Source organism: Sander lucioperca, chromosome 4 (genome assembly GCF_008315115.2).
Source record: "Sander lucioperca isolate FBNREF2018 chromosome 4, SLUC_FBN_1.2, whole genome shotgun sequence".
Classification (NCBI taxonomy): domain Eukaryota; kingdom Metazoa; phylum Chordata; class Actinopteri; order Perciformes; family Percidae; genus Sander; species Sander lucioperca.
The window spans coordinates 17,612,506-18,189,221 of NC_050176.1; the positions used below are offsets into that span (position 1 = coordinate 17,612,506).

The 576,716-nt window shown below is 40.5% G+C and overlaps 5 protein-coding genes and 5 long non-coding RNA genes across 14 annotated transcripts; 7 read left to right on the forward strand and 3 right to left on the reverse strand.

Moving 5' to 3' along the window:
- The first annotated feature begins 15,343 nt into the window (after positions 1-15,343).
- LOC116042940 (voltage-dependent T-type calcium channel subunit alpha-1I-like) lies at positions 15,344-299,988 on the forward strand. 2 transcript variants are annotated; one of them, XM_036000910.1, is made up of 39 exons: positions 15,344-15,538; positions 17,956-18,143; positions 84,435-84,852; positions 115,931-116,042; positions 124,339-124,472; positions 142,194-142,291; positions 153,771-153,930; positions 164,770-165,112; positions 166,816-166,908; positions 178,698-179,037; positions 179,473-179,867; positions 189,220-189,371; positions 191,217-191,402; positions 192,863-192,980; positions 193,408-193,563; positions 195,238-195,319; positions 197,696-197,862; positions 202,932-203,002; positions 203,246-203,744; positions 205,112-205,212; positions 208,030-208,153; positions 209,640-209,708; positions 220,686-220,864; positions 223,725-223,851; positions 228,988-229,113; positions 229,850-229,939; positions 231,351-231,543; positions 232,938-233,089; positions 236,495-236,604; positions 241,543-241,676; positions 248,752-248,822; positions 255,566-255,644; positions 258,785-258,906; positions 262,709-263,218; positions 276,008-276,148; positions 284,960-285,082; positions 288,237-288,393; positions 293,323-293,537; positions 298,526-299,988. In XM_036000910.1, exons 3-39 carry the CDS (start codon positions 84,449-84,451, stop codon positions 299,159-299,161), a joined length of 6,969 nt encoding a protein of 2,322 aa, XP_035856803.1. In that variant the 5' UTR covers positions 15,344-15,538; positions 17,956-18,143; positions 84,435-84,448; the 3' UTR covers positions 299,162-299,988. The 2 variants fall into 2 exon arrangements, with proteins under 2 accessions (XP_035856803.1, XP_035856804.1); XM_036000911.1 differs by lacking the exons at positions 15,344-15,538; positions 17,956-18,143 and adding an exon at positions 28,912-29,872.
- On the forward strand, positions 154,422-160,890 carry LOC118494973. The gene is made up of 3 exons (XR_004897198.1): positions 154,422-154,687; positions 158,108-158,118; positions 160,880-160,890. It is a non-coding gene; the product is annotated as an uncharacterized LOC118494973 (long non-coding RNA).
- LOC116042842 lies at positions 281,261-281,854 on the forward strand. The gene is made up of 3 exons (XR_004103322.1): positions 281,261-281,382; positions 281,785-281,792; positions 281,844-281,854. It is a non-coding gene; the product is annotated as an uncharacterized LOC116042842 (long non-coding RNA).
- A 7,629-nt stretch (positions 299,989-307,617) lies between the features above and the next one.
- LOC116043063 lies at positions 307,618-329,437 on the forward strand. 2 transcript variants are annotated; one of them, XR_004897199.1, is made up of 3 exons: positions 307,618-307,629; positions 313,304-313,313; positions 329,282-329,437. It is a non-coding gene; the product is annotated as an uncharacterized LOC116043063 (long non-coding RNA). The 2 variants fall into 2 exon arrangements; XR_004103366.2 differs by lacking the exon at positions 313,304-313,313 and adding an exon at positions 325,734-325,744.
- Positions 329,126-349,890, reverse strand: LOC116043062. Its single transcript, XR_004103365.2, has 3 exons — positions 349,879-349,890; positions 340,278-340,282; positions 329,126-329,295 (listed from the first exon to the last, which is right to left on the reverse strand). It is a non-coding gene; the product is annotated as an uncharacterized LOC116043062 (long non-coding RNA).
- A 3,608-nt stretch (positions 349,891-353,498) lies between these two features.
- Positions 353,499-381,326, forward strand: zgc:92360 (uncharacterized protein LOC436988 homolog). Of its 2 annotated transcripts, XR_004897200.1 has the most exons (12): positions 353,499-354,003; positions 358,640-358,770; positions 361,085-361,176; positions 365,589-365,671; positions 366,623-366,735; positions 369,546-369,692; positions 371,071-371,154; positions 371,391-371,453; positions 374,035-374,106; positions 378,591-378,822; positions 379,842-380,377; positions 380,408-381,326. XR_004897200.1 is itself a non-coding variant. In XM_031289416.2 (11 exons), the coding sequence occupies exons 1-11, from the start codon at positions 353,916-353,918 to the stop codon at positions 379,868-379,870; spliced, it is 1,134 nt and encodes a 377-aa protein (XP_031145276.1). In that variant the 5' UTR covers positions 353,499-353,915; the 3' UTR covers positions 379,871-381,326. The 2 variants fall into 2 exon arrangements, 1 of the variants encoding a protein (XP_031145276.1); XM_031289416.2 differs by having other exon boundaries at positions 379,842-381,326.
- Positions 381,327-381,548: 222 nt separating this feature from the next.
- On the forward strand, positions 381,549-384,932 carry LOC116042934 (urotensin-2 receptor). Its single transcript, XM_031289417.2, has one exon. It carries the CDS (start codon positions 382,841-382,843, stop codon positions 383,921-383,923), a length of 1,083 nt encoding a protein of 360 aa, XP_031145277.2. The 5' UTR covers positions 381,549-382,840; the 3' UTR covers positions 383,924-384,932.
- Positions 384,933-386,490: 1,558 nt separating this feature from the next.
- Positions 386,491-391,630, reverse strand: lgals2b (lectin, galactoside-binding, soluble, 2b). Its single transcript, XM_031289028.1, has 4 exons — positions 391,490-391,630; positions 388,727-388,800; positions 388,416-388,575; positions 386,491-386,918 (listed from the first exon to the last, which is right to left on the reverse strand). The coding sequence occupies exons 1-4, from the start codon at positions 391,613-391,615 to the stop codon at positions 386,772-386,774; spliced, it is 507 nt and encodes a 168-aa protein (XP_031144888.1). The 5' UTR covers positions 391,616-391,630; the 3' UTR covers positions 386,491-386,771.
- On the reverse strand, positions 387,848-388,405 carry LOC116042713. The gene is made up of 2 exons (XR_004103302.1): positions 388,223-388,405; positions 387,848-388,171 (listed from the first exon to the last, which is right to left on the reverse strand). It is a non-coding gene; the product is annotated as an uncharacterized LOC116042713 (long non-coding RNA).
- Positions 391,631-393,043: 1,413 nt separating the features above from the next.
- On the forward strand, positions 393,044-409,499 carry gtpbp1l (GTP binding protein 1, like). 2 transcript variants are annotated; one of them, XM_031289026.2, is made up of 15 exons: positions 393,044-393,261; positions 393,573-393,763; positions 394,234-394,345; positions 396,849-397,029; positions 397,212-397,395; positions 398,103-398,267; positions 398,803-398,926; positions 399,609-399,723; positions 400,331-400,475; positions 402,532-402,714; positions 403,049-403,184; positions 403,400-403,578; positions 404,491-404,637; positions 406,235-406,285; positions 409,286-409,499. In XM_031289026.2, exons 2-15 carry the CDS (start codon positions 393,575-393,577, stop codon positions 409,397-409,399), a joined length of 2,025 nt encoding a protein of 674 aa, XP_031144886.1. In that variant the 5' UTR covers positions 393,044-393,261; positions 393,573-393,574; the 3' UTR covers positions 409,400-409,499. The 2 variants fall into 2 exon arrangements, with proteins under 2 accessions (XP_031144886.1, XP_031144887.1); XM_031289027.2 differs by lacking the exon at positions 406,235-406,285.
- The last annotated feature ends 167,217 nt before the right edge of the window (positions 409,500-576,716 follow it).

The following is a 576,716-nucleotide window of genomic DNA, read 5'->3' on the forward strand; positions in this document are numbered from 1 at the left end:
AAAGAAAAATGTTAGACAGAACAACAGAGAAATAAAACATTTAACATTCCCTGGAATGTTGTTTTTGGTTTGGGAAACTTTGGGTGCTCGAGCATAGACCACTGCATTTACTGCTTGAAGGTCCTGAACAAAAACAAAACTTCAACATTTATAATAAGATGATTCTCCTTATTTATCTTTACTGAGAAAATAAGTGTACGTACGTTACAGGAGAATCTAAACATGGTACAATAACTCCATCCGTCAATAAGGGGTTAAAAACCCGGTCGGATTTCTGTCGATTGCTTCCTGTTTTAGCGTGCACTGATGTTTCTGGGGCCTGTAGTCCGAATGCCACTTAATGACTACAGGTTGACAATTTTTTCAATCCACATCACATTTGTGTGTTTGCCCAGAGATGACGCTGTACCTGAGACAAAAAGTGGTGAAACATCAGTAGATAAAATGTCTTTTTGTTTTTTACCGTGCAAATATGTGTATTTTGTACGCATAGGTTCACTCAATATGTAAACACTGTGACTACAAGCATACACTGTTGTACGGGTTTTCTGTAATCTCCTCGTCGATGGAGAAAAAGAAAACACTATTTATCAGCAGTGTCAGTCCAGTCGGTCAATTTAAAAGTAGTCACAAGGTGTCCTGAGTCTGTCTCCTCTTCTGTTGGAGACAAAGAAACATGAATGTGAGCTTTTGAGTTAGAAATTCTGAAAAACTTATTTAGTTTATCAGTCAAGGTAACAGCCACTGCACATGTGTGTATATGCCAGTTAGACAAAAGAAAACTCAAGCTCATCCTTTGACTTGTTCAAAAACTTAAACATAATCTTTGTCAGAGTCAAGTGTGACAAAAGAAATGCAATGTAATATTTGTGACTCCTTAAGCTCAGCTACAGGTGTCACAATTTGTTTACCGTAGTCAGGAGATTAACAGACTGACATGATACATGTCCCATTAATTTGTAAACAAAATGCGTACTTTTAGGCTGTAACAAAAATATATCAGCCAGAGTGATTTTTATCATGACGCACAACCTTAGGCCAGTGGGCAAAAGATGACTCCAATTCAAATAGACATTTTCAATCTCTGTCCAATAAATTTACAGGACACACAGGTGAAAGGAAAAAGAAAATTAGCACTCTCCTTTCTCGTCTAATTCAGGATCCTAAGGATCTGAATATACACAAATCATAAGAATGGTGAACTTTTCTGAGATAACCATTCCACAAATCCTTTCTATAAGGGGGAAAAAAAACTAGTTTACTAGAGAGCTTCTGATTTGAAAAACTAAGATTTTAGCAAAACCCAAATTGTTGCTCCTGAATCAACTAATAATTAAATGTCCTTCCCTTGTATAATTACCACCATGGTAGGCAATTTGTATACACATCAGATAAAATACATTGAATGAGTTGGCATATCTTTTTCTGTTCAATGTGCTGTATTGCGTCTAATATCTGTCTATCGTGTAGGGGAGTGTTTGTAGCGTGCAAGAAAGCATGTCTCCGTTTGCAAGCATGTGTATGTACGTGTGTGTCTGTTTTACCGTCCTCAGTCGTTGTGCACATGGTTTCCATCCTCTCAGCACTTCCACCATCCCATCCCCCGCCACCTCTCAGACTGCATACTATCGGGGGTCGTTGTGTTCCCTTCCGGAAGAATCCCTCCTGGGATGATGACAGTTATACGACCAATGTACCTTTTCTCTGCAGTTGAAACATGTCTTTATTCGCTGCCGGAGTGTTCTTATGATATTGTCCTTTTCCTCTTCCTCTGCCTCTGATTCCGCTTCCCCCACGACCTCTGAAACCACCTGTGCCTCTGCTTCTCCCAGCCATCTCTGTCATGGTTTTCAGCAATCTCAGCTGGGCCTCATCATTTTTCCTTTGTCTTTTCCTCTCAGCTTTTTCAGCTGTCTGTTCATTAACAACCTCAATGAGAAGCTTAGTGAGGCGTGCACCTGAGTCTTTGTAGGTGGGCAAATGGCTGGTGGCAGTTCTTATGTCAGTGTCTGTCCAGGGTCTGTATCCAGCCCCTATCTCTTCTCCTGTCATGGGTACTTCGAACACGGGCATGTAATCCCCCTCTTCGTCCTCCTTGTTGTGGAGGTACTGAGGCAGACGATTGTCCAGCATTCTTGCATCCTTTCCTCACTCTCGGCAGCGGGTGGTATGGTTGTGGCGGAAGCCTGTCGAGGTGGAATTCCACGGCACTAGAACTCAAAGAGGAGATTTGCATCAGTATTTTCCTCTTTTCTATGTTTCATCAGTGTCATGAATGTCCAACAGAGTTAATTGTTCTTCAATTGTTTTCTCTCTCTGCTATCAGCTTCTTTCATCCACACATTAAAACATTTCTTGTTACCCTCAATTTTCTCCTTTTGTTTTTTCTTCTCTTCTTCTAAATCTAGTTTTTAGCATTCTTAACTTTGTTTGTACTTAGTGTTCCATTTTTACCAATATGACAAACATCTCAAACAGTCCGGTCCATATTTTCCAACCATCTCACCCACAATGGGCCCCGATACTTTGCACGGCTTTGAGCCTTCATTACCCATAATAACAGAAGCTAGTATACTATTTTCTTTCCAATGTGGTCGTCAACTCAAAGGCTGTTTTTATCGGCAAACTTTGCAAAATCCGGTACAGCCCTGCAGACTAAAAATCTCTTAGTAGTCAAGAACTTGTTCTTAAACTATCTTATTTCCTTCTGCAGTCTGTCTCTAAATAGTCAAGAACTCGCTTGGAGTGTTTTAGTCTATTTGTATTTAGGCTTTCTGCGTAATTTTAGTTAGTTTTCTGTTTCTAACTCTCGATCAGCCCAACGTCTGTCCCTTCTGTTATTCTCTTGCCATGCTGTATTAGAGAAATAATCAGATATATGCCCGTTTCTGCAAGAGAATGTCACTTGTAATCATAAATTCAATGCTATTTTGTTTTAACTAGAACCCCAAAAACAAAATCAAAAGAAACAAAAAGGTACCAAATCACTCAATTTCCAAATGTCAGTATTAGTTTCATTTATCCTCTTAATAATGATTTCGCAAATCTTCATTACTTAATTTGTTTAGCAATTGTTGCTTGTTTAGAATGTTTGTTCAAAATCTTGAATTCACAATCCAACTGCATTTAATTATTTAATTTTGATCTTACCCCATGCTGCTTGAAATTTCTTCCTGTTCGTTGGATCGGAGTGGAGAAGCAGTCAAGAGTCCTCCGCGGTCTGACCCTCTGTCTCTCTGAAAATGTCTTTATAATCGAGGTTAAAGAGGCAGGCTGATCGTTGATCCCCTGGTTTGCAAGACCTCAGGCCCACGGAGGTCTCCGTCCTGTTTTCACAACCGATACTGCCGACAACGCCAAATTGTAGTGGAAGTTTTTCTCGTTAACAGCAGAAGAGTAGATTAAAAACACAAGTAATGAAACTAATAAAAAGTTACTGAGAATGAAACCAAAGTTTGGTCTTTGAGTATTTATTTACATTTGCAAATGCAGAGAAAACAGTTTCACAAGTACTCATGGCACATCTGAAAGGTCTTCTGACCCAGCTAGAAAACCATACATCTATATAGTAAAAACTCACTTAAACCACCCCCCTCCAGGATAAGTTTAGCAGCTACGCAGATGAAAAAACACCATAAACAGTCACAATGACTTTACTACCTTTCCCCTCTGTTCCTGCTCTCTACTTAGCCTAAACATCTGTTAAAGCAGGAGACAGAAGGAGACACAGTTCAAAATGTTATGGCCCTTCTTTACCCTTATCTAAAAAAGGAGTGACTGAGTTCTAAAAACAAAAAATAGCTTTCACAAATAATAGCTTCACCTAGGCTCAAGGTTTTATGATGCCAGTTGCTTCTAGACTTGGAGTCTCCAAGTCTATAACAAAATTAAAGATTATTAGGAAACTCCTGTAAAGTATATAAGAGAATCTTGTAAGATATCAAACTATAATGTTAAAATAAAATTTTCCCACTACAACTGTTCCCAGTGTAATTTAGCACCTTCACAGCATTGGGGATGAAGGATTTCTTAAAGATGTTTCTATTTGCTGTTGGTACTCTAAAACGCCTCCCTGAGGGTAGGAGTTCAAATTCGCTGTGTAATGGATGGGAGGGGTCACTAATAATTTTCTCAGCTTTGTTTGTAATGCGTTCCTCATAAATACTGCTTAAGTGCTTTTGTGGCTTCCCTATAATTTTTGAGGCAATGCTCACTATTCTCTGCAGTTTCTTCAAACAGTCACCAGCAGTCGACTGTCAACAGTATCAAGAGACAAGTCATTCCTCTCCCTGGGATGTGCCTGAAAAGACAGTAGGGCAAATGTACAAGTTATTTTATTTAATCTACATCAGCTGGGAATCAGCTGATTAAGGATTACTTTTTACAGGAACACTTGTAAATGGGGCAGTGGTGGCCTAAAGGTTAGAGAAACAAGCTTGTAACCATGAAGACGTCGGTTCAATACCCAAACTGACAAGATAAATCTGGATGGCGAAGTGAAAAAAACAGCACTTGTCATTACCACCGCTGAGCAAGGCCCTTAACCCAAAAAGTGGAATGTGTGAATGTGATACGTCGTCGTTGCAAATGGGAATCGGTTCTCAATTGACTTACCTTATGTACCGATAATACATCCATATCAGCAATTCATTCAATTATAAAGCTTGGTCCATAATGTAAATTTGTCATTTGGCCATCTCTGCAGGCCATACATGCTGTCAAATTTGTATGAACACGTCTGTGTATGCAACATCCATCGTAGTGTTATACAGAACGCCCTACGGCTGCTGTCCACATTCCTTTTAAACTACATCCTGCTCTTAAGTCATAGTGATTTGTGTTTATTTTTATTGAAATAAAACTTTCTCAACTAAAACAAAAACCTTTCCAAAAATGTGATAAGAAGGTATGGAAAACTTCCTTTCGCTGAATTATTAAGACTCATGGCAGGTTTTTCTACACAGATACTAAGGTCCTACAGATAAGATTTACTTATACTGTATATAAGCATATGTGTATAAGTTGTACTGTGCGAACATTGGATGTAAAAACACACGTTTTCAGTATAAATCATAACATGTGGCTGCAGAGAAGAAAAGCTCCCATTTTCCACAATGTGTGACTCTTGCATTCACTCTGTCTGCTCAAATTAAACTAAAAGACTTTCCCCAACAATAAATAGCAGCAGGAGAGCACATCATACAGACTGATGGCCGTACCATTTCACCACCTCCACCTCCTATCAGACTGAGAGGAAGAAATGAAAATCAAAGAAGTGCCCACAGAAATCTTCACTGAAATTATATTACGCAATTTTGAGGCAATGAAATCCTTCAAATGTTTAAAAAAGTGTTTTCTCCCAGTTCTGTTAAAGTTGATTAGTACAGCTTGTTTGCTTGCTTGGGTGTAGTAGGGTGATGGAGACAGATAAAAAAAATACATACATAGGCGAGGTAAAGCAAGACACTGCAAAGGGTAAGGGTTTCCACTGGGTCCCCTTAAAATGGAAATGTATCTGCTTGCCCATGATGTAATTTGGATGAAAGGGCACATCAACTCAATACACAATCTAACAGGGACTCACTCTGTCCATGAAATACAACAAAGATGTGAATCCAGTTTAAGCTACATGTATTTCCCTTATTAAGTCTCTGCCAATAATGAAAGAGGGCATCTAGATAAAAAAGAAGCAGATGATATAGAGATAATTTACAAATATGATATAAGTGAGATGTGGATTCTACAAATAAGTTTCAATATGAGGAGGATTCATATCACATATTCTGAACATGCTGTGAATACTGAGGGGGGCGTGAGAACTTTGTGACACTACTGACGCTGACCAGCAGGGGTCAGTAGAGCGCTGTAGTCTGGTTACATATGCAACTAATGAAGCTGAAAGGAAGAGATGTGTGAAAGCAAACGGACTTTCAATCTACGCTGGGGTAGAGACATACACAACAACCCCCACACACACACACACAGGCCAGCCTGTCCATCAGACACATCCTCAACAGAGTAATGATGTCACACCGCGGGTTTGCTGCTCTGTCTGCATTTGACAGCCACCTGATGTAACGGTGTGCTTTCGTGTCAAACGCACACACACGCACACGCACGTAGGTCTTTGATGCTCTCTCACACTGTCCGTCTCTCTCTCAGACGAACATACAGACATTTGTCACTATCACACATGCACGCACACACACGCGCGCGCACGCACACACACACACACACACACACGCACGCACACACAGTGCGTTTCACTATCTTTGTGGGGACCCATCATTGACATAATGCATTCCCTAGCCCCTTACCCTAACGTTAACCATCACAACTAAATGCCTAAACTTAACCCTTACCCTCACCCTAACCATAACCTAATGCCTTTTGCTAAGCTGTCTGGACCCCACAAGTACACTGTATTCCTGGTTTTTGGACCCCACGAATATAGTTAAACAAGAACACACACACACACACACACACACACACACACACAGTGTCTGTCTCTCGTCTCTGTCTCTCTCTCAGACGAACATACAGACATTTTTCACTATCTCTCACATACGCACACACACATACCCTTTTAGTTTCCATTTTTGGGGTCAGTATCATTGCTTAGCCTATATGCTGAGTCTTAACACTGGTGCTGCATGGAGAATTATTACATGGAGTGTTGGAGCTAACTAAATATGTCCTTTTTTCTACTCAGTACCTCATCTTCATCAAAATCATCACTGTGTTACTAGGGCTAGGTTAAATTCTACACTTTAAATCGATCTTTGTTTGAGTGATCTGATATCTATTAAATCAATCTTTTAATATATCCCTTTTCAGTGACTGTCATGTTAGTCATGTTAAGTACAACATTACTTTAACAAACTTTTTGGTGGTCAATTCTTAATGTAAACATTATCTTGGTGCATTATAAAAAAAAAATATTTGAGGATTGCTTCTTGCTTTAACAATAAGCATTCAAGTTCTCTAAGAATATATTTTATATCCAAGCAAAATTGGTTTTGGAACTGAAATTTCCCTAACCCCTAATTTATAATTGAATCGAAAATGTTCCCTTTTTCGATTCGGGAAATCAGTGGTGATACCCAGCCCTGTCACATTTTCTTCTCTTAAGTATTTTCCTTCCACATAAGTTTTAATATCCTCTTTGTTCCCACATCTTTTATTCTTGTCATTACTTTCAATCACTGTGTGATTTCCATATAATGATCAAATAAGCATCATTGCTATCATTACTCTCATCACTCTTTAGATCCTCTTGCTCCTGAAACCCATACCCTTCTCTCCACAGCCAGCTATGTTTTGTATGTTGGTCCGTACAGTCCAGGTCATAGCGTTGCCCTTGTTTGCCACAGGCACCAGATGGCACATCCACAGGAGTTGGCCTGCCCACGGGGCCTCCATCCCCACATTGTACAGCACCGATGCCCACCCCAAGACCCACCCTGCTTCACCACGCCACTGCACTTTATACAGGGCTGGTCCTGAGACATAATTTAATTCACACATGAATTGTACATTTTAGCCATATTACAAGAAAATCACAAAACAGCAGAATAACTGCCATCATTCATTCCATTAAAAACATCACAGTAGGGCCTTATCATGTCTTTATATCTGTCTTTGTTTTAATTTAGACGTTTAGATGTCCAGTGTAATGTATGGACTATGTGTGCGATAATGGCACTGTGTCAATGCATTGAGCACTTAAAAAGCACATTAAAATGTGCAGTATTTTTAGTATGATGCCATAACTATGATGTGGGACCTTGGCTTTCGGTGTATTTCTGTCATCCAAGAATTTCACTAATATGCTTTGATTGTTTTATCTTAAAAAGATAGGTTAAATGTAAAGATGCACAAAACACACAACTTGACAAATACCAGAGTTAGTCTGCAAAAAACTGAACTTTAGAGCACCACTATTGTTGGTTTACAAAGCAGTAAATGGTTACGGCCCAAATACATTTCTGATCTGCTGCTATACATTATGAACCCCCCGGACCCAGACGCGTAGTTCAGTAATGGGCAAGGGTAGCACCGGCCCGCCCACTTTACTCACTGGCCCGTCCAGCCAAATTTGATCAAACTACGTTTTGTTATGAAAAATATGCAAACGTATGTAAGAAAAGAAATAGTAGCAGAACTAGTTTTATGTGTTTAATGTCTCTTCTCTACGGTGGCCAACAGGGGCAAATGCACTGCAACTCAAAAAAAACAAACACATGCAAATAGACAAAACACAAGCAAATTAAGAAAACATCTTCATTAATTTGACAACACATGCGCAGAATTTACCAAACGCGCCGCAAATACACACAACACAACCAAATATACAAACGCGCTGCAAATACCGAAACGATTGCAAAGTGAAAGCATACAAACCCTGAAAAACAGAAAAATGTTGCATCCAGTTCACACAACGCAAGTTCTTCAGGCCATGTGTTTTCTTAAGTTGCAGTGCATATGCCTCTGTCGGCCACCGTACTTCTCTTCTGATTAAAACAAAAATAAAATAAAAATAAAAAACTCTTTTTGATGCTGCCTTTACTAAAGTCATTTTTCATTTCTTACACTGCACTGTAACTTTTATTCTTGTATGTATACCTGCCTTTTTCAATTTTTTTTTTACCTTACCTTACAGATGTTTGTAACTGCTCTTTAATTTTAATGTAAAGCAGTATGAATTGACTTGATGCTGAAATGTGCTATAACCTACATCTAAAGCTGCCTTGCCTTGTCAAGCTGACTTGCAGTTACAGGATAGTATAAACTGTGAAGATTACTAAAACACCTTACCCCCTTCCCTCCAGATGATAGCGCTCACTAAGAGACATGCATCTCTCTTTGTTACTAATGCAATTTTTCAAAACCTTTAGTACCAAAACACAAGGTTCCATTCATTCCTGATAGCTTAGCAAACCTTTAATAATCTTTTTGTTTAAAGTTTAAAATGTGAGTGTCATGAACTGTTTTGCAATGAAAGCTGGCATCAAACGTCCCGTCACATTTCTAATCTTGTTTAGCCTGCTTAGCCTATTCCTGTATCGTGATATAGTTTCTGATTGAATTTTAGACTTTTTTTTGTATTTAGCCAAAGTTCTCAACAGCTGCTCTTAACAAACTTGGCTGGCTTCTTTTGTTAAAAAAGGCATAAGTCAGGTATCAAAATCATGTATCATATCGGCACCAGTTTTGACAAAAATGACAAATAGTGTCGAGGAAAACAGGTTAAAAAAGGGATTCTAGTCTTCATCAATCAAAGCATCGGCTGGCAAGAACGAGCTACGGCTCAACAACATGCAGAATATAACACTACAATATAATGTGACCGTCCCAAACTGTGACAGCACCACGCAGAGGCCATGTGTCTTCTGCTGTCTTGGCTTCGAAGTAGAGTCCCATAATGACTGCTCAGCTCTGTCAAATGATCGCCTCCATTTATGACCGCTGCAGCAGCTGTGAACACGCCGGCAAACTTCACCGTCACTTGTTTTCATCCCTGTGGTGTCTATTTCAACTTCCATCCTTTACCTCCCTTTAGAATCAGAGATCTTCAACAGGGGGTCCGGGACCCCAAGCGGGTCCTCAGAGTCAATGCAGAGGGGCCTCCAAATTATTGTCAATTTTTTAAAGTTTTTTCCAACATATTATTAGCAAATATAAATCCCTATTAATGATAGGCTTACTGGCATACAGGTAAGGTAGTCACTAAGATAGCCACCTACAGATACAGTGAATCCTAAGGATTCACTGCCACATTAAAAGATGATATATAAAATCATGCCAACAATTTTTATTTTTATAGCTTAGTATTCTAGGCAAAAAAAGTATAAAGGCTTTAGGCCGCCCTACACGTTATTGTAGGCCCAGTTTAATATGCAACTTCATTATATATAATATATGTAGTATGGGGGCCCTGCTCCGTCTCACTTTCAGTTAAGAGGTCCTTAGCTTAAAAACATTGAAGACCCCTACTTTAGATAGCTAGATAGATAACCGGAGATGACAATAAATTACAGAGCATACAAGTGCAGACTGTTAAATGTCAAAAGAGAGCGATAGAGAGTGCAAGAGAGAGAGAGAGGGGGGGAGGGGGAGAGAGGAAGGGAAGAAAAGAGGAGGAAGAGAAAGTTAGAAGAATGAAGGGTGAGAGGATAAAGTTTCTGTCTGTCTGTGTGTGTGTGTGTGTGTGTGTGTGTGTGTGTGTGTGTGTGTGTGTGTGTGTGTGTGTGTGTGTGTGTGTTGGAGTGGCTGACATTTTGAGCTGGGACCAGATTGGTGTTTGGAGCTGAGTCCCTCCGCTTCAGGCTCTCTGTCAGCTCATTTACAGCACTGAGAGACCAGAGAAAGAGAGGGCGGGGAAGCTGAGAGAAAGAGAGTAAAAGGTTAGAGTAGGAGGAGAGCATTTCTGTGGAACGATGGAGACAGCCAGAAAGTTTAGTTTATTTCAGTTACTTCTTAAAAACAGAAGTGAGAAAGAAGATGTTGAAAGCGTAGAAAAGGGGTTCATCTTATAAAAAGAGACAAGATTACGAAATGTGTCTTCCTCAAGCGAAAAACATAAATATAAACAACAGGTTTTGGATAAAGACGACAGATTGCCTTGAAACTGGAGTCTCTCACTGAGACTAAAAGGAAGCACTGGCCTTTTCAGTATGAAAATGAGCAAGCTGCACGGACAAACAAACTCCATGTGTTGTTGGTCCAAAATGGCAACGAGAAGTAACTGCTCGAGTTCTGTGGACTTCAACGCCCAAAATCCTCTAATGTGCAATCAGTAAACTGGCCACGGCATGCTCATGCTTGGTCCAGCTGTTCTGTGATCATTTTGGCTAAATACTACCAAAGTGTTGGGAGAGGCAAAAGATCTTGCATTGGCTTTGGAAGACAGTTTATGTTTGATCTGCGGTCAAATAATGGCAAACAAAAAGACCAAAATCGATCGAATCAGTTGTTTGGTAGACACATTTTTAATGAATGATTGCAGTGAGCACTAACCTCTGTCGAAAACATTGAGTTCCATGTGACTGCTTACCAATAAAAGGCACCCCATAATGATTACCAGTTGAATGTTTTAATGTATAGCAGCAGTAGGACATTTTGGATTTGTGTTAGCAGTAACTTAATGAGCTCTGATATTGCTAGGATAGTAAAACAGTGAGACTGATATCAATGAGATTACATCTGGATTACATGCTGTATCATTTCCTGTGAATCATTCATGTGTAGGGAGGCAATCTGAATACCTCTAACAATGAAAAATGAGAGAGGTATAGTAATTACTGCAGGTAAATACATTAAATGGCTATTGCTAAAAAAAAAGGCAACCAAAAGCAGTATCAATGGGTATCATATGGGATTCAATTGATAACCATTCTAAGGATTATTAACTGTAATGGATAATTCAGTTTATTTTTCCATGTTTGAGGTTTTGGCCACCAATCCTATTGGTTAGTAAAAACTGATTTTGTTATCTGCCCTAAAATTGTGACCCTTGACTTTGTAGAAGGCTTAACCAGAAGTGAAGTTGCTGCCAATAATCTGCCATGTATGCTACTGCAGCCTCAGCACAGGGCCATCAGGGCAAAGTCTGACTTTACAGCGGAGCAGAAAGACAGGAAGATAAGCCGGTGCACACGAGGCTCTGCGGCCTTGTTTTGTGCACACTGTCAGCTGTCAAGATGTCTCAGCAAATCGGGCCAAAGCCCGGTGCACTCATTATAATTGGCCATTAAAGTATCATCACAGGCACAAAGGAGTGTAAGTCTCCTCGCTTGCTGATAGAGAGATAGACATGCTGTACAATGGGAGTTTTTTTAGGAAAGCTCCGAGGCCCATAGCTTTCCTGGAGCTCCAGGATGATGAGGCAGCTCTCTCTGCCATCGCAGCTCAGTCAGGGGCCACTAATCTGGGCTACACAGCCAGGGAGCAGGCCTTGGGAGTAGCTCCAACTCCTCCAAATCGGACAAAGAAGGGCATTATGTGTGCATACTAATGCAGCTAGTCACATACGTATGCTTTTTTCTTTATAACACATTGCACATGTGGAATGATGAATAATGCATGTGGCCAACACGTAGATGTTTGGCTGTCAACTCACATGTGTACTGTATAATGTGTGTGTTGACAGATGTTCAATGACACAAGCAAGTATGCGCCCGCATGTGCGCACACACACACACACACACACACACACACACACACACACACAGAAGTGCTGAGCTATTGGCTGGCTGTCAATATAAATGCAGTGCTGCTGAGTGCAGAGCAACCACTTGGCCCGCCGGCATTACTGCAAAGCACCATTTAACCGTGTGTGTGTTTAGTGTGTGGGAGAGTGTCTGTGTGTGTGTGAGAGAGTGCACGTGTACATTGCGTGTGCATGTGTCCAGGTAGGCCAAGTCTGTAGGTGTTGATGAGTCTGCAGTTGGAAGGACTTTGTGGAGTATCTGTGTGGGCAAAATTTGGTGTTCATTTAAGCATAACAATGTGTTGAGTGTGTCTTGTTTATCTATCTATCTATCTATCTATCTATCTATATACAGACCATAACAAAAATGATAAGATGCCACATGGAGAGAAGTGGGCTAATGCACCTCGTTCATAAAAACTACAACAATAGACATATAGGATATAAATACATAAAAGGATCTCTGCATCAGAGAAATGATCATCTGCCTCGCTGATACATTATCACATTATCATAGCGGCTAAGCAGCAACAACTGAGCTCTGAAGCAGCAAAGCACTTATCAGACCTCTCGCCAACTTTGAATGGCTGTGCAGTTTCCCCCAAGGAATCTGCAGCAAATCACTGACATACATCTTTGAGCACACACACATACAGACATGAATATCTTGCAGCCTATCTTAAGGCTCAAAACTCATAAATGTGTGATGTATTCTCAGTCAATTTTGTAAACCTTTATTTCCCAACCCACATGTACTCTATGTGAACCTTTCTGCCTCACACACCCCCACATCTATGGGCCAGCACGACTGCATTCATCTATCAAGTTTCTCCACTGCTCAAGAGCACCCGGTCACTATTCAGAGAGCAAGGGGAAATGTCAACGAGTCAGACTTTATTAGAACTTTCTTTTCCACATTTCACAAACCGGAGGCTCATGTTTGTTTTGCCACGTTACACTGAAGTCTTTTTAAAGGGTCAGTTCACCCCAAATTATGATCAAGCCACTTATGTATTGTGATTTTTTTCAGACAGTTTTTAAAATGGATTCTATTCCCCAGAATCACTATTTTTTATTTATTTTATCCTCAACCGGTACCGCCAATGACGACTACATCATATCTGTTTCCAACAAAACAGAGCGAAAGCAGAAATTCAGAAAATACATGTTACAGTATGTAAATCTTTAAAAATGATAAAAAGAAATGTGTGCATTATTCAACTTTTTTTTTTTTTATTAAAAAAGGTAAGAAAATCCCAATACTATCGAATCACAATACTAGTAGAATCACAATAAATGAAAATCGCAATATAAATCAAATCGGCGCCCATGTATTGTGAAAGAATTTAATCAGAACAGAAGCATATTGGTCGAGCCCTATACTGCTGGATGTAAGAGGTAAAAATATTTTTGCAATTTGGGTGAAAGGACTCTTGAAGAAGTTGACCTGCAGATGATACTGCCCATATGAAAGGACCAATACTAATAAACCTCAGATACTGACTTGTCATTGTTATCTCATACCAATATAATAGAGATGAAAATAAAAACTCAGCTACGGAGGGGTCATTTTGTAAAATCTGATTTGAATCCTGCCTTGGTCTATAAAGTTTTATTGTGAGGTCTCTATGGTTTTTGCGGGACTGTTCTACCCTTTCTGGCAAAAACATAAACAGTCTGAACTACTGTACGTATTTGCCTGCATTAAATTACAAAAACCCTTTAATTAATATAACTGACTAGTAATTTTCATATGATCCAAACCCAGGACCCCATGTGGTGATTACACGGAGGACAAGAACAGAGGCGTCACCTGCCTTCAAGTCTTATGGAACGACAGCTCTAAGCCACCAGTGTGTTGTCTCTTCTGGAGCGAAGAGTCCTCTCCTGTTGCAGGAAGGAGCAACTGATGGGCTCCGGAGGAACATACAGACAGATGGGCAAAGAACAGTCTGATACACACGCGCACACACACGCGCACACACACACACACACACACACACACACACACACACACACACACACACACACACACACACACACACCATCAGGGCCTGTAAAGCACCACAGAGCTGCATGAGTCTTACATTTAATTATCCACCTAATGGTCTCACTGTAATGACATATGAGAAGGGAGAGAGAGAGAGAGAGAGAGGAAAACAGAGATAGGGAGAGAGATTAGTCCTTGGAGAGGGACGAGAGTTTCAAGCTTTTTCCTCTTTATAATAGAGACTGTATGTAACGCAGTAAAGATACACTCCTCTCAGTTTTCTGGTGGACTCTCTTGTGTCAATTAGAGTTGAGTTTTTTTATGTAGATATATTTAAAGCACTCAGCTTCAGACATGAATATTTTGTGTGTTTTACAAACCTGTACATAATACAGGCTGTGGGCCAAATCAAAGATGATAATAAGGCCTAGGTATGGAATTGAACGTAAAGCACACCAAAAACCATGTTACATAAGAAATCGAAGTAATGAAAACTAGTTCATACTAAACACCATCTTTGTAAGGCTACATGCAGTTAAAAAACTGATAAAAGATATACAGTGGTTTATAGGCTACAATAAAAAAAGACTGTTTAAAATAATAGATGTGGCTATTAACTTATAAGTAGGCTATTCATTTTGTTTTTATTAATTACACTTTGACAAACTGATAACAGACATATGTTTTCGTTTCTTCTAGGCCTAAGTGAAATGACCAAGTGAATACTGAATAGATCCAGTGGGAAATTGTTATCTCATACCAATATAATAGAGATGAAAATAAAAACTCAGCTACGGAGGGGTCATTTTGTAAAATCTGATTTGAATCCTGCCTTGGTCTATAAAGTTTTATTGTGAGGTCTCTATGGTTTTTGAGGGACTGTTCTACCATTTCTGGCAAAAACATAAAAGATATACTGTACTATACTATATTTGAATACTGAATAGATCCAGTGTGAAATTGTATGAGACACTTGTCCTGTTTTCCACAACATGCTACCAAAACCAAAATGTCCTATGTCTGTTACCTACGCAAAAATCATCAGTGAATCAGTGACATTGATACATTTTCTATTCAAAGATCAGGCGAAGAAACTGTGATACACAGAACAGCCATAATCATGCAGTTACAAAGTGAGCTGTCTTACCCTAAACGGACAGTGGTCCCAAAAGGCCCGGTTCAATTTTCGTAACTTGAGAAGTGTAAATGGCCGAGCATCCGGGAATTTGCACCTACAGATAGGGGCCATATGGAGCAGAAACATTTTTCAAATTGAAGAGGTCAGCTCAGTAGATGCCTCAGCCTGGCAACCTTCAACTGTAAAAGAGGGGGCTATGGTAAGACAGTAGAAAATACAGATTTAGGTGGTGTTAATTATCTTCAAAAGTTGTCAGGGCAGCCAATAGCTACTTTACATAAACAGCTGAAGGCCAGAAAATGCTACTAGCTAGCTAACCTCAGATGTAGTTATATCCTGCATGCATTTGTTAAGCTATGAAGCTAACGTTAGATAGGCTAACGTTTAATTGGCATTAACCTATGACATTAACTCACTAACGTTAGCTACTTAACTGTTTTGAAGTAACGTTACTGGCACAATGGCGTTTCTGGCTCTCCATTAACGTTGTCTTCACGGGGTAGTGTAGCTTTAACGTTAGTCTAAAACTCAATTAATGAGTGTAACGTTAGTGCTACTAGCTAGTTGTAGAATAAGGTTTTGTTTATGCTAAAGTATGCTAAACAGCTTGCATTAATGTTAGCTAAGTTAATTATATTATAGGGCCAATACATTAATGCATATATATGGAAGTATAGGCATTGTTAGACAAATATTTGTATATCAATATTTTTTGTTAATTAGTCATGTGGATATCATATACTACAGTGTATCTCTCTAACATTTTGATGCAGGTAACGTTGTAGCTAACTGTAAACGCATACAGAGATAGCAGAAGACTCCAGAGGGTAAACTTTTCCCCTGTTGCCAAAAGCTTACATGCAGGATATGGTGTGGCTGTTTAATTTCTGTTGTTCTAACATCAAAATGAGACTTCTTAACACTTATTTTTCACAAGTTAAATGTTGTTTGACTTGTGTTGGTTTTACTGTGCTTGCACAAATGATTTTGGTTTGTAAATTTATGCCATGTCTGTTATTACTGTGGTGCCTAAACCAAAAGCCTCTTTTGCCGTCTCTCTAGATCTGCGTATCTCAGTGTATCTTTTTAAAATAACTATATCTTCTTCCTCACTATGCATATTACGTGAGGATTAGATATGAGAGAGATGTAGGTAGGGCTGTGATGATGGAAAAAGAAGGAGGGAATGATATATGTCATGAATGAAATGAAAGATATATGTCATGAATGAAATGAAAGATATATATATGAATGAAATATATCAGTTAAGGGCATGAAGTCAGGATGTGGCCTAAACATTTCAAAGTCTAACATAATCAATAAGCATATTAAGTTAAATCACACTTATGGATGGCACTGAAAAGAGACAATTTAGCCTGATCCATTTTGGGTTATTTAATTGAGGGTATTACTTAGGCTAGTTAAATACTGTAAGGTGTGAATCATTTCTAATTATATGAAGAAGTTTAAGATCAGAGAACATTTTACTAACGTATCAACTTAAATTAACTCTAAGCTATTTATTTATTTAATTTTAGTTTTTTTTTTTTTTTTTTTAATTTAGGGATTTAGTTCTGTCTCAGTTATCCCTTTCTCTCTGGTTCCTATTCCTTTCCTTCTTATCTCTTGCTGCGTTCTGTCTTCCAACTAAAGTAGAACAGACAGAGAAAAAAGAAGTCAGGATGACTACTGAAACTACTCTTCACAATAATTTCATTTAGCGTTAAGTAGCTTTGGTACTCCAACTATGTAACCAATACAAGAGACATTTTAGACTAAATCACTGTCTTGCTTCTCTGTGCCAGCCCAGGAATAGTGCATACTGGCTGGGGCTCTCCACTGTGGTTTGCATGCAGTTTTCAAGGGTGAAAGCTGACCTTTTAATGCACTGATGTGTGTACATAACTTTTTTTGGGGGAGGAGGGGGCTTAATTGTCTTTGTGGTGGTCATCGATTTTCAGTCAAAACTGCATTGGTAAAAGTGTATTTTTTGACCGATCACTTCATATGAAATAAATCTCATTTGTTCTGTGTCAAGCAAAAAAGTTCTCAGTGTGGTTTGGAATACTAAAGCCCTGGGGTGATATGTTCAATGCCAAAAAGGTCACAGTAGCATACCTGATCCTGTCTGAGTTATTGCCATAAACCCCACCCATGAGCAGGATTTGGCATCGAGAACTGTTTCCAACTTGGTATCGTTTCAAAAATTAAAATGGAATCATATAGTTATTGGAATCGTTTAGAATTTTTTTTCCCGAATCTGATCATCGGTTTCAAATTTAACACGCGCAAGTAGCAGCCACCATACTTCCAGGCGCTTGTTGTGTTGCAGCCATGAAGCACAGTAAGCAACGCTCTAAAGATGTGGCTTTATTTTACATTGAAAAAGTCCAGAAAAACTGTAAATCACCACTGAGTCAGAATAAGAGTTTCCTCAGGCTCTTATATGTGAAATAAGCATGTGACCCGTTTAACTGGAATCGAAAGGAAGAACTGGAATTGGAATCAGAATTGTTCAAATCAAACGATGCCCAACCCTACCCGTGAGCAGTCTTTGACCCATGTCTGTGTGTGACCTCATTCAAGTTTCTTTTTCTTTTGTTGTGACATGAATAGGCCCATTTGTTGAGGACACTGCACTTCCACATCAAGGTCACTCCAACTCAACAGAACCACAAGTGAGTTTAAATGGAGGAGAAACAGGCTAATCTGCAAAGCTCCCCCTGCAGAGGCTGTTCAATGGCCCATCATCAGGCTAGCCCCAACCAACATCTGTTAACATGGCGTGTGTTGCATCCTTCCAGGTAAAACAACTCTCTCTGATTCACAGGCTGGTGTTATCTATTTCAGTTTTTTTTATAGATAGATAGATAGATAGATAGATAGATACTTTATTGATCCCCAAGGGGAAATTCAAGGTCCCAGTAACTTAAAGACATCACACACAACATACACATACATCATAAACAGGATGATAAAATGACAAATCCACATGAATGTACTAAGGGATGTATAAGCATGAGACGCTTGCAGTGACAGGGCAGGGACTGACCCTGTGATTCAGCATGCATGGTAAGGTGCTCTATGAGAGTGTGTGTCATGGTGGTAGTGCAAATAAGTCCAATAGTGCAAGGATAAAGTCTAGAGACCAGCATTAAATATGGACAGCAGTGTTTCCTCTATGTTGATTTTGTAGCGGCGGCCCACCATGGTAAAATTTCTGCCACCACGGTATCAGAAATAGGGCTGTACAAAAAAATTTAGTCACAGTTGCTTTTTAAATGATCCTGCCGACATAATGCTGCCGCTCACATTGCAATTTAACAACAAGTAGAACTATTCAGAGGTTATTGGGCCCGTCCAGTTTAACTCCACATAATATTGTGTTGATGTAGTTTATTGTCAAAACCTTCGCCTTCTTCCAAGTCGACTATTAAACCAACAGCTCCACCAAAAACGTCACCGCGGTGGGTCCGTTCTAAGTGTAGACCTGTTCGGACAGACCTGCCACCTCTGCTAAAAGAAATCCTAAAGGAAAGACAGGACAGTATAACAGAATAATGTAGACATAGTAAAAACTATAGCAGTGCAAGGATAAAGTAAAAAAAAAAAAAAAGACAGCATTGAATATGGGCATTATAAAGTAATAAAGTAGACAGTAGGATAGACACAAATCAACAGTATATAGAGAATCTGTTGTCTTAAATTTGCTGTACTTAATATTTAGAACATCAATATAGCAGTAAATTACTATTTGCTATGTAAAACTATAGTGGAGTAGTGGCATCCTGAGCAGAAACTGAAGTCACACTCTCTGTGTGTGTTGTAATCTGAGCTTCTCTGTTCTTTGTTTTGATAGCCGGTCCGACCGGGCGTGCATGTTGGTGCATGTTATTGCATTTGAGTGCCTCGTGCGTCAGTATCTGGCGCCGTAGCGTGTGACAAAGCGTCGGTATTTGACGAGTTGGGGAACGGTCTGTGAGAGGCGCGTGGAAAAGGGCTGCACGATATGAGGAAAATATGCGATACGCGATAACATTGTTGAATATCGCTAAAACGATATCAACTTGCGATAAATAAACAGATATTAAAGTGTACTCAGTTCTGCATTTCTGCTGCTTTCAATATTCTGCTAAAATACAACACCTTGGATTTAAAACAACTGACAGGAAATCATTTCCAACATTCATGTATTGAACAAATTGAACATTTGAATAAAGGTGCCACTAAAAAAAAAAAAACAGTTACATTATAAAGTGTAGTTTTCTACTGATATTTTCTTGAGTGTCTTTCGCGATATGTCACAGGTTTTCATGATGTGTATTTATTGCGCCAGTTGATATTACTATCTAACAGTAGACTACCGTTTCGGAGCGACAGAGGGAAAATATTTCAGCCACACATTAAGTGGAACCGAAATGAGGAACTGAAATTTGCGTTCTAATCCGGTCCGATTCCTACCGGTTGCGTAGGAACCAACCCTACACACAACAACAGATGGCCCTTGTAAAACCTTGCATTCAGTGAATGCGTAGTTGAAGTGGCCTCAGTGGTAAAAGCCTTGTCTAGTTGAGGTCTCAGACTGACACCATGTAGCAGCCACGTAGTCACGGGCTGAAAGGGTGACCCGGTGGAGGACTTGTCCTCAGGGGGCTTTTTTTTAATGTGTGATCAGCACTTGACTGTTCGTGACGAGAATACTGTGCATTACATTACATGTCATTTAGCTGACGCTTTTATCCAAAGCGACACACAATTTCTGTATACATGTATGTCAGAGGTCGTACGCCTCTGGAGCAACCAGGGGTTAAATGTCTTGCTCAGTGACATTGGCTGATGTATTGCAGTGGGAATCGAACCTGTATCTCCCACACCATAGGCATGTGTCATATCCACTGCCCCACCCACCATACACGTGTGTACGTGTGCGTGCAGAACAAAAGTGAATCACTGTATTAACATTTAGAGCTGGGCAATATATCGATATTATATCGATACCGTGATATGAGAGTAGATTTCATCTTTAATTTTGGATATCGTAATATGACCGTGTTGTCTTTTGCTGGTTTTAAAGGCTGCATTACAGTAAAGTGATGTCATTTACTGAACTTACCAGACTGTTCTAGCTGTTGTATTATTTGCCTTTACCTACTTCGTCATTATATCCACATTACTGATGATTATTTCTCAAAAATCTCATTGTGTAAATATTTTGTGAAAGCAGCAATGGTCAGCCTTACAATATCAACATCGATGTGATTTTCTCCATATGGCCCATCTTTATTAACAATTGTATCATGGTATTGTGAAAGTAATGCAGTCTTGAGTCATGTCATATTGTCTATCATTGTGCTTTATGCCAATATGTTTCTCTTCACTTTTAAATATTAACCTTGATTAATACTAACCTTATAATTTAAGCTTGCATACATCTTGCATTACATTTTTTTTTTTTTTTTTAAATATTGACTTCCCTTTTGTCAGTAGCAAGTACCAGCAGCAATATACAAGAGCTAGTAAATGTCAGTGTGATATAGAAACAGAAAGTGGAACTTGATTTTCATGATGATGCATAAGTATGATATATGAATGCCCTGTTAAGACACCATCCATAATATTTATCATCTGCTCATGTGTTTATTTGTGCATACCATATGTTTATTTTAGCATTGTTTAAACCAGTGTCATTTTATGTGTAAGGCAAAGCAACTATGATTTATAGTCCATTCAGAGAGGTTGTGTGCGTTTCTGCATGTTTTTCTGAGCCTGAATCGCTGCCTTTGTCTCCAATTTTTCTAGTTTTGTGCTACTTGAGTACTGTTTTTTTGAAACATGGATGAGAGTGTAGTCATACAGGTTGTTGTACAGAAATACCAACTATTAAATTGCATATTTCTGTGATTAACATGAAAAAATGGCAAAAACAAAACTGCCCCAACTGATCCTCCGACCGAGAAATGTCACAAGAGCTGTCTGGTCAGAGCAAAGTTAACAATCCCTCCCAAACAGCAATCTGTTAACATGAGCAGAAAGCTAAACTAAATAATGAAATTAAACAAAATGGCAAGCTCATTTCATTCGACCCCTTTTCTGCTCACTCACGTAACAAATCAGCGTCAAACCCTTCATTTGCTTCTAAACTGCTGTTAAAAAAGTAGCCTTTACTCAACTATCATTATTCCGGTGGCACTGAGATGTTTGGTTACATCTTCTTTCGGCATGCTGTAACTTAGACCTTCACAGCCCTTGCTGTTTAGCTGATTCTACTATTGCTCTCCTTGTACAAAGTTTGCCCTGGACAAGCATGTGTGCAGAATGCTTAAAATAAAAAATCCATCAGGATCGTCTACCTTCTTCTTCTATTCCCTGTGGTCCATCACAGGTATTTATGAGGACCGGATGTAAAAAGAGACAAGTGGGCATTAAGTGGACAGTTGGAACGTGATAGTGGTGCACAACGAGGGCTTTGCCTCCTGGGTGGGATTGCTCACCAGCGTCTTGGAGGCTGCCTGACCTTCCTTGTTCTGTTTGCAGTGGCAGGGGACAAGGTGAAATCCAATAAGATTTTGATAAACCACGCTGTCACCTCCACTGTGCGTGGCTGTGTGTGAGATAAAGGGGATGACTTGGTGTGCCTGAGTGTGCTAGTGCTTTGCTGTACGTTAATTGTGTTTTGGTAACCCCTTGTTTGGTCTGACAGGAAAAATGCAACCATAAAATCAAGTTCCAGATGGATCCTGTGTTTCTGGATATTGTCTAAATTTGAACTTCTATATCATAAAAGACAAAACTCAGAAATGTAAGAGACATATGTTTGGCTGTTGCAGTATCTAAAGGGCAACATGTTGATTTTATATAACATTTCAAAAATAAAAATAAAAAAAACTCAATGCCAGAATTGTGCAAAATGTAATATGCTTGATAAGACAAGTTAAAAGTGTCTTTGTGTACTCATAAATTGACCGAGTCCCACCATCTTTATTTGATATGGATGCTTCTTATGTGTCATATCAGATAAAAATGTGCATATTGTATGCTGGTTAGGGGATGATTTGTGTCTCAGGGAGTTGCTGAATGCAAATGCTGCTACTACAAATCTAACCCTGGTTCTACAATGATCATAGTGGTTTTTAACTGACCACAACTGCTGGGCTTCCCGTGATATGTCATACGTGTTCATTGGACGAGTGATCTTGTTGATATCTCACAATAAAAAGAGTTTGTATTCACTTTTGTGTTGACAAAAATCTGATAAAACCCTCGAATAAATTTGCAGTGAGTAGTCCATCTCCCTTCTATCAACCTCTATTGGCAAACCGCATACGAAATACAGAAATAGCTAGATGTCTGGCACAATCCCCAGACGTGTCAATTGCTTTACTGGCCGTGGAGAATAATATGTTTCGACTGGCTGTGCTTGCTCATAACTCACTGCCATTCATTGTTGAACAGCTTAAAATGCAAGTAGGCAAGGGAGAAGATGCAGATTTTGTTGAAATGCCAAGAAGTTGGCAGTTTTAGTCCCCAAACAGAAAATTGGTTTCATGAGACAAAAAAAAAACTCAGCACCTGGTGAATTAACTGTTGGGTTATTGGTACATATCAACACACCTGCCAACCCCTCTGCAGAGATGTAATATGGGCGGGTATTTGTGCTAAGGGACAATGCAATCTCATTTCCCTTTTTAGAGTTGACTTGTCATGTGTTGGATTGGACACAACTAGCTTTAAAGTCACATGGCCACATGCTGAGCACGTAGAGCAGTTCAGTCAGCAGAGACTTCGTTGCAGATACGCAAACATTTATTAGTAAGATATAACAAAGTACATACTAGAGATTGTCCGATGCCATTTTTTGCTTCCCGATACCGATTCCGATACCCTGAACTTGCGTATCGGCCGATATCGAGTACCGATCCGATACCAGTGTGTCATATATTTTATTATGTTTTAACAAGTGTATTCTACTATCCCTGTATGGATGTGATATGATTTATCTTTGTTGTCAGTCTGGCTCAGGTTAAACTCTTTGTGAAACATGAATGCCATGAACTTTCTTTTATTATGCAGTTTGACAGTCAGTTATAATGGAAAAAGAACATAAATAAACTACTTTAACGTAGATTTTATTTAGGGCTTTATTACGTGGTATATGATCGCTTCATAAACTCCAGTACTTCCCAATACCGATACCAGCATTTTAGGCAGTATCGGAGCCGATACCGATACCGGTATCGGTATCGGCTCCGAACATCTCTAGTACATACATACCTTTTGATATTAGACTTCATTGTAAAATGGGTATATATACAATTCTAAGGTTTAGGAAAACCAAACATATTCCCCAATGGAATCTAGACACTGGTGGTGGTGAGAAGACTGAGAACACCGTGTCGAAAATGCCTGGAGGTAGAAGGGGAGGAGGCGGGTCGCACTCTCGTCTGAAAATATAACTGACAGAAGCAGGACAGAGAACAGATTTAAAACATGGTAGTCATGATGTGATTGGCTTGAACATACGTGCCCGATTCTGATTGGTATACAGAAACGTAACCCCCACCTACCAGCTGATCAGTTAAAGAGAAGAGAGATAACGTAATTGAAGTCTCCCTGACAGAATTTACGCTGAGCTACATTAGTGGTAGTGTGCACATCCCCACAATGGCAAAAAGGGGCTGGATACAACTGAAAAGAATGAGGTGCCCGCACTCTGCTAATTCTCCCATACGTTTGTTGTGCTGCAACGTTTCGACCCTGCTGGGTCTTCCTCAGGCACATGTTGAGCACAGACAGACACGGCCTTTAAAGGTGCTCTAAGCGATGTTGGGTGACGGCACTTCTTGTTGATGTTCGAAGTATTCTTAAACAAAACGAGGCTAGCTCGCTCCTCCTCCCTCCTCCTCATCCCGTCCCCTCTTCATCCCTTCCGTGCTTCCGCGCACTAACCCCCCAACCCCCACCCCCAAATCCTTCTTGTCGGTTATTGGCTGGAGCGCTGGAACACCATTTGTCATGTTTGGTGGTGCTTTGTTTTTGTTTTGTTGGCGTGTGTGGAGCCTGGGCTGTCTACACAGACCGCATTTGTTTGTTTTTTTACAGTGTGTTCAGGGGAGAGGCAGCTCGCGGATAGTGAGGAGATGTTTGCTGTATGTAACAAAAAATGTTGTAGCCTAAAAAACGCGTGACATCGCTTAGAGAACTGTAAGAATAATGTACTGGAGACCTCAAAGTGGGTGTTAGGTCTCTGACAAATATAAGAGCATAACTACAGTGATTTTCCGGGGTGGTTTTGCCATTAGGCAGAGGTCCATATCTGCCAGCAGAAAGATGGCCTTAATAGAGAAGAATAGTAATTGTTGAATAAAAAGAGAATTTCTTCATCTTATTAGCTTGATTACAGGCTATTTTTTTTTTTGCAGCTGTTGCTACATTAGACGGGAATGAATTAACCAAAATCACCCAGGTCACACAGAGGCGTATAAGAGGAGACAGGACTAAAATACATATTTTAATGAAATAATGAACTGCTGCCAGTGTTTGCCGCGAGCTCTATTCCCACTGCCTCGAAGCTCAACAAGCTCTAGTGAAGCAAACATTTGCTTCATGGGCAACATCAGCAGTGATGATGGGGCTGCTGGGCCAAGTGATGCGGAAAGCCAAGGGGGGGGGTACATTTTACAAATAGTTCTCATGATGATGGAGATTAAGAAGGTGATGTTCGGCATCCAAACACTGCAGGAGCATCATGTCTGTTCAGTTAGAAGAGATCAGTTTTCTTCAGTGATTTCTCTCATGCTGTATATCAGGGATACTCAACTAGCTTTGCCGGGGAGCACTTTTGCAAAATGATAGGAGTCCAGTGACCAGTTAATAAATGAATAATAATAACATTTATCAGCTAAAATAAAAGGCCCATAATTAGTTGCTTTGCCTTACACATAAAATGACACTGGTTTAAACAATGCTAAAATAAACATATGGTATGCAATAATAAACACATGAGCAGATGATAAATATTATGGATGGTGTCTTAACAGGGCATTCATATATCATACTTATGCATCATCATGAAAGTCAAGTTCCACTTTCTGTTTCTATATCACACTGACATTTACTAGCTCTTGTATATTGCTGCTGGTACTTGCTACTGACAAAAGGGAAGTCAATATTTAAAAAAAAAAGGTTACAAGGTTAGTTTTGCAAAATGACAGGAGTCCAGGGACCAGTTAATAAATGAATAATAATAATATTTATCAGCTAAAATAAAAGGCCCATAATTTGTTTCTTTGAAATTCTTACTGTTTGAATGAACTGACATTTTAGCTGTACTTATTAACTAAATTAACTTGGCACAAAGATTGACACTCAGCCAATATGACATATATTGATATATATGACAGCATTTTATAGGGGGCCCGTGGCAGCTTATTTTATAAACAAGCTCTATTTTGGTGCTTTTTTATGCACTCTGGCACGTAAAAAAAAAAGAAGGGTCCCAGTGTGAATCAATTTATTTTCATTGTGAATTAGAAAATGGTCAGTGGGCAACTGGGCACCCGTAAGTTGGGAATCACTGCTATATGCTCAGCTTTAAGATGAAAATGTGGAATAAGGAATAAATCTCCAAATGTCACTCAAACGTACCCTGATTGCAGGACATAACTCAGCTTGCAGTCGTTGCAGACACACTCCTCACTCTTCAGATCTCACCTCTAACATGAAAAAACCAAAGTCTATACTATAGGAAATGGCATAATTGCAACCTACAGTATATTGCCCTTTTACTGTTTGCTTTAGTTCATTGTAGTGCCACAATCAGTTCACTTACTTCTTGCTTTGTTCGAAGGACTCTATTCTCATGTTGTAGCTTATCCGCAATTAGTTTTTAAAAGGTGTATATTACGTACAGTAAATGCCAGTAGTTTACCCTCAAGTGTGCTGTAGTATCACATTTTAATATGTGGTTTTCTCAACATAAATGAAAACGCAGCAGTGGCCATGCCTTTCTATACCCACTGACAGTGTAATCAAAGAAATAAGCTCCTAATTATGCTGTTCTATAACTCTTTATATGAAGTTTTAGTACCAAACGTTGTGGATGCTGATTTTGTTTGTTGTGCTGCATTTTGGTGAACCGTCTGTGGGCACGGTGTGGCACAGCAGGCGAGCCACATTAGGATTGATATGACTTGACCTGTGTGGACAGCTGGTCTGACCAAACCAAAAAGGTTTAGGACTGCAGGTTAGTTTTTACCTTGAAAGATGAACTTTTGTCCGCAAAACTTGACAATGTCATTCCGTGATATTTCATATTTGTACGATAGTAACATTTTATATGATGTTTTAAACTGTAGGTGAAGCATTTTGGATGGATTTTGGCGGTTTGTGATGCCGTTGTGGGTGCTGCTTAATTGTTTGAATGAGCCAAAAGAGGACCCGTTCAGATTGAAGGGCGATAACTGAAGAGTATCTACAGGAACTTCCTGGGAGGCTGAACTGGGATCAGTCCCAGCACCTGCTTGTGACTCGTCCTTTCGAGTTCTGCTTGAATTGTTCCATCAATACAAATAGCCTGCTGTATGTTTATCGCCTCACCACTTCATCACTGAACACCTCCATCTGCTTCCACCTCTCCTCTGGCTCTGCCTGATATAACCTTGTGTGCCGCTAAAGACTGCCAGTCGTGTCAGAATGAGAGAAACATTGTGCAGTTGCCCAGTGTGAGCAGACCTCTGTATGGACTCCGATTGTACTGACCTATATGCTGGAATGTCAGCCATATTGATTTGCAATATTTGTACTGACTTGTGTGATTTTTTTTTCCTTCATAAAGGAATCTTTGGCGCCCCCCAATGCGGTTTTTATCAGTGCAAAAATGATAAGAATTGAGAAAAAAATGGCAATTCCAATACTCTGATTTAGTTTAATGGCAGTTTCCCAAGCAACCGTTGCACAAGCAGAACATAAACTTGAATAGGAGCGCTTATCTCAGTCTTACCGTCCACAGTCTGGCTGTGTTGAACTCTCCCGGGGATTTTAACGGTGGTATTTAAATACTGATATTATTTTTTTTTAAGCAGTTTTGTTGATTGGGGTTTCACTTTGTCAAGCATAACTGACATAAATAAAGGGCAAATGCATATAGATTTCTGTCAAATAAGGTAACAGACTTTTTGCCTTTGCTGTCAAAGGTCCATTCTTAGTCAAGAAAAACGCGGTATACAGCGTGTGTTGTGTATATTTGTATGTGGAAGAAATGATTTTTCACTTTTCAAATATACTGTGCATGTCTGTGACTAACTTTTTTTTTTTGTAATCAATAGTTAACAGTAATTCTGGCTAAAAAATGAGTCACCTAAATATTTATTTCAGACTAATGCATTTATTTATTTAATCAGGAGCTATGTGAGGTGAGCTGTTTGGGTGAGATGGGCGTGAATCACAATATTGGCAGTAACATAGCAGCTGAAGCTGAAAGGAGGAGGTTGCTTGCACGCCTCGCATCATCTCGACATGGGGCCGACCCGGAACTGGTAATGACCTGCGGTATACTGACTACAGAGGCCCAGGGGCCAGAAACTCTCTCTCTCTCTCTCTCTCTCTTTTTTTTTTTGGAATGTTTGTATGGAAACATTAAAAAGTGAACCAGTGCGACCGGAGTGCCATTTGTCTGCCCAGGCGCTGTCCTGGGTGCTGAACTGAACCAAGTGTCTGTTTCCCCACACTCAGTCTCCCTCTCCCTGTTTTGCTCCACTCTTCCTCTCTAACACAGACCTTTTCTCTGTCTTCTTTACAGTGTTTTCTCTCGCTCACTTGCTACCCCTTCCTATTCCTCTCTCTTCCACTCACTTTGTCTTGCGTACACATACACATGCATTGCTCACCATTAATTCCAGCATCTCGCTCTCTCTTTCTCTCGCTCCCTTTTTTTCCTCTCTCTCACTCTTTTTCTTTCTTTCTCTCTCTCTTTTTTCTCTCTCACACTCTTCTCTCTCTCTCTCTCTCCCTCTCTCTCTCCCCCTCTCTCTCTCTCTCTCCCTCTGTGTGTCTCTCTCCCTCTCTCTCTCTCTCTCTCTCTCTCTCTCTCTCTCTCTCTCGCTCTCTCTCTCTCTCTCTCTGTCTCTCTCCCTCTCTCTCCCCCCTCTCTCTGTCTCTCTCTCCCCCCTCCCTCTCTCTCTCTCTCTCTCTCTCTCTCTCTCTCTCTATCTTGCTCTTTCTCTTTCTCTCGCTTGTTTTCTCTCACTTTCTTCGGCACGCGCGCGCGCACACACAAAGGCCCTTTTTCCTCCCACCTGTACCCTCTGGCAGAGACACGGAGCCTGTGGCTTGTGGAAATAAACGCAAAGACAGATGAAATATAATATTTTGCTATTTCAAGTTAAACTAGTACTTATTACATAGCCTAAGCTTGACGTGGTGTTTTTTTTTAAATAGCTATATCAATCACTAAGGAATTGACGTTTTCAGATCTTCCATTTCTTCTCTGAGATGAAATCCCCCGCGGAGCCCGTCCATGTTGTGTGCGTAGGCTCAAGCGGCGACTGGGCAAACTGTTGGTAACAAACCCCCCATCCCACCCCGCCTCACCCACACCCCACCGCTTGGAGATGCACCGGGGACCCGCCAAACAATCGCAACAGGCAGGTGTAGTCTCTCCGCTGTATCATTTTTTTTTCTTTTCTCTAGTCCCTCAGGGTTAACTGCTTCACGGTTTTTGATTCAATAACTCACATTTGCGCCTCAGTTGAGGAATTCCCCGAGTTTGGAGGGACACGCCGCGCAGCGAGAGCGGGGGCGGTGGACGGTAACCTTCAGTTTATCGGCTTTGCCTGGAATTCATCAGGACATCGTTTTGGAGAACCTCGCGGGGTCGTGGGGGGCATTGTTTGAAAGTGGACAGACGGAGAGCTAAGGGGCTTGACGCTCCTGCATATCTTTTTCGATTCTTTCCCTGATATCCTCCGGTGCTACGACACCGACCTGCCGTCTAGAGCCGCCCCGTAACCTCTCCAGTCTCGGGCGCGTCAGTCTGCGCTGATGGAGCCATCACTCCTTTGGTCAACTTGGATATCGTTTCTGGGCCCCTCGTCAATATAAGTTCCCCTGTTTCGGTGAACAGAAGAGAATACAAAAAGACGGGAAAGAAGGACAGGACAGGAAGACACGTGGGGTTCCCGAGGCGCACCGTCGGATCCGGTTTTGATGCGCGCAGGTGTCCAATTCATCATCTTATGTTTTCTCTCTCTTCGTGAGCTGCTACCTTACAGAGTTCTGCGCAAAACTAAACATGTTCAAGAGGAAGACGTTCAGCCGAAGTGCTTTGAACACAGGAATGCTCCTGGTCGGATATTGGCTCTGGGTTTAAGGGGGAATCACTCGGATATCAAACCTCTCCAGCGGAGGCGCAGCGGAGGCTCTGGAGTTACGGAGAGCAGGAGAGAAGAATTTGAAAGTAGATCTTATATTTGCGGATTACCAGGCTTTTTCTTCTCCTGAGACACTGTAGACGCGCTATTCTTTGATGTCTGAAAAGGTAAAATATATATATTTTTTCCTCCCTACATTTTTCTGTTGCTTTTATCTCAGACCAAGCATTAGTAAAAAGCGTTGGTCGAATGGGATGAAGTCGGAGATAAAGAAATATAACCATCAATATAAACAAGGACCAATAAGGTTTCTTCTCACATGGGCGTTAATTTATGGCTGTTGATGCAGTACATTCTCACTTTGCAACATCACTTTGAAACCTTGTGTTACCAGCTATGAATACATCATAATCTGTCTTTAAGTGTCAAAATAAGAAGACCATTTCATAATAATTGTTTTTTACATATAGGCCAACATTACGCATTGGAAAAAACAAGACAACATATGCCCAAAGACACAAAAACAAAATACATTTTCATATAAATCATAAAATAGGCTATAATTAAGATCGTTAATTATTTATTGCACATAATGTATAATGCTTTTCGTGGGATTGTTATGGGGGTTCAAGGCTCTGTTGGTAATTGAAGGAAAGGGCAAATTCAATAGAAGAGAGAGAGAGAGAAAAAAAAAGGTGCTTTTCAATTACGTGACGCACCTGCAGGTCGGTCCAACCGCGAGGGGGATAATGAATTTCTATTTTCCTTATATTGCTCTGGGTCAACAGGTCCGTGAGTCTCTCTCTCTCTCTCTCTCTCTCTCTCTCTCTCTCTCTCTCTCTCTCTCTCTCTCTCTCTCTGTTTGTGTGTGTGTGTGTGCCTGCAGACTAAATCTAAGGACAAAAATATGAAAACTGAAGAAAGTATTGACCCTCCTTGTTTTTCAGCATTAGTGCAGTTCAGCCATGGTTGTTTAGGCAAATCTTAGCCCTCTTGTTTGTATTGATTTTCAGCAGTAAAGCGACCAAATAGGCAACAGGGGACGCTCTTTCAACTGATTTTGAGCTAACCCACTGCCTTTTCTAAATCCATGAGGTTTGTTGCTGCAGGTTACATATTAGATCACTTTGCACTATGTATTTTTATGTCAAGCTATAGCTAACGCACAATGAATAGATGGATACAATCGATTGCAATTGTGATGAATAGGGAGTATTGCATTACTGTTTTAGCTTCGTAATGTATCCAATTTGCTGTATGGATTAAAGTGAGCATAATGTGATGCATTCATTTCATGCAGTGACTGAAGTGCATGATAGACGGTAGGCTTGGTCTGGAGGGAGGGAGAAATAGATAGATAGATAGATAGATATACAGACTGCAGTTTGCTTCCTAATAAACAAGACACTTTGTGTATCATTGCTGCTGGATAAAACCGGTTAAAGAGTAAAGATGCAAAAGGAGAGGCAATTAAAGTCCCACAGGATGAGATTTCATCTCATCATCGAGAATGATCAGAAGGAGGGGTGTAATTGGCTCATTAGTGTTCCCCTGTACATGCTTGGCCTATCACACAAGGACACAATTTGTGAGGGCAACACGACATTTCCATAAAAAACATGATACCTTAGAGTTAACATTCCATCCTCCAAAAAGGACTAAGGCTTTCGTTTTACCACTGTGGTGGCCTCAAGCAATGAACTACATTCCCAGCTGTCTCAGTGGTGATGCTCAGCAGTGAGTGATCACATTGTCATGGGTTTCTTCATTTGTGAATATGTTAAAGCTTTAGTGCTTAACTTTTTTTATATTAATGAGCATCCGTTACATTCAAGCCATTGCCACAAGGCAAATTAAGACTGTCAGCTCCGCAAAACACTCTCTCTCTTCTTCTCAGTATGGCTATGCTTACAACATGGTGTTGTCCGGCGACTTTCACGTGCAGAAACTTGAGTGAAGACAATTACCTCTTCTGAAGAGTCCATGTTGTTTTTTTTAATCCTCTGTGTCCTCCTTGGTTACAAGCAGCTGCATGGAAGGGGGGCTGGGGGTGGTGCGCGATCACAGAAGGCTTGTATCATGTGGATGCAACAACAGTGTTGTTGTCATTACTTAAAAGTCTTCATGGGAGAGACAGAAACCACGTGCTGTAGCTTTAAATAGGATTTTAAGATTTGGAAGAACCACTGGCACCAGTAAAATCTGCCAAGCACAAGGACTTTCTCTGGATAAAAACATATAAACATAAGTTTCTCTCATTCACATGTGGGAGTTTCCCTGCTGTCTGGCCACTCAGCGTTCACGTTGTTTTTCATAGAAGTAGTCCCTCAAATAGACTCAACAGCTACAGTGTACTCAATTTAAAATTCAGTGTATCAATCTCGAAGGATGTTGAATACACCTCTAGTTGCTACTGCCAACTCACTCACTGCGACTCGGATCCTGACCCTCCACATGGGGTGGAATTTACGAGTTGCGATGAAGTAGATGATGTTGGAAATAAGACCAATTGACATATAAAAGCACAGATGTTGATTGCAATTCAATACCTGGGTCCTTTAGAGCAGTGGTTCCCAACCTTTTTTCCTTGGCACCCCCCCTACTTATGTCTAAGAAAAGCTGAGCCCCCCCTCCGAAACCGAAGTTGAGGTAACTCTCGAGATAGAGCCTTACTTTCTTTTATGATACAGAGGAGTTATCAGCACTTTTACGTTTCACCACTATGTTTCGTTCATAAAATAGTCATGCTGTGGTGGCAGGAAAAATTAGGATGATAGCAGCTAGCAGCTGACCTGATGACAGCAAGGGTCCCAGGTTAAGAGGTCCCGGAGGTTTGGCCTACCAAGTAGCCTGCCTACAATTTTAGGCAACAACAAAAATATATAGTTTTTATACAGACTTTTGTATACATTATATATTCTAGTGTATTATCATAATTTGTTTAACATGTGCAAATATTTTTTTTTTTACCTCAACCTCAAACCAGATAAAGACTTGCGCACCCCCTGTGATCTTTGCCGCCCCCTTGAGGGTTCCCCGGACCTCAGGTTGGGAACCACTGCTTTAAAGCATGGTGCTTTGGGGTAATTGGAGTGAGAATGAATGGCTGAGTTGAGTCAAGGCCAGTACAAAGCGCTGTCTTTGGTTGCAAACCGTGAGAATACGCCGTTTTTTTATTTAATTTGTAGTGTACTGCCAGCTTAAAGGCTTTGTTGGCTATGTTTGTGTGAAAATGTAATGTTCATTTAATTCCAACTTCATTTCACATCCTATATGCATTCGACTCCTGTGCGTTCTGGAAATCACCAATTTCTGGCTTTGAGATAAAAGTGGCTTAGCTCATTGCTGTAAAGCAACACACATCCAACACAACGACAGCTGCATCCAGTAGCTCATGGGGCTTGTTTGGGTTTTAGTGTGGCTTAACGCTGGCTGTAGTCCCTTTTTAAGTGGATGATCTTTGGATGACTGGTTGACACGGCTGCTGAGGGAGCGATACAGTAAGTATAGTTTTGTGTGTGAGGGAGAGAGAGACAGCCAGTGAACACATAATACAGGAGTTGCATTGCTTGCTTTCCCTTGTGGCCTTCAGTATACCCATGGCTGTTGATGCTTGTAAACAGGAGGAGAACTTTTTGGGTCACACAAAGGCTTACTTAAGTACTTTCAAAAAGTGAAGAAAAGGTAGCACATCTCAAGTTCGGTATAGACAGTATTTTGTCCTCCTTAACTTTGGAACTTCAGATATGCTACCTTTTTCTTCACTTTTGCAAACAGCGTATTTGTACAGTGTGGTATTAGTACTTTTCCTAAGTAAAGGATCTAAATACTTCTTCCACCACTGGAGGACAGAGCGCTGTAATACCACTATAGACATACAGAATGAGCATTAACTCACATTCTCCACCGGGTGCGTCTGTGCTGCGTTCCAGTTTTGTTCCGTCCTCCGCCACGCGCCATACCACACCGGGAGCGTCTCAGAAGCGGAGCGTCTCAGAAGCGGAGCGTCTAGCTGCCCGACTCACAGATTTTATTGTCTCTACAAGTACTTTACAGAACAATCACGTGTTTATTAAGCTAGTATCTACCTTCCACTCCAAGCACCCCTGCAATTAAAGTCCATGCCTTCTCTTTTCTGGTGTTGTCCTTATTAAAAAGATCTGTGGTGTTGTATTATGTTTTCCCACCTCCAAGATGAATCTCTTGTTGTCCGTGGTGTTGTAAAGGAGACGTATACGATGTTGGGGGGTGTCTTTTGGTAAATTGTCTCGTTGTTTCTCTTCCTGCTTGGCTGTCCGATCGCCCCTCAGCTCGTGTGAAAATAGACCTGGCGCGTATCTTGCGCTTCACGCACGCCTCCGGAACACATCGCAGACGCACCTGGTGGAAAATAGGGGTTAGAGAGCAGCCGACTCAAAGTGAGCACCAGGTACAGATTGACATTCCCTCAAGGTCTCCTCCCAATCTAATCCCCTCATCCACTGAACCAACTTGGTCAGACACCATCTCTCTGACCAAGGGGAAGGTGGTTGAGGGGGGTGGGGGTCCCAGGCCAATGACCATGAGCCAATCACAGTTAGTGTCTGAGGAGGTATGTGTGTGACCTACAGTGCAGAGCTTGATATTGTCTTGGAGGAAGGCTAAACGAGGACCCATTGGGATTGTTGGTGCCTGTGCATGTGTGTTTGTGCGTGTCTTAAAAGATACCTGTACCTTTTTTTTAGTGTTGGTCCCTTTTTTGTAACGGGACTAGGACTGGGCAATATATCAATATAAATCAATCTCGTCTACGATTTTGGATATCGTAACATCGTTATATGACGGAAGTGTTGTCTTTTGCTGGTTTTACAGGCATCATTCCAGTAAAGTGATGTCATTTTACCCACTTAGTCATTATATCCACATTGCTCATGATTATTTATCACAAATCTCATTGTGTAAATATTTTCCCATATCATCAAATATAATTTCCCCATATCACCAAGCCCTACACAGTACACATGCTTGTGAATGTGAGTGAATGTGCTGTGTGCATGTCCTTAGTTTTTGTACAGCGATTGCTTGTATGTAATAGTACCGTGTGGAGTTTTTTTCCACCACTACTGGTCCTATGGAGCAGTGCTTTGATGAGTGGGTCCCCGTATCTTTCGGCTATGTACTTAAACAGATACATAAACACACACACACACACACACACACACACACAAGCACGGAGGTGTCACAATTCATTTCCTATCAAATGCAGGTAGTAAAAATTAAACATTGCACAGGGTTAAACATAGCAATGTGGCAGGAGAGGAGAAGACTGTGGATGATAACATGGATATAAACAAGGCAGGTTTCACAATGTTTAGAAAATCATCTTTATTAATGTTTTATAAGGAAATAAATGCATTCAATATGCCTCAAGGATACACACAGTGTGTTTCTATGAGAAACGCTGAATGAAAACATAACTTTTTACAAGAAAACTCTTAAGAATAAGATGCTTATTTTCTGTAAGTAACTTTCTGAAATTCACAGCTTTTTAAAATATGTGCAGGCATTTGATTTGGGGTCAATAGTGTAGTACATTTTGGCAAGTTAAATGCTTACACACAGTAACTAAATGCTGACAAGTGGAAACACAAAACGTATAACAGAGTAGAAATCGCTTTACATTCAGCATTCGGCCACAGCTACACAGTGCATTGGATACACATGCAAAACAGTGATAATTCTCCTTTGAAGGCTGTCATATCTGCCCCGAACTGTGTCAGAACATATCGTATCATTCCTTAGAGAGGAATGCTTCCAGCTCAATGATGGATTGGAGGAGATGGAAATCTACTTGGCTTTCCAAGACTCCTGATAACGTCCCATCAAGATTTAATGATCTTTAGATCTGGTGATTAAAGAGGCAAAGTAAGGTGTTTAGCGTCATCATGGTGGTCAGTGTTTCCCACAGAATTAGATTCTACTTGCGGTGGTAGCTGACCCGGGGGTGGGGGGTCCATGCGCGGAAAGAGGTGCAGAATTCTTATATTGATTGTACTGCAAATATTTTTGGCAACTTTGTATAACAGCTTAAATAGACAACCTGCCCACAGTCCCATCCTCAAGGCTATAATGGTGCAGGGGCAGTTACAGCACACAATGTAATCTTTTTAACAAACAAAAAAACTAAAAATTTGGCTGTGGGTCCTTCCTCTAGGAAATTCTGAGCATCAAAAACTTAATTTCCTGCATTCTGATACATTTTCAGGCACAAATTTATGATGAAAACATATGTCATGGAAAATAAAAAATTCTGCAGGTAACCATTAATTTTCTTTTTTTAAATGTAATGGTATATAGGGCCTAATGCAGTAAGGGAAGGGGGCTTTCACATCTGACAACAAAGTCCAGTTCATTTGATTAGTATGAACAGGGCATAACCGTATCTTTTTCCCAAGGAGCACGCTTTGCTTTTGTAGGAGTGACTTACAGTACATAAGGTAACTGCTATTACTGTTGTAGCTAATTTGTACAATAGTACAATCGTGTTATGAATACAAAACATTATGAAGTGCAATATTTTCTAATTTTAAATATTGATAAATAAATTGTCAGTGATGTTGAATAGCCTATAGGCCTACAGTAGTGTAACGGACCACCCCTACAGTTCGGCAGGCATGTGAACTGCGGATTAATTGCAAATGTAACCATCACAGTGTGGAATACAGTTTAACTGCTGCTGTTACGTGAACGGGGCTCAGCAGAGAGCTGATATAAAGCCTTAAGCTGCAGCTTATTCAGGGAGTCAAGTTAATGCCGCTATACGTAGGCTACTCCCATATGGCTCGCATCAGGTGTTAAAATGAACTGTACCATAACACGGAAAAAAAGGATCAGTTGGAGCTTGCGTTGACTGAGAGTGCTGCGTCCAAAAGCAGCGGTTTCTCGTTGTGCCGGCGGTCCCCAGAGCAGCATGGTCACCTGGAGAGTCCGGTACAGTCTGACTCTGCAAATGGATATATCATCAGTGCTATACAGCGGAGTGTTCAGATCCAGTCAAATCAGCGCCAGCTGCATGTGTATATACAGTAGTGACTGTGGATGAGAGGGAGCCTGGCTGCTGAAAATCAGACGTTTTGCCACTCGTGAAATTCCTTTGGTGCTGGCCAAAACGTTCTCTTTGCCGTAAAACACTGAATAAATACCAGTAATAAATTCATAATACTAACCATTAAACTCCGGATGGACTCCAGCCGTCTTCTCTGCGGGGAAAAAGGAACTTCTTCTTCTGTGTGTGTGTTAATTAGCGGATCGCAAACGAAGTTTAAGGCTCATACCGCCACCTACATTACTGTATTAGAGTGTGTAGCATTATCAATGGCATTATCAATGGCATTAATTAATCTGCACAGAGGAGCTATTCACAGTTGTGTGTGTGTGTGTGTGTGTGTGTGTGTGTGTGTGTGTGTGTGTGTGTGTGTGACTGAGAGAGAGAATATACTATGTGGCGGTCAAAATTGATTGTGTGTCGGGCCGCCACAAATATATCGATGTATGGGAAACACTGGTGGTCATGAAAGCAGTGTTGAATTTGTTTAGCAATGTGTGCAGAGGGCCTTATCTTAGAATATGGCAGCAGGGAACAGTGTTGACACTTTGTCTTTCATTATATATGACCCAGCCGAGGGGGTTTGACTGAATGACTCCCAAGAGATAGCCGGCTGCACCGTTACAGATAAACCACATTGTGACACATACAGTAACAGTTCACTGTGGGTTGAGAATACCCTGTGGGTGTTTTTCTAAATGTAAACCTGTCCAGATGTACTGTAGGGAAAAGGATGGGAGATCATTATATTGCTTTTCCAATGCTGAAGGCTCCATGTTATGTGTCATTTTGCACTGGCCTTGGATTTTGATTGACAGCCCTGTTATGAGCACTGGGTTTGGGAATCTCTTGAGGTAGAGTTTTTGTGGATGTTGACTGTGTCATAGGTGTTGATTTAGTTCTACAACTCAGTTCTTGAGTCTGTAAATTCATGCTTTTAGCAATTTTTCTGTGAAGTCTCCATCTGTCCCTGTCAGCGAGCGTTGACTCCCTTTTTCTCTTTACCAAAGACTGTTTGTTTACTTCTGTGTCTTGTTAAATAATTCAGCTGTTTTTGTGACAGATGCACCTTCAGGTTGAGTGCCAACTATTTTGGATCTCAGTTGCTTCAAGGTGTTTGGGAAAACTCTGGCAGAAAGGTGATGGTTGTCAGACCTTATTTTTGGGGCAACGTGCTCGTTCAAAAGTTGTTTTAGTCGTGCAACAGAAAACTCAGATTGAACAGATAGTCTAGCTAACTGTCTGGATTTACCCTGCAGAGATCTGAGGAGTGGTTAACCATAGCCCTCAAAAATAAGAGTTTAGAATGGCAACACAAAGAAAGCGGAAGGTGAGGGACATCCGGGCGAAGATGAGGGACATCCGGTGGATCTACCGGAGCAATCCCATAAATGAACTGTCATCGATATAGACTAAATGAGCAGTGGTGCTACATTACAGAGCGAAGAGTATTTATTTAAGGGGATGAGGTGATTGTTTAAATCATCATCTACCGACTATATTGAAAACAAGATGAGATGTGTCTCATTCAGCTCCGCAGGTGATTGGTGGGTCAATCCCACCGTCTACTTGCTTTGCTGTAATTTTTTAGAGCAGCACATCGTTTCCAACCTCTGCTATCCAATATCCTGGGGGGAAACCTTAATGAAAAGAATGAGATGCCCGCACTCTGCTGATACTCCCATACGTTTATTGTGCTGCAACGTTTCGAAGTGGGCAGCTACGGGACTGCGTTCATCCCCCGTTCTAATGCTGCTCCTGTGTTCACAGTTGTGCGCGAGGAAACCTTAATGAAACACACAGTGTACTTGTGAAGTGTTGTGCTGTCTTCTGCTATTACAGTGGATGCACTTTGGGATGATGGTGTGTTCCACATTTGTTACTATGGAAGACAGATTATGAGGTTTTCCCTCTCGTCCACCATGCAGCACTCAGTGCTCAGTAATGGGAGCTACTGTCCGCACTAACAACCCTCAATCACTGCAAGGCTTGCTGGGATCGATATATCCTCATAACTCAGGGAGCTGACCCTGCCCGCAGATCATTACTGCCCACTGGAGACCAGGCTGACACACACACACACACACACACACACACACACACACATATATACACACACACACACACACACACACACACACACACACACACACACATATATACACACACACACACACACACACACACACACACACACACACACACACACACACACACACCCACCCAATCACACATGCACACACATAGATGTTGTCTCTGCTAACTTACCAACCATCCCAAAAGGCTTTAAATATCCTTGAAGGGAAGATTGGACACACACACACACACACACACACACACACACACACACACACACACGCGCACACACACACACACACACACACACGCACACACACGCACACACACACACACACACACACACACACACACACACACACAAACCCTCAGTGCAGCCCAGTGGTGCAAAGACAATTGAGTGCCGGGGGGCTGCAGGTAGAGGAGATGCAGTCGGGGAATACAGCTGATGAACAGAGCAAATGACAACTAGACAAGGGACTCCCTCACTGTGAATAGCTTTTCCTTGTGTTTTTTATTGTTTATATTACTATCATTATGAGACATTTTTTGAGTAATGTTGAAACATGGAGGGTCAAGAAATTAATTTGACAAATAAATCAAGAAGAGTCATGCCACCAGACTGGACTACTGTAACGCACTACTCATTGGGATTCCTAGAAAGAGTCTGCAGAGGCTTCAGTACATCCAAAACTCTGCAGCTAGGATCCTGATGAGAGTGCGGAAACATGAGCACATTACCCCCATTCTCCACTCACTCCACTGGCTTCCCGTCTCCACCAGGATTGAGTACAAGGTTTCCCTCCTCACACATCAATGCATCCATGGACATGCCCCCCCCCTACCTCAAAGAACTTATCAACCCACAAAACACAACACGCTCCCTCCGCTCCACTCACTCAAACCTCCTCCACTTACCCAGAACCAGACTCAGGACAATGGGAGATAGGGCTTTCTGTGCTGCTGGCCCACGTCTGTGGAACGCCCTCCCTGACACCTTGAGGGCACCTCAATCCACTGACTGTTTTAAAAAAGGTCTTAAGACATTTCTTTTTAGCAAAGCTTTTGGTCCCCTTTAGAATTTTTTCTTTTTTGTTTCTTTTCTTTGTTGTATTTTAAACTGCTGATCCTTGATGAAAAGTGCATTATAAATTAAATGTATTATTATTATTATTATTATTATTATTGCCAACAACTTTGAGACAATAAGGTTTTGCTTGAATTTACACACATGGCTTCCCTAACTTTGTCCCCATTCTACCCACTGTTTAAATTGTGTGCCTATCAAATCAAAGCAAAATAAATATTCCATATATACAAAGGAGTTCATGATAGAGTATATTGTCTTTTATACGCAAAGATATCAAGTCTACATTTATCCAGGCAAACGTCCGAAACTAACGATTATTTTCATTGTCGATTATTTTCTGGATTAACCGATCCGTTGTCTGGACTATAAAATTTCAAACAATGGTGAAAAATGTCGATCAGTGTTTTCCAAAGCCCAAAATGATGTCCTCAAATGTCATGTTTTGCTCACAACTCAAAGTCATTCAGTTTACGTTTATAGAGAAGTAAAGAATCTAGAAAATATTCACATTTCAGAAGCTGGAAAGATAATTTCTACTTTATTACTAAATTGGTTAGGTTAGGTATACATTTGAAAATAATGTTCGTACAGTAAATGCTCTATCTACTATCTGCGTGGCTCTAGGGATGGAAGTTGGTTGGTCATTCGTGTGTGTGTGTGTGTGTGTGTGTGTGTGTGTGTGTGTGTGTGTGTGTGTGTGTGTGTTTTTTTTTTTTCTATTCTATTACTGTCGTCCTGACTCTGACCCAGCCTTAATAGGGTTTGGCTTTGAGTGTTTGTGCTTCTCCTTCTATTATATCTATATTTAGGCTTCTGTCTCCCTCATTTATGAAGGCTGTGCTCCATGGACAAACAAGTTGTTATGACGAGTGCAGAGCACTTCCTCGACTCCCAAACTGCTCAGAGGGGGTTGGTCATTTGGAGTCAAAATACAGAGCCAACAGAGCAGGGGATTGAAATGTTAGTTTCCACTGTGACTGGGGAATTGTTCAGCTTCTCAACTGCTTGATAATGCCAAAGTGGATGGACAAGTTTGTATTAATTACGTAGTTCTTTCACCATTGGTTTTTATATTGGCATGTAATGTTTTAATCTACTTAGCGATTGTGTGGAGCTATAGTTTTAGTTTGATAAGTTGAGCCTTATTCAGCAGCAGCACTTTGTCTTTTTTAATACGTTATGAGGAAACTTTCCAGCCACAGTCCAAATTAAAAAAAGTTTCAATTATTCTCTGGCTTCTGTCCCACTCTGGTCTTTTAATGTGAGTTTAACAGCTCCATTTCTCGGCTCAGTCAACAGCTGAGACAGCACTTCCTTCATAACTGAAATGACCAAGTAGGCACAACACTTGGCCAGTTCAATGAATGATGAATGTTACCACACATTTCACATTTCAGTACATTAATTGGCTGAAAGTGGTGGATAAAATTACAGACAAATAAGATGACTGATTTGTTCCTTGTGTGTGTGTGTGTGTGTGTGTGTGTGTGTGTGTGTGTGTGTGTGTGAATGCATAGGCGATGGATTGAGACAAAATGTGATGCAACTCCTCCACCAATGGCAGTTGTCCCTGACCATTTTCATATACTGTAGGCACAATTAAAGCAATGATTCAAGTATGAAAGAAAAAGGTGATACATTATATTTATTTTAAGATGCTTCATCTTAAATTATTCTTTGTAATCCTCATCAATTGTAGATAAATAAAACAAAAATGAACTTATAATCAACTTTTCTTAGGGTATTTTGAATTATTTGTATTTGTGTAATTAGTACTGCTATACAAATAGGAACCCCACTAAAATGTCAGGATGAAACAATCGGATTATAAAAATACAGGTCACAGCACGAAAAACATTCCTGACCTCGGAAAAACAAACAAAAAAAAAAAAAAAAAAAAACTTAACTCAAGGTCCACTTACTAGCTTCTTCCAGGGGCTCTGAAGCACATTTCACTGTCTTCCACATCTGGTGGAGTTTGCTCAGTTGTCACAGTGATAGTTCAGTTTCCATCATGTGACAACTTCATCTGCTGAGGAAAAAGCTAGTAAGTGGACCTTGTAGTTTAACTGTTAACTGTTAACAGCTTATTAGCGTTTCACTCCATTTTCCTCTCGTTTACTGTAAGCACACAGACATCTCTATGAAGGTTTAGGACTAAAGGCAGGATCTGTGGAAATTGCAGTCACATCTGAATTGGAGTTGAAATAAATCCCAGAAGAACCCATGTTCAACATCGTAAGAAGCATCACCCTAAAGTGGTAAAATAAGTTAGACTCAGTGGATCAAATGATCACACGGCGTAGACGGAAATAAAACAAGTCAAGTCTTTGAAGTGCTGCCGGAGAAATCTACATCTGCCCTACTGTGCCATAAAAAGTGCATGATGCGGGGGAAATGCTGTTTTTTGTGGTTAATGTCATAACATAAACCTTAGAAGAGGAAGGTGATTTGTCCTTTCTCAAGTTTCCCTTTGAACAGTATTCCCAATGCTAGTTGGCACTCATGGTTTGAGACTATGGATAATAATGCAGCAGCAGGAGCTGAACTGTGTTCCTCTGTGGGGTGGATCACACACTGGTGTGTGTGTGTGTGTGTGTGTGCGTGTGCGTGTGCGTGTGCGTGTGCGTGTGCGTGTGTGTGTGTGTGTGTGTGTGTGTGTGTGTGTGTGTGATGGAGGTGAATATCATATTTTGTGTGTGGAGTGAGATTAAAAAAAAGACCGCTATGCAAGAGTGATTAAAGTAAGAGAAAGCCTGACATTTATGGTCCTAGAATGCAGGAGGTAAACACAGAACAGAGCACAGAACATAGACATATCAGTTCTAAATTACATTTTCATTTCTTTATCTACACTGTCTACATCACTTTTCGTTCACATTTTACCATCTGTCATTTTGACAGCGAGTTTGGCAAGAAGTTACTTGGACTACATTGTTGCTCCGGTGGCTTTGTGCGTCCTCTCTGCAGAGCGCTCGTAAAAGCAGGGCAGAGGGGGAAAGCATCTGTTCATCAGTATGCATAGAGCTTAGCTATTTGTGCCAAACTGTACACAGAACCTGAGCTGAGACAACCTACAATACACCCACAAGTAGCAGCCAAACATCACAGTTTACAGTTATATGCTGTTTTGTTTTGAAAGTCCCAATGAAAGATACTGTATATTAAGCATTTTGTTTGTTTTTGTAACATCATCACTGTACAGTATATGTGGATTAACAATCATTTTATAATTTTTGTATGAGTCATTACTCCAGAGAAGAACCAATATGAACTTTACTGCTCATTAATTCAATGTTGTGTATGGCACACATCTTGCCACAGATTATCTTTGAAGTTTGGCTCTTCCATCTGATGCAACACAATGCAACAGGGCCGGTGTGAAGCACGGACATAAGGCAACATTAGTGTCAGTGGAACTTTCGATATATGTACAGCGTATATACTAATAATATAGAAATATTAATAAATCAGTCTGGAATTGGGGCGTAACAATACACACATCCGGCCTACTCAGCCTACACGGGGAATTTTCCAAGTCAGGAACTCATTTTTCAGATTTTTCTTACTCAACATGAATGCAACACAAATGCCATATCTCACAATGTTAACGGTAGTGAACATTTTTATTTTGTACCCGCCCCCGTGATTTAGAACCTCTCCAAAATGTAACAGGTTCTTCCTTGGCCCGTGCTACACCCTCTTACCAAGTTTCATGGAAATCGGGCCAGTAGTATTTCCGTAATCCTGCTGACAAACACACCAACCAAGCCGAAAACATAACCTCCTTGGGGAAAGTCGTTTACGTTTCACTGTTAGCATGAGAGTCCTGTGTAAGAATAAAACATTGCTAATGCTAATGTTCTACCTGTTCAGCCAAAAAGCGCCACTTCTTTCCAACCTCTTCTGGCATTTCTCTTCTTCCTCAACCTGCACTTCGGTGTCTCTCCTTGCATGTCTTTTAAACAGCTCTATTATTTCACATACACCCCCCCCCCCGGCGCCTCCTCTCGTCCTCATATTTTCTCCCGGTCCTCTCGTTCTTCCTCTTCTCTTTATTTCCTTCATATCTGTAATTAATCCTCGCTCGCCCCCGCTCTCATTTCCAACCAGCCTGTAATATCGCCATCATTGTTTGCTGCTCCCACCACTTTTTTTTTTAAAGGGATATACTGTGTGTGTGTGTGTGTGTGTGTGTGTGTGTGTGTGTGTGTGAGAGTGTGTGTGAGAGAGAGAGTCTTATTGTTCATATCTACTGGTGTCTCCCATTGTTTGTTTATAGAGGCACATGATTGCATGCATGCTATTAAAGTGTTTGTGTGTGAGCGTGTGTGTGTGTGTGTGTGTGTGTGTGTGTGTGTGTGTGTGTGTGTGTGTGTGTCTCTGCATGTGTCTGGATGCAAGAATGCGTGTGCATCCCTGTCATTTCACACCTGGTTGTCAGGAGTGGTTACTCAGTGTCGATGGCAGCCAGCTGATAATTAAAGCAAAGCCGAGCACAGAACGACAGACAGAAGAGAGGGATGAGCAACGAGAGGAAACACGGGAGCCATGAAGCAAAAGAGACACGCGGCCTTCTGAGACAGAGAGAAAGAGATTGAGTGTGTGTGCATGTTTGGGTCTAAATGCCTGTGGTTTTAAATTTATTTTATGTTTTATATTGGAACTATATGAAAACAAACTATATGAATCGTAATGAAAATGGGAAGACGTAGGATAATTTATCATTAGATATTACAAATGTGTATAGATATTTAAAGTGCTATTACTAACGTATAACTGTTAACTAAACAAACAGCATTTTTTTAGGGACGTTTGTGTGTGTGTGTGTGTGTGTGTGTGTGTGTGTGGGTGTGGGTGTGCGTCTGCTTGTGCGTGCATGCTAGCAATAATACGTATACACATATCTCTCTCTTTCTCTCGGTCTCTCTCTCTCTGCCTTTGCAACCAAACCAAATCCACCCACCTCTACTGACAGTTATTGTTATTTTTTGCTTCTGCTTCTGAACCATCTGGAAAGCTGTTGCATCACTTGACCTGCACACCACCGACAACCTCCCCATCTCTAATTCAAGTTCTAGGAATTCCATTTATTTGGGAAAATAGATTCTTCTTGTTGAGGCTCTTGTTGCAGCGTAGGATCGGTTTGAGGGTTTACATGCACTTTGGTCTGTTCTGGGTCGTTTTCGGCCATTGTTCCTTTCCAATGATAATAAGATTATTCGGTACCACTTTACTTAAGGTGGTAAGGTATCTACATAAGAGTGACGTGACACTGTCATGAACACATGACACTGTCATGAACACATGACACAGTCATGACACATGAACCCTAACTCTAACCCTAACTTGTCACGCCAAAAACCGAATGACACTTACTAAAAGAAGCGTTATGTCATAAACGTTTATGACTTGTTTATAATGTTTATGACACGTTCATGACAGTGTCATGCCACTCTTATGTAGATACCTTCAAGTAAAGTGTAACGGATTATTCTTACTGCATTAATGGCTGAGATCTGGGAGTGTGTGGTGACACTGAGCAAGGAACACAAGTAGTCAAATGATTATGCAGGTTTTAATGAAGCCTCCATGACAGCCAAAAGGATTTAGAAGTGAAGAGGCAAAGCTGTTGGCTTGTTTACAACCTGTCTGATAGACCGACTGCTCATTTTGTTTTGCTCTGTCGGACTTCATTAGAGCGATTTTGCCATGCTCTCAGATCTCAGCAAACACCTTGGAAGTACAATGTTATCCTAACCAACAGGCCACTAACTATTAAATTAAGTCCCAAGTTATGATAAACTGGAATTGTCTTTAAAGTAACAGAATTACCGCTGGGTTTTCCCAACTACCAAATTTCTTTAACGTCATGCCAACAAGAATCCCAATTTCCTTGGTTACTGGTTTGGACAGCACACAAGTGCACATGCATGACAAAGACTTCAGACATATGGCATACATTAACAGTGTTAGCAGTGGGATGAAGGAAAAAATTCAGTCAACATAAGCCAGCCTTGTTGCCAAAACATTGGAGGATGTAAGGGAGTAATGTGATTACCGAGAAGCTGCATGTAAACGCGGGTTTTTCAGTAAACGGGTTACAGCAGAGGTTGTACTTATTCTGCGGTTTCTTGCCCTAACATGATTCCTCCCAGTAATCAGTTTTTTTTTGAGTCCATGTTAATATGGTCAATGGTATTGTGATGACACAACTTTGAGATGCTTTGGAACACTTGTCCAACAAAATGTGTGTCCATCACTGTGATGTTTTTTAGGTTTGAGCTTCTTCAGGTGGCACTTCATTTTTTTGTCTATGGTGATTTTTGTTGCTCAGTTCTTAGCATCACTTAGTGGGTGACAGAGCTTGTTTTCTTTTTTTTTTTTGTGTGTGTGTGTGTGCTGTGCTCAGAACAAGAATTAAAAGCATTTCCACATTGGTTGAATCAAAACTTTCTTACGTTGGTCTGAGACAACTAGTGGCAGGACAGAAATGTTTTTTTTTCATGAGAAAATGAAGTGGATTATTACCTGCTTTTCCCTGCAGTTTATTCTCCTCATCCATTCCTTTCATTCTTTTCCTGCTTCTACCATCTCCCCCTCCCACTCATCACCTACTGCACAGTTCCACTCATCCTCCCGTCTTCTCTCTCCTCTCTGCATTGACTTTTTGCCCTCTGCTTCCCTGCCTCTGTGATAACGCACGTCAGTCAGCGATTCTAGATCTGTCCCTTCTCACTTCTTAGTGGTTAAATAGACTGAGCACACAGGCAGACAGAGTGATACTGTGGCTCACGATTCACAGCCTAAAACAGAATGACAGAACTGGGGAAAGAGTTTTTTAAGCTGAGAAATGTGGCATCCACTGTTTGAGATATGTGACTTACATTGCACTTTTTGTGGTGACCATGAGAAACTGTGTGCAAAACCTTAAAGGGGAACCACGCCCTTTTTTTTTAAATGTATACATGCTATTTCTACGGTCTAAGACAGTCCGAAAATATTAATTAACATGAACAACTTAAGCTTATATAGCTTATGTAGCTTATATATCTTAAGCCCTATTCACATCTAAAGTTTCGTGTGGCGCACTCTCTGCTCCTCACCACAGGGCTTCAGGTGCTGCAAGCTAATCACTCCAGCAGAAGTAGCAGTGCTTCGCCTTTCTGAGGATATAGTTCCCAGTTTGTATACGGTTAGAAGATGGCTGTGTCTCATGTGACCTTGTTATTTGTACACGCTGTGACTATACAAATCACAACATGTAAATAGGAAAATGTTGGCGTTATTTAGTCACTTATTGGGAGCAGTAGGCTAGATGGAGCCGGTTACCTTCAGGATTTGGGCAAAGCGAGGTTAGCGGTGGGTGCGTCAGACAGAGTTACAACACGCACGGAGATGAGAAGGGTATGTATGGACTTACCTAACTCTGGGGGATACAGTGAGTAAGCTAAAGTCCCAATAAGTCGGCTTGTTCCTTTAAATGTAATTGTACCACGACCTGTATTCTTAAGTTTATGTTTTTATATACAACCAAAATGTATAAATAAGATCCCTGGCAACATTAAAACATGTATTCTAGCCTGATTAATACATGATGTAATATATTGATTCGGTTTCTTTTTTTTACGTCTTTCTTGACACCACAAGTCAAACTAGTTTTTTCGGACATTTCCCCAGTGGATGTGGCACAGAAAAGTAAGAGAAGAGCAGGGAACGCTATGTTTATTGATGTTGGGACTGTTGGTACTCACCAGACACCAGAGAGTGATTCAGGTTTTGACCGATAATTGGTGGTGTGAGAAGCTCTTGTTAAATCTATGTGGTAGCAAATGTCATACAGTACATCTGAAAGGGTTTAACAAATCGAGACATTTTCTTTTTTTTATGCTGTCACTAGTGTTGCCAAGTTTGTCACTGGCTTTAATATGTAAGACATTGCTTGCCACTTTATTTCTTTAAGGTGTAGAGCTGCAAAGATTAGTGGAGTATAATCAATTACTTGAATTACTCAAATTTTGTTTTGGTTCTCAAATGTGAGGACTTCCTGCTTATTTTTCATATTAGTAAAATGATTATCATTGTGATTAATTTCCCCTTGGGGATCAATAAAGTATCTATCTATCTATCTATCTATCTATCTATCTATCTATCTATCTATCTATCTAAAGCCTCAGTGAAAATAATCGTGAGTAGCAGCAGAAAAGGGGACTACTGTCAAAGTTGACTTTTCTTTCTCAAATCAATTCAATTTCAATTCAATTTTATTTACAGTATCAAATCATACAAAGTGTTATCTCAAGACACTTTACAGATAGAGTAGGTCTAGACCACACTCTATAATTAACAAAGACCCAACAATTCCAACAATTCCCCCAAGAGCAAGCATTTAAAAAGCATGTAACAGTGAGGAAAAAACTTCCTTTTAGGCAGAAACCTCAGACAGACCCAGGCCCTTGGTGGGCGACCATCTGCCGCTGCCGGTTGGGACACAGAGACACAGATATAGAGAAATATAATTCATAAAAATTATAGCAGTTGGTATGATAAACAGTGGCAATTAAAGTAACAATAAAGATAATGCAACTATACTAACTAGAAATAATAGTTGTAGCAGTTCAGGGCGTAGCAGGGCATGGAAACAATTCATGCATCTGCATTTGTTGAAATTACACATATAATCGAAAGGGGGGGGGGGGGGAGTAGCAAAATGTAATTAACTAGTGTTGTCTGGTGACTTTTTGCAACATTTTGAACAAATATCTGCTTGCCTAAGTAGTTACTTTGCACCTCTGGAGTTCATAGAGCTAGTTTAATGTATTTATGGCAAAATTGAAAGCTGAAAAGTGTATTCAGTTGCTCAACAAAATCAGTATAATGAGACAAGTAAAATGACTATCAACTACAATCACAAGTACACCAGTGATTTTATATTTCAGTTCCATAAAGTTGGGGGACCTGCAATAGACATACCATATTAAAAAAAAGCGTGGGCAAAATCAGTTAAGCAGAGGCCAGAGGGACTTATGCTACTTGTATGGGTTGAACTCCAACGACACTAGATTCTACACTACCACTGGTGCACATGCAAAATGTATGGAATATCCCTTTAAGTTCTGTAAACCTTCTGAGGAGGCTTGGAGTGGCTGTAGCCAAAGGAGGAGCTGTATAAAAGCACAGTATAAAATCACATCAGAAGGGAAAATAATGAAGAACAGAAATTGGACCGGCTGTAGGTTGCTGATGACCACAAAACGTTCAGCTCTCGTCAACTTTTCTTGGCCGACACACTTGTTGACCGACCACAAGCTGTCTCAGGCCCATGGTTGTTCAGTGATAAAGTAAATAAATGGACTTGAGGGAATTTGTTGAGTCTAAACAAACGTTTAAACAAATGGTTCGAGTTTTGTAGTAAAGTGATTTGAAGCCTTGAAGGAGCCAACATTTGGGAGGTGAAGATTTGGCCTGTCAAAGTAAAAAAAAAAAAAACGATATCCAGGTTTGTACAGTATCAAATCATAGAAAGACTTATCTCAAGACACTTTACAGATAGAGTAGGTCTAGACCACACTCTATAATTAACAAAGACCCAACAATTCCAACAATTCCCCCAAGAGCAAGCATTTAAAAAGCATGACTCCCAACATTTGGGAGGTGAAGATTTGGCCTGTCAAAGTAAAAAAAAAAAAAAAAAGATATCCAGGTTTGATGAGTAGTGAGTAGTACACCAGGGGGAGAAATAGAAAACTGTGGAAACGACACGTGTGCAATTTGTCTTCCGTTAGCTCCCTCATCAGCTAAATTGTCGTCCTGTTGGAGTACAATGACAGCGTTGTGGTATAGTTAAGCAAATATCAGACTCCCTAAGAGCAGAGTCGCTTCAAAAATCTGCCAACAGTCACTGTGGTCCCAAGGTGCGCTGGCTGAGAGGCAGTTGGAGAGCAAAGACATAAGAGAGAGTTGGCTCAGTGTTCAGAGTGAGCGAGGGAGACTGATTTGGATGAATGGTAGCACAGAGCAAAAAGAAGAGGAGGGGGACGGGAACGAGCAGGGATGCCACACTCCAGATGGAGGAGGTTGACCCTCTTTACCTCTTTGACTACGATCCATCATGCACACACACACACACACACACACACACACAACAGTAAGGGCAGATTCAACTGCTTGCTTTTGTGCCTTGGTTTCACTCACACACACATGCCCTCATGTGTACAGACACACACCCAGGCCCACACATCAATTAAAACACACGCGCATGCTTGAGTGAGGGCAGAATTTAATTCCACTGCTTGCTTCATGCCTCTGCGCTCTAAAGTCCAATTTGTGGTCCTGTGTTAAATCGACGCCGTGGGTACGTACTGTACGTAGGTACGTGGAGACACGGACCCTATGCCAGACACTACGCCGTAGCCTGACGTGCACCTCTCAAAAATATAACTAGCCGCAGTGACGCAGACTACAACAACTGTGATTGGTCCGTTTGGCCGTGGCTTGGTAGCGTTGCATTTCCCCCTACTCATTTCCGGGTTGTCCTTCTCCGTAAACAACATGAAATCAAGGAGAGGGTTAACTTTTCCTGCTACAGATTTCCGACCGTGGTCAGAAAGTACAGGGGAGACACTTTGTTTCTCCCACTAGTCTTTATTCGCTCCGACACAAATCCCTGTCACTCTCACTTGCTCTACCACATACTCCTCACGCACACACACATGCTGGCTCTGCTATTCTCTCAAAGAGATACGCTAGATTGACGACACGAAGACACCAGCGCACAACTATAAACCTTAGGCCACTTAGGTAGGCTGCGACGAAAGCTCTGTGTAGAGAAGCATAAATCCTGCTTAACGTGACTTCAACTGCTGACAATCAAATCAAACCCTGCTTCTAGAAAATGTATCTTTGCCAAACTCACATCAGCTTCTTCTCTTGTTCCTCTCTGGCCAGGCACTGTTCTTATTTTTCCCCCCCGGGGTGCAGTAATGGCAAATTATATAAAATAATCAGGATTTCCCAGCGAAGGACTATAGTTGAAAATTAGTCGGCTGGCTAACACTGGCACATTTACAGAAAGGTTGATTAATGTGCATTGTTCTTATAAATAAAATAAATGTAAATCTTAACGCTAAAATGTCTCCATTTCACGCGAGCAAACTTTGATTCTCCTCTCTTCTTTTCTGATTTATTTATTTGTTGCACTTTGTGTCTGAAGATTTACATCAATAATAAACTGTCAGTGTAGCAGTAAAGACTTATATATTATTTAATTTTTTTGTGGAGCAAAATATGGTTGTTAGCACACCCACAGGGTAATCAATGGCTCCTGCGTAGTTCCACTCCCACACAGACTGTTGCATCAAGCTCTAGCAGAGGCGTTTGAATGTCAGATATGATCCAATATCTTCCAGTGCAGGGACTCGCCTGCTGATAGCTCATCAGTGACATCAAATCGGTCAAAGGGTGAAACGCTTCTCGCCGTCATTGAAAAATATATACACTGAACAAAATTATAAACGTGACCCTTTTGTTTTTGCCCCAATTTTTCATGAGCTGAACTCAAAGATCTAAGACTTTTCTATACACAAAAGGCCTATTTCTCTCAAATATTGTTGACAAATCTGTCTAAAGTTTGCACAGGTGTGCCTTAGGCTGGCCACAATAAAAGGCCACTCTAAAATGTGCAGTTTAAGGCTGCGTCTCATTTCTCTCTTACCCCTTCCCCTTACCCCTTCCCCTTAGTTTTGCGCGGTCACGTGAGAGTAAGGGCTATCACAATTCTCATTTTGATCGAGGGTTAGGGCTACAGGGAAGGGCTAGATACCCCTTAGTTTTAAGCAAAGTTGCAAGCTTACCTGAAAGTGATGTAATGTAAGAATTTTCAGCTTAAAGAATTGATTTAAAAATTACGAAAGTCTTGTTTTGTGCTCTACACAGTCCTGAAACGTTTTTAAAAATCGCTAGTTTGCTACGCTAACGCAAACGCTAACGTTACATTGCTTATTTTATACCAGTCAGTATCTTGTGTTATGGTTAGGGTTAGAGTTCATCTCTCTCTCTCTCTCTCTCTCTCTCTCTCTCTCTCTCTCTCTCTCTCTCTCTCGACCGGACTGCAGTTTGTCGTCGTTACCGACTTGTGCGGGCAAATGTTCACATTGGATGGCGTCTGGCACTTTGGAGAGGTGTTCTCTTCACCGATGAACCCTAACCCTAACACCAGATACTGACTGGTTTTAGGACCCCCCCCCCAACACTAACCCCCCCTTGCTTATCGTTTTGAGATATTCCTTGCAGCCAAACGCTCACTGACATGACCTCTCATGAAAGCCTGAACTTAATGACGTGTGGGTGTATGAATATAACTATCATTCATAACAAGTACAGAAGATTTGATCGCATCATGTGTAAATAATGGTCTGTGTTAAGACGTGAGTGACTCATCTCTCACTTCTCAAATGTCTCCATAATGTCAAGATGTGAAGTACTTTCTAGCGAAAGCCTTCATCAGTTGATTAACCTGCTGTGTGGCTAACACTCACTTATCAGAACAACGGGTGCATCTCAGGCAGTCAATGAGCATTGATTGGCATTGAAACCTTTGATTGTTTCACGACAAAACGAAAAGTGACGGCTTGGACAAATGCTTTTGAGCAAAATGCGTCTTCAGTGCGTGCAAATATTTTTTTTTGTTGTCTTGTTTTGATCAAATCAACCTTTTTTTAACCTTGATTGTTGGTTTCTTTTTTTTGTTTCTTGCTCTGTGTAATCTCCATCTGTTCATACCCTTCACATCTACCTCCTCTCTTCTCGCTGTCATCCCCTGGCAAATTCAACAGCACTTTATTGGCAGTACTGTCTTAAATAACTATGAACGTTGCCAGGGTTTTTTTTTTATGTATTGCAATGCTTATCAGCTAAAATCAGCAGAGATATAATTCAGATCATCATTTTGGAGGAACAAACAAGAGCTGATTGGCTGAATAAAGAAAAATTTTATTGACGGTATAAACAAGTACAACAATTACTTTGTCCTGTGTATCTGTAGTCATGTTCCTAATATTTGTCATCTAGATCAGCCCAAAAATTGTTGCTATTTTTCCAGTTTTCTATCCAATTGTTGAGTTAGAATAACAAAGTTGGCTCTTTTTTTTTAGAATGCACTTAGCAGATTTCATGGTAGTCTTATTTTTATATTACACAATGAAATTATTAATTAGAAATCTTGTGTCCATAGAAAATGCTTATTTTTCTTACTTTTTGCTATACTGGAGAATCTCCAGTAAAACTACAGTAGAGCATGCAGCGGAGTGACATTCGATTATATTTTGACCTGAAAGTGGCACCACACAAAAGGTAAAACGGTCACAAAAATCATTAGGAATTATCCTCTAGAGATGAACTAGCACAAAGCTACTGTAACTCTAAATCAGTTTTTTTTATTGAAGTTAGGAAAAATGGATAGGCATGCTTAAGGAAACTGGAACGTATGTGCAACTGCAGGCGGGGAAAGAGAGGGAGAGAGATATTGGAGCTATTACTCTTCAAGTGAATGGTTGTTATGGAAGAAGGGCGTCTGAAGTGCCAGAGAAAAGTTTCCTTCAAGTTCCCATCAAGTTCCCCTTGAGACAAAGAGGAAAGACAGAGCCACAGATGTGTACAACGAGTGTGCACACCTGTGTTCTGGCTACTGAAAACAGAAATCAAATTGACAATAATGGCTCACTACTCCGACTTAATATCAATCTTTATAGCAGCTATAATTCATTTTCAGAATACATTGTATAAGCAATGGAGTCGCTCGTAGTCATGAACCTACGGTGAATTATCGCCGGAAGAGGCAGCTCCCCTTGGCTTTACGGAGCTCATTGTTTAGCTGCTTGGCCTGCAACTTTACCGTTTTGGCTCACTCTCACCGCTCTCTCAGTGTTGTTGTTGGTCTGGAGTTCAGTCTTGTCACAAAATTGAACAAATTAAAGTTTGCCTTTTTATTAATTGCAACCAGAGTCTTTGCCAAACCCTATATTAACCATACTGTATTGCCATGCACACAAACAGTATTGTAGACATTGGCATTGAATGTTTTTTGTTTTTTATGTGTTTTAAAACTGCGACACAGATTGATGATACAAATTTATATCATGGTGTTACCATTCACCAGGCTTTCATCACACAATATGACATACTTGATGCATGATATGCATGATATTGTACAGTCTGACAGACTGCCACCAAGATTGGATTTGACCCCTTTCGTACATGCAGTAAACCTGCAAGATTGCATAATCCAAAGTGCATATTGGCCTTAAATTTAAAAAAAGGAAAAAAAAATCCAAAGCATTTTGCGGAGCACCAATTTGTATTTTCTTCTTCTTTTTTTGTCACGTCTCATTAATCATCTTGTGACTCCTCAAATTTGTCTAGCAACCCCTTGTGGGTCCGCCATGGTAAAGCTCTATAAACTGAATTAGACACATTGTTCAGCTTGCTTTGGTACACTAAAAAAGAGAGAGAAAGAGGGACTGTAATGTGCAAATCACAGTGAGACAGAAGCAGAAGAAAAGAGGCAAAACACTGATAGAAGATAAATGCATCAAAATAAACAGGAAAGACAGCGAGTGAAATGAAAGGCGGGAAAAAAAAAAAAAAGCAGATTCGAGGAGCCATTGTACTGAAGCTTCAGAGAGCAATAAAGGTGAATAGGAACAGAGAACATGGAAAGCAGATATAGGGGTAGTGATTAGTAGGGCTTTTAAAGACAGCAGGTGAAAGTGTCACGCTCTTTCATAATGGAAAACCCAAACGCGCATTTGTACAACATCACAGATTTGATCTTTTATGTCATTCCTCTTTGTAACTCTTAGCATGTTCCTTTCTCAGTCTGTTTTCAAGCTGAGTGAGGGTCGTGCTACATTGTTGCCAGAATTGTTCATTCAAAAGTTGAGTAAATCAGACAGACAAACTAAACTGCATTTAGAGCACAGGTCTGCACTCACCGGTTTTTAAAGACCACACCTGTCTACTCCCACTTTTTTTTTGTACCTCAACTGCCTGTATTCACAATCCATTTATCCCGAGCCTGCAAGCCAGCCTTCTGATTAAAACGCTCCATAAAAGAGTCCCATAAGTGCTGTTTCAGTGCGAAGAAATTCACTGGCAATTAATGTTGCAACATTGCAATTTGGTGCTTGTGTGGCATAATACGGCACACGTTCCGAAAGCTTACCAGCCAGCACTGTGACTGCACAGAATAATGTTATTATTAGAACACAGCCTTCTGCTGCAGTGTTAAGTCCTGTGAATCAGACAAACATGACTTGTTGTAGTGAAACCCACCGAACGCTAAGCGGGGATTCTGACTGAAAAACGGCGCAGGGGGCTGCATTGGTGGGGAGGTGTTGTTTAAGAGAGGATGAAATATGATCCACAAAGTCCGTACAGGTTATTATTTAAAGGTTATTAAACAGCAAAACACCGCACAGGTGTTTACAATACCAACAGACAGGATTTTACAACTTTGGAAAGTTATCACTGCAGCAACTTTCTTATCTACCAGGTATATTGATGCATTTATTTGATTGGCCAACACAGCACCTTACTGGAAGTGCCAGGTTACATTTTTTGCCTGGGGATCCTTGGTTGTTCTGCCAGGACCACCTGTGTTGGACTGGCTCCATTCAAATTAATAAGATGGCTGTCTTTTTTCACGCAGGGCTACTGTCAGTCTGAAGCAGTGTAAAACCCAGTTGGACTGCTACTATGGAATTGAATTTGATGAAACATATTCAAAGGAAATCAAAAGGAAAGGATCAGTGAAAGCTATAACAATTACACCATCGCACCATTGAACCCTCACTGCTTCTGACCTCTGACGCCTCTTGTGAAATACTGCGTGGCTCGAAGCTAAGACACAGAGTCCTACCTTCAGTAAAATGTGAAAATCCCCTTTGGAATTTCCACTCCGTAATATAGATAGACTCAGACACTGAGCGTTTTGTAATCGTTCACATGTCGTGTTACCTTAACCGTCTTTTCCAGGCGCATTGTCGCACAGCTTGAGCAGAAGCATCCCGGCTTAATGATAATTTGTGGTGATAGATGCTGGAACATCACATATTTCACTGTGAGCAGATGGAAGGAAACACAACACCCTGCTTGGTGGCAAATGGATGATGCAATTGCCTCGCATTTTCTGCTCCATCAAAGTGAAGGAAAGCATTTGAATATGCCGGTTGGTGTTAGACGGATCACTCAGAGCCTAGTACATGTATTCATTTTTTGTTTTCCGTGCAGCGATTGGTGGAATTTGGGGAAGAACTCTTAACAGGGCTAACATGTACACCTTGGGCACAGCTTAAAGTGCTCATATTATGAAAAAAAATCACTTTTTCTGGGATTTGGGGTGTTATTTTGTGTCTGTGGTGCTTCCACACGCATACAAACTTGGAAAAAAAACATCCATGCTGTTTTGAGTGAGATACAGTTTCTGAATGTCTCCTGCCTTCAGTCTCCGGGTGAGCTGTTCAAAATCTGCACGGCTTTCTACGTCACTAGCCGAGACAAGGTGGCTAACTGTAGCATGCTAGCTCGTTCTGAATGGCAAAACACTGCTACAACACACACTAGTTTACCATGATCTACAAAAGAACTACTTACATGTCCCTGTTCTGCAGATATTCCATGCAAAGTTGGAAGTGTGCCCTCGTTTAGAAGAAGTATCCCGGCTAATCCTGCCTCGTACTACTGTTGGAGAAACAAACAGCTAGCTAGATGATGTGATCCTTACCTAGCTACTGCGCATGTGTGACTGCCAACAAAGATGTTACAGCAGTGGGAGGTCTCACTCTGTAGCTAAAACAGAGACCTGAATACAGGGTGAAAAGAGGAGCTGCAGCAATGAGCAGTACAACAAAAATATGGTGTTTTTTGAAAATTAAACCATGTAAACCTATTCTGCTACAACCGCAAAATACAATTATGAACCTGAAAATGAGCATAATGTGGCCACTTTAAGGCGTTTTTTAAAGTCTCCAGACAATGAACGGAAATCAACACATCCGCAACCTAGGACAACTGTATGAACACAAGGAAAACATGCAGACTCCACACAGCACGGAAGCTTCCTGCCCAGATGCAATACAGTTCTGCCACCACACTAGCACCCAGTTGTATGAACACATAGACAGAATGGGATGAGGACAATATGTATGTACAAAATGAAGGCTTAGGGCTTTAGGGTTGCAACTAGTGATTATTTAAATTTTCATTTTAGGGGTGTTTCAAACCTGTGTTGCTTAGTCTGTTGAATCAGACGGTTTGTTTTCTTCCTTAGTACGATTTGTTTGTGCAAATCCGAACACAGCAATAGTACTCCGGTGCAAAACCTCAGCACCGAGACCTTTTAGACAAAGTGGCCTTTGTCCAGTCACAAAAAATATCTAATAGTGGCTCAGTTACGGCTGGCCAAGACGGTTCAACACAAATACAAAAGCTAGAACACAAACGCAAAAGCTAGAACACAAACGCAAAAGCTACAACACAAACGCAAATGCTACAACACAAACGCAAACGCTACAACACAAACGCAACCGCTACAACACAAACACAAAAGCTAGAACACAAACACAAACACTACAACACAAACGCAAACGCTACAACACAAATGCAAACGCTACAACACAAACACAAAAGCTACAACACAAACACAAAAGCTACAACACAAACACAACAACACAAACGCAAACGCTACAACACAAACGCTACAACACAAACACAAAAGCTACAACACAAACGCAAATGCTACAACACAAATGCAAATGCTACAACACAAACGCACAAGCTACAACACAAATACATAAGCGACAACGGAAGTGAGTGTGTTGTTGACAAACGGAGCCATAGGAGGAAAGTTCTTGTATGTTTGAGAAGTAAGTGAAACGTGGTTCCGGGCTAATTATGCTTACTGTCGCTATGTGATTGTCACAAATAAGCAATGTTGTTGAACATTTTTTTTGTTTTCATATGTACGTACTCTGCCATTTAGGCTACGAAGCTACAGCTATAACGTTATCTAAATGGCGCCCAGCGTCTTTTAACACGCGAGTGCTACGCTTAAAGTCTAGTTTGTCACGTTTAGTGAAGCTGTTTAAATCGCACAAATATTATATCCCACTGTTACGTGCTTGTAACTTGTTAACCGTATCTATCTGGTTATTGATCATCTCCCAGCGGCAAATTCCCTTGTTACGGTTGGTTTTTGTCTGCGTGAAAACAAACCGAACCAAGGGGAAAATGCAACAAGATTACTAACCCATCCACTCATACGTTACAGGGAAAACGTATTATAGGTTTGAACATGCCCTTAGAGATACCTTGGCTCACCGGAGTTTGATTGGAAAGGGACCAAGTCACCGTAAATGTTCCACCTTAAATGGTCTTGGTCTGTCTCTTTGGTCCAGAGACGTTTTGTTTGAATGTTTATCGAAACCCTTACCTTTTCTCTTCCTGCAAAAACATTTGAAATGTTTAGCTCATCTTGCACTCAGGGATGTATACTTAAATGTATCCAATTACATGTGATTTGGGGTGATGCGTCAGCTATAGTCACCTCACATAAAACAACGCAACGCTCTTTTAGCCATATGTATTTATTTTTCTCTTAAACCACCTCCTGATGTAGCAACACGGGTAAGGATGGATTGGTCGAGACGAGCAGTCCTCTATAGCAGGTTGCTTTAAGCCTCGAGTCGCTGTGATTCTCCAGACACTCCATGCTTGTTCTCACGGCCGCTTTTTTAGCAAAGAAATCAAATCTGTCTTGGAATATGTCTCCCGCCCGCATATTATATTTCTCTCTGAAAATACGTTATTACAGAAGCTAAAGGTGCTCTCCTTGCCATTTGGTTGAGACATTAACATTATTTCTTACACAATCTGAACAGCAGCTTAAACACAATTAAACACAAAGTATTTATGGTACAGTGAAGCTGATATTAATAATTGCATCATGACCAGCAAATGTTTGGCTGTATACTATGCTTTCATGCATTTAAACATACTGAACTGTAAGTGGTGGTTGAAAAAATCTTTCCCTTTTTTGAACCTCCCTCCGTCATGGTTCTCTCTCTCTCTCTCTCTCTCTCTCTCTCTCTCTCTCTCTACCTCAGTGCTCTGCAAACTGTCAACTCCCAGGGAGTGGGTGTGCGACACACTTACATAAAACCAGCATGTTACACAATTCGAATGCTCTGTGTATCTATGTATGTGCTCATACATGTGTGTGTGTTTGTGTGTTGCCTGCATGTGGGCTGTGGGGCTAAATGTCTTGACAGAGCCTAATATAAAGGGATACAGCCGATTATAGCACTGCATGCAAGTGTGTGGGTTTGCAGCTCTGCGTTTGTGCGTGCATGTGTGTGTGTGTGTGTGCGTGTATGTGTGTGTGTGTTTACAATACATTCAAGGCTGTGAAATCCTGTGCGGCAATTCAGTGTGTATTTATCTGCACTGCTCTTTTTACTTTACTCCTAAGCACTGTGTCGCCTATTTAACTGTGTATAGAGCATGCGTCCTAATTCTCCTGTCAAAGGGGGTGTCCTTTTTTCCAATAAACACTGTTAGTACAGAACTGCACAGATTCCCTCTGAGCTGACTAACACACTATCTAAACTGGATTGGTGAGCTACAGCTGCACGGCAATCACTCATCCTGCCCATTCAGGTGTAGGTGTGAGAGAGAGAGAGCACAGAGATGTTCAGGATGAATGGGGTGGTGCTTCACTCTGCCATCTTCTGTAATGATGCACTAGTTTCCTGTCTGACTGACTGACTTCTTCCTCACTTATTGACCTCCCAATCACCTGGCTTTCTTCTTTCATGCGTCTTGTTGTTTGGTTTTTGCCCCGCTGCTTCCTTTCCCTTCCTATTCGCTCACCTGTCTAATCCCTGTCTGACTTTCTGGCCTCCTTTCTTCCTTCCTTGCTTCCTTGCTTCCTAACGAAGGTTTAACTTCCCTGGCTGATTTTCCTTTTACTCCCACCAATTTGACCTCCCGGTCTTGATTCTGCTGTCTGTCTTGCATTCTTTGCCTCCCTTCCTTTCCTATTTTCTCCTAGTGTATATTCACTAGTGGTGTAACGGACCACAGTTGATCCGTTTGGACCACGGGCTCACGATTCGGAAAGCATTTGAACCGCGGATTAATTGCAAAGTTTATCCATAATAATGGTGTGAAATAAATGTTTACTGTCGCTGTTACTTAAAGTAAGCTGAGGAATCTCTATGGAGGGTTGCCGAGAAAAGACACAGGCAACATCATTTTCTGTTCATGTTTTGTTGAGAGGGACTGTCATGGCTACTGGAGGAGCAGAAGAACTCGAAAAAAGCTGTGACGCTAGCTACAGCTACGTCGTATCAGCGGCAGTTGGTAGTTAGGTTACCCGAGAATAGGGGGCTTTGAGTTAGAGCTGTAATCGGGCCTTAAAAGTTCGGCCCGACAGAATTCGGCCCGAGCCCGACAAGTACATTTTGATTGACAGATTTTTAAAAGCCCGAACCCGTTTACAGCCCGACTGTACAAAAGGCCGTCTATTAGCAGTGATTAGAGTGCATGTCGGAAAATAGCGCGGACACGCTCTTCACGCCGCGAGCGGGCACACGCACCACTCGGCAGAAAAAAAGAGATAGAAAAAAGAGACTGCGCCGCACGCACACAGCTCTTTTGTCTTCCGTCAAGAATGAGTAATTTATACATTTTTTAACATAATTTATTCATGACTAACGGAGGCTATAGGCCACATGGAAGTTGGAACAAAGAAATAAAATAAGCCCTCCAGAAGCCAGCCTCTGTTTCACCTCCTCAGCATCCATTTTCACGCTAATCGAAATGCTTCACCTGACTGCTCGTTTACTGCGCAACTCGGAGCGCAAGCCCGAGCCCGGCCCGAGCCCGTGTAACATGATAGAAATGAAGACCGAACCCGTCGGGTCCCGTCGGGTCCCGTCGGGTCCCGGCAAAGATCTTCAGCTCTACTTTGAGTTGGGTACAGGGTAGCGCGAGCTGCCAGTCGTTTCGGTGGACATTAGGTTAAGTTTAAGCGACAAAAAGTTAGTGTTATGAGGTGACGATAGTTAAGTTTAGGCACCAAAACGGCTAGTTAGGTTTAGGAAAAAGATTGTGGTTTGGATTAAAAAACTTCCCAAGGAACATGCATTTCTGGAGTGAAATATATGCTTGTTAGTGTTGACATGATGTGTGTGGGTTTCAACACATGTTGACTAGGACATGCAATCAAATGCACATGCATGTCAATTGTGGTGTTCTGTTTCCTCCACTCTGCCGAATCAATTTTTCCTCTGACTGTATCCCTGTCACCCTAAGCTTCCTTTCTGTCCTTGCCGCTCATGTGGCCACCTATCTAAATTCCATGCTTCCTCCCTCCTTCTAATCCCTCTCTCTCTCTCTCTCTCTCTGTTTAGTCCAGTGATGTAGTATGGTGACCCTCTGTGTCGGAGAATGTTGAAGGATTAGTCAATGCAGAGAATCTCACCTACAGACCAGTTGTGTCAATACATCATTATCTGTCTGCACAAGCTTAGCTGTGTGTGTGTGTGTGTGTGTGTGTGTGTGTGTGTGCGCACTGTTCTCGTCGGTTCCTCTCTTTATGATTCACCTTGGGACACCTCTTTATCTCTTTGCTGTTATTTAACTGTTGTTTGCCCTCTTCTTCCTCACTTCTTTTTTTTTTTTTCTCTCAGCCGACTTGTCATCTCTACTCTCTCAGGAGTGATGTTGTCATCCTTTCTTTCCCCTCTGCTGGCTGGCGCTGCTTCTATCTGCATGGTTCCTTGCGCTGACACACACCTTGCACATAGAAACCCACAAATTACAGTTCGAACAGGAATCTGCATGCACATATATGCAGTATGTTCTACTGCTTCTGTAATTCATACTCGCTCACACACAGTCAGGACACTCCTGTGTAACTCTGGCGATTGATTTGCCCCAGGCCCGCTGTTACTCACGAGGTATCTGTCATATCACCCCCACGCACCCTTCCCTCTCTAACCATCCATCATCTCACACCCCCGTCTCTCTCTCTTTCTCATCCTCTGTCTCTGTCTCCCTCTGTCTCTCTCTCTCTCTTCCACTCTAATATGCACACAAATTTCACAAAATCTCACATCCACCATCTCATCCTCTTTCATTTCATTCCTCTTGCTCTAAAGCTTCTGTTGCTCTCAGTCTTCACCTCACCACCACTGTTTCATTGTACTGTACGTATGGTTATGTCCTTCTGTCTATATTCAGCATCATCTGTTGATTCATTAGTCTCAATAAATCAACAGAAACCTGGAAAGTGTGAGTGGCGTCCCCTTTTGTTCTCAGTGACTGGTTTTGAAATCATAAGCGGCGTGTGTGTGTGTGTGTGTGTGTGTGTGTGTGTGCGCACGCGTGTTATGGACTGAATCCAAGCCATTAGGAGCCCTGATGGGAATGGTGACTCACTGATGTGATGAGCTGTCATTTCTTATAGCAGAGAATGCCTTGCTCTGTGAGTTCACACGCTGAAAGGCTGGTTATTTAACCCTCTGTAGTCTGGTATTTTCAGACAGAGATGATTTTGGCTATTGCCAATAAAATAAATCATATTCCTGATATCAAAATACAAATTGAAGTTTAGAAAGAATGAAGAAACGCATACATCATTGCCCAGGTGGTAGAGACGGGGGCTGTTTTTTCCTGCCAGCAGCTACGTTTTTTTTAAGATTATTTTTTTGGCTTTTTCCACCTTTTATTTTTTGATAAGACAGCTAGGTGAGAAAGGGGAGAGAGAGGGAAGACATGCAGGACATTGTCACAGGTCGGATTCGAACCCTGGACCTCTGCGTCGAGGCACAAATCTTTCAATATACGTGCGCCTGCTCTACCCACTGACCCAACCTGGCCAGAGCCAGCAGCTAAGTTTACAAGAATTTGACAAATTTCAAGATTTATGGCAAACTAAGATGAACAGTTGGACTAAATACAGACAGCTTTCGTTTCAGCTTGTTTGTAACAATTGGCTAGCCTATTTGCAGAGTAGCACAAATTGGTTGTGTAAAACAGCAGCTGTGGATGGGAACTATCACTTTTCTCTGTTGCCAGTTGAACAGGTGAACATGGTCAACGTTTAACCTGCTAAACATTAACATGTTAGCATCACCATTGTGAGCATATTAGCATGCTGACATTAGATCTGTTAAATGACAATAAAGTTAGTCCTTTGTGTAAATCATTTTTAAGATTGTTTATCTTAAAGTCATAATTGTGTCAACAACAGCTATCTTCCTGTAGTTTGACATACAGTATCAGACTTTACACCTAGCGTATTTAACAGTTAATGTCACCACTCATAAAAGTACAATTTGTTAATACTGTAAGCTCACACTTGTACATTATGTATATATATTTAATTTTGTTTTTTAATACAGTGGATGTCTTATTGTAGGATTCCTTTATTATATATGAATTAGAATCTGAGCTCTCATGTGCTCATTATGGGTAATGACAGACCCAAACTACCTTCAGACAAAACTTTTCAATCGGCTCTGCAATTTTGGACTAAATATTCAAAAAGTTTCCTTTTTTTACATCGCTGTTAAGAAAACAAACCGTAATGGCCATGAGACATTCTGCATTCCATTGGTACAATTAACAGCTCAAACAATATCTCGCACCAAATTGCATTTGCATAATCAATTTGAAATGCTAAAGTAGCAATTTACTTTTATTTGGCCCCATTTCAGCAAATGAACATTACCATAATCTGCAAAGCTTTTATTGTTTGTGTACTGTGATTTCAGGATCCAGTCGTCTTCCATTTGAGTAATACCTTCAATTACAGCAGGAAGCTAGCAGAATATTAACAACGCATTGACATATAAATGCAGTTAGAAAACCAGTGTACAATTTTCAAATGGCAATTGGATAGTAGCTTTCTGTCCATGACTGGGAAAGATGCAAACAAAGACCTGTCATGTCATTTGCAAGCATTATGTCCCCCAAGTAATGTTGTTCATTTTTGCAATTAACAGATATAATTGTATCACATTTAATGCTCCGTCATCTTGGTGTGAGCTACAAAGTCAACTTAATCTAGATTATTTTATTTGCATGGAAAATTTCAAAAATAGGATAAATGACTTCCTGACCACTGAATGCACATGTCCTGTTACAGAATTCTGATTTTCTTAGTGTTTAATGTAATATTTCTGTTTTTTTAAAGTCTGTTGTTTGCTGTTTGTTACTGTACGTTGAAACTTGGATACTGCTGTCTTGGCCAATACTCCCTTGTAAAAGAGATCCTGAATCTCAATGGGACTATTTCCTGGTTAAAAAAAGGTTAAATAAATAAAAGAATTGAAAAAATGACCCCAAAAACAAGCCAAATTATAAAAAAATGAATAATTTATCTGAAATACATTTGCATCACATAAAAAATACTAAACATTCAATAGATCACCAATTTGACTACAAACGCTGGCATATAAATCATTTTCATGTTGTGTTTTATTTATTCATTCGTTTATTTTGCTAATCCTTAGTCCGTTCAGACATCTTTTTCACTGCCACATGAATCAGCACTTCACTCCCATCCAGTACATTCATTTGAATTTATGGAGCTCAAGACAAAGCACCTTTTTAGAACGTGTAAAAACGAAATCGTCGTTGTGTATCCCTGTCTTGGCTTTTTTTTTTGCCACGTTATACTGTAGATGATGTCTACACATGTATTACGTGGCTGTTAGTTTTCTCCTGTATGCAGGGTAGTTTGTTCTGTTGGTGGCAAAATACGAAAAATAGTGTTACCAAATGTCATTGCTTTAGTTTAGTTGGAAGTATAAATGTGCACAGTTAGGCCTCATTGTGCTGCTACAATAACTTTCATAGTGTTGTAAAATCATATGTAGAGCAAACGTCATGGCAGGCAGGTTAATAATGAATATACACTACATGATGTCGGTCACAGACAAAGTGCACGCAAAGTGCAAACAATGAGAGGTGAAACAACAGCAACCAACAATTTGTGTGCGCTTTAACACTAAAACACAGCTGCTATAGCTTGCCTCTAACACTCTGGCTGTTCCTCCCTAACTTACTATGCCAGCCTTTACTTTGAGTTCCATCCTCTACAACAGGGATGTCATACTCAACTTCACTAAGGGCCTCACTGGAAAATAAGACTCACATCAAGGGCCAGACATGTTTGTTTATTGATATGCTTTTATTTAATCGAAAAAGTCAAATATCTTTGACTGTTTTATTGCATGTGTCATATAGTCTTCTCATTTACAGTTTGGTCGACATAAAGTCCTAAAGAAGTCAGGAAAAAGTTCCTCAGCCATCATAGAAAAAAAAGCCCCCAAAAACAAAGTGACAAAAACTTCGGGCAAAAGTGACAACAACGTCGGAAAAAGTTTCAAATCGTCAAAAAAAATTACAAAAACTAGGTGGGCCAAAATGTTTTGTGAACCTCAGGATCTGCGAGGGGCCAGATTTGGCCCGCGGGCCTTGAGTTTGACACATGTGCTCTACAATAACTTAAAGATATTACTTTTTGGCACTAGATCAAGTAATATGAGGGCACAATTGAGTAAGTAGAGGGCACAATTTGTTACTTCAGGTGAGCAAACTAAGTAATTTGAGGGTACAAATGATTAATTTGAAGCAACAAATCTCTCATTTTCTTTTCCTCCCATGAGACTAATCAGGCGTGCCAAGATAACACTATAAAATGTTATATTACTATGACCTTTTTGTTTGTCCTCTTCCAAATCAATCAAATCTTATTTTTCTCGTGAGGATTAGGCCAAATTTGTGTGCACTTAAAATATATTAAATATACGCTAGGCTTACACTAACCTTTTTGCTCAATGGTTGAGATATATGGCCTTTTCAGAAAACACAGACAACAGTTGAGCTTAAATCAACCCATTACACACTGCTAACCTCCCAGTCAGTGGCAGTGACATATCGCTCACACTAGCTAGGCTATATATATCAACACTCCACCTAACAGCTCTTCTGTATCTGTGATCCTTTAACCCAGGAAGTATAAGGGTGATTTATGGATGCGGCTTCCTGTGTCCCTCAGCAGTGCAGACCGATAGTGTGACTACAGACAGATTGTGTTAGTGCCAGCCGACAGAGGGCTACAGCTGCTTCTGCTGGTCTATTTTTACCAGCCATAGATCCTAGCGGTCTGGTACTGTCACACTCTCACATCTAGACTAATGGAGGACACACTGCGAACCACACTGATACTCCACACACACAGTAAGAAGCACTAATTGTACACACAATGTGTACATAAATATACAAATACAGATTCTCATTGGCCTACATGAATTCAAGCAAGGAGGCAGTTTATTTAAGCGTTAACAGATCAGGTTTGGATGAAACCTTACTATTTTACTTTGTAAGTACTTTCACCCACCAATTTGTTTCAGTTTGTCTTTGACCAACATATATTAAACTCATGGCTTCATTGATGTAAAATTTGACATGCTGTGGACATTCAAGCTACCAAGTCGAAGAAGCCCATTGATTGCGCTGACTTTCATGACCTTTGCTCTGGCACCGCTCTCAGCCAAACCTCTGAATTTTTAAAATAGCCTCATATCTTGAGCCCTGAGTCGTGAACTCAGAATATTTGCTGCACACATTGTACTCCCGACAGAAACAAACCTATTCATTTTTGGCGACCCCTGTGAACGTCCCCCTTGAGCGGTCATCAGGCCAGACTCATGCAACTGTTTTGTATTCCATGCAGTATAATGTTGTCTGTGGATCTATTACATCTAAATTGAAAATTGTAAATAAATCAAATCTCAGGAGGTATACGAATTTAAAATTTGGGAAAAAGATAGCGCTATTATCGGATGAGAAAATACATTGATTTTTAATCCACTGCATTGCAATTCTAAAAGCCTATTTATATGTAACTATCACATGCGCCAACTGAACTCCAAACCCTCCAAGAAATTCTTCTGCTTGTTGTCGTTTCTCAAAAAGCATCACGTCTTACAATTACATTCTAGGATATTATGTAAGTATCCCTTCTCTGTCCTTTCTCACAGAAAGAGTTTTTTGGATCTGAATAAAATCTGTTTTAGCCTAATGTTACTACTGTGAGTCCATTCAGCTTTACAGATATCACACATACTGTAGCTAATGCAAAACACATTTTGCAATGTGCATCTCACATCACATTTTCACTCACTATGGCCACTACCATTGCCATTGTGCCAAAATAAGAACAATAATGTCACTGTCAGTGGCCTTATTTGCTAACATTAGCTACCTTTACCTCTGAATAATCCAGCAAATAGACGGTACCCAAGGATACTGTTACCTGAAACAGGTGATTTAACGTCACCGCTCATTTTACTCACAGTTTAGCAACAAAGCAGAAATGGTAATTGAACATTACTGCGTTTTTTGCATTTTGGTTTCGAGCGGTATGCACCCCCCCATTAACCTGAGAAAAAGTTTTAATCAGTAAAGTTAATACAGCACACAAAAATAACCTAGAATGCCTTGAACTTCAATCTATTATTTCTGTTTTTCTCTCCAAATGCATTTTGCCTCTGTCGTGCCTCTGGCACTGGGGTTAGACAGAACACTACAACAGGACTGTTTATTCAAAGTTAGAAACTCAAGAAAAAAAAAGTCTCAACACACACATCGAGGTACCTGACCCAGCCAAAATAGGACACAGACAGGCTAAAACAGTGCTGTTGTAAAGTTGAACAAGGAGCTGAATAATTCAACAGGCTCTCAACCAGTCACCCCGTTCACAGCAGTCCTCTGTTATTGTGGAAGCCCCACTGTTTGCCCCCCCTGTTAGACTGGTTCTTATGTCAGCTTCCTGTTGCGTTTACCATTGCACCACATCCCCATGTGACAAGAAATCTTTTTTCTCCCCTTCACACTGTTTTCCCCCCTTCTGTCTCCCAGCTTCCCACCCTTCTTTCTCTTTACTGGACCTCTTTTTTTATTCATCTCACTCCATTCATTTTCCTCACTCCAGGTTTTCAACGCTTGAGTTCTTTTTCTCCCTGCAGGGCAGAGGGGACACCATTGTGCTGTGTAATGTCTGGCTTACTAAATGAAGGGTACCTGCTGTAGCTGAATGAGTGTTAATTATAGAAGACATAAAGAGACCAAGAGAGTGGGTTGAGTCCATTGTAAAAACTAATTTGAGGTAATAATATGTAAATCCCTTACATAAATGTCCATTTGCTGCCCTTTGTTAGCTATTTATTGCTACAAATAATTCCTGCATGGTTTAACGTTTGCTGAATTAAACATCCAGAATCTGTTTGGGACAAAGGGAGGGATGCATTTCCTGTAGCAGCAATAGCAGTTTGTTTGGAATACTGTGAGCTAATATGATTGTTTGTATAGACAAAGAGTACAGCATCTAAAACTGGAAATTGTAGTACACTAACACAACAATACTGTAACTGCCTAGCAAAAATGATTGAAATGCAGTAGTCGCATGCCTTACAAAGTTTTGAGGGGTGCCTTCCCCGAGCTGTCTGCAAAGCAATTTAATATTGAATTGAGGAAAATTGTTCAACACACTGACTTGTTATAATAGACACAGTATTTATTTATCTAGCTTGACAGTGCAGGCTAATGATAGCTTGGTGATCTGGGTTGAAGTGTGTGTGTGTGTGTGTGTGTGTGTGTGTGTGTGTGTGTGTGTGTGTGTGTGTGCAAAAGCCTCTTGTCAAGGTGTATATCTATTGAACAGAGGACATGATTTAGAAATATTAAAGCAGAAACAATGATATACAGAAAGGTGAAGTGAAAAGATTGAATGTAAAAAAAAAAAAGACAGCAGGAAATGCCGACTGTCATGTGCATGATGCATAAAGAAAGACCGTTTGGAAAGGCATATCATTGATTTCTGTTTTTGCTGCTCTCTGCTTTAACAAGAAGAAACCTGACCAAACCACTTCACGTCATCTGCACATCAGCTGTAAGAATTGTGAAGTACAGCAGAACTAGAGCAGCATTGTCAGAGTAAACGTGTGTGTGTGTGTGTGTGTGTGTGTATGCATGCATGCACGCACGTGTGTGCATGCGCGTGTTCGTGCATGTGTCTCTCACAGACCACTCTGTATGTCCGTATAAAAATGAATTTTGTCATATAAACAACAAAATTGAAGAAGAAAAATAGAGAAAAAGCTTTTTTAGCTTTTTGCAGATTCAAGTTAGATATCCATTTATTGGGGGTATAACGGCTCTGCTGGCCAAAATAATCTCAGTGGTTTAGAACGAGTGAGGTGTAATTGTCTAATTTACATACATTTAAAGGGTTTGGCGTCCGTGTTCAGACTTCAATATTTTCATGGATGCTGTTTTCTTTGCCTTGGATATTTGTTTGAAAAATGTGAAACACTTGCATTTAAACATAATTGCAAGCAGACTTGCTACATTTCTAGAATGCATAGATGCCATGTTTCACATTTCAAGGTGAAACCTGCTTGGTAGCATAAGCCATATGCTTTATAACAACATCTTTATAATATCTTGCTTTTTCAGTGGGCTTCGGTTTAGCTTCATGAACTATAATCTTCTCTCTCTCTCACTCTCCCTCTCCTTAATTCCTCACCCTCTCACCTCTCCCTCCCTCACGTTGGCAATGAATAACATCAGCCCCACAAATTAATTCCCCCTCAACCCCTGCTGGCCTTCTTCATTGTCTCTACCAGGTTTATGGGATAACTCCCCTATCAATTAAAGACTAATTCTGTTAGCTGTCATGTATGAAGCACCAGGGTATTTCCTCAGCTTATGAAAATGCCAGCCTGATTTTAAGGAAGTGTCATCTCTAATACTACCTTCACAGATTAAGCAGGTGCAGTTATACAAGCGAAATAAATTGAACCAATAAACCTTTGTTCTATGTCAATGCTAATATGCTGCTGTAAAATTGCTGCCCACTTGCCTGGTCTGTTGGTTACTAAAATTGGAATAAATTTATTAGAAGTGTTTTATGTCACTTTCCAGTCACAATACATTTGCATTCCAACATGTCAAATTAGCAGTTTAAATATATTTTTTTACATGAATGGTGTAACAGTCAAGTATTGTGTTGCATGTCGTGGTAGTAAACTTATAATTTTTGTCAAAACAAAACTGGTTCATTGTTTTTTAGAAGACAAAAAGGGCTCTAAAGACCTGCAACACCAGTGTTATAACTTCCCCGAAATTCAATGAAACTATGTAATGAAAATATCAAGAAAGCCCCACCAGTCAGAGTCACAACTGCCCCAGAGCTACAGGGCCCCCTAAAAGTCCCCTGCAGCCAAAATGGAACAACTGGCCCAGACCCCCAGTGGTCCCAAAAGTTCCAGGTTTACTGCGGGCAACTGCTCCAGCCTTCCAAGGTGCCCAATCCTTCAAAGTCACTGCATATCAATGGTTGTTAGTAACTGATTTATTTGCAAATTTGCAACACCAAAGGACATTATCAATTATGACGGTCCATGCATACTTTTGTGGCCTTTTCTTGTAGAGTGGCCCTTTGTCAAAATCTAGCTGTGAGAGCATTATTGTACTTACATAGTGCATATTAAATTAAGTTATGTTTTAAAAAAAGCCCATAGACAACTGATAAACAGAAAATTGTGGGCCAGGATGTAATATTCCAGTATAAGAGTACTGGTTGGTTTCTGGTTCTATGGGCTTACAGCAAAGTAAGATGACGCTGCTATTTATAGCCTGCTGTGACTGTGCCCTGTGGTTAATCTGGGCATAAATGGACGCAAATGGTCTTGTTGATGTAAAAGGGGACATGGAAAAACTCACTTTTTTCAGTGCTTGCGCTCAAACATTTGTGTATCTGGATTGCCTACCAACTCACAAACTGTGAAATAAGACAACCCAGGTGTGCCATATTTGTCTCGCAAACCAATCACAGCAGATTGGGCTTTTCGGGAGGGGGGGCGTTTTAGATAGAGGATGAATACCGTTCTATTCAGACAGACTGTATGACAAAAATAATGTTTTTTTCCTAATTAAATCATGTTAACATGTTCTAGTATGAACCTGAGAATGAGCATGATATGTTTCAGAAATTTGGCCACACACATAAACCCCATGTAGCTTCATAAAGTCCTGCCAACTACAGACTCCAACACCTACAGAGTTGGCATACTTGCACACATGTTTGCTCGAGGCAGCGAAAGCACCCCTGTTCTCAGCAAGGCAGTCAAATTGCTTTGAGCGAGTCACTGAAGCCCTAACTGGTAGTACCTACTCCCTGAAAAGCACAAACCCACGCTTGTAATCTGAGTAGAAACTGTTGCTGAGGCAGAGAATGCACAGTGTTTATATAGCAATTATTAGTTCCCAGCACAGCCACTGTAGCCAAAGCTACCTTGTCTTCAGCAGCATTGCTTCTGTTTGAATCAGTGGATAGATGGAGAGATGATCTGATTACAGTTTGTGGACGGGAGCCAGCTTGCTCGTCTGAAACCCAGGATAGAGACGTACTGTAGTTGGCTGAGAAGAGATATGACCCGCAAAAGCTATATTCACCCACAGCACTAATTCAGACACAAAAGACTGAAATGAGATCAGTAGCTGTGGTTGCTGGGTACGTCTTATAAATTAGATTGGTTTACCAATGTACGCCATATATTTCTAAGTGCATAGAAGTTTCTTGGTGGATAAGCTGCCTTTAAAATCCCTTTTGTCAGCAGCTATAATGAAAAGCTTTGAAGAAGTTGAATTCCCAGTTGCTAATGTGGAGTTCCTCAGTGGCAAAACCACAGAGTACTTTGGTTGCATCTTGCAAAAACTGTTCCTTAACAATTCAAGAAACAAGTCATTTAGTCTTCTCTATTTTTTTAAAGGGTACTGTGTCTTAACTTTTTACAGTCTCGAAAATCAGCATTGCTTTCCCCTAGTAGCCTTTGTCTTTCCGCTGGAATAACATTGTGTTTGTTATGTTAAAACCAAACTTGGGGTCTGAAATATGAAATGCAGAGGTTGTCAGTTTTCTCAAGCGTGAATCCTCCTGTCTTTATTGAGGTACTGGTCAGCCTTCATTTCTATGAAAAGCAACACTTCTGTTATCCTTAAGTGATCTTGGTCAAACTGCAGTATAGCTGACCTGAACAAAATGAAGGTAGTCTCAATGGTTTTGTGGAGAACACTTGACTTGTGGGATGTCTAACTCGCTGTGCTATGGTGATTTAACTGTGGCTACTACCACACCTAAACTGGCCAGGCGTTAACAATCTTTGTTCAGTTGTAAACTAAGGAAAATCAGCCATTGCTGATGCAAAGCACAACAATTAAAATTGAGTGTACATGCAAACAAAGACAAAAACACTGCATGCCCAAATGTAGAACCAAAGACACACCAACCATACACCTGAAACCCAAACAATTATGTGCCCAACCGTCCCCCATTCCCCAATTGCATCATTCCCTTCTTTCAGGTTCAGCCAAATATCGATCCAGCCTCTAATAACATCATAACTTCATCCCATTAAAATTTAGTGTTTTACAGGGACTCATGACCTATCAGGTGGGGCACATTGTAGATTTCACTTGCAGCTTATGTGTGTCTTTGGGACAGTTGCATGGATCAATAGATTTAGTCATATGCTGTGTCTCATTCGGCATACTTCTGTCAATACACTGCTAATGTGCACTAACCACTTACTGCTGTAGTGCCCACTTTCGATGGTTAGTATCGAACGCAACACATGGCAGCTGATTGGACGAACGCGTCACGTGGGTCTGGCTGCTCCCGAATTTCAAAACACATAATGGCGGCTCGTTTCGGAAATACGATCTCATATTTTACGAAAATAGTTCACCGAAACGGGTTTCTGAAAACATTTTAAGGGAGAAACGGGCCATACAGTTGCTGAATCTGTCTGTTTTTTTTTTTTTATCAAAAAAAGGTCAGTTTGTAATAAAGGTCCTCTTCATCACTAATATTTTGCAGCATTAGTACACTGTAGCTCATTATGTTACGGGTAAATGAAATGAGGCGCAAAGTTCTGTTCATCTGTTTTGTGGAGGTTGCTCCTTGGTGTTGATTGGGAGCCAGCCCTGTCATGTACAGAGAAACACATGTACTCAGTTTGCTAGTTTGGTTACCTAAACATGTGCAGTATGGTATAATCTCTGCCTGATTAATTGAATGCAGGTTAACAGTTGCTGCTTGTACAGTAGTAAAGTTTGTGTTCAAGTAAGTCACCTCTGTATCTCCTCTCCAGAGTGGTCGGGCTAAAAGAGTCCCTAGCATATCGAGCCCCATTTTAAAGGTTCCAGGAGATACCATGTTTCAAGTGAAAGGGTGTTTGAGTACTTTAATTAATTGTACTTGAATGAATTGCAAACTAACGATGTTTGATTGTATTAGGTAACATAGTGCAAGTAAATTGAGATAACAGTAGAGAAGTAGAAATGTATTTGATGTGGTTGTTGTATTTTGTATAAATGTTTAGTTGTATTTTGTATAAATGTTTAGATTGAGTACATTTCAGATGTATCTTGTACTGTGGTAGGGTCGAGATAATGTCAGTGGCTATAAAAGGCTGCCAGTTTCCATTTAGCGCTGCTGCTGTCTGGACCAGGTGCTACCTGTGGTGCTCAGTTTGTTTGTTGCGATCATGGCTTCCAATTTTGTGTTAATTGTCGGGGAAATAAACACCTGTTGATCTGCACCGTACCTCTGCCTCAAGTCTCCTGCTGTAATTATCCAACCGCTATGCGGCCATTCTAACACAGTTTAAAAGATTTCCGTCAGATTTTGAGAGGCGCCGAGCCGACCGCTCCTCATTTGCATACAGTAGCCTGGATTCAACTTGCCGACATTCCTGGTCCCTCCCCTGCCGCTTTGTAGTCAAGATGGCACCCGTTTAGTGCGCGTAGGGTCCATCGTTCCACACTGAAATGTTTGACCGTTTTTAGGGGGTCATCCGGGTACTTTCAATGCACTGACATTTTGCGTTATCTACACTCTATACTTAAAACTAAGTGTTTGAAGTGTGCAAGTAGGCGGTTTGAGACACAGCCATAGTTTAGACATTTTTCAGTTTTTTTCCTTGTTTTGTTTTTTTGTCCAATTAAGAATTAAATATTTCATATGTGTGCCGAGCTTGCCCATGGCCCCTCACTGTCTGAAAACAATGCATTAACAAGCAAACTCCAGCAAACTTTCATTGACACTCATTTGTTAGTCTAAATAGACTTTAATGCGTTTGAAAATTGCCTGAAATAAAGTGAGTATTTATGCACACTGGCACGTAGCTTTTTAGGATTCAAATGGGTCTTGAGTGTACCTTTTGTAAACAACTAATTATTTCCTTTGGGCATCACACATGTCCTTGATTACACCAGCAGTAAGCAGCACTGTTTGTATAGTGGTGCAACCTTCATTTGGTTTGGATAATTAATGGTTTCACATACAAGTCTCAACAAGAATGATAAATCAGCTGTCAGGAACCTAAAACATCACAATATTCACACAGCTGGAATAGCAAATCAAGTTAGACAAACAACAAATGAAGTTCAAATAATGTGGCTTTTTTTGCAGCTCTTGTCCAGCTTCTGTTAAATACATAGGACATGAACATGTTGCTGTCAAAACACTAGGTAATACATATTTATTCTATTTTCTATAATGCTTGTGGGAATGTTTGTGCCTTGCTCCACAGGGAATTGAACCTCGCAAAAAGTAGGTCTTTCCATGCATTTTTTTTTAATGGCGGTAGTGCATTAGGGTGCGGCGGGGGTTGCCGCAGGGGGGAACACAAAGAAAGCGGAAGGTAACGGACATCCGGCCAAAAAGAGTGACATCCGGCGGAATTTCCGGCGGCAATGGAGCAATCCTGGAAGTGGAAAGTAGTGGATATAGACTACTATAAGGGTAAAAAAAAAAAAGGAAACACAAGCACTGAACTGCCCAGGAATTTGTGCAACAGCTGACTGCCAAACAGCAAAGCACATTTGGATCTTCTCTTTTTTTTCTCTCTTTCTCAATGAAATAAAGCTGTATTCAAGTATGGTTGGGAACGCCTGACACCCTAAACAATCTGATGGTAAACAGTAATAGTGAAATATAAAGTCTACTTGTGCATCATTGGGGGGGTTAAAGAACACAACAGGACGTCAAAGAAATGAGCCATAAGTGACACTCCCACACCGCCTCACCACTCTGCGGCAAAATCGCCGGATGCTGTTTCCCGGTCTAAACGCAGCTTAACTGTCAGTGCTGCTCCCTTGCTCTGCTCCTTCTTCAGTGGCTAAAAAATAATCAATTTCTGAACCGAGCAACTGTGAAGTTTTGGTGTGGCGCTCGTTTGTCAGTGTTTGTTTCTCTCCTGGAAAGTCGATGAGCTGATGTGTCGTTAGCTGAAGGAAATGTCAATGGGGGATAGTGGGAGCAACACAGGGCTCTACTGGGCCTGCTAAAGCCTTTCATCTGAGATAGCCACCATCATTAAGAGCCATCCATGTTTGCTTTTCGGTGCCTGTATCTGGATCCTTGTGCTTGTCTAACGCAGTGTGGGTATGAGGTACAGTCTTAATGAGCGTGTGTGGGCCTGTCTCAACGTGGTAATGCTCATCTGTCTACCCATGTATGTGTAACCGTGTCCCTGAGTTTGTTCTTGATGAGTCTTTGTATGTGTCTAAGTGAGCCACGGGCCATTAAGCCGTCAGCACGGTCTGGAACTTGCTAATGAGTATCTGTGTCACATCAAAACACATCATGACTAGACCAAGTTAATTAGCGCTTAGCTTCCGACACCGTATGCCTAACTGCTAGCTACAGTGTCTGTGTAGGTATGTTAGTGTGTGGTTATGTGGTTATCTCTTGCCATTTCTTTTAGAGCTGTAACAACTCCAAATTTTGCTGTACAATTAGTTGCCTCAGAAATACTCGAGATTAACAATATAATTGCCTCTCTCTGTGACAATTAGACAATTATGTAATAATTGTTACAGACCTAATTTCTATACATGGTCTCGTATATTGCTTCGCGCCATCACCAGGCCTAGTTAGCTGGGTGTTACCCTAATAGATGCTAATAACTGTACCACAGATTTTGTAACACATGCATGCATATGTCATGTGTGTCTGTGCCAAGTCCTCACTTGCATATTCTGTCCTTTTTCATCTCTTTGCTGTGTGTATGTGTCTCATCTTCTGGAGCCCATTGAGTCAGGGTGTTGTGAGGTGTTTAGCAGTGGACATCAGCTTTTCACACCAACTGGAGATGCTATAGTGCTAGGTGAATGTTATGACTTCCTGCTGGGCTAATCGAGGTTGCAACCGACCAGGAGGAGTTCAGTTTTCAGCAGCACTGGATGTAGCACATGCTTGTCTTTTGAATTGAAGATCCACAGAAACGGGGCAAGAAATACGTTTAAAGTAATAACCCATAGCCCTTCAAAATATTTTGAATGCCAACTGATGTAGCACAAGGGTGATTCAGCTTTTAACCACAGTGTTCTACTGTTCAATGCAACCTGTTACAAAAGGTCTTTCTCAGGAGTGGAACTACACCGACTGCAGTGGATGAATTTGGGGTTTAGAATCATGGGTGTATTATTGTTCTAAAGGCCAAGAAATACATCCGTGCATTTGAGTTTAAACGAAAGAAATTAAAAATGTAAAAAAAAACTCAAACAGTGACATGCTTCAGCCAAGCCAGAACACACACACACACACACACACACACACACAGACCCACACATACACACACGCACACACACACACACACACACACACACACACACACACACACACACACACACACACACACAGCCTTGCTTTAACCTTCATACAGTATATATTTATTATTATGAAATATTGGATATGTCGATGGAATACAAACACACTAAGCAAATTAACTAAATCATTCTAGCATGCTATTAAACTATACAGTATGTGCGTGTGTGTACCTCTTAGCATTAGCCTGATTGGTCATCAAAATACAATAAATCATAACTATGTGAAGGGAAACTCAATCTATACTTTTATTTTAAAAGAAATAATTTACAAACTTCTCTCTCTCTCTGTGTGTGTGTGTGTGTGTGTGTGTGTGTGTCAGAGATATATGAGCTGCCTGCTGACTGTGATCAGTAAAGGTCAATCCGTGCTTGACCCATTCCATTAATTGCACATATACGCCATTCAGAACTTAGAACACCATCTAGGATATGACTGCGATGTTTTATTGCCTTCTCGCTGAGTACCAACCCAACACTTTCAAAGCAGAAAATTAGCTTTGTTGTCCGCAAAGGACCACGGCCGGTAAATCAACAGTTTTCCAGCAAAAAGGCATCATGCTTTGTAAAAAGAAATAAAAAAAAATACCTTAGCTTGTTTTCCCTTTCCTGCAGTTATTCAGATATACAAAAGTAGCTCTACAATTGCTAAACAATGACTTGTTTAGCCCTCAAAACTTAAAATGTAGTTACTACTTTGACTTGAAAAACAATGACTTTGTCCCACCTTTGCAATAAGGTGTAATTTACTTGGCGTGAAATCAAACATTGTTTAACAGCTACTGTCTGTTTTCCTTGGGAAATTATGGCTTTTATTCAACAGTGTGATTCAGAAACATGGTTCATTAGTTCAGATTTATCAAGGTGGCGGATCTGCACGTAGACCCTAATGTTCTTCTAAATTATTTATTCGTTTTTTAGGTCACTGGCAGTGGCAGTAATGTTGACATGTGTGTTCTCTTCCTCTTTATCATTTAATAATGACATATTTTTGGCATTGCCCTTTGACTTTGACTTTTGGGAACTGTTGACATTTGCTTTGAATAAAGAAAAGGGATATTATTCCTCCTGTTCCTCTAACCACTGAAAACCCTGTTCTACCGGAGTAGCATTTAACCTCTTTGTTTTTTTATGTTTCCAAGGCTGAAATCATTATTATCATATTGTAGCCTGCATTGTTATTATATCTCTGACGGATTAATAGGAGCCATGCCCCATCCTGCATTACGTCTCTAGTGAACCTCACCTCAGGGTTAATGATAGGGGAATTTGATCATTAACTTTTGACTGACCATTAAGTTTCTAGTGCTGTGGGTTCACTGCTCCTCCAAAGTATAGATTTCTGTTCCCAGATATAGCAAGTTAATTAATTCAAGCACGTCTGAAATAGAGGTGTGAATCTTCACTGATCTCCCGATTCGATTACGATTATCATGTTTTCAGAAATAATCGGTTATGGCCCGGCCGATTATCAATGCAGCATCGTCCATGTCCACCATTCGATGCATCGATTATTTGATTAATGTCAACACCTCCACTCTGAAACTACGGCACATACATGTGTGACGATATTGGACGTAAATTGAATCCCACTTGTTTTTTTCCCCTCTTGTGACTTACTACTGGATTACAACACGTTCTCACACTCATCTCGTAAAATATGGACGCTTGGTCAGGTGCCTTTGTCGTTCTTATTGACGCTAAAAGTCTCCTTTAGCGCTATAAGTAAACGCGGTTGGTCAGGACTATTGCCGTCCCTTTTGACACAGTTATGTTAAGGAAAAGGTCGTGGGTGGGCTTATGGTTCCGTTACACGCGGGAACTACGGGACGGTTGGGTTTAGGAAAAGGTCGTCGGTGGGCGTACCGTTCTGTTACACGCAGGAGGAAAGAAAAAAAGCGACTATAGCAAGCGTGACAAGCGGGACGTGAACCCTGCTCTCCTGGGTGAAAGTAGTCCTGTGTTTGTTTGACCCATCCACCACCCCAACCAACCTCCTTATGCGAAAATCCGCCCTTACATACTACTCGCTAAATCCTATCTAACTGCTGCTCTCCCTGGTGCGTTACACAAACACGCTGAAAGACGCCTTTTTCGTCGCATCAGACGCTGACAGCCACTGTCCAAACGTCCTTATTTTCTGAGTTCGGAATGAGAACGGGCTGTATCACCTGGATGAAACATCCTCTTGAACTTCTCTTTCTGTTTTCTCCAGACATAAATCATTTTAATCTGACGGTGACTGAGAAAGACAGAAATCACATTTTATTGCTATCCTGATGAACGGTTATCTTGCCTGTAATATCCATCATGAGTCCATTTAAAACAACCGTGAAGGAGAACAGCCAAAATGACCCCCCAACTCGTCCTCGTCTGATTGTGTCTCATTGGCTGTTTGTGTTCTGTGACACGTTCAGTATCACCTTCAGGTACATGGAGGCCATGGACCTTTTTTCACAGCAGACTTTTTGACTTGTCATAGTAGGAAAAGCACAGCTAAAATTGATAACCTTAATGATGGCTCAATTCCATCAAGTGTCCCAGTAAGCTATTTCAGTGAGTCAGCATGCACAATACCAGGGCCTCTCCTAAGTGGAATGCAGCCATCATGAATGGTTTTGAATACACCTGTGCTTTTCCTACTATGACATGTCAACATGTCTGCCCTGAAAAAGGTCTATTGTGTCACACTGTGTGCACCAGCCAGTGTGCACGGATATGCAGAAAACCAGAGTAAAACAGGGCAGCAAATGACTACATTATTTAGTTAATCGATGTTGCAGAGACTCAAAATGCACAGAGCAATCACTTGTTAAAGTCCCTCTGTGTCTAAAAAGTAGTACAAATCATTAACTCTCCAACGGAGGCACAGAAGTTTTGAGACTTTTGGACAGATACACATTTCAAAGTACTTTACTTGCTCTCGCTGTAGGACAATTCACAGCTGCAAACACAGCAGTAAAGCCAAGGCAATGTGTTGCTGCAGACAGTAAACAGCAGCTAGCCTGTCCCACTGGCCCTAATGAGCAGCAATGTGTCACCGACTCCTCTACTTTGCATTTTTAATCTGAGAAAAAAAAAAGAATGTTTTAATAAGAAAATGCTGCCCAGATTCACTTTCTTTCTAGTTGTTTTCTACCACTTTCCTGTCTAGATCACTTCAACATCTTACTTTGTATATATTTTCCTTCAAAACCACTTGATTTGCAGCCCATGGCCATAAAGCCGTTAACACTTTACAGTCAGTCATCCTCTGTTTGGCTACATCTTGCATCATTTGGGTTGTTTGGGAAAGTTTTCGGGCAGTAAGCCCAGGGCCCTATTCTGAAAATAAAGAAAACACAAATACCGTACCATACCATCTTCTGTCCACAGCCTTGCATTGGCAGATAATCACATACGTACCTGCTGTTGCTTAGTCTTGAAGCAGGGCTGTGAAACTAAGCATCATGTTGTTGAATGATTCTTGAGAAAACATTCATGTCTGACATGTAATGGCCTTTAAAGGGTAACTGCCGTTTTTTTTCAACCCTATTTTCCTATGTTTTTGTGTCTAATTGACTAATGGGAACAACAATCTCTGACATTGGTCCAGTATTAAGCAAGATCGCGGAGGTCGGCTGTGGCGAAACAAGCTACAATGTAAGTTAATAGGGCAATTGTCCAGCTTGTATTTACCTTCAGAAAAGTGCTCGTTTTGCCACTGACAGGCTCAGATTAATATTCTAAGAGTCTGACAACATTATGGAAAGGATCCCTTCAGAGATAGACCTTTAAAATATTTGAGACCTTTTTTGTTTAACCAGAAACAGCTCTGAAGTCGCTAGCGCTAAACCCACCTAACTCAATTTAAAAAAACAATCCTTTTAGTGTGTATAGAGCCAACATATTTTCACATCGGTAAACTATGTGATTATTTCAACCAAAACTAAAGTTGTGATGGTTGGAAAAGTGGAAAGATGACCCAAAACAGCTTTTCATAGTTTTATTTAGTTTCTGTCGACTTTGATTTAATATTATTTTACGATGCAAAAAATACTGTTTATTTCCATGGAGTCTGGTGGGTTTATCAAATGCGATTTCGCAGATGTTTATATGTTTAAAAAAAGGATCTTACTCTTTAACAGAAAGGTCTACCTCCTTAGAAATCCTTTCCATAATAACTTTCAGTCTTATGGCACACTGTGTGCAATAGCATGGCCATAATCATCGACTACATTTTGAATTCACCATATGCATTAACCTGGACTTGACATTTGATTCTTACACACATGCCACTTCTCATATCTACAGTATACAACCCACCAAGAAGTAGGGGTGTTGAAATAAATCATTGCATCGATGCATCGCGATGTGGCCCTAGACGATTCTTTATCAATGCAGTGACAGACCATAATGGATTATTGCCTAATTGTATGAAGCACTTTGTGCTACATTTTTATGTATGAAAAGTGCTATATAAATAATAAAAAAAATAAAGATTGATTGATTGATAATGATGTACCTTTTAGATTTTCCGTTTGCTGCTGTGTTCAGACTCCGCTACATTCAGGAAGTGTCTTTTTTTAAGAGCAGATACAACAAAAGGGGGAGTTCATATATATCTGACCTCTTGAATTTGTTGATGAAAACCATGTCTAGCAATATATTATATTGAGGAGGTGACGCATCGTGATGCATCGGGATATCGATTTGAATCGTTAACAGGATAATTGTAATTGATTCGTGAGACCAGTGAAGATTCACACCCCTACTAAGAAGCAACTTGAGATTTGAGTATTTATGCTCCCTAACGTTGATGAACATTGTATATTACGTAACATACATTTTTTTTTGCAATTGTGTATACTAGTGCAGTGCAGCCCGTTGAAAATGTGCCTGTTTGGAACGGGCCGATTGCTTGGCCTGTGGTATTGCTGCTTGTAGAATTCTTCAAAACCAAATTGTACCCCAAAATGACTTACAGAAGGACCCCAAACCACTTCATATGCAACTCCACTGTATACCCTACTACTGACTTAGTGATTTACCTGACAGAGAACGTTGCAGATTCAGAATGTAATCACAAAATATCACAATGAAAATGTGGAGTAATGTGTGTATGATCGTTAATGAATTTAACATTTCAGCAGAGGTGTTCATTTCCATACAGGTTTAGCGGCTTGACAGTTAACGGTGAAGTAGGGGATTTGATTCGCGGGGGTATTTTTGGTGACGGTAATGTTATTAGTTAGCAGTATACTTAATTAACCCGGGTTGAGTCTGATGAACAGTGCTGTGTCTGCCCGGTTCAACGCTGAGATTTTCTCGAATTGCACAGCGCTGTGAAGGAGATATAATTTATATTACATCTTTATTGATATTTCTATACTTGCATCTTTATTGATATTTTATATTTGCACTCTCTTACTTTGTACTGCAACACGGTTGCGAGGGAAATTGTTGTGCAGCAAGCACAACAATTTCCCTCGGGATGAAAACAGTCCTTATCTTTTCACTGTAAGGATTCTGTATTCCTCCTGACAAGGTATTTCCCTTGTGTCTCTGCTCTAATTAGCTGGCTTTCTTCCTTCTCATGCGAAGATGTAACTGTAAGCTTTGCCACAGTTGATGCTGCACTTCCTTGGCCACTGACAAATTGATTCCATATTGCCCGTGTAATAAACACAAATTCACCTTCCTTTCCTTTGTACTCATACAAATAACCTGAAAGCCAACACATATTGCAACTCAAATGAACCCGGCCTACTTTGAGGACCTCTGAAGGCTTTTTGTCTATGCCTGAAGTGGACTTGAGCTTTCAGTAGCTTTTATTGGGAATTGTGCGCTCCGGCTCACTCATTGGGAATCCATGGGCAGGTGCCACTCAGTCATATCACGAGTCCTGCTCCTTTTCTAGTCTCTCTCTAACTCCACAGTATTGATTCCTCTCAACACTAAGCCTCTGACTAAACCACTGAATTCTCCTCCCCCAACACAAATGGTGACAGTGGATTTGTCACAGGCCTTTGGTGTGGGAGACCCGGGTTCGAATCCCACTGCGATACATCAACCAATGTGTCCCTGAGCAAGACACTTAACCCATAGTTGCTCCAGGGGTGTGCGACCTCTGATAAATATAGCAATTGTAAGTCGCTTTGGATAAAAGCGTCAGCTAAATGATATGTAATGTAATGTAACAAATTTACAAACATTTCCCTCTTCCCCAACCTTTCAGCAGTTTGCTGCCTTTTCTCTTTCACAACCTCTGTTGTGCTGAAACCTCTCTACCTCTGTATGTTGGTTTTAACAGTGATCGGACTTAAAAAAAAATGTATTTGCAAAATGATGCGTGTCATCAGGGTGCCTTGTCAAATTGTCTTAAAGTTTAGTGCAACAAGTCAAACATAGGAGATTGGATGGTTTATCACCAACAAAAACTCAAACCAGTGTTTCTGGTGTTTACTTGCATAAATGCACTAGTTCACCAAAGTTTATACCAAAGAAACCTTAGAGTAAGTCCACACTAAGCTGGTTAAACTTAGTAACGTAACGTAAATGCGTCTTATTCTCTACATTTTCAGCCCTCCTTTTCAGACTAAGACTTTTTTTTTTAATGCTGTCTTTTTTTAAACGTTATCCTTGCACTGCTATAGTTTTTATATTACTGTGTCAACATTATTCTCTTATATTGTCCATATTTAATGCTGGTCTCTAGACTATATCCTTGCACTATTGGACTTATTTGCACTACCTCTCGTAGAGTACCTTACCATACATACTGAATCACAGGGTCAGTCCCTGCCCTGTCACTGCAAGCGTCTCCTGTTTATACATCCTTTAGTACATTCATGTGGATTTTTTATTTAGTATCTTTTCTTTTATTGTCCATATTATTCATGTGGATTTCTTATTTTATCATCCTGTTTGTGATGTATGTGTATGTTGTGTGTGATGTCTTTAAGCTACTGGGACCTTGAATTTCCCCTTGGGGATCAATCTAAAACAGCATTTTTTGCACCCAAAAACTGAGCTTTTCTAAACCAGTTCATTAGATAAATCTTAAACGCTGGCTTGGTGTTTCAGAGTGTACGAGAAAATCTGAGCTTTTGAAAAACAATGGTGAGCCAGCCCAGTGAGGGTCAGGGCCCGTATGGCAGTAAAGTTAAGAAGAACTTCCTTTGGTCGCCTCAAGTCTTCGCTGTGATCATTCAAAATGCACGGCGGAGCTGTTATCAATGACCTCTACTAAAGCAGATTTTGTCAGACACAACGGTTATAGGTATTATCAGACATGATTAAATAACTCATCCCATGCTTGTTCTGTTGTCTGACAAGAAAATATGTAAATGAGAACAACTATATTGTGAATTTGGCCGCATTACAACACAGTATAGGTGATGACAGAACGATGAGGTGTAATGGGCTGTCACTCGGGACAGTAACCAGCTGTTTCGCTGATCACAGAGTTTAGACAACTTTCTCTGTGATCACTCATTTTATAGCCAAAGAATCAGCACAGGTCTTGTCATTAACCTGCATGTACAGTATGTTGATTTTTAGAGGTCAGATGTCACTACAGTAAAATGATGATTTTTGTCAGCTGAGCTGTGACTTTTGACGGTGGTTTGTAAATTGAAATTGTTCTCTCTCTCTCTCTCTCTCTCTGCGTCTTCTGTGTCTCTCATCGCAGACCGCCGCGTTGCCATGACGAGCGAGGAGGAGGAGGGCCCCAGCGTTGCAACAACACCGTCAGCGGCAACAATTTCCAGGGCAGCAACAGCCATAGCCAGGGGCGATAGCGTCGATGTCGTCACTTCCTCCTCGCCCCGCAGGCCCTCCCCGCAACGCCTCCCATGTCCCGAGAAAAAGGAGAAGAAAGAGGAGGAAATAGAGGAGGAAGGGATTATTCACGAAGAGAGGATTGAGAAGGAGGAGCGGGGGGTGGTGGTGTGTCAGCGGGATGATGATGAAGAAGATCATGATGAGGATGACAGCAGTGATACCAGCGTGTTGGTTGTGCCCTACCCTGAGCTGGCTCCTGTGGTCTTCTTCTGCCTCAAGCAGACAACGTGTCCTCGGAGCTGGTGCATCCGCATGGTCTCCAGCCCATATCCTTTTTTTACGGTGTGAATGATGAGAGTCCAAGTTTGTGGATCATCTCCACAAAGTGCTTTTTAATATCTTAATCCATCATAATTTAATCATTCAACATTCTCGCACTTTCAGGCTATAAAGACAACATCAAGGGAGCTCTATCATTTCTCTCACAAGTTTAATTTTCCATTGGTCGGTGATTGATTCAGCTCAGGTGGTGCATGGCAGGCTGGATCCGACATCAAGGGTACTACTAGTACTTATACTTTTGCGCCTGTTTTTTTCTGATGCAGGTCTGACACATTCTGCCCCAGACACATTTGTGTAAGGTGTGCTTCTCTTCTTATTGCATAAACATTTTCAGGGATTTTCACAATTGTTGGACACATGTTAACAGTGGTTGGAAAAAAACAGGAGTACACATAGTGCAAATAAGATGTAGCCTACCAAGCCCTGAGGGAGGTTGTGGTGATGAAAATAAACATGGATTTCGTTTACTCTATAGAAATCTATGTGATTTTACATGTAGAGTCCCACCACAGCAGAGACAGCAACACATAGATCTACTGAAGTCAGACTTCCTTTACTGTGAACCTTTCAAGGGTTTTGAGGCTGTTGGTGTGACCAGAGATAACACATTGATTTAGAAAGATCTGAAAGAACCTGGGAGGAGACCTCGGGGAAGACCCAGGACTAGGTGGAGGGATTATATTATCTCCACCTTGGCCTGGGAACGCCTCGGGATCCCCCTAGTGGGGCTAGTTAATGTGGCTCGGGAAAGGGAAGTTTGGGGGGCCCCTGCTGGAGCTGCTGCCCCCGCGACCCGACCCCGGATAAGCGGACGAAGATGGATGGATGGATGGATGGATGGATGGTGTTATCGGTTGATAACTCAACAGAAATGATGTCTCACATTCCAGGCTCCAATTCCTCTGTGTGACGGTTGTACCCAAACTCATAATAGATTCACACATTCTAAGCTAGGTATTTCTGTGAGACAACGTCACCTTAAAACTGACCCGTTCATAGAAGCTCCTTAGACTAGATGAGGTGAGAGAGGTGATCCAATGTCAGTTGGGTGTACCCGTTCAGTGCTGAAGGGGTTAAAGGTTTGTATTACACGTTACGGGTTCCTGTTAAGACGACTTGCTCTACTCTAGGTTACAGTATGTAGGACTATGTCTGCGAGACTGGTAGTTTTGTGTCGTGTTTGTGTATTATATCACACACAGTGTATACACAACCAAACGCACACACAAATTGTAGCTGCGCGAAATGACAGGAGTTTTTGATTACAGTGCAAGCTGTACACTCCGTTAGCTGCTCCCCCAGGCTCAGCAGCCTTAAAGAGCTTCTTAAAGAGCAACACTTCCAGTGAGGTCATTGTGTGACTTACACACTTACACTCAAACTCCCCTAACACAGAGTTTATATTTCTGTAAGTAGTGACACCGAAGAGTGAAAAGAGTGAGACTCAGTGCATGGAAAAAGCAGAGATATGACTGACTGGTTGAAATTCATTGGAAGAAGAAAAAGCATCAGGGAACCAGCAGATACAGACAGATAAGAGGACAGTGAGAGGCAGTGAAAAGGTGACAAATGAAAGGATGGAGAGATACAGTAAAGAGTATGAAAGGTATATTGATGGAAAGACATAAAGGAGGGTAGTTTAAACAGGAAAAGAGTCGATAGCTAGTGTTTAAGAGGGCTATAAAGGCGGGAGAAGGAATGCAGCAAATATAGTATGGATGTGCATCATTGTTTGTTTGCATTTGGGCGTGTATGGAGCATGTGTATGTAACAGCTTGGATTTGTGTTTATTTCCCATAAATAAGGAACAGCATTTTCTCTCCAGGGATGAAGCTAGCTGGCATACAGTACATGATTCCTGTGACAGGGAGAACGAACGTGATTGAAACAAATGTTATCTTTTCTGCACTTCCTACCTTTTCCATTAAGCAGACATCATATCAGCTCCTGGTGTGGGCCTGGCAATAATTTATAACCAACTAGAGAGAAAGGCAGAAAAGAATAGAGAGAGAGGGAAAACAGTGTTGGAGAGTTGCTTAAAGGTGCTCTAAGCGATGTTGGGTGATGTTACTTCTTGTTGACGTTCGAAGTATTGTCGAACAAAATGAGGCTAGCTCGCTCCTCCCTCCTCCTCATCCTGTCCCCTCCCCCTCCCTTCCGAGCTTCCGCGCACTAACCCCCCAACCCCCACCCCAAAATCCTTCTTGTCGGTTATTGGCTGGAACGCTGGAACTCTGTTTGTTATGTTTCGTGGTGCAGGTTGGCCAGTTTGTTTTTGTTGCCGTTTGTGGAGCCTGGACTGTCTACAGAGACCGCATTTTTTTTTTTTTTTTTTTACAGTGTGTTCAGGGGACAGCCAGTTAGTGGTGAGGAGATGTTTGCTGTATGTGACAAAAAATGTTGTAGCCTAAAAAACGCGTGACATTGCTTGGAGCACCTTTAATAGGTAAGCCATCCATTCATTTCTAAGGGAAATGTCTTCCTCTGGAAAATCTCAGAAAACACTTGGCTTTGTCTGTTATTTGATTCAGTGTCTTTAATTCTGTCTCTCTCTCGCTTCTGCAGTCTCTTTCTACGTCTCTGCTACAAGCTCACAAGTGAATTAAGTGTAATTTTCTCTACTAGACTGAGCTCATGTGTCTGTTGGAGTCCTGTGGTGCAATTGTGGTGATGACGCATGAGTCAGAGATTTATGTCAGAAAGCAAAGAAAATGATCTCAACAGAGCGTGGTTAATCTGGGCTCTTCTCATCAACATAAGAACAAACTTCAAGGCAACACTTGATGCAAAACATTAAGTGTGGCGAGCTTTAGCCCTGTATTCCTGTAAGCACAAGTTCCATGCTAGTGGTATATTGTTTGAAGCGTTCCCTGTACTTTTGCTGTTATACTGCTGTTTTGCTAGCTGGTGCAAGCTAATTCTATCAGAAAATAGAGGTTTTTATGATGACTGTTGGCTTTACTACTTAATTGCTTACTGTAATGGCAGCCAACTATTTTAAGTTACCCTAGCGACCTGGCGGTGACGCCAGTTGGTTAGCTGGTCAGCCGGTGCCATGAGGATTATGTCATCTAGTGCAACGCGCAGGTCAAAATATCCTACTATACTTCAGAGAATGAACGGGAAATATCTAAAAACTAGATTCCCTTCAGCCTCAGCTGTACTTCTAGTTCACTGGTAACATAGACACTTAAAATGCTAATTGGCATGTTCACATTAGTACATTTAAGAGTAAGCAGACTTACTCTGAGTTGCTAACAGTTACATCTAACAAAGTATACAGCTTTAAGTTGAGCTGCTTAGGCCAAGCTTTACATTGTTTTAGCCCCACTACTGGTAAGGATTTAAAAAAAAAAAAGTCTCAGTCTTTCACTCATCCAACAAGTATGTTGTCATTTTGGTGGCGAGTGTAGCCTTGCTGTGCTACTAGAGGGGTTTGACTTTAGACCCTTTGCAAACACGTGACCCCGACCACGTGATGACGCCACGATGGACAGCAAATCACCGGCAATAACAAGCTAAACAGTGCAGTAGACGAGCGGAAAGTTTCATAGTTTCAATCAGTTTGAAATGCATAACACTAAATAAACTGTATTTATGGCTTTATGGCTTCTTCTGTTGAACAACAAGTCGTCGTGCCATTATTGGTCATCTGGTAGGTGCTCACGAAGAGTGGTATTTGGAGAAGTTGGAGATAGCAGGATTGGATACCGACCCTTAATTCTTCCACCCTCCATTTTCACGGACCTCATTAAATTACCGAGTCTGCCTGACTTCAGTCCACATGATCTGTACCACTATGTGGTAAACGGGGTATCCCCATATACTGGTGCTGATCTCAAAGCTTTTAAAAGTCTGGATGCTTCCCAGTTCTTTGTAGCTGGCAGGGTTACAGGTATGCGATGCTACGCTAACGGCGGGGGGAGGTACCTCATAATGGCAAAGATAAGACATCAATCTAGGGTTTATTTTGTATTAACATCTATTCTTTACTTAAGTAAAGATTTATATAACTCGTAGCCCATGTTTTTAGAGGACATGGTCGATCGCGATGGGCAGCAGCTAGCTAGCATTCCAAAGCTAGCTGCAGCTAGCTCGTCATCTAGTACCGATATTTTTTGTATGTGTGTTAAGTTAAATGATCAAGGGAATGGCTTTCTTTTTTTGGATATGTAGCTAGGTCAGTGAATAACCAATGTTAGTTATGTGGGTCATCATCGGGTTGGAGCCGTTAGCAGGAACAGCTGGTTAGGACGGCAGCTAGCTAGCTGGTTGAGGATAATTTTATGAAAATATTTAAAACAGAAAGGCAATACATACACATGCTTGTGTTGGTGAGGATTACTCTGCAGATTGTGAATGTGAAAACACAAACGCGAACGAAAACGCACGCATTTAGCTTGCCGTCTGTCTACAGCATAGCTCTTCCGCCGTCCATCATGACGTTCATAATTCGCGCGAGTGGAGTGTGACGTCACGTGCAAAGGGTCTATAGACTATTAGTCTGATTTGTTTTGCTTCAGAAGGTCTTCAAAGGTGTGCAAGTGATAACCCCGAAGTCTTTGAAAACATCTGCTGGTTTACACTTCAGCAGCACTCAGTTTCATTGAATGAAATCACTGTAGCTGAATGAGAGGAAATTGTTTGTTTGTGTGTCTGTGTGTGTGTGTGTGTGTGTGTCTTTGTATATTCATATAAAAAGAAAATGAGATGTGTGTGTGTGTGTGTGTGTGTGTGTGTGTGTGTGTGTCTGTCTCACAGGCCACTCTGTATGTTCGTAAAAAAAGAAAATGAGATGTGTGTGTGTTTGTGTGTGTGTGTGTGTGTGTGTGTGTGTGTGTGTGTGTCCTTGTTACTTCCCTAAATTGAAAAGGCTTGTATTGACCAGGTCCACTTTCCCACATTATGAGTTCAGACTGAATGGCGCTGTGGATTGATCCACAAGTCTTTGTGTGCAATAAATTCATTCTGTCCACTACCGGAATATTTTTGTGGATGAGCTTCATTTTTACTCCAGTACGGATATTGGCAAATTTGGGAGAAGACCGAGTACAGTTGTGAAACTGAATTGGGGGAAACAAATGGAAAATGCTCCTTGTAGGATGTCTTGTATTCAGACATGCTGCTTTTTGTTTTAGCATTCCACATCCCTCCTCAGTCTCTAACAAATAACAATCATTCAGATATGTTTGCAGCTATAGTGATTTGGGTGGAAATTGACAATTTAACTTTTACGGTTGAGTGAACCATAGTGGCCTGATAGAAAATCTGAGGGCACAAAATCAAGGACAGTAACTTGAAAGAAAGTTTTCTTTTCTTTTCTTAAGAAAGATAAATGGGCACACTCAGAAAAGATAGGTTGAAGAAGTAATAGAAATAGTGAAGGGGTTTGGTGTTAGGAAAAGGGTCGTATAAGAGAGTATAAAAGAAATAAGAGTGTATAAAAAGTATGGAATAGTTGTTAGCCAGTTATTTAGTGCTTTATGGAGTTCTAAGTGCTGGCTCAGCTCCCCCCCCTCCCTCTTCTTCTCCCTCCATCTCTATCACTCACCTTCATCCCTTCCCTCCTAGACAGTACATCATTTGTAGTTTTCTTTGTGTTAAATCATATTGCAGAGGCGGAGTGGGATAGTTGGCAGTCAACATTAAAAAAGAATGCCTCTGGCTATCCGCAGTGATAGACGGATCTAGATAGATAGATAGACTTTTTGTCGCTCTGCACTTATTCTAAATCGCTGTAATTTTTCCAGTTACCTCCCGGCTTTTATTTGTTCATCACTTTTTTGTTGCTTTCTGCGGCTGGTTGGCTTATGTGTTACTCATCTGCTCATTTTAATGACTGCCAGGCTTTTTCTCCGTCTGTCATCCGCGCTAACCACACCCAAAATATCCATTTGTTTCACTCTGTCTTTGTTAAAAAAAGAAAGACAAAACAGTGTGTCAGGAATTGTTTTTGAGAAACAAGAGAGTTATCCCTGATTGAAGGACTACTTATATCATTGAGAGTAGAATACATATTATAAACACCTTTTATAATTGTAATTTCCCTTGCGGGATTAATGAAGTATACATTATTATTATACACTATTTTAAATCACAATATAACAGCTCGAAAATAACTATAAAGTTGAATCAACACCTCTCTAGAACAGACTCAACAAAAACTGATTATAACCATTAAGGTTTTGTGTACTGTTGTATTATGCCGTATTAGTTTTAGCTAGGTGTAGGTTACCTATAGCCTGACAAGCCAGACCCACATCAAGATGTTGGGTCTGGGAACTCACCATTGGCAGGGCTCAATCCAAGGGGCGGGATAAACGGTTGTCTTTCAAATTCCCTCTGCACGCAATAGGATAGCGCTACAACCAACCAGAGCAACGCTAGTTGATAGATTAAACTTTTGCCGTATCCGGTCGGCAAAACTCCGAACACATCTTCCTTTTTTAAGTATGACTTCAGTGCTTAACTCCAAGTCTTCCAGAGTCGCGGCCAAAGCCGATTCCAAAGACCGCTGTTCGCCAGCAGCAGCAGCCATCTTCATTGTTTTCAAGTAGCAAGGAACCGTCGCAACTCTGCCATCATTATGTTAAGCCCGCCCACCGACTCTATACACGATGTGATTGGCCTGACCAGAATTTGGTTTTTCCAGCTTGCAAGCCAACAGAGAGTTGCTAGACTAACCCTGGCTGCAAATTACATTTGCTGCCGCTAGGGTACGTCTAGATTTCTAGGCTAGGTTACTAGCTAGTAACCTTACTAGGTGCATGAACTGGCAACATATATATATATATATATATATATATATATATATATATATATATATCCTGCTATGCCCTGCAGTTAATTACTACAACTATTTCTAGTCATAGTTCCATTATCTTGATTGTGACTATAATTGCCACTGTTCATCACACCCCCAACCGGCACCGTCAGACACCGCTTACCAAGAGCCTAGGTCTGTCCCAGGTTTCTCCCTAAAAGGAAGTTTTCCTCGCCATTGAGGTTTTTGCCTAAAAGGGAGTTTTTTTTTTGGTTTAGACCTACTCTATCTGTAAAGTGTCTTGAGATAACTTGTTATGATTTGATCCTATATATAAATTTGAATTGAAATTGAATTGAATTGATTTATATTTTACAATTGATTCAGATTTAAGGTTATGGTTTTGGTTTAGATATCAATAGTTGAAGCACTCTTTATGTCTTTAATGAGTAATACATAATTAATAAAACGGTTTGTTAATCTTCATGAACCTTTGGAAGTTGTACATCTAACTTAGAGTCGGTGATATTTTAGAAATTATATATGATAGTTTTTAAATGATGTACTGAATATAGATGTATACCATAACTTATTCATATATACTATAGTGTGATATTGGTAAATTAAAGCACAGCTTAAGTACTTGCAAAAATACAAGTAAATAACACTCGCTCATTTGCCAAAAGTGACAGAGGATTTTATACAGGAGGGTCAGTGAAACCCTTTGAACTCATCATGTTAACGTTCTAATTAAAAAACATTGAAGTGAAGGCAGCAAAGAAACTGGGGTGTTGATTCCTATCTACAATATCAACCATCCTCTCATATTACAGGGAGTCATTTGATTCAATGTTAATATCAGTAATTGTGCAATTAAACTGAAAAAAAGAGCCAAATTGTTTCCTCCAGTCAGTATTTCCAGCAATATGCTTTATGTAACTACAACAACAATAACAACTTTATTTTATTAAATCTTAACCATATAGCTACCCAACGGCATGTTATATTATGTTGAAAGTGGTGGTTGGAGAGCACACTGAATCGACGAACCAGGACAAAAGTGGTTCCGAGAAATATTTTAGTTGGACCTGAGTTTTCTGATTCTACACAGTATAACGTATTCAAACCGATGTGCTGCCAGCATTTTGCCATCCTTGTGTAATTGCTATTTGTTTTTGCTGAATTGTACATTTCCCAGGCTGAATCGACTGCAAAGTCACATAAGCAATGAAACATCAAGGGAAACTCGTCACGGCCTGTGGTTTCTCTTCCCTTCTTTGTAAGCCTACTATAAAACAAAGCTGTTTCCAACAGGGAGTACTGTCATTGTATCCACATCTGTGTGATTCCACTGATGCTGGGCGGAAAGTGGAGATGCGGAGCTGCAAATATCATGTTAACCAGCTCTCAGGCAGAAACACTGCCGGGTTGATTCACATAGAGAAGGGATAATCAGAGCAGCATGGGGGAGGGAATAAATGAGATCATTTGAAAGGCTGAGAAGTAAAATTCTGCTCGCCACATCTAAACCTGTACCTGTAGATTGAGAAAAAAGGGAGAGATAAACCCAGAGAGAGAAGAGAAGAGAAGAGAAGCAGGCTGTGCAAAGGGAAACGGAGCATGTGGAGTGAATATATATTCTGCTCCAAACCAAATATGATGGCAAGGGAAGGTCAGATTAATAGCTTCCAATTCAATTTCAATCTCCTCTGGACCAACACATGTGGCCCTTTTGTGCCAACAGCATTATTGCATACACACACTCTCACATAAACTCTCACTTTCGCACATATCCAAAGATACATCCACACAAATTCATGTGCAGTGTATACATTGAGCCTCTCACTGTGTACGCCTTATGTGTGAATAGAAAAAAAAAAAAGTTTAAGATACCTGTTTGATATTTTGCTCAAATACTATCTATTGAATACATCTGTCCTTTACCTATCTGCTGTCCTGGAGTGATACCTCTAATAAGCTCACTGGTCATGTGATACTAGATCTGGCTGCTGATTGGTTTGGCACTGAGCAGCAGTACGGCACGTGAAGCCTGCAATGGAGCATATGGACAAGATCATGCCACTAAAATTATATGAGCATTAGAGTGGAGGATGCATACATTATTTTATTTTTTTAAAGCTGTTTAAGCCTTTATTTATAGAGGACAGCTGAAGACATGAAAGGGAGAAAGAGGGCAATGACATGAGGCAAAGGGCCACGGGTCAGAGTCGAACCTGCGGCCGCTGCATCGAGGAGTAAACCTCTATATACGGGCGCCTGCTCTACTAGGTGAGCTACCCAGGCACCCAAGATGCAGACAATATTTTAATGAATGGGGTGTCTGTGTGGTGGCATGGTCATATAGATAAGATAATGGATATCCTATCATGCTGCCTTTTTCCAGTGCTCTGCATCAATAGAATAACATCATTCAGCTAATTGACAGTTGTGAAATACCCTTTTGTTTTATGTGATTGGATGATGATAGGATTAATGCAGCTAAACTGGGTCTTCTACAAGATGTCTGCTCAACAAAATCAGTTTAATTGATAAAATTACTTTCCTGGCAGTGGCTGCAGGTGTTTCCTTTAATGATGTCTGAAGGTACTTTTTTTTGCTGAACAGCGCTTGGCAGGCAGGTTGTGTACAGCACAGCATAATCTGACAGAGCAGCAGCCTGATTGGCCACGCTGGTGTCCAGGGTGGGTGAAAGTGGATGTTATCTTCTTTTTGATGAGTTGTCAATGTTTTCTTGTTTTAAAGACACCTTTGAAGCCCTTTGACCCTGTAATTGCAGTCTATATGAACAAACTTGCCTTGACAAGATGTGATTAGCTCTGGCAGGGTATTTTAGTTTGACATCACATGGGTGCCGCTCTTGGCATACATTTATGCAGCCCCCATCTGCTTTGGTTTGATTTTTTCCTGGTTTTGTTGCGTCCTGGAGTATTCTTAATTGACATTGGGCTGTTCGGGGTGGAACGTGTTTCTCTGGCCTACACAAAAGTATAGTATTGACCTTTTTTTTTTATTCAGTTTTTGGATCAACTAATCAACTTGCTTAACTCAGATGCATTATTGAGATTTAAAAGGTGTGTACATCCGCTCCTCTTCGAGCGTCAGTGACCTACAGTATGGTTGCCCATAACACCACCTGCAGAGATGGTTATGTTTATGAACATGCATCAGCTTGCTTCAGACAGCAAGTGGTTGTCACCACGGTTTTTTGTATTTTGCTGCCCTGACGCCTCCCGGCTACCTCTGATCCTACCCTGTATCATATAGCACAGGCTGCTGCTATCCAATATGATCTCATAACACAGCTAAATAGAGAAGGTTAAAGATTAAAATATGTTTTTTGGCCACAATTAATACATCTGGTTTTTCTAAGTAACGAGTATCCTAAAGGTTTTTTACTGTCCTTGATAGGATAATATAAATGTTGAGGCTCGTGTTGCTCCAATACCGTTTCTTGTCATTGATCTTTCTCTTCTCTGTGGGTAAAGAGGTGTAAAATTCAAAGAACTCATAGAACTCCCGTATCCTTTCATTCACTGTTATTTCTGTGGTTGTCATGGTCGCACAGCGAGCAACTTGGAAAAAGTTGAATCCTCAGAAACTCTGAATGCATCAGCAGCCGCTCTCCCTCTCCTTGCCGCTGCTCCTGCCCCTGACAGCGGTGGCATAGCTGCCGTCGCGTTCATTGAAAACAGAGGAGGCTGCAGCTAGAAAGCACTCACTGTCTGAAAGCACCGCAACTCCAGCCTCACTTGTAATTCTTTCTGCATCTCATGACTGGGTTGTCCATTTGCTGTACTGCTGTAGGGGACGTTAACATGTAATGCAATCTCTATATGCTAGAAACAGAGATATGAATTCAATTTTATTTATAGTATCAAATCATAACGAGTTATCTCAAGACACTTTACAGATAGAGTAGGTCTAGACCACACTCTATAATTTATAAAGTCCCAACAATTCTAGTAGTTCCCCCAAGAGCAAGCATTTAGTGCGACAGTGGCGAGGAAAAACTCCCTTTTTTCACACAGAAGCTTGAGTTCACAGTGCAGTGTGTACGTGTTTACATATTGTTACACATGACCCAATATACTTAATACTTGACGTGACAGCGTGAGCCTTCCCTTTTCCTTTGTATTTCTAACAGTGAAATCCAGATTCAGGCCATCCAAACCGGATCCACTAATCTGATTTAGTGAAGATGTGTCATTGCTGTGCTCTGGCATTTTCAATTACATCTTACCTTTAGCCAGTGACCCTTTAGGTTGTGCAACATTAGTTTACTTGTATTTTGCAAAAAGGTACAGTTGCCCAACACTAAATAGCGTATTTTTTTCATAGGGGATGATAATTCTCATAATGCCTCCATGGTGCGAAATGAATTTCTTGCTAATCTCCTGCCAATTTAAAAAGAAAGAAAACAAATCTGTAGGATTTTTACAAAGTAAAAGTCTCGTGAATTCAGAAAATGACATCACTTTACTGTAATGCAGCCTTTAAAACCAGAAAAAGACAACGCAGTTCTATTTCCCCCGGCAACACAGCCACAACCCATCGTCCATTTCTATGTAGTGCTGGGCAATATATCAATATAATATCAATATATTACGCTCGATAGCGTCTTATATTTTGGACAATTAAAGACAATATCGATATTATATCGATATATTGCCCAACCCTACATAGAAATAGACACGGGTTGTGGCTGTGTTGCCATCGATATATGAGGCAAGAACATCGTCTTACAATTTGGACAATATCCAAAATTAAAGACGATATCTAGCCTAATATATCAATATTGATATTATATTGATATATTGCCCAGCCCTACTTAGAAATTGACACAGATTGTGGCTGTGTAGCCCATGGAAATAGAACTGACAGCTACTCTTCCTCTTTGGGACACTCCTTTCTTATAACTGGAAATGCAGCATGGATGAAGGGTAAAGTTATTCATGAAGACATGTTGAAGCTGTCAACAGCTGTGATGGTTGGAAAAAGACATCTTCTGTCTTCATATATTTTCTATCCTCTCCCATTCTTCTGCCACTCATTATTTTTCATACTCACTCTTTTTAATGCTGTGTTACCTTGCCTTTCTTTGGCACTCTCCCTTGCTCTCCCAGCAGCAGTGCTTATGCTAATGCCGGTATTAATCATTATGCTAATGTGACTGTTAATCGCTATGCTAATGTCACTGTACCTACCCGTCAAACCGGTGGAAAGGCTGCATACAAGGACCTGCCTTTTACTCTTCTCTTTTGCTCCTGTAATCCCTTCATTTATTCATTTATTACATATTTAACATTTAAATCCATTATTAGTCAAATGAAATGTTTTAGATAATTTTTTTCTACTCCATTCCCATCCCCCCTTCACTGCTTCCTTTCCCCGTTTCCCCCACTGGACTGTTCATTGCAACCACTCCCCCTTTTTGTATTCTCTGCTTCTTTTATCACTGTTCTTTTCTATTTTGCCATGGCTGAATAGCAGTGCAGATCTAGTTCACAAGCTAAAACTGCAGCTAATTGAATACTGAAAAAAACCTCATTCAAGCCAAACATACTAGTTTAACAACTTCTCTGATAGGCTGGTTTACTCATCTATGTATTACTCTCACCTCCTCCTGCTGTTCCTCTCCTCCCTTTGAAATGTTTGCTGCCACATGTTGACAGAGCGGTGTGACACAGATGGGGAATAAGCATCCACTTGGACTGAGGGTGTGTGTGGCAGTATGTGTGTAGAAACAATTTTTTTCATACTTTTACATTCACTTATGTGTGAGGAGAGAATAAGAGCATTCGTGCATGTCAGTATATGCTGTCATGCTTATAAGTTTGTGTGTGTGTGTGTGTGTGTGTGTGTGTGTGTGTGTGTTTGGTTTTACCCAATTGTCACCAAAAAAACCCCAACCCTAAATAATACATGACTATTACCTTTGCCTTAGGCTTCTTTCCAAAATGGACATAAGTTGTTTGGGAATGAACTCCTACATACAATATATTCTGCAGGGTCCACACCATCTTTTATCACAGCATTGGCATACCATTTCACTGAATATACAATTTGCTTCTCGGCAGAAGCTGCAATTCATTTTAATGGCGAACCTTTCATTCTATCACATCTATAAGTCTCAGTTCTTACAGCAGTTTAGAGCCAACATTGGCGATGGCACAGACAAATGAGCTTAATAGAATTTCAGAGAGCCATGGAACAGAGCACAAGTACTTTACAGTTTAATTTGCTGACTCTCATTGGTATGACTGGAGGTTAACATCTGTAGGAGTAAGACAGAGAGGTACAGATATGAAATTAATATAAAAGAGTGGTATCTTATTATCTCTGTATGGTTTACTTAATAGTAATGGCGCTACTTTTAGCCTCTCTCTTTTATGGCTCTGAACACGCGTGCCATGTGAAGCTAAAGCTTTTAGTTTTTTTGCAGTAGCAGATGGTGGACATACATATTTTGGCAAAGTGAAAGAGAACACCTTTTTTTGAGAGAAGCAAAGAGGAACAGAGGTACAGACAAGTAGCAAAATCCTGTCTCAGTGCCTTGGCCTCTTACATGGCTGCTGTTGTTTGAGGTGTAACTCACCCTATTGTGTCAAATGATATCTTCAGGCCACTTGTGTAAAGAAAGCAATCAATAATTCAATAGTGATATCAATCAGTCCTCAATGCCATCAGGTTAGATGGATGTAGGTTTGGCTTGGGTTTTTGGGTTCCCTTGGGATTTTGTCATTGGATCATTGCATTGAGCTTTGTCTAGTAATACACTGCCTTCGTGAACTCTACAGGCTTATCAATTTCTTCTCCTGCTGTGATGGATTATGTTGGACACATGTGCACGAAGACTACTGGTTGTACTCTAATATCCCTTTTGACATTAGTTGTTTTAGTTAATAAAAATAGCTGCTATGTTGTTACACACAGCTACCCCCATTGGGCGCTGAATTTAACAAACCTAGGAAAGTCTAACAGGCTGCTAGCTTGAAGCTAATTACTATCAGGTAGCTGATAGATTAAAGCAACACATTATAAAAAAAATAAAAGAGCAACTAGCTAGTAAGTAAGCTTCTGTTTTTTAACAGTGTGTTTGTGTATGACCAACAGTGTAAAGAAATAGCAGTTGCCAGATAGTTGATAAAAATAGCTAAAACTTGAAAATGGTAGCTAGCTAGCAGAAGTAACCTGGGGATGTTTACAGCTTTAACTGTTTTTGACTTACTGCACCCTCTTTTTCATTGGACCTCAATATCATGAATATCACAAGCAAGATTTGTTTGAGATTTTTTTTGGCAATATGGTTCAATCTCTCATTATTACTCCTTTTCGATGTCCTTGTAGCTTCTACCACTACTGAGCTAACAAGCAAACAAGATGACAAAGTAGTTTCTTGGTTGTCTGATTTTGGAGATATTATTATATCAGGATTTAGAGAATTTAGGTAAAGTTGTTATTTAAAGTGCTCATATTATGCTTTTTGGCTTTTTCCCTTTCCTTTATTGTGTTATATATCTGTTTTGTGCATGTAATAGGTTTACAAAGTGAAAAAGCCCAAAGTCCAACCCAAAGGAATTTACCATCTCCAACAGAAAATACTGTTCACAAACTGCTCCAAACAGCTCTATTGTAGTCCAGCCTTTACTTCCGTGACGAACGTGCATCACTTTATGACACACGTTATAGCTGCTAGCTGCTAGCGTGGCACGCCCTCATACTCTGCTTCGGACTGGCTAGTAGTGCTGACCTAGGTACTGCACATGTGCGATTCCAAACATAGTTGGAATAGAATTGAGGTGTCTCACTCTTTAGCTAAAACAGAGAGCTCAACACACAGGGTGAAAAGAGGAGCTGCAGCAATGTGCAGTACAACAAAAATATGGTGTTTTTTGAAAATTATACCATGTAAACCTATTCTGATATACCCTCTAAATACAATTATGAACCTGAAAATGAGCACAATATGATCACTTTAACTTGTAGATTGATTCACTTTGTACCTCTAAAAGTTTGGCTTGCACGTGTGAAATTAAGACCATGAATCTAAACCATTTCTGTTGTAAAGAAGATATTGTTATGAAGCTACGTCCTTTTTCCTGGTGCCACTATCATTGTGCTTATTTTGAAAAGTTCTTCAATAGACTCTCCCTACTTTGGCGATCTGACAGTTGCCTGACTAATAGAACCTCTGAAATGGAGCTAGATTTGCACTCACAACTACAAACTTTTCCAGTTCTATGCCAAAAATGTTAGCGGATCTCAATTTGGGAGCAAGTAGAGGCTGCAAGCCAGCAAATTGTCTGGTGAATTATAATTGCACTAATATCTTGAAATAAATTGTTTATTCCTAACCCCAACCCTAACCCCCCTAACCCTGTTTATTCAAGTTTAAAGGTCCCATGGCATGAAAATGCCACTTCATGAGGTTTTTTAACATTAATATGAGTTCCCCTAGCCTGTCTATGGTCCCCCAGTGGCGAGAAATGGGTATCAATAGGTGTAAACCGAGCCCTGGGTATCCTGCTCTGCCTTTGAGAAAATGAAAGCTCAGATGGGCCAATCTGGAATCTTCCCTTTATGTCGTCATAAGGGGAAAGGTTACCCGCCCAGAGAATTTGGCCCGCCCATGAGAAAGAGAGAGGCATCATGGCTTGCAAACGAGCGAAGCATGGCAGTTGGTCAAGGCCACACCCCCACCCTCCACCTTGCCCCCCCCCCCTCTCTCCTCCTCAATAGCATTTAAAGCTACAGACACAGAAATGGCACATCCTAAGTAAAGCTCATTGTGGGACTGGCTCTAGTGGCTGTAATTCTGCACCAAGGCTGAATTTCGGGAAAAAGACTTCAGATACAGTATTAGGGGACCACTGAGGCCTATATAAAAGCATCAAAAAAGCAACATGTCATAGGACCTTTAACAAAAAAAAAAAAAAACCAGCAGACAGATGGTGAGAAGCAAAATACAAATTGCCCCTTTTGCTACTACGATGTCACTAAAGACACTATGCAAGGAATTTTTTATTTTGTTTTTACGTCGCGCAATTTTAACTGAGTCTGAGTCTGCTAGTTACAAAAAGTTTCCAAATGAGTTAGTGAGCCTGTGGTTCGGCCTGTTGTGTTGACATCATGTATTGCTCCTCTGACTTCATGCTGGTTGCTGTCAATACATATTATTGTCAGCTTGGCATCGCCCACTGGGCCTGCAAGTGCTGAAATAACACACTGGCTCCTGCAGAGAGATGGTAAAAGGGTGCATAACACGTGTGTGTATGTGTGTGTGTGTGTGTAACACTTGATGCAAAACATTATTAAGCATGGTGAGCTTTAAAACCCTGTATTCTCATATCAAATCTCTGAAGGACAAGTTCCATGCTAGTGGTATAATGTTTGAGGCGTTCACTGCTACTTTCGCTGTTATACTGCTGTTTCGCTAGCTGTGGTATGTTGTGCAAGGCAAGCTAATGCTATCAGAAAATAGAGGTTTTGTGATGACTGTTGACTTTACTACTTTCTTACTTACTGTAATGGCAGTCAATTATTTTAAGTAACCCTAGCGACCTGGCAATAGGAATGGTGTTGCCTATCGGTTAGCTGGTCAGCTCCGGTGCCATGAGGATGATGTCTAAAGATTTTTGTCATCTAGTGCAACTCGCAGGTCAAAATATCCACTTTTTTGATACTGCAGATAATGAACGGGAAATATCTAAAAACTAGATTCCCTTCAGCCTCAGCTGTACTTTGTACTAGTTGAGCTGCTTAGGCCAAGCTTTACATTGTTTTAGCCCCACTACTGGTAAGGATTTGTAAAGAAAAAAAGAACAATTATGTTGTCATTTTGCTGTGGGGTTTGACTATAGACTATTAGTCTGGTTTGTTTTGCTTCAGAAGGTCTTCAAAGGTGTGCAAGTGTTCTCATACAGAGTGAGGATAACCTCGAAGTCTGTCTTTGAAAATATCTGCTGGTTTACACTTCAGCAGCACTCAATGAAATCACTGTAGCTGAATGACAGGAAATTGTGTGTGTGTGTGTGTGTGTGTGTGTGTGTGTGTGTGTGTGTGTGTGGTTGTGGTTGTGGTTGAGGGGTCATCCAAGGTGAGCAGCAGCCTTCAAACAGCCGCAGACCCAGTAATTAGCGCAGCACAATCCTGTACATGGGGTTTGATGTGTGTTTGTATCAGCACCATCATTTCTGTTGTTCTCCTGTGTTTCCTTCCTCCCGCCTCTTCTCATGCTTTTCATCCCTCGCTTTTGCTTTTGTGCACCTCACAGCCATGTGGGTCACCATGGTGATTTATTGAAATCAGGTGGTCTGACCGGATTGACCCTGTACTGGTTATAAGTTCCCTCAGACCTCTGTGTGTGTGTGTGTGTGTGTGTGTGTGTGTTATTTAGAACAGCTTGTCTGGAACTTCTGATATCTTAACCCACCAGAAATACTTTAACTGGATTCCTGTTATTGTACTCATAAGGCATGTTTGCAACTTTATATAGCAACCAATTACCAAAATGCTTTATTGTAACAATTAAAAAAAAAAAAAGGATAGAAACAAACCACAAACAATACAGCCATACAAACTTGGCATGCACGCATTTTATGTTATTTGATGGCTGATCAAAGAGGCCAACACGCTTTGAATTTCCCAAACAGTTCCTTTAAGCTATTAAGGAACATTGCAGCACATGTGGTAAACTGTTAGTCTTTAGACCACACAAATGATGAATGCATTACATAAATAATATCATTATTTTTATTTAATGTTTTTCTTAGATACAGCAGTACTAATAAACGTCCAGACAGACGAAGAGTGAAAAATGAAGTCAGAGCCAAATTAAGCCATTCTATCAAGTTTGGTAAATGACAGTCATTAGCCTGTCATTAACACTCGCTTCCAATGATTGCTATCTGCATGGTGTCATCGTGGGAACTGTTGACTGGCATGCGTTAATGTGTTTTGTGTGTGTGTGTGTGTGTGTGTGTGTATGAGTGCATGTTTGTGTTCCTTTGTTCTGCAAACCGAAATTACTGTCTTAATTTAGGAAGCGCCTAGTCCCTGCTGAAAGTGACACTTGTCCCTACAGATACCACACTTTTTTCCTCTTGTTAAGATCATGAATATTAAGGTTGTCAATTTGTTATGTCTCACCCTAATTATGATGATGCCAGGCAATAGAAAAATGCAGGACAGACATTCACAAGCATTCATTTTAAAAGCTCCGAGGACTCATTGACCTCCCTACAGGAGACAGATGTTAGAGCAAGGCAGAGACAGAGGCAGAGTGATCAATAAGGAAAAAGATGTAGAGTATGGGAAGGACTGAATTGAGGATGTACAGTATTGATGAGGTTTTGGAAAAAAGATGATAGGAAAATAGTTTGAAGGAAAGAAGCTGCATAAATGACGGTTGGACTCAGAGTTAAGACGACTCGAATACTGTGTGTGTCTTTTAGTCTTAGCTATCTAAACACGTAACTTGATTGTTGATACTGAAGTCTCACATTTTGACTTCATAAGCAGCAGGCAGAGCTTGCATAGCCACAGACCATTATTGTTAGGCCTTTGTATTAGTCCAGCTATCATTGGTGTGCAAAATACAGCAGTGATTCATTATTATTTGGAGTAAACATTTTGTCCTTTTATAGTAGACTTACACATTGTTTCTTGCCTTGGTTGAGCAGGGCTTTGTCTCTTAAACAACTTCCTAGAAAGCATTATTACTTGGGGTTTTAATTGTTTGGAACGAAAGGGAGCCGGATTGAGAAATAAAGAGAGGCAGGTGGTCAACATTATGGCCTTCAGTTTTACGGCGATACAGTCATGTGAAAAAATTAGGACACCCATGCTAAAGTTGACTAAAAAGAGGAATAAAAAAATCATCTTTTGGAAATTGATCTTAATGCCTTAATTAAAAAAAATGAGGAAAAATCCAATCTTTAAGGACACCAATTTTCGTTGTGAATGAACAATGTATCGTAAATAAATACATGTTTTTCCTTAAAATACAGGGGGCATAAGTAAGTACACCCCTATGTTAAATTCCCATAGAGGCAGGCAGATTTTTATTTTTAAAGGACAGTTATTTCATGGATCCAGGATACTATGCATCCTGATAAAGTTCCCTTGGCCTTTGGAATTAAAATAGCCCCACATCATCACATACCGTTCACCATACCTAGAGATTGGCATGGGGTACTTTCCATATAATCATCTCTCAATGCAAACCAGCTATTAGGCTAACTGAAATAAAACCACCACAAACTTGAGATCTCACATGGTACGGCATCACCCAGAGATTAACATTAAAGATGTGGACGAACAACAACGACCTAAAGTACCTCCTCCTGACGTGCCAGACAGCGCACTCTTTCAATGCTCTAAACTCCCACCGTTGCGTCAGAGAGAGTGTTCTCAACTGCCGGAGACATCGTAACTGCACAGCGGAGCATGCTCACTCCAAAACACGTAGACCAGCTTCTGTTTCTGCAAAAGAATGTACAGATTCCAGCCAGTGGTGGACTATGAACTGGTTACACACACACACACACACACACACACACACACACACACACACACACACACACACACACACACACATACACCTAAAAGTGTTTCCCTTATGTGATTCTGACACATCACACAAGTTCTGTTGAATGGACTGTAGTTGCCACAGTTCTAAAAAGAAAGGGCCTAATTTTAGGAAGTTCAATGTGCCCAGTCGAGTTCACATTTCAACAGTCAACCTGGTAGCTGACGGACTCCTTAAACCACATTTAGCAGTATTTTTTGTTTGGTCTGAGTACAGCACTTTAAAGCTAAATGTAAAAGCTCTTTTTATTTAACAGTTTTATACTTGAATTAAATGTATTTGAAAGCTGGCCAAAGTTTGGCACTTTTGCAGTTTTTAGTTGCAAAAGTTTTTATTTTTGTATTAAGACATATAAAGTAATATCAAACTACATTTAATTTGTTGTTTCTTTTCTTTTAAATTGTATGTCTACTGCAATCACATGGGGAAAGTAACTCCATTTACATACTGTGAATCGTTTTTTTTTAATCGAATCGTTTTTTAATCGAAAATCGACTGCCTAAAAATCGGAATCGAATCGTGACATTTTCTGAATCGTACGCCCCTAGTACTCAGTTGTTGACAACTGACTCCATCACATTCTAACAGAACATTATCTGTAAATCTTCAGTTCACTGCGAGATTCATCAGCCTCCAGATGAACTCAAGTCTATCTACAGCTGCTGACAGAAGTCTGAGGAGAAACACTCGCTCTATCATCTTCAAATAAGGAACCACGTCCACTGAGTCTTATTTACCCAATCCTAATTCCATGTGCATGAAAACAAAAAGTCTAGACATTCAATTTGGCATTGATTATGCATACCATCCTGCATGAAGGATCAGCAGATCAGCAGCAGATGAAAAATAAAAGCAGTAGGTCCTTAGGAAAGCCTTTCAACAATAACTGAATTGAGGGAGAGTTATACGCACATCAGACATCATGTAGGACCAAGGCTATGACCAAGTCAGTGAATAAAAGGAAGCGCCTGCACACTTATTCCAAGCCGCACAAGTTTAATAATGACAATGTGTCAATATACGTGGATCTTTGTCAGATGAAAATGTTTGAAAAAAAGCAAACCACACCCATTTTTATAAGTCATGCACACCAATAGGTTGACAAGCTCTATGATGGCTGGTGTGGTTCATCCAAAAAGGGTGATGAAGGATCCAGAAACAAAATTAATTAAATATTAATAAACAAATCAATAAAGGACATAGAAAAAGTACATACAAAGGAAAACAGTAATACACCAGCTATACTTACAAATATAAAAACTTATTTTTATTTGGGCGCCCAGATAGCTCAGTTGGTAGCGCGGGCTTCCATATATAGAGGTTTACTCCTCGATGCAGCTTGCCTGGGTTCGACTCTGGCCTGCGGCCCTTTGCTGCATGTCATTCCCCCTCTCTCTCCCCTTTCATTTCTTCAGCTGTCCTGTCAATAAAGGCCTAAAAATGCCCAAAAAATAATCTTAAAAAAGAAATTATTTTTTATTTAAAATATCTTTTCTCATATATTAGTTAAAAAAAATTTAAACATCCAGAATGGCACAAAAAACTACCAAAATGCACCATCCCATCAACAAGTACATACAAAAATTAAAGAAGTAGTTCACTTTCTTATTTCAAGCTGGTTAAAATAATCCTATAATATTGTTGTGGTGCTACAGCTGCAGTCAAAGCTTACTTGTGTTTACTGTTTGAAACTAGAGGCGTATATCTACAGTAGGTTCTTATTTTGGCCTATAGTACAGGATGTTTGCAACACATACACATCTGCCTTTTGCTCTTAATTGTCTCTCATTCACTCAGTACTTTATTTTCCCTTTGCTAGGTAACGGCATGCTGTTATCTCATTGGCTGCGCTTTTGAAAGGTCAGCGGCAACTAGGTCAAAGTTGAAATCATTTGAACTGTGAGCGCAGCGCGAAGCGGCAAATCCGAGCGCATAGTTGGTTGGCACCGCTCTCCCCGTAGGAAATCAATGGAACGGCCAGCACAAAGCGGTTTTGTCGCCTATCATGTGTAGGTGGTTTTACATTTCTGTCTTCTCCACAGGGGCCTGTAGAGCACTTATTGCTGTAAGAAATAAATTGTTTATTGCACTTTAAGTCTGTTCAGTTTCCTCATTACCTTGCTCTATTTAGGTAGCTATGTCTTCTGCTCTCAACACGAAATGAAAGCGGCATATGCCAATTTTGAAATTGGCTGTGAAAAATAGATGCAACAGATATTCACTGATCTTTCCATGTTACAAATTGATAGCAAAACTTATATTCCGTCTGCTACTTTGACAGATGGTAAACTTTCAGTGGCTTCGGGCTTTTGGCTTATGGCTTCTTTTTTTTTTAATGGTATTTGGTTGTAGACATTTCCCACTAGTCTTAGTATTTTTAGCTCTGTCAGTAGTTGTGTTGTGTAATTGGTGGTCAGTCTGTTCCTCTGCTTTTTGCTCTTAGTTACACAAGCCCGGCAGTGCTGGTAGATTAAAATAGCGTGTAACAGTGGCCGTGGGTAGGAGAGGAAACCTACGCACTTAACGTCTGCATCATATCACCACCACACCACATCACAGAGAAAGAGAGAGAGAGAGAGAGAGAGAGAGAGAGAGAGAGAGAGAGAGAAGAGGAGGGAGAAGAAAAAAGAGACAGAAAGCGCAGAAAATCCCAACAGATGGTCTAAAAAGGAAGACTTGTGTATGCGTGTGTCTTTTTCTGTTTTTATCTAATCTGTAATTGCACACTGAGTATTTCCCTGATACTTCCATTCCTTGTATCTCCCCATCACTGCCAAAAGACACCTTAGTTGGCAGCTGTTAGTAAACTAGTAGAACTTAATCCATCTCTATGCGTTCAGTCCTCCCTGTTCCTGCAGTTTATCTACCTGCCTATTTTCCAGGAGGTGCTGGACTGCTAAATTAACTCGTAGTAATCTCATGATCTCACTGAAACCATGGATCCCCCTTTTGTGTGTGTGTGTGTGTGTGTGCGGGAACGCAGTTTTGGGGTTGTAGCGCCAAATGAGTTTGGAAGTGAGTCAAAAAGACTGATAACACATAATTAAACCAAACTGTGGTCTCGTTGGTGGAATGGTAACGAACTAAGACTGAATCAGGTAACAATCCTTTACAGAATGAATCCTCACTCAAGATATTGAATAACGAGCGTTGATGGTGATTTAATTGGCCAAAATGTGTGCGTTTTCACAGTACAAATGCACACACACGCATGCACACCTAACAGAGGCTTGTCAGTGCTGGTTGCCACAGCAACAGGGCAGAGCTTGTCTTAAGGAATCCTATGGCAGCTGTGCACAGGCCATCTGGAAGAGAAGTAGAATGGGAGACAGAGAGAGAAGTCAGAGATTTGAGGAGGCAGAAAGTTGAGTAATTCTTAAAACTTTATAATTTTTTTAATCGTCCTTTTGATGATCTGTCACAGTTAGGATAGCCAGTAGAACACGAGACCTGGTAGGGATGGCCCTATTAGAGTTCCTCCTCAATTCCAATAACTGGTTTTATGCCTAATTGCCTGTAGCTGAAGTGGTATGCTCTTCTGTGAAGCATTTTATGTTAAGATTAACACAAAACTTTCCACAGAGACATAAGAGAAGCACAAGAGACAATAACAGTACTTCACAGCCAACTGAGCATTCAGACAAGATTAAGATTAAACCAAAGGATATAGCAGGGATGAACATATGAACATAGTCTGGTTCATGTAAAAATCCATAGTCAAGCGTATTTCCAAATACAAATCCAGCTTGTTGGCACACACTGCAAAATGCAGCATCGAGGCTGATAGTGGCTTGCCTCGCTAATTAGGGCTGGGCGTTTTGACGATATATATCGTCAAAACGGTATAAAAATGTCTATGATGTATTTTTTTTTTTTCATTTAGTTTCTATTGCGATGTGGAAAAGCCAGCGGCCAAACTGCATTACATTGCAATATTGACGAAAATGGGTTTTTAATTCACATAGGAGATAGAAAAATAGGCTTTACCGTGTTGTTATTTCATATAGACCTTTTAATTATTGAATTACCAGAAAACATGCTTTATTGAGATAAGAAAAGACCTATATTGGGATAGAAGACTGCCCGGTCACCCCAGACTTCAGACCTTTTTCTTCTTCTGAAAGCCTTTTTAATTTGCACAGACAAGAACGTAACACAAAGCACTCTGCCTAGAGCGAGCCCACGTGTATTTGTACATATGTGCAAAAACACTGCCTCTTTTTAATGTAATGAATCATGATCTATGTACCTATCTATGCATTGTTATACACAAGGCATCATAAAACCTTCATAACATCATTGATCCTTTTTAAAGATTATTTTTTTGGGACTTTTCTTTAATTGATAGGCCAGCTTCCTGTAGGCAGGAAAGGGGGCAGATAGAGGGGGACGACATGCAGCAAAGGGCCCCGGGTTGGAATCAAACCCGGGCCACTGCGATCAGAAATGAGCCTTGGTACATCGGGCGCATGCTCAACCAGGTGAGCTACCAGGCGACCCGATAACTTCATTGATCTTTACCTAATGACACATGTATAATTTTGACAGGTGAAACACGTGGTACATTCAAATATAAGAATCTCAAATGCTGACCAATAGATGGAGACCTACTGTAGGGGATGCAGTTCACTGTAGCACACAAGTCAGCTTTAGCCAGACTCGGTAGAGGCTGCCAATCTTGTGAGTGATGGTCTCATTTGTTAATAGTAATTATACTTATTCTGCAGAGTTAATGTGCTTCAATCTAACTAGGAGTGAAGACAAAAGTCAGAAATGAGCGTTTGAAAGCCCAGAAGGCAGCAGGCCGATGAGCAATAAGAGAGTCATATGTAGATCAAAGTAATAGCTTCTGTTGTTACTGTCATCCTGACAATTATCCACATAACCATAACCATCCATTTGTCTGTGTGTGTGTGTGTGTGTGTGTGTGTGTGTGTGTGTGTGTGTGTGTGTGTGTGTGTAAATGCATGTGGGCGTGCGTGCGCGCGTGTACTCCTCTGACCTGACAGTTTAGGGAAAAGAGGAGCTGACATGAGACGCTGTGAAGCATTACCGTGTGATATCCCATGACATTTGCTGCTGTCCAAGCTACACACATGTACACACCATCGCCTCCACACACACACTCCATCCTCCCCTTTATCCAGTCAGCTGTACTGGATCGAAGAACCCCTGATGGAAAATTCCAGAAAAAAAAAAAAAAAAGACCCGGCCAGCAGCCTCTCTGAACATTACGCAGTGATGGAGGAAAGGATAGAGGGAGGAAGAGGAGGCAGGGCAACTGAAAGATAAATGCCGATGTGAGAACAGTTTTAGGTGAGATAGATGTGCGAAGAACAAAAAAGGGAAGACTAAAGCAGTAAATGTTGTTAGAATAAATGGCTGTGCTGACTGTCGAAAGTGCTGAGTGCAGCACAGTACATTAAATCAAGTCTACACTTTTAGGCAAGCTTTTGCTTTTAAAAAAGAGTAAATGCATTACCAGGCAAAGTTTTCATGCTCAGCAAGAGGTGACATCCTTCCTTTTGCAAAACACAGGGGAAAATCACAAATCCCCATTGTTATGCCAATGTTTGGCTCATACCAATTCTAAACCCATTTCGAAACAGTTTGAACTAGTTAATCATTGCAAGTTAGTTTCATGGAACATTTTGAGAAATACTGTACACTTTTGTCATGTTTGTGTGTTAAGTAGTGGTTAGCCTAGCTTAGCATAGAGTTTAGAGACACTGTCTTTGTTACACAGTACATCTTGGAACATAACACACCTGAGTCTCTGACTGAACTGTTGGAGGTCGAGTAGCATTGTGGGTAATATAGGTGCCAGGTTTTGCCAAGGAAGAAGATTGCATGGAATAAAAAGGCAATGTCACTCGTTCTGCTGCATTGATTTATTTTTATTTTTTTAAACTGTCCATTGTGAGTCGACAATGCAATGCTAAATTGGTGTAGTAGTCTTTGGTCCGATGGCACCAAACCTGGACACATCACTGCTCCTAAAAATAGTTCTAGCACATAACTCTCCCTAAAATTCAGTTCTTTCAAATTATTTTCTGTTTAAGTATGCGTTAAGCAAACAAGATATATTATGATCTGCTATTTCAAACGTTATCTAAAATCTTCTTTTCAAGGTTTCTGTTTTTTGCTCTTTCGTGGCCAACCATATTTTCTAAATGCAATGTCTCTCACACAGTATAGTGAAAAATAGATGTACGCAGGATGTCGCATGGCATGATGGGATCGTCCTTAAGGACACCAAAGCCCCCAACCAAAATACCCCCCCCCTGCATTTTTCTGTCACTCTCTGTCCTTTTCCCCTCTCTTTGTGACTATTAACTTCATTTGAGTCAATTGGTTGCCATGGAAACCAGAGGTCGTTTGCCTCCCTCATGTCTCTTTGGATACAATAAAAACAAGGGAGGGAAGGAGAGAGAGGGAGAAAAGGCAGAGAGACATTGAGATAGGGTTAGAAAAGAGTGACGCCACGCAGGGATGTATTAAGAATTCATTTAGCCCCCGCTGCCACACACTTTCAGCCTGCCAGCTCTTTCCAGCTCTGTCATGCTGATGCTTTCGACACATTCAGATCTTTTGGGTAATGGTCTCTGATGCCACTGAATTTCATCTGGCCATTTAAAGTTTCCTGCCAGCGGCATGATGTAACTGAATCTGCTCCTGGAGCTTTGGATCATCAAACTTTGGCCTTAGACTGTCACTCTCAGGGGGTTGGACCTTGGGTGTGCCAGGAAAATCACAGCGTGCCAAAATGAATGTCAAATGTTTTGGAGCTCAAATGAGTCGATTTAATCAGTACGTCAATGGTCAGGAGATTATTAACTGTAATTCATCATTTTAATTAACTATTATAAATGAGAAAAATTGATTAAGCAATTTATCAAAAAAAAATGCCTCTTTTTTTCACTAGGCCTTCATCACTGTCCATTGAATGACTATAGGTTTTGGAGCGTTAAACAAAATTTTAAAACAACTACTTGGACTTTCAGAACTTGTGATGGCCATTTAAAAAAAACATAGTGTTACATGGTTGAGTCTTGATTAATTAGAAAATGTATGTATTAATTAACATGTCTTTAAGCAATGTACTTGACAGCAAACTGGGATTGGACCAGTATAGTAGTTTGATGACATGTAATGCAAGTGACTGTGTTATATAGGTCTATCACTTCTGTAAATGACCTGGCTTACTCTCAAAATTCCATTAATATTGCATATATGAAAGTGTGTGTGTGTGTGTGTGTGTGTGTGTGTGTGTGTGTGTGTGTGTGTGTGTGTGTGTGTGTGTGTGTGTGTGCGTGTGTCTGCGTGTGTGTGTATTTTTTTTCCTGGATTGCTTGAGATGCTCTTTTTAGCTGTTCACCTTTCCAATGACAAACAATCTATTAGGGAACATCTCCACAAATGCTCAAATTCATCAGAAAGCTATCGGAAAGCCCCATCAGTCACACTGTACTTCCAGCTATTTCACTGGAGCTGCTCGGTGGCCCACATTGAAATACTGTAGGTGTTCCCGGCAGCCTCCAGTATTTTGAGTGACAGGCGCTGGATGAATGTGAAGCAGAGCATGCTGAAAAACACTACCCTATTTGCAATCACTCCCTGGTAAAAAGAAGAAGAAAAAAGAAGGTTAAAGAATTCTGGAGGTGAAACAGTTCTATAAAACAATTTCTGAGTAAATCTTCTTGGAAGACTCTGTCTGTAATAGACCTTTGTGCTTTGAATTTCACCTCATTCTCCATCCAGTTGTAGTGTCAATGTGCAGTATGTGTGTGTGCGTCTGTTTGAGGGAAGAAAAAAAAAAAAAGATAAAGTGTCTCCTCCAAGGCACCTACACTAATTGACTCGTTTTTCAGAAGTGGAGAGCGACAGACAGACACTTGCAGACTGTTAAAGGCAGCTCATGTATAGGCAGCGTGCATGAAAAGCTAAACTGGAAAGCAGGACACTTTGGCAACTCGTTGAGGCTGTTTTTAAAGAATGCATTAGGCAGTGGAAATAACCCCCGATATAATCCTTATAGCATTAGCCCAAAGGCATCATCATCAGTCATTAATACTTAGACTGGTGGAAATAAGAAAGCGCTGACCTGCAGTTTTATTCAGCCATGATTTTCACATTGAAGTGTGTTTTCATATATCTGGAAAGGCTGCGCTTTTTAGGTGCTGTGTTCACAGGCACCGCCACAAGCTCAGTGACACTTGTGGATGATATCTCTGTCCTCATTATATAGGAAGGGCTAGCTACAGAAAATAGCTGAAGTGGCACATGTGTAGTGTGTGAATGTGTGTTTGTTTGCCTGCAGTATGTGCCTGCCTGTGGAATGATGACATCTTCATCTACATCTTTCAGTTATTTGTGAGCAGACAAATTGATTGTATTGCACACAAATGAAAACAAAAAAAAGATGTTGATTAACACATGAACAAACAGAACTCATCTAATCCTAGACAAAACTAAAATGTAGCTCATCTTCTGCGTTTTAATATCATCTTAAAGCTATAGTGCGTAGTTTCTGCCGCCCCCATGAGGAATTCTAAGTAATGTCAACAAAACTGTCGGCGCGTCCACATGATACCAGCCTTACGTGATCGCGCAACGGACACAAATAGTGGCATGATTTATTTGAGATTTTCTCTTTTCTAAAAGTTTGCCTTATTATATCAAGATTAGTAGATCCCTCCCTGTTTTCTGATCAGTTTTAATTAGCTCTGCTGTACACTCCAGTACCGTGTACATTTCCACAGTGCTAATTCCAACAGTACAACAACAAACGGCATGTCAACCTTAGCACTCAGAGTTTTCCTTCTCAAACAGAAATGCTGTTTTCATTCACTTTTTTATTTCCTGATTCGCTGTTAAGCTACTTTTAATGAAACTCAATGAAAGTCCTGATAAGATGTTTCACAATAAATGCCGTCCACTGGCTCAATGAGCATAATTCCTCATATCCCTGGTAGGCTTTTAATTTGAAATAGGAAGCAAGGGTTGAGTTTCAGTGGCTTCCTTAATTGAGACTCTGGTATTATTTCAAACCAGTTTTTATTTGAGACTTGTCGATAAGGCTACATAGGTCATCTCTATTAAATACACCAATTCTCAACCAATTCATACATTAACAGCAACCGTAAAGCCCGGCCTCGCTGTTATCCTGCTATTCGAACTCCTACAGGTCCAAACTACCAAAGTCTGAGATGTTTGTTTATCGGTGTTTTAAGCCCCCAGCGTCTCCTTCCATGCAGCGCTGTATGGAAGGCACTAGGATTAGGCAATGGTTATGGTTAGGGTTAAGGTTAGGGTTAGGTGCCTTGAAGGAGATGTTGGGGGCTTAAAACACCATCGAGCAAGCAGTTTTTTCTATAGTTTTTGTCATTTCCATATTCTTAAATGCGGTGTGCTCACGCATATAGGGGTGCATTTCTTTTCTCATTTGCCCCCCACTGTGTATTTTTTTAATAGCCAGAAGTTGGCATCCAGGGTTTTTGAAAGCAATATTTAAAAGGTATAACCCAGTTAAAAAAGGAATGCTACAGTGTATCAATCGCTGTGTGTGTGATGTTAGTCGGATGAACGAGTGTTAAACGACGAGTCTTTACCTTTTCTTACATGTCTACTTTACAGCTATTAGCCTGCAGGACATTAATATTAAACATGCCTCCCTGCAGTGCTGAATATTACTCTTTAAATCATCCCCATCAGCTGACTCGCATTGATTTAACGTTTGATGTAATGTGAGACTTAATGCACACAAGTGAGTGTGTGTGAGCGTGTGAATGTGTGCACACGCGTGGGTGGGTGAGTGTGAGTGTTTTGTTTTTGAACATGTTGCTTGGTTTTCACGTGCATGTCGGCGTATGTGTACTTCCCTGCTCGTGTGTGTTGATGAGTGGGCGTTTGTGTGCCTGTGTGCGCAGCTCTGTTTGTGTGTTTATGTGTATGCATGTGTTTTGCCCACTCACAGCCTATCTTTATACGTGCTGTGATATCTAAAGTAGTCCATCTCTTTCTTGAAAGGTTCATGCAAGGCCAAGAGAAGCATGTTGACAATTGATTCTTTTCTGGGAATTCTGTCTGTTTCAAACCTGCAGCGTAGTACGCTAAGATACAAACAGGTTACCCCACTTCTCTTCTTCTGTGTGCTGTACTGAAGGCTGCCGCGGGAGCATTTCAGCGTCCATAGCCTCGGGATAGGATTGGACTTCCAGGGCTATTACAGCACATCCTCCTTCACACGGTTGTTAACCAAGCAGTGCGCTCACTCCCTCAACACACAGAAAATGCATATTGAATTACTCCGTCACACTCGGCTGCTTTGTTTCTGTCATTTTTTTCTCTGGCATGCTGCTTGGCTTTGCATGTTATGCTCGCTCCGTTAACCTTTCCTCCAAACAAGTGTTGTTCACACTGTGGTACTCAGAAAACATCACCGCAGATATTTTCTGTCACGTGTTCTGCAGCAAGTTTTGTGAGTGAAATGCAATCGTCCTCATAGGAAACACAGGTTAAAATTTGAATTTCTTTGGCGGGCATGGTATGAGTGTTATGGGAGTAATACAGTTAAATGGAAATAGCTAGTTTAATAGTGTACACATTGTAAAAGTCTCTTAATGTATGTTTCATTGCTACTGCAAACGGTGCCTACTCGTAAGGCCTGCACATTAACAGCAACATTTCAAGAGTAGTGGTCTAAGAAAAAAGCATGGCAGGTTCTAAAAGTCAAAGCCGTAAATGTAAATGGACTGTTTTTATATAGCACTTTTCTAGTCTTAACGACTACTCAAAGCGCTTTTACATAGTACAGGAACCATTCACCATTCACACACTGTGGCCGAGGCTGCCGTACAAGGTGCCACCTGCTCATCAGATAAGCACACTCCGATGGCGTAGCATGCTGCGCCGATGCTGTACTCTAAAACTGATGTTTTGTGACTGAATTGGACCCTGCAGGGTTCACCTTGCGTTGCTTTAGTGTTTCTACTCTTGCTGCAGTTTTACAGCGATGACACCTTTGGGACTGTTATAAAGTTTTTTCGGCACTTTGGTATCAGCGACGTGATCCGACCCTGTGGAGTAACACCAGAAGATTAACTGTGCTGTGTCATATTTAGACCATATGCAGCCTGTACAATTGAAAGGTCACACACGCTGTGATACTAGCTATCATTTGGAGTTCTGACTCCTGCACCTTGATGACCTGTTTCACTAAAGCGGCATTGCAGTTTTTAAATGGGTCTGCTTTTGTTCATTCTCACCACTTTTCTTTTTTGCATTTCATTTAGCTGACGCTTATCCAAAGCGACTTCCAATAAGTGCATTCGACCATGAAGGTACAAACTCAGAACAGCAAGAATCACATACATTTGCTTCAAATAGCCACATGTAAGTGCATTTTTCTCTTTTCCCACCCCCCTTTTTTTAATTTACCATCATCTTCTTAGCCAAGGTGCATTCAGAAGAGATTTCTGTCACCATCGTTGTTGAATTTAGGCATGTGCTTTGGAGTCGAAGTCAAACCCACACCTATTAATCATTCATGACTGTGATAATTCTGAATTAATGACTGAAGAAATAATGAATGAAAAGTCACACATTCCTGAATTGTCCTCTCAGATTGTATCCTGTTCTGTGTCTCTCCACTCTACGAGCTGATTTCCTTAACCGTTATTGTTTCTACGTGGTTCGAACGTGTGAGTATGATGGTGATCTTGTTGAACTGCGTCACCCTGGGAATGTACCAGCCCTGCGAGAACGTCGACTGCTCTTCAGACCGATGCCAAATACTACAGGTACACACAAACACACCCACACAAACACATTGTTTTGTGATCATACTTTTGCCATCCTCAGATTTCAAGCAGCCTCCCACAAAATGTCCCAGAAGCAAATCTGTGCACATTTTTAAAACGCATCTGAAATCCTCCTTTTTTTTATTGCTCCTGATGGTCCAGCGTGAAATAGTTCTAGGACTATTGGTTTGATTGCCATGAAACCGGTCCCCAGAGGATGAATCCTAATTAATTTGGTAATCCCCCGACTCTCTTTTTCTTTTCTTTTGCAAAACATCAGTGTGTCACCATAGTCTTTGTGACCATGCGGACATTTTACTTTAAAGTATTGTGTCACTGCAGCCATCCATAGCATTGTTGGTTTGTTTAATCTGTCCATTGATTTATCCACTTCCCCTATTTGTCTCTGCATTTATTTCACTAATACCCTAGTCTCTTCTATTTAAAGTGCAAGGAAGAGATGCAATAAAGGAGGAATTGAGAAAACACTGTTTGGGAAAGGAGACATCCTGCCCTGAGTAGTGACGGCTGAGTTATTAAGGACAGCTGGATCAGCTCTCCGAGGTCTTGAAACTGTTCTGCTGTATCCTATTGCACGCAAGGTCTTATTTGAACTGAAGTGATGCAATATACTGTGTTTAAAAAATGAAGTGGTACATTTACCACAGCTCGCACCATTATTTTGTGATTATATTTTTACCCTGACACCACCCTCTGGCTAATATTTACATTTACCTTACCACGACTGCAATGGATCCAAAACCAACTTTGGGGCTTAAACTTTATTTATCTTTTGAAACGTGGCCTTCTTTACAATCAGCATTACAGCTTCACTGAGCCACTGGCGTGACAAGAGTGTTGTTTTTCTCTTCTTTGTTTTTAACCACTTTGTGATCTACTTTTTTTGAAAGAGTTCTATAAGGTTGACTTAGGCCCTGTTTACACGAATACGCTCGCTGGTGAAAACGACAAAATATTTTATCAGATGTGCCTTTCGTTTAGACGGCGACGGCATTTTTGGGGCTTAAAAACGCAAAAAAGTGAAACCACCCTCCAGAGTGGAAATCAAAAAAATGCTCCACCGTCGCGTCCCCATCTAAAGGGTAAAAACGCACTCTGTGTGTGTGTGTGTGTGTGTGTGTGTGTGTGCAATAACTCCACCTCCTCGTCTGACCAGACAAAATTGTCAGCTTTTGTTGTTCGCTTTGCGCTACTAGGGAGAGAAGTAGAAGGAAGGTTCTACGCAGTGCTTCACACTACCACCTAGCTGCCTGGTGTGCATACTATATCGAATTTCACACACTTTTGCGTCACCATATGCACGCAGATTTCCTCCCCCAAAACGCTCATCTGAACGTGGAATAAAAAGTGAGAACGCAACGGCACTTTTGCGTTTTCTCTTCAGAACGTTTCCGTCTAAACATAGCCTTAGTTACACAGGAGCATGTCATTTGTATGTATTTGCTCTACACGCATTCATCTAGGCTGTGGGAAAGCACTTATTCACTTACAAACATGCGTAACGAATCTGCACACTTATACTCAGCCATACATATTTTATATTGATCCCAAACAAAAGCAGACACACCAAGCTCACAAACGCAGAAAGACTTTAATAAACACATGCAAAAACATCCATACTCATACATACCCTCACATTCCTAGAAGCAGAGAGCAAAGAGTGTGCTTCTAGGAATTGTGCACATGTAGCCATTTATTCCTACATACTCGTGTTGACACATAAAGAACACACTAATTCACATGCACACACTCTCTTCTTCTCTGTATTCCCTCCGTTTCAGCCGTTGGATGTCTCGCTCTCCCCTCGCGCTCTGCGTTCCCTGCCATGCTGGAGCCTGTAACTCCTCGCAGTGACTCACTGCTAGCATGTGGTCTTTATGGTGCAGCGAGCATGACTTTCTCATGCACGGCACCCCGGCAGTTTTCCTCGTCATCTGGCAAGGCACCGAATCCCTTCTCACTTTATGTCAAAAGGTGGCCAGAGTGGGTGTAACATCTGTGCGCGAGCGTGTGCACGTATGTCTTCAGTCTGTCGGTGTGAAGCACTTGTTGAATCACCCCAGTGTCCTGTGTGTTTTTTTTATTTTAATTTTTTTCACATTCTCACACATCACACAAGGCACCACAATCATCATATAACAGCCAACACACACACTAGATTGATTCTGCTCCCTGGGGAAGCTGGCTGGGGACCTAATAGAATTTCTCCTCCAAGTATCTATATACCCTATTCAATATCAGCATGGATTTAGTGCGCTACAGCGCCACAGTCAATATTCTCCTCTCAGAAAATCCGTTGATCAATACCATGATTTCAGTGGTGCCTCACCAGCAGAATCTTTAAGCTCTGACAGTTGTGGACCTAAAGCTGAAGCTTAGTTAGTTATTTAGCTAGTCAGCTAGTATACGCTTGTACAGTAGACGGATGGGTGAGTGGATGGAATGGGGAAAAAGACGATTTGCATAATAAGCCAATTTCAGATTATCTACAATTTGGTCACCTTAGTTTGTTATGTGAGAGTCAGAGGAGGCAACTAAAATAATAGTTTTGTCCTAAAGACACTTCACAACTCATCATGAAGGCGTTATCCACTTCTAACGCCTCTCGGATGTGTGTTCATACATCTTTAAGACCAAACAGAAATTGAATTTGCATCTTGACTTCCCTCTAGCTATCCTATGGCCTGGATGGGTGAGAATCTTCCTAGACGTCACACATTGTTGTGTTCAGACAACAGTGTTTTCATCTTACTGAATAGGAAAAGTTTGAGAATCAATAACAACCCCTCAGAAAGAGAACTGCCTGCAAATGGGGTCCTTCTTTGCAAATTTAAAAAGACCAAATGAGTGCTTGGGCTTGGACACACAACTCTACCAAGGCTGTGTCCTGAAGTGTCTTTTATAAAAGCAGCATTCTTTGATCTGATCACTTGTTGAGTTGGATTGAAAAAATGTTTTGAAGATGTGAAAGGTTTGGAACCTTCAGAGCTATTTGATTAGATAAATGTGCATGCTGACTGTGGTGGAAGTTTTTCGATGCAGCAGGTGTAGATGTTTTAAAATAGGAAGGTGAAACAAAATAAGGACAGTCGAAGACTAAACCAAGTTAGGTTTTTGTATTTTATTAAGTATATTTGCAAATATAGGAGGAACACAATTTCACAAAAGGCACAGCAGCCCAGTGTGGAAAAGTGTCTTTCGTGAGTGAACAGGAACACTTTCTCACAGGCAATCTGATACACATGAAGACAATCAAGAAACACAAGAGACATCTTGGAGCCATTTCGCCTCCTCCTCCCTGTACAAGTTGGAATGAGATGAACTCTCTTTCAGTATTGTAAGAAAAACCAAAGCACAAATAAAACATAAGAATATAAGGAATCATGCTTAAATGTAATTTTTGCCATTACACTGACACACTCAATTAAGATAGTGAACAGGGTAAACTTAGTAACTGCCCAACATCTGCAAGTTAGCATTGTCATTGTGAGCGTGTTAGCATGCTGACTTCAGCATTCAGCTCAAAGTGCTAGCACAGCTGTAGGCCAGTGCATATGATGTTATATATATATATATATATATATATATATATATATATATATATGTATATATATATATATATATATGTATATATATATATATATATATATATATATATATATATATATATGTGTGTGTGTGTGTGTGTGTGTGTGTGTGTATATATGTATATGTATGTATGTATATATGTATATGTATATATCAGCCTCATGATTTAAGTATGAATCAGGCTATACTTGCAACACACAAAATACACTCACATACAAAAGCAATTTTTCTACCTGCCAAAGTACGAAAAGATTGAAAAGCTAACAACATAAAATAATGGAGACAGATAGAAGGGGAGTGCCAAACAAGGAAAAAGCAGAGAGAGATGAATGACAGAAGTATAGAGACGGGAAAGAAAAAAGAGACAGTAGAGACAGAGGACTAGCATAAAAAGTAACAGAGTGAGAGCTGTAAGAAAGAGAGCTGTTGAATTTGTCAGAGGGAGGAATGTTTTTTGACATTTGGTGAAGATCCCTTCGCCCTTGGTTCGGCGATCTTTGCAAAACGTACTGCTGCACCTCCGTCTCATCCATCGTTCCGCTTTGACAAAGGTCAAGGTTGCAAACTTTGAGCGTTCCTCTACATTAGTAGGCCAGTCCTGCATCGCTACAGTCCTCCAGGACTGCTGAGTAGTATGCTTCATTTCAAGCAAATGACAAAACAAAGATTCACATCAGTGGTTCAGATTCAGAACATGTTGCCTCCAGTGCGTCCCTCTGAAAATCAAATTACAGGCAACACCGAGCGCGTCAGTTCATCTTTAATCCCCCTGTATATACACAGAAAAGAACACTAGCTAATCTAGGCTTTTTGCTCACAACAGCAATAACATGCATTAGCAAGCTGGGATCTTTGATTTATTTGGATTTTTTTTGCTCCCCTCTTTTAATTAGATGCATGATTAAAGCTGTGGGGGGGGGGTTGTCAATGCGGGGCTTATCTCTGATTACTGCACAAACAAATTATTTTCCATTACCCCACCGTTTAGGGCAAACTGCTCAACTGGGGAGAGGGGGGAGGGTGGTAAGGAAGGAGGAGAGAAATAGAGGTTTAATAGAGAGACAGGGGTTTGAAGGGAGAGATATGATTGTCAGGGAAAGATAGGAGAAAGAAGGTAAATATAACTGTTGTAGGAAGAGAGATGGAAGTAAGAGATTGGCAGAGAGGTGTGGAGAGAAAGCGGGAGGGAAGGGAGATTGAGAGAAGGGTGGGAGGGAGACAGGGCTAGGAAAGAGAGGAGGTTACTGAAACTGAAACGTCCGTCTTTTTATAATTGAACAAATTGGGTTAATGTCTTGGAAACTGAGCAAAAGGCATTGGCTGAATCCGAATATTGCTGCATTTGACCTTGTTTACTGTCCTGGGCTAGAACTAGCAGTTACTTTCATGAATGATTAATCTGCTGATTATTTTCTCAACAAAATGATCAAGTGTTTGGTCTGCAAAATGTCTACCGCTGATAATTTGCCAGAACCCAAGGTGGCCACCGTAATTTTCAGATTACATCAGCCAACAATCCAAAACCCAAAGATATTCACTTTACTGTCATATACCACATGACAAAAAAATAAAATAAAACTGCCATATTTGAGAAGCTAACCAAGGAAGGGAACTTTTGCTTGTATATGACCATTAGTCAATTGCCAAAAAGGTTGTAGTGGGAGCCATTAATCTATTGACAGAATATGAATCAGCTAGTCAATTAATGGACTAATTTTCTTCAGCTTTCTTACAGACATAAAGCCAGTGAGGCAGTGAGGAGATAACATGGAAAATGAGACAGGACGTCAGGCCTTATAGATGCCATGGATATGACCAATGCCAAGATTTATATATCTATTATATAAGATTTGTCTAAATAGATGTATATTGAATATCTAAATTGTATCCATTGTTTTATTTGTTAGTTAGGGTATGGGCACGGGCACTTGACACTCCTTACAAACTTGATAAATTGCTGGAGCAACCCTGAGATGATCGAGTGCACAAAACTTGGCATTAGCCAAAGTGCCCATTTGACAAAGATGAGTCAAGGAAACATAACATTTTCCCAGTGCCACTGTGTGTTGTTGACAGCAGGCAGGATAGACCCATTGACTCCAAGTTTTGACTCTGCCATCAGCATGTTCCTACAGATTCATAGCACCAGGTGGTGTTCCATTTGCTGCTGCATTTCTGTTTACTGTACTGTGCCATTTTCTGCAAACTCTATTTTTGAAACATGCATCAACAATCACACCATATTCAAAACACATTTTATTACAGTGGTTCCCAACAATTTTAGCTGGTGACCCCCTATGTAATCTAAAGCAATGTCTTCTTGGGCCCTCTGGTCACAGGCTGCCAATAGATGATTTAGCCATACAGTAATTCCACAAGATAAAAGAAAAGATAAAAGTCAGAAACATTGTTTTGTTTAATAGAATTTAGTTTTTTCTTGTTGTGAACCCTTAGATTCATCCCGCAACCTCTTGTGGGGTCTCAACCTCTAGGTCAGAGATCTTCAACAGGGGGTCCTCGGAGTAACTGCTGGGGGGGCACCAAAGTTTTGTAATTTTTTTAATTTGGAAAGTTCTTTTCAAAAACTAATATCTCTTAACATTAATCCAACATATTATTAGCAAATATAATCATATATCATATATATATCAGCCTATTGGTGAAAAAAAGACATTGATGATAGGCTTACTTGCCTATAGGTAAGGTATTCACCAAGGTAACCATCCACAGATACAGTTAATCCTAAGGATTCACTGTGGCACATGCATGTTTAACATTAAAACATGATTTATAGTATCCTATGCACTTAAAGGTGCTGTAGGTAGGACTGTGAAGATTGGAGAATGAATGTGTGTGCATGAGCAGTGATTGACACGCAGTTAGACAAAATTAAATGATTTAATAATATTGTATAACAATAACAATAACTTATTTCACTAGTAAATGGCTGTTGAACGACAAAAACAACCACCATGGACATTTACAATAACTTCAAATGCACCACGAAGCTGTAGTTTACCAGTTTCATTGAACGCACCGTCTGTGTTGTTTTTCTGATGGCAGCTCGGCAGCTGCAGATTGTTACATCCAGCCGTTGATTCACAGTCCTCTACAGTAAAACACAGTCAAACTTTACACCGTTCAGCGTTAGCTGTCAGCATTGTAACCGTGTTTCATCCAGCTACTAGCTAGCGGTAGGCTAACGTTAGCTTCTGTTGAGTATAGTGTTAACTAGATAGCGGTAGGCTAACGTTAGCTGCTGTCGAGTATAGTGTTAACTAGCGTCACATGCAGCGGTGTTTGTGTTGCCTGTATCGTCTTCAGAGCACCAGAGAGAAGTGCAGACATATCAGTGGCACCAGATTTCGGTAGCCAGGGTTGGCAGGAAGAAGATTTTTTACAAGTGATTGTTCCAGTTAATGATCCAGGCAGCACATTCTCGTCTCCCTCCTTCATTTTACAGTCAAATGGTGGCTAGAACGGCTCCGGGTCAAACGTCAATATGGAATGGATTAATCTGCGTTATTTTTTTTAACGCGTTATTTTTTCTCAGATTAATTAATCGAAATTAACGCATTATTATATAAATATATAATAATATATAATATATATATAAATAACGCGTTAATTTCAATTAATTAATCTGAGAAGAAAGAAATAACGCAGATTAATCTATTCCATATTGACGTTTGACCCGGAGCCATTCTAGCCACCATTGGACTGTAAAATGAAGGAGTGAGACGAGAATGTGCTGCCTGGATCATTAATTGGAACATTCACTTGTAAAAATCTTCTTCCTGCCAACCCTGGCTACTGAAATCTGGTGCCACTGATATGTCTGCGCTCTTCTCTCTGATGCTCTGAAACAGACGGCAACACAAACACCGCTGCACGTGACGCTAGTTAACACTATACTCGACAGCAGCTAACGTTAGCCTACCACTAGCTAGTTAACACTACACTCAACGGCAGCTAACGTTAGCCTACCGCTAGCTAGTAGCTGGATTAAACACGGTTAAAATGCTGACAGCTAACGCTAAATGGTGTAAAGTTTGACTGTGTTTTACTGTAGAGGATTCAACACCGGTATGTAACAATCTGCAGCTGCCGTCGGAGAAACAACACAGACGGTGCGTTCAATGAAACTGGTAAACTACAGCCTCGTGGTGCATTTGAAGTTATTGTAAATGTCCATTTCCCATCTGGTGGTCGTTTTTGTCGTTCAACAGCAATTTAATAGTGAAATAAGTTATTGTTATACATTATTATTAAATCATTTAATTTTGACCATATGGCCTTAGCAATAAACAAGCCGTTCTTTAATGTCACCGACTGTTGGTTAGTACCCTTTTTTTTCTTTTCTTTTTTTACTTTCTTAAAAAGTATCGGTTCAGGCACCGTTAATTATGTATGCGATTAATTTCGATTAATTAATCACAAAGTATATAATTAATTAGATTCAATTTTTTAATCGATTGACAGCCCTAATAGATATATATTTTTCACTTGCCTCAAATAAAAAGTGTGGTCGTTTATTTTACTTTTACTTAAGATTTACAGATGTCCTTCTCTGATGTTAGTCTTCACCTCCAATGGAGATAAATGGATGTTTGTTTGTGGTGCCCGAAGCACTTAGAAAGTTTCATTTTTGACACCATGTCTCTGTCTCACTATGTCTTTCTGTCAGGCTTTTGATGCATTCATCTACATCTTCTTCGCAATGGAGATGGTTATAAAGATGATGGCCCTGGGAATCTTTGGTCGACGCTGTTACCTCGGGGACACTTGGAACCGACTGGATTTCTTTATCGTCATGGCAGGGTGAGGACCTCCTGTTCCCTTTATTCTATCCCTTTTGCATGGCGGGGGACTCACATGAGTGAGAACAGTGACAGATTTTTGTGCTAAACACACCTCTTGCAAAGCTCAGTGATTTACAGCACGGAATGAAAACAATTATATTAAGCATAATGGGCAATTCCAACACATAGCTCTGTTGTTTTTAAATTTGGAGTGCTGTCAGTAACAAGAAAAATGAAAACAATCGGTGCTGCCTACACCGTGTTATCCTCCTGCTAGCATTAGCACCCAACAGGCTTAAACAGTTTTAAACTTGTCTTTAGCCTCTTAACATGTTCAAAATGTCATTAAAAGTGCCTACCCATGTGAAGTGATTCCTTCCGAGTGAACACAGTGAATCTGACTGCAGTAGATGTGAAAGAAATGCATAAAAGTTCTGCTAATTCAGCTCTGTTTAGTTCCGGTGTTGATACTGCAAGGAGTGCTTCGGGACCGTCTACAAACTACAACACCGAAAAGAGATGCAAACATATTTTCAAAAATAGGCATAGGCTTATTTTTTAAAAGTAAGTGCTGTAGTACAACTAGCCGGAGACAAGTTATAATTGAGGTACGTTTGGAGACACTACCTTATTTAATCATTAAATTAATAGCCTACTTATTTTGGTTGTATCTCTTTTCTGTGTTGTAGTTTGTAGACGGTCCCTAAGCACTCTTAACTGCCGTCTCAACACCAGAACTAAACAGGGCTGAATTAGCAGAACTTTCATGCATTTCTTTCACATCTACTGCAGTCAGATTCACTGTGTTCACTCGGAAGGAATCACTTCATATGGGTAAGCACTTTTAATGACATTTTGAACATGTTAAGAGGCTAAAAACAAGTTTAAAACGTGCCCTGTTTAAGCCTGTTGGGTGCTAATGCTAGCAGGAGGATAACACGGTGTAGGCAGCACCGATTGTTTTCGTTTTTCTTGCTACTGACAGCACTCCAAATTTAAAAACAACAGAGCTACGTGTTGAAATCGACCAGAATTCTCCTTTAAGTTCCATAAGTGTAATTGTTAGTCTTAGTGAATTAGTTAAAAGTTCAACATTTTAATTATGATTCATCATGGGTCTATGCTCCAATTCCCCTTTTTTTATGGCTTATTGTGCTGTCCCGACAGTTGGTTCATTGTGCTACCATGCATGGCCAATCATGTCAGTGTTAAATATGTTATGACATTACATATAATGATATTTAATTAGGCTGAGCTAATCACTGCAGTATACTTTTAATGAATGAGCTGAAATTACCTTAAATTATTAAATTTAGCACATGGTCATACTTCTACGGCCAACTTATTTATTTTGCTAGATTTTCTCTGGCGTCACAAAAAGCTATCGAGAAACTACTGATTTTAAGTGTTAATGCAACTGGCCCTCATTTTGACACATTTCACATTTCAAGAAAGAGGTGTCTTGTATCATTATATTATGGGATAGATGCTGTGGGATCACTACATCTATGAGGAATTGCTATGTACTGTAACACACTGCTGTTTAATGTTCTGATTGATATAGGAAAAATCCCTGCACACATACAGTATGTGTTACCATGGGTACCAGAATCCTACATTTTTGAAAGTATATTCCTTATACACATTGCTTACACAATTGGGACTTTAAGCAGCGACAACTGAAGGGACTGTTGAAGGGACAGTTATAGGAACAGCTACGGCGTTTCGAGAAAAAAAATGTTTACTACTTTGCTCATTCAGATTTTATCCCGGCACTTCCCTCTGATGTTGTAGCCCAACCAACTACTACGGGAGAACAACTAGTTTGCCATACCCAGCAAAATATTAGTGCTAGCAGGTAATCCATACGGCAAATCTAAATTGCTGGACCTGAAACTTTCGTTTACGGATTTGTACATGCCCTAAATGCACCTTCACCGGGTGCTTCACGCCGTGCGCTTAGATAGTTGAAATACGGTCCACAATGTTGCATAATAAATGCATAAATGAATAAACTTCCGTTACAAGAATTCTGTACACTCTCGTTGCTTTACACACACAAAATCCTATACAGGTGTTTTATTGCCACAGAAAACGTTATAGTTTTTCATTGCAACCAAATTTCACACCAGCTGACAGATGAGATAAATTGATAATTTGAAGTGCTGGAGCACTAATGAATATCTAAAAATTATTTTCCTCAAAGACATGATTAACACTTTATTATTTGATGTGTGCATCACTCACATTGTTTTCAGGAATTAATACAAAGAGCTCTGCATTCTCACAAACACAAACACCATTTTGGTAGGCTTTAATTTTACTTGATGGTAAAACAGTAGAGTCGGTGACAGAATAATGAACACAACAGAAAAAAAACTTTGGCAAAGAAGCAGACATTTCCAGAGCTGGGGTATTATCTCTTGGCACATACGAATTAAAGTAATTAACATGATTTGATGACTCAAAACAATCAAGTTGTATCCTATTATTGTTATGTTGTGGAGTTTTTTTAAGAGATGATTATCATGTAGAGCAGTACCCCTCTACGACCGGTAAATAGATCCCCTTTAAAGCAGATGACACAGCCAGGTTATCTGGGGATGCTGTGTACATATCTCTCGTCCGTACATTCTGTTGGCTGATGCGTTTTTAAAGAGACATTCTCCATTATGTTGGAGACTTTCCAAATGTCATAATTAACTTTGACATGCTGTGCACAGGAAAGCAATTATGAATAGTCAATAACAACACAAAAAGTATCTGTATTAAGTTTCAATGGCTTAAAAAAATCATTAAAAATAAGCTGTATATTAATTGAATCATCCTCAATTAATCTACCCTCAGTAGTGTATCTAGTGATAGAGCACTTGTCTTATTATGTACAAGTACATGTACTAATTAAAATGTGAATTGTCTTTAAGGGGTACTCCAGATATTAAGTATTGCACCTTCAAAGTTCCAAGTTGAGTGACTCACAAGAGATAAAAAAAAAAAAAAAAAAAATTATTTAGCAGGGGCCAAGTTAAGTCTGGTCCCTAGTAGTCTCGCATTGCCAGACCTTCCTCCACAGCGCTGCGGAGGAGGGTCTGGCTAGTCCACACAGTATTCCGGGATGGGAGAAAAACGTGCTCTGGTTTATTGGCATTTCTTTAAACCAATCACAATCGTCTTGAGCGGAGCTGGGCGCCTGACGGAGCCACGGTGCCGCTGCAAAACAGCCTCGGGAAGGAACTTGTTTTGGTGGAACATGTGTACGTTCAAAAGTTGTTTTAGTCGTGCAACAGAAAACTCAGATTGGACAGATAGTCTAGCTAGCTGTCTGGATTTACCCTGCAGAGATCTGAGGAGCAGTTAACCATAGTCCTCATAAATCCACCGGAGTTTAAAATGCCAACACAAAGAAAGCAGAAGGAAATGGACATCCGGCCGAAATGAGGGACATCAGGCAGAATTTCCAGAAATGAAACGTCATCAATATACAGTAGACTAGGTCCCCAAAAATGCTGAGTCCTACATGTCCATTAATTAAAAACTCAATGGCAATAATCTTGTCTTAGATCTTCGTTCCTACTACAGAGACAACCCTGATGGCTTATTTGATGATTTTATAACTTGACAAAGCTTCTAAAGAGCAAAAAAAACCATACATTATACTGTGTTTTCACTGGCTGAGTTGAACTCCCCATGACTAGTAAAATGTAGCAGCTAATAAAGCAATTGTTTTGAAAAAAAATATGTGTTTACATATGCGATATGTGTAATAAAATACCCCTGTGTCTGCAAAATGCTAACACAGAGCTGATGGCCAAACACATGTTTTAAATGTCCTGTAACTTCCGTACACTAATGTGGTTGTCAAAACAGATGGGCTTGGAAAAAGTCCACACCACAAACCACACTAAAGACCACACTATACATGAGATCAAATCACATCTCCATTCTCTTCCAACATTTTCTCTTCCCCCTTTTAATTAATATTCAAATAGTTGTTTTAAAATATTGCGTTCCAAGATATGCATTTCTGTTACATCTTTCGTCGATGAATTATTAAGCTTCTCCTTTCCATTGTCCCCCTGTAGCTTTTCATTTTTAACTTAACTTGCACTTTTCTATCTTACACATTTCCTCTGCCTTTTCTACTTCCTTCATCCTCCTCTTCTTTTCCCCTCTAGGAAGGGTGAACATTTCTCATTCACATTTACTGCCCTGGTTTCTCTAGATTTCCAGCCACGCACTGTTCCAGCCCCTAGGCTAGAGAATATACCGCTGTCTCCATCTTGCTTTCTTCTAATGCTTTATCTAGTCTGTTTCCTCCACTCTGATCCCACAGTTTCAGCACTATGTCTTTCTTCGCCCTCCCTCTCCACACTTTTCCTTCAGTCATCATCCTCTAAGCAGCAGCCATAGAGATGTCACCTCGTCTCTCTGCGCCAAAACCCCAATGCTCAGCGTGTGCGTTGCAGCCACCCCTACCACCACCACCAATTACTCCCCAGTCTTTCATTCACCACATGCAGCTGGTGTAGGGGCAAAGGATGGGTGTGTGTGATAAAACGTTGGACCCCTGGGAACTTGTGTGCTGCAAACACAAACAGTAGGCGAGCTGCAGGAAAGGGATTAGGAGCAGCGTGAGTCTCACACCAGGCTCTGCTTAGCTTGCCTATGAAGCTGAACCAGACCCCTGCACACAGTCAGATTGTATAAAGCAATGTGTGAGACTGCTGTTTGTTTGTGTGGACTGGTGTGGAGAAGGCAGGTGTCCAACACTAAACCAGAAGTTTGCTCTTTGAAGGAACTCTCCCACAGGCACAATTCCCCAGACAACATGTAAAACAACCCAGTGAAAGCTATGGAGCCAATGTTGGACTTTCCTTATTGAACATCCAAAATATATTTTCTCATTCATCCTCAGGTTTCCTACAGCTGAGATAATCATGGCAGTTCTTTTATGCACAACAAAAACAGCGCCATAGGATATCAGTCTCTCCTTATTCAGATCTCCAGTGTGGTATATGTACAGCAGTGTGGCTCTTGGTTGCTGTAATAACATTACTCACAATGAGTGACTCTGATCCTAATTTGTTGGAGCGCTGCGCCACTGTGTTCGCCTGCAGCAGAGTGGACAGGGAGGGGGAGGAAGAACGAAAAAAAAGGGAAGGTGGAGAAGTTCACTGTTGACACCTGCAATTGCTCAACATTACAGTTGGACTCTTGCCTTGCCTGCATGAGGAGATTTGATGTTTAGTTGTAGAGTTTTTCTTTGGAAACAGCACTGGGAGCAAGGAGAATCTTGGCTTGGATTGACGTCTGTGAACTCTGAAAATCTGTCTTTAGTATCAAAGTTAACTATCATGAATGAACATATCCTTGTCAAAAAATACAGTAAATTAAATACAGGAGTTAAATGACTCATCAATGATCAAGTATCTTAAAAAGGAAGCGGGCTAAAGCTGAATATCTTAGCTATACATCTCTAGGATTGCTTGTTTATGCTTTTGAAGGTCAGCTTGAGCAAGAAACCGCAGCTACAAGTTCCACAGTTGCCTCCCCTCAAAGCCCTTTCCCACTTTTAAATATCCATTTCAAGTTTGACAACCTTCTTTTGCCCCTGGATTCTTATTTTTTACACTGAAAGCGACTCTGCCTCGGAAATGTTCGCATAACGGGAACCTGTCCTTCTAATGATCCCCATATATTGTATTCCTGTGTGTATGTGAGTGCATACTGTATATTTGCGTGTAACCTTTTGTGACAGTCTATCATCTGGGGTAGTTTTGGAGAGGCTATATCTGTGAGTGCAGGCCCAGCTTTACACCTCCTCTCTCAGGATCCATTCATTCTCCCAGCTCCTCCTCTCTCCCTTTACGCCCTCTATCTGTCTCCAACACTCGGCAGAGGGAGTGGGAGAGAAGGTAAAGACACGCTGATGTGTTGAGAGAGCATGAATGAAAAATACTAGCAATATATTGTGGAGACAGGAAGGGACATCAAAGCGTATCAACGGAGAAATGTCAGGGCTCATAAATTTACACATTTTACGCTCTTAATGCATTCTTATCAAACCTATTGTAAGAATGACAACCAGGACTGTGTCCTCTGTTGCTCAGGCTGTTGCTCGCTCACTGGAATGTTCTGCTCTGAGCATTACCCGTGTGAGCAGAACCACCACTGTTCAATGGGCAATCTGAGCCAGCTAATTGCTCGCCGCCATTGTTGCAGCCATAGATGCTGGTTGCGTGATGGGCTCCTGATGGGCGATGCTGCGCAGAAGTTCAGTTGCTGAGAGATTCACCGCAGTGGCAAATGATTCTTGCCAAGCTAGAAAGGCATTTTTTTTTCATTAACAGAGACTGAAGACAAGTTAATTGGTCCCTAAGGCAGACAGGATTTATCAGCTTTTACTGCCACTTCAAATTGTAGTACATGGTTTAAAATGATAATAAAACATGTATTCTTGCTATGTGAATAGAGCATCGTTTTTCCTGCTGCAAGAAGACACTAGTTCTGTTTCCATGAACATATTTTTACGTACGTTTTGAAGTATCGCATTAGAAAATGTTGATGGAAACAGCACAATTCGAAAAAACTTCCCCAAATTCGCAAAAAGGTTTTTACGCACGCTTGAGGTGGTTTTTGCCTTTTTCGAAAAAGAGTTAATGCGCAAAATGGGAGATGGAAACAGTTTTGCCGAATAAGTTGTGACGTAGCAAAAATAGTGTTTTTTGAAAATTAAACCACATAAACCTATTCTGGTACAACCTCTAAATACAAATTTGAACCTGAAAATGAGCATAATATGAGCACTTTAATGTCTTACCTATAGTAAGCCTATCATCAATACTGTGTAAATTAAATGGTTTTTTTTAGCAAATGCAAAGGCTTTGCTAATGTGTTAGATTCATGTTAATGCATATTTTCAGACATACTGTATTTCAATTTTTTAAAACAATTACTGCAGTAACTCTGAGGACCCCTTAGGGGTCGAGACCCCCTGTTGAAGATCTTTGCTTTAGGCATTAAAATAATATATTTTTGAAAACATTCTAAATCAATAAAGATACATTCTTTTTTTTTTTTATCAAAACATAATTAACTCTGAAACGTCATCAACACGCCGACTCACTCCCTGTGAATTCTCACACTTTGGGCTCAATCGGAATTACACAGACTTTGTACTAGGGAGGTGGCAGGGTAAAGACCGTTTGATGTCTGATCCAACTGATTCAGACTTTTTGTTATCTGTGCCATCTGTTTCTCTCTATTCTGGCATTGTTTTCATGTGTATGTGTGCTTATATGTGTACACTGTAAATGTGCAGTCCGTCATATATCAAACATATGCTTTCAGTATATATCTTAACTGTCTCCTCCTTACATTCTGAGCTGCCAAACCATATACTGGTGAGGAGAGCAGATGGGAGACCATAATTGATCTTGATCTTTCTTTAGCAGAACTATATTTACATATATATCAAATGTTCTCCCCCTCCATTTACATAAATAAGTTGTGTCTGCTCATATAGTTTTCTTAAATATTGGATGGAAGTAAGCATGTTCTTGGATAAGGTTGAAAATAACTACTCATGTTCCTTTGTGAATAACCAGGTGCATTTCAACATTTATTTTGAAGGACCATCTACTTATTATTCATAATTTTACAAGATCACACCAACAATGACACCAGAGTGTCATCTGCAAATTTGATGATTTTGTGACACTAATTTGTTTGATAAAGAGTTGAGAATTAAGATACTGAATAATCGGGGATAAGACACAGTGTCATAACTTCATGTTCCCAACAGTCAGTTTGTTCAATAGTTCCACCAACCAAAACCAAGTGCACCACCGTAATTAGAAATTTAACATATTTCCCATTCTTGTATAAAAATTGACAATTGACAGTTTTTAAGAACGTAGCAGGAGCCTTGGCTCACATATAATTATTGACGACGCACTTTCAAGCACCAGCCGTAATGCTGCTGCATGCTTAATGAATATGTGACACCATATTATGTTGATCCAATGTGTAACATATCCAACACAGTGTTCAGTGTGTGCATGTGTATCGGTATTTTCGTACTATCCATACACTCTAAAAACACTAATTTGCAATGCATATTTAATGCAATGGTTGATGGGCACAAACCGAATGAAGTGTTTAATTTACTAAAGCTTAGTCTTTTAAATGTATGCGTTCGTGCACTGTGTGTTTGGGTGCACATGTTACGATATCCATGTATTCTAATTAGTTTAATTGGAAGATGATCCATGAGGTTCTTGAGTTAATGATGCTGAATACTGTTTGACACTAAGCGTACAGTAAATGAAGTCTGGTATTATATAGCACCAACTGGCTCAACAGATGTGCCTTCATGGCTGATTATTCTCCTAATTCCAAATGACTAATATAGAATATAGATACATACGGGTAATTTGCTACCAGATTATTTTCAACCCTTGTCAGTCAAGCAGTTTATTCAGAACTGTGAATCTAAGTCTGTTCAGTCCAATTTCTGTTGACTCTCATATGTCATCTGATTACTTCTCCCGGTTAAGATAAACCAAGTATGGTGTTAAAACAAAAAAGCACATGTAATGCTTTCATCAACTGGATGTTATTAAAAAATATCAGGAGTGATTTCTCAAATGTATTTGCATGACAATGATGTGTATTACTACTTACAGTACAGGCTGTCCCCCAGAGTACTGAATATTTCCCTTACATCATTTAAATCCCCCCTGGGTGTCATGCATTCACTTTGATGATGGATGTACTTTGACTGACTGGAAGAGCACACAGACAGGGTCAAACTTAAGGCCACCCACGCTTAAAATGTATAAAAGCACAGATGGATGTTACATCAACTAACATAGCCTTCCACAACAGAAATGTAAATGACATGATACCTATGTCACTTTTCTGTATGACAATGCAGCTATAGCTTTTTTACATTTTTTATCTTGATTATTTAAGTTTCTGTTCGTTTCATGAAGAGATTATGGTTTAGGTCTAGTGCATGTTTAGCCTAGCTTAGCACAAACACTGGAAGCAGAGGAAAAAGCCGAGCAGCTGAAGTTTTCTCCTTTGTCGTTCTAAATGAAATAACTTGACTATTTAACACAGTTTACAAGAGTTAACAATAATCTCCTTGTTCCAGTTTTATTACAAGTAATTTAAACTGTTTCTACCTATTGATAAGGTGATTGCAGCTTATATAATCACAGCTGGTAATGAAGTTTGATTTCATTTTGTGAAAATGTTATTAATCTTGCAATATTTTATGGATATGGGAATCATTTTCTAAGGGAGTTGTGCATATGCAAATGGGCATGATCTATCTTCTTGCAACCTTTCAAAAGTTAATTACCTCTGAAAATCTGTGGCAACACTGAGCACCTTTAACATGGCACGGTTCACCATATCTCCTTGCTGCTGTTTGTGAGGCTAAACACATACCTGCTGTACTGAATGCAGTGAGATGAAACTACTATTAACTCATTTAACAGAAAGAACACATACAAATGCATTTCCTAAAATATAGTATTCCTGTAAAGATGGTTCAGCCATGTTACACTACATTGTGACCGGTGTTGTAATGTAACAAAGTACAAATACTTTGTTACTGTACTTAAGTAGAATTTTCACCTATCTGTACTTTACTTTGTTGGAAACTTTCAGTTTTACTTTGCTACTTTCCCTAAATAAAATGATGAAATACTCTGATACATTTCCCCTAAGCATCTTCGTTACTTGTTACTTGCAAGAAAAGTTTTCGTACATTGCAGTGAAAGATCCTTCCTCACAAAAAACTAAAATTCTGTTTCTGTTTTTCTATTTGTTGATGTCAGACTTTGAATTTGATGTTTAAGGTGTGGAAACCCTAAATAGTATGCTTTACTATAAATAAACCACAATAAAAAGGTTTTTTTACTACTACTTTTACTTCTACTGTAACAATTAAGTACACTCAATAACAGAGAATTACTTTTTGATACTCAAGTACAGTAAATATCACATACTTTAAGACTTTTACTCAAGTAATATTCTAAAAGGTGACTTAAACTTCTACCAAAGTCATTTTCTGGTAAGATACTTGTACTTTTACTCAAGTATTGCTTTAAATTACTTTATACAAGACTGATTTTGACCTTTCTTCATCAGCATCTTTTTTCATATTTACCTGATCCTGGTACAAAGAGTCTAAAAAAGTAAAAAAAAAAATTAAAATCTAACTTTTACGGCTTAAAAAGTCTTAAATTCACTGAAGTATTGTTTTCTACTGTAGGTCTTGAATCATTTTTAACAGGTCTTGATTTGCTATGTCCATGTAACGCTGCCTCTAATGTTCATTAAATTGTTCCCGCAACGCTTCAGTAGTGTTGAAGTTCTTTCTTTTTCTATTCCAAATATAATTTGCTTTACATGTACCAATTGTTATTACTCCATGCCGCTTTTATTCAATTTGAATACATTTATTTACTTTGCAAGTCATTTTGTGACTCTGCATTTCGTGTCGAGATAGTAGGTCTTGAATTGCATTCATAACGGTGTTCAAAACGTCATAACATGTCTTAAATTTGACTTTGTGAAACCTGCAGAAACCCTGTTCAATGGACCTTTCAAAACCAGTTTACTGGGACAGAGTCCTACTCGACCATTTACTTTCCTGCTCTGTATTTTGTTTTGTAGTAGTAAGTGACAAAGTCAGAGGCTTAAATTGGACTTGTGAGAAGTATAACAGGAAGAAATGGGAGAACATGTGGGAAGAGGGATGGCTAATGTGTCCGTAACAGCTTCAGCAGACAGATGGCTTTCATCTCTGACAAGGTATTCACATGTCTGTGCATAGAAGACACACACACACACACACACACACACACACACACACACACACACACACACACACACACAGGGACATGTGTATGAGTATCTGTACCCAGCTGGAGATGTAACAATAGCTCATTAGAGCTCTGACGCCACACGACACTGCAGGAATGTGAGAATGGAAAATAATACACACAGAGAATTGAAAATAATACACAGGGAGAGGAGGATGAGTATGTTAAGAAAAAACGAGAACGAGAAGAACGAGTTTGTGTGGTGGAAAAATCTGTAATAAAATAAAATAGATGACAGGAGGGAAAAGGTGAGGAGGAAGACAAGTGCGTCAGAGCTGTTGTAAATGAGTGTGTGTCCTGTGTGCTCACCTGTCTGTGTGCATGTGTGCGCGCCTCTATCTTCTTTTACTTGCAAACCACTTCTGGGACTGAAGATATACTGCATCCATTAATCTAATTTTAATAATTAATGCCATCTTCTCCAGAAGGAGTTTTCGCCTGGACTGTGAGACATTTAGTGCTGTCTGGTAATTGCCATATTACGGTAGTTTATTCTTGCTTTTTAGGCCATGTAAAGCCAACAGAATGGCCTACATGTGCAATATCTATTTAGCTGCATTATTCTTTTCTAAGGCCATCCACCGCCTGGATCATCAATTAAATATGTCTTTGCTAATATATGTTCACCTGATGTGACTAAAAGCAGATTAATGTTTGCTGTTAATGCTGGTGAACTGCGAAGTGTTGTAAGTGTCAGCCACTGTAGCAGATAAATGACCATGCTTCAGAGCTTGTATTCATTATTTTGGGCTGTAACATTGAGAGAACAGTTGCTGATTTTTCAGATTTCACAGTCATTAGCCACTTTTGCCTGCAGATGATATTTTAGTTTACTTTTCTCATTTTGTTGGATTGGTGTCAGAGTATAATACTCTACGATATAATACTGGAATACTAACAATCTTAAATAATTACAAATGATATTGGGTAACACTTTACCTGAAGGTATCGACATAATCGTGACATGACACTGTCATAACTATGACATGACACTGTCATGAACTTGTCATAAACGTTATAAACAAGTCATAAACATGTATGACTTATGTCATTAAGTGTCATTCGGTTTTTGTCATGACAAGTTGACATTGTTTGGATTGTCTTGATTATGACAACTTGACATTATTCAAAGTGACGTTACCAGAAGTTATCTTGGTCATGAGAAGTTTACATTAAATTAGTTTGGGATGTATTTGTAATGACAACTTGATATTAACCAGGATGACATTACCAGAGGATGTCTTTGTCATGACAACTTGACATAATGTCATCCTGTTTAATGTCAAGGACACTCCAAATAAATGTAATATCAAGTTGTATGAGTATGAGTGAAATGTCTTGACAACTATTGAATGGTTTGCCATTAAATCTTCTGCAGACATCCATGTCATCCGAAAGGGAGGAATTGTAATATCTTTGATGATCACCCGGCTTTTCCTTTAGCCTCATCATGAGGTCAACATTTTAATTTGTCCCAATGTTTTCTTTAATGACCAAATATCTGCAAATCGAATTTCCATTAACCTCAGCTGTACTTTGTATTACTGATAATTAGCAAATGGTAGCATGCTAACACACTAAACTAATATGGTGAATATGGTAAACATACCTGCTAAACATTTGCATGTTAGGATTTAAGCACTTGGCTGTACACTTGTAGTACATAGAATATAGACAAATCCAATACACAGAACTATTAAGGGCAGTAACAGCAGGCCAATTATGACATGTGACATGCACCATACATGTCTACATTATGGGTCAAGATCATTCAAATTCAATAACCAATGATATATATATATTTTTTATCTTAGTTTTTTTTCGATTGTTTAAGCACTATTTTAAAAACAGGGACCGGTTTTTCAAATACTACACCCAATTAGCACAACCACACACCCAATTAGCAGAACAACTCAGACCCTTGGCAAAATGAAACACATTTCATATGACTTAATTCTGTTTGAACCAGTTACCAACTGCTGTTGCTAACCTAAAATACTTTTAGCAATTCTACTTCTCAGTGATTAGAGTACTGTAAATGAAGTACACAGAGAGAGTGCAAATATACAATAAGTTCACCAAACACTACACAAGACCACTGCTGCAGACTGGGGGAAATATAATGTATTTCTCTCCATATACCCAAATCAGTCAACATGGAGAATCAACAACAAAATGTTGCCAGTTTTCATGCTACTACAGTAGTGTGCATAACACTGTTAGCTTAGCAAACATCAGACAAACATAAAATACTGTATCCAGTACAGGATACAATTACAGTAAACAAAAAAACAACAAACAAACAAAAATACAGTGAAAATACTAGACTTACCTGCTGCATTTTTATAGTGCTTAAACCTGATTGATGTGTCTACAATTAAGCAATCATGTGTTTGCGCACCTGGTGGCTGTGTTTCACAGATTGGCTCACAGGTGTGGTCATTTGACAGTCAGTGCTTTGGAATTGCCTGTAAGTGACATCAAAATATACTTCGGTCTCTAATGTGTACAAGTGTGTTTAGTGTTTTTCAAATCACTGTGTGTATTGTTTTGTAAAAAGTGTGAGGCTGACATTGTGCTTATAGTGGTGCACATCTGGGCCAATGTTTTGCTCCTTGAATGTAAGGTTTTAATAATTGGGTAATACTTTTGATTTCAGTGTGTAAGCAATCGGCAAAAACTCTATTAATCTCATGATTGCACATTAATAATAAAAAAAAAACAGAGTATTTTTCACTCTGAAAATGGAGTGCAGCTTTTGACCCTGACTAATGTGAAGGTGTTTTTTGAAGATCACTGTGCCATGGCAAAATAATGAACACCGTTGGGAACACCATGTTCATTTGATTGAAATTCAAGAAAATAAATGAGAGTGCTGTGAGGAAAGGCTCCAAGCGGACATGTAATCTTCGTCCAATGTGCAACTCTAATGTGTCCTTTAGGATTCTCCAATCAGTCACTGAGAAGAGAAAACATAACCTGCGACTTCAACTTTCAATGAGAACAAATGTTGAGTTTCCTTCTCTATTTGAGTTTGAGCCATGCATCCTAAAAGTGAGCTTTGAGTGGGTCACTTTGTACCCAGCAACAACCTTATCAAATATTGATTGTGGTCAAATTCCACTTTTGCTTTCGAAATGCAATTTGTACTCATAAATCCTGTATAGTGTTTCGAAGCCTGCCCCTTACTTCATCTCTAACATTCAAAGCTTGCCTCTCGATCCAGCAGGGAACCCCTGGGGGAAAAACTCTCCCACTCTTTCACTCTGATAGCTCCTGAGAATACTTGTGACGGTGCTTTTGGGGGGTAAAGTAAACGACGGAGACAAAGCAGCTCCCTCAAGAAAGAAGAGACACCAAAGAGGGAAAACCCCCAAAAGAGAAGGAGGATGTTCAACAATCGGTCAGAACTCTCCCCCCTCTAATGCCGCTTAGGAACAAAAGTAATCTAGTTCCTCCTCTCAAATATTCATGAAGCTGTTTGGTAAGAGAGCAGTCCTAACTCAAACACAGACAGATGCTAAATTTAGTTTGACGTGTGTGTGTGTGTGTGCGTGCGTGCGTGCGTGCGTGCGTGCGTGCGTGCGTGCGTGCGTGTACTATAGGAGTGTGTGTGTTGATTCACAGTTTACATTACTACACTCTCCAGGAGTGTGCATGTCTGAGTTGGGGATGTGAGTGTGTATTAGTGTGAGAACGACAGAAAGTGTATGTGTGGCCTCTGTCTTCTGTTTTGACACAACTCTGTGAGAGTCCAGAGTCTGCCCTTAGCACTTTATCTACTTTGTGTGTGTGTGTAGTTGTGTGATTGTACTTGTGTGTGATACTGAGGTTATCTGTCTGTACATCTGCTCAGTGTGTGGAAAAGCTATATGGTGTATCAGGGGTAATACTGTGTGTGTGTGTGTGTGTGTGTGTGTGTGTGTGTGTTATTGTGCCTGTGTGTATAATAGACTGTGTCTTGCAGTTGTGTGTATCATTATGTGCACAAGTATAATTGTTTGTGTCTGTGTTGCATATGTGTTTGCATGGTCGAAATGAGCTGTTTTATCTAAAATTGCTGCAGAAAATTGTTCATGTGTTCATGACAGATACTAGATGACATCCCACACACACACACACATACACACACACACACATACACATACACATGCACATGCACATACACATTCACAAACAAACGCACACCCAGACACCTGTCCTGTCAACGCAATGCAACACATTGATTAAAAGGAACTGCTGTAGAAACGGTGCAGTACAATTGAACTTCCTCTCAGTCCACTTCATTTTGTCCATTGTCTCCGGGTACCCGCCAAACAGTTAAAGCTTTAGTGTGTAACTTTTTGATATTAATGAACATCCATTACATTCAAACCATTGCCAAATTAGTTGCCACAGAGCTAATTAAGACTATCAGCTCCACACAACTCTCTCTGTATTTTTCAGTATGGCTATGTTCAGAAGATTGTGGTGTCTGGTGACTTTCCCGCTTCAGAAACTCGAGTGAAGATACTTACCTCTTCTGAAGAGTCCATCATGTTTTTTTAATCCTCCGTGTCCTCCTTGGTTACTAGCAACTGCGTGGAGGAGGGTTGCGGGTGCGTGTGCGATCACCTAAGGCTTGTATGATGTGGACGCGCCGACAGTTTTGGTGTCGTTACTTAGAATTCCCCATCAGGGCGACAGAAACTACGCACTATAGCTTTAACACGTAAATTCCCGTCCGTACACACAAACATGTCTATATTACAGTGTACCGTCATTCTGTACCTACAAACTGTAGACAACTGTTTCTGATTAAAAAAAAAAAGTATAACATTGCAACGTGATATCATTGAAGTCAATGATGTGTTCGCTCTGTTCTCTGCTCCCGCCATAGAAAACTGCCTGTCAAATTAAATCCCAACCAACCTCTGTGATGACATGCAGATATGGCCGTATCCAGGTACTCTGCAAACTCCGACCTTAGTTTTCATGGTCGGTGTGTTTTACCAGCGCGATTTTGTCTGATTTGCGTGGGGAAGCTGTAGCAGAATCAGGGCACCGCCGGCTCCTGTCATCACCAAGGTTACGGTAATAAGCTGGCAAGGGGAGAGATTCATATTTCATGGCTCACTGAGTTAGAGCCACACCTTATGGAAGCTTTGAAACATATGCAGAGCTTTGGTCACTGAACTTTAGGTTTGGGTGCTGGACGGCAAAGTAATAAAAGCCAACTGTTATGTTAGGGTGTTTCACCGTTGAGCTAATGTGGGAGCACAGTGCAGTTGTAGGTTTCAACTCTGAAACATTTGGCCTGGTCTGGCCTGTTTTTTTTCCAGCTTCAGAATGAGGTACAACTCTGGGAACATCTATGCTCTTCCGATTTGACAATTAGTTGAAGTTGGCAGTACCTCTATTTTCTTAAATCCTGGCAGAACTTCGACATGGCCATGTCTTTTTTTTCTGTTTTTGAACCTCCTGAGTTACATTCTTATGTAACTTGTTAATTTTTTTCTGGCTTTAAACCTCAACGTGATTTCATTTCAAACTGTGAAACTCCCTCTGGAAATTGGAGGATTTCTGTTACTGTCTATTTCTCTGTTATTTTGCTGTCGAAAAAACTTTCTTAAGACTCCTCTCCAGATGCGTACGTTGAAAGGTCGAAAGCGAATAATTGGCTGGGCTTAGCCTGAGAGCAGCTTTTCTCTGTTCAGCCAGGTATAAGCATATTGCTTTCCTCTCCATCTTTCTCTCTGCTCCTAACGTTGTAATTATCTCCAGCACTTGATAAAACCCTCAGACTCACTCCCTCTCCCTCTCTCCATCTCACTTTATTGCCATCGTTATATTGCACTTAATCATCCCTCGGTGCTTTACTCGCGTTGGTTTCTGATCTATCTGTCCCTGTCTCACGCTTTCTCTCCATTTCCCGTCATCCCCTTGTTTCTACTTCTCTTTCTGTCAGTCCTCTCCCTCCTTCAATGCACTCTCTATCAGTCTCTCTTTTTGCCGTTCTTCAGGCAAAGTATTTTTTCCCTATAATGAATTTGTCAGAAATAGGTAAAATAGCAAAATACTCACTCTCTATGCTTCCCGTCTCTGTCTCTATTATTCCACACCTAGTTTTACTTCAAGCTTGTGTATTCCCTCCACCTTCAATCCCTCGGCTTTCATCTCGGATGGATGCAGGTTTAATCTCATGCTTGTGCATGCTTGCAATTCTGACAGGATACACTTTGATTCTTTCACTACATGTGCTAAAATGTATATCCAATATCAGGGAGCCAGGAGGTCTACTGTACTGACATCTTTCTCCATCGGTGTCAAAATGAAAGAAAGCCTGTTTTTTTTTTTTAATGCTGGTGTAACTTTGCCATGTAAAGAAATACACCTACGCACATTGATATTCATGTTCTGCTGCAAACTACTCAAAGCGTTTGTTGTCTAACAGTGTGTTTAAAGACAAAGAAACTGATTTTTGCAAGCACAATTAAGCTACTGTTACAAAGTCTACCACTGACCCCTTGTTGCTTTGAATGTCTTGGTTTATTAGGTGCACACATTCCAGCTCATTAATTCATATTAGGCTTTGCACAGCAGGACCCCGACTGTGCGAAAGGTGTGTGTGCTTCTGTTTAAGCTTATTATTTGGAACAAACATGGAGGGGAGGAGTACATTAAATCAACACAACTCGGAAGTTCAGATAAAATTGCTCCTCTGTGCGGATCACACAAGTTGTTTTTGTTTGGTTTGCATTGATCTTGCTTTTCAGTCCGTTTGATACCCATTATAGACTGGAGCCATATGGAAGGGTTGTTAACCAGTTTTTCTGTATGTTTTGTGTGTGTTTTTTCAGGATGATTGAATACTCGCTGGACCTGCAGAACGTCAACTTCACCGCCATCAGAACAGTGAGGGTACTGCGGCCTCTCAAAGCAATTAACAGGGTGCCAAGTAAGTCACAACACCAATTCAGACTGGGTTTTACAGTCAACTTTGGCTATCTACACATGACAAATGGCCTTAGCTGTCACTTCATCACTGAGTTAAGCGGCGGGTATACTCGCGTGCGACACCGTGTGAGGGCCGCTGTAGATGGCGTGCACGCTACGAGCATGCACGGAGACATTTATGCTCAACGCATTGTTTGTTGCAGTATTCTCCGACACACCAGAGATCGTACTGACAAAAACAATCTGTAAATTAGCAAGAAGTTGAGAAGAAGAGACTGGAAGTAAAGGAAAGCAGGCTGCCTGGCAACAGTAGTGTAAACATCCATGTTAAACACCGATGTACTGCGAAATATTACATTCATCTGCTCTAATCATTAACATGACTTTTGTTTATCTCCAAATCTGCCTGTAACACTGTTAAGAACACTCTTTCCATGAAGCCGTTTTTTAGCTTTGACAAAACAATCTCTTATGTCTCTCTCCAGCTAAATGGTTCTTCTTTTCCCAGTCTGGTGTCTCTCTCTGACCACATATTTAAGGCTGTTTGACTCCCTGTGGTCTGTACATAAAGAATCAAACAGATGTTTGTACAGACGAACCTGCTCTTCCCAGCCGAGCATGTTGAATTAGAAACAACAGCGTGCACAGTGGGCGTGTAGTTACAAAAATTCAGGGGCGCACGACCACGTGCCACGACAGCCCCCGCGCCGGAAACTACAGCCGTGGTGACGTCATTTTACTCGTCATTCACCTCGCGCCGGGAACACCGCAGCGACCATAAATTTACCAACACGTCATCAAATGATTGTACCGCTGTTCATAAGAGAACAGTTCAATTATATATAAACTGAGAGATGAAAGGATGTTCATTCATGTAAATATGGCTGAGGCTCTCATTCAGCACCACGGACAGCTGCCTGCCAGAGTCAGAGCTTGGTCGCTGTCCGAGGTGCTGAATATGAGTCATTGAGCCAGGAGTACCTCAACTGTGAATATGTTCAGATTAGATGACAACAAGCTGTACTTATTACTTGCTGGAGAGAGTGGGATTTTGCTAATTACTGTAGAGCGATGGTGATATTTAACCACTGTAGCGTAAAACTCATTAAAAGTTATTTGATATACGTTCTGATTTGTGATAACATTGTTTTTGACATTACATTGAACAATACCATACCATTCTATTCTATTCCATAACATAACATAACCAGGGTTTTCCCTACAATTATAAAGCTTAGGTGCAGCACCCGAGCCGTTTTGGGCTCCACCTAAGCCGAATAAATGTGAAATCAATGTGACTAAATGACTTTCCTCAGATCTAATGATTGCAGTTGGTCCCCAGTGGACTTCTTAAACAAGTTTTTTCTTAAAGCAATTTGAGTGTTATTTATTTATTATCTGCTCTAGCTTTTCCAACGTTTTAGACACAGATATGGTGATAATAAGGGTCCAAAATGATGTCAAATTCAGCTTCAATTTTATTTGTGTCCCTGAAGGGTAATTGGGTGTGCAGCATGTATAAACACATAAAAGACACACACAAATACATACGAGGTATACACATAGTCACTAGTAGGGTGGAGTGGGGTGGGGGCACTAGAGAACAACAGTAAAAAGTGGAACACAACCGTTACAGTATGAGAACAAATAAATACCAGTACAAGGTGCAAGAAAAGAAATAAAGCAGCCACGAGTTCAAAGATGAGAAAGATGCATTTCTTTCTATTGAAAAACGTAACATTTTCTTGAGGGAGGACCCCACAACCCCCCACCAAATACGTGCACCTAAAGCTTGATTTACGGTCCTGCGGAGGCTCCACACAGAGCTTTTCTCCGTAGCCTACATAAGTTTATACTTGTGCGTTGGTGTGTGCGGCAGGGCCGGCATGTGTGCGTGTGTGTGGGGAGTGTGTGGTAGAGAGAGTGACGGCGATTAGCTTCGGAGCGAGTACCACCTCCAGAGTCATTGTGAGAGAAACAAAGTGTCTCCCCTGTGCTTTCTGACCACGGTGTGAAATCTTTAGCAGGTTAAGTTAACTCTCTCCTTGATGTCATGTCGTTTATGGAGAAGGACAACCCGTAAATGAGTAGGAGGGGAAATGCAACGCTACCAAGTGTCGCCGCGATGTGTAGTTACATTTTTCGATAGGTTCACGCCAGGTCCGGCGTAGGGTCCGGCGTAGGGTCCGGCGTAGGGTCCGTGTCGCCACATACCTACTGTATGTACCTAGCCACGGCTTAGATTTTACACAGAAGCATAAATCACGCTTAAGTCTTCCACAAACTGAGGGAAAACACTGATAACATAACCATTCCCTACCATACCTTACCTGTATCAGAAGTACACTCATCTCATAAGTGAAATAAGTAGACAAGGTAAGTTTATTTGTAAATCTGCATTGAATTGATCCGAAACAACTCTTGTAATATTGTGTCTGAATGTGGTGTTTACCGCTACCTTGCTCACAGATGGCTCCTGGCATTGTTAGCGACATAACAAATGCTGCAGTGCGTTGTTATTCATTCTGGAAATCAAATGGGCCACATGAAAGCAGCCCCATTGTAACTGCAGCACCATACACGTCGACACGAACCTTACTGCCAAATGCTCCCGAAATGCTTTTTGTCTCGGCTGTACTTATGTTGATTGTGTGCCTGTTGTTTCAATGAGCTGGCCTGGTGGGTTACAGGTACATTTGTGCCTGTAAGCAAATTGATTTTTGTCTTTTGCATTTAAAACATTGATGGGCTTCTGCACAAAAATAAGTGGAAAGAATAAAATTAGGAGGTCACATTCTATCTCTGTTCAGCCAGTGTATCGTATATTGTTTGCTGCACATGCAGTTTCATCCTGTGGGAGGAAACCAATTATGGAGGGCACCAAGTGCACAGGGCTATTACAATTTCTTAAAAGTAATTTGATCCACCCTGAGCCGTTATAATTTTGTACAAAATCTCCTCAGCACCCAAAACCATCACTGAAGTGATGCATAGACGTTCTGAAGTGTTTTGATCGCCCCACTTCGACTCTGAGAGTGCTGCTTAGTCTCTGTCCTTTTTGATGAGAATAATCAGAGCTTGCTTCTACTTCTGTTTGTGCTTTATGTGTCTAAATTGCACCTCGCAGGCAGTCATTTTAAGAAGCTATGAGTACTCTCTAAGTCGGATATGCTGGTGCTTGAAGTTAATGTTGTTTTGCTTCTTTTGTGAGTATAATTGCTATACCTCCCATTGCTCATAAATCTGTAACATCAAATATTGGAGCAATTTAGTTTTTTCTTCTCTTTTTTTATAAACTTAGCACAAAAAGTAAGGAAATTTGTGTTTGGTAGATTATTTTTCTGTGGTAACAGTGCTTTTTGGCAATACATTTTATACCATTGGAAAGCCTGTAAGTTCCCTTTCAGATGGCCCATTTGAAAGGGAACTAAACAGGCTTTCCAAAGAGTTATTGCCAAAAAGCATTGTTACCACAGAGAAATAATCTACCAGACACAAATTTCCTTACTTTTTGTGCTAAGTATATATTTGTCACATCATGTATACAGAACATATATGAGCATGCAGATATGGAGAGCACTTAAACATAGGCTATATGTTTTCACAGGGAAACCGTTGACGTACCTAGAGTCAAGGGCACTTCCTTTGTGTTGTGATTATATCCAATATTTGTATTCTGTCGGCAGTCTTTTCCATGTCTCTCTGTTGAAATATATTTTTTAGATGAAAAGCTAGCAAGAGTTTGTTATTTTCTTATCCATTGTTCTTATTTTTTTCTCTGTGGGATATCTCTGTTATGTATCTATTTTTCTCCATCCTTTCCCTATCACTGAATTCTCTCTGTTTTTATCAATTTTATGCTTTGCATCATTCAGTCTGGGCCAATGTTTAATCTTCATTTTTTTACCCAAACTGTGATCTGTTCTTAACCAAGTCGTTATTGCATCCACACCTAACCAAACCTTACCCTTAGCGAAGTGAGATAACACAAAAGTGGAAAGCACTGACAAATGATGTTCTCCTTATAGGGGCAGAAAACACTAACAGACTTTATTCACATTAAAAACAATAGCTTGGTTAGTTTGGTCAAATGCATTCAAATGACCTGTGTTTTTGTTATCTTGACAAGTGACCTCTTGTCCTAACTTAGTGAATAAATGATGACTTTCCTCTCTCTGTCATTTCCATTAATCATGATGCCAATCCTATAACCTTAAGTATGACCATGACCTTTCTTTATTTTTAACAGTGTGGGTACTCGACTGTTGTAGAAAGAAGTGGCTGATCTTTAATGCAATATCTACATTGCCCATTATCAGCAACCATTCATCCAATGTTCCAATGGCACATTCTGTTCACTAATCTAATATCATTTTAAAAGGCTAACTGAGAAAACATTGGAGAACCCTTTTGCAATTATGTAAGCACATAATGTAATCTGAAAATTGCTGCCCTGATTAAAAAAACAATGCAACTGCTTTTGACCAGTAGTGTATATATATATTACCAATGATTCCCTAAATATTTTCTGTTTATACTGTACCATCGATGGCGACTACATCATATCTGTTTCCAGCAAAACAGACCGGGAGCAGAACAATTGGAAAATCCATGGTATGTACTTCTTTACAATTGAAATAAATGTCAGACCGACTGTCTGACATGTGATGTACATTATTTTTAGAAAACAATTAGTTCTTTGAAATGTCCTATGATATATTGTCTCTAGAAGTGTATTATTCAACTTTTGGTTTTGTTAGAGAAGGAAAAGAAAATCGCAATACTCAATAATATCCAATACTTTTAGAATTGCAATACAAATGGAATCGGCACCCATGTATCGTGAAAGAATCGAATCGGGACAAAAGCATATCGTCCCAGCCCTAACCGTCATATTGTTTTATAAATGTTTATTACACTAAAATTGAATGGGTTGCACAGCTGGAAGGAAAGGCAAACAATGACGAATCATTTGAGTCGAAACCATGTTTACAGCTATAATCTGGGAGTTATATGAGCAGGGGTGACTTTTCTATTCACTGAGCTTCCTTTTTGACATTAAAAAGCAAATGTGTGTGTATTGGTCTATCTGTAACAGATCTTAGAAACAAGCTAGGAAATAGGCATTGTACGAATGTCACACTTTGTACAATAAAGACGATAACAGAGAAAAATAGATCCTCTCGCTCTAGATGCTTTCTTTGTGGTTTATTCAGCAACATTTAAATAAGGACACTGCATTTTGCTAAAGGAAGGATAAAAGAGAAGAAGCAGATGATAGAAGGGGAGAAAAGGGACACAAAGAGAGACAAACGAGGGAGGGAAGCAGGGATTATCCAGCTCCATGAAGGATAGGCGAAGATGGACGGGAGGAAGAAAGGGATGATGAGAGGAGGGATGCGGGGGGGACTCAGATGAGCAGGCTATTATGATGACTGATAGACCCGAGGAGACAAGAGCAACGGATGCAGGGAGATACTATAGAGATAAAATAGCCGAGGGACAGAGAGTGGAAGATCAGATGAGAAAGGTGAGATGATTATATCTTAATGAATATAGAATATATTCATATTATTATTTGTATTGATAATATGCAGCTTTATTGATAAGCAATGCTTTCCCAAAACATATTCATACATTTTCTCCAACTTTAATAAACTGCTGTTGGCTGAGGCTTAAATCCTAATGTTGCAATTTCCCTTAGACCATGACTTTAAGTTAGTTAGCGAAACATGCACATAACTTGAAGCCATTATGGCCCTGTGTACTGTACCTTTAAGACATTTGCAGTAATTGGGTGGTTGTAATATGCCAGCCAATAATGCAGAAAAATCTGAGGCTCATGCTTGAGATTCTGGAATAAAATGGCGACATGTTTACTAAAAACATCCTCTTAGGTTTTACGTGTGGGTGGTGATCTATTCCTTGTTTAGTCATAGTGATTATTTTACTCTAAGCTAACTAGCCATAATCTCTCACAGCTAATTCTAGAAGAAACTAAATTAAATGTGCCTGTTTGTAGAAGGATATTGGAGGATTATTTGGCACACGGCCAATGCCAATGTTCAATGCAAGTGCATGGAGCAGTGATCCTTTTATTTAGCGAGGCAAAAAGTAAGGGTGATGGTTCCGGTAGTGGATAGGCGCCCACCATTTTCAACCTTAATTCTGGAGATAGCAGTTTGTTTCCTGTCTGGTCCAACAGTTGATATTGGCTTCTTTTTTTTCTGTTGGTAGCAAGGCTTGAGGATGGACAATGACAATCATCTAGTCGGTAGGCCACTTTGGTCCAAACTGAAATGTCTTATCAACTATTTAATGGATTGCCATGAAATGTACAAATATTCATGTTCCCCACAGGGTGGATTGTAGACTAATACTTTGGTCAATGACCAAATACCTACACAACTAATGACATACCCATCAGCCTCAGCTGTAAGTTTTCTGTTAATTGGCAAACGTTATCAGGCTAACATGCTAATGTAAATGTGGACCCTGGTAAGCATTGCCTGCTAAACATCTGCATTTAAACATTTTTATTGTGAGTGTGTTTATATCGACGATGTTTCATTTTGGGGATTATTCAGGTGCCGCTGGAAATTCTGCCGGATGTCCTTAACGTTTGGCCGGATGTCCTTAACCTTCCGCTTTCTTTGTGTTGTAATTTTAAACTCCGGTGGATTTATGAGGACTATGGTTAACTGCTCCTCAGATCTCTGCAGGGTAAATCCAGACAGCTAGCTAGACTATCTGTCCAATCTGAGTTTTCTGTTGCATGACTAAAACAACTTTTGAACATGCACATGTTCCACCCAAAACAAGTTCTTTCCCGAGGCTATTTTGCAGAGGCACCGTTGCTCCGTCTGGCGCATAGCGCCGCCCATGACGATTGTAATTGGTTTAAAGAAATGCTGATATTAGCATTTTCCTCAAAGCCCCACTGTGCCTAAGTCCAGCCTCACATAACTTTTATAACATGGCTGTACACTTGAAGGCTTGTTTTAAATGTAACTGCAATATTCCCCTAGTCGTAGTTATGTTCAAGTGTCTCAGTAAGCTATTACAGTGTGACAGTGCGCCAGTATGAGCGATACCAGGACCCCGAAGCAGCTTCAATGGAATTCAGAAATTGAGATCGATTTCATGATTTAAAGCTGCTCTTTTCCTACTCTAATATGTCAAAATGTGTTCCCTGAAAAAAGCCTATAGCTTGTCAAAAACGCAATCTTTCCCTACACTTGACGCTTAATAGTCCAACGTCAGCGTTTGTGTGTTGATAGCATCTGACCATGAGAGCATAAAATTATTGGTATTGAATGGCACACTTGTGCTTTATAAAGTATTGACAGGACAATTACCAACATGAATATGATAGTGTCAGGTTATTTTGTAAACCACTCGGCCTCATTGGTCACATGATGAAAAGGTCAGTGTATAACAAACACAGTTGTGCGCTGCGCCAGCACCAGCTGCCAAAACTCAACTGCTCATGCAGACACGTATACAAACACACCGGAATATCAACAGACACACTGCACAGGAACGCAAAACCACAACTAATGCAAAGCAAAGAACACACACTCGTAGGCTCATATGGACTGAATGTGCACACACACACACACACACACACACACACACACACTCAATGGAGGATATGTGAAGTGAACAGAAGAGTCAGTTAATGGGATGCTAATAGAAATTATCCAGGCCTGGTTCCCACTGGCCACAGCTTAAAGGACTGGGCCTGTTCACTACATTACCCACAACCCCAGCCCCCTGGGAAAATGCCGTATTAGCAGCCAAGGTAACGGCCATCATCACAATATTTCTCTGCCGCCCCTGTCTTTTCATTTATTTGTTTCATTTTTATTCTGTTTATCCTCACTTCTAATCCAATTTGTACTTTGCTCATTTCCTTTTTCTTTGCTTCTAACATCTGCAGCTGCTCCTGCAGTCTGCTGCAAATGATCGGATTATTAAAGTTGCCTTTTATATAAAAACAAACGTTTGTTATTCTATTTAGCCATATCCCATCATGAAATAGCCAGGCTAATTTTAACTTCATTTTAACTTTAATTACTAACTACTTCCTGGAGGAAACATTTTAATTCTTTAATCACATCTCGAACTTGGACAAAAAGCTGTTACACAATGTACTTTTAGGTGCTGTGTTATCCCTTATTTATATACTTTGTCTCTTCAACATTTTACCTTGTTGTGTTCTTTTCATTTTTGTGAATATCTTATTTCCATTTGGATACATGTTATACAAAGTTTACTATTATAAGTGTTGATCAATTGCAATTTAATATTAGTGTGTCTTGAATTGCAGCACTATAAGCTGCTACTGACTTCAAACAGACGTGATCATTGTGAGGAAAATATGTTTGAGACATCTGGTTCAACTTTCCTAAAAGAGCTTCTGTGATGTGTGATATCTGGCAGCAACACTGCCCACGTTAGTTCCAGAATAGTTCAACTAGGTGTAATTGACTTTGATTCAGAGCAGACTAACTTGATTTGACATTTTGCATGTGTAGTTACTGTAAAGCCAATAACCCCACAAATAAAAACAGTCAATAGCAATTGATTCTGGACACCTTTTTTTAAATGATTTTGCCCTGGCTGGCAGTGAAAGCTAACCGTTTAAACTTGGAGTCAATAATATTAACATCCAAAATCCAACTGACGTTCATTCTGTTCCCCAAAGGTCATGTCGGTGTACGTATCTCTGTGTTTATACTGAACGAATGACAGAAGGACATCTTATATTTTTCCAACAAAACTTAAATCTCGCCCTTTGAGGGGGATTTCAAATCTCACGAGAAATGTGCATTTTCCAGTTGTGATTGGTCACCTCCTGCAGTCCTAAAGAACATATCACACAAGGACATTTTTCTCATGGAGATGTCACATACATTTGGCAGGAGCCCTGGGAGAAGGTCTGAGGACCGGCCTGCCCACTTAACCCTTGATTAGTCGGCTAAATGCTGTATCAATCCTCGATCTGTTTTACAGATATAATTTAACCCCTGGTTTAGTTCGCTTATACAGATCAGAGCCAACGTAATGGGCCATGGGATCACAATTAGTGTGAAGCTTAGGGATTGATTAGCTAATTATGATAATACGAAGGCTTATATGGAAATGCCAGCATAATTTAATAAATAATAAATTTCTGCACAAGCAAAAGAGTGGGAGGGATGAGAGAGTGTCTGTGTGAGAGAGAGAGAGAAAGAGGTAGTTAGGTGGAAAAATGAGAAATATGAGAGTGGGTTTGTCCAGTGTGTTTCTGTTTACGAGTGCACAAATTATACAGATGCATCTCTGTGTGTCTGTGTGTGTGTGTGCGCGTGTGTCTGTGCACTTCTACTGTTAATTATTCAGATTCAGAACACTGTCAATATTCTTCTGTACATACACTTTGCTTGAGGTAAGTGTGGTTCTTAATGTGCATGGCACAGCAACCAGAAAGAAAGAAAGAAAAGAACAACAACAACAAAAAAGCATCCCCATCAAAAATATAACAAGCCAAGACTTACTGATAATGTTTCCGTACATCAAAGTAACTTAAGGCTGTTTTATGCTTCTGCGTCGAATCGACGGCGTACCCCCGCAGACCACTCTGCGTCTACGCCGGACCCTACACCGTAGCCTGACGTGCACCTCTCGAAAAATGTAACTACACGTCGCAGTGACGCACGTCGCTCGGCCGTGGCTTGGTAGCGCTGCATTTCCCCCGACTCATTTCCTGGTTCTGCTTCTCCATAAACAACATGAAATCAAGGAGAGGGTTAACTTTTCCTGCTACAGATGTCTCACCTTGGTCCGAAAGCACAGGGGAGACTCTTTGTTTCTCTCACTATGACTCTAGAGTCGGTACTCGCGCCGAAGCTAATCGCAGTCACTCTCTCACTTCTCCCTCGCTCCATCACCCACTCCTCACACACACACATGCCGGCTCGACGCACACACCAGCGCACAAGTACAGTATAAACATCAGGCCACTTACATAGACTACGGCGAAAGCTCTGCGTGGCGCCTCCGCAGAACCATAAAACAAGGCTTTAGTCTGAGCACATGCTCAACTTACTCAGTTTTGATACTTGACTGACACCTAAAAGGCAACATAATATGAATTCTTTGGTAGCGCTTTACACCCAACAATCAGTGTGTCATTTCCAGCTCAGTGAAGGGAAGCTAAATTGTAAGGTTTCCCTAGAGAAAAATGTGCTTTCTTAAAGGTTTTAGTCAGAGATTAGTTCTTACTTGGTTAAGTTCAGGAACAAACCGTTCACACAAGCATCACTACAGTATATACATATCTCCACAGAACAACAAGCAACAGATGTCCATTCTTAACCCTTGTGTTGTCTTCAAACTTTAAACTTTTTGTTTTTCTGGGTCAAATTTTAAATTGACCCTTTTTTTTTTCAACGTTTTGGACTGTTTGGTTTCGACACTTGTTGGTTTTCCCGATGTTTTAGTCACTTTTTTCCGACGTTTTTGTTACTTGTCCTGCCGTTTTTGAAGCTTTTGCTGACCTATTTTTGTCGCTTTTTTCAGTGTTTTTCTGTGCTTTTTTTGACGGTTTTGTTGTTGTTCCACGTTTTTTGTCACTTTTTTCAACGTTCTTTTATCAATTTTCTTTCAAATGTTATAAAATTGAATAAAACACCCACATTCAATGAAAGTAGTGAATTGATCATTTATTTCACTTGTGAAGAGCATTATATGGAATAATCCATGTTATTTTTTTTGACAATTTGGTTGAAAGAAATCCAAACTCAAAAATCTTTTTGAAATTTGACCTGAGGACAACAGGAGGGTTAAAGACACCTGTATATTTTTATTCAGAAGACATTAAAAGTGACAAAATAACAAATGAAAAATGCATTAAAAAATATATTAGAAAAAAAAAACAGATTCAACTGAGATCATAACATTATCAGTTTACATTTATTTGTGGTTTGGAGTGAATGTGCAGCCGGTAATGTGGCCTGTAGTCTATGTCCTTGACGGATGGATTGCTTTCACTTCACTCATTTAGGCCAGATATCCATCGCCTTGGGCTTCCTTTGTGTTGGCATTTTAAACTCTGGTGGACTATGGTTAACTGCTCCTCAGATCTCTGCAGGGTAAATCCAGACAGCTAGCTAGACTATCTGTCCAATCTGAGTTTTCTGTTGCACGATTAAAACAACCTTTGAACTTAGAGATGTTCCACCAAAAATAGTTCCTTCCCGAGGCTATTTTGCAGAGACACCGCGGCTCTGTCCGGTGCTTAGTGCCGCCCAAGGCGATTGTGATTGGTTTAAAGAAATGCCAGTAAACCAGAGCAGGTTCTTCTCACATCCCGGAATGCTGTGTGGACTAGCCAGACCCTCCTCTGCAGTGCCGCGGTTCGAGGAAGGTCTGGCAAAGCGAGACTATGTGGCCTGTGTCATGATATCAATGTTTTTTTATGTTTTTCTCTTCAGGCATGCGCATCCTCGTGAACCTGCTGCTGGACACTCTGCCCATGCTGGGCAACGTCCTCCTCCTCTGCTTCTTCGTCTTCTTCATCTTCGGAATCATCGGCGTGCAGCTGTGGGCGGGGCTGCTGAGGAACCGCTGCTACCCGGAGGACAACTTCACACTGTGAGTCACCCTCCTGGTCTCTGTGTGTTTGTGTATGTCAGCGTGTGAAAAAGAGAGCATGAGAGGGAATATGAGACAACATGTGAGACTATGTGACATGTCGGTCCGTCATCTTGAAAATGTATCTGTGAGCATGTGTGTAGTGTCTACACACTATTGTGTCTGTATGTGTTTCCATCATATTGTGCCAGTTGTGTGTGTGTGTGTGAGAGAGAGAAGTGGATCCAGCTTAAATACTAAATTCCATTCTCAGTGTAGAGCTCAGATATATAAGATGTCTTTGTTAGTCATTTGTCTTTTAGCCACGAAGGAATTCAGGAACACTCTCGTCATAGATTAAACCATTTATTGCAACAAATGGAAATACAGTTATACTTGGCGATGAAGGCTCTGTTCTGATTATGCTCCCTGGGTCAGCCAAGCAGCATGCTAAGATGACCCAGTGAGCATGCTGCTGAGACCCCCCCCTGTACAAAAGAGTAGGCCCCAATCCAAGACATCAAAACAATTTCAGACATAGTTATGATGACACCCAAATCCAGGACGGTGGAGGTTAGGGTGGTGGAGGTGAGCTTTGCCAGCAGCAGCGGTGTGAGGCAGCATTGGAGTAGCAGGAAGCAGAGAGGAATAGGGAGACATTTAAATGGACCGCCTGATGTGAAAATGGCTGTGATTGGTTGTGACTGGCTGGAATGATAATTCAATTAGTGGACCTATGACTTCCGTGTCCTGCATGAACTAACGCAATGCTTAATTAGTAAGAAAAAAAATGCAGTTTTGGTTCAAATGTTTTGTAAATGTTAATGAATTACCATGGTCATGATTAAAAGAACATGTTGTTAGGAAACAGAAAAGTATAACAGCGGCCCAATGTCCAAGTCAGCAAGTTTGTTTATATCAGAATTTCTTTTCTTCCAAATGACTCCCCTGCCTCCACGTCCCTGGAGCTGCATCGTCACTCAGGAGTTTTTTCGGGTCTCTCCACAGGGCCCAGACCCCAGGCTGTGCTGTGGAGAAAAAAAACATTCTTTCTTAGTCTTATTTTGACTCATTTGAGAAAACAAGTTGGCCCTGCTGATCTTTTTTACTGCATTCTTCCAAGGAAACAACATCTTTATTTTTCCACTGTTTCTTCTCAATTGGCTTAACTCCTACTTTGTATCATCTCCTCATTATAATGCACATTAGCAAAATAAGTGTGTATGTGGTGAATCATCCCCTGCTGTGCACACACACAGTCATGCACATCCCCTTTTTTGTACCCTTTCCTAAAACAAACACGTGCACATGCACATACACAATCGCAAACTCCCCCACTGATACACACACTGCATACCCACAGCAGGGTATCTGGTCTTTTATAGAAGGTCTAAGCTTCAGGATGCTAATAATGTGAATCAGGTGTACTGTAAGCTTTTATCTCCCTGCTATCTCCTTTTTCAATATCACCTTTTCACTTGTCTTTCCCTTTCTTTGGGGTAAAGTCTTATTTGGGTGCATGTGTGAGAGTGTTATTGTTGCGATTGTATTTCCAGGACTAATGTTCTGTATCTCAGTGGCTGTGTTTATTTTGGTGAAAGTTTTCAGAAAATCAACTACTCCTCTGTCATGTAGCTACAAAATCAGAGGAGTGCAAATGCTGATTCAGGGCAGCCCACCGATGCACCCTCTGCATGTGACACACTCGTTTGGGAGGTTTTTGTGTGTGAGACTGCAGCTGTTTGTGCACAGTGGCAGAAGCAACAGCTGTCAATCAGATGTCAATATCCTTCAACTTGTAATTGTGCATTTTTTGGTGATTTCACGCAGCTGGTTTTGATTACATGCTCACACTCCATGAAAAACACCACAGTCCCCTTGCAAGATATTAATAGATAGGATATGAATGAGAATGATTTATCCTTTTTAATAGCAACACTGCACTTTAAAGAGTTACATTTTCAAATCACAAGAGCCACAATATTACTTGCATTATTGGAAAGGACTTTAGCAATAGTTTCCCAGACCACAATATTACATTCTCTAAAGATAAGATGAGAAAATACATACTTTATTGTCCCCTTTGGCACACTTTTCTTGGGCTCGGCATCCTTACAAACATGCATTTCTTAAAATACATTTAAAAAAGAAAGACAATGTTCATACAAATAACAAAACAAGTCTGCAGTCTATATTGGGGAAACTCTAAACTGATAGGTAAACGCTTATATTCAGAGTGAAGGATGTGAGATGGAACTAATTTCTGTGTTCCCCTCTAAGCACAGGAATTTATTTTTATATAAAAACTGAAGAGAATTGTGTTCTTTCCTCCTTATAACCTTCATGGCGGACTGCACAAGAGGATTTAACTTTAGACTTTACTTTAACTTGCATGTTACTTACATGCTTGAATACTGTGCCTGATTAAACCTGCTAACATTGACTGATAAAACAAAAGTATCTTGTCTACACTGTAAAGTCGAAACCTTCTTAAAAGTTCCAGCCTCTGCTGTAGCCAAGGACAAAGGCTTTCCACATGGGCATTTCAAAGTAAGAGAACTCTGTGTGCACACTAAAGGCTGTTTTATGCTTCTGCTCAACTCCACGCTGTAGCTACGCCGTCGCTCCTACGGCGTCGTGACCCTTTCGGAGTTCTGCGTCAGGGTTGCTTTGCATCGCAGTGCATTTCACTGCCATAACGCTAGGGGGAGATAAGTCTGAGGTTATTTGCGAGGTGTCTGCCAGCAAGTTTGTTATGTTAGCAAGCAAACTTTAGCACAACTGCCCACAAAGTACTGCTTGCTGGTGAAGTGCTAATTTCAAAACGCTACTGACATATAGACACTTTACAAACGGATAACCCCGTCATTGCAACCAAAATATGTCTGAGTTTATTTGCAAAGCTTATGTCAGTGAACTAGAATGTTGCTACTCCCCACAGTAGGCTGCTTGAAACACCGACTATCAACACACAGGACGAGTTGACCAATCACAGTCCTTGTGGTATGCGTCGCCTTAATGCAAAGTTACAAATGTTTGGAGGTGCACGTCGAGCTACGGTGGAGGGCTCGGAGGGGGGTTCGCAGCGACGCAGAGGGGTCTGCGGGGGTACGCCGTCGATTCGACGCAGAAGCATAAATCAGCCTTAAGGTGTTTATAAGAACAGACCTGTCTGCAAAATAGCCTCGGGAAGGAAAAATGTTGGTGATGGGCATGTGTATGTTCAAAAGTTGTTTTAGTAGTGTGTATATATATATATATATATATAGACTACAGGCCACATAACCCAACCTCTGATAGTCAGTCTTTGAAATAGCTCACCCTGTCAGTCTGTGAAGTTAACGTTGGCCCAAGCAGCTACAAAGCAAAGCTGTCAAGAGTCAGTTCTCAGTCAGAAAACATTATCAGAGGTGACAGTTTGTCTTGACCATACCTGGTCAACTTAAAGCAGCCATATTATGCTCATTTTCAGGTTCATAATTGTATTTTAAGGTTGTACCAGAATAGGTTTACATGGTTTAATTTTCAAAAAACACCATATTTGTGTTGTACTGCAGTGCTCTCTCTCACTGCTGCAGATCCTCTTTTCAGCTGGTCTCTGTTTTAGCTACAGAGTGAGACCTCTTTTCTTCTTCTTCTTCTTCTGTACTATCTTTGATTGCACTGCACATGCCCAGTAGCTCAGATGTAGCTCATGTCAGCTAGCTAGCTCCATAGACAGTAAAAGAAAGTGTTTCTACAACTTTGGTCAGTTACAAGGCAGGATTAGCTGGGAGACTTCTAAATGAGGGCGCACATGGAAGTAGTTCTTTTGTAGATTATGGTGAACTTGTGTGTGTTGTAGCAGTGCTTTGCTATTGAGAACGAGGTAGCATGCTAGCGTTAGCATGCTAGCGTTAGCCATAGCGTTAGCATGCTAATGCTACGAGCTAATGGTTGCGGTTAGCCTGCTCGTTTCGGCTTGTGACGTCACAAGCCGTGCCGATTTTGACCAGCTCACCCAGAGACTGAAGGCAGGACACATTCAGAAACCGTATCTCACTCTAAACAGCATGGGTGGATTTTTTTCAAAGTTTGTATGTGTGTGGAAGCACCAGAGACACAACATAACACCCCAAATCCCAGAAAAAGTGATTTTTTCATAATATGGGCACTTTAATTGTCATACAAATAGGGGAAATAGAGATAGTGATTTGAGTTCATTTAGTTGTGTTGAGTTTAGAAGCACTAGAATTTCCTTGAAAGAACTGCTCCATTGCAAGATGTATCCCCTGTATATGATGAATTGCATGTTTGCGTAAAGATTAAAGCTTTTGCATGACCTGCTGTGCACCGACTAAAAGACTGTAGGTTATAGTATGCTAGCTAAGCAATTACTTGGAATGAATTACTTGGAAGTGCACTAACTGAACACTGCTTCCATTTTCCTACAGTATAATTAGTACATGAAATAGTTCATGAATGTTCCTTTTGAATTTCAGTCAGTGTCTTTCTAGGAAACCAGTGTTACCTCTGGGTCATTTCATGCAGTTGGTTTTGATAACACTCACACCTTGTTCACTACACCATACCACATTGGAAGCTAGCTGATGAGATGAGATTAGGCAAGACAAGATGAGTTAAAACCCAAGTTGCAAAAAATTCAGATCGATGCAGGTGTTTTGATGTGTATCAAAATCTTTTGATGCCATCTCAGTTTCATTGTTCATTTTGTTACCTGAGTATCGGAGAATGCATTTGCTGTGCAGGGCATTATTTCAGTTGTACTGTATGTAGGGACAGCAGGGGGATTTCTGCAAATTTCTTCAAAGTTTGAAAAAAAATCAATCTGTAATGAAATATGATGACTCTCTTCCTATGCTCACTTTGTGTCCTATGGTAGGAGCATAAGAAAATAGTAAGTCGGAATAAGGAGCTGGAAGTGCAGCAGGTGTTGTTTGTTCCCAAATATCTTTATGATTAAGAGTACAGCTAATACCACTGTGAAATCACAGAGCTCAGACAATAACTGGGATTCGGTCGGCGGTGAGCAAGAGTCCAGGGAGACCAAATCCGCGGCCAAGCGTTTGATTAGGCCAATTTGGCTGCACAGAGAAGTTGACTGGGCGGTAGTTTGCACTGCCGAGCCCAAAGGAGAAAATAATGATCGGACGAGAGGCTTTGAGGTAGGCCATTGCTATGGTAACCAATTCAGAGATGAGACATGAGAGGGGATGTAATCATGCGATGTCCTGACCCGTCCGAGTTAATTTCAGTAATGTCATCCAATGTTGGTTAAACACACATGCAAGCAAATTTGTCTTTTTACCACAAAGCTGACACAAACCATGTGTGACGCTTGTAAATCAGACAGCAGAGTGTTTCTTGGAATGAAAATGGGAGGCATAAAACACAACCCTTTGGCTGGTGGCTATGCTGACAGGAGTCCTAACATCAACATCTGTGAAATGACTGCTGTCTGTCTGACACTGTCTGGTGGCAGCCGTAATCACCTCAGTATACAGAAACACACAGCCGATGTCCAATCTCTTAATGAGCTGGGGTGTGATATCTGCTGTCACTGGATGTTGGCTCGGTCATGTGCAGAGGTGGGGATCAGTGGATGGGTTGTGCGATGGAAAGAAGAGTAGAATAAGTGGGTGGACACAAGCTTGTTTCTGACGTTTTTTGCTGGCCTCTGGCTAGCAAGAAGACAAAAATACAAACGGCAGAAGTCACAGGCTATCAACAGGAAAATATATATGACCTCACAGACACACACACACACACACACACACACACACACACACACACACACACACACACACACACACACACACATACACACACACACACACACACACACAGCACTGTAATACAAGTTCCTGACACACAGAGAGTGCCAAAATAGTGAACAAATAAACACTCAATAAACCAGAACTTTGCTGAGCTAATGCCTTTAAAATGAGAGTGCTGAATAGGTGGGCTCAACAGGTGGACAGATCTAGGAATAGAGAGATGAATAGAGAAGTGTTTTACATTTGATGTTGTCTTTTTTGTTTTTATAATTCTAGGTTGATATCACATCAGATGCCCAATCTGCTAGGTTTAGGGTATTATGAAAACTAAATCGTTAAGCAACTACTATGAAAACCTAACAATATCTATTGCAGTTGGTTTGAACATGTATATTTTTGTATTTGCTCTCCTGTGTGTGGGCCATCCAGTGAAGAAGATTCATAGGCTTCAGAGAAAAGCTGAGCTTATTTATCCGTTATCATTGTCCACCAGAAAGTAGCAATTATAGGATCCCCTGCTTTAACTTTGTTTGATAAGAACATGTCAGCCACTTGAGAGCCATGTGACACTACAGGGAATCTCAAAAGTACTCCACCAAACAGTTTTTAATTGGTAGTGCAATACTAATGTATACATACATACAACACATATTTCTCTATAGCTGCTTTGGCTTTTTGTTTGGTTTATAGCTAGCTCATCTTGGCCAGAAAAAAAAAAAAAAAACGTCACGGTGCTTATCACCTGATTGCACCCTCAGGAATAAAGAACTGAAAACTATTATGGAACCCACGCAACTCTAGGCAAGACCCGCCCTTCAATAGCATTCACACGCTACTATTGGCCAGGCATCCATGCTTACGTTAGGTAACGTAACCCGATTTGTTCAGGTCCTATCCCCTGACCAATCGGCTATCCTAACCTTAACCACTCGAGGTCAATGCCTAACCCTAACCAATCGAGCTGCTTCGTAGGGTGGGACTAGGGCGGGAAGTTACGTGGGATCCATAATAACGCCACTAGGACCAGACTTCAGCCCTTTTCACAAATCTTGCACAATCAATGGCACAAAAAAGACGTCTACACTTCGGCAAAGAGAGGAAGAGAGTAGTATTTAGATTAATCTTTAAGACTTCATTGGTGATATATGATAGAAAAAAGATGAGAAGATGAAGACTTGATCGGAAATATCCAGAGCAATAATGTAAACTCAACTGACATGAAAAGGATGTGTCTTAGAGTTTAGATTCTTGGCCCGAGCCCGACCCGAGGTCCGGTCTGACTCGGGTCGGGCCGTTATTTTCCGCCACATCGGACCCTTGATCAAGCAATTTTTTTTTTTTTTTTTTATCCATTACCTTATTATCCTATTTGGGTGGGGAGAAAGCTATGCCATAATCAGAAATATTATAAATATATATAGGCTATATAAAAGTAACAAATGTGTAGCCTACAAAAGTTAGGCTGCAGTTACAAAATGCAGCACTTCATGCGCGGAGTCTCCTCCTCTCGCACGCATCACACCGGGAGCTTGAAGATGTAAGGAAAAAAAGAAAAACAGGAGAATTAATTTTGAGCAAGTGTGGAGGAAAGTCGGAGGTATGGAAGCAGTTTAAACAAGTCGTGGGCAGTGACAACAATATGTTGTTCATCATTGTTTCTTTTTTTTTTACGTTTCTTCATTCAGATCCACTTGCGATCCGTTCCATTCTAAACAAACAGTGCAGTTTACATGCTTCGTCCTTGTTGTATTATTCTAAACAGATTTCTGTAGTTCAAACAACTCTGAATTGTAGTTGAGAACGTCAGTTATTACGGCCCACGTATTAAAAAAATTGTCGGGTTTAAATCGGGCTCGGGCTCATAATTACAGTTAATGTGTCGGGCCGGGCTGGGCTCGGACACAACGTGCTCGGGCTCGGGCAGGTTCGGGCTTGATTTTTTGGGCCGATCTAAGCTCTACTGTGTCTCTCCTCAGGTCAGCGGGCTTGATAATAGCTTCTATTCAGTACAACACAATACAGAGAGACAGAGTCAGTGAAAGAGATACAATGAGTGGGACAAAGACGTAGAGTGAATGAGAGACAGGGTTGTACTCACAATGCTGCTTCTATCGAGTCTTCTTAAATACCAGGTCACATGTAATTGCTAACCAACGTCTGCATCCATCTGTATTCCTTTCTCCGGGCTGCCCTTTAAATAACAGCCCGCTCTCGTATTAAAGAGAGATCACACAGAGCTTTGCTGTTCTCTGTCTTCCGTGCCTACCTTGCTCTTTTTGTAATGGCAAGGCAAACACCTTTACTGTCTCTCTCTCTTTTTCTTTTCTTTTTTACCTCACATAGTACTCCTTCTTTCAATTGTCTCGTCTCTTTCCTATTTTTGTTTCTTGTCTTGCTTTATTCCTGCTTTCCATTTATTTTCCTACGTCTTTCTGTATATGACATTTAACATTGTGCTCCCCCTTTTTAGCATTCATCAATTTTTTTCTTATATCATTCCCTCTTTTTTATATCCCGATTCTCCTTTCCGTCATCTAGTTTTCTTTGTTACACTTTATTTGAAGGTATCTACATAAGAGTGACATGACACTGTCATGAACATGTCATAAACATTATAAACAAGTCATAAACGTTTATGACATAACGCTTCTTTTAGTAAGTGCCATTCGTTTTTTGTCATGACAAGTTAGGGTTAGGGTTATAATTAGGGTTAGGGTTCATGTGTCATGACTATTTCATGACAGTGTCATGTGTTCATGACAGTGTCATGTCACTCTTATGTAGATACCTTCAAGTAAAGTGTTATCGTTTTCTTTCTTCATTCCTGGCTTCCATTTGATCCGGGAGTGTCTTCCTCTATTGTGTCCCTCTCTTCCTCTTCCTGTATCCTTCTCTTTTACATCCAACGTCTTTGAACACAGAAGTTGAAATTGCAACTCTCACTGGAACTCATTTAACAAAGTAAAGTCATAGGCTGCTTTTGGCCTATTCCCTTGTGAGTCTCTCTGCAAAAGCCCTGACACAGTCCACTGCAAAGAAATAATATTTACAAGACCGACTGATCAGACACTGTGTTATCTTCACGCTGCTTCATACTACTTCAACACTTCTAATAAAGGTTGCACTTTAACACCTTTTAAATTCTACAGCTGACAGCCAGCTGACCACTGGGCTACATGTATGTCCTGTGCCGGTGTAATAGGACATAAACGCATCAGTACTATACGTGTATTTTCATTCCAAATAATATCACAGAAGATAAAATAAACTAAGCACCGATTTTCATGCTGCTGTACTTTATGTTATGCTTGGACGACGGCGTATAGTTTTGCTTTGCACTGCTGTTTTTCAGCCTATCATATGTTTGACAGCGTGCATTTGTAGAGGAAGAAAAAGGGTAGAAGCAAAAAATAAGTAGATGCCACATTAGATTTGCAAGGCTGAGCAACTAACCGTGACGGCAACAAGTGTAGAATACAGATGACAATGCGGGACACACCACATAAAGTACTGTACAGGAAATAGTGAACCACAGACGAAAACATCTGACTGTCAGCTTGGTGTGTCAGGGTTAACGTGTCTCCATCACTACCTTTCTGCTTCTCTCTGTCTGTGTCTATGGTGTCATTTTCTTTCAATTTTACCATCACAACCATAATCATCTCTTGTTCTCTCTCTCTCTCTCTCTCTCTCTCTCTCTCTCTCTCTCTCTCTCTGTGTTTCTCTCACTGTATCTCTCTCCATCCTTTCATCCACTCATCTGTCATCATTTTATGTTCAGCTTTCAGGTCTGTTCTCACACCACACAAATGTTGTAAATAGCCATGAAGGACAGTATGTTTTGCTCTGTGTAAAATCCCCATAGAAAACTAGCTTGGATGGACACACACGCGCAAGCACACACACGCACACGCGCACACACACACACACACACACACACACACACACACACACACACACACACACCTATTTATGACATTTATACACTAGACAGGCTGAACAATTGATTTCCAAATGTTACTGATTACTGATCAAGCACAGTCATAGTTTATGCACAGCCTCGGTTTGGAGTATAACACAGAGCTGTTACATGGCCACCAAAAGTCACTGTTTAAAACTATACAAAGAAGTAAGTTGACTGTTCTTTGGAATTTCAGAGCTGAAATAATATAGCTTTCCAATTGTATCTCTGAAGTTTAATGGTATTTTTAGATATCTTGACTTCTCCTTTTAATGGTATTTGCATGTAACCTGATCCCCATGTGTTTCATATCAAACTGTTCAGAACGAACTCAGCTTTCTGTTTAGTGACGCCCAAACAGAGCAATGTATAAAGAGATAATTTTGCCCTAAAGCAGAAACAAAACATACCTACACTCAATTGTTTTGGTGCTTGAAATGAGTTTACAAAAGTCTTGGGTTCACAAAAGTAGCATAACATATGCATAGAATAGTAAATAAATGTCTAAAATGAAATTTTATAACATGTTTTGAGTAGGAGTGTTGTCTAACATGGCTTGTACTTGCCGGTTAAGTGTTATTAGTGTCTCCAGAATAAAATCAAGCAAGAAAACATTGATTAGAATGATACGTACATGTTGCCAACTCAGATTCTCACAATTATTTGGTCCATTTCTTGCAATATTAAGTGACATTACACAACTTTATTTTGATATACTTATTAAGTGCTTAAAGCTGCAGTAGGTAGATAGCAAAACAAAACAGCCAAAAGGAACGCTCCCTTTTTGAAATAACTTGTGATTGGCCAAAGTTTCACCCGTCACAAGCTAGATTTTCTAAAGCTTAAAAACAGAGCCAAGAGGAGGTTCAGAAGACACTTGAATTACAAAATGCTGAAAGAATATTATGGAATTTGTGTCTAACAATGCCAAAAATAAAAGCTTTAAATATAATAAAATAAATAATTGTTACCCTTCTTTTCATTTTTTTTGTTCCTTCCTATTTTACATATTTAAATGTATTTCATAAAATAAAGTCCATGGTGTTTTAAGACGTATATTCAAACAACCTTTAGTTTTTAGTATAGTATTGTACTCACCACCTTCTCCCTTCACACTCCCAGCGCTACGGGTATCAGTCTTCCTCGGCCCTACTACATGGCTGACGAAGATGATGAGCGACCCTTCATCTGCTCCCTGCCAGTCGACAACGGCATCATGTCCTGCGGCGACGTGCCGGCCCGCCGCGAGGGAGGCAGGACGTGCTGCCTGGACAAAGACGACGCGCTGTACCGCCAGTCACTGGGCCTGAGCCCCGAGCCTCTGGCCAATGGCAGCGTCAGTGTAGCAGGGCTCTGTGTCAACTGGAACCGGTACTACACCAGGTGTCATACCGGGTACAGCAACCCCCACAAAGGAGCCATCAACTTTGACAACATTGCCTTTGCCTGGATTGTAATCTTCCAGGTGAGAATTTTGGTACTTGGCACCATATAAGTAGACCACCAACCGGACTGCTTTGTTTTTGGTCCAAAACCACCTTTTAAGTTCTTTATAAGTAATATTATTAGGGTTTATGATATGTATAACTATGTTTTAAGTGGATTTAGCTTTTTTTTTACAGACAGCAGTATCCATAATGTGTCAACAAAAGTTTATAATAAAACAGCTTTTTAAAGGCATACTATGTAACTTTTCCCTCTTCGGTCCCACTACAGGTTGTCTCATTGGAACTACAGCTCGCGCGGCTGTAGTTCCAATGAGACAACCTGTAGGTAGCCTCGTGAGACCGTCCTGATCTCGCAAACTCCGGTTTTCAACTCGCAGATCAGTCTGGCATCTTGAGATAGAGAAAATTTGGAGCCGTTCGCCAAACGACCGACCAATCAGCGTTGGTTTTGAGGCGGGTTTAGGTGTGACGCAACGAGAAGCGACTGTTCAGTCTAAACAACATGGCGGCTTCCACGGATGAGATGAGCGTAGCTATAGCGCAAGTTTTATCCGAATTAGAAAGTATTCCTTCATTGAAAGAAGAGCAAAAAACGGCACTGGAGGCTTTTCTCGGAGGAAAAGATGTTTTTGCTCTTCTCCCGACTGGTTTCGGCAAGAGTTTGATATAGCAACTGTCGTGAAGAAAATTAGCCTCGTGAGACCGTCCTGATCTCACGAGCTATCTGGCGGAGTCAGGTTACTGATAGACAGATGGTTTATCCAATCAGCTAATCAGTATTTTCGCCCCTTCCCAAAAGTTCTCCAATGGAAAGTTCCCAGATGGATATGCCGAGCAAATGCGAAGCAATCCATCTGGCGGAGTCAGGTTAACCTGTAGGGGGACCGAGATGGAAAAGTTACATAGTATGCCTTTAAGTTATCATGAATACAGATCAGATAGATACCAGTTACACAAAACAAGGAGGAAGCTCAGGACAAATAAAGAAGTTGTTTTTTTTTAAGATAATTATTTTGGGGCTTTTTCCCTTTATTATATAGTGACAGTGGATAGACAGGAAAGAGGGAGAGAGATGGGGGATTACACTCAGCAAAGGGCAGCAGGTCAGATTCGAACCCGCACCGCTGCAGGACTCAGCCTACATGGGCTACATGCTCTTACTGGACTACTAGATTACAGCGTCATCAACATATATCCTATCCTTCCTATTCCATACGTCCGTGTTTGCTTGGTGATACATGTATCTGGAAATCATGGGCAAAAACACAAAGAAAAATGAAACGCGCCCTCTTACTGCTTTGAATAAAAATGTTATAGCATGTTTATATAACAGCTTTACAGGCGTATTTTGTCAAGTTCAGACAGAGCATGCTAGCTGTTTCCTGTCTTTAGTTAGATTCCTGGCTTCTGGCAGTAGCCTTATATTTATGTGTTAGGTTTCCCTTTTGACAGAGATGTCATTCTCCATTTCCTGCCCATGGTCTACAGATGAAAATTATCTTATGGCCAACTCTGGTACTGCTAAGGAGCTGTTCTTTGTCCCTGTCAGATAAACAAATAAATAGATAAATTTAACGGAGAGACATGAGAGTGGTATCGATCTTCTCGTGTAACTTTCCCACCAGAAAGCAAATGAGTGTTTTTTCCAAAATGTCAGCAGACTTCCTGTGGATGGATCAAGTTATTGTTTGTTCACTCTCACCTTTCCCCTTGATTGTAGGTGATCACTCTGGAAGGCTGGGTGGAGATCATGTACTATGTGATGGATGCTCATTCCTTCTACAACTTCATCTACTTCATTCTGCTGATTATTGTAAGTCGTGCTCGTACACATACAGTATGGGTAGTGTGCATAGGTCTGGGTGATCAATATCATCATAGTGCTGTAAGAAGTATATTTCTAGATATCTGTATTGGTTTAAAATATAGTAAATAGCTAAATCACACATAAACTAAAATAAACTAATCAAAACTGTTTTCCGTTGGCATCACATCAACAGAACACTTCAGTTGTGTTGGACTAACATTTCAATAACTACTTTTGTTGGTTTTTAATTGCTTGGAATCTGTCAGCATACACATAATACAATCACTGCATTGCAATCCCACTTAAAGGTTCTGTACTCAACATTCAGAACATTAATATAGCTGTAAACAACTATTTGTTGTAAAGATATAGTGGAGTAATGGGCAGAGCAGAGATAAAGTCACACCTCTGTGTGTGTTGTAATCTGAGTTTATCTGTTCTTTGTTTTGATAGCCGTTCCGGCCATGCGTGCATGTTAGTGCATGTGAGTGCTTTGTGCGTCGATATCAGACGGCGAGTGTCGTGACAAAACGTCAGTATTTGACACGGTGGGGAACGGTACACACCTACTGATGCACACGCAGCGAAGTTGTACTTTCTGCAGTCATCCAATTTACATACTTTTAGATTTCCTGTTTTTGTTGCCAATGAAAACCTGTCACTCCATATCTCTCTCTCTCTCTCTCTCTCTCTCTCTCTCTCTCTCTCTCTCTCACACACCTGCATACCGATACACACACACGTACACACACCTGTAGACATGTAGACACACACACACACACACACACACACACACACACACACACACACACACACAAGGATGTCAGTGTTGAGCTGAAATCCCTGAAGAATCCCCCTTTTGTTGTGATAAAACACGTTTTAATTCCAATCCTTAGGCTTCTGTGTGTGTGTGTGTGTGTGTGTGTGTGTGTGTGTGTGTGTGTGTGTGTGCGCGCACGTGTGCGTGTGCGTGTGCGTGTGCGTGCGCGCGTTATCATGATGCAGTGTGACTGCCAGTCCCGGTTACTTCCCAAACCCCGGGGCTGTCTTGTCTTTTTTTATTGCACTTTTAATTGCCTGCCTTCAAATTCAGGCACAAGCTCTATCTCTCTTTGCCTCTACTGTCTCACCAAAACTCCCTCCATTTCTTAACCCTTTCATCTCATCTTCCATTACATCTGTCTATCTGTCAATCTCTGCTCCTTGCCACTTCACCTTTCTTATCTTTTCCTGCCATCTATCAATGCTTGACTCTGCTAACACGTCCCTCCATCCCTCCCTCATTCACCCCTCTCTGCCTCACTTACACCCTCAGTGTCTCATTCTTTTCCTTAATCTCCTTTCTTCCCCTCCTTCCTTTTATCTCTACCTCCTCCTGTTTCCCTTCATCCACACCCCTCCTGCCTTCATTTTATCTCCCCCTTCTCGCTGAGCTGTATACTGAGTATCATTCAGGCACCTGTCACTCGACTCATTATTCTCACTCACGCAGAAACACACACACTCGCAAACAGGCATACAAACAGAAAATCCAGTTAACACTTGGCGGCTTGACCCGGCCTTATATCTGTCTATATTGTATCTGCTCACGTTAAACTGCCTTGGCTCCACTGGTTTGGTAGGCACCATCTTTTTAATACCATGACCTCCTCCAGCAATCATCCCTACTTATCTAGCTCCACTAGTTTAGTTATATCAGTAAACAAATTTATTGAAACTTGCACACATGGAAAAGGACACATTTCAACTCTCTTTTCCAGATTTGTGCCATTGGACATTCATTTCTGCATCAAAATCGCCTCGCCACAGGCAGTTGGTGATATGAATGTTGCCTTTTGATGTGAAAACATCAGTGAGGAGGGATGAAGGGGGGAGGAAAGGAAGGAGGGAAATTACTGAGGACTGGAGTAGGGGATAGTGGAGAGTAAGAGATGGAAAAGGGATGATGAAATGTAACAGTAAATAGAGGGAAGAGGGATAGGAAGAAATGGAGGAAAGAGGAAAAGGGGCAGAGGAAGATGGTGAGTGAGCTGAGTGTGAGGGTGATGAAGAGGGAAGAAATGGAGGAGGGGAGGGAGAGGGGTGGATGGATCAATGAAGAGAAGGGATCAGGAGGGGGTGACGATGGGCTGGAGTGTTGGCATGAAATCAGAGAGAGGAATGGAGGACAGGAAAGAGGAAGTGACCACTTGTTGGTCTCCCTCTTTGATTTTAAATGAAATGTTATTAATCAGGGCGAATCGGTCAGCATGTCGCTCACATGGTTGGAGCAGACACACTGATCACAGCATCAGGTTTAACAGTACGTCATACATTATGTTCTGTCCCCCAACCTTCAGAATAAAAATGCTTTAGTATTAAGGCAAGACAAGTTTATTGTACAGCACATGTCATTTACATGGTAAAATAAAATATTAGATAGAAGACATGGCAACAAAAATATTAAGATACAGGTAAAGAGAGCAAATAAAACATTTTAAAAGAAATATAAAAGATTAAAACAGTCTAAACTGAAATATTTAAGTATGTTTACATGTGTGGCAATAACAATTAGGTGTTACTAGGCTGACATTTACAGTGTAATACTTGTCACCTTAGCATGCTAATACACTAATATTAGTTATATTTTATGAGACAAGACCAAGACTTTGAGGGGTTGAGACTGAGTCAAGACCTGGTCCAAGGCAGGGCGAGACCGAGTCAAGGCCAAGACCAGACCAGTGCGAGTGCCACACGCATGACACCATAAAATGTGGAAAATGCTTACCATAGGCACTCCTCAAATTGATCTGAAAGGTCCAAATTCCCATAAAAAACACCCACAGAAAACATTTACCTCTTTTATTGCCTGTGTGAGAAAGTAAAGAAACTGGCTAATATGTATTGCTAATATTTGTTTTCTTTTAGATGCTGTTTTGGAAATAAACGCCTTATGGTTTAGGTAGCCAACTTTTACACCGAGGATTTGGCTGACATCTCCCAGACAGCCAGAGCTTCTTCTCCTGTCTCCCGCATTCACTTTCTTGGGAGTTTGTGTTAAAGGACAATTCTGGAAAATGAACCTAGAGGTTAATAACATATATGTACCAAGTCGAACGTTCTCTGGGATCTGTTTTCATGCTAATCGAATGCGTCTCTAGCTTTAAACAAGCTACCACAAACCGGTGGTTAGCTGCTAACGCTAGCTTTAACGGCAGATGGTAAATCGCTATTTTATACCGCTAGCAAGGCTCAAAATAGCACCACACTTAAACGGTAGCATAATGAGGGTCCCTACATGTAAACCGATGTATTGAGAACTTTGTAAGTGTACAGTTTATTAAAATGATAGATTGTAAAGACAGTAGCGTTCATGTTTACATGTGGGCACCATCTTGGAAAACAGTCAAGAGCAGTCGAACGACGAACGCTGTGCAACCAGTAACCAGTAACATAGCTCAAACACAGCGCTGTGGTAGCTTGTGTAAAGCTAGAGATGCATTTGATTAGCATGAAAACAAATCCCAGAGAACGTTCGACTCGGTACACATATGTTATTAACCACTAGGTTCGTTTTGCGCCGGAATTGCCCTTTAAGGGGGCGGGGAGAGGGAGTTAACGGTTACAAATTTCAAATTAGAAATGAATCAAGTTATCTTGAAATAAAATCCGAGTCCTCTTCATCCGAGACCGAGACAAGACCGAGTAAAAATGTGGTTGATTCCGAGACGAGACTGAGACCTTTAAAAAGTGGTCTTGAGACCAAGACCGATCTCGAGTACTACAACACTGGGAATAGCTTTTAAAGGAGAGAAGTGTTCACCAAGGTGTAACCTGATGGTGCGAGATGAAAAGTCAACGGATCACCAAAGCCTTTCAACTTGCATCAACAGCTCGCTCCCTTGTCAGAGTTTGTGCTAGTAAGAAAATACAAATTTCTTTTTAAAAAAACATTACAATAGCCATCAGGTAGCTTATCAAGTTCACTGACATTTTAAATATTTGCAGTTAAAGGACTGCTGCATATAATAATAAACAGAGAACACAATCGCAAGTAGAAAATGGCACAAAAAACATAAAATGCAGACATCAAACTAACAACTGAAATGAACAAAAGCTAGTCTAAACAACTGCTTTTTAAAATGTGAACATGTAAAATGTGTCAGCACTTAACTCGGTTAAAATTTAAAGTTAGATCTTTTAACAGCAGTCAAATAAATCTACAGCACTTAAACCATCTTTTAGATTCAGGATGATTAAAATTAACCTAATTGCTAGAATTGAAACCCAAATGTTCCCCCATGGCTCTCCTCTGTGTATCTACTAAAGCCTGAAACATTATCTAAATGAGGAAGCAGGCCTTCCATTTTTAATGCATTTCAAGATGAATGTGTTCTGATTAACCATGCATAAACGTCTCGTAGACTAAACATAATAGCAGGATTTTACTCCCTGTTGTTGTTGTTGTTGCATAGCTGGCTTTTTTCCCCCCACAGAGACAATATTTGACAGTCAGGATATATTGTCGGCTTTGTTGCAGCATGTTTCAAGGCTTGTCTCACAAACAGACTTAGCGGAGGAAAGTGATTCAAGCGTTACCATGCGCATGTTAAAAGTTCTCTTCGTATCCCTGCTTGTCCTCATCTCAGTAGCAGACAGATGACAAGACTTTTAATTATGTTTCCTTGAATACCGCCCGACACTGAGCATGGAGAGATGGAAGAGAGCGAGCGACAGCAAACGAGACAGGAAGGAGAGAGGGAGAGGGAGAGGGAGAGGGAGAGGGAGAGAGAGGTTCAGGTTGCATTAAGATGCTTTGACAATTTCACTCACGTAACATTCAGGCAGATTAACTGTGTTAAAGTCAATTGAGAGAGAGAAAGAGAGAGAGAGAGAAAGAGAGAGATAGAGAGAAAGAGAGTAAGTGGGATGAAGAGTAAGTGATATGAGAGTGCAAGGCGAGATGAAAACAGTGATGAGAGAGAGATGGAGAGAGAGTGTGACAGATGGAGAGGCAGATGAGAACAGTGAGAAGAAGATGGAGAGAGTTTGAGAGTTGCTTTACACTGATTGCCATCATAGAGCAGCTTAGACATGAGGACTCATTGGAATTAAAGGCTTTTCATGGAAAATAGCTTGGTCCTGTGGAATTAAGTGGGGCAGCCTCAACCTGTGGCTTTACAGAGCCGCAGAGCCTGATAAGCCTCATGATTTCACACCGTATAAGTACCCTTACCTATTAAAATGCAGAAGAATAAATAAATAATTTATTTATGTTTCTGTCACAGATGCAATTTTCATACATCTCAGATTCTTTGTCTCCAGGCTCATTTTTGGCAATAGCAGTTAATCAGTGGGTCGGTCCATCACTTTGGTCCTGACTAAAATATCTCAACACCTGTTTGATAGATTGCTATGGAATTTGGTACAGAGATTCATGGTGCCCATACATGGATATGGAGACAGACAACCTGCTTCATTTATTTTACTTATTTTTTATTTTACCTTTATTTAACCAGGAAACGACTCTTTGACATTAAAAAAATGTCTTTTTCAAGAGTGTCCTAGCCAAGACAGGCAGCAGTATAACCACACAATACACAAAACACAAAATACACAAAAACATTAAAAACATAAAACAACTGATTCAGCAAATTTTTCAAAGTCAACCACAATCCTAAATACATCAGGCAAAACATCTACAGCCAGATGTGGCTGCCCCCAAGTCAATTAACATCCTCTTAAAAGCGACCAATTAGACCAGCTCATTACGTTTCATGGATTTCTGTAACTTGTTCCAGGTAGAGGGAGCCGCAAACTTGAACGCCTTTTTCCCCAGTTCAGTTTGAACTTACGGAACAGACAGACGGAAAACAATCATTGATGGCATGTAATGCAAAATGTGTCTTGAGAAATGAAGCGCTGGAGTATGGTCTTGAGAAATGCTGACCCCGTACGAGCTTGTTTGCAGCTGCGTGGCGTGTCCGTTTTTATTTCGGCTCCCATGTTAACAGGTTAGAGCTTGCACACTGCCTGCGTGACATGCACGCGTGCATGCTAGAAATAGGACCGACGCCTATTTTTCACGCAGTACGCAAGCGTTTTGGAAGCATTTCCAGGCAAAATAGAATATGAAAAGATGTTTATATGTCATTTTGACATGAATACATTCAATAAATGACATTTTGATGTTTGAAAGTCTCTAGGTTTTGACATGAATGCAGATATAAATGTAATTTTAAAAAAGAATAATAAATAATTAAAGCTGCAAGCAGCGTTGGATGGGCCCTCGCGCCTCTGCACGCGTCGGAGTTACTGGCGGACGCTGCTCCTTGCGACCGTGCATTTGTGCGGCACTCAGACAGTGCAAATCGTCAGCAATGAAAAGGGAAGTCCCTGCTGAGTTCAGTGATACCTCACACAAGACTCTACGTCATACAGTTCATTAGCTGTGAAAGGGGGCGTGGCCAAAGCATAGGGGTTTGGGCAAACCATCACCAATCAAAAAGAAACTCGCTGCTGAGTTCAATGATACCTCACATAAGGGTCTACCTTAAGGGGTTCAAATGTTATGAAAGTGGGCGTGGCTTAATCATAGGAGGCGGGCCAAACCATCACCAAGGAAGAAGAACTCTCTGCTGAGTTCAGTGACACCTCACACAAGACTCTACCTTAAACGGTTCAAATGTTATGAAAGGGGGCGTGGAGGAGTTCGTTAAAGTCTAGCACCTTGACTTTTAGGCCTACTTCCTGTTGCCACTAGGGGGTGTTATGACTTTGAGCCAATATCGGCCTGTACATGTCCTCAGGGTTGGACTCTTATGAATCCTGAAAAGTTTCGAGCCAATTGTACAATGTACACTCAAGTTACACCCACTTCCTGTTTTGATGGCGAAACGCACAAAATGGCCGCCACGCCCTATGAAAAAAAGTTTTTCTTTTAATAACTTTTCATCTTTAACGTCTTAAGATGGCACAGACCAAATTTGAAGTTGATCGGATGAAATCTCTAGGGAGAGTTTGTTAAAGGAACACGCCAACTTATTGGGACTTTAGCTTATTCACCGTATCCCCCAGAGTTAGATAAGTCGATACATACCCTTCTCATCTCCGTGCGTGCTGTAACGCTGTCTGACAGCTCCACCGGTAGCTTAGCCTAGCACAGAGCATGCAGGTGAATGGTTCCACTAATCCTACTGCTCCGAATTGTGACAAAAGTGACAAAATAACGGCAACATGTTCCTATTTACATTTGTAGAGTCACAACGTCACAACAAAAAACAACGTAACATGAGACATAGCCATCTTCTAACCGTAAACAAACCGGGAACTATATTCTCAGACAGGCTTGCTGCAAAGCAAATCATTCCGCCCAAGTACTATATTCTTCCGCCTGAGAATATAGTTCCTGGTTTGTTTACGGTTAGAAGATGGCTGTGTCTCATGTTACGTTGTTTTTTGTACATGCTGTGACTCTACAAATCACAACATGTAAATAGGAACAAGTTGGCATTATTTTGTCACTTATTGGGAGCAGTAGGATTGCTGGAACCATTCACCTGAATGTTATGTGCTGGCCTGATGCCGCTGGAACCGTCAGACAGCCTTACAGCACGCACGGAGATGAGAAGGGTATGTATCGACTTGTCTAACTCTGGGGGTTACGGTGAATAAGCTAAATTCCCAATAAGTCGGCGTGTTCCTTTAAAGTACGATGTGGAAATGGCCAAATTCGCACTAATTTCAAACTTTCAGTTAAAAATGGTGGACTTCCTGTTGGGTTTAGGGTATGGCCCCAATGACTTTTTTTTCACGTCTTGACATGCTACATATGCGTACCAAGTTTCATTAGTCTACGTTAAACGTACTGCAAGGGCTCAATTCTTTTAACTTTGTAGGGGGCGCTAGTCAGCTATTTTTGTGCGTCTCTTCCCAAAACCCTTAAAATACGTACATTTTAACCAGACTTGATGCGACTGCCAATTTTGGTGAGTTTTTGAGTATGTTAAGCCCCTCAAAAAGGCAATTCATTTGCCGGATGAAGGAATAATAATTCCTTCAGTTTCAATAGGGCCTTCGCCGCTGTCCGCGCTCGGGCCCTAATTATCGATTTTCAAATATTGCACCTGTCAATACAGAACGAAATATTCTGTAGCCTATTTTGCCGTCAGTACTGCCGACATTGTCTTTCCTGTAATCAAATCAGTATATATTTATGTTTAACATGGTATTTAATTGTATCAATGGGAAACATACATGTGTACAGACAAGGCTAGCAGCAGCAGCGCCGCGTCAGACACGTTTCTGGTGTGCAAAGAAATAGAAGACGCCATGCAGCCGCCACACAACTGACACGCAACAGAAATGCCACACTCACGCTACACAGCCAGTGTGCAGCCGGCCTTAGATCCTCGGTCGGGGCCCTTCTAACCGTTCCCAAGTCTAGGTTCAAAACCAGAGGGGATGGTGCCTTCTCCATTAGGGCACCTCGGCTTTGGAACGACCTGCCAGAGGATATAAGGCTTGCTGAATCAGTGACTTCTTTTAAATCACTTCTTAAAACAATTTTTTTTATAGACTCGCTTCTTTGTGATGTTGTCTTTTTATCGTCCTTTTACCCTATTGTCTGTTTATTTCATTTTATTTAGTCCTTTGTCGTTTTTACTGTCCTTTAAAGCTATAGTGCGTAGTTTCTGCTGCCCCCATGAGGAATTGTAAGTAATGACAACAAAACTGTCGGCGCGTCCACATGATACAAGCCTTCCGTGACCGCACCCCCCCTCCACGCAGTTGCTAGTAGCCAAGGAGGACACGGAGGATTACAAAAACATGATGGACTCTTCAGAAGAGGTAAGTATCTTCACTCGAACTTCTGCGCGGGAAAGTCACCGGACGCCACAATCTTCTGAACAAGTCATACTGAGAAATACAGAGAGAGTTGTGTGGAGCTGATAGTCTCAATTAGCTCTTTATCAACTCATTTGGCAATGGCTTGAATGTAACGGACGTTCATTAATATCAAAAAGTGACACACTAAAGCTTTAAAGTTGTCAAATCTTTTATTTTCACTATTTAACTATACAATGATGTTTATATTTGTGTATTGATTTGATTGTATTGATGTGCATTTATTCACTGCCATCCAGACTTGCCTCTCAAACATATGTAGTCATTATGTCACCCTGCTGCACACACACACACACACACACACACTAATCTAATTGTATCTCAGCGGCTCCAACAGAGTGTGAGTATAAATATTTGATGGGATTGGCGAGGGTGTTGAATGGCTGCGGGGCAAGAGAGCAGGCATGAAAACTAACCAGTCTGACCACAAATCTTTGCTTTGTATCAATCAATTTACACACGAAGCACACACCGACACACACACACACACACACACACCGACACACGCACACACACACACACACACACACACACACACACACACACACATATGTCGGCTTACACACTTAGGTATCCAGAGCTTCCATAGTCTTTGTCACAGTGGTTCAGATGGAGAGCAGAAGGGGGTTATCAGGCTTCACAGCCCAGAGAGAGTTAGACTTCATCCCACTCTCAGCCTTCTCTCTCCTCTTCTTTTTCCTTCATCATCAATTCTGCTCCTCTGGGTGACCTTGCCCTTTTTCTCCTCTCTTTTTCTCTCTCTTTCTGTTTCACGTATACTGTCTCTTGTAAAGAGAGTGAACATACAGAACTGCAACACATCGAGCCGTGTTGTTTTCTGACACGCCTCTCAAAAAATTCTCAAAACGTGTTGATATAATTAATAAAAGGTTAAGCATAGGCTGTGATGTAAATTCTTCAATGTGGTCTGAATTAAAGGTTAGTTTTGATTAACAATATAGCATTGAATCAGGTTCTAGTTAAAGAAATCCTTGTGTGAGCAGGCCTCACAAGGCTTTCTTTCAGAAAAAAAACCCCTTCCATCATTAATCAAGGACAATCAGGCTCAAGGCCAGGTTTCATGCCTCAGGCTTTTCACAAGTAGATAACATGGTGTTGGCCCCCTGGTGATAGGTTTGAACTTTTGAGCAGAATTTTAGATATGCCCTCTCCCTTTAAAATGAGCGCTTCAGGCTGCAAAGCCAAACAAAAGTATTGGAATATGGAAAGTGTTCATTTCTAGTACTCTTAAACTTTTTTGGGGGACGATTAAGTAAAAAAGAACCTGATGGATAGCATAACCAGCAACAGATAACACAACTTAACAACTAACTGCAGGTAATCAACTTTTATCAGGATAAGGATATTTAAATAAAAAATAAAAAAGAACTACACAGTACTGTCACACCAGCCACAGATACAGACTGCACCGATTTGCCCACAGGACTGGAGGACCAAAGAGAATGCTGAAAAAATACAAACAGCACCATGAAACTATTAGTTTTTCTTCTTACCTTTGGTACATGACTAAGAAAAATTACACATTGCCCTGCTTAAATTTCCCCCTCTGGAATCTACCGTGTGTATAATTTGTGAGGTGAAAAGTGAGAATATCTTTCCTGAATGTAAATTCCCATTTAACAATGCTATAGGTTTTTGTTGTAATTGTCAGTTTTTTCTGTTAGTTTGGTATGGCAAATGGCTGTTAATATTATGATACCAATGGACCTTGGCTGCCACTGCTATTGAAAATAAGCCAGTCAGAGGCCCAAATAAGAGCTGTAGCGTATTCAAAACACTTTACATGTATTGTTGTTGTAATTTGGGATAAAAACAGGGCCATAGTTGTCAAATTCATTCAAAATTGACCCAGAATCCAAAAGTAAATTGCAGATTGTATTGTCGGTTTTGTCAACAATATCGTTTTCAGCTTCTGCCCACTGGGAGCAGCACTTGCAGCAACATTTTATTTATTGGATATTTGGATATTTCTGTCTGAAATGCATCTTGACAGTCATAGTTCACTTATATCCTTACAGCTTTATGTACATAGGCTTGTTCCGTCACTTTTTTTTAATCAAAGACCATGATATTTTTAACCCAGCTCATCTTTTGTTCTGATGATTGATTCAACCAGGCGAGTTTCATGTCCATCCAATCTGTGGAAGTATTCCAACTGTGAGTCATCTAACATCCACACTGTGGCGAAAATGAAAGAGACTTTTTCACTCTGAACCCAAATAGCTTCCTTTACTTTGCAGCTTTGGTAGCCTTGGTTACAGTTTAAGTTTCATTGATAAAAGAGGAAAACATAGTTGGGGCCTGTGAAGTATATCCCTAAATCACACAAGGTTCCAGGGTAAAAATGTTCCTGTGTGAATGGGATTTAATCTAAACTTTACCTCTCATGATAAAAAAATTAAATTATAAGGAGCTTGAATTACAACAGAATCAAGAAGGTAAAAGTGTTAGCTCCCCTCTCCTAATATGTTAATATTGGCTGTTCTTAAGCTGGTAAGGTTTTCTGGTTTTAATACCAGCATGCTATCATACTCTCAAGAGAAAAGACCGGACTCACAGCTCAGTATCTTCAATGTGTTCATTAAAAAACACTGCAGCTTTGTTTGCAACCATATTGTAAAATGTGTTATGTTTGGACTTGTCCAGCCAAGTGGGCCAACAGGCTAGAGGTAGTAGCAGATATCTCCAATGGCCTCAAGCCATCTTGCTGAGAGTTCTTTATTCAGTGTGATTAGCTGGCAGAAACTGACCATTGATAGCCCAATATTATTTCATGCCAGTGTTTTCAAATGTAGCACATTTTATATTTTGGAAAAAATGCTGCGTTTACTTCTTCTTTCAGTGGGTCTTAAAAACTGTATTTCCATGTATGGCTCTCATCCTCCCAGATTGGTTCCTTCTTCATGATCAACCTGTGCCTCGTGGTCATCGCCACCCAGTTCTCGGAGACCAAGCAGAGGGAGCACCAGCTGATGCAGGAGCAGCGAGCGCGGTGCTCGTCCTCCTCCACCCTGGCCAGTGAACCGGGGGACTGCTACGAGGCACTCTTTCAGCTGATCTGCCACATCCTCCGCAAGGCCAGGAGACAAACGGTCGCCCTTTTCAACACCCTGCGGGGGAAACCTCGCGGCTTTCGGGGCGTCGGAAGAGGTAGAGGAGGAGGAGAGGGAAGGGAGAGGAAGGCCAATGGGAGGGGAGGACGTGAGAGGAGAGCAGTGATGAGGCGCGGTATGTAACTGTAAAAATATTCAGTAGAATTTAGATACATGCTTAATACACTCACCCTATCTATCTATCTATCTATCTATCTATCGATGGATGGATGTCATTGTAAAACAACAAAATTCTACTGAGCTCAAATAAATAAATTCAACGCTTCATCATCCATCCATAATCACTCATACTCCCATTCACGCCAGCTAATTTACCATACACCCATTGCCATGTACGCAATTAAAAAGTGGTATGTGTTATTAAAATTCCATTTCATGAAAGTCAATTTCTGACAGCAAAGTGTGTTGCGTATAATAACAAAATAATGGATTATTGCACATTGATGTTGGCATGCATTTGGGGGTGTGCTTTTAGTCCGGAGTTCAGGATGGCGATTGGCTTTGGGATAAAAATTGTTCAAGAATCGTAACGACTGCCATTCCATTTCAGGTCCACCCTGTCCCCACCATAATAAGCCTGAGCACGCCTCAGCCATGGCCCTCAGCGCCGCCTCGGCCACCGACGGCTGCCCTCAGTGTGCCGCAGCCCTGTCACTCGCTGACGGCGTGGGACCAGCATGCAGTGCAGTAAACGATGAAGCGGAGGAGGGAGCTGTGGAGGAAACGGACGGGGAAGGGGTACACTCTGGTACTGAGGAGAAGGGCAAGGAAGGCCAGGAGGGTGCAGGGAGACATGGGGGTTGTACTCCTAAGAGCTGTAAGGAGCTGTGGCACGATATTAGGATGAAGCTGTGGGGAATCGTGGAGAGCAAGTACTTCAACCGAGGCATCATGATCGCCATCCTGATCAACACCATCAGCATGGGCATCGAGCACCACGAGCAGGTACTGTACAGACAGCTGCAGCTCTTCTCTGTGTGTGTGTTCACACTTTTGTTTTCCTCCTCTTTCTTTCATTCTCCTTCATTTCTGCAGTGTCTGTGTCATTCTCTCCTATCTCTCAGTCTGTCTCTTTGACACAGTCTGTTCATCGGGTTTAATCAAGTCTTTCCAGTATCATAGATGTGTTCACACTCACACAAAAAATTGAATGTCAATAAAGACATCACACCATACACTAAGTACTCTGCAGGCTTGGCTAAACTGATTCAGTAAAACCGCACCGCAAATTAAAAGTAGCATTATTAAATGTTGTAAGACCACAACCAACAATGTGTTAGTCCATCTCTCAATACTTACTTCTTCATCTATTGGAGACGTCCTTATGATACTCAGCCTCAAGGCCATTTGTTCCTACTGAAGACATGAGTCCTAAATAAAAAGGTCTCTAATATGTACTTTTATTTGTTTAAAGCCTAAAATATTATTAACAACTTGACACTGTAGTTTTTAGCAAAAGCACGTTTAGTGGGATCAACTCATTATTGTTGTGTAGAATATGAACAGATTTTTTTGTAAATATTTTATAAGATGAGATGTCGGCTGAGATGTTATTAGTTGGCTTACTATGTACATAACATTTCCACGGTCATCAGTCAGTGATTTCATTCTTTCAACAACTTTCCAGGCCGATAAGTGGAAAATTAATGAGAACCCAATTAGAAATAGTTTAAGCTCCCCAAGCTTTTACAACTTTTAGTTGAAAAAAAAAACTCTAACAATGCTTAGTGGGAGGTTTCATCCATTAGTGATAATCTTGGAATAAATGTTGCAGTTGTTGGCTTGTTTTTTATGTGTGTGTGTGTGTGTGTGTGTGTGTGTGTGTGTGTGCGTGTGCGTGCGTGCGTGTGCGTGCGTGCGTGCGTGCGTGCGTGCATGCATGCGTTTGTGTGCGTGTGTGTCTCTTTAGGTATTGCTACCCAATTAGAATGCACTAGCAAGCTAACAATGTACATTTATAAATCGGGGAATCCATAGCAGTTAGAAACATTGGCTTTGCCTGTTGTTAGTGTTTTGTAGATGCATGAGCTGCTCTCTCTCTCTCTCCCTCTGCCTACAGCTATTTACGTCTGAACTAACAACCATGTTGCTTGCAGTGTGAATCCACAGTCGCTGCTAGTGTCTCTCCCTGTCATTCAATGTCCATACTCCTCCGCAATGTAAACCTCTCTATATACTCGCTCTCTTACATCCATCTCTTATCCTTCGTGCCTTTTTGTCCTTCTGTCTTTATAATGCCTGTATAATGTGATTCCCCAGCCTACAGAATAGCCATGTCTGCACTCAGCTTAGGCAGCAGGATAGAGGTAGGGCCACCAGAATATTATCTCACCTTTGACTCACATCTCACTCATCATCATCTCCAAGCCATAACACAATTATGCCTTGTGCTTATTTTTTTATTCCTGTTTCCTGTGTCTTTCTGTCATTCTGCTTTGTGCACTCTTTGTCTTTCTGTCAATATTTCTCGCTCTCGGTATAGCTTCGCCCACTTACGCCTGCCACCGCCGCAGTGGTGGGTCGTCTCTCATCTCAGGGGCAGCTAAAAATAGAGAGAGACAGAACGAGAGAGGCAGAGGGAGACTTTGCTCCTTTTAATGGGAAGGAAATAGCGAGATGGAATGGCTGTGTGTTCCACCGCCTGTTTAGCAAACTGGAGTCATGCCTCCCTCTGTTTGAACGGTGGTATCAGAGGCTTAATCTGTCTCGTCGCTCTGATCCTCATCCTGTAGAGAGATGCTTCCACCTGTCCTGTTACACCTGTGGCCTATGGTTATGTTGGTGTGGGAACAACAGATAATCAGTGTGGGGAAAAAAATTACTAGCCAGATGCTTTTTGTTATTTCTGCGTTGTAAGAGGTATAATTTAGGCCACCAGCCATTTTGGCAAGAAACCAAACATAATTTGGAGAGTGTATTTTATATCAAAACAAACCAGTCTGTTGGTGAAAGAGTGTTAGATGTGTATTGGGATGGCCCCCACCCTTTCATTTTTACTAGAGCAAAGACACATTTTGTAATAGTTTACTAATTAAACTACATGATCGGAATGTTTTTATTTTTTATTTATAAGATTAGATGATTAGTCCAAAGACAACGGAATGCAGTTTGCGTCTAACAAAGCAGATCTACAAAAAACGTTTCTCCATTATGTCATTACATTATTTATCATATTAAATAAAAAAATATTGAAAACCCATTAACCCATTATGGTCTAAACATGGGTTGTTTAGACCATAAATTGACTGTCTATAACACTAGAACAAAAACTGTAAGGAATGCATTAACTGCTATGTTGATATGCTCTAACACAAGCTGCAATTGTTAGCATGTTGTGCTAAGTAGCATATTAGCTACAGTAGTAGCCAAGCCAGTTTGTAGTCACAGGTTAGGCTAACAAAACGCAACTAAGCATATACACTGTGTAGATTTTGCCACTGTGTGACGTTGAAAGTGAAAACAATTTGAAAATACAGACACATATTACAAGTATGTAAACTAAGCAGCCAAACAGGTTCATGTTCGAATTATAACAATAGCTGACATGAAGCTCTAGCCTCAGGTTACATTTACATTGATACGTTTTGTTTTGAAAACTAACATCTTTTGCTACATTTACACCTCACATTCACACTGCTCTGGCGTTTCAAAGACTCTAAACCAGAGAAATACTTCTGACCCCGTTTAGGTTTAGAATCTGCAGGGTTGTATTATATTATATATAGTATTATATTGGGTCTCATCAGTCATGACGTCTTGTTCTAGCCACAGTCTCAGACTTTTAGCCAATATCATGTAAGTAGCCATTAAGTTCATACAGTAGGACACTTTTTGTAGTATTAGGGAATACGAGGGTAGGAACCTTGTGCAGGTGACTGTTGAAGGAGGGCTCAATAAAGCCGTGGATTAACAGGCATGCTGCTGTGTGGTTCTTGTGTAGAGCCTCCAGATAGGTTTCAGTGCACCTATATGCCACTGAACACTTTTTACATTATTCTCGTTTATTAATGGGAATATTAAAAAGACAGCATTTTCTGTCAAATCATGGGGCTAACCTTAACTTTATCACCTTGCTAGTTATAGCTGATAAAATACGTCAGCCAGTTGCCATTTCAGCTGGCAAAATCAACAATTTCTGGCTAAAAATGAGCAGCCTGCCCTTGTCTATCTGATATGGAAGGACCCATTGTTTCAAAATTGAGAAGTAACTGAAAATACAAGGCTATATCCCCCATTGAAGTTGGATTGCTCGAGTGAGAAGACACTTCAGAGAATTGAACAGCTGTTTGCAAATTAATAATGCGGCAGTGTGATGGACACTTAGGAGATTTGACAGGGATGGATAGAGATCAAACAACACAGCTGAATGACTGTCTTGCTCTGCAGAAATGTCAGGAATAAAACCGAAGAAAATTGCCAGATTTATGTTGCCGGAGCAACCTTGGCCACAGTCAAAATATTCAATAGCACCCACAGACTTAGTTTCAGATTTGTTGGTGATGGCTGTCACACACAAACTAAAAGCACAGCAGAAACCAAACATATTTGGTAATCAAAAGCAGAAGTAGGTCAAAGAATTCAAAAATAAAATCATAATTGGGTTTTGTAGGACAGTTAGACAATCCACAGGAAACAGTTGGATGTCTTAGAAAAGAAAATGAGAGCACCCTGCATCTAAAATTTATGTTGTGAATAAATGGAACCTTACCACCCTGAGGATTATTGAAGAATCAATAGCTAACGGGATAAGCCTTAATAAGATGAATATCTGCATTAACCAAAGTGGCTATTAAGACTTTTCTCACTGTCTACAGGGAAAAAGTAAGTGTAAATCACTTTTTTTGTGGAATTGAAACATGGAGAGACATTAGAGGATTTAGGTTTGTTATGATTTCCATTATCACGTTGCTGATATGCATGCATGATACCACAGCAGTGACTTTGGGTTGTTGTCTCACAGGAATGTTACATGAGACAGGTGAAACGGTATTGCACTAACAGGGGTCAGACTCGCTGTGCATCAGATGCTAAAAGCATTGGATTAGTGGAGAGGCTAAAAAGACTGAACTTGTTGCTAGAATTCCCCACATACAGTATGGGATCACCCCAGGGATGTCATATTACTAAACAACAAAATAGGTTTGTCATTACCTTCCAAAATGACCCATATCATCATTACAAAAAAGATTAATGTGTGTGTTTTCTGAGCTCCCAACTCTTATATTAAAGTTGAATGGTAAAAGGTACTAACACTACTAAAGTTTAGGAACAGATTACAATCATGGTTTAAAGGAATCTACTGTATATTGACTGCTGATAGGACACGGATGCCAACAGCGGGCTCTGGTGTCAAAGTTTGACACTCTGTACATCCATCCAACCAAACCAACCAACCACCGCAACCTCAATAATGCCACTAGCACACAGCAGGCTCGTCATACACAGAGGAAATTACTCTTGATGGAAATTTAAGGGTTATCGATGTTTGTTAAAGAGTTAGTCACCCATGTGAATAGAGGCAGGTTTTTAGTGCAGCATTGCTTTTCCTGATGCGGGACCCATACACACACCAGTTTAATATTACCCTTTTAGACTTGAGCATTAGCTTTATTTTTAGGTCTTGTTTCACATCAGGTTATTAAGGTTGTGTTTGTTGTGTTCACTTTACAAGTACAAACTGTTCACTTCCCTAAATCAACTGTCCTCAGTGTGATGCCACATCCCCACTCTTTCTTATTTCATTCCATCAGCCGACTGAAAAACACATAAGCGTTTAGATCTGTTCCCAGGTCTGCAGTAATGAGACTGCGGTAATGGAGCTCCAGGGGCCGATGCTGTTTGGCTGGTCTGTAAACAGCGGTCAGCAATCACATCGTTACCGTCACTGGTGGGCATGCATCATTAGTCTGTTTTTTCACACTGCTAAACACTCATTAGTACTCACAAACACACACACACACACGTGCCGCGTGCCACAGTACAAATAGACGATGAGAGACAATGCAAAACACACAGTGCTCATTGATTCTGGGGCAGTGAAATGTCAGAAGCATCAGTGCTGAAGTTACAGAGGAGCTCTGTGGAATAGTGATGTGCTGGAAATCATGATTGTGCCAAATTTAGCCCTTTGTGTGTGTGTGTGTGTGTGTGTGTGTCGGTGTCGGTGTGTGCTTCGTTGATTCGATTGATTGATTCGGTGAAAGGCAAAAATAAATACATCCAACTGTCCCTGCCAATGTTAAAGCTTTAGGGCATAACTTTTTGATATTAATGAACGTCTGTTACATTCAAACCATTGCCAAATGAGTTTTTTTTATTTGATTCTTAGCAAAAAACCCTTTGTTCTTTCTTTCACAAATATGTGCTCATTCATGTGTTCAGAATACATACGAGCGACTCTCTGGAATGACGGCCGCCATGTTGCGCCTCCATCTTTAAAATACATTAGCGAAAGAGGGACATACCTCCGCCTTTGGCGCTTTTCACTCAGTGGCACTAATGACTGTGACGAATGCCAGGGAGGGGGAGAAGATTGCTTGCGACTGCCGGCAGATTTGAAAGCCTGTTGAAAAAGGAGGATTGCGCCTATTCTCGAGGACACGTAACGGAGACGCCAAGAAGTTAAAAAGAGAATTAAAACGACAACGCGACAGGAAAAGCAACAAAACCAAAGTTAATGTTGGAGTGGCTTTTCCAAGATGGAAAAAGATCATAAGGAGCAAGGATTTTAAAAGGGACACCAAGGTTGCCTGCTTTCTTCTCGACAGGTAATTCTGCCTATTTGTGTAAATTCAAAGTTTTATAGTTGCTTGGCTAACTATAGCATGGTTGTGCATAACGTCTAGGATACTTTTCCTCGCGTCAATGATGAAAAAGGATTGTCTACCTTGTAACATAAACGTAATCATGTGTCACGATTTCCCTGGCAGACAACTCACGTCATGTGCAGTTGTAATACAGACTAGCTACAGCTAGAACAGCTGTGTGTAAACGATGGAGATACTAAGAGCTAATTTCGGTTTCGTTGACATTGTTCATACTGCTCAGAGAAATATATTAAAAACACAAACCTCCGTTGCTTCTCTCCTACGCTGTAAACATTGCCTTACACTATTAATCTTGTACAATATACAGAATAACGATAGCACTGATACTTTACTAACATTAACTTGCATATGTTTGGGAACCTGATAGCTGATGTTAGCAATGAAATGGTACCAAAATAACATAAAACTATTATTACACTGGAAGGAACACTCACGGACGAAGTCGTCGCTAATTTCGGGTTCGGCCACCGTAGGAGTTTAAACGGGCTCGGAATGGGGGGAGCTAGAAAGTAATATACAGTTGGTTGTGATATACAATTTCACCGCTAGATGGGAGAAATTCTTACACAATGTAGCTTTAAAGGTGCACCATGAGTTCCTGCATGACTTCACTTCTGTTGACGTTCCAAGTAAATACCAAACAAAACAGAGCAAGCTCGCCCCTGACCCCTTGTTTCTGTAACTGTCATGACTAACTGACTAATTGTCACTAACCCCCACCCCCTCTCCCAACCATCTTGTCGGTGATTGGCTGGAATGCGGTTTGTTGTATTTTGGTGCACAGCCTGTGCTGTGTTTGTTTGACGTTTATGACCCCTGTGTTGTCTCCCGAGACCGGGCTTTTTCCCAGTGTATTCAGGGGGCAGGCAGCTAGCAGATCAAGGAGAGATGCCTACGATTTGAGACAAAAATGAAATCACGCTGAAACCATGCAGGAACTCATAGTGCACCTTAAAGACTATCAGCTCCACACAACTCTCTTTATTTCTCAGTAGGGCTATGTTCAGAAGATTGTGGCGTCCGGTGACTTTCCCACACAGAAACTCAAGTGAAGATAATTACCTCTTCTGAAGAGACCATCAAGTTTTTTAATCCTCGTGTCCTCCTTGGCTACTAGGAACTGTGTGAAGGAGGTGGACGTGCCGACAGTTTGTTGTCATTACTCAGAATTCCTCATGGGGGCGGCAGAAACTACGCACTAAATCTTTAAGTGTCGATAATAAGTTAGGAATGATTTGTTTAAGTACTGGCAGTGTGCTAATTGTATCACTCTCACAAACTATTGCTTTGCTGGTGTAACTTCCAGGACTGAATAGATATATGTCTACAGTACATACAGTAGCTTCACATTGTTTGGAGCAAAATTGTTGTCTTTAGGGTTGTGTCCACGATATAACGAGTACAATGTTGGACTTTTTTTTAAATGGCAGCATCTGCAACATCCATAATTGACGACAAAATGTGTTACGCTTTTTGTTTGCCTGCTACCTTCTGCTGTGTTGGAAAGGAGCAGACAGTAGGGATGTGGAAACGCAGAGCAAAAATGTACCTGCTATTTTAGGCTACACTTTCCTATTTCTTACTGGCATCAGTGTGTGTGTGTGTGTGTGTGTGTGTGTGCGCGCTAGAGTGGTGATCGAGCCGCATTTTTCGGTCCTAGCCCGGCCCGCATCCGACAGAGCAGTAACCGAATCTGACCCAAGCCCGACAGGCATCAAGATATTTATATTCGAGCCCGACACAGTTAAAATCTCATTTTTTTTCTCATACTAATGACACATGTACTTTTGTTTGTGTGGAAAGCCCGCTTTTATTAAGCAACTGTAGGAAGTCATTTGGAAATGTCAACAGATGAGCGCCTCAGTGCACATGGGGCAACAAGCGCACGTTAATAAGCTGTTTAATTTAAAATGTTCAAAGTGTTAACCTTTCCTGATTGCTTCGATTCCGACCGTGGTCAGAAAACCAGGGGAGACTCGTTACCTCCAGGGCCGACGTTATAAAATCAATAACGTCGGGGTTAAAATCCCGTTTCTGGTGAGCAAATGAATGAACTTGGCTTTCAGTCTGGGGTTTATTTCAGACACCGCATACACTGTGTACAAAACTTAAACTTTTCCACCAACTCTGCTCCGGTCTATAACATGTCTGCTTCCTCTTTCTCTATCTCTCACCTGCCCACTTTACACACACACACACACACACACACACACACTGAGCTCTCGTAAAGGAGCCGCAGCACCATTTTACAACAAATGCCTTATCGCGCTGATGTGACCGAGCCCGAACCCGAACATCATTTCTAAATATCTGTCCGAACCCGGCCCGGCCCGTCAGGTACCGCCGGGTCCCGTCAGGTCCCGTCGGGCTCGGGTAGGGTATCACCACTCTAGTGTGCACGCGCAGATGTGTGTAAAAGCTTTTGTCCTTCTCCTTGCACTCTTTGTTGTACTGCCTGTCATTTCCTTTCCTATTGTTCTGTACTCCTCATTTCTCTTTCTCCGACTTGCTTTCTATTTAATTTCTTTTGTGAACTTTCTGATTACACTTTTTCTCTCTCAGTTTTCTAATTTAGTTTCCAGATTTTGTAGCTATATAGTAGGCCTACTTTAAAGCATGACATGGTTAGCATGGTAGCTTGGTCTGTTTGTCTGACTGTCAAATGGTGAATCACCTGTGACTTTTAATTTAGCACCACCAACAGGTCAAATTTCATGTCCAATGCTTTACTTTGTGACAAATTATCTCAAAAACTAATCCCTGTCAGCATGCTAACGGTACCAACGTTAGCCAAATGTAACCATAGCATGCTACTATGCCTACAGTTAACATAATATACTAACTGCATGCCAACATGCTAATATTAGCATTAACATGCACAGATGTTAACATAGCAGTGTTTTAAATGTAAGCTAACATGCTTACAGTTAACATACTGTTAAGGCTACTACTGTAGCCTAAAACAAGAATCAGCTAAGAGCTTACTGTAATGCGAACATGGAATGTCGCTAACATAACATACTGACATTCACAATGTTAGCAAGTTATGATTTGGGATGCTTTAATTTATCTAAAAGCCCATCTGAGGCTGCCAAAGTACAATGTAGATGGATCAAAGTTGAGCCAAGTCTTACAATGTAGAGCTGACCCTGACAAGTTTACTCAACAATGGTCTTAAATGGCCAGTAGCCTATATTATAATACATCACATGTGGTGCCACAGTTTGTATTTTGCCAGACTAGCTGTCAGGATGCAAGAGAAGCTGTCTCATTATTTTTTAATCCATCCAACAATTTAGTTTTTTGGTGTGTAATGACCCTTACAGCTACAAGGGTATACAGTGTGCATATATACTTTTAGTGCATTTCTTTGTGCTCTCTTCTTTCCCTTCCTTTCCTTCTCATTCTTCTTTCTTCTGTCTTCCTATTGTCTTTCTCTTATTTTTTTATTTGTCACTATGCTCTGTCAGCCAGAAGAGCTCACAAATGTTCTGGAGATCTGCAACATCGTCTTCACCAGCATGTTCTCCCTGGAGATGATCCTCAAACTCACTGCATTTGGCTCCTTTAACTACCTGAGAAACCCCTACAACGTCTTTGATGGAGTCATCGTCATCATAAGGTAATTGCACAATATACCTTAATATATGGTTTCTTTTGGCAGAAAGAGGAGCAACGAGGGGCTTTTTGGTTTCTGAAATACTACTGTATGTAATTCAGGTAGCATACTTTTTTGTCGTTTGCCAGACTGTTATGGAAAAAGAGATCCTGCAGCTAAATTATTCATGTCATGCTTTGTCAAATTGTCATATGCATTCTATTTGATTGAAATGTACCACCTGTACATATTCGGATGCCAAAGCGTCAGACAGCAGCAAACATGTTTTGTCTTTTGTTGTGTGTGCCTGGAGCATCAGGTGCCTTCGTGCCTTTGATCTGCTGGCGTTTTTGTCCCCAATTCATCTGGCTGAGCGCCTTTGTCGGTGATCCCCATTATAACCCTGAGATCAAATACACATCAAAGCTATTAAAACTGAACAAGATCAAATGTGCAGCCCATCACAGAAGATACACGTTGATTGAACATATCTACATCTGTCTTCTTATCTCTTGCTTCACTATCAATTCCCCTCTCTTCATCTATCTGAATGTCCTCAGCTATTCAGAGCTGCTCTTAAAAAGTACCCTCATTCACATTCACCTTTGCCAATTCATAGCCAGTGCTATTTTGATGTGCTGAGATGAGCCTTTGATAGGCACCTCCATTAAAAGGACCAAAATGCCTACCAGAAGTCAAAGGAAAGATGTAATTGCTGTGATCCCCAATCTGTGGTTGTTTTGCAGCAGCAAACTGCAATTAAGAAAGGCATTGAACATTTAGGCAACAGCTTGATTTATAGTGTTGAAAAACACAAGTAACCTCTTGAGTGGACACATTAATCACTGCAAGATGAGATAAACCAATCATTCCTTATGTTGCCAACGGATTAGTGATTATTCAGCTCATTTCATTTTGGCAGTGTTTCCTTAAGTTGTTGAAAGAAACATTTTATGAGCTTTCAATATGAATTAAAGCAGTAATGATTACCTTTTACATCGAAGGTGTATTACTAACTAATGACCTTCCAATAGCAATATGACTGTATGCAATGATAATCTATTGTACTGCAAACAATAAGTTCAAGATCTAATCAGTACATCACATCCAACAGTGATGATTGATGATTGAGTGATGATTATCCCATTTTTATTGTCTATCGATTGCAGCTGAATTGCTGAGGAACCAAATATCCTACTTTAATTTGACCATTATTATGTACTCTAAAATCCTAGATTAAATATTAATCAGATGTTAGGCCACTACTGAAATATCTTTTTACTTAGATTTTATGACACTTAAGTTTGTCTTTCTTAAAGGTCCCATATTGTAAAAAGTAAGATACCATGTATTTTTTTATTATAAAGCATGTCGAAAAATGCACACAGACCGTATACAGAAACTGTGCCTTTAAACGAGCCGTCAGGACTTCATCATTTGTGACCATGACGGTTGTCATGTCACAATTACACTATATATAGGGAGAAAGTGCTGCTGCAGTGCCGTTACAGTCATCCCCCAGCTGCAAAGACGGTCCAGAGACGTAGAGAGCACAGATGCCGAAGACCCGGAAATGCTGACCAATCAACCATAATCTTTTCCTAACCTTAACCAAGTCTTTTAATTGCCAAATCATTACCATATTTAATTTAGTATAACCACTTCTATTCCCTTTCCCACTATCTTACCTATACTATAGTTTGCAATTGCATTTTGTAAAAAGGGAGACCTATAAAAACATATTTAACTTCAAAACCTCTTGTGTATTTTTATGTAAATGTTGCCGATTAATGCTTTAAATTATCATAATTTTGCATTCTTTCCCTTACGTTGCCTGCTTGTCTATGTGGTCTGTGTTTCTCTTCTCAGTGTGTGTGAGATTGCCGGCCAGTCCGACGGCGGTTTGTCTGTGCTGAGGACTTTCAGACTGCTCAGGGTGCTGAAGCTGGTAAGGTTCATGCCAGCTTTGAGGAGACAGCTGGTGGTCCTCATGAAGACCATGGACAATGTGGCCACCTTCTGCATGCTGCTCATGCTCTTCATCTTCATCTTTAGGTAAGGTAATACATGCTCTAAAACGTGCTGTATGTGGGTGTTTGTTGGTGTCTCCTTCTGATGCAGATCATAGATTACAAGACAATCTGTCTATGCTTCTCTGGCTCCTCATCACCTGACAACTTCTTTTCAACAATCTTTTGAACAGTGGTCTTTATATATTATTTAGAGACAGGCCATTGTTTTATCCTCTGTCTTTGTGTGTTTGTATGTGTTTGCTTTTGTCTATTTCAAAGTGCATAACAGCTGCCATTGAAGTGCAGCAGGTCACAGTGTTCCATAGCAGCTATTAACCCTGGGTGAAATATAACGAGCAGCCACTTGAAGATGTGGTTAGAAATCAACAAGCAGTCACTTGAAGAACTGGAGCAACAGAACACGCAGACATTTGTAGATGCTCAAGCCCTGACACAGCTGTTTTCATTCCCCTCCCTTTCGGGGGCAGCTGTGGCTCACAAGGTAGAGCCATGTCGTCCTTAAACCACAAGTCGGTTCAATCCCCGGCTCCTACTGTCAAAGTGTCTTTGAGCAAGACACTGAAACCAAAGTTGCGAGGCAATTTGTAAAAGTGCTTTGGGTAAAGTAGAAAGGTACAATATAAATGCATTCCCTTTACCATTTTCCATCTCAGCATTACTTTTAACTTCTTGAAATTCTGCTTTGTAAGGTGATTTGATTGTTGAGTACACACAACATCAACAACTATGTACTTGTGTTTTAAGACACATACATGTTCCAAGTACAAGCACTTATTTTAATATATTTTTTTACTTATATGTATACCAAACTACTATTATGCCAGGGTTCTATTTTGTGTGTTTGTGTCACTTTTAAGGTGGTGTGTGTAAATGCAAGGTGTGCCCCAAAAATGTTACATCCTAGCTACATTGCACCATTAATATTTGTTCATGTCATGTTTGCTTTGTCAATGTCCTTAGTTGCTGGTTATAGCAGGCATGTTTGGCTATCACTACTACTAATTGTATTCACAGTTTGATACTGTACAAAGGCTCTTGGATTCCCTGCAAGGAATTAATATCTATTTCTATAACAAATTAACTGCACATTAAAAGAACCTTTACATTATATTTAAATGTTTAATGTGGTACTTTACAGTGACAACAAGGCCATTTAGGTTGACGACATCTTATGTAACCAGGCTTTAGGGTTCAGTCACATTAAAACATTCACATTCATCTTCATTATTCCAGCCAAGAAAGTGTTTGGTTGCAGCCAGGGTACAATATCAACTGATAACACACAGAGCCGCATAAAATCCGAACCAGCAAAAAAATAAAAATAAAAAAGAAGAGGCCAAAGCCTCTTCATGGATAACATATGCCTGGCATTCATCATGTTCAGAAAACCTGCAAAGATTCATCAGTCGGTTAGAGCAGATGGTAAATTTTCGGTGTGTACGGTATGTTTACATCATCAGAGGTTCTGTTATTGTGTTACAGTATCCTGGGAATGCACATTTTTGGCTGCAAGTTCAGTCTCAAGACCGACACCGGTGACACAGTACCAGACAGGAAGAACTTTGACTCTCTGCTCTGGGCCATTGTCACTGTTTTTCAGGTAATCAACATATCACAAATGGATAGGCATGCAGACAAACACACTAGCAAAAATCGCTGCATATCTACACCGCTTGCGGCCCTTTCTCTATATATGCAGATGACTTGCACACATATTCGATTATTTCTGCACAAATCTTTTACACTTACACTTTTAATCAGACCACTTCAAACTCCAATAATGTAAACGTTTGCATATTGGTTGTAAATCCAATTTTTAAGTCCCCTGTGATTTTTATTTTCACACAGTTAATGCTAGAACACCACTGCAACATTCTATACACAAAGACATTTTGAAGAATACTAGAACTCTACAGAACACCTTCTGTGTTTGTATCAATATTTAATTAAATTGTTTAAGTGGTCTATGTGTGCACTATTAAAGCACTGTATGTGTGTGAGTGTTTTTATCTATGGAATTTCCTTAGATTCTGACCCAGGAGGACTGGAACGCAGTTTTGTACAACGGTATGGCAGCCACTTCACCACTTGCTGCTCTTTACTTCGTGGCCCTCATGACTTTTGGAAATTATGTCCTCTTCAACCTGCTGGTAGCCATCTTGGTTGAAGGCTTTCAGGCAGAGGTAAGGGAACTCGTTGCCAAGTATTGCCACATGGCTTAACGTTGTAAGCTTGTTTTTCATTATGAATTGATGTCCACATTTGAATTTAGTTGTTCATGATTGAGGTGCCCAGGCCAGGTTTATTGATGTGATTCATTACTAACCTTTTACAAATGTTAATTTGGTTCAACCTGAATCAGGAGAGTTGAAATATTTAACATGATCACTTGACATGTATTGCCCTTTGACAGCAACCAAGGACTTGCAGCAAATCAACAAGCTCTTACCTAACAATAATTCTATAATTTCCTGCAAACAAGTGCCAAATTTCTATTGTTTTAGAAATGAATTGTTATTTACCAAGGCATGCCCTGTAAATTGATTTACATAAACTGTTTTAACTTTGACAACTCTTCTATGTTTAGCTTGTCTCCATCCATGCATTCTGCGCTTTGAGTCCTCTGCTATGGACAGCTGATATCCATCAATCTCTTTGGGTTTCTCAAAGGCTAGAGTTTGACCTTTGGCAGTGAGCTTCATAGCTAAAATAAGCCCGGGCTCTTGTGCCTGGTTGATCTTCATAACCACAGAACTGATCAGATTGACATGCATAGAGTTACTGCTACTACAACAAATACTTATAGACTAAACCACTAGACACTTATTTAGAATCTTTTTTTTTTTAGAGTATGTATATTAGTGCTACTTTTGAGTAGCCTAACTGTACATAAACTGTAAACTGTATATACCGAAAGTAATAATACATGTATATAGCATGCTAAGTTTAATAGGCATGTATTGACTTTGCCATAAGCCTGAAAACACTGTAAAGGGGTGAAAACTGGAGCAAAAGCAACTTATGTTTCAAATTGTAATTTATACTGCAGAAATAATAATTAAGGATTGGCCACAATTATGATATTTATCTGAGGCTGTATCAGCAGTCAAAACATACTGTAATAATGGTGTATTGAACACAACAGTGTAATCAGAAGCCATCTGTCAAAACACTGGAAAATGATGCTGTCAATCCGCCATCAACTGTCAAACTCCCAGATGCATGATTGGAAAATAACAGTGCGGTTGAGTAATCCAGTTGATTTTTCATATACGGATCAAAGCATATTCATGGAACACGTGAATTGGAATGGGAAACACTTGACACAAATCACAATGCTTTTGATTGATCCTTTTGAAATGCCTTCCACAGTCTGTCTGCCTTTCATTCTCTCGCTCTCCTTCTCTCAACGTAGGTCTTTCCCCCTCTGGCTCTCTCCCCTTCTTCCGCTCATCCACACTGTCTCTACTACTGCTACACACTAGGGATTATTGAGCCAATTTGCTCCAGATTTTCCCATTGAAAAGGCCGAAGAGGAAATCCCATTGGATTTAACCAAACCTGTGGGGTTATTGGAGTAGTGTGTTAGTAGGTTGAGGATTTTACTGATTTAATGTTAACACACAACCCAGATCTGAGCCACCCTGATAACCTCAAAAATGTTTGATAAGAGGTGGGAGAGAGCAGAGGCTTTGACTGATGTCACACAGGAGATTAAAGGTTCTGAGTCACACCAAATCTGTGAAATCTGTTACAGTGCACTTTAAAGCCTCCCACAGCACAAGGCCTGTATAATTCCACGTCTCGTTCTTCTCTTTATCCCTTGGTCTGTCCCTCGCCCCCCTTTTTGTCTCCAGGGTGATGCCAATCGCTCTTATTCGGATGACGACCACTCCTCCTTTGACGAGAGCGAGAAGCACGACTCCATAAAGTTGTCTGGTGAGCTGAGGCCATGTTCCCCTCTCACCCTTATAATTACAGTGTGTTTTTAATTTGAGTTTTATCCGTCAGTTGCTGAAGTTAAAATAACTGACCCATCTTATGTAGGTTAGGACATAATACAACTTTCAAATTAAAACTTTTAAATCATAATTATATCCTGTCAGCCAAGCTAAAATACAGCCAACAGAGTTCTTTTCCAAAATGAAATAAGAACATATCAGTATCATAATGTTTGTTTTCATCATTTTTCATTTGTCAGTGTCATTTAACAACAAAGTCAAGTCAATTTTATTTATATAGCCCAATATCACAAATTTTTAAGAAATCTTAGAACGGGTAACTGAGGAGGGATGTGCAGACATGGAATAGAGGTTGTTTGTACAGAATAACCAGCATAATAAAAATGACAATATAGACAATCAGGATGACAAAGTTAGACATTGAATGTAAACATATGAAGAATATGGAGGGTGTTAAGCAGCTTCCAGGTGTTGCCAAATGTCAATTTAATAAGTACAATTATTAAAAGCACAGTTTGCAAAAGTATAATTTGTTTAGGGCACTGACAAGTTTGATTCACCACTATACCAAAATTGAAATCACAGAGTTGAATGAACAACATGCCCAACAATCTGCTTGTATCTTAAAATGGAAGCCAATAGTCTTTGTTTTCCAGTGAGGCTACTTCATGTGCTCAACCCTAAAACCAAAAGTAAGACACAACTATGTGCCAAAAGCTTACAAAAAGTCAGAGAATAGCCAGCAGTCTTATGTGAAATATAAATGAGCTCTATCTTTATCCAAAGCTCACAATGGACCAACTCCAGCCATACAGCCTTCCTCAACAGACCCAGTAAACAATGCAGTTCAGAGAGGATTAAACATGAGTTCAGAGACTGGTGGAATCATTTCTATACAATATAAGTGGGCTACTGCTGCAGAGAAAAGATGTGGAAAAGATCAAATCCTGCTGTCTGTTTACATATAGATGGAAATACAACAAGGTGTTTCAATGTCTGTCCACTCACACAGCACATTCTCTGCCTCTCTGCATTTTTCTTTCTTTTTTATATCTCTTTTGGCTTAAGATGTGAGCCATATTCTACTTTATCTCTGTGTATTTCCAATTGAGGGGTATCTTCAGCGAGTGGGCGGTTTGGCATCGTCATCCCAACGATTTTCAAGGATTATTATTTTTTGAGAAAATTAGAACTAAGTAAAAACAAAAAAAGAATTTAGTTTCTCAGAAACTGCTTTTTTTTCTTTACATTTCTACACATATTGACAGGAGCCTTAAAAGACCAGAATGCAAAGTGTTTTTAAACTCATAACCGGTCTAATAGCTTTCTAGCTTTCTAAAGTTAGTGATTTCCAAATGTATTCACACCTCCATAAGCTCGACATTTGTCCTTATTTCTCTATTTATAAAAAGCCTTACTGTGTTACTGGTGCAATAGTCTCGCTTTGCCAGACCTTTCTCCTCAGCGCTGCAGAGGAAGGTCTGGCTAGTCCACACAGCATTCCGGGATGGGAGAAAAACCTGCTCTGGTTTATTGGCATTTCTTTAAACCAATCACAACCATCTTGGGTGATGCTAAGCACCGGGAAAAGCCGCAGTGCTGCTGCAAAATATAACGGAGCAATCCCAGAAGTGGAACGTCGAGGATATAGACTATTGGTGCAATGGCTCTCTGCACCTACATCTATAACCCACAACAGATTGAAGCCAGTTGCCTGGGGGTTGTCAAAAGTCATTCTGGAAAAATCTAGGAAATCACAGTGACATAAAGATATACAAGACAGCTTAATAGAAAGTGGTTGAGTAAAAAAGAGCATAGCTTCAGGAATGAGCTAAAATTGTAGATAGACTATGCCTAAGAAGAAACACTACAAGAAATCATTCCTACCACAGGCAATACATTTTTTTAACAATTAATCACTGAGTGTTAGATAAAACTAATATACATCACAATACTGCACTAAGTGCAACTTGCACAAACACGTTTTACTTACTTATTCATAAAAACTTTAAATAGTTGTAAATTTTTATTCCCAACTTGGTTTGGACATTCTTTCCTTTGTATTTTTTATCTTTATTTTTTGAATATTTGTTCTTGTATTCTATTCCTGTTTATTATTCATTGATTATTATGTATGTGTGCTATGTGTCTGATATTTTGCTGCTATAGCACACAAATGTAGTTCCCAAATTTCCCAATCAATAAAGTCAATCTAAACTAATGTAACAGTGTAAAAGTATGTGAGGAGTACATTTTTGATAGACACCAAATGGGTAACAACATACATTGGATGGATGGCAAAAAAACAACAAAAGTACTATTTGACATGCTCTCTCTGTTCAACTACCTATAGAACCAAGGATCTGCACACTGACACCCAACGGCCACCTGGAGCTGGGGGCCCTTTCGGGGCCCAGGGGATCCTACTCCTCAGAGAGGCGGAGCTTCACCATTGAGTCTGGAAAGAGCAGTGTGATAAGCCTGGGAAAGAGCAGCCTGGAGAGACGCTCCCTTTCTCTGGTACTTACTGATACTATTATTACACCGACGTGCATGGGTAGACAGAACAGTCAACGTCAAGTGAAAGGACCATACTGATGACAGCTTGTTCAAGACAAATGATATACTACATTGCATCACTCCCAACCTTTTTCCAACCGTTTTACCTTTACAAACCAAAACAAAATGTTTAGAATTAAAGAGAGATAACATAGTTTTCTTCCTTTCCACAAAGTGTTAGGCTTACTTTATTTGAGTATTGTATGAAAATCTATTAGACTAAACTGACTTGGGATGGATAATCCCTTATAGTGAAGGTTTATTTATTTTATTTTATGCTGTGTAATGTGAAAGAAGGTAAAAGCATGATTTTCATTAACATCAGAAGGTGTTTTTTGCCGAAATATCAAAGACAAACAAAAAAACATGGATTTTGTGAAATAGATTTTCTTGAATTTGGTGGCTTGTTAGTTACAAACAATTGGCTGCCATAGTTGACTGAAATCTCAGACTTGAAAGCTTTCTATTTGCTTTTGATCACACCCAACAGCAGCACTAGCATTTTTCGATAATACAACTTAACAAAATAATAAAGTAATTAATTACTGCCTGTATTGGTGGGGAAACACATTGATCATTCAAAAAAGTAACAGTATGCCTTGGAAAATCACTATTAATTGCAATCAATGGCTCCACCTTCACCATAGGTAAAACTCTGTGATAAAAACGCATCCAAAACAAAAGCACTACTACCCTGACTTCTAGCACAGCCTGTTCTCATGAACCATTCATTCAAAAAGCTACGAAAAGTTCAGCACTGTAATTCGTAAGCATTCCATGTTTGTGTTGCTATATTCATAGGTCGGGGTGGAAGGGTGGGTGTTAACATACAGGACTTTGAAGCCAGAGAGCGGAGTTTGCTAACCGGGAAAAAACTAAAGCCTTTCACCCAGGAAATGCATGTTTCTTAGGAGTGTTTTTTTATTCCAAACCAAATTTTTTTTCCTCATCTTAACTGGTCATTTTGGTGCCTAATTTTATCTTTCGTTGCGACAAAACGCTCATATTTTGTGAAAAATGTAACCTTAATATCCGCTGCAACGACCGGCAGCTTGCGGTGCTTTGTACCCGGCTCAAAGTCACCTATTTTCGGGTAAACTGAACCACCAGCTACCGCTGATACCACGGAGGACTGTAGCCGGCGTCACAAAGCTCTGTAGTGGCTTAAACAACTAGCAACTGCCGCTCGGCGGCCTGGGGTCCGTTTCAGAAAGCAGGTTTAGTGAAAACTCTGAGTTTGTTAACCCTGAGATGAGGGAAACTCTGGGTTTTCTGTTTCAGAAAGAGAGGTAACTTAACCTCAGAGTCAGTTACTATGGTAACTGAGTCTGTGAACCTAACCTGGTCGGGAGCAGGTTTTCTTCAAGAAACCTTGAGTTTCTTCTCTCTCATTTCCTCATTCATTCATTCAGTCTGTATCAGGTGCATTTTAATGCAGTTTGTTATCTGCATGAATAAAAACTTAATAAATAAAACTTATTGTCAGGCAGATTATAAAACGTTTTTTTCGCAAACATGTCATGTCCTTTTGTCGACGATCCCGTTGATGAAAAAGCTGTATTACTTCACAGAGAGTTTACGTCGGGAGATGATATTGAGTCCCGACTAAATGTATTTTCATTTCCACATAACCGATTTGAGAGGTATTTTTTTTCACAGTCCATCAGATATGTAGATACCTTATCCGTCCTCATATCACTAACATCCACCATCGTGGACATGCTTTAACATCCCAGCAGATTCTTTGTGTCGCATTACGTTTTTTGCAAACGGCAGTTTTCTTTATTGGTGATGCAGATCATACTGTAGGCTAATAGTAAAGCCACTGTATGCAGAGCCGTCAGAAAAGTGTGACCCGCTCTGAAACGTTTTTTAAAAGTTTTTTGTATTGTTCTCATTAGACATTAAAAAGAAATAAATGATTATAGATTATAGTTCTGTTAATGATCATGGTGCTGCAGCCTCAGAATGGGATATAGTAGGCATAGTAGCTTACTTTTTCGCCCGCAGGATTGCACCCAAATGAAATTATAGGTGTAATACAATTCCAGTTTTCACTAGTAGGCTAATATTATAAGTTAACTGTGATTAAATATGAAATGAATACACTGTTAATGCTTACACATTGACTCGAGCAGCAATTTTCTCCCACACCAATTCTCTCTCTTTTGCAGCAGCAACCGCTGTCTTACTTTTTTAACGAAATACATCGCTGTTTGTGCGCATGAGTATTTCCGCCGACCCGTTTGTTTGTGGTTGTTACCATGGTGAATCATGGCTCCATTCATACTGCCTTTTTATTGTGGTGGTGCACGCGCGTGAACCCACTCCGAGTTGATTGAACCAACTCATATCAGGTGTTCTGAACCCGAAAACTCAGAGTTTCCCATCTCAGGGTAAATCAACTCAGACATCAGGGTTAGACTCAGAGTTTGTTAAACCTTCTACCTGAAACGGACCCCTGGAGCTCTTAGCCAGTCATGTGACCAGTGTGCATACATTTTACCTTCATCATACCTGTTCATGAGAATGCGTTGTCTAGCACATAGAAACATACTTATTACATAAAAATGGTATGTAGTAAAGTGAAAAATAAATAAAAATTGCAGCACGTATTAGTATTATTAGAGGGCATTTGCCTCAACCAAATTCAGAAAGGGAAATTTAGCAGATTAGTGAAAGACAAAATTAACAGTTGTTGCCAAACCGGTATAAACCACTTTGTTCCCACACATATAATTGTGGTGGGATAGAAGAAAGTTTCTAAAAAGAGAAACTTGCAAGGGGCACTTTTCTGTCATGTATTCTCCTATTATTGCAGCTGCGGTACAGCTAGCCTAGTCTTTATTTTAATCAGATAATTGTTGCACCCTGCAGTCAACATAAAAACATCTGCATATAATGCAGATTCTAAAAACACACAGACACAATTGGAATGCCCCAGCATTGTGCTTACTGAACCAAAACCTCGGGAGAGAGAAACTGAATCAAGGTTCTACAAGGTTTGGCTCAGCATCCAGTTGCCATGGCAACTTGTATTAATTGACTGTCCCGCTCTTCTGTTTGATCACAGAGAAAGTGAGAGGAGTAGAGAGAAAAAGAACGACAGGGAGAATTAGAGAGGGAGAATCAGAACAGCGAGATAGTGACGCAGTGACAGGAAGATAGAGGGGAGTGAACACTAGAGCGGTGATAAGCTGTAGTTTAGCAACTATCTTACCTAAGAGGTTATAATGTTAAACACTGTGGGCGTGGAAGATCCACTTCACTGTGAACGTTCTCCTCTTCTGTCACAGCGCTCTCAAGTTAATTGTTATCAGAAGGCACCAGTTAGATCACTCGGAGAAAAAGTACAGAAATAATAAGCAGTCAAGAAAGTTGTTTTGTTTGTTTGATTTGAAGTTTTCAGTTTTATCAGCAGCTCTGGTTGTGTTTGTTCCTCTTTGATGAAATCACACTTTGAGCTATGAATCAGTTCCATCTTTATTTTGGTTGGTTTGTTTGATTCACTGTCTCACACAGCTTATCAGACACTGTTGATTGGACTCACATGAAACTCGGGGCAAGTTATGTATTGCTATATTGTGTTGCAGCATAATCAATTACATCACTGTGCTTCTTTGTTTGGGGGGGTGGAGGAGAGGAGTACACAGTGGAGTCAAAGATTTAGTTAACTCTATAAATTTGAATGAAAAAAGTCACAAACACAAGTCATCATCATATAAAAAGATCATCCAGAGTTATATTGTTCACCTCGAAGGCTATTCTTTAATTGTTTGCCACTTACAATATATGCATTTGTATAAATACACAGTATATTTGGTGACCTAATATGTATACGTTTTTAAGGTTAACAGAAGTAAAAGTAAAAGGGTTTATCGGTTCAAGGAATGTTGTTTACAAAATAGAGAAACAGGGTCAGGATGGCAACATGTTCCCTTCAATCCCTTCACTTGTCTTTAATTGGTGGAATTTCTTTTAAGTACAGTAGTTAGCCTTAGTTCAGTGTCAGCAAAATTGTACCTGAAATATAGAATAGAGTGTATAACACAATAAGCCTTTATCTCTGATTGGACAACAGTAATGCATTGCATTGGTGCAGAGGAGTACGGTATATCTGGAGATTAACTGTTTTTATTTGAGATAGGCATTGGCATTCCATTATATTTTATGTAAGTAAAAAGTTGTAATTGTTACAGTATGTTTGTCTGACTACATAATATACAGGACATTAGTACCACCCTTTGTCTGTGGTTTATGCCGTATAGTGTGGAACAAATTGTCTTGACAGTAATACACACAAACACACTAAATGTTCCTCTGGAGAGATCTGCAGTGCAGTTCTGTGTGGACTGCCAGTGTTACTTAACAGCTAGCGTGCACGCTTCACTACAGTTTCTATAGAGACAGATGCATAGATTCACCGGCATATGGCTTTAGCTCAGGCTTTGACTGGCAACATGTACGTTTCCAAGTGTAAAACACGTAATTAGGTCTATCATGCTGAGAGGATTAGACATGCGGAGACAAACAGAACAGGTTATGTTCCCCTAAGTGGCACTCAGGGGTTGATGACAGCCTGCTGAGTGCAGTGCAATCTCATTTGTAAAAACAGTTTATATTGCATTTGTTCGGTCATTTACTTATGTATTTATTAATTCATGATTGAACTACAGTAGCAGGCATGCTCTTTTCCACTTATCCCCATGGCTAAATATTCACATACTGGTCCATGCCCAGTTCATCCACTCTTTTACTGGCCGCCACTAATCCGCTCTACTGGAGCAGGCAGGAGATGCTTGCTTAAAGGTATAGTAAGTGAAATTTAGTCAAATTTAGCAAATATCTCCTCGCGGTGACCTAGCTCTTTTGTAGGTTTGGCATCCTTTCTATTGGTTATGATAACTTTGTACTGACCAAGTTAATTGCTCAGATCTGGGAACATGGTGATGGGTTTGGGTCGTTGGTGCTTGGAGAGATTTGGTTTTACTGGATGCACTCTGGTGATAATTGCTATGTGTCTATTCTAGCGTCATGCTCGCAGTTCCAACTACCACAACTGGGGGCGCCCTTTGCTTCCGCAGTCGGCATGGAACCGCAGGTAGACGATCAGATTTACTTTCAGCAATTGATTTCAGCTATTGCCTTAATGCATTCTTAATACCTTCATTAAGCCTTAATTACCTACATGGAAACATCAAACATTTCCTGTTTTATGCTCCTATTAGCTTCATGACTAAACTCTTAATATACAGAAAGTGTTGATTACCTCTTTATTGCTATGTGTTGAAAATTGTTCATGAATATTACATAACTCTACGGTTGATCTGTGTCTGCTCTGCAGGTCTAGCTCAAACAGTCTGGGCCGGAGGAGCTACGGGTTCGGTGGGGCTCCTCTGGTAGGAGGCAGCCTCCGTGTACACAGCACCCGCTCGCCCTACTCCTACACTTATGCTGCCGAGCAGGAGTCCCTTCTCTCCCACCCACCCCACTCCCATCATAATCTACCCCCTCATCATCCACCTCCACCCCCACTGTTTCTGTCCAGACATTTTGCTGCGAGGAGGGATCGACGGGCTCTTTCCCTGGAGCTCCCGGAGCTGCTTCGGGCAGGCGGACCGCCCCCGGGCCTGCCCCCTGTTCAGCCAGACCCCGGGAGGAGGAGTGGGTCTGGGGCAGGGGGATCCATCACTGGGGGGTCTGGCGCTGGTAGTGGTTTCGGAGTGGACCACCGGGATTGTAATGGCAAGGCACCGGGTCCCCACACTCAGCTAATGTCTGAGGTTTTCCCTCAAGTCAATGCACGCAAGGACAGAACAGACCTCGATGAAGAGACAGATTATGTGAGTGGCACAGATCTACTGTACATTGGTTACCCGTGGTTCTTTCTTTATTTACCAAGACTATTTACTAAAGAAGAAATGCCATTAAAGTCACAAGCAAAATGAATAATCATCACCGCTTAAAGGGCTCATATTATGCTTTTTGGCTTTTTTACCTTTCCTTTATTGTGTTATATATCTTTTTTGTGCACGTTATAGGTTTACAAAGTGAAAAAGCCCAAAGTCCACCCCAAAGGGACTTAACATCTCCAACAGAAAACACTGTTCACAAACTGCTCCAAACAGCTGTGTTGTAGTCCAGCCTTTACTTCCGTGACAAATGTGAGTCACTGACTCAGTAGTAGTCCTTACCTAGGTACTGCGCATGTGTGACTCCCAACAAAGATGGAACAGAAGTGAGATGTCTCACTCTGTAGCTAAAACAGAGAGCTCAACACACAGGGTGAAAAGAGGAGCTGCAGCAATGTGCAGTACAACAAAAATATGGTGTTTTTAGAAAATTAAACCATGTAAAGCTATTCTGATATAACCTCTAAATACAATTATGAACCTGAAAATGAGCATAACATGAGCACTTTAAGATGATATGTTTTCCACTGTATTGTCTTAATACTAAGATGGGCTGCTAAACTAGATACTTTAGTTTTAGGAGGGATGTTATAATGGCAGTTGTGTATCTTTTTAATGTTGATATGTGTCAAAATGAGAAAGGAGCTTTAGCTTTGGCCCACTCAGGGGGGCTGCTAGCAAGGGATGAATAGGGAACCCTTCCAATACTGAAAACCAAAACATATATCATAATCATTGTGGGAGTTAGTGTACAAATGAGGCAGCAGTATTGATTTGTCTAACCACTGCAGTTACTTTGCAGTCACATTATGACATTTCCAAGAGTGCCAGGAGTCTAATGGATAGCATGGGGATAATATATAATGTTATCTTAAAAAAGTATACGTGCTGTAGTTGTGGTTGTTAATCTATGTGACTTATAGAAACAACATTGTAATATTATATTATAATATAATACTAAGAACTAAGAACAAGCTAAAACATAAATATTTCATTTTATTTATAGTGTACAATCATAACAGAAGGACACTTTATAGAAATAGTAGGTCTAGACTACACAATAATTTACAGAGACCCAACAATTCCCCAAAGAGCACTTAGTCTGGCGGCGGCGAGGAAAACATCCTTTTAACAGGCAGAAATCTCGAACAAAACCTGGCACTGGCAACAGTAACCTAAACACAACGTTGATAATTTGATGATGTGTATTACTGATGAAAGATTACTGCTAGTTTGATCTTTAAACACAACCATTACCCCCTATTTTTTTCATCTCTATTCCCTTTTCTCTCCTCCAGAATTTTTGTTTCCGTATCCAGAAGATGATGGAGGTGTACAAGCCAGACTGGTGTGAATCTAGAGAGGAGTGGTCCGTCTACTTGTTCTCCCCTCAGAACAAGTGAGTGGACAACTCAGCTCTAACACCTCCCCCGCATAAACATCAGTCAAATGAACAGAAAATCAGCTCTAAAAACGGAAGAGCATGTCCTTTCTTAGAGTTTAACTGTTCTAGGTCTGTGGTCTCGGGTAATACGTAAAACATTAGCTGGGTAAGACTACTGCCAATCGAATCACAATCTAATCAAACCACACCAACGCAAGCCTGATGGAGCAGGTTAGTTGAGTGTCTGAGTGTTAAAGCTATAGTGCGTAGTTTCTTCCGCACCCATGAGGAATTCTAAGTAATGACGATAGAACTGTCGGCGCGTCCACGTGATACAAGCCTTCCGCGACCGTGCACCCCACCCACCCCTCCTCCACGTAGTTGCTAGTAGCCAAGGAGGGCACGGAGGATTACAAAAACATGATCGACTGTTCAGAAGATGTAAGTATCTTCACTCAACTTTCTGCGCGGGAAAGTCACCGGATGCCACAATCTTCTGAGCATAGCCATACTGAGAAATACAGAGAGAGTTGTGTGGAGCTGATAGGCTCAATAAGCTTTGTAGCAACTCATTTGGCAATGGCTTGAATGTAACATCCATCTTCGTCCGCTTATCCGGTATCGGGTCGCGGGGGTAGCAGCTCCAGCAGGGGACCCCAACTGGGGGATCCCGAGGCTTTCCCATGCCAGGTTGGAGATATAGTTCCTCCACCTAGTCCTGGGTCTTCCCCGAGGCCTCCTCCCAGCTGGACGTGCCTGGAACACCTCCCTAGGGAGACGCCCAGGGGGCATCCTTACCAGATGAATGTAACAGACGTTCATTAATATCAAAAAGTTACGCACTAAAGCTTTAAACTCTAAACAAATAATTCCAGAAAACGTTTTTTTATAACTTTGTTGTTGCTAAACTGCTAAACTGTTTCTCCACTCCAAAATCTCCAACCTCGTGGAAAGTATACTGATGAAAAAGTGATATATTAAACCCTTTGACCTTTATTTAAAACCTTGGTCTACTTGACTAGTCTACTCTACAAAATGGGAAGCATCTCTGTGTCAGTACTTGTGAGAGTTTGCTTTGGCAAAGTGGTTCTACTGCCGAGCCTGTTTGTTCAGCAGTAAAGCGCAGAGAAACTTAAAGTGCACAAAGATGAGTCGACAAGCAAGACCAATGGCACTGAAAACAAATGTTAGCAAACATTACCAGCTCTGTCCTGATAATGTAGAAGAACAGCAAGCTGCTTAGTCACACCATTTGTCTGTTCACACAGAGAAAACCGCTGTCCTCTGGTTTCACAAATGGCTTGTTGAAGTGATATCTCTGCGTGTTTCCTCCAAACCATTTATTTTTTTCTGTAGACAATGTTATTGACTCTGGGCTCCAAGTTGTGTGTGTGTGTGTGTGTGTGTGTGTGTGCCTGTGTGTGCCTGTGTGTGCCTGTGTGTGCCTGTGTGTGTGCCTGTGTGTTCATCTGTGTTTGTCTGTGTTATTAGGTTTTCTTCCAGCCTCCAATGCATTGCTGGTAGAAAAGAGAAGGCCCCTGAAAGCAACATAAATGAAAAATCACTCAGTCATCCACTCGCTCACTCACCCGATTCCCTGCGTGCTGATAGCCACTTAAGTGAAGCCAGGCCCCAGGGCTGTGTTTTGGCATCCTGGCAGGGGCCATCTGTCAAGCAAGGGCTGCATGTGTTGGCGGCGTGTGTACTAGCATTAGGCCATATCTTTGCTAGTGTCGTTTTGCGTGTTTGTGGAGGACTTTGCATATGTGCATGTGGGAGTGTGTGAGCATATGTGCGTCTATGCCTTCTTTATGCCTCAGTGTACTGTGTCTGTGTGTGATTGTGTGTGTGTGTGTGTGTGTGTGTGTGTGTGTGTGTGTGTGTGTTTGCTCTAACAAGTGTACCTAAGCAGAATTAAAGCAGACAAACAAACAAAAGGAGAAACAAGCCAACAACAGAAGTTGTGTCTCAGGTGGGATGGGAAGTGCCTACACCAGCGATGCCGCTGCTCATGCTCAATATCAGGGGACGGTCGTTGCCAGATCTGAATCGATAGATAAAGGGACAGGGTTGCCAGGTCTGGAGGAAAAAGCAGTCAGATTAGCACATTGATTCTCTCTCAGGATCAGTATATTATGTTCCCTTTATAGCTGCATATGAGGTGTGTGAGAGTTTCTAAGGATATTAAAATCTATTCAGACTAGATAGAGATAGAGAGATAGACAATGGTTCTCATCACATGATGCAAACAGTAGCTGATGCCTGGTGAGCTGTCCCACCTTAGAGTAAGTTTCCCCTAAAAAGCCTTTCAAAAGGAAACCCAGATTGTTTAATTAGAATAATTGTTGGAGGCGAGGAGAAATGAAAACTTAGAACATTTCACAACATTGTTTTTCTCCATTAAAATGAAAAAAAATCTTTGCATTTTATATTCACACTTCGTAACTACAAGTCGACCACAGAGTTTTACCTTCTCATCCTGTTTAGTTAAAGATGTAGATTTATACCAGAGACAAAACTAAAAAGATTACAGTCTCGAAAAATTCAGTTTCTGTTGCTTGTACTCCCAACGTGTACTCTAAATCATACTTGGTTTTCAACAAGTGTAATACTGCTAAAATATCAGATGTCAACAGTAAACAGTATTTCCTTTCACCCATAAGACCATGTTTTTTTGGGGGTATCTTAAAGAAACTAGTTAAGAGGAGAATTAAAAGATCTTCAGCTGTTTAGATGCAATTTCACATGAACATATTACCCATATAGACAATTCTTGAACAAATCTTGCATTCTCCTCATATCTTCCTCTTCTTTTTGTTTCTCTCATGTCAGGTTCAGGGTGCTCTGCCAGTCCATTATCGCCCATAAGCTCTTTGACTATGTTGTCCTGGCCTTCATCTTTCTCAACTGCATCACAGTGGCTCTGGAGAGGCCGAAGATAATGCAAGGCAGCCTGGTAAGAGCTATGTTTCTACATCCCTGATCATCAAACACTGTAATGCTGTGTTTACTCATGAGCAGACTGAAACGGAAACTGCAGATTCTTTTACAGGTTTTAGCGATGATCCAGATTTAAAAAATCTGCGGAATTTAGGGGACTGTTTTTCTGCTTTGGGTGGAGATGTGTTAACATTCTGAGTTTAATTTGAATGTTTTGTTAAATCCGCAGAAAAATTAGCTGGATTAGCTGTTTGCAGATTCCGTGTGGCCCTGCTCATGAGTGATGTAACTGCTATAAGTGAACATTGTTTTATCCTCTTACAGTCTGCATATCTGAGGTGAGACTGCTCTTATACAGCGTTTCCGCGGGGTCTTAAAAATCTGAAATTTCAAAATCAAAATTGTAGGCCTTAAAAAGTCTTAAATTCGCTTAAGTATCGTGTTCTAGGTCTTAAATAATTTTAAACAGGTCTTAATTTCCCTACGTCCATGCAACGCTACCTCTAATGCTCTTTATTTTAAGTTGTAGTTCTTTCTTTTGTAGTTCCAATATAATTCTCTGTATTACGACTACAAATGAGACCAACATGCAACTAATAGTGCAGCCAATCAGCTTTTGGGATCGTACCACAGACATTATTCTTCAGCTATGGGGGAAGTGCAAGTTTAGCGTTACTTGGCTTGAAAAAAAACTGAATTTAGGGCTTAGTTGATGTTATGATACAGGTCTTAAATTTAATTCATAATGGTCTTAAAAAGCTCTTAAATTTAACTTGCTGAAACCTGCAGAAATCCTGTTATACGGTGGACATCTTCAGAGCCCATTTTTGGTTAAATATATTGATCTTAACTGTATGTAGAAATAGAGTTTAATATACATGTGCAGGTTTTTATTTTTTAATTGACGGAATTGACTTCTCTTTCAAGAACACATTTGATGTGAGAAGTAGCTCAGGTATAACAATTCTGGTTGTGATGATAACCCATTTCTAATGTATACTATTTCTTGTAAACAAGCTGTTGCTCATTTAGGAAAAATAACCGTACGGATGATTTACAAACAAGCAATTATTTAAATGACTAAGATCCACTTCACAATGCCGCTTTGCCTTCATTGCTCTGAGCTCTCACTAGATTCTGGCATCAAGCCACTTTCCTGCAATCAAGCGGCACAAAAATGATTGAATGGTAGGCTCTTTTCAAAGCAAGTGATCTGAAGCGTTCAAATCAAAGCGGAGCAACTCTTTCACATTGGGCATTTAATTTGCCAACGACAGCTAATTCTAATTTAATAGCAAAAACACTGACAAATGAAGTCTCATTCCCTGCTCTCCGAAGCTTCTAAATAAAGCCAACTGCAATCAATCTTCCTGCAACACTTTGTCTTCCCGAGCTGCCACTTCTTTTTGACTCTTTTATTTCTTCTTTTCCTCTTCCCTTCCTCCTTCAAACTCGTTCCCTTTCATTTCTCTCACTTTTTGTCCTTTCTCCTTTTGTTACAGGAAAGGCTGTTTCTCACTGTTTCCAACTACATCTTTACTGCCATCTTTGTTGCGGAGATGACTGTCAAGGTAAAATGTCCTTTGTTCTGTTGCTCTGCTCGACTTTCCTTTTTTTTTTTTTTTTGACTCTCCTTTCTTCACCTCTTACACAGTAACATCCTCACCCTCTCCATTGTTCTCTTTTGTCTTGGTCCTCTCCGGTCCGATACATCAGTCTGGATCCATTTATCGATTCAATGATCCACAATCTAATATAATCGTATCGTCTGTTAGATTCCCCTTTATTTTAGATTCCCAATTCATATTTTTTTATGTAAATGTCTGGAAGAGCTCAGTAGTAAAATTGTCATATCATATTTAAGTTGCTTTTTTTGAGTCACTATCAGTGTAACTGATTGTGTTAATTAATGATATAGTCTCATATCGATCGCAGGCCCCTGAATTGAATCCATTCAAAATCGTATGTGGCTGACTTCAAAATATCAGCAAATATTGTGTTGTTGTTCAAAGAATGTATATAACCTCTAATCGTGATAAAACTTTTGATTTACACCCCTAACCTCCCTCTCCATCTCACCTCCATTGCTCTACCAATATTGTCTCTTCTTTGTCTTTCTTCTGTCCATTATTTGTTCTTCTCTCTTCCTGTTTTTTTTTTTTGTTTTTTTTATCCTGTTATGTATACACTTCCTCTTCTTGCTCCTGCCCACTTCTTTCCTCTCCTCATTTCCCACATGGTTTACTTTTATCTCTTCATTTTATCTCTCCATTCCTTCCCCCCCCCCCCCCCCCGAATCTCTTTTCTAGAGAACTCTGCAACATGCGGTTTAATCAGTTGCACATGTCCATTAGCGATGGGCAGCTAGATAATGAAGTTAATTAAAAGGCTATCGCTCTTCAGATAGCAGATGGCCTTTAGCTACTCCTGGACTTCCCATCGATGAACACACATACACACACACACACACACACACACACACACACACACACACACACACACAAACACATTCACATACTCTTTTTAATCCACTGATCCACTGTCCTGAAGACAGGGCATCATCCATTATTAAGGGCCTTGCTCCAGGCATTTGCCGCATTGGCATGTAAAAACCCTATAGTGATTTATTTATGACCAGGGATAATGAAGACATGTGTAGCACAATGGTATGCAGATCATCTCTGCACTGTGGTGGTGCAGACTTTATATGTACACATATATGCATCTGGCCCCTGGTTGAACTTAGCTCGGTTTGTTATTCATTCTCTTCTGTTTCTCCGTCTCCCTCTTGGCATCATTATTTACCTCCATTCCTTCAATCAGTCTTTCCATCTCTCTATTTGAGTTTGCTTTATCTGCTTTGTGCTCATTGGATTCATTTCATATTCACTTCTGTATCCGTCCGTTATCATCCTCTCTGCTCTTTTGTCCCCCCATTTGTAATTTAATCAGTTGAGCTCCATTGTTATCTGTCCCCTGCTTCATTTCCACACTCAAATGTGCTCCCAGCGTCCTCCTGCAGCTCATTTCCTTGTCTCAAATAGTACGTGAATTGCTGTAGCACTAACCTCCACTCAAAGGTGTGACTGTCGCTGTTCCTCAATAACAAAGTATTCGTCCTGCCGTGAACTGTCACAAAACCAAGGGGCCCAATCTTCCACACATATTTTAACATGAGCTTTATCAAAGCTGTAGTATTACAGTGTTGTCAAAACCCCTACCACACACTTACACACTCATTTGTCTTAATATACTTGTGACAGAATTTATTTACTAACTCATGACACAGATATTAACTTCACCAAGACTGATGAAAAGACCTCATTAGCATTATAATGTCCTCAGTGAGGCGGTTTAAAGCAGACAAAGCAAACACATTTATCTTCATATCAAGTCATGACGAGTTTGTTTGTATCGGCCAATATCACATATAATGTGTCAATAATCTTAGAAAAATAAGCAATATTGGATAGGATAAAACATAATGTAATTCTGCTAAATACAACATCACATTCATTATTAATTGCACTTGTTTTCATTTTAAATAAATTCTATCCTCATACAATACACATTTTCTTTAGGCTCAGTCTGCCACTTTTTTTTTAAACAATTCCAGTGCTGGTTCAATGGTATCATCATTTTGGATAGTCATTATGGAAACATTAAGGGCCCTATTTTAACGATCTTAAACGCAAGTATCAAACGCCAAACGCAAGTAGCTTTGTTGGCGGATCTCGGGCGCTGTTGCTATTATACCGGCGGGATAAATGACTCTTGCGCCCAACGCAAATCTAAAATGGGTTGGTCTGAAGTAGCTACATTACTCATCGGTGTGGTTTGGGCGTAACGTGCAATAAACCAATCAGAGCTTTATCTCACATTCCCTTTAAAAGCAGGCGCGCTTTTTCCATGGCGGCTTGCCATTATAATGGCGGATGCAATGTAGTCTAACATTAGACCGAGATTCCCTCACTATAGACGATGCAGCTCTTCTGTCTCTCCTCTCCGTGCTGCTGCTGGGGCATTTGGGTTAAGTGGCATCGGCACATGCAGTTCAACATCACATCTCCTTAAGTCCTCTAATATTTCCTCATTTATGTCATCAACACATCCATGATTCATGGAAATGTTGTGTAAAACAAGGTCATATTTTCATATTTTATGTATGGTTTGCAAAAATGGGAACTGCTGGGTCCGTGAGATGAGAGAAGCAAAGTGTATGCGCAGTGTGCACACTCTACATTACGGCCAAGCATGCGCCCTTAAAATAGCATCTGAATAACGCGCCACTGACTTTAGACTACGTTTTTCCTGGTCTGTGGCGGAATTGTTTTCTGAAACTGCAAAATAGCACTAGGGAACGTTTGCGCCGGAACACGCCTCCTCTTTTTGCTGAACCGTCCCCGGGAGTGCAAGTTCATTCCCTAATTTACCGACGTGAGTCTGTGGAGGGAAAAGTCCGCTGACATGCGTCAGTGTACAAAGTCAATTGCGCTGGGTGCAAGACAGGGCCCTAATTGGTCATGTGACAAAGGCTGGGAAGATGGACCGAACAGACAGCCGAGTGACAATACTCTGATCCAATGGAAATCACAATGGTCAGATTGACAGCACTCTAGCCAAATGGATTGGCAACCATATTTTAGTTGTGGGTGGGCAGAACATTAATGGTTCCTGGCAAAGCACAAACTCTCAGTAAAAACTGCTTTTAAAAAGATCCTAGCCCAAAGAATAAACTACAATGTTACATACACATATATCAGGGTTCTTCAACGTTTTTTTTTAAACCAAGGACCCCTTAACTGAAAGAGAGACGCAGCAGGGACCCCCTGCTACTAATATTGTAAAAAATAAAGTTTGAACAAAACAGTAATGAATTAATTAATGGGAAATTGAGGTAATGATCTCCTGCAGTGCTTTTTGTTTTCTCAATACAGGACCAATACAACATTATTTTGTTCTCACTGTATCTCACCCTCCTTCCATCTCCCTCCCTCTCACCCTCCCTTCCTGCTTGTTGCGCTTAACCTGTTGTTGCAGGCTGGTCAGTCTGATCTCTCTCTGAGGAGCACTAATTAAACAGAGTTTCCTCTCCGAGACACACTTCATCATGGTTCTCATTTCCTGCCCACGCACGCACGCACGCACGCACGCACGCACACACACACACACACACACACACACACACACACACACACACACACACACACGCACACACACACACACACACACACACACACACACAAATACATGCGTAGATGAGCTGTAGTGATCAGTGTAAACAGTGTTACAGTACCTGCACACGGTGAGTTTGACCCTGAACATCAGACTCTAATTAGAATTAGAATTAGAAGGAGTGCAGATCTGACTCTTTCCACCCCTCCATCCCCCTCATTCTCTCTCACTCTGTCACACACACACACACACACACACACACTCATAGACATGTACATGCTTTTCTACTTTTGACTCATTCTTGTCACACACTGTCTTTTGCCTGCTAAAACTGTTTGGATCATCTGACAGGTTGTTGTATTGAAGAATGTGACAATGATATAAAAAGGTCTAAATTCTGAGTGAGAGTGTTGTATTTGAAGAAGGATGGGAAATGGAAGGCCATATTAGCATTGTTTTGTTTTATACAGTACATATTTTGACATGTAGACAGTGAGGGAAGCAAACGTCTATGTGTCTGTCTTTGTCTTGTCTGTGTATTTTGTCTTTATCATATGTGTTATGCAATGAAATTATGCTATTGTGTTTAGTCTTCGTCTTATGATGTCCTATTTTGTATCGTTTGCGATGTATTGTATTGTGTTTGATAGATAGATAGATAGATAGATAGATAGATAGATAGATAGATAGATAGATAGATACTTTATTCATCCCAAGGGAAATTTTAGGCATCCAGTAGCTTAGACAACCATAACACAACAAACACACATACACACATATATTTCACATAGATAAAAATCACTTACAGAAATTTAAAGAGTTAACAATTTGTGAAGTGATTACAAAGGTCTGGTATGGACTGACTATGTGATGCAATGACCACGATTTAGTTTGATGTACAGCACATTCATTATTGCATTGTCGACCAATTGTAATTAAGAATAGGTGCTGCTATACAGGAGCTAATGAGGATTCTACAAAGTAAATGAACAAACAGACTGAGTTTCCTAGAAGCATTTTAGCAGCCATTCTGTTGTCTCTTCTTCCTGTGCTTACACTGTCATTGTACCGGATTTCCAGTTACATTATGCAACATACTGTGGTAGAGACTCTTGTCATGATTCCCCTTTTCAGTTGGTTCATTTCTTACCTCAGCACTAGTCATTCAGCTCTAGGGCTGTCATGAAACCGCAACCAACTTTGGGCTGACGCAAATCTTGCAAACACTTTGAATATGTGAAACTGGGTCATCAAAGTGTCATGCTTTTTTTTCTTTTCTTTAAAACTGCCTCATAATACTTACTGAGGAGCTTAGTGAGGGAAGCTGAAAGAAATACAGTCAAAATGGAAAACTCTCCATTTGTCTATATTTCGTGTATGAGCACAATGAATGCCATTTACTAAAGTGCATTCCAAACGCTTCAGCGCTTGTGTTAGCTGGTCAGAACTCCTCCGTGAGGGCGCTAGGTGTTTTTGGTAGCAGCAGCATAATGTTAGTACCAGATGCCTGTCCCAGTTAAAAAGAGGAACTGAGAAAGACAAACCAGGGAAAAAGGAATAACTCATGTTCTTCACTTCTTTAACTTTATACCTTTAAGCACTAAATCTCCAAACTACTCCACTGGAGCTGCTTGGTGTTGTGTTGAAAAAGTCTGTGATTGCACTGAGCAGCTAATGAGTGTTACAGGAGGAAAGATGATGTTGAAAGCAAATTTCCTCTGATTAAAGTTTGAAAAATATAATGATTACGGGGCGGCCTCTAGCTCACCCAGTAAGAGCGTGCGCCCCATGTAGGCTGAGTCCTAGCAGCGGCCCGGGTTCGAATCCGACCTGCGGCCCTATGCTACGTGTCATCCCCTTTCTTTCTCTCCCCCTTTCCTGTCTATTCACTGTCACTATCAAATAAAGGGGGAAAAAAAAAAAAAAAAAATATATATATATATATATATATATATATATATAATTACCATTTTGTGAAACTTTTACTCATTTGATTTACCAGGTATTTATTGTGCACCACTTAGGAAATACAAAATATTCTTCTTTTTAATGAGCAAGTTGGTGAATTAATAATACTTAATGTAATAATTAAGTTAAGTGTTATTTATATTATATTATTTCTGACTCAGGCAATCATGTTTGTTGTCAAAGAGGTGCGACAAAAACACACTTTATCTGGGAATTAGGCTAATGATAGGGTAAGATTTGAATCAGATTCAAACTTAGACATCCCACCAATACAATTTCATTTTGTACGTGGGTTTGGAAGGAAAAAAATCCAACACTATATGCACATGTGGTCTCCTGTTCACTGCCTACGTTACCGGCACAATAACATACTACAGTCTTGCCATTCTTGGCTTTTAAAGTGAGACGTTTCTTGATTCTATTTAACAAATATGATTTAGGGTCATCCTATTATTCAGTCTTGTAAGAATTTACAAATAAAAAAACAGCTCTCAGACGGGAGCCGGCTCCCATCCTTCTCTTAAAGGAGCCAGGCTTAAGAGCCGACTTGTTTCACGACCGACATCGCTGCTAAACCGAGCTGATTCTCAGCCCACATCAGCTTCTTCAAAGCCTAGCTGAATCTGGCAGCCATTTACTGTATGGGCCGGCTCACATTTGGCTCTCTGGTGCCAGAAAACAGCCCATGTAGGCCAAATCTGAGCCATAGTTAGCCCTACTTGGCTACCTTGGTCGTTTCCTACAGTGTCAATATGACATATTTTTAGATTTTATTAACTTTCCATATCAAGATTATTTATTCTAAAAATGTTTATTATTAATCTATCCATTTTGTAAATTTGATTATGTGAGAACACATTTAATGACCAATGTTAATGCAGAAAGACCAGATTTGTCTCAAATTAATTCTCAGATTCTCAAAAACAAATAATCCGACTCAGATAGACCCATCACCCAAAGTCATTATAGTATTAAAGTAGTCGGGCTGTACTGTTGAAATATGGGTAGGAAAAGTCTACATCCATCAGAGATCCATTATGGTCATATTTAAGTCACTTTGCAGCAATGTGAGTATGCAAAATCCAACCTTAAACATCAAACGCGGAAGCGAGAAGTACAATAATTGCCATATTTTCCGCCAAGTGATATTGCAAATGGAGTTTGAATGTAATTTAAATTTGAATCTAATGTGACATACTCGCCCTGTCAGCCAAAGCCCAGCTGGTAGTGTTGGAGTGGAGAAGAGCGTTCTTTGATAACAGCGCTGGCATCGACCTGCTATATATATCCCATGCATCATGTTTTATGGTGGCGATATTTGATCTGCTTAATGGAGGCCCAATTGCTTCCAAACAGTCCCAAAGGGGCTTCAGTATAACCGACTGTTATTAATAACAGAGCAGCAGTATTATAACACGCTATCCATCCTGTCAAAACATGACAAAAGACCTATCATATAGGATATGACAGTGACCCGCTGCTGTGCAGATCTCACCAGCGTGGACAGATGAAATATGTTCCTACAGTGAGATTTTTCAACCATATTTACTGTCAAAACAAGGCGCAACGATTCTGTTCCATAACAGAACTGTGGAATTATGCAAACAGACTACTATAGTTAGTTTTATGATACATAAAAGTCTCTTTTCTTTCTTCATCCTTCTCTCCATTTATCTGGCTCTTTGTTTTTTTTTACTTTACTTTGTCTTCATTTCATCCCCTTTTATTCCTTTTCTATTTCTGTCTTTTCCACCCTCTGACGTCTTCAGCTTCTACATTATGTATGTAGAGTTTGGATACCCTGACAACTGTTGCATTGCATGGCACTATTTGTTATCATGCTTCCACCGCTGCTGCTATCGAGTTACCGTGGTGACAGTCATGGTGTTTGTTCAGAGGTGGGATATGTTGTAGAGGTTTGCCAGCACAAGATACAGTAGCAGAGTTTTATTCAAGCATTTCTAGAAGGTGAAGACAGTTAATATATTTTGACTGATGCCTAATAAGAATGCCTACAAGAGTTAACTAATGCAGCGTTGGCAGAACAGGAAGAACAGGAACATGTCCTGTTATTCTGATTTGGTTATTGCTTGGGTTTATGTCACACAGTTCAAAAAGACAAACAAAGTTTATTGACACTTCTGTAGTTCTTTATTGTATCATCACCGTCGGAAATTCTTGAATTCGCTAACTTGGAATTAACAAGTTGAAGGCTGGCGTAAATACTTTGTCTGTAACCCGTAAATATTGTCTGAACGATGTGGCGTGATGGGGGCATAGTATAGCTACTGCTAATAAACCATATTTCAAATTGGAGCTGCTGTCACATTGTTGGCGCAGTTTCAAAAAAGGATCATTATGAATGGGTATAGTAAGGCCATTAAAACTGTGTGTTGAGTTGTAAATGTGTTTGTTCCCTTAAAGAAATACACTACAGAAAATCTATCTTTTCAATTTCAAACAGTTGCCCTGTGAGGCTTGTAAGGTGGCTTTGAACACATTGTAGTTTGCTTTAATGGTGACCCACTGACATGGCAAAGTGCCAACAAAATCAACATTTCTATAGAAACTTCTGAAACCCCTCCTGCAGACTTTTCTTCCTAAGACTAATTTACTTCTCACTTTCACTTGTTTGGTCAGTATGTTCCAAACACTCAGTTTCTCCACAGCATAGGCTACATTTACATTGCTAAGTTTTGGTTAAATCTTACATCTTTTGCTACATTTGCACCTCGCATTCACACTGCTCTGGCGTTTCAGAGCCCCTATACCGGAGATATATTTAAAATACCTCTGACCCCGTTTTGGTTTGGAATCTCCGGGGTTGTGTTGAAGTCTCAACGGCTGCAAACAAAGACCTTTAGCAACACCAACACTGATGCCAATGTTTCGCCGCCTGATTGGGTCTTATCGGTCATGGCATCTCGTTCTCTGTGACTAAGCTACTAACGTTACCGTGGCAACTACCAGCAATGGTCCAAGCATACATGCTGCCTCCTGTTTACCCCCCACATGCATGCCCAGTATAAGAGAATGTTGATGAGATATGCGATTTGGGCATGTTAGTTTAAACGCAGATTAGTTTTTCTACTTGAGCTAAAAACACTTGTGTGCATGGGGATCGCTTTTGGCTCAAAACTTAAAAACCAAAACATAGCAATGTAAATGTAGCCATAGCTAAATACACTAATATTAAAAGAGATTCAAAACTCCCCTGGAAGTAGCTTTATTAGAAATGTTTTGGAGGAGAGCAGCATACTGAGAATATGGAGCATTCATGACAGAGAAGTGGATTAGGTTGCTGGAGTGATTTCAGAAGTCTCAGTGGCTGTTTTCATATAGTTTGACATGTTCCCAATGACGACTCTGGGTCCCCATTGGCTTCTATTGTAACTTGTCTGAATCCAAGCTAACGACAGCTCATGATGGAGCATGCCACAAAGTTTTCAGAGCCTCCCTTCAAGCCTACAGGCGGTGCCTATTTGATACTCAGGGGCTTATTTTGCAGCAGTGTGCCATCATTATGCTTGTGACGCGTTTCCAAACAGATGCATAAACACCATCACCTCTTATCCCACCTTTTCCAGAATTTTCCATCGTTCCACATTTCTCTCTGGTGGCGTTTTCTGCCAAACAGGGCAGACGAACCCGCTGCATCTTTGCTCGATCTGTTTCAACATGACAGCTACACCAAGTTGTTTTTTTTCCATGAAAGCACCCAAGCAGATGTCAAATGATGTCGAAACATCTGCCGTGCGAATTTTCCTCCACCCTTGCCAACTCTTTTTGATCTCCAAACTTTCTACTTTACTCTTTGAGCCTCTTCTGTCTTTCTCCTCCACCCCTGACTTCCGCTTCTCTCATTCCTCCCACTGATAGCTGTCTTCCTGTTTCCACCAAATTGTTGATCTCCCCCCACCTTATCCTCCTTTTCGTTTTATTCTCCTTCTCCACTCATTGCCCATTAGTGCTCGCCTAGTGAGCGAGACCTCACAGCCAGCTGTAGCTAGAAAGTGACAGACTATAAATCTAAGACTAAACTGAAATATGTGCAGCTGTATTTTTTTTGCAGCTCCACTCACAAAAGCACACACATTTCCAAGGTTTGGTCTTTTTGCGTGGCCAGACAGTATAGAAATGCCTGATTTACGAGGATTTGGGGCAGACTGCTGAAAAGGCACAGTGCAAAGTCGGTGTTTCAAAACACTGTATGCCTTAAATGAAAAAACCTTTCTAAGTTTTAATCATAGACATTTCGCTCAGTTACAATACAATCAGCAAAATTCAATGTCTAAAAGTAAATAAAAGTTGGTACACTGTTGTGTACACAGTTGTTGGAATGATGAATCTGCACAAAGAAACTTTGTTTCTTTGTGGAGATTCATCATTCCAACAACTGCAAAGCGTAATGTGAAATTGAATGTGTTAGTAGAAGGTCAAGTGTTGGAGATGTCCATTGCTCCCTGAAATCGTTGTAAACTTTCCTTTAAATCGCCTTTCCTTTCTCCTCCTCGAACTCATTTCCTTAATTCCCTCCCCTTTCATTTTCTCATATTGGGGTTTAAGAGCTGTTGCTTGTCTTTCTTCCCCTACAGTATTTCATCTTTTGGATTTAACACGCTCCCCCTTGATCACACACCTCTAATTCACTTTACTTTTTTTTTTATTTTGACAATGAACTGCAATAGCATGTATACAATCCATTGGGTTAACAACATAATCTTTTAACCCAATCTCACTTTTAAACCTAATCTTACTTAACTTCTACTTAAAGGTATAATAAGTTTTGCCAAATTTTGTGAATATCTCCTCACGGACCCCTAGCTCTCTATTTTCTGTGTGCTCTGAAAAAAATAAATACAGTGTTGATACACAGCCCTGGCTGTGTAAATGGCAAACAAACAGAAAGGAGTGCACATGCCACAACACACTATTCCAGTCAATCGGCAACAGGCATCAGATAATGGTGGGTTGGGGGGGGGGGGCAGCATGTGAATGTGCCGGCCAGCCAGTAGTTATCTGTCCGTGAATCTGGGGGGCGGAGCTTCTGAAGACGGGGTTTGTATTTGTTTGGCAGTTGAGTTCAAATATTAACAATCTTTGAGCAGCATCGCTTACTGCACCTTCAACTTTTTAATTTCTTGCACTGTAGCTATGTTACTTAATGTTACTTTATACACCTATTGACTAGCTTTTTTCGTACTCTTACTTTTACCGTGAATCTGACTGTGAGCCACTGCAACTGGGCAATTTCCCTAATGGGATCAATAAAATATTCTGATTCAGATTCTTATAATCCTCTCGTATTTTTTACTTTCATTTGTGTGACCCTCTCCTCTCCTTTGAATATGTGTATGCGTCTCACCACTGTTGCATTCTGCATCTCTCTCCCTTCATCTCCCTAGGTGGTGTCCATGGGTCTGTACCTGGGGGAGAAAGCCTATCTGAGGAGCAGCTGGAACATTCTCGATGGTTTCCTGGTATTTGTGTCTCTGATTGACATTGTTGTGTCGATGGCTGGTGGGGCTAAGATCCTGGGGGTTCTCCGTGTTCTCCGGTTGCTCAGGACGCTACGCCCCCTCAGGTTAGTTAGAAGAAAAAACTGTCAAATTTTTATGTTTCGGCATGATAAGTTGGGATTGATTTTTTTAAAGGAATAGTAGAGAAATACACTTTTACATAGCCCACAGTTAGATAGCCCACTCTCATACTGTATCTGTCTGTCAATGCAGCAGACTGTTAGCTTAGCTTAGCATAAGGACTGGAAACCGTGGCAAACAGCTTGCCTGACTCTGTTCAAAAGTATTAAAATCTGACTAACAGCACCTGCTCTCAGAGCATTTGCCAGGCAACCAGTTGAGAGTCCAGTTACTGGTCCCAGCACAACCCCCCCCCCCCCCCCATAAGATCATCATCATCAACATTTTTACATCTTGGCTTTTTTTACGGATTAAACAAACAACATAAAACATGTTTGAGCCAGGCTAGCTGTTTCCAGTTTTTGTGCTAAGCTAACCGGCTACTCGCGGTAGCTTCATACTGTATGTACCGTACCGTAGGCTGAGAGTGGTATCGATCCTCCCACCTAACTCTTCACCACAAAGCAAATAAGCGTTTTTCCCAAAATGTCAAACTATTCCTTTGAGAATCAGTCAGCCACGTAGCGTGGTATATTGGAAAACAGGCATACAAGAGGCACTCATAAGACAAGATGAGAATAAGATAACACTTTATTGTACCTAAGCACTGAAATTTGTCTTGCAATACAAGCTCCAACAATTAAAAAGACAACACAATAACATGAAGTCAAAAGTTAAAAACATCAGCCATCATTTAAACCATATATGATGGGGGCCAGCTCTGTAAGAGTGGCCATAAATAGTCATAAATACATGGGGGAAAACTGTTACTTCTTTGCCCTCCTGTGCTGATTCAGCAGAGATTTTGACAAGGGAACAAATGAATGTTCAAGTGAATGTATTTTGGTTAAAATCTGTTTCTGTTGTTTTGAATTCAATAGTGTTGTTTTATTCATATTGTAGTATTTATTACATATGTTTTAAGCCAGACTTCCCCAACCTTTGTGGCTCTAAAAGGAATGTGAAACTTGTCACCCCGTAACACAGATCACATACAGGATGTGTATGCGTTGTGAGCAATTCACCTAAAGAGTGAATCCCATTAATCATTTCATGACAGCTGGGATTTATCTTGTGACCCGGCTCGAGGGTTGTCGAACCCCAAGTTAGGAGCCACTGCTTTAAGATATGTCTGTTAACCATTAAGTGCCTGATAGCACCTGACAGAGCAGTTAGGAAAACGCTGAGATGGAAGCAGTTGGTGATCTGGGGTGCAGAGAGCTCAAATTACATCCAACTAAGGTCATTTTAGGTCTGAATGAATTCAGTTTGCACTGTATGTCGTTGCCACAAATGCACCATGGGACCCTAAATAGTCTCTCTTGTACAGAATGATCCATCTTTCCTTAAGCTTTCCTTAAAATGTGATACTGCATCATGTATTTTTATTTATTGATTATAAGGGAAGATGTTGCTGCAACTGCATCTACTGCATCAAATAAAAAAAAAAATCCCGCCTTGAATTCAATGACAGTACCATGTCCTAGTCTGTCTCTTTCCCTGTCTCTTTGTCTTTCAGTCTCTCTCTCTCTCTCTCTCTCTCTCTTTCTCTCTCTCTCAATTTAAAGAGCTTATATTGACAAAGCAGATAACATAAATGAAATTAACAATAATTGGCACAACATCAACTATAACAGGAACATGAAGGCACGAGGAGTCCATTGGTACAGCAAAATCATTACACAACGTGTCACATTGTTACAACTTAACAACTCAATTGAACTCTAACGTATTTACATATTTACAGGATCCTACTGATGCAGGTGGGTGTTTTGTTAGGAGTGGTGGTTTGCTCCTGCGTGTTGTTTCCATGGTCATCTCTCAATTTGTTGCAGGAGTCGACATAGTTAGTTGTTAGGATTTTGCTAGCAGTTTGAGTTCTCGCAGAAAAACACATTTCAGTTTGTTCCTGTCTGAAAGTGTTTCAAATTCTTTACCCTGACTTTTAAATTTGGGGAAGATTTGTCTAATTTCTGTATTGTATTTGCCACAGTAGAGTAGAAAGTGCTGCTCTGTCTCTACTTGTCCTCCCTGGGTGTCCAGGTCTATCTGGGGCGGCCGGTTTTCACAGCCAGAATGACGTTGTCCACTCAGATTGTACCTGCTCAGAGTCTGTCTGAGTCTGTGGTCATGTATGGTGCTGAAGTATTCTGCTACTGTGTATTGTCGAATTAGGGCTAAGTAGTCTATATCCACGACCTTCCACTTCCGGGATTGCTCCGGTGCCGCCGGAAATTCCGCCCGGTGTCTTTCATTTCAGCTGGATGTCCGTTACCTTTCACTTTCTTTGTGTTGGAATTTTAAACTCTGATCGATTCATGAGGACTATGGATAACTGCTCCTCAGATCTCTGCAGGGTAATTCCAGATAGCTAGCTAGACTATCTGTCCAATCTGAGTTTTCTGTTGCACGACTAAAACAACCTTTGAACGTACGCGTTCCACCAAAACAAGTTCCTTCCCGAGGCTATTTTGCAGAGGCCCCGTTGCTCCGTGTGGTGCTTAGCGCCGCCCAAGGCGATTGTGATTGGTTTAAAGAAATGCCAATAAACCAGAGCACGTTTTTCTCCCATCCCAGAATGCTGTGTGGACTAGCCAGACCCTCCTCCACAGCACTGTGGAGGAAGGTCGAGACTAAGGGCTAGTAACAATCCATTTTGCTCTGATGTTTTGCAGTGTTTTGCAGACTTTTCCAGTAGGTGATGTTCTCTCTCTCTCTCTCTCTCTCTCTCTCTCTCTCTCTCTCTCTCTCTCTCTCTCTCTCTCTCTCTCTCTCTCACACTGTGTCTCTCCCTCGCTCCTCCAGGGTGATCAGCAGAGCTCCCGGACTGAAGCTGGTAGTCGAGACCCTCATCACGTCCCTCAAGCCTATCGGCAACATTGTCCTCATCTGCTGCGCCTTCTTCATCATCTTTGGTATTCTTGGTGTTCAGGTAAACATCAAATATGGATTCATATTTTCTTGCAAGCCTTTTAAAACTGTATCAGAACTCTCTGCAAACATTTTAATTGGACCTGAGGTGGTCAACTATTGAACATTTAATATGACCTAACATATCCACCCCGCTGCTCAAATTACAAATTATGCTTTGAACTTCCATCTATAGCAACAAACTAAAACCAAGAAATGAATCATTAAACATGAACTGTGGAGAACATGATATGAGGCTGTGTGGCTCTGTTTGCACCCACAATGAAATCCTGTTTTCACAGCATGGCTAAGAAGGCTAATTAGAGCATAATGCAACAGGATGAGGTATCATGGTAACACATTACCATGCAGAGATCCAGGTGGGAGTACCTTTCTTGCCAAAACAAAAGAACAGGCTGAGTTTAGAAGATTAAGTTGTGCTCTCCACATACACATTAGTTTTATCCTCTGTGGGGAAAAACTGTATTCCCCCCCCCCCCCCAAGTAATAAGTACTAAGTAAAGCGCTGTAACGTAAACACATAGTGCCATAGAACGATAAATTACAAGCGGCTGGTTGTATTTAGCCGCTACAGAACTTCGGGATGTGGCCCTCCAGCGGCAGGGCCGGCTACAGGCACCGCCAGATGACGGTCCTTTCAATTCAATTCAATTCAATTTTATTTATAGTATCAAATCATAACAAGAGTTATCTCGAGACACTTTACAGATAGAGTAGGTCTAGACCACACTCTATAAAGCCCCAACAATTCCAATAGTTCCCCCAAGAGCAAGCATTAGCAGTGGCTATTGCGACAGTGGCGAGGAAAAACTCCCTTTTAGGAAGAAACCTCGGCAGACCCAGACTCTTGGTGGGCGGTGTCTGACGGTTGGGGTTATGACGGTACAGGATGTAGCGTGGCACAGCAGAGCATGGGTGGACGCGGTGGACGCAGCAGGACGTAGCCGGGCATTGCAGGGAATCGCAGAGTGTAGCAGGGTGTAGCAGGTCCATAGCCACAGCTGCACCCAAGACCCAGGTCTTGGTGTCGCCCTAATCCGAGGCGATGTTCTGGGCGAAGAAGAAACATAAGGACTCTGGGGAGTAAACTCCCCAGAGCTAGGTGAGTAACAAGCACTTCTGAGACAGGATGTGCATAAAAGGAAACAAAAGAAAAGAGCGTGTCATAAGAAGGAACTTCCTCGGCAGTCTAGAATTATAACAGCATAACTAGGAGAGGCACTATATTATTGATTATACGATAGGTAAATCTGATGACTGTAAAGAGAAGCAGAGAAAAGCAGGGGTGCTGTGTCTGCAGCTATACACCCTGCCCCGCCGGTCTAGGCGTTCACTGCAACTCCTCACTCCCTAACTATAAGCTTTATCAAAGAGGAGAGTTTTCAGTTTAGTCTTAAATGTAGCGACGGTGTCTGCCCCCCGAACCCAGATTGGGAGCTGGTTCCACAGGAGAGGAGCCTGATAGCTGAAGGCTCTGCCTCCCATTCTACTTTTAGAGACTCTAGGAACCACAAGTAACTCTGCATTCTGGGAGCGTAGTGCTCTAGTGGGACAATAAGGTACTAAGAGGTCCTCAAGATATGAAGGAGCTTGACCATTTAGAGCTTTATAGGTCAGAAGAAGGATTTTAAATTCAATCCTGGATTTTACAGGAAGCCAATGGAGAGAAGCTAATACAGGAGAAATATGATCTCTTTTCTTAGTTCTTGTCAGAACACGCGCTGCAGCATTCTGGATCAGCTGGAGAGTCCTAACGGACTTATTTGAGCATCCTGATAATAAGGAATTACAGTAGTCCAGCCTGGAAGTAACGAATGCATGGACTAGTTTTTCTGCATCGTTTTGAGATAGGATGTTCCTAATTTTAGCAATGTTACGAAGGTGAAAAAAGGCTGTTCTAGAGGTGTGTTTTAGATGGGCGTTAAAGGATAGATCCTGATCAAAAATAACTCCTAGATTTCTGACAGTAGTACTGGAGGCCAGGGCAATGCCATCCAGAGTAATTATATCTTCGGCTAATGAGGTTCGTAGGGGTTTGGAGCCCAGGACAATAACTTCGGTTTTGTTTGAGTTTAACATCAGGAGATTGTAGGCCATCCATGATTTTATATCTTTAATGCAAGCTTGAAGTTTAGCTAGCTGGCTGGTTTCGTCTGGCTTGATTGACAGATATAATTGGGTGTCATCCGCATAACAGTGAAAGTTAATTGAGTGTTTCCTAATAATATTGCCTAGAGGAAGCATATATAAGGAGAATAGAATTGGTCCAAGCACTGAGCCTTGAGGAACGCCATGGTTAATTTTAGCGTAATTGGAGGGTTTATTGTTAACATTAACAAATTGCGATCGATCAGAGAAGTAGGACTTAAACCAGTTTAGTGCGATTCCTTTAATGCCAACTAAATGTTCCAGTCTCTGTAAGAGGATGGTATGGTCAATAGTATCGAATGCAGCACTAAGATCTAATAAGACAAGTACGGAGACAAGTCCTTTGTCTGATGCAGTTAGAAGATCGTTAGTGATTTTCACCAGTGCCGTCTCTGTGCTATGATGCTTTCTAAATCCTGACTGAAAGTCCTCAAATAAGCTATTGCTATGTAGAAAATCACATAACTGATTAGCGACTACTTTCTCAAGGATCTTGGAGAGAAAGGGAAGGTTAGATATAGGTCTATAGTTGGCTAAGACCTCAGGATCGAGGGTGGGTTTTTTCAGTAGAGGTTTTATCACAGCTACTTTAAATGACTGCGGTACATAACCTGTCAATAAAGACATATTTATCATATCTAGCAATGAAGTGTTAACCACGGGTAACGCTTCTTTAAGTAGCCTCGTTGGGATGGGGTCCAAGAGACAGGTAGATGGCTTAGCTGAAGAGACCTTTAGCATTAATTGTTGAGGGTTTATAGGATAAAAGCAATCTAAGTATATGTCAGGTCTAGTCGTTCTTTCTAGCAGTCTGTCAGTTAAAGGTGACCCATTAGAGGTTGGGGGAAAGAGGTGATGAATAGTATCTCTAATTGTTATAATTTTATCGTTAAAGAAACTCATGAAGTCGTCACTACTCAGAGCTATAGGAATAGATGGCTCAATAGAGCTGTGGCTATCTGTCAGCCTGGCTACAGTGCTGAAAAGAAACCTTGGGTTGTTCTTATTTTCTTCTATTAGTGATGAATAGTAGTCTGATCTGGCCTTTCTTAGGGTCTTCCTATAGGTTTTCAGACTGTCTTGCCAGTCTAAACGAGATTCTTCCAGTTTGGTGGAACGCCATTCACTTTCAAGTTTGCGCGAGATTTGCTTTAATTTACGAGTTTGGGAGTTATACCAAGGTGCTAGTTTCCTTTGCTTCATCGTCTTCTTTTTAAGGGGAGCAACAGAGTCTAAAGTCGTCCGTAGGCAGGCCGTAGCATCGTCTACGAAATGATCAATTTGAGAGGGACTAAAGTTTACATAAAGATCCTCTGTTATATTACGGCACGTTAATGAGTTTAGTGCTGTTGGAATATCTTCCTTAAATTTAGCTATAGCACTGTCAGATAGGCTTCTAGCGTAGAAGCTTTTATCTAATTTCGTATAATCGGGTAGTAAGAATTCGAAAGTTATTAAGAAGTGGTCTGATAATAAAGGATTTTGCGGGAATACTATTACGTCTTCAATTTTGATGCCATATGCCAGCACAAGGTCAAGGGTGTGGTTAAAACAGTGCATGGCCTCGTGCACACTCTGACTGAAACCAATTGAATCTAGTAGTGAGTTGAAAGCAGTACTAAGGCTATTGCTGTCAACATCCACATGGATATTAAAATCACCTACAATAAGTACTTTGTCTGATTTTAGGACTACACATGATAAAAACTCTGAGAATTCCGATAAAAATTCACAATATGGACCTGGTGCTCGGTAGACAACAACAAATATAATTGGCTGTACTGTTTTCCATGTTGAATGCTGAAGGTTAAGAACGAGATTTTCAAAAGAGTTATAATTTAGTTTAGGTTTAGGATTAATTAACAGGTTTGAGTCAAATATGGCTGCAACTCCCCCTCCTCGGCCTGAGCCTCTAGGAATTTGAGTATTAATATGAGTGGGAGGAGTGGCTTCATTTAGACTGACATAATCTTCATGGCCCAGCCAGGTTTCAGTTAGACAGAATAGATCAATTTGATTATCGGATATCAATTTGTTTCCTTTCAGGGTCCATGTATTGGAGTTTAGCCAGAAAAAGTGAGCGTCATGCGACCATGACAGTTAAGTTTAGGCACCAAAACAACTAGTTAAAGTTAGGAAAAAGATCGTGGTTAAAACACTCCTGAAGTAACTAACAAGCATTTCCTGGGTGAAAGTATTTTGTTTTTGCCCGCAAAGTGAACTCCGCTCCCCGGCTTGAAAGAGCAACCACGTTGTGCGATGTTTTGGCATGGCTGGCCGAGTGGCACTATCCATGGTATTGAAAAGGGGATTTCATTCTTGCATGTTTTGTTTTGTTGTGCAAAACCCCCCTCTGCTTTTTTCACTAATCGCACCCTGAATATATCATATTGTCTTTACTCAAAAACAAAGCAAATTACCATCAATTTAAATCTCCCTTCTACATGAATACGTCGCCTTCACTGTACGGTCAGAAATAGCTGATATGTGTAGTAAAGCACAACAGGCTATATTTTTAGTAAGTAAGTAATTCTATATTCTTTATCCTATTTACAGGCAAGTTCATAAGTCTTGCAAACGTACAGCTGACTTGGTTTTCCCCTTTCTATTTCATTAGTGCAGCCCTGCATTTCATCTTTCATCTAGTTGTCAATCCCACCCTGTTATTCCACACATATTTTTTAAATTTATTATTTCTGCATCTGCCGTTATGCATTATTTTACTCAATCTCTTCTTTGATGTGTTTGATAAGATTGAGAATTAAAAACATCTTCTCTCAGGAGGAAAACCACACTGTTGATATCAAGTGCTTCTGGAGTCTTCACTTAGACTTCATGCGCACACTAGTTACAGACGCTAATTATGGCATTACTTCAGAAGCTGCATGAAAGAAGTGGGCGCACACAAGTGTTGTCATGACTTCATCGAAATGTATCTTTGTGCGGCTCTGACTCTCATTTCCTTTTCCGTGTGTGTCTTCCTTCACAGCTCTTCAAAGGGAAGTTCTTCTACTGCGTGGGTTTCAATGTGAAGAACATCACTAACAAATCCGACTGTCTGGCTGCCAACTATCGATGGGTTCACCACAAATACAACTTTGACAACCTTGGACAGGTACAAGAGAGAAGAAAATGCATCCCTGACAACCTGTCTGGATCGTTTTGAACATATTAATGTAAACACAAACAATGGTGCACATATTCCTAAAAAATGAAAATAATAATTAGCAAACTATAGGACAGAATTACTCCTATAATATAAAAGAAGAATAACTAAAATACATAGTACACTACACATAGGCAGAATATGCTTGTATGTAAAAATATAATGAAAATGTCACTTTCCTTGCATTGGAAAAGGCAGTGTTGAATTGAGTCCTACTATAGCACACTAACAAACAACTGAAAATGTTACAACTGATATAATTATCTCTTTAAATATAGATATATTATTGATTATTATCATCATAATAGCAATCAAACATCTTTTCTGCTCTAAACAGTCAGTGGTATAAGGGAGGGTTTGAAATTCAGAAACTTGTTTGGTAGAAATACAAAAGAACTGCTTTGCTAAATTAATGAATAAACAAGCAAACAAAGTAAAAGTAATACTGTAGATAAATGCTCCGCTACACAATTTTCAGAAGTTTTCGGCATACAGTGAACTGTGAATTTTCAGACTTTTACTGGTCATATTTTTTATGACTTTATCACACTTATGATAAGCATTATAGAGTTTAGAAGGAAGTAAAGCTCTTTTGTGTGTGTGTGTGTGTGTGTGTGTGTGTGTGTGTGTGTGTGTGTGTGTGTGTGTGTTTGTGTCTTTCTGTCTTTCTGTCTGTCCTCTCCAGGCTCTAATGTCCCTGTTTGTGCTGGCCTCTAAAGACGGCTGGGTCAACATCATGTACCATGGACTGGATGCAGTGGGGATAGACCAGCAGGTAATAACAGACACTTAGTGCAGGCATATACAACACTGGTACAAACATATGTAATTACATTATTGTATAACACTCAGTAACATGCGGATACACAAAAATACTGTTTTGTTCTTCCATTTTCCACCACTTATTTGCATCCGGTTTGTCCAGGCTTCATCTTATTCTTAAAGTTGAGCTAAAGCAGGATGCCCTAGTAGTCTAAGATTCCTTTGCTACATGCCATTCCCTTTAAGCTTCCATCAGAACTACTTGTCGGTTTAATAGCTTCGGAAACCCCTCTGCCCCTACACGTTACCTATTTCGGATTAGGAGGGGCTGTGTCCAACAAGTTCTGTAGATATTCGAGACCGGCAATCCGACATTCATACCCACTTTTCGCCTTGATTTACCAGCTGTGCAGAGCCAGGGTTTGAACTTCTCTTTCTCTCAAGCTCTCTCTTCTTGACACAACTTGTTACGGCCACAACAAACAAAGTCAACCTAACTGTGACCGTCAACATATCAAAGGACACCAAACCAGTGGATTAGTTAAAGTAAATTAATTTCACAAAAAATGAACTACCAGTGATTTAACCGGAACTATGGGAGTCTGGAGGTCTGGCCAAAAAGAACAAAAGAAGGGAAGAAGCCTAGGCCAACCCACAAAGCCCCCCCCCCCCTCACAAACCGTACTTATTATTAGTTATGCACAGGTTTGGAAGAGTTTAGAATTTCAGTGAATTTCACACAAACTATGCACACATTCACACACATGACGTCAACGTCTGATGACATGATGCAAATTAGTCTTCTGAAGTGGCTTCAAAGTGAACAGATTCTCTTAAGAATTGGTTTTATTTGAAAATCTATTAAGAATTCTATTAAAGAAAGGGCATTTTTCTGGATGATTCAGTTTCCCCGCCTCAGGGAGAAACCTAACTGCAGTCCAACATGGCTCTGAATGACTAATCCTATTTGCACTCCACCCTGCGCTTTCAACAATCAAAGCTCCTCCAAATTGAAAATCTGACTCTCATCTCCGGTTTTATTGCACCTGAACCTGGTTTTTTGTTTTGTAATGACTCCCTGTGATGACTGCCTCCACACCCAATCATCCCGATCTGTTCTTCACATTTTGTCCTTTTCCTGTCTTTTGTTCTGTTCCGTTGTCATCCATTTTTTGTTTTTACTTTTTTTTTATTTTACCAGTGACAGCTGCAGGAGTTTTGGACTGTACTGGCTGTGGAGTGGTTTTGTTGATTAGAAGAACTTGAGAGGCTTATAATAGTATTTCAAATTGTCCTCAAGACTGGACAAAATAGATTCATTCCCCTGCTTATTTCACTTATAACAATGATAAACTTATCCAGTGTTTTTCAGATGATAAACTGATACACCCAACTCTCTCTCATCCACCCCTCCGCCCCCCCAGCCGTCGATCAACAACAATCCGTGGATGCTGCTCTACTTCATCTCCTTCCTCTTGATCGTCAGTTTCTTCGTCCTCAACATGTTTGTGGGCGTTGTGGTGGAGAACTTCCACAAGTGTCGCCAGCACCAGGAGGTGGAGGAGGCCAAGCGGCGGGAGGAGAAACGCCAGCGTCGCATGGAGAAGAAGAGGAGAAGTAAGGCCCAGGGAAGCATGGGAAATAAAGCAGAAGGGAGGGACAGGGATACGTGAGAATGGTCTTTGGATAGAATGAGGTGGAGAAATGATAGATTCTCAAACTGGACAAACTCATTTCCATTTCATCCTTCAAAACCGCCATATCATCCTTGGTCACCGACATATGCAGTTCCTTTTCCACATCATCATTTTCCAGTTAAATATTTGTACGGTTTCTCCCTATTTTAGTCACCCTTATGCGTCTATTTTTCTCTCTGTATGTGCTTTCACTGCTGTCTGTAATGTATTTCTAATTTATTTTATATTCTAGGCCTCCTTACCTTTCCCTTAGTGGCTTTGCCACTTGTCAGGCCGCCATCGTAAAAAAGAACCTGTTCTTAATGACTTGCCTGGGAAAATAAAGGTGAAATGAATGAATGAATAAATAAATAAATAGAGGGAGGAGTAGAGGCTTTGAATCACAGGAAGAAGAGATGGAAAAAACATATAGTGGAGGATTTGGTAGAAATGGGGTGATATGAACACAAATGCAACTTTGGGAGAGTGGGAAAGAAAGAGAAGGTGAAAAGGAAGATGGATGGAAAGAAACAACGGAAATAAGGATAGATGGGAGGGAGGAGGACAGATGGACTGAGCGGAGGGAGTGGGAGTCCTTTTGGAAAAGATAAATAGATGGGATCAATAAATCAATTTGAAAAAGTGGAGAAGAGGAAGACAGGAATAGATTAAGATTGCAGTATACCCATATATTAATAAAATGTACATATTTCTTCTCTCATAAATGTTTGTTTACCACTTTAACATACATTGTAGTCCACCCAATTAGTTAATATCTACAGTAATGATAAATAGTTAAGTAAAACCTGACTGGAAGCTTTAGAAAGACTGTCCTCCTTCTTGTGCATGTGCCACATGTCCAAGACTTCAAATTGAATATTTCGTATTACACATCTTCAATGACATGCCTATGAATGAATCATTATTTCAACTTATTTAAAACTCCTTAATCTCCCTCTTATTTATCAAACTTTTTATCTCCCTCTCTGCCTTTTCTTCATTTGCTCTGCCCCTCGTTTCTTTTCCCCCTTTGGCATAAATAAATCATTATGTTTGCACCTTGCATTGCTTTCTCCCAAATATCTGTTTCTCCCTTTCTTTTTGCATCTTATTTAACTTTGCTCTTTTATTTCCTCACTCCTAGATTTCTTTCCCTACGCTATTCCTCATTTCTCCATTCATCTCCTCCTACTCCCTTCCCCTACACATCCAAATTCCATTTTTCCATCTGTCTGTCCCTTCAATTGATATCTCCCCTGCCTTCTTACTGATCCAAATCCCTCCTTGCCTTGTTTTCCCACTTTCCCTTTCCCTTGAATTTCTTTCGCTCTCCAGAGGCCCAGAAGCTACCCTACTATGCGTCATACGGCAGAATCCGGCTAGCTATCCACAATCTGTGTACCAGCCACTACCTGGACCTGGCTATCACCTTTATTATCTGTATCAATGTCATCACCATGTCTCTGGAGCACTACAGCCAACCACAGGTGACCACACTATCCTATGGGGATGGAGGCGTAGCATAGCAGACTTGTTAATGGGCGTCTGAGTGGGTGGTTGTGCACCATCTGGGTAGTTTGTATTTATTTATATTTTTAAAGTGGGCACTCCCAGAGTCAGGCTGCCAACCTGCTGCTCTGAATCAGCAGCAAAAACCGCCAACAACCAAAACATTTATCCACATGCTGGAATACAAATAATCTGGCATATTGGGGTATTAGTTATGTAAAATGTTTCTCAGAGGCAGAGATGCTTTTGGGGTTGAACAAAATCAGTTTGAGTTAAACTTAAAGATATAGTGCGTAGTTTCTGTCGTCCTCATGAGGAATTGTAAGTAATGACAACAAAACTGTCGGCGCGTCCACATGATACAAGCTTTCCGTGATCGTGCACCGCCCCCACCCCTCCTCCACGCAGTTGCTTGTAACCAAGGAGGACACGGAGGATTAAAAAAACATGATGGAGTCTTCAGAAGAGTCGATTTTATGCCCGCAAATGTCGCTGGATGACACCATTTTCTAAACATAGCCATACTGAGAAATACAGAGAGAGTTGTGTGGAGCTGACAGTCTTAATTTGTATCAACTCATTTGGCAATGGCTTGAATGAAACGGACATTCTCTTGAAAATGTAAAAAAAAAAAAAAAAAAAGTATCATAGGCTTTGCATGAGCCCACATCTTACCAGAGCTGTTCCACCAGATACAATTTGGTGAATCAGAAAGGTAGATTAAGTGGAGAACATTCTCTTGATATCCATGTCAATTGTAGGAGAACAATTCTATATTTTTAAGATTATAATGAAACTTTACTGATCTTAACTAACACGCTTGTACTGAATAGCATATTATCAGCTTATGTGGCTGGCTGCACACAGACAACCTACACAGCTCATTATTTCCAGTTAGCTTTACCTGTTTAGTCTGTTTATGCCATATTTTACCAACACTGACTCTCACTCCAAGTCAACAGCTATCTTAGCTCCCAATGACGTCTAAAGCTACCGCCTACTCAGGCAAGGCTACAGTCAAAGACCTACAGGTTGTATAGCTACATAAAACTGGACCCAGTGAAAACAGTAGAGTAAGACAAAACGCTATTCTAAAGGTTGGCACTTTTTGCTTTCAGCTTAACATGGCTGTTCAGAAGTATGTTCGTAAACCTGGGCTCTATTTTTGTCTCCAGAGCAGCTCTGCCTTGAAAGAAGTCTTCTTAGCAGAACACCTCAACACCTGCAGTAATCTGGCAGGAAAACACTATTTAACATACACGTCTCCTGATTTTAATGTTTTCCCCACTTGATTATTACAAATCTATAACACAATATACTTTATACACTTTTTCACATTCTACAGTTGCAGTCTACCTTGTTTTGCTAAAGTAAGGTGGCCTAAGTTAAAGGAAAAGTTTTTGGAATGTATGCTTATTAGCTTTTTTTCACACTCTCGGGCTGAAAACGGAAAAGCTTATTTCATTCCATGTCAAACTAGCTCGTGACTGGGACTCTACAACATCAGCAGACGATGTGGAAACACTTGATGGATACACTGATTACAAATGTGTTTAAAAGATCTGACTCTCTAAAAATTATCAGAGTCTATGGAAGAATAATGGATGGAATAATGATATAAATGGATACCAAATACACATAAGTACTGTACTTGAGTACAAATGTGAGGTACTTGTACTTTACTTCAGTATTTCTTCCTTATGCCACTTTATACTTCTAACTACAATTACAACAGTAAAATCCTGCTTTTACATCAATGCATGATTAATAATGACCTACTTATATAATATGTATTAGCATAACAGTCACATTTTCAGCATTGAGTACTTTTACTTTTAATACTTTCTTTAATTTTACTGATTATACATACATACTTTTACTTAAGTAACATTTTCAATGCATAACTTTTACTTGTAACGGAGTATTTTTTTATAGTATGGTATTAGTATTTTTACTTAAGTAAAGGATCTGAATACTTCCTCCAACGCTGGACACCGTTGCAATCATTTCTATGATGATGTGGTATGATGTAAACATATTGTGGGTGTATACTGTAAAGTAAATAAACTTACTGATCATAATTGTCTATATACTGTTGTTGCTATAATTTAGCATTAACACACATACATAGCTTAGCATATATTTTTGTTCTTCCTTAATTTGGCTGCAACTGTTGTCATAACAAGGTTTAATTATGTCCATTAAACATTACAAGCGTCATTTTCTGCGTGAGTCATTAATATCAGTGCGGTAGGACATTTTTTTCTCCCCAGAGTCTAACATAATTTAGTTGTCTGTCTCAAATGAGCTCTTATCTATTAAAAGAGATTCATTGGCAAGATACTTTGCTTACACTGACAGAACAGATTATCTGTTGCTTCTCCCTTCCTCTCTTCAATACAAAGGTTCTTTCATTCACATGACGAAAGTTAAACAACAAATCAGTTTGCAATATCTTACTGTGGATGAAGAAGTGGCTAATCTATCAACTGTGGAACAAAGAATAATTAGTTTATTACAGTTAAAGTGCTCATATTATGCTCATTTGCAGGTTCATAATTGTATTTAGAGGTTATATCAGAATAGGTTTACATGGTTTAATTTTCAAAAAACACCATGTTTTTGTTGTACTGCACATTGCTGCAGCTCCTCTTTTCACCCTGTGTATTGAGCTCTCTGTTTTAGCTACAGAGTGAGACATCTCACTTCTGTTCCATCTTTGTTGGGAGTCACACATGTGCAGTAGCTAGGTAAGGACTACTAGCCAATCAGAAGCAGAGTAGGGCGGGCCCTGACAAGCACTCTAGTGTGATCCAAAACAAACCCGCTTCAGTCGGTAAACTATGGCTTTGGCTCAGCCGTTCAACCTAGACTTGAGCAAGAAGTGTCAAGCGTGGTAAGTTATTTAAATGTTAAGAAATTAGTCTTTCATACGTAATGTTTTAATTCTGCACTGTCTCCTGGACATGGCAATACAACTATCTGAACTCTTTGGGCCTCTGTTCTAACTAGCTTGGTTTGAGGGCGTGCCACACTAGCAACTAGGAGAGAATTATAAAGTATGTTATAAGGTGACGCAAAATGGCGCACGTTTGTCACGGAAGTAAAGGCTGGACTACAATAGAGCTGTTTGGAGCAGTTTATGAACAGTGTTTTCTGTGGGAGATGCTAACCCCCTTTGGGGTGGACTTTAGGCTTTTTCACTTATGCACAAAAAAAGATATATAACACAATAAAGGAAAGGTAAAAAACCAAAAAGCATAATATGACCACTTTAAGATCAGACATGGAGTCGGAACAAATTAACTGTCTATACTTCTTGCTGTCTGTTTTTTATCCCTAACCTCTGTGGCTCTTTAAAACCTTGTTTCTCTCTATCCCAGTCTCTGGAGACTACACTGAAGTACTGCAACTACTTCTTCACCTCCACGTTTGTGATTGAGGCCTCTCTGAAGTTAGTGGCCTTTGGCTTTCGACGCTTCTTCAAGGACAGGTACAAAGGGGACACTCCCAGCTGTATGGAGACTGTATAGATTTGTGTTGGTATATGAAGCTGCTTATATGTTAGTATTTACTGTGTGTACACCAAGACCACGGGCAATCCCTGCACAGTTGAACCCGTTGATTTGAAGTATATACCATGTTCTTAAATATCTTACAGTAGAAGAACATACCAGTGTTTTTCCCTGGGTTTGTCAAAGACTTAAGTGCACATATTTGGCAGCCGGGTTCAAGGGTCCTCCCTCAGAAAATGTTATAACAGAAATAATCATCAATTTCACATCCTTCTGGAGCATTATTATCACCATATCTGTGTCTCAAACGTTGGAAAAGCAAGAGCAGATAATAAATAAATAACACTCAAAAAGCTTAAAACCAATAGTTTCTAAAGAAGTCCACTGGAGAGCAAACTACAATAATTAGATCTGAGTATGTCTGAGTATCTGGGTGTAATTTAGTTAGTTTTGACGCTCACATTGATTTTACATTCATTTGGCTTAGGTGGTGCCAAAAACGCCTTGGGTGCTGCACCTAAGCATTATAATGGTAGGGAAAGCCCTGCATACATTTTCCTGATAGGCATGTCATTTATTGTGTTATTCATTGAACTATTTGGAGCCTATTGCCTCTCAACTTCACAGATTGGCAGTTCCAAATAGCAGCGAGGGGTAGCGTCAATACCCAGAAATCCTGTATGTGACATGAGTAATCTTTGGAATTGGTTTGGTGCTGAAAGATTCTGCAGACATTTAAGCTCTTGCTTTTGATCCGTGTTCCAACTTTCACTTACTATATGGTCATGAGCCATGAGAATTGACAGAAACAAACAGATGAGTCCTTCAGTGTCCCTAAAGAAGGAAGAACTGCTCCTTCAACCCTGTCGCCTAGGAATTATGTTTGTATTCTAATCGTTTGTGTTGTTGATAACACTCTCTTGAGAAACATAACTGCCATCTGATTATGTTTACAGACAAAGTTTTATTTACAGTTGAGATGGCGGTTCGTTTATGCAAGATGTAGGGAAGTGGCCAGGTGGGTGGTCGAGGTACAATGCACAGGACTGTGTTACTGGAGACCAGGGTTTGCATCCTTTGTCTGTACATGTTATGCCGCAAAAACACTTAGATATTTGGGAAAATCATGGATTTGGTTAATAAAGTAAACAGGTCCTGAATCGTGCTTTAAGTCACTGTTGACTTGTTATGTTTAGGCATTCACATCTGTGAGTGGATAATGTATGATAATGTAATGGAAAACAAATACAAATACATTGCCGGTGAACATTTTGCATCAACATTTTGTGACTTGCCAGATACGTCAGTTGACATTTCCTCATTATGATAATAGAAAAATGAATCCTTTCAAAAGGTGTTTGCTTTTGCGAATTATATATAATTATTATTGTATAATTATTAGGAGACAGGATGGGTGGGTGGTAGGGCTGGGCGATATCGAGAAAATCAAATATCATAATATTTTTGACCAAATACCTCGATATCGATACCGCAACGATATTGTAGTGTTGACTATTGGTGCGTTCACAAAATATTTACACAATGAGATTTAAAAAAAAATAATCATCAGTAATGTGGATATAATGACGAAGTGGGTAAAGGCAAATAATAGAACAGTTACAACAGTCTGGTAAGTTCAGAAAATGACATCACTTTACTGTAATGCAGCCTTTAAAACCAGAAAAAAGACAACACTTATGCCATATTACGATATTACGACATCCAAAATCTAAGACGATATCTAGTCTCATATCACGATATTGATATAATATCGATATATTGCCCAGCTCTAGTGGGTGGACGGGTGGATGTATGGATGGATGGACAAATGGACGGATGGTTGATGGACGGATGGTGAAATAAATGTGATTATGAAAGCATTTGGATCTCTGATAACACCAAACATATTTAAAGTACAACTTAAGTAATGATTAAATCAACATTTTGACAAATAGTCAAGTCAAGTCAAGTGGGTTTTATTGTCATTTCAACCATATACACTGTATATAGTGAAACGGAACAACGTTTCACCATGGATCAAGTGGTGTTTCACATTTAAAATACAGTATATTAAAAAACGACATTATATAAAAACGACATTCGAGACAGGCTACATTTAGTGCACACACATTATAGACTATACATGAAGTGCAATTACTACTTAAAGTAGAGCATTTAAGACAGACAAGGGACAGGACAGACAACAGACAAGAAAAGACAGGGCATAAGTAGACTTGTAAAAGAGCAATGATTGTTAGAAATGAGGTGAAGGTAGAATATATAGAGTAGTGCATATCAGTTCAGTGTGAAAAATTTGCATCATGTTTTGTTGTTCAACAGTCTGACTGCTTGAAGGAAGAAGGTCTTCCCCATTCTGGAGGTGCGGGCAGTTATACTGCGGTACCTTCTACCTGATGGCAGTAAGGAGAACAGTGCATGGGACGGGTGTGTGGTGTCCTTAACAATGCTTATGGCTTTGCGCAGACAGTGGGTGTAGTAGATGTCAGAGAGGGAGGGAAGAGAGGCCCCAGTGATCTTTTCAGCCGTCCTCACAATCCGCTGCAGGGCCTTTCGTTCTGCAGCAGTGCAGTTACCAAACCAACCAAATATTTAATGCCCTCTCTGCATGCTTTGCTTAAACACGTGGTGATGATGTTGCTCACAGAATTACATGTTGGACTATTAGTTAAAAAAAAAAAAAATTCTTACAAACACTCTTTTTACTGTGATTCAGACTGAATAAATGGTTCTAAGACTGTGCAGGTGGAGTTTTTTATTTTTTTATTTTTTTAAAATGTGAATATATTTCAGTATCTCCACCTAAACAATACAGCGGGGGGTTTATCTCGCTGACATGTGCACAGGCTTGCGGAGCAGCTGTGATGGTGTTGGCGAATATTATTTTAGCTACTCTACTATGTAGATTTTATTATTGCAGCTTCCAGTTTTAGAATTGTGGGTGTGTTGGAGGAAATTGCTTTTGGTTCCCCCTCCCACTTCTTTGCAAATGTGTTTCTTCCCAGCTATTTTAATGCACTTTGACAGTCTCACTGTGTCTGTCTCTTCGTTTCTTGCTCTTTATGTAGACAGAAACCTTTTTAGTTGTATTGTTCCGTCTGTCAAATTCCTGTCTTTCTCTCTCTGTCCCTTTGTCTTTTCGTGCCATCACACTCTTGTATTTGTTTTTGGAAAGCCCTGGCTTTATTAGGCAAACCCGTTTTGTGTGTGTTTATACCCTCTGTGCCTGGTGTGTGCCAGCTCTGAAACTTAGATAGTATCTAAGACACATTAACTGTGGAGGAACATACCCCAGGCAGCAATTTTGCAATATAGTGACCTGGATCCGGCAAATGTGTATTTAAGGAAGAATAACTGCTTTTTTAGACTACTGTCCTTACTAACCAAGAGGTTACACTACAGTATGACTTAGATTTGTAGTTTGTTGTTGAGTTCAAATGTCAGATACTGTAGCATTGGAGCGTATTTTCTGAAGGACTGCACCAAAGATTTGCGATGGTCAAACTCTAACATACCACAGAAACAAATGTGTTATCGATCACTACCTTTACAGTTATTGCCTTGTCTGATGTTGATTAGAACATTCAAACTAACTTAACTGCAGCTGTGCCCATTGACGTCTGCTAATTGCTAAATTGAACATTTTGTAGCCCTGGTGGTATCTTTTGGCTTGCTTAGTATGTCAAACTCTTGACAAACTTTTTTTTAGCTAGCAACAGTGGAGCAGAGACAATGTTTGGTGTTCTTGAATAGGCTGTGGATCATTCATCATGTCATGTACTGTCAGCCTTAGGTCTCCTGCACACTGGCTGCGTGGCGTGAGCGTGGCGTTTCTGTTGCGTGGTGGCTGCGTGGCGTTTACTATGTCTTTGCATACCAGAAACGTGTCTGACGCTGCTGCTACTAGCCTTGTCTGTACACATGTATGTTTCCCATTGATACAATGAAATAAGCAGTAGTATACTTCATGTTAAACATAAATATATACTGATTTGATTACAGCAAAGACATATAAACATCTTTTCTTATTCTATTTTGCCTGGAAACGCTTCCAACACGCTTGCGTGTCGCGTAAAAAATAGGCGTCGGTCCTATTTCTAGCATGCACACATTTTCTGAGACGTGCATGTGACGTAGGCAGTGTGCAAGCTCTAACCTGTTACCATGGGAGATGAAATAAAAACGGACACGCCACGCAGCTGACACGCTCACGCCACGCAGCCAGTGTGCAGGAGCCCTTAGTGGCAGCAGCCAAGATCACATTCAAACATTTCAACATCCAGCTTGTTGTTTAGCACTGAAATGACAAGACACAAAATAACAAACACAGGAAGTGATGTTTCAGAGGCTGCAGGGTTTGCATAGTATCGAAGTGTTCTTCTAGTATTAACATGAATATTCTTGACAGGAGCAGGCCTTCAGGTAATGGTGAGCTGTTACTAATTATTCTGCCAAGTCAGTCGTGGGAGAATCATTCAAATTATGAACAAAGACAAAGTTAATGTAGAGCATTAATATTCATTGGAAGATTAACATTAACACAGGCCCTGATGTGTGCAGCCATGAAGTCATGAGTCACATGCAGAGCTAAGACTCCATATCCATGCTCATTCTTCTGTTCAGGGCTTATCTTAACATAAATTCTACAGTTTATGGTAGATTGAAAAAAATGTGTGTGTGTGTGTGTGTGTGTGTGTGTGTGTTACTTGCCCTGGGACCTGTCTTTTCCATGTATCCTTCCTTCATAAAGTTCTGGGTAAGTTTAGGTACCAGTTGAAAACAACAAGCAAAGCGAAGAGATAAAGAATATCCATTTTGTAAAAAGCGTGTGTGTGTGTGTGTGTGTGTGTGTGTGTGTGTGTGTGTGTGTGTGTGTGTGTGTGTGTGTGTGTGTGTAGGTGGAACCAGTTGGACCTGGCCATTGTGCTGCTGTCAGTAATGGGCATCACCTTGGAGGAGATTGAGATCAACGCCTCCCTTCCCATCAACCCCACTATCATCAGGATTATGAGGGTACTCAGGATAGCACGAGGTATATACACACACACACACACACACACACACACACACACACACACACACAAATGCACGTGCACATAGACAAATGCAAACATGGTATGCACACACATGTTATCTCATGATATTTTCTGAAATAAGTGCTGTCAAATGAGCATAACTGTAATTGAAACTTTTTTTAATATTAGAGACCTACTTTTTGCCTAATTTGAAAAAATATTTTGAACTTATTTTAGTAAGAGTTTTCTATTCTGCTCTTGTTTTAGTTATCTGTTGATGCTGTTTGCTTTTATTGGTTGTTTTTGATTTGACTATCAAAATGCAATATACAGTATGTAACAGTATTTAGTTAGTTTAAGCCCAATTACCCATTTATCTAAATGCAAAAAAAAACATTCACCACATCAACACTTCTTTCCAGTTGTGTCCCTTATTTGCATTTTGTGACTGTGAGCTCATTTCAACTAACTTTGGGATGAGACAAGGCTCATTGAAACATACACATTAACACACTTTTCATCATTTGCTTCATAAACATAAGCTGTCATTTACAGCCCTATTGTTCTCCCTGAATGAAGGTAAAATCGACATTATATTCCTATATTTCTATCTTTCAGCCTCTCTCCTTCTTATAGTATGACTATCAACACATCCACTCTGATTACAGGAAATTACAGGACTAGCTCTCTGGGCTGCAACATTTCCTCTTAACTTCTCATTGAGGAGGATAGGGACTTCTTACATCACTCTCACTTAATCCTCTCCCTCTTACCATCGCCCTCTGCCCTCCATAACACTGCCCAGTGACCGCTGAGTGGACCCATGGGTGATATGCTAATCAAACAGCAGCCGGTGGTGATTAACAAGCAAGTAGGGTATTTGATAATGAGTGTGAGGGCTACTGCTGACTTTTAGTCTTCCCTCTCCTTTCAAAACATTTCCACTTGGCCTGAATGTTAAACTTATTTGTGTGACTGTGAGAAGGAATATTAAGATGTTGCACCATCATCTACTTCTTTCACATAGCTGAATTTAAATGGAGAGATTCAGCTACACTTGTTGAATATTTTTAAAGTAATAAGCTCTGTTGTAGCTTATTAAAAATGTTCAACAAGTGTAGCTGAATAAAGTTTATTTCACCTGCAGTGTCTTATAATTAATGTGTATTATATTAAGTACATCCATGGTAACCTAGTGTTATTACCAAAGGCAAAGGTCATGTCATTCACTAATGATATTGCACCAAAGATGTCACCAAAAAAGTGTTGCCTGTTTCTAAGTGATGCTGTTTGGAGAGAACAGAGGGAGTGTGGGCTAATGATTTTGAGTTGCTCTTACCATGCACTACCACCACTTTGTCCACTTCCTCTCTTTCTCGCTCTCTCTCTCTCTTTCTTTTTCTCTCTCTCACACACAAATACACACATATACACACACACACACACACACACACACACACACACACACACAATATATAACCACCACCAACCATACTGATAAAAGTCTATCTCCTGGGAGGCTTTATTGTCTGAGAAGCTGTTACCGTTCCCCATCACAATACGGCCATGTTCTTTTTCTCTCTGCTACCGGCCGCATCGCCGGCCATGTTCCTCCATAAATTGGGCCACTGGGGATTGTGTAGGGTCCCTAATGGAGAGTCCTGAACCTATTCCATCTATCGATCGTTCACTTGATTGTTCCCTTTCGGTCTCTGTGGTGTCTTTTATCTTTCTGACCTTTGTTTCACTTTTTCTTACTCTGTAGGTTAGGGATGTAACGGTATGAAAATTTTACCTCACGGTTATAGTTTCCAAAATTATCACGGTTTTCGGTATTATCGCGGTATTTTTAAGTGTGTTCAATATGTTCAGAAAGCACTGATGGGCCTACACAAGCTGAAATAGTTTCAAAAAGTGTAACAGTGTTTATTATATTACAAAAATATAGGCAAAACTTTATCAAATTTGCAACTTTTAACATCAAAGGAACAAGGGTTCAACATGTAAACAGCTTATTTGTCAGGAACATTTACAGTAGTGCAGGTTTAAATTATACACATTACTTAAACACACTGTTTCCACAGCGTGGTAATCCACCGTGATAATAATGATATTTTAAATGAAAAAGGTAATTGTTATCGTCAATATTTTTATCGTGGTTTACCGTTACACCGGTAATCGTTACATCCCTACTGTAGGTTTTGGCATATTGTCATATTGGTGCACCGAAATTTCGACTAATGGCATTTCAGTTTTTGCCGAAAGAGAAAAACATCCGAAGATATATGCCTCTCCGCCCCGCCCCTCAGTGCTCAGATTTCCCTCTCAGTGGCTCTAGCCGTTATCACAGTGCTACCCAGCAAAGGCAGATCATGTCAGCGGTGTTGAATTACTTCAAAGTTTCTGATAAGGACATCAAATTTGCGATCTGCAGTGTTTGTTCAGCAGACATTTCAAGAGGGGGTACGGTGCCGAAGAACTTTTCCACGTCAGGTTTGATACACCACCTGACAACACAACATGCAATTCAATATTCAGAGTACATCAAACAATCTGTTACATTTGATTAGTACAGGACTGAATGAAGAATAATATATTTAAAATTGTGTTTTATATATATATTCAATTTTCAATTCAATTTTATTTATAGTATCAAATCATAACAAGAGATATCTCGAGACACTTTACAGATAGAGTAGGTCTAGACCAAACTCTGTACTTTACGAAGCCCCAACTATTACAGTGGTTGCCTCAAGAGCAAGCATTTAGCAGTAGCTATTGCGACAGTGGCAAGGAAAAACTCCCTTTTTTTGTTAGGAAGAAACCTCGGACAGACCCAGACTCTTGGTAGGCGGTGTCTGACGGCACCAGTTGGGGGAGTGGTGAATGGTGGCAATAATAGTCATAATAAAGATAGTGAAGCAGTGATCACAATGGTAGTCATAGTAGTTCATGTCATAGTAGGGCACAGCAGGGCGTTACGGGGTGTAGTGTGGCACAGCAGCCTGGGTGGACGCGGTTGGACGCGGCAGGACGCAGTCGGACACTGCGGGGAAACGCAGAGCGTAGCAGGGTGTAGTAAGTCCATAGCGTCAGCTGCACCCAGGACCCCGGTGTAGGTGCCACCCAATTCCAAGGCGATGTTCTGGGTGAAGAAGAAGCAAAGGGACTCCGGGGAGAAAACTCCCCAGAGCTAGGTTAGTAACAGGCATTTCTGGGACTAAGATGCACACAAAAGGAGACAAGTGAAAAGAGAGAAGAGGGAGCGGCTCATTGTGTCCTTGGAAGGAGCTTCCCACAGCAGTCTAGAGTTATAATAGCATAACTAAGAGAGGCAGGCTAAAGAGAGGGGCCCTGGACCGGGCTCGTACTCTCCCCTGCCGGAACGGGCTTGTACTTCCTGCCTCCCTCTACTCTACTCTACTATGCTGCAACTCCTCACTCCCTAACTATAAGCTTTATCAAAGATGATGGTTTTCAGTTTATTCTTAAATGTGGCGACGGTGTCAGCCCCCCGAACCCAAGTTGGGAGCTGGTTCCACAGGAGAGGAGCCTGGTAGCTGAAGGCTCTGGCTCCGATTCTACTTTTAGAGACTCTAGGAACCACAAGTAGCTCTGAGTTCTGGGAGCGCAGTGCTCTAGTGGGACAATAAGGTACTAAAAGCTCTTCTATGTATGATGGTGCTTGACCATTTAGTGCTTTGTAGGTCAGGAGAAGGATTTTAAATTCAATCCTGGATTTTACAGGAAGCCAATGCAGAGAAGCTAATACAGGAGAAATGTGATCTCTTTTGTTAGTTCTTGTCAGAACACGTGCTGCAGCATTCTGGATCAGCTGGAGGGTCTTGAGGGACTTATTTGAGCAGCCTGATAGTAAAGAATTACAGTAGTCCAGCCGGGAAGTTACGAATGCATGGACTAGTTTTTCAGCATCGTTTTGAGACAGGATGTTCCTGATTTTGGCAATGTTACGAAGATGGAAAAAGGCTGTTCTTGAGGTTTGTTTTAAGTGGGCGTTAAAGGATAGATCCTGGTCAAAAATGACTCCTAGATTTCTGACAGTAGTGCTGGAGGCCAGGGCAATACCATCTAGGGTAGCTATATATTTAGATAATGAAGTTCGGTGGTGCTTGGGTCCCAGCACAATAACTTCCGTTTTGTTTGAGTTCAACATCAGAAAATTGTGGGTCATCCAGGATTTTATATCTTTAATGCACGCTTGAAGTTTAGCTAACTGACCGCTTTCGTCTGGCTTGATTGACAGATATAATTGGGTGTCGTCTGCGTAACAGTGAAAGTTAATTGAGTGTTTCCTAATAATATTGCCTAGAGGAAGCATATATAAAGAGAATAGAATTGGTCCAAGCACTGAGCCTTGAGGAACGCCATGGCTAACTTTAGCGTATTTGGATGGTTTATCGTTAATATTAACAAATTGGGATCGCTCAGAAAAATAGGACTTAAACCAGCTTAGTGCGATTCCTTTAATGCCAACTAAATGTTCCAGTCTCTGTAAGAGGATGGTATGGTCAATAGTGTCGAATGCAGCACTAAGATCTAATAAGACAAGTACGGAGACAAGTCCTTTGTCAGCAGCAGTTAGAAGGTCGTTAGTGATTTTCACCAGTGCCGTCTCTGTGCTATGATGCATTCTAAATCCTGACTGAAAGTCTTCAAATAGACTATTTCTATGCAGAAAGTCACACAATTGATTAGCGACTACCTTCTCAAGGATTTTGGAGAGAAACGGGAGGTTAGATATAGGTCTATAGTTGGCTAAGACCTCAGGGTCGAGGGTGGGTTTTTTCAGAATAGGTTTTATCACAGCTACTTTAAAAGACTGCGGTACGTGACCCGTTAATAAGGACATATTGATCGTATCTAGTAATGTGGTGTTGACCACGGGTAGTGCTTCTTTAAGTAGCTTCGTTGGAATGGGGTCTAAGAGACAGGTAGTTGGCTTAGCTGAAGAGACCCTTAACATTAATTGTTGGAGGTCTAAAGGATAAAAGCCGTCTAAATAAGTATCAGGTCTTATCGTTCTCTCTAGCCCTCCTGCGCCCAATGGTGAGTCGTTGGAAGCTGTGGGCAGAAGGTGATGAATTTTTTCTCTAATTGTTATAATTTTATCATTAAAAAAGGTCATGAAGTCATCACTGCTCAGAGCTATAGGAATAGATGGCTCAATAGAGCTGTGACTATCTGTCAGCCTGGCTACAGTGCTGAAAAGAAACCTTGGGTTGTTCTTATTTTCTTCTATTAGTGTTGAGTAATAGTCTGATCTGGCATTTCTGAGGGCCCTCCTATAATTTTTTAGACTATCTTGCCAATCCACACGAGATTCTTCCAGTTTGGTGGAACGCCATTTACTTTCAAGTTTTCGTGAGATTTGTTTTAATTTGCGAGTTTGGGAGTTATACCAAGGTGCTAGTTTCCTTTCCTTCATCATCTTCTTTTTGAGAGGAGCAACCGAGTCTAAAGTAGTCCGTAGGCAGGCCGTAGCAGCGTCTACAAAGTTATCAAGTTGGGAGGGACTAGAGTTAACATAACAGTCCTCTGTTATATTAAGGCATGACATTGAGTTAAGTGCTGTTGGAATAGCTTCCTTAAATTTAGCTATAGCACTGTCAGATAAGCATCTAGTGTAGAAACTTTTATTTAATTTCGTATAGTCTGGTAGTAGGAATTCGAAAGTTATTAAAAAATGGTCTGATAATAAAGGATTCTGCGGAAATACTATTAAATCGTCAATTTTGATGCCATATTCTAGCACAAGGTCGAGGGTGTGGTTAAAACAGTGCGTGGCCTTATGCACCCTCTGACTGAAACCAATAGAATCTAGCAGTGAATTGAAAGCAGTACTAAGGCTATTGCTCTCAATGTCCACATGGATATTAAAATCACCTACAATAAGTACTTTGTCTGATTGAAGGACTACGCATGATAAAAACTCTGAGAATTCAGATAAAAACTCAGAATATGGACCTGGTGCTCGGTAAACAACAACGAATATAATTGGCTGTACTGTTTTCCATGTTGGGTGTTGAAGATTAAGAACAAGGCTTTCAAACGAGTTATAATTTAGTTTAGGTTTAGGATTAATTAACAGGCTCGAGTCAAATATGGCTGCAACTCCCCCTCCTCGGCCTGAGCCTCGTGGAATTTGGGTATTATTATGACTGGGAGGAGTGGCTTCGTTTAAACTAACATATTCGTCATGGCCCAGCCAGGTTTCGGTGAGGCAGAATAAATCAATGTGGTTATCTGATATCAATTCGTTTACCAATAATGCTTTCGATGACAGAGATCTAATATTTAATAGTCCACATTTGATTTTCCTATTCTGTTCTATCGTTGCAGTGGTTGTTTTAATTCCAATTAGGTTGTTTAGTATAGCACCTCTTTTGTTAGCGTTTGGTTTAAACGGTCTCAGTCGGGGGACAGACACGGTGGTTATGGGATTATGAATGGGTGATTGCTCTGAAGGGAGCACAGAGGGGCGTGTAGCGCTGTATCTCTGATTATTGACTTTGGGAGAGTGTGTCTGGTCAGTGTGCTTGTGGGAGTGTTTACGGGATGTAAACAGTCAATCAGAGGTCTGGGTATGCAGGGCGTGGTGCAAATTTCCACGTAGCATCTGGCTTCCGCGTGTATTGGGATGAATCCCATCCCTGCTGAACAGGGAGCCACGTTCCCAAAACAGATTGAAGTTATATGTTATATGTTATATATATATTGTCAAATTTTGCTGTGTTACTTTCAATAAAAGTGTGATCATTTTATTGGTTTGTAGTTTTTCAATTCAGATTCATTCAATTCATGAAATCAATTAAAAAGTATAATTAATATTTATATATATATATATATATTATATAATAATTAATAAAAAAAAAATAAAAATAAATATTTTAAAATGGGTTTAAAAAATAAGTCGGTTTCGGTTTTCAGCCCGGTGCATTCTGAATTTTCGGTTTCGGCCCAGAATTTTCATTTCACTCAAAACTCATGTCAAAAAGCAACACACATGCATGCAGACATACACGGTTTGTGCGGATGCTATAGCTGTCTCACCCTGATGTGATCTCTCCCCAGTGTTGAAGTTGTTGAAAATGGCAACTGGGATGAGAGCTCTGCTAGACACAGTGGTCCAGGCTCTGCCTCAGGTATGTGTCATCACACACACACACACACACACACACACACACACACACACACACACACACAAAGTCCCTCGGCTTATCACAAGGACACCCAGGAGTTAATTAACATTTGTGCAATGATAAACGATCAGCATTGATAGAATCTCCCTGAGAATTATGACTTTCAGGAAGTTGGGTTATTACTAAATGTTTGCCCCAAATGTTACAACACCTTGTTAACTTTCCACTGTTCCTCTCATTTATTTGGGAGATATAAAGGCCTCTGTGGCATTAATTTAAGATGTATCATTCCCACTGCTGCTAAAAAGACAAGAGCAGCTAAAAAGTTCCGCTCCCTTGGGACTTTTTGTTCTTCAGCCTTGGCTCAGCTTAACATATATTAAAGTCTTTGGTCATCCTAGAATTTCTGGAATACTCGAGTAATTTTGAGAGCAGTATTTCAGACAGGAAATTACATAGTATTTTTGTTATGCAATATAACAACTGTCTTGTGAACTGAAGTAAATGTTGTGTTAAATGTTTTACACACAAGTCTCATTTCCATCCTTCTACTTTTCTTGTGTTTTCTTTCTTTTAAGTCTCCCTCTCTGTGTTCTGATTGCCTCTGCAGCCAGACAGCTTTCCATAAATATGACCTGTTGCTCTGTCCCAGACTCCCATGGACTGTATATAAAGATGGACGGCGCATCTCCACTTCCTCCCACTGTACAAAAATGAAGCCAAAATATCCCGGATGCAGGTGCTGCCATCTTGCGCTGGTGACATAATTTGGAGCCAGAGTATGTCCACAAGGTCTTTGGTGTTTTTTGCACCCAACGTCTCCTCCCAGGCAGCGCTGCAATGGTTATGTTTAAGGTTAGGGTTAGCTGCCTGGAAGGCGCCGTTGGAGGCAACAAACACCATCGAGCATGTGCACAAGTGATCAGGGTTGGAGCCACGTTATTGAGGTCCCGCCCATTCACCCGCCGGACTCAATCACCATTCAATCACAGTTGTCAATCATGACGTTACACCCCCTTTTTTATAGCATCAAATAACTAATTATAAATCAAACTTATCAGAAAAATGAACACTTGAACAAACATCAGCGTGATAAGAACTATCTAAAATGACAGAAACCATCGTTGGGGGGGGGAAATGTATTTGACGTGTACTTTGATTTTTTTTATTTTGGCCCACGTCAGATCAATCAAGCTGTTTTGGCTTCCCTTTTGGGGGGCTGTCATGTCGTCCCATCTTTATTTACAGTCTATGCTCTGTCCCCGTCTGGGCTTCACTTTGTCTTTGTCTGCCTCCATCAGTTCAGTTATTAATTAGTTGTGTTTCCTACGCCTGAAGCAGAAACTGTATTTAATGATAAAGACAGATTAAGAAAAGACCAGTTAGTGGCAGAAAGGATTTTTGTCAGATAAATGATGATGTATCTTTGGCACATTTGGCTTAAACAAACTAATCATAAGTGGCTTTCGATGTTAATCTGTCCAGTGCAGCCTATCAGAGATGACATACCCTTTTGCATTAATATGTACAAATGGTGGTGCTTTTTGTCAGTGCTTAAAGGACAATGCTGGCAATTGTTTAGCTATTGTCACAAAATCCCATTCAAAAGCCCATTTGTTCCCACTGAAAACATTATTTTTTAAGAAAAGCACACAAATATAAAAGAAGCTCAATCATTTCCTAAAACATCAAGGCACTGTTGTTGCAAATGTCACTTAAACATGAGTAAAACATGTTCTCGTTGGTCCGCTTGAAAACAGGGGTCTCGCTTCGCTTCCAAGTGAACTAGAGTTCGGCTCACTTCAGTTGAGGACGCGAACCGACCCAAATACAGGAAGTGGACCAAAAACGATGAAAGGAATGATAACTTTCAGATTCACAAGCTGTTCTGTGCACACATCGCTGTCAGCTGCTCACATTATTCGCCTTCTTCTACAATATAAGAAACACTAAAGCGGAACCAGTAAACCCAAGACGTTATAAATTTGGTGTTGCTCCATTATTTCTGAGACCAGAAGTGTCGGCGAGTTTCGGATATTTTGTCCAATAAACAAGCAGCCGTTTCGATCGCGTGACATTTGTTTACAGTGTTTGGGGCGTTTGACAAAGTGCAGTGTGAAAGCAAAGCGAACCAAATGAAAAATGTTGCAACTTCACCCCCGAATCGCCGAACTATAGGTATGAAAGCGCCCTTACACTTCACAGAGGCATAAGCTTTATCAGGTTTTGGCTACACAGACAAATCTGTTAGTATAAAAGATTTGTTGGTTTTGGTTTGTAGATTGGTTGAAAATGTAAAAAAAAATGTTGAATGTAACCACACTTTTCCTATAAAATATTTATTTGTGCCAGTTGATTAGTAAGTTATGTGGTGTAACTATTTCCTGACAATCAAGAGTTTATCCTGCACTTCTGTGCAGCATCTCTGCTGGTTACCTGGTAACCGCACTGTGACAACAAGTCCCGGGGAAGAATGAATATGAACAGCAATGTACAGCGCAGAGTCTGAGAACAGAAACATAAATGTATTAACACAAAGACAGTAACTGTACATACCATAGACCCTAATGGATCTGGACCGGCTGCTCTCTGTAAAACAGCTTTTTTATTAAAGGCATTTATAAAGGACTGAGTCTGTGTACAGCTAGAAGTTTTTTTTTTTGTTCTGCTGCCTTATCAATGCTCTGACCGGAGCCCTCTGGGAGGATTTCTATACACACACCGATATATATTTTAACACAAGGCTCACACACTGAGGTAGAATTGCAGTCACAGAAATCAACCCCGCTTCAGTTGTGGCTCAAATCAATAGTGCCTTTTTCCATCCACTTTAACTTGTTTTCATTCTGGTCCCTGCTCTCTCATTTGGACAGATTTTATCAGTTTTGTTGGTCTTGTTTTTGCGGTGAAAGCTTAGACCACGAAAAAATACACATCAAGCTACAATAAGAGTGTGTCACTGGAGGTATAGTGTTGTGAACATTAGCACACATGTAGGCGTATAGATACATACTGAATGTTTTTAAAGGGTAGGTTCACTGATTTTACTCCTAACCATATATAGAAATATTCTCTTTCTCATAATTTACAGTTATGCAAAACCTCATTTATAGCTTTGCTTCTTTAAAGACTTCATATTCTGCTCGGTTAGTTGGGCAAAAGGCCTTCAGGAACCATGATACATATTCTTTTTGAAAACAAGGAAAGAAGGATCAGATTTGACTTTATTGGTATTTTATCAACGTTTTCTTTCGGCTACACCCCCAAGTAAAGCCGCTACTGGTTAAAAAAACAAATATATTAACTTCCAAAGAAAGCAGGATCACTTTCAAATGACTGATATGCAGCATAGACTTTATTATATGAGCTGACTTTTTCAAGGAAATAAAGCCACTGCAGCTTATTAGCAAGCATGCATTATTACCGTTTTACAGAAGAAAATAGACATATATAAATGGTATTACTGTGAGCGTCCCACTTTTGGAAATTAGATCAGCCATAAAGGTGTAAACAATTACTCAGTGGGCTGTGACTAAGTCCAGTGAAAAGCTGTCACATAATGTATCCCATTGGTAAGGCTTTGCTATGTACAATTATAAATGAAAAGAAAAATGTGTACCCACTCTGTCGTTCTCTGGGACATGTTTTCATGCTAATTGATTGTGTTTGTAGCTTGAAAGAAGCTAGCGCGGACCGCTGATTAGCTTACAACGCTAGTATTCGGGGCACAGGGAAAGTAAAAATAAATCGCTATTTTGTAACACTAAAAAGGCTCAAAATATCACCAAACTTCAACAGTAGCATAATGAGGGTCCCTACATGTTAACCGAAGCATTGAGAACTTTGTAAGTGTACAGACAGTTTATTGAACAAAGAGCTGCGGGAGCTCAGTGAAAGGGCTACGAGAGAGAGAGCTATGCCGCAACAGAGCCTCGTACTTCGGGAAACCAGTCATGACTTACAGCTGGCGATGCAAACTAAAATCAAAAGCAATTTGCTCAATATATCTGAAATAATCGCACCGATAAAACATAACTTGTCTAGTTTACTTATTCAGTGGATAACTGTCCATCTGGTCCCTCTGGTCTGGGTCGCCGTCCCCAGTTTATTTTCGGGACATGGAAAAAAGTTTCAAGTACAGCCCTGTTTATCAGAGAGAGGAAATCTTCAGACTGTACAAAACACTGCGTCTCTTGGGTGTCGCTACGCAACAGGTCCCACTCCGTGCAACACAGACACTCCTGTTCGGTGGCCATAGCTTCACCATGTCCGCAGGTACACCACCAGTATCCCGAAGTACGAGGCTGTGTTGTGGCATAGCTCTCTCTCTCTCTCTCGTAGCCCTTTCACGGAGCTCCCGCAGCTCTTTGTTCAATAAACTGTCTGTACACTTACAAAGTTCTCTATGCTTCGGTTAACATGTAGGGACCCTCATTATGCTACCGTTGAAGTTTGGTGATATTTTGAGCCTTTTTAGTGGTACAATATAGCGATTTATTTTTACTTTCCCTGTGCCCCGAATTCTAACGTTGTAAGGTAATCAGCGGTCCGCGCTAGCTTCTTTCAAGCTACAAACACAATCAATTAGCATGAAAACATGTCCCAGAGAACGACAGAGTGGGTACACATCCGTTATTAACCCCTAGGTTCGTTTTGCGCCGAAATTGTCCTTTAACACTGTGGTTTACCCATGGTCACCAGAACTTTTTCTACTAAAGTATTTATATTGTATTTCCTTAAATTGGTTGCTTGTATAATACAGTATGAGGATCTTCTTTCACCCCAGATGTTGGTGTTGATGTTGGTATTGTTCCTTTACTGGAGTTTGAGGTGGGTGTAATGATCTTCTGTGAAAAAATCACATGTTGCACCATGGAACAAATAACTGAGTCAAGGTTCCATTAGTCTAAATACAGAAAAGAACATGTTCATATTAAAAGTTTGAAGCAGGTTTGTTCACTATGAAAACCAAAGGTATAAATACAGTTGTAATGCTGCCACAGCATCCAACAATCTGTTTCTCCTACCACAGCATCCCCATCCCTGCGCCCTGGGCTTTCACTCTCTGCTCGAGGGATCCAAAGACATCAGATAGGCTTACATTACATGCTGCAAACTGCTTCAGGCCAAGTCATTGCTTAAAATATCTGCCAGGAAACATTGACATGCACAACCGGGGAGAGAAACAAAGCTATCCTCGGGCTTTGCCTTAGCCAAAATTCCCCATTTCACCCTCCCGCATTATTTCCTCTCTTTTTTCTATGAACCCTCTTCTCCAAAAAAAATATGTCTTGTATGTCTTATTCTTTGCCAAATCACTCTCTCAGTTAGATTGCCTATATAATGGAATTCTACAGTCATGTATCCAAAAGCACCTCATTGCTAGACTGGGTAAACCCAGCCCGATCTGCCGGCGATTTGATTTTGCCCTGCAGCTCAGGCCGGAAACCTCTACGTTTATCTATCCTGCTTCCGTTACAATTTTGCGGGGTCCAATCACCAACTGGCTTATCCACCTGGCGCGCTATTGACGGGTTTAACACAATGGCAATAGAGAAGCGATCAAGCAGCTTCTTGTTTACATTCGGCCACCGAAGCGTAGCAAGCCCTTGATACCACTGTCACTGCTACGTCATCCACATCGTTGGTCTGATTGGTTGAAGGACTATCCAATTGCGTACAGAGTCATTTGAACTATGCCCGTTGATCACGCCTCTTGTGCAGTAGAAAATACAGAGCAGACTCCCCAGACTAATGTTCAATCTTAAAGGATTGAGTTTCTCTCATTCTCTCTCATCTCATTGCCTCCCTGTGAGGTGACTTAGCTAAAGGATATTCTGCTTATAGTACCTGCTATTGCACCCCGAGGAGTCCTTTATCTATTTGCATTGCATACGTATTACTATCTGGGAACGTTTTCTTTACACGGATGGATTCATGCCTATTAAGAAGTCAGGTAGTAAAATGCTCCGTGTGTGTGTGTGTGTGTGTGTGTGTGTGTGTGTGTGTGTGTCTGTCTGTGTGTCTGTGTGTCTGTGTTAGTTACAGTAACCTTCAGTTTTGCTGTTTGCAACTACAAGTATTTCTTATTGAATAAAATGTTTGCAGGATGCTGGATGTGCCTGTTTAGTTTTATGACCTTTGTGCCCTACAAAAAACTTTCAAAACCCAATGCAACATTTTTAAAAATGCATAAGCATCTATCACGAAATAAGCATTACAGGAAAAGCTAAGGCTTTCAGTCCAGAATCTTCTCCATTCAGCTTGGTGGGCAACACAGGTTGAGATTTATTTATCTATCTATCTGACACACCATACATTATTTAGCAGCTTCACTGGTTGTGGTTTGTAACATCTTCAATGAAAGTTTCCTCTTATCTCCAAATGATGACTATAGTGTGTTGTTTTTGTATCGGAATGAAAATAATCTAAGTCATCTATACTCAGATTACCGTAAAATTTCATAAAGGGTGTTGGCAAAAATATTGGTTGTGTCATTAGTCAGATCATGTTGACTGAACCTGAGAGTGTTATATGGTGTAGTTGCAAAACACTTTGTGTACTATTTAAGTGACACTTTAAACTTACTGTGGCAGTAAAGGAATGGTTGAACCACTGAATCAGTATGTACAAAACCTGACCCACTATACCCAACCATAGGGGTACACCTGATTTAATATACTAAACACATCTATATGTGTTACTTCTGTTAATATAACGTGTGAATGTTCCTTTTTGTGTGACAGGTAGGGAACCTTGGTCTGCTCTTCATGTTGCTGTTTTTCATCTACGCAGCCCTGGGAGTGGAGCTGTTTGGAGAGCTGGGTAAGTCTTCTCTGCCACCAACTTAAAGGTGTAGTAAGTGATTATGCAAAGATTGTTGATATTTGAACTCAAGCAAAGATCCTCTATAAATTAAAGATAGCGTAATTCCAGCAGCGCCAATGGTATGAAACAGTACACACTTCCCGTCTCCTAAAGGGGCGTGGCCTCATTTGAACGTGTAGTGAGCGTCGTGTGGATAGATGAAAAGTTATCTGTGAATAATTTATTAATATGTTCTTTTGCTAACATTAGATATATTTACACAGCTATAAGAGTTTAGCATCACAGAGATTAGTTTAGTTAGGGCGTTCACGAATGTTAGCTGGCGTTAGCTTCTCTGTGTAGACAGATCTCGGGAGAGTTTGGTCCTGAGACAGAAACAGGTCTCAAACAAAGTTAATTTTCTCCTGATGTGTCTGTCTGAAAAATGCCATTTTAGTGTCAGAATCTTCTGGAGATATGTGACTTGTGAAAAATGCCTAAAAATGACTATGGGGCGAAAGAAATGGTCATAATCTGTGTTCACTTCTCCCATTGGAATCAATAGACATGGACCTGCTGCTAGGCTCCTAAAGAGGCGTGGCAGTGGTGGAGCCCACGTGACACAGATACAGGAAACTCCTCTTAGGGCCAGATGTACTAACGCTTTTGCGCCCACTTCAGGCGCGTATTTGTTTCGCAACGTGCGCGTAAAAGCATGGCGAGGTATGTACAAACAGGCCGCACTGAGGTAAAAGCGCAGACTGCCTGTCGCGGGAACTGAAAATGGCGAATTGCGCTTTTCCGTGTCATGCATATGCATTCATGGGAGGGTGAAGGGGAAACACCGCCCATGAAAGCGCGCCTCTATTTTGCGGTGAAAAATCTCCACCTCTTAAAAGCAGGTGTAAACCAGCCACAAGAGGTTTTCCTCGCATATGCCTCCTGGTGAAATGGCAGCAGTAATCCGAGCAAGACGAAGACATAGGCCAAGGAGACAAGCTGAAAAGATTTTTGCCACAAGGATCACACTTTTTCAGTTGAGTGAACACGACATCATTAAGCGTTACAGATTAAGCAGCCATGCAATATTACAGTTACTGGAAGAAATCAAAGATGACATTGAATCTCCGACTCAGCGTTCACATTCCATTCCAGCAGCTGTTAAACTCCTCGCTACATTACAAATATTGGCATCAGGATCATTTCAAACAGTCATAGCATCAGCAGTGGGAATATTGCAGTCTGCACTCAGCCATATCATAACACAAGTACTTAACTCTTTGCTACAGTGCACTAGTCGATACATACATTTCCCCACCACTAATGCCGAACTAACACGCATCAAGCAGGATTTCTTTGCCATCGGCCATCCCACCTACCATCAACTGTCCCTGCCTGATTGGCTGGAACAGTATTTTGCGGCTTGTGCACTGCTTTGCTTGTTTTCCATTTACACCAGATTTTTTTTTTCAGCGCACACAGAAAATAAAAGATATTCGCTGAATTTGACAAAAAGTGAATTGGATTAACATCACTTACTATACATCTAAAGCTAATCAAGTGACCAAAACATAAAAAAAAAAAAAACTGTACCCAAAACAAGATTGTCACCTATTATCACAACACCATGTGGCATCATCAGCGTTGTGTTTGTTCAATAGCCATTAGGGCTGCCCTTCTGCCAGGCTACACACTGATGTGTCTAAATTGGAAATTATTTTTCCAGTTTTTTTGACTGGACCAATAAAGGAAAGTTCTCCACAGTATCATTTTGTAGAAATTGTGTCCACTGCCACAACGTTCCCAACGTTAATTGCTTGTCCCTTTTCTTTATGACTAACCTTATCTCAAGATTTGTAGTCATTTCTAAAAATCGCACATCCTGGACAAAAACCTGCTGTCAGGCAAACAAACAGATAATGGATATTTAAAATGTGTCCAACTATATGCTGTAAAAATGAAGAAAAGGACCTTGAGTCAAAAAGCAGCCAATGTGAAATTACAGTCAATCAGCCAAACAATTAAGTCTTAATTAGACGCCGGAATGAAAGTGACTTACAAATAATTGTGTTTAATGTGTGTGTGTTTTTGTATTAGAAGGATAAACCCCTTGAGATGAATCATCTCAATTTCGAGGGTGTCCTTAAGACAAATACACAGACAAAATACAAAATACTTTCACACATTCACACAGCACTCCCAAGCCTAACTATTCCAACACCAACTGACTCCCCCCAATAAAAATACAAAATATATACAGTGCTCAGCATAAATGAGTACACCCATGCTAAAATTGACTAAAAAGAGGAATAAAAAAATCATCTTTTTGAAATTGATCTTAATGCCTTAATTAAAAAAATGAGGAAAAATCCAACCTTTAAGGACACCTTAAAGTTCTTGTTTAAAATACAGTGGGTATAAGTGAGTACACCCCTATGTTAAATTCCCATAGAGGCAGGCAGATTTTTATTTTTAAAGGCCAGTTATTTCATGGATTCATTCATTGATTTGAAATATTTCTTCTGTCTTCTGAAATCTTTGTCTATTTTGACTCTGATGCACTATTAAAGACATGTACATATGTGTTCTTCAGTCCTTTGTTCATCTACGTTAATTTATTTCATGGATCCAGGATACTATGCATCCTGATAAAGTTCCCTTGGCCTTTGGAATTAAAATAGCCCCACATCATCACATACCCTTCACCATACCTAGAGATTGGCATATTGACATAAAATCATCTCTCAATGCAAATCAAACCAGCTATTAGACTAACCGACATAAAAACATGCCAATCTCTAGGTATGGTGAAGGGTATGTGATGATGTGGGGCTATTTTAATGTTTCACAAAACTCCTACTCAAAAAGCAATCTTAAAAAATTTCATTTCAGACATTTATTTACTATTTTTATTATATCTAACCTAAGACTTAAACTCATTTCAAGCACCAAAGTAATTCGTACAACACGTCATAAGTTAACAGACACAAAGATACAACACAGTTAAAGATACACACAAACTGTTTTGACCAAAGAAACCGACTTAAAGTTGTGATCTCGCAGAAAAACCTTCACAAAAGTGTAATGTTACAAAGGTTTCACTCTCTACACCCTTTCTTTCCCTCCTCTTTTTCTTTTCCCGTCATATCTTCTCTCAGTGTGTAACGCTGACTACCCCTGCGAAGGAATGAGCCGACACGCCACCTTTGAAAACTTCGGAATGGCCTTCCTCACGCTCTTCCAGGTTTCCACGGGTGACAACTGGAACGGCATCATGAAGGTACTTCAGTTTACAGCTGCATTAGTTCAGTGACTTGTTCAAATCGCACTTATCTCTTGACATTTGTCATTTGGATTGGGCTATGTAATCAACTAAGCTGATCGGTTTTCACTTTCCTCAGCGTCACCTCATCTCCTGCAGTAGAGCCAGCAGTGGTGGAATGTAACTAAGTACATTTACTCAAGTACTGTACTTAAGTACAAACTTGAGGTACTTGTACTTTACTTAAGTCTCTTCTTTTCATGCCACTGTACTTCTACTCCGCTACATTTCAGAGGGAAATATTGTACTTTTTAATCCACAACGTTAATCTGACATCTTTAGTTACTAGTTACTTTACAAATGTAAGATTTCTGCACACAAAACACATGTAGTTTACATAATACAATGTTTTATTATGAAGTAAACTACCCAACAATTTACAGGCCTGCAAGTACAGCTAAAATGATTAGACCATTAAGCACTTAGTTGATTGACAGAACTGTTTTGATCGTTTCCAGTTTCTAAAATGTCAGGATTTTGCCTTTAAGTACATTTTCCTGATGATACGTATAGTAACATTTTCAATGCAGGACTTTTATTTGTAACAGAGTACTTTTACAGTGTGGTATTAGTACTTTTACTTAAAGTGTTCATATTATGCTTATTTTCAGGTTCATAATTGTATTTAGATGGTAAGTCCCTTTGGGGTGGACTTTGGGCTTTTTCACTTTGTAAACCTATAACGTGCACAAAGAAGATATATAACACAATAAAGGAAAGGAAAAAGCCAAAAAGCATAATATGAGCACTTTAATTTAGGGCTGGGCGATATGGAGTAAATCAAATATCATGATATTTTTGACCAAACACCTCGATGTCGATATTGCAACGATGTTGTAAGGTTGACAATTGGTGCTTTCACAAAATATCTTCCACATTTAGATTTTAGATAAATAACCATCATAATGTGGATATAATGACTAAGTGGTTAAAGGCAAATAATAGAACAGCTAGAACCGTCTGGTAAATTCAGAAAATGACACCACTTTACTGTAATGCAGCCTTTGAAACCAGGAAAAGACTAAACTTGCCATGTAACGATATTACAATTCTTCAAAATCTAAGACGATATCTAGTCACATATCACGATATCGATATAATATTGAAATATTGCCCAGCCCTACTTTAAGTAATTCATCTGAATACTTCTTCCACCACTGAGAGACAGCACAAGTTTTGTTAGATGAGGGTCAATCAGAAAGCGGGCAGAGATACGTACGTACAATATTTGTTGAGCTGCCCAAACCTATTTCACACCAATCTCAGTCGAGAAGCAGACTAGTTATTGAAGGGCTTCAGTTCAGATCCCTGGAAATTTTAGGTTGGGGGAAATGATTGAGTATTGAGCAGCACATCCTTTAGCAAAGATGCTGTTAGAAAAGTAAATGTGCACTCAACAAGGATGAATAATGTTTAAAATTCACACAGTTTGATCCTCCTCTTCATTTCCTCATCCATCACCTCAATCAAGTCTCACTCTCTAATCAAAACCAAGTACCTTGAGCTCTTAAAATGTTATCACAGCTCATATCCGGGAAATAGTAAATCAGTGCTGATTAGGCTCTCAGAGAGATTGACTGACTGTAAATGAAAGGCCTAAATTTGTCAGGCCTTGAGCTTTCATCAAGCCGGATTGTGAAAGTTTGATGTGCTCTGTGAAGACATTACACATTGCTTAAATGGTGTTCTGAATAAGTCTCTTTTATTGAACATAAAGGCTTTACTTCATCAGCTTGTTTTCCTTAAAATAATATTCAGATTCTTAAAAAACAAACACACTTGTACATGTGAACGGACTGAGATGTAATCATTACTTTCTTTTACTCTTGTATTATTTCTAAAACAATAAGATTATTAGTTGATTAATCGCAGGACAGATTGTAATGTGAAACCAATGAGAAGATTGACTGTTTGTTTTTTTTTATCTCAGTTCAGCCTGTTCTCATTCTCATTCATATAGCTAAATTTAACCGTAATGTCTGCTGAAACGACCGGCAGCCCGCAGTGCTCTGTACCCGACTCAAAGTCACCTATTCTTGGGTTAACTGAACCACTAACTGCCGCTGATACGATGGAGCACCATGCAGAGCACCGCAGCCGGCGTCGCAGAGCTCTAGAGCGGCCAAACACATCTACTAACTGCTGCTGATGCGACCGAGCTGTGACGGAGGTCTGTAGCCGGCATCACGAAGCTCTGTAGCGGCTTAAAACACTCTGCGTCATGGAGCTCGTAGCCGGCCACTGTAGCCGGCGTCACGTGACCAGCCGGCGGTCTCCTAGTTACTTAGGATATCTTATGTTTTGATGTGCATACATTTTGAGTATTTTGAGCTTGAGTTTTAGTCCTGGCTCACTATCACACTGTTGTTTACTGGGACACTTGAATAGAATGGCGCCATCGCGATTGTTATTAGTAACACCTGTGCTTTCCCTACTAAGACAAGTCAAAATGTCCGTGGTGAAAAAGGCCTATTGTATTGTAAACTGAATATCTATGGACTTTTAGTTGGATCAAACAATAAATGTGAACATGTGTCATGGCTGCCAATGGGAAAATTCCAATGTTCATTTTTCAATATTTTCTGTCATTTCATGAACCAAATGATTAATCCTTTAATCTGAAAAATAACTGACATATTGAAGGTACCCGGTGGAGTTAGGGTTAGGGTTAGTAGTGCTATGGAGCAATGTGCTTACGAGTGAGTCCCTCTTTTGTTTGTATCAAGCAATGATATGACGCACCCATGTGATGTGTGACGCCATTCCTGTCACCAGTTTGAGTAGTTATTTCACTCATCTACAGGTGGCAGTAACATGAAAAGAAACGTAGCAATGCGCCAACAAAGGCAGGGAAGGAGACGGCCACAACAGTCTCAACTTAACTGTAAATTCTTCTTCAACTAACGGACCTTCTCTTGTACTTCCCTCCACCTTTCCCTCCTGTTTCCTCTTTCTGTTCTTCTCACTGTAAAGTATAACATAAAGTCCTTCTAGCCAAGAAAAACACTTTCACACACTCGTTCATTCCCACACTCGTTCATTCCCACCGCCACAAACATGATTTGCTCATAGCACCTGAGAAGCCCCGTGGTGAGGATCACAGAGTAACAACGGGGCTTTTCAGGTGTTGCGCTAATCACTCTGCCCAAGTAGCAGAAGTAGCAGTGCTTTGCCTTCTGAGAATATAGTTCCCAGTATGTATACGGTTAGAAGATGGCTGTGTCGCATGTGACCTTGTTGTTTGTACATGCTGTCTATACAAATCACAACATGTAAATAGGAAAAAACGATACACAAGCACTGAACTGCCCGGGAGTGTGTGTAATAGCTGAATGTTTCCTGCCACAACAAAGCACTCCCTATGTCTCGCTCGTCTCTTTTCATTCTGTCTTTCTCTGTGAAATAAAGCTGGATTCAAGTGCGGTCGGAAATGTCGAGATCTATTAACGATCTGACAGAAAACAGTAATTGTGAAACATAAAGCTTACTTGTGCTTCATTGGGGGGTCAAATAACACAACAATACGTCACACAAACAGGCCGTTTGTTAAGTAACACTCCCACTGCCGCACAACCCTGCGGCAAATTGCCGGATTGCTTTTTTTTTTGGTCTGAACATTTTAGCTTAAGACGATTTTCTGTCATGACAGACAATACATTTTGTCTCTGAAAGAATCTGAAATCTTACTATTCTTCCTACTGTCCATTCCCTTTTCCCCTTCCTCACCCCTAAACTCTCTCAATACCCCACCGCCCACCAGGACACACTGAGGGAGTGCCCGCCGGGTTTTCCGGCCACCGACTACGGCTGCCACGCCGGACTACAGTTCATCTCCCCAATGTATTTCGTGTCCTTCGTGCTCACGGCTCAGTTTGTCCTGATCAACGTGGTGGTGGCCGTGCTCATGAAGCATCTGGACGACTCAAATAAGGAGGCGCAGGAGGATGCCGAGATGGACGCCGAGCTGGAGCTGGAGCTGGCTCAAGGAGGCCTCTGCTGCATGATGGGGGGCATCGGCACCATCGCCGGGGCCACCGGGGCCGCTGCCACCGGGGCCGCTGCCACCGGTGCCGCTGCTAGCGGGTCGGGCGTGGACGGAGGAGCTTTTGGTGTAATCACAGCGGGGACAGTCAGCGGTCCCAGTGTCGGGGTGATGGTGCCACTACGAGACGGGGGAGGAGGAGGAGGAGGAGGAGGAGGAGGAGGCGGCGGCGGTGCGGGTCATGAGGGACACACACACCATCGATGTCGTCTCTACTCTCCTGCTCAGGTAGGTGGACTTCCAGACATTCAAGAACTGGAATCAGAATCAGAAAAGGTTTTATTGTCACAATAAGTACACTTATGTGGAATTTGCCTTGGTGAAAGGTGCATACATAAACAAACAAACAAACATTAATATGAAATAAACTATAAATACAGAAAAACAAATATATACAAACAAAATAACTGCATAAAAAAGAGGCTGGATGGGTTGAGTGCAGAATTTGCAAAGAATAAATAGTATGTGTAACAGGCAGATGTAAATTCTAGAATAAAGGCTAATGCAAAGTGTAGTGACTAAGATGGGGGGGGGGGGGTCTGGGGCCTTGTTGGTGAGGCTGACTGCAGAGGGGAAGAAACCCATTTCGACACCCGGGTTGCAGCCTGATTTCTACTTTTAACAATGCACGTAAGAGTTGGCCAATATAGGCTAGCGCTCTCGGGTTTGGACGGCAACATGCAAATATCTTTTAGAAAAACAAAATGTTTTATGCAAACCCCCGTTACTTCCCCTAATCATTATTTGAATTGGTATTTCAAACTAATTACCTATCAATTTCATTTTTCAACTCATACTTTTATGTTTGCGTTTATTAAGCATTTGTTTGTGCCAGTAATTAACAGATCATGATCATCTCAGTGGACATCTCTCCCAGACCGCTACATTTTCAAACCAAAATGTAGCCCGCTGTTAACCAGGACGATGAAGCAAATCTTGGCCTGCAAATCACAAAACCAGTTCTTATAGGGCTATCAACAGTTGCCTGCATTCATGTGAATACATCAGTTAGCAAGCAATAATATTCCAAATATACTAGTTTCCTTTTTAAGACTGATGAATGATGCCCAAGGGGAAACCTGGACATTGGAGCACACTGATTGATCCACTTTTAATTGTGTCTGTTTGCGCAATTAAAGGCTGCAAATCAATCACTCAAGTCCCTTTTTCCCCTCGGAAGTTTACTGAGAGGCACTTAATTTAGCTGCAAGCTGCTGGAAGATGCACGGAGATCCCTGTTCCCAGCATTTAAAAATGTCGTATGCTATACTGGAACTTGCGGTTACTTCCCACGCCATGGCCAGTTCCCGCCAGCAGCTATCGTGTGGGATCATTATTGATGAGCTGATAGGCTCTGAGACTGCGGAACTCCTAACCGCATACTCCCTGCAGCATCATTCAGATAGCTCTGCCGAGCGCATGAGTCATCAGTCATTGAAAACATCCCATTCAACAAAATAATCACAAGATCCCCAATCTAATCACTGACTGCACCGATGCATTTTATGAGTTACAGTGTGGTGATACTTCAGTGATAGTCGCAGCCTCAGAGGTGTTGGTTTGTCCCTCAAGAGTTTGATCCAATGTAACAGCAGACACTGCTGCAGAGCATGTGGAATCTAGAAAATGCAGCTACTGAGTGCTCAATCAATCAACCAGTAAGGCAATCGACGGAAAATGAATCAACTATTTTGATTTATGCCAAATATTTAATGCTTTTTGGGTTACACTTTACTTGAAGGTATCTACATAAGAGTGACATGAACGTGTCAACAAACAAACATTATAAACAAGTCATAAACGTTTATGACGTAACGCTTATTTTAGTAAGTGTCATTTGTTTTTTGTCATGACAGGTTATGGTTAGAGTTAGGGTTAGAGTTCATGTGTCAGGACAGTGTCATGAACACATGACAGTGTCATCTCACTGTTATGTAGATACCTTCAAGTAAAGTGTTACCGTTTTTTGCTTCTCAAATGGAGATTGATGTTTAGATCTTTGTTCGTTTTTTGTTTTTTTACATCGGTTCAGAAAACAACAAGCAATTCGCAGACAACTTCCAGATTTCTGATTGCCGTTTTCTTATAGACTAAACAAGTAATTGATTAATGAAAATAATAATCAAGAGATTTGCCGACAAAGAAAATAATCATTAGTTGCAGCCCTACTGAAACATCTGTCCTCATGTAAGAACCACTCAAAAAAGAACAGATGTGTTCTTAAGTTGCATGTATGAGTGATTTAAGAGAATTCATGGCATTCACCAATTTTCTCATATTTACTATTTTCTCCTAGGTACAAACATTAGTTGTAGCCTGACTCTTGATGATAAGGCCTTAAGCTGAATGACTTTGAGTTTAAAAAGCCTTTGTAATAAAAATCAACTGAATTAAAATAGATAAATAAATGTAATGCTAAATTAATATTATTATTATATTAATATTAGTATTTTTTTTTATTTGATTGATTAATGTTGGTAATTTATAGACTGAAGTTTAGTAGATGGGATTATATAGCAATTTAGGGGCGTTGATTATGTAAATCCCTCGAGCATGCACTTCCTCATGAAGAAGTGGCATTCATGAGGTTGGAACAGGTTAATTATGACAAGTTTATGCCGTTAAGAGAGTTTAAAGAATCCAGCTTGAAAAATGAACAAGCCACACAGAAAAAAAGTAAGAGAGGTTTAGGATAAGAATACAAAATATTTGTGTGTGAGACTCAATGTGTAAACAGGCTGTGGATCTATTAGGATGCTAAACCAAACAACACATTATTGGCATGTTTACCCCGGTTGTTTCAAGGCTTCATTAACTTCATCTACAGCAACCGTTGGTGCTGCACATCCAGACAGACTCTTAGGGACTCCACAGCATCTGGAGTTATCCTTATTCATGAAATACTGCTGCCTTACTTGTGCAAATGCAAGGTGTTGATGACATTTACACACATGCATTCAGCCCAGACATGATAAAGCCACGCACACACATGCAAAGATATTAAACTGTCACTGTCTCCACCATTCTAAAAATACCATGAGTGGGGGCCGTGGTCGTGGTGGCTCTCATTCTTCAGCTCCCTGATTGCTGCATGCTCAAACGGCAAGTCAGTACAAGCTGCATCTGTAATCACACTCACATAAAATTCTAGCACCTGCAGATGAGAACAGGTATTTTCTGATGTACGCTTGCTGAGGCAGAAAGAAGGAAACAAGTAAATAAAACAACAAAGGCAGGAACAAAGGGGAGGGTGTGGGGGAAACAAGAACAATAACGAAATGGAGAGAGGGAAAAATAGAACAAATTTTAATTAGAAAACTATTGTTCGTAAAAAAAAAAAAAAAACAGAAGGAGAGAATGAAAGTGAGTAGTTGGTACTTTGGAAAGCAAGTGACTTGTTTGCTGTAGCAAGTGGCTGAATGAATGAGTGACTAAGTGTTTGACTCATTGAACGACCGACTGTCTTGATGCAACTTACTGACTGATGTGGGAAGTGACTAAAGGTGTGTGTTGCAGTGCACCAAGCGAGTCTACGGTGGAGTGTTTACTCCTATAACTTTAATGTGTTTGGGCAGTTGACAGCAGTGCCAAGTAAACATTCAAGATGGCTGATTAGAAATGACCCCATAAACACAAACACTGATTAGTGGAAGTAGATGGAGCTTGCTGTTGGCATCTGATTGCCAGCTGTAGCCGACCTTATACCAAAAGAGCCATAACAACAAAGAGGCAGTCTGGACTAATGCTCATGTGATATTATTTCTTAATGGGGTCTGATGTTTTCAGCAGACAAAGTTAATTTGTCATTAAAGCTGTTAAAGCTGGAAACAGACCTTTATAATAGAAACATATGAAGACAAGAAACCCCCAAACATACCCCTTATTTTGTATTCCACATTCTATGTATTCTATATTTTGTTCTGTAAATGATGTACATTACTCTGCACTTCTGGTTAGATGCTAAACTGAATTTTGCTGTCTCAGTACCTACACACTGTGCAATGACAATACATTTGAATCTAATCAAATCTAAACCATTACCATTAACGGTAACACTTTACTTGAAGGTATCTATACTCTGCGAAAAAAGAAACGTCCTCTCACTTTCAACTGCTTTTATTTTCAGCCAACTTAACATGCATAAAACTTTGTATGAACATAACAAAATTCAACTACTAAGAACCAAACTGAACAACGTTTCACAGACATGTGACTAACAGAAATGGAAAAATGTGTCCCTGAACAAAGGATGGTAAAAATCAAAAGTTGCAGAACGTTACAGGGAAGACATCCTCCTCCATCATGTGGTACCCTTCCTGCAGGCCCATCCTGACATGACCCTCCAGCATGATAATACCACCAGCCATACCGCTCGTTCTGTGCGCACTTTCCTGCAAGATAACCATAACTTGTCATGACAAAAACCGAATGACACTTACTAAAAGAAGTGTTATGTCATAAACGTTCTAAATGGAACATTGACATATCATTGCCTTCTACGTTGATGTCTTCTTGGGAAACAGCTACCTATTTACACATTCAACAGATATGAAGCAACATTAGCATTCATTTTGAGACGTGTCTGTGTCCACCTGATGAATGTAATGGTGCTTTCCATTTGTACTCAAAGGTTGGAATTTCCGAGGTCAAAGTCAGAAACATGCCCCCCACTGACCTCGGATTTCCGAGCTCGGAAGTCGGACAACCTCTGAGTACCCCAAGCTCAAAATCCAACATGGCTGCCCCGTGCATCAACAGTAGTGAAAGCTGCAGTAACATACAGTTATTAGCACTTCTGTCTTATTTGTGTCTCACTAAATCAGCCGTACACTCAGCCCTGTCCAACTTCTCACCGTGGACACGTTGCTGCGCTGTTTGTGTGCACAAAAAAAACAGCGTAATGCGTTGTTATCAACTGGTATTGCTAACAATGGCTAACCTGGCTAGAGCTATCCCCACAATAAAAAATGTTTTTTGGTCTGCACCAACTCCTCTGAGAAATATTGGGCTCATTAGCTGCTAAATTCTCCACTATGTTAACCAGCAAGTCGATTCGGCAGGTATCGGAGCTCTTTCACTGAAAACAGATTCCTACTGAAGCTGAAAACCACTTGATAAGAGCAGGTAACAAGTTGTGGGTTGGAAAAAAAACAAAATAATGAGCTTAAAACCGCCAAAATGCCCCGTAGAGCTGTGAGGAACTGCAGAGAATTCTCTGTGGTTTCCTCACTATTAGCAACCGCTTTCACATTACATGCAGTCATTTGGCCCACTCGTAATATATGAATACTGATTAAAGTAGCTTTAAGATAAGCTACCTAAGTGGTTCTGCACTGAAACCCAATGAATATAAAATAACCTAATGCTCACTTGCAGCTTATTGTGCTATTTTACCCTTTGATCACTGTTTAGGCCTCCCCTTAGCTTTACAGATCTCTTCAGTCTATTTTGGATCTTTGTTTTCTTTCCAGCAATTATGTTCCCATCAACCATATAATACTTGTATATTTTATACATTTAACGGAGATCAAAACAGAGCTAAAAGGAGAGTGAAAATTGGCCTAATCTTCAGGTGGCACAACTCCAAATGAATGCTAATGTTGCTCGGCATGTACTGCTGTTGTAAATAGGCAACCGTTGTCTGACATATTAGCTATTATTATATTATTACAACTTTATAAGTCATAATATGTCAATTTACGGCTTGTTCTGCTGCCTCCAAGTGGCTAAAAAAACACACACTGTATGATTTTATCTCCCTACCAATAACACCATCTGTCCCAGACTGAAATAGACCCAGACAAACTGTGTCTGATCACTTGTCGTAACTCTAATTGGCCTAACAACCGTAATGTGTGTCCACCCTTTATGTGGACTCAGTCAAGTCCGATTTCTTCTGGGATCTCTTTCCCCATTAAGCCTTGGTTTGTTTGAATGTGTGCAGTGTGAACCTAATTAACCTAAGTAATCTTTTGTACTTTGGTTCAGACCAAAGAAAATTAATATTCTCATCCATCTTAAAGGATGACACTGAATCAATGGGTGAGTGAGGAGAGAACAGAGAGAGGCTGACTGTGGAATCTTCACACAGTGTGAGTGGGTGGCACCATCCGCCACAGTCTCATTGTGCTTATAGCTCATTGTCTGTCAGCCTACTGTTATTTTTAACCAGAAGAGGAGTAAAAAGAGAGATGAGACAGAGGAGGAACTCTTTTTTTGTGTCTTTCCACATGCACTGTATTTAAAATCTCTATTCTGATTAGCCAGCAAATGGCTTTGTCAGAATAAAAGCACAGTGTTCGGCCTGTTATTTATATGCGTTTATATTGAGATTTTGATTTTTTTTTTCTCCCAAGAAACACTTGCCTAAAAAACCAGAATCTCGACAAACACGACAAAGTATTACTGCTAGTGTCGCACAATCCCTGAATGAGCCTGGCACAAATTATATGATAAAAGTTCAAACTCAAAAATAAATCACAGTCATGTCAGGTTTAAATTATACTGAAGTGTGATTAAGAGGCAGTGGAGCACTTCAGCCATCTCGGGGAGAAATAACAAAAACAAGTTGAGAGCATAAGCAATAGAGTTTCTACCAACCAAGAGTATAAATCAGCAGTAATCAGAGCCATATACAAGGAGAGGGCAAACAAGCCAATAGAAACTATGCTCATTATAACAACTTGTTTCGGGTCTTATAACTGTATTAGTCTATATCCTTGATGTTCTACTTCCAGGATTCTTTGTTGGAATTTCAAACTCTGGTGGATTTCTGAGGACTATGGTTAACTGCTCCTCAGATCTCTGCAGGGTAAATCCAGACAGCTAGCTAGACTATCTGTCCAATCTGAGTTTTCTGTTGCACGACTAAAAGAACTTTTGAACGTACACGTTCCACCAAAACAACTTCCTGCCCGAGGCTTTTTTGCAGCAGCACCATGCTATGTGGACTAGCCAGACCCTCCCCCGCATCGGTGGAGGAAGGTCTAGCAAAGTGAGACTAACTGTATAGTCACAGAAGCTCTTGGCAAATAAGTCATTAGTGTGAAGACGTATTATTGTACAGCTCATATGAGGGAGTCCATCAAAGAAACTAGGCAGTGTCAAAATGTGAATTTCTTCCTTTTGTCTCTTGCTGTATTATGTTAAAAATGAAGATAAGAGCTCAGGTCTAGAATCCATGTCTCACCTTTAACTCCATAACTGCAGAATAGAAAACGTCCATCCTACTTTTGTATATAAAAAAAAGCTAATGTAAAAGAAGGTGCAACATATAGAATAGGCTATTATTTCCCAGAGAAATAAATAACAAAGCCTGACCAATATTATTCAGATTACTGTTGAATGTTTCATGCTTTTGGAAACACTTATTTTAATGGCTCCATTAGTAGATGATTGTTATGATGGTGATTTGTGAACAAAATATTTAGATGAGTGGAAAAAGGAAATCAAGTGCCATTAAGTGGGTGCATGTTGTATTTAGTCAGTACAAAGCTTGCAGTCTATCAGAGACTGAAAGTTTGGGACACCAAGTAGGGGTGTTGTATCGTTCATATTCTGTCATATTGTTCACGATAATATCGGTATCATTTTAAATATGATAAAAAAATTCATATTGTGAAAAAGGCAACATTCCGACTTGTTCCAACATTCAGACGTAATTGTCTGTTCGTTTGGCAACTGTTTAGAAGTACACTGTATTGTACTATTTCATTTTTTTTTCTCACTCGGAGTAACTGTTGTTTACAAACTAAACAAGTGAGAGGTCTTTTTTTATACTGAATATTTGAAGGCAAACTGTTAAAGGTCCTATGACATGCTGCTTTTTGGATGCTTTTATATAGGCCTCAGTGGTCCCCTAATACTGTATCTGAAGTCTCTTTATATAGACCTTAGTGGTCCTCTAATACTGTATCTGAAGTCTCTTTTATATAGGCCTCAGTGGTCCCCTAATACAGTATCTGAAGTCTCTTTCCCAAAATTCAGCCTTGGTGCAGAATTACAGCCACTAGAGCCAGGGGCTCCCAAGGCTCCTTTTACACGTATCACCATTTCTAGCCACTGGGGGACCATAGGCTTTATGAAGTTAAAAAACCTCATGAAGTGAAATTTTCATGCCATGGGACCTTTAAGGTTTATGCATATACAACTATAACTTATTTTGTTGCAATTGTATGTTCTTGAACTTAATAATGAAATATTGTTCAGTATTTTGACTTTTCTTGAATATCATAACCGATACCCTGAAATATTGTAATATTACTTTGGGGCCATATTGCCCACCCCTAACACCAAGAGAGAGAAATACTTTTTATAGACTGGTGATTGATAACAGCCTGGTCATTTTTAATTGTAGTGAGCTTGATGGATGCAAAGGAGCCAGATTGTTAAACAAAAGTCAGATTCAGTGTTGCCGGACATGTTTCAGATATATTTTTGGACTGTCTCCCGTACCGGCTGCATAACATCTCTCATGTCATCTCCAAGTCAGTGTTGTAGTCGAGTCACCAACTGTCGAGTCCGAGCCAGGTCTCGAGTCCCCAGTGTTCAAGTCTGAATCCAAGTCCGAGTCACCAAATAACAGTCCGATTCGAGTCAGAGTCGAGTCACCATTACCTGCGTTCGAGTCTTGAGTCCAGAGAATAGCGACTCAAGTCGGACTCAAGTCCGAGTTCAGGACTTGAGTACTCCATCACTGCCGATTACAAATAAAAGTAGTGAGGAACTTTCATGAATGCTCAAGTGCGATTTCATAAATCCTTAAGTCCAAGTCATCAGTTCACAAGTCCAGAGAATAGTTACTCGAGTACTCCATCACTGCTCCAAGCATCTTTTTTTAGGCTTCAAGCTTCTTTTCTTTTGACTTTCAATTCATGATCATACAATTGGGCTCCGAGTGTCCAAATGCTTCAGAGGCTGAACAGATGCAGTGTTGACACTGATGGACGAGTGCAGCTGCTGCTGGCACGCTGCTGTCCCTGTGTGTCCCGTGCGGACAAAGTGTTAACAGCAAAGAGTGGCACATAAATGAAGCAAAGCCTGCAAGCTAGTTCTGGTAGACAACGTAAGTCCGCTGCTACAATCACACAACATACTTATTAATTCACTCTTTTTATTATGTGAGCTGTCAGTGCTTTTCTTGCCACAATCACTTGCTGCCTCTGCTGCTGTTCATACTGTATAGAGCTAATAAGGCCAAGGTCCACCCCAGCATCCACCTGTAGGTCTGAGTGTACTTTTATATTGTCATCACTTCCCACTCTCTGCTGTGCCAAGTGACAAAGTCAGAGCCTGGACACTAGATATCAATCCTACATTTTCTGCGGTCGCATAATAATCCAGTCCAAGTGAGTTGGCTGACTTACTGAAATATTATTCATGAGTTGCTCTGCAGGCGAAAGCATCAGCATGTCTTCCTATGTGACCTGAAAGTAGCAGAGGGCCACAATAATGATTTTTAAACCATAACTGAAGTGCAGCATACAAAATGAGATAAAGGCAGTTCTAATAATGCTGATAAGCAGTAGCTGTCTGAGTGTGGAACTAAAAATCGTTAACTTAATCTCATGATCCTACAAGGTAATACTGGTACACAAGCATATACAGTAGAACCTAATCAAGCAGCATTCATAATATAAAATCCATGTGCTGTTGAGGATTGTGTGATACAGTCAAAATCTCCAAAACAGCTAGAACTTGTGTCTTGGTAAGATTATTTTGCCAGCATTTTTAATGTAATTTTCATTATTACACCTCCACCAGAGAGGTTATGTTTCGGGTCCTGTTTGTTTGTGGTTGGCAGAATATCTCAAAAAACCTATTTCAAAGAAATGTGCTTGAAAGTTGGGCCATGGGTCAAGTATAAAATGATTAGTTTTTGATGCAAGTATAGACAATTTTGTAAACATGTTCCTGTTGTCAAAAGAACAGCTTTAAAGGTGTGTGCAGCCTTGGCTGAAGGATGTGCTGTCTGTTTTCTAGTTGTACATTAAATCTAGACCTTTGATGATCTTTTTAATTACATAAATCACAATTTTGTGGAATGTTAGGAGGCAACTTCAAACGGTGGTAAAATCTCTTTTACGGACTGGATCCTTAATAACACTGAGAGATGTATTATGGTATGCAAATAGATACACAGTAGAATGTCTTCAAATATACAGAATTTGTGTAAAAAAGCATATAAGTAATTAAATGTCTGTAAAATCAAGAGGATCCACAGTGTGGGGATTAGAGTGGATGAGAGCATTTCTAGATGGGAGAAAGCAGATGGCAATGCAGTGAATCAAACAGGGTCATGGGCAACATTTACCACAACCAAGGCCCCCAACATAGCCAATCAATCAGGCTGTCTCGCCCCTAACTGTGCATCTCCCAACACTCAAAACAATGTGTATGCATGTGCGTATAGTACATCAGCGGGTGCTGCCAAGGTCCAGCTATTGACTGTGGTTGCCCTCTTCACCTCACACCCTTTAGCAGTAGCTCTTAGATGGAGGCAAAGAGTAGGAAAGAGCAGGCCCTGGAGGGAGCATGTAGTTTAAACTTTAGACATGGCCACAGGAAAAGGTGAGCTGACATGGCAAAAAATGCAACTTGAAAAAGTTGAAAAAGAAAGAAAAAAAATAGTTAACAAAGAAACTTACTGAGGAAATTATAGACATCAAAAACACAGAAGGTAATCTCCAAGACGTTTACCTGCTTTCTATGGTGCTAAAACAGTCATGTATCAATTTGCAACTTGTGAAACACACTGCACAAATAAATGCCGAGGGATTTCTATCTATAAATTTGTGTTGTGTCCGTGCCTCTAATTTGTGACTCGTGAAACACAATGCACAAATGAATGCAGAGTGATTTGTATCTGTGAATGTGTATCTGTGTCCGTACCTCTAATTTGTGACTTGTATTTCTTCATTTGTAAATCAACTTAGTATTTTTCAATGGAAATATATTTGTAAGCCTCTTCTATTTGTGTGGATCCTTTTAAGACTGTTTTTCAGAATCAACTTTCAACTGTATTTCCTCTCATTTAAGATGATAAATGACGCAAGCATGCCAAATAAGAAACCCATCCGATGCTTGTACAGTACATTACACAAGCAGGAATCGGTGTACAATTTTTAACATTGTACAAAAAGTATAAAATACAGGCTACATTTCTGTCCAAATTCTCTCATATAACCATGAAGAAAATTCCCTTCCTGATAGCTGATAGACATTTCCGAGCATCTCGGGACACTGCTGGGAATTGTTTTGAATTATTTGTAAATTATAGAGTGTGGTCTAGACCTACTCTATCTGTAAAGTGTCCTGAGATAACGATTGTTATGAGTTGACACCATAAATAAAATTGAATTAAATTGCTGCAGCACAGTGGGAATCTTGGCATGTGTTTTGCCATCCTCAAAAAGCTGCCTAATTATGTCTAATTAAAAGCTTATTTTGCGGGCCCTCTGATAGCGTCCTAGTAAGGATCACTTCAAGCAAATTGTGTCAGTTGAAAATATCAAAATTGGATTTTTCCATTTTTTCATTTGAGCACAAAATCAGAAATTGGAAAAACGAGTTATCCTTTTTTTCATTTTGGTTTTGGAAACGAGTATTGACAAAACAAGTCATTTTTTTAGGTATATTTTTTTGTTTTATTATGAAAAATGAATGAACGAATGATAGACGGATTGAGAAGAGAGCAGAGCACAGTGAGAAACAGTCTTTAAACAGCTAAACTGCTCTTTAGTTATTGTCTAAATTCAATCCTTTACGCCTTTCCTTCATTTGATTTCTCATCTGATTTCCATCATTGCGTCCTGCTGACTGTAAATCTTTACAGAATCTGCCACTGCTTATTTTAGGTTCTCCAGTGCCACTGAATGGGGATTCTAAGCCATCTTCAGCTCGCCTTAAATAGACCAGTGTCATTATTTTTAAAGGGATCATGCAATTAATCCTACAATATTGGCAGTTGTCTGCCCCTCTGGCTCGGCTTAAAGCAGGCAAAAGTCATCGATCTGTGTTTTGCACCTGCCAGCAACGGCTGAAAATAACACTGGCTCTGACAGATTGCGATTAATTAAATAACACAAAATGTAGTCATTACAGATGTTGAACAAAAAACTTAGGGAAGAAAGAGTGAGATAAAGGGAGAACAAGGAATGAAGTGGTAGAAATTTCATGCAGGCGAGTTGATGGGCAGGACATTGAGTCAGTGAAAGTGTTTGCTGTAAAACGTGTACAGTAGCTTTAAAATGAGTGGATAGCTGTGAGTGTGTAAGTGTGAGAGTGGGTTGAGGCAGAGGTTCAGTGCAGAACTGGTGCCGGTAGCCTAGCTTAGCATAAAGACTGGAAGCAGGGGGGAAAAGCTAGCCTGTGGAAAACGTGTCGACCAACACCTCTAAAGCTCACTAATGCGCAATAATGTTGTAATGATGTAAAAATGATAATTTGTAGTTTCATGGGCAGTTACTTTATGCAAGTGTTATGTGGCAAACACACAGGCATGAGAATGATATTAATGCTCGATGGTGTTATTTGCCTCTAACGTCGCCTTCCAGGCAGCTAACCCTAACCTTAACCCTAAACATAACCATTGCCGCGCTGCCTGGAAGGCGACTTTGGGGGAAAAAAACACCAAACACCGATATTAATCTTCTCATCCTGCTCTCTTAAAAAAAAACAGAGAGATAAAGTTAGTTTCAGAGGTAGCTGACTGTACAATATGTATTTGATTATATCTTTATTTGGTGATATGAATGATATGCATCCATAGAACGCTATGGCTATCCATCATAAACGTACAATATATTCTCTTATTCTCTGGAGTTCTAATGAAAGCTATTGATCTGGTATCTGTGCTAATTACAAACAGACCAAAAGGTCAGTCCTCATACTACTGACAGAAACAGAGCTTGTGTGTGTGTGTGTGTGTGTGTGTGTGTGTGTGTGTGTGTGTGTGTGTGTGTGTGTGTGTGTGTGTGTGTGTGTGTGTGTTTGTGTGTGTGTGTGTGTTTTTTGCAGGAGAGCCAGTGGCTGGACAGTGTGTCTCTGCTGATTAAGGACTCATTAGAAGGGGACATGATTGACAACCTCTCCGGTTCAGTTTTCCACCACTACTGCTCTCCTCCTGTCTGCAAGGACTGTAAGGGCCACCCACAAGAGGTTAGTGTTCTCTTTCTCTCTCACTCACTCTCTCTCACACTCTCTCTCACACACACACACACACACCCACCCACCCACCCCTCTTTCTTTCATTTAAGCTAGCATGCTCTTTTAATTCAATTCAATTTCAATTCAATTTTATTTATAGTATCAAATCATAACAAGAGTTATCTCGAGACACTTTACAGATAGAGTAGGTCTAGACCACACTCTATAAAGCCCCAGCAATTCCAATAGTTCCCCCAAGAGCAAGCATTAGCAGTGGCTATTGCGACAGTGGCGAGGAAAAACTCCCTTTTAGGAAGAAACCTCGGCAGACCCAGACTCTTGGTGGGTGGTGTCTGACGGTTGGGGTTATGACGGTACAGGATGTAGCGTGGCACAGCAGAGCATGGGTGGACGTGGTGGATGCGGCAGGACGTAGCCGGGCATTGCAGGGAATCGCAGAGCGTAGCAGGGTGTAGCAGGTCCATAGCCACAGCTGCACCCAAGACCCAGGTCTTGGTGTCGCCCTAATCCGAGGCGATGTTCTGGGCGAAGAAGAAACATAAGGACTCCGGGGAGTAAACTCCCCAGAGCTAGGTGAGTAACAAGCACTTCTGAGACAGGATGTGCATAAAAGGAAACAAAAGAAAAGAGCGTGTCATAAGAAGGAACTTCCTCGGCAGTCTAGAATTATAACAGCATAACTAGGAGAGGCACTATATTATTGATTATACGATAGGTAAATCTGATGACTGTAAAGAGAAGCAGGGGTGCTGTGTCTGCAGCTATGCACCCTGCCCCGCCAGTCTAAGCGTTCACTGCAACTCCTCACTCCCTAACTATAAGCTTTATCAAAGAGGAGAGTTTTCACTTTAGTCTTAAATGTAGCGACGGTGTCTGCCCCCCGAACCCAGATTGGGAGCTGGTTCCACAGGAGAGGAGCCTGATAGCTGAAGGCTCTGCCTCCCATTCTACTTTTAGAGACTCTAGGAACCACAAGTAACTCTGCATTCTGGGAGCGTAGTGCTCTAGTGGGACAATAAGGTACTAAGAGGTCCTCAAGATATGAAGGAGCTTGACCATTTAGAGCTTTATAGGTCAGAAGAAGGATTTTAAATTCAATCCTGGATTTTACAGGAAGCCAATGGAGAGAAGCTAATACAGGAGAAATGTGATCTCTTTTCTTAGTTCTTGTCAGAACACGCGCTGCAGCATTCTGGATCAGCTGGAGAGTCCTAAGGGTTTTATTTAGAGCTGGGGGTAAACGATTATTTATTAAACGATTAATCGGGCGATTATTTTATCGATTAGTCGACTAATCTAACGACTAATTGGACGATTAATATAACGATTATTTTTCTGTTGCTCGATTAATAAAAACCATAATGTATCTCAAATAAATACCAAAAAATTCTTAATAATATATTTTATTAAACAATTTTGCACAGCAAAAAATCTTCTGCTTTACACAAAATAAAATAATTATTTTACTGTTATACAAAATGAAAGGCCAGCCTGTTTACTCTTTTACAGTACCAACATAACTCTCTTGTTCAAAAAAATCAAGTTGTAGTGCAAAAAAGAAAAACGCTGTGCAGTGCACAGTACAGACATTCCTTGGATTGTTTAACACAACATAACAGTCCCAACATAAAACCTGATGCATAATCAAACTGACTCTCTTAACTGCTATTCTGTAGGTTTACATGCTAATGCAGCTGTGCACTTTGGTGGTGCTAGGCTAACCAACGCATCTTAGCTCTCTGTGCAGTTTGTTCGTGCACCACCTAAGTGCGCAGGCTACACAACACACTACACAAACATGAAATTAATTTAGCTAACGTTAGTACTTGGGACTATATTTTAAGTATTCCCATACCCTCGATGATTAAGGGCGAGCTGTTTTTTTAGGACTTCTTCTTTTCATGGGGCTTTTTGCAGGGCTTTGTTGGGAATTCTGTGAGGAGGTTGCTGTTTCCTGCAATGTTTTGGTCTCCCACATGTGTGTGTGGCGAAGCGTCGACGCAAAAATACGACGTCGGCGTAATTTTGACGTCGATGTCATCGACGCGTCGCTGCAGGCCTAGTTTTATTTGAGCATCCTGATAATAAGGAATTACAATAGTCCAGCCTGGAAGTAACGAATGCATGGACTAGTTTTTCAGCATCGTTTTGAGACAGGATGTTCCTAATTTTAGCAATGTTACGAAGGTGAAAAAAGGCTGTTCTAGAGGTTAGTTTTAGATGGGCGTTAAAGGATAGATCCTGATCAAAAATAACTCCTAGATTTCTGACAGTAGTACTGGAGGCCAGGGCAATGCCATCCAGAGTAATTATATCTTCGGCTAATGAGGTTCGTAGGTGTTTCGGGCCCAGCACAATAACTTCGGTTTTGTTTGAGTTTAACATCAGGAAATTGTAGGCCATCCATGATTTTATATCTTTAATGCAAGCTTGAAGTTTAGCTAGCTGGCTGGTTTCGTCTGGCTTGATTGACAGATATAATTGGGTGTCATCCGCATAACAGTGAAAGTTAATTGAGTGTTTCCTAATAATATTGCCTAGAGGAAGCATATATAAGGAGAATAGAATTGGTCCAAGCACTGAGCCTTGAGGAACGCCATGGTTAATTTTAGCGTAATTGGAGGGTTTATTGTTAACATTAACAAATTGCGATCAATCAGAGAAGTAGGACTTAAACCAGTTTAGTGCGATTCCTTTAATGCCAACTAAATGTTCCAGTCTCTGTAAGAGGATGGTATGGTCAGTAGTATCGAATGCAGCACTAAGATCTAATAAGACAGTACGGAGACAAGTCCTTTGTCTGAAGCGTTAGAAGATCGTTAGTAATTTTCACCAGTGCCGTCTCTGTGCTATGATGCTTTCTAAATCCTGACTGAAAGTCCTCAAATAAGCTATTGCTATGTAGAAAATCACATAACTGATTAGCGACTACTTTCTCAAGGATCTTGGAGAGAAAGGGAAGGTTAGATATAGGTCTATAGTTGGCTAAGACCTCAGGATCGAGGGTGGGTTTTTTCAGTAGAGGTTTTATCACAGCTACTTTAAATGACTGCGGTACATAACCTGTCAATAAAGACATATTTATCATATCTAGCAATGAAGTGTTAACCACGGGTAACGCTTCTTTAAGTAGCCTCGTTGGGATGGGGTCCAAGAGACAGGTAGATGGCTTAGCTGAAGAGACCTTTAGCATTAATTGTTGAGGGTTTATAGGATAAAAGCAATCTAAGTATATGTCAGGTCTAGTCGTTCTTTCTAGCAGTCTGTCAGTTAAAGGTGACCCATTAGAGGTTGGGGGCAAGAGGTGATGAATAGTATCTCTAATTGTTATAATTTTATCGTTAAAGAAACTCATGAAGTCGTCACTACTCAGAGCTATAGGAATAGATGGCTCAATAGAGCTGTGGCTATCTGTCAGCCTGGCTACAGTGCTGAAAAGAAACCTTGGGTTGTTCTTATTTTCTTCTATTAGTGATGAATAGTAGTCTGATCTGGCCTTTCTTAGGGTCTTCCTATAGGTTTTCAGACTTTTAATAAATGCCCTATTTTTTTAGCAGCAGCCATGGGCGTTGTTAGGCCTGGGCGTACCCGTCTACAGCCCCGAATGTTTTATAAATAGCCCCGGATCTGTGATGGTGAGTGGAAGGTAGAGGACCGAAATGCAGGTAGAGGCAGGCAGGCAGGAGAAGTTTTGAACTCGAGGATTTATTACAACAACAAAAAGGCAGTACAGAGACTGGAAAACTCACAAGGTCACGCAGGGAAAAAAACAAAAAGCAGCAGCAACAGGCGAAAACATGCACAAGCTGAACAGACTGACAGGCAACACACAGGCAGGAACAAACTGACACACGCAGGAACAAACTGGAACAAACACAAGAGTAACAGGGCACGGACTCAAACAGATACAAAACGATCTAACAAGAGACAAAGGGAACACAGAGGTTAAATACATGAGGTAATGAACAAATGAGGGACAGGTGATACAGCAGGTGAAACACATCAGGGCGGGGCAGGACAATCAACCAAGGCGGGAAAACTGGACATGACAAGACAGAAAACAGACTATCAAAATAAAACAGGAAACAGGAAAAACTGACAGAAAGACATGAAATCAACTAAACACAGAAACTTGACGCAACATTTAGACAACACAAGGGAGAACAGGGAACACAGGAATTAACCAAAACATACACAGTTCAGAATAAACAACAAAAAAACGGAAACAGCAACAGAAATATATAAACAGGCAACAGAAAAGTCCAGAACCACGACACGATCAAGCAATAGATCTCTCTCTCTCTTTTTTTTTTTTTTTTTTTTTTTACAAAAATAAGAATAACAGAATAAAAAAGCCCTGAAATGGTACATGCCAGTTATGAAAACTATTTTTTTTCCAAGGCACTCGCAGTTCTTACATTTGTTTTGTAGAACTCATGGTAGAACTGTAACTTTGTCCTGTTTATTTTCCCGGCGAATAGAACGGGCAGCTACATGCGGGGTCTGATCAGCATGTTTTATTTGTTGCTATCACCTAGCAACCGTCTCTAAAGAAAGCTGTGAAGGGTGTAATTTTAGGAGAAATCATAGCCGAATCAGTCTAATACATTGATGCCATCAACCCCAGCCAAGTAAGTTGTTGTATTCCAGTCGAAAAGAAAAGCCAGGCACTTATGGCCTTACTTTCCTGTCATGTCTTTGTAGCTTCCTTTTCGCGGTCATTTTACTGTTAATGATGGGCTTAGTGTCTTTGCTAACTTCTGGTAGAACAGGAAACAACAGAATAAAAGCACTCAAAAATTGCAATACTGTGTATTGGGGTCATTTAAATAAGTTGTTAATATATTAGGAATTAATGGTTAGCTTTCCAATTAGTAGCTATTATCATTGGTGGTGACTTTTATAAATTTATAAATTCCAAATAGCCTCTTATTTTTCAGATAATTCAGTAATACAAAATAAACAAATAAACACACACACACACACCAAACGGTCTGCCTCCAATCAGCAGGCATTTTGAGGACTGAAATACGTATCATAACTATTGTTCTGCACCTGATTGATGCATTTAACTACGAGCAATACAATGTTTTTTCTGAGAGAGGGGGAAGACATGCAGGAAATCTTCACAGGTAGGATTCAAACCGTGGACCTCTGCGTCGAGGCATAAACCTCTATGTTTATGTGCGCCTGTTCTACCCACTGAGTCAACCCGGCCACTAAATGTACAATTTTTAAATGAGTCATTAAATAAAAATTATAATTTTTAAATAATGTCTGGGTGGAGCAGGAGAACAAACACTTGCCCATCAGCACAGAGACCTGGTTTCAATGCCTAGCTGCAAGTATTTCTAATTGGCTGGGCGCACCACTCGTAAACTCGTAATTTTTTGTTCAGAGAAAAGCCTTCACCAGTGGGAAGTCGTGAGGGATCATGTCCTCGCTGCAACATGAGGGATTCCTGATTGATTTGTCAACACTGTCTCCTTCAGTCTTCGCCTTCCTTCCTGCAAGAATGGAAGTTAGCAGCAACAAGAGCCGCAGTGCAGAGGAAATTGGACATTCCAAACTTTGAGTAAAAGTATATAAAAAATATTGCCAAAATTGTAGAACGTTTAGTGTACAAGTAAAATGAGTAACTTGAAAGACAAATGGTACTTGTATAGGGTACTGCCCTAGGAACAAGGTTGTGTTCTCCAAAATATATACAAGATAAAATAACAAAAAAATAAATGTAAGCTCATGAGCAGTTTAGGATCGAAGCAGTTTGATTCTTCGCATTAACCATGTCTGCAAAAATAAACCAATCCAGTGTGTTTTTGTGTGAAGTACAGAGAGTGTGTGAGAGAGAGAGAGAGAGAGAGAGAGAGACCGAGGGGGGGGGGAGAGAGAGAGAGAGAGAGAGAGAGGGGGGGGGGGGAGACAGAGAGAGGGAGAGGGAGAGAGAGGGAGAGAGAGAGAGAGAGAGGGGGGGGAGAGAGAGAGAGAGAGAGAGAGAGAGAGAGAGAGAGAGAGAGAGAGACATGTGTGTCTATCCCATTAATGTATATGGATTTACCATATCACAATCACATTAGCAGTAGATGAAGTAGATAGAAGGAAAATGCTTGTATGATTAAATCTCTTTAATGTGTGGAGCTCTACCACCCAACATAGCAACAGTGAGTATCACAAACATTTGAAAAGAGGGTGACAGTTGGTGTCAATCCCACAAATGCAAATTTCTGTATCCCCTAGTCAATATAAGATCAAAGACCTCAGTGGATCCACATCATATTCCAGTTCCTCAGGTTGTTTGTTCAATTATCTAGAAAAAATTCTATTTATTTATACATGTGTGTAACTATTCCCCAGACGGAAAGCCAGGGCACTAAAAAAACACAACACATAGAAATCCAGAGCTGTAAATACTCCTACACATGTTCCAAAGCTGTGGAATTTTCTGTATTTATTTAAGCTCATATATACCAACATAGACATTGTTGTTTCGAGGTCAGAATGCCAGCACAGCTGTTTATTTTCTGCTACTGTGTTTAAATTTCTTTTCCGAGCAACAAAATACTCCTGCTGTTTTCATTTTAGCCTCAATTAGTATTATATATCATGATTTCAAAATGAAGTTTGCAGCAAAATCGTTCTTGTGTAATTCATAATGCCCAAGATTAAGATAAAACCCTGCTCAGATCTATGCAAAGTATCCCTTAAAACCATTTTTCCTAGTAAAATCCCAGCAAGATTAAAGGAAGGTGACTTTGTTATCTTTGTAATAGATATTGAGATTAGCATTGCATTGCGATCAAGGCCCTATACAGTATTGTAATAGTATTTTTTATTTTTTTTTATAGCTGTGGTATCACGCACATTGTCCTTGTTTTCAATGTCGGTGCAATATATGTGCTGCCTTCATCCACAAACATTTCGATCATGACGGTACTGAGTGAAAGATGCCAAGGACTAGCTGAGGAAATCACATTTGTACCCCTCAACGTTATGAAAAGAGGAAAGGCTTCATGATGTGCACTTCAAATGGTGTTCCTGATCATCCTGGAAATTTAATTTCAATTAACATAAAGTCAGATACAGTTAATACCCAGATTGTATTTGATATAAAGCTATAAAGAAATAGCTACTGTATAAAGATAGCTATACCCAATATTGGATGTCTTAGATGTCAGATTTCACACCATATTAATTATAGGCGGTAAGAATGTTCAGACATTTTTTCTGCCTTTTACAGTCACGTCTTTCTCAAAGGTGCGTACATGTACATGTCACCACCAAATGATTTACACTCTAAATCTGGTTGCTCACCATGTGCTTTCACTCATGATGCACACAGACGTGAAAACATCGGTCACACATAAGAAGTAAAACCAATTTAATTAGCTCAGAGCAGAGGTGATTCCATGACTTCAATCTGATATATGTGCAGATTGCATATTTAGTGTGTGTGTGTGTGTGTGTGTGTGTGTGTGTGTGTCAATGTACGAGTCACAGCAGCTTACGCGTGTGAAGAAGTGTGACCTACAGTAAATGGCTAGCTCTGGTGCCTTTGGCATTAAATTACTATCTGCGTACATATAAATATACTTCACCGAGGACCTCTATAGCGGGATATGTACCATTTTTCTCTGTGCAAATCAAAAGGTATTGACATGCCTGGAGGTTGGCTGGAATGCAAATATGCTATAATATAATGTGGCTTTCGTTTTATAAACAGTGCATTCATCTTTATTTCCCTCTCACCTTCTATACTTTCTTCTCTTTTCTTTTTTCTCAACCCTCAATATTAAGACTCTGGGCCCTATCTTGCACCCGGCGCAGCGCAGCCTGACGCAAGTGTCTTTGCTAATTTAAGACCGACGCAGTTGTCAATTTCCCATCCAGCACCCACGTCGTTTAAATAGCAAATGCACCTGCACCCATCTGTGTGTCCATGGGTCTTGTGGAGACGTGGAGGTGTGTTCAGGTGCTTTCTTGGCGATTTGCTATCTTGAGGCAGACCAACAAAAACCTGGTCTAAAGTCAATAGCGCAGAATTTCATTGTTATTTTAACAGCGCATTAGTAAAATGCACCTAGGCTCGTGCACAACGCGTACATACTATGCTTGTTACACACAGGGACGCACTTTCACTTCATGCACGAGCAGATCCGTTTCTTCTCCTGAAAATCTCTCGTTCCCGCTTAGCAAATCCGCCATCATAATAGTAATGCGCCGAGGTACAAACGCGCCTGGCTTTTAAAAGGAATGGGAGATGACACTGATTGGTTTATTGCATGTTACGCCCAAAACACACCTATGACTAATTAAGACACTAATTACAACCCTTTTGAACCAGCGCACGGACCCTTTTTTCCACCATTAAACTAGCAAAAGTGGATTTGGACACGCCCTAAATGCACCTGCACCGTGCACTTCACGCCGTGCGATTAGATCGTTAAAATAGGGCCCTCTATCTCATGTTTATTTGATCTTGAGTATTTATTTCCTATGTTGTGTCATCAGTGTTGGTTGATTAGGATTGGAGTATTGGCCATCATTTTACAGATTTATCGATCAGGCAACACAGCATGTTGCCTGATCGATGCCTGATGTTTATGTTGCTGTGTGTCAAACTTTAACTTTATCGCACCGTTTTTTCTGTACAACGGTCTGTACATAATTTAACTTTTCCCCAATCATTATTTTACTAAATCCAATAGGGGCATATTGTACACCGCTTCACCAGCAAGTTATTGGGACGTCACTACATCATATTGTAGATGCAACTTGACTGGTTACTGTGTGTTTGTGGGACAGATCCAACTGGCAGAGGTGGAGCAGGCATCTCTGATGTCAGACAAGTCATCGTCTCCGGCGCTGCCTGATGACCTCAGCCTGGACGAACACAGCAGCTACCAGCTGATGGTCAGAGACACCAAGGTACACACACACACACACACACACACACACACACACATACACATACACACAGTCATTTCCCGTGGACTATACTGTTACATATGACACATGGCAGGCTTGCACACAAACATATCAAATCATACACATATCCACATAGTTAAGGTTTGTTTCAGAGTATTTATTAGAAGGATAACCCCTTGAGATTATCATCTCATTTCCGAGGAGGTCATTAAAACAATTACACAGAAAATACAAACTACATTGACACATACACACACACTCCCAAGCCTAACTACCATAAAGAATACTAAAAAAAAATATATATATAAATAAACAATTACACAGAAAATACAAACTACATTGACACATACACACACACTCCCAAGCCTAACTACCATAAAGAATACTAACAAAAAAAAATATATATATATATACTGCAAACGTATTGTGTATTCACTTGTACATATATAGTAAATACACACTATGTTTGCAGTATATATATATATATATATATATATATATATATATATATATATATATATATATATATATATATATACTGCAAACGTATTGTGTATTCACTTGTACATATATAGTAAATACACACTATGTTTGCAGTATATATATATATATATATACTGCAAACGTATTGTGTATTCACTTGTACATATATAGTAAATACACACTATGTTTGCAGTATATATATATATATATATATATATATTTATTTATTTTTTTTTTTTTTTCTTTTTGTTAATATTCTTTATGGGGGAATCAGTCTGTGTTGGAGTTGTTAGGCTTGGCAGTGTTGTGTGTATGTGTCAATGTATTTTGTATTTTCTGTGTAATTGTTTATATATATATACACAAGTAAATACACAATATGTTTGCATACATATAGTCAAGGTTAGTTAAAATGCAAAATCATCTATTGACTTTAAGTGGAATTGTATTGTCTAAATATGATCAGTAGACAGCAACATGCCCACCACTTGCTTGGTCTCCTTTGTGATGCAGGGAATTAAATCCCCCTAAAAAAGAAAAGAAGAGAAAGAAAATAAAATTACAGCACACACTTTCCACCCACTTGCATTTGGTTTATTGCTTGGTCGACGTTTCGGTTCCAAGGGCCTTTGTCGGGACACGTAATAGTTTAGGTTAACACAAAGTATTTTGTCTGCAATGCAGTGAAACACAGTTTAATGCATTAAACATCAATTTTCTGATTCTGTTTTTCGGTTTGCACAAATTTTGCCGTATGGCCAAAAGTAAATAAACAACCCTGTCTACATACTTTTGTGTGTTTTCTAGTCTGGGGGTGTACTTTATGGTTTGGATTAGACCTCTTAGTTCCATTAATGCTACAACTTTATTTTAGACAATTCTGTGTTTCTAGCTTTGTGGCAACAGTTTGGAGAAGGCCTTGTTCCTGTTTCAGCATTTGTGCCCTCTTGCACAAAGCCAGATCCATAAAGAAATGGTTTCCCCAGTGTTTTGTGAAATAACTTGACTGGCCTACACAGAGCCCTGATCTCAATCCATCCAACACCTTTGGGATTAACTGGAACGCTGACTGCGAGCCAGACCTTATCGCCCAGCATCATATCAGTGTTGGTGTGTTGGACCTCAGTAATGCTCTTGTGGCCGAATGGAAGCAAATCTCTGCAGCCAGGTTCCAACATCTGTTAAACAGTCAGTGGTGGAATGTAACTAAGTACATTTACTCAAGTACAGTACATGAGTACAAATTTGAGCTACTTGTACTTTACTTGAGTCTATTCTTTTCATGCCACTTTCTACTTCTACTCCGCTACATTTCAGAGAGAAATATTGTAGTACTTTTTACTCCACGACATTAATCTGACAGCTTTAGTTACTAGTTACTTTACAAAAAAAGATTTTTTTTTGCACACAAAACTGATGTAGTATAAAACATGATGTTTTACTATATGTTATCAATATAATGGCCTACAAGTTCAGCTGAAATGATTAGATGATTAAACACTTAGTTGATTGACAGAACTGTTTGGATCGTTTACGGTTTCTAAAATGTGAGGATTTCTCTGCATGGAGTACTTTTACTTTAATACTTAAAGTACATTTTCCTCATGATGCTTACATACTTTTACTTAAGTAATGCAGAACTTTTACTTGTAACTGAGTATTTTTACAGTGTGGTGTTAGACCTTAGGATCTGAATACTTCTTCCACCCCTGTAAACAGTAGCAGCATAATAATGCCTATAGTGTTCAAATTAGATGTTCAATCACAAAACGGGTGTAATGGTCAGATGGGGAAATGTAATCTCTCCTTGCGGGATCAATAAAGTATGTCCTAATCTTAATCCACATACTTTTGGCTATGAGTATATCATGTTATATTCACAGTGTATCCACAGGGAAGCAACATAGGTGTATGTGTGGGACTACTAAAAAATCATATCCATCCATCTGTATCCATATCCTATATTTCAATCTGACATGTGCCATACAAATTAACATTTGCTGTAATAATCACTCACACTTACACAGGTACATGTCTCTGGGGTGTCGGGGAGTCACAGCTCATGTCATCACACCCCTTCCATCTTGGTAATCATCATTAATTACTATTTACATGCTCGACCGCCTGATTAAAACACCTGCCTCCCTCCGTGCCCTTGATATGGATGTGTGTGTGTGTGTGTGTGTGTGTGTGTGTGTGTGTGTGTGTGTGTGTGTGTGTGTGTGAGAGAGAGAGAGCGCATGTCTTTTATATCTTCATCTTCCCATGAACACTTTGCTCTCGCCTCACAGCGGTTCCACCTGGCCTGTTTCATCGCTGCGTTATTGAAGGCCAGTTCATTTGATCCAGTTTACAACCAACATCAACAGCCGAGCAGTTTGAAGCTTTGAAGCCTGCAGTTACTGTTTTTTATTACCACATCCAATTTTAATCAGACTTGTATAGATGGATAAAGGAAGGGACATGAAAAAGGAAACACATTGTACTCAGATTTCCATTTTGGTAAGGCCAAATGAAAGGCTTCAGTTTGATATCTTTCTTGCTCCAGTGAACATCACCGCACCTGGATATCATGTTTATTCTCTCTGAATCTCTTTGTCTCCCCTCTACTTTTCTTTTACTTGCTCCTCTATCTTCAATCTCCCTCTTCCTTTTCCCATCATGCTCTCAGAGGGGCAGCAGTGACTCCCGTAGTTCGGAGGAGTTGCCCACCCAGGGGGGCTACAGGGGACTCCGTCCCCCTAGCTCAGGAAGCGAGTGTGGGGTCCAGGAGTTGTTTGAGTTGAATAGTCTGTCGCTGGAGCAGCCAAGCCCGGCACATTGCACAGGTACCGGACTGCCCATGATGATTAGTAAGTACTGTCAACCAGAGTGAATGAATCTGTGCAACCCATTCTCACTCCCAACTCGTAAAATACTGAGGCCTGGTCAGTGTCTCTCAGGGTCAGATACCGATGCAAAAATCCCCCTTTAGCGTCTGAATGGGACGCACCGGGCAGAGCAGCAGCTCGGCCGCAGCGCTGTAAGATGATGTTGTATTAAGACAATAGTAGTGAGTAGTACAAAAGACCGAAAATCCGCGTAAGGAGGTTGTTTGATGGACTTTCAGCCAGGAGACCGGGGTTTGTGTCCCGCCTGTCACTGAAACATACCTTTTTTTTTAACCCCACCCACGACCTTTTGCAAAACCTAACTGTCCTGTTCTTGTGCCGCATGTCAATTAAGCGTACGTCCCAACCCAGAGCGTCAAAAAGTGAGTCCCCACCAAGCCCGTCTAAATATGACGCCAAAGGGACGCGAGTCCCGAGAGCGTCAAAAAGTGACGCCAAGAGTCCCAACCAAGTGCGTCTAAATATGACGCTAAAGGAGACTTTTTCCGTCAATAACAAACGCCAAAGGCACCTGACCAAGCATCACTTTTTGTCATGATGGAGGTGAAAATGTGTGGATCTGTGAGATACTTGGTGGCAGGTCCTGAAATCAAGTTCTTACACCTAAATAATAATAGATTTTCCTTGTATTCCTATGTTAGCGTGTTGCTTTGGTCGGACACTTTGCATGCCCATTCATTCACCCTAATGATCTTCATAACAGTTTTTATGTCACTATGTACATTGCTATACTCCATGCTTTGTTGCTGAACATAAACAGTTTTATTTAAGTTGTTTGAACAAACAACCAATGCTCTTGTATTTCTTATGAGTCTTATCTTTGAAATACTCATACACCACTACCAAATGCCTGTAAAGTTTGTTTCTGGTAGATAAATGTCCACCGACTGGTTACCTTAATACACTTATTAGGGCCCGAGCGCCGACAGCGGCGAAGGCCCTATTGAAACTGAAGGAATTATTATTTTCCCGGCAAATGAATTGGCTTTTTGAGGGGCTTAACATATTCAAAAACTCACCAAATTTGGCGGTCGCATCAAGTCTGGTGAAAATTTACGTATTTTAAGGGTTTCGGGAATAGGCGCGCAAAAATGGCTCGCTAGCGCCCCCTACAATGTTAAAAAAATTGAGCCCCTGCAGTGCGTTTAACGTAGACTCACGAAACTTGGTACACATGTGTATCATGTCAAGATGTACAAAAAACGTCATTGAAGCCATACCCTAAGCCCAACAGGAAGTCCGCCATTTTGATTTCAAAGTTCGAAATTAGTGCGATTTTGGCCATTTTCACATGTCGTACTTTAACGAACTCCTCCTAGAGATTTCATCCGATCAACTTCAAATTCGGTCTGTGCCATCTTAAGACATTAAAGATGAAAAGTTATTAAAAGAAAAACTTTTCGTCATAGGGCGTGGCCGTGGCAGGGCGGCCATTTTGTGCGTTTCGCCGCCGAAACAGGAAGTGGGTGTAACTCGAGTGTACATTGTCCGATTGGCTCGAAACTTTTCAGGATTCATAAGAGTCCAACCCTGAGGACAAATAAAGGCCGATATTTACTTAAAGTCATAGCGCCCCCTAGTGGCAACAGGAAGTAGGCCTAAAAGTCAAGGTGCTATACTTTAACGAACTCCTCCTAGAGATTTCATGCGATGTACTTCAAACTTGGTCTCTATCATCCCAACACCTTAAAGATGAAAAGTTATTAAAAGAAAAACTTTTCGTCTGACGGTGTGGGCGTGGCGTGGCGTCCATTTTGAGTGTTGAGCGATGAACAAATAAATTGTTGTAACTTGAGTGTACGTTGTCGTATCTGCCCGAAAATTCTCACGATTGACAAGGGTCCAGGCCTGAGGACACCTACAGGCCATATTTGACTTTTGGTCATAGCGCCCCCCGCTGGCAACAGGAAATGCGCCTTATATGACAAACATCATCCAATTTACATGAAACTTAGAATGTGTGGTCTACATGTGATAATGAGCCGGCCCCTATAATATAACCATGCCCACTTACTCAGGCCACGCCCCCTTTCATAACATTTGTACCGTTTAAGGTAGAGTCTTGTGTGAGGTGTCATTGAACTCAGCAGAGAGTTGCTTCTTCATTGGTGATGGTTTGGCCCGCCCCCTATGCTTAAGCCACGCCCCCTTTCATGAATGCTGATCCATCTAAGGTAGAGTCTTGTGTGAGGTGTCATTGAACTCAGCAGAGAGTTCCTTCTTCATTGGTGATCGTTTGGCCCGCCCCCTATGCTTAAGCCACGCCCCCTTTCATAACATTTGAACCGTTTAAGGTAGGGTCTTGTGTGAGGTGTCATTGAACTCAGCAGAGAGTTGCTTCTTCATTGGTGATGTTTGGCCCGCCCCCTATGCTTAAGCCACACCCCCTTTCATAACATTTGAACGATTTAAGGTTGACCATTGTGTGAGGTATCAATGAAATCAGCAGAGAGTTCCTTCTTCATTGGTGATGGTTTGGCCAGCCCCCTATGCTTAAGCCACGCCCCCTTTCATAACATTTGAACGATTTAAGGTTGACCATTGTGCAAACATGGATGTAAACAATGCAACATGTAAAAAAATCAGCTTTGCAATTGTTTTATGAGGAGGAAAAATATGTTCGACACATTTGCACACACAGTGCAATTTGGTGGGAAACACTAAAGATAAACATACATTTGTTTCTTTACAATAAATATAACATAAGGTTAAACTCATTTTGAACACAATGATATGTGCAGTCAAAGTCACTGTAAATGACCAATACAATATAGTTGCATGTTTGGTGTACATTTTCTTGAGTTTGTTCCATTATTGGTGACTCTCAACGTTTTGTGCTATGATATAGAATCCCATTATATATTTTCAATAATAAAAATGTAAATGAGAATCTAAGTAGTTTTCCTGCTTTTTGTAGATCATTTTTCATCCAATAGCAGCAGAATGGTTCAATTGAATCTTCCACATCATCCAGTCATATTAAAATAATCCCTCTCAGGATAACCTTTCATTAGCGTTTCTTATTATCCTTATCAGTGTTCTTTGTGACCCTCACTGGTATTTAACCACCACGATTTCATTAAACCGTGACTTTGACGTGACATTGATAGTATCGTTTAAATAAGAAGCTTTTTCTTAACGTCTCTGGAGCCGACCCAGACGTACAAGGACGTGTCTCATATTCCACACCGTTGATTAACTTCCACTGCAATTAATGCAGTGATCGATGAGGCCAGCAGCAGATACACTGATGTTGATGAATGACATTTTATGGTATGCCCCCCCCCCCACCCCCACCCCCCCTTAACATGACCATCATCATGGGAACAGGTAGAGAGATACAAGGCAAAGTCAATTCAGGCGCACTGTTCAACAGCACACAATATCCCAGACTGTTGTAGACACAATGTCACTGAAGACGTGTAGTTGTTAACATGATTTGTTTACTGCCAACAAAAAAATATTACTCCATTCGGTAACACTTTAATTGAAGGGGTGTGCATAAGACTGACATGACACCGCCATTATTATGACATGACGTGTCATGAACATGAAGGAGTCATTTTGAGTGTTCATGACTGTTATTGTTACTGTCATTAAGTGTCATTCGGTAAATTATGACACTTTTAATGCAAAGTTAGCATTGTCCCAGATGTCTTTGTTATGACAACTTCACATTAACGAAGACAACAACTATAGTTAGCTGCCATTAGCTCTGTTAGCTGTAACGTTACAGCTGTCCAATTAGCTAGCTAGCGGACTCAGCCCTGGGCTGCAAAGAGCTAAATCCGGAAAGAAAACCATCTCGCTAACGTTAGTGCATTCCCTGTCGTAAACTGGCCTCCTCCATAAGTCTCGGAGGTTGTTTTTAGTCCCGGTCTGGCGACACCGACTCAGCTAATTGCTAGCATGGCGGCTAAATTGAATCCGATTGAATCGCTCCGAAACTGCCTGGTGGAAACCCAGCTTCACACACATTCAGCGCTATTGGCTACTGTAAACGCTAATCAATATCTGCGACGCAACAAGTCCCACCCTACTTGTTGCCTTTGTTGGTTTGATTGGTTAGGTTTAGGCACTAGGAGTGCGATTGGTTAGGGTAAGAATACCTGGGTTGGCCAATCAGAGGCATCTCAGACAATGCTAACTTTGCATTTAAATTTATTTCATTTATTTAATTTCCTAAATGCTGAGTTTTGGGGGATACTATAATACTTGCTCTAAAACTCTCTAAAATGTGCTAAATGTAGGTTATGATAGAACGCTTGATTTGTCTCCCATGAGTTACATTTTTGTCTTTAAGACTTTCATACTAAGATGAAACAGTGTATCCCTTGTGAGAATAAAGTTTAAAACATTGATATTTTGTTTTTAGTGTTACAATTGTCTTTACTTAAATGAGCAATGATGAGAGCAAGTCTCATAATTTCAAAATAGTATATATTTTGGGTGCAATAATAAAAAAAATAATAATAAAAACTTTAACAGAACCTGATGACGGCTTGTACAGACAGAAAAGAATGAGGCCCAGGACTCAACTTTGTGTCACATCACTAGAACTCCCCATGGGAAACAAAGTAGTCTCAACTTGTTAGGTAAGACCTAAACCAGTGTAGAACTGTGAGAGAGGCCAAAACATGATACTATTGAGTAAGTGTGTTTGATGATCTTGCATTGAGGTGTTTATAAAGCATCAGTTATGCGTTCTAGATAAAAATGTGTCAATTGTCTATTGATTGTCTAAATGCTAACATTGTCAGAGGCATTTATGCCTTGACAAGAAATGGTACAGTAAAATGGAAACAACACTAAATACACTAAAATAAACAAAAATGGCAAAATTGTCACTGACATTTTGTTTTTCAGACGGAGATAGAGGAAGTTGCAGTGGAGGTGGCGACGGTTCCTCACCCGTCTTCCACCTTCCGGTAGATTTCTTCCACCCAGCTGCTGCGGCTCACCCGGGCAGTCCTGGGAACGGTGTTAGCCCAGAAGACAGAGGGCCGTCCAGGTTGCCAACCCCAGCCTCCTGGGCCTCTCTCCGCTCACCCGGAGCCAACAGCAGGCCCTTGAGCTTTCAGGTATTATGGACAGATGAATGGATGGATGGATAGACAAATAAGGACCTGACATCAGTACCTCTGTGCAACACATCAGTGACATGATGGAACAGTGTAAATAGATCATTCCTAAGAGAATGTTCAGTGAACCAAAGTTGTTATGCGTCAAAAACACTGCAGGCAGTCAGATGGGATTTGCCAAATGATGTATAATGCAGAATGAGCGTGTGAACCCAAAAAACGGTGATCTTGATACTGTAACGTGGTTTAATAAATGTCTACACACAGTAATACAGATACTGTTAACCAGTGTTGGGCAAGTTACTTCCAAAATGTAGTACATTATAGATTACTAGTTACTGTCATTTGAGAGTAATTCGTTATATTACAATATTACTGTCTCTGAATTGTAATGCGTTACACTACCCATCTGAGCTTTCATTTTCTCAAAGGCAGAGCAGGATACCCAGGACTCGGTTTACACCTATCGCCATTTCTAGCCACTGGGGGACCATAGACAGGCTGGGGGAATGCATATTAATGTTAAAAAAGTGAAAATGTCATGCCATGGGACCTTTAATATGAATATGCAAAGTAACTAAAGCTATAAAAACAGATAAGTAAAACGAACAATAGGCAAGTAGGAGAAAATGAAAATACTCAATTAAAAGTACCTTACATTGTATTGAAGTACGGCATTGTTGTAAAATGTTTGTTTAAAGCACTTGAATAAGAAATTCATGTTGTTTAGTTTAAAACACTCTAAAGGAAATGGTCAATTATAGTGTGATTAAAACTCACTATTTACTATTATATATAATTATTATTATTTACAGTACTTGATTTACAGCTGATATGTGAAAATGTACACAACCTTATTTAGCAGGAATTTAGTTTTACTGCGAACCGTCACAGGAAGTGCTTTTATTTTCAAGTAGACTACACGGAAGTTGTCTGTTGTGTACTCTTGCTAGCTTACTGAGATGAACGTGAGACGTTCGTCAAGCTGAGTTGGTCACTTTTTTGTTTGTAAAACTGCAACATATTGAACAGTAAATGGTCACAGTAAAAGACAAGCGTTTTTGCCGTCATTCGAAGCCATTCCACTACAGGCATAGTTACTCTCTACGGCTGATAAAATGCAATGATATTTACGTGTAGCAAGCCTCAACATTAATTCCCGACATGTTTCTATCTGTCAGCAGCTCGGACACACTGCTGTCCGCGCTGACGTACCGTCACCTGTTGGGACACAGATGTTGTCCGTACCGTCTCTGGTTCTGGCTCTGACCACGGGAACAGAAACAGGACAGCTCACTTCAACGCAGCGTAATAACTCCTGAAAATAATATCCATCTCGCAAATGTATCAGTCTCTGCAGTCATCTCAACCATCGAATACGTGGTGTTGGTGAATTCTTTAAAAAAACAATACACCACTAAATGTGGCGTTAAAATGCGTTGTAACTTGCGTTACTGAGATTGTAACGAGTATAATATTACCAAGATGTTATTAGTAATGCGTTATATTACTGCGTTACAGCAAAAAGCAATACATTACTGTAATTGCGTTACTTTTGTAGCACGTTACTCCCAACAACTTGTGTGAAATTGTGAATATACACATGGCACTTTCCACCCTCCCTTGATGTCCTAATGTTGTGTGAAACTGCAGATAAATTATTTATATATTTTATAATTAAAGCTATGATCTAATACGTATTGAATCTAACACCTCCCCTGTGTTGGCTTCTGCACGAAACAAAACGAGAATGAAAGGGCCTTTTTTTAGTTCCTGTGTAACCATGGAGACAGATTTTTCTTTGTTTCCCCTCTACCTGTTTGGTTTGTTTAGCTTGTGCCTGAGTGCCTCTGTGATCCTCAGCTGCTACAGTAATGCTCTGCGGCGCTCATCTAATTAGCCCGGCCAGCCCTGAGCCTGATACCGACTCTGTGCTCACTGTTCTTCTTGGCTCACAGAATGAACCGGTTTGAACAGGTTATGTTTTAAACCTCTCTTTTATCTTTAAACCGAGATTAAAATCATCCCTTTTGCGCCACCTTTTCAAAATCCAATTTAAACTCTAATCTCTATCTTTTATAAGGGCTTTTTTTTTAAAACTTCAACAATTGAAAAACAAATTGCTGCATTGACAGGCAGCATGGATAGAGCAAAATGAGCACAGTCCCTGGAAGAAAATAAATAAGGAATCGATTCATAGTCAGATGTAGAAGATAATTTGGACTGAAATATAAACAAAACTCAAAAGAAAAGTTAGACCTGCCAGCAAACCTGGGAGCTAGCAGAATGGTATCTGGATAATGGAGCTCTTTAAATTGTTTCAAAGGGACATTTGAGCATTTCTGCCATGCCAGTGTAACAAGTGAAAACGATAGCAAACTTTGAAGTGCAGCGCTGGTTGTGTGAAATGCCCATGGTACACAGGTATTTCCTTATTTTTTTTCTTTTTTCTTTATTTAGATTTTCTCTCCAATTATTTTGTATGCCCAGAAAAAAATCGACAAAAACATCGAAAAAAGTGAAAACAAAACTTGGGATAAAAGTGACAAAAGTGTCGAAAAAAACGACCAAAGTGTTTATAAAAAAATAAAAAAAAGGGTTACACTTTACTTGAAGGTATCTACATAAGAGTGATATGACACTGTCATGAACGTGTCATAAACATAAACAAGTCATAAACGTTGCTGGAGGGTCATGTCAGGATGGGCTTAGGGTTCATGTGTCATGACAGTGTCATGTGTTAATAACAGTGTCATGTCCAGTGATGGGAATAACGCCGTTATAAATAACGGCGTTACTAACGGCGTTACTTTTTTTCAGTAACGAGTAATCTAATTGATTACTCTTCCCATCTTACCGTTACCGTTACTGCCAAAAAATGCGGTGCGTTACTATATTTGAAGCTGTTTTTTTCATCAGACCAACTAGATCTCTGAGTCTGAGCCGAGAGGCAAATACTTTTTTTACTGTTGTTCCTTGGTTAGTGGGCAGTGCACGACGCAAGCGCATGAATGCTGATGATTGGCTGAGGTTGAGTAAAATGTCATGGTAAGCCAATCACAGGTAGAGTTGGGCGGATGTTCGAAACCACTCACACAACGAACAACACAAGCGAGTCAGTCAACGAGAGAGAGACAGGTATGGCGTTATGAAATCAAGGAGAGGGTTAACTTTTCCTGCTCCAGATTTTCCACCGTGGTCAGAAAGAACAGGGGAGACACTTTGTTTCTCTTACTATATGACTGTAGAGTCGCTACTCGCTCCAAAGCTAATCGCCATCACTCTCTCACTTCTCCCTCGCTCTATCACCTACTCCCACACACACACACACACACACACACACACACACACACATGCCGGCTCGACGCACACACCAGCGCACAAGTATAAACATCAGGCCACTTACATTATTTGCACTACAGAGTGTATATATTTGTTATTTATTTTTGGTATAGTGCTTAACAAGCATAATTTAATTTTGTCCAGTTGTGGCCTGTTGAGGTGTTGTGTTATTTGTATCGATCCACTATATAAACATAATATCTACATACATGGCATTTGATTGGAGGCTAGTCTCACTTTGCCCCACAGCAACATTAAAATAGTTTAGATTTGTGTACATTGTTTCTGTTAATAATGTATTGTATTAAGTGTCCATTTCATTATAATATTCATATTTATCATAAATAATTGAACATACACATGTATTTTAAGTTCCATTAAAGAGGTGGAGGTGGGGTCACATTTGAGCATTTAAAAATGTACTTGAAAGTAACGCAATAGTTACTTTCTGAAGTAACTAGTTACTTTCATAATTTGTAACTGAATAACTAATTTAGTTACTTTTTGGAAGCAGTAACTAGTAACTGTAACTAATTACTTTTTAGAAGTAACTTGCCCAACACTGGTCATGTCACTCTTATGTAGATACCTTCAAGTAAAGTGTTACCAAAAAAAGTCTTAATTGTAAATTTTGACCCAGAAAAACTAAAAGTTGCATGGTCGACGCGAAGACAACACAAGGGTTAATGGTAAAGTAATATACCAAGTAATATATGTTATAAACGACACTTAAAATAATTTGTCATACTGCATTTTATGGGAATTTAAGATAATGTACGACTTCGGTTTGAGTTATTTAACTGAATTTTATTGATCCAGGATTTTATTAAAATTGTGGAACACAGATGGGATTAACTTTAACCCTCTGAGGTCTAAGGGCATTTTTTTATATCTTCTTGAATTCTCCTTGAATTCTCCTTTGCGTGTAACCTGATCCCCATGTGTTTCATATCAAAATGTTCGGAACAAACTCCGCTTTCTGTTTAGTAATGCACAAAAGTGTTTCAGAGCAATGTAGAAAGAGATAATTTGGCCCTTAATTGGAAACATTTCTCAAATCTCTTGTGAAAACATACCTACACTCAATTGTTTTGGTGCTTGAAATGAGTTTAAAAAAGTCTTGAGTTCACAAAAGTAGCTTAATATATGAATAAAATAGTAAATAAATGAAAATTTTAAATTTAAACTAAAATGAAATTTTGTAATATCGCTTTTAGAAGAGGAGTGTTGTCAAACATCGCTTTGACTCGCCGGTGCGTCTTTTGTGCTCAGAGGGTTAAAAGCAACACTAGAGAACTTTTCCCGCTTTGGTCCCCCTACTGGTTGGAAGCGGAATTGTCCATTACATTACATTACATTGTCCAGTTCAGTTCATTCGAACTACAGATCCGCTACCCGATCTGGCAAACTTGCATAATATAATGTAATGGACAATTCCGCTTCCAACCTGTAGGGGGACCGAAGTGGGAAAAGTTCTCTAGTGTTGCTTTAAATCTGAATAATCTTTTTTTTTAAATGAAAAGCTTAACTTATTAACCCTAATTAAAAAAAATCATATTGGTGCAAGCCAGTAATAATCTTTTGCCTACTAAAGACCTAACTGCCTACTTTTATATTCTTTTACCACCTCCCTCCTCTGTGTGCAGCACCCGTCCCACAGTGACTCCTCCCTGGCCACAGGCAGTTCAGAGGGCAGCCTGCAGACCACTGTAGAGGAAGGGCTCAGCTTCAGTGTGTCCCCATCTCGAGATCTGGAACTCCCCAGCTACCCCTCACACCCGCGGGCAAAGGCCACAGGAGACCAGGGGCGGCCTTCACTAAAGAGACGCAGTACTACTTTTACCCTTCAAGCCACCAGGGGGCATCAGAGAAGCCAGAGCAGCAGCTGCGGCGGCGGCAGCACCAGCCCCGGCTGCCCCCGGCAGGACTCCATGGACCCTTCGGATGAGGACGTGGGCACGGGGACGGTTGGGGACGGCTGCCGCCAGACCCTGAGCAGCGAGCCCTTGTCAGAAACATTAAACAGCGTCTCGCTGACGTCGCTGCTCACCCCAGGCTCTCTGGCGCCCCCGCCGGTGAAGAAATGTAACAGCACAGGCTCCCTGGACCAAACCAATTTATCTGCCCGGAGTAAAGACAGCCGCCACCTCTGCAGCATTGATGCCCATGGTTACTTGCCCAACCCCTGGACGGAGGGAAGGGCGAGTGGCGGGGAGGAGGACGGTGATATCACAGGCTTCAGCAGCCGGCCCACAGACACAAGCTCCAGGAAAAATAGATGAAACACTTGTTGCCTCTCTTGTAGTGGAGCTGTTTAACCATTTGCATTTCCGGAACCTTGAACAGAACAGAACAGAACAGGAAGAGACTTTTAATACATGACCTGTGAACCCCGATTCTGAAATTCTCTCTTGTCCTTGAGTCGACTGTTCTCTCTCTCTTTCCTCCTAGGATCTGGCTGCTTGGGATAAGTCATTTCTCAAAAGAACACGGTTGCTTCTGAGTTTTTGACATCCTCTCTTTTCCGCAGGATATGCAGTCGCTTTTTGAAAGGACTTTAACGATAGTGACAAGGGGCTTAGCCTTTTAGCATAGCCAGGGTTCAGCCCTGAAAGATGTGACAGTCGTGGGCTTTACATGTGAGCCATGGTGACATACAGAATATTTGGAAGGCCATTAAAGAGACAGGCTTGAAAATGACAGTGATTGATGGATGAACATAAAATGATGATATTTATATGAAAACTGCTGAAAAATTTAATTTCAAAAAATAGATTGCTTGCCCTCAAACTTTGTGCAGATTGTAACATTGGACAAATGGCAAACTCTAAAGCTTCTTTTGAGGAAGAACTGAACTTTGTACAGTTTTTTTTTTGTAATAACAATTGCTAACAGTAGCATCGACCAACCTTTTTTCCTCTTTAGCAAATTCGATGGGTAACAGAGAATTGAAATGTTGTTTTTATTTTTATTTTTGTTCTGTGTTCTTTTTTAACTTCAATTTGTTGAAGTTGTGTGAATGTAGACATGTCTGTCTCCGTTTGTGAGGGAGAGGGAGACCAGGACAAGCAAAGGAGCCTGGCTAGCCTGGCTGCTGAGAATACATGTGGATTGTCAGGGGAAGCGTCTGCCACTTTAAAGCTACATTGCGTAAGAATTTCTCCCATCTAGCAGTAATATTGTATATGACAACCAACTGAATATTACTTTCTAGCCCTTCCCATTCCGAACGCGTTTTAACTGCTATGGTGGCCGAACCCAAAATTAGCTCTTAGTATCTCCATCGTTTACACTCAGCTGTTCTAGCCACTCCAATATTAACTGTGGTCTTGTTGCTTTGCCTGTCGCGTTGTCGTTTTAATTCTCTTATTCGCTTCCCTGGCGTCTCCGTTACATGTCCTCGAGAATAGGCGTGATCCTCCATCTTCAACAGGCTTTCAAATCTGCCGGCAGTCGCGAGTAATCTCCCGGCTGGCATTCGTCACGGTGCCACTGAGTGTAAAAGCGTGAAAGGCGGAGGTATGTCCCTCTTTGGCTAATGTATTTTAAAGATGGAGGCGCAACATGGCTGCCGCAGTTCGAGCAACTCGCTCTTATGTATTCTGAATGATTCTGAATGGCAGATTCTACGCTTACGAGAATACTTTGATTAGTTGGTGGAAGTAATTACACATGAATGAGCACATATTTGTGAAAGAACAAGGGTTTTTGCTAAGAATCAACTCAAAAAATTACACAATGTAGGTTTAAAGTGGACTTTGTGCTTTCTACATACCCATGAAAGGGCTAAATGTATTGAGTGCAGACCTGGGTCAAAACCTATTGGGGAATAATCTTTTGCTACCTAACAGACTGTTTAAAAGTGTCTTTTAGGTACAACCATTACTTTCAAAGACTTTTCTGATGCTAATAATATATATAAAAGACAGATGTGTCACTGAAATGAACATTGACTTGTAAAACTATTGGGCAGATTTCTCAGAAAACATTTACAATTTCCTCAAATATGTATTTAACAGATTAAAACACAAAATTATTTGAAATTAGGTAATGATACCCAACAGATCAACAGACTTTCTCAGTCCCTGCAACCTCTACTTACATGTTAAATGTGCAGTAGTGATTCCTGCAGGTCAGAAATATATTTTATAAGGCAGGGGATGAACAAAATATTATATAAAACATTTCAATATAACATGAACAGTATGGGCTTTACAACAGTAGGAGACAGTTTGATGTCATCCGAGTTGTCCCTCACACACCAACAGTGTCTACACTTCAGACAGTAGTTGAATGGGACCAGTGTCTGCGAGCTCAGGGGACTCAAAAGCACGATCAGCAGCAGAGGTAAAAAGGTAATGAAGTTTAGTACAATCTCAGGCGAAAGGTATCAAAAACAGGAGGCAAAAGACATGGTCGTTAAAGGGGCTATAGGTCTATAAAACACTGGGAAGATACACTAGGAAATAACACTGGGGAGTGAGACACGAAAGGTACTACAATACAATACACTTCAACAATCTGGCAACCTTAGTTGATAGCTCCTCCGAGGAGCGAGCATCGAGGAGGGATCGCTGAGGAGCTCTAGGCGAGGATACAGGAGAGCAGCCTTCCCGGATGCCGTGCAGCTGAAAGAGTTTCTACCTCCACCCAAACAGCTGACGAATTAATGTGACGCATCAGAGGAAAGGACGTCTCATCCCTCCAAACACATTTGCTCGTTGCCTCTCTCCCTTAACATGATTTTCTTGCGTCTCTCCCGTGCCTCCTCGGTGGGAGGGACTAAGACGCGAGGAAGGGAGGCAATTTAAAGGTGCTGTAGGTAGGATTGTGAAGATCCAGGATTTAGCCAAAGAATTTGAACATCGACAACTTCTCAGTCCCTCCCCCCCTTTCTGCTAAAGCCTAAACGGTCCCTAAGCCCCTCCCCCCACAAGGGAGAATGAATGTGTGTGCCTGAGCAGTCATTGACGCGCAGTTAGACACCCCACCGGCCCTGATTGGAGCATCTGAACAGGGAGCGGTGGATTTTTGCAAATCGCACTACAGGCTGTAGGTGGTGCCAGAGGAGCCGGATTTTTTTTTTAATTACCTGCTTCATGTAGTTCTACTCAAAAATAGGGTAGGTTTCAGCAAATATGACAGAAAGTTAGTTTTATAAGGCTTACCTACTGCATCTTTAAGAGCTATCGTGCTTCTCATGTCGCTTAAATTGCCGCCTCGATCTGTCTCCCCTTCTCGCATCTTAGTCCCTTCCACCGAGGAGGCACAGGAGAGATGCAAGGAAATCATCGGAGGAGAGAGGCAAGGAGCAAATGTGTTTTAGAGGGATGAGACATCCTTAACTCTGAAGCGTCACATGAATTCGTCAGCTGTTTGGGTGGCGTTAGCTCAGACTTTTTAAACTACATGTGTTTTGTGTGCAGAAATCTTAATGTGTAAAGTAACTAGTATCTAAAGCTGTCAGATGAATGTAGTGGAGTAATAAGTGCAATATTTCTCTCTGAAATGTAGCGGAGTAGAAAGTGGCATGAAAAGAAAAGACTCAAATTTGGACTTAAGTACTCTTCATTTTGCAGTCAGATTTCCAGGAATTCAGAAATTGGGATTCAATTTAATTCAATTTTATTTATAGTATCAAATCATAACAATAGTTATCGCAATACACTTGCAGATAGAGTAGGTCTAGACCACACTCTATAATTTACAAAGACCCAACAATTTCCCACGAGCAAGCATTTGGTGCCATTCACAGTTTTTTGTTTGCTGCATTTAACCCAAACGATTATTTGGCTCAGGTCTGCTTGAGTGTAGCAAGATATTAGAAATACCAGATACTATGGCAAGCAATGTGGTCCAAATTGGTGTAATTTGTAACGTTGAGCACTTGTTTATCAGACATCTTTTGACAAATTGTAATGACCCATCATATAATATACTGTGTCATAATCTTTGAAAATCCAGAGCAGGTAGACCTCAGGTTGACCTATATGCACTCACACACACAGCATTACACATAGCACACATTGAAGCACATACATACATACAGTACATATTACATACACATATCATACAAAGATGTCAATGTCAAAATACTCCAGGGTGTTTCTGTAGTTGTTTGAGGTGTAGTCTATATCCACGATGTTTAACTTCCGGGATTGCTCGGGTGCCGCCGGAAATTCCACGGGATGTCCTTCTTTTCAGCCGGATGTCCGTCACCTTCCGCTTTCTTTGAAATGGAATTCTAAACTCTGGTGGATTTGTGAGGACTATGGTTAACTGCTCCTCAGATCTCTGCAGGGTAAATCCAGACAGCTAGCTAGACTATCTGTCCAATCTGAGTTTTCTGTTGCACGACTAAAACAACCTTTGAACGTACACGTTCCACCAAAACAAGTTCCTTCCCGAGGCTATTTTGCAGCGGCACCGGGGCTCCGTCCGGCGCTTAGCACCGCCCATGACGATTGTGATTGGTTTAAAGAAATGCCAATAAACCAGAGCACGTTTTTCTCCCATCCCGGAATGTTGTGTGGACTAGCCAGACCTTCCCCCGCAGCGCTGTGGAGGAAGGTCTGGCAAAGCGAGACTATTTGAGATGAGACAGAAGAGAACCTCAGTCTGTATCTCTTCCTCTACTTTGTCTTCAATGCCCCCTCCTTATTGTCATTCAATTGTATTATCTCCCTTCCACAGGGAAGCCGGAGTATTAAATGACTATTGATTATCCCCCTCTCTATTTGAGATATGCAATATGCTACAGTAGATGTACAGTTAGATGTATGAGACTCGTATAGATAGACAATATGGTGAGAGAAGATAATATTTATGAATCCATGTGTTAGAATAAAAATGTCACAGAGATTTAAAAGGTCACTGAAAGGATGATGATGTATTCATGTATTCCAGAGTTTTGGAGTGTGCGTTTTCTCTTTTTCCTCTCCATCCTCCCGACCTGATTTTTTTTTTTTCTCCAAAATGCATGTGTTATTTTATTTTTTTTCTGTTTTCTTAAATGTCATTCTAGTGTCATATAAAAGTGAAATAGCTTTTCAACCTCTGACTCCTGAAGTTTGTCTATCACAATGTTGTTATTGTTTTTTTACTTGTTTTTTTCCAAGGTTGTGTAAAAGTTCAATGTTGGTCTCAATTCCCTTCTTCATTCACAGTCCGAAAGCTTCATTTATCTTATCAAGCAGCGTCTCTAGTGAAATGGCTAGTTGCAAAATATCTAAAATAATTGCTAGTGGCATCTTGCTAAATTAAATGGATCTGAATGAATAACTTTGACTGAGGATTTAACTTCTTAGCGTGACATCTTTTAGCCTTGAAGCAGGTTTAGGGTTTTGTTATTTCTGTCCTTTTTTTTCCACACTTGATGTTCTTTTTGCAGCACTTTCACTTATTTTGATAATTTAAAGCAGCAATCAGCTTGGCCTTCAATTAACTGGCATCCATACACCTTATACAGTGCTGAAGAGCACCAACCATTCAGAATAGTATTCTTTAAAAAATATATATCTAAAATCCACTTCTTAAAGCTATAGTGCGTATTTTCTGCCGCCACTATGAGAAATTTTAAGTAATGACAACAAAACTGTTATATAAAAAATATATCAAAATGATAATGAAAGTATGTTGTTACCTGCCATTGCACATTTTTAAGTGGGTATATGGAAATCTTGGATCTATCTTAGTGGGTATACTGCGTATACCTGCGTATCACGTAGACTACACCACTGGTCAGTGCGTCCACATGATACAAGCCTTCCGTGACCGAGATACATTGGTTTTAATTAATTGTTGTGTTCACGTAAAATGTTGGTAATGGCAGATTTAGACACAAATGATGTGGTGCTGTATTACAATTGTTGTCCTATTTTGTCCTAAATGTCAGGTTGCACCCAGAAGATTCGTCCAGCGCCTTTGTACCCAATTCCTATGATTGAGCACAGATCTGAGCTGAGCTTGACAGTAATTGCGACAAAAGGTAAATGGAAAGGTTTTGATGACAGCGCAGCCCTGCTGTTCCGTTTATGTGGATATTCGGTATTTCTTCCAACCTAAAGGCCCACAGATTTAGTCCACGTTTCAAACCTTCTGAGGATTATAATATTACTGTTGCTAAAGTTTAGACCTTCTTATGAGCATCTTATTGCACTTTTATGTTGGGTCTTTATTTTTGTATGTGGTGATGGTGAACCTTTTTTTTCCTCAGATATGACCAACTTCATCCAAACTTGATACCGTCACGGTTGCAACTTTGATTTTACCAACACTCACAGTTTCACAATGTTGATCTGCTGCAGATGTGCAGCAAAATAACTTTGTCATTTAACTTTTCCGTTACTGTTTTTGTGGCCAAAGAGGTTATAATAATAAAGAGGCGACACTCACATGGTTTTTTGCACCAGTGCGTCTGCCATTTTGGACTGAATGCTCCTGTGTCACAGTCAATTTAATACACCCATGGTCAAAATGCACCGTCAATTTGCGTCCACTAAAAGTACTGTTTTTGCTACCGACAAGCTCAGATTGTTATTAGGTGTCTGACAACCTTATGAAAAGGATCCCTATAGAGATAGGATACCTTTTTGTTGAAGCGTAAAATCTTTGTTTAACCAGAGACAGCTCCAACGTGGCTGTCGCTAAACCCACCAGACTCCATTTAAATAACCAATACGTTCAGCGTGTATGGAGCCAACATATTTTCACGTGTAAATTACGTGTTTATTTCAACCAAACCAGAGTGGTGATTGTTAGAAAAGTGGAAAAAACAAACCAAGACGGCTTTTCATAGTTTTATTTTGTGTTTGTCAACTTTGAATGAAGTGCATTTTACGATGATAAAATTACTATTTACATGGAGTGTGGTGGGTTTAGCAATTATTATAACCTTGTTGATGTGTCTGTAAGAAGGGAGAATGGGCAAAAATAAACACCTGAGGAAGCCGCCATAACACTATCTATTCTAACACATACACTATGACCATCACAATTATTAAAAATCCCATTGGAGCAACTGAAAGCAGCAAATACATTACATTTTTTGTTTGTTGAAAATTCATGATTAATATATTATCCAAATAGTTGCCAATTCATTTTCTTTTGATCAACTAATTGATTAATCGACTAAATTATTCTAGGTTTTTTTTGTCACTATAAAAGGAAACAATTACAAAATTAAGTTTTTAGCATTGCCAGCACTGTACAGTATATTGTGTTGTTGATGGACACTGCCATTCCACAATGTATCGTTCAACAAAAATAGATTTAGAATTTACAATTCACAATAGTGTTGTCAACATTGCTGTTTGGTGTCCAATAGCACACATTTTGTCTTATTTAATGTGTAAAATGGCACCCAAATTTCATGTAACTGCCCAAAAAAGGCACTTTTAACAAGTGGTCTCTATCATGGAGGATATATTATGAGATACACCTGTGTGGCCCAATCAGCTAATTGTAGCAGCTGTTGTCTTTAAAAACCCTCTCTCTTGCCCACTTTCTCTTTCTTATCAGATAAACTAACTGCAGGGACAAAGCATCAACACACTGCTCTTTGGCATCCTTTTCCCCCTTTGTGTTTGATCACATGAACAGTATAAAACCTACTGTCTAGGCTATTCTCTCTATTATCAGTTAAAACTGCTTTAGAATTGTGACTTTGTTTATGGATCTAGAGCAATTACTGCCTCTAATAAGTCACATAGGGGTTAAGAGTCTTTGATACAAAATTATTTTTTCCCTGGATAAAAAGAGTACTTTTTACCTCCAGTGTTATTTAGTTTCAACTCAGCACTACAACAAATTCCTCTGCTATCCTATTGTCCCAGTGTCCACACACAATAAGAAATGGTCTCTGCTGTATTTTCTGCTGTACTTAGTCTAAACTTAGCACAAAAAGTAAGGAAATTTGTGTTTGGTAGATTATTTCTCTGTGGTAACAATGCTTTTTGGCAATAAATCTTAGACCGTTGGCATCCCATTCTTCAACCAGCATTTGTCGCAAGTCAGCCAACGTGGTTGTGTTGGTCATTCTGGCACGAACAGTACGCCCAAGCTGATCCCACAAGTGTTCAATGGGGTTGAGGTCAGGACTGCTGGTTGAAGAATGGGATGCCATCCCACAGCAGTGTGTGACCAGGCTGGTGACCAGCATGAGGAGGAGGTGCCAGGCTGTTGTGGCTGTGTATGGTTCTTCCACATGCTACTGAGGCTCCTGTTTGTGAAATGAATAAATTGTTAGATTGCCAATATGTCTTGTTTCTTCAAATTTCAATCATCCAATCCACCAAACACCAAACGAGTCAATGGCAGAATAAGCTGTTTGGCATCGGCAGAGAAGATTTGGCAAATTTTTCATGGGCGCAACACACATACTCAGCACTGCTGCTCATCCCACAAATGCATGTTCCTTTCAAATGGGGCACCATTTGAAAGGGAACTAAACAGGCTTTCCAACGGTATAAGATCTATTGCCAAAAAGCATTGTTACCACAGAGAAATAATCTACCAAACACAAATTTCCTTACTTTTTGTGCTAAGTGTATTTGTACATTGTGATCATTAGATGTGGGCTCTGTTATTACTGCTTCATATTTCATCTTTTTTTCCTGCCTGTAAAACTCTGGCAGGATTTAAAAAAAAAGAAAAAAAACCTGCAGCTTGTTTTGGTTGCTGGAGCTGTAAGATTAAGGGAATTAGACAGTTTTTTAAGGAATGTTTTACATTTTCTTCCCCAAACAGAAAAGTCACAAGGCAAAGTTAATCATAATGGAGGCCTGTCTACAAACCAATCAATTAAAGTATAAGTATCTGGAGTATGTGATGTATGTGATGATGGCAGGATGTAGTTTTGTCACATATAGATCTTTAGTGCGCTTGCATAACTGCAGTGTGAAACCAAAACTTACCGGATCAAATGCAAAAACATGAACCTTGGTCCGGACCTTGGTGTGAAAGCCCCCTTATTCTCTTTTGTGTTTCCAAAGCAGTATGTTTGTTATGTGGTAGGAGATTTAATAAGGAAACCACTGCTTGTTTTATAAACTGGTTTTATCCATGCTAGTGGTTATGGGCAGGTCGGTCTGTCTACTGCTTTGGTTCAGAACGAAATATCTCACCAATGAACTGAATAGATTGCCTGACATTAGTAGACAGAGTTTGAACCCTACTGACTTCAGTGATCCCCTGATTTTTCCTCTTGAACCATGAAGATGACATTTGTGGTTTTGAGTGAAATGTCTAATTAGCTATTGGATGGATTGCCATGAATTTTGGTACAGATATTCACAGGATGAAGTGTAACAGCTTGCAACAGACTTGTCATCCATACCATCATTAGATTGACATTTTAATATGTCCAATACTTTGGTTTATGCCCAAAAAGCTGCAAAACTTATGTTATTCCCATCAACCTCAGCTGTACTGTTAGCATGCTAACATGCTAAACAAAAATTGTGAAAATGGAAAACATACCTGTTAAACATCAGCATATTAGCATGCTGACATTAGCATTTACTTCCAAATACAGCCTTACAGAGCTGCTAGCATGGCTGTAGGCTCACTACTACTATCTAAAACTAAATTACAAAGTGCTTAATTTGTCTAAGATTAGAGGTTTATGTATGTTGTACAGATCATAAAGCCCACCGAGACATCTTAAATGTATTAATAAAATTGTCTTGAGCGGCAGTAAACAAAGCAAACTGTGAAACAAAAAGGTAAAATAAAAGAGGAGATTAAAAATCAAATACAAACAAAATCCAGTAAAATAAAAGCTATGCAACTTAAAATCAAGTCAAATAAACTCAAGTAAGATCAGACTTAAAATCAAAATTTGGATAGGCTCTCCAATAAAATAGTCTTTAAGAGTTTTAAAAGAACACAGTGAATGAACAGACACGCAAAGTGTATTTGATTATTAGGTTAAAAGTAAATATACCTACTGTATGTTACACCTGCACCAGACAGTGAGAAATCACAACAGAACACAATAAGAAAATCATCTAACAGGCTCTCCCTCTTGTGGTACTTCCATGTGCATATTCTGTTTTCTCTTATTATTTTTCCCTATTTAACCCTTCCCCCATCCCTCCATCCACCATCAGCTACACTCAAATCCACATTAGGCGCCTCCACTCCTTCCTTCAATGCCACTCACTCCCTTTCATCTCTTATTTTTCCTCTCTGATCTCAACCCGGCCCGGGCCATTATGGTGCCGTGCTGCCAACTACTGAAGAAATGTCATTAGTGAAATATATTTGACACAGCTTTGCTATCACATAAACCCCTATAGAAATGAATTATAACTATTTTCTGCTCATTTCCTGGTTGTGGGTGACAAAGCAGTGGAGCCTTTCTTATAAATCCTCCAGCAGACATGTGGCACCAACAAGGAACATGTATGGAGATGATTACAAACCACATCTGCGAACTAAAGGGATGCATTCACACGTATGTAGTCTTTGGTCTGAATAAGAACTAATTTACATTTGTAAACATGGCTGGATTAAAACAGTAGGGAGCCCTGAGACAAAAAGGACCTGTGGTCCCGTCTCTCGGTTCCCTGTGCATTGTGTTGCCTTCAAGTACACATCAAGTGTACTCATCAGTGCACACAGCGGACCACACAAGGCAGTTTAAGGCAGTTTTGCCTAAAGCTCCAGAAAGCAAACAGTACTCCTAAACTCTATACTACCTGCACCCAGGTTGTGTTGTTGTGTCAGGTAATTAATAGTATTTTTATTTAACACATTCATTTGGGAAAATGCACCATGTAAGAAGAATGGTTCAACTCTTTACAACTCATGGCTTCAAGATCAGGAAATAATTCCTTGAGATCCTTTTCAACCTAATTTTCAGTTAAAAAAATAATGATAATACGTTTATTTAAACAAAGTAAAACAATTGTTAAAAATAAAACCAATCTCTAATCAAATGACTAAAAACAATGTATTAACACAAAGTGCATCTGGGATTTTTGGGGCCTCTGTTACAGTATGGTAATGCAATATTACACAATGTGCAGCATCTGGTAGCTGAAATTCTGGCAGTGTCATAAAAAAACCTATCCTCTGTAAATAATCAGCTTTCACATGCTTCATTTGAACTCATCCAACAGTATCATCAGAGGTGGAATTCCAATTTAGACCACATAACACTGGTACTTCCTGTAACAAAGATGGCTTCCTCTGTTTGTCTTGGAACAGACTAAAGGCTGATTTATGGTTCTGTGGAGGCTCCACGCAGAGCCTTCGCCGTAGCTTACGTAAGAGGCCTGAAAGTTTATACTTGTGCGTTGGTGTGTGCGTGATTGTGTGGTAGAGCAAGGACGAGGATTAGCTTCGGAGCGAGGACTCTAGAGAGGCATGGTGGAAGAAACAAAGTGTCTCCCCTGTGCTTTCTAACCACGGTGGGGAATCTTTAGCAGAAAAAGTTAACCCTCTCCTTGATTTCATGTTGTTTATGGGGAAGGAGAACCAGGAAATGAGTAGTGGGAAATGCAACGCTACCAAGCCATGGTCGAGCGGCATGCGTCACTGCGACGTGTAGTCATATTTTTTGAGAGGTGCACGTCAGGCTACGGCATAGGGTCGTTATCTCCATGTACCTACGCATACATAGCCACAGCGTCGATTTAACACAGAAACATAAATCAGACTTTAGAGTCTACAATCATGCTAGCAGCTATGAGGCTTAAATTAGGAACTGTAGTGGTTTATACTAATGCCCATATTAGCAGGCTAACAATGACATACTAGCACGTTGATGTTTAACAGTCAATGTTACAATGGTTAACAGTGTTAACCATCTTAGTTAAGTTGGTAACTAAATATCAATTGCACTAGGCTGGTATTTTGGTCAAAATTAAAAGTATTGGACATGTCTCAATGTGGTAGATGAAACGTCAGGATTGGATTCATCGTCTGGGGACCATGAGTGTCTGTATAGATTCCCGGGCAATCCATCCAATAGTTATTAAATTACATTACATTACATGTAATTTAGCTGATGCTTTTATCCAAACCAACTTACAATTAAGTGTGTTCAACCTTGAAGGTGCAAACTCCAGACAACAAGTAGTAAGTGCAAGTACATTAGCTTACAGGTAATGCTACAAAGAGTCATATGAAAGTGACTCATCAAAAGGAGACATTATCCGAGGTGTAGTCAGAAGAGATGTGTTTTTAGCCTTCGGCGGAACAAGTTTCCGGCCATCCTGATGTCAATAGGGAGCTCATTCCACCATTTAGGAGCCAGGACAGCAAACAGTCGGGATTTCGTTGAGTGATTAGTTCTTCCTCGCTGTGAGGGGGCAGCAAGCAGGTTGGCCGAGAGTTAGTTAGAGTTAGCAGAGCGGAGTGGGCGGGCTGTGGTATAGGGTTTGACCATGTCCTGGATGTATGCAGGGGCTGATCCGTTCGTGGCCCTGTATGCAAGTACTAGTGTCTTGAAGCGGATGCGGGCAGCAATTGGTAACCAGTGAAGAGAGCGGAGGAGCGGTGTAGTGTGAGAGAACTTGGGGAGGTTGAAGACAAGTCGAACTGCTGCGTTCTGAATGAGCTGCAGGGGCCGGACGGCACATGCAGGCAGGCCAATCAGCAGGGAGTTGCAGTAGTTTAGACGTGAGATGACTAGAGCCTGAACCAGAACCTGAGCCGCCTTCTGCGTTAGAAGGGGACGTATCCTTCTGATGTTATGCAGCATGTATCTACACAATCGGGTAGTTGCAGCGATGTTGGCAGTGAAGGTTGGTCGTCAAGCGTCACACCCAGGTTTCTAGCAGTCTGGGTGGGGACTACCACAGAGTTGTCAATTGTTATAGTCAGGTCCTGGGTAGGAGAGACTTTCGCTGGAAGGAAAAGGAGCTCAGTCTTGTCAAGGTTGAGTTTCAGATGGTGTGTGGACATCCAAGAAGAGCTATCAGTCAGACGGGCCGAGATACGTGCTGCTACTTGAGTTTCAGACTCCGGAAAGGAGAGAATTAGTTGTGTGTCATCTGCGTAGCTGTGATAAGAAAAGCCGTGCGATTGAATGACAGACCCGAGAGAGTTGGTGTACTGAGAGAAGAGGAGGGGACCCAGGACTGATCCCTGAGGAACCCCAGTTTTGAGTGGGCAAGGTTCTGAGGTAGATCCTCTCCAAGTTACCTGGTAGGTTCGGTCTGCCAGGTAAGATTTGAGCAAAGAGAGCGCAGAGCCTGAGACACCCAGATCCTGGAGTGTCAAAATGAGGATCAGGTGGTTCACTGTGTCAAATGCAGCAGAAAGGTCCAGAAGGATGACGACAGCAAGGAGGGCAGTTTCTGTTGAGTGGCCAGCCTTGAAGCCAGACTGGTGGGGATCAAGACGGTTGTTCTGGTGGAGATAGGTAGAGAGTTGATTATAAATGGCACGCTCAAGAGTTTTGGATAGAAATGGAAGAAGGGAGACGGGTCTGTAGTTATTTACTTCAGACGAGTCGAGTGTTGTTTTTTTGAGTAGTGGTCACTCTTGCCTCTTTGAGGGCGTCGGGGAAACAGCCAGTTGACAAGGAGATGTTAATGATATGAGTGAGGAAAGGAAGAAGGTCAGGAGCAATAGACTGGAGAAGGTGAGAAGGGATAGGATCAAGGGGGCAGGTGGTTGGGCAGGTAATCAAAGTAAGAATTTGACTTGGAGATAGAGGGGTGAAAGAGGAAAGAGTACTGGATGTGATGGATGGTAAGGTGATTTCAGGAAGTGTGGTTGAGAATGAAGAGCGTATGTCATCTATCTTTTTTACAAAGTAGTTGACAAAGTGAGTTGGTAGGAGGGACGAGGAAGGAGATGGACTGGGGGAATCTAGGAGGTTAGAGAAGATGGAAAAGTTTTTTGGGGTTGGAGAAAGAAGATTAAATTTTGGTTTAATAAAAAGAGCTTTTTGCTGCTGAAATAGAGGCAGCGAAGGAGGAAAGAAGAGACTGATAGGTAAGCAGATCATCTGGGTGTTTAGATTTCCACCATTTCCTTTCCGCTGCCCATATAGGTGATCTTTCAGCACACACTGAGTCAGATAACCACGGAGCTGGGGAGGACTTGCGAGCCTGCCGTGAAGTAAGAGGGCAGAGAGAGTCAAGAGAGGAGGATAGAGTAGAGAGGAAAGTGTCTGTGGCAGCATTGGGAGGCATGAGTAAGAAAGAGTCAGATGGTGTGAGGGTTGATAAAATACATGACGCCAGAGAAGGCGAGAGTGAACAAATGTTACAGCGGACAGGTATAGTGTCTCTTGAGATATGGTTGTGAGCTTGGGAGAGTGGGAGAGAGTAAGAGATGAAGAAATGGTCTGAGGTATGGAGTGGAGTAACAGTGAGGTTGGTTGTAGAGCAGTTTCTGGTGAATATGAGATCTAGGTGGTTGCCAGCTTTGTGAGTGGGTGGTGAAGGAGAGTGAGAGGGCAAAAGAAGAGAGAAGGTGTAGAAAGGCAGCTGACTTCTCTGTCTGGATGTTGAAGTCACCCAGAAGCATCAGTGGAGAGCCAGTTTCAGGGATGTTTGAAAGAGGGACATCCAGCTCCTCCAAAAACTCTCCCAGATGACCTGGTGGGCGGTAGATAACAATGAGTAGTTGTACCGGATGCGTTATGGTAACAGCATGAAGTTCAAAAGAGAGTGAACTGTGGCAGTGGGTAGAGAGAAAATCTCCACTTGGGGTTAATCAGTAGGCCTGTACCCCCGCCTCTACCAGTAGGTCTGGGTGTGTGGGTGAAAGAGTTGTTAGGCTCTAGTTTTTGACCCAGACTCAGAGACAAGCACATGGACACAGAGGAGCAGTTAAAGTGTTTATTAACAACTGGAATAAAGCAGAGAGGAATAGTTCAGGGTTGAGTCGCTTCAGATAGGGACTGGAGCTGGAGGTTGGCGGACAGGAGTGTGGCCAGGCAGACTGAGACTCGACGGAGAGTGGCGGTGAGAGTCCCGTCTTGACTCACCCAGGCGATAAGTTGGGAAGGCGATGAGAGCCGAGTGACGAAGCGAGCAGCGAAGAGGCAAGGCAAGCCGTGATGAGAGCTGAGTGGCGAGGTGAGCAGGCAGCAGGCGCGCAGGTCACAGCAGGGGAGCGGCAGGTAGGTAGCAGGTTCAGAACAGGATCTGAACAGAGGAAATAAACGTTAACTGAGCACAATGAAGAAAACAACAAAGAACTAGAATGCAGGGAAACTAGGAGCGGGATCTCTAGTTCAATTTTGCAGAGCTAAGTTACCACTGGTGTGGTTGTAACGAACTGGCGCTGAAGAGGTGAACAGTCCGGGTTGATAACTGCTGGTTGATTAGTGGAATGTGCTGCAGCTGAGCGGGAACAGAGCAGGAGAGAGTGGCCACGCCCCTTGACCTAGATCCTCTTGAGGCTGCTTCTGGCCACAGCAGGTGAAGACAAACACAGACAACACACACAGGGGAAAAGGGAGGAGGAAAGCAGGCAGGGACAGGGGAGAACAGAACTGACCCATAACAAGAGTAGGCAGAAGAGAGAGCAGCAGGGGTGGATGTGTTGATCGGTGTAACCCAGATCTCAGTGAGAGCAAGGAAGTCAAGGGATTGCAGGCTGGCAAAGCCAGAGATGAACTGCGAAAACTGTGAGTGGCAGACTGGCAGTTCCACAGGCCACCTGCGACAAGGTGTTGAGTGTGTGTGGAGCGGGTGGGATAGGTAAGAGAGGTCGGATTGCAGAAATGTTGCGAACTTATGCAAGGTTTGTAGTATCTCCGAGAGGATAGACAGGAATGGAGAAGCAGCACATTTCCAGATGAAGACACCAAGCAGTGTATGTAAGGTATTAGAGATCAAGAAGATATCAAGCCCACTTAACTTCCCACTTAGCCTCCCACGAAGACTCCTGCGTAGACTCCTTTGTCTTTGTCCTCCGAGTCTTCTTCCGATGAGGCTGCCGCTTCACGCAAATGCCAATATTAAATACAAGGAGGTGATTGGTTTTGGCTGCAGGTGAGGAGGCCCCACCCAGCTAATCAGTCAAACTCAGCAGTTTCAGTCACTTTAAGTAAACGACTAAATTCTTGCCAAAAAACACAGCAAATCCAGCAAACACACACAGCAGAAGTAGAAAAAGCAGAAAAAGCAGCAGAACCCAAACAAAGTAAGTACTTATCTTAATATCTAGCTGTCTGTAGTAAGTTTCCTCAGAAGTCAAATGCACACTGTTCAGATATCTCAGTATGGACCAGAGCGGTGGACGTGCGGACAAACCAACATTGTCATTCAGCTTAATGTGTCTTCAGTGGGTCTGTTATGTAGAAGTAACAGAGTTGGACTTCGTTTTACCAACACTTGATTTTCTTAAAGAACTAAACTTCCATGCCACTATTTGATCAGAAAAACCCAAGTCTGCCATTAGCAACAAGTAACAATGCTAACATCTAGATGATGGAAAATTTCTAAAAACTTGGAACGCAGTATTTTAAAAATGCACTTATGTGTGAATTCTGTAATGAGGTTCACCTACAAGCTGCTCTCCTGCACTGACAACTGAGTGAACACAACATGCACATTTAAAACTGCCAAACATTTCTCTCATCGCAGGAAATGAAAAGACTGGTTGCTTAAAAAACTCTGCCAGCAAAGCCAATCCTGTTATGCATGGAGAGCTTCTGCAAACACACACACTGAAAGGAAATGCTTGAGTCTGTGCAAAGCCATGCTACAGCTCACAATTGGCATAAAGCAGACCTCCAACCTGAATTATCCTTCTAGCACTCGAGAACCTTGTACATTTCATTTGTACAGAGAGTCTGGCCACTCTCCACTGACAAGTGTTAACTTCCTTGAAGGCGGGTACTCTGTTGAAGTTTAAAACTATTGGATCTGCCCAAAGCCACTCTGGATCTACCATAACCAATCGCTAACGTTTGGTCGTGACGTATGTCATGCGCATGTGCAACAAGAGGGGAGACCGTCAAGGCTTATATTTAGCATTAGCATCGCTAGCATTCGCCTTAGCCAACTCCTTCACCACTAACGGAGCGAGCTGGAAAATCTAACTTTTCCCGAACTCCGTGGGGAGGAGGGCCACAACATCATGGCCATCAACAAAACTCAGCAAAGACTGTTCTTGCTCGGGCTTTAACTTCTGGATATTCGGCAGCGTTGCCACAACAGACCGAATGGATTGGCTTGCATCTTTCTCCGCCACCATTACGGAACTACAACTCTAGCACACGGCCTCAACATCATCGTTCTCAGCCACTCCCTCTGTTCGGTGATTGGACTGCCAAAAATGTGGCTGGAGAAAACCCAAGACTATACCGCAAACCCAGACAGAGTACTGAAGGGAAAGGAAAATTGAGCGTAAGTACGTAGGAGGACGGAGCCAGGCTAGAGAACCTGAGCATCTCCTGCCTGGACATCTGTACTCCAATCAAAGGCAGCATGTAAAGAAACAGCAGGCTAACATGTATGGGTGTCCAAACTAATGTATCAGTCTGTAATGAGAGCCTGATCAATTGAATATGACCAGGAATCCGAGTGAGATCCAGATGCAGTTTAATTGATAGATGAATGTATACATAGAGGGATGTAAAATGGGTGTAGCTGGTGGTAAATACTCCTCTGTATCAATAGTGCTTAAACACAAACTTTTGGACCAATAATATTAATAAGAACACGACACGTCAACACAATTTATTCCAAAAGAAACCAAAAAACACCTACAGTACGTGTTGCTTTTAGGAGAGCATGTTACTTTTCTTTGACACACTTCCTGTGCCAAAAACAGAATTTCACAGCAAAAAAAGAAAATCACATTTCATGTAGAAATATTGCAACCTTATTGCAACCAAATTGTTTTTGTTTTTAAATTTCTGTTAGGGCTAATAATAGTCGAACATTACTTGTTGAGATGTAGATCATATTTATGAGTGGGCTGCTTTCTCATCCTTTCATTCATTGTGATTTTTCAAGCAGTCCAACACTGATTTGGCGAACTGACCCTTGACCCTAAATGCGATTCTTCTTTGTTTTCCATATGCTTCCATGTCAATATCTTAGACAGACCAAATACATTTAATCAAAACGATGGTCATTTTCTTTGAGCCACATTTGATTCCAAAAATAAACAACTCTGGCATAAAATCCAACCCTGAGTCTTTGAGTCATCCCTCTAAAAGTCCAACATCCCAAACTGTGACTCTATAGAGATATAGAAGCCAGCCACCAGCTGTTGCAGTTTGTCAGATGTTGAACAGCTGCTAGGCCTTCAGAGCTTCATCTTGTTCTCACTGTTACTCCACATCTGCTCCTCACTACTGTGTGTGTGTGTGTGTGTGTGTGTGTGTGTGTGTGTGTGTGTGTGTGTGTGTGTTTGCTTTGACCAGCCTTCACAGCATATATTAAAAGTCTGCATCAGCAGTCAAGCCTTTGTACCTGCCACTTCAGGAGAGCCACCTGTAGTGAGCTTCAGCACCTCCTAATTGGCAACTTTAGCAAGGAAATGTTCAAACAGCTGTTGTCACCTTCAATGTTAAATGCCACACAACTTTAGTAACAAGTGATCTGACACAAACATAAATGTCCCTCCACTGAGTCCACTCTGCCTCGTTGACTCGAGTCAAGCTGGTCACTTGAGCAAACAGCTTAACTTCTAAAAGACTGGCTGCATAATGAGAATTAATTGCCTGAAATGCCTCTTGAAAATATTTCCCTCTGAAGAAAAATTCAAAATTCTTTCTTTTTAAAACCAGCTCTCAACCATCTGTGACTTTGCAGCTCCAACAGTGGATTAGAGCATAATGTGATAACTACCAAATTATCCCCCTTTTTGAAAAAAAGGGCCAGTCTTACGATATAGTTTAGTAATAAGAATGTAATCAGAAATTGAATTTCTTTGAGAAACTTTACAGTTTTGTATATCAATGGGCAAATTGAAAGGGTAGCAACAGAGTCCGGAGTGATACACGGTGCTTTAATTTCTTTGGAGAAATACTATAATTAGTTTTAGTCATGGTGGAGTCAGACTCAACACACACACAGACACACATCCTTGCCAAACCATTTTTGACCGCTTGATAGAATTTGCAGTGCAATAACAAGATAAGAGCTCTCTCAATTTAATTTGGATTCCCATTAAAAGACGTAATCAGGCCACATAGAGTGAACTGGTGGGACGTAGATAGCCCATTAATCAGAGGGATGGCTACATGTGTGTTTCCTCTCCGTCTGCAGTGTGCTGCACAATAAGAGGCCATTGAGGGCGGGGATAGGAGGGGGCTGCAGAGCACGACATGCAATTACCAGCCCTACCTCCCCTATCTCCGGCTCAGGCTTAACTTAAAGCTGACACACCGACGCCGCATTCAGCACAGAGCAGGAAGACAAAATGGGCGGAAGGGCTTAAAGATGTGTGCGTGGTCTGACACATCTGTGTGCAGCCAACAAGGACCCGGGAGACAATGGAAGAGTGATGTCCTCTGTATCAGTGCCTGCAGAGACAGATGCAATGGCTCATGCACATATGGACATAATGTATGCGCACAATCAATCATACACACATATAAAGGGCCAAACCCACAGCTTTGTTCTTCTAAGTGTTCATAGAGACTGCAGTTGGGCCTGAATGAATATTTGTGTGTGTGTGTGTGTGTGTGTGTGTGTGTGTGTGTGTGTGTGTGTGTGTGTGTGTGTGTGTGTGAGAGTGTGCGCATGCACGCGCGCGTGTGCGCAGGTGCGCGTGGCTGAGGAAGTAGTCTCACATTGCCAGACCTATCTCTACAGCGCTGTGGATAAAGGTCTGGCTACACCACAAAAAAAAAAAAAAAAAAAACACTGGGTTATTTGCATTTCTTTAAACTAAATGGACTGAATTTATACAGGAGCCATTCACCATTCACACACATTCATACACTGTGGCTGAGGCTGCCACACAAGGTGCTACCTGCTCATCTGAAAAGCATTCACACACATTCACGCACCGATGGCACAGCATGGGGAGCAATTTGGGGTTAAGTGTCTTGCCCAAGGACACTTTGACATGGGACAGCATGGCCAGGGATCGAACCAACAACCTTCTGATTGGTAGGGGACCACTACCACCTGAACCACAGCCCCCCCCCCAACCAATCGCAATCGTCTTGGGTGGTTCAAAGCTCCGAACGCAGTGACGGTGCCTCTGCAAAATAGTCTTGGGAAGGAACTTTTGGTGGAACATTTGCACCCCTGCAAAAAAAACAAAACATACAATATTAAATGAAGTTAACAGTTACGGGAGCTATTTAAATTAGCTTAAAATTAGCTGGATACATGCTTAAACCTGATTTTTTTCTAACCAGTGTATCACTGTGTGTACTTCGTTCACAGCAATCCCCCCAATCGGTCTCAAAATGTCCCAGTTAGATAGTAAATGCAGTGAATATATTCTTTGTTAATCTTAACAATCATTCCCTGAAAAAAACAAGCAAGCCTGCTTTATTTCACGATCCAATTTTTCTTCCAAACTTGCCATTTTCAGCGTTTGGCTTGCTAGCTCGAAGTTTGTTGTTGTTTTTATCCTGGAAATGTACTCCCGTTGATACAGACTACTCAGGAAGTAGAGAAGGTTATCCACTAATTGGCAGTTCGATCCCAGGTTCTGCTGTCCGCATGTCATAGTGTCCTTGGGCAAGATACTGAAATCCAAATTGCTCCCAAAGGCCGTGCAATTGGTGTGTGAATGTTTAGATTAGATCCTGATGAGCATATTGGCACCTTGCATAGCAGCCTCTGCCATCAGTGTGTAATGTGTGTGTGAATGGGGTGAATGTGGCAATCTAGTGTAAAGTGCTTTGAGTTGTCGGAAAACTAGAAAGGCGCTATGCCATTCAAAAAATGCAAGTCCATCAGTTAGAGTTAATAACGTGTAGGAGTGAATCTTAAACATTGCATCTTTAAGCTGAACTGATTGAAATGATACATTAAGCAAGTCATTTCTAGTTTCCACCTATAGCATCTGTTCCTCTGCCTGTCAACACTACATGCCAACAGTATCTGGGCAAATGCATTCAACTCTGTAAGGTTGCAGTCACACCATAAAGTGTTAAAGCGAAATTTCAACACATTTCAACGCAATTATTAGTGTCCTTAGCAAATGTGTTGACAGGAGTGCATTTGAGCGACCCACTGATGTGGTTTTAACAACTTTCAAAGTGTAGAGTTTGTGATAGCTCTGAGATCACGAGTAGTATTGTACTTTGACAATTGTTTTTGTTACTTTTTAATTTTAGTTAATTAAGATTTGTATTGCCTCCTCCTTTCCCTCCCTCAACATGAAGCTGAAATAAAAAATGTATTCACAAATGTTTTAAAGAAAACAACAGAACGTCCATTTTTAAAACTGAACTCACAGATTTACTTTGTCGTCAAAACTGATTTTCTGTAACTGTATATGAAAGCTGTATGTAGGTGTAAGCAGGCTGAAGAGGGCCAGAGGCAGATTGAAAATGAAGCATGTTATTACTGCAATGACTTTGTGTGTGTGTGTGTGTGTGTGTGTGTGTGTGTGTGCTTATGCATGCCTGTCCATGCATATCAGTGTGATTGAGAGTTGAGGGCATCACTGTGTGAATCATAGCACATAATTTGTAATTCCAGCTAAACTGTAATTCCCAGGCTAAATGATTTGACAGGGGAATAAGATGGGGAGGGGGAGGGGGAGGAGGAGAGTGCTGGTTGGTCAGCGGTGCAGTACCTAGATGCAACAGAAAGGACAAAAGCATCAGTCTTGGGAGTTGAGCCAAGTGGAGCTAAATAAGAAAGAGGGTCACTAGGTTAATGAGATAAGATCTTGTCATCCCTGTCACTTTTCCTTCCCTGGACGAATTGCAAAGTGTGTGTGTGTGTGTGTGTGTTTGTGTTTGTGTTTGTGTGTGTGTGTGTGTGTGTGTGTGTGTGTGTAGAGGAGGAGGCATTTAGACAAGCATTGCAGTGCAATTCTAATCTTTCTGTGGCACACTTTTCTGTCGCACATTTTTTCTTTTTTTTCACGCTAAAAATCCAGATAATTAAAAAATAAGAAATGTGTCAGGAGAGGTCAAGAAGCCACAGGCTTTTTTTTTAAGGACCTATCAGACAACAATCCGATTCAAAACAAAAAAAAAAAGAATGTAAAACAATCCAGGGAAAAAGAAGAGTAAAAATATGTATTTATATTTATATATTTAGCTACACGTCAATAAGTAATTAGACATCATATATTAAATGTGATAACGATTTCCTTTCAAAAATGTATAACGAGCTTTTGATAACGTGTAGTTTGACGTTCCATATCTATATACCGCAGTATCTGAGGGAGTACTGGCTTTGTTTAATTTTGTAAAATTGAAGGTGGAAATGACTAACCTGTCTAGTATTAGGCTTTATGCAACCCATATCCCCCTTGTTGCGCAGTTCACTAAACCCCTCCCCCGCAGAGCAATTTTCAAATCATATCTTAGCAACTGGAACTGGGTACAGTGCCTGTAAAATGCAAAAACACAAGGACAAAAGTGTAAGGAATGGATTAAACTATGTAAGTCTGCTCTAAACAGCAAGTGTTAGCATGTCCGGATAACTAGCTTATTACCCAACTACCATAGCATTGCTACCAAAGCCAATGAGCATCTATTTATCTACTACATTGGTTTGTGGGATACAGGTTACACATCCACTGTGTGCCAGTATATGAGAGTTTAGACTAACGTTAGAGGCTCTGTCCTCCTCCTTAAAGGGTAACTACCGTTTTTTTCAACCTGGACCCTATGACCCTGTTTTTGTGTCTAAGTGACTGATGGGGACAACAATCTCTGACATTGGTCCAGTATTAAGCGAGATCGCTGCAGTCAGTAGCGGCGAAACAAGCTACAATCTAAGTTAATAGGGCAATAGTGCAGCATGTATTTACGTTCACAAAAGTGCTTGTTTTGCCACTGACAGGCTCAGATTAATATTGTAAGTGTCTGACAACATTATGGAAAGGATTTCTAAGGAGGTCGACCTTTCTGTTAAAGAGTAAGATACTTTATTTAAACATTAAATCATCCAATAAATTGAGTTTGCTAAAGCCAGCATACTCCATGTAAATAAACAGTAATTTTAGCATCGTAAAATACACTTCATTCAAAGTCGGCAGAAGCAAAATAAAACAATGAAAAGCCGTTTTGGGTCGTCTTTCCACTTTTCCAACCATCACAACTCTAGTTTTGGTTGAAATAAACACATAGTTTACCGATTTACATGTGAAAATATGTTGGCTCTATACACGCTAAAAGTATTGTTTTTGTAATGGAGTCTGGTGGGTTTAGCGCTAGCAACCTCAGAGCTGTTTGTGGTTAAACAAAAAGGTCTTAAAGAGGTTTTAAAAAGGCCTATCTCTGAAGGGATCCTTTTCATAATGGATATAATATAATCTACGCCTTTCAGTGGCAAAATAAAGCACTTTTAGTGGACCAAATTGACGATGCACATTTGCCCCATGGATACCTTACATTGCAGCCTGGTCTGTGGCTGCCGGTTACAGCTTTCACGCTTAATACTGGACCAATTTTGAAGAATTGTTGTTTCTATCAGTCACTTAGACACAAAAATATAGGAAAATAGGGTCCAGGTTGAGTTAACTTTTAATTTGATTTGTGAACGTTTACACTCCAACAACCCCTGCCAAACTACAAGATAGGGATACATTTTTCATATACATTAGTTGGTTCTCATCCTCAAAGCCTTGTAAATGTGAAACACTGTGAATAGGAACAACATAATATTTTCTATGGTAAGCATCTAAACAGGGTTAGCCTATGTCACAATGATATAATAGTCTGATTTTACTCATCACTGAATAATAGAGCTGGATTTACTGTTGCCAGGCATAGCAACAGTAACTAAGGGAAGCAGGGATTATGAAATGGTCAATTGCAGCAGCTATTACTTTACTTGCCTGGAGATGGTGCACATCAACATATGTGGGACAACTGTAATGAAAATGTACGAAACCTGTGAAATGTTGTGGATTAATGTAATATAGGCTATGTGAAAACTCAATGAGTCACTGATAATCATCTGTGCAACAAGGGGGTACTGTGACCTTTTGACAAAAGAGAAGTTCTAGAAAACCATCGAGTATCTCCATCTCTGAAGATTTGCTTGTGTCAGACTGGAATGTGTTGACTAGGACAGCATGACTAGATTAGATACAGGAATGCAACAGGTTGGTGTGCCTTATGTATGATTGAATGTTTTGTAGGAATCTCTGGAGCCGCTTTTAAATAACAACGGCTAATTTCTGTGTCATTTTGGTGTAACTTCAGCAGTGTTGGGGAAGTTACTTTTAAAAAGTAGTGTTTGCTCGTTACTTCCTAAAAAAGTAATCCGTTACTTTACTTAGTTACCCCCTATGGAAAGTAACGTTTTACTTGTTACTTTTACGTTACTTTTAAAAGCAGGCGTCTCTGGCAGAGACTGAAGTTAATTATACAAAAACTATCTTTGACCATATAGCCAATCTCTGGTTTATCAGTGAAGTGTCTGAACTCCACTGCAGGCTGGATTCTCTACTCACAGAGTGACGGCTGATTCATTATGAACGAGTCCAGCGTGGGTTGAATGCACATCAGCAGGTCATCGGCGTTAGACACAGGGGCGTAGCAAAAGATCCTGGGCCCTATGCATAGACAGTCCTGATTTTTTTATAATAATAATAATAATAATAATAATAATCAGGCCTCTGTACACATGAATCTGTAGGCCTAGATGTTTATAGGGTAATAACTATTAACTGTACTGCTTAGAGTAGCCTGATAATTATAGTTTAAATAATTTTAGTTTTCTAATCCCTACATGAACAAACTGCTTACTGCATAATAAAAGATAACCAAACAACAAAAGACTCATTCATATTATATTTGCAGAATGAAAAAGACAAAATGAACAGATAGCTTATACATGACATTGGAGTTCTCCCTCCAGTAAATGCCACTGAAGGTAGCCTAATATTAATGCCATATGTGCTTAAGTCATCATTTCAGACTTTCTTAATGTAAGCTACTCTGGTCTACAGTCACTTTACTTAAATGATTTTTACTTGAGAACATTATTTGTATTATGCTTTATTACTTCAAGGCATAAATGAAATCTTAAAACATGCCATTTTAGTTTTGTACATTAAGAAAAAGCTACATTCATAATAAAAGACAAACAAAACGTCTCACTAGTCATTTTTATCTGAAGAAAAAAGGCAAAACGAAACAAATGCTATTGCTTACATGCTATGGCTTCCTCAAATGTATAGCTTATACTGAAGTTTATTCCCCAGTAAATGCGTTGTATGCAAACAGCATTGTTAGTGTAGTTTATTTATTTAGCCTTTACCTCAGATTACACGTATAACCAAATTATCATTTGAAAGTGTATGTTCTGCTCTTCATATGGGTTGTCTCAGTCCGTTTTTAGCACTAACGGTCGCGGAGATATTCAAGTAGTTTAGCACCATTTCGTTTTCTAGTTTGTGCTCACCTTTCTTTGAAAAGAAGTCAGTCAGCAATTGCTTTCCCTCATTTAGTTTTCTCTCCTTATCCTGTCTTTCCTTTCTTTTCTGGCAGCCTGATTTGGCTTTCTTTGAGAAAGACATTTCTATACTAGAAGTTTGCGCTCCACCTAGCGCTCCACGTCTCCACCAGATGCTCAACTGAACTAAACAAAATGCGTGCAGGTGGACTAAACCATTTGGCGCATTAGCAAGGGGTGGGTGAAACCTTAGATAGTCTTTTTTGTATACAAAATGTAGTCAGTCAATCAACCAAGTTATTCAGCCAATACACTTTACATTTCATCTGACATGCATTATGAAATGTAATTAGGAAATGAAAATATTCAGGTGAAATAAAATATATTCCAGACTTTTCAAGGGCCCTCTCTCTCCTTGGGCCCTGGTAATCAGTATCGGTTTTACCTCCAGTCCGACGCCCCTGGTTACACGGTGTTAGTGTATACTATGTAATGTCTGTATCGACTTGTACCGGTCGCGCAGCCACGATGGTCCGTGCATTGTCGTAGACACATGCAGCCTCTTTTCTGGAAATCCTCGCGTGTCCGTGCAACCGACACAAGTCCACAGCGGTCCGCTGCGTGTATGTATGAGGCCATCTCCATCGCATCCATCTGTGAGGTTGTCAACTTTGTGTCTGCCTGGCTCAGAGCGCCGTCCAGCAAAAAGCCACGAAGCTTAAAATACCTAAAAGCAAAAGTTAGCTTTGGCTGCTTCTCGCTTGCCATGATTACTCTGCTACCAGCCTCTGTCACGTCCCGTGTGGAGCTCGTGAGCGCGCAGCTGAGAAGGCAGTGTCGCTGTCAAATCTGTCCCTGGGAAAAGTAACGTTGCGCCGAATTGAAAAAAGAAACTACGTTTCGTTACCAAATTTTCAGTAGTAGCGCGTTACACTACTCTTTACCCGAAAAAGTAGTTACGTTACTGTTACTTTGTAACGCGTTACACCTAACACTGAACTTCAGCAGCTGTCATCACGGGGGTTAGACCATGTGAGTGGTAATTCTCCTTGCACTTGCTTTTCTTCACCTATTGGCCTTCCTTATCCACACACATGTTACAGTTTGAATTCAGAGAGTGCGACAAATAGGTTATCTCTTGTTGAGCCGCTAATTGGCCACAGTGCTTAGCTCCGACCTCTCCAGTATGGACAGCAGACCCCTTGGATGCATTTCCCATGCACTAAACCCCTCAGGTCCAGCGCACAGAGCTCTCTACCTCTCTGTCTTTTTTTACCATCTGGCACGCAGTGAGATGGCAGACGTCAAGCTCTCGACCTCCACATCTGCCACATCAGCTTGTTAATTAACAGCAAAACATCTGCTCGCTGCGGTGGAGAAGAGTGAAGAGTGCGACTCGGCAGAGGAAAGAGGGGAGAGAAAGGGAATTAACCTAGAGTTCTGGAGCCCTCAACAGACAGATGGATCAACGGAGAGTCCTTGACTGAACACTGCAGTACCCAAACATTAATGAGCTGCGGTAGGGAGGTATAGATCATGACACATGGATGTTAAAGCTCTGTACCAGTTCTGTTTCATTTTGTAATGTTGAACAACCATTTTTACTCTAGTCACCTAAATCTGATCAAACTGATGGTACACATTTTTTTTTCTTTTTTTTCTTTTAACCTTAATTTAATCTGGTAAGCCGATTGAGAACAAATTCTCATTTGCAATGACGATCTGGCCAAGAAAAAGCATTATCGTGCGAGACAACATGGGTTACATAGTTAATACGCAAAATATACACATGCAAAATACAGCATCTACAGAAAGGAATCTACACAAAATACAGATCAAATTTGAAGAGTTGACATACAGATGTGCAAGGTGATGTCTAAAGGCCCTGACACACCAACACGATAATCGGCCGTCGGACAGTCTGGCGAGGTCAGTGACACGAGTCTGTTCGGTGTGTTCCGTGCAGTCGTCCGTCCGAGGAGCTGTCGCTCTTCATTTTGGCTGACCTGACTTGTTGTGTCGGAGGGCAGGCAGTCGGACTACATGACCAATCTGATTGGTGGAGTGCTAACCCGGAAATGACGAGCGGGATGAGCATGACTAAGCCTCTCAAAATCTGACAAAAATCTTTTAAACTGACTTTGTCGATCTGAAGACATATTCAGCAACTGCGTGGCCTATTTCTTGCTTAAAATGTTTTCAGAAACACGTTTCGGTGAACTATCTTTGTAAAATATGAGATTGTATTCCGAACGAAGCCGCCATTATGCCCGGTTGAAAAATCCGGGAGCAGCCAGACCCACGTGACGCGTTCGTCCAATCAGCTGCCGGTTTTCATTTTTTGGGCGACAATTCAAATTAGCGCCGCCTGCTGTTATGGAGACGTATTACGTCTCGCGCACCCGCAGAACGTACTCTCAAGTCGGCGTCACTTCGGTGTGTTCTGAGGCACTTTTTGGATCTCGGGGAGCCAACTGTTCAGTCCGACTGCCTTTTTTGCCAACAGTCGGCCGTCGGGTTGGTGTGTCAGGGGCTTAAGTGGTATGGCAGTAACACATCCCTAGTAAATGAGCATTGATTTTGGTGAGACTTAACCAGGCTGGGGAATACTAAGGAAGGCATTAACATGGAGAAAGCATTACAAAAAAAGGGAAACGGAGAGAGGAAGAAGTCCAGGCCCAATAAGCTGCAATTTTTGCTCAGGCCAGTGAACATGTTGGATGAGAGTGGACAGCCTCTGTCTCTGAACCAATCAGATCAGTGAACCATGACTTCACTGCCCCCACCCCCCACCCCACACTTCTGTGTGATATCAACTTATTGATTCAGCAGACAGACAGCAGGTCATCTCAATCCCTCAGTCTTTCCCCAAAGTCATATAGAGTATATGTTATTGTCAGATGTGACTTCGTGAAATGAGATTTTGTTCGGATGTATGTTTGACCTGAAACAGTAAAGGCGGGTGTAGTTGCTTTGCCTACCGAGCATGCCTCAGGGTGTGTTTGCTTGTGATCTTTGATGCGTGGGACATCTTGGCTGCTTACTAGTAATTTATTACATGTCCTCCCTCTGAAACGGTAGATGGGGCAGCGGTAGAGCTCCGGTCATGTCCAGAGATGGCAAAAGTACTCACTTCCCGTACTCAAGTAGAAGTACAGATACTTGTGTTAAAAAATACTCTGGTAAAAGTAGAAGTACTGATTTAACTTATTTACTCAAGTAAAAGTAACAAAGTACAGGCTTGGAAATTTACTTACAGTATAAAAGTAAAAGTAGCTTTGCGAATGACAACCATTTTTTATGCAAAGCTACGTGGACCACACAAATGTTACTAGAGTGCAAGCTGAGAAACTTCGGTGGACATGGAAAAAAGGCTCTTATATGCCATTGCCTACATTTTAAATGGATGTCTGCCAATATGCCTAAAACATCACATATATGATTATTGTGACAGAGACTGGGACTCCAGGTTAATAAGATTCTGACTGAGTAGCTATTTATGAATTCAGTTGTGATTCTGTGAGAATTCACAGATCCAGTTTCTCTTTTTTAATCTTCCCCTTAACATTTAAAGGAATCTACATGTATGTGTGTGTGCTCAAATATGGCTTCTGGAAAGAAAATAAAGGATAAAATATGAATTACTAAACAGACATTAATTAAGAAGTTCCCCATACTTTAAGAGTTGCGCAGCACATTGGCCAGGATGCCTACTTTTTTTTCCTGTTCCCACACTGTTCTTATCTTTATGAGGATAGTCTGAGAGTTGTTTTTTTTCCCCCTCTCCTCTCCTCATGTCATGCTGTATCTGTCCCTGCTATGTTATGTTATGTATGTGATTATTATTATTATTCAGTCAACTAATAAGCAAAATACCAGTGCAACAGTGCAAATATACTGTTTGCGTGCTTTAAATGTGCTCCTGCGAGAGTTGTGTTGAATGTTTTGGATGTAAAGCGCTTTGAGCTGCAATCGATGTATGAAAGGCGCTATACAAATAAAGCTATCTATCTATCTATCTATCTACTATCTCAAACATCTCTCTCAGATAAGGCCAAGGATGTCTTGCTGCTTGTCTGCTGATTTCTTCATTTTCTCTCTGGTCATGGCTCATTGTGAACAGTGTCAGAACAAAAACCCATCACATTGTGCTACTCATGTGTTTGACAACCTCAGAATTTCAGATGATGTTCAGACAGGGAAATACGATTGTCAACTTGTCAAACTGTTACTGTCAGTGACCGCCAACCACCAATCAGATTATGTCAGTTTTCTCCCTTCCCCACCCTTGCTATTTTATAGTCCTGCTCGGCAAGTAGAAATGGAGAAAATGGATGGGTGGATTACAGTCATTCAAAACTGCAAAGCTCTCTTCTGTTGACTGATTAACAACAGCAATAATGTCTTGAAAAGATGGCCTGCACAGTAGCAAAATAAGTAGTATTAGATTTTTTTTCATATATCTTACATGCAGCCAATTGGCTTTTAGTAGCTCACTATATGTAAAAGTTGTTTAAAAATCATTTTGAAAGCAATATCGAGACACAGAAAAGATTCAAGATTCAAAATCCTTTATTAATCCCATAACGGGGAAATTCACTGTGTTGCAGCAGCTCAATTTCTCAACACTCTAGAGATGAACAAACAATAAACAAATATAAGTAAAGAGCAGAGATGGGAAGTAACGAAGTACAAATACTTCGTTACTGTACTCAAGTAGATTTTTCAGATATTTTTACTTTACTATATTTTTTTGTGGCGACTTTTTACTTTTACTCCTTACATTTTAACATGAATATCGGTACTTTCTACTCCTTACATTTTACAAAATTGGCTCGTTACTTTAGTTTTGTACAAGAGGTCGTCATGTCGGAGAATAGCGCAGACACGCGCCTCACCGCGAGCGGGCGCGCGCGACACACGGAGCAAAAAGAAAGAGACTAGCTGTCCGGAGGATAATCAGTTGAGATCGTGTGTGTGCGTCCTTAAGAACTGTAAGTCGTATAACTTATGTTGTCAGTTCATTTAAGCCTGTTGTTGTATTGGTCTATAGTTCTTGCAAATTTAAAGTAAGTTAGCTAGTGATTTTGTTGTTTGTGTTCTTCACCTGTTACCTAGGTTGCGTTGATTGATCTTAATAAAGCATCAAAAGAGAGAAGTTGTCTCCGTCTGTGTTTTAACAGACACACCTGGGGCGAAGTTGGAAACCAGAATCAGCTTTAAATACAGTCCAAATTTAGTCCTCACTAACAAGTTTCAAATAATTTCAATGGAGTTACCGTATTTTCGCGTCATCAATACCACATTCAATCTAATTGGATGGGAATATACTGTAGTACTCGACAGATTCGGCGGCATTCATTCGCGGCAAATCATTGCGGCTTGATGGTGGTAACGTTAGCACCTAGTAGTATGGATGGCAACATGATTGAAAATGAAGAAATCAGCAGACAAGCAGCAAGAAATCCTTGGCCTTATCTGAGATGTGTGAATGTGCTGCGCAACTCTTAAAGTATGGGGAACTTCTTAATTAATGTCTGTTTAGTAATTCATATTTTATCCTTTATTTTCTTTCCAGAAGCCATATTTGAGCACACACACATACATGTAGATTCCTTTAAATGTTAAGGGGAAGATTAAAAAAGAGAAACTGGATCTGTGAATTCTCACAGAATCACAACTGAATTCATAAATAGCTACTCAGTCAGAATCTTATTAACCTGGAGTCCCAGTCTCTGTCACAATAATCATATATGTGATGTTTTAGGCATATTGGCAGACATCCATTTAAAATGTAGGCAATGGCATATAAAGAGCCTTTTTTCCATGTCCACCGAAGTTTCTCAGCTTGCACTCTAGTAACATTTGTGTGGTCCAGGTAGCTTTGCATAAAAAATGGTTGTCATTCGCAAAGCTACTTTTACTTTTATACTTTAAGTAAATTTCCAAGCCTGTACTTTGTTACTTTTACTTGAGTAAATAAGTTAAATCAGTACTTCTACTTTTACCAGAGTATTTCTAACACAAGTATCTGTACTTCTACTTGAGTACGGGAAGTGAGTACTTTTACCATCTCTGGTAAAGAGAATAAATTGTTGTAAAATAAACAAACAAACAGTTGTATTTAACGTTACAGTATTGCACAGTCATATTATTATTGCACGGTTTATCAGTCCTTGTGTTTGTGTGTTTTGCCCATGTGGTCTACTGGCAGCAGTGCTGATGGTGAAGTCTGACAGCAGCAGGAAGGAAAGACCTGCGGTATCTCTGCTTGACGCAGTGCTCGTGCAGCAGCCTGTCACTGAAGGAGCTGCTCAGTTCCTTCAGAGTGTCCCACATGGGGTAGGATGAGTTCTCCATCATGGAGGATAATTTAGCCACTATCCTCCTGTCTCCCACCACTTCCACAATGTCAAGGGGGCGTCCAAGAAGAGAGCTGGCCTTTCAAATCAGCCTGTCCAGGCTTTTTCTATCTGCCACCGCAATGCCACTGCCCCAGCAGACCACTCCGTAGGAGATGGCTGATGCCACCACAGAGTCATAAAAAGTCCTCAGTAGAGCCCCCTGCACCCCAAAGGACCTGAGTCTCCTCAGCAGATACAGTCTGCTCTGGCCTTTTTTGTATAGTGCTGTTGTGTTGTCAGTCCAGTCCAGTTTAATGTTCAGGTAAACACCCAGGTACTTATATGATGTTACCATGTCAATGTCCGTACCCAAGACGTTTACTGGTAGAGGAGAAGAGTGTTTGGTCCTGAGGAAATCCACCACCAGCTCCTTGGTTTTCCCAGCCTTGATCTGGAGGTGGTTCCGCTGGCACCAGTTCACAAAGGTTTTTTTGGTCCAGTTCCTTGTGCTCCCTGTTGTCCCAATATGTAATGAGGCCAACAACTGCGGAGTCCTTTGATATATTTTTTAGCTGGCAGTTTTCAGAGTTTTATGTGAAGTCTGCAGTGTAGAGATGAACATGAACGGGACCAGAACGGTTCCCTGTGGGGCCCCCATGCTGCAGACAACTGTGTCGGACACACAGCCCTGAGGACGGTTGGTGAGGTAGTCCAATATCCATGCAGTGAGGTATAGCATGGATACAGCATGGAAAATAAAATGTTGTAGTTTGTTATCTAATCTAAACATTTTAACTACACACTGATGCTTACCAAAAGGTCTTTTGACAGGCAAAAATCAAATACTGTCGAAGACTTCTTTCTCTGCACAGTGGGCTCACTCCAGTCTTGACTGAACACAAAAACGAGTGAATAAACGAGACAAATCTACAGGGTGAACTACAGATTTAAGAAAACTAGCAAAACAAATGATGTATTCCACAATCTACAATCAAAAAATTGTGGGATTTTAGTATGACTACAGAAACATTGTGGTCCAGAAGGTGAAAGTATTAAAACTTAAAAGGAAAATGCTAAAATTAGCTAAATTTGGACCTTAAAATTTGGGGCCATAATTGCTTTAAGAACAATAAATATGGAAATAGGCAGTAGACATTCGAACAAAAACAATAATAAAAAAACATACACCTTTTATTGTGAAATTATATCCATACACCTCCAACAACTGTATGCTGAGCATGAGTCCATGACACCAACTTAGCCAGAAAAGCCTAAGCTGCTAAATACTTCATGAGCAGGCACCATACAGCTTGATAGCTGGACCTATAGAAAGAGAAGTACCCCACTATATACTGTACCATACCACATACATCAGCATTACTTTCACACATATTAAGTGAGAAATCCCATTAAATACGACAATCTCAGTCTCCAGGCTTTAACCCTACATCTCATATAACCTACATTCTTAAAGGATTCCTATAAGGCTGAGGTTTGGGTTTAGCACGTGCCTCCATCTTGTCAGCTGAAGTCTGAAGTGAACTGACTGGCAACTCAAAGTGCCACAGCAGACACCACATTTGGTCCAGAGCTCTCTAGATGAGAAGAGCCTTCTAATTACTTGGCCAATAAATTCTGTGGAAATTTTCTGTTATCTTTAAAGCTTTAGTGTGTATAGCTCCACAAAACTCTCTGTATTTCTCAGTATGGCTATGTTAAGAAAACCGTGTCATCCGGCGACTTCCGCACGCAGAAAATCAAGTGAAGATAATTACCTCTTCGGAAGAGTCCATCCTGTTTTTTTAATCCTCCGTGTCCTCCTCGGCTACTAGCAACTGCGTGGAGGAGGGGGGGTGGTGCGCTATCATGGAAGGCTTGTATCATGTGGATGCGCCAATGGGGAAGACAGAAACTACGCACTATAGCTTAAAATGAGCGCATACTAACCAACAACCAACCTTCCCCAAATCATTTTTCCATTCATTTTTGCTGTTTTCCGTACAAATACCATTGGTTGGCCATCACAATGTTGATTGATAGGTTTCAAAACAATGAAAGTTGTTCAGTCCAACTGCTTCAAAGTGATTAATTGCTTCAGAAAGGAGTTTCCTGCATCACGTTGTCAGGGAGGATACAGGATCCTGCAGCCACTTGGCAACACATACAGTCTCTATATGGCTCCACTGGCCTCTATATACAGTATAGTACAGGGGAAACTAGAGGGCAGATAAGATATGACAGAAAATGTCAGGAGACACATTACAACACTTTTTATTTCATTCAGTATGTATCACATTTAGATGAAATCTAGTTACAATTTAATTCACAAATGACTAATTAACCTTGAGATATGGACAATTCCTCTGGCACTACTTTATACAGACAAATAGAAACGGTTGACATTGTTTCCTGTTGTGTTTTTCAGATGTAATTATTTTAAACTTTGAGCAACACAAATTCAATTCCATTCACTTCCACTGTATTTTGGTAAAGGCAGACATCTCAGAGGGATATTGCAAAACCTTGGTAATTAAAACCAAAACGTATCATGGCTGCATGCAACAATAGGTAATTGAGAAAAGATTGGTTTCTAATTTGGGTGTTTATTAAGAATTCTACATTTTAAACAAATGAGAACGTCTTTTTGAGATGTTATTTAATGATTAGCAAAGGGGTGGTCACACTCCTATTTAACCTGTTAAGAAGTAAGGGTGGCAAACTGTTCTCTTCGCCCTCTTCCCTACATCCTTACAAGAAAACATTCCCTCATTAAAATAGAAATTAAAAGACACACAAACACACCCATGCATGCAATGTGGCACACTTACACACGCATAGTACATCACACTTGTATGTCAAACTTCCTCCATTTTTCCTCCTTCCCCTTTTGCCATATATGCAATTTGCAACATATCATGTGGGGTTTAAGCCTCAGGCCACACTTCACATTCAGTGCTCCTCTTCATTTCAAAATGCATAGATTTCCGCAGACCAACGCCTCGAAGAGCAAATATATGCAGAGGCTCTCAGTATCTCCCCGTCACGTTGATGGGCAAAAAATTTCCATCCACATTACATAACTCAGATAAACCTCTTAAAAAATGCTATGCCTCTCAGTGTGAAAATTTGCTAATCCTAGTGGATGCCTCGACAGCAGGCGTTAGCCGGTTTAATTTTCAATAACAGTTAATACTTTAACATTTTGCCAATGGTGGACACTTTTATCTCAAGTGTCTTAGAGTGCCGCATTTTAGCGCAGTTCATCTGCTGCCCTTGGCTTCAACAGTTGACACGAGCACAGGGGTAGCTGCCATTTGAACACACTGCAAAGGGAATCAAGTTGTGTGTTTGTGAAAAGACAAGCTTTTCTTGAATCACAGAATGTCATATTAGCAAGTCAAACCTAATCATGACCAAACAGAGTATTTTGTTTCTATTGGTCTCCCTCTCTGATCTCTCCCTTTTTCCATTTTTCTCTGCACATATCATAATAAACTCCAGACACAATCTCAGCTCTTTCTTTTTCTTTCTTTATGACATAGCCTATTTTTCTCTTCATTCTACAGATTTGATATGGCTGTCTCTTGCCATTAAAATATCACATTAAAGCAATGTTGCAGAAATGTATGGAGGAGAGGAAATACACACGTGTGCACACACTGCAGCATACACACCCACGAATGCCCAAAGAGAACATGGATACATTCAGTAAAGTAAGATTGTTAATACTTTCAGGGGCGCAACTATCCAGTGTCAGAAGGGTATGCAGCAACAATTTTGCCCCCCCCCCCAAAAAAAAAAAAAAAAAAGTGTGGTTTATCTTTCAAAGTATATCAGCAACATTAACGGTTGCCCAGTTGCCCTTGGCAACCTAATTGTGACAATTGGCAAAAGAAAACACACAGAAATCACATCAACCCCTGGTTGATGTGATTTGAGTTTTCTGAGTGGCTTTCCATCTCTGTCTGCACTATTTTTCCCCCAAAAAGGACACAGTGAATAGGTTGGTCAACAGAACGTCAAACCATACTGGACATTTAGTTTTGTGTGGTCTAACTAATAGAGCTCCTACCTGATGTCATCACTGGTCTCATCTCTACTTGATGCCATCGCCGATATAGCAGCCTAAATTCAATTCTTAAATCAGCCTAGTGATGGCATCAGATAAGACAACTATTATGCAGTAAGGTTGTGCTGCTGTTGAAATTACATTCACATTTTGTATTTTAAATTATATATATACTCACATATTTATTATTTATTTATTTTTCTTCTTGTCATTTATTGTGCATGCTACCTTATATTTACCAGTTGTTATTTGACCTTAATAAAATTGAGATATGTCATGCATGGGATTGGTACCATAGGGTTTAACCAAAATCTAAATGTAGCTATCAGCAACACTGGTTTGCATTAAGTTAGCAAACACTAGCCAGTCTGTTAACATGAATATTTGCAAGCCTCCAAGTTTGGTAGCCAATCTATGCATGATTCCATGGTAAACCAGATTTATTGCATTAGTTATGTTTTCCAGATTCTTGTCATTTATTGTACATGCTACCTTATATTTACCAGTTTTCAGCTCACCAACCTCAGTTTTGCATATTCTAAGCTAGCCGTAAACCCCCATTTGGCTGCTACATTCCCAGTGTTAGCAAACGCTAGCTAGTCTGTTAACATGAATATTTGCAAGCCTCCAAGCACAGACATCACACTAAATCCTACCTGTTGCCTCTCATCATCAACTTATTTAACTGCTGTCACATCCCTTAACATGCCATCTCCTTTTCCCTCTTTCTTTTTCTATTTTTAGCCCCAACAGCTGTTTTGCTTTGTTCTTTTTCTTTTTCCATACTACTCTACTTCACTACTCGTACCTGCTTGATCAGCGCTCACGACATCCACCCGCTCCCCGCTCCCCCAAAATCCCTCTTCTATGTCAACATTCTATGATGGAATCTTATGAGACAAGGCACCTACTCTATCCTGTTAGTCCTCTAAAATGTTATATAATAACATTGAGGAAATGCAGAAATGATTTCGAAACGCACAACAAAAATAAACTGAAGCTTGATGAATCTGCTTGCTGTAGTGAAGGTGAATCTTCTCTGTCATCAATGGTGAAAGCTATTGTTGCTGCAATGAAAGCCCTGTCGGTTTAGGGACGGACGTGGGGTCTCGCCGATGATAAATGTACCTGGCAGGGGCAAAGCAATTGTTTAGCTGATGTAAAGTAATGTTAGAGGCGCCTCATACAATTTTGTTATCTAAACGATGAGGTAGAAAGAGGGAGAGAGGTATGAAGACGAGGGAGTAGTGAGGGTGTAACATTTGTAACTTTGTTCACTTCGTCTTCAGACTGATTAAAAAGACTCTCTCACAGAAATGTATACACCTTGAAGACCATAAACCATAAACCTTAAAGAGAGATACTGAATGTTGATGGAGAGGTGTAAAGTGTTGGAGGTCTTGGCTCTTAATTATGTATGCAGAGAAGATGAGAGTGGCTGACGCAGTGGTACGTAGGGGCTGTGACATGAGGGCCGGGATTGGCTATGATGTAGTCTATATCCACGACATTCTACTTCTGGGATTGCTTCGGATTCCGGGATACACGTTCCACCAAAACAAGTTCCTTCCCGCGGCTATTTTGCAGCAGCACCGTGGCTTTGTCAGGCGCTTAGGGACGCCCCAAATGATTGTGATTGGTTTAAAGAAATTCCAATAAACCAGAGCACGTTTTTCTCCCATCTCGGAATACTGTGTGGACTAGCCAGACCCTCCTCCGCAGCGCTGTGGAGGAAGGTCTGGCAATGCGAGACTAGCTGAGAGAAAATCAAGTCAGACTACAGCTTTGCTAACTACCTCCTTTTTATTGACTCAGTAGTCTCACCCTTGGCGGAGTTTACATAAAAAAATCACACTCCTTCTGTGAGTCATAACTCAGTCACATCTAAACACAATGACACAATACACATATTTTTAGATTCAGTGTGACTCACACTTTCCGAGAATGTTATTATCTCTGATGTCCATTGAGATTAAACGCTCATAAATCAGTTAAGATATCATACAAAAAAAGACAACTCCTTAAAACTCCAGAATTTACTTGTGAATCATCACATTGTTATGTTTTCCTTACGTATCAAAATAATCCAGTGATAGTTGTCTGTGTGGGTACACTGCAACACATTTTTGCCTATAAAAGTGGCCAAAGGTAACAGACTACAGTTCTACATAGAATATTCTGGTGAATTGCTGTAAACAGAAAATGTATCTCGAGTAGAGTAACCTCTAGATGAAGATTCTGTTTTTTTAGTTACTCACGCACTCCAGCGCTGGCAGGTAAATAATGAAGATCAAAATTCAAGATTCCTTGTATCTGTCTGGGAATACACACACCAGTGACTGTAAAACACACACACACTCACACACAGACATTCTGCCAGTAGATGGAGGAAACAGATGCTACCCAAGCAGAGCACAGTTGGATATTCCTTTCCCAGGTCCAAATGTCAAACTGTAGCACGCACGCACGCACGCACGCACGCACGCACGCACGCACGCACACACACACACACACACACACACACACACACACACACACACATACACACACACACACACAGTGCGTTTCACTATCTTTGTGTGGACCCGTCATTGACATAATGCATTCCCTAGCCCCTTACCCTAACCCTACAACTAAATGCCTAAACTTAACCCTTACCCTCACCCTAACCATAACCTGAATTTCACACCTAATTCTAACCCTAATCCTATAACCAAGTCTTAACCCTCAAACAGCCCTTTAAAGTTGTGGTGTCCAGTGTTTTGGCCCCACAAAGCTGTCCGGACCCCACAAGTATACTGTATTCCCGGTTTTTGGACCCCACGAATATAGTTAAACAAGAACACACACACACACACACACACACACACACTGACACTGACACTGACACCTGCAATAAAATTGAACAGATAAAAGATGGATCACTCATCCAGTATAACTACTCGGCCTTCTACAGTATATCTTGTGTACACCCAAACACAAGAGCAAAAAAAAAAAAAAACACAGCTGATGTCTATGTGCATGCAGACACACTTTTGTGTTCTTAATTGCAAAAATGTGTTAGCAGCATAAACCCACACACACACACACACACACACAGGTCATTTTTGGGGACATTACACTTACATTAACCTTCTGCAGACTTACCATAACCATAACCATAAACACTACATGCCTAACGCCAACCCTAAAACCAAGTCTGAACCCTCTAACAGCCCTCTGTAAGTAGTGATGACTGGGCAAACTAACCTCACTTTCCAAAAATGTCTGCAAACAAACACATATTAGAGTGGCTTTTAAATTACATCCAGTAAATATTTGCTGCACATAGCATGGTGATGGCAGGGCCATACAGGAAAAAAAACTATGAAGGGGGATAAATTAGCACTATTATAATATGATATGAGAAGCAGCAGAGCATAGAAGGAAAATCGGATAGGTGATTAAAGCAGCAGAGCATTATTGCTGGGAAACAGCAGAAAGGCCAGTTGAAAAAAAACACCTTTTTATCCTGTCAACCATTTAGTTGTGCACTTCTAGACTGTGATGCTGGGGAAACGGTAATTGATGCTGAATTTGAAGCTTTTATGGAGGCTGCAATGGGTAAATTACCTGCATTTGCTGTTCTTCTTTTGACTTCCATAGTATCCGTATAAAACTCAACACAATGATTTGAATACACAGAAGAAAAAAATAGTTTAGCGGCCACTGCAGTGCCAAACAGTGGTGTAGTCTACGTGATACGCAGGTATACGCCATATACCCACTAGGAAAGGTCAAGAATTTCCATATACCCACTTACAAAAGCACGAGGATACGCAACGTTTTGGTCATAAATTTACCCCGTCTGTTTTGCGAGTCACAGAGGAACAACAACACAGTTGTTTGGCGGTCATGCAAACGTGAAATTAACTAATGAGAATCACTAAAGTAGATATGAAACGAAAGCCAACTTAAACTACACTCTCATTATTTTTCGTAAGCCTGCCCCTGAAGCTACTGCAGCTTCGGGTGACACTGCAGCAGAAGGTTATGTTACAGAAACCACAGAAAATAAGCCAGATGAGGCTGATGCTATACGTGGTAACGTTACAAACAATTTATGGGGTTGTCGCTCTGGGACACGGGCGAGAATGAGACTGGGTGAAAGAAATCACAGTATGCTTACTACAAAAAACTAGACCACACCACTGGTGCCAAAATTTCGTTGGTATTCCAGTGAGAATATACCAAAATTGATTTATTGCTTAAAAAAACAGCACCTCAGGTGAAACTATGCAGGTGAGACAGTAGCTCATGTCATTTTTAAAAATCCCAATCTTTATTTATTTTCTTTTATTTCACAAAAAAAGTCAGAACATCAGAAGGTCAACAGAACAAATACATGACAGACCTCACCACAAATCAGGTCTAACCATCAATTAACAAGCAAACATCAAAAGATAAAATAAAAATAGAAAAAGAAAAGGGAGAGAGAGAGATAATAAATCAATCAATAAATAATTAAACTGACAATAAAAGTAAAGTTCCCTCCTCATTCACAAATCAATGTTCCGATAAACCCAATGATCTTTCAGAGTAATCAGGGTGATGGAAAAAAGGGAAATTTAATGGAAATCGTTGTTTTTATTGTTTTAAATCATCGTGCCCTTTTTTTCCCCATCACAATCTCTTTTTTTTTTTGCATTTCACTTCCAACTCCTCCTCACGGAGCAGTTTTTTTTTTTTAACTTCACATTGTGATTACAGGACAGCTCATGGCCCCGTGACTCGTTTTGTGCCCTCGCTCCTGTCACATAGACTGCCCTCACAGCTGACACTGACATATGGTCTCCTGTGAGGAAGCATGAAAAAAGTATCTGTGTCTCTACAGCAGGTGGAACAGACATCACAGTCCTTCCCTTCCTAGGACTTAATCTGTCCATCCTTTCAGCTACTTAACTGTGACATGTGCACTGCAGGGGCTTGTAGCGTGTGCATCATGTACAGTGGTGGAAGAAGTCTTCAGATCCTTTACTTCAGTAAAGGTACTAATACCACACTGTAAACACTCCTGCACTGAGAATGTTACTTAAGTAAAAGTATGTAAGTATCATCAGGAAAATGCACTTTAAAGTAAGTAAACATGGTGAAAGTTGTGCAGTGGTGGAATGAAGTATTCAGATCCTTTACTTAAGTAAAAGTAATAATACCACACTGTAAAAATACTACAAGTTACAAGTAAAAGTCCTGCATTGAAAATGTTACTTAAATAAAAGTATGCATGTATCATAAGGAAAATGTACTTATATTAATTAAAAGTAAAAGTACTCAATGCAGAGAAATCCTCACATTTTAGAAACTGGAAACGATCCAAACGGTTCTGTCAGTCAACAAAGTTGTCTAATCATTTCAGCTGGATTTGTAGGCCGTTATATTGTTGGGTAGTTTAATTTGTGATAAAACGTTGTATGTTATAAACTACATATGTTTTGTGTGCAAAATTTTATTTGGTTAAGTAACTAGTAACGAAAACTGTCTGAGGAGTAAAAAGTAAAATATTTCTCTCGAATGTAGCGGAGTAGAAGTGGAAAGTAGCATGAAAAGAAAAGACTCAAGTAAAGTACAATTACCTCAAATTTGTACTTAAGTACAGTACTTGAGTAAATGTACTTAGTTACATTTCACCACTGATCATACCATATATGTCATGTATTTGGTTCATAAATAATTTCCACGGAACAACATCATCAGGATGCTCCTAAGAAGTAAGTAAAGTTTATTTATGTAGCACTTATCACAGAGTCACAAAGGGCTTCACCGGCCAAATAAATACATACATTAAAACAAATCAATAAAAGCACAATAATTACTTGGTGCAATAATGTATCAGCTAAAAGATGTGCAAAGGTGTTATTTATTCACTGCTGCTACTTATATTCACACTGTACTTATTTATGACCGTACTGTATTTATGTTGACACACGCTGTACTTTATGTTGACACTGCACTACAATAGAATGTGTACAATCCCTTTGAAACAATCTTTTTAACCTAATCTTACTTGTAACCTAATCTCACTTACTTCTACCTAACATTTTTATTTATTTATTACTGTAGATATGTTACTTTATACACTTATTGACTAGCTCTTTTCTTCCTCTTACTTTACCTTGAGTTTGACTGTGAGCAACTGCAACTAAATCATTTCCCTGAGGGGATCAATAAAGGATTCTGATTCTGATAAATCACAATAAGCCGTAGTAAAACACAAAAGCATAAATACAAAGTAATACAGTCAACAATGTGGCTAAATGAATGCCTGACTATAAAAGATGCGTCTTTGGCTGCTTTTTAAAGATTTCGACAGATGCGGTCACTCTTGAAAACATGTTGCAAAGCATTCCACAGTGTAGGAGCGATTGTTTCAAAAGCTCTATCACCTTTAAGACGCTGACACACCAACCCGATTATCGGCCGGACACTCTGGCGAGGTTGGTGACTCGAGTCTGTTTGGTGTTTTCCGTACCATCGTCAGTCGGAGGAACCGTTGGCTTTAATTTGGGCCGATTTGACTTTTTGAATCGGCCTGTGGGCAGTCGGACTCAATGACCAATCTGATTGGTGGAGTGCTAGCCCTTGACTAGCAAATCAGTGCACTTACGTTAAAAGACTTAACGGAAATGAATGAGCGGGATGAGCGTGACGAACGCCTCTCAAAATCTGACGGAAATCTTTTAAACTGACCTTTGTCAATCAAAAAAAAAGACAGATTCAGCAACTGTATGGCCTATTTCTCTCTTAAAATGTTTTCAGTGAACTATTTTTGTACAATACGAGATCGTATTCCGAACAAGCCGCCATCAGGGTCGGCCTTTGAAATTCAGGAGAAGCCAGACCCACGTGACGTGTTTGTCATTTCCGGTTTTCATTTTTTGGGTGACAATACAGATTAGCGAAGCCTGCTGTTATGAAGACGTATTACGTCTCGCGCACGCGCAGAACGTACGCTCAATTTGGCGTCGCTTCGGTGTGTTCCGAGGCACTTTTTGGATTGACGGGAGCCGAATAATCAGTCCGACTGCCTTTTCTGCCAACGGTCGGCCGTCGGGTTGGTGTGTCAGAGCCTTTAGTTTTTAGCTTAGTACGGGGAACAGCTCAGTACAGAAGAAGCTCATCTGGCCTAGATTCTCATGCAAACAAGGCTGGATAAATAGTCCCCTGTGATCTATCTCCACCATCCCGATCACCATGCAGGTACACAACCATTAGCGTGTTTGCCAACGCCTCTAAAAATAGAAGTCATGCATTATTTCAACATGAAACACGGCTTAAGCATGTAATCCGTGTGTCATGCCCTCCATCATAATGAAATGATCAATGATACAAAACAGGAGATGGTGTTTGCAAAGAGGAAAACATGTCAACAAAACGGGGGGATAACATACAGCAGGGAAACTATGAACAAGGGGTGAGGAGGGTGGTTTACAGATGTCAAATTCTTCCTTTTAAGGATGTGAATAATTTCCTGGTTTCCCACATGGATGCTCGCATCTGCTGTTGCTGTTGCGGAGGAGATGAATATGGATCTGTGCACACTGCACTCACTGTCGTTTATCAAGTGAGGCGAGGGATGGAGAGTTTGGGATTGTTGCATCTTTGTCTGTATTCTCCACCTGACTTGCTGAATTCAATCTCTCATATAAGACAAAGGAATAAGTGGCCTTGCCTTCATTTTGCGTAGTGACAACTAGAGCTGGGCGATTTGTCGATATTATATCAATATCGTGATATGAAACTAGATATCGTCTTAGATTTTGGATATTGTAATATCGTAATATGGCTTAAGTGTTGTCTTTCCCTGGTTTTAAAGGCTGCATTACAGTAAAGTTATGTCTTTTTCTGAACTTATCAGACTGTTGTAACTGTTCTATTATTTGCCTGTACCCACTTTATCCACATTACTGATGATTATTTATCAAGTCTCATTGTGTAAATATTTTGTGAAAGCACAAATAATCAACACTACAATATCGTTATCGATATTGAGGTATTTGGTCAAAAATATCGTGATATTTGATTTTCTCCATATCGCCCAGCCCTAGTGACAACCATATTTTCTATTTTTTTACTGGAGGGAATTGTGACTGTGAAAACAGTTTTGGACAACAAATTCAATGACAGTGATTACAGGTCAGAAAACAATGCTATTACATAAAACAAGAGTAAGACCAAAGGTATTATAGCAGTACAGTAACAGTAACTGTAAGTAACTGGATTCACAAAAGTGTGGACATAACTGTCAAATGAGTGACAGTGTACTTCACGCCAGGGAGAAACAACAGCCCCCATAGGAAGTCCAACACAGTAAATAGTAAGTATAGTAAACATGCACACAAATTCCACAACAGTCAAATATAATGTTGCATTAGCGACACAGACAGCTAGTGGCTAGCTTGGTTAGCAGGAAGCTGATAATAGAATCAAACTCAATTCTACTAAACCACAAATCAATTACCTAACAGCTGTAGTATTAGATACGGTTCTAACAAGGGCATTTGTGGAGTATGTTGAATATTCATATAAATACTTGCTTGATCACAGATCTGACTAAATAGTGGATGTAATAATGTCAGTTAATTAGTAGTCTCCCCGCTTTGCCAGACCCTCCTCCAAAGCGCGCTGAAGGAGGGTCTGGCTATTCCACATAGCACTCAGGGATGGGAGGAAAACACGCTCTGGTTTAATGGCATTTCTTTAAACCAATCAGAATCACGGGCAGCACTAAACTCCGCACAGAGCCGCTGCAAAATAGTCGTGTGAGAGAAAACTCAGATTGGATAGATAGTCTAGCTAGCTGTCTGGATTTACCCTGCAGAGATCTGAGGAGCAGTTAACTATGGACCTTTTTCACAGCAGACATTTTGACTTGTCATAGTAGGAAAAGCACAGCTGAAATTGATAAGCTTAACGATGGCTCAATTCCACCAAGTGTCCCAGTAAGCTATTTCAGTGAGTCAGCATGCACAATACCAGGGCCTCTCCTAAGTGGAATGCAGCCATCATTAATGGTTTTGAATACACCTGTGATTTTCCTACTATGACATGTCAACATGTCTGCCGTGAAAAAGGTCTATAGTCCTCATTAATCCACCTAATTTAAATTTCCAACACAAAGAAAGCGGAAGGAAACAGAAAATACATGCATGCGGTGGAATTTCCTGCGGCACCGGAGCAATCCCGGAAGTGGAACGTCAAAGATATAGACCATAGACAGTATATAAACTGGACCAATAGATCCCGTTGCTCTGGACGGAGACCAGTGAAGGATATTAGAGGCACTGAGCAGCTGAGCTGAGCGGCTGAGCGTTACTGCGCAGCCTCCAACTGAGAGAGACGACGTAAATGTGACGTGAGCAACGTGTCTGAAAGTTGGAAGTCTTCTGGTAGCTGTGCCAAGAGAAATCTCAATCATTCCCAATCTTGCAGAGACGGAGACCGTAGGTATATGTAAGGAGATAACATAGGCACAGGCTAATTATTGCTAACTAAAATGCTAGTTAACATTAGTAATTAAATTTAAACAGCTAATGTAAGTCGAAACTGCCTGCGAGCTTCTCCTGTACTATACAGTAATTCCTCTACTGTGCGACAGTAAGTCGCGTGGTTATGACACAATCGTTAGCCTATTTTTACAAAAACGTCTTCTACGGAGCCATAATGTGAGATACAAGGTAATAGAGCCTTTTATACATTGTCGTGTTTCTTTAGAAATAAACAATGGACAAATAAAGTCTTTAAACGCTTAAGATGTAACGTTATTCACTGTCAAAGTGACGTCAAAATGAATGGCCGTCAATGGAATGCTAACGGCAGGTGAGTGCTTGTTAGCATCAAAATAAGGCCATAGGATCTACGGGTTGTTAACGCTTACCCCCTTGATATAGACTAGTTAAATAGCAACTGCTAACCCTATATAAATCTGCCAGTAGGGGTTGCTATTAGCAACAGAGTGTTGGAGGCAGAACACCTCTAACATATAGTGAGCGAGCGTTCGCATCACGTCCAGTAAGAGGTGGAATGCATACCTACATCTTAAAAAGAAAATGTGAACAAATCTGTCAGTGCACTAGGACTATTTAAACCTTGCTTTCCCAATATGATGAACATATATATATATATATATATATATATATACACACACACTAATTTAACAGGAAAGTGAGGTCACTGGGCTTGACCAAAGTACCTTGAAAAAAGATCTGAAAAGATGGGTTTTTATCCTGCAGCAGAAGATGACTCTGGTGTCCTGACTTCAAAATTAAAGATATATCATTTGACTTCATTTATTTATTTTTTGACCACTTGGGGGCAGTAAAAAACAAGCTCAAAACACAACATAGGCATGCGTTGAGCTGAAATTACAAAATGAATTACATGTCATTTAGCTGACGCTTTTATCCAAAGCTGAGTGTTATACTGCTGAATTTAAAACCACTCGCTAACAAATTCAAGTGATTTGAAAGCGGGATCTTTTTTTTGCTCTTGGTCCACCCATGCTAACTCAGCCCGGTCTCATTGCAGTTAGTGATATGGTCACCTTATTGAATCTATTGATTCGTGGACAGGACACAATAATGTCGTTTTTTTCATGTGGTGATTACGAATTTTAAAGCAATGTATTTCAATGGGAAGTATATTTCGTGATCACAGAACGTTGACGGTAGCTAGTAGTATTCATAAGGCGAAACTCCGCACACAGAGGTTGGTCGGGGTTGTGGATGGGTCAAACAACACAGGACTTTCACCCTGGAGAGCGGGGATCGCGTCCCGTGTGTTGCAGTTCCTTTCCGTGTTCTCCTTTTCCTAACCACAACCGTCCCGTTGTTGTGGCGTTTAATTTACCCGTTGTTGTGTGCCCCTGCGCCCGGGGATCGCGTCCCGTGAGTGGCGGCCCGTCCTGTTGTTGTGGCCGGTGTGTGGCGCCTCGTTTCCCCATTGTTGTGCCCCCAGAGCAGGTTCGAAAATCGTAACCTGTACACGTTCAAAGATCGTGACGTGTACACGAAATAAACGTCAAAATCGTGACCTGTACACGAATCAATAAATCAAAATAACGTGACTATTCACAACCTGGCGTGAGACCGGGTTTGCTAACTATGCTATTTGCAGTATTTTAAGTAAAAAGGTGCGCAAGGCATATTGTGTATGTCTCTCTTTATCAGGTAAATCACTGGCAAAGTTTCTCTGTCTCGCTTATTTGTCGTGTCTAATTCTCCTCCTGTCTAACTTGAGGCGCGGTGTTTAATTGGGTTAGCATGAAAGCTGACTTTTGAATCAATTTTGAGCTTAGAGAAGACGATAGGGGACTTGTTTTCTTTCCTTTTCTCCTCCCTCAAACTCTGACATATCAGTGTTCAATCTCACACACACACACACACACACACACACACACACACACGCATACACACACACACACACACACACACACACACACAACCCTAACCCTAAGTACGTTTCACTATCTTTGTGGGGACCCGTCATTGATATAATGCATTCCCTAGCCCCTTACCCTAACCTTAACCATCACAACTAAATGACTAACCTTAACCCTTATCCTAACCCTAACCATAACCTAATTCCAACCCTAATCCTAAAACCAAGTCTTAACCCTTAAACAGTCCAGCATTTTGGCCCCACAAAGCTGTCCGGACCCCACAAGTATACTGTATTCCCGGTTTTTGGACCCCACAAATATAGTTAAACAAGAACACACACACACACACACACACACACACATCTTGAATCAACGTGTGTGAGTTGTGTCGAGGCTCTGTGCACCGCAGGGTGAAGTGAATCTGCTGAATGCAGGAGGAGAGGTGAAAGGAGGGGATGTACGACAGTGACCTCCCTCTGGCTCTAGCCCTCCTCCTCCGTCTCACTCATCTCTCCACCGTCTGACTGAGGATTTATCCACCTGATTACCCAGTGGGTATCCCAGCTGTTCATCTCCATCCCAGCCCTATGCTCAGCATAAACAGCTTAGGGGTTCAGCCCTTGACCCACAGGTTATTGCAACATTAACTGCTTATAATGTCAGGCATCCTGGAGTTTTAAACTGGTCAAGATTTTACTTTTCCCCAGGAGCAGCTGTGGGTGTTTGGCCCTAAGCAAGCCAGCTCCTGTTTTAATGAACATTGGATCCATTCAAATCACAATTTAAAAACACGTCTGTTTAGTTTAGCATCCCCAACATAACTTCAGTGGTGGAATGTAACTAAGTACATTTACTCAAGTACTGTACTTAAGTACAAATTTGAGGTACTTGTACTTTACTTGAGTCTATTCTTTTCATGCCACTTACTACTTCTACTCCACTACATACAATATTGTATAGTAATATTTTTTACTCCACTACATCGATCTGACAGCTTTAGTTACCCTTTGATTTACAAATTAAGATTTTTGCACACAAAACACATTACATGTAGTTTATAAAATAAGATGTTTTTTTATTATAAATGAATCTACCCAACAATAGAGCTGAAATGATTACACGATTAAACACTTAAGTTAGTTGAGTGACAAAGCAGTTTAGATCTTTTCCAGTTTCTGCAGATTTTTCAGCATTGAGTACTTTTACTTTTAATTAATGTAAGTACATTTTCCTTATGATGCATGCATACTTTTACTTAAGTAACATTTTCAATGCAGGACTTTTACTTGTAACAGAGTATTTTTACAGTGTGGTATTAGTACTTTTACTTAAGTAAAGGATCTGAATACTTCTTCCACCACTGCATAACTTTCACCATGTCCACCTTGACTTAATTGACTTAAATGTTTTTAACTAGTCACCTTGATTTTAATATTGATGCATTTGTTGTGCTTTTATTCATGTTTTTTTTTTTTATGTTTTGAAAGGTGTCCTTGGGTGTCTTGAAAGGTGCTGTGTCATAGTAAAGCAGTTTTCTGTTTCCTCCTGTGATTTCCCTCCCTTTTTGTGTGTCTGTACTTGTTTGTCTGTTTGTCGGCGGCAGCTAGTTCTGGGCTTCTGGCTGAGTGACACACCTGAGGATCATTGCCAATCAACCATCCTGCATAAATAGTGCGTTCCATTTACCTCGGAACTTGGAAGCTGAAGCTGTGAATGATGTCACAACGGCGACGAATGCAATCCATTTACAAGTCGGATTTTCATTGTTTTCATTCAACCCGTTCTCACTCCAAACTCGTAAAATACGGACATTTGGGCGGTGGCTGTCAGCGTCAGAAACGATGCGAAAAGCCCCCTTCGGTGTGTGTAGGACGCACCGGGCAGAGCAGCAGCTACACGGCGTTTGAAGATGACGTAGTCGCTAGCAAGTAGTGTAGTCAAACAACACAGGACTTTCACCCAGGAGACCGGGGATCGTGTCCCGCATGTCACGTTTCCTGAACCCAACCGTCGCTTTCTTCTTTTCCTAAACCCAACCGTCCCATCCTTGTCCCGCGTGTCATGGAAACGTAAGCCCACCCACGACCTTTTCCTTAACTTAACTGTGTCAAAAGTGACGTCAATAGTCCTGACCAAGCTCGTTTAGATAAAGTGTGTTTAGATATGACGCTAAAAGAGACTTTTAGCTAGGGTGACCAGACGTCCCGGTCTTGTGCATAATGATGCACAAGACCGGGACTTAAGCACCTTACCTAATGCTTTAGTTGATGTGTTGTTCATGCATGAGGTCATGAATGAGAGGCTATGAACTCATGTCAATTCCTGATGATTCATAAGATATAAAGGAATGAAGTGATGCACAAATCATGAATTAATTCATGCATGAATTCATAATTCATGTACCCTTACCGTAAAGTGTTACCATAACTTTAGTTCAAGCCTGTGGCAGCAGTTCCAAATAATTCTTTTAGTGCCATGCAATGAAAAATACCTTTTCACAAGGTTTTTCACAAGTTCAGTGGGTGCATTTTCCAAACGAATGCTTTAATTCTGAAAAATAAAGTTGGTCCCACACAAAACTCACTCAATGTCTTTTTAATATTATTTCTTAGATATGTAGGCTACATACCAAGACAATTCATGACTATTACCTGAGATACCCCATTATGTTGTGAGCAGTAGGCCTACGTGCTGTTGGCAAAATTGTGTCTAATCTGTCTGTGTCTATGTCTGACCAGGTCTGGCACATGTTCACATTAAAAAGCGTGTGCGTGCACGAGCACTACGGTCACGCGCAAAGTGTCCCGGTTTTAGTTCCGGGAAATCTGGTCACCCTACTTTTAGCGTCAATAACAACGCCGAAGGCAAGCCTGACCAAGCGTCCGTATTTTACGCGATGGGAGTGAGAATGTGTTGTTTAATTAGCTCTAGCCAGGTAAGCCATTGTTAGCCTATAAAATCTGAATCAAAAATAACAAGCGAAATAACTTTTCTCTAGCTTATTAACACATTTAAATGTTTAATAAAACAAATGTTTTAATACATTAAAATAATTTAAATAATTGTAATGTATGCAGTGCAGATTTAAATGGAAGCAGGGAGGCAGGCGCCATGCTCTTGCTGAAGAGTCGTCCCGCAGACAAAGAGGAGACGAGACCCCTGGAGGAGACAGAGCCCAGAGTTAATGATCTTTCTGTATGCAAAGGCCACGGTTCAAAAGGCACTGGGATGATAAGAAGTGGCAAAACCCCATTAACTCCATGACAGAGTCTGCCACGAGTAATATGCTCTCTTCCACTTTCTTCCTCTCCTCTCTGGGTCTCTGTCTTTTCTCCCCATTTCCTATTCTTTCTCTCACTCTGGTTCTCTACCTTCCTGCCTCTCTCCTCCTTTCTGTCTCTGTCTCTCTTTTACTTAAGATGTGTCTGCGTCTCAATGTCTCTCTTTATCTCATCAAATCTCTCATCGTCTGTCTTTCTTTTTTGTCCTCTTATGCCTACCATACACTAGAAGACTTTGAACAGACTTTGAAAACACTAAAGTCCGACACCACCTCACATCTAAAGACAATCATCTCACATCTATTAAATTAATTAAAGGACTTGAGGATGGGGAATGACCAGGGATTTTGGCAAAAGTGACACTATGTAGCGCAACTTTGGCTGGAGTTGCTGGACTGTAAACTTCCTCTCACAAATAAAGAGCGGGACAGAGCCATGATACTCTAAACTCGTAAAACATACTGCTACCTTGGCTTCTATGCAGTGATGTTCTTCTAACGTTATCTGTAACCCCACATAATGATATAATTCTAAAAAAAAAGACATAAAATAGCAGCACTGTATTGTTCCTCAAAGTAATACATGAAACAAACTTAAATACCTAATTGCCATCACATTTTCTACATTGTATTCCATCATTCTGCAGTGGTTTAATGGCACCTGACGGAATTAGTCCCACCAGTTGTTCATCCGGATGCATCCGACTTTTAATAATCACACAGTAGTGAATGGAGGCGCACATTAATTCACATTTTCTTTGGTTGAAATTTGTGCTACATATGGATGACAATTGACAGGAAACTTGTAATAATTATTGTCAGCAAGACCTTCACAGCTGTAGTCACACTACTTGTGTGGAATCCCAATACTAAAAAAGGCTGTAAATAGTTTGTGTGGTACTGGATTGCACCATATTGTAAGGTAGTATGCTCTGTTTGTATATCCAGCAAGTATGCATGTGTTTTAATGAAGGCCAGGTCAGCGTAACCGCAGGTTTTTCAAAGCCTATTTGATGTGCTTTTTTTCATGTTTTCGCCCTTGATGTCTATTGATACAGTTTCTGCCTGATGGTGCGAGCTCCTGATTGCTCCCAGTTTGCATTGAAGTCAGTTAGATTTCCGGACCAACGCACCAATGTCTGTTTTTTTTCCTTTTTATCTTGAGACTTGACGTCAGAACTAAACTATCCGTTCAAGTGAAAGGTCTTCAAACATTTAGCACGCAGTTCAGAGGATTGATTTAAACTTTGTTGGGCGACTCCTGCAGCCTAATTTATGGCTATATATCACAGAATGCACTGAGAGTTCAGACTCAAAAGCAGGGCCACAGACAAGGCATGCTATGTCAGAAGCACCCAGCAAGACACATACTAATGGCCTGGACTTGCAGCCATTTAGTCCCTGTCATACCCAGCGAGCTTCAAAATGCCACCAACAACATATAAACCATCAGAGAGGGAGACAGAGAAGGGATACAGTGGGCATTTTTAGCTCCAAAGTGTTGCTACAAATAAGGGGGAATATACAACCATGTACTGTGCGTCCCAAACTTTTGTTATTTGACCGTAATTGTGCTGTAAAGAGTGTAACCGTGTCGCCCTTTGGCTTCAGGCATGAGTAGACTCCAGGGTCAATATGACACTTGTTGAACTGAGTAAAGAAAATAAGACAGAGAAAGGAGAGTAGTGAAATACAAAGTAATACAGGAAAGTGACTGGAAGATAATACAAAAAATAAGAGTGAGAGAATTTGATTTGTTTGGTTGTGTGCTATCTTCATTTATATGTCTTTTAAAATCACTTGACTGATGCTATTACACAACACATCCAGAGTGAGTCGAAGGGATGAGGTGCTGTCTCTCATAGTCTATCTCTAAACAAACACACAGACATTAACCCCAATCAATTGGGTTTCACCAACCCACGGCTTGACAGTTGTTAGTATCTAACATCAAAATTGTCAGAGAGAGACAAGGCAAAGTTTGGGACCAGTGTGGGAGAGAATAGACAAGACACTGTCTGCTAGATTGGTGTTGACAAATTAGCTTGGTAACGGGACATTGGCCTTTTGCTATCAAAGGGGAAATCCTGTACGGGCGAAATGGCATCAAACCCTACTTTGCTCGCCGACTGTCAAATCAGCCTCACTTAGGAAATCACATTGGGTTAGTGAATGTTCAAGCACGAGGGAAGTATACTTCAAAGAGAGAATGTCTTTGTTACATTTCCACAGAATATCATTTCCGTGGAATGGGAAGACTGTTGAGCTGCTGATTATTATTAGTGTTAGTGATATCAAGCTGAAGGCGCACCTCCTTCCCACCAGCCTGTGTAGCTTACTGTCGTCATGGTGCTGAAAGGAGGGGAGTGATATTTGGTTAAAAGGCAGATATATATATATATATATATATAGTCTACAAAGGTACAGCACTGCAACCATACCTGCATCACACTGAACTACGCCTAATATTTAAAACAGGCAGAAAAGTGGTGAACTGTTGCCACCTAGTGACCAAACATGGAGCTACAACAAGCAGCAGACAGTCAGGGGATGCAATTGTAAATCTACCCTGATATGATTTTTAACATTTGTTTCTACTTTATACTTCCACTCCACTACATTTCAGAGGGAAACCCCTATGTAACACTGAAGTTGCTTTCAGATTAATATTAATCAAAGAAAACATACACCACATCAAGGGGTGTAACTTTGGGTTCAACAAAATTTTCTGCAACAATATGTGCCTTTTCTGCATCAATTTGTGGTACAAATGTCTATTTATGTATAGGAAAATATAATAGGTTTTTGGGATGGGTTGCACTGGCCAGTTTTGATTGTTGGGAGGGTTGTAACCCCCCATCCCTTTATATGTGATCGCTGAACATCTCAATCTACAACTATTGACATGCTGCTGTAACAGCATCACTTCTTTTGGAAAAGACTTTCTACAAGATTGTGGAACCTGGCTGCAGGGAGTAGCTTCTATCCAGCCTCAAGAGCATAAGTGAGCTCGGTCACTGATGTTGGGTGATAAGGCCTGGCTCTCAGTGTTTTTAGTTCATTCCAAAGGTGTTGGGTGGGGTATAAGGTCAAGTTCTTCCACATCAAACTGGGAAAACCATTTGATTACGGACCTGGCTTTGTATATATTTATGTTGAAACAGCAAAGGGTTCACCAAACTGTTGCCACAAAGTTGGATCCACACTATTGTCTGAACAATATAAATACAGGACTTATCTTAACTGAAACATAAACCATGAAAAGGTGCCTGATATCAAGTATGAGATGTGTACTGGGGTCAGCCAATAGTATAATCAGCCAATCAAATATGATGCACTGTTATCAGTAACAAGTATTTTACTGGGAAAATGCAATGTTAAGACACTTGTACTTAATTTGTAGTAAAATGCATTACATGCAGTGTAGTTTATATTATATTAAAAAGGCCATCTGGACATAATTACCCAACGTTTTCATTTCACATTGTGACCCAAAGGCATGTGTTTCTATTATTGCTGAATATGCTTATGATCAGGGACTGGAGTTCTCTCATATTTATAATTAGGCTACTAACAGCAGACTGACTCATACGATGTTAAATTGTGGCTGCACCGTGTGCATTTGCATAGCCTATAATCTTCACAATCAGCCATGTTATCTTGACTTCCTTCATGGTGTGTGGTTATTTTTATTTAAAAAAACAACAAAAACTTGAATCTAAATGAACCCCCCAAAAAACGTATTGTAGTAATTCGTCAACTTTGAGGATACATGAGAAAAAGTCGTCATTATCTGCCGATATCGAAGCCTCACGTCTTTCTAAAGGTCAGTTCAATAATGTGACCTGTCTACGTTAACGTTACCATTGTGCTTTTCAATCTGATCCTTATAGATAAGGTGACATTTGTATGCACACTTGACGCCGTAGCGATGTGTGACTTAACCTTTAACCATGCGGAAAGGCACGTTTGTACAACCTCTAAAAGTTTGAACAACCACTACATTTCACTTCCTAGTGTAGGGTTTCATTCCCGTTCACATACACCTCCCCTCCGCGCAGGCAGACCGGGGGAGTTACGGTGATTTGGCTTCAGAGTTCAGCACAGCAGCACGCGCCTCTCAGGCCACCTGAAGGGTGTCATCACTGGCTTTTATAGGGCCGCAGTAGAAGAGAAAAAAGAGAATGGACGTCACGTTTCCACTTTTTGAAGAGGCCTTGATTTGATTTTTCTTCGGTCGGAGGCACACCTCGCCCATGGTGAAGGCGCATACCTGTGAGGACTTGCCCGCAGCCCGTTAGCTATAGCCTATAGGACTCACGTGGGGGAGCCGAGTCCGAGGAGACCCACCTTAGCTGCTTTTTGTGGCTCGACGGCGCCCCCCTCTCTCTCTCCCACCCTCCCTCTCTCTCTCTCTCTCTCTCTAAAAGCGGAGGAATCTGAAAACTGAAATGTCGTCAAATGAGAGAGCAACGCGAGCATTGAGGGAGATCCTGCAAAACCCTGAAAATGACGCTTGCGCAGACTGCGGCGCCCCAGGTAAGATAAAAAAATATCACGCCACATTATCTTGAATTGCTGGGATGTAACGTGCAGGAGGTGCCTAGCATTTACCTGTACCAACACGGTAGTAAAGGTTGACTACTACTTGATTTTTAACACAACACTGAACGTGTCAAACACTTTCTTTTGTGCCCTTAGTTTCTGACCTTAAATGTGCGGCAGGGTGAGTTAGGAATTTAGAGAGAAGAGCTTTCCTGGATTTGGCTACTTGCAGGTATAGCAGCCAGCACAGGTGAAGCCTTTTAGTATTTTGTGTCGGAGGCTGCAAGAGAAGAATCTTCAAGTCTTCAATGAACAAGTCTCAGCATGCAGAATGAAGGGCTTGTACACACCCTCACTTGCTTTTAGCCCAAATAAAAGGTCCTCTTGGAGATCCTTTAGCTCTCCTCCTTAGGCCCTTACACTGACCTCCTTGATTGTAGGTAGCTTATAGGAAGTATAGCTACTGCCCTACAAAGGCTAAGCTGTCAACTGAAGAAGGGGATTTGAGTTTAAAAGGGTTTAAAGGTTTTAGGCTGGCCACAAACTGCGTAAAATGTATTGTAGGCCCAAAACCTTAATTTTACACCTTTTTAGTCCGATTATTTTACCCAAAGAAATCACTGCCATAACCTATAAAAACTTAACAAAGATCAGAATCGGAAAAGGATTTATTGCCACAATATGTTAGACTTTTGTGGAATTTGCCTTGGTGAATGGTGCATACATAAACAAACAAACAAACATATTAAACATTAATATGAAATAAACAATGAATACAGAAACAAATATATATACATACAAAATTTGCGTAAGAAAAAAAGAAGAGGCTGAATGGGTTATAAGATACTGCATGCTGCCTTTGGTTAATTGTTAAGGAATGTGGGAGGGAAATCATTATTTTATAGTTAAGTTTTTTCAGTTTTCCTTTCCATTTTAAGTTTTTTTTTTTAAGACATTACAAGATATTACTTGGCTAATGTACAATCAATTTAGGGATTCATTATTTCTCTGTAGGCTATTATTTATCTTAAATTCAATATAGGATATTATCCTACACATTAATACGTGTATGTGATTTAAAAATACTAAAAATCTCATACCTTTGACCGTTTGCTTCTTTGTCATATTTGATTGGCAGTTTGTGTTTTGCTGTCACAATAGACCTTTTTCACAGCAGACATTTTGTCATAGTAGGAAAAACACAGGACTGAAATTGCAAACCTTAACGATGGCTCAATTCCATCAAGTGTCCCAGTAAGCTATTTCAGTGAGTCAGCATGCACCATACCAGGGCCTCTCCTAAGTGGAATGCAGCCATCATTAATGGTTTTGAATAGGGATGGGCGATATAGAGAAAATCAAATATCACAATATTTTTGACCAAATACCTCAATATCGATACCGGCAGGGCTCTAGAGTGCGACCAAAATTTGTAAGGGTGCGACTAGGATTTTTCCTAGGTCGCACCAGTGCACCTAACGTCCTCGCATCCGCTGCCTCTCCACGAACGAAGCGATGTCGTTTATATCGATATGGTTTAATGTTGCGTTAGATGACCCATTCCTTCTGTAAAGCCGTGCCTGTGTTTGGATCTCTCCTCTTACTCTCCGCGCAGCCCCGCCCCCAATCACTCACACACAGCCCACCTGCGACATGCAGACAGACACAGCGCTGCCGGTCCAAACTGCTGACATTTGTCTACAGTTGTAATTGTTATTAACACAGCTATATATTGTTAAGTATGAGAGGGAAACCTGTATTGGTACCAGTGTTTCCGCTGGTAACTCTCTGTTATTGCAGCCGCCACGGCAAAAAACACATTAGAAGTTATTAAATGCAACTACTTCAGTTCGTTGAGTAGGCTAATAGTGTGTGAGACGGAGCCTGCTGGACCTGGGCGAGAGATGTGACCCATGGCCACATTATCATAGTTCATAAAAATGCAGCACAGTAATGATACAGATATTTCATAGCCTACACAAGACGTGTAACGCCGCTGACCTGCCAAAGCGCATTCCACCCGTGCTGGACCAATTCATAATGAGTCAGCCGTCACTCTGTGAGCAGCATACGCTTCAGTCCATCGTACTCCCCTTCTCTCCCCCTCTCTCCGTCTGTCTCCCTCTGTCTTTCTGTCTGTCTGTTTTTTGTTTTTTTTTAAGATTTCGGCCTTTATTTTGATAGGACAGCTGAAGACATGAAAGGGGAGAGAGAGGGGAATGACATGCAGCAAAGAGACGCAGGACGGAGTAGAACCCGGGCGTCATCTCTCTCTTTTAATCAGTCTGTTATTGTTGTTGAAAACAAGTGAAGGAGCTTTCTCAGAGATATATATATATTTTAATATATCCTAAGCGGTTTATTTCAGATAACTTTCTGAATGTGTTGGCAGCTGTATATTTTCAAACTGGTAAAGGAAACCCTGTCTTTGCATTTTATTTGAATCACAATAGGTTTTAATAAAAGAGCTTGTGAGAAGTGGCTTCGACTTAAAACTGAACATTTAGCCCCCTTTGTAAAAAAATACAGAGCTATATATTGTGTATCGCCATTCAGCGTTAACGGCGACGCGAGGACAAATTTGGGTGCACCTAAATTTTGTGCTGGTGCACCTAAATAAAAAAGTTAGGCGCACCAGTGCAACCAAGGCAAAAAGTTAGTCTGGAGCCCTGATACCGCAATGATATTGTAGTGTTGACTACTGGTGCTTTCACAAAATATTTACACAGTGAGATTTTTGATAAATAATCATCAGTAATGTGGATAAAGTGGGTACAGGCAAATAATAGAACAGTTACAACAGTCTGATAAGTTCAGAAAATGACATCACTTTACTGTAAAGCAGCCTTTAAAACCAGGAAAAGACAACACTTATGTCATATTACGATATTACGACATCCAAAATCTAAGACGGTATCTAGTCTCATATCACGATATTGATATAATATCGATATATTGCCCAGCTCTAGTTTTGAATACACCTGTGCTTTTCCTACTATGACATGTCAACATGTCTGCTGTGAAAAAGGTCTATAAGACTCCTCTGAATGCGTATCATTTATTTTCTTTATTCATTTGCCACCTTATTCTCCGTCATTGATTAAATATCTTTGACTTTTGGTGCGTTGGTTTGAGAAAACCAGTAAACAGAAGTGGGTTTAGGGTTTCCCTCGGAAAAATTGGTTAGAGGAGAGGATAAGCATGCAGGAGCTGTGTGATGTTGCCCCGCTGCTGGTTTTCTACGAAGCCAAATAAGTCTAATATTATACTTAATAAAAATGTAATAATTTCTTCTGACTGTACCTTTGGGTCTCAATATTTGTGGTAGTAATGTTTCACTATTTGTTAGCATGTATTAGGTTAACAAATTGTTTGGACTAATTAATCTAAAAAACAATTGATTTATCGATAGCATAAATATATAAAATAAATAATCATTAGTTGCAGCTTTAATGTTTAGCCATACAAAACATGCAGGCTATGTATTGACTCCCTGGACTTTATAGCTTTGATCGATTAACAAGTTAAATATTTGCATCCTCTCGCTCTTAGCCCCTCCATCTTTCATCTTTCAATCCATTTTTTTTTTCTCTCTGTCACTCCATACTAGGGCTGGGCAATATCGGAATTATATCGATATCGTGATATGAGACTCAGGATTTCCCACAGAAAATTTGACAACCTCAGCCTGTCAGTCAATAAATAGGGCATAGTGAACACAGTGGTGCCTGCCTGTAACAGAGTAAGTCTAACGTTAACCCATACTGTGACAACTTTCACCTCGCCGTTATAGGTTATACGCTGTCTGCGTGGAGTTTTGAAAAGTGTAAACACACTTGCAACCGCTTTACCGGCATTCCCGTGACTCACTGTGACTTTAACAAAGTCGACGTTGTTTCGCTCCGTCAGCGCCACAGCTCTGTGTGTGTGTGTGTGTGTGTGTGTGTGTGTGTGCGCGTGTGTGTCGGCAGTCGGAGCTCCGCTCTCTGTCAAGATGCAGAGACGTCAGATATGCTTTGCGCTTATGCGCTCTCGGGTACTGAAATTTTCCACCGTTTGATTTAGAGTGAATCTGTCCTCGGTAGTACTGACGTTATTTACAGAGAAAGGGAGACTGGCGTTGGTCACGGTTTGGAATGAAAGGGAGAAAACAGGACAAAGTAACACGGCGGATATCGTTCATACATTTTTTTTTTTAACAACATAGCCTAGTTAAGGCGGCAGGCGTGTCTTGCTTAGGCGGCCGCCTAAGCTGCAAAGTGCTGCGGGAAACCCTAGATATCGTCTTAGATTTTGGATATCGTAATATCGTGATATGACGTAAGTGTTGTCTTTTCCTGGTTTTAAAGGCTGCATTACAGTAAAGTGATGTACTTTTCTGAACTTACCAGACTGTTCTAGCTGTTCTATTAGTTGCCTTTTCCCCACTTAGACATTATGTCCACATTACTAATGATTATTTATCTAAAATCTAAGTGTGAAGATATTTTGTTAAAGCACCAATTGTCAACCCTAGAATATCTCCGCGATATCGATATCGAGGTATTTGGTCTACTACATACCCACCACACCACCTCTTCTCCTATCCATCCCCATACTGCATTTGTTCTCTCTGTCTTCCTCTCTGCAGATCCCGGGTGGGGCTCCTGCTCCCTGGGGGTGTTCATCTGCTTGGCCTGCTCTGGGATCCACCGCAACATCCCCGCCATCAGCAAGGTCAAGTCACTGAGCCTTTCCCACTGGGAGGACCACGAGGTGCAGGTGAGACATGACGTCTCTGAGGCTAAGCTACTAATGTTACCATGGCAACTACCAGCATAGGGTGAAGTATAGGCCTACATGCTGCCTCCTGTTTATGCCCAGTATACGAGAATGTTCATGAGATATGTGGTTTCGGCATGCTAGTTTAAACGGAAATTAGTTCTTCTACTGGAGCTAAAAACACTTGTGTGCATAGGAGATCGCTTTTGGCTCAAAACTCCGCTTAAAAACCAAAACGTAGCAATGTAATTGTAGCCTGAGGGCTCCAATAATGTAAGAATGAATAGCTGTGAATGCTGGAAGGAGTTTTTGAGTCTGGGGATAAGGATAGCCTCAATAAACAGGATTTTTAATCACTAAGACCTTTGTTGTCCTTTTTAAAGTAACATTTCACTGGTTGGGAAGGGTTGTCCTCACTGTATTGGGGTGATAATTTGAAAAATGTTGGTTGGGTGATAAACAATTTGTTTCCATAACAACCAGCTGCCACTTTTAGTAAAAGTATTGATGTGTAAGCCTACCTCAAAAATGCTAAAAAAAAAAACTATGTATACTGACTTATTACATATGATCACAGTGGCAAAAAAGAAAACTGTGTTTGCTGCTTGGTTACTTATTTCCATTCTGCTTTTTGTCCTGTACCATGGTTGGGTTATCATGTGTTCTTCACCACAGGTCATTTCTCTTAAAAAATGTAAGAAAACGTTTTCGTTGGTCTTACTCATATTTTATTCTCTTTAATGGAATAGTTTGACAGTTTTCTGATGTCAAGAGTTTGATGAGAAGATCAGAACCACAGTTACGTCAGGTTAGCTTAGCATTTAGACACAAGGACAGGAGGGCTAGCCTGGCTCTGCCCAAAGGTAGCAAAATCTGCCTACCAGCACCTCTAAAGTTCACTAAATTAGGTTTGTTCAATCCTAGTCTTGCTTTTGCCAGGGAGGAGAGTCTGGCTACTCCACACAGCATTCGGGGATGGGAGGAAAACGTGCTCCGGTCTAAATGGCATTTCTTTAAACCAATCACAATCGTCTTGGGAGAAAAGCCATGGTGCCGCTCCAAAATAGACTCGGAAAGAACTTGTTTTGCTGGAACGTGTACGTTTTAAAAGTTGTTTTAATAGAAACCTCAGATTGGACAGATAGTCTAGCTAGCTGTCTGGATTTACCCTGCAGAGATCTGAGGAGCAGTTAACCATAGTGTTAGGGTTTAGGGAAATGGCAAACCCAGGGCAGTGGTGAGCTTGATGATTTAATAAAATAAAAATCCATACAGCCAAAAGAGTCCCGAAGACAGCAGGCAAAAATAGTTCCAAAAATGTTGAGGAAGCCAAAAGAATAGGAATCACAAAAATTGGAACACCGAGAAAAAGGGGGGTAAACTTACACACATGCTAACACAATACAATGATCTGACAACAGACAAAGACAACACAGAGACTAAATAGGTAATAAGGTAAGGAGGGTGAAACAAGGGACAGGTGACACAAGGGCTCAGGAACAGGTGAAACACATCAGGGACATGACATGGGAGAAAACAGACTACAAAATAAAACAGGAAACTGTAACATACACAACCATGACACATAGTCCTCATAAATCCACCGGAGTTTAAAATTACAACACAAAGGAAGCAGAAGGTAACGGATATCCGGCCTAAATGAGTGAAATCCGACGGATTTTCCGGCGGCAACGGAGCAATCCCGGAAGTGGAATATCAAGAATATAGACTAGTTCAACCCATACCCAAACTGTAGGCTACATTTACATGACACTCATTGTTTTATGGGGGTTAGTCTATGCTTGACTGGCCATATCCAAACATTAACTGTTACTATAAGTTTGCAGAGAAATCATTTTTTTATTTTTATTTTCCAAATCTGTAGATACTGTATCATATGTCCTCCCTTATAGAAGTGATTTATTTGCCAAATTTTGCAAAATACGGTACCACTTAAAGTTCCCATTATTCATAATTTTAATTTTTTCAAAAAGAATAAAGTGCACATCAATTATTTCAAATGTTAGGACATCACATTCTTGCCCAGGACATTCCTGACACTGTACAGGGGATTCACATAAACCAGATGAATAATGTTACTACTTTTCACATTGTTATCTAAAATATTTGTTGCATTTGTCATCTCAGCTCTCTGATTTACTAGTTTCTTTCACCAATGGAGTTTTTATTCCTGTTGACTTTGTTTACCAGTTGAGCAGATTACAAAAAAAGTGTAAATGTAAAAGTGTCAGGTAATGTGCCAAGGTGTCATTCATCCTTAAAATAGTCTCATTGTATGTGTGTGTTTTGTTAGTTCATGGCGGGGAATGGTAACGAGCTGATGAGGAGGAAATATGAGGCAGCCGTTCCGGTTTACTACTACAAACCAAACCACAAAGACGGCCAGTGAGTAACCATAGCAACACACATACAAGCATGCAACGCTTTATACATTATCTGTTTTAAACACACAGTAGTTTTTTGTATTTCATACTACATTTGCATGTGTTTACCAGTGAGTGTGGTCATGGGTATCCATGGATGGAGGTTTCCTGTTTTTGTTTGTGCATGTGCATCTCTGTGTGTTTGCATGGAGAAATGAGCTATTATTTTTAAAGAACGTGACACACATAAGAACTTAAATCCTTACATAAACCCAGTAGTTTATCTTTAAGTGTTCTGACATTACCTTATTTCTGTTAAAAACCCATCTTTTGAATTTGTTACCAGCCCCCCTCCAACCCACCCTCCCCGCTCAGTCTAAATTATTTAAGACCGAAGGAAGAAGAAGCATTTATATATCCTTTAAAGGTCCCATGACATGGTACTCTTTGGATGCTTTTATATAGACCTTAGTGGTCCCCTAATACAGTATCTGAAGTCTCTTTTATATAGACCTTAGTGGTCCCTAATACTGTATCTGAAGTCTCTTTCCCGAAATTCAGCCTTGGAGCCAGTCCTACAATGAGCTTTACTTAGGATGTGCCATTTCTGTGTCTGTAGCTATTGATGAGGAGAGGGGGGGGGGCAAGGTGGAGAGTGGGGGTGTGGGCTTGACCAACTGCCACTTTGCTCATATGAAAGCCATGATGCCTCTCTCTTTCTCATGGGCAGGCCAAATTCTCTGGGCGGGCAAAGCAGAGAAAGGGGAGGTAACCTTTCTCCTTATGACCTCATAAGGAGGAGATTCCAGATCGGCCCATCTGAGCTTTCATTTTCTCAAAGGCAGAGCAGGATACCCAGGGCTTGGTTTACACCTATCACCATTTCTAGCCACTGGGGGACCATAGGCAGGCTGGGGGAATGCATATTTAAGTTAAAAAACCTCATAAAGTGAAATGTTCATGCCATGGGACCTTTAACACACTTTTCTTTGCCCTTATGTCACTTATCAATCCTGATCTTGACTGATTTAATAGTTTTCCAGTTCAAGTGGACCTCGCTTAATATTAGATTTGAAAAGCATCCTCTCTAAATTGATGGTTTGATAGGGAAGCTGACTTGCAATGTCATGTTCTCATTTACCTTTTGAAGGTGGTGTTTTGGAATAATACCTGCAAGGTTGCAGGGCTGAAAGCTCTTTTCTTCTCCCATTCTGAGCAAGTAGTTGGGAATGCCGATAATCGGTCTATCCCTACAACTCATCATCTTTATTAGTAATTATGGGGGGAGGTAGAGTGTGTGATGCATTTTATTTGCATCAGTACATTTCTTGTATCAATTCAGTCAGCAATTTTACACCACACGGAAATATGATTAATAAAGTGAATACTTTGTACTACTAATGTGTGTGTGTGTGCGTGTAAATCACAATCAGCCGCAGTTTGAGGATATTAAACATTTTAGACTCCTCTCACTGTGAAATAACTATTCTAGACAAGAAAATTGCCTTGCTCTCTGCCTGAACACAAACACTAACCATTTCTCATTAACAGTCAGTTTCTCCCCCCTTATGCTTTTTCTCCTGGTCTCTAACAACTTATGTCCATCCTCTTCTATGTTTTAAATGTCTTCTGTTTTTTAATGTTTTGTTCTAATGCCTTAATTCCTGCAGCTCTGTCTGGTCTCTGCAATTACATTTTACAATGAAAACGTGATTTGATTTTGTAATATTACCACTAAATGACTTTTGGCATTAAGTCTTTGAACTATAGTGTCAGTGTTTGCAACTGGTAAGGGCATGATTACTACATGACATCATCACTAATAGCTAGAGGTGCGACGAGTTCTCGTCCCCACGAGATTAAACGTGACGAGATTTCTCGTCGAGGTAGTCGCGATATCAGTACACAAGTGCAGAGCAGCAGCCTTGAAATCAGCATAGAAAATCCCCCGGCTGTTGTCCAAAGTTGACTCTGAGTTTACTTTTGCAGAGTGATAGCGGACGAAAATAACACCTGTAAAACCCGGCGTTAGAACATTAGAGAGTACCGCTGCTCTCTCTCTCTCCCTCTCTCTCTCTCTCTCTCTTGGCCGACACACGCGTCCGCAGCGTGCAGTTCACTGTGGCGCTGTCTCGCGCTGACCACTCTCTTTCTCTGTTAAAATGAGTCGGGAAGCGGACAGCAAAAGCTAACTTTACTTTTAATGATATTAAACAAAGAGAATGCTCTCCCTTAGTCCTAATGGTCATAAATCGATACTAGAGTTGCCTACTTCCTTGTTTACTGCTGCAGTGAGTGAAATGCAGAGGAGGAGAAAAGAGTATCTGTCTTCCGGCAGCTAGCAGGTCCAGAGCTTAAGTACAACCCATATGATCCTTATAAATTTATAAAAACTTTAGATCACAGAAAGCAGGTTGCGTTTCACAGCTGATGAGAGAGAAGACCACTGATGTGTAGGGCTGGGTACCAAATTCAAATATTTTTAGGCACCGTATTGAGTATCGAAAAATGCCTCCTCATTCATTACCTAAGGAGTAAATCTCATCAGTCAGCAAGCCAATAAGCATGCTGCATGCTTTTACCAAGATCTAATAATGCTTGTGATTGGCTGTCTAACTTTACAAGTCGTACAGGCAGGCAGGAAAAAGTCTACGTTACGCACAGAGACGGGGCTCACGTAGTAGGAGCTGAGAAACAAATTAAAAGATTTGTGCCGTATGTAATGGATTTTAGTTTTGTTTTATAAAATTAGCATTGAAAAAAAGTTTAGGATCCTGTATCGAAGTCACGGTATTGGTACCGGTACGATGCCCAGCCTTACTGATGTGCAAGTCATATTTGAATAGGATACATTTTAAATTACATAACCATATTGTGAGAATAAAGTCAAAGCCAACCAACACCTTTTATTTTAAAAGCATTTCTGAAACGTTTATTGTCGACTGTCTCTTTGCTGCAGAGATGCATTCTCTTGGGCCGCCTCCAGATTACCTGTAGACACTCTCTGACTGTCTCATAGTGTGTTACTGCTGCTGCACCGGGCAGCTCCCATACAGGAATGTTTGGAATTGTATCAATGTGAAGCAGCTGGGAGTTTTTGGAAAAGGAGCAAACCTTTCCATGTGGCATACAATGATACACAAGCGGCCACAGACACATTTAAGTCACTTGTTGGCAATGTCTTTGCCTGACGGAAAAATGTTGTGCGTGTGTTGAATGGAAGGAGTAGCTCACCACTGTATCTGTAAATATTTGCCTGACGGCTCAAATCTCCACGCCCTTCCCTCACACACACAAACACATTTATACACACATGTAGCACCTTCTTTGATCATTTGTAATAAAGACCGGTGCAGAGGAAGGTGGGTGAGAGAGAGATTCCTTCTTGGTTCACTGTATGAAAAGAGCTAAATCAGCTGGATTTGTATTGGCCTCAGACAGAGAAAGTCCGTCTGCTATAGGAGTCAAATTAGGATCAAACGCACAGACATGAGGATAAACAAGTGAATTGTCGACAAAGAATAGGATTTCTTCAATAGTGTTTTAATCCTGACCCAAGTTTGCGATAAGGGTTTTAAATAAGCTAGTTTCTATGTTTTATTTCTACTAAAACTTGTGTGAGGTATCAGGTTAACCCAGACATGATATACGACCTGAGTTTTTTTTTCAAAATTGAATTCATGGTAGGAATTAAGTAGACTTATAGTTAAGTGTCTTTTAAAGAAACACAGTTGCAGAAAAAAAATTAAATGGCGACACATTTTGGGCGCTTGGTATGACTTAAACTTATTTTTTTTACTAAGGTTCTTTGACATGGTAGCTGTATTTTTCTCGGCTTCTGGTGCAGGGTTGTTAGCTTTGTTATCTAGCTAGTTGAACAGCTTATAACAAACATGATTGAAAAGTTGTTATATTTTAGGCTTTTTCCCTACTAAATATATTTTCAAGCATACATTTCTGAATTGTGTGATTTTAAAGTTACAATTCAAAAACTCACACTTAATAGTATGTTTGCTGTTAGCTTACCAACTGGGCTAGCAGGCAAGCCTCTAGCTAACTTGATAATAATCAACAAAGTGCTAAATTGTAAACACACATTTCAGTCTCTATGCCTATGAACATTAAATGAGGATTATGTTTAACATTCTATTTACTTCATACTCATTTTACACATTTTATAAAATGTTTAAAAAGCATTAGACTTTTACTGAAATAGACAGTAAATTTGCTTTAGAAAATGTTAGCAAATGAACTGATCTACTTGAGCAGAATAGCCCTTCCCAGTCTTGTTTCTTTTTATGTATCAACCTTCACTATGCAGCCCAACCTCTTTCTCATTTACCACAAAGTTTGCAAGATGTCTTTTAGTCTGATATCAGCTGGTACTATTTTACAAGCTAGCTCTATTGACATTTCATCTGTTTGTGTGTTCAGGACGTTGAGGGAGCAGTGGATTCGAGCAAAGTACGAGAGGAAGGAGTTCTCTGAGCCTGGGAAGAGCTTTATATATGAGGAAGGTGAGTGTGTGCACACATACATGCATGCACGCACACAAAGGCATTCATTCTAATGAATTACCTATAGAGCTCAACATTGAGCGCCCACTTTTTTTAACGGCTCTGGTTCCGGAGCTGTTTTCCCCCATTCAATATCTCCATTGACGTTTCATTAAATGTGTATATAAAAAGTTTTAAGTCTGGAACCAAGCCAACCAGCTCCGAGACAAATCGTGACCATGAAACATTTGATGTACAAGACTATATACAGAAACGATTATAAACTTCAGTGGTAGAAGCTTGCTTAAGTCGTTGTGCGGTAACATGCAATGGCGAAAACAGTGAGTTCCATCAATCAGAGATGTCGCCCACCCTTTTGTGGGTAGTGTAGTATTTCTCCATAAGATCGTGAATAAAACATGTTTTTCTTAAAACAAGGTTGATTTCATACTAGGGCTGCACAATGAGTCGCAATTGTATCTTAATCGCTTCATGGACTAGTGCAATATCCAAATTGCAGGGGGGGTTGCACTATTTATGTTAAACCAATCTGAATTAAGTATTGTGGTGCTGCAGAGACATCCCATCCTACAAATTGTATCCTACAGACTAAAGAAAAAATCTTTGTTTGGAACAGATCCTCGCAAAAATCACATAATCATTTTAATTTTTTTTATTTTATTTTTTGTCATTGAAAATGAGAATGATACCAAAATTATCATTCCTTCCAATATCATGAATCACATCGCAATCGCAATATCGGTCAAAATAATCGCAATTTGATATTTTCCTCATATTGTGCAGCTCTATTTCATATGTACTTCTAACTTCTACAGGAGCAGAAACTTTCGTTCACAACCTCAGAGCTTGTGATGGTTTAGATGGCTAATAATCAAAATCCTTATGGAGGAAATTAATTGGATTTTTACTTCCTGAACCACACTGTTGAGTGCTATTGTTGGTTTCCCGCAGGAACTAAAGATGGCATGTTGATGAAGAAGGGGCGGGACAACGTGCAGTTCCTCAGCAGGCGATTCGTCCTCTCAGAGAGGGAGGGGACTCTGAAGTATTTCACCAAATTTGACGTAAGCAGCAGCTTTTTAATTCGACTTTTAGTTGCCACATGCAACTAAACACACACTTTGCCTACACAAAAACCATGCCTCTAAGACACCAGTGACCTACTGTAATTAGACAGCGTTCTAATTAGTCTTGTTTGAATGCTTCCAGCATACACACACACACACACACACACACACACACACACACACACACACACACACACACACACACACACACACACACACACACACACACACACACACTTCAATCATTTATTTATCTCCACATGAAGAAAAATACTACAGGGACACAAATAATACCGATGCAATACAATACATACACAAACTCATGGACCAGTGACACGCAGCAAATCTTCACAATATCACTTAACAAGCATAATACTCACTTCTTAAGGGTATAAGTAGCACAATACTCAGTTCTTAAGGGTATAAGTAGCAGCGTCTCCACCATATGTGGCGGCTGCCAATAATAGCAGATATGGCACAGTACTTTGCAAGTTGTTTAGCCCTCTTTTTGGCCATCCCAAGTTGTTGCAGCCCTCTTACTAGCCACCTGTGTGTGTTTCCTAGGCTACCAAATATGAAAACTAGTAGCGTGCACCTATAGCCTAGCTCTGAGATGGTGTTTAGGAGTGGTTGGTATTTAACTACCTTGGTGTAGAAAGACTCCTCCATGCACACACACACACACACACACACACACACACACACACACACACACACAGACACACACACACAACCATAACACAAATAGCTTAATTAGAGAGCACTTTAAAGACATATAATCAATATTCTGTAGACAACACCCCCGCATTACGTGCTACAGTATTGTTACACACATACACGCAGTTTATAACACACTTTATAATCATACATACCTACCAAAAGCCTACAAAGAGTATCTGTACGTGCTCCCTCTGCTGTGTGTGAGCGTGCTCAGACAAGCTTAAACAGCATTCTGTCCTCTCTGTCAGTGTGGCTGATTCACTTAGTTGTACACCACCCAAACAAATTCTGGCTGGAAGCAGTGTGAGTTATTGGAGATAACTACTATATATATATATATATATATATATATATATATATATATATATATATATATATATATATATATATATAAATATAAATACTAGAAAAAAGACTTTCCCTCTCATTTTTGTATATGGATTTCCATTGTGTTTGTCTTGGCATACAAATGTCCTTTTTATTGTGATCCCCCCCCCCCAGTTCTCCAGGACAGTTTTTTTCTGTGAAATATTTCACTTTTGTATTCTCCTGGTGGCACTGTTATAGCAAACAACAAAACATCCTCATCGAGTCACAGCAGTGGAAAAAAAAGAATGGAAAATGTCGCTCCGGTGCTTCAGGTTTTTAAAGCCAGTGAGCTGGTTGGGTTTCAGAAGAGCCTTGAGGTGTGTGAAATATTCAGACTCAAATAACATTCTGCTGGCTTCGTAGCAAATTTGTCTCACTTTCTCTTGTTGTTTTTTTTTTTAACGCTGTGAGAACCCAATGACAGAAAAGTGTAAACTCTAATCAGTTGTCAAATACCGTGTGAAAAAGTCATGGCTGTGTCAGTTTTCTGTTAAGGTCAAGGGCAGAAGGTACACACAGACAGATTCTGTTCCCATTGAAATTCAAGTCAGAACAGATTAAAGCACAGCTACCATAAACAGGTTTGCTGGGATTAGTGTCGGTCTCAGACATGATGGTTTTCAGCGATGCAGACTGATACGTAGATAATAGCTCTAGATATTATTTTCATGGTTAGAAAGAGCACAAAATGTGGCCTCAAGCCTTGATACTATGTTCTGGTACCATTTTTTTCCTTCCCGATTTTGATTCCAATACCTGAACTTGCGTATTGGCCGATACCAAATACCAATCTGATACCGGCGCGTTAAATAATACATATATTTTATTATGTTTTAACAGCTGTATACTACTATCCCCATATGCATGTGATTGCTGTCATTGTTGTTAAACTCTTTGTGAAACATGAACAAACACAAACATGAACGCCACAGAACTTTCTTTTATTATCCAGTTTGACAATCAGTCATAACGGAAAAAGAACATAAACTACTTTAAAGTAGATTTTCTTCGGGGCTAAATTACATGGTATTGGATGTGTGCATAAACTCGAGTACTTACCGATACCAGCATTTTAGGCGGTATTGGAAGCTTTTCCTTGATACCCTGCAAACACCTTGACTCCATAACTATACTTTTTGTTTTGGCCCAGCTGTGGCAGCAAAAACTCTGTTGTTCACCAAAAAAGGTTTTCTATCATGACTGGTCAAATCAATGAAATGAGGAGGTTTATCAATTGGTCCCAGTCCATTTCATTCATAATTTGTGTGTTAAATATTTAACATTTTGAACAATTTACAGAATTTCTGAAACCATAAGGGCACTCAGAGAGCGCAGATCTTCCATAAGGCCATGTCCCATCTCCCAGTGTTAACGAAAGTGAAAAATAATTTCTGTATCGGCCCCGTGATTCCAAAATTGAATGGGTCCTTTCTTGGCTTAATCCTGCTGACAAACTGAAAACAACCCTTCTTGGCTGAGTTAATGAAAAGATATCATGGTGAAACAACAATATTAAAAAACATGAAAAAAAGAAACTTCTCACATCTGTGTCGTTGCAACTTTTTAAAATCCTACCAGACAAGTTATTAGACTTGGATTTATCCTAAATTGCCTGAAGAGAGGGCACATCTGCAGTTAGAGTATGCAGGTTTCATATTGTTGACCCTTGCATTTCTAATACACACAAACACTCGTCCTCTCCTCCCTCTCTCCTGCAGGCTAAGGAGCCCAAAGCAGTGATCAAGGTGGACACCATCAACGCAACCTTCCAGCCTGAGAAGATAGGAAACCCCAACGGCCTGCAGATCACCTACCTCAAAGACTATAGCACCCGCAACATCTTCATCTACCACGACAACGGAAAGGTCTACATAGCTGTAGTGTGTGTGTGTGTGTGTGTGTGTGTGTGTGTGTGTGTGTGTGTGTGTGTGTGTGTGTGTGTGTGGATCATATAACGGAACCTAAAAAGACAGAAACTGTTTCCTAGTTCCAGTGATGCAGTGTAGGACGGTTAACATTTTATAGACTTTCCTTACCACTTAATTTTCCTAACTGTTAATTGACTTAAATTGCAGCATAAGTTGCCACTCGCATATTTTTTTTATCATCCATCACATTAAAGGGATAGACATGTGTTGAAACTATCTGGTTTGTGTTGTGGGCAACTCATTTTCATTTTCAAACCATCAATTTTGGCGGCTGATGGAATCCATTAGCAGATAACATTCAAGCTTCACATCTATCATTCTGTGTCGTTCATGAAGACACATTGAAATATGTGGAAAGGTTCAGTGTTCTAGTCAGGTTGAGGAGTTATTTGTCTAACATCTGAGACTCAAACACAGCATCAAAATCATTTAGTTACAGAACTGAACAAAGCTAAACATGTTGTTTTTTTTCCCATTTCAGATGTTTACAATATTTAATTTCCCAAACATGGCCAATTTTATTGAATTTTCAATGGGATCTTGTTTTTTTATTATTATTATTATTTTACAAAGGTGCTGTAGGTCATTTGCACCAGTATTTATCCAGGCTTGGACTGTTCCTTTGATTAGGAAAAGGAGGCAAGGAAAGCAGAATAGTGCCTTAGCATCACAAAAACATCTTGCTACAAAACAATGAATAAATGAAATGAATCAATAAAGCTGTTGAGACTGTAGAGCAGGAGGAGCTTGTGATCAGTGAAAGCAAAGGTCAGAGGTGGAAAGTGTACAACAATATTCTACCCAAGTGAAAGTACTATCACTTTGATGAACTTTTACTTGACTACAAGCAAAATTATTGGTATAAAAATCTACTTAACTAAAAGTAAAAAGATGCTCATTTAAAATAAAAAACACAAACTGGCGCTACCCATCCTGCCCATCAGTCACTGCAGTAGTTTCCAGGGCGCTATTTTTTTATTTACATTTTTTTTTTTTTACCCAGTAACGGATCGGATATAAAATGTATCGAAGTACAATACTTCAAACAAAAGTAATAGTAAAAGTACAGATTTTAAAAACTAATATAAATTGTAGAAGTACAGAAAAAAAACTAGTCAATTACAGTAACGTGAGTATTTACAATTTGTTACTTTTCAGCTCTGGCAAAGGCCATATAGGTTTTTATATATATATATATATATATATATATATATATATATATATATATATATATATATATATATATATATATATATATATATATACACACACACACCCTCTTTTACCCTCTATACCCTCTTTTTGTCTTCATCAGGAGATCGTAGACTGGTTTAATACGATCCGTGCAGTTCAGCTTCACTATTTAAAGGTGGCCTTTCCCGGGGCTTCAGATGCTGAGGTGAGCACACACAAACTCACTTCCACACACATCCTGCAAGTCTTCAAAAAATGATACCTGCTGTTGATGATTGCTGAGGGTAAAATGATAATGGCACTGGTTTGATGTACAGTATGTGCCAGTGAGATACTAACATTGATGTGATGTATTAATGCACAAGTTGGCGAGCACTTCTTGCAAAATGGATATTCAGCACTGGTTATTCTTTATCCATTCACTTTGCTTGTTGTTTTCAGCTGGTACCCAAACTTACCCGGAACTTTCTGAAGGAAGGATACATGGAAAAGACAGGTCCCAGGGCAAGTAACACACACACACACACACACACACACACACACACACACACACACACACACACACACACACACACACACACACACACACACACACACACACAAACACACACAAACACACACACAAACACTAATCGAATGTGACCAGTTTTAGCGCAAACCGCTAATTAGCTTATAATGCTAGTCGTCGGGGCACGGGTAAAGTAAAAAGAAATCGCTATTTCTACACCACTAACAAGGCTCAAAATAGCACCACACTTCCACGGTAGCATAATGAGGGTCCCTACATGTAAACTGAAGCATTGAGAACTTTGTAAGTGTTCAGACAGTTTATTAAAAAGATAGTTTATAAAGACAGTACCGTTCGCGTATACAGGCCGGAGCCATCTTGGGAAAACAGTCCGACCAGTCGAATGACGAATGCCGTGCAGTTAGTCATCCATATATTTTAATAAACAGATATAATTCATGCATTTCCATGTAATTACATTTCACAAACGTAATTCCTATCGACCCATTGGGAAACTACGGACCATGGGAGATTTTAAGTTACAGTTCAGCTCACGTTGCACGGCGTTCGTCTTCTTCACGGCTTCTAGCTGAGGATCAAATTGTCAAACCCTCAAATGTACACAGAAATACAAACATATGTTGGGATTAAGCAAAAAAATGAACACAAAGAGGCATCTGTGAATATGCGTGCGGTCACGCACAGTTGCACCGACTCTTTTATATTAGCATATGTGAACACGTGCAGGTGCTTTCCCACATCTGATTCAGACCGAAGCACCTGTACAGGCAACACCAAGCAACCTGACACTCAGCTACACAGCTGGTTCTATCTTCAGACAGACACAGACTCCCAGTTTCATCTCCGTCTGTCAGGCTGACAGATGAAAGGACTCACAAACTTGCTGCTTTGGGCTGATTTGCTAAATGGATGCCATAATTCATTTCCCTCGCACACATATGAGACATATTTGTGGAAGGAGTCACTAGTCGAATTGAGAAGGGAACAGTCTGTTGTTCAGGCGTATGCCACAATGAGAAAATCACACACTTTTATGAAGCCAATTTGGCAGCAGTCGGGGGACATGAGCATCCTTATTATTTGAAGCTCGACTCTGAAAAGAGCTTTAGCTTCTTGTGGACTTCAGTAAACTCTCAGAAGGTGCTGCGTATTCTTGGATAGATCTTTGCTTTCGGTGTGGATTTGGGTCGGCTGCACTGAAGAAGACAAGAGACAGAGTTTCCATCCATTTTCAATATTTTAGTATTGTTGGTGAAACAAAAATGCCCTTTTTGACTTTAACTTTTAGTGCTGAAACAATTGGTCTCCATCGTCTACCTCTACAAAATAGTCAACAACAATTTACATGATTGGTTTGGCTTTTTTGAGAAGTTATAGGCTGAATTATGAATTGAAAATATAATTGACGATGATTAGTTGTAGCCCCTGCCACTTCAATAACCGGCAGTCTAAAAGACAGTAATCAGGAAACTCTGATGCCTGAATTCTTAATAAAAATAAATAAATAAATCATTATCATGATTATTTCGGTCAATATTGAAATCAGGATTATTTTATACGATTAGTCATTGTCTTTTGGAAAGATGTTGCAATTCTTGAATTAAAAAAAAACCCCAGTGAAACAGTTAAACAAATTACCAGTGAAAACACGTTAACCCTCCTGTTGTCCTCGGGTCAAATTTGACCCATTTTCAAAAAGTTTCTATATCTACATGTGTATGTATGTGTGTGTGTGTATATGTATGTATGTATGTATGTATATGTGTGTATATATATATATATATATATATATATATATATATATATATATATATATATATATATATACTTGTATTCATGTATTTCCCCGAATGATTTGTATATGCGACCCAAAGACGTTTGTTAAATAAGTTTGTGGTGTCTTGTAATCCCATGAGGGATTGACTAAATGTTTGGCATGACACAGAAATAAAATTAAACAAAAAAAAAACAAAACAAAAATTATATCACAAATTTGGGTTTCTTTCAACCAAATTGTCAAAAAGAAAATAACGTGGATGGTTCCATACAATGCTCTTCACAAGTAAAGTAAATTATTAGTTCACCACTTTCATTGAATTTGGGTGTTTTTATTTTAATTTTATAGCATTTGAAGAAAAGAATTGATAAAATAATGTTGAAAAAAGCTTCAAAAACATCGGGAAAAGCTTCGAAAACATCGGGGGAAAGCGAAAAAAAATGTCGAAAAAGATGACCAAAACGTTGGGAAAAGAAAGTTTTAATTTTAAGTTTTGAAGTTGCACGGTTGACGGGAAGACAACACAAGGGTTAAACTGTGAAATTACCCTTAATCCTTTTTTTTTTTTTTTTTACAAAAACGTCAATTTAAGAGCAGAATATGAGCCACTTTTAATTTAAAAAACCAGACGGACGCCACCTTCAGTACAACAATGCTGCTTTGTGTCTTTACATTTTCCCTCCTTATCTCTCTCTCTCTCTCTCTCTCTCTCTCTGTGTGTTTCTCTGTCTCACTCACCTCATGTCTGACTTTCTCTGTCAACTCGTTTGTCTCTACAGCACACGGAAGGCTTCAAGAAACGCTGGTTCACTCTCGACCAGAGGCGACTCATGTACTTCAAAGACCCGCTGGTATGGCATCTTTTCACACGCCTACACATATCAGAAAACACTTCCGTATAGGCATTTGTTTATCTTTCAAGACTTTAGTTCCTGCCTGAGTGACTATGGCTCCTTTTGTTGATCACAACCTACCAACAACAGTGACTACGTTAACAAGCACATAATATTTCGGTTTTTGCCCTTATTCCGAAAAAGACGATATTCCAACTAAGCTGTTTACATGGCTAATGAAAGTGAATATTCCGGTTTACATGTAGCCGTTTACCAGTGGTGGCGGACTTGTTGGACCATGCGAACACAGTGTCCCTCTTTCATTCCTTCAACCAGCTTCTTGAAAAGGTCGGCGTAGCGATGTGTGCACATATCTGAAAACCTGTTGATATCCAAGTCTTTGATAATGTTTAAAAGTAGCTGTGTTTCTCCTTCTTCTCGGGTCTGCAGCCTTGCAAACTGTTGGCTGGTTTGTTTGTGTACAGAAACCATAGCAACAGACCTGACTAAAAGCCATAAACAGGCAAGAGGCCATAAACTGGGCGTAAACTGTGGTAAAAACCCCGATTGAGACACATATTCCCAGTGCGCTGTATACATGTCTAAAGAATGCCTCTAAAACCCAAATAATACCGGAATATTCCACGTTTTAATTTGGAAAATGCTATATTCGGAAGAAGGCCTTATTCAGAATATCCAACCGGAATATGCTGTTTACATGACCTGTATCGAATTAGGAAAATATTGTCATATTCGGAATAACGGTGGAATATTGGTGTGCATGTAAACGTACTCAGTGCCTTGATGGTACTTTTGTGCTCTAAAAAGATAAATGAACACTATGAACAGTGGGAGGAGGAGGTTTTCCTTTTTCATCAAGCAAATTAGATTTAGTAGACAATGTTGGGGATATGAAGCCATGACTTACTGGGAAGAGAGTGATAAAAGGTACTTTCATTCATACGTAATGTTATTATATGTGGCGTTGATTGCCATGACCTTGCAGTGTGGATTGCCTCAAAGTGAAGTGGAATGCTAAACCTGCAGAGTGGCTTTATCCTGTAAAGCTACATTGGACAATTCTAGAGACAACTCTATGTGTAAACATGTACTTAATTTATCTGATATCCTTGCTTGAAAGGCAGAGACGTTGTAAAGAGTCATTGCGATAAAAACAACTCCACTCTTATTCAGAGACTTGCCTTGAGAGGGGGTGGCTCAGATTGCCCAAGACTTGGCTACATGCGCATCAGATAACCAAGCCAGATTATCTCAGCATTCTTGCTGATGCAATAGTTCAATGGAGCGGTGCAATGATTATAGGTGACCGAAATGTCCGACTTACCCCCCGAGAATGTTGGACAAGAATAACTGGTAGATGAAAGCAAGAGGAAGTCTAGTGGAGTTGAGTATGGGCTGGGAATATGTGGAGGAAGCTCAAAGCAAGTGTAATTTGATCACTTGGATAATGACTCAATTATGCATATTTGATGTTGTCTATACAATGGTGCACTGTTTATGGAAGTGTTCACACTTGGCTTACAACAAAGTAAGTTAGATTTCTTCTAGACGATTAGGTATTGTCACCTTTCAGTTACAGCAGAGCAGTGAAATAACTCAACTGTATCTTTTTGACATATTGATGCGTTTTATAGGATATAATGAAACAGTTACTTGTGCAGTAAGTGCTGAAGTGCCTGTAAGTTTATGACATCTTCTATGAAGCGATGATGATGACAAAGAAAAAGTGTACACAATTAAATACCCAAGTTAAAAAGCTTTCTGGAGATTATCTCATTGTGATTTTGACATAGAGACCCCCTATAACTTCCCAGAATGTATCGGCACATTGTCACATTTGATTTGCTCAAAAGCTAGTCTATATTCACAATGTTCCACTTATATCGGATTGCTCAAGTGCCGCCGGAAATTCTGCCGGATGTCCTTCTTTTCAGCCGGATGTCCGTTTCCTTCTGCTTTCTTTGTGTTGGAATTTCAACTCCGGTGGATTTATGAGGACTATGGTTAACTGCTCCTCAGATCTCTGCAGGGTAAATCCAGACAGCTAGCTAGACTATCTGTCCAATCTGATAGTTCTGTTGCACGACTAAAACAACTTTTGAACGTAAACATGTTCCACCAAAACAAGTTCCTTCCCAAGGCTATTTTTCAGTGGCACCGTGGCCCCGTCCGGCGCTTAGCACCACCCGTGACGATTGTGATTGGTTTAAAGAAATGCCAATAAACTAGAGCACATTTTTCTCCCATCCTGGAATGCTGTGTGGACTAGCCAGGCCTTCCTCCACAGCGCTGGGGAGGAAGGTCTATCAATATGAGACTACTCAAAAGCTGATGGAAGTTGAACATTAGCAGTGGATCTAGTGATACATCAGTTTTATTGTTAACTTAGCCAGCTCTCACTGATAAGCAAAGAAACTCAAAACAGACACAGTGGAGCTTTTAATCAATGAACCAAGAAAATAACCAGTAGATTTATCGATGATTAAAATCATCTTTAGATGCAGCCCTGAATGTCTAAATTTCATGGCATTCCATCTAACAATTGAAGAGACATAAAGTCAGAGGATCACCACAGTCTATAGGATTCATCCAATTGTTACCATCAATGTGTGTACAACATTTGATGGCAATCCATCCAGTGGTTGTTGAGATATTTCACTCTGGACCGACCAACTGGCCAACAGACCGACATTGCCATCCCAAGAGCTAGCACGGCTAAAAACAGCTGCTTCGGAGCTGAGAGTAGCACTAAACTTAAAGCTTCACTCTCACCAAAATGCAACCTAGGGTCTTTTTGTGAATGTACCCGAGTCAAACTTTCGTTTAAAAGCATAATTAGGACGGAAACGCCACTTTTAAGATAGAGTTTTTGGTCAAATGGCCTTTGGAATGGGAGTAATAGGGGCACTACTATGATAGTATCAAAATCACTATTTTTAAAACATTAAGAAGGCTCGAAACAACATGAAACTTTGCTCGAAGTGTCACCAGGGGCTCTACACATGAACTCCAGTATTGAGAACATTGTTTTGTACACAGAGTTTACCACAAAGAAAGGTTTTGAACAACTCAATTTAGCAGTTGTTGTTTACGCTATCCGCCATCTTGCCAGTCAAAAAGTGTTGATCTCCGAATGCGAATGACTCCGTAGGAGGAAATGTCATTCTTATATGAGGCTCCTTTTTCAACTACAAGGTCAATATTGTTTTTCACTAACGAAAAAACAACAAATAATCCGTGCATTTATATGGAACTAAGCTTTAGGAGCTTTCCATCTTTACTCTCCTCCCTGTTACGTTGCATTTGGAGATCGACTATTTTTGACTGGCAAGATGGACGGCGACCAGAAAAACCAACAGCTACAGTGAGTTGTTAAAACCTTTCTTTTTAGTAAACTCTGTGTACACAAACAATGTTCTCAATGCTCGAGTTCATGTGTAGAGGTGATACTTAGAGCAAAGTTTCATGTTGTGTCGAGCCTTCTTAGTGTTTTAAAGCAGCCATATTATGCTCATTTTCAGGTTCATAATTGTATTTTAAGGTTGTACCAGAATAGGTTTACATGGTTTAATTTTCAAAAAACACCATATTTTTGTTGTACTGCAGTGGTCTCTCTCACTGCAGCAGATCCTCTTTTCAGCTGGTCTCTGTTTTAGCTACAGAGTGAGACCTCTTTTCTTCTTCTTCTGTACTATCTTTGATTGCACTCGCACATGTGCAGTAGCTCAGATGTAGATCATGTCAGCTAGCTAGCTCCATAGACAGTAAAAGAAAGGCTGTTTCTACAACTTCGGTCAGTTACAAGGCAGGATTAGCTGGGAGACTTCTAAATGAGGGCGCACATGTAAGTAGTTCTTTTGTAGATTATGGTGAACTTGTGTGTGTTGTAGCAGTACTTTGCTATTGAGAACGAGGTAGCATGCTAGCGTTAGCATGCTAGTGTTAGCATTAGCGTTAGCATGCTAACTCTACGAGCTAATGGTTGCGGTTAGTCAGTTCGTTTCGGCTTGTGACGTCACAAGCCGTGCCGATTTTGAACAGCTCACCAGGAGACTGAAGGCAGGACACATTCAGAAACCGTATCTCACTCTAAACAGCATGGATGGTTTTTTTTCAAAGTTTGTATGTGTGTGGAAGCACCAAAGACACAAAATATCACCCCAAATCCCAGAAAAAGTGATTTTTTTTTCATAATATGGGCACTTTAAAAATACTGATTTTGATGCGATCATAGTAGTGCCCCTAGCTCTCCCATTCAAAAGACCATTTGACCGAAAACGAGAATACAGTAAATCTTAAAAGTGGCGTTTCCATCCTAATTATGCTTTTAAACGAAAGTATGACTCGGGTACATTCACAAAAAGACCCTAGGTTGCATTTTGGCGAGAGTTACGCTTTAAGAAAAAACAAAACATTAGTTCTTTTCTCACAGTACCCTAAATTCAGAAATTTTCAGTTGACCTATGTTTCTTTGTTCGTAGGACGCCTTTGCCAAAGGTGAAGTGTTTTTGGGGAACAGGGACCACGGTTACAGTGCCTCCCCCGGCTTGCCCGCTGGCACCCACTGCAACGGTGCCTGGCAACACGGTATCACCATAGAAACTCCTGATCGTGGCTTCCTGTTTACTTGCGAGTCAGAGAATGAGCAGAAGGATTGGCTGAAACACTTCAATGAGGTCATAAGTGCTGTGATGTCCCCTCAGGAGTACACAAGTAAGAAGCCGAATGTTTAGCCTTTATAATGAGCCGCTGATCACTTCTATTGTAAGTGGCTGTTTATTTTATTTTTTATAAAGCTTCACTTTTAAAAAAAATCAAAAGAAACGGTGGAGGGTACGTTAAGTGTACTATACTGATGTGGTCTCTGTGAGGCTGTAATGCTCTGTGTAAAGAAATCCATACCGTGAGATGGATAGCGCTTACTTCTGGATCCTTTGTGTTTGTGGTGAAGTAAATGTACAACAAAACAGGCAGTGTATGCCATGCTAACTCTCGTTGACCATGCTAGCATGCTGATGCAGAGCAGGTAATGTTTAACTTTTTCTTGTTTAGCATGTTAGCATGCTGATATTAGCTAATTACCACAACGTAAGCTAAGGCTGATGGGCAGCCAATGTTTTTCTAGACATTTCTCACTGAACCAATAATATCAACTTTCTAGTGGTGCAACAGGAAATGTCAGGAGATCACCAAAATCAGTAGGATACATTGTCTAGGAACCATGCATGTCTGTACAAAATGTAATGGAATTAAATAGAATAGTGTATGTAAATGTACCTGATAGTGTCATCAACAAACTCAAAGATGATACGGCTGTTAAATCATTTCATGCTGTGAATGTGAAATATTAACTTTAGCCACATGACATTAGCAGTACTTTGTAAGCATCATTTTTCTAGCCTTAGATTGGTTTCTTGTGATGGGCAACTCTAGAACTGTGCCACTAGTGTAGACACATACCTGAACTTCCTGCTATAAAATAAATCCACTATTTTATTTTTGCATCTTGCGGAAATTGTAAGAGAGCATTGCGATTTCGAAAAATGTTTCATGTACTGCAATACAAGTCTACATTTATGCGATTATACAAATGACAAGAATGGAATGTTAAAAGCGCGAATAACTTCAAATTCATTAATACCAGTGCTCTTTTGTATTAGCCATACAAAATGATTTGTCTGAATGGGTAACAGAGTACTTTTTCTAACTTTGAACTTTGATTTGTATTCAAGTGGAAGCCTTGTTCAGGCACAGGCATTGATGGACCAGAGGCCAGTGAGACCATCTCCTCTCATCCCATCAACAATCTGTCACAGGATGACCCACCATCAGTCCTGCCACTGAGCACCAACATTTGGCCGTCATCACTAATATGGTCAGACTGGAGCTTGTTCCACGTTCCAATGGTGCTCTTTGTTAATGGGGTTAGAAATGCAAACCAAGATAACCTAGGCATATTCATTGGTAAATGAAAAACAATCAGTAAGATTTTGTATTTGATTTTTCTTTTCTTTTTTTTTTGCACTACTCTTGTTAACCAAAATGGTTAGTGCTATAGTGTCTGGGCAGTGCTATAACATCATTCTTTTGGGATTTTATGTAACACGTTTGAAATTCTAGATGACAATCTTTCCTTGGCTTGTTCAGACATGGCCCCTGTTTCCCAATGCTAATTAAATATGGGCATGTAAAAACGCATTACTTTCTGTGTGCCACTGGATTGTTTTTTTTTTTAACATGGTACAGTAAATAATATTGGAATTTCTAGGTTTATTAGAAATTCAATGCGAAATTTAAGAAAAATGCATTTTTAAGGCAAGAAGTGCCTGGGTCTTCTTGTATTCCATATTTTATACCAAGTGTGATGTGATGATTGACTAATAAGGTACCGGGAGTCAAATGGGTCAGACAGGTACAGACCATCAACTGGACATAAAACACTAATATCTTTGAGGAATTCAGAATTCCTTTTGAGTTATCTCTCTCTGTTTTTTTGTTTTTTTAAAGCAATGTTATTCATTGGTGGTTTTATGTAAACTTTGTAACTACTCTCATGACTTTATATTCAACAAGTAATGCAGTCCAGTTTATGAGCTACATCTGCATCACGCTGCGTATTATACTGTTTCAGTCCAAAAGGTCAAAGAGAGATTTTATTTTTTATTTTTTTTCAAGCAAAGCAATATCTCCAGACACGCTACCTGGACAGTTTGCATCATGAATTAAACATGACTTTTATGATTTTGTATTTTCTAGACTTCTAAGACTAGGCAAAAGCTGATTTTGTAAGAGTTTTTTAGACATGTCAGTACTTCTTTAAAGGATGTACTTGAAAGACAAAAACTGAGATTTGCTAATGCATTGGGATAGAAAAGCAGGAGGCACTGTAAGCCATTACATGGTCTAACAGCGCCTCTCTGTGGCATACATTACATATACAGTACTAAGTCTTTGTTAAAACAAATCATTCAAATTGCATGTCATTTCCCCCCCCAAAGAAGCTAGACCTAAAAAGAAATGTACACATTATAGTGTTTTATATTCATTTTCTGTTTTTGGTTAAAGAGGTACTATGATTACGTATTGATTTGGTGTCTGTTTGGTATGTATATATACTTACTTTAAGAGGCATTTCTGTGCTTCAGCATGGCTGACTGACATACCACATGAAAACATTGATGATCACTAATAAAAATATTTCCTCTGGAAGTTGTCAAGGAATCTCTGTACAAATTTGTCTACAAATTCAGTAACATTAGTAGTAGTAGTAGTCTTTAAAAAAGTCTCTCACTGTATATTATCATTATCTCCTCAAACTGAAGGTGAGCTATTCCAAAACTAGGTCCCCCCTGAGCCCATTCAGTGCTCTTCTAGAAAAACTATTCTGTAAAAAAATATGCCAGATTTCCTTGCACCATCAACTTCAACTTCGGCAGAAACGTAGATGCTTAAATACTCCTTATGATTCACAGAGCAGAAAGCAGGTGTATTGATAACGTTTTTTAAAACTTCTGAAGATAAGGATTTCAGCCAATCGTTTAAAATTAAGAGGTTATATCCCTAAAGCAAGCTGGAATTAATAAATGCACTCCTTACTCGTGCATACAGTATGTCTGATGTTTGGCTGTTGTATCTGGGAATGTGTTTGTGGTTGTGGACAATTGCCCCCGCCATTGATTTCTGGGTGTCCAAAACTACAGAGCCAGCAGACCTGAGAGGCCTTAGAGGAATACCTCATAAATCTATAGGCCCATGCTAGTTTTTCACTCTGGTGAGAAAGAGGGAGGACATGGGACGGGAGAGACGAGGAGGGAGAGAGTGACCAAGAAAACTCCAAAGAACACAGACACAACAGTCTTCTATCAAACCAGGGAGTCAAATGGATCTGACGTTCATCTGCGATGCATCAAATCATTTACGGAGGTACAGAGGAGCAGCAGTGAGGCACTAACACGGATTGTTTGGATAATGCAAATGAGCTTTACTACATAGGTGTCTATATACCGGTAGAAATCTAGAAGAGAGACAAGACACATTTTGACTGAATATAGTACAGCTGTGGATTCAACCCTACTTGATCCAATCCAAGAAGAAAACAACCAAAACTGGATATGTACTGTAGTCACACGAGTGGACACAGATTTCTTTTTTTCATGTATTGAAAGTGACATAATTAATCCCCATAGGGAGACTCTTCCTGGAAATGTCAGCAACTGAAGCCTCGCTCAAGCACACCTCGGCACTGCAGGAGTTTGCCATCAGAGACTTTGAACGCAGTTCACCAAGTTGAAAGGCAGTGTCCTTACTCACCCTGTGCCACCCTGATTTTGGAAAAACATAGGACCATAGCTGTGTGGAGGACTTTTTTTTTTGTGGGGATAGGCAGTACAAGTCACAGGAGGCTCTGTAGTTACTGAAGCTGCTTGCCATGTCCAATGTGGATTAACACAGGTGTCACCTATTGCCCGTTTCTTGGATTTTGCTTCAACAGTTTACAGGTTTTAACAAAATTCAATTTATGACAAGTAATGTTTGCTTTTCACCTGGATTTCTTGGGACATATTTTCAAAAATGACTTGTCTTTACAATCAGCTGCCATCTTCACTCTGTGCTCCGCATCACAGCAGGAAATACCAACTTTAAAACCTTTTTCCAATTTAATGCAGGAGCCAACCATCAGATAAATCTGTGTAAATTGGCCTGACCTCTGCCCTTTGATTGTGAACCTGCGATGAACTGCACTCCTAATGCCACCATCACTCCACAGCTGGGACTAGTCCTGAGCCCAGGGCCTGGAGATGGAGGGTCCCAGGAAGGTGGTGGTGGTGGTGGTGGTGGTGAAGGCAGCGGGGACCTTTGGGTGACATTCCTGCTCGGTGCCACACTGATGATCATGTGCGCCATGGGTGTGGCGGGCAACACGTACACACTCATCATTACCCGCTCAGCCGCCTTGCGCCGGACAGGTTCCATGTACGTTTACATCATCAATCTGGCTCTAGCAGACCTGCTCTACCTCTCCACCATCCCCTTTGTGGTCTGCACCTACTTCGCCCACGACTGGCTGTTTGGCGAGGCTGGCTGTCGCATCCTGCTGAGTATCGACCTCCTCACCATGCATGCCAGCGTCTTCATTTTGGTTGCTATGAGCCTGGAACGCTACCGTGCCGTTGCTAGGCCCTTCAGCGCCCACAGGTCCTCGTCCCGTAAACGAAAGCTAGCGGCAGGGATTATCTGGGGTTTGGCTTTTGTGCTAACGCTTCCCATGATGGTGATGATCCGACTCAGGGAGGGCAAACCAACTGCCGCTGGTTTGGTTAAGAGGATATGCTTCCCTACCTGGACCCCTGAGGCCTTCAAGGCTTATATCACAGTCCTGTTTCTTACAAGTGTTTTAGTTCCTGGATTGGTAATCGTCGGGCTGTATGTGGGGCTAGCCGGCCGCTACTGGGCAGTGCAGGCTAGTTTAGGAGGTAGCAGCCGGTCTGCCCGGAGGAGAGGACTCAAACAAAAAGTCGTGTCAATGATCTTTAGCATCGTAATGGCCTACTGGGCGTGTTTCTTGCCTTTCTGGGGATGGCAGCTAGCCAGACTGTTCTCTCCAGAGTCTCTCAAAGCTTTGTCTCCAGCTGCTCATAATTATGTCAATTTCTTTGTCACGTGTCTGACCTATGGGAACAGTTGCATCAATCCATTTCTTTACACTCTTCTGACCCGGAACTATAAAGATTACTTGGCCCAGAAAGGTCAGTCTGTGGGTTCAAGCAGGGCTGACCCCGGGTCAGCTGTAACTTTGCCACTGCAGGACCTTTAGTGGATGAATAAGTGATTACTGAGCATAGACACTCGAGTGAGAAAAGGTTAGTAACTGTCAATGAGCCTAAGAGGGGACATTTCTAGTAATATTGTAGGCTACAAAAACTGGAAAATGTCCTTTTTGTGAGACACTTTGTACAGACTTTGTAAATGCTGCAAACATATGCAGTACGTTGCCAGCTCTGTTGAGAAGTTTAACCAGCGCTGTTAAGGATTTGGAGAAATTACGCACAGCAGGTGGATGTTTGCTAACATGAAAGTCTGACTGCAATTCTGGTTGGAGGGCAAACAGCACACATGGCACAGTATTTGATTTGTGTTCTGTATTATATAATCTAACACTTATCCCCACATGTACAGTACAAATGCCTGTCTAACAATCTCCAATTCTGCTGTCTTGGCATTGATGATATTATTCTGACAAATACAGATTGGATAGGATTTTTAAACTACTGTTTATTGGGTTTAAATGTGAGTTGTTTTCCAAAAGAAAAAAAAAGTTTAAATTGGCATTGGTAGTTCTGAAAATATTTTGGAATAAGAATAAAAAAAATAAAAAAAACTGCTTTAGTTTTTCCTTTACTCTCCTATTTGCCATCCACCTTACGCACCCATATAAACACATACATGTAAAGGATATTTCATCTTCTTCCGTGGAATGTGATTGCATCGTGCCACATTCCTCAGCCTCGAGCCACGGCTTCTTTGAGTCCTCCTGTAAATTGTCTCTGTAAGAATGTACCTCGTCTCACGTCGTATGGTCCCTCTTTTTGCATTATGCTATTTTATCCTCTATTATTTGCTCTATCCTTACAGTTAAGTCCCTATTTGGCCACATTCATGATTCTTATTTAACTTACAGTTCAGTTTAAAAATTTTCTGCTTTGTTTTGTTCACATAGCCATGTGGCCAATGTCTAATACCAGTATCAACATGTCACCCTTTTGTACAAACTTGCATTATAAAAGTAAATACCGCCACAGACGTCCAGATATATGCAGATAATACAATAATAAAATGTGTTTACATTTATTAAAGTGCTCATATTATGCTCATTTTCAGGTTCATAATTGTATTTAGAGGTTGTACCAGAATAGGTTTACATGGTTTCATTTTCAAAAAACACCATCTTTTTGTTGTACTGCTGCAGCTCCTCTTTTCACCCTGTGTGTTGAGCTCTCTGTTTTAGCTACAGAGTGAGGCGTCTCACTTCTGTTCCATCTTTGTTGGGAGTCACACATGCGCAGCAGTAGCTAGGTAAGGACAACTAGCCAGTTAGTTGGGCGTTATTATGGAACCCACACAACTTCTAGGCAAGGCCTGCCCTTCAATAGCATTCACACACTACTATTGGCCAGGTGTCCATAATAACGCGTCAGTTGCAGAGTATGAGGGCGTGCCACGCTAGCAGCTAGGCAAGCATTATAACGTGTGTTACAAAGTGACGCACGTTTGTCACTGAAGTAAAGGCTGGACTACAATAGAGCTGTTTGGAGCAGTTTGTGAACAGTGTTTTTTCTGGAAGATGTTACGTCCCTTCGGGGTGGACTCTGGGCTTTTTCACTTTGTAAACCTATAACGTGCACAAAAAAGATAAATACCACAATAAAGGAAAGGGAAAAAGCCAAAAAGCAGAATATGAGCACTTTAAGTCATCACCTATGGTCATCATGCAGCTTCAGTGGCTCTTACTTAGTTTTGATACCGTTAAAGTTGGCAGCTTTTTTTAGTTGCTTTAAAACATGCACTGGTTTCATTATATCATGTGTTGCATCTGTCAACAATTCAAAGAGTGTGATTTAAAATGTGTCCTTTCTGAACACCTTGGGGTGGCAGTAGCTCAGTTTGTAGGGAGTTGGGTAGGGAGGTGCCAGTTCACCTCCTGGCCACTGCCAATGTGCTCTTGAGCAAGGCATCGAACCCCCAACTGCTCGGGGCGCCTTTCCATCGACAGCTGCAGCCCCCTCACTCTCATCGCTCCATTAGTGCATGTATCGGTGCGCATGTGTGTGTATTTCAGGTCTACATGTGTGTAAAAACAGCAGAGTGAAAACATTGTAATTTCCCTTGTGGGTTTAACATTATTAAATGATTATCATTTCACTAAAGGTGGCAACGACAAACCAGCATGAATTTTGCAATTATTTTTTGTTGTTGCAAGTTTGCTATTAAGGTTCAAAATTAGCACAATCTATTAGCCAAATGCTGGTAAAATATTCAAGTGGCTGGTAAATTTGCTTCACTCACCAGCCAAAAAAACAAAGGTAATCTAGTGAATGGCTGGTAAAATTTGAACATTCGCTAGCCATTTGGCTGGTGTACGAAAAAGTTAATTTTAAACACTGTGAAATTGCTATTTGTCAAATAGTCAAACATATGACTGGTATTAGAATTAGGACCGTATTAGAAAAAAATTAACTGATTCAGACACAAGCAATGGCTGTGTTTCATGGATGTTGCATATAGAGTTGAATAACATACATCAATTGTTGATTGGAGATTGTGTATGGTGTTTGTGTTAGTGTGTGTTAGAGAGTGAGAGATAGGGACAGAGACCCTTTGTCCTTTTTTCCCACAGCATTTATTAACAAACCCACTGACTGATGAGATGTCAAACAGACACAGTGTATGTAATGTGCTGTGGCTCCCTCTTTAGGCCATGTTCTCTTATTACAACATCAACACTCCCTGTTGGTATACAGTACATCACTAGTGTTGTTTTTCCCATAAGCCTCAGCACATGAAACGATTAATTATCAGGCCTGATTGGCTGATGTAATGTAAAACAGACTTTTACAGCAAAACACAAAATGTGGACAGGTCAGGATTTAAGAAGAGTTCAACTTCTATTTGACCTTGACGCCGATGATCCTTGCATCACCGCTGACATCAAAGTACTTGTACTTGACGTCTCCCAGTCGGTTGGGGAAGTTCAGCATGGAGCCGTCAGGAAGCCTGATGTAAAACTGCGAGCTGTTGAAGTTGATGTGAAACTGAGGAACGAAGGACAAAGGTAGATAGAGGGAATGAAGTCATTTATCTTTCAGTGTCAAGTTTCAGTTCTATTCATACAATAAAACAGTTAAGAGGACACGTATGTAAAGAGAAATACTGAGATAGATAAGCAAGACCATCTCTCTCAGCGGCTATTAAGTTTTACGAGCCTATAAAGCCCCTTTGTGATTGGATAGCTCGGTGTCTGTTGATTTAACAGTGTTACGGCACAGATACCAAGCCCGCTAATGAACTTCCTTATGGCGAAATACTTAATGAAATTTGAGCTTGAGCCAAATGACTCGATAAATACAGCAAACGTACTTTGCCAATTGTCTGCAAAAAAATATTCTTTAAAATACAGCAGGTCTGTGTGTGAACCATAATCAGCACCAAAAGCAGCTCTAAACCTTTGTTGTCTAAACAATGCTAAAACCATAAGAATGCAACTTAATACTCTGCCAACGTTGCTTTCGGGATTAGATGTTTGCCCTATAATGGCAAGCTGCAGAATGTCATGTAAAAATAATTCAAGTCAGGTAAAACACTTTCAGGGGCAGAATTTATATCAGTAGCATTTCTGTTGTCACATTTATTTTTTATTATCTGTCTTTCTTAGAATACTGATAAAACATGATGATTGTGTGTACTGAAAACCAAACTGGCTTAAAGTGAGACTATATAACTTCCGAGAGAATGAAATAACTGTCTTGCTCTTAGAAATGAAAAGGTGAAATGACAAGCAATAATTAATAATACTAATTCAAAATGCTGATACAACTTTTCTTGGTCTGGTATGAATATCAGTAGCTTATGGTGACTAATGAACCTTTATCATAGCAGAAATGTTGCCTTGTCATAGTAGGAAACACCAGGTAGGCTAAATTGATAACATTAACAATGGCTAAATTAAGTTTATTCCAGTGACCCAGCATGCACAATACCAGGGCCTCCCTGAAGTAGATAAGTAGTAGTTTTAAACACGTGGTTAACGTTGTGAATTGAAACAAAACTACTTGGTTAGGTTTAGGAAAAGATCATGGTTTGAGTTAAAATAAATATGTTTGTTACGTTACTTTATGTAACTCCTCCCTGCACGGACTTTGATTAGAAAAATAGGCTATTTGTGATATCAGACAGGGCTACACTATGACATGAAAAAGGTCTATTTTAGCTAATATTAGCAAACGTTTAGATAGATATTGCTGTGTAACTGATGTTAATGAGTCAGTATAATGACTAGGTGATTACTCTCTCTTCTTGTGCTCATGCTACTGTGTTACCATTTTATTGTAATTGGCACTTGGCAAAGTTTATGAAGTCTTTCTCTAAAGTTACTGCTAAAGAGTGCACTGTATGGGTATTACAGTCTCTCTATTTACACCCTTTAGACTAAACCTTGTAAGTGTATGTAATGATTTTGCTGTTTGGTATCAGACTAAACAGAATTCTTAGATATTACAGACAATTTACACCTTTATCCTCTCCCAACACACCTTGCATTCCTCCCCACGCACAAAGGGGAAGTTTCCCTCACACTCCTCGGAGCCCCAGCATCCACCGGACAAGGAATTGAAGACGATGGTGTTGCTGTCGAAACGGGGGTTGAAGTGCAATGCGATGTTCTCAGCGTCATGACCGAAGTTAATGGCAAAGCTGCAATAAAGGCAGAAACGCAGAGTTCAAACGACGGTGTGCAGTGAAAAAGGGAAGAAGTGGATAAAACATGAACTGTATCAACTTCCTCCTGATTAAACACAACTGATCCACACCATTGACAACTCAATCTCTTATGAGGGGAACTTACGAATTGCAGTCGTCCTTGGGCTTGACGCGGATCTTGAACTCCTGCCCCTCCTTGAATGTCATATCCTTGATTAACTGTAAAGAGAAATGACAAAGAGGAACATGAGAACTGATTTGGATGGATGGATAGATGGATGGATGAGTCTTAATAAAAAGGACCTTTTCATAGATTAAAATCTAACTTCACTGCACACAGAATAAAAGTGGCTCTATTGAGGAAACAAGTGAATTTACAACTTTTAAATGAGAACATGTGCACAACTAGTTACCTTTTCTCATTTTAGTACAGCTAAAGTTTGGATCAGACCACTAATTTGGGGAGAGAGGAGATATTTTACAAGAAGCAGGGGAAATTTGAACTATTGACTGCTCTGTTTTCACATTTAAAACCCTATTGTGTTATAGAAACTAGAGTGCAAAGACATACAGTGCACAGTGTATCAGTGTATCAGTTGAAGACATTGCATCTCTTTAATCTACGGGATGCAAAATTGATTTGGCGTATCATTTAAATATTTTAGAGACAAACAGAATGATTGCGCAGTGTACTGTGGGAGAATTACTGATAATAGGTGTCCTTGTTTTAGCTGTTGATGATCAACCAGGGTGGAACATGTACCCTCAGGCTGTAAAAGTACTGAAATGGAAGGTGCCGTATTTGTTCCTTGACATGTGGTGACACAGTAAAACCATAAAAAGACGCCCACACACAGACCTTCTGCCACAATATCTGCACACACTAGATAAGTACCACTATCACACCTCTCTTGAAGGTGTGTGTGTGTGTGTGTGTGTGTGTGTGTGTGTGTGTGTGTGTGTGTGTGTGTGTGTGTGTGTGTGTGAGTGTGTGTCCGTGTGCATGTGCGTGTGCATGCCTGTTTGTATATATGCTGGACATTACCTGATTTGACTTACAAATCAGGTTACATTACCTGATTTGAGTGTGTGTGTGTGTGTGTGTGTGTGTGTGTGTGTGTGTGTGGCCATCACCTGATTTGAGTTACACATGAACTTTAACATCCTGGCCCCTATATACATATACCACACCTATAGATAGCACTCACGATATAGTCTTTACATTCATGTTGTATCTCTTATCTCAGATCAATACTGGTTTATCATTGACTGCACAGGCAGGAGTGTTGGAGAATAATTAAGTCATGGTACACATTATTAATAATGCCTGTGGAAATTTGAGTCATCCTAAGGATTAGGAGCAGTGTGCAACCTCCTAGCACATTGCCATTCTTTTATTGCCAAGCCATTGGACATATTATACCTTGCAATACATGCATGTCTCATAGGGGTGGGACTCACCAGAGGCCTCACAATACGATATCATAATGATACTTATGCCATGCTACAATATTATTGCGATTTTAAACATATTGCAATATTCTGCGATATATTGCAATTTATTAACCTTTTCCCAATTTCAAATTATGTCCCCAAAAGGAAACTTTGTCAACATCTGTCTTTATCTCAAAAGATACATTTCTCTGTTTGTTCATCTCACTTCAATTGTATTGCTGCAAAATGATTGTCAAGCAGACAAACTGACCAACACACATATAATAATTGATCGATACTTGGCGCCTGTGTTTCGATACAGTATTGCCACAGTAAAAAAAACGCAATACTATGCCGTATTGATTTTTTCCCCCCAACCCTAATGTCTCACAGGGATCAAACAGGCTCAGGTCTTTACTGTGGGGGGACTAAGTAGGCTAAATCATGAGGCACTTATAGTGTGACACTAGAAGTGTTACATAGGTGAAGAGCACTTCTAGAGAGACATTTTTAGATTTGTTTGTCAGCTTTGGTTTTGATCTGCACACCTTTGTCACACTGTAGAAGTGAGAAATATTTCCGTGTCCCTGGACTGAATGTAAATGATTGACAAGATGTCAGTAAAAAACTATAGCTGTAGAAAAAAAACAATACCTGAAAAAAATGGCAAATGTGCTAATGCTACCAAACCCTTTCTCTCCTTTCTGTGGACAAGTTATCAGCACTTTAAAAAAAATCTGGTTAATCAGTGTTAACAACTCTCCAAAACCTCTTTAATCCTTGTGTTGTCCTTCTGGGTCAAAACTGAAATAGAAAAAAATGTTGACGCTTTTTAGACACTTTTTGTATCGCTTTTTGAGGCTTTTTTTCAACATCTTAGTTTTTTTTCCTATACTACCATCAGTATACTGTACACACCACTCACACCAATGTATTACCACTAGTTTTACACTATTTTTTTTTTCTCAAATTCATGGTCCAGAAACCTCATTATGATATTATATAATTTGTGTGTGTTTTGTCAAAGTTTAAAAAGTTTAAAAACACCCAAAATTCAATAAAGTAGTGAACTGATCCTTCGTTTAACTTGCAAGGAGCGTTGTATGGAACCATCCATGTAATTTTTGGACAAATTTTTGGTAGAAACTTAAAAATGGGTCAAATTTGACCCGAGGACAACAGGAGGGTTAAAATGTACCACTTCGACGTTACTTATATTCAACCTGTAAATATGAAATGTGTGAATATTGGTTTAAAACAGCAAGATATACAGTACCTCTCATTACATATTACAGTCATTATTATATAAGTCAGATCATAGGATATGGCTATAGAGTTTGGAGAGAATAGGATAAACATTCTTGTTCTGAGCTTTTAATGCCATAACTAAGATAAGGAATAACAAGCTAATGAATATTTGTCCATGTGGAGAATGAAGAAATATCCTACGGATGAAGCCTTTCACACCACTTACCATCGTTGCTGTCTTCAGTGGGTTGTTCCTCCAGTGAAAGAGCTCTGCAGGCAGGTGAGTGGTTTTTATAACACTGGTGACGCTGGCGGCAGGAAGTGACAAACAAGGAAAGGGTTGTAAAAACATGACTAATCACACATAATTGCCCTTCAATGGTACTACTTGTTGTTCTGCTTTACAGGATGGTTGTAGTTTTGGATGGAAACTCCTTGGCATAAAAATACATATCTATCCGCATTAGCATTGTTTACAATTACAATTAAAGGTGCAATAGGTAAGCCTTATAAAACTAACTTTCTGTCATATTTGCTGAAACTGACCCTATGTTTCAGTAGAACTACATAAAGCATGTAATTAAAAAAAAAAAAAAATCCAGCTCCTCAGGCACCACCTACAGCCTGTAGTGCGATTTGCAAAAATCCACAGCTCCCTGTTCAGATGAACCAATCAGGGCCAGGGGGGGTGTCTAACTGCGTGTCAGTCACTGCTCATGCACACGCATTCATTCTCCCTTGGGCTTTAGTGGAAAGGGGGGAGGGACGTCCTGGATCTTCGCAATCCTACCTACGGCACCTTTAAGTTATATTGTACACATAATTCACATAGTGTGCTTGGTAGACTTTGATGTTTTTTTTCTTAAGAAAAATAATTAACTTGTTAACTTTCTGAGTTTGTCAATAATCTGCATATGTGGGTAACTGAGATTTTTGCACTGCCCATATGCAACAGATGTGTACTGATTTCTCAAAATGTGTGCTCTGAAATGTATTTTGTTGTTTAAACTCTTCACAGCTACGCCTTTCTTATGTACGTGGCCTTTTTGATAGTGTCATTGTGAAATATTGCTGAGAACTGTTATTTATTAGTTTGCATTCAGTTTGCCTTTCTTTTTATTGTAACCCAATAACAATCAGTTAATTTCATCCTTTAGAGAGTGACTCCAGGAGCAAATATAATGTAATAGCATCCAACATGTTAGAGGAAATATAGTAAATAAATAAATACATGCAATGTTTATGTAGCAGAAAAACTATAAAAAGCACATTACAAACACAATATGTTTGTATGAGAATGTGGTTGAACAACTGTGTAAAAATCATACTATGGATATTTAATAATATTTTTTTTTTTCAGAATTGCAAGGCATGCCAATATGTATATTGATATACACATGAATACTTATTATAACGTGCCTAACAACACATTATTTAGGCCTACAAACAAAATGGAATGAACTGAAGAAAAAGGGGAAAAAACACAATACATTTTTTTTTTATAAAACCTTGACACAGTACACAATACATGTAGGCTATTTCACTTGCTGTATAATGCATTAGACTGGCACTTAAAAACTAAGGTAGGCTACGCATTTCCACTATTCATTATATGTTTTGTTCATTTCATTAGGCTACACATTGGCCTTTAACTTAGGCTTGGCAGAGAACAAATTAATTAATCAATCTAATTAGTTTACTTTCATTTGTTGGCCATACCTACATTTATTCAAGAAAATTCTCATTTTCATATTATTATTTATTATTGTTATGTCATACTAAGTGCATGTGTGTGTGACTGAAAGTAGGTCAGGATTTCACGGTTTCACAGAGCAGCACGCTTATGCTGTACTTCATCACATTGGGCGTGACTTTTAGTACTGTAGCCAATCCCCTGTCTCCATTCTGTGACGGGCGTGTCATACATTCAGTGCCCAGAAACCGAAGCTAACTCGAATAAACAACTAACTTAGCTTGTCAGCTAGTTAGCAACTTCTGGTACGTCTTCATTTCATAAGGGATTTAATTTAACGTGATACGGGTTTGTTAACCCTTTAGATGTCTAATTTTTTAAATTTAGTTGACCTTTAACGGCTACCATTTAATTTGTTTTATTGTAGTGTTAGCTAAATATATATAACAGCAAGTTCGATGTTTGGTTAGCATTAACGTTAGCTATCTGGCTGTGATAATCAACCTAGCTAACTTTCTGTCGTTGCTAATGGCTAAAGGCTAGCTAGTGGAGCCAAGCAAAGAACACAAGTTTGTTTATTTATTTTTTGCTGCATTTGCATTGTTGCTCTTTCCAGACATGGCGTCGTTAACGGCGACAGAACCAGCGACATGCCCGGGTGCAATACCAGCAGCAGAATCCATAGTGCCCGCTTGCATGTTTGCACCGGACCAGGGATGTGCCGACGATCCATGCAGCGTAGAGGGCTTTGATTACGGCGAGGGTACAAACGGCGAGTCCGCGGATCATTTAGACTTAAGCAGCAAGGTAGGCCTCACTGTAAATTGCACATAGTAACGTTAAGTTTTAAGACGTTCCAGCCAATCAGCTGTTTGTTTTGATTCGGTAAACGAATGCTGTGCAGTGGCATTACGAAATCCGTGCTGCATGTAAGCTGCACACAGCGCATTTTGTGCTGGCTGTGCAAAACACCAGAAAGTGACACGTATGTTGCATTACGTATGTAATCCAGCTGGCAGGTTACCCAACCGTGGGCTGTGTCTACTGTATATGCAACATTGTCATGTATTTGTTTACTGATAAAAGGAGCAGACTGAATTTACAAAACAAAACTCTACTGACTGATTTGCAGAGCACATCGCCTTAAAACAAAATATAGCTTACTTGTAGAAGTTGTGACATCAAGACACTTAGAAAATATACTACTTGTTTGACTCTGTGTTTGCTCTTATTTGACCTTTCCACGTCTTTCTCTTCTCCTGTCTCTCACTTTTCAGCTGGTCCTAGTGAGTCCAACAGGGCAACAGTATGATTCATTACTACGACATCTGAGGGAGCAGATAGATGAGGGGTGCGGAGAGACAATCTTTGTGGTTGGGATGGGATCAGGTAAGGATAACTTTTTGAGCAACTTAAGGATTGAGAGCATACACTAGGGTCCACCAAACACCACATTATTCAACAGAGTGTCAGCTACAACTGGATCCATCAAAGAATATGATTTGTTGTTATAAATAAATGAGCATGTGACAAATACCTGCTTTTGTTATCTTGAACATTTTAAAAGGAAGCAGAAGGCAGTGCAAATCCACATTACAAGTTTGGTTTTAAGTGATTCTTGGTGGATCTTTTGTATGCTCTCTTGAGGAGTGTAGCGATTCAGGAAGTTATGTTCTGCAATGTATGTCTGGAGCAATGAACTGACACATCTATGCATGTAGATGTCTTCCATATAGTAGGAAATACATGTTAGTGTTTTTCCTAGGTTTGTGGAAGACTTAGGTGCACGTATTTGGTGGTGGTGGTGGGGAGGGTGGATTTCGGGGTTTCCTCCCTCATTTAAATGTTACGTTTTTCTCAGAAAAAATCTGCAATTTCACATCATTTTAGACCTTTATTATCACCGTATCTGGGTCTGAAATGGTGGAACAGCTAGAGCAGATAATAAATAGATAATGCTCAAAAAGCTTAAAGACAAATATGCTAAAGAAGTCCACTGGGGACCAACAACAATCATTAGATCTGAGCAAGACATTTAGTTAGTTTTGATGCTCAAATCGATTTTACATTCATTCGGCTTAGGGGGTGCCCAAATTGACTTGGATGCTACGCCTAAGCCTTATGATAGTAGAGAAAACCCTGCGCGTGTTACGAGTAGGTCAAAGATAAAAGCCTCTGTTGGTAGATTCAGAAGTTAAAGTAAAGTGTGTTATCCTAGAACAACGTCCTCCTCTGCTCTTAGCTCTGATAAGACCACAAGACCTGTACTGATACTGTACTGGCCTGTTTGCGTTCATGTGCATATACATTAGCTGTTGGTGCTTCTACAGTTACGACAATCGGATTGCATGTCTAAAAAGATTGTAAAATAGGAAACCTTGTTAATGTCATTAATGAAAATGGTGGCAAAATATATATCCATCAACCACTTTTTTTTTAAATAAAGAGAATGAGATGTTTTTATGAAAACATTTAATATAATACAATAATAGCTGAATCAAATCTCTCTATATTATCATTGACAACAAAGACAGGATTCACTGAGAGATATAAAATACGAGCTGACAGTTGATCATTTTCCCTCCTGCATTTTATAAATTCAAATGTCCATAGATTTTTTTTTTTTTTCGACAACAAACTGACAGGCATTTTGATAAACGTAGCTAAAACTGCTTTAAACTCACGTGACCTTTTGCGATCAGCACTATTGACAAGTCAAATAACTGAATGTTCTTCTGTTCTTTTACAAAAAAACAAATTGAATTATGAGGGACAGCCCCAGGGTTTTATTTGAACAAATACTTTTGGCCAGTTTACCAGCTGCATTGTTTTGTTAGAATCAAACTTCAAAATCAAGGGAAAACCAAGGCAGGTTTACTAGCATTTTCCATTCACAGCCGACCCTAGGAAATATGGATAATATAGCTTGCTGCTAAAAAAAAACCACATTGTATTTACACATTGGAACAATTTCAGGCAATGTAAGATAATTTTTTTTGCATCTGTATAAGTAGTTGGGGAAAGTAGTTTTTAGTGTATTTAGGAAAAAGCTAAGCCACTATTGTGAGCTATCACTTCTGTCAGCTGTGTGCCGGTGAGTCCTCCCAGGGAACTAACCCCATTTGTTTGCACTCATCGTTCATTCTGGAACCCTTCAGCCCCACATACAACCACGAGGGCTTTTGTTGGCAACCAGGGTTATTTTTTGCCTGTAACAGCATCATGTGTGACCCATGCGGCCTGTCTGTGGGTCCAAGCGCACGTATGAAAGGGTGTCATATTTCCCTAGTCAGCAAAGGGGGCTGTCAATAGTTCAGCAGTCAGTGTCTGTCTGACTGCCTAGCTGTCTGGCCTACTGACATGACTGGTTTGTTGCTGTTTCTCCATCTGGAATAACTTAGGTTTTGTGTCCAGGGTGTTTGTGGTGTTTATATTACATTTACATAAAAAAAAGATATATCCCTATGTAGTAACATATGACAATCGGCTCCGAAGCTAACTGGTTATGATGATCCAGTCATTTTGGCAGGTGGTGTTGTCCCAGTTCATAAGGTTTTCTCATCTCCACACCACACCCACTCTCACCTGTCCTATAAACCACCTGTTTATTTACTCTTTGTGCTACAAAGTAGGCATCCAACTTGGTATTTGTCCCCCTGGCCACCACCCTGTCATACAGGAAGCCACTGTGCAAACGTTACCAGGGTGAGGCTTAACATTAGCCTTGACATTTGCCAAACATTCTTGGAAAGTATATGCTTCTTTTTCTCCAAGGCACTCTTGATACAAGCATACATTAAATAGCAGATCATTCTCTCGGCGTAACTCTCTTTTTCTTCCCTTCTTTCGCCCTCCTCCTTTATCTACCGTCCGCTTTCTCCTCTCTGCTTAGATGGTGGTGACTACGGTCTGGATGACAAGGACATGGAAGCGTCTGTCGCCACAGTGCGGTCGCTGTGCGAACAGATAGAGGCTGACCTGATCTTGCTGAGGGAGCGGACAGACACTGGCGGAAAGATTCAGGACTACCTCATCCGCCGGCGTGTGGGCGAGCAGGATTTCCTGGAAGTCAGGTAAAAAAAAAAAAAACGAAGACCGTCATTAGACAGACCATAAACAAAGTACATGCTCAGTTAAATAATTTACAGGCAGAGAGAGGATGTGCACAGACTAATATAACAACATATAGTTCTCTGCACGGATACTTGTGGTTCTCACTCTTCACATTCTCCTTTTTTTTTAATCTTGTCTCCAGAGTTGCGGTGGTAGGGAATGTGGACGCGGGGAAGAGCACTCTGCTGGGGGTTTTGACCCACGGTGAGCTGGACAATGGCAGAGGCTTTGCTCGCCAGAAGCTCTTTAGACACAAACATGAAATGGAGAGTGGCAGGACCAGCAGTGTGGGCAATGATATCCTGGGTTTTGACCAGGAGGGACAGGTGAGCTTCTGCCAATGCTCAGGACTTACTGTATGAGCAATGGATGGCCGTGGCAAGTGCAAAATGAAGAAAGCGATAGCACCTATCCTACGTCTCCTAGCTCTCTGCTGCTTTGATTTTAAAGACGTTTGGATTCACTACCATATATTTAAAAACAGTGCTTGGAGAGAGGCCATGTTTTGACCGTAAAATTGTACTTATTGTTATTACTACTTAATAAGCTAGCTTTGTTGATTCCTCAAAGTGTGATGCAATTGTGAGATGTGATACCATTGCAAACAAAAGATGTGTCATTAGACTGTGCACAATTGTTTGGTTGCATGAGACCAAAACATAGATGTACTGTAAGTAAAGCCTCTCACATCACTCACAATTGCACAGTACAGACATGTTGATGGTGTGTTAAGGGAAAGAGGGACTTTCTTTACGCTGACAATCCAGGCTAACTGCCAATTGCCAGATAGCATTTGTCTTGCTGAAATATCCTGAAACTTAAAATCCAACAGCAGCAAACATGCTAATATACAGTAGATTTTTCCATTCAGATTAGATACCAGTACAGAAATGTAACTTTTAAAAAGTTGTGTTAGGCACTCTGGCTCAGAGATTTTTTTTTTCTCTCTTTTGGGGTTTTTATTCTACTCGGGTTTTAATTTCTTTCACACACTGTATAGATCATCTTCTGTTCTCTGTGTCTGCTCCTTTAGGTGGTGAACAAGCCAGACAGCCATGGTGGCAGCCTAGACTGGACCAAGATCTGTGAGAAATCCTCAAAAGTTATCACCTTCATTGACCTGGCTGGCCATGAGAAGTACCTCAAGACCACTGTGTTCGGCATGACAGGACACCTGCCTGATTTCTGCATGCTCATGGTGAGAGAGGGATGAGAATTGTGTGTGTGTGTGTGTGTGTGTGTGTGTGTGTGTGTGTGCGCGTGCGTGCGTGCGTGCGCCTTGTTGTTGAATCCTTGGTCATTTGTTAATTTTCAATTTCTCAAATGTCCTAGGCCAGTGGTTCTTTTTTTCAATATTGTACCCCTCTTTGAATTTTATTTTATTTTTTTTTTATTTTTTTGCAAAGGACCCCCTGACCAGCGCAAAACATTTTGATAGAAAAAAAAAAAAGTCTATATAAGGATGGACAATACAGCGCTGGCAGTGATACGTTCTAATTAATTAGTTTTGAATCCATCACTAAATTCATTCATTATTATAGTATAATTATTTTAGGAATTATGCATGACATATTTTTAAATTAGCATTTGGCAAAAATCTCACAAGACCCCTTCCACCACCCCCTAGGGGGTACACATACCCACATTTGAGAAACACTGTCCTGGGCAACCTAAAACCATTTTTAAAAGAAAATCCTCTTCCCTTTCCCTGTTCCCCGTCTCTCTTGTCTCAGGTCGGCAGTAACGCTGGCATCGTTGGCATGACCAAAGAGCATCTGGGTCTGGCTCTGGCCCTGAATGTGCCAGTGTTTGTAGTGGTTACTAAGATAGACATGTGTCCGGCCAACATCCTGCAAGGTAAAGAGACGTACCAATGTAATGCATTTTGAACTCCTAGACCTATTCGTGTTAGATCCCAAAAGAAGCTGTATATCTTTTTAATAACTCGCATCACATCTCTGCAATGCTTCTGTCAAAGTAAGATACGTTATTGTTGAAGTTCCAAAGTGTTGAGACTGCGGTAAAAAGTTTAGTGAGATTAATTTCTTGCATGGTAAGTTCAGCACAATTTATGTTCCCACGGCAGTAATTACATCAATACAACAACACAGCCACACCATACTAATCATTCTGTTGTTAACAAACTGTGTATAGACACTCATTCATTCTAAAAACTACTTGGCTCTGCTTTAATGATGTTAAGGTAGTGTGTATGAAACTCACCACATTAACAGTACATTAGCAAAGCAAATGGGAGCAGTTAAGAAAACAGGGAGTCTTTTTTTTTAATTAAAATTAGATTAAATATGTAAAATAAGTTAGAAAAAACATGGTTATCTCAAATAAAGGCTTACTCTTTACGCCAGTTTGCTTATTGTAGAGTATGTACTCCATCTCCTTGTGAAGCATTTTTCTGTTCAATGTTTTTTTGCTGTCTGTTCAGTTCCCAGACGTTGTGACAGCTGTTTGTTTTTGTTTTGAGAATTACTCATATGATGTATTTTTGTGCGGTTTTGTCTACGTGTGTGTGTATCTGCAGAGACCCTAAAATTATTGCAGAGGTTATTAAAGTCACAAGGCTGCAGGAAAATCCCCGTGCTGGTCCAGAACAAGGATGATGTCATCGTCACAGCCTCCAACTTCAGCTCTGAGAGGTGAGGAGGGCAGAGGGATGATAGGAGATAAATGGAAATCTGACAAACAGAAAGGCAGGAAGATGACGTGACAGAAAGCAACAAAGAAACTGCTTTATGTAATTCTTTATTTAAACAGGTAGTCTCGTGGCCGGCGTTGGCTCAGTGGGTAGAGCAGGCGCACATATACCGAGAGGTTTATGCCTCGACGCAGAGGTCCAGGGTTCGGATCCGACTTGCGACGATTTCCTGCAACTCTTCCTCCTCTCTCTCCCCTTTCTCACCTAGCTGTCCTGTCAAATTAAAGGCAGAAAAGCCCAAAAAATAATTTAAAAAAACAACAGGTAGTCTCATTAGGATTATGAGTGATACCTGTGTACTAGAATATACGTAGTTTGGACTGACACAGAAAATTCTCACACACACACACACACACCCCAGTTACATTAGTTTCACATTAAGAAAAGCAATTACAAGTGGAATCAAGTGAAATCTGAAATGAGAGATTCTGGTTTCAAAGTTTTTTTGCACCTCATTCCATTTGTGATGAGCAAACCAGCTCTTCCAAGTCATTATCAACAGTCACACTTTCCTCCTCTTACGCCCCCCCCCCCCTCTCTCTCTGCAGGATGTGTCCAATTTTTCAAATCTCAAATGTGACGGGGGAGAACATGGATCTGCTGAAGATGTTCCTCAACCTCCTCTCTTCTCGGACCAACTTCAACAACGACGAGCCTGCCGAGTTCCAAATAGACGACACATACTCCGTGCCGGTACAAAATAAAACACACACTCAGCTATATACTCCCCAAAATCGCTCAGACACTCTTTTTTTTTTTTTCTTTTTTTTTCAAAATGTTTGGCAGTGCTCCAAATGTTAAAGTCAAGCCCTGAGGGGAGACAGCAGCAGTTTGAGACTCTCTGCTGTTGCAGGTTACTACTGTTGGCAAAAGCCGATGGGTCTCTCAGCAGCATTGTGTCATGTAAAAAATGCTTTTTGAGTGGCACTCATTGATAAAAACCTGTATGTTAATGTGATTGCAGTTAGGCTTGTCGCGATAGTCAATAAATCAATTAATTGCACGATAAAAAAAAATTTGCTCGGTAATTTTTCCGGCCGCGATAATTTCCATTTGCATGCTTGTTTGTTTTCCTTGTCTCTCTCTCTCTCTCTCTCTCTCTCTCTCTCTCTCTCTCTCTCTACCAACTCTCGGTTCCTTAGCTTAACGAGGAGTGAACCCTCTTGTCAGTCGCATGGTCTTTGTGTGGGGGCGAGACTCCTGGCGGAGAGAGAGAGAGACAGCGAAAACGCTAGTTGTTGGAGCAGAGTTTCCCACAGCACTTTGTAGTTAAGGCGCCGTCAAAAAAAAAAAAAAAAAAGGCTGCCGTGTTACTCGGCGTCCTGTTTTCTCCCTTTCATTCTAAAGCACACAGTTGACACCCTGCAGGTGGAGACAGGCTTGGATATACACGCCGCTGTGGACTTGTGTCAGTCTCGCAAGCGGTTTCAGGAAAGTGGCTGCATGTGTCTGACAATGCACAGAACATTAACCAGTACAAGTCTACAGCTGTCCACGGACACGGAGTGTGGAAAGTGTGTCAGAGCCTCCCGGACGGTGAACTGAGACTCCGTTACTTGCTTGTCGGTCAACGGTTAATGATCGGTTATTTAATTTCATTGTGCTTTCTTTTCAAAATCGCCACTTACTAGCTAATAAATTAGCCTGAGTTAAACGCTAGCTATCAGTAAACAGAAGTGACGTGGTGGCTGGCGTGTGGGTGTGGGTGTGGGTGGGTGGGGGTGTGTGTGTGGGTGTGGGTGTGTATGGGTGTGGGTGTGTATGGGTGTTGGCCCACCCCCCCAGAGCTCCGACCTGCAGACAGCAGAGGAGCAGAAGAAAGTTGCTGCACCTTCGCCAAAATGAAGACTGAAAAACAGAACTATTTTGATACAAACATTGACTCGCCATGTTGCAGATAGCCACATAGATATAGATAGATATAATTTATTAATGATATATTATTTAAATTTAATATTTAGTATTAAATGTAGTACAGAGTCTGTAGTCTATCGCACAAACACTTGAGGAATGCTGCAAACATTTGACAGCCAGTATGAATTGCCTGGGAGAACATATGCGTGTCACAAACAGCAATTCCACAACTGTACGACAGCGTGAAAGACGACATACTGAAGGAGATCAAAGCCATATTGTGGATATTTAAAATGTCTTCCAGTTCCAGTGTTAAATATCCTTTAGAAATACAGGTGTATTGATCTTTGAAAAGGTGTACCTGCATTATTATGCCATTATCATTATATTAGATGAAAATGGTCTCAGAACGACAATATTATCGTATATTTCATTTCTGGGACAATTTATCGTCCAGCAGTTATCGTGACAGGCCTAATTGCAGTAAGAGGCAGCAGATTGATTTGCACAGCGAAGCAGTCACTGCTTTTAACACCAGAGCCGAATATAAAACAAGCAATTCCCGCTTTCATTTTACGGTATTAACGGCTTAACAGCTTTCCCTCGAGCAACATTTAGAGAAAAAAACCCTTTTGACATAGTGGTGCAAATAGACTACGTAGAGTACTGCTTTCTGGATATTAACAAACGGATGCATTGTGCATGCTGTGTGAAAATTCATGATAAGGTGTGAAGTTCCATAACTTTTAAGTGTTTACATTTACACTTTTAAGTAGAAAATCCTCTATGCACAGTCATAATTTGTAGAGAACTATACACTCAAGGCGTCATACCAATGGAGACCGGTGAAGACTGTCTCTACAGACGTATGTGATTGTTGATTGTCTCTTTGCAGGGGGTTGGCACAGTAGTTTCAGGAACTACGTTACGTGGAATGATACGCCTCAACGACACGCTGCTCTTAGGCCCAGACCCGCTGGGCACCTTCATCCCCATAGCAGTCAAATCCATCCACCGCAAGAGGATGCCTGTCAAAGAGGTCCGCGGTGGACAGACGGCGTCCTTTGCGCTCAAAAAGGTTTGTGGGAGAACAATGTGCCGGAATAACTGCTATCATAGACCATCTGAATGCTTTTTTTTTTACCTTATTGCAAAAACAACCTGACACAAAGTTAAGTTGTTAAATTCTCCTGAAAAGGATAACTGTTCTAAAACCTTTGGATATGATATGCATACGAATTAGTTCCCTAGCTTTATAATACGTTTTATAATGCATGCAAATCCTGCAACGTGTGGGTTTAGGTCGTGTTCTGTCTCTAATTCTAGTTTGGCTTCATCACTTCCCTAATTCATTTTTCAAATCTATTTCTGCTGTATTCTTTTTTGTGTTTGTTTTTTTTGTTATGTCTCAGATCAAACGTTCATATATAAGGAAAGGAATGGTGATGGTTTCCCCAAAGTTGATGCCACAGGCCACCTGGGAGTTTGAGGCGGAGATTTTGGTGCTTCATCACCCCACCACGATATCCCCAAGATACCAGGCCATGGGTTAGTTTCAACGCACCTCAGTCCCTTTCACACTGCCGTGCACCGGTTCACGTAGCTTCTGTATGTCTTTGGTTTGCCCGATCTGCTCTTTAGATTTTGATTTGCAGTTGCACTTGGATTTTATGAGGTCTCGCTTTATCCAAACACTATATGGTCCCCCTGAAACATTCCTTCCGAGACTAACTGAGTCACACTCTCTCTCTCCGTCACACCAGTCCACTGTGGCAGCATCAGGCAGACCGCCACCATCCTGACCATGAACAAAGACTGTCTGCGGACAGGGGACAAGGCCACAGTCCATTTCCGCTTCATTAAGACTCCCGAGTACCTGCACTGTGACCACAAACTGGTGTTCAGGGAAGGACGCACCAAAGCTGTGGGCACCATCACCAAGGTACTGAAGCTTCAGTGTAGATGTGGGTATCTCGGCACTATAAGGCTGCGTTCAGACAGCCTGCGGCGGACGTCCAACGGTGCGGTAAAAACGCAGGTCTTTACATCCATTTTCAATGGGGGTTGAGCGTTTAGGCTGCGGTGCGGGTTTGCCGTACCCTGGAAATTCAGAGTTTTCGCGAGAGCACAATTTGAATTTGCTCAGCGAGTCACTCGGCAATGAGTTGGGTCATTTTCATTACTCCTAGCCAGACCCTTAATCTTTTGGATTTGGGTCTGGATTTCCAGGCTAGGTTTGCCGGAGGGGGGGGACACGCAAAAAAATCTGCAGCAGGCCTGTGGTGAAAAGTTGAGACTGACTCAACTTATGGAGAAACGCAAACCCACATCACGCTGCGCTGGCCAGTCATGTAACCGGCGATCAGGGTTGTCGGTGTGTTTTGAGCTATGGTTCGGGGCGGTGTGACAATCCTGTACAGTAAACATGAAACATCACTGCCTTTATTGCTGAAACTAAACACGAGCACTGAACTGCCCGGGAGTGTGTGTAATAGCTGAATGTTTCCTGCAACAACAAAGCACTCGCTACGTCTCGCTCGTCTCTTTTCTTTCTCCGATGAAATAAAGCTGCCTTGTGCAGTCGGAAATGTCGAGATCTGTAAATGATCTGAGGAAAACAGTAATTGGGAAATATAAAGTCTACTTGTGCTATGTTAGGGGGGGGGGGGTTTAAATAATATAACAGGACGTCACACAAGTGGCCCATTTCAGTGACGCTCCCACCGCCGCACCACCCTGCGGCAAATCACCTGATCGCTTTTTTTGGTCTGAATGCAGCTTTATTGAGTCGTCGTACATGACAAAACCCTGATTAATGCAGGTCAACTGACACCGGCTGTCCTTGTGGTTTCAGCTTCTCCAAGCAGTGAACACCCAGGCAGCGAAGGCCCAGCAGGCCAAGATGCAGGCCAGTAAGAAGACTTTTAAAGAGGGCACGGCAGCCAATGAAGAGGCTGGATCAACAGCACGGCCGCCCAGTCCTAACACAGCACAGCTACCAGTGAGTCAATCCACGCTCAGTGAACCTTTTATAATGTGTAATGTTTTAAGGAAAACAGGTGAGACATTCCCTTGGTTATAACATGCTTTTTTTTTTTTTGCATCCATTTTTGCAATTACAGTTACATCCATGGGCAGAGTTGGCCTCATGCATCGCTGTTTTTATTAAGGATCCTTGCACCTAAAAGGATTAATTCTCAATACAGAACTAGTCAATCTTTTGTATATATTTATATATATCTCATTTGTATTGGTTTTTCCAATCCAGTCGTCAACATCGTGACATAATGCATGGCAATTACCCTTGATTCAGGGTAGTATCATTGATTACTAAAATATTTAGTTTGCTCTGAGTTCCCATGAAAAAGTATGTTTAACAATATGTAAAGGGTAACTTTCTTTCTATGTTGTTGTGTGTACGTGACTGATGGTAACAACAACAATCCTATTTACATGGAGTGGTGGGTTTAGCAAACGCAGTTCCGCGGGTCTTTTCATGATTAACAGAAAGGTCGACCTCCTTAGAAATCCTTTCCATAATGTTGTCAGACACTTATTTTAGATATTATTATAGATATTAATCTGAGCCTGTCAGTGGCAAAACGAGCACTTTTGTGGGCGTAAGCTGAAGGTGCTCAATGGCCCTGTTAACATTGTAGGTTGTTTCGCTGACTGCCGACTGCAGCACTCTTGCTTAAAGGTGCCGTAGGTAGGATTGCGAAGATCCAGGACTTAGCCAAAAAAATTGAACATCGACAACTTCTCAGTCCCTCCCCCCCTTTCTGCTAAAGCCCAAAACGGTCTCCTAAGCCCCTCCCCCCCATAAGGGAGAATGAATGTGTGTGCATGAGCAGTGATTGACACACAGTTAGACACCCCCCCCCTGGCCCTGATTGGTGCATCTGAACAGGGAGCGGTGGATTTTTTTTACAAATCGCACTACAGGCTGTAGGTGGTGCCAGAGGAGCTGGATTTTTTTTTTATTACCTGCTTCATGTATTTCTACTGGAACATAGTTTCAGCAAATATGACAGAAAGTTAGTTTTTTTACAAGTCTTACCTACTGCATCTTTAAAACTGGACCAATGTCAAAGACTGTTGTTCCCACTTAGACCCAAAAACATCGGAAAACAGGGTCCAGGTTGGAAAAAAACAAAACAAGGTTACCCTTTTAATATCATCTTAAAAATAAAAGCAAGAATATATTCAAAACTGTTTTGTAATGCTGCTCCGATTTTGAATTTTATTTTAATATTATAAGTATGTTCAAAATTGGCATGAAATGCTACTCGTTTCCTTTTCTTCCTGCTTTTGAGTCTTTAGATTTGCGAGTTGATTTCTCTTTCACTGTCCCCTCTCTTACTGCTCTCACCTTTCATTGGCCTTCTTACCCTGCCCAAAATATCCTGCTTTCATCTCCCCGAACGGTCCCACCTGTCCCCCTCATCATCCTTCATTTACACACCTCCTCTGATCCTCGCCCCTCCTCTCTGCCTTTTCTGCCCTACGTGCTCTTTCCTTGAACTTTAACACTTTACTTTTTCTGCTGCCACCTCCCTTTGCTTTCCCTCTCTCCCTGTCTTGGCATGCTGCGTCAGACAGTGGCAGAGGAGGAGGCGTTATGTAAAGATGGCAACAAAGAGAACAAGGTAAAGACCTTTCTGCCGTCCTTGTCTTATTAAGCTTGGATGTTGTTTTGTTGTTGGTTTCTTCACTTTCTAAACTTTCCAAACCAATGTTTTCTAAGCATGCATAATTCAGCACAGATCATAGTTGCACAGAGTAAGTAACACTTTATTTATATGGCACTTTTAACCCTTGTGTTGTCTTCCCGTCAAACATGAAAAAACACTAGCTTTTTTCAGTTTTTTTTTTTGTTTTTCAAGGTTTTTCACTTTTTTTCCAACATTTTGATTGCTTTTTCTGACTTTAGTCACATTTTTCCGACGTGTCACATTTACAATGTTTCGGGCGCTCTTTTTTTGAAGTTTTTGATGTATTCTTTTGGTGTTTTTAACATTATTTTTCATTGTTTTTGTCGCTTTTCCCAACCTTTTGTCATTTATTTATTTTTAACATTTTCGGCGCTTATTTTGACGTCCCATATTGTCTGATGTAAAAAAACTTTGAAAACGGGTCAAATTTGACCCGAGGACAACATGAGGGTTAAAAACACGCAGTTATAAAGTGCTTCACACACACACACACACACACACACACACACACACACACACACACACACACATGCGTTACAAAACACGAGTTACGAAATACAAATTCAGTTTAAAAATGCAGCATAAAAGGGGTACCCTTTACACAAAGGCTAAAGTATAAAGGTGGGGTTTTAAAAGACGCTTTAATCAGTTCAGAGATTCAGCAGACCTAACAGACAGAGGGAGAAGATTCCAGAGGGTTGGAGCTCAAATGGCAAAGGCACGATCACCTTTGGTCTTGTAGTTGGAGCGAGGAACGGATGAAAGATCAAGGTTGGAGGATCTGAGTGGGCGTCTAGTGGAGTGAGGAACAAGGAGCTCAGAAATGTAGCAGGGGAAAGGTCATGCAATGCTTCGGAGGGGATCAACAGGATCACACCAGGAAGCTTCTCTAGTACAACTGCAGTGTTTTACTGCTGGCCACTGAGCTTCACCTTTTAATAATGAAGTGTTTAATTGCTGAAAAAGTTACTGAATTGGAGCCCAGTGGTTCTAGATTAAGAAACAGTTGAGGTATACTTGCCTTTTAAAAAGGAAAACCCAACAGCTCCCTGATTGTGTATATTACTTACAGTATTTTAACGGGAGGTCTTTGTGTTTCTAATTTATGGTTCTCCCTGGTCATGGAATTTAATAATTCCAATTTTAGCATGTGTTTTTGAAAGTATTCTTTTTTTTTTTTTTTTAAATGTTTTGAAGACTCAGTCATAATTAGTTGCCATATAAAAACAGCTTGTGTAATTACAGGCTTTTCTGCAGTGTTGCAGTGGAGGTGGGCCACCCCCAACTCAAATTAAGACCCCACCTGCTAATTTCAGATTAAATGATTACGCTTTTATCGAATATAACAATAACCAGAGGAGCTACATCACACAGAAAAAAATGCTGTATATTTAATGAATGAGGAAATTACCACCTCCACTTAAAATGGTGTGGGGAATAGGCATGGGCCGGTTACCGGTTTCAAGGTATACCGCGGTTTGAAAAAGTCCCGGTTTCAAAACCAACTCAACTTTTCTATCATACTGTTCCTGCGGTATGAGCTGTTTTCAAGTCTTCAAGGACAGAAAGTGAAGTGCAGTAAAATAAAATACAATGGGCCCTATCTTGCACCCGGCGCAGCGCAAAGCCAGTGTCTTTACTAGTTTAAGACCGACGCAGTTGTCAATTTCCCGTCCGGCGCCCACGTCGATTAAATAGCAAATGCACCTGCGCCCATCTGTGCGCCCAAACCGGTCTTACAGGGAGGTGTGTTCAGGGGCATTCTTGGCGTATTGCTATCTTGAGGCAGCGGAAAGTGATCGCACCATTGACCAACAAAAACCTGGTCTAAAGTCAATAACGCAGCATTTCATTGTTATTTTAACAACACAAACAAGCAAAAGATTAAAAATAAAAATGTTACAATGTGAAATAGTATTATGATATGATCTGCTCACATGCTTTCACTTCACGCAGGAGCAGATCAGTTTCTTCTCCTGAAAATCTCTCCTTCCTGCTTAGCAAATCTGCCATCATAATAGCAATGTGCCAAAGTACAAACACGCCTGGCTTTTAAAGGGAATGGGAGATGACACTCTGATTGGTTTATTGCATGTTACGCCCAAAACACACCTATGACTAATGAAGACACTAAGTACAACCCTTTTGTGCCTGGCGCCCATTGTGTTCAATGGAAAAAAAAGTTGTTTTTTTTACCCAGACATTTCAAAATAATACATTTTAAAAGCTGTAATTGCAATAACACGAAACCGTGATATTTTCACACCGTCAGAATCTTATACCGGCCCATGCCTAGTGGGGAAAACCACGAACCGCTGTGACTTACCTGTTTTCATTTTATTCCTTCCCCCAGGACAAACTTTAACCACGTCTTGACTATGGCTGCACAATTAATCGCAATTTTATCGACATCGCAATATGGACTAGTGCAATATCCAAATCGCAGGGGGGGTGCAATGTTTGTTAAAGGCAAAATATGTGTCAAACCGTTCTAAAATAAAGTATTGTGGTGCTGCAGAGACGTCTCGGCCTACAAATCCTACAGAAAAAATCTTTGTTTGGTACAGATCCTCGCAAAAAAATCACACTTCAATCATTTTTTTTTTTATATATTTTGCAATGAAAATGAGAATAATGATACAAAAATGATCATTCCCTCCAATATCGTGAATCATATCGCAATCGCAACATCAGTCAAAATAATCTCAATTGGATATTTTCCTAATATTGTGCAGCCCTAGTCTTCACCCTCTTAACCTTTTCAAGTTTTCTTGACCTTTTCTGAGACCATGGTCCATGGTGATAATTCACTATAAATAACAATAAATTAAGTTCAAAGCACGAGTGAGAAATGCATTCCTGTTTTCTCAGTTCATTTCTGACCCGCATTTCATGCAACAGCTGACTCACTGTGGCCTTCCTGTCTGTCTGCAGCTCAAGTCGGGAGGCGGAGGACGCAGGAGAGGCGGTCAGAGACATCGAGGGAAAGGCCTGAGCGCTGAAACGATCTCCACAGCCGTGCCCGCGGGAGCAGCCGGCACAGCCTAATAAACACATCCCGTCCCATCTCTTTGCGCAGGGAGGGAAAGTGACTGCATGGTTCTCCGGTTGGTTGCGTACTGAATGCACACGTTTCTTTAATATAAAATGACAACGGATTAATTTTCATCATGAAAGAGTGAATTATCTTCCACATTAAGTCCATTTAAAAGCTTTATTTGTGTAATTATTTTATGGGCTGGTGAAGATAATATTGAGTTTGTATTTAGTTGCAGTTAGATTTCATTATATAACCCTTTTCTATTTTACTGCAGACGTTCGGGGGGTGGGGGGGGGGTGGTGGTCAATCTTGTTATCTAGTTCATCAGAACTTTTCTTTTATGGCATTAACTGTTTTCCTCAGCCAGCAGAAGCGTCAGTCACTTTCCCTGCCTAAACTTTCTCCACACTCTACTTTTTTGACACTCTACATATGTTCTTTTCCTCTCTCGTCATCTCGTGTTCACCTCCACCTAACTTTTAAAGAACGCATCTTTTTTCCGGACGGCACCACGGTTGGAGTCCCAGTACTGCCACGTCAGTCACACGAGGAAATAGACTGTATTGAGTAGTTGAAAAACTTGTTTTTCTTGTATGTACAAAGCTCCGCGCCATTGGCTATTTGAATTCACATTGGGAATTGACTGAACTGAAATGGAATTGATGCCAACCTTAGGTGTTTTCATGTCTGTGACATAAAGCAAACAATTTGCTAAGGGGCAGAAGAAAACAAATCACATGAGCTGGATGCTCGTTAACCCTCATGTTGTCTTCGGGTCAAATTTGACCCGTTTTTAAAGTTTCTGTAGCAGAAATTTGGATTTCTTTCAACCAAATGGATGGTTCCTTGAAACGCTCTTCGCAAGTCAAATTAAGGATCAGTTCACTACTATCACTGACTTTTGGGTGTTTTTATTCAATTTTATAGCTGACTTACTCTGACTAAACTTTGACAGTCTGTGATTATCCATCAACATCCTCTGATCCTAAATATTAGTCAAAATAATTCATACTTTCTAAACTCAAAAGTTAGATATAATTTCATAGGCTATATAAGGTTTAGTGACCAGAAATTCCAAAAATAGTGGTAATAAGTTGTCGTTAGTGTACACTGGTGGTAGTGGGGAGGGAAAGCGCCGAAAACGTCGAACAATCCTACAACAACGTTGAAAAGAGACAAAAACGTTTTAAAAAAAACCAGCAAAATAAGTGACAAAAACGTCAAAGATGTCAAAAAAAAAAATTCATTTTCAATTTTGACCCAGAAGGACAACACAAGGGTTAAATTGTGTAGTTTTATGTCGGTTCACCCCACCGTTCTGTTGGGTTGGTAGCTAAAATTGTCCTCTGGAAGTCACTGTCTGAAGATTTGCTTTCCTTGCGTAACAGTGGTAAACGGTTTGGTGAATTTTGTTGCCATGCGACAGAAAAGTTATTGTCCTATCCTGGACCACTGGATACTACACTGTTCACAAGCCATCGCCTGTCATAGTGTTATGTCACATCTTGTCGATAAAGAGCAAAAACAGTCTCTTATCCATTTGATCTTCCCTAGCGTACATTTGATCTTGCCATAGAAAGGTCATTTTATCATTGTTGAGCCACTGTTTGAGCCAATGATGCAGTTTTACTAGATGCAGTTCATGCAGCTAAGAGAGAAGCCCAACATGCCCTTGCATGTCAACTGTCATATGGCGCTTTTCCATTACATGGTACCAGCTCGACTCGCCTCGACTCTACTCGCCTTTTTTGGATTTCCATTACGAAAAAAAGTGCTAACAGGTACTTTTTTTAGTACCACCTCAGTCGAGGTTCCAAGCGAGCTGAGGCGAGCCGAAAAGGTGACCTGAAAGCAACAGACGGGGGTGTCCTGAACAAACCCGCTATTTTTAAATAGTTTAGCCAGCTTCTTTAGAAACTAAATGTGTCTTCTGGCAACAACACACACCTTCAACGTTCTGTGTGTGTCGCGTTAGGTCACGGCAGTTTACTGCGGCGCCGCTTGTTTTACAGTTCTGCGGAGGCTCCGGCAGAGCTTTCGCCGTAGCCTACGTACACACACACATGCTGGCTCGACGCACACACCAGCGCACAAGTATAAACATCAGGCCACTTTTACATAGGCTACGGCGAAAGCTCTGCGTGGAGCCTCCACAGAACTGTAAAACAAACTCAAGTGGCCTGATGTTTATACTTGTGCGCCGGTGTGTGCGTCGACCCGGCATAAGACGACCAGCCACGCTGAGGCGGTACTAAAATCTGCAATGGAAAACGGACGCACAGTGTGTCGAGGCTAGTAGAGTCGAGGTGAGTCGAGCAGGTACCATGTAATGGAAAAACGCCAATAGTGGCTTTGTCATGTGTTAGGTTGGCACAAGTCATTGTGAAGTCATCGACTCAGTTTACTGGGATATATCTTAAACCAAGCAGGCATGAGCACACATTCCTTCCATTTTGATGCAGTCTGATACCCAAAAATCCAGAAGTTGACACTCCCAAGCACAACAATTATTCATTCAGCAGTGGTGTTTCACACCTTAAATGTAAAGCCAAGTAAGAACATATTAAAAATGTACTAAACATGATGCTACTGTGACTTCGAGTGTCTGCCTATCACTTCTTTGTACTCCGTATGAATCAGAGTGTGGCCGCAAAACAAATCATTTCAAGGCTCAAATCCAAAATGTGTGTCAGACAGGAAGTCAATGTTTTCATGTGATTTTTTTTTTTTTTACATAATTTACATATGTTTTATGATTCAGTTTTTACTCTACAATAGTCAATCAGCCAAATTAACCACAGGACAGAAACTGTGTGATGTTTTTATGTAAAGGGTCTGAACGCAGCAGCCGATAGTGTCCCAAGTTCCAAGTCATCAACAGACCGCTACAACCTTTTGGTCTGTATTTTTCCCGCTGGTTTTATCAAGTTGTTCAATGGTCCTCTTCCCAGTTTTAAGTTAACTAAATAGTCTTATTGGGTGTCACAGTTTGAGGGTTTTTTTTCTTCTTCTTCCAATGCCCCACTGTTCATGTACATACTATGATTTCATGCTGGTCAGTCTGGTCTGAGAGTCTTTTGGGCCACTGAAATACCCATTTTATAAAGATCACAAACAAACTGAACTGCCAGAATCTTAGACCTTACCAATTTCATTTTGAAGGTACACGTGTCTATTGTATGTACAAAAATACAATGTTGTGAAGAAGAACCAAGGATTAAAAAAAAAAAAGCCATTTAAATGAAGTGGTGCCAGTTTGTGTTGTAAAAAACTGACTTGCATAATACTATTTATGTTTAAGGCATTCATGTAATGCTGTATGAAAGATGATTGCAAATCAAGTCGGACCACATTGAGCTGAAATGAGGCTGTTAGTGAAATGTAGCTCTGTTTTCCAGATAACATAATTGCTTGGGATGTTTCCAAGCCATCATTACCCGACTAGCATTCCACATTAGCTCGTAGGTGCCGTTTGACCCCCTTTTGTGGTATTGCTGGATGTTTACAACATTAAATTCAAACTAAATCTGAGTGGACGTGATCAGAAGGAAATGTGCGGTTCAAAGACATTAGCATAAATATTAGCATTTGTTTAAATGCAAAAGAAATTAGTTGCTGGCTGGAAGATCTGCTTTTTCATTGCCATGCAAATGTTAAAACTACTCTAATACTTTTATATTATCGTTCTTTTTTTGTTGTTGCATTTTTGCCTACAGTATTTGGGATAGCAGTGAATATAGAGACAGACCGGACATGAGGGGATAGATAGGGGCATGACATGATACTAAGGTCCAGCTGGAATCAAACTAGGAACGTGTTAATGAAATTACTAAGTCATGTAAAAGAGGATTCTCGTAGTAGCAAACCACAAAAAAAGCATTGCTGCCTTTTGCGGTTCTTCAAAGCTGTATGGATCAATGTATCATCTTGCAGCTCATTGTTTTGGTTTCCAGGCCCATAGGCTATGTTCATACTTGCCGTCTTTTTTTAAGCTGCCAGCTTCTGTTTTACATTATATAATTCTATGAAGTAAACCGTGTTTTCAAAGAAGTCGTGAGCGCTTTTTTTAAACGCCACCACCGACTCTTTTTCTCAATCTCGGAGTGGCTTTTTGAAGTTGAAAAAGTTCAACTTTTCTGAAAAATCGCCCTACGTCAAGCGCTTTTTTGACAGCCGACCAATGATAAACAGAGTAGCCAGACCTGTCGTTTTCATCAACAAGAATAAATTAAGTCGGAGCACAGCGAGTTACAGTATACGATATGACCGGGTGCTCCCTGTACAGGGAACTTGCTTTGTTTTATGTAATGTTAGCACCGCTCTCTCTCTCTCTCTCTCTCTCTCTCTGTTCTTTCAACGTTAGCACTGCTCCACATAGCACTCTCGGATCCTGTAACGTTAGCTGTTGTCATAGCAAAAAAAGACGCTCTCGGCTGCTTTTTGGAACAAATACGCTGCCAGCTTTTTTTTTCACTACAAGCGCCCTAATCAACTTTTTATTCGTCAAAAAAGACGCCAAGTGTGAACATAGCCTAAGTCTGCTCTAATCAACATTGCTTGGTGCTTGGACTGCTGGGTGGAAACAAGGCCAATTCCAGCCACAGCCAAAAAAGCTCTTATAAACCCACTGCATATAATCTACCCAATACCTAATCTATAGCCGCGACGTTCCGTTTCCAGAATTGCTCCGGTGCGGCCGGAAAATTGCGCGGGGATGTCCTTCTTTTCGGTCGGATGTCCGTTACCTTCCGCTTTCTTTGTGTTGGCATTCTAAACTCCGGTGGATTTATGAGGACTATGGTTAACTGCTCCTCAGATCTCTGCAGGGTAAATCCAGACAGCTAGCTAGACTATCTGTCCAATCTGAGTTTTCAGTTTTACGACTAAAACAACCTTTGAACGTACACGTTCCACCAAAACAAGTTCCTTCCCGAGGCTATTTTGCAGAGGCACCGTGGCGCCGTCTGGCGCCGCCCATGACAATTTTCATTGGTTTAAAGAAATGGCAATAAACCAGAGCACGTTTTTCTCCCATCCCAGAATGCTGTGTGGACTAGAGTGGTGATCGGGCCGCATTTTTCTGTCCGAGCCCAGCCCGCGTCCGACACAGTTAAAATCTAGTTTTTTTTTCTCATACTAATGACACGTACGTTTCTTTGTGTGGAAAGCCCGCTTTTATTAAGCAACTGTAGGAAGGCATTCAGAAATGTCAACAGGCAACAAGCGCACGTTAACACAGACACGCACCTGCATAATAAGCTTTTTTAAATTTAAAATATTCAATGCCTTATCGCGCTGATGTGACCGAGCCCGACCTGAACCCGAACATCATTTATAAATATCTGTCTGAACCCGGCCCGGCCCGCCGGGTACCGTCGGTTCGGGTATCCATCCTCTAGTGTGGACTAGCCAGACCCTCCTTTGCAGCGCTGTGGAGGAAGATCTGGCAAAGCGAGACTACCCAGTACCTAAACTCAAACAAAAGAAATGAAAAGTGTGCGTCCTGGTTATAGTTCAGTAATAAAAGATACTAATACATCACCATGGACCGTCTGTCAATCACACTGGACAGCAGTTGGACTTTGTGTCAGTGTCTGGTTTAAAAGTAGTTTAAGGTTAAGAAGAAAGAAAAAATGGAGTTGAAGTGTTAAGAGCTCAATCCCGAAAGAAGCTCCAAAGCTAATAACAGAAAATAAGAGAAATAACAAAAAAATACCTTGCTTAACCCTCATGATGTCCTCGGGTCAAATTGGACTCGTTTTCAACGTTTTTTTTATATCAGAAATACGGGTTTCTTTCAGCCAAATCGCCCAAAAATAACATGGATGCATGGATGTACGTTGTATGGAACCCATACAACAATCTTCGCAGGTAAAATCAATGATTACTTTCATTGAATTTTGGGTGTTTTATTCAATTTCATAGCATTTGAATTTTTTTTTTTTAATGGTTTGAAAACAGTATCCTGACTAAACTTTGACATATACCCCTCTATGATCCACTCAACATCCTCTGATCTTCACTATTAGTCAACATCTATCTATAAATTGCAGGAACGTCTGTCTGTCAGTGTGTGTGTGTTATGCACATATCTCTCGAACTGTTAGTCTGATTGATTTCAAACTTGACAGGTGTCTTGCTACGGGCACGAGTAAGTGCAGTGCCAAGTTTGACATTGTTTGGATTAGAAATGCAAAATATATCGTTAAATATATAGGTAAAAGAAGCACACATTGGCTTTTGCCGCTCTAGCCGCTGGCCACTCCCCCTCTCACCCTGAGGACCAGAGACAGAGAGCAGCGGAGCTTTGGCAGCTAAAATGTGACGTACACCTCAGACCCACAAAAATGTGCAAAGTTGCACTACTTTGGACTGTCTGACTTTGAATAAACAAACAACAATTTTCCTGCTATTGCGTTAAATTGCTGAGCTGGCAGAACATAACGAAATCTCGGAGATTATTCCTTCAGAGCGCTGTGCAATGCTTGAGTTGAACCGGGCAGATACATCAGTTTTCATCAGACTCACCCTGGGTCAGGTTAATTAAGTCGCCAAAATACCCTCGCGAATCAAATCCCCTACTTCACCGTTAACCGTCAAGCCACAAACCTGTATGGAAATGAACACCTCCGCTGAAATGTTAAATTCGTCTCTCTCTCTCGCTCTCTCTTTCTCTCTGGTGGTTGATTAACGCAGATATGTGCTGATTAGCTCTCATAGCGGGCCAGATGGGTAGCACACTGCCATGAGTCCATGAGGCTAATGTCTGATTACTCCACATTGTCATTGTGATATTTTCTGATTACGATAGACGTAGAGTACACTGTAGTAAGTCAGTAGTAGGGTATACAGTGGAGTTGCATATGAAGTGGTTTGGGGTCCTTCTGTAAGTCATTTTGGGGTACAATTTGGTTTTCATGAATTCTACAAGCAGCAATACCACAGGCCAAGCAATCGCCCATTCCAAACAGGCACATTTTCAATGGGGACTGCACTAATAATTCATAATTTCTTAAAAATTAAGTATAATGGGCACCTGGGTAGCTCACCTGGTAGAGCAGGCGCCCATATATAGAGGTTTACTCCTCGATGCAGCGGCCGCAGGTTCGACTCCGACCTGCGGCCCTTTGCTGCATGTCATTCCCCCTCTCTCTCCCCTTTCATGTCTTCAGCTGTCCTATATAAATAAAAGCCTAAAATGCCCAAAAAATAATCTTAAAAAAAAAAAAAAAAAATTAAGTGTAATGTCATATAAATTGGGTTTATTGACCACAAATTAAAAAGAGCATTGAAAAAAAAATAACAAAAACGTTTATAAAAAGTGAAAAGCATCGGAAAAAAAGTGCCAAAAATAAATAAATAACTTTGGGACCCAAATATGTTTGAGGAAAAGTGTGGATTTATTCCCCACAAAGAACGATCCGAGACTCATTTCTATACATCACGTCCTCGAAGAGATCTGTTCTTGCCTCATATTGGCTGACAGTTTAGAGGCTAGTCACAAACAGGAAGTGGTGGAGTTAGATTTCAAATTGCTTTTACACAATATTCACACAAACAACTTTCTTTTTATGGCTTTGGGACACTCCGCATGGCAGCCCACTATTGATGCAAAGGGCTTTCAATCAAATTTGTTCAACAGTTCAGAAAGAGTCACCCTTCCAGTCATAATTGTTTTCAAACACCCTGGGTCTTAAAATGGTAGTCTGTAACAAAGTATTGCTTTGGTAGCATTTCAATCAAAGTCTCCCTCTGTGAACCTGTCAACTCTTTTTCCATTGGTAGCATTCGTTCACATGGAAATGGAAATAGGAATGGTCAATGATGCAGAGCCGGGATCAGTGAATGACTTGATGAATGTCAGTGGGGGCATTTAAAAGGTCTTAACAGTTTATAAAAGTACTAAAATCAACCCGTCCCTCTGATTCTGTGAAGGGAGACGAGTTTCAAAAAAAAAACAAAGGTGAAAACACAAAGGGAAATAAAGAGACACCAACAACAGCTATTCACCATGTCTCCCACTGATCTTATGGGCTTACACACCATGCGGTGTGAGAGCCTCATCATGAAGTCAGCAGGACTGAATGGGCCGAGTCGCTGTCAAAAATATGCAAAGTCATTGTTTCATCTCGAGCACAATATGAAGGGACTTAGTTATTGCTTTACTATGCTGGAGATTGTGAAAGGGCAAAGATATATTCAGCGTGATGCAACACACACACACACACACACACACACACACACGCAGTCAGCAACTTTAGTGTCCAGAGTTAATCTATAGGTCTCTGCTTTACATTGCATTTTTGATGCACTTATTCAGAGTGACAAACTAATAAGTGCAATGCAAGAATAATCTGTATCACATATTACAAGCAATTGATAGCAAGGCGATGCTGTGACTCATAAGACGCTGACAATAGTACTATGACCACAGAATATTTCTTTTAAATTGAATTTGGTGTAAATCTACACATCTTTAAAACCACGAATCACCAGTTCAGTGCCTATATGAGTGTTAGGAAACATCCACAACAAGGCTCCAGTGCCAGCTATCGAATTCTTTATCATATCAAGAATTAGTTTGCTATTACAGGAAATACACTTAATCGCCAAATTCATATCGCCTTGGGTGAATTTGCATTTAATTGCACCTTTCCATTGACTTTGTTTGGAATTGCATTGCCTCTAAAATTTGCTTTGTATTCTGTCTGAATACGTTGGATACATTACATAATCAAAGTTTTAGGTTTCTACAAGTGCAGGAGAAACTTTTACTGGATCAGTGTTATTCAATTGGTAGCTACCCTGTCTCTCAGTTTAGTACTCAATAGAATAGATTAGTACGCAACATTTTTGCCAAGACACGGTTTGTTTATCTTTGACTTCAGCATGGTGGTCTCTGGAGGCTCCTGGCATGGTGACAACAACGAAAAGTTCACCTCATTATTCACAGAAAAAGCCAATTAGTCAGTGGACAGCATAGCCTGCAGAGAGAAGATGGTGGATATGTAGCATTCACTCCTTGCCAGACAATAAACTGGCATTTTTCAAATTTCTTGATGGGATCTAATTGTTTTGTCACCTTTCCAGCCATATAGCATAACAAGAAGGAATAGTCAGTTTTTTTCTCCACAGACATTCATTCCTGTACTTTTGTTTTATGATTGGGACTGAAGTTTGTCATGAAGGTTTGCATAACTCTTTTAATATTTATTTTCAGTTAATTGTAATATGTTTTGCTTATTTTGGCTTAAATTAATCCTAAAAGATCCAAGCTGCACTTACATGTACATATATAAATAAACTAATATAGCTAATATAGCCTACTTCGGTCAGTCCTGGTTTACTTATGTATTTCTTTCTTTCTTTATACATTTTCTATTTAGACTATTCATTTTTCTTCTAACACTTTCCCCTTTTCTTTGCCTTCCACCTGTATTGACCTTTCTTTTTTCTTTTTTTTTACAGTAACAAAATTGTACTTTTATACTCCACTACCTTTAGGCCTATTTGATAACTTTAGTTGCTATGTAATAATAGTAAAAATCAACAAATAAATTATGATATTATTATATCAATAGAAATGTATTGATCCCCAGGGTGACATTCTCAAGCTACCCATCCATATGTAGGCTATAAATACAGTCCGGAAAAACAGAGACGTTTTTGTTTTGAAAAAGGAAAAACAGAAATAGGCCTACTGTAGTACCGGACCCGAAATTAATTTCACTATCAGAATTTGATCCATTCGGTCTGATAACATTTTGAAAGTCTAGAAGATCCGCACGTTTAAAACATTTAATCCCCATTCAAGTTGGCGGAGTGCCAGACCGGAAGTAGCCATGCTCGCCCAGTGGAGGCCTCTAGCGCACCTGCTCTACGGTCCGCACACATGGATGTATTAAGAGAACGGCCGCACACCGCACAGCGGGGAACGCGGGACTCGACTCGAACGCCAGTTATGAGCGGGAAACTGACAACGTCAGGTCGCAGTTTGAACTCGTCTTTGGATTATAAAGTAAAGTAAACGGGCTATACCCGTCTGCAGGCGGTTAACGTTAGCTTGCAGTTGCAGGCTAATTGAACTGAAGTCTTCTCCGTTAGCTGTTAGCATGCTGTCTTCTAAGGTTCCAATGAAACGTTTGAAAAAGCAGAAGTTCTGTGGTGAGTGAAAAGTGGTGAGTGTGATGGAAGTGTATATATGTGATAAGTGATATGAGTGTGATGTGACAAATAGTCAACTTTTCATAGTGCCTGAAAAAACATCCCCGTTTTCAGCGTTGTGAATGGGCAGTTTTCAAATTAACTAAAAATAAATGGTCGGCATTGAGAGTGCAGAGTGGTAAAACGGGCAAGTGGGTTGTTATATTTACTTGCCCAGTGTGGGGTTATACTTGCACCGGGCCATCGGGCAACCCTTATTGTTGAAGTCTCTTAAGTATAATTGTGAGGTACGTAATTTCATACTACTTCATACTTCTTCTCCACTACATCTCAGAGGCAAATTTTACTTTTTACTGCACTACAGTGTTTCCGCTACTAGCTACTAAGAAATTGTTGCCGCCGCTGCTTCAGCGTTTTCTGAAATGTCGTGAAGTTGTGATTACACGACTCTGCAAAGCCATTTGTGGCTCTATCCACAGTCATCGGCTCTATCTCCACTTTGAGGGTGAGCAACTGGACCAGTGACAGGACGTCATCACTCGCAAAGTCATGGCAACCAAATAAACAATAGCGTGAGTCTCCGCAGTCGAAAGCCTCAACGGCTAATTTACCATGAAAATTGTGCTCACGCTGGTGCCGTGAAATATGACAGCTACGGTAGCTTGGGAAATAGCGTTATGGGTACGTGGTTCGCTAAGCTACCGTTAGCAAACCATGCAATGTCCCTTGGATTCCCCGATGCAGGAGATGTTGTATTCCCCTGACATTTTACCTTACTGTTTAAATTTATTTCCAGGTTAGTGGGGATGCACTGCGCTTGTTGTGATGTTTCCTCAGCATTTTGTTTTGTTGCTAAAATGTTTGTAAACTGAGTGGTTACGCTAAATCACCTGTTTCACGTATCCTACGGTGCCGTCTATTTGCTGGATATTTCCCTAGCGATTGTTAACTAGCAAATAAGCTCACTATTAGGGCTGTCCCAAACGATTATTTTTTAAACGATTAATCTATCGATTCATTTTTCGATTAGCGATTATTTTCCCATTGCTCAATATTAACAATTTACATAAAACAAATTTCAATAAGGTTCAAATCTCTATTTATTAAAATTGTTTAACACTGCACTGTTCAAGTAAAATTAATTTGTAGTGCAACCTGACGCCAAAATAAAGTCACTTTCAGGAGGAATACAAAAATAAAAACTTCAAGTAAACAGAGCAAGTGCAAAAAGAGTAGCCTGTATTTGCTTTGCTGTCTTAAAATCCATTTCAACATCAACAAAAGTACATTAAACACAAAACTTTTATTTTCCACCTTAGTTGTGAATCAAAACAGTTATCAAAATTAAAAAAGATTCTGGTAACACTGCTCACTCATTGAACTAATGGAGAACTAACTTAAGTGCAAAAGAATGGAATTGAATTGCCTTGTTGCTGCAAGGTGCTGTAGAAATAAAGTTACCTTGCCTTACAACCTCAGCCTGTCAGTCACCAGGGCACAGAAACCACTGTTGTGCCTGCATGTCTCAGGAGGAAGTGTCACTGCGAACTCTTTCGGCTCGTCATTAATATCATATCGCAGCAAATGCTGTCTGCGTTAAGTTTTGAAAACTGTAACCACACTTGAAACCACTTTATCAGCATTCCAGTGACTCTCTGGGACTTCAACAAAACTGCAGAGCCGATGTAGTTCTCCAGCACCAATGCGTGCGCACGTGTCTGTGTGTCTGTGTCGAAGCTCCGCTGTCTGTCAATATGCAGACAGGACAGATAAGCTTGCGCTTACGCGCTCAGATGCTTTTTTATTTTTATTTTTTGACCCGACGTAGTTCAGGCGGCAGGCTGGCGGCCGCCTAAACTGCAAAGTGCTGCGGGAAACCCTGCTATTTTTAGATTTACACGTGAGTGACGCTCATAGACAGTTAAAGAAACGCGACGCATCGATGCAAATTATTTGTGTCGACGCATTTACATAATCAATGACGTTGACTACGTCGACGAATCGTCCCAGCCCTACTCGCTATTAAGTGTTAATTCAACCAATGAATGATTTCTGGCTCCTAAGAAACTGCTTGCGTTAAGTGTTTGTATGACAAATATGGCAATCTGCCGGGGAAGAGCAAGAATGGGAGTGGAGCAAGCCAACTGTGATATAGGCTACTGTACAGAGAAGGAGAGCAAACAGACTGATAGACAGATGGAGAGAAATAGGCTGGCAGAAAAAACAGGCAGAGGGAATAGGTTATTGATTCAAAACATGGGTTGGTGAAGAGAGACAACAAGATGGGAAATGAGTTGGAGAAAAGAACATTGGAGAACACTATGTGACTAAAAAAAGTGATCAGAAAGTATGGTTGTAGATATGAAATTGGATGATAAATCCGAGGCTAAACAATATATGAGGAGGAGAAACAAACTTTAAAGAAACAAACTTTAAAGGATTTTGGAAAAACCTACTACCGTACTACTACAACTAGGCTATTACGAGGCTACTCAATATTAAATTAAACTCAGGTAGAAAGTACATCAAGTAGCAAACTCTGCTTAAGTACAATTTTGAGATACTTGCTTTAGTCTACTTGTTAAATTTTCTGCTACTTTATACTTCTACTCTACTACATTTTAGAGGCAAATATTGTACTTTTATACTCTACTACCTTTAGGCCTATTTAATAACTTTAGTTACTAGCTATGTAATAATAGTAAAAATCAACAAATGAAATAGAAATGTAGTGAATGTACAGAGTGACATTCTCAAGCTACCCATCCATATATGTATAAATACAGTCCATTTATATAAAGTAATACAATATATAGTTTATAATATAATGCATCATTGAAGGATATATTTTAGGATTCAGGTGTGCACTTAACCAAGTGGTGTAGTTAAAGGGTAACTACCGTTTTGTTCAACCTGGTCCCTATGTTCCTGTGTTTTTGTGTCTAAGTGACTAATGGGAACATCAATCTTTGACATTGGTTCAGTATTAAGCAAGATCGCTGCGGCGAAACAAGCTACAATGTAAGTTAATAGGGCAATTGTCCAGCTTGTTTTTTCCTTCACAAAAGTGCTCGTTTTGCCGCTGACAGGCTCAGATTAATATTCTAAGTGTCTGACAACATTATGGAAAGGATCCCTTCAGAGATAGACCTTTTAAAACCTCTTTAAGGGCGTTTTCACACATGAAAGTCCGAACCAAGGTCCGGACCAAGGTTCATGTTTTTGTTACATTGTATACATTTGATCCGGTACGTTTTGGTTTCACACTGCAGTTATGCAAGCGCACTAAAGATCTATACGTGACAAAACTACGTCCTGCCGTCATCACATACGTGAGCTCCAGATACTTATAATTGATTGGTTTGTAGACGGGCTTCCCCGTCCTCTCGTCTCCTCTCTCTGTGTCGGAGTTTTTTCAGCTGACTGCTGCTCTCCCCTACTGCCGCGGCTCTTTTTGCTTTGTTGTGATGTTGAGAAGCAAGACACTTGGAACTTTCTGGAGCATTTATTCAGAGACAAACGGAAACCTACACTGTACATTTACTACCACTTAACAAATAAACTGCTGATGTATTCTCTGCTCTGATAGCCGACAGCTGTCTGCTCTGAGCACATTCACCGTCACTCTCACTCTCTCATGTAGCCTACACACTAAGCACCGAGCTATTCCTTAAAGGAGCTTCCCCGGTCTTGTAACACAAGGAGAGCCTGCCAGAGCTTCTTCTATTTTGGTCCGAAAGTCCGAACCATCCAAAAAATGCTTTCACACTGTAAACGAACCGGACCGAGACCACCTCTTTTGGTCGGACCAAAATTTGGTCTTTTGATCCGGACCGTGGTCCGGGGGAGGTTTCACACCTCTATTTTTGGTTCGGATCAAACTGAAACGTCCGAAAGTCCGGACCAAATGAGGTATGTGTGAAAACGCCCTAAGACTTTTCTGTTTAATCAGAAACAGCTCTGAAGTTGCTAGCGCTAAACCTACCAGACTTCATTTAAAAAAAACAATACTTTTAGAGCCAACATATTTTCACATGTAAATCGGTAAACTATGTGTTTATTTCAACCAAAACTACAGTAGCATTGTGGTGGTTGGAAAAGTGCAAAGAAGACCCAAAACGGCTTTTCATAGTTTTATTTAGTTTCTGTCGACTTTGAATGAAGTGTATTTTACGATGCTAAAATTACTGTTTATTTCCATGGAGTCTGGTGGGTTTAGTGAACGCAATTTCGCGGATGTTTTTGTTTAAAAAAATAATCGTACTCTTTAACAGAAAGGTCGACCTCCTTAGAAATCCTTTCCATAATGTTGTCAGACACTTAGAATATTAATCTGAGCCTGTCAGTGGCAAAATGAGCACTTTGGTGAAGGTAAATACAAGCTGGACAATTGCCCTATTAACTTAGATTGTAGCTTGTTTCGCCGTTGCTGACTGCAGCGATCTCGCTTAATACTGGACCAATGTCAGAGATTGTTGTTCCCATCAGTCACTTAGACACAAGAACATAGGAAGATGGGTCCAGGTTGAAAAAAAAATGGTAGTTACCCTTTAATAGGGCTGAACATCTCACCTTATTGACATGTTCAGATCTTGGAAAAATGACATGAAAACTGTTAGGACTATGCCTTGTGAAAATGAAACTAAATTTTAAAAACGCACCAGCATCGACTGATGATTTTTACTTTACTTAAACCGTAACCTGTTTTTTGCGTGCTGAGTAAGTTCTTATTTTACCCTTGAAAATCAAGTGAAAGAAAAAAGGTTTTGCAGATACTTTTCATGGATCTTTGTCGGGCTTCCTCCCTTGAAAATCAATAACATTCCATCGTGTAACTCCATAGGCATCAGTGACCATGCAAAGAACTCTCTTTTTTTGTTCTTGGGAGAAAAAAAACTTTTTTCAAATGTGTTTTATGTCAGATAATAGCGATAAAACGTTGGGGATTATGGTTTTCGATCTCTGAGAAATATATCCTTTAATGTTAAGCCCATGCATCAGTCGATAAAGCTAAATTTGCTGATTTGGGAGGAATGGCCAATGAAAAGGATAAAAGGCTGGTGAAATGAGCGACTCAGCACAAAAGCCAGCCGGAGTCACATTCACACTGTCAAGGACAGAGACTTTGACAGAAGGATTTCACAAGCATTTATTCACTTAAGCTCTCTACATTTTAAGCAGATTTATTGTGAAATCCAGTCACCCAGACTTAGAAAGCTGCTAACTTAAGATGAATTTTTGGGTTTTACTTAGTGGCCCATTACAGTCAAAATCCTGTTTTTTAGTTTTTCCACCCTGAGACAAATTCAATTTTGATGGAAAATGTAATGTTTTGGCACAAAATATCAACAGTTTCCAAACAAACTCAAAGCTTGCAAACACCAGAGGTTCCAAGAAATAGTCTCTGCAGAGGTATGGAGCTTACTGAAAGTTAAAGGTCCCATGGCATGAAAATTTCACTTTATGAGGTTTTTTATCATTAATGTGAGTTCCCGCAGCCTGCCTATGGTCCCCCAGTGGCTAGAAATGGCGATAGGTGTAAACCGAGCCCTGGGTATCCTGCTCTGCCTTTGAGAAAATGAAAGCTCAGATGGGCCAATCTGGAATCTCCTCCTTATGAGGTCATAAGGGGAAAGGTTACCTCCCCTTTCTCTGCTTTGCAGAGAAAGAGAGAGACATCATGGCTTGAAAACAAGCAAAGCATGGCAGTTGTCAAGGCCACACCACCACCCTCCACCTTGCCCCCCCCCCCCTCTCCTCCTCAATAGCATTTAAAGCTACAGACACAGAAATGGCACATACTAAAGCTCATTGTGGGACTGGCTCTAGTGGCTGTAATTCTGCACCAAGGCTGAATTTCGGGAAAGAGACTTCAGATACAGTATTAGGGGACCACTAAGGCCTATATAAAAGAGACTTCAGATACAGTATTAGGGGACCACTAAGGCCTATATAAAAGAGACTTCGGATACAGTATTAGGGGACCACTAAGGTCTATATAAAAGAGACTTCAGATACAGTATTAGGGGACCACTAAGGCCTATAAAAGAGACTCAGATACGTATTAGGGGACCTCAGGTCTATAAAAGAGACTTCAGATACAGTATTAGGGGACCACTAAGGTCTATATAAAAGAGACTTCAGATACAGTATTAGGGGACCACTAAGGTCTATATAAAAGAGACTTCAGATACAGTATTAGGGGACCACTAAGGTCTATATAAAAGAGACTTCAGATACAGTATTAGGGGACCACTAAGGTCTATATAAAAGAGACTTCAGATACAGTATTAGGGGACCACTAAGGCCTATATAAAAGCATCCAAAAAGCAGCATGTCATAGGACCTTTAAATCAGGAAGGCTACTTAATGACAGATCCAATCATATCAATACCTCTCTTGATTTTTCTTCAATCAGTCAGTGCTGCTTTAAATGATTTAATATATTTACAAGTAGGTATGCAGTATGCGATGATTTTGCCATATTACCCGTCGTTATAAGACACCTTGCAACCACCTTGTTTTATACTTTATAAACCTAAAGCACATGGCTTGTCGGACTTTAAATAATTCATGCTACCCAGAGCTCTTGGCTGGACTGGTTGACAGCTAACCCAGACATCTTGTAATTGTCCTTATGAAGACTCCTGGGCCGGATTAATGTCGGCTGTGTATAAAAGTACAGATGTAGTCCTCGGTTTGTGGTCCAAATTCCCCAAAATGCCTTCAGTCTTGATATTAATGGCTTAACTGACTGATTATTTGCCTTGCAGGCTTGACTTGAAAGCGTAAAAACAAAATAAGAATTCCACCGGAGCTACATGTTGTCTTCATTTGCATCCATTTAAAACTCCTGCATTCTAAATGAAGCTCAGACATTTCGAATTAGGCAAAGATATTCAGGATTAATTAGTCACGAGCTGCAGTAGTAAACAAGATGAGATAGAATCACGGGATGATTCAGAGTTCGTAGAGCACAAAATAACCCTGTTAATAAATAAAATATTCTTTTTTCCCCAGCACTTTTGGCTGCCATCCAGAACAGTGTAACTGGAGTGTATCTAGTATATCCTCCTAAATAGGATACAACACTTGATAAAGACTTAATGTGGTCTCCAACCTCATTTGGTGTCGTTCTTTTCTCTAAATTGACCATCTATGTAAAACTCAACTGCTACTGAGTCCACTAAGTTTATTCTCATGTCAAGCAGGTCTTGGTTGGCCAGCAGGTGTCATTGTTGTGTAAGGATTTATTCAAATGCAGCTGCATGAGAACACAGCAGTCTCAAGTCATTAGTATTTGCCAATGTGCTTGAGCTTGAAGGCACCAGTCTGGCATGTTTCCACTGAACAGTATTTATCTCCATTAAAGCCGATACTGTAAAGTCTGCTGTTGGATATAGAATTTTTGTAAATGCGTGTGGGCTGTTTCCACGTACGTTGGCAGAGAAAGACAGTCACAGATAAAGAAGAAAGAAAGAGAGAAAGGGAACTTGTCTGTTGTATTTGTGGTGCTTCATTAGGTAAAGGCGGCTCCCTCTTTTGGCCGCATTTCTCCCTGATTCAGCTGTTATGGTTCCTGTCAGCTGCTCTCTCTCTCTCTCTCTCTCTCTCTCTCTCTCTCTCTCTCTCTCTCTCTCTCTCTCTCTCTCTCTCTCTCTGCTCCAGCCTGCTGTCTGTCTCCTCTCGTCCAGCTCTATGGGAGCATGCGACAGAGAGGGCCAACAGGAGCTGGACACACCAGCCAAGATGTGAGTCTGCATCCGGCTCTCAGTGTGTCCGAGCCAAAGTCTGAAATCTCTTACTTTCTGTCCCTTCTGTTCCTGCATCTGTCGACTTGTTTGTCGCTTCATTCTCCCAAGATGCCAAGTGCTCTATATTTGTTTGTCAAAGATTTCATCTTCAGCTCTCTTCCAGGACCACTGCACTATTTCGTCTACTGAATTAACTGACTTTCAAAATCATATATGAAAAATAAAAATAAAAGAATCCGGACAGACTGAAATATCAAAACAACTTTAAATGGATTACCATGTAATTTTTTAAAACCCATTCAGGTTGTTAATGAAAAACTCAGGAGCAGCACAACTCATTTCACATATATAAAGAAGAGTTAGGAGACCTTGATGATGATAATAATGACTTTATTCAGGACACAATGGAAGGTCTATAGTACATTACACAGGCGTATGTAACGCGTATGCTTAACCCAAATTCGTAGTTGAGCCTCTCTCTCTCACTCTCTGGGAAGCAGGGGCGGATCTAGAAAAATATTTATGGGGTGCCGAGAGGGGGGCAGGAATTTTTGAGGGGTGGCAACATATGGCAGACGTATATATACTGAATTTTATCACAGTTTGATAAGAAATAGTATGTACACACTACAAAAGGGCACAGGCTGCCATTTACAAACTCATACAGACAAACTTAATCTCAAGCAATCAATATTTTATATAATAATAATAATAATCTCATTTGAGGTTTCAAAAAACAGTTCATATTAGGAATAAGTGACCACACAATGTGATCTCACTTAATAGGAGATAGAAGTATGATAGAAGTAAGGGGCATTATCACAGGAAAGGCATTAAGGTAAGACACAGGTGATGAGTGGCAGATGTGTGAGAGGGGAAGCAAACAGTTTTGGACTGTGTCAGAGAGGCAGCGTTGCAGGCAGCATTTGTACAAGATTAGGAACTGTCATTGATTAGTTATAACCATCAGACTGTGTTAACACACTAACATTTTAGCCTGGGAGAGTATTTTTAGGTTAATTTGTTTAATTTTTTAATTTAATCTGAGCAATAGATCTAAAATACATTCTACACAAAATATAAAAACTCATCTCCCCATCTCATCACACTTTCACACTGACAACTTTCCCTAATTATTCATATTTAAGCAAACATGAATTTTTATATTTATTTGATGTCTAAGCAATGTCTCTTAAATTTTATAAAAAATGTCCATCTTTGTCATTTGTTGTTCTTATTCATATGTAACTTAGTATATATGCAGCAACAATTTCCATATCATGTGGACCAGCTCGACTGGAGATCGTTGCTGATGGCCCAGGCACTCTGCTTTTCCTTTCACTGTCTGAGCCCTTCACGTTATCTTGTCTCTCGCTTTCTCCCTCCTCATCTTGGTGATGCTCTCCCTCCATATCTTCACCGCTGTGGTGTTCTCCCACCTCCTCCTGTCCCTGGTCGCCTTGGCCTTGTATTCTATCTCTGTCACGTTTCTGTTGCCCTTTTCTCTCCACCTCGTCTTCGTCTTCTCTCTCTCCTTCCACCTCATCTTCTCCGTCTACCTTGCTCAGTTGTTCATTTTCTATATCTCTTGCCTTTCTCTTTGGTGAGAAAAAACTACATATGCTACCTTTCCTCTTCATTTCTGTAAGATTAAAAGTAATTTTACAATGTTTTCCTTGACAGACGTTGAATCAATATTAGCTTTTGTAGCCTACTTTACACAGAACAAACGTCAGACCTAAGTAACATTGTATGTATAGTTAGCAAAATAATGTTCTTCAACCTGATTTTTATCATCTCAAAATCAGCATCGCAACTATGCTAGCACTGTGCTTTCGTTATAATTTCATTTCTTGATAGATAGTTAATCCGTTTTGACCATAGACTGTATATTATTAGTGGACAGCGCATCCGGTTCGGGCAAAATGCGGCAAATGTGGAAGTGCCTTAAACCTGCATTCTATCTGAATTCCAGCAGGGGGCGACACGTGTGGTTGCAAAAAGAAGGTCCGTTTCTATAGAAGTCTATGGCGAAATGACCCACTTCTCACTTGATTTATTACTAGTGATGGCCAAATGAAGCTTCGTGAACCATTTTCTTTATTTTCTGAGCCCACTAGATGGCGCTCTCTGTTCTACAAAGGGTTGAGAATACATTGAATTGCAATGCCTTAGGCCTTTCTTTTAAAACCAAGAGCGCCATCTAGTGGGCGCAGAAAATAAAGAAAATGGTTCACAAAGCTTCATTTGGCCATCACTATTTATTACCTCAGTAAACATTTCTATTAAGAGTTTATATTCTCAATCGCTAGTTTTAAGTCTTCTGCAACACAGAATGATGTTCATTTTTTTAATTATGGTCTCGTTGATTTTAAAATCGGCGATAAAGCAGGGGGTATTATAGGGCGTGGCTATGATGTAATTGACAGGTCATGGCCTGTCAATCATGACAGGTTTAGCAAAGCTTATCCATGGCACGTAAAATTCACTTTGGGTGTTGACCAGCTTTCGTCTTCGTGACTGTGCCACTTTGTCGCCTAATAATGTCTTGTTCAACGTTCGGTTGTACGACAAGACACTCAAAGGAGTCGGCAGTTCAGTTTTTCCAGTAAGTAACGTTACATTTTGTTTTAATACTGTTTTTCTTTAGCCAATGTTAGCATCCCAATTAATATCAGTTAGCTAGCTAGATTGCACTTTCCTAACCAAGCTAGCGGGCTAACTAATAACGTTATGCAGACCAGACCGTATTAACGGATTAAAATATATATATTTAATGTTACAGTCGTATACAGTAGATATGCACAACGGTCTCGCCGGTGATATGTTTTTAACCATATGTGATGTTATTGCTATTCGATGCCTGATATAGCTAACGTTATAGTGCAAATTCATATAAACCCTATTTGCACGGGATTAAAATCATTTTGGGACCGTGTGTGATTTAGAAAGTACCCCCTCACATCTGAGTTTCGTGTGGCGTATTCGCACGGGACAAGCGGAGACTGCTTTTACTTGAATATACTGAAATATATGTACCCCGTCCGAGAGTTGGGTAACGTTACCTGGAGGCGCCCGAAGGACAGGCACATACGCTATCACCCCCGCCGCGGTGGCACCCGCACAGCATCACCGTCTCCCTCACCTCGGACAAAGCCGCGCTGGAGTGGGCCAACGGACGGGGCAGTAGGCCAGAATATCCGTTTTTGCGATAAAATGTCGCACATTAAAAAATATATATATTATTGTAAAGTTACATAAGTGTTCTATCTTGAAAAATCTTCAGTTCTGCGGCCAAATGTATTGTATAAAGCACCAGGTTCAATATTATTTTCTCAAAAAATCTTTTCTCAAAAAATTCTAAATACATTATTTCAGACTGTTAATGTACCTAACAAGCATGCTGTTGCAGGAGTTATTAACCACTGTTGTTGATGCTGTTACACTGATGTCTTTCTTCCACTTACTGTAGTTGTGTCTGCTAATCTATTTGAAGACCTTCTGTCAGCACATTAATCTGTTTTAAGATGAGACATGTTACAATCTATATTTACAAATTCTGTTTATTACTAAAATGTACATATCACTAAAAAAGTGTTGCATACAATACACATTGTCTAAGATAAATTTGACATGTAGGAGTATGTTTACTTAATACTGCATGTCCTCAACTGAAGCATACATTCATGTACAAGCTCATATATTAATATAATTCATTGTGATCTACCATGCCTTAACTACATGTTTGTCTTTACATAGGTATCCACACTGAAAGCTGAATGACCAGAGCCTACAGAAGGAAGACCTGGTGTATAGCGCAGTGTATTTGGTGCCATTCATCTTGTTGTGGAAAACAGATTGCATTGACCACATCCAAAGTTCTCAAATGTGTTCTGATTATAATGATGCCAGAAAATCATTTTTGGCTCAGCTTCTGCTGCTGAAAGGACAGACCAACTTTTAGCACTTTAGCAGTCATTGGTATTTAGAGGTTCAAAATGTGAGTCCTGTAATAGATGTGTCCTCTTGTGTTACTGTTAGGCCTGCTGCTCCTAGGTAGCTTCTCTGTCTCTCCTCCCTCCCTCTCTCTGTCTGTCTCTCCTCCCTCCCTCTCTCTGTCTGTCTCTCCTCTCTCTGTCTCTCCTCCCTCCCTCTCTCTGTCTGTCTCTCCTCTCTCTGTCTCTCCTCCCTCCCTCTCTCTGTCTGTCTCTCCTCTCTCCCTCGCTCTGTCTGTCTCTTATTGCAGGAGTGTCTAGAGTGTGGGAGTCTGTGTTCCAGCTGCCTCTCATCTACCACAATCAACCAACAATTTGTGATAATACTTTTGTTATAATGAATTTACAATAACCCTACACAGATTAAACAGCACCTGGTGCATTTTCAATTACCTACTAAACACTTGACTATATATGTCAAAATTAAATATATGTCTATAAATTAATCTAAAAGGATTTTGGTGAAGTGTTTTCATGGTGATTAAAATTGACAAGTACATAAAAACACACAAGAAAAGCACAAACTACATTTTCCTGATCCTTCTTTGTCAACATTCAAGTATGGTAACATTTAAGAAATCATATTTATGTTGATTAAAGTCAAAATAGACACTTTTAATCAATTACAAATTCTATCAAATTACCAATGTCTTCTTGTATGACTACAATACTGTGTATGTTCCTATAGTTGCTTCAGAAAAACAACAAATGTAGCTTTAGAAAGACCTTTATTTCACATTGAAATGGGCATTAACTTCAAAAATTACATAAACCACAAACAACACTGGCAATATTTTTAAGATTATGTTAAATTGATGAATTAAAAAATGTAGTTCACCTTTTACAATCCAGTGTACATTCCACACATAAAACACTGCTGTGGGTCAAGGTAAAGGCAAACTTAACTGTCACAAGACATGTCTGCATAATAAAAAGAGGTAGTTGAATCACTAGTGTCACATTGTTCATTACAGTAGAAATGGTTGACATTACAAACCACAATATAAAAAATATAGCTTAACATATACAGCTTAAAGCACTTGTGCAGCACTCTGTTCAGTCAAGTCCAAATGCCTGGGTAAAGAAATTCATTCCTGTAATGAGGTTGACGCCCTTGACATCTCCCAGGTCATTCCCGCCACAGTGAACAAGGAGGACATCCGGGGCTGCTCTTCTTTGTAGGGACTGGAAAAAGAAAGGGAGAAGGCTCTTCCACCGCAGACCGCCCCAGCCGAACCAATAGATGTAGATATCTTCAATGCCAAGGTTGTTCCCCATGGTCTTTGCCTCTCTCTCGGCCCCACGCCGGACGTAGCTGTCTCTAATTATCCAGACTGTTGCTGGGTGGAAAAACACATTGTAATAGTGACAAAAGTATCATATTTTAGCTTATAGAGAAAAAGGATAAATGAACAGCACTCTTAATTACACACAGTTATTTGAAAATGCATTATTACCTCAGCTTAGTTGTACAAAACAAGTCTGCTAAAAGTTTAATTGTGTACCATAAATAGCTAAAGAAAAGTAACTATTACTAACTATTACTTACTTCTGAGGCATTGGGTGGGTGCACATGCCACTGTGGCTCTCTGCACTCCTATTTCTGAAAGAAAGAGTCATCAATTTCTATTTGAGCCCCTCATAGTTAAATATATATGCACACTAGCATGTAACTGCACTTCATTAATTATCGGGGGAGAATACAGATGAATCAACAACAGTCTATTGTTCTTTAGTGTAACTTTAATTTAGTTAAATGAGCTTATTTCTGCTAACGTTAGCTCTTAAAAGCATGTAAAGGCTAAATGCGCCAACCTGATGGTGCAAACAGTAGCAAGACATTATCGGTGCATTATGGTTATTACAGTTAACCAAACGTTGTAAGAAACGTGGTTATACATTTGCTAATACTTAGCGTTAGATAAAGATAAGCATTGACAATCCCCGTTTTGCATTTCGCTGACACTACGTTTAAATTAGGAAAACGTAAACTTCGATTTGCAGAAAATTAACGTTAGCATGTTTTACCATAAGTGGCTAGCTAATGTTACGGACAATTTACATGGTAACTTCAGATACAATTACTTTACAATGTGACTCCTTTTATATGTATATACCTATTGGACAAAGATATATTTAAAACCTAGCTAAGCTATATCTTACCTCGAATTATGTATGCTAGCTTTCAGCAGAAGTTGCATCCAGATTGCCAGTGAACGTTGCAAACTCAAAAAAAACAAAAAAACAGTCATATAGCGCCCAACAGTCTATGGCTCCTCCCTCACTCCTCCCTCTCGTCTAAAAACATCACATCCGCAACCAGGATGGCTGCGCCGATAAACGCAAACTCGACGACGTATAGCTGATCTCCACAAACCAATGGGTGACGTCACACATGCTCTGTCCATTAATATTAACAGTCTATGGTTTTGACCTCTTTCCTCCTGTGTCTCCTTTCCTCACGACTCCTGGCTCCCTCGCTTTGCGACACTTCCAAAACAAATCAGGCTCTTGCCGCTCTGGCGTCATCTCGTGCTGCATCCACTGCAGTAGGACATTGGAGATTCACGCTCATAAATTGTCAAATTGGCCATAACTTTTAATTTGTTGCTGCCAACTGGGGTGGCAGCAGGGGTGGCAAGGCTTTCTTTTAGGGTGGCATTTGCCACCCTATGCCACCCTGGTAGATCCGCCCCTGCTGGGAAGTATGCTAGAGTTTGACAGGCAGGGCTGTAGTCAAGTCCACCTTTGTCGAGTCCAAGACAAGTCCAAGACCAGGACTGGTCGACCGAGTCAAGACCAAGTCCAAAGAGGTTCAAGTCCAAGTCAAGACCAAGTCCAAAAAAGTTTGAGTCCAAATGAGAGACAGTCAAGATCGTAGAAAGAAAGGGTCAAATTATGCCACATTATTTACTTAAAATATAAAATGGAAATGTTCCCTTTCGTGAACTTATTACTTGTCCTGAAGAATTCATAGTACTAAGTGCTCGCTGACATTGTGTCTGTTGCCAAAATGATGTTTTCCACCTTGCTCGCACACTTAAAACTGCAACTGAAAACTTTGTACAAGTTAGTAAGATATACATTTGAAATATTCCCAAACTTAAATGTATTTCCACATTCTCCCAGAGCTGTTTCATTCAGTTGTTTTACAGAGATAGTGCATAATAATCTCAGTGTTTCCTCTATGTTGATTTTACATGTAGCCGCTCCTTCAGCTGTTTATGAAAAGGCATAAAGTCGTAATTACACGACTCTGCAGAGCCGTCTGCTCTACTGATCTCAAGCCAACTGTCATCCGCTCTCTCTCCCCTTTAGGGTGAGCAACTGGAACAGTGACAGGACGTCATCACTTGCAAAGTCATGGCAACCAAATAAACAACAGGGCGAGTACACTTGTCACTCAATCTTAGGCAAAGTGACAAACAGCGACGAAAGCAGTGACATGAAATCTGCACTCACGTGGGTCCTGTGAAATAGGACAGCTTCAGTTTATTGGAAAATAGCATTGTGGACACTGAATTTGATGAATTTACTGTTTATCAGACCCCAGATGAGACAAGAAGCTAACGTTAGCTAACGTTAGCGAACGCTGCGGTAACGGTCCCTCTGCCTCTGACTCCCCGCTGCAGGAGACGCTGTATTCCTCCGACACGCTGTAGTAACGCTACTGTTTTAAAACCGTTTTCCAGGTTAGTGGGGGTGCATACCGCTCAAAACCAACATGAAAAACGTAGCTAGTAATGTTCACTCAGCATTTTGTTTTGTTGTTAAACTGTGTGTAAAATGAGCGGTGACGTTAAATCACCGGTTTCAGGTAACGGCACCCTACGGTACCGTCTATTTGCTGGATGGTTTCAAGGTAACGGTCGGTAGTTAACATTAGCCGATAAGGCCGTTGACAGCAACGTTATTGTTCATGTTTTGGCATGTTTCTGACCGTAGTAGTGGTCATAGGGACTGAAAGTGTGATGTCCACGCCGCCGCTGCTGAAGATAATTTTATGATGGTATGATGAAGCTTCTTCAAAGCCATAGAATATCATGGCAGGTTGTGTGATGTCACACACTTGTGACATCACACATTCTAAACCTTCTGTAGAATGTCATTAAAGAATGTGTGACATCACACATTCTAAACCTTCTGTAGAATGTCATTAAAGAATGTGAGAGACACAATCTGTTCAGTTACTTAAAACCTGCCCCCATTAAGAGACCTTTGTTGGAACAGAGCTCAAAACTTATACACTTTTGTACTAAATTGCAATACAGCAATAATACTATAAAATACTCCAGTACCGCAAGAAATATCTTTAAAATATTTTCAAAAATATTTTTTTGTGGCTATCATGGCGAGCATTGTTCTCGAACCTCCCAGCGCACAGCTTGAGGTCCTGAGAAAAGCCCTTCTGGAGGTCCAAAAACTAAACGAAGAGCTGGTCTCAGTGAATGCTGGCCTGGTGAAGGAGAAAGGGAAAATCTCGAAGACTCTACAGTCAGAAAGAGCAATATGGAACAACTTACAGAAGGACAGGAAACTCAAGGAGCGAGAGAAAGATGAAGAGATCCGCCTTCTTAAGGAAAGTTTACCCAAAGAAAGAAATCTCACAGAGTCAGTCAAACGCCACTGGAGTTCAGAGTTCAACCGGTTCAATGCGTCCATTAAAGAGGAGAACAAGACAATGAGACAGGCCTGGTTGAAGGAGGTAAAAAAGAACAAGGATTTGATGGAGTTAGACCGACTTTGGCAAAAAGAGTTCATTGTAAAAGAGAAACAGGTAACTGTCGAGCTCAGAATTGCGCAAGAGGCCTTTGACAGTGAGTTAAGCCGGGTCGTTCTGGAAAAGGACGATCTGATCAACAAGATGCTTACTGAAAAGAAGGCGCTTGAAACAGAGACATTGGAGTGTGTGTCCAAGCTACAAAAGAAAGAAAGTCAGATCATCCAGAGCGAGGCAGAGTGGCAAACCAAACTGGCGGCTCTGGAAGATCAGGTGAGGTGCGAGATGGCTGCAAAGGAGGAGATCTCCGAGAGAGCGCAGGAGCTGCAACGAAAGAGCAGAGAGATGGAGGACGAGTGGCACATCAAAGTGGCCCAAATGGAGAAAAAAATTAACATCCTCACACAGCACAACATCGGCCTCCGCCTCAGCCTCCTTGAGCTGCAGAAAAAGAGCAGAGATATGGAGGACGAGTCACACAACATAGAGGCCCAAATGGAGGAAGAAATTAAGATCCTCACACTGCACAACACCAACCTCCACCTCAGCCTCCAGGAGCTGCAGAAAAAGAGCAGAGAGATGGAGGACGGGTGGCGCATCAATGTGGCTCAAAGAGAAGAAGAAATAGAGATCCTCACACAGCACAACACCGAACTCCAGGTTCTTCAACTCAGCCTCCAGGAGCTCGCCCAGAAAACTGACAAGGAGAAGGCGAAGCTGAAAAGACAGGAAAAGAAGGCAGAGAAGGAGGAATTAAAAAGACAGAAGAAAGAAAAGGAGGAGATGGAGAAAAGAGACAAGAAAGAGAGGAAGGAGGAAGCAAAGAAAGAGAAGAAAGAGAAAGAGGAAAATAAGAAGAGAGAGAAGGAGGAATTGAAAAGACTGAGAAAAGAAAAGGAGGCGGAAAAAAAGGAGAGAGAAGCAACATCCTTTCTTTCCTCCTCCCCCTTCTCATCTTCACTCCTATTCCCCCAGCCCCTTCCCCCACCTCCTACCCTCTACCGCCAGACTTTACTTTCCTCTAACATCAGGGCTAAGATAGAAGACACACATCTGCCTGATAATTGTCCGTCGGACAGTCTGGCGAGGTCGGTGAATCGAGTCTGTTCGGTGTGTGCCATGCCGTCGGCCGTCCGAGGAGCCGGCTGCATTCATTTGAGCCGACCTGACATGTCGAGCGGAAAAAAATCTCGCAAATTCTGACGAAAATCTTTTAAACTGACCTTTGTCAATCTGAAATGAAGACAGATTCAGAAACTGCATGGCCTATTTCTCGCTTAAAATGTTTTCAGAAACACGTTTCGGTGAACTATTTTAGTACAATATGAGATTGTATTCTGAACAAGCCGCCACGACAGCCTGGCTGTGAATTTCCAGAGAAAAAAGAACCACGTGACGTGTTCGTCCAATCAGCTGCCGGTTTTCATTTTCTGGGAAATGATCTGACTGTTAATGGAAACAATACAGAGCAGCGCCGCCTGCTGCTATGGAGACGTATTACGTTTCACACACGCGCAGAGCGTACGCTCAAGTCGGCGTCGCTTCAGTGTGTTCTGAGTCCGACTGGCTTTTCTGCCGACGGTCGGCCCCTCTGGTTGGTGTGTCAGGGCCTTAAAGTATTGTGTGAACTGGGCATTATCTTCTCCCATCCATCCTCTCTCCCTCCTCTTCTGAGGTGACATGGCAGCTCAGTGATTGGCACTGCAGCCTCACAAAAAGGAGAAGCAAGCGCGTGGCTATACGCCGGGTGATCCGGTTTCCTGCCACACTTGAAAGACTTGCAGGTTCAACTAAAGGTTGAACAACAAAGGTTTTCCTGACACAACAGAAAAATGATTGAAATAAAACAAAAACAAACTGAAAAAATGTCCCTTATCTGTCTATTTGTCTTTTAAGGATGTTTTTAAACTAACACAATCATCTTGAAAATTCGACAGCAAAGGTTTTCTATATGTTGGTGGAAACTTTTTATGTTTGCAGCAGGTGTAGGGTTTGAAAAATTGGAAAGTGAAACAAATAAAGACAGTTGAAGACTAAACCAAGTTAGGTTTTTGTATTTTATTATAAACTTGCAAGAATATAGGAGTAACACAATTTCACAAAAGGCACAGCAGCCCAGTGTGGAAAAATGTATTCAACGAATGAGAAAAAGCACACAGCTTATATGCATCTTCAGTGAGATAGAAAGACATGCCCCCCTTTCTAAACATGACTCAACATTTCTTACAATCAAACATAGTCAGACATTCAGGAGCCACTACGTTACTTCCCCTCCGTACCACTTTCTAGACATCCCGTTTATCTCAACTATGTGAGAAGTCTCAACTATTCAGGCAGAAATAACAGATAGTTTAGGGTGGCCTTGTAGTCCCTATCTGTTCAGCGTACACATTACGTTCCCAGACTTTGTGGCTCTTACTTTCAACATGTGAGAATAAGAAAAACTCAATTTCAGCATTGTGAGACAAAATAAAACAGAAATAAGACAAGAATATAAAGAATCATGCTTAAATATAATTTTGCCATTACAATATTTACCATTTTTATTTTCTGTAAACTGAAGCTGGTCTCTCATTTTCAATTGATACCTTTCATGCAGCAGAAACATTCTGTTAAATAAACTTTAGACTTTAGAATAGTTCAGCTTGTCAATAAGAAGATATGTATTTTAAGAATTATGTATTTAACTGAAATATTTTGTCAAGCTTTTTCAATTTCAACTTTTGATCAATCCATCATTGAAAGGTCAAACATTTCAATGAATAAAACACCAACACTAAAAAGCACTCAGGGCACATATTAATCAAGGCTGCAAAATACTACTACACTAATAATAAATAAATAATAAAAAATATATCAGGGGTGCCCTGGTAGCTAAACAGCAGCTTTAAAGATGTTTTTAAAATTTCAAACTACCATACATTTGGACAAAAATAAAATGGCTTAATATATTTAAAAAAAATGCAAATGCTACATTAACAAAGGTGACTGTCCTCCTACATTTTGCTGAATTGGAATTACAAGGAATATGTATGTATATATACATATATTATGAAGAATTTCAAAGTAAACATTCTTAATATTTGTAGGGAGTCAACCAACCTTTTTCCAACATACAAACAGTTGAAACCTGGGTGAAAGTCCTGTGTTTGACCCATTCATCCATCACCTGTAGCAACACTAATATGTTGCAGGTCAATTTCATATACCTTCAAGTAGGGAAAAGATAATAGAGGAAAGATTCACAGATATATACTCACTCCAGGTGGAACGTTGAATATTCTTACCAAATCTGTAGTAAAATGTTCTAGCACTCTTAAAAAAACAACACACTGTGAATATAACATTTAGGTTTAATTTAGTTTATGTATTAAACATTTCTTCCCAAAAAGTTAAATTCACACACACACAAACACACACACACACACACACACACACACACACACACACACACACACACACATACACACAAATACTGTATATGCTAGCACTGTAAAAGAAAAAAATACAAATAACTTAGAGTATATGGTTTTTATTAACTTTTAGACATTAACATTACAAATTATTTATAGTGATACTATTCATAATCTTAAAATATGTAAATGCAAATTTTAGATACATTTACTGTATTTAAAGATTCTCTTTAACTTAGGTTCTTGAACGCACCTTGATTTTGTTGGTCCTCCAGTATCCCACAATGCACCGTTTCCGTTTCCACGTCAAACCTGACAGCCATCGCCGCAGCTGAGCTGATATCGGCTGCAGTTGAGGTGGGACTTTCTGTGTTGTTTAGACCGGCTAAAAACTGCTGAAATACCACTCATGCTCAGCCGTAGACAACACAGACCTCAACATAAGGCCTTAGTCTAAGGTATTGGCTGTTTGACTGTGATATAACGACGCTTAGCATAGCCTAGCTTGTCTCGACAAATTTCCTTTAGGCAAACGATCAGCTGTTATTAGCCGGGGTCTTTGCTAAATGAACGTCTGTCAGCCTGAAAAACGACTTTGTTTTGGAAGATTAAAGTGGATTTTGAAGTTAAAGTCATCTTTGTGGTGTAGACCTTACAGTTGAGCTTGAGGACCAAGCTTACTGTATCACCTTGGGAGTCATAGCTAGGCTAAATAAAAAAATAATTTATTGAATTAATCAAATTTGAACATATGTGTCAGTGGCTTGTTGATCTTTACATTGTTAGTTAATTTCCTATCCTGGCCTGGGACACACATTCATATGGTTTGATAAAGTACTTATTGGACTTTAACTTATCATTGCACTTACAATAACGAGAGTAGCTGTCCTCAATTTAGGTCATCGTGTCGTCTCATCTCCGGTTTTTCCTGCATCTACCGTGTGTGTTTGTGTGTGTGTTTGTGTGTGTGTGCGCGTCAGTAGCGGGGGAACTGTATGAGCAGCAGCCCATCGTTTACACTCAGCTGTTCTAGCCACTCCAATATTAACTTTGGTCTTGTTGCTTTGCCTGTCGTGTTGTCATTTTAATTCTCTTTTTCGCTTCCCTGGCGAGTAATCTCCCCCTTGCATTTGTCACGGTGCCAATAGGTGTAAGAGGGCGAATGGCGGAGGTATGTCCCTCTTTGGCTAATGTATTTTAAAGATGGAGCGCTACATGACTGCCGTCATTCGAGCGAGTCGCTCGTATGTATTCTGAATGATTCTGAATGGCAGATTCTACGCTTTCGAGAATACTTTGATTAGTTGGTGGAAGTAATTACACATGAATGAGTACATATTTGTGAAAGAACAAAGGGGTTTTTGCTAAGAATCAACTCAAAAAATTACACAATGTAGGTTTAAATAAATGTTGCTTGATTGATGTCAACCCGGGGAATCACTGCCCCAAATGTGGAAAGGTGGTGAGGGCTAACGCTAAAGCATTTGCTTGCTGTGGAATTCTGTGATGACTTTATTCACTTCAAATGTGGTAGCATCACATCAAAGACTTATGATCTTGTCATGAGGAGTGACTCTGACGTTCACCTGCTGTGTAATGGATGCTGCCAGAAGGAAATGTGTCCCACCGATGTGTTTGATCCTTGTAGCCCAGAGGCGACCAACGTGTTGCTCACAGGAGGATATGCTCAAAAGCTTTTGATTTAATCGGAGAGGGCTTCACTTTATTCACGTTAATGCGAGGAACTTGTCGCCTAAGTTTGAGGAGATCAAGGGTTGCAGGGTTGTTTGTCTACGGGATCTGGGTGAACGCAACGATAGGAGCTGGGGTTTATAAGAAGTGATATAACATTCAATATATTTGAATATATTTTGTATTTCAAAAGCGAGATATTTTAGAGCTTATTAGATGAGATATACCGAAATATAATTAATATAAATCAATCTTAATGTGGTAATGCTAATATTGCTTTTACTATGTATTGTCCGATGTTTAGATAAATTGTATTTTGATGCTTTGGCATCATTGTTGTTGAAACTTGCGCGCCTATAAAGCCCCTTTGAATTAGAATTTGAGAGAGAGACAAAAACAAGATGAGAGGCTGAATCTCCTGAAGATCCAGATCCCAAACATTTGGAATGAGGCACCGATGGCCCGGGGGAGAGAGGGAGGGTCCCAGGACGGCCAATGATCCAGCACACGAGAAGCCAGAGTGAAAAGAGAGGACAAGGAGAAAATAGAGCGGGAGAGATAGGCACACAGCTTTGACTGTTTGACAAGTGCTTTTGGGACACAAATAAACAGAGGTTTAGAGAAAGTTTTCAGTGTTCTTGTCTGCAGGACAAACATGGACTATAATACTAGGCTTAATGATTCATTGAGACTGACCTGCCGAAAAAGGATAACGTACGGTAACGGGTGCAAAGCTTGAAGTAAGACAATAATAAGCAACTAAGTGAGAGTGTAGATGAAAAGTTTGGATTCTTAGGCCTCAACAGTGTCAGACTTTCTGGTGTCAACACAGGAAGGTTATTCCTAAGTGATGGCCCTACAGCCAGCTGACTTCTTTTGGACTCTTGGGATAGACAGGAGAGCACGGGATGGAATATAAGGTTTAAAGAGATCAGACAGGTATTAAGGGGTGTGCCCATTTAGAATTTTATGTCATGTATTTTTGAAGTTATCAAAAGCACCTTAAAATCTGATATGACATGGATAGGGAGCCAATGAAGGGAAGATAAAACTGGTGTAATAAGTTCAACTACTCTTGTAATTAAAACGTGAGTAATGTTGCAAGAAGCTCCTTTTTTTTACACTGGTGCCAGCCTTCAGTTAACACAGTTGAATCAACACTTTTCTAAAAAAGTTTTTAACCTTCACTAAGGTCTGATTTATTGCCGGTTTATTAAAGTGCACTTTTTAGCAGCTGAATTATAGGTAGATACTTAATTCTCACTCCTTTCATTGGTCACAGCTATTGATCTGTTTTGAAGTAAATGTCATTCCAGTCCGGTGCAGGACAGAAGGCCAAACCTCTGCACTGTCAAGAGACCTAATTACGTGTGTGTGTGTGTGTGTGTGTGTGTGTGTGTGTGTGTGTGTGTGTGTGTGTGTCTCTCTCTCTCTCTCTGTGTGTGTGTGTCTCTGTGTGTGTCCAAAAGACAACAGTTATTTAGAACCAACCATTTAGAGTACAAAACTGCAGGTCACACCACTCCCTCTAAAGATCTGAGTATTAACATAAAATCTGGTATTTCTGAAGATCTTCATAACTACTCATTAGAGAAATCATTAAGAACAAACTCTTCCATCAGTACTTATTGATGACGTATTATGAATTGCTTTCGGTGAAAAATAACCTCAACCTTATTATGCAGATTTACTTTGGTGCAGGTCTGATAGAAATTGTAAATACATGGTGACTAGTTCAGTAGTAGTGATTTGTTTTAATAAATTAGACAATTGCATTTAATGACGTTTTAAGTCTAAGTCAATCACAACTGTTTCCTCTTATTTGCAGCTATTTGATGTTTAATCAATCAATCAACAATTACTTGTGTAACTGAGCAAACTGCTATGATCAGCACAAGAGTTATTATATAGGTATTGTATCCGTGTAAATATGAGTGAGTGGATAAAAGCTCGGAGTAAATTGCACACGCATTCTTTTCTGGGATGTGTAGAAACTGCTGACTGGGAAAAGCTCTTTAGGATTCATTAATAAGCACACTAATATGTGTAGTCAACTCTGCTGACAGCAGTGAATGCTTGCTGCAGTTTGTCTTTGGTCGATTCTAGATTAATAAATAAACTCATTTTGGGGGCAAGATCTCTTCCTGTAAGATTCTTTCACTTCGAAAACCATGAGATGAAGAAGACGTGAGCTGCCTGTAAACCAAAAGTGCTGTTTCTTCTTGGTAGGCAGAGGTTTCACACCTTCAACACCCACACTGATGACCCATGGTTTGTTATTGTAACTGGATGAGAGGAACGGTAACCTCTGGGTTAAAGAAGTCAATCGGTGCGTTTACATGCAGTTTAAAAAAAAGAGTTTTAGACGGAGCCTCAACGACCGCCCGAAAGCATGGTAACGTTAGCGTCACTGTGTCCACGTTCGGACACTTATTGGCTAACGTTCTATCAAAATATCTGTTCAAATACAAATATAAATGATCTATTAATGTTTTCAGTTAATTTAATGGTGTAAAACTAAAGTGTAACTTCTTACCTTTCTAACGGTATATATAGTTTTAACTGTTTACTTTAGCTTTTACTTTACAAGAGCCGGCTAAAGTACGCTATCAACGTTAAATTAGCCGTACGCTACCCTTGGCCATAACCGGACACCCCTATCTCCTCGCTATAAACACTGGCCGTTGCTTGTTTTTTCGGGGTCCCATCAATGCTGTCAAAACTACCGGATCGTACTTCCATCCTTCACAATAAAATGACATGCTTCAACAACTCTGAACTATGTAATAAAAGCTCCTTAATTTACAGTACAGTAAAAATTTAAACTTTTTAGAGGAAAAGATCATCGCCCGAGCGTCGCCTGAGCGTTCTTACTTCTTTTCCTCATCAAAGTAACTTTCATATACTAATTAGACATCTAAATGCCCATGTACATATAGGAAAATTCATATGTAGATTGTTAGATGGGTATAGATCAATTTTGCTAACATTTTTGGTCTTTCCGAAAAGACCGGAAAGTGCGTCAGGTCGGAAGTGTCCGAATATGGCCAATAGCAGTGAGTGGTGTCCGAACGTGGACACAGTGACGCTACATGGTGGAGAGAGATAGAGAGAGAGTGCCCAGCGGCGTTAGAACAAAGCCGTCAATCAGAGAAATAAAACGTGTTTTCGTCGATTAATCACTACAAGTGTAACTGTAGCAAGCATCTCACTTTCACTAACGTTATCCACATTCATACATAGACGAAACAAATGATATGTCCAGCTGCAAAGAGCCTGGAAGTCGGAAGTACAAAGAGGCGTTGTCATGGAGATGTTACACCGTCTCAAAATGCAAACAGCCAGAGAAAATCTTACCGTGGTCCTCAAAGCGGCCGCTTCCAAGAGATTGACAGGAGAGTGTGTGATTACGTGACTGAAAAACGTAATGATGGGATGCCCATTACCAGAGCAGTCATTCAGCTGAAGGCCTTGGAAATATTTACCGTTAATGTAAATGTGACACTTTCATCCAAAAAGATAAAGTATTTTTCCAAAAATGAGTCTTGAAAAAAGAGGGGGGGGGGTCGTCTTATAATCAGGGTCGTCTTATATTCAGACCAATACGGTATATTTTGGCATGGCTCCAGGGATGAAAATGTCAGTTAGTCCACCACTTTGGTCCTAATGGAAATATCTCAACAACTATCTGATAGATTGCTGTGCATGCATTTTGGTGCAGAGATTCATGGGCTGCGGTCGAATACTCAAATTTGCTTAAGAAGGTTCCTAACGGAGTGAAATGACCCGGTAGTAGTTAAGTGGCTGCCATGAAAGGTGCTTCATTGCTTCCTTTGTTACCTCCTTTAGCATAAGATACACTAGACCATCCTTTACGAAGGGAAAGGAGATAATGCTGTCCCACAAGTCCTTGCTGCAGCATGATTTAAAGCCATGCGGTGATGCATTTTTAGCCGTTCATAGCCTAATCTATAAGGTGCGCAATAGCGCCGTAACTCTGTACACACCGTGCATACATTTCATTTTCTGTGAGACATTGCAACACATCTAATAGGCCTAATAATTGTTATGTACTTTATTGCACTGTTTGAGTGGTTAAATAAACCGGTTAATGCGACAACTTTACTCTCCTCTCCAACGCGTAAAATGACAGTGAGCATGTGTTAACAGAACTGTAAATGAATGGATCGCTGAATCCAAAATTACACAGCGCACCGGATTTATAGCCCACAGCAGCGTCTGAAACTGAAGTTACCTGTTCGTCCCTCATGGCTTATTTCAATATATAGCCTATGTTTTGTTAAAAAGTCACTACAGATATGACTACATTATTATGACCATGTGTAAAAGTAGGAATATTATGTGACAATTGCACGGATCGGCTCTGGCGGCATTCAAATCAGTTACCTGAAATACCCCATCCACGCCCTTCCAAATAAGTTATCTGCACCCTTTCTACAGTCTCTGGAGGATATTGCTTTTAAATGATGCATTGTAGTGATGTATCAGTGTTTTCTTTAAAGAGTTACTGTAATGATGAGAGGCATTTTTTTAGTAACTGTAAATGTTTTCATGCGCGCAGTAATGTCACTGTAGCTGATATCGTGGGATATTCAAACAGCAAAACTTAAAAACTGTAGTTATAAAGTTGACAGAGAAAACATAACTCGACTTTTAGCTTATGAAATAATCAATGGAGTGACGCTGCTGACTGCTTCTGTTGTTCTCGTGCGTAAATGCGCTCAGTATAGCTGACAGCTCTGCTCTGTTTACGGTTAGAGAATATTGTCCTCATTAATAATGTATTTCTTTCACCCACCCGCAACCATCTAACCCTTATAACATATATGTAGCCTACAGTAGATTTGTAGGTCTAACACGTTCTGCTTATCTTGCATAGATTTAACAATTATTTTCATACAATCATCCTAATTGGGATTTGTATGGCTAAAAATGAGTGGAGGGTGAGCGTGAGCAACCAATAATGATAATAAACTTTATTTGCTGAACATCTTTCATACAAGAAACAGGCCACTGTTTTATAATAAAGAAATGACGTGCAGTGAGTGCCTCACGTGAAACAACATAATTAATGCAAAATAAGAAGGGAAAAAAGTGGTGATGAAGTAATATTTTCCACCGGGTTGTCCAAGTTTATTAAGCTTGCATGAAACATCACGTTTAGAACGCACGGGGTGAAGTATCCAGGGGTCTCATTTATAAACGTGGCGTACGCACAAAATGGGGCTGAAAATGTGCGTACGCCACTTCCCACGCAAAGGTTGTGATTTATAAAAAGCAAACTTGACGGGAGAATGTGAGGTCCTCCACGCAAGCTCTGACCCATGCGTATGCACATTTTGGAGACAAAATAGGAATTGGCGACGCAGATGGTGAGGTGGTGAACTGAAGTCAGACTGCAGAAAGTAAATGGGAATAACGATTACTCGTAATTTTTTCAAGTATTGATGCCTCACGCACATTTTTTCACTCCATATCATCCACGTTACCATGAAGATTAAATCCAGCAGTGTTATTTGCGCTTGTACTGAGTGATAATTGTTTCATAAACACCTCCAACTCAAATCTTAAATAAAAATTTGTTCTTAATGTTTAATCTGCGCTGTCTCGCCGTCACATTGTCCGCTACGGAGCGCAGGAGGAGGGGACGGCCAGACTCCATGGAATACAGGATAGCATTAAATACCCTAGCATTAGATAACGGCAGAACACAGTGTAAATAACTAAATATCTGTCTTTAATACTGTGCATATATCATCAATTGTCAAAGTCTGAAAATACAGACGTTAAAGTCTCACGCAATCCTTACCCTTAATGTCCTCTTTATCAGTCCGAACTTTAATACTATTTGTTATAAAACCTGCATGAAGAAAAGTGTGTTTGCCTATTAGACTTTCTTTCATCTTCAAATTGTATCTCGGGGTGGGGGATACCACTAGTTGGTGCTGTGATTTTGGCAAGGTGTTAACAATCACAAATTGTTGTAAACATATAAATACTGGTGTGACACCGTGTGTAATGCTGCATGATGGCACTGCTGGCCCTGCAGGAGGACTACGCCAATGGAAGAATCAGGAGAAAAAGAGACGTCAGGGACCATGACGATGACTGGCTAAAATGCCGATTTAGATTCCCTAAAGCTGAGCTCTTGGATCTATGTACTGAATTGGGTCCAGTAGAGAGGGCAACGCACCAGAACCGTGCCATCCCGGTCCAAATACAGGCCCTCGCCACTCTGGGGGAAACCGGCTGTTTCCAGAGGGAAATGTCAGACAGCTAAGTGTTTTTTTTAATAAATATTATATATAATCTTCGACTTTATCACTAAGGCTTGTATGGATATAATATATAGTTCTGTTAAATCTTATTATATACGTCTGGTATATCGAAGCTGTCCCCGAATGCCAAAATTCCTGCCGTTTTGGACGTGTTATTAATATATGTAGTCTATAAATCAGGTTTCCCTACACTGTGCAAGAACAGGCCAAAATTAGAATTCAATTTGCAGCAATTCCTGAACGTCTGAAAAGTTTTTTGCTTTTTCTCCGCCAGTCATCATGATTCGGTGTAACAACTGCCAGTGTCATTCATATACTGATCAGCATTCACGAGGTGCTTTGCATTGACTATTTATGTTGGGCGTGTACAGTGCGGGATAAAAGGCTGATTCACGTACGCACACTTGGGGGTAATCTGTGATTTATAAAGGGAACATTGCTTACAGGTGTGCGTACACACGGTGTTATATAAATCTGACTTTTTTTTTGCCGTACGCCATTTTGGGCTTTTGGGCGTACGTACACTTATAGTAAGGATCCTACGCACAGTTTTATAATTGAGACCCCAGATGCACTGGCAGACCAACGTCACTAACATCCGCCATCACATGATTACAGCCGAGTGTAAGGACAGTCAGATTCCCCTCGCACCGCGGTTGTCTTTTCCTAATTCCTTTTAAGTTCTCCTTCACACCTTTCCTTGACCTCATGACATTTGTCATCGGGGTTAAGGAAAAGTGGTTAGGAAAAGGACTTAGGGAGGTCATTTTTTGACTTTTTTTATGGTCCCCAGAGGATGAGACTTGATGTCTTTGGTGATCCCTTGACCATTTCTCTACCTCCACCATGTGGTTGGCCATGGGTTGGCAGTTGCTGTTAGTAAAATATCTCCTGAAATATGAAATGTGGTATGCACATTCATGTCCTTCTCAGGATGAATCGTAATATACAGTATTTGTAGATCACTTAGTTTTTCGCCATCATCAGATCAAATTTAAAAATGTCCCAATACATGACTAAATACATGTAAAACTAACCATGCCCATTAACCTCAACTGTAATTTGTGCTAGCTAATGTTAACATGCTAACAGGCTAAACTAAGATGTACAACCTCACAGAGCTGCTATAGACTCAGTCTTGTAACAGAAAGCCTTCATAACAAAATGGGGCTGTGTACTTTGAAAGACGTGGGTGTTTCCTAGGCAGTGAAAGAGTCTTGTGAAAGATGTTTTCAAGTTGCATTGTGGGAAGCGTAAGTAGCAGGCTCTTTGGAGCTTGACCGATAACATCCTCTGCTGCATCAACTTTGACCATTCTCTGTCTTTTGCCAATTCCTTAACTTTATGAAAGGAAAATAAATTGTCACCCTTTGGTACTCTTTGAAAGGATTTATCCAAATTAAATGTTAAATTTAAACTACAGTGGACTCTGGTCAAATTATCTGAAGTCATGGAGAATAGCTCATTTGTAAAAAATCAGACCAATATTGGTTCAGGATCCCACTAAGGGGGCTAAAATTAGGACTAGTAGCACACTTCACTGCCTTACTGTGAAAATCTTCACAGTGAGGATTCACATCGTTTTCTTATAATCCATCTCTAAAAGCTGCCTCTAATTTGGCTTATTCAGTGACTGAGCATTGAATGGGTTCAGTGTCTTTCTAAAGGACACTTTAACAAGAGATCTTTTAGCAGTTTTGGTACTCATTAGTTCCTTTTTAAGGGATTAAACCTGTGACCCGATCAAAGTATTGTCCACCCCTCCCTGACAGCGGTCCCAATATCTGAAAGAAAAATTATGCCTCGACACTGTGGAAATAAATGATGCCTTTTCCCTGAATTCAAAGGACATCACTTTTCTCCCATATTGACCGAATGCCTCAAAAAAGCTACATGGAACAGCATCAAAACGGCCTTTTTTAGACCGTTATATTGTTGGACAGGTATTTTATAATAAAAAGTATTTTATAAACTACATGATTTGTGTGCAAAAATCTAAATTTGTAAAGTAACTAGTAACTTAACCTGTCAGATGAACGTAGAGGAGTAAAAAGTGCAATATTTTCCTCTGAAATGTAGTAAAAAGTGGTATGAAAAGAAAAGACTCAAGTTAACGCGTACCTCAAATTTGTACTTCTGTACACAAGGTTTCCACGGGGTCTTTAAAAGTGTAAAAACGTCTAAAATTTCAAAACCCTTAGTCCTTAAAAAGTCTTAAATATATATATATATATATATATATATATATATATATATATATATATATATATATATAAAGTATTGTGTTTTGGGTCTTAAATAATTTTAAAAAGGTCTTAATTTCCCTACGTCCATGTAACGCTACCTCTAATGCTCACTGAAATGTTTTTTTTTAATTCTGTGGTGTTGTGGTTCTTTCTGTTGCTCGTCCAAATATAATTTGCTGTATACATACAGATTATTATTTCTCTGTTTTATTCAATTTTAATAAATGCATTAACTTTGCATGTACTTTTGTGACTCTGCATTTCGTTGTACTTTTAAGTCGTGATATAGGTCTTAAATTTCATTCATAAAGGTCATAAATTGGACTTGTTGAAACCTGCAGAAACCCTGGTACAGTACTTGAGTAAATGTACTTAGTTACGTTCCATCACTGGTTATGTGTAGCACTCACTGATGCCATCTAAACCACTCAGAGAGCCTGGGCAACCAGAACCATGAGCCAGAGGATGATGGAGAATGTTGAGATTGACATCACGGAGTATACAGCAGTGGCTGAGCGATGGGGCAGGGGAAGCTCAGAAGTGTGAGTTTTTGACACTGTGTACCTATCAGGAAAGCAGAATTCCGGCCATTACAAAGCAACCAAAAGCACTATATGGAGTTAGGTACTTTTGAACATTTTAGATTGGTATTGGATCGCTTTTATAGAGCATTAATCATTCAAGTCAAGGTATAAAAGCTCTGCAAAAATGTGTTATTCTGAGCCAGAGTTCTGTCATATCAGTCAGCCTCCAGCAGGACAGTATGTCCCTGCACGACAATGAATTCTTTTTTTTCTAGAAGCACTTACCCACGTTTGTGCCTTGGAACCTGTAATTCCACTTATTTAAATCATCATTCAAAACCTCACATAAAAAAATAAAAGTTTTGCCATTGCATCACAAAGTTTTGACTTAGCTTCAGCTTCATGTAGCATGAAATCAAACTGATATGATATTCTTTGTTCATAACGTAACTGATATGATAGTGACAATGACAAGAAAACACTTTGTTTATCTGCATCTAAAGAAATTGGTGACCAGAGGTGTTCAAACAATTTTTTGATGAAGCCATGTCCTATTTTCTGAACAAAATGTATGTGGGGGCATGCACTGTTAAAAGCTTATTCGTCAAGATTTGTCAGAGTGACATGATCTGCAAGATGACTTGTTATGGCCAAAGATCATTGTGACGTTTTGTGACATCACAATGATCTTAGTCTCACTTTGCCAGACCATCCACAGGCTGCGGAGCGGAGGAGGGGCTGGCTACTCCACATAGCATTCCGGGCTGGGAGAAAAACATGCTCTGGTTTATGGGCATTTCTTTAAACCAATCACAATCGTCATGGGCGGCGCTAAGCTCTGCAAGGAGCCGCTGTAAAATAGTTGTGTGAGAGAAAACTCAGATTGGACAGATAGTCTAGCTAGCTGTCTGGATTTACCCTGCAGAGATCTGAGGAGCAGTTAACCATAGTCCTCATAAACCCCCCGGAGTTTAAAATTCCAACACAAAGAAAGCGGAAGGAAACGTAAAAGACATGCATCTGGCGGAATTCCTTGCGGCACCAATCCCGGAAGTGGAACGTTAAGGATATAGACTACAGTGATCTTGACCTTTGACCACTAAAATGTTATCAGTTCATCCTTGAGTCCAAGTGGACGTTTGTGCCAAATTTTAACAAATTCCCTCAAGGTATTTCCGAGCTGTCACGTTCACGAGAATGGGACGGATGGACGGACAGTCTAAACCATAATGCCTCTGGATACGGCTCTCCCAGCGTGGAGGCATAAAAACACTCACAACTATCTAATAACTATCTCAATCCAAAAAAGTTGGGAACGTCTGATCTTAATGACATGTGCATATACAGTATTTTTGTGACTGTCCATCACATTCAATTACGGTTTCTTCTCCAAATACTCTCACACACATCAATATGGAGATGTGCAAAGTCTAACAAGTAAGTCTGTGCAAGGAAACACACTATACCTGCCTCTAACATCAACTTATAATGTTTCTACATCAGATACAGTATATTATTATTCTCACAGACGCATAATTAGATGAAAATAGTCAGAACCCTTGGGTGAATTCTTTCCATTTCCTCCTAACATGACACGTAATATATCTGCAGCCTAAGGCATTGGTATGAATCTAAGGGGCAATGACTTTTCACAGTCATGCCAAAGTGGGCTCAACAGTAACTCTGTGTGTGTGTGTGTGTGTGTGTGTGTGTTAGAAAGCAAGCTGCATGTTTGATCACATCATTGAGTTACAATACAGGCAGATGCCTCTCAAGTAATTTAACGCGTGTGGTTGTGTAACTGTGAAGTCGTGTGCACTGCTGAATTATTAACACGGTAGCAAATTTGAGAAGCAGAGGGAAAGACTTCATAAAAACATAACCCCTTTCTCATCTGCCACAGATTTCAATGCACCACAGATAAATATTAATCCCTCTGCCTCGCCTCCAAGCCTCCCAAGCAGGTGGTATGTTTTAAAACCCTCATTAAATGGTGCAGTCTTCTATCATCCCACATCAGAACTACATTTAATGGCTGCTGCCAGGCTCCCAGAGACAAAGTTCCTCTTCCATCAAGAGCAATATGGCATTTACTTACGCACACATTATATACAATGCTTATTACATTATTGCTGTGTTTTAATGGCACTCTGCAACTAGTGGTTTAGGTAGCAGTGTGAGTAGTGCAGGTCAAGTACAATAAAACATATTACTGATGTGTTAAAACATTAGAGTATTGAAATATGTAGCTGAATGAGGCTCTGCAGTCACATTGGCGTTTATTGTCAAAAATAGTAGAAAGTCCTCACACCTCAGGTAAAAGTTCCTCAGTGAAAGCAGAAGTCACCACTGCATCATGATGGATCCAACTGCAGTTCTAGGCAAGACCCTCCCTTCAAGAGCATTCGTGCTCTACGATTGGCCAGGTGTCCATGCTCGTGCGAGGTAACAGAACCCGATTTGTTGTTCAGGGCCTATCACCTGACCAATCGGCTATCCTAACCTTAACTACTTGAGGTCAGTGACTAACCTCAACCAATCAGGCTGCTTCGTAGGGCCAGTCCTGCCTAGAACTGCAGTTGGATTCATAATAACGCGTCACCACTGGAAGTATTTCAGCATGTTTATTTTAGCACACCGACCATGCACCTGGGTCACCCCTTTCGTAGGTGTGTTTGATGTGGGTCCCTTTGCGTGCCCGCCGGGTGATGCATTAAATTAGTGATTAAGTTAAGGTAGGTGCAACCAACTTTTTTAGCTATACCAAAGTACAATAATGCTAAGTCTAACACATAACAAATGCAATGACGTGATCCTTAATTCTATTGCATCGTTAGGTATTTGTGCTGTTCATGTAGTGCTAGCCCCGGCTTGGGTGCGACCATTGTTTCGCACTACTCGTACACCATGAACCTCGGCCAGTAGACCTAAACATTTCCAACAATACAATGTATCATTTCTGGAGTGTGAGCTGAGTGCAGTGTCACAACCACGGAGCTCTGCCCTCCTGCGGCCGCAGACACACCAGCAGATGCTCCTTTGCTGCAGCTGCTGTTCAAGGGTAACTACCTTTTTTTTTTCAACCCTATTTTCCTTCGTTTTTGTGTCTAAGTGACTGATGGGAACAACAATCTTTGACATTGGTCCAGTATTTATTTATTTTTTGGGCATTTTTAGGCCTTTGGACCTGAAGACATGAAAGGGGAGAGAGAGAGGGGGAATGACATGCAGCAAAGGGCCGCAGGCCAGAGTCGAACCTGGGCCCGCTGCGTCGAGGAGTAAACCTCTATATACGGGCACCCGCTCTACCAACTGAGCTATCCGGGTGCCCGACATTGGTCCAGTATTAAGCAAGATCGCTGCAGTCGGCAGCGGCAAAACAAGCTACAATGTAAGTTATTTCGGCTATCGTGCAGCTTGTAAATTTACGTTCACAAAAGGGCTTGTTTTGCCATTGACAGGCTCAGATAAATATTCTAAGTGTCTGACAACATTATGGATTATTATCCTTTGGCAGTTCACGTCGAAAGACACATAGGCTATCTTTGCTGCGTGATGTTTTACTCACACAGACTTACAACAGAAGCTACCTGCAGCAATTTTTAAACTTGTGCATTGATAAAATAATCAGCAATGTCTGTCTGTCAGAGACTTCTCTAGCAAAAAGTTATCCCAATCGTAGAGCAAGCAGAGAACAGAACTACTGCATCGCAAGATTCCAGACAGAAGCTCCTTCAAGGGTGGCTGCTTGGCAAATGGGAAGGAGAGGATGTGACAGATTTAAAGAGAGGAGACAATATTAATGTGATGCTTCCTTCACCTAACGACGGTACATTAGCGAGGATGTGTAAATCAGATGTGGCTGAGTTATGCTGCCCACGCCCACTTGGTGACTGGGATAATATTGGGCTTTCTGGATGGCTGGTTTGAGCACAGATTGAGGAACACGCACGCACGCACGCACGCACGCACGCACGCATGCACACACACACACACACACACACACACACACACACACACACTGAAGGAATAACATTACCGTAGCCTTCACCTCTGATAGATTAGCCCCACCTAAGGTTATTCCTAAACCCAAGTCTACACCCTGAAACAACCCCCCCACTCCTAAAAACTGGCTAAACTGACTACTTAAAAATGTTCTCACAAAGATGGTTTGGATGTCTTGTGACATCAACCATACAGTATACTCTGTTCTACTCACTTGCATATCTACAGTCTGCATTTAGTACATTTCAGTTTTAAACATTGATTTCTCTTCCTTCCGTCATTATTCCTGCTCCCTTGCATCTCCCTCACACCTCTGCAATCCCCCTCTCTCTCTCTCTCTCTCTCTCTCTCTCTCTCATGTTTAATTAGTCCACCAGGCAGTTGTCTCTACAGGGGACTGTGAATTATTGATGCAAGGGCCACGAGCAAAAGGAGGGGAAACAGCAGGAAGAGGGATGGAGGGAAAAAAGAGTGAAGGAAGAAACAGAACATTTCCCCAAGTCGGCCTGTGCTGATGTAGATGGTCAGATGAAGAAATAAGAAGAGAGATGAAAAGAGAATAAATAGAGACAGGGAAAGAGAGAAACACGCTGGAGGTGAAGCTGACAGGAGATTTCAGGTATAATGAGCTTGACAGGGGATCTCAGCTCATTTTTTAAACCAACGCCTATAGACATGAAGAGTCATGCTGTGATGTCTGCAACAATAATGGAACTTCAGCAATAAAGCCTGCGCTTCCAAAATTACAAAACCCTGGGGAAAAGAGTCCAAGCCGAACAGCTGCTTGATTTATCTTTTATGTATTCATATTTTGCTATCGCAACATTTAAAAAAAGAACGTCAAGATATATGGAGTAGTTCAACATATTGTCATGAACCCCTCCTTTCCAGTACGGAAACGTATGCACAGCAATTCGTATGATATCCTGCTGGTCGGTCACGTGATGACCGGTCACATGACAGTCAGGTTTAGCAGTACTTGCATTTAATTTTAGCTGCCAAAATTTTACTGTGAGCCAGGTACAGAGCACTGTGAGGTTATGGTCTTTTCAGTGGATTGTGCAGTTGAGTTTAGCCAACAAAAGTTGACTGTTATGCGGTGATGACAGTTAAGTTTAGACACAAAAAAACTAGTTAAGATTAGAAAAAAAGATTTTGAAATTGTTTGGGTTAAAACACTGGTTCCCTTAAGTAGTACTCCCGGGGCACGAACGCCCGTTTCCTGGGTGGAAGGGTTAGGGTTAGAGTTTTCCCCTTCCACTTCTTTCAGGACACGATCTCTGCTCCCCTACTTGAAAGCCCTGTGTTTTAGGAACCATCCGTCCACCCAGACCTCCTCCCTATGCAGAGCTTCGTGCACTTAAACAGTGGCAGTCAATGTGGTGCGTACAGTAATATATACGCGAAATGCATATGAATTACAGTGCATTACTTTTCCTAGCTATATGTACGAATGGTTCATGAGAACAGCCTGAGTAGTTTGCCCATTAGCCCAGTGCCACCAGAAATTACATTTACATTGGACAATTCACCTCACGATTTACATCTATGCCCATGTGTTGGTGCAAACGAGGTAGCATGCTGTTTAGCAAGGTGGATAATATTGCTGTTTTTGCTATTTTTCTACATAAAGCTTAAAGCTTTAGTGCGTAACTTTCAAAAGTCCATCATGTTTTTTTAATCCTCCGTGTCCTCCTTGGCTACAAGTAACTACGTGGAGGAGGGGTGGGTATGGTGCGCGATCATGGAAGTCTTGCATCATGTGGATCCGGCTACAGTTTTGTTGGCAATCCTTAGAATTCCTCATGGGGGAGACAGAAACTACGCACTATATCTTTAAACAGAGGGGGGCAAAATTTAGCTGACAACTCGTGGCACCCGGCACGTTTCAGCTCTCTATCCATTTGTCTGTGTTGAAAAAATGCAAGCCAATGTCACAAATAATGTTATGGTTTTGTACATTTTCTGTTTTTTTTGCATTATTCTGTATATTTCTGTTCCCTGTTGTGTCTTATCTTGTTGTGTCAAGTCTCTGTGTTTAGTTTATTTCATGTTTCCTGTCTGTTGTTCTGGTTTCCTGTTTTATTTTGATAGTCTGTTTTCTGTCTTGTCTTGTCTAGCTTTACTTTGTGTTTTCCCGCCTGTGTGATTGTCTGATGTGCTCCACCTGTTCCCCAGCCCTGGTGTCACCTGTCTTGCGTCTTCTCGTTACCTAGTTTATTTAGCCCCTGTGTTTCCTTTGTCTGGTGTCAGATCGTTTTCTGTCAGTTTGTGTTCCTGTCCTGTCAGCGTGTCGTAGCCTGTGCCCTTGTCTTTGTATTCCCTATTCTGGTTTTTGTATTTTGGACCTTTTTGCCTGTGCCTTCAGGACTTCCTTTGTTGTTTGCTCTCCTCAGTTTTTGTTCATTAAACCTGTGTTTAACCATCGCCTGCCTGCCTGCCTGCCTCTCTCTGCGTTTGGGTCCTCTTTCCTCGTAACAAATAAGAAAATAAAAGAACATGATTTGACTCTCAGTCGACTACTAGGCAAGACTTGACCAATTAGATTTGACTATATAAATTCTTAGTTGGAGACAATTCTAATTCACACCTGGAAGCTTCTCAGTCAACCTAACATCACTTATCTGAAAGAAGAATAAACATTTCTTATTTTATTTACACACCATGTGCTTGGGCACTGTCGCAATAGCCACTGCTAATGCTTGCTCTTGGGGGAACTATTGGAATTGTTGGGGCTTTATAGAGTGTGGTCTAGACCTACTCTATCTGTAAAGTGTCTCGAGATAACTCTTGTTATGATTTGATACTATAAATAAAATTGAATTGAATTGAATTGAATTGGGCGTCCATATACCTTCTGGTTGGAAGTTGTGTCAGCAGAGCATCATTTGTGCATGTGTCATATTCACATTCATATTCACGTATCGTGTTTGTGCAGTTAAAATAAATACGGTATGTCTGTAGCCTTTATTGGGAAATTAGCACAACACAATGTTAATGAATTGTGTGTTGCTCAATGGGGGGATAATACCTACTTTATGTGATCAACTCCCACCATTCCCACACACACACACACTAAACATACATTAACTGTATACCATTATTGTGTTGTTTAAAAGCTTCCATTAAGGGTTTCTATTCATGAAATCAGAAAAAGACTTTGTCTATTTTAACAATCTACCCTCCAAGCTCTCCATGAGACTCTTAATAATTGAAGAAATTTAACCTGGAGCTTCTCTCTACTTAGAATAAATTAAATAGATTTTTGAGGAAACATAATGAGACCTGGGGCGATTTTTATGTGGAAACTACCACATTATTTGACTCAAACTATGAGAATCACATCATTAAATAGTTCATTTAAAAGAACAGACAGATCAGAGGGACACGGCTAGTGGAAATATGGGATTGCACAGCGCAGAATTAGCAGGAGATACAGAAACCGAGGACAATACATGGCCAAAACAAAAATACATTATGGTCCTTTATTAGAGTACTATCCAAACTGAATTAATTGAGAGTAACAGTAGAGCACCCTTAATTTAGTTTTTGTTTATTTTTTTAATAGAAGAAAATACTAATTAAAATCAAAATAATATGAGCAGCAGATAACAGCTTAGGACAAACAGACGTCATATTTGTCATCCCCCAGACGATGGCAGGAGCAAAACACAATCAATAGCTACAAGGCGAATAAAACAAACGGAGGCACAGTGCAGGGACAGAGAGAGTTGTTAGTGTAGTTATTGAGCTGGAAACTAACCGTATGTGTTGGTTGGGAATGTCTGAGATCAAGCCCTCGAGGGTAGACGGAGAAATAAAAGTTGGACAATATCAGAGGGCTGCCACACCACCTAATCTGGTGACAAATTCAGTATGGGACCATCAACAATAAGTGTCATGTGTAAGAGAGTAATAGAGGTAATTCCTTGTTGTTTTTGTCCAGGAAGAAGCCATCGATCACTATCAAAGAGCATTTGATGTTATATATTTTGATATTGATTTGATTGTTTTCAGTAAGAGGAGCACATGAGGTCCGGTTTACAGGAGGAAGAGAAACAAGACTAGGTTGAAGCCTGTATGGGGCGGGAGTAGCATGCATTGCTGTCTGCCACAGTGCCTTATTTAATACTACCACTTTGGGCCGTCAAATTGTATACTGTAGTACAACAAAGTACCACTTTTTGTATAATACCTCTATATAAAGAGGATAGAGGCTATTATTAGCTCTACTTATAGAAAATATACTTCAGTGTATAGTTAGTAGTGCATGCTGGTTTACTGTGACACCTAATTGGAATAGAGCCATTATTGATGCAACACATTTTCATGAACGGGTTCGTATGGTGATCGTACGAAAACTAATGCACAACAATAATTATATCAGCAACCGCCAACCGGTCACATCAGTAGTGGTTTTTGGTACGGGTGAAGTGGGCAGCCGCCCGGGGCGGCATTTTTTCATGACACACGGGGGGCGGCACGAGCACTTAAAAAAAAAAATCCTTGAAGTGGTTTTCTACTGTATTATCTATCATTTCACCGTGTGGGGAATTGGGGAATTGGCAAATTGGCGCCTCTGCTTGCTGAGAAGGTACTGTGCACAGAGAAGCTGTGTGAGAAGGGGAAAGGGGAGGGGGGAGCGGGGGACAGTTCACCTCTGGGTTGAACGGGTTGCTGGGCATAGGTGCAGATACTGTGGGTGCTCCGCTAATACTGAGCACCCACGAAGCGGTTATGTGTCAGTTAAACTTCATCTCCAAACCTATCCTGAGTTGAAAGTTAGCCTACTTTACGGCTTTATTATCGAGTTGATAGGCGTGTGTGTTCATGTCGGCTGTCTGAAATACAAACATTTTTTGACTACTTTTTTTTTTAAAGGGCGTACGTCCGTGAGCACCCTCGGAGGAAAAATCGGCGCCTATGTTGCTGGGTCTCCGGACAAGGGGGGGGAACGGGGGACCAGCCTCCTTGAGCTTATCACTTGATGCATGATAATCTATAGGAGATCTAACCCAATTTTTGCACTGCTCTCAGGATTGCATTTACTCTGCCAGTCACTGTGGCTCAAGCAGAGAGGAGCTTTTCAAAACTAAAGTTGATCAAGTTATACCTGAAGTCAACCATGTCCCAGGAACGGCTCACTGACCTTTCCGTCAGTATCAATCATTCAATAGGGGAGCAGATTTCATACGATTTCATCATTGATGATTTTGCAAGAAGGAAGGCCAGACAGGTCAGGTTTTAGGGGCGTCTCGCCCCGGGCGTAATTCAATGTAGAACCGCCACTGGGTCACATGACAAAGTTTAGCCTACCGGTCACATGACAGTTAAGTTGAGCGGCCGTTACACTTAAGTTTAGCCGACAAAAGTTGATATGCGGCGATGAGAGTCAAGTTTAAGCCATTAAAATGAATAGTTAAGATTAGAAAAAAGATTGTGGTTTGGGTTAAAACACCAGTCCCCTTAAGTAGTACATTTGTTTCCTGGGTGAAAGTCTTGTGTTTTCAATAAAAATAACGTACCCAAATTATTGATTTATGTTTAACTGTGTTTCCATTGTTTTATCAGTAACTGGTGTATTCTCTTTGTAATGAACTGCCATCATGTAGAGGATTAGACTGGAGTTTGGCTTTTGCATAGTCTATATTCAAGACTGTCCAATCAGAGTTTTCTGTTGCACGACTAAAACAAATTTTGAACGTACACGTTCCACCAAAATAAGTTCCTTCCCGAGGCTATTTTGCAGAGGCATTGTGACTCTGTCCAGTGCTTAGCACCGCCCAAGACGATTGTGATGGTTTAAAGAAATGCCAATAAACCAGAGCACGTTTTTCTCCCATCCCGGAATGCTGTGTGGACTAGCAAGACCATCCTCCGCAGTGCTGTGGAGGAAGGTCTGGCAATGCAAGACTAGCTTTTGCACAATCTATAGTCCTGCTGCTGCTTCTAAATGCCTGTTCAGCCACATATCTCTTAACAGTGAACAGAATATGGCCACTGATTGAAACTCTGCAGTCAGTTGACATAACAGCATCAGATACTGCAGTTTCTCCCTGCTGATGTGCTCTTGTCATATATCAGTGGGAGCTACTTGTTAAATATAGTCACATTGCCTCTGTATAATCAATAGCTTTGTTATATAATAACACATGGTGTGTGCATGTGTGTGTGTGTGTGTGCGCATGCACTGTAAGTGCATTTTGTATGTGTGTGTGTGTGTGTGTGTGTGTGTGTGTGTGGCCTCTCAGTTCTCCATGGTGTGGTCATTTGACCAGACCAGTGTAGACTGGGATCGATGGGGTTCTAATGAGTGAGTGGGGGAAGAGAACTCTCAACAGGCATCAAGTGGCAACTGGAAAAATGTTGCAGCAGTGATAATTCACTCCAGCTGATTAAGGCTTTCTCGCCTGAGTGGAAACGAGCTGAGGCCGTGATAAAGGAGTGGCGATGGAGGTGTGGAAGAAAGAAAGGATTAAAAGTAAGATGGATGGATAATCAGGTAATCAAAATGCGTTACTGAACATTTCGGCATTGATCTGCTTGTTAGCTTCCTCTGAAGCGTGCCGAATGCCGAGCGCAGTGTTTTGAACTGTACATTTATCAGCATCTGCTCCTTGTGCATTATGTACATTTGACAAGAGAATGTAGCTGGTCGCGATTTTAAACATGTTAACGTTGTGAAATGGTTGCAGTTTGGTAAGATTTAGGCAGAAAAACTACTTGGTTATGTTTAGGCAACAAGACTAATTAGTTAAGCTTAAGCCTCCTGTTGTCCTCGGGTCAAATTTGACCCGTTCTCAAAACTAAATATGGGTTTCTTTTTAACCAAATTACTCAAAAAATTAAGTACAATTGCAAGTACTCGATCAGTACTTTCATTGAATTGTGGGTATTCAATTTTATAGCATTTGAAAAAATTGAAATGGCTTCAAAACGTGACTAAACTTTGACATCCACACGTCTGTGATTCTCCACCAACATACGTTCCTCTAATATTAGTCAAAATCATTCATCATTTCAAAATCAGGTATAATCTCTTATAAATGAAATTTATTGACCATGAATTCCAAATATACATGTAAAACTATTGGCAATAAGTTGGTGTTCCTGAAAAATAGCATTGAAAACGTGGGAAAAAGTGACAATTTTTTTTTTTAAAGTGACAAAAACATCGAAATAAGTGACGAACGTCAGAAAATGTGTCAAAAATATTTAAAAAAACGGTAAAAAAAGTGTTCATTTTGACCCAGAAGGACAACAAGTGCATGGTCGACCAGAAGACAACACAAGAGTTAAGATCATGGTTTGGGTTAAAAGCAGACGCTACTTGACGCAGAACGTGACCTAGCTATGCTTGTTCCATAAAGTTGAAAACCTACCTCCTTACGCAGAAGATTGGCGCCGTTATACTCCGTCACCATACTCCCTGCTTTGCTCCCTTCATAACTACTACGGCCACTAAAGTGCCGTCACTATCGGTAAATATAAATATCGGTTGTAATTACTGCTTGAACCAATGTCCTATGTGGGTGTTTTTTCGGGGAGGACAGTCTCAACTATTTGTAATATCATTTAAAAATAAAAGCAGTTGGGACGCCTGGTTGAGTGTGCGCCCCATGTACAGAGGCTCAGTCCTTGTCGCAGCGGCCGCAGGTTCGGTTCCGACCTGCGGCCCTTTGTTGCATGTCATCCCCCTCTCTTTCCCAATTTCCTTACTTAATCTGTCCTATCAATAAAAGCCAAAAATAATAATAAAAGCAGTGCATAATGACATGAGTCATGTGCATAGTATTTAGCAATATTTCTTTATCCCATAATCTTGTTTTATTTACTAATACTACTTTTTTTTTTATCTCAGAATATGTTTTCCCAGACTGCAATCATGCATCACACATCATAGCAATGTTTTCACTGTTGTTTGGGATATTGGTTAAGTTTACCTGCTCTTATACTCATACATTCCTCGATGTAACGCCATCAGCTAAACGCCAAACTGGTGCATGTACACATATGGTAAACTGTTGATGATCTTTCTGGGACTCTGGCAGCTCCGTGTCTCCATGGACCCCTGTTGAAGTGTGTCCTCCAGATGAAGGATGTGTCTGGCTGCTCCCCAGGATTTCCCCGGCTTGTTACTTTGATTAATTCTCTGTAGCTAATCAGTCAAGTGAATTCCCAGGGGTGTGGAATGAAGCCAATCACGTGAAGAAGAACATGCACATACCGCACATTAGCATATGCATGGCTCCATGTGCACCCATGCCTATATTTACACACCAACACTAATTAACCGAGTGGTAGAGTAATTCAGTGACTTTCTACTTTACATACTGTTTGACTTATTCATTTATTTTGTAGAAGAAAGGTATCTGCAACTAAAGAACTGTTTCTAAAAAGAGTTAAAGTGGTGTGCCAGGGTAGCTCACCTAGTAGAGCGTGCGCCCCTTGTACAGAGGCTCAGTCCTCGCTGCAGCAGCTGTGGGGTCAGTCCCGCCCTGCGGCCCTTTGCTGCATGTTGTTCCCCCTTTTCTCTCCACTTTCATGTCCAAGCTGTCCTATCAAATAAATGCCAAGCAAATAATCTAAAAAAGTGTGTATTTGTACTATATATTTTAAGAATGATTTGATATCTACCCCCTCTCTGGTGTTTGAACCTGCTATGGTACTCCACACTCCTCTACCACACTTGTTTTCATTGAACTTTAGGAGTTGAAAATAATTAAAATATTTTATATTTCACTATACAAATGTTAGTATTTTATTTTACTTAGCTCAAATAATAATAAGTATTCCTTTATATAGCTACTGTATACATAGCTGACAATAAGTATGTATATTTCTCTCACTAGAATAAAAGTAATGCTGGTAGAAATATGGAAGAAACATTGTTCATATTGTATATTTAGATGATGATGCTCTTGAAAATCTAAATGACGATAAAAGAAAGCTCTAAATCAATGGTTCTCAATGTTTTCTGCTTGTGACCCCTTAATACAAATGTCTACTTGAGGTCTGAACAGATAAAACTATGAAATATAGCAGATTATTATTATTTCTTACCCCAGTAATCATCTAATAACCCCCTGGTTGGTAACCACTGATCAAAATACCCCTCATTATCTCTTTGACATATTTTTCTTCTTATCTTCGTCACGTCACTGTATCAACCATATTTTTATATTAAAGAGTTTTTTTTTTGTTATGTGGAGACTGGGTAATGTATAGGCTAATTTTTGTGCATATATATCTTTTATATTTTATACATCTGGGTCCCTAGGTCTTGCAAAAAACCTTTGATTCTCACACTGATTTGAAACCTCCACAGTGCTAATTAAATAGAGTCATGATGCATGACAAGTAACTGACTCCTCTGGGAAAACTTTCACATGTGAAGTTTGAGTATGGCCGTTTTGATCATAGTGAATATTCTCTGCAGTTTTCAAATAAAGTAATTTTTTTTTTCATCCTAATGAGTGGTATTTCTGCAGTCATGGTGTTTTCAATGACGCAATGTAAAGTATTTCCCAAGTAAACTTTATTTAATAAAACTGTGAGTGTAGTTGAAGTTCTCCCAGTGTATCTAAACCTGTACTTTTAAAGGAAACTTCCCTGTAATAATCCTTCATTAGCCACACTGCTTTTGCTCTTTAAACAGTGAGACTAAGCAGTGCTTTGTTTATTTTATTTAATAAGTGCCCCGTTTAATTAAAGCTATGGATGGGTGTCCGGAATTAAGCAATATGCGAATCAGAACCCACCTATTGGGAAAATTCACAGCTGAGAAGATCCATTTAAATGTACGCTACAGTTGATAATATGTTATTATAGATTTAACCTATGGCTAGGATCCCCGAGGGGGATTTTGCAATGCAATTCTGCGTATGCATTTAAAACTAAATATCCTTATTCTATTATTGTATGTGAGCTGTAATTAGGTATAATGACTCACTGGATATAGACTCACCTTCAGGATTTCCTTTCTCATGATATGTAATTACTTTGAATAATTTCCACCTCATGTGAAGGAGATTAAAGAGATTTGTGCATTTCCTGTGCATGTCCTTTTTTTCCTTATCGGTTTAAAATGTAATTATAATCACATTTTGCCAATTGTCTTTTGTATATTACCTTCTGCACGGTGATGTTCTAGTTCCCAGAGCAGACTTAGCCTTTTGATAATGCTAATGTCAGTATGGATGGGAGCTTTTTAAATCTCAAGTGTCTGACTCTATCTGCGCTCATGTTGGATACTTGGCAAAATGGCATCCTATTCCATTTGCCACGCAAGACTCATCCCTCTCATCCTCTCTGCTTTGTGTTTTATCTCTAAAATTACCGAGGGCGTCACACTCGTTCTGAGGTTGAGACGTTTTTATAGATTACTTCATCGCAGATTAAACCTGATTTTCATCAAACAAGTCACATTTGAGGGTGAAATAACGAGAGGAAGGCGACGGAGCGTATATGTCAGATGTAAACCCACAACTTCACAAGCACGCAGTATAGCATGCTCCCTGGTCTGTTGATCCACCAAGGGTGCTCCAGTGAGCCGGAGAATTACTCCGTTTTTGAATTTTTTAGAAAAGAAAAAAAAAATCTGAATCAGTGTCATTACCGAGCACAAGAACTTTAAATGAATTTTTCATCAGTGTCATCTGCGTAGAAACTTTATCGCCAACTGAGATTGTAACGCAGAACATATCAGCACACATGGTAGAGGGAGCATATAATGAAGTCTGTATTACACATGATACTCATATTATATACACTACAGTTCTATAACAAGATGTGGTCCCCTGAGAAATCCACGGCAGGAATTATGGATGGCTTACTGCTAGTAACTCCACACTCTTACATACTTCACCTTCTTTTTTTTCCAGCTTTCCCTTTCTCCTTTACTCTCCTCCTGTTCCTATTTAAATGTCCTTTTCTGGACTCTTTTCGCTTTTCTCTTTCAACCTGTCATTTCCACTTTTCCTCTAACTGATCTCTGGGTATTGCTGTTCCTCCCCCTCTCTATGTCACCCCTTTCTTTTTTCTCTTTACATTTTCATCCTCATCTTCTTCCAGCTGTCACTATACTACCATGCTCAGCTCACCCTTTGTTTTCTCCTTTTCCTCCGATTGTCCTTTTCTCTCTCTTTCATCTTCCTCCAATGAGCACAGCATACTGTACCGTACCCAAGCTTCTACACACATTACCATCCTTTTCTCTGTCTCATTATTTCTTCCACACTAGTCTCTATTTTCATAATTACAACCATGGATGAGGCTAGAATTACTGTATGGTAGAAACCAGCCCAAGTTTTATGACATTTTGTCTTTTTAATGGCCCTCTCATCGTCATTATTCTTAGTTTGTCTGCACGTAGTTGGCATGGTGAAACATCAGAGCTTGTTTTTCTTGAAACGGTTCGAATTGAACATAAAGCAGACTTTAGCAGCGGTGCAATAAAACAGAAAGTTAATGGAAAGATACAAACGGATGCAGACTTGTATCAGATGGAACAGATTTAAGTTGAACATACGTCCGGGTTTCATCTTGACTGACAAATTCATGCTTATTCAGAGGCTTTTTGAATACTTTCTTTTGGAAAGTTTTGAGATCAGTCAAGCTCAGCTGTCACACAAATACAGGCACATTCTGCACAAATAAAATCAGTGTCTATGCTACAGTTTATGTCTGTTCAGTCTATTGTTTGTGCAAAATAAACACAGACTGCGCAAACAGCTCAGTGCTCAAATGTACCCACAATTCACTCAAAACTCACACACAGTGGGGCAGTCAATCACATTGTAGATGACTCCACACAGTAACCATCAAACTTGAAAGATGCACTAAAAGACTTGATGGATTTTTCTGGAAGGTTCTTCCCTGTCCTCGAAAAATAGCTAATGTGACGTGTTTTTGGACTTTTTTTGGACATCTATCAGAATAAAGATTAATAAAATGATCATGTGTGGTTAGTTAGAAATAATATTTGACCCTTGAAATAAAGTCACTCCAGAATCAAGTCTTCAAAGATTCCCATCTTGAAAAGGGAACACACTTTTTTTTTTTTTGTTCACCTGTTTCTGTTTTCTACACTGCTTCTCTTTGAATGTTCTCTTTCATCTCTCTCTCTCTCTCTCTTTTAGGCCCAACTGTTTTCCAATGTGCCTGCCAAAAAGATCTAACAATGATTGTCCACAATTGACTCACAAGCCTTGACAGTGCAAACATGTCATGGAGAACTGTGTTTGCCCTGAGGCGAGCCTTGCAGGCAGTGCAGGGAATTCTGTAAATAGTGGCTGTTTGGGTCAATGAGTGCTGGCCTCCTCTTTTGGCCCACAAATGGTGGCCTCCATGACAGGGAGAACAAAGTCAATTTATAAAATCAAGTCTTGCATAAACAAAATACTGGTAATGAGCGGTTGGAAAGCTCTGAGTATATTTTGATGATTTCGAAAAAGGCTTCTTGATCAACTTATATCAACTGCCTGCTGATATAAGTTGATCCCATTGCTGCTTTCACATAGATCTCAGATAGTTCATGTAGAACAGTCGTTCTCAACCTGGTTTTGGGCCAGCGCCCCCCTATCCATTATCCAGGTCCCTTACCCCCCGCCCCTCCATCAAATAAGATGTAGGCCAATAGCCCTAAATATTAATGATTAGGCCCTATTATTGTTATGATGATGATGATTACTGTTGTTGTTATTAGGCCTATTAAGTTGTTACTATTGTTATCAAAAATCATCAAAAAATCATATTGAATGAAAAATCTTCGACGGCTATGTTCATAGACTAATTAAAGATAAATGATGTTAATGTTTAATGAAGACTATAAAGTTCACGACAAGACTGATTTATAAAGCTGCAGTACAGAGTTCATTTAAAGGGTAACTACAGTTTTTTTCAACTTGGATGTTTTTGTGTCCAAGTAACTGATGGGAACAACAATCTCTGACATTGGTCCAGTATTAAGCAAGATCGCTGCAGTCGGCAGCGGCAAAACAAACTACAATATAAGTTAATATGGCAATTGTCCAGCTTGTATTTGCCTTCACGAAATTGCTCGTTTTGCCACTGACAGGCTCAGATTAATATTCTAAGTGTCTGACAACATTATAGAAAGGATTTCTAAGGAGATCGCCCTTTCTGTTGAAGAGTAAGATCCTTTTTTTAAACATAAAAACATCTGAGAAATTGCGTTCGCTAAACCCACCAGACTCCATGTAAAATAAAAAGAAATTTTAGCATCTTAAAATACACTTCATTCAAAGTCAGAAACAAATAAAAATATGAAAAGCCGTTTTGGGTCGTCTTTCCACTTGTCCAACCATCACAATTCTAGTTTGGTTTGAAATAAACACATAGTTTACCGATTTACATGTGAAAATATGATGGCTCTATACACGCTAAAAGTATTGCTTTTTTAAATGGAGTCTGGTGGGTTTAGCGCTAGCGACTTCAAAGCTGTTTCTGGTTAACCAGAAAGTTCTCAAAGAGGTTTTAAAGGTCTATCTCTGAAGGGATCCTTTCCATACAGCCCAGTCTCATGGCAGTTCGTGAAATGGTCACGTAATTTAATCTATTGATTCGTGTACACGGACACCTTTCTCTTTTTTTTCGTGATGGTCAGCACGTTTTTTAAACTAATGTATTTCAATGGGAAGCACCTTTCGTGAGCACAGCACAATTCTTTAGTAGCGAGTAGTATGAAAGTCCGAAAATCCTTAGGGAGGTTGGTTGGGGTGGTGGATGGGTCAAACAACACAGGACTTTCACCCAGGAGACCGGGGATCGTGTCCCGCGTGTCACGGTTCATAAACCCAACCGTCGCTTTCTTCTTTAACTAAACCCAACTGTCCCATTCTTCGTGTCCCGCGTGTCATGTTTCCTAAACCCAACTGTCACTTTCTTCTTTTACTAAACCAAACCGTCCCGTTTTGTGTCCCGCGTGTCACGTTTCCTAAACCCAACCGTCACTTTCTTCTTTTACTAAACCCAACTGTCCCATTGTTGTCGAATCGTGCTGTGATCACGAAATATGCTTCCCATTGAAATACATTAGTTTAAAAAACGTGCTGAGCATCACGAAAAAAAAATGCGTCTATGTACACGAATCAATAGATTAAATTACGTGACCATTTCACGAACTGCCATGAGACTGGGTTGTTCCATAATGTTAACGCAATTTTGCAGATGTTTTTATGTTTAAAAAAAGGATCTTACTCTTTCACAGAAAGGTCTACCTCCTTAGAAATCCTTTCCATAATGTTGTCAGACACTTAAAATATTAATCTGAGCCTGTCAGCGGCAAAACGAGCACTTTTGAGAAGGTAAATACAAGCTGGACAATTGCCCTTTTAACTTAGATTGTAGCTTGTTTCGCTGTTGCCGACTGTAGCGATCTCGCTTAATACTGGACCAATGTCAAAGATTGTTGTTCCCATCGGTCACTTAGACACAAAAACACAGGAAAATAGGTTGAAAGTCCTGTGTTTTGGAATCCATCCACCACCCCGATCAGCAAAATTGTGTTAAAATCTTTATGAACAGCTTGTAGTTTTAGTTTTTACTTATAAAACCGAAATCCTGGATTATGTATCTTAATATACAATCCTTCAGTTACCAGGTTTTTAACTAATGTTTCCCACTAATTGATCCTCCTTTTAATGCAACACCACACAAACACTGTTTAGAGTTCATTTTCAGAGAACACATAGTCACTAGTGATGGCCAAATGAAGCTTCCTGAACCATTTTCTTTATTTTCTGAGCCCACTAGATGGCGCTCTCTGTTCTACAAAGGGTTGAGAATACACTGAATTGCAATGCCTTGGGCCTTTCTTTTGAAACCAAGAGCGCCATCTAGTGGGCGCAGAAAATAAAGAAAATGGTTCACGAAGCTTGATTTGGCCATCACTAATAATCAACCATCACTATAAATATAACTTAAGACTAGATCTGTTGCCTTTCCAGTTTATTAACCGCTGTCTTTTTACATCTCTGCCTGAACAAGAACCGTAAGAGGCTTGACTTTTCATTTGTTTCTTAGCTTTGATATAGTTAGAGAGGTTCAATGAGCCTGCATGTGCTTTTTCAGCATCACTTTTTTCACAGAAATGTACTTACAGCCACTTAGATCAGGAAACTGCCAAAGAGCAACTAGTCTGCAGCTGTTGTCGGACTGAGCTGTCCCATCCAACAACAATTGTTTTAAATTATGACAATGAAGGTTGTGTTTGTGCGGATTATATCTTCACAGAAACTTCCATTTCACCCTGTTGGTGTCAGGTGATTGACACAATGTGCACAATGACATGAATGCTAAAAGAAGAAAAAAATGAAAAGACTGTGATGAACTATCCAGCTGAGGCAGTCAAGGCCGGGAAAGTTGTCTTCTTGCTTTTAAAGAATGATTAGAGGCAAAAGCTTTTTTTTTAAAGGGAGGAAAGCAAAACCCTAAAGCTGAGAGAGGACAGATATTATGCTTAAGTGCTTTGCTCAAAGACAGCTTGTTGGTGGTTATTGACAAATGGGAAGTGCATGCATTATTCAGACAGTCCACCCAAATGTTCTCAGCATGTTTTGCTACAGTGGCTCAGGTACAGCCAGGTTTATGGCGCATTCATGTGCTCCTCAGTTGGTCCAAGTTTCCTGAAATCGGAAGTCATTCTTCCGACTTCGGTGTGCCTATGTTCCCACACCCCTATGTTCCCACATTTCTAAGATTTTTTTTTACAAAATTAGGCCCTATGTTCCTACATTTCCTTTTTCATAAATTTGTATCAGATTTTATTCCCCTAACCCTAACCCTAAAAAATGTTGTGGGAGGATAGGGCTTAAATTGAAGGGAAATGTAGGAACACAAGACCTGATTTTGAAAATGTCCTAAAAATGTGGGAACATAGGGCAACATATGTTGGTTGTAACCATAACAATAAACTACGGAGCTACGAAGATGTGTAAACAGTTTCTACTATTGTCAGTTACTCTTCACAGAGTGACCTAGATAGTAAGTAATGTTATTTATTAGTATTTAACACTACCATAAAGTCAGGTTGAACGTAGTCTTGCATTGCCAGACCTTCCTCCACAGCGCTGCGGAGGATGGTCTGGCGAGTCCACACAGCATTCCGGGATGGGAGAAAAATGTGCTCTGGTTTATTGGCATTTCTTTCAATCAATCACAATCGCCTTGGGCGGCGCTAAGCGCAGGATGGAACAACCGTGCTTTTTTCTTAGGAAACACCCACAAAACATTTGAATATTGGCTGCAAACAGGAGACATTTGAAGCTGTGGTGGAGAGGAGGTCACTGAACAAACTATTATCCATCATGGATAACCCTGACTACCCTCTCCACCCCACACTGGTCCACCAGAGGAGCACCTACTCTAAGATGCTCCGACAGCTTCGATGTCGACCGGACCGCTACAAAAAAAATAATTCCTGCCACATTCACATAAAACTGTACAACAATTCACAGATGTGTGTGAGATAACTCAAATTCTGTCATTACCTCACACATTACAACATTGCACTATTATGCTATTTGCACACAGGTTACTTCATATTTTTATTTTGTTATATATACTCTGTATGTAGGTTGTAAATTTTATTCTACATTTCATGTTAATTTTTTATAGTGTATTTTTCAGAAGTTATGGCATTTTTATTTTTGCTATCTTATTTTATTTTATCTTATTTTTTTTATCTTACTTATCATTTGTAGTATATTGCTTGTATTTTCTGTATGTGTGTGAGGTAGTATGTGTGTAAGTCCTTGGTTACTTGTAACTTGCTACTGTAACAGAGTCATTTCCCAATTTGGGATTAATAAAGTCCATCTATCTATCTATCTATCTATCTATCTATCTATCTATCTAATAATTGAGTTTATGCACAGTATACCAGATACTTTAAGACTGTAACTCAGGCACCTAGTTCATCTAGGAGAACACCATTTGAGGTTCAAAATAATTGCTCTCCCATGTTATTGAAACCAACCCCATAATAAGACATTTGAAAAAGGCTTTAACTTGCCAAGTACTCACACCATACGGGGCACCAACTAGGTTGTGTTGCTAACTCAGTGCTCCCTGATGGACAAATCCTGTTTCTAAATCATCAACAAAAAACAAAAATAGTATTTATGCACTGGAGTTGGTTACTAATCAGCAAATTGTATGATGATACCTCCGATAAGTATGGAAGAGGATTAGGGCCACATGTGAAAAAAAATATTTGAGTTCCGTTTTTCCGAGCCAACAAAGTGTACTGTTCTACTGTGGAAAATGAGTGAAGAACAATAAGACAGATGGCTGTGTCCCCAGAGGGAGAGAGAGGAAAAACCAAAGGTAGAAAACACAGTAAATATGTGAACATTTGTATTCCACAGTGTATTTTGAAAATAAAACAGTATTAACATTTTCATCATTTCTGTAAAAATGCTCTTGCTTTATCCACCAAGGACTTCAACCCTGTGTTCTCTACAAAATAGTATTAATTTGTTTTAAAGTGTGTTTCCTTCCTACACAACTGTTTCTCAAAGCCTTACAGTATAGTGCAGCAATATTGTGTGGAGGAGAGTAAGGTTTGCGCAATAACATAGTGCTCATTTCTGTTTTCTTTATTGCGTCTATTTCTGTATTACACAATATGTCAAATGAAGATGTTTTTTGCAAACAGAGGAGGAATAAAAACAGGTATTCATTACAGATTTGGGGTTATTTCTGCTCACTGGCTCAAGAACAAATGTTCTCTGCATCTTCATTTCACGCTAAAATTGGCCTCATGAGCAGCAGCCGTGAATCTCTCTGGCTGATAAATGCAAGATAGACAGGACCGTGTGCACAGAGCCGAACTATATTAATTAACAACTGGAGCGATTACAGATGGTAACGCCTACTGCCACCTACGTGTCTGTACTGGTGCATATGGGTGTGTGGGTGTGTGTTGGAGACTCCTTTTGGTTGTGTATTTTTTGCTTCTGTGTGCTTAACTCGATCTACTATTATAGATTGTTTAAGATACTTACGAGCGTTTTGCTTTAAAAATGACTCACCCACGCACATATGCAGAATCTGAGCCAATGGAAGTTGGCTGCCTGCACTGGCTTTGCTTCATAAAATATGTAAAATGCTGTGTAGCTTTTAACACATATCGTCAGTGTCTGCATATGGTTTACCATCAGCTATTAAAACAGTAGAGACTCGAGAGATGAGATGGAATAAGAGATGCCTGCTGTTCAGAGAGAAGCACTTTCAAATTCTAATAATTCTCCTGCAGACATTAACAGAAATAAACAAAAAAATCATTTAAGAAAATAATTTGACAGAAGGGAGAATCTGTTTTTAAAGCACTTACTTGTCACTCAAACACACACACATACACACGCGTCCTCTCAACTTAAGTTGTCTTCCAGACCGATATCAGAGAGCTAATGAGCCTGAAAAAAACACACAGTTTACCTTTAATGAGAAACTACTCGCCAAATTAAAAATAGCCTCAAAGATTGTCAGATGTCTGCATTTTAGCAAGCCAATTTGTTTTTACTAAACTTTACAGTTTGATTTTACTTAGTGCGAGTCTGCTCTGGATTCAATACCTGGACTCTATGCTCTATACACGTCTCTCTGCCAGCACTATCTTGCACCCGGCGCAGCGCAAAGCCTGACTCAAGTGTCTTTGCTAGTTTAAGACTGACGCAGTTGTCAATTTCCCATCCAGCACCCATGTCGTTTAAATAGCAAATGCACCTGCGCCCATCTGTGCAGGGAGGTGTGTTCAGGTGCATTCTTGGCATTTTGCTATAAGCGGAAAGTGATTGCGCCATTGACCAACAAAAACCTGGTCAATAACGCAGCATTTCATTGTTATTTTAACAGCGCATTAGTAAAATATGTCTAGGCTCGTGCACAGCGCGCGCACACTATGCTTGTTACACACACAGGGACGCACAGCAGCACACAAAATGCAAAAGATTAAAAATAAAAATATTACAGTGCAAATCCGCCATCATAATAGCAACGCGCCTAGGTACAAACGCGCCTGGCTTTTAAAGGGAATGGGAGAGGATACTCTGATTAGTTTATTGCATGTTACGCCCAAAACACACCTATGATTAATGAAGACACTAAGTACAACCCTTTTGAACCATGCGCCCATCGCACGGACCCTTTTTTTCCACCATTAAACTAGCAAAAGTGGATTTGGACACGCCCTAAATGCACCTGTGCCGGGCGCTTCACGCCATGCACTGAGAACGTTAAAATAGAGCCTTGTATCTTTAATGGACTTCCTATGGTTGCGATACAGTATTAGTAACATGATGTAGCCCTATTATACTGGGCAGTGCTTATACAAATCCTACAGTGGGTTTTGTATTACATTCTTTAAACTATCGCCTGTACTCTGTATGCTTATCACCACTGACCCTTGCAGTAAAGGTAGAAACATGATCTCTTCAGTTTAAAAAAAGGACATTGTTGCTTTGAATCGTCTCTTTTTAGTTGATGTCTGTTCCCTGCAAGCTCCAAACTTCTATTGGCTTTCCATAAAAATGTCTGTCCGGATGGGGATGAAGCCAGGAAACTTGCGCAATAACAAGTTTGAATGCAGTACCTTTTGACACAACATTAACAACTATAAACTGTTTTTTAATGGCTGGTCATAGCACTTTATTAATTCTAATTTCCAATTTATATTTAATTTAATTTTAATCATCATTTAATGATTTGTTGGGTATTTGTGAATTGTATCTTATTGAGTTTAATTTATTTATCATATTGCTAATTTTTTCCGGCGGAGATGTTGTTGCTGCACTGCGCCTCTGTTGTCCCTCCTAAATTGCCGTAGCTTCCATCTCCTCCTCACAACACCGTCTTGTATTGCTGAGGTAGGTTGCGTGTAAAATGCTGCTGCGCTATTTTATTGTTTTCTTTGAAAATTGTGTTGTGACCCTTCAATATTTATTGTCTCAAAGTTAATACGATATTAACTAGCTGTTTTGTACCGTTTTTACGGTGCTTTGTTTAACTCTCTTTTCGCGCTGTTTCTGTGTAATGTAAATAACGGAGGTTCTACAGTCCATTTTGATATTGTCTTCTGCAAAGCAAATAAATTCTGGAAAACCGTCAGCTGAAGTCCAGATTTAGGCTACATGATGCTGATAATGACGCCATTGTGTGTAAGTAACTTTTACGGTTTTCTCCTTCTTGTTTAATTTTACTGTGAGTTACGTTTTTTTATTCATAACACTCTCATTTAGTTGTTTTCCAGCTGCCTGTAAGACATTATGAGACAGTACGCAGTCGATCGAGAAGAAAGAGGGTAAGATTTATTAGATTAGATCCGTCTTTGGTCAATGGGACTATTTTTCAGGTGCATTAATAGATGTGTTGTGTCCATACGCAGTGAGGAAGACGGCATCGTTGGCGGGGTGTCTGGATGGATTGTGCGACCTCCTTTTGCAGCCAGGAGCTCACAAGCTCTGTCCCACGCTGTAGTCGAGATTAGAGGCGATTCCGAAGTACAGGACAACGCACCACAGACGTCTGCAAAATGGGCCGAATTCAGACAGAATGCCGCCAGTTACCTACAGCTCAGAGGTGGCCGCGGCAGACAGACGCTTCACGGTGCTCTAGGATTTGGGGCTTCTCGTGAGCTTGGCCATTTGTTGTGTGGGCAGATCTCCTACGCTTTATTGTACATAGTTGTGTGTTTGTGTTTGTGCTAGTAAAGGTCTTTCTTTGAATAAACTGCACGGTCCTGGCAAATAATTTTCCTTAGGATAACAATGACATGAATATACAACATAGCATATCATATGAATATATATATATATATATATATATATATATATATATATATATATATATATATATAATGACCCAGGGTGACTGTTGGGTACTCGTAGGTGTTCAATTATTGGCATATTATCAAAGATGTTTATCAATATTAATAAAGTTATGAATATGGTTAATAATAACTTTATCAAATCAACAAACAATCAAAACGGGGCACCACCCTGAAACTTCAGGGGCCAATATTGAACTGTGAAATAGTCTCATTAGTGGTGTTCCCCTTAAAATACAGATCTTAATTAATTTGCTTAATTTATCTGGTATTTTCTCAAGGAACAAAGGGAAGGATGGAGTTCGAGCACTACCTATGTTCGACCAGAAATGATTACAATACATACACAAATAATCACATACAACTGCTAATTGAAGTATAGTAGAATGTATTAACTTCAAAATTATCAATGGCCAATCAATAATCCTTTGATCAATTAAAACCAATATACGTTTCTTTTAAGTACAACAAACAAAGCAAACGACAGACATGTAGTGATCATGTCTGTCATGTGTGTGAGTGAGTGTGTGTGTAAATAGGAGGAGGGGGGGCAAAACCCGGGGGTTGCTTGGTTACGCCCAGATTAGCTAGCCGTTAGCTCCTTGGAGCTAGGCTGTGTGTTAGCTGCACAAAAGCTAGTTAGCCCCCAAGAGGGCGGCAGTGGGCTGCGTTGCAGGCTCCACGTGGCTAGGCTCCACATGGCTAGGCTAGCCAGTTAGCTCTCAAACTAACGTGTTGCAAACAAAGGGACACGCAGGAGCGCAGTGGTTGAGCGGTGCACCCTCTGCAGTTTATGTGACTCGCTGTTTGGCCAGCTGTTCACCTTAGCGCGTGTGTGTAGCTATATGTTCATATATACGTGTGTGAGAGAAAGGTTAGAGAAAGAGATATATATTTACTTAGATCTTGGTTACCGATAATGACTCTGTCAACTCATGTCTGGACTAACGTGGAATTAGGGCAGACTCTGAGAATTTCGCCTGACTGAGGGGACGTTCATTATAACCACTCCGGTGTACAGCACCTAAACTCCGTGGAAGGAGCTAGCAATGTAGCATTTACAGGTCACCCAAGCTACATTAATCAACACATCATCGCCAAATAATGGGACACAGCGGTCACCATCAGATTAATAAATCAAAACGTGCAGCAATAGCACTGTATTAATCAGATCACATTAATGGTAACACAAAATAGCAGCAATAGCCAATTTCTCATTAATAAAACACATTATTTATCTCTGCCCAGACCGTAAGCCTTCTTACTGTGTGTTCTATCCATTTGTTCCTGTCCATGGATTTCCACAGAAATAAAACGGAATGGATTTGTGTGCTCGTCAGCGTTCACGGAGGAACTTTCCCTCCAAAAAGGGCAGAAGGAGGGTAAGCTATGTCGACGTTGAGAAGAAAAAGCGAACTCTGCGTGTGGTCCGATTTCCTTATAGAGAAATGGTGTTCTCTTCTGCAGTTTTGAAACACGATGTGTGTTACAGGATCCAGTAGTGTTCTTTCAGAACACCGAGAGATAAATCCACTTTCGCCAGAAAGTGGAAGTTTTCGCACAAGCGCTTGCGCGCTTCCTTCAGCAACGGGATTGCAATGGAAGACCGAAATTTTTGTGTTTTATAGTTTAAGGCCTCATGCTGTGTTTATGGTCCCGCTGAACCAATAGGAAGACTCGAAACTCTTGAACGTGTGAAGACTACAATCTTGTAGTTCTTTGACTTCCGGCCAGTTGTGAGGCTCTTTCCTCTTTGGCTTGGACTTTCACACAGAGGTGTGAACTCATGAGGCTGGGCTCTTACATACAGGCCAAGGTCCTTTGTTTGAAAGACCACATGGTCTCTGAGTCTTTTGTCTCTGAGTCACATGTTGGCTGAAAACCCTTTGTTTGAAAAAGATAATGTTTAACTCACTCCTGGACGGTCCCAACAGTGACCAATATTGACAGACCTACCAACCAATCACCAGTGATTTAAAAGGAGTGGTTTCATCCAATACTGAGTGAGGAAATTTAAGCCAGGTCAGACATTCTCTGGCCAGGCGCGGTGTCGCTGCTATTCATATGCTAATTAGAGCCATTCGCACCTCTGCGGAAATTAGTGAGATTTCCGGACATTTATGGGCGTTTACGGGAAGAAAATCCCACTTTTCATGCAGTATACGTGTCTGTATTATCAATTTTTAAAGTAGGATGCTTTTAACATACAGGCACATTGAACTTCTATGTTATACATACCATTAGCTATCTTTACCATACATAAAAGTAGTCCTAGCCCAAAGAACTTATGGCCTACACCTACACACAGAAAACAAGACAGAATCTTCTGAATAAATAATTAAAATGAATTTACTTGTTTTCTACTTATCCCATGGGCCCACCACCTGTGGGAGGAACCCACTGCCACATGGGTGGCAGTGAAGTTCAGGGGCCTCGACGGACCAGACCCGGGCGGCAGAGGCTGGCTCTGGGGACGTGGAATGTCAACTCTCTGTGGGGGAAGGAGCCGGAACTTGTGCGGGAGGTGGAGCGCTACCAATTAGATCTGGTGGGGCTTACTTCTACGCACAGTCTTGGGTCTGGAACCATACTCCTGGATGAGTCCTTAGTTAGTTAATGTGGCTCGGGAAAGGGAAGTTTGGGGTCCCCTGCTGGAGCTGCTGTCCCCACGACCTGACCCCGGATAAGCGGATGAAGATGGATGGATGGATGTTTTCTACTTGCTTTCCTAGTAAGAAAAATGTGCCTGTGACTGGCAGTAGACACAGTCTGTAGCCAGAGAGTAGCGGGGTCAGGTACTTAATGATCCATGGAGTGATGATAACACCCCCCCTCAGAAGACTTTAAAGATAGAATAGGCCTAGACCAGTGGTTCCCAACATGGGGTCCGAGGCACCCCTCAGGGGGGCGGCAAAGATCAGAGGGGGGGCGCAAGTCTTTATCTGGTTTGAGGTTGAGGTAAAAACAAATATGTGCACATGTTAAACAAATTATGATAATACACTAGAATATATAATGTATACAAAAGTCTGTATAAAAACTATATATTTTTGTTCCCGCTTAAAATTGTAGGCAGGCTACTTAGTAGGTCAAACCTCCGGGACCTCTTAACCTGGGACCCTGTTGTCATCGGATCAGCTGCTAGCTGCTATCATCCCACCACAGCATCACTATTTTATGAATGAAACATGGCGGAGAAACGTAAAAGTGTTGATAACTCCTCTGTATCAAAAAAGAAAGTAAGGCTCTATCTCGAGAGTTACCTCAACTTCGATTTCGGGTGGGTGGGGGGGCTCAGCTTTTCTTAGACATGAGTAGGGGGGGCGCCAAGGAAATATATAACACTCTATAACCCCCCCCCCCCCCCCTCCCTGATGGCTGAATGAGCTGTACTAAAGTTCTCATCTTTTTGCATAAGGTCAGCAGTGACTTACATGCCAAGAACTGGTGAACACGATTCATTAATTCTCTTACTGCCCAGAATAATATGGTTGTTCAGTGAACTATGGCCGTTAGTTTTGAGTGCTGGTTTTGTGTGAAATAAGTTCTGTGCAAACATGGAGACTAGCAAGAGTTTTAGTTTGACTTCACATTGAATTTCAGTTAAATTCTAATCATTTTTAACAGGACAGCAATGTTCTCCCAAAATAAGGCAAAGGTTGGACGAAAATATAAAACAGCTTAATACAGTTCTAATTCTTTAAAAAGGGACATGCATTGCAAACTAGCTTAGGATATAAATACTGGATTCCTACACAAATAAGCCTTTAAACTAGTTTGTCTTTGTCACAGCTGCTGTCGTCAAATCAGACAGACTTGCACTCTTGAGTTCTGTCCCATTTCTATATAACTAATTATATGCAGTTTCAAAATCTGCTTATTTTTTTTAGTGACCTCAATGTATTATCCATGCAGACTGAATTTGCTTGATTTCTTTCTGTTATGTGTGTGTGTTGATATACAGTCTGTCCCTCTGCAGTGTGCAAGATGTAGCCAGTAATGAAACAGCTGCGATAACATCTTGAAGAGAAAACAAAACATTTCTGGAAAATAGTTTTACTTTCTTCAGCTTAATTGGCATTAGTTTTCAAAATCTGCAGTGTGTTGTTTTGTATAATTTTCTGTTAGCGTAACCATAACGTTTTTTAATTAATAGATTGCCTGTTAACTGCAAACACACTCAGCCCTACTCCAATCTTCATCCCCCTCTGCCTTTGTCTCCATCACAAGTGAGCATTGCTGGTGGAATAATAGCAGCCAACAATCAACCAATCACAGCTGGGCAGGGCAGGGCTCAGGTGTTGTCACTCTGGTCCATGATTGTTGATTAAACAATTGAACAAAATCATGCAGGGAAACACCCACAAAAAAGAACCATTTATCAGAAAGTTATGATATAGAAATAATTACTTGTATGCTAATTATGAAGGATAACACCTAAAATACACATAATTCAGATGATTATCTGTAGTAATGCACTTTTTTGAAGGTACAAATAATGCCATAGTTATTTTAGAGTGTGCGCTTAAACTATAAAACTAAAATTAAGAGGTTTCAAAAAACTAAAAAAGGGAAATCTCATGTTGGATCTGTCTTGTGCATGTGCACACACTCACGTATGCACACACACACACACACACACACACACACACACACACACACTGTTCAACTCTAATCCATATGGCATATTATAGTTTACTATTTAACAAGCAAAAAACTGCACTCGAATCAAACCTGATTTGTGCATAAAAGATACCTGCTGTTCCGACAGACGAGTGCTTTCGATGATAACCCTCCTCTGAAAACACTGCACACATCATCACGGTGGGAAACAAAACAGTTTGGAGAATGTTGTGACAGGGGGATAAAGATTTGCTATTTCAAAGGGATTCCTGTATCTTTCTCTCTGCTCCATCTCTCTCTTCTGACACTACCTTTCTAAGACTAATGAGCCTGAAAATGCCAAGCTTTACTTTTAATTGGAAAGCTGTAGCTGCTTTAGGCCACCTTAAAAAGAAAGAGTGTTTTTTATCATTATCCATCAAGTCAGCGTTTGCTGCAGATGAAGACAAACCTAAACATTTCTTTTGAAAATCCCCAGCAATACTAAACAGGTAAACAAATGCCTTCTTTTTAATGCAGTGATACGCTGTTATCGGTTTAAAAATAGCAGCCATCTCCCAACAAAATAATTGGATAAGATCAAGCCCTCCTTATTTTTGATTGTGCAGCATTTAAATATTTTTTGACATGAGAAGTTTTCTGCATTGACACATCAAGTTTAATTTTTATGTTTTCACTTCAAGACTTCTCCAACAGGGAAGCAGATTGATACTGTACTTATTACCTAGGAACAGTTCCTTTGAACTTTGCAGTGCATCTCAGCATATGACGATGTAGGGCTTGTGCATTAAGAGAATACCATGGATCTATAAAAGGTTTATTTACCTCGACTAGATACAATTTTCTTTATGTCCCATATCATTTTTTTTAAACTGATTTTAAGCAGGAAACTCATTCACAATGGGTGACAAATTACAGCAAAGCTAGAAGCTCTGTTTGGCTGTATTTAGGCACAGAGGGTCTTTGAGAAAAATGCGAAAGTCAGCATAGCAATGCTCACATTGACAATGTTGACATGCTGATGTTTACTGTGTTAGCATGGGAATGTCATTACTTTTTATTCAAAATAATAAATGTTAAAAATGACAACACCCTAAGTTATTGAAAGTCAACTTGTGCTCCAAAATATCTATATTGAAAATTAAATAGATGCAGAAATGTATCCGTGCAAATGTATTGAAAGTAATTGCTTTCAGTTGTGTCAGGTTTTTCTTTTGTTGTCTGTTGCAAGCTAACCCATTAGCTTCTCTTTTGTTAGCTTGCTTTTGGTGTTAGCTTACTGCAAGGTACCTAAAGCTAGCATGCTGGTGTACCTAGCTAGAGTTAGCTATCTACATCAGTAAACAATTAAAAGTACGGTAACCAATGCGGAAAAAAAGGTAAGAGATAGGGTGAGAAGCTCAGTCATCCGTGAGGAACTCGGAGTAGAGCCTCTGCTCCTTTGCGTCGAAAGGAGCTAGTTCAGGGGGTTTGGGCATCTGGTTAGGGAGGTGTTCCAGGCACGTCCAGCTTGGAGGAGGCCTCGGGAAAGACCCAGGACTAGGTGGAGGGATTATATCTCCACCCTGGCCTGGGAACGCCTCAGGATCCCCCAGTCGGAGCTAGTTAATGTGGCTCGGGAAAGGGAAGTTTGGGGTCCCCTGCTGGAGCTGCTGTCCCCACGACCCGACCCCGGATAAGCGGATGAAGATGGATGGATGGATGTTTTCTACTTGCTTTCCTAGTAAGAAAAATGTGCCTGTGACTGGCAGTAGACACAGTCTGTAGCCAGAGAGTAGCGGGGTCAGGTACTTAATGATCCATGGTGTGATGTCTCTCACACTGCTTTTCTTTCTAGCAAACAGTCTATAATTAAATTCAATTTTATTTATAGTGTCAAATCACAACAGGTGTTATCTCAGAAGACTTTAAAGATAGAATAGGCTTAGATCACGCTCTATAACACCCCCCCTCAGAAGACTTTAAAGATAGAATAGGCCTAGACCACACTCTATAACACCCTCTACCCCCCCTCCGTGATGGCAGTGTAGCTTGACTTACATTCCAAGAACTGGTGAACACAATGATTCATTAACTCTCTTATTGCTCAGAATAATATTGTTGTTCAGTGAACTATGGCCCTTAGTTTTGAGTGCTGGTTTTGTGTGAAATAAGTTCTGTGCAAACATGATGTCTAGCAAGAGTTTTAATTTGAATTCACATTGAATTTCAGTTAAATTATAACCATTTTTAACAGGACAGCAATGTTCTCCCAAAACAAGGCACATTCAAAGTTTTAAAACTGTTTTTAGGACTATACACAAACTAATGTTAGTTTGAGAACATCTTTGCTAATTTACTGTAAGTTTGCTGATGAAATGATCAGAACAGAACTTACAAGGAGAAAAAAAGAATGTGATGTTGTTATGGGCAGCTCTCTCTCCGCCCTGCTTGGGATGTCCTTTTCCTGTGTGTCTGTGTTTGTTTGTGTTTTTCCGTTTGGAGTGCTGGAGGCGTGGTCGGGAGATATGTAGGTCAAGGGGCGTGGCCGCTTCAACCCTGCTCAGCCGATCTTCACAGTTGCAGCGAATCATCCAAAATCACCAGCAATATTTAAACCCGGGCTGATCTTCCTGTCGGCGCCAGTTCGTTAACTACAGCCCATGTGGTAATTTGGCTCCAAGTCCCAGAAGAATTCTAGTTTTGCCTTTGATCTCTATGCTGATACTTACCCTGTGTCTCTCTCTAGTTCCTGCTCAGTCCTGCTGCTATCTCCACGGTGTCTGCGTGCTCCCAGCCTCACCTACCAGCCTCAGTCTCCACTTCAGGAAAACCACCAGTGATCTCGTCTCAGCCTGTCTCCCCTCGTGTCCTGAAACTGCCTGGACCCTTCCTGGTCGGCTCGCCTCCACCTCGGACCAGCCAGGAGTTTCCCTGCCCTGAAACAATCAACTGTGTTTCTCTGAGTACACGTTGCTTAATTAAACCTTTTAAAAACTGCTCTACATTGTCTGTGTGATATCTCTGCGTTCTGGGTCAGAACTAGCCCCTAACAGATGTTCAGAGCTCCTGTACAAAAACCCAAGCCTGACGTGGGTTGACTGAGAGAACAGTCACAGTTACCTGCCAATACAGTATGTCCCCCCGCTGCATGCCAGGATGCTTTTCTCCACCAATATATGTCACTTTACCCGTGGCTAACCTAATTTCAGCTGAGAGCCTATAGTGCTACTACATTGCTCTGTGCAATTTCTCCATGATTGAAGCTGTTCTTAGGGCCAGGTCGTCTCGGTGCCATGTCATCATTCATAATGGGACCATTGAATGTAATTTGGGAGAGTGATTGGTAAGCGAAGCCAGAGAGAGAAAGAAGAAAGGGAGGAAGTACAAGTGAGAAAGAAAGAGCAGGACAGAGCTTAATGTAATGTCATGTTGAAGGGATGGCCTCTGTGCTCAAGCAGATCCATAATTTGATCTAAAGATGGACTACCATCAATCCTGTTGGTAGGAGACACCACAGACAGATGATACTGTCTGTATACCGAATGCAGCACACATAGTATATTGTAAAGGGCTGGTGTGAAGTTCAGAAAAAGCCTGAGGAAAGGTCACTCATGTGCATCCTCAGCCTGACGACAAGATATAAAACTGAAAATGACCAGTCCTTTGGATTCGCAGTGTTGAATGTTGGGGAAATAGGGTGCCAATTGCCTGTCTCCTGTGTCAAAGCTACAACATTTGTAATCCACTTTGACTTCCGTCCTGACAGGTTTTAAGATGTAAAATGTCTCTCAGTATACTTGCAATTACATTTTTGGTGCATGTCAGGCTAAGGCATTGGGTCCAGCGTAGGGTCAATATCTCAACATACCGACGTACGTACACACGGCGTCGATTTAACACAGAACCATAAATCAGACTTTAGAGTGACTGCCCATAGTCAGCTGAAAGAGTAGAAGCCAGGGAGCAGGAGACAGAGAGGTTGTGAATGAATGACAGTGTAAAGAAAGTCTTCCTGACTGAACTTTTGCTAAGCTTCGTTTAATTTTAAAGCAGCTGTCAGCACGGCTCTGCCCACTTCAGCATGTGTAGGTGTGCAGAACCTTCTTTAACAGTTATGATGAGGATGAAAATACAGAGGTGGTTGGTACCCATTGTAGTAACAAGAATGGCAAATGCATTTTTCATGACGCAGGGCCCCAGGACAATAGAAAGTGTTTCTCATTTGCTCTGGGTCAACGACTGAACATTTTAAAGAGAAACTTCCCTGGCATTAATATTGTTCATTATTCATATCCCAGCTCAATGTTTTCATTAGCTTTTAATTTATAGTTTTAGAATGGGGAAAATAACCCCCGACTTAACCCTAGTAGTGGTAGTGTCCCCATACTCGAGGCTAGCTTTGATCGGATTTTAGCTCGTTTTGCGAGTGATTTTTTTTGTCAATTAACCTTCTAACACTGTTCCGGTCAAAAGTGACCGATTTACACATTTCTTGTACCATAAATATGTCATTTTTCATCAGATTGCCTCAAGACCTTATGATATCCTTCACAAAAGGCATTTGAACACATAAAATGCATTGTGATTACTTTCTTTGAATTTTGAGTGATTTATTCAACTTGGTCACACTTTTTTTGTTTACGGTCAAAAATGACCGCCATAGAAAATGAATGGGAAAGAGTATAATTTTCATCCAAGAGATAAGAGACATCTCCATACACACTCCTCAAACTTTCCTGTGCTTGTGTGCCCATTCTAAACATGAATCATACTTTCCACAAGAGAGCTTAGAGTAAGTTATGAGAACCCAGTGTTTTCTTTAACTAATGTACTTCTCCCCCAATGTGAACCACACCTGCCGAACAAATCGATCTTGTGTAAATTATAGGAACCCATCTCTTTCACATACACCTTCTACTACTCCTCTTCACATGTCCTTCATGTGTGTTAACCACCAATGTTCACATGCATACACAGAAACACCCACACACACACACACACACACGTTGTAGATGTTAATGTTCTAATAAGGTTCTTTTTACAATAAATGTTCTATTAAAAATACTTTTCGTCATTTGTATTGGTATTTATGTTAAAATAAACGCAGTTAAAACTGTCCGGTCAAATTTGACCGCGGACAGTAAATTAAGGGGGGTAGCAATGAACAGTGTTTAAAGGTTAAGTGTCACTATTACATTAATTCCAAATAGGATGCAAAGGCTTTTTCCCTGTGTACTTCAGGAACATGATTTTCTCTAAAGCGCTGTACAACGAATGGCTGATTGTAATCACTGTCATAAGGTCCTTGAACACAGTTCATCAGAATGCCACTTAACTCTACATCCCATGCCATTTGGTCTAAGGGTATAAGGTCTTGGTGGATCTGAGCAAGCAGACACGATCACGGCTGACTCTGATAGGTTAAGACACCTTTCAGAATAACAAACATGGCTCCAGTATTTACTTCACCTCAAGCCTTAATGTTGTATCTCCTTGAAAAACTATCGCCACCAGGCAACAATTAAGAAAGTTCCTCTCCTGAAAAGTCCACTGAGTGCACTTAACCCATACGTAATGCCCTAATATTTCAGGTATCCCAAAATTCATCATGATCTACAGGCTCACACCAGTCTGGTTTTTCAGGGTAATGCACCTCAAATATGGGCACTCAAGTTGACAGGTTAAATATAAATCAACTTCACACTTGACTAGCAGCTAGTCTTTGACTTCAGACTGGTCTTACACTTAAATAATGATCACCTGTGAACTATTGTTCACCCAAGTAGACAATGTAGTATACTGTGACAATACAATCAGACAGTACCACAAACTACAGGCTAAAGGCTTCAGTTTCAAGATGAACATAAAGTTTATTATAGAGGAAATTATTGCAGGCAAGTTGTATTATACTGCATTAGTTTTAGCTTCCTAATAAACTAGCAACTGAGTTTATTTTCATCTATGAAGACTATGATACTGCCAAACGGTTAATTTACCATAACACATTTGTTGTTGCTTAATTGTTCCTCAAACACTTTTAAATATGAAAAAACAGGTAAAGGAAAAAACCAAGCATTCAGCAATTCATTTGTGATTAGTGAGGTAAATCCATGAATGAATCTCAAGTTGGTGAACTTCGACATGTGAATTTGCAGTGTTGAAGCAGCAGTCTTGCCAATGTTTAACTTTGAAGGAACGGAAATCTGGAGAGTCCAAAATGTAGAAAGCTAACGTCGCTTATTAGCTACCATACACTTATTTAACCTCCTGTTGAAGTAAAAATTGATCCACAAAAGAGTCATGGTTTGCAGATAGAACATAGAATACATGTTTTAAATAAATTGTGTGAGCTTTTGTCCTGTTAGCAACCAAGCTTGCTAGCTCTGAGAGGTTTTTACCCTTCTTACCCTTCTGCTCATATTATGTGTACCCTGTGTGTTGAGCTCTCTGTTTTAGCTACAGAGTGAGGCATCTCACTTCTGTTCCATCTTTGTTGGGAGTCGCACATGTGCAGCAGCTAGGTAAGGACTACTAGCCAGTCAGAAGCAGAGTATAAGGGTGTGCCATGCTAGCAGCTAGACAAGCATTATAATGTGTGTTACAAAGTGACGCACGTTTGTCACGGAAGTAAAGGCTGGACTACAATAGAGCAGTTTGGAGCAGTTTGTGAACAGTATTTTCTGTTGGAGATGGTAAGTGCCTTTGGGGTGGACTTTGGGCTTTTTCACTTTGTAAACCTATAACGTGCACAAAGAAGACATATAACACAATAAAGGAAAGGGAAAAAGCCAAAAAGCATAGTATGAGCACTTTAAGCTATTGTGACTCACTAGCACTAGCATGTTTGGCTATCTTGCGTTTTAGGAGCTACAGTAGTTCACCAACTAGCCCTGCGTGTTGTCACTACATGAATTCAATTTGTGCGGCTCCATCTCCCTTTTTTCTTTTGTTCTCCTCTCCCCTTCCTTATCCGTCGCCTGGAGCTCTGGCTGAGTGATACTGCTGCAACAGTATGAATACTGGAGGAGCTGTCATTGTTGCTTACATTTTCATTTAAAGCAGGTAAGCTGTTAGACATACGCACATGTGCGCGTGTTTGTGTGTGTGTTTGTGTTTGTGTGTGAGAGCTTTTGTCAACCACCTCTGCACCTTCCTCTGACGTGTCGCCTCTAAATCCAATCCCAAATTCTTCTTTATTCATGTTGCCTGCTGGTGTATAAAGTGATGCTGTGTCAACCTGATTTAAGCCTCCAGTCAATGGCTGGCAAGGATTAGGGTACACACCGGCAACATCTTTCATTACAAATGTTTAGTTGATTTTATGGAAAAATCTTGACAAGTGTGATGTTATTTGCTACTGATGATTTAATCATCAAAGCCCTGTTAGCTTTAGATCACAGTGGAGATACTTACATCTGGAAATGGAGCAACAATGTCTGAGTTATATTCACCGTTGGAGTACGTGTCCCTTGATTACACCAATGAAATGACATGCATGTAAAAAATACTTAAATTACCTCTCTGTGACCCTTCTCTGATTCAGATAACTTATCTTGTTAATTAAATGACATTAAAAAAGTGACCGAAAACAAGGGATTGGACAAAGAAAGCCTCATTATCACATAATTCAACATGCATTCAGAACATACAAGAGCCAGTCCAACAACACCAAGACGTTTACCTCACATTGGGAGTTTTTCTGATGGTTGAAAAAACACTCACCTGACCATACCAGAAGGGATTAACATTACTGTGCAGTAAAAAATGGCATCACCTGACGTCCCCTAAGAAACTAATATTGGCCAAATAAAGGGGTTTTCACACGGGGTGCAACACTTCGCCTGCATAGTCCCGGGGATCCGCAGGGTCTGCTATGCTCCTCATGTGAAGAATAACGCTCCACGATTAAATGCCAGGCGATCAATGTGTGGTAACCATGGGGATTCTGTGCACTACTGTATCCCTGCCATACAACTGAATGAGATTAGCTGACTGTGGTATCATATATCCCTAATCACAGGTCGATAATGGTGATAATCCTAGTCTTTCCTAACCACGGACTGTTATTGTTGATAGCTAAAGATAGCTAAATTAGCATAGTCATAATTACAGATGTCACCCGATAAATCCAGTCTTGTGCCGATGCTCTGACAAGCAGAAGCCTTGCTGTCTATGTCCTGATAATTGTTTAGAAAACATTTTTATATTTTTAGGGAACTCACAAACAGTAAGAATCCGTCTCTTGTTCAGTGATTTGCAGTGTGCGTCGCGCGCGTAGGGAAAAGTTCAACACAATACAACTCTTGCAGCGGGCAGGGCGTGTGTGTGTGACGAGTACGAACGCTACAGTTTTGCGGGATTGCGCCCACATGTCGCGTCACCTGTCAAACTGCCCGCGCCCCCTACCTGCCTGTTCTCCTCTTGTTGACAATTAATTACGAGGCGCGACAATCGCTCCCCGTGTGAAAAGCCCTTAAGGCTTCAAAATTCTATACGTTATTGCCATTTCAATATAGTCATTAGGAATTTGGTTTGGTGACCTCACACAACACAAACCCAAAAAACCCACCTCTGCCTGCTGGCTAAATTACGAGAGCTGTTTGGCTCATTTATACACAATTCTGGAAAAAAAAGCTTTCAGAGACAATTTGTTGTTCTTTATTTTCTCAGAGACATAGAGTGACATTTTAACTGTCAGGACCTTTGATGCAACATTGATATAGGTTCAATGCAAGAAAATAACTTTTTTTTACATGACATTAAATTTACTTCGCTAAAGAGACTTATCTCTTATCTAAAGAGACTTACAATAAGTTCAACCCTGTGAATACAACCCAAAAATTGGATTCAACTCTGTAGATGCAACCCAAAACATGCAAGAATCATGCTGTTAGAATGTCAGGGACTTAGAGGACCCAAATGCAGAGAGCAGGCAGGCAGGCAGGAGAAAGTTTGAGTTGAGGATTTATTTGACCAAAAAAACAAAATACTAAAAGGGAGTCCTGAGAGGAGCAGGCAAAAAACTAATTCCAGAATGTAGTGGACCAGAGAACGTGGAATCCAAAAAACAAATGTAACCAAAAAAAACAGGAACTTGAGAAGAAAGAAAATCCAAGGACAAAAGACAGCACATAACCCGACTGAAACTGACATATGAAAACACTACCCCAACAAAACGATCTGACACAAGACAAGGGGAAATACACCAGGTAACGAGCAAACACGGGACAGGTGACACTAGGGCTGGGGAACAGGTGGAACACACCAAAAGACAGGAAGTAAAGCAAGACAAGACAAGACAGAAAACCAGACTACCAAAATAAAACAGGAATCAGAAACATATACAATAATCAGAATAATACACAGTCAAAATAGGAAAACAGAAACCTACACAATCACAACACATGCAAGTAAATCAATTTCATCTAACATGCAAAACTGTTTCAAATGCTACATTTAGAAACAATAAGAGAGTTTTTTTTATTCATCATTTTATAAGACAAGGTTCAGTCTGAACACATGGGTTTTAGTCTTTAATAAAATGTAAAACGTCAAGCTGTTTTGTATGAAAATATACTTCTAGGGCACTATAAATTTATGCTGACAAAGTGGGAGAGAGAAACAAAAAAAACTTTTAAGCCTTTTTATCGCTGCAGACAAAAGTGCAGTAAACATATCACTCAAACTTAACAAGTAAAGAGTAATTACACAGATCAGCAAAAGGAAGTATGACAGTTCTGAGTGCTTCTGCCTCTGACCTTTTTATTCAACTGGATATAAAAAAATCCTTTTATGCAATCATTGTCACCTTGAGTGCTTCTGACTTATTTTCTTTGTACCTGACTCCGTATTCTTTTTTTTGCTTTATCCGCACTAATGATAAAAGCACACAAAAAAGCTCACAAAATCATCAATTCTGTACTTCTTCAACCTTTTTAAAAATAGTTTTACGTGTTGATTTATGTTGAATATTGGGCACATACAGCCTTCTAAAAGCTACAACACCACTAATGGGAATTAGTCTTTGACGTTTTTCTGAATTTATGGTGTTGCTACCTGAATTTGAAAAAAATTAATACAATATACTGGGTGATGATAAGTGAACTTTTAAAAAAGTTTTTGTAAATTTGTTCAAGCTTTGTCAGTGGTCGCAGATTGGAGCCTTTTGTTATTTGTGATTCCTTGTTTGTCAGGCTCTCTTGCAAAGGTTGAAGACAATTTTTTAACAGGTTTGGATTCTTGGATTCACACTTTCCAGATGCACAATATACATTTTACATGTATTTAACTCTTCAAGCAACTAAGAGATAACATACATTGTCCTTGAAAACCTAAAATGTAAGGTAATTTTACTCTTGAACAAAACAAAAAAAATACATTTATTCTACCGAATTAGTGAACGGAGTGCATGGACGGGTGCCAAGGGAAAATGAGCATTTTAAAGCTAAGCGGTAAGTGCAGTGTTGCCAACTCTTTTCCAATGAAAGTAACTAGAACCAGCTCCAAAAGTCGCTAAAAGTAGCTAGATGACATCATGTTCTCATTTGCATATTTGTGACGTCATTACACAATAATTTGCATAATGCCTAGTGGTCGTGTCAGCAAGGTAAATAGAAAGAAATAGAAATCTTTAGCCAAATAATCACAAATTAACTACAGGAATTAATATTACATTAGAATTATTACCTAGGTAGCCTATCTTTGAAGTAAAAAAAGATATTCTACATAGGGAGGGAGAAAGATCGATAAAGAATTCTCAAAGAAGGCTGGCTTGCCCAGTGCCAGGCCAGCTCAGCAGCGTCTTTCTCCCGACGCGTCCCGCTGTCTCTCGTACCTACACCGGCCCCCGCACCCTGTCCCCCCTCCCCTTCTACCTGCTGCACATAAGGAGAGAGCAGAGAGGGGAGGGGCTGCTCCTCTACTCCTCAGTCACAGAATGGAAGAGAGAGGTGACTTTTTTGGCGGCCACAAGAGAGAAATACCTTGTGTGCTCGCTGGACAATACTGGCTTTTCTACAGAAAGTCGCCAGATTTGTCGCTAGTCGCTTATGTAAAAAAAAAGTCGTTAAGGGGGGGTCAAATCTAGCAACAAAGTGGCTAAGTTGGCAACACTGGGTAAATGGTTTTGAATGTTTGGGAACCAATGGTCTATTGATGCAGTAAACATTGAAAGCTCTTTTTATCATGTAATAGGTACTTTAGCATCAACTTTTGACTGTCCAAACAAAATATTATGATTTATGCATCCTGAAAGAGAGCTTTTTTGAACGGCAACCTCTTTAGACCCGCATTTTTTTGACTGGGTAAAAACATTTTTTTTTTAACTGATTCTGACTCCTCTCCAACATAAAAACAAAGTGGAAAAAACACATTTTTGGTAACTCATGTTTTTAATAGTATTTTCCATGTCCATTTCCAATGGACGCCACGACGAGATGTGCGTAAAATGTCATAAAAATTAAGAAAAATAAGGCTGAGTTTTTCCACATAGTAATCAATCAGGTATGACCTAAACATCTGGAACTGGATGTTTGCATGAATTTGAGTCTGTGTACAGTTCTGAACATGCACACAAACTTAATAGGGGTATCTCAGCGTGGGTAGGGAACAGCAGTGAGGTCATCACCAGGAAAACCCAGAGCCTGCAAGAAGATAGAGAAATGATGCAATCTGAACATGCACATGAACACAATAGATGTATGATTGTAGATAAGATTACCTGTAAAAAAAAAAAAATGTTTTCCTTCAGTAAACTATCGTAGAACTTCCAACACATTACCATACTTTTTATAGTAGGCTAATAAACTGATAGCACATTTACTTGGAATGGAACTGGAACGTGAACTTGAGAAGACATCAGCTTGTGGATGTTTTCATGTATACTCATTTTCGATGAGCAGCCTTGAAGCAGTTTCGGTGTGGCACAAAGCACAAGTGGATGTTGCACTTGTCACAAAAGACGTGTCTTTCCTGTACAGTATGGCATCTTGCATCTGGTAGCCTCTTTCTTTTCATCATAATTTGGCATGTGGTCAACCATGTCATACTGAACTTCACGTAGAGGCCTTACATCCTGGACTGGTCTGTGAGTTGGACTGTGGGGGATACGCTGTGGTTCTGGAGACATACTGGGTCTTCCACGTTTTGCTGCCACTGTTTTATGGACTCTCACCAGACACTGGGCCACATTCATCTTGAAATGGAGGAGATCCTGGATGTCTTTGGTCTGAATATTGGCCCTTTTGGCATCCAGCCTGTACTCCAACCAACTGTTGACCACAGCCATGTCAAAAGCATGTGTTATCATTCTCAGGGTCCACTTTTTTGACCGAATGTCTGTACGGTACAGACTGACAAGTTGATTAAGCAGGTCAACGCCGCCCATTGCTTCATTGTACAGCTTAACCACCTCTGGATGGGACACCATCAAAAATTGGGCCTTCTTTTTGTCCCACCGCTGCACTTCATTCATTCTGCCAACACTGACGAAGTTGGAGGCCATGACAACTGGTCTGTTGTCATACCATTTGACCAGTGCCACCTTACCATCTTACAACTTCATCACAGCTTCCTCTAGGCTTTTTGGCCATCTATTTGTCAGACTGTAGAGGAGGCCTGGCAAAGCAAGAGACCCTTGCTGTCCCAGCGGCATGAATTTTCCTCTCAGCCAGCAGCTCAAGAAGATTGTACGTTGTGAAATAATTGTCAAAATACAACTTGTGGTTGGCCTCGGTGATCCGCTGGCTAAGATGGTACACCACTCCAGCTCCAAGTCCTAGCTGCTTCCTGTGCTCTTGTGATAGCTCCATTTTAAGGCCATAGTGCAGCAGGTGGTTGTAGGCCATGCCACTTTTCCCACACAGGAAGTATATTTTCACCCCCCATGGGTGTGGCTTGCCTTTGATGAACTGTTTGACAGACTGTTCATCAACGCAAAGGTTCTCCTCTAGTGGAAGCTCCAAGCATCTACTGCGTATAGCATCATAGAGAGGACGTACCTTGAAAAACACATCATTGTTGTCAGCTGGCTTCTACAAATTGTTGACCAAATGCAAATGTGACCAGAGCTGGAAGAATCTGTTACGGGGCATTGTGTTTTGAAAAATACCAATATCCATCCCAGCTTCCCAGTACATGGAGACTCTTGGCATTTTCATCACTCCCATAGCAAGGTGGAGACCGATTACAGTTCTGATCTCTCCTGGACATGTCGGTTTGAAACTTAGTGTACCACTTTGCATGGCATAAACATTTGTGTTGTCGGCCATCAAATTGAAGATCTCATCTGGTATCTACTGTTTGAAGTATTCATAGGGTCTCATGGGATGATCCTCATGAATTGGAGGATTCTCAAAAGAAGTGTCCATGATTGTAGTGAACGGCCTGTGACGCCACTTGATTTCTTCCTTCCTGGTTACTGTCATCTCCTCCTGTCCTCCTCTGTCACTACACTGTATTTCTCCTCTAGCTCAATCTCATTTGCCACATCATGTTCTTCTGGCATGCATGTAACCTCTCCACTGTCCCTCTCTGAATCTAATAACAAAATCACATTTTAACTAATTTTATGTATTCTTACTCTTGAACTATTATGCATTCTATTTAGATCTTACATATAAGACATTAAATTGATACAAACCACATACTAAGAATTAAAAACACTCTCCATTTCTAAACTTACCACCTTTCTCACTCCTGGTTTTATCCTCCTCATTTCCCGAGTTCAAGGAGTCAAGTTCAAATAACTCTCCATTTACGAGACGTTCAAGGAAGTCTTCGACTTTATACTCTACAAGAACATTATGTACAAAAAATATATATTTAAAATGTTGTAATCATGAATAAATAAACTGTGACACCATACTTTACCTATGAAAAGCTTACAGGTATTTTGTTTCTTTATATACTGACACTAAACATGTGAGCGTTAGCTAAACCTGCCCACCTCCTGATGTCCATTGCAATGGACATAGGACTTTGAAAAAATCCTATAAATTAATGATATGATATATGTTCAAAATAACTTCAAATATTATCACTTGTAACAGTTAAAATTATACTGACATCAAATTTGTTTGGCCAGCATGAACATGAATTTATATTTTTGATTGAAAATGGGCACTTACTCTTCCCTCTCTGCATTCGCTCCGCCATGCTTGTCTTGTCCGATGTCTGTCACTCTTTCAGAACGTGCTCAAAGTCATAACATGATTTTGATTGGATAATCAGGATCCAATCAGTAACCAGCATTGCTGACATCATTCAATTACAGAGTATTTACTGGTTTAGAGACAAAAATATGTCATGACCATTCCAATGGACACAGGGTCCGAAGGGGTTTGGTGTAAAATCTACCAGACAAGCAATCAGTGTTAGTAAAAGACAATAAAACATAAAAATGGTGTTACTTTACTGTCGAATGAACATCAAATATTTATTCAGAGTCTAACCCCTATTTTTCACCGGGCGAGTCTGCGCTGCATTCCGGATGTGCCGCGAGCAATCACGTCCATTCAAGTCACCAGCCACGCCACGGCGTATCCCAGAAGTGTGCGTGAAGCGGCTCTCTGCCCCGCGCCAGGTCTATTTTCACACGAGCTGCGGGGCGTTAGGACAGCCGGGCAGGAAGTGAAACAGCAAGACTATCCATTCAATATCGTTTATGTCTCCTTTACAACACCATTGACGACGAGAGATTCATCTTGGAGGTTGAAAAACATAATACAACATCACAGATCCTTTGTATTAAGACGCCAGAAAAATGAAGGCATGGAGTTTGATTACAGGAGTGCTTGGAGTGGAAGGTAGATACTAGCTTAATAGACACATGATTCGTGGTTCTGTAAAGTACTTGTAGAGACAATAAAATCTGTGAGTCGGGCAGCTAGACGCTCCGCTTCTGAGACGCTCCCGGTGTGGTATGGTAACCGGAACGCAGCACAGACGTCCCCAGTGGAGAATCGGAGTTAGACTCTAAAAAACTTTAAATTCACTAATGAAGACCTATCCAGAAAAAGTCGCCCTTGTTATTAAAAGAAACAGCTCTCCCTGCCAAAAGCATGTGTAAGCAATGCTTTCGCCAGGGTTTCATTCCAAATATCATTAGAAAATGTGACACTTGCTCTTAAAATGATGCTTGTGTGAAAGTAAATCTCAGTTTAGTTATCAGATGCTGTCAATCACTGATTATTCTAAAAGGGTAACTCAACACGTTCAATAATACCGAACACAACTCCAGACATTTTGACCTGGACTCTATTTTCTCATTTCCCTGGTTATAGTGACGGATTCTTATCAAAATTTTACATTTAATTTGGCTGGGTGAAAGCTTCTCAAGTACTTAACTTTCCTCAGACAGTGTAGGGATTTATGTCTAAAATAAGGCCCATAGGCCTGTCAAATCTGAGTCCAATTTATTAATTCCTGCTCCTTCTTACATTGGACTTAAGTTTACCAGAACACAAGGATCAATCTGAGACGAAGAGTTCAGTTAAGCAAGTTTACTGAAGTCCAGCATTTAGATTAAAACACATGTGTGGGTACACAAAAAAGATCCTAAGTTTCCCTGGCCGCAGACAAAAATATACGGGGTTCAGGTCCACTCAGTCTCTCTCAAAATTGTGCACCCCGTCTGACCATATTCCTAATCTTTTTATCTTCTTCCTTGATGGCGCCATCCTCTGTCTCCAGGCAGATTTCTTCAGTTCTCACACACACACAAACTGACCCAAGAGCCACCCCCCTGCTGTTCCACCTCTCCGTCTGGTACAGAAAAACAGTTCCTGAACTATAAGGTAATCAAAGCTTAAGCTAACTATCTGTGTGTCCCGAGTCTATACATTATACTGGGAATACAACTTTAATACTGAGAATAACACATCCGGACTATAGAAATATTTCTACAACAGTTTGACACTAATAATTAAAAATGTAATTAAAGAGTGCAGACGCCATACCACTGCTACCAAACCAGAACTTGTCAAAAAGAAATTAATGTGTAGCTAGTGAGCTATAACAAGGCAACAGTTTTTATGTGTGTATGTTTTCAGCCACTCAATGCAAGACAAGTTCATAACTTGTAGACTGACAGGTTAGTACCACCGGGTAGCGAGGTCACAGTCAACAAGCTTTTAATGACAGTGGCACCGGCAGCGTTTTATTTCATAGTATGCACACGAAACATGTTTACACAATCCTCATTGCAGCTTTCATACAGTAGCTTATATTTGCATAAGAGTCACGCCGAAGTTCAAATCCACCACAAAATAATGTAATCATATCTGTAGTGACTTTCAACAAAACTTATATCGAAATAAGCCGCTGTGGGACGGCTGAACTTGTTTTGGGAGCATTTTCTTGGCTAAAAATGAACCAGTGTCCAGTGTGCGGTATAATTTTGGATTTGGCGATCCATTTATTCACAGTTACATTATAGGCTACAATACACATGCTCACTGTAATGTTCCACTACGACACCCAGTAAAGTTCTTGCATTAACCGGTTTATTAAACCACTCAAAACAGTGCCGAGAAAACTTACAAATATGTTGCAATGTCTCACAGAAAACAGTGCTCTCACTAGAGTTTAGAATCTCGGCCCAAGCCCGAGCCCGGCCCAAGCCCGACCAGAGCCCGACCGGACCTTGGATCGGGCTCGGGCCGTTATTTTCCACCACATCCTCGGGCCCGGGCCGGACCGGGCATGTGCCGGACCCTTGATCAAGCAATTTTTTATTTTTTTTTATCCATTACCTTATTATCCAATTTGGGTGGGGAGATAGCTATGCAATAATCAGAAATATTATAAATATATATATAGGCTATATAAAAGTAACAAATGTGTACAAAAGTTAGGCTGCAGTTACAAAATGCAGCACTTCATGCGCGGGGTCTCCTCCTCTCGCACGCATCACACCGGGAGCTTGAAGATGTAAGGAAAAAAAGAAAAACAGGAGAATTAACTTTGAGCAAGTGTGGAGGAAAGTTGGAGGTATGGAAGCAGTTTAAACAAGTCGTGGGCAGTGACAACAATATGTTGTTCATCATTGTTTCTTTTTTCGTTTCTTCATTCGGATCCACTTGCGATCCGTTCCATTCTAAACAAACAGCGCAGTTTACATGCTTCGTCCTTGTTGTATTATTCTAAACAGATTTCTGCAGTTCAAACAACTCTGAATTGTAGTTGAGAACGTCAGTTATTACGGCCCACGTATTAAAAAAATTGTCGGGTTTAAATCGGGCTCGGGCTCATAATTACAGTTAATGTGTCGGGCCGGGCCGGGCTCGGACACAACGTGCTCGGGCTCGGGCAGGTTCGGGCTTGATTTTTTGGGCCGATCTAAGCTCTAGCTCTCACTCAAAAGCCCACTACAACAACAGAGATTAGGTTACTGACCGGCTAGACCTTCTGCTCCACCACACACCTTCTTGCAGTAAAAGCAACACAAAATTCCTTTAACTGCATGAAGCTGTAAAAAAGGTACCGGCACTGAAATTCCGTGTATTGGTACCCAAATCGGTCCAAACGTTTAGCAGGGAAACTGAGTTCTCAACTGTTGCTTAAAGTTCTAAGTGATTGATTAAATGTTATTTTGTCATCACCAATCGTTCTGGACCTCTGAGCTGGAATAAAAATGAGATGCAGACCTTTGACTGATATGTTTGAGAAGCATATCACTTCCCTAACCCTAACCCCAACTCCAACACACTGACCATGCATGTGCCATGCATTCCCGTGACTGGCAGAGAGATGGCAGATGATACTGGCTTCGCTAATCCACAACTCCTAACTGTATAATCATCATCATCATAAAAAAAAAAAATGGATGCATAAAGCAAACAGGATTATGGCTGCCGGGGCCACTATTTAATGACATCAGTGGCCGTGCTCATTGTGCATAAAGTGATGGCTTGGAGGACAGAAATTAAACAAAACAATGTCAAATTGTGTATATCAACATTTGACACTGGACACGTTTGCATTCTCAGGTGGACATACATGTGCTTCTGTATAAATAGTATAGACTGTAGATATATAACTAGCATAAGCCAACAATAACAACCCTCTTGCTTGTTGAATGCAGTGGGAAAAGTCTGAAATAGTTCATTGGAAATACATATGACTATTTTGTGCCCATAAACCCTAAAGTAACACTAGCTCCCTACTCAGAGAAGGATGTTTCAAGCACATCAACACATTGAGTTCCAACAAAGTCTGTTTCCTTCTGAGCAGAGCAGACAGGAGCTTAACATTTGAGAAAATGTGAATTTAGTTGGAGATTAAAGGGGTGATTCAGATCTATAATGCTCACATCAGAGAAGACAAGAGAGAGAGAGAGAGCAGAGGGGGACTCAGTAATCAATTATAGCTGCTGCATGGATGTGAGAGTCTGAATGTGTGCGTATAACGCATGCAGAAACACAAAGTGAAGTGTTACCCTGCCTTGATATACAGACTCAGGTCCTCAGTGACAGAAAACTGTGTCTGCAGGGCAGAACTTTACTGTGTGTGTGTGTGTGTGTGTGTGTGTGTGTGTGTGTGTGTGTACCAAACAAAGTGTCTTTCCACTTTGATGTATTATCAGGTCCTCAGTGACACTCTCTGGAAACACTCTGTACTGAATAAGTTTACTGTTTTGTAAGTGTGTGTGTGTGTGTTGTCATTGCACTTCCCACTATGCACAGATGGCAGTGTACCAGCACGAGGAGAGGTAAGCATACAATCTGTGCTTGCCTCTTTTCACTTTCCATCAGCATCTCTTATTTTTTATTATATGATCACAGAAACAGTATCGTGTAACACACAATTGCAATTAAAGATTGCAAAAGGCACCATGCAAGGTGTGACTGTAAATGTGGAACTTTTACATTCTGTTCATACCGTCCAATTAAAAAGCCAATTTAACATCGTTGAGGAGCGACTTTTGAAGTTTGGAAGCAGCATGGAATCCAGATTTCTTTCTTCAGTGTTTTTAGCTAATTTACTTCTAATAATGCAGGATGGTTTAAAGTATTAATTAGACTTCCAAAAGCACTAGCACAGCATAGACTTTGACTCTCCAACTTGAATTAATATTAACTAATTAATGTGAATGTGCATTTCTTTTTTTTCTTTACAGTGAACCTGTGTGTGTGTGTGCTTATGTGTGTTGTCTTTAACACAAATGCACTGTGTGTGTGTGTGTGTGTGTGTGTGTGTCTGTACCAGTAGATTACACTGCTTCTGTATTTTAAAGAGGTCCTAAGTGAGAATATATACTGTTTTTAGAGAAGAACGTTGCTGCCCTGGAGAAAAAAAAACAAAGCATACATGTTTTGTGTGTATGTTTGTTAGTTTGTCACTCAACCAGCATGGATTTGTAACTGCACTCTTCTCTATTTCAGCAACTCTCACTTTCTAAGGTAATCACAGAAACACAGTGCTCCTCTCTCTCTCTCTCTCTCTCTCTCTCTCTCTCTCTCTCTTTTTCTAATTGGTGTGCAGCATCCACCCACCAGCTGTCAGGAGAGGGCCCTGCCGCGGAGCTCCGAGCCAGCCAATTACTGTCTAGGCAGGAGGACCCAGTCTGACATCCAGACCCTCCCAGAGGGCTCTGCCAAGGCCGCGTGGTGACGGGGAGGGCAAAGCGGGTCAAACACCGGGGCAGCTCCCACCCGTCTCCCCCTTTCCTCTGCCGCACTTTCGTCTTAATGGATCTGACAAACACGAACAACTCCGAGCCACAGGGTCTTGAGGGGGAGGGGAGGGAGAGGAAATGTGAGGTTGAGTAGGCCAAGAGAGGAGATGCAGCGAGGGGGAGTACTGAGAGTCGGGAAAGAGGAACAAACAACACTGAACAAAGAGAGTGCAGAGTGTGAGAGGGTGGTAATGTCGCTGATTAAACATCAAGCATGTCCATGTCTAGTGAATATGAGGAATGCAGCAGTTTGGAAGGAAAGAGATCAGAGTGCACTCGCTTAGAGAAAACAGTTGAATGACAGAAGGTTTACAGGTGGGAAACTTCTCCCTCACACGTGCCTGTTCTCATGAACCATACGTTCAAAAAGCTACGAAAAGTTAAGCACTATGATTCATAAGTATTCAACGTTTTTTCCGCTTTCAGCACAACATTGCACTATTCATCCGCCCTGGTATGCTCAACTGCCATTCCTCCAACCTTTGTTGTCACACAATTTTTGTACACCACAACTTGCACTAACTGTATATTGACTCTTTACTACATCTCAGCATTTATATAGGCTGTGTATTCATCAGGGACGGACTGGGACTAAAAAAACGGCCCTGGACTTTGACTAGGCCCGGCCCAAAGCAATCGGCGCGCGGAACCTCGACAACAACAACAATAATGCTGTCGCCTGGCATGACTGTAATAGATTATATAATATGCTGTTATAACAGCATATTATACAATCTATTCCATGCTGTCTTAAAATGAATTTATTACTTAATAATCTTAATTAATTTATGCAGTAATTAATCTTACTGCACAAATAATAATACCACATCTAAATGAAAATACACCATTACAAATGTAACTTCTGTATTCAAAATCTTCAAAGTTTGTAAGCATTAACTGTAACGTTACCAACATTTTTAAAAGTAAAAGCACAACATATTTCTTAATATTAGCTACTTCATGTGGCATTTTACAGCTAAAATGTTGAAGTTTAGCTGTTTTAACTACTGTAATCATTAAAAATGTAGCAAGCTGAATATCACTTCCTAACATCATCCCTAGCAAGTAACTCTCTTTCTCCTCTCATGTTCCATACTTACTTGCCCTGTATCTGCCTGTGGGACCAGCTCATCTTTCTGTCCCTCATCATCACTGGTGGCATGTTGCTGCATAGCTGTCTGGCTCACTTCTTCACTGCTGGGTCTGCTGCTAATATTTAACTGCGAGGTGCTGCTGCTGGCTGTGCTGCTAAATATTTCAGTTAGTTTGCGTCATTTAGCGGCTTCAGTATCTAAATTCCGCAATTTTTTTTCTCTCGCCTTCTCAGCCCCACCCTTTTCTTTCCGTTTTTTACCCGCGGCCGCTTTATGCATATTGTTTGTTTGTTTCTATGCTTCTATCTAACGTCTTTCCTGTTAGTTTCTTCCTCTGCTCCCACTTCTTCTTCTCCTTACTTGGCGGCCACGGCCAGTGCAGCTGGCATCCAACTTAAAGGTGCATTGCTGCCACCTACAGTACTGGAGTGTAAAACAGATTAGTGGGGGAAAAAAACAGGTGATGACTGCGTGTGTGGCGGGTGGTGGGCCGGCCCGCCGGCCGTCCTGGAGTACCGGCCGTTCTGTGATTCTCCAGATCACACAGATGGCCAGTCCGCCCCTGGTATTCATGCATATCATGTTATTTCTGATCTACATCACTACCTAGACCACTATTTGCACGAACTGCATATTGACTCTAGCCTGGTTGACACCAGACCCTTCTCAGTTATAACTGAGAGTGGGTCTGGGGAAGGTTCATTGACAGTTCATTTCCAAAGGGGCGTCACCAATGGACGCCGCTCAAATGCCTCTGGGCGCAATGGATAGTCCTTAAACCAATCAGACCAACGATCCGGGTGACGCTGCTCTTCGGTAGCCGTCATGTTGAATGTAAACAAAAAGCTGCTCACCATCGCTGCGCTACTGTTGGCGTGTAAAGCCCGTCTCAACGGTTGTGATTGGTGTAAAGCCCGCCTCAGCGGTTGTGATTGGTGCCTCGATTTTGGGGACATTGGAAATGGGTTTGAATAGGCTCTTCGCCAGACTGACTTGCAGAGCAAATCTCAAATTTGCCAGAAGTCCGTCAGGGTTTACCCAGGCTATATTGACTCTTCACTACATTCAACATTTATGTAGACTGTCTATTCCGGTTTACTCTGTTATTACTGACCTATATCAATAACCAGACCACAATTTACACTAACTGTATATTGACTCTTCACTACATTTCAGCATTTATATAGACTGTCTATTCATATATATTGCATTATAAGTGATTCAACGCCACTAACTAGATCATAATTTGTTCTTGTTTTGTTTTGTTTGGCTCGTCACTTATTCTTGGGGTTAACTGAACCACTAACTACCGCTGATACGACGGAGCACCATGCAGAGCACCGTAGCCGGCGTCGCAGAGCTCTGGAGCGGCCAAACACATCTACTAACTGCCGCTGACAAGACCGAGCTGTGAAGGCTCTGTAGCGGCTTAAAACAAATAGCAACTGCCGCTTGCCGGTCTCCTAGCTTTGTACGATATCTTACGTTTTGGTGTGCATACATTTTGGTACGATATACGAACCCCGGTCATGAGAATGCGTTGTCCTGTCTTACACAAACATGCACACATTCAAGCTGTTTCAGTAAGGCTTAATCACGATCAGTTTCATTCTGCTCATTTGTTTTCACTCTCAATCCGATCATGTAAAACTATGCATTATTCCAACATCTTCACATACATGCTGGCCTTTCCAGCACCTCCTGTGACTTAAAGGAGCTTGCTTGAAACGGATGCAAGTGAAGAAAATATTTGCATCAGGGAAAGTGTATTTTGTCCTCAAATGAATGAAAGTTAGGAGTTGAACTCTTTAACAAAAAAGTGGTATGACAGTTCTACAGTATGCCATGGATTTTTGGCATGAAAGAAAATTCAGGTTAGTACCCAATGAAGTCTGCTGTTGTTTAAACAGACGTGCTAAGTCAGGTCAAATTTTTGGTCCCAGTCAGAAACATGCCCACAAAAGCAGTAAACTAGCTTTTTGTGTCTATTCACAGTCCCAATTTCAAAAGGCCTTTACTCTCCTCCTCTTTCTCAACTTATTCTAACTAACTAAAAGTTAAATTTCCTTTTGAAGGACTTTATAAATCAGTTTTGAAACAGTTACAACATCTAATACAAATTAAAAAGCATAAGATTGGTACCTTAATGAAGCAGAAGAAAGAAATGAGGAAATGAAAAGGAAAGCAAATCTGTGGCACTTCTCTACCATATCTCAAGGAATTAAAAGCTGAACAGCACAAGGAAATCAGCAGCACACAGCAGAGTCGAGCAGAAGTAGCTTCAAATTGATTTAATGGGGCGTAATCATTTTACAATTATAAACATTTTTGTGTTAACACACTCAAAATTTGTTACCCAGTCAGGGAAATGAAAGGATGCATTAATAGCAAAAAGAAGTGCAGGCTCAAAGATACAAAATGAGGAACAGATAGTGGATTAAGTGAGACCTGCAAGGTCTTTATTCTTTAGCCTACTACTGTTTGAAAACAGCACTGCCACAAGAACAAACCATTCAACATGGCAGAGTTTACAATGAGTTTATTGGACAAATCAGATTTTTTCTTATTCTTTGTGAGAAAAAAAACTTGTTGTTGTTTTCAGCCACAGCAGACAAATGTTTTCTAACAAGTTTGCTATATAAACTGTAGTCTATATCGACGACGTTTCATTTCCGGGATTGCTCCGTTGCCGCCGGAAATTCCGCCGGGTGCCCCTCATCTTGGCCGGATGTCCGCCACCTTCCGCTTTCTTTGTGTTGGCATTTTAAACTCCGGCCGATTTATGAGGACTATGGTTAACTGCTCCTCAGATCTCTGCAGGGTAAATCCAGACAGCTAGCTAGACTATCTGTCTAATCTGAGTTTTCTGTTGCACGACTTAAACAACTTTTGAACGTACACATGTTCCACCAAAACAAGTTCCTTCCCGAGGCTCTGTGGAGGAAGGTCTGGCAATGCGAGACTATACAAATGATGTGATGAAATGTCAATGTTGTGTTTACACTATTTTTCAGCTGTGCCCAAGTGTCCAAAAAGCTAGTTTGTGCAGGCTTAACTTGATATGCTATTCCACCGATTGACAGCTGGTGGCGGTAACAAGCCAACAAGCATGGCAATGCGCCAACAAAGGCGGTGAAGAAGATTTTCTTTCATGAGAAAGGAAATAGGTTAAATAAGTTATGGATCACACGACACAATGGGTTTGGGTTTTTCTTAACAAAACTCTACTGGGCACCTTTAAACAGAGGGTGTCTATTTCAAATTGGATGAAATTCAGTGAAATTTGTTTATTTGATGTCAGCTCTTTTTTTTTTACAAAGACCGGTGCAGTTTATCGCAGCAGCCTGCGACCCTGCACTTCATAGAAATGTTACACAAAAAGTATTTCATAAATACTTGCTGGCTTTCTTCTTGATAATTGCTTGGTTATAAATGCTGCCATTTGTTCAACTTCGAACACACGTGTGCACGTGCACACACACACACACACACACACACACACACACACACACACACACACAGAAAAAAACACTACCTCAAAGTTAATGTTAGCATGTCCTGAGACATCATTAACAGGGGTAATAGACCACTCTGGGGGATATTTTGGGTGTAATTTGAGTCAATATGAAATCTAAAGTTAAGTAAGAACCCTGGATATTACAAAAGGTGAGATTTTGCTGTTTGACTTTTAAGGAAGTGCAGTTCTGATTGGAGGACAGTCTGCCTACGCTGCACCAGAACCCTGGTGCCTAATGTGTTTAACACTACATCAGCCCTTAGCCCTTGAGCTGACTCTGTGAGAGTGGGGAGAGGCTATTAAAACAGCACTGACCTCCCAAATGCACTATGTGTTGCTGCGGAGCACCACCAGGGACAGCAGCAGTCAAAGGAGACATGGTGAGAGGACCAAAGGGAAATTTAAATGGAAATCACTGAGCTGCGTAATGTCTCAACGCTAACACAAACGCACACCGCTGCCGCACTCTGCTTCACCAAACCTGGCATTTGATCACATTTGTGTTATTGTTTAACAAAGTGCCTGTTGTGTCACAGAGTACAGATGTGAGCTGAAAATGCCACTAACTCTGTAATGGATTCATTTATGTGGAGAGGTTTCCACATAATGAGTAATAAAACACATTTGCAATGTAACTGACTGAAGTAAAAGCTAAAAGGGAAAATGGCTGCAATTGTAATCAACATATAATTATGCAGTAAAGGATTCTCCGTTTTGAACTGCCACAAAAGAAACAATTTCACATGCAGCGCAAGTGTCTAGAAACTATGTTTATATATTACTAGTCTCGCATTGCCAGACCTTCCTCCACAGTGTTGCGGAGGAAAGTCTGGTGAGTCCACACAGCATTCCGAAATGGTAGAAAAACATGCTCTGATTTATTGGCATTTCTTTAAACCAATCAAAATTGTCTTGGGCGGCGATAAGCTCCAGACAGAGCAACGGCGCCTCTGCCTCGGGATCCTACCGCAAAGAGGGACATTTGACGGAATTTCCAGCGGCACCTGAACGATCCTGGAAGTGGAACGTCATGCATAAAGACTAATATATTACTAACTTGCAGCAAACAGCTAAAATATTTACAGTCACTGACAACATATTTCATGTGTTTTCCCTATGTTTCTGCTTGTAGCAACTAAAGCATGATTGACTTTTTTTTTTTGCATTATGTTTTAGAATTTGGTCAAGGTTAACCCTTATGTTGTCCTCGGGTGAAATTTGACCCGTTTTCAACGTTTTTGTATATCAGAAATATGGGACGTCGAAATACAGGATGTTGAAGTAAGCGGCGAAAATGTTGAAAAAACAGACAACGCGCTGGGAAAAAACTGACCAAAACAACGATTAAACACTTCAAAAACACTAGAAGAAAATATCAAAAATGTTGGAAAAGTGACAAAAAACGTCAGAAAAAAGCAACAAAGACGTCAGAAAAAGTGAGCAAACGTTGAAAAAGATCCCACAAAATCATAAAAAATCGACAAAAATGTTAAGAAGTAGCAGTTTCCCGCGACTTCAACCAATCACAGCAGTCCCACGCACGAGACTCTGTGTCAGTATGTGACGCTGAGAGCCACTGACCAAGCGGGAGTGAGAATGGGTTGACGTAACACACACGTCTTTGTATCTGATATGAAGACGAGACGTGTGTGACTCGAACATCTCAGAATTACCAACAAAACGTACAGTGAAAGACCATGCAAAACATTTCAGACCGTCCTGTCAACCTATATACATTTTAACATTAAAGTCCGTTGTAACGATTTTTCACTCTAAAGTCGCTGAAAGCTGCTGCTGTTTCAATCCTGTCGGCTCTCTGCAGCAGGCGGGGATGCTGCTCAGTTCCCCCCATGACTGACGAATGCACACACACACAAACCCACACTGTGGATGCAGGAAAAAACGGAGATGAGACATACACAATGACCTAAATCGAGAACAGCTACGCTCTTTATTGTAAGTCAGAATCATCAGAATCAGTATACTGATATACAGTATTATTACATACAAAAGGAATTTGGCTTCGACAAATAGACATGTAGTAGTAAACATTCATTAGACAAATATTAATATAAACACATACTGTACAATAGAGACAACAATATACATATAGGCAGATATCAACATAATATACAAATATACAAATAAGACATCATATCAAGACAAGTACACATGGAGTGGGATGTAAAGTGCAAAAAGTAAAGAATTTAATGTGTAGAGAAGTGGGTGAGTGGCCAAAGTGGGGATGACCCCACTTATCTGCAGTTCAGGAGAGTGATGGCAGTGGGAAAGAAGCTGTTCTCATGTCTGGTTGTTTGCTGGAGAGTGTGTGCAGGATGTGTGGGGTCTTTGGTGATGTTCTCTGCCCAAGTGCAATGATAAGTTAAGTTAAAGTCCAATAAGTACTTTATCAAACCATATGAATGTGTGTCCCAGACCAGGATAGGAAATTAATTAACAATGTGAAGATCAACAAGCCATTGACAGAAATGTTCAAATTTGATTCATTCAATAAATTATAATTTTTTGTTTTAAATCCACCAGCCTTTTTCATATCATACCAACATTTGCAGCATCCTGAGCCTTTTTGGTAAGGTTAACAGGAAAACTCAGCCCATAGTAGTTTTATTCTCCCGAAAACAAGTTTCCTTTTATTTTTAAAGATGTATACCAAAAAATAAAATTGCAACTTTTATCGCAATTTTTTACAAAAGCTGCCGCAAATTCAGGAATTTTGTGCCGCAACAATCTCAAAAAAAGGCTGCGAAATCCTGGAGGGACTGAATAGGGGATGGACTTGAGGCTAAATTGCAGATGAGATTAGAAAATTCAATTAAGTTTTCTCTCCTCTGATACTAATTGTGATATCTAAACTCAGGCTGTTACTGAGTCTTAGACCATAGGAATAGCATGTATGAATTTTGATTCATTCATACAAATGGGCGTAGTTCATTAACAAAGACTGAAATAGAACAGATTGTTAAAGGTTTTTCTTTATAAAGAAAATACTGTTCTAAATTTGATGATGAAAACCGCAGATGTTATTCTTAACCAGTAGTACAACACAAGTTGCCAGCATTTTCCCATCTTTTTCTGAAAACTGTCAAATAGCCTATGTTTTAAAGTTTAGACCACCTTTTAGCAGCCAATCACATGCTACTGTTGCAGTATTCAGTCTCTGTCTCTGCACCGCCATTGGCACTATACAATCAATGGGCTCAAGTTGGACACCAGACAGCAGTAAACAGGCTTGTTGTGCAAGTTTCCAACTGAGAACTGACAGTTTAGCACAGTATTTATTTCTGAGCGTTCTACTTAAAGCTCCAGGGATGTGAACAACATCAAAAGTCTTTTTTTGGCGCACAGTCCTCTTTACAAGTTCTAGACATGCATTGTCAAGGTTTGTTTGGCTTTAGTGAAATTTTAAAAAATGCCTGGGGATGGGGAGTCCTTACAAGTTGCCAAAAGAACTGTAGTTTGTGTATAAATAAATATAGTTTAATCTTGTGTTTTGCCTGGTAATAAATGTGTTGTGCATTCTAAAATTATGTATAAAATCTGTGTGTGTATGCTCATCTATCTTTGTAAGGACCAATTTGAGGCTTTTACAGTAATGACTTATGAAAAGTGAAGATATTTTGTTCAGTCCCCACTCCTCTAAAGGGCTGAGTGATCAGACTTGGTTTGGAGTTTGTATTAGTGTTATATTATGGCTTCAATACATTATGACAATGAGGATCCTTCGTTAGTACATGTGTGCATGTATGGGAATGCATACCATCACAACAACACATCCTTACGTAACAGGCGCAGTTTTAAACACGTAGTAAACGTTGTGAAGCGGAACTTGTTAATTTCAAGCAACAAAATACTTAGTGTTAATAAAACATCAGGTATTGGCTTAAAAGGAGTCATATATAACAACTAAAATGAGGACGTAACTTGACGTCACAGACTAAGGTCCGTAAAACTTTGGTTAATTTAAAATGACTGTTGACTTTTGGTTTCACACGGGACAAGAACCCCGGTCTCCTGAGTGAAAGTCCAGTGTTTACAAGCAATTTGGTAATATTATACTTTGTCAGCTTTCTTCTTTGTTGTAATTACTACAGCCATGAGATCGCCGCCTAACAAGAAATGTAACTGTGGGTCGTTATGAGTGGCTTGCATAAACGACACATAACATTGTTTTCTGGATGACAATGAGATGTTTTTAGAATGGATTAAGTACTGTAAACTTAAAAATTGTTACTACTTACTTTAGTTACGGTTAATTAAAATGGTTGAACAAGAAACCAATAAATATTGATTTTACTGAACATTAAATACTGAGTTGTTATACTTTAAATGATTCAGTTATGTTAATTTAATATTTTTGAGTTGCATATACTGGTCATTTTTGAGTTGGCTTAATTAGTACTTTAATGTAACGGTAATCAAATGCAAGTTCACGTCACAACAAATATGTAAGCTCTAACAACCTCTGACTTTTAAGTTTATAAACTCAAAAAAATTGGGGCAACTGATTGCCTCAGTTTTAGAGTACTGCTTACCTATTTGGGTTTACAGTGTAGTTCCCAATGTGTTAATAGACTGGCGCACACAGACACAAAAGGGAGTAGATCTCTGTTAGAATCCTTTATAAATACCAGTGTGCAAGCCTAGTACATCTTCATGCATGTGCGCACACGTGTATAAAAGCATGTACACATAGAAGGACACAGGCACTGTATATACACACTCACCTTGCAGATATCTCAACATTTGCAATGGTTGGAAAGTTGGTCAGAAGTGGCAGCTTCCTATTCCTCCATGAATCACACCTGCTGTTCTACTCCAACAGCCTCTCACAGTCATTCATCAGGAAGCATGCCACCTCCATTTACCACATACAGCTCAGCATCAGCCGCTGCCATGTTGGCCTGTACAGCTCTCTGGAGTCACTCATCAGTGCATTTAGCCACACATGCATTAGCATGCCACAACGAGGGCCGTGATTAGCGCATTGTAAATTGATTACTTTTTACGACTATGTTGCGGTGTTGCCTGCCGAGGCTGGCGGGGTAACCGAAATAAACGTCAGAGTGAATGAATGCATTCCAGTCGCTCGTTCCCTTGCTCTTTTTTTGTCTCTCAAATGTGCACACAAAAGCATTGCCCTGAAAACACGGCAGGATACGCTCACATCTGGCTGCTCACTTCCTGAGGGAAGCTGAGCCTTTTTATCTGCCTAAATAATAAACCACCTGTTTTCAGAAAACTCGCTCATTGTTGGATACTTGTGGATAATTGCTCATGCCATCGTTTTTTTATTTATTTATTTTTTTAAGTGTTACTGTTGGTAAATGGTAGGCAGTATGGTTTGCAATCAAGGCCTGATTATCTACGTGGTGTGAGAACATTTCAGGGAAATTGCTCTTGGATTGTGTGTGATGTAGCAAATAAACAACCATTAATGATCAACAAGTAATAAGGTAACAGAGACATATTTGGCAAATTGTGTCAAGATTTACATTCAGCACTTCAATATGAAGTTCAGGAAGCAGGAGATAAACATTACCCCATAGCTGGATTGTAGAACATATATAACGCAACAAAAAAAACCAATTACGGCAGTGTGCAGACTCCGCATGGTAACTTAATACAATGTATCACAAAGAGAGAGAAAATGGCATGAGTTTCGAGGGGGTGCTGACATATGGATGAGCATCTCCTAAATACGTACGTCTGTCTCTGTTTCTGTGTATGTGTACAGTATGAGCATGTTGAAAATCCATGCACACAAACATCTTTCCCTCTTCCCACCTTCTGTCCTTCATCATCTCTCACTAAGACAGATGTGTGTGTTGTTCTTGGTCAGTTTGTTTCCTTCCATTCTTCACTTCCCCACTCTTCACAATTTCTATCACTCATCTGCTACTACCTGGATTGAGACTTATCTTAAGTATATGGCAGTTGAAAAAAAATAGACCAAAAAAGTGCCAATAACAGTGTTTTGTAGACAATATTTTATTTGTTGCAGCATCCATTGCTTCACACTTCAACACTTTTTAGATGATATTTATTTTGCAATTGAAAGATATAGCAGGTGTGTACAGTATGAAATCCGCCTCAGACACAATCTAGACACAAGTAACTAGGGCCCTGTATCTTCTATGAGAAATCACTCAAAATCTTTGTGAATAGAGAGGGACTTTGAATACATACAAACAGTAGAAGTTTGGTGTGATAAAGCTTTAGTGCGTAAGTTTTTGATATTAATGAACGTCCGTTACATTCAAGCCATTGCCAAATGAGTTGCTACTAATAGCTAATTAAGCTCAGCTCCATACAACTCTCTCTGTATTTCTCAGTATGGCTATGTTCAGAAGATTGTGGCGTCCGGTGACTTTCGCGCGCAGAAACTCGAGTGAAGATAATGACCTCTTCTGAAGAGTCCATTATGTTTGTTTTTTTAAAGATAATTTTTTGGGCATTTTAGGCCTTTAATTGACAGGACAGCTGAAGACATGAAAGGGGAGAGAGAGGGGGGAATGACATGCAGCAAAGGGCCGCAAGCCAGAGTCAAACCCGGGCCCGCTGCATTGAGGAGTAAACCTCTGTATATGGGCGCCCGCTCTACCAACTGAGCTATCTGGGCGCCCTGAGTCCATCACGTTTTTTAATCCTCCCTGTCCTCCTCGGCTACTAGCAACTGCGTGGATGAGGGGGTGGTGTGCGCCGGTGATGCGCCGACAGTTTTGTTGTCATTACTTAGAATTCCTCATGGGGGAGACAGGAACTACGCACTGTAGCTTTAATTCAAACATTTGAAAAAGTTAATTGGCAGCTGTTTATTTTTGAATCATTAGTACACATTTGTATCTTACTTTTACAGTGCTCAACCAATTTAATTAATATTTTCCTTGTCCTCAAATAGCTTTACTAGTAGTCAGTCATGTCCTCGTCTCCCTGGCTCGACAACCGAGAGACTATACTGCCTTTGTCCTCCTGACCATCACTCTCCCTCCTCTTCCCCTTCATCTTATTCTGTTTGTGTTTTCCCTTGTTCTTTGTTTTAATGAGTCCCTCCAGCCTCTCTCCTTTGAAGCCTTAAGCCAAGCATTTAACATAGAGCAGAAGCTGTATGTGCGGAAACTCCTGTAAAGACATTGGCATGTGTATGTCAAAGTTGCCTTCAAAGCGATCCACATAACACAGAGAGTGCACTTTTCTTTTGAATAATTTTAAAGTGCTCATATTATGCCTTTTGGCTTTTCCCCTTTCCTTTATTGTGTTATATATATCTTTTTTTGTGCACATTAACAAAATGAAAAAGCCCAAAGTCCACCCCAAAGGGACTTACCATCTCCAACAGAAAACACTGTTCACAAACTGCTCCAAACAGCTCTATTGTAGTCCAGCCTTTACTTCTGTGATGAACGTGCATCACTTTGTAACACACGCTATAATGCTCGCTTAGCTACTAGCGTGGCACGCCCTCATACTCTGCTTCTGACTGGCTAGTAGTCCTTACCTAGCTACTGCGCATGTGCGACTCCCAACAAAGATGGAACAGAAGTGAGATGCCTCACTCTGTAGCTAAAACAGAGAGCTCAACACACAGGGTGAAAAGAGGAGCTGCAGCAATGTGCAGTACAACAAAAATATGGTGTTTTTTGAAAATGAAACCACATAAACCTATTCTGATATAACCTCCAAATACAATTATGAACCTGAAAATCAGCATATTATGATCACTTTAAATTCTGTAAAATCTTCTTTTCTCTTGCAGACTTCACAAGAAGTAGTCACTGTGCTCTGAGTGCTCTGGCCTTTTGTCATGGTAAAGGTTTGTCATCATTTGAGAAATTCTGGGAATTGAAATATGTTGAGTTCCCAGAGTTCTTATCAAGGTGCACAAAAAAAGGAGTGTAGCCTTGCTGCTCTCAAGTGGATAATAATTTCTATTTCTTGTGCTGACGTTCGTATACGTCTATTTCTGTGACACAAAATACACTCTTACTTTTACGCAAACAAGACTAGTGTGTTTGTCTGTTCCATGCCAACTGAGATCTTCAGTGTTTTGACCTTTTATTTAGGAAAGATTTTGTGGCAACACCATGCGTCACACTCAGATACTTGCATGCACAGACAGTCAGTGGTGGAAGAAGTATTCAGATTGTTTACTTAATTAAAAGTAATAATGCCACACTGTAAAAGTACTCTGTTACAAGTAAAAGTCCTGTATTGAAAATTGTACTTAAGTAAAAGTATGGACGTATCATCAGGAAAATGTACTTAATGCTGAAAAATCCTCACAATTTAGTGTTCTAATCATTTCAGCTGGACTTGTAGGACATTATATTGTTGGGTAGTTTATAAATAAATAAAACATAGTATTTTATAAACTATGTGTGTTTTGTGTGCACAAATCTTAATTTGTAAAGTAACTAGTAACTTAAACTGTCAGATGAATGCAGTGCAGTAAAAAGTACAATATTTCTCTCTGAAATGTAGTAGAGTAGAAGTAGAAAGTAGCATGAAAAGAAAAGACTCAAGTAAAGTACAGCGTATAGAGCCACCATATTTTCACATAACTCAGTGAATCAAAGGTTTACTTCGACCAAACCAGAGTTGGTGATTGTTGGAACAGTGGCAAGACTGTTTATGTGAGTTTTATTTTGTTTCTGTCGAATAAGACTGGAGTGTATTTTACGCCAAGTTAACAAGGCAATTAAGTTCGGTGAAAGAGAGAAACTTGAATTTTAATTGTTTATTAGACCAAAACGGTCCAGCAGCCCATTCTGCCATTGATCCCGTTTCTTTTTAGAAAAGAGGTGTCAAAAGCTTACACAGTTACATTTATTGGACTTGACCACTGTCCTGTGACACTGACTGCTTTGGCATTTTCACATGACAACATGAGAAGGAAATGAGTGGGAAGTGATTAACTGAGTTGGAAAAAGAGGAGAGGCTGAAAGAGAGGCAGATTATGTTTGATTACTCATGTCAGATCCAATCAGATTCATACCATGGAGCTGATGAACTCATACAGATATTGACGGCAGTGAAATTCCAATTTGAATATATTATAGTTTAAAGTGTGTGTGTGTGTGTGTGTGTGTGTGTGTGTGTGTGCGTGCGTGCGTGCGTGCGTGTGTATGTGTGCGCGCGCTGACCACTTTCTGTGAAGAGCTTCCTGGTAATTAATGTATGTAATTACTTTGTCTTTGTTGGAATGCTTTAATTTGTTCTCAGGTACACACAAACCTGAAAACACAAATATCCTGCTAGCAAGTAATTGAAAAACTCAGTATCTAATTAAAATGTCAGAAGAGTCTTTAGGTGTTGTGTTGAGCACAAAACCCTCACTGACCCACTTCAATATACAGGTAGCGCACAGTAACTTCCATTGCCGCTTTAATTAGCGCTCTTCCTAATTTTATTTCAAACACTAGCGAGTGCAGTCTCCAGAGACGCCCTGCTCTTTTTATATTTGCAGATGAGAAATGAGCCACCTATTAAATGCATGCGTGTTTACAGCATATCTGACTGAAATTCTAATACATAGGGTGAGATCTGAAATAAAGCTTCCGTCAACAGAGTCTTTTAAGTATTTTATTCTTTGCGCAAAGAAGGTTCAGTTCATCAGGTGAGTCTGAGAGAATTGAACAATGAGTCTTAAGAATCACTAGCTTATTAACCCTCTGAAAGGTAGGGGGTGAGCTACTGGCCCTTATCTGCTCTCAAGGCCAAGAAGGAACATGGAGGTAGAGAGAGCCAGTTTAAACCAGTTTCTGCAACTGGCTATCAGAAGAACATAAACTTGGAATGTGACCCCGATTTTCCACCGGGTGCGTCTGTGCTGCGTTCCGGTTTTGTTCTGTCTTCCGCCATGTGCCATACCATACCGGGAGCATCTCAGAAGCGGAGCGTCTTGCTGCCTGACTCTCAGATTTTATTGTCTCTACAAGTACTTTACAGAACAATCATGTGTTTATTAAGCTAGTATCTACCTTCCACTCCAGGCACTCCTGTGATTAAACTCCATGCCTTCTCTTTTCTGGCGTTGTCCTGTGACAACTGTGATGTCTTTTTTATGTTTTTCCACCTTCAAGATGAATCTTGTCGTCCGTGGTGTTGTAGAGGAGACGTATACGATGTTGGGGGTTGTCTTTTGATATATTTACTGGATAGTCTCGCTGTTTCACTTCCTGCCCGGCTGTCTGCATGAAAATAGACCTGGCGCCCATCTTTAGCGGAGCGGAGAGCCGCTTCATGCACGCTTCTGAGACGCACGCTTCTGAGACGCACTGTGGCGCAGCTGGTGGATTATCAAGCATTGACTTGAATGGCTGTGATTGCCAGCGGGGGTCGCGACGCGCCCAGAACGCAGTGCAGACGCGCCCAGTGAAAAAAACAGGGTGAGAGCAGGGGCGATTCTAGGATCAGACCTTTAGGGGGGCTCAGCCCCTGATGAGAATGTGACACAGATACAGTGCCTTGAAAAAGTGTTAACCACCCCCCCGCCCCCCCTCAAACACCCGCTAAATCAGTAATTTCATTAGCCGATAAACTCTGAGCTAGCTACTGACCAACAATTCACAATAATAAAGACCAATTTGACACAATGTTCTAACATTGAGCAATTTTAGTTGCTTACGTTTCAGTTTGGGTTCTAATCTGCGCCATGAAATGACCAACTTCTTCTCTGGGGACTACCAACGTTAAACTTCACAACCGCACTCCTGCTCTCCCTCTGACAGATTAGAGCGAGACTCGGCCAAAGGCACAACCACCTCCGATTGGCCAAAACTACGTTTCTATTAACCCTTTCCATGACTGGGTTACTACTGCTGTAAACAGGGAATATACTACTACTACTGGGTTACGGGTGCATAGCATCAGCGACAGCCATACAGGATATTAAACCTGTTTCAAGCCCTTTGAACCTGTAATTGTTTGTCCTCTGTCACTAACAGCCAAGTTCACAACTTGAAGCACTAAAATTTATTAAAAAAAAAAAAAAAAATTTAATTTTTTTTTGTTCTCTGCTTTTCAGTGAATTGAGTGTCCTTTCATGCAGAATCGAAGGAGTGACAGCTGTAAACAAGGAATGCACAATCTATCGGTTGTTTTTAACGTCATCTCGATAATAGTATATATTCACGACGCTCCACTATCGGGATTACTCCGTTGCCACCTGAAATTCCGCCGGATGTCCTACGGCCGGTTGTCCGTTACCTTTATGTTGGAATTTTAAACTCTTGTGGATTTCTGAGGACTATGGTTAACTGCTCCTCAGATCTCTGCAGGTAAATCCAGACAGCTAGCTAGACTATCTGTCCAATCTGAGTTTTCTGTTGCACTACTAAAACAACTTTTGAACGCACACACGTTCCACCAAAACAAGTTCCTTCCAGAGGCTATTTTTCAGCGGCACCGTGGCTCCGTTCAGTGCTTAGCAGACGATTGTGATTGGTTTAAAGAAATGCCAATAAACCAGAACACGTTTTTCTCCCATCCTGGAAAGCTGTGTGGACTACTGATGCAATAAACACATCGTGAAAGGCTGTGACATACCACGAAGGACACTAATTTTTTGTCTTAGTTGAAAATAAATATCAGTAGAAAATGGCACTTTAAAATGTAACTGCCATTCTTTTTTGAATGCCTTTTATGTTCAATTCAATGTTCAATTTGTTCAATAAAAGAAAGTTGGAAATGATTTCCTTTAATTTGTTTCAAATTCAACCAGCAATTTGTTGAATTTTAGCAGAATATGGAAAGCAGCAGAAATGCAGAACTGAGTAGGCCTACACTTTAATATCTGTATGTTTTTATCGTAAGGAATATCATTATCGCAATATTTAACAATATCACATTTTTTCCTCGTATTGTGCTGCCCTACTGTGCACACATTCACAGATGCACAGGAATGTAAAAACTGGGGATATACAGCACATAACTATTTACATAAAAACATACAGAAATGTAAATGCAGGGACGGTGTGTAAAAACGCACACACACACAGCTCTTAGCCTGCGCTCACCACTTCACCATAATGCGGACAGACCTTTGGCCCTGAGGGCAGATTATTGTGTTAAATAGCATCACTGTCAGAGTGCAGTCTGCGCTCCACATTGACTGCTCCAGTACAGTCACACACTGCTGGTGCAGCAGTAAAATAAATGCCCTCACACTCCCACCACCCTCAGCGCTCGAGGCTATGTTCCACATGCTGTCCTTGATACGACCTCCTGTTCTTCTAATTATATCATGTATGAATGGCTAAAGAAGAATGGCTGGAGTGGTATGGGTTGAAAAGTGACACAGAGAAAGCAGAAAACTGGCTATAGGGAGGGAGGCCTTACAACGGATTACCCTTTAAAGTGATCAGTACAGCCACTTAACAGCTCATGTTTACTTTACTTACGCTTTGTGTGCGTAATTGCATTCTAAGGTGTCATTTTTACATTTCAGCTCTTTTTTTGTGTTACAGTAAATGTTTAATGTGCTGTGAGTGCTGCCAGACTCTTAATGATGCGCAGGCATGTGAATGCATGTCACCGACAAAGGATTGCAGCTGCTGCTGTTGCTGATGCAGAGTTGCTAATTCCCGTAAGTAATAAGTAAAAAGACTGAGTGTGAAGTTGAGGCAAATAAAATGTCAGGGGGAGAGACAGACTTTCTGAATGGGTGTGCAGAGAAATCAAAACTCCAAGAGACAAGATTAACTCGGACAGGGTGCAAAGATCAGTAATTATTTCTGTCACATAGTGTTTCTTATGGGAAACGGCTGTTAGCTACAGACGTGATATTTAACAACGTGAAAATAATGACTCTGAAGTGATTATTTACATTGAAATGCCTGGAAACAACCCAACCAATTCAATTTAGTTAATGAGATGAGATCTAGTTAATAGCAGAGGGAGATTGTTCCAGGTGGGAGTGAGTTGGTATATCCGTTTCCTTGCAAATTCTTTTCCTGGGATGTTGCAGAAAAGAACATGTTTATCAAAATGTCTGTTTGAATTGGTGTAAAAAAACAAAAGAATAGATAGAATGAGGATGTCTCGGACGGAAACCAACAAAATGGAAATTAGAAGACGAGGGCAGAGAGGGCCTGTAAGCAACACGAAAACAACAGAGTTGACAGGAAGAGAGAGAACGATTGATTAAAACAACAACAATAAGAGAAATTGCGCCAAATATAGAGGTTTACTCCTTGAGGTAGCAGCCACGGGTTCAACTCCGACCTGCGGCCCATTGCTGCGTGTCATTCCCCCTCTCTCTCTCCCCTTTCATGTCTTCAGCTGTCCTAAATAAAGGCCTAAAATGCCCAAAAAATAATCTTAAAAAAACAGTGAGGCTATGTTTACCTGGCATTCAGAGTTCTGTTCATAATGCTGAAGTAACCCAGATTTAGGTAATCTTGAGTAACCCAATTTATTACTATTTATTCCCCTGTAACAAAAAAAAGTGATTCATTTTTGACACCAGTACTGAGAACATTGTTCAGTATGTACGATGTCTAGCACTTTCAATTTTATTCATAGTATCAAATCATAACAAGAGTTATCTCGAGACACTTTACAGATAGAGTAGGTCTAGACCACACTCTGTAGTTTACGAAGCCCCAACTATTACAGTGGTTGCCTCAAGAGCAAGCATTAGCAGTAGCTATTGCGACAGTGGCGAGAAAAAACTCCCTTTTAGGAAGAAACCTCGGACAGACCCAGACTCTTGGTAGGCGGTGTCTGACGGCACCGGTTGGGGGTGTGATGAATGGTGGCAATAATAGTCATAATAAAGATAGTGGAACAGTGGCCACAATGGTAGTCGTAGTAGTTCATGTCATGGTAGGGCACAGCAGGACGTTATGGGGTGTCGTGTGGAACAGCAGCCTGGGTGGACGCGGTTGGACGCAGCAGGACGCAGTCGGACACTGCGGGGTATCGCAGAGCGTAGCAGGGTGTAGTAAGTCCATAGCGACAGCTGCACCCAAGACCCTGGTCTAGGTGCCACCCTATTCCAAGGCGATATTCTGGGTGAAGAAGAAACATAGGGACTCCGGGGAGTAAACTCTGATGAGCTAGGTTAGTAACAAGCATTTCTGGGACTAAGAACTAACCCAAATTGGGAGCTGGTTCCACAGGAGAGGAGCCTGATAGCTGAAGGCTCTGGCTCCCATTCTACTTTTAGAGACTCTAGGAACCACAAGTAGCTCTGAGTTCTGGGAGCGCATTGCTCTAGTGGGACAATAAGGTACTAAGAGCTCTTCTAGATATGATGGTGCTTGACCATTTAGTGCTTTGTAGGTCAGGAGAAGGATTTTAACTTCAATCCTGGATTTTACAGGAAGCCAATGCAGAGAAGCTAATACAGGAGAAATATGATCTCTTTTCTTAGTTCTTGTCAGAACACGCGCTGCAGCATTCTGGATCAGCTGGAGAGTCTTGAGGGACTTATTTGAGCCTCCTTTAAAAATCTGCTCATAATCCATCCATTTGCACTTTGCTTAAAGCTTTAGTGCGTCTTTTTCATAGTAATGAACGTCTGTTACATTTAATCCATTGCCAAATGAATTGATAAAAAGCTAATTAATCGCATCTTAAATCGCTTCTCAGCTGAAAGGTTCTCTGCAGCTTTTGACCAAAGTGCAGTATTGTCTTCTAATGCTGACATTAATTGTCTGGTCCACTCCTTCAACACATATTGCTCATCAGTTTTGGATAAAGTGGCTCCAATGCAACTTGTTCCCTCTATCAACTCATCCCCATGGTTAAATGACTCCACTCGCTGTTTTCAACGTATATGTCGGAGGGCTGAACGACAGTGGAAAACCACCAAGCTTCACGTTCACCGGATCCATCACAAAGAACTATTATCTGAATATAATAACATGGTTAAGGAGGCGAAGACATCTTACTTTTCTAACCTTATTGCTTCCAGCAAGCATAACCCCATAAATCCTTTTTGACACCGTCAACAACATTGTAAATCCTGCTCCTCCTGAAGTGCCAGTGTTTTTAAATAAAGACTGCAGTGACTTTCTATTTTTCTTTGAAAATAAGATCAGAGATGTCAGGAATAGCATCATCTCTTCTGCTACTGCATGTTCTGTTTATTCCACTCGGCCATCAATTTTGAATCATTTTGCTCCTATTGCTTTGCAAGAACTCACTGACTTGGTGAGCAGTATGAAATCTTCCTCGAGCCCGGTAGATGTTATACCAACTTCCTTATTTAAAAATGTCCTTGGGTCTGCGAGTACTTGTGTGCTCTCTATAATCAACTGCTCTCTGCAAACTGGTTGTGTCCCATTGTATTTTCAACATGCAGTTATTCAGCCACTATTAAAGAAAAACAATCTGGATCCTTCAACTCCCACAAACTATAGGCCGATCTCTAAGATGCCTTTTATTTCCAAAATTTTAGAAAAAGTTGTTGCCAAACAGCTCTCTGCTGCTTTGGCCACACACAACATTCTAGACAAATTTCAATCTGGCTTCCGTCAGAAACACTCTACAGACACCGCTCTTCTTAGAGTGTCCAATGATTTAATGATGTCTGTTGATGCGAGTAAATGTTCTATTTTGGTGCTGCTGGACCTTAGCACAGCTTTCAAAACTGTGGATCACACCATCTTGCTTGAAAGACTGAAGCACTGGGTTGATATCTCTGGGAGTGCCCTGGACTGATTCTCCTCTTATCTTTTAGATAGAAGCTATTCTGTGTCACTGGGTCCCTATTTCTCTGAAACTGCTGCCCTTTCTTGTGGGGTGCCGCAGGGCTCTGTGTTAGGTCCGATTTTATTTACATTGTATATGCTTCCCCTAGGCCACATAATTAGGCAATTTGGAGATATCCGTTATCATTTCTATGCTAATGATATCCAAAGTATGTTTCTTTTAATCCGGAAGAGACTAACAAAGTGTCAGCACTGCTCAAATGTTTGTCTTCCATTAAGGATTGGATGGCGAACAATTTCTTGCAGCTTAATGAAGATAAGACCGAAGTCCTTATTGCTCCGGATACTACAGCCTCCAAGGTTGTTCAGCTTTTGGGGTCCCTTTCTTCAGTGGTACGGTCCAAACTCTGAAATCTTGGTGTTATATTTGATCAGAATATGTTTCTTGACCAACATATCAAATAACTAACCCGCACATGTTTCTTTCAACTGAGAAACATTGCTAAACTTAGAGCCGTGGTTTCGCAATGTGAACTTGAGATGATCATTCATGGTTTTATATCATCCCGGCTTGATTACTGCAACTCCGTTTTCACCTGTCTCAGCAAGGCATCCCAGGACCGTCTACAACTGGTCCAGAACTCTGCTGCAAGGCTGTTGACCAGGTCCAGCATGTTGCACATCACTCCTATTTTATGCATGTTACATTGGCTTCCGATCAAGTTCAGGATCCAATTTAAAGTTCTTGTTCTTACATATAAAGCATTGCATGGTCAGGCGCCTGTTTATATCTCTGACCTGCTCCATCCGTACACTACTAACAGTTCCCTCAGGTCTTCTAACCAGGGGTTAATTTGTCTCATGTTTGTAATTTTGGGTATTATATTGGTATTGTATTTGTTTTTGCTTGTTTATTTTCTGTTTTGGATCCTACTGTATTTTAACAAATGTCTTTTGTGTGAAGCACTTTGTGACTGTCTGTAAAAGGTGCTATATCAAATAAATTATTATTATTATTATTATTATTAATAAGACTATCAACTCAGAAACTATGCAGAAACTACGCACTATAGCTTTAATCATAATTTGCCAAATACTTGAGTAAATAAATATAATATCATCCACAACATGGCTCAGTTTTGCAATAATCTGCTTTTTTTTCTGATCCCTCTTACTTTCTAGCTCAATTTTTGAAAAACAATATTAGGGAAGGGGCCTTGGCCTCCTCCACTTTACGCCCCTGGACCGATAACTCTGCAAGATACAGTTACAAAATTATTGTGTTGGTTGTGATACGAGCAGGTGTGCAGGAAGTAGGGGGTAGGAAGGAAGGAAGGGGCCATTGGCCCGGTGTTTGGTGTTTAAGCCCCCAACGTTGTCTTCCAGGCAGCTCTGCCTGGAAGGCACTAGGATTAGGCAATGGTTAGGGTTAGGGTTAGGCTTAGGTTAGTGTTAGGTGCCTTGAAGTCAACGGTCGTAGTGCTGCCTTGAAGTCGACGTTGGGGGCTTAAAACACCATTGAGCCATTGGCCCCCGCACTTTAGGCACCTGGCCCGATTTGGAGTTGTGGCTGGAGTGATCCGTTCTCTTCATAGTCGTCAAGTTAGGGAATGAGGAGTTGCAGCGTCCGCCTAACCCGGCACACCTGCTTCTCTTCATTGTCATCAGATTTATCTATCATATAAACAATAATATAGTGAGAGTAGAGGGAGGCAGGCGAGTACAGCCATTCCGGCAGGGGAGAGTTCAAGCCCGATCTGGCACCTCTCTTTAGCCTGCCTCTCTTAGTTATGCTATTTTAACTCTAGACTGCTGGGGAAGTTCCTTCCTTCCAAGGACACAATGATCTGCTCTCTCTTCTCTCTTTCACTTGTTTCCTTTTGTGTGCATCACAGTCCCAGAAATGCTTGTTACTAACCTAGCTCTGGGGAGTTTACTCTCCGGAGTCCTTATGCTTCTTCTTCACCCAGAATATCGCCTTGGAATAGGGTGGCACCAAGACCTGGGACTTGGGTGCAGCTCTCGCTGTGGACCTACTACACCAAGCTACGCGCTGCGATTCCCTGCAGTGTCCGGCTGCATCCTGCTGCGTCCTGCCGCGTCCACCCATGCTCTGCTGTGCCACACTACACCCCATAATGCCCTGCTGTGCCCTACTATGACATGAACTACTACGACTACCATTGTGGTCACTGTTTCACTATCTTTATTATAACTATTATTGCCACTGTTCATCACACCCCCAACCGGTGCCGTCAGACACCGCCTACCAAGAGTCTGGGTCTGTCCGAGGTTTCTTCCTAAAAGGGAGTTTTTCCTTGCCACTGTCGCAATAGCTACTGCTAATGCTTGCTCTTGAGGGAATCATTGTAAGAGTGTGGTCTAGACCAACTCTATCTGTAAAGTGTCTCGAGATAACTCTTGTCATGATTTAATATTATAAATAAAATTGAATTGAATTGAATTGAATTGAATCCGATCGCAAGATGGTCGCTAGTTTTATCAGTTTTATTATAATCCAATATTTAAGAATCAAACTGAAATGCATTCTATGTATTCTTTTGGTGTGTCTGTGTGGAGCCAGATTTAGTCATATGCTAAAGACTTTTAACTGATTCAGCAAAACAGGAGGCTAGCCATTCTGCCTTCTGGTGTAGACCATAATATCTGGTGTTTAGGAAGTCTCGCTTTGCCAGACCTTCCTCTACAGCGCTGCGGAGGAGGGTCTGGCTAGTCCACACAGCATTCCGGGATGGGACAAAAACATGTTCTATTTTATTGGTATTTCTTCGACCAATCACAATCGTCTTGGGTGGCGCTAAGCGCCGTACAGAGCACTGCAAAATAGCCTCGGGAAGAAACTTGTTTTGGTTGTTTTGTACTCGTTCAACAGTTGTTTTAGTCGTGCAACAAAAAACTCAGATTGGACAGATAGTCTAGCTAGCTGTCTTGATTTACCCTGCAGAGTTCTGAGGAGCAGTTAACCATAGTCCTCATAAATCGACCGGAGTTTAAAATTCCAACACAAAGAACAGATATCCGGCCGAAAAGAGTGTGATCTGGCGGAATTCCCAGGGACAATGGAGCAATCCCGGAAGTGGAATGTCCTGGATATAGACCAGTGATCAGGTAACCTGGTAACAGTCGGAGGGACATTTCCATGCATGCAGGACATTGTTCAAGTTCTTTTCAGTTTCTGGCCACTGTGAGCTGTGCCAATAACCCGTTATTGTGGTTGCATCTCCTTATTCTTGAAGGTTATTAAGTCTGATACAAGTTGATAAAAGTACTTCTAACCCCTTTCACTGTAATAAGACCTTCGCTGGATAACAGCCAACAACCAGGCTGCTTCATCATGCTTGAAAATGAATATGTATATGAGATATTAACTGTGATACCGCTAGAGACTGAATGTGAGAGTGTGTATGCATGGGTGTTTTAGTTAATAAAAGAAAGAAAGACACAGAGCACACTATCATGACATGAACAGTGAGAGAGATGGAGGCCAGAACGCACAATCATAGAGAACAATAGGAGTTAAAGGGAGAGGGGAACCGCCCCGAGAGATAGCAAGATAAGGGGAAGATGAAATATTTACATGACAGAACTAGGCAGGTTTATCTAACTCTGAAAAATAGATGAGTTCTCCAAGGAGCTTCCAGGGTCGGTCCATTCGCATAGGAACAGACCAGGAGTCTCATTTAATTAGTCTATATCCTTGACATTCCACTTCCGGAATTGCTCTGGTGCCGCAGGAAAGTCCACCGGATGCATGTATTTTCCGTTTCCTTCCGCTTTCTTTGTGTTGGAATTTTTAATTTGGTGGATTAATGAGGACTATGGTTAACTGCTCCTCAGATCTCTGCAGGATAAATTGAGACAGCTAGCTAGACTATCTGTCCAATCTGAGTTTTCTCTCGCAGTACTATTTTGCAGCTGCTCTATGCAGAGCTTAGCGCCACCCATGACGATTCTGATTGGTTTAAAGAAATGCATTAAACCAGAGCACGTTTTCTTCCCATCCCCGAATGCTATGTGGAGTAGCCAGACCCTCCTTCAGCGCGCTTCAACAGCATTGGGCTTAACAAGAATTATGAAGCCATATGAATTACAAGGAGTTACAATTGACCAAGTAGGCCTATGGACAAGCCTGCTATACTCCAATAATTAAGCATAAATAATGCAACCCCCCTTTCATATATACAATAAATGCATTTGTAGGTAATTTTCTTGTAAGAAAACAAGATCTGTAATATCAGATCATCGGAGAAATTTGTTTCATAGTGTGTGATTTCAACAGACTGAAAGAAGAGAGAAAGAATAATATACTTATATTTGATTACATCTGTATTAGACAGCACACTTCACCACCATCATCAAAAAATCAAATAAGGGAATACTTTTTTGGAAGAATGGTGTTCATCAGGTCGGCCTAGCAGTTAAGGCACTGAACATGAACTGCAACATCCTCGTTTTGGGTCTACCTCGGGCCATTTATTGCATGTCATTCCCCATTTCTTTCTTCTTATTTCCTGTCTTCTCTTTACTGTCAGCTGGCGTAACAATTCCCCAAAAATTAAATGTATGAAAAGGTGTTCATTTGGTGTTAACTGGGCAACTCACACCAAAACAATCTAGATTGCTTAAGCACTATGGGTAAGAGGAAAAATATTATTATTTGGGGGTGAACTGTCCCTTTAACATATGTATCTTGATGAAGTGACTGATACATAGGAAAGAATGAATTCAACAAATAACTACCCAGGTTGTAAAAAAAATTACCTTCCTCTTGCATAACCATACATGTCAATTTTGAAGAATGTCTTGTATACAATTTTTATTGATGTAACGTTTGTAATTCATGTTGACTCATTGTGATCCTGAGCCAAAAACTGTCCGTCGAACAAATGCATCAAAGTATTTTTATATAGCCACAGCTATATACACAGTGTTTTTTTCCCAAACACATTTTAAAGAAAATCATTGCCAAGGCCTTAGACTTACTGTACTCAGTGAACATTTTCCCACATTTAGATGAAATTACTCAAATAGTTTTTTTTGACAAGGCTACAAAAAAAGTCTGAATTCTGACTTTATTCTCAGAATTCTGACTTTAATCTTAGAATTCTGACTTTAAACTCAGAACTCAATAGGTTTTTTCACATGTGGCCCTAATCCTCTTCCGTATTCATTTGCTCCAATATAGCAGTAAAAAAAACTTTTTATATTTATACTTTTTTTATACTTTTTTATATTGTCAACCAACTAGACTGCCAGTGTTTTTCTCTGCTGCCTGCAATAAACCTCTCTCTCCTCTGTGTGTCCTCTGTTTGAATATCTTTTCTTTTTTAATATCTTTTCCTTGTCCGTCCACATTCAAAATAAGCCATTAGCCCAGAGATAGAGTGTAATTACCAGCAGAGAAAGTGCCTAAATTGACATTCTCACCGCCTCTTGGCTTGGAAAGGTCCTCCTAAGAGGCTTACAGCATGACAAACCTGCTGTGTTAATAGGTTATTACTTAAGCCCTCGCTGCTGCCTTCACTTCCTCTATACTTTCATGTATTTGTTGTCAACACACTCAGTCATCCCCCCCCCCCTCCCATTTCTTAACATTTCCCTTTTTTCATCCTCACTTTCATAATGCAGTGCCCTATGTGCTTCTTTTTTGTCTCTGGCTAATTAACATTTAACAGATTGATTTCTTTCTCTCCCTCGCCTTCCTTCTTTTCGCCTGCCTTTTTTTTCTCCTTTGTCTTCCTCTTGCCTCTCTCTTTGTGTCGTCTTTGATTTCAGCCCTGCAGTGGACTGGTGAGTCGTCGCCGTCCTTGAATGGATAATTAGAATTACACCGAGCCCTTGTATTATTGTGGAAGTGTTTCATATATGATTCATGTACAGGCAAGCTGCTTCCCTAATATACACACAAATATCACAAATCTTGACTTTGGAGTTCCATCTACCTTTTTATGGAGTTAGAATGATGACAGTACGTTTTGGCATTGGAAATGAAATATTGCAAACGTTGGCAATGATATAAGTTCCACTGAAAAATAAAACCCACGCATTCAAAGGATTGTTTTGTTTTTGATATTTTTTTGCATTCTTAAGTGTTTTTCAATGACAATCTCCTTGTGATTGTTATTAAGTTGGCATGGTTTTAGTCCACTGAAGATATACAGAGTCATAATGTTATTATGAATGTTAAAATATGAGGAAATTGCCCAAATGTGCTTTAAAGCTACTTTAAATGGTCAAAGGAACATTTTAAGCAGAAATCCATTGTGCATTTCAGCAAACATTTTTATTATATTGCGACATTGGTTCTTTGGTGATGTCACATGTATTCAACAAGCTTCATTTATTATGTGATGTGTAATGTCGTTTTTCTTTGGTATATAAAATGTAAGAAGTGATGGCTGAAATACAAGTCTTTCTTTGTCCTTTTTGGCTGCTCCAGGCATTGGTACCGTAACTGCACAAATAGACATAAAAATCCAAACGGCGGCTGGCTTGATCGCAGTAAGGCTCTAGCTTTACCGTACATCTATGTCAAAGGCTGTCACGCCTTCCTGCCCCCTCCCCTCACGCCAAAACGGTGACAGAAACTTCAAACTTAAAGTGACATGGAAAAAAAGAAGAGTGTCATTGAAAAACACATCAGAATGCAAATATCTAAATGAAATCATGTTTTAATGCCTCTGTTTATTTTTTAGTGGAACCTTTTTAAATGCCAAATTTTATTTTTTATGCCAAAACTTACTGTCACTGTTCTAGCTCCTTTGCCAAACTATTCCACTACTTTTTTGTGTCTTTTGTCTCTTGTTTTTTCAATTTGTCCCCCTATGAGGATAGACGTCAAACACACGCACACACACACACACACACACACACACACACACACACACACACCTATTTTCCATCACCTGCATTGCTTTCTCTTTTATCTACAGAGATTTCTTCTCCATTGAGAATAAGCTGCTTCACTAACACACATAAGAACACACACTCTTCAGATTCAAATTCAGCCCTGGCACTGTAGCCACACCAGCCCACATTACCATGCCCATGCAGCCCCACCCACGGACACATGCATTCACTAATTACATTTGTGTACAGATGGTGAAATAATATAAGCAGTACCTTATGTAACATATTTTTAAACATTTAATGTAACTGGCAAACAATGCTTACTACTTTTTAAAGAGCACGTTTATAACAAATTTATACATACTGCCTATTTATGCCGTTTGTATGCTGTTACTGTCATTCTCTACAGTATGTTGTTCTTTGTTGTCACTGTCTGTTCGATTGTCCGTGTTTCTCTCCGTTGACACTGTACATATTGTCTGTCTGGTTCTCCATCTTTTCATCTGTTTTAACTCTAACTCTGCAATTTAAATGTTTTTTATGGCTGTCTGTGATTATACTTCAGGGTTTTTTTCTTACTCAGAATTGGTCTTTGGGGGAACACATAAAGCATTATGTAAAGTAATAAAGAAATTTTGAGGGTAAAAGACTTCAATTCCTGCATTCTGATACATTTTTAGGCACCAATTTATGGTAAAAATGTCAATATTTATTGCAAGGAAATCACAAAATTCTGGTGGCAGGTAACACTTCAAAATACAAAATATAATGGAATATTATTATATTCAGTAGTAGTCCAGTAAGGGGGCTTTCACATCTGGGACATGGGCCGGATACGACAACACTTGACCCCAAAGTCCAGTTGTTTAATAAGCATGAACAGGGCTTCATGGTAACTTTTTTGTAAAGTGGATTGTAGGATTGACTTAGGCTAATTAATCAGTGATATTGAATATAGCCTACAGTGTAACGGACCACCACAGTTCATACATACATGTGAACCGCAGATTAATTACAAAGTTTAATCTACATAGTGTAAAACGACTATGTGAATGGGGCACAGCAGAAAGACAGAGCAGAACGACGCTGCTTGTTCAGGGTTTTCATGTGTACTCCTATAGGCCTACACTTTGCATCAGGCGTTAAAACCAACTATACCCAATTAGACTACTATTTAACGCGATAACGAGACGTTTTTAACCGGGAATTAAACTGTCTCAATTTAATACTGATGCCGTCAGACGGCCGCGCGGACAGACAGCAGTCGGAGTTCCGGCGGAGCTCTGCGCCCGTCAGCAGCAGCTTCTCACTGCGCAGCCGGTCCCCCAGTGCAGCATCATCACCGGGAGGGTCCGGTACAGCCTGAACCCTGCAAACAGAGATCCCATTTGAAAGTGACATGCTTGATTTTGACTGAACGTCCCAATTTAAGTAACCTCTGATTGGGTCGGTCGGCCCATCTCGGGACCAGGCCAGCCATTGCCAACTGGCCAAATGCTTACTATTACACAACAATACATTTGACCGGCCCACATTTAAAAAAATGGTCCGGCCCCTCTGGCATTTGGCAGAAATGCCAGATGGCCAATCCGCCCCTGCTTCTGTGCCTACACTCTATTTTCTCTTCCTACCAGGGTTATTCCCAGAGTTCTCCTCTCCTAAGAGGATACACATCCGTGAAACACACACACATACACAGATACAACCAAGTAAAAACGCTCTCTGTTGATGGATTGACTACCCACATTTTATGTCTTCATCTTCCCCTCCCCGCTTGTTCCTTCTCCAGCTTCTCTTCCCAAATGAGGACTTACAACCAACCGGCCTACTCAGGCTCTTGTCTCAATAATGCGATATCCGTGTTTTGTAACATTGTAGCAATTCCACAACCCCTGAGAAAGCCTGCTTTCTGCCATCATCATCAGGAATCACTACAACATGTTAGCCACTCGTATGCCTACTCCTCTGTTAAGATCATTATTTATGAAAGAATGGACAAAATCACTGGTGTTTGTTTACTTGCAGCAAGTAGAGTCAGTTTACAGCACTCACAGCATAAGTACAGAAAATGACTAAATGATGATAGTCTTTAACAGCAGCTTTTTATAAGCAAGAGGGAGTAATATTACAAAGAGATACTGTCTTCTTATCTCTGGTCAGGCCCGGCGTCTCCTCCACACATGCTCTGCCCTCAGTACAGGAGCATTCTGTGCTTTTCACAAGGTCAGTGGCTCTTATGATTATCTCATGAGAAACAGAACACAGACTTCATGCAAATAGTTTATCACTAAAATGAAGCAAAGATTATAGCAAGCATAACTTTTCTAACATCCTCTCATTGCCTCGCTCTGCTGAGGGCAGAAATGGCAAAAGAGTAGACTATTTTATGAGGGAGCTTGTTCCTGGAGGCAACTGAGCTTCCAAAGGTGTCCACAGGAATGTCAGAATATGACTTTAAGCAGCTTTTGATTTTTATCCCAACATTGCATGTGCTTGGTTAATTTGTGTAGTTTAAGTTTTATCAGTGTTTGTGTATTTTGCACTTGGTTTTATTGGTAGATGCGTTGCATGTTTTAACAGTTATTATTTGCATGGTTTTGACAAAAAAAGGTTGACTAGGGCGCTTTTGTAGTAAAAAAACAACAACCTGGTAGCGTTTTGGTTTCAAAAAGCTAAGTCTTATTGTGGTAGTCTTGTTTTTCTGTTATGTTCTGTTTCCTGTTTTATTTTGTAGTTTGTCTTGTCTCCCTTGTCTTGTCTAGTTTACTTCCTGTCTTTGTTTGTTTCCCGCCTTTTTTGATTGTTCTGCCCCACCCTGATTTGTTCCACCTGTTGTGTCACCTGTCCCTCATTAGTCCTCGTTACCTGGTGTTTAGTCCCTGTTCTTTGTCTCTTGTCGGATCAGAGTCTCAGCTGTCGTCCAGAGTCTGCGCTGACGTCCAGCCGTCCAGAGTCTGCGCTGACCGACCTCCCAGAATCTGCGCTGACCGACCTCCCAGAGTCTGTGCTGACCGTTCACCTAGAGTCTACGCTGACCAGTCTTCTAGAGACTCAGCTGACCAGTCTCCCAGGGCCTTCGTTGACTGCGGCCCCAGAGACTGTGCCGTTGCCCGGCACTTCAGAGACTTTGCTGTTGCCCGACACCTCAGAGACTGTGCTGTTGCCCGACACCTCAGAGATTATGCCCTTCCCCAGTACCCCTGAGACTGTCCCTGAGACCGCCCTTGAGACCGCCCCTGTGACTTTGCCACTCGTGCCTTGTCGGCGCCCCTGTCGACCTCTGTTCCCGTTGCCTGTTTGGTGGACTCCAGCCCAGCTGATCCGTCGCCCGTCTCCAGCCCAGCTGACCCGTCGCCTGTCTTCAGCCCAGCCGACTCGTTGCCTGTCTCTAACCCAGCTGCCCCTTCACCTGCTCGGTCTGTCTGTCCTTCACAAGGGATTCGCCTTTGCGGACGGCCTCCATAGGGGTTTCGCCTTCGCGGACAGCCTCCAGAGGGGTTTCCCCTTTGGCGCCGGCCTCCTGATGGGTTTCGCCTTCACCGCCAGCCTCCAGAGGGATATCGCCTTCGCTGCCGTCCTCCAGTGGGGTCTCGCCTTCGCCGCCATCCTCCTGAGGGATATCGCCTTCGCCGCTGGCCTCCAGAGGGATATCGCCTTCGCCGCCAGCCTCCAGATGGGTCTCGCCTTCGCCGCCGTCCTCCAGTGGGGTCTTGCCTTTGCCGCCGTCCTCCAGTGGGGTCTCGCCTTCACCGCCAGCCTTCAGATGGGTCTCGCCTTCGCTGCCGTCCTCCAGTGGGGTCTCGCCTTCACCGCCGGCCTTCAGTGGGGTCTCGCCTTCGCCGCCGGCCGCCTGAAGGATTCTGCCTTCACCGCCGGCCACCTGAAGGGTTCTGCCTTCGCCGCCAGCCGCCTGACGGACATCGCCTTTGCCGCTGGTCACCAGAGGGACATTGCCTTCGCCGCCGACCGCCAGAGGGACACCTCCTCCTCCGCCGACCGCCAGAGGGGTCCCATCTGCGCTGTGGATCTCTGTTCCATGTGCCGAGTGGCCTCTCTGTTCCCTGTCCCGAGTGGCCCTCTGTTTCCCCGAGGCCTCTCCGGCCCTCTGTTTCCCCCGGGCCTCTCTGGCCCTCTGTTTCCCCGAGGCCTCTCCGGCCCTCTGTTTCCCCCAGGCCTTTTTGCAAGTAGTTCCCCGTGCCCTAGTGCCCATGGTCCCCAGTTCCCACTATCCTGTGTTCCCTAGCCCAGTTTGACTTTTTCCTCTGTTTGTAATAATGTAAAACAGACACTGGCAGCTTCAAAAAAGATGCCAAGTGGTAACATGGCCTTAAGGGCATTCTATAGTGCAATCGCTGCAGTGTAGTGCTCTGTGTAGTAAGTAGAGAGTGATTTCAGGCACAGCCAAGGTCTGCAAAAGTCCATGAAAATGCAGGGGCTTGGAAGAGGTTGTGAGTCTGAAGGGGAGGCAGGGCAAGTGTCATCATCAATTACATTGAGATAAAAGGAAATAAATGACCCCCAACTGGTGCGATTAGACCACTCTTCTGCCCTTTTCACTAATCTACATTACATCAGTGTGGCTCAGTGGAACACCCAGCATCTCCAACGCTGTGTTTTAGCTTGGTACTGTGACTTGCTAGCTATGAACCTTGAAAAGTGTATGTAAAAAAGGCTAACAGCTGTGTAAAAAAAGGAATACCCAACAGCAACAGCAACAGTCACAGACAGAGCTCTCTTGAATAAGATAAGCTCTTTTTTTTTTATAAAAGAACAACCTACATTTTTATTTTCATTGGGCACATGTATTTTCTGTGATGTAAAGTTACAAAGTAGTACTTTATTTAAAAAAAAAAAATGCAAAAGTACCTCCATATGTTTGATGCCTTCCAGTTAGCACACAGCTGTCTCTGACTCATTTAGCCCTTGAAGCATCATTCTGGTGCGCAGTGACCCAACCTCAATGCTAATCAGTATATTAAGAGAAATATTACATTGGAATACATTAGCACACCCTGTGGGCTCATTTCAGTTTTAATACAGTGGACGTCATCCCCCCTTTGTGTATCTTTTCTAACATTTATTCTCCATTTTTTAATTGATGGTCATTAGTTTATGTTTGCTATGGGGGAGAGTCAGTTGCTCACTCTGGGATTAATTAAGTCTTTCTCAGCTCCTGTAGCGGCAGCCCCTTCAGCCTTTGCGTTGTCAGGTGATACCGGGCGGAAATGAAAATCTTAAATGAAAAACTCATGCCTCGTGACCAGCAGCACATCCCTGGCGCCACTTGTCAACGGATCAACCGTTACTTCAGGAGTGTACTACTAGTTCATGGAGCAGTAAGTCTCTGGCTGCATGAAGGCACTTACGTATGGCATAAAGTGCATATTGAGTTTGTTTGTTTTATTTGGATCCCCATTAGCTGCAGCATAAGCTAAAAGCTATTCTTCCTGGGGTCCTACAATCTATCATGTGACAATACAATTTACGACATCACATTACACACCATACGCACAAAGACATTACTTCACATTACACAACATTTGAAAATACAAATCATATTTAAATTTTACAGTTAACGCAATTAATCACACACAAAGAATTGATTTGGTTTTCACTATAGGTAAAATAAAACTACCTCGTACTGCATGCCTCGTTGTTAATCAGAAATAAACACACCTCAGGAATTCATGGAAGCTGTCAGAAGTGATCCTTAAGTGACCCATACCTGCTGTATTGCCTGCTCATATACCGGTACTCCTCTAACACAGAGGGGAACCCTCTGGGCCTTCAAGGTATTCAGTGAAGGTCTAAGTAAAAATGTTAAAATAAATGTTGTACTCTTAATAACTAATTTATTTATGTATATATTTTTCGGTTTGTATTCACTGAAATGATAGTAATAATGACTAGATTATTGTTAACTTGGACTAATTTATTTTTTGGCAAACAGTGGTTTAATATAACGGTTGGGGAAATGGACCAATCACAATTTTTCTTCTGTTGGTATCTGAGTGAATTAGTGACTCCCCCTGGCAGGGTCTTCAGTAGCTGAACTGAGTGCCCATGTAATGCAAGTGAATGGGGGCATGCATTTGATATTGACAGATGTCTTAGCAATCACATTTTGATGAGTTGAGTGTTGGATGAGTTCCCAACGTTTTCCAGGTATTTGCGAATACCAACTGTATCCGTAATACCGTATCATTCAGCAATATGAACAAAGACAAACGAGTATTGATTAACAGTTACAGCAATAAATGGCTGCATTTAGCGAAGAAGACTCTGTGGCTGGACTAATCAAAACTTCATTTTCAAGATCGCCTTCTCAGGAAAAACTTGAAAACATCCAGAAAGGCAACAATCACCCACCTTGCCAGGATTATTGCAAACTAGCAAGAGCTATGAGAGGCGTTTTCAAGCAAGCAGCTAACATTACAGTCCCTATCCGTGGCTAACAGGCAGCACTCTCACCAACAAGCTGTAATGTTACTGCTGGGATTGCCTGCTCTTCATTCCGGATAAGGGGCCCTGGTCCAGCATGGGATTCAATAATTTAATTGCTGCTTGTACAAACAACGTCTGAGAGCTTTTTTTTTCCAGGGGAGGACAGTCTCTTCAAATTCTGCCTCAGTTCTCTTGGAAAAGGACATTGGCTAAGCTCTCACCTGTCACAGTTCTCACCTGACCAGCTGTCCCAACTAAAATAGTCAATGCAAGGATCATTTGAAGTGTAATAATTTCTTCTCTCTAAATTGTGAGCATCAAACATGTAGCATTTTTACAGTGAAGCCATACAAGTATCTCTATATATATACAATATATATCTCTAAGATATATATTGTGTTAAAGGTGCAGTAGGGAAGACCAGGGTTGGTTGTTACACTGCTCATTACAGCTAAACTAGAAGGCACTGTGGCAATTGATTTGATATTAAACAGTTGTCCTGTCATCCTGTTCATTTTGCACTGGTCATTTTGTGGAACACACACAAAACATTAACGTGAGGAGATATTTTGTAATTTTTATGTGTATATATTTAATATATAAATAATTATGTGCATATTTTTCATGTTGGTGTTGTTTTTGTATTAAAAGCTTGTAGGTTATCAGTTATTTAAAACTTAAAAACGTATTACAAAGTTGAAGTTAATAGCTTTGATTTGAGTCAACTGCAAGCTAAAGCAATGTGGTAGCTATCTTAAAATGTTTGTCAAGAGGTCAGTTGGGGATGGTTGTCTCACTGCTCTGGGGGTTGGTTGTCACATGTGGAGATGAATCTATTTCAATCTCACTGCTTTATTTAACTCATATTCATTATGAATTGTTATGAAATAAAGGCTTTAATAAAGGCCCTACTATCAACTGATGCACACAGAGAATAGATAGCTAGGTGACCATGAGGAGATATTTGCTGAATTTGACAAAAAGGTTATTGGATTAACATAATTTACTATACCTTTGAGACTCAGGGCTTCTGTCTAAATCTGCAGTGATTATGTTGTCTGCAGGGTTGTGAGTATACATGTGTGTATATCTGTGTGTGCAAGTCACTATGACCAAGGCTGAAATCCAAACCAATCAAACTCTTATCTGTATTATAACCCTCTTAAATCCCTGTTATTCCACAGGATTATGAGGACATGTGTCAAAAGACTGGGATGGCAAATGACAACAGCGTCTGCCTTGCATTGTAAAAATCCTGCTCTGCTCAGCCGAGACTCAAGTGGCTATCTCTCTCCCCGCACTCAGCCCGACAACAAGCCATTAGCTTAGCGCTGATTCAAGAGAGGATGCCAGACAGGCGATAATCATCCATGAAGGGGCCAACAGGAAATTGGCATTATGGGAATTTTGCACTCAAGGTTTCATTAATGACACAGGTCACGCTTCTGTGCGCAACGGGCAAGACTGGATTCATTTGGTCAATATGTTTGGCAGTTAACACGTTAAAAGAAGTTATCACAAGAATTTTTTCATGCATACATTTATTCTAGATGTCCTTCTGCCTAGTTCTCACACAACCTGCAGTTTCACCTGCTGGTCACACATTTACTGTACAAATCACACAAGATTACAAAAAGGCAAACAGGCAGTAAATGCATTAGGTAGAAAGCTTTTCAAGTGCAAATTTTCTGTGTAAGTAAAACTGGATTAAATATACATATGCATCTATCCTCAGTTTTTCTCTATATTGGGTCAACCCTTTTGCTTTCTTTATTCTGGAAGTTGTTTTGCCTTTTGACATCACAGGTGCAAATCGTTTCCTGATTTGATGGCCAGCAAAGCTCTGGTTCCTGGGGACCGGGATTTACAATTAATACTGCAGCTGCCTGCTATGTCTGTGTCTTAAAAATCTGATCAAACTTTGTCCTGTCACAGATACTGTACTCCTCTAGTCAACTTGTATTTCTGTTTTAATCTTCTCCCCTTTTAGGGCATTTTCACTTCTATAGTTTGTTTGCTCTGGTCCGAATCAGTTGATGAGTTTGTAAACTTGCAGCGATTTCCCCTTGGTTTGGTTTGGTTTCACACATAGAAAAGTCCAGGTTAGCGAGATGCGTCATTAAAAACTATTGGTCAGATGAATCTGGGAGCAGGAGCAAGAACGTTGACAGAGGAAGAAGGTCCTGTGTTCTGGACTAGTGCATATTTCTTGCATCTCCATGGTCAAACCAGTTAATTTCATTTAATAATCAGACATTGTTTCGCAAGTGAGGTTTCAACGTCTGCTCTGGTCACCGAGACTTCGCTCTGCTCTGTCGGTGTCTCCGACTTTAGCGGTGGCTGGTTTGACCACAGAGATGCGAGTGACCGCAGTCTATGAGAAATTTCTGTGAGAGAAACATTGAAGCTGCTCCAGTCTGCACGTTATGCCGCATCGCAGATTGCAAAGCACACCTGACTACAGGAGACATTAAGCTCAGACTTTAGTTAGTATTATATATATATACACATATCCCTGTGATGGCAATGAAAAGGCCAAAATTGAGGGAATAAAATCTATGTTGTTTCCACCTTGAAATAACACATGGAGGTTCTTTGCTCAGAGACCCTGTAAGGTAAGAACTGTTAGGCACTTTTAATACTTGACTGAATAACGACTTTTAATATGCTTTTTTTCCTCGTGCCGGAATTTTCTATTCTTTAGCTGCTGTCTTCATCTTTAAAAGCACCATGGGATATCCTGGAATGACCACATGTAAAAATGATTCAGCACTTTAATTTTGCATTACACGTGCTTAGAAGATAAAAAATTTTAAAAAAATTTGAAGTACCATGAGACCTGTATATAGATAGATGATGATAAAGTCTCTTATCTAATAGCTTAGCGTTAATTTAGCTGCAGCCCTGAGCCTTTGGGTACACTACCGAAGGGAAGTACAGCTGCACCTGCATTTGCAGAACAGCCAATAGGAATGCTCTCTCTCTCTGAAATGACCTGTGATTGGCTAAAGTCTCCCATCACCGCCTAGATTTTCTTAAGCCTGAAAGCAGAGCCAAGATGAGTTACAGAAGTCTAGTTTTCTCTCAGAACACTTAAATTACAATATGCTGAAAGGTTGTTTTGGCATTTTTGCCCAACAACACCAACAATAAAGTGTCTACCACAGCTTTAAATTAACACAATTATTTACTTAAAGAGATTAGTTAGCACCTTACGACATTTTTATCTACTATAATTTCCTACAACATTGGACTTTATAGTCATTGTGTGTATTTTACCACTTACCTGGTACAATGAGCAGATTGAATTGAGCATAGCTGCTATTCTCTTCAATAATGGTCTGGTAAAGCACATTTCTTCTTTATAGAACAAAACATTGTGTACAGTCAGTTTTTTTTGAGAGAGATATACTACCGGCTGTCCTGCCTTTTTAATGAAGGACGATGTAATCATTCTTTGACCAAAATAATTCAGAAGAAGAATATTCAGAAGTAGCTACTGAATATTTCACTACATGATACCACTAACACAAAAAGATAAATATGAGATGCAATGTGAAATGCACTGACAGTATTTCAGTGTCCCACTGAGACTGCTAATTAAAAAGTCTCAAGCTTTGTGTTCCCATGGTGTAGTGATGGCGATATGAGTGCAATCTATTGCACCATTCGCTTTCTGAAATTTCACTGCACTTAATGGGTGAATTGAAAAAAATGAGGTGGTTGTTTTTGGAGCAAAAGAGGAACAATTAAAAGTCAACGCTCAGCTTAAAACGACAATGTTAATAGCAACAGACAAAGCCAGAAATCTTGGTGTAGTCATGGACTCAGACCTGAATTTTAACAGCCACATTAAGACAATTACAAAGTCAGCCTATTATCACCTTAAGAATATATCAAGGGTTAAAGGACTAATGTCTCAGCAGGATTTGGAAAAACTTGTCCATGCTTTTATACACTATGAACCATCCAGACCTCTCAGGTCGTCTGAGACAGGTCTGCTTGCTGTCCTCAGAGTCCGAACTAAACTTTTTCCAAAATACCCTTAGTAGAGAGAACAAAGGAGTCATATGCAATAATGTGGAATGGAGCTTTTTTGCATAATGGGACACGGACATTGACTACATCAGCTATTTTATGTATTTATTATTAATAAACGTAACGTACTGGCAATGTTAACTTAGCATTTTATATTTCCATAAACTCCATCCACCCACATAACCCTGACAGTCAAATAAATAATTTGTTTTAGAGTTGGGCTTTTGATTTCAGATTGTAATTGAGTATGAGTAGGATCTTCATCTGTATGCACACTGGACGCCTCTTTATGCTAATTCCTTACACTGAAGATATATCCTAATAACCCCAACAACTCTGGCATTTCATTCATATTTGTTTGCGCCATGTCCAGCAACAAAGTGATCGAAATGAAGAAACATATTATTGGCTCTTTGTACGTTTTGTTTCAATCATTCACATTTCCCCTGGCATCGTATCTGTCTGTGTTCATCTGTCTGTGTGAACCATGGTCTGAACAGTCAACCATTCTAATGACATGGTAAGTAGTGTAGGACAAACTGGGCCATTGGCTTTGGAGCTTGTCATTATGGTATTTATATTATATCGAGTCGGTAGACCGTGATGGATGTTCGTGATCATACTATTTGGGTGAGGCCTTGTTTTCTCTTCCAAAATAAGACGCTAAGTAGGCTAAGTGGCTAACTTAGAGGCTTGTTTAAAGCTTATTTGATCTGTGATCTGATTATTATGGTCTGACTGACTTTTGAGAGTAAGATCCAGGTTGGAATAAATTACCCTTTAAACATAGTTTCTCTTGTAGGTATTTGTAAGGACGTGTACAAGCCTTTCACACCTTTATTAATGTTTTATCCTATAAAGCAGTTTGAACTACATTTGAATGACATGTTGAAACAGAACAAAAATTACAAGACAATTAATGACAATAGATAGATAGATAGATAGACTTTATTAATTCCAAATTGGGAAATGACTCTGTTACAAGCAGCAAGTAGCAAGTTACCAAGGACATACACACATACTCACTCACACACAAACCAGAAATGCAAGAAATATACTATAAATAATAAAATAAAATAAGATAGCAAAGATAAACAAATGCCAAAACAACTACTGAAAAATATACTTGAACAAGACTTGTACATGTATATACAAGTGTAGAATACAATTTACAACCTACATACATAGTATATATCACAAAATATATTTTTTTGTTATAATATTAGATATTAAATATGAAGTGACCAGTGTGCAAGTAGCATAATAGTGCAATATTGTAATGTGTGAGGTAATGAGATGTTATCTCACACACAGCTGTGAGTTGTTGTACAGTTTTATGGAATGAGGCAGGAATGATTTCTTGTAGCGGTCCGTGCGACATCGAAGCTGTCGAAACCTCTTGGAGAAGGTGCTCCGCTGGTGGACCAGTGTAGGGTGGAGAGGGTGGTCGGGGTTATCCATGATGGATAACAGTTTGTTCAGTGGCCTCCTCTCTACCACAGCTTCAAATGTCTCCTGTTTGCAGCCAATAACGGAGCCCAGCCTTCCTGATCAGTTTGTTCAGTCTGTTGCTGTCGCTGGCTCCGTTGCTGCTTCCATAGCAGAGGATTGAGGAGAACAGAGCACTGGCCACAACAGACTGGTAGAACATCTCCAACATTCTGCTGCACACGTTGAAGGATCTCAGTTTCCTCAGGAAATAGAGTCTGTTCATCCCTTTCCTGTATACAGCAGTGCTGTTGGTCTTCCAGTTCAGCCTGTTATTACTCCCAGGTATCTGTACTCCTCAGGAACAGCCACGCCCTGTTACGCCCTGCTGTGCTCTACGACACCATGAACTATTACAACTACTACTTCTAGTCATTATCTTTATTGTTACTATTATTGCCCTTGTTCATCACACCCCTAACTGGCACCGTCAGACACTGCCTACCAAGAGCCTGGGTCTGTCCGAGGTTTCTTCCTAAAAGGGAGTTTTTCCTCGCCACTGTCACACTTACGCATTCATGCATGCTCTTGGGGGAATCACTGGAATTGTTGGGTCCTTGTAAATTATAGAGTGTGGTCTAGACCTACTCTATCTGTAAAGTGTCCTGAGATAATTCCTGTTATGAATTGACACTATAAATAAAATAAAATTGAATTGAAATTAGGACTGTTCATCTGGAATATTTCAATTAGTTTACATCGTTTCCAGTGATAAATGCACAGTAATAACTGTGCATTTAGCCAGTTATTACTGCAAACAAAGGACTGACAGTGTGAACAAAGATCATGATGCAAAGCAGAGCAGCGTGTTATGCTGCAGTGCATTATTCTGTAATTATTTCATAATGGAAGGCATCAATCACGTCATTGACAAGAGCTATTTATATCAGAAACAATATTTCAAAATGCAGTCTCACTGTACCTTTTTACTGTGCAAGCCATATGCTTCACACACATGCAGAAGTGTTTTTGTCATTCCCTGTAGGCCTAATTCAAGCTTTTTAAAACACATCAACAGGGCTAGACACACTAAAAGAAAAAAAAGCATGTCATGCATGTGCACACACACAAGCAGATCTTGGATACATAGTAATGGCATCAATTTTCAGGAGAAATGGCTTGATTGAATAAAGTCAGATAAACCACAGATACGCAGTCCTACATGTTATTTTGCCACACATTAGCAAAAACACCAAAGTAAGCTTGGTATGTATGAGTCACAATCAATTATCAGTATCTTGAGACTTTATTAGAAAAAATAAACAGGATGCAGGGAAAGTTTTGTTTCTATAAAAAGAATTCAAAGAGTCATTAAATCTCATTTCATGGTAATCAATAGTGTTGTCAAAATAGATTCAATGTTTAGATGGCCATCTTCGTTTACAACCTTTTAGTGGTAATTTTCAGGACAGAGATGTTTAGAATCATGTGAACATAGTCTCTCAAACACGCTAAAAAAAAACCTATTAAAATAGTATTACTGTTGTTTTTAGGATTTTTTTTTCTATGAAACTTCAGCTGTGAAACCACCAAAAGAGAGCATGAGAATTGTCCCTGCAAGAGAAGATACTCTGCAGGTCTCATCAGCTCCTTAGACAGCAATAACAGTAATACCCAGAGAAAGCAGATGACCAAGCCAAGCCATTTTACCGGAATCCCTTTCTCTCAGCAGCTCGCTTTATACATTCCTGACTACTGGCAGGCATAATAAAACAAAGCACATAGCTCTAGCTGGAGCTAATTATGCCAGTGTTGTTAATCTGTCTGGCTGCCTGTCTGTGTTGGATTGTCTTGTTTGTTTGGACTTGCGCTGTCTGCCCTTTGGCTTTGGCTTTGGCATTGATCTGAGTTGTAAAAGGGAGGAAAAAAAATAAAACATTTGAGGATTTTATAAGGTCTACTGAGAGAGAGAGAGAGAGAGAGAGAGAGAGAGAGAGATCATACAGTGGCCAAAACAATAGTTTGTTCATTGCTTGTTTCTCATTACATTCCTACAGGGCTACAAAACAATCCAAAACCCATCCAAAAATGCAAGAACAAATTTACCTCAGTCTCACAATTGTCGATATATTAAAATGGCCAGATACACTCCGGGATGGGATTTGCTTTATTCATTTCACCCTCAGGAAGAACTATAACTTTGGTGATCCCAAGACTTGTCATATATCGCCATCATCATCATTTCATTTGTCCAATACTAACTTGTGACTAATGACATTAATATTGGCCTCATCTGTACTTTGTGTTTATAGATAATTAGCAAACTAAGATGGTAAACATGGTAAACATTATACCTGCAAAAAATCTGCATGTTAACATTGTCTTTGTGAGCATGTTAGCTCAAAGCATCACTGTCAACCCGTTCGTATTCCCAACTCGTCAAATACTGACGCTTGGTCATTGTCTCTTCAGCGTCAGATAACGACGTAAAAATCACCCTTCAGCGTCTGTACGGAACACACCGGGTATATCAGTAGCTCGACCGCGGCGCTGTAAGATGACGTAGTATTAAGAGTGACAACGGTAGCGAGTAGTACAAAAGACCCAAATTGTGCCACGTGTCACTGAAAGGTACATTTTGTAACCCCACCCACAATCTTTTCCTAAACCTTACTATCCCGTTTGTGTGCCGTAAGTCAGGTAAACGTACGTCCCGATAGAGCTTAAAAAAGTGATGCCGACCCAGAGTTTAAAAAGTGACGCCAAATGTCCCGACCAAGGGCGTCTCTTAATATGGCGCTAAAGGAGACTTTTTGCATCAGGAAAAAACGCCAAAGGCACCTGACCACACTGGGAGTGAGAATTTGTTGTCACTGTACCTAAGTAAGTACAGCCTGACTGAGCTGCAAGCATGGTTATAGACTCTTAGCTAAGCGAGCATTAAGCCCAAAACAGCCCTCCTTTAAAACAACACACAGGACTGTGTTAGGGGAATATCTTGCTTCAGCATTTATGGTTTGCTTGTGATAGTGCCCCTCCCTGCAACATTACATGGATAATAAAGGCATAACATGCTGAAGTATATAGCTGTTTACATTGTTTAATTTGCTTTGTGACAGGAGCGATGGTGGGAAGATCCACCTGGTTTCATCATTGAATTGAAAGAAAATGAAGAAATGAGACTATTACATGCAGTCGCTGTATTTACATGTATGTTGATTCACTCACTATGATAGAGAGCAGGAGTCACAGTGAGCATAAAGTTTGCAGTGGAAATGTCTTTGTTCGTTGTCTGTTACTGAAAAGGAGAATATTACAGAGCCTTTTTCAACATGATTTTTCATGCTGTACAGTATATTCATGTTGTATTGCACCATCAGAAACTTGTAGGCAAAAAGCAAAAGAAGCCCAAGCTGATTAATCACAGTTTTTGATATCCTCGCGCGGCCTTTGAAGCACCAACTTGTAGTTAAATTTTTGAACAGCCACAGGTAAGCCACGTTGTAGCCTTCGGCGTAGTGACGGCGGCTTAACAAAAAAGTGTCAATTAAACTTTACGGCCCAGGCTCATAAGAGTTCCAAGTGCCAAAGCCATGAAACTCAAATGATGATACAAACTGCTGCAGTAAAATAAAAGGTCACACAAACTGGCTTTTTAGCAGAGATTCCTCATTCAGGTCATCAGAGGCTAAATAATGGATGCTATGTTATCTGAGATACTCAACTACCTTCACCTGGTGTCCAAAGTGCAAATCAGTCTCTGATCATATTGAAGGTTGACTAGCAAGTTTCTGTTGCCTCTACCAGTCTGACTGTGGCAACAAAAGTCATCCAAAGGAACATGCTCAGTCTTCCCAAAGTTTGCTTAGAAAGTAGAAGTAGAGAAAAAAAAACACATGAACCTGAAAACTTTGTCGAGAATGCTATTATATCATCCAATGCATTTCGTTTAAATTCAAGTGGGGCTGAATCAAACAAGGGGGAAAAAAGTTGATCTCAAGGAGACCAAATTAACACGTCTTTTTTCACTCTCTCCCTGCCATCCAAGACTACTGCAAAGGAAATCCAATTAGGAATGTTTCAATATGGCTGACAAACGACTCTTCCTACCAACTGCACTTGGATGGAGTGAAGAATGAAGCAAGAAGCTACCTGTTTTTCCGCATGTACACGCTTACTCACATATGATCACACAAACACTTTTGTGCCCACACAGGTTTAAAAATCACACATTTCAACAGATATGTGCATGCAATCAGGCATATATAGAGACTTATACAGAGCTGGCCAACATTCCACACTCACAACAACGGACATAAAAACAACACTGAAACACACTTGTCTTACCTTACATGAATGCAATTACAAACAGCGGACCGGCCAAGACAAAGGTATACCTTGCAATAGCCATTACAATGCAATGGCCAAGAGCTGCAGTTTAGACACACAAACACACTTACACACACACTGCCCATGTATCTGACAATACCCTGATTAGTTTCCATGAAATGAAACTAATTCTCAGCGTTCTGCTATGTGTGTCTCATTGATACTCTTCATACAGAGACCATGTTCTCGAATACAGATACAAAGACTACATTGGACAACTCATTAAGATCCGGGCTCTGAGACATCAGTTAGAGTAAGTGAGGTAGTGAGTTTGTGGCATGGTTTTATTAATATTAACAAAATCCCCTTTCAGAAAGTAATATAACATGCTATATCAAGGCTCAATTAAATGTTAAAGTGAATCAATTAGCAAGATGCACATCCAGGAAAAAAATCAAAAGAAAGTAGACTCAATTAAGTAACCCTAACCACCCCGTGTGTTTGTTTGATTACAGGAGTGGAGTCAGCTACGCAGGAGTCACCGGGCCACCTGCTATTCATCAGCCTCATCCTGCTCTGCCAACCCGTTCTCACTCCGAACTCGTTAAATACGGACGCTTGGGCAGTGGCTGTCAGTGCCATATACGACGCAAATAGGTCCCTTCAGCGGGTGTGTAGAAGCTACGCGGCGCTTGAAAATGACGTAGTATTAAGATCGACAATGGTAGCGAGTAGTATGAAAGCCCGAAATTCTGTGTAGGGAAGGTGGTTGGTGGATGGGTCAAACAACACAGGACTTTCACCCCGGAGTCCGGGGTTCGTGTCCATCGTGTCACTTTTCCTAAACCCAACTGTCCCGTTCTTCTTTACCTAAACCTAAGTGTCCCGTTATTGTCCCGTGTTTCACGGAAACGTACCTTTTATAAGCCAACCCACAATCTTTTCCTTAACCTAATAGCGCCAAAAGTGACGCCCAACCAATTGCGTTTAGATATGATGCTAAAGGAGACTTTTAGCATCGATAACAACGCCAAAGGCACCTGACCAAGTGTCCAAATTTTATGGGAGTGAAAATGTGTTTGCTCTGCTTGATATACCCTGTTCATTCCTTCACTATGCGCCAGATCGTAAACTACTCTACCCAGTCAGTTACGCTTCTAGCCTCTTTATAGCTTGTTACCTGATCTGTACCCTGCTAATTCTGTTTTCTGTACCCTAGTGGCCTGGTCTGACTCCCGTCTCCACTCCTGCACACACGGCTCTGGATTCTGGAACTCAACCTCTGGACACAGTGGATCCAACTGAACACCTTCCCTGGAATCTCGGAATCTGCCCTCAGCCTGTTTCCTCGGACCTAGATCTCCAAGATACCATTCTGAATTTAAAGTCAAACTTCATGAATGGCATACAATGCCAAGCTGCATCTCATGACGCTCCGCATTTGATAGCTCCTCGACTCCTCGGTCCTCAGCTGAACCGGAAGGTGTTCTTCCCCTCCTCGGTGAAGGATGTCTCAAAGCTCTTATTTCTGCCCCAAGGACCGAGGAGGGATCATCGAGGAAGGATCATCGAGGAGCTATAGGCGAGGATACTAGAGATCAGCCTTCCTGGAAGCCATGCAGCTAAAGGAGTTCCTAACTCCGCCCAAACAGCTGACGTATTCATGTGATGCTTCAGAGGAATAGACGTCTTATCCCTCTTAAACACATTTGCTCGTTTCCTCTCTCCTCCCGTGATTTCCTTGCGTCCCTCCCGTGCCTCCTCGGTGGAAGGGACCAAGAAGCAAGGAAGGGAGGAAAGTGGAGGACTCGAGGAGGCAATTTAAGCAACGTAAGATGCAGAATGCGTTGATTTATTTTTTTAGGTCACTACTCGAAAAGAAACTTCATATTGCAACAAAGAAGGTCCTGAACTTACTTTGGATAAATGGCCAATTAGGCTTGTGTGTTTTGAAGCATAAAGTGTCCTGGGGGGATTGCTCTTCTCTTTGATTATGAAGCTCAGTGTGAGTACAGCCACTGTTGCACCACTAAGTAATATATACAGTTAAGAAAGTCCTCAAGGATCATTTTCAAAGCGCAGGTTACTCAGCATTAGTACCGACTGAAGTGATTTGCAAAGTACTCCCTTGTTATCACAAGAGTTTGATTAGCAACCAATTAGGCACATGACTTATTTATTTGTATTTTTTATGAACACTGTTGGATTGATTGTTTTGGTGATTGACTGAAACTGTCCGTTGTGCTCTCAGTTTTTTCCTCACTTAAAAGAATCAAAGCCCTCAAACACAAAGCTTCTTTGTGAGGAAACACTGCATTTCCTTTAAAGCATGCTCTCGCAAGACTGATGCAATCTTGTAATATGCCACTGGAAAAACACAAAGTGTTCTTCCTTTCTGCCATGGTGGTGCCATGGGATGCTTTTGTATGTTCCGCAAATGTGCTGAAATCCATTAATAACTGAGTGTGCTGTTTAATATTCTGCACTGCAGCTGGCTTCCTGTACCGTGGTGTGCTCTAAGGAACTCAAATCTTCATGTTTTTACAGCATATTGTCTAATGAGACATGCGTTACAATCAAGCATCTCTCTTGATTATTTTGAAGTGACATTATTGCCACTTAGCCACTGAATTCTGCAGGCTGCATTGCTTCATTTACTTCAGCATGGGGTTAATGGCTAATGTGCTGGCTAATGATGGATGCAGATGGATGAGGTTAGGATATGTTAGCTTTCTCCGATGATTATAGTATGCAAAGCATGGGTTAGTGTGTAATAGCTGCTAATTAGGAGAAAATGTTGTTTAGGTACCATAAGGGCTGGTTCTAAACACGTGGCCTCTACCCTGTATTTATTAATCCAGTGTGTGTGTGATGTCTATTAAAGTAAAGAGAGAGAAAAGACCTTCTGAGATCTTCTGACAATTTCAACTCTGTGGACTGAACTCAATCATTTCTTTTGCATTTAGTGAATGTTCTTTTTCTGAGAAACAAAGGTGCAAAAGTACAATACATTAATTAGGATATGCAAAAACATACAACGGTAACTATCAATGGTTTAATAGCATGCTCAAATTTATATGATTTTGGCAAGTGATGGGATACACAGACATTTCTGATGATTTTTAAAATGATCTCCTTCAGGACAACAGTGATTCAGACACCTGACAATGATAATATGCCTCACATCTTAGAAACAAACCTGTAAAACACTTTTTAAGTAGCTCTGTAATATTGTTACACCATGTTGCAACATCTTGGTTTGTTACTGTTTTCTCTGTTTTCCTTGGCACCACATTCCAACTTCCACCATCTCTTTTATGACATATTTCATTTGTGTGCTTGTTTTGTGTCCCACTCTGAATCACACTGCATTTACTACTGCAAGAATCTAGTTTCCCCAGATCATCAATCATCTAATGTGATCTAGCCAGGATGCTGCTTCCCGGTGCAAAAGTCAGGAGTGGTGTGAAACACAGAATATCAGCCTGAAGGAGATTAAAATAACCCTGGCATGTCGGATTCAATTTAAAACATTATTGGTATTTTCAGGATGTGTGATGAAAAGGATTCATTGTATAGACAGCTGGTTCTGATTAAAACTGGAGGTGAAGGGGTGGATGGGGGATAACAATTGACTCACAAAGGTCATGGCAAACAGTTTGAACCCCCTCAATCAACTAATTGACTTTGGAAAGAAATTTGTGGGAGTAAGCATGAAAGATTTCTGTAATTGAAGTCTAAGGGCGTTTTCACACCTACCTCATTTGGTCCGGACTTTAGGACTTTTCAGTTTGGTCCGAACCAAAATTGCAGGGGAGAAAGGTGCCTCGGACAACGGTCCGGATCAAAAGACCAAATTTTGGTCCGATCAAAAGAGGTGGTCTTGGTCTCGACAAAAGTATGTTGACAAAAGTCATAGTATAGTATTAAAAATAAAGTGTTAAAAAGCCATAGTATACTATGACTTATCATCACTTTTTTCTACATACTCGACTATGACTTTTTTCAACATACTATACTATGACTTTTTTATAACTTTGTTCGACATAATCTACTATGACTTTTTTGACATACTATACTATGGCATGTCAAAAAAGTAATAAAAAGCCATAGTATAGTATGTCAAAAAAAGTAATAAAAAAGTCATAGTAGAGTATGTCGAAAAAAGTCATAAAAAAAATCATAGTATAGTATGTCAAAGAAAGAAAACAAAAAACAAAAAAACATGCAAACTCCACGCAAAAAGGATCGAACCAAGGGTCAAAGTCTGCAGTGCTTTCTGCAAGTGCTAGTTGTAGCAGTGCTTACCACTGAGCCACCATGCCACCAAATATAATATTAGGTGTCATAGCATAGTATGTCAAAAAAAGTCATAGAATATTTTGTCGAAAAAAGTCATAGCATAGCATGTCGAAAAAAGTAATAAAAAAGTCATAGTATAGTATGTCGAAAAAAAGTCATAGTAGAGTATGTCGAATAAAGTGATAAAAAATGCATGGTATAGTATGTCGAAAAAAGTGATAAAAAAGTGATAGTATAGTATGTCGAAAAGCTCATAGTATAGTATGTCGAAAAAGTGATAAAATGTAGAGATGCACCGATTACAACTTTCTAGGCCGATTCCGATTTCTGATTTTCTTTGAGTTAGGCCAGCCGATAACGATTTTAGCCGATTCCGATTTCATTTTTTCTAACCACTTTACAGTTTAACAACAAAACTAAACTCTTTAAAGATTACTATGTTTTTAATGTTGGTTTTAAGCGGTATGCACCCCCACTAACCTGGAAAGCGTTTTAAACAGTAACGTTAATACAGCGTGTCGGAGGAATACGGCGTCTCTTTTTTTTTTTTTTTTTTTTTTTTGTTTACAGCGTGTCCTACAGCGGCCAGCGGGGCGTCAAAGTCAGAGGGACAACACATCGTTTGCTAACGTTAGCTTCTTGTCTCATCTGGGGTCTGATAAACAGTAAATTCATCAATGTCAATGTGCCCAACGCTATTTTCCAATAAACTGTAGCTGTCATATTTCAGGGGACCCGCGTGAGTGCGGTTTTCATGTTCCAGTTTTTCAGCCTCAAAGGGGGGGGGGGGGAAGGGACTGACTGTTCGAGCCGTGTATAATTACGACTTTATGACATTTCATAAACAGCTGATTGAGCGGCAGTGCGCCACTGCTACATGCATACAGCGAAAACCCGTGCACGTGTGATGTTGCTGTTGCACGATGTAAATCATGTGGCGCCCGAATGAATTTGACCGGCATAAAATCGGCATATGTCAGTCTGACCGGCCGGTCATGTGAAAATCGGCCAATTCCGGTCACCGGCCGGTCAATCGGTGCATCTCTAATAAAAAGCCATAGTATAGTATGTCGAAAAGCTCATAGTATAGCATGTTGAAAAAAGTGATAAAAAGCCATAGTATAGTATGTCAAAAAAGTGATTAAAAAGCCATAGTATAGTATGTCGGTGTTACGGCCTCCATTTAAAGAATCAAACCAAAGCTCAAAAGGGGTTGGAGGATGCAACATGAAAAAAAGGATGCCAAACACAAGGGTAACAATTAACAAACAAGCATCATTAAATCATTCAAAAATATTCCCAAAAGTAACAACCAAGGAGAAACAAAAGGGACTGGAGACCCTGGGCAAAAAGAACAAAATATGGGAAGACACTGGACCAACCTCTCAATGGGCCGTTACTCCCTGCGTCTCCCCCCTAAATTACCTAAAAAGGATCAACTAATCCTAAAACAAACAAAAGAGACGAATAACTGAACTACTGGTAACCTCCAGCTCAAACTAACACAATAAACTAAAATAACAAAACTCCAGCACCTAAGTGTACATGGAGGTTGGGAAAAACAAACCTGCTTGTGGAGAAAAAGTGAGGAAGAAACTACTCACTAAATGTACCCCTGTCCCTGCACTCTCTGCCTTCTTATCACCTCCCCCACTTTACCTGAGCACTGATTACACTCAGGTGTGTAACTGGCAGAGGGAGGAGGGTGGAACGAGGGACAGAGAGAGAGAGAGAGAGAGAGAGAGAGAGAGAGAGAGAGAGAGAGAGAGAGAGAGAGAGAGAAAACAAGAAGCAACCAGCAGCAGTCGGAAAAAAAGTGATTAAAAGCCATAGTAGAGTATGTCGAAAAAAGTGATAAATAAGTCATAGGGGGTTAGAGTCTGCAGTGCCTATTTGCTGGTGTTAGTTGGAGCTGTGCTAACTTCTGATCGATCATGCCACCAACATTTTGAATATAAAAAGTCATAGCATAGGATGTCGAAAAAAGTCATAAAAAAGTCAGTACGTCAAAGAAAGTCTGGAAGAACATGCAAAATCCACACAAAAAGTCTAAGTCATGCAATACACACCCATTATAAACGCAAAAAAGTCTGAAAGAAGCACTTAACTTAAGCAGTGAAAACACAAAAACTGTAAAAGATATCAAAAAGCTGAACCATTTTCTAATGGCCGAAGGTTTTGTGAATAGTTTAAAGTTTGAATGACGTCTGTAGTTGAAAGTATGTGGAGCAGTTGCATTTTAAAGTGGAAGAAGCCTGAAGATGATTTGAAGATTGCTACATTGACTTTCAATGTAAAAATAATAAAAGGTTAATATTTAAAAAGTAAAAATGGTATTACTGGTTTAACTTTTTTGTCACTTTTTTTCTTCTGTTAAAAAATTAATCGATTAATCCAATAATTGTTTTAGTTGAATACATAAAATATCAACATGTCAACAATAACATGGAAGCAATAAGCTACACTGCTATAGAGAGACTGACAAAGATAATAACAAGACAGAGAAAACTAAAAAAGAAAGACGATAATAGAAAGTAGCAGGTAGGAAGAAAAGACAAAGCACACAGTGATGAACAAAGAAAAAATAAAAGAGGCATTTTATTCAAGGACATTACATAATAGATGTGTTTTCGGATCCTCTGGCAGGCTGTGTAAATAGCAGCGGTTGATTCCATAATGGGCTTTCAGCGTGGCAGGCAGCGGTGTACGTTTCTCTCCACAGCCAGAAGAAACAAGATGAAACGAGGAGAAGGCGCTTCTTCATTTGGGAATCCATCATTCTGACGCAAACCCAAACATAATCGTAAAAGCATGATGTAGTAAAACATCTCAGTCCGGCTCTTACGCGCCGTCTGAATAATGCAATACTCAGAATGACGCATAGTTAGAGGCTGGCACACACACACACACACACACACACACACACACACACACACACACACACACACACACACACACACACACACACACACAGATGGATTACTCTGACCAAGACTGATTTCCTTTTGATTCATTTTCTCTATCCCATTTCTTCTCTATTACATGCACATTGTCTTACACATGCACGCATGCACACACGCACGCATGCACATACACACACACACACACACACACACACACACACACACACACACACACACACACACCTCCCTTGAGTTTGAAAGGTGTGAAATCCCCGGTCGAGGTGAGAATTGAATGTTCATTATTCATTAAGAGAGCCTCCCTCAGTGAGCACACACACACACACATACAGGCGAGAACACAGCTTCACAGGTGATTTATAACAAGGGACCCCATTAATAAATGATGCAAGATTTTAATACCTATTCATCCATCAATATGTAGCCACAGTGGATGCTCACTCTGGTTACCACTCCCATTATTAGCCTACCAGACACCCAATAATCAGTAGATATACAGTTCATCCTTGTGCACAACGCCCCCTTCTCTTTGACAAATGATCAAATACAGGAGAGGGATGATTACAAAAGGCTTAGCATCTCACCAAGCAGTGGTCAGGCGTGTTCCTGCTATTAATTATTCAACAATAGTAGAGCCATTGCAGGACAGCTTCGCTCCTGTAACTCTTCCATATACTTTAATAATGGTGTTGTAAAAAGTTGTATAAATCATGTCTGTAAGAATTTGAATTTGTAAAAAAAAAATTGTTGCCCATATCAGCCCTAGGATTATGGGTGGCTGGAGCCTATTTTTCGGCAGGTTGCCAGTCCATCACAGAACACATACAGACCAACCAATCATATTCACATTCACACCTCTGGCACCAAACTTTCATTTCTTTGGACTGAGGAAACCCACTCAGACACAGAGAGAACATGCAGACAGGATGTTCTTGCTAAGAGGCCACAGTCCACAATCCTTTTCAATCCTTCTTAAGTGTCAGTGTAATATGATAATGAGTTAATATGTATCATATTAGGATTAGGGTGTACATTAGGATGTAGAATTTATATCTATAAAAATTAAAACCTTATGATGGTAAGACTGTATGCACTTGCACTTATAATTTCTGATCGGGGTTTCTATGTAATTTGCTATCTGTGTTTTGCCAAATACATTTTTCTATTGGATATTTCTACAGTATCCTCATGTGATATCTCCAGTGTGGTTAAAGTGAAATTAATCTGTGTGGTGGAGGTCATTTTCACAGTTTGGAGCGTCACTCTGAACTTCACATAGCCAATTTTTATATCCAGGATCATGGGTATTTGAACTTGGCTCACCTCTGTGCTACCCGCACAAGGACATCTGTTTGACATCTGTGAAACCCCTGCAGACTCCTCTGTCCACTGTAAAAATGTTTTCATGCTTATATTCATTCATTTCACACGGGACACAATCTGCCGTCTCCTGTGTGAAAGTCCTATGTTTGTTTGACCCATCCCTCTACACTATGTGAACATACGCAGACTTTGATTAGAAACATTTTGTTACATGTGAAAGACAAATGTAAGCTGGGACAAAATAACTTCATATTTTAGGGGGGGGGGGTGCCACCTCGTGCCCCCTCGTGCCCCCCTTCTAGCCCTGCCCCTGTTGTTTATACAGATAGATATATGTACGCTGTAAGGAGTTGAGAAAATAAATACAAACACAACCAGGCCACATGTTGTGAAGAAATTCAGGTCAGCTTCCTTTAAGATTGAAGATAAAAAGATCAGTGATGTGAAGCGGATCCCGCAGGAGAACCCTTGATATTACTGTATATGAATGCCTTTTGTTGTGGTTTGATGTTGAGCCTTTTTGACCACTAGTAGTCAGAAATTGATTTGCAGGAAACGTTACTTCGGCATGTCTTTCACTTTAACAATACCTGTGAGCATCCTCTGCATTGCTGCAGCCTACTTTAACATTTTTTGTACCCAGAATCTGCTCATACATTAACATATCAATAGATTCAGAACTTTCAGAGAGGAAAATCTCAAGGAACCTATAGCTGTGATTAGTGTTCTCCTGTCTGCCTGAGTGCATCGCCAGAACTCTTCTGTCTTCTGCTGGACTTGTGAACTGCATTTAGATTACGTCAAAGACGAATTGCCTCAGCCACAATCAGCTGTTTAGCAAGTATAATTAAGAGAGTCAGAAGAACAGGCTGATGGGCTGCTATTGCTGCCTTCTGGCTAGCAGCCCAATTCAACTCTGCACAATAATAATGGCCAAAAAGATGAGCCATTCAATAAAGGTTTTTTTTTAATTTGTTTGTGACATTAAGAGTCCTCTGGCTTCCACTCTTCCCGTCCAAACATCACCTGTATTTTTTTTTAACACTACACTGAGTGCTTTAGTAGTGTCAATAAAGGCTGCAAACATGTCAGAAAATCCATCAGTGTAATGTTGCTTTACTTGCGTTTTTCATATTTAGTGATCAGAATCAGAATACTTTGTGATAACAAGGAATACCACAACATTCACAACAGATGTGTGAACTGTAAAACACTTGAAAGACAAAGATGTAGCAAAGAGATGTTATTTGTATAGATACAGTAAGAAAACAGTCTCACTTTCTCATGTGAAGAAATAACGCAATACATTGACCAAGGTGTTATAAAACTACAAAATGGGATGAGAGATTTTCAGAGGAGCACGGAGGACAAACCAACATAGAAAGAAAAAAACAAGGAAAGGAAGAACAAAGAGAGTCTGCTATACGCTGAGAAAGTAAAGATTGAGGCACTGAAGATCTAAGCTGTCAGGTCGGCTCTGAAGGAAACAGAAATATGATGCGAGAGTATGAGATGAAGAAGGAAGGGCTGGAGGATAACTAAGGGAGATGGACATGCAGAGGTCAGAGATGAGTCGAGAGACAGAAATGTGAAAGGAAAGATGGAAAGAGGGATACAGTGATGAAGGTAAAGGGAAGAAGAAGCAGGACAGAGCAAAAGAGACAATGAAGCAGAGAAGGCAAAACATGAGGGAGAACAAAAGGGAGAATAAAAAAGGGGAAAGTGGAGGGACAACGAAGAAGAATACTTCAGGGTCAAAGGTAAATAAAATGGCAAACTGAAACATAAATTAAAAAAAAACAGAGAGTCACGGAAACAACAGGACAGGAGTATGAATAAAAGACAAGGGAAAGGAGCAGTTAGATGCAGATGATAAAATAAATAAGAGCTTAAAGATCTGCAAAAAATGAGAAGAAGCAAAAGAATGAGAACTGATGGACAGAGCAGAAGTTACAAAAGAGAAATGCATCGCAGACGGTAAATAATTAGAATATTAGCCACTGTCATTGTTTTATTTAGTGAGTGCTGATGGGTTAGGCTACTGTTAGACAGGCTACAAGTAATATGAAGTCTTCAGGATGTTGAAAAACGGACCATACCTCTGCCAGATGTTTAATTGGCAGAGGGTGCACATAGGCTGCTAGATTTTTTATGAATAGCCCAAAGGCATACACAGGAGTGCAGAGTCAGGTGTAGATAGTATGTCATTGAGGTTTGTTTGATGCTTCAATATGGACAGAATAGTTTTCAGATAGTGCCCATCAAATTAAGAAAGTGGTTTTCAAAACTTTTTTCAACTTTTTTTTCCAAAACAAATTAAATGAATGCCATGTGTTTGTACAGGGCTAGAAATACCAACTCACCTGGAAGTAAGCAGAAAAGTTGGAGGTAAATGGTGATGGAGCTGGAACAGGTCGCAGAACAAAACTGCTGAGGTAGCATCTCTGTAGTCCTCATTAGTGGACTTAGTTTTATTTTGCACTTTTGGCTTCTGGGTGGTTCAACATGAAGATGGATGGATCCAAATTTGTTGTAATTTGAACTTAACTGACACTTAAACTACATTACTTTACCTGATTTCTTTTTCTTAGAATACTTTTAGTTGCCACTTTATGCGGTACACAACTCAAACTAATGCAGTCTATTACAACAGCCCTGCAATAAATCCTACCTTCATTAAGGTTATAGTGTTCAGGTTTTGTACCTGCTTTAGAGAGGTGTTGATTCAACTTTATGATAATTTTTGGAGGATGTAATTTGCAGTGCTGTATTGCATTATACAGAAAGGTGCGTCCGTTATTTAGCCCACCCTCATTGGTATAAATGGACTGGGCAATGTAATAAAAAAGTACAGTGCTGAAAAATGAACATCACTCATGCAGTAGATTCAGATGGAAATAAATGTAACTTGTAGAACTGATAAACATTACAGTCACGCTAGTAGATACTGTATCTTGCCATAAGACTAACTCTCATAAACAAAGCACACACACACTCTCATGTCTGCACAAATACTCTATTATCTTACATGCAAACACACATACACTCTCATGCTCTCTCAGTCACAAACACACTCTGTAGACATTATAATCCACTTCCGGCTTCCTGGAGACTTTTCACCCTCAACCTATGGACACATAGTTCAGATTATTTGCATAAATATATTAACACATACACAGGTTTTCTGTTTTCACACACAAACATAAACACAAAAACAGATAAACTTACAAATTGGCAGATAATGAGACAATGGGCCCCTGGGCAAACACATGCAAAATGCCCCACCTTTTTTGAGTATTTACATTTCCAGCCTAAAATGTTTTTTATAATGAATTCTAAATCAATGTTAAATATTGTGAACCGTATTTGCATAATGGAGAAAGTTTGCTACTCAGGAAGAGGTTTGACTTTGTTTTTTCACTGATTCAAATGTAGGATTTGATTTCTGTATCCTCATCTTGCAAGCAAATAATAATTAGATTGTGAATTATATGTAATTGCAACTCCTCATTCTACAAGATACATAATACATGATTTGCTTAAGGTGAGGAACGGGTTTTCTTCAAGCTTTATTTCATCACGTCATTATTGTAATGTAGAGGCTCAAAGTGAAATTTACCATTCAAACCTAATTAAACTGCGTGCAGATTTTTCACGTAATTACAGCATCTTTCAAATGAGACAATCTTTGTGAACATTGGTGCAATCTACTAGTTGCTTGTAGCCCATTCATCTTATTGCCCTAGGATCCAATCCATGCAATGTGGTCAAAATCAGACGTTTTCACATGCTATGTTGAAATGTTAACTTCATGTCAGTACCCTGTATTTACCCTGTATTTATCTGTTTTTTTGTGTTGAATTGCAAACTTTATACTTATACCCTTTATGTACATATTCTGTTTTGTGTCAGCATTAGGAAAGTGTTTATTTAAAATGTCTCTAAATAATTCTAGAATGGATGGGCCGTGTCAGTGGCCAGACACGAAAATGAACAACTCAATCATTCATTCATTAATGCTACACATATTGACTTTTCTGGGACTGTGACAAGCCGGGTCATAAGAAATCCCGGACTAGCCCCCAATTTGTTATGACCCGGCTCTTAGGCAACAACACATAGGAGACATACCATGATAAAGTTTTACAAAAGTATGCTTTATTAAACCAAAGCAAACCAAAATAGATCAAAATTAAAGGATTGTGGGGTGTGGTTGTAAGTATAGTCAGTGGTCTAAGTGTGTATGAGTGATAGAGGTGTGTGTGAGTGTAAAGTGCACACAAAGCATCCAGATAACCTAAAGATACCGAACCAAACCAACGAATAAGAAGGGAGCGCTGAAACTGCAGCAACTGCCAGGCAGGCAGAGAGGGCCAACAACTGCACTGCAGTCAGGCTTGAATAACCTGGGAACAATCAGGTATTCCAGGTTAGAAGAATTTATGTTTCAGTCGTCATTACAGTATCATCATGTGTGTTATAAACATTGCCATCTTTCTTCAGTCTTTATGTTGGTTACAATGCATTCTAATGTGCGTTCCAATCACCTCGGAAGCCGGAGCTGGGAATAACGTCACACTCGAGTTGAATGCATTCCATTTACAAGTCTGGTTTTTCATTGTGGGGATAGCTCTAGCCAGTTTAGCCATTGTTAGTAATACCAGTAGTTAACAACGCATTACGCTGTTTTTTTGTGTGCATACAAACAGCGTAACAACATGCCCATAGATAGAAGTTGGACAGGACTGTGTGTACAACTGATTTAGTGAGACACAAATAAAACAGAAGTGCTAATAACTGTATGTTACTGCAGCTTTCACTACTGTTGATGCAGAAGGCAGCCATGTTGGATTTTGAACTCGGAGTACTTCAAGGTTGTCCGAGTTCCGAGCTCGGAAATCCGAGGTCAGGGGGCGAGTTTCCAACTTTGACCTCGGAAAATCCAACTTCTGAGTACAAATGGAACGCACTATAATAGCAATACATTTCCATGGTGGATAGCTCAAAACTCTGTATATTGCTATACTCATGTTGAAAATTTGACTAACTCTTACCAAGCGTATTAATGCACAAATTGGTTTGAGAAGTTTTGAGGGCGTTTTTGATACTTTCTTCAACTTTTTGAAAACTTGTTATGATTTATATATATTTTAAGTGACACGAAGTACAGCTGTCCACTGTTTCTTTTTCTATGAGGAATCAAGAAACTTCCCTTTTAACAGCCACCTTTCAAGCCCACAGGTGGTTCAGTGTTTTATGCTGAAAGGTCTCACTTAGCAGCTCCATTGTTGCAGCAAAGAGTTATGCAGGATTCCCGCTGGCCTTAAAAAGACAAAAGTCAGTTTTTTTATTTGATTGACAGGTACACAAATTGCTACTTTTTCATGTTATGTTTTAGAATAACTTAATTTTAACTAGGTCAGCAATCTATAATCATGTAGTTCAAGACTTGTAATCTCCGTGAGATACAACAAGCAAGCAACACCAGAACGGCTCCTGTGTGATTTTCCCATCTGTTTTCAACAGATTGCAGCTGTCACAGGAAATTATATTAAATTTAATCATAAAAAAATATGTTTTCAATCCATGAATACAACATTGTAGAAAGGATTTTCTGAAGATATGAGCATTTCAACAATGACAGCACTTTGCATGTGAAAAGAAGACAAAAGCAGGTGTAAATTTGTGGTATTTTGGGCATTAAAAAATATTCCCTTACTTGTCTCTGATCAAAGGCTTCCTTTTCTAGCAGCGAGACTCATGGAGAACAGTATTTTGGAAACATGCCATGAGTTTTCTTTGTCAGCACAAACGGCCAAAAAAGACATCCCATATACCCTATTCTGAACTGGTATATCTAAAATGTCAGAGGAAAATAAAATAAACTTGCACTTCGAAATTGCAAATAAAAACAAAAAATAAAAAAAAACTAGCTAGGGGAAAAAGTAATTAAATTTAGTCTGTCAAAGCTAGCCTTGGATATCTCACCGCTTACATTTAACTCAACATAGCTTTATAGCGGTTTAGTTTGTTTGTAGAGCCCACACATTACCAAGACAGAGTGCTGCCTAGACAGTATGAAGCTACTGTGTGGCGGTGCTCTTACTGTGATTTGACTTACTTTAGTTCCATTTAGCGGTACATTTTGTAATTTAACATGCTGAAATGACACATTGGGATAATCATTGTTTATGTGATACAACAAATGTCAAAACCCAAACTATTGTTAATTAGTTAGTTTGGTTTTAATGGTTTGGGCTAGGGCTTTAAGTTCCCTTTAAAGGGAATATTAATGCTACAGTGGCATACAAAAAAAGCACAAAGCCAAATCCATAACAAAATTGTTTTCCCAGTTTGCTGTGGAAGAACTTGACCTCCACCCCCTCCAACACCTTTGGGATGAAATGGAACACATTTAAGCCAGGCCTTATCAGCCAACATCAGTGCCTGACTTCACTAATGCTCTTATGGCTGTATCAGAGTAAATCCCCACAGCCAGGTTTCAAAATCTGGTGGACAGCCTTCACATAATAGTAGAGGCTGTTATTGCATATGGGTGCAATGACCAGGTTGTCCACAAACCTTTGGAAACATCTAGTGCATGTGAACCATTCATTTTTGTAGCACACCATGTCAGGGGACTTCTTAAAAAACTCAAACAGTAACCAAATTGACAGTCAGTAACATTTGAACCACGAGATAAAGGAGGAGTCATGAACACACTTAACTCTATGAAACACACTTGGGCTGGGCAGGAGAAGAGAAAAAGGAGAGGAAATTGCAGGTAAAGTGGGGTCAGGATGAGTGAGAGTGGGAGAGAGCACAGTGAAGATAATAAAAGGACAGATAAGAGGAGATGAGTAAAGGGGAAGAGTGAAAGATGGGATGAACTCTTCCAAACTGATTTCCCCTGATTGGTATTACTCTCACTATATCACTCGTTTCCTCTCTAAGCATGGGAAGTCTTGTTTCAGAGTAAAAGAACAGACTTTGCACAATACAGAGATAAGAAATAGCAGGACATACTGCTGGGTCTGCAATTAATGTTTGGGTCAAAGTTCTGATTAATCCCTGTTCAGTGACTGTGTGTGTGTGTGTGTGTGTGTGTGTGTGTTTGTGTGTGTGTGTGTGTGTGTATGTGTGTCTGTGTGTCTGTGTGCGTGTGCTGCATGTGTAGCATTTGTGTGCAGAATTGATTGCACAGCCAGGTCAATGGCTGTACCAATAAGTAATGAATTGCAATTGTGTTTGTGTGTGTGTGTGTGTGTGTGTGTGTGTGTGTGTGTGTGTGTGTGTGTGTGTGTGTGAGAGAGAGAGAAAGAGAGTCTGAGTGGAAGGTTAAAGTGTTTTCATGTGTATCTAAATGCCACTGTACTGGTGGTGTGTGGGTACTTGTTGAACTGTGTGCATACCCCTGACACAGGGCTATAACATGCACATACACAAAAGTTACACTATGTAAGCAAATGTATGTGGATACCTGAATATGACTGGCTGCCCACCAAATTTTAGAACCTGACAGCAGGGGATTTGCTCCCATTCAGCCATAAGAGTATAAGTGAAGTCAGATGGATGATAAGGTCTGGTTATTAGTCGGCGTTCCAGTTCATCCCAAATGTTTTGGATGGTGTTGAGGTGAACACTGAAAGTTAAGTATTGACATTCTGTTGAAAATATCACAGATTCATGCCCCCCAGGTATTGATCCTAATGGCACTTTACAAGTGAATGAATCTGAAAATGTTTTCTGCAGGGTAAAATGTAATACTAGTACTATTCCAGTTATAATCAACAATAGACCATACAAAGTGTTGAATCCCCTAAGTAATAAGGAGTTGACTGCAAACATAGTCAATTTAGCATCCAGTTCACGTCAGCCACAGGTAACCAAAAAAGGGGCAATACTTAACAACCTAATTGGAATTACAACTACCACTGCAATGATAGAACAGGATAGGAAAATTAGATGCGGTCTACTAAATATCAGATCTCTGTCTTCTAAAGCAATACTAGTAAACGAATTGATATCCGATAATCAAATTGATCTATTCTGTCTAACTGAAACCTGGCTGGGCCATGAAGATTATGTCAGTCTAAATGAAGCCACTCCTCCCACTCATATTAATACTCAAATTCCTAGAGGCTCAGGCCGAGGAGGGGGAGTTGCAGCCATATTTGACTCTAACCTGTTAATTAATCCTAAACCTAAACTAAATTATAACTCTTTTGAAAATCTCGTTCTTAACCTTCAGCATCCAACATGGAAAACAGTACAGCCTATTATATTTGTTGTTGTCTACCGAGCACCAGGTCCATATTCTGAGTTTTTATCTGAATTCTCAGAGTTTTTATCATGTGTAGTCCTAAAATCAGACAAAGTACTTATTGTAGGTGATTTTAATATCCATGTGGACGTTGACAGCAATAGCCTTAGTACTGCTTTCAACTCACTACTAGATTCAATTGGTTTCAGTCAGAGTGTGCACGAGGCCACGCACTGTTTTAACCACACCCTTGACCTTGTGCTGGCATATGGCATCAAAATTGAAGACGTAATAGTATTCCCGCAAAATCCTTTATTATCAGACCACTTCTTAATAACTTTCGAATTCTTACTACCCGATTATACGAAATTAGATAAAAGCTTCTACGCTAGAAGCCTATCTGACAGTGCTATAGCTAAATTTAAGGAAGATATTCCAACAGCACTAAACTCATTAACGTGCCGTAATATAACAGAGGATCTTTATGTAAACTTTAGTCCCTCTCAAATTGATCATTTCGTAGACGATGCTACGGCCTGCCTACGGACGACTTTAGACTCTGTTGCTCCCCTTAAAAAGAAGACGATGAAGCAAAGGAAACTAGCACCTTGGTATAACTCCCAAACTCGTAAATTAAAGCAAATCTCGCGCAAACTTGAAAGTAAATGGCGTTCCACCAAACTGGAAGAATCTCGTTTAGACTGGCAAGACAGTCTGAAAACCTATAGGAAGACCCTAAGAAAGGCCAGATCAGACTACTATTCATCACTAATAGAAGAAAATAAGAACAACCCAAGGTTTCTTTTCAGCACTGTAGCCAGGCTGACAGATAGCCACAGCTCTACTGAGCCATCTATTCCTATAGCTCTGAGTAGTGATGACTTCATGAGTTTCTTTAACGATAAAATTATAACAATTAGAGATACTATTCATCACCTCTTTCCCCCAACCTCTAATGGGTCACCTTTAACTGACAGACTGCTAGAAAGAACGACTAGACCTGACATATACTTAGATTGCTTTTATCCTATAAACCCTCAACAATTAATGCTAAAGGTCTCTTCAGCTAAGCCATCTACCTGTCTCTTGGACCCCATCCCAACGAAGCTACTTAAAGAAGCGTTACCCGTGGTTAACACTTCATTGCTAGATATGATAAATATGTCTTTATTGACAGGTTATGTACCGCAGTCATTTAAAGTAGCTGTGATAAAACCTCTACTGAAAAAACCCACCCTCGATCCTGAGGTCTTAGCCAACTATAGACCTATATCTAACCTTCCCTTTCTCTCCAAGATCCTTGAGAAAGTAGTCGCTAACCAGTATGTGATTTTCTACATAGCAATAGCTTATTTGAGGACTTTCAGTCAGGATTTAGAAAGCATCATAGCACAGAGACGGCACTGGTGAAAATCACTAACGATCTTCTAACTGCATCAGACAAAGGACTTGTCTCCGTACTTGTCTTATTAGATCTTAGTGCTGCATTCGATACTATTGACCATACCATCCTCTTACAGAGATTGGAACATTTAGTTGGCATTAAAGGAATCGCAATAAACTGGTTTAAGTCCTACTTCTCTGATCGATCGCAATTTGTTAATGTTAACAATAAACCCTCCAATTACGCTAAAATTAACCATGGCGTTCCTCAAGGCTCAGTGCTTGGACCAATTCTATTCTCCTTATATATGCTTCCTCTAGGCAATATTATTAGGAAACACTCAATTAACTTTCACTGTTATGCGGATGACACCCAATTATATCTGTCAATCAAGCCAGACGAAACCAGCCAGCTAGCTAAACTTCAAGCTTGCATTAAAGATATAAAATCATGGATGGCCTACAATTTCCTGATGTTAAACTCAAACAAAACCGAAGTTATTGTCCTGGGCTCCAAACCCCTACGAACCTCATTAGCCGAAGATATAATTACTCTGGATGGCATTGCCCTGGCCTCAAGTACTACTGTCAGAAATCTAGGAGTTATTTTTGATCAGGATCTATCCTTTAACGCCCATCTAAAACACACCTCTAGAACAGCCTTTTTTCACCTTCGTAACATTGCTAAAATTAGGAACATCCTATCTCAAAACGATGCAGAAAAACTAGTCCATGCATTCGTTACTTCCAGGCTGGACTACTGTAATTCCTTATTATCAGGATGCTCAAATAAGTCCGTTAGGACTCTCCAGCTGATCCAGAATGCTGCAGCGCGTGGTCTGACAAGAACTAAGAAAAGAGATCATATTTCTCCTGTATTAGCTTCTCTCCATTGGCTTCCTGTAAAATCCAGGATTGAATTTAAAATCCTTCTTCTGACCTATAAAGCTCTAAATGGTCAAGCTCCTTCATATCTTGAGGACCTCTTAGTACCTTATTGTCCCACTAGAGCACTACGCTCCCAGAATGCAGAGTTACTTGTGGTTCCTAGAGTCTCTAAAAGTAGAATGGGAGGCAGAGCCTTCAGCTATCAGGCTCCTCTCCTGTGGAACCAGCTCCCAATCTGGGTTCGGGGGGCAGACACCGTCGCTACATTTAAGACTAAACTGAAAACTCTCCTCTTTGATAAAGCTTATAGTTAGGGAGTGAGGAGTTGCAGTGAACGCCTAGACCGGCGGGGCAGGGTGTACAGCACCCCTGCTTTTCTCTGCTTCTCTTTACAGTCATCAGATTTAACTATCGTATAATCAATAATATAGTGCCTCTCCTAGTTATGCTGTTATAATTCTAGACTGCCGAGGAAGTTCCTTCTTATGACACGCTCTTTTCTTTTGTTTCCTTTTATGCACATCATGTCTCAGAAGTGCTTGTTACTCACCTAGCTCTGGGGAGTTTACTCCCCGGAGTCCTTATGTTTCTTCTTCGCCCAGAACATCGCCTCGGATTAGGGCGACACCAAGACCTGGGTCTTGGGTGCAGCTGTGGCTATGGACCTGCTACACCCTGCTACGCTCTGCGATTCCCTGCAATGCCCGACTACGTCCTGCTGCGTCCACCGCGTCCACCCATGCTCTGCTGTGCCACGCTACATCCTGTACCGTCATAACCCCAACCGTCAGACACCGCCCACCAAGAGTCTGGGTCTGCCGAGGTTTCTTCCTAAAAGGGAGTTTTTCCTCGCCACTGTCGCAATAGCCACTGCTAATGCTTGCTCTTGGGGGAACTATTGGAATTGTTGGGGCTTTATAGAGTGTGGTCTAGACCTACTCTATCTGTAAAGTGTCTCGAGATAACTCTTGTTATGATTTGATACTATAAATAAAATTGAATTGAATTGAATTGAAAAATTGAATTGAGGTCAAGCTCTTTGACACCAAACTCAGAGAACAAATTATATAGTGACCTTTATAAACCATTGGATCTTGCACAACATCTTGAAAGGTTGAAACAACAACAGGCCTCCCCCAAACTGCCACCAAATATATGGAATCACAATATTGTATAAAATATCATTGAACAGTGTAGCATTAAAATTCCTGGTAATTGGCATGTATAATATATATATATATATATATATATATAAACAAGAAGTATGTGGACAGGGCTATAACATACATACATTATGTATTAATAAAACAATAACACATCATCTCATATGCTATATATGACAGCTGTGTCTGTGGCTTTGTGAGGATTTTGGGATGACACTAACAACTGCAGCTCCTTCTCTGCCTCCTGTCACTCCAAGGACGAGCTCTGCTGTTGTCCACGTTGCTGGGCGGTTATTACCTTTCAAGCGCTGTCAATTAAAGTGCTAGATCATGGTGAGGGTGATGAAAGAGGGCAGGGAGGTTTGCTACTGACCCTGCATAGCCAGACAGCCACCTGTTCCAAAAATTGTTTCCTGGGAGACAAAGTTACTATCAAGGACCAAGAATACAGATCAGTCAGGATATGTTGACACTTTCCCGCTGCTTCAAGTGTGTTTTTGGCAGAGCAACCAGCAGGACGGTCAACAAGTTTGAATGTCTTTTACCGACTTGACTAACTCAATATATGTTCAGACTACTAGTGGAAGGCATATCCACATATTTCTTTCAAGTAAAATACTACAATTTCAAAGTAGTAAATTAGAATCAAAACAAATGATCTGTAATGTGAAATGAGTCGGTTGTAGTGACGAACCAACAGAGAATTATCCCTTACTTCTGCATGTCTCTATCTCTACAGCCCATTTTAGCATCTTTCCGCTCATTGGTTTCATGGTTTTCAGTGCAAAAGCTCTGATAAACTGACTTGACACTAGGTCTACCTATCCAGCAGCAAACGACAGACAAGGGTTACTACTAGCTGGTGCATAAGTGGAGCATTTAGCAGGAAAACAGCCAGATATTTCACTCGGGAGATGGTGGAGACCAAAACAAAGCAACCCAGTCTCACAGCAGTTTGTGAAATAGTCACGTAATTTAATCTATTTGTTAGGCCCGCTGCCCCTAGGTAGCTTCTCTGTTCTCTCCCTCCCCCTTCTGTCCTAATTGCAGGAGTGGAGTCTGGTGTGCAGGAGTCAGGGTTCCAGCTGCCTCTCATCTACCACAATCAACCTCTGCATCATATACCCAGTCAGTCCTCCACTCTGCATAAGATCATAGACAACACTGCCACACTGCCACTGGAACCTGACTCCTGCTACCGCGCCACTCCTGCCATACTCCGAACCGGAACCACTACCACTGGATCCCACCTCTAGCCAGTTAAACTGTCTCTCTCTGATGGACCCGCTCCTTCCCAGAATTCTCCTGACCTGTTTTCCACCCTGGAAACCTGGACTTGCCTCCCCCCTGGAAACCTGGACTTGCCACTTGAGTACTTTGAATAAAACCTGTTAAATTCATACTCATAGCTCTGCGTCTGTCTGCATTTGGGTTCTGCTTATCATTCAAATGTAACACTATTGATTATTGCACGAGGACACGTTTTTCCCGGGTCAGCACGTTTTTTAAACTAATGTATTTCAATTGGAAGCATCTTTCATGTTCACAGCACGTTTGCTTCTGTTAGTCAGAATTGCAGCTGAGAAACTGTATCGCTTTGCTATTATTGGTATTTTTAGGACTTTAACCGCTGATTTAATCAACATTTATTCACGAGATGTTATCACAGTTTATATTTGTCTTTTAATGTTATTTTGGTCTTTTTACCAGGGATATTTATTAGTTATAATTAGTTAGTTATAACTATAACACTACATTAATCAACATTTATTTAGTTGTTATCATGGTTTTTCTTTCTTTATTTTAATGATTTATTTTGGTCTTATTACCGGTGAAATATTACAGTATGCTGTAAGACACTACGGTACAAGTGGGACACATTCAAAGGCCATATCTCACAATGCATTATGGACATTCATATCAGATTTTGGGCAGGGAGGCAGCTCTTTAACGCTAATATCGCTTCAATGTACATATTAAATAAGTGACTTTGTCACCAGCAACCATGGGACAAGTTGCTCAGTTTTTTCCCAGTAAGTTATGCACCGTAATAACGTGTACCCAATCCATAGAAGTGACGTAGTAATTATTGCTACACATGAAAATGAATACAGCTTGTTTCACTGGCCCCAGGTGGCCACAGTGCAAAAACACCAAATTAATAGCAAACATCCTGCATTAAAATGTATACTAATGTAAAATAAATATTATGAGCACAATTATCAAAGTACTAAACATGATTAAATTGGTGGAAATTCTCTGTGTTGAACATGTGTGCACCTTGAGAAACAGTCTTCCACTCCGTTGAAATGTTCATGTGCGAGGAAACAAGACATGCCTAAACCTTCCGGTCTCACTATAGTTGCCTTGCATACATATTGTAGGAAAACTAATGAAAATAAATTGTTGGCTAGTCAGCCCCCGTAGCTTAGGGACTCTAACCATGAACCACAATGTCCTTAGTTCCACTGGGGCTCTTTGTTGTGTGTGTCTCTCTCTCTCTCTCTCTCTCTCTTTTGTTTCCTGTCATCTCTATGTTCCAATAAAGGCCCAAAAATATATGAAAAAGTTTGTGTTGTGTTTTCACTGCACATAATTTTGCATAATTGTCCAATACCAAGGGCTTTAAATCCAGACTCATTTCCAGGCATTGCATGTGTGGTGAAATATTTTCATGTATTTCACCCTAGGTGTGCACTTTCTAGACTATGGTCTTAAGAAAGGAAATATAGACCTAATATCTCTATATTATTCAGGAAATTACCTGTTTTCATTCCAATAACTGGCTGAGTGAGGGTTGCACAGCTTATTTCCTGAGATGGATTTTGAAATGACACTTACTATTTGCCTATTTTCACGGTGGAGGCCATTTTCAGAGAACAGTCGTGTGCGCGCGTGTGTGTGTGTGTGTGTGTGTGTGTGTGTGTGCGCATGCGTGTGTGTGTGTGTGTGTGTGTGTGTGTGTGTGTGTGTGCATGCGTGTGTGGTCATTGTGGATGGATGGCCACATTAAATGTTTCAGTGTCTGGCTTTATAGCTGCTGACACAGCATTGTGCATGAACAGGTATGCACTTTAACTTTAACAGGGCCATGCTTGTGATGCATCTGTTTATATCATTAAATAAAACAATGCTTGGCCTTTAATGGACAAATAATCAATATGCAATAGGACTGCACATTATCTTCTACACTTCCCCAGTTACATTCTCAGCACATTTACAGCTCTTCATAAAATGGGAATTTTGAGGAAACTAAAGTCAAAAAATGAAATGTTCTCAATAACAATGTATTGCAAGTATAGAAATATATCTTTTTTTCTACAAAAATTGCAGGGAGAAAGATTACATGGCATTGTACAAACAATAACAATGAGAGCTGAAGCTGTTTTGAAATGATTACTGTTGAGGAAAATCAGTAGAAAATGAATGACAAGTATAAAACTAATCAAAAAATGTCTCCTGCTGTGAGCATTTGTCTCTAGCATTAAGGAGATTCATCACATGTATTGTCCTTCTAGATAACTGAAACTAAACAAGTGGGTAGTGCTGTGTTGCTTTCGCTTATTGCCGTTTGTAACATCAATAAGAACTGAACAAGGTGCTAATTTTGAGATTGAACACACCATCCTAAAATCAACTGGCACAACTGATTCTTTAAAGGAGTTTCTTCTGGGTCAAAGACGTCCATGCACTGAATTAAGACATTGGAAAAGCACAACCTCTTGCTTGTCCTAATAATTTGTTCCATGATGAGGACACAGCCGCTGATGACAAATAAATGACAGGTCCCTTTATAGAAACTGGCAGTGATAGACAAGCTTTGACTGGCCTCCTGCTGTTGTAACCAAGTCTTGGACTATATTTTACACAAGTATCGGATGATGACAGATGCATGATTGGAGCTCTCTGGCTTCCTGTCCCTCTTAAGGTGTTGTTAGCTTTCTGAAAGGGGCTATTAAAGGACCAATTTCTGCCAGGCCAAGAGGAAAACACACCAAAACATCCTTATTACAAGCAGTTTACCTTCTGTGTACCTTCAGACATTTTAGGGAAAGGGCTGCCTTCTCAATGTGTTAAGTAATAATGGTTTTCACTGCTTCAGCAAAATCAATTGAAATGTTTGTTTGCATTGCAGAGTGTAGCTGCAGAACAATACAAACTTCACAGCAATCCTAGGGAGTTTGGCAAGTTAGTTCCAAATGGCAATGCAAGGACAAGTTGGAATTTTAACATTTAGAAACAATTTGAGCTGGTGTCAGTGCAATGAATGCATGTTTACACAATTAATAATAGAAGAGGCAGTAGCTATAACATTTCTTTCTGTGCATAGGGCACTTACTGGATGGAGAAATCATAATCTCATATCAATAGCTCTTTTGTCATATAGGATGAATATGCACCCTCTTGCAGCCCCATTTTGTGATTTAGCCTGATAAGACTGGTGTTTTATGTGGAGTAGAGACAGACAGTAAGATTGTTGGGTTTGGGGATGGAAATGCCAAATGGGAATATCGAGTGCCTGAACTCCTGAACTACAGAACGAGTGGTAAAAGATAAGAGAATAAAACAGCAAATCTGGTTGCCTTTGATTTATACTTCTAGATATTCTACTACTTGGTTGGCTGATAATCTTCACATATTATATATTATAAGCACCACTAAAAAAAGAATGACAGTTCCATTTTAAAGTGCAGCTTTCTACTGATATTTTCTTTGAACTAACACATAAAATATCTCAGTGTCTTTCGCGATATGTCGCAGCCTTTTGCGATATGTATATTGCGACAGATGATATCGCAATGACGATAAAAAAATTATATATTGTGCAGCCCTAGTACATCCTATGGAAGAGAGACAAATAAATACAAATAGAGATACACCTACAGGTACTCTTTTTGGAGCCTATTTGATCATCATCATGGACCCCTTAGTCTTGCTTTGCCAGACCTTCCTCCACAGCGCTGCAAAGGAAGGTCTGGCTAGTCCACACAGCATTCTGGGATGGGAGAGAAACGTGCTCTGGTTTATTGCCATGTCTTTAAACCAATCCCAATCTTAATGGGCGGGGCTAAGATCGGCACAGAACCCCGGTGCCGCTGCAAAATAGCCTCAGGTAGGAACTGTTTTGGTGGAACATGTGTACGTTCTAAGGTTGTTTTAGTCGTGCAACAGAAAACTCAGATTGCGGTGCCCGGATAGCTCAGTTGGTAGAGCGGGCACCCATGTACAGAAGTTTACTCCTCGACGCAGCGGGCCTGGGTTCGACTCCGACCTGCGGCCCTTTGCTGCATGTCATTCCCCCCTCTCTCTCCCCTTTCATGTCTTCAGCTGTCCTGTCAAATAAAGGCCTAAAAATGCCCAAAACATTGTCTTTAAAAAAAAAAAAACTAGCTAGCTGTCTGGATTTACCCTGCAGAGATCTGAGGAGCAGTTAACCATAGTCCTCATAAATCGAATGAAGTTTAAAATTCCAACACAAAGAAAGCATTAGATAACGGAAATCCATCAGAAAAGAAGGACATATGTTGGAATTTCCAGCGTCAACGGGGCAATCCCGGAAGTGGAAGGTAGTGGATATAGACTATGGACCCCTTGACTAGTCCATGGACTTGCCTTGTCAACACTTTTTCTGCTTGTTGTAGGACTTATAGGAAGAAGTTAATTTGTTAAAATGTTAATTTGTTAAATGCTGCTATAAAACTGAAATATATTTGTTAGGCTATGTTCCAAGGCTGGATTTTTAGTTATTTGCTTTATAAATAATGTAAATGTGAATTTGAATGAGTTTTACTTATTTCTGGAATATAATACATAAGATCTGGTTTTACTTCTGTATGTGAGTTCAATAATATGGATCCCTCATGGCCCATGTGTGTTGTCTGGTTTGAAAAAAAACCCAAAAAGAATAATTTATCATACAAATATCACAAATAGCATTATCCCCTAACATATGTTTTACTCAAATGGCCAAAACATGTATTCCATTTGGGGCCTGTAAGAACTGAACATTCATCCTGTTTTGTTCCAATTCAAAGTCAGAGGACGAAAATAGAGCACCCCACTTGTGGCCAACCTTGGTCCCATTACCGCCCTCCTGATATGGCCACAATGGACCCCCATGGGGCCTACAGAACATGGAGCAGATGGACAAAAAAATCCAAGTGCCCATGTGGGGCCCATGTGAACATTTCAGCTCAGGCCATGAAAAAACATCCTGGGTCACATTCAAACACCGGACTTTATATACTTCAATCCAAGCAACGCTCCAAAACTATTTTATTTTAATAATGGAATGGTAATCTAAATTGTTTAACAAAGTGATACTAGGTATGGTGATTATGAAAAGAAATAAAGAAACTAAATGTTTGATGATATACTTGAGTGATTTTTCAAATCTCTCCGTGGCTGTACCATTCTCCCTCTGTCTCTCTCTGTTTTTGCCATTTTATGAGGAACTGATATGAAATGTCAGTGGACTGTCCGTGTCTCAAATCCTTATTCCCATTGCCCTGAGCAGCCATTGTTTCTGTGGCCCAGATACCGGGTTTCTGCTGAGAGAGAGAGGGTGGATGCTCTGCATACTGATACGAAACTCTCCCACTCCCTCTTTCACTCACATTAAAACAATGGAGAGAGAGAGAGAGAAAGAGAGAGAGAGAGAGAGAGAGAGAGAGAGAGAGAGAGAGAGAGAGAGAGAGAGAGAGAGAGAGAGAATCACTGGTAAAAGACAGAACATATTAAGACAGATTTGGCAAAGAAAGGGAGATAGGAGAGGGGGCAAATCATTAAACAAAACGCTGGTGCCGCTGCAGTGCTTCACATCAGCTGTCAAGTCCCCGGCCCTCACGGCGAGATAGCAGGAGGGAGGAAAACAGCAACAGAGAGAGGTAGAGGGAGATATCGAGGGAACTTAAAGGTCAGAACACAATGAGTTTCCATCAAGGAGGAGGGCAGAGTCAAGTGCTCACATCTACCAGCCCATCTCTGTTTAATGCTGCAGGCCACCAGTGTTGATTCCACCACAGGCTTCACACCTGCAAAACAAAACTCTCAGAGCCTCATGGCTGTTTAAAAAATGCAATTCAGATAGCTGGACTACACAAGTAGCATATCCAACATAAACAGCTTTTGCATAATAGCAGTAGAACCGTCATTTCCTTTGCGGAATGTTTTATTTTATAGTTTAATTTCCAATTATAGTCAACTGGTACAGAAGTGACTTTATCAAATGGTGCTTTATTTAATTACATTTAAATGTGTTCTCCAAATTGAAAAGTACTCTATGTTGTGTATTTGTCCTGGCAACTTGATTCTACAGCTGTTGTACCCAAAACTAGGCTGGAATCCCGCTGGTGGGTGTTGGGACCGTCCAGGAGTGAGTTAAACATTATCTTGTCAAACAAAGGATTTCCAGCCAACATGTGCTCAGAGACAATGGGCCTGAGACAAAGAAGGCCTACTTGGAAAATTCCGATCCAGGTCTCCTCAGGAAAGATGGTTCATCACCCATTTTCTAATAACAGCCTGCATGCAGACCTTGCAGCCTAAAAGTCGCACCTAGGTGTTACTGCACAAAATGGCCGAAACACCAGGAGGTCCTGCATTCCCATTGGACCAGTGGACCCCAAACACAGCATGGGGCCTGAGACTATAAAACTGCTCTTTCATAGCAACCCCGTTGCTGCAGGAAGCACGCAAGCTTGTGTTGTTTGTTTGTTTTTTTGTTTTTTTGTTTTTTTTTGTTGTTAGCACATAGCTTAGCCTGAATGAGCTAACGGCTAATCTTAGGCCTAGCCTATCAATACCGCCCTCTTGGGGTGAAACAGTTTTGTGCAGCTCACAAGAGTAGCCATTTTTGTAGTCTTTGGCTAGACTACACCTCGTCACCCCCTACTCTTTCACACTCACTCTCTCACACCCACACACACACACACACAGAGGGTCTCCCACATGCTGTTTTGTTTTGTTTTGTTTTGTTGTACTTAAAAGAAACGTATATTGGTTTTAATTGATCAAAGGATTATTGATTGGCCATTGATAATTTTGAAGTTAATAAATTCTACTATACGTTAATTAGCAGTTGTTTGTGATTATTTGTGTATTATTGTATTAATTGCTGGTTAAACACAGGTCAGTGCTCGGATTTCACCCTTCCACTGACAAATGAGACTATTCCACAGTTCAATATTGGCCCCTGAAGTTTCAGGGTGGTGCCCCGTTTTGATTGTTTGTTGATTTGATAAAGTTATTAATAACCATATTCATAACTTTATTAATATTGATAAACATCTTTGATAATATGCCACTAATCTGATCTGTACCCCTACGTGTACCCAACATGGGGAATGATGGCAAAGAGTTTGCCTTGACTGATCAGCCTCATCACCTGTTAAGCTAACAATATACACCTTGTTGTTTCAGATCCTGGTTGCTGAGTCTTTGGGGGTCTTCATTCAGATTGTCTCTGCTCACCATGGCAGTAGCATTTCTAGTTTTGTATTTGCATTAGTCTCGCTTGGCCAGACCTTCCTCCATAGCGCTGCGGAGGAAGGTCTGGCTAGTCCACACAGCATTCCGGGATGGGAGAAAAACATGCTCTGATTTATTGGCATTTCTTTAAACCAATCACAATCTTCTTGGGGGGAGCACGCTGGAGGGTGCTTTTTGAGTCGTATCTGACGCTGACAGCCACTGCCCAAGTTTCTGTATTTTACGAATTCGGGGTGAGAACGGGTTTGCGATTTACCCTGCAGAAATCTAAGGAGCAGGTAACCATAGTCCTCATTAATTGACTTAGGTTTAAAATGCCAACACAAAGAAAGCGGAAGGTGATGGACATCCGGCCGAAAAGAGGGACATCCCGCAGAATTTCCCGCAGCAACGGAGCAATCCCGGAAGTGGAACGTCGTGGACATAGACTATATTGGCATTAACTCAAATTACACATGGTGCACTCTCTGCACCTGGGTCTGCTTCGCAATGCTACAAAAAGCGAATTCAAAATGAATGATGGCACAAAGGAAATACAGTGCTCTTTGTAAGCAATACGCACTAAAGACCTATACGTGACAAAACTACGTCCTGTCGCCATCATATACGCGAGCTGTGTCGCCCGACAGTTGTAACTGATTGGTTTGTAGACAGGCTTCCCCCGTCCTCTCATATTCTCTCTGTCAGAGTTTTTCCAGCTGACCACTGCTCTCCCCGTGCTACCGCGGCTCTTTTTGTTTTGTTGCGTTCGGTTTGAGGAGCTGCAGCATTTATTCAGAGACAAACTGAAACCTACACTGTACATTTACTACAACTTAACAAGCAAACTGATTTATTCTCTGCTCTGATAGCTGACAGCTGTCTACTCTGAGCACTGAGCTTTTCCTTAAGGAGCTTCCCCGGGCTTTTAACACAACGATAGCCTGCCAGAGCTTCCTGTATTTGGTCCGAAAGTCAGAACCATCCAAAAAATGCTTTCACTCTAGAAACAAACCGAACCATTGTTCAGCTTGATCTACCTCTTTTGGTCATTTAGTCCTGACCGGGGTCCAGGGGAGGTTTCACACCTGTAATTTTGGTTCGGATCAAACCGAAAAGTCCGAAAGTCTGGACCAAACGAGGAAGGTGTGAAAGCACCCTTAGTGTTCTGATGGCCTATTTAAAGTCGAATGAGCCATTTGTCACTTGTGGTTATTTATTGAAATTCAAGCAGATTAAGTTTTGTGTATAGAAATGCATACAAAACCTGACAAGAAAACGTGCTTACCTATACTCCTATTGCAAAAGTTCTCCCTATTTCATATTCAAAGCCGCTTGTTCTGACTCCTCTTTCAACTTCCACGGTTGTTTTTGCATTTTGGGACTTTTAACACAGCAAAATTACTGTCAGACTTATTTGTATACTGCAGTTCCTCTTATAATGCAGGAGCTGAATGATGTCGAGGAAGGACTCCTACGCTGTGGCAGCCATTTTAAAAGGGAAAGGTCTGGTGTAATGCATTTAGAGTTTTTCTCTGTAAGGAGGTGGCATTTGAAGCTTTGATTCAGAAATGTAAATCTGTCTCTCATGGGAGAAGGTTGAAAGAGGGATTTGTTATGGTGTAATTTAAGAGTTCAGAGGGAGAGGCTTTTTCCAGTGCCTCGGAGAATAAATACTTTGAAAGAGTGCTGCATGGTTTAGGATTATCAAAGATATCACATTTGTTGATGAAAGATCAGATACTGCAGTGGCGTGACAGGAACAAAAGCGTGATAACGCAGAGTGCATCCAACAAGAAAAATTCAGCAACAGCTTAGTTTAGTCATGAAAGATAACATAAAATGGCTAGAAAACGGTATATTTATATTCAAAAAAGAAAGTTGACAGTATTTTCATAATCAAACACTCATTAATGTGACTTACATCGACTCAGTAAACACAACCATGAATATCTGCTCGATGAAAATACAGGAAATCATGCAAATATAACACTTTATTTCATTTGTCATAAGGGACATTTTTTCCACCTCTATAGTCTGGATTCTCTTAATAAGTACAAGTAGTCATTGCACAGTCCCCGACCGTTTACAGAAAAATCTCACCCCTCGTTCCCCACACCCCCCACCACCCTCGACATATAGATCGCCATCCCTCTCTTCCCACCCTACCCTCCGCCGAAGAAACATATAGAGATAACAGGCTCAGTAGAAAAACAGTCATTTGTTCCTACAGTTTGTACAAAATTCACAGATTTATCTTGTTTGTTTGCCTTCTTCGTTTAGTTTACACACCGCTTCCCCCAAACAGGCAACCAAACTGCGTTAAAATCACACCGGAAATAGATCAAAAGTACACAGTAAAGTAAAGCAAACAACAGTGAACACAAGTGAACATAGGCTAGACAGAAATAGCTACTGCCGCTGATGTGAGTCTGTGGACATTACAGTAAAGCAGCCTGTTTGTGGGGGCCAGTACAGTGAAGACAAATGTTCACATTTCAGCTCATTGTCTGAATTTCATCCATTTTCATGCATGTCCCACAACAGTGTCATGGTTCTCCTCTGATCTGTCGCTTCGCATAACAAGCATAACTAATAACATCTGGTACATTAATAATATAATTTATTAGTGTTGACTGTGACTTGTAGATGTATCAGTGTTAATGAGTTGTATTTTGCTCCCTGGATCTATAAAAATGAGAACCTGGAAGAGAAAAGTACAAGAAGGAAAAAAAGGCGGGGTTACACAAATACTAATAATAGAGCATCATCTTTTGTCCTCTTTATCTATTGGATAGAAATAGAGATACACTAAGGGCAACAACTTGAAGTTGAAATTATAAGGAATACCATTGTCATACATTTTGTTTCAGCTTTTCCGTGTTCACAGGACAAAATCTTTCCATTTGCGTGAAATTGGGTTTTTAGGCTATTTTGGGAAATGTGCTGTAGCTGTGGTCAGCAGTGAACAACAGACAGCAGAATCATGAAGAATCATTTCACACCTGAAAGGCCAAACCAAGGTCCGGACCAAAGTTCATGTTTTTGTTACATTGTATAAATTTGATTGGGTACGTTTTGGTTTCACACTGCAGTTATGCAAGCGCACCAAAGAACAATACGTGACAAAACTACGTCCTGTTGTCATCACATACGTGAGCCAGGTCTCCCAATACTAGTAATTGATTGGTTTGTAGACGGGCTTCCCAGTCCTCTCGTATCCTCTCTCTGTGTTGGAGTTTATTCAACTGACTGCTGCTCTCCCCATGCTACCGCGGCTCTTTTTTGTTTTGTTGTGTTGTCGAGAAGCAAGAAATGGGACCTTTGCTTGGGTTTTGAGGAGCTGCAGCATTTATTCAGAGACAAACTGAAACCTACACTGTAGGCTAAATTTACTACCACTTAACAAGTAAACTGCCAATTTATTTGCTGCTCCGATAGCCGACAGCTGTCTGCTCTGAGCGCATCCATCGTCACTCTCTCTCTCATGTATACACTAAGCACTGAGCTATTCCTTAAGGAGCTTCCACAGTTTTATAACACAAAGATAGCCTGCCAGAACTTCCAGTTTTTGATCCGAAAGTCAGAAACATCCAAAAAATGCTTTCACACTAGAAACAAAACGGACCATGGTTCAGTTTGATCCAGAGCGAGACTACCTGTTTTGGTCGGACCACATTTCGTCTGTTTGGTCCGGACCGTGGTCCAGGCGAGGTTTCACACCTGTAATTTCGGGTTCGGATCGGTTCGGAAGTCCGAAAATCTGGACCAAACGAAGAAGGTGCCCTGATGTTTATCCCAAAAAGACCTGTACAAACCCTCAGTCTAATGACAGCTCATCGGAATGAGAGACACTGAAAATGTAAGCAGAAGGAAGTTGGCCAACTGATTGGGCAGGACAAACATTGAATTACATGTTTAAAGGCCACAAGGTGCATATCCTAACTTTCAGAAATGGTTTCTGAAATGATAATATGTTGAAAGTCTTTGATTAGTTTTTTGATACAAAGAAGTCAAGTTTTTGGGTTGTTCTTTTCTACAAAGAAAGATTTTTATATTTGAAAAACAATAATAAAACCGAATGTGAAAGTGTATGGCTGATGTAAAGATTTTGGTAAATAACGTTGCACAAAAGGTTTCAATTTAAAAAGAGATATCTGGAGTTTGAAAAAAAAAAATGGCACCACTGAATCTTTAAACCATTCACCTATGCTGACAAAATCATTGTGTTTCAAGGATGCAATCAACTTTGTTATGGAATATATTAAAACATAAATTACAGGAAGCAACACTGTAACAAAGAAGCTTCACAACATTTTGATATGAAATCCCTCATCTGTAGGCAGTGATTATGGCTGTAAATTATATTGTAACAAGACTTAACATCCCACTAATGGTCCCTTGCGGCTGCTATGTTCATCATACTAAACCATAGGAAAATGTTGCACATAATGAACGACATTCTGATGAGTTTACTGTTCTTCTAGTTTGTTGTAAAAATGAAATCTTTCATCTGAGGGTGACTTCAGAGGAAAGGGATAAAATAGTACAGTTTTTTTTACCTCTTGGGAAGATGATAATCAGCATATTTAATGGAAATATACCATTATGACATATTTTATCTACACAGCCAATATTTTAGCTCGAAGAAAAGTCATGGAGTGTCCACATTCTTCAGGATTCATCCTCTGGGGAGCATGGGTGTGCTCGGGGAATATAATGGCAATCTGCCCAGTTTACTGTGTTTGTTATACTTTGATATGTATTAATTACAGGGAGAAATTTTGTGAATTTGATGGCACCAGAGGAAAGGAAACAAAATGATTAATCTTCTGGGGATCATGAATATCCACAGCAAGTTAAATGGCACATGTTGTTTGTAATTATCAAATTTGATGATTTTATGAAAAAAGATTGACAGGTGGACCTCAGTATACTTAGGCCCTACCGAGTTCGGTAAAAATGTTTTAAAAAATTACAATAAAAATCTGTCTAGTAATCTGTCACAGTTACATATTACTTATTTCTATTTTCTTTGTTCTCTGATGTCAAAGAAAGGACTCAGGAGTAAAATAAGTATTTTGTTTTTACTAGTCTCTGACCATTTCACTTGTGAGCATTAAATGTGTTAACACTCCCCCAACTTTAACAGCCTCAGTGGATGAACAAACAGCTAAAACATTTGGCCATGTGTCGGATGGTTAACACTGCTAAATCTGTTCACAGGGACTCTGATGTTAGCGAAGGCAGACAAACAGCGAACAAGGCATTGTGTA

Coding starts and splice junctions, on each gene's coding strand:
- LOC116042940 (XM_036000910.1), top strand. CDS start 84,449: ATGACGAGCGAGGAGGAGGAGGGCCCCAGCGTTGCAACAACACCGTCA. Junction 142,292..153,770: donor AGCAATTAACAGGGTGCCAA/GTAAGTCACAAC, acceptor TTTTCTCTTCAG/GCATGCGCATCCTCGTGAAC. Junction 276,149..284,959: donor GTAAGGGCCACCCACAAGAG/GTTAGTGTTCTC, acceptor TTTGTGGGACAG/ATCCAACTGGCAGAGGTGGA.
- zgc:92360 (XM_031289416.2), top strand. CDS start 353,916: ATGTCGTCAAATGAGAGAGCAACGCGAGCATTGAGGGAGATCCTGCAA. Junction 365,672..366,622: donor GAGCTTTATATATGAGGAAG/GTGAGTGTGTGC, acceptor GGTTTCCCGCAG/GAACTAAAGATGGCATGTTG. Junction 378,823..379,841: donor GTCCCCTCAGGAGTACACAA/GTAAGAAGCCGA, acceptor TTTGTATTCAAG/TGGAAGCCTTGTTCAGGCAC.
- LOC116042934 (XM_031289417.2), top strand. CDS start 382,841: ATGAACTGCACTCCTAATGCCACCATCACTCCACAGCTGGGACTAGTC.
- lgals2b (XM_031289028.1), bottom strand. CDS start 391,615: ATGTTTTTACAACCCTTTCCTTGTTTGTCACTTCCTGCCGCCAGCGTC. Junction 388,801..391,489: donor CACTGAAGACAGCAACGATG/GTAAGTGGTGTG, acceptor TTCTCTTTACAG/TTAATCAAGGATATGACATT. Junction 386,919..388,415: donor TGCGTGGGGAGGAATGCAAG/GTGTGTTGGGAG, acceptor TTCGTTCCTCAG/TTTCACATCAACTTCAACAG.
- gtpbp1l (XM_031289026.2), top strand. CDS start 393,575: ATGGCGTCGTTAACGGCGACAGAACCAGCGACATGCCCGGGTGCAATA. Junction 402,715..403,048: donor CGTCCTTTGCGCTCAAAAAG/GTTTGTGGGAGA, acceptor GTTATGTCTCAG/ATCAAACGTTCATATATAAG. Junction 403,579..404,490: donor CTGTGGGCACCATCACCAAG/GTACTGAAGCTT, acceptor TTGTGGTTTCAG/CTTCTCCAAGCAGTGAACAC.